Here is a 576,716-nt window from a genome sequence, read left to right on the forward strand (position 1 = left end):
TTGCTCACGACAAGACTCTGTGCATTAATTCTATGGATTTGGGAGGAAATACCCTCTGCCCCATGTAACTATCTTCAAGAAGGAAGATAAGTGACTGTGGGATCTATCGAGGTATTTCCCTCTTGTCCATAGGGAAGTCCCTGAATCACCTATTTCCTGTGGCTGAGGGAATCCTCCCAGAGACACAGTGTGGCTTTAGACCTCCCAGAGGAACCTCTGACATGATCTTTGTTGCCAGACAAATCCAAGGAAAGCGTCAAGGGCAACACCATGAGCTCTTCATTGTACTTATCGATCTGGCCAAAGCATTTGACTCAGTAAATCTCGATTGTGGATCGTGCTCCAGGGAATTGGACATCCAGGAAATGTCCTGCGGCTGTTTCATGATGTTATGACTGAACTGTCTTGATTGGGAGATCTGAAGTGGATGCTTTCCAAATTTGGACAGGTGTTAGACAAGGCTGTGAGATAGCCCCGTACTGTTCACAATCTATGTGACCATGGCCATTCACCTCTTCAAAGATCAGCTGCTTTCTGATGTCAGTATTAAACATTGTTTGGATGGAAACCTCTTAACGTGCTGTCTCCAAGTGAAAACTAAACTGGTATACACGATCCACGTACATTGTGAGGGTGTCTGCAGTGTGTTGCCCACTCACTACAGATGTACAAACCCCTCTCAATCGCTTCTGGCCTATCCTTGAATGTTTCTAATTCAAACCTCATATCAACTCTGACCTTGTCGGTCAAATATTCCATCTCTCATATCTGTTAAGGAAGAGACTTTGGAAATGTTGAGCCATCGCTCTCAAACGGCCACCATTTGAGTAGAAGATCCAACTTCAGATCAGTCTTCTGCAAACTCTAGCATTGAATGTTTGACAACAAAGGTTAGGTTAGGTGGATTGGCCATGCTAAATTGACCTTAAAGTCAGGAGGATTAGCAGGGTAAATGTGTGGAGTTACGGGAGTAGGGTCTGGTAAGATCATAATTGATGGGCTGAATGCCCTCCTTCTGCACTGTAGGGATTCTATGATTCTATGATGGCCTTCACAAGCCAGCAAAAAAGTCCTGGTGTACAGGGTGGTTGTCGTTGCCACATGCCTGCGATAAAGTGAGACCTGGTTTGTATTCTGGAGGAATTCAACAGCAATGTCTCTGCCACACTCTCTGGATTTATTGAAAGGATTGTCAAACAAATACTGATATCCATCTTGAAAAGCCAGCTCCACAAGCATTTAGACAAAACACCTGAAAAATCAGCTTCGATGGGCTGTCCAGACATTTGAAAACTATTTCTCTCACCTGGTCCTGTTCTATCAATTCTCAATTGGCATAGCTTCCAGGGAAAGTGGAAGAAAATGCTTCAAAGACATTCTGATGCTCTCTTCGATACAGAGGAACCTTGACATTAATGACTGGATAGAAGCTTGTTCCAATCATTCAGAATAATGGCAACTTGTCCATCAAGTTGCATCATGCTTCGAGTCCTAATGTCTTGACAATGAGACAGGGCTGTGGCAGCGACGGAAAGAAAAGGAAGTAAATCCTGCACTCTGTATCTCATGGGATGTCCTGCCTTATGTGTACAAAGATCTGTAGGTCAAAAATTGACCGGTTCAGTCCCATGAAGACCATAGCCGAAAATCACAGCCCTTAGTAGGTGGCATCCTCAAATCGAGGCACAAGTGATGACTATAATGGCAAATGACCTCAGTTGATAAGGATACAAGGTGACAAAACAGATTCACTTCCTCCACTTGTGACTGGTTAAAAATCCTTTGTTGTTGTTGAAAAGGACGTAAAACCAACGGAAGAGAGACCAGTGAGAATATTTGTAAATGGTACTGATGAACATTGCAAAGTCTTATTGTAATTGGCATATGGCATTGACATGATAGTTGACATGAATCGAAAGGTATTGGAATATTTTCTTTCTGCATTTTATACATCTGGTGACCAGATTTAGTATTTCTGAATTAATAAGCAATCAGAACAAGGGCATTGATAGAAATGGATAGAGGGATTAGACTTGGGACACCAGCAAAATTTCTGACAGATAATGGGTGTGAATTGGCTAATGACAAGTTGAGAAGTGTGTGCAACTGAAGCATTGTGATTGTGAATACAAGAGCTGTGTCCAGTCAGCAGGGATCTTTATGAAATGAAGATTGACAAAATGCTGCGTAAAATTTAGTTGATCCACCACTGTAAATGGACAACTGCCCTGGCACGGACTGCTCAGGCAAAGAATTCTCTCTCCAGATGGTTGGAAGACATAATCCCTTTCAACTGGTCTGTGGGCAAAATCCCAAATTGTCCTTTATGATGTTTCTCCTGCTCCGGAAGGTACAATTAGTTCCATTTGTTCTGCACATCTGAATGATTTGGATGCGGCGAGCTAAGCTTTTATCAAGGCTGAGATTTCAGGACGAAATCAGTGCTGGAGCATTGCGTTAGGCTATTTATGACAGAATGCAGTTCAGGAGATTTGAGAGCAGGGAATGGAAACACACTGGGTGAGGTAAAAATAAGTTCTGATGGTGAACCATAATTTATCAATCATGGCAACCAAACTACGACAGCTCATTTCTTATGATTAATCAGAATTATAAATCTTTGAACTCTGGGCAGACAATAGAAGCAAACAAGGCAGCTTGTCCCTCAAATACTCATGTGCTTTGTGATAAGGGTCTTAAGAAGTGGAATGTACAAAATCAAGAGCTTGATGGTAATAATGTTGAGCAGTCACATCACGCATTCTCAAACTATCACATCTACAGTCCATTCACCCAGAGTGGGCACTTGGGTGACATACTTTCCCCAGAGGCTAATGGATGAAGAGGAGCAAGCACTGAGGGATGCACAGAAAACTCGACAATTAATATTGGTTGAATGTACAGCGATGATCGCTAACTCCGAAATGTGGTTCCACGGGCTGGCAGAGTGGGGGTGAAAGGCTGGAAAATAAGAAGACACACAATACAAAAGCTCTGGGTGCCGAGGCCAGAAGTAACCCTTGCATCAGGAAATATTCACAAACTGGAGAAAGAACCTTAGATAGTGTGAGATAAACCTGGAAGTAAGAGGCTGTAACTTGAACAGATTAAACAATGAAGTAAATGTCACAGAACAGTTGCAAAGAATTAGAAGTCCTCGGGATGTTTGTCAATAAACTAATATGAATGGCAGAATTTGGTCGCCACACTTACGCAAGGATATTTTGGCCTTGGAGGGAGTGCAGAGGAGGTTTACTAGGCTGATTCCGGAGTTGAGGGGGTTGAGCTATGAGGAGAGGCTGAATAAACTAGGCTTGTACTCGTTAGAGTTTAGAAGAATGAGGGGAGATCTTATTGAGACGTACAAGATGCTGAATGGGATGGATAGGATAGAGGTGGAGAGGCTCTTCCTGCTCAGAAAGGATAGTAGGACTAGAGGGCACAGCCTCAGGATAAAGTAGGGGCGGTTTAGAACAGAGTTGAGGAGGAACTTCTTCACTCAAAGGGTGGTGAATCTCTGGAATTCTCTGCCCGTTGAAGTGGTGGAGGCTACCTCGCTAAATATTTTTAAGACGCGTGTTGATGGGTTTTTGATAAGAGAGGGGATTAAGGGTTATGGGGAGAGGGCGGGAATGTGGAACTGAGCCACGACAGATCAGCCATGATCTTATTGAATGGCGGGGCAGGCTCGAAGGGCTAGATGGCCTACTCCTGCTCCTATTTCTTATGTTCTTAAAAGTTTGATCGTTTTGGAGTGTATTTGGTGTTTTCAGATAAGGGGTTTTACTGGTATCATAAAGGAAAACTTCCTGGTAGCTCATGGGTGGCACAGCGGTTAGCACTGCTGCCTCACAGCTCCCGGGACCCGGATTTGATTCCCGGCTTGGGTCACCGTCTGTACGAGTTCTTCCCGTGTCTGCGTGGGTTACCTCCAGATGCTGGTTAGGTGAATTAGCCATGCTAAATTCTCCCTCAATGTATCCAAACAATGTATCCAAACAAGTGCTTAGGGGATTTTCACAGTAGCTTCATTGCAGTGTTAATGGAAGCTTATTTGTGACAAAAACAAAATAAACTTACATGGTTGGTACAATGGAATTTGAGAAATGTGTCATTAATGAAATTAGGCCTATGAATCTTTTAAATACATTAGTTTAAATATTAAACAAAGTGAGTGAATCCTATTTAGAAGGTGTTACTCTCATCCCTATTATTCATATTAGGTTCTGGCAGAAAAATGTGTTCTCTCAAAAGGAGGGACAGAGCAAGTGACAAGCTTGATTGATACAGGAAAGGAGAGAGTGTAGAATGTAATGTTACAGCCATATCTAGAGTGTAGAGAAATATCAATTTAGTGAGGCAGGTCCAGTCAAAAGTCTGATGGCAGCAGGGAAGAAGTTCTTCTTAAGTCGGTTGCTATGTGTCCTCAGATATTTGTATCTTTTTCCCAATGGTAGAAGTAGTGAGTATGGAAGAGGTTGAGAGTATGCCCGGGTTTTCTGGGTCCTTAATTATACTGGCTGCTTTTCTGAGGCAGCAGGGAAGTGTAAACAGTGTCAATGGATGGGAGGCTGATCTGAGTGATGGACTGGGCTTCGTTCACACCCCTTTATAGTTTATTGCTGTCTTGAGCAGAGCTGGAGCCATACAAAGCTGTGATATGACTGGAAAGAATGCTTTTTATGGTGCAGCTGTAGAAATTGGTGAGAGTCCTAGCGGACATGACAAAATAACAATGGTTGGTCAAAGTACTTTTAGCTGCAGAAACACTAGCATTTAAAAGTATGTGAGTGAGGTTCTGCAGTGTAGGCATACTGAGCATAGTGCACCCATTGATAACAGATAATCAATCGTTCATGTGGGATAATCTAAACAAAAAGGTTAGAGATTGGGAAAAAATTAGAGATTGGCTTTACTGGATTGAATTGGATGCTAAATAGAAAAGAAATCTCCAAAATTAAAGGTTTGGATGAATATCAACAACTATCTGATTTAAGATGGGAAATCCAGTCCAAATAAATTGTTAATGGCCTCAGATGGAATGGCAACTCACAATGTATTGCTCCATAAAGAATATGGTAGTCTTCGGCTTAATTTGTTTTGAAGTATTAATTATACATCTAACGTCCTTGTTTACGTAAAAAAGAGGCAGGGTTTGACAATTGTCTATTGGGTTTAATTCTATCCAGATGGTGGAAACGAACTCAGGATTCACTTGAATAGGAAAAACACAGAAACTGTGCTTTTTCGATTACAAGGTGCATGTACCAATACAAATAAGAATTTGAGATTGGCCTTATAGCTCTATCCTTTGCCACGTGGCATCCTGGAATAGAACAAGGAGCAGTCTGACACCATCAGATACACAGAAACATTGGACAAAACTTAATGTGAGTTTAGTGGTGGGGCATTTGATCAGTCAGGAGGAGGGTGGCAGGTGGGACACTCCTACCACCTTCACCTCGAGTTAGTTAGTGGCAGGAAAGCCTGTGGAGGAGGGCCTACCCTTCCCACTGTCAATTGCGGGGCTTAAGGGTGCAGTGAATGCTCCATCCCTCCGTTGCTGGTGTTAACCCAAGAGTGGGCAGGGGTGTTGCCATGTACAGAGCATGACAAGCAATAGGGATTTCTCCAGGGCTCCCAGGGAATGTCCCATATTGTCAGGCCCTCACCATGCTGGATTGAGAGACCCGGAATCAGGGAGGGAATGCTGAAAGCCACCCCACTGCCCTGGATCCCAGAAAAGGCACACCACAATCCAATTAAGTATGTGAGAGACACTTGATGTGGCAAACCTTCTTCCTAAGAGGTAACAAGAGCTCCCGCCAGCTCTCCAGTCACCAGTCAGGATCCACCACACCCATCATCTCTGCCCCTTGAAAACATAGAAACAAAAACAATATATGGGATGAAAGGAGGCTGTTCTGCCCATCATTTCTGTACTGCCTGATAAAGGCCTATCCACCATAATCCCACCTTCCAGCTCTTCATCCATAACTTTGGAGGTCACAACATTTCAAATGAAAATAAGAACTTAAGAATTAGGAGCAGGAGGAAACCATTTGGCTTCTCGAGCCTTCTCCACCTTTCAATAGAATCATGGTTGATCTTTTCATGGACTCAGCTCCACTTACCCGCCCACTCACTATAACCCTTAATCCCTTTACTGTTCAAAAATATATCTTTAAAAACATACGAGGTAACTTCATCTGCTTCACTGGGCAGGGAATTCCACAGGTTCACAACCCTTTGGGTGAAGAAGTTCTTTTTCAACTCAGTCCTAAATCTGCTCCTCCTAGTTTTGAGGCTTTGCCCCCTAATTCTAGTTTCACCCGCCAGTGGAAATAACCTCCCTGCTTCTATCTTACTTATTCCCTTCATAATGTTATGTGTTTCTATACGAAACCCCTTCATTCTTCTAAATTCCAATTGGCTCTATTCTCTTTCCACAGATGCTGTCCGACCTGCTGAGATTTTCCAGCATTTTCTGTTTTTGTGTCAGAGTATATGGTGTTGGAAGTGATGTACTAGCATGACTAGAGAACTTGCTAACTAACGGGAAACAGAGTCAGGATAAATGGCCCAATTTACTTGGCAAACTGTTACTGGTGGAGTGCTGCAGCAGGGAGCAGTGCTCTGGCCTCAACTATTTACGACCTATATTAGTGACTCGGATGAAGGGTCCGGGTGTATTGTAACCAAATTTGCTAATGTTATAAAGGTCATGGGGTCAGGTTGGGGGGGGAACGGGGTGGTGAAGGGAGGGTGGTAGGCAGGAAAGTGGGGTTGAGCTGACAATCAGATTAACCATGATCTTCTAAGGCTGGTAGGACAGGCTCGAGGGGCTGAATGGCCAGTCCTGCTCCTATTTTTTATGTCCTTCAGCATCGTTGGCTGATGTCAATCCCGTGCTCCGTACTGTTCAACTGAGAAATAAGCTTTTCAGAAAACAATATAGGAGCAATTTTGGATTAAAAAAAAGCATTACCTTTTCTCATCAGAGTGCTGCTATGGTAACAAGGTCCCTTTAAGGGGTAATTCTTCACAGGACTCGTGACTGGGCTGGAACCACTGGAGAGCAAGCATGTGAATCTGGGCCAATCAGGCGCACATATTCCTGGGGCTGGAAGTCTTCAGTTAGAGTCGGGGTGTTGTCGGGAGTCCGAGTTGTGCTGGTAGACCTGTATAGTTGTGCTGGTAAACGCTTAGTTGTATAGTTCTTCTCAGTCAACAAATAATTTGTGACGTGCCACTTTGAGTCACCTCAAGTTATTACAGCAACGCACAGTCCAGACACACGGTTTTGCTGCAGTCGTTGTCTTTGTACATCTCTCCATCCTGTGATGGCATTCCCACCTCCCTCTCCGAGCTCTTGCGACCACCTCTCCATTGTCCTCTTCAAGAAGCTTTACCTGCACGGTTACCAGAGTGGATTTCTCTGCGGTTCAGTCACAACATCCTGCTACTGTAGCTCAGAACAGACCTTCTGACACAACTGCCCCCCCACCCCCCCTCCGTGATTGGATGCCAGACTTCCTAACGGCAGACGGCAATCAGTAAGGATAGGCAATGATACTTTCTCCACGATCATCCTCAACACCGGTGCCCCACAAGGCTGTGTCCTCAGTCCCTCACTATGCTCTTTACACATCTCTGACTGTGGCCAAATTCCCCCTCCAACTCCATTTTCAAGTTCGCTGATGACAACACAGTAGGCGGTCAGATCTCAAACAATGACCAAATGGTGTACAGGAAAGGAATAGAGAATCTGGTGAACTGATGTGATGACAATAACCTCTCCCTCATTGTCAGTGAAACAAAGGAGATAGTCATTAACTTCAGGAAGCGTAGTGGAGAACTCGACCCTCTGTACATCAATGGGGACGAAGTGGAAATAGTTGAGAACTTCAAGTTTCTAGGTATTCAGGTCACCAACCTGTCCTTGTCCCTCCATGCCAATGTTATAGTTAAGAAAGTCCATCAATACCACTACTTTCCCAGGAGACTAAGGAAATTTGGCATGTCTGCAACAAGTCTCACCAAATTTTACAGGTGCACCATAGAAAGCATCCTTTCTGGTTGTATCACAGCTCAGCATGGCTCCTGCTCTGACGAAGACCGCAAAAAACTACAAAGGGTTGTGAATGTAACCCAGTCCATCATACAAGCCAGCCTCCCATCCATTGATTCCGTCTACACTTCCCACTGCCTCAGAAAAGCAGCTGGCATAGTCAAGGACCCCACATACTTTGGGCATTCTTTCTTCCAACTTCTTCCATTGGGGCAATGAATACAAAAGTCTGAGAACACAAACCAATCCACTCAGAGAACACATACCAACCGAGTCAGAGAACACATACCAACTGACTCAAGAACAGCTTCTTCCTTACTACCATTGGACTTTTGAATGAACTATTTTATATATTGAGCTGATCTTTCTCTTCACTCTATCTGTAACTGCAATGCAATATTCTGCACCCTCTCCTTTCCTTCTCCCCCATGTACTCGATGAAAGTGTTCATAGTGTGCATACATGTGGCAATAATAAATCAAATCAACTATCAGCTGATCAGAGACCAGTTCCATAGCTCAAAATCCAAAGCTTCTCAAAAACTCCATCTTAACTTCGATAAGTCAATCCAGCTCCATTTCCTTTCACATAAACTGCTGATGCAGTCTCTCACCCCAAAGTTATCCCAGATTACTAGCCTCTTGTGGCATCTGATCTCACTGTGATGTTTAATCTGAGCACAGGCTGGCCCTGTGAGCACATAGACAGATACAGCACAGGAGGTGGCCATTTGGCCCATGTCCTCTATGCTGCCTTCTGAAAGAACTATCCAGTTCATCCGCTGAAGATTTCTCCTTTCCGTGGATATATTCAATCCGCTTTTTGCAAATCAATACCTTGTCCGGTGTTGAGCTGTGAGGGGAGCCTCCAGCTTTGGTCAATGCAGTTCCAGCGGGATTTCTGGGAGGAGGATAATCAATGTCCTCTTGAGGCCCTCCCAGTAAGGATCAGTAACTCACTCCAGGACTTGGCCTAGCCAGAGGTAAATTCACAGGAGATTTCACAGGATAAAACAAAGTAGCAGTGTTGTTCCCTCAGTGGAATTTGCTGGAGTTTCTTGTTGGGATGAACGCCTGTTAGCTGCTGGCCATCTAGTCCATTCCCCATTCACCACTAGATGCCTTATTTACTAGTGTCCAATGTGTGCTCAACTGATCCTATCTAATCCTTGCCAGGTATCCTTTTACATTCTTCCTTTTAAAATATCCAATTCGTAATTAAATGGCTTTAGTTTTTATTGCGGCAGAGGCTTGTTATATTAACCTTTCTTCTTAGTGGTGTAACATGAGTTCTAAATCTTCTATTGCCCCATCTCCCTTTAAAAGCCATTCATTCAGACCCAAAGAGCACTGCTCAGTGGATTGCTGTTCAGCACCAAGTGGCAGTTTAAGTAGGAAGCCTTCCTGATTGTTTCAAGTGCCTCTTTACGCTGTCCAATGTTTAAATGATTGGGTTGTCTGAGCCCCTGCAAAGACAATGCCAAATGCAGGACAGGCTGATCAGACTAATCCTCCTGCTTTCCGTTTCCACACTCACTATTTTACATCTGCACAGTCGCTGTGAATTATTTTACTGTTCCTCTGAGGCTGCCGGGAAGTGAGTGACTTAGGACTTCGGCTCTCTACAAACCTTCAATGGCAACACCCTTCCTGTTGTCAGTTAAGCAGCGGGGGGGTGGCTCCATCGCTCAAACTCCCTTCACAAGGCCAAGCTGATCAGATGCTCCGCTTTAACCACACTCACTCCGAGTTAACTCAACCAGCAGCCGATCCAGCTCCCTCTCCTCCTGAGTAGGTAGCCTCCTGTCTCAGTTACCCAGGCTGACCAACCGATTGTGACATGTGATGAGGCCTGCCCTGTGATGTCACGTCTAGTTAACATGTCTAGTTAAAATAGCCTTAACTTAATGCGACCATATTTGGAAATAAAAAAATCTGTTTTTATTTAGACAACAATAAGTTGATGTAATAATAAGTTTCCATGTGGGAATGGCCCAGATACCATGTTGTGTGGGTGAGGAGATTGTTTGCCTTTGTTCACTTATGTTAAGAAATTGGATAGATTTACCGCTATCTGAATAGGGTAGTCAGCCCCTTGAGCATGATTCAACATTTTATAATGCGCGATTTAAGCACAGAAACTGCACAAAAGTTTTTAAACCATTGTTCCCTTATTCCATCACTTTTAAAATTGTATAACCTCTCAAACAAAAGCAAAACTCCAAAAAACAATCTATTTATAGAGAATATTCGCCAATGCTCCAAATCCCTGCTCCATTCAGGGCCTCGGTTCCTCAAGGTAATGACTCACCAGGCTGGTTCTGCTGCTCCAGCTCCTGGCTACAGTCTTGCTCTATTTTGCCTCCATGAGACTTCAGACTCAGGAATGATGTTAGTCAATCTGACTCATGTCTCCATTTCTCCTTCCTGGCTCGTTAGTCACCCTCAGCGGCTTTAAGTTGCCCTGTTTACGGTTCCACTTCTGCCATACTTCCACTCACAATTCTTGGATTTGTCCTTGCTGAGTTCTTCCATGCCTCAGCTTGTCAAAGACACAGCTCCCTGCACAGGGGCCAACACCATGAGTTCTCCTGCTTAGGGCTCTCTCCCACCATTGCTACCTACTACACACCTCCCTGCTTGAGAATTGCCATCTGGCCAATTGGACATATCACACACTGAGTGTTTACTGACAGATCCCATTGAGATCCACCTGGGATATTCAAATCTGTATTTGTGGCAGCATACCTTCAATGTGTCGCTGATCTGGGCAAATGGCACGGGTTGGGATGATACTGGAATTTGCTGAGATAACTTCCCAGCCTCCATTCTGAGCTGGCACTTTCAATGACACCGAGGCCTCTCTGATGTATCAGCCTCGTCAGGAGCTCGATCGGCCGTGCCTCCAGGAAGCAATCAGTCAGCAACACCAACAGAAAATGCTGGAAAATCTCAGCAGGTCTGACAGCATCTGTGGAGAGAGAATTGAGCCAACATTTCCAGTCTGGATCCAGACTCGAAACATTGGATGGGATTTTTCACGCGCGCTCACCTTGAAACTTGAAAATCCCACTCATGGTCAATAGACCTTTCTGTGGTCCACCCCTTGCCCACTCTGATTACCGTGGTGGGTGGGATGGTAAACTTCACCCCGTTGGCTCAATTCTCTCTCCACAGCTGCTGGACCCCAGCAACCACAGTACTTTGCCTTTAATCAACAATGCTCCTTGACCCAATTGCAGCCTCCCTGCCTGCCATCTCTGCATACCCCTCTGACACTGGATTCAGCGTCCTCACACCGCATGCACCCCAGAACCCTTGATGTACATTTCTTAGGATTCCCCATTACTACCTGACTCCTCTTTACTCGGGCCACCCTCTGGCAGTAGTTCCAGGTTCTCCTAAGCTGTTAAGTGGACTGCTTGCCCCCCACTTCATGCACCAGACATTTGGCATCAAGTAACTCTCTTCTCGTAATGGTCTGAGGTTCTTCTCAGGCTATAAGTTCAGTGCCATGGGTGTGAGGATCAGTATTGAGTTGCCTCCCAGCTTTGGTCACAACATACTCAGTAACTGTCAATATCTATTGCCACTAACATCACCTTCTAATCAGCGCGGCTGTCTTTTCTGATACTCAGTGATCCACCTGATCACTGCTGAGCAGGAGGAGTGGCTAAACCTCTCTCCTGTTGTCCTAAACCAGCCAGTAGAAGACTCCATCCTCCTAGAATCATAGATTGCAGTGCAGAAGGAGGCCATTCAGCCCATCAAGTCTGCACCAACTCAGCACCCCTCTCTGATCCTCTCCATCATTCAGCAGTTTGCCTGTCCATTTGGAGTCCTTCATTTGACAGTGTTGGGTCGGAGGACATTTAGTCTTGTGATAGAAATGATATCTTCACCCACCAGTTTAAACAGCCTGAGCTCCATTAATCAGATGGACGACAGAGGGAAAACTGTATGTGGCTGGATCTCCCTCATAAATACATTGGTGGTACCTTGACTATCCCTGCCCAGATACCACAGATATCTGGGATGGAAATGCTTCTAATTGCCTGAGACACAGTCATGGCATGAGAAATATTCACCACCCATGTATCCTATCCAGGGCCTCAGCTCCTCAACACAACGATTCAGCGACAACTCACACTGACTCATCAACAACACACACTGACTCATCAACAACTCACAGCGACTCATCAACAACTCACACTGACTCATCAACAACTCACACTGACTCATCAACAACTCACAGCGACTCATCAACAACTCACAGCGACTCATCAACAACTCACAGCGACTCATCATCAACTCACAGTGACTCATCATTAACTCACAGCGGCTCATCAACAACTCACAGTGACTCAGCAACAACTCACAGTGACTCATCAACAACTCACAGTGACTCATCAACAACTCAGTGACTCATCAACAACTCACAGCGACTCATCAACAACTCACAGTGACTCATCAACAACTCACAGTGACTCATCAACAACTCAGTGACTCATCAACAACTCACAGTGACTCATCAACAACTCACAGTGACTCATCAACAACTCACAGCGACTCATCATCAACTCACACTGACTCATCAACAACTCCCAGTGACTCATCAACAACTCACAGTGACTCATCAACAACTCACAGCGACTCATCATCAACTCACACTGACTCATCAACAACTCCCAGTGACTCATCAACAACTCACAGCGACTCATCATCAACTCACAGTGACTCATCATTAACTCACAGCGACTCATCAACAACTCACAGTGACTCATCAACAACTCACAGTGACTCATCAACAACTCACAGTGACTCATCAACAACTCACAGTGACTCATCAGCAACTCACAGCGACTCATCAACAACTCTCAGTGACTCATCAACAACTCACACTGACTCATCAACAACTCACACTGACTCATCAACAACTCCCAGTGACTCATCAACAACTCACAGCGACTCATCAACAACTCACAGCGACTCATCAACAACTCACAGCGACTCATCATCAACTCACAGCGACTCATCAACAACTCACAGCGACTCATCATCAACTCACACTGACTCATCATTAACTCACAGCGACTCATCAACAACTCACAGTGACTCATCAACAACTCACAGTGACTCATCAACAATTCACAGCGACTCATCAACAACTCACAGTGACTCATCAACAATTCACAGCGACTCATCATCGACTCACAGCAACTCATCAACAACTCCCAGTGACTCATCAACAACTCACAGCGACTCATCAACAACTCGCAGTGACTCATCGGGCTGGTTCTGCTGCTTTTGCCTGCAGTCCTGCTCTCTCTCTTTCTCAGAACCTGCTACGATCAGTCTATCTATGGTCTCCAATTCCCCTTTCTGGCTCTTTTGCTACCTTCAGGTGCTTTATGCTGCCCTATTAATAGCTTAGCATCCTGCCACAAGTCCTAGACATGCCCTTGATGCTTTCTTTCTCACCTCAGATTGTCAGAGACTTCTTCCTGCAGGAACGGGCAACCAACTTCCTCTGTTTGGTGCTCTCCCCGCCATCACCACCTGATGATGAAGGCCCCATTACAATTGCATCAGATCAATAGCAAAATCACAATGGAAAGATCATCTTGTTTGGTTGGGGGATAAATATTGGCAAGGCATTGACTTGAAGAACTCCCCTGTTCTTTCATTTAATGTCAGGCACTGTGGTTAGCATTGCTGCCTCAGAGCTCCAGGGATCAGTTGTCTGTGTGGAATTTCCACATTCCCCCCATGTCTGTGTGGGTTTTCTCCAGGTGCTCCAGTTTCCTCCTACGTCCAAAGATGTGCAGGTTAGGTGGATTGGCCATGCTAAATTACCTCTTAGTGTCCCATGATGTGTAGATGAGATAGATTAGCCATGAGAAATGCAGGAGTTTATGGGGATAAGATGGGGTGCTGGGCCTGGGTAAGATACTGTGTCAGAGAGTCGGTGCAGCAGACTACATGGGCTGAATAGACTTCTTCTGCATTGTAGAGAATCTATGATTTTTACATTCACGTGAGAGGGTAGTTGTTAGATTGGTTCAGAAAATCCTGTGATTTTAAAAAAATTAATGAGATTACTTAACGGGGAAATTAACTTAGAATAGGGGCCACAATATGCCTTATACTTATTTTATACAAAGGCACTATTTGCATAGACAGTCACATTACTACTGCTATAGAAATTAAACATAAATTTTAGATTCAGACAAGTATTTTTGAATGTATTATGCACTTTGGCCAAAATGCAAACTTTCCTGGAGCATAATGGGAAATGTATTAAATCACATTTCTTGGGAACAATAAGTCACAGAATACAGCTATGTTATCAGCAGAAAGTCATGGAGAGTGCAAATTCTTATGCTTTAGAAAATGATTAGAAGTATTCACAAAGTTTATAAAGTACTCAATTCCACTGAATAAAATGTTCAATTCTTATTGATAACGAGATGGTGGGAATGTCACCTTTTCAACTCTGGGGCTTATGGAGGGAAAGCGACCTTTAAATCTTACGGATTTGAGTAAGTGAGGTTGCTTAGTAACAGTGGGTAGGAGCTTCTGGGTCCTCTAGACCAATTAATTATTAATTCTGCTAGAAAGTAGAATGTTATTGGCTAAAGTAAATAACATGTCCTAATGCGACTGGAGCATCCGGTTAGGATGAGAAGGGAAATGGGAGAAACAAACTTTTGAAAATGTATGACTGTTTTCCTGTTGCATTGTAAATTTCAGAAAGGAGTTGGCATGTCTGGCTGCCTTTCTCCCAGCATGGGCTGATCAATAAAAATGTCTTTAACCAGCATACTCACAAGTTTTTGTCTTTAACTGGGTTCAACTCAGTACTTAGCACCTGAGAGAAAACCTCTGTTTCAGTAATGTTGTAGGGCAATGCCGGGCATCATGTATTTTATATTTTAATTTATATGTCCGTTTATATGTTATTTAATTTCAGTATAATATGTGCAGGGCTGCATAGAGCAAGCCCAGAGGATTGGACTTCACCAGAGGGAAGGAAAGGGTTAATGCAGGCAGCTGATAGCCTGTACTGCCAATAGATAATGATTATCACATCAGTGCAAATCGGTTGGGCAAATACAATAGTTTGACATTATAATCAGGTAAACGGAACTGCCCAAGAAACTGATTAATGAAGTTGCACTGAACAATGCAGTTTGCATAACAAGATTAAGAGAGCCATTTTGTATCCAACTCAAGGAATTAATAAGCTAATGTAAACTTTTGTGGTTTGAAACAGTATATTAACCCGTTTCAAATCTACCAGGAGCAGAGAGGACTCGCAAGGAACCTGAGATTTCAGGCCCAAGTTCAGCTCTCCCTCAGTCACACGGCTTTTCTTGAAGTTCAACACAGTCTCCAAGGTGCGACTCATTTGATTTCCCTCCTACAAGTAGCGAAGTCTGAAGTTTACAATGCAATGGCAAAACAGTTACACATTTCAGAAAGTTTCTTTCTCCTGCTTTCCTTCTCTTCCTAATGGGATGCTCCAATCGCCTTAGTACACATCATTTACCATGGCCAATTGCATCCTACCTTCCAGCAGAATTAGGAATTCATTGGTCTAAAGGATCCAGAGGTTTCTATCCACCTGTACTATTCGTTCTAAAAATGCCACCTCTAACAGGACAGCACTCCCTGAGTAAATAAATGATCAATTAATTCCATTTGAGATGGAAACATCAAACAGGACACAGAGCCCTGCTCTTCTTCGAACAAGTGCTGTCAAGTCTTTGGATGTCCACCTGAGCAAGTAGACAGTGCCTCGTTCTAACAGCTAGTCCAGTAACATTTGGTCCAATAAGATTGGTGTTTCTTACAACTGAGCTTAAACTTCCAAAACCGGTCAACCCAGGGGAAAGTTTTCCTGAATTTATTGGCAGTCTGAGGGTTAAATCTATTAAATGTTTCCTGACATAGAGATTACATTAGCAATTTCAGTATTTAATTGGTGATAGAGCTCAAAGGGAAATTGTTAAGACTATTTTCCTGTTCTCACTTGAGTAGCTTTAGAAGAATGGCAATGGGAAACTGTCAATTTAATTATACAGGAGCCAATTACATCAACTAATGATGCTAATCACACTCTGAATTATTCATATTGACAAGTTGACGAGTCCACAGAATAAACAGTCGGATTCTTTTAGCCTGCACTGTTACCAGATATAACCTTGTGAAAAGTAAACGCTTAAACACAAAATAAATAGATGCTGAGAAAATATCATGGCAATGCTACCAACTCTGGCTCTCTGACAGGTTCCTCCATTTTCCCTCTCAAGTTTCCCCCATTTTTTACGATGCTGTTCATTGAAAGTTTTGTCCCTTGGAGGATGAGGATTATAAGACTTCTCTATTTCCCTCTGAAATTGTGTGGACAGTGCATTCTGGCCTACTAGAACAGGCTTCTAGCTGAGCCAATGCTTGTCTTTATTAGCCAAATTGATTCATAAGGACATAAGAAATAGGAGCAGGAGTAGGCCATCTAGCCCTTCGAGCCTGCCCCGCCATTCAATAAGCTCATGGCTGATCTGAAGTGGATCAGTTCCACTTTCCCGCTTTCTCCCCATTACCCTTAATTCCCCTATCAAAAACCTATCTACCCGTGACTTAAATATATTTAGCGAGGTAGCCTCCACCACTTCAACGGGGAGAGGATTCCAGAGATTCACCACCCTATGAGTGAAGAAGTGATTCCCTCAGGTGGTTGTCCCTGTCTTGTGGAGGGGGGGGTTGCTAGGGGCAGCGTCTTATTTTAACTGATCACACATGGAGCAAAATTGCTGACCTGTTCTTCTGATTTGAGCAGTATGGTGGCCCAGTGGTTAGCGCTGCTGCCTCATAGCACCAGGGACTTGGTTCTATTCAGGCCTTGAGTCATTATCTGTGCAGAGTTTGCATATTCTCCCTATGTCTGTGTGGATTTCCTCCGGGTGCTTCAGTTTCCTCCCACAGTCCAGAAGATCTCCTGGTTAGGTGCATTGGCCGTGCTAAATTCTCCCTCAGTGTACCCAAACAGGCACCGGAGTGGGGAGACAAGAGGATTTTCAAAGTAACTTAAATACGGTGTCAATGTCAGCCTACTTGTGATACTAATAAATAAACTGCATGTTTAAAATTTATTTCACTGCTCCAAATGTACAGAGGAAATTCCACTCTATATCAACACATGTATATTTTCACTGAAATAGATGTATATACACCCAACATATCCCCATTTTCTCTCAGAAAGACTGAGATCAACTGAAACCACTGAGGGAGAAGCTGTGTTGCAGTAATCTCATCGGAGTAGTTACCTAGAGGCCCACGTGAATCCTTGCAGGACTCAAATCCTGATGTGGAGATGCCGGTGTTGAACTGGGGTAAACACAGTAACAAGCCTCACAACACCAGGCGACGAAGGAGCAGCGCTCTGAAAGCTAGTGGCATTTGCTACCAAATAAACCTGCTGGGCTTTAACCTGGTGTTGTGAGACTTCTTACTGGATTCAAATCCCACCATGGAAACTGGTGGAATCTTGATTCAATGAATAAAATCTGGAATTAAAATCTAGGGGCGATACTCCCATCTTGACACGCTTTTTTTTTTGGCACGGTGGGGGGGGTGATGTGGGAGAATTGCGCGTCGGCCATTTCACAGGATTCGCGCATACGTTCCTGACCCATATACGTCTCCCATAGCTGGAGAACAGGCATGGTTGGGACCGGACGGGAAACTGGTGGGAAGAGAGGTAAGTAATTTAAATCTCTTTTTAATTAATTTTAGTTGTCATTATCGGGCCCGGCACAGAATTTTCTGGGCCCGATAGCATCTCCTATCCCGCCTGGAGTATTTCACTCTGGTAGGGTTTACACTAGCTCCCCACGTTCGGGGAACTAGAGGCCTGACTCTGCTGGAATGAAGGGGGGGGTGGTGGTGATCAGGACCCCCAAGGGGTGTGTGGTGGAGGAGTAGTGCCCTCGGCCTTGGGCACCCAGGCAGTGCTAGCCTGTGCCCTCAGCACCACCCAAGGCAAAGCGCCCAGGCCCAGGGGACACCTTGGGAGATTGGAGTCTGAACTCCCACTGAGAAAACAATTGTGAATTACACCATTTTTCTCGCCAATCCAGCACTTTTGGGAGTATCCCCCCCCAGTGCCCCCCCCACCTCCAGCATTCCCCCCCCCCCCCAGGTCTCTCACCCCCACCCCCCAACCCCCCAAACCCACCCCCGCACCAATCCCCACTCCCCCCACCCCCACCCCGCAATCTCAGTACTGGTGGATATGATTGCCTAAAAATCCAACTGTTTCACCCAAACCAATGTCCTTTAGAGAAGGAAATCTGCCATCCTTACCTAGTCTGGCCTACATGTGACTCCAGACCCACAGCAATGTTGTGGACCCTTAAATGTTCCTCTGGAATGGCCGTTCAATTCAGGGGCATTCAGGAATGGGTAACAAATGTTGCTTTAACCTGCATCCTTATAAAAAAATCAGCTTTTAAAAATTGTAATACACCTCCTGCCTTCCTGGTTAAAATCAGCATAGAACAGAGAATGAACCCAAGGCCGGAATTCTCCAGCTGTTCATGCTGGCTGGATTTTCCTGTCCCTCCAGCAGTACAACCCCACCCGTGGATTTTCCGCTGGCATTGGGTGACGCCACTGGGAATTCCCATCGACAGCGGTGGGACTGGAGAATCCCGCCTTTCGCGAACTACACGCCACCCCCTGCTGACAGGAAACACTCCCCTGGAGAATCTCAGCTTTAGACTTTCTACTGCACTTTAACTCAGTATCATTGCGTGCAGTGCATTTACCCGTTAACCCAACAGGAGAGTAAGTACATGAAAAATTACAACAAGGATTGGCACTTTCTGCTAATTGAAGATTTATTCTTTGGCAGGTGTTGGATAATACAGGTAGAGCTGAGGAAAGTTGTTGTTGATGGTCTCATAGAACCCTACAGTGCTGAAAGAGGCCCTTTAGCCCGTCAAGTCTGCACCAAATACAATCCCACTGAGGCCCTACCCCCATATTATACCCACTAATCCCTCTAGCCTACACATCCCTGGACACCAAGGGGCAATTTCTTAGCACAGCCAATCAACCTAACCCACACATCTTTGGACAGTGGGAGGAAACTGGAGTACCCGGAGGAAACCCACACAGACATGAGGAGAATGTGCAAACTCTACACAGACAGTGACCCGAGCCGGGAATCAAACCCAGGATCCTAGAGCTGTGAAGCAGCAGTGCTAACCACCGCGCTGCTCATGGTCTGTTGATGTGCAGAAACATCTGACATGCAACAAGATACTTTCAACCAAAAGGGCTAGATTCACTCTCCCCATGGCATCTTTTCTGGTGACAGAAGTGGCTCACAATTGGCATCCACCAGGGAATCTACCGGGGGATGGGTGGGGGTGGGGGCGGTGTGGGGGGGGGGGTACCTTCAGCAAGACTGGAAGATCCTGCCGGCAGGAAGAGCCGCAAAATTCCACCCTCTGTCTTTAAGTTCTGCTGCCTGAAATCAGTAGTTAACACATTGTTTAAGTCCCATTGTTTAAGAAGGGGAACAGAGACTTCCCCGGGAATTATAGACCGGTGAGTCTTACTTCTGTTGTGGGTAAGGTTTTAGAAAAAATTATTAGGGATAGGATTTATAGTTATTTGGAGAGTAATGAATTGATTGGAGATAGTCAGCATCGTTTTGTAGCGGGTAGGTCGTGCCTTACTAACCTTATTGAGTTTTTTGAGAAAGTGACCAAAGAGGTGGATGGGGGTAAGGCAGTTGACGTGGTGTATTTGGACTTTAGTAAGGCGTTTGATAAGGTTCACCATGGAAGCCTTCTGCAGAAATTGCAGATGTATGGGATTGAGGGTGATTTAGGAAATTGGATTAGGAATTGGCTGGCGGATAGGAGACAGAGGGTGGTGGTTGATGGTAAGTATTCGACATGGAGTTCAGTTACGAGTGGTGTGCCTAAGGGATCTGTTTTGGGGCCACTGCTGTTTGTAATTTTTATAAATGATCTGGATGAGGGTATAGCTGGGTAGATTAGTAAATTTGCTGATGACACCAAAGTCGGAGGTGTGGTAGATAGTGAGGAAGGGTGTCTTAGTCTACAGGGAGACTTGGTCAAGTTGCAGAGCTGGGCCGAGAGGTGGAGGATGGAGTTTAATGCGGAAAAGTGTGAGGTAATTCACTTTGGCAGGAATAATGGATGTGTAGGGTATAGGGCTAACGGTAGGACTCTGAATAGTGTGGATGAACAGAGGGATCTAGGTGTATGTGTACATAGATCCCTGAAAGTTGGGAATCAAGTAGATAGGGTTGTTAGGAAGGCATACGGTGTCTTGGCGTTTATTGGTAGGGGGATTGAATTTAAGAGCCGCAGCGTCATGTTGCAACTGTACAAAACTCTGGTGCGTCCGCACTTGGAGTATTATGTGCAGTTCTGGTCTCTACATTATAGGAAGGATGTGGAGGCTTTGGAGAGGGTGCAGAGGAGGTTTACCAGGATGTTGCCTGGTATGGAGGGGAGGTCCTATGAGGAGAGACTGAGGGATTTGAGGTTGTTTTCGTTAGGAAGAAGGCGGCTAAGAGGAGACCTTATTGAAACATATAAGATGATCAGAGGTTTGGATAGGGTGGACAGTGATAGCCTTTTTCCTCGGATGGAGAAAGCTAGCACGAGGGGGCATAGCTTTAAATTAAGGGGTGGTAGTTATCGGATGGATGTCAGGGGTAGGTTCTTTACCCAGAGGGTGGTGAGGGATTGGAATGCCCTGCCTGCTGCAGTTGTAAATGCGCCTAGTTTGGGGGCGTTTAAGAGATCCGTGGATAGGTTTATGGACGGAAAGGGTTTGGTTTAGGTTAGAGGGTCTTTGTTTTTTAACTGGTCGGCGCAACATCGTGGGCCGAAGGGCCTGTTCTGCGCTGTAATGTTCTATGTTCTAACACACTAATTCCACATCTGCTGCTCATGTCCATTTAACTTCTCATACTGCGCTCACTCTTTACCCTGAGACTTAACAATCAGGTTATCAATACTTGTAAAATGAAGTACTAATATTCATGTCACAGGGAGTTGGAACTTTTCTTATGATCGTAGCAGCAATGTTCAAGTCACAAGGTGATCACATTTTCACTCTCAGGCCACATCTGGAGTCCAACTGCTGTTTGCTTTCAGTTAAACTTGCAAGTATTTGCCCCCAGGCCTCTCCATAGGTCTGCAGCAGGCTGGGTTATTCAGAGTATTGGCTTTGCAAGATAAAGGGAGAATTGATTTTCAGACAGACATAAAATAGATATTGCACCAGCGACTAACAATGTCTGAATTTTGCACAGATCTACCTGCCTGTCTGTTTTCCCTTCTTCTCATTTAATCCCTTCTCTCCACACAGTGGCCCGACCCTGAACCAATTTAAATTGTCCACTCCGTGTCTTATTTATTCATTAATGCTTAAAGTTTCAGTCGCTCAGAGGAAATAACTGTTTCTCAGAGGTGAGCCATTATTTTGATTATTATTAGTGGAGTGAACAAACTACCCCTCAGGGAAAGAGGGGATAAATGTAACACGCGCCAGATCTGTCGTCAATAAGCAATGGTGTACAATCCAGTGGTGGTATTTTGTATGAATTATTAATGGAATGGGAAAAGCTGTGTATTTCGATCCTAAAGAAAGACAAATATAAAATTTACAATGCTAATAATTTTAATAGAGATGAGTAGAGAAGGAAAGTCATTTTCTACACATGATAAATCTATCTAATTCAATGTGTTCAATTCCATCTGTGATCTCTCCCCTTCCTCCCTCCACAACCTCCTCCAGCCCTACTAATCTCCAAGACCTCTGTTGCTCCCCCAATTCTGGCCTCTGACAAGTCTCCGATTTTCAGCAGCAGTCCACCATTGGTGGTGTTGTGGTTCGCCTCTTTCAACTAACCACAACAGACTCAAATATAGGTCGCAATAATTTATCCATGATTCTGTGGCAGATGTAGATCTATGTGGGAATTAGTAAGGCCTGCCAAGTTAGACCAAAATAAGAACGATCAGAGTAAGAACAAAAAGAACAGCACAGGAAACAGGCCCTTTGGCCCTACAAGCCCGTGCCGCCCATTTTAACAACTCAATGAGATCCTTATTCAAGTCTTTCATCGCTCATCGACATTTTTGTCTACCTCTAGTGGAACTCCACAATAAAGGGGGTGGAAATTTAGGGAATTGTATGTACACCAGATAAAGGGAGATCCAATGAAGGAACAATTTATTGACGTGGATCAGCCTAAAAAGCACGTTTTTAAGAAGTTAGAAACTGCAAATGACCAGAGAGATTACGAGTTCAAGTGCAGAAAAATTAAAGCTCATTGACAGACACAAAACAAATTAAAGAGGCGAGTGAAAATATTGGCCTTTATCTCAAAGGGTGTTGGAATACAAAGGTGTCAAAGTTATTCCACATCTGTACAAACCTCCGGTTAGACTTCAACTCAAGGACTGTGTTCAGTTCTGGGCTCCTGCAACTCTGATAGAACCTATTACCTGGATGGATTGTGGTGCAGAATGATATTCTTGATTAATAAAGGGATCAGAGCTTATGGGGAAGGGCAGGAGAATAGGGATGAGAAAAATATCAGCCATGATTGAATGGCAGAGCAGACTCAAGGGGCCAAGTGGCCTAATTCTGCTCCTATGTCTTATGGTCCTACATCAGGGCTAAACACAAATGGCTGCTGTTGCTTTCATTCATCTGAAAAAGACGCCTGTAAAGCACCCACCTTGTCTCTGCTGAAGCCATTTGATGTTAAATGCTTTGGGCAGCCCCTCCTGTAAGAAGCATAGTAAGAAGTCTCACAACACCAGGTTAAAGTCCAACAGGTTAATTTGGTAGCAAAAACCACTAGCTTTTGGAGCACTGGCTGCCCCTTCATCAGATGAGTGGGACTTCTAATTACAAACAGGGCATATAAAGACACAAACTCAATTTACAGAATAATGATTGGAGTGCAAGTCCTTACAGCTAATCAAGTCTTAAAGGTACAGACAATGTGAGTGGAGAGAGTTTTAAGCACAGGTTAAAGAGTTGACCATATTTACTTTTAAAATCCCTTTTAATCCTTTTTAAAATTTTATACACCTCAATCAGATCCTCGCTCAGCCTTCCAAACTCAAGTGAGTGTTTAATCTCTCTTTGCAAGTCAACACTTTCATTCCTGGAATCAATTTGATGAACCTCCTCTGAACTGTCTCTAATTCAATCAGTCTCCCACCAACTTCTCCGCCAATCCCCCTGAGCCTCCCTCAATGGGACTTCATTCCCTCCTCAATAATCCTTACACCTCCCCCCATCATCGGGAACATATCGCTGTCAATTTGGACATGCCTTCCCTCCTCGATGAGCCCACCTCTGTCACTGTTATGATGCTCACCCTGATCGTTCGCACTCCCACAGTCCATGTCAGCACAATTGACCCCTCAATGACCTTCCGGCAGAGAACTATAATCACCGTACCCTGAACCTGACTCCCTGACCTACCACATCCTACTTCTCCCTCTCAGTCATCACCTCTTCATTCACCAGCACCCCCAGTTCTCCCCCTAGGATTCCAACTTCAACACATCTGACCCCTCCCTCCTGAAGCACTTGAGCCCCACCCTACCTGCCCTCCCTCCCCTTTCATGTCTTCCTAGCCTTTCATTTCATTCCCCCTCCCCCCAACCTTCTTATTCGAACACCCCCCTTCTCCTCTGGACACCCCTCGTGCCCCATACTCCTCCCCTCCTCCATTTTGCACTCCCACCACCCCCCTTCCTTGGTCTCCTCTGGCCTTCCAGCTACTCTCAGGTAAGTGTTTGAAAGTTCTCCCTCACAGGGTCTCACTACTTGGGTTACAGAATGTCGGAAATTCCTGCCATCGGGGTGGAGGATTAAACAGGACGCACAGTTCCAGTCTGTTGGCATTTGGATGAGTATGCGTGAAATGCAAAATGGCTTCCCACTGATCATCAGTGGGAGACCCGACCCACCATCAACCCACCATGAACATTGGGATAAGAAGATCCCGACCTGCTACCTGACGTCAGGAAAATGATTCTGGAAACTGCAAGGATTGTGCTGATGGTGGCTGGGAGAGATTTCATCCATACTTCCAAGTTAGGATGGAGACAGAAACGGAACTAATATTCTGAGTTGAATGTGACTCTTCTTTGGAACTGAAATGTCTTGGGTTTTTCTACTGCCCTCACCATGTTAGTGGTTGTGGGTTTTAACAGAAAAAGAAAAGACTTGGTTTGTACACCTAGATTCAAACTTACACACAACAGGTTTTATTGAGGAGCTGCTCTCTGCACTGCATCAAATACAAACTGAAAGTAGAACAGCAGGCTAAGTACACATCCTAATGACACCACCATCAAATCATGTGATCGCCACTTACAGGAACCTTGCACTGTTCTTAAATATGTAACAGTTTTAAGCCATTGAAAGTGAGGGAAAGGGTAGAATAAAAACATGAATCTGGGAGACCTTAGAGGGCAGGAGAGAATAAATAAGAAAGGTGTCATGGAGCAAAAACCAAAGGGAGTGATAATGTTTGTAATAAAGAAAGAAAGAATTTCCTCTCAACTTTCTCTTTATCAAGGACAACAGTCCCAGTTTCTCCAATCTATCTTTGTAATTGAAGTTCCTCTGCTCTGGAACCATACCCATGATTTGTTTCTGCCATCTTTCTAAGGCCTTCATATCCTTGCTAAATTGTGGTGCCCAGGATTTGACACAGTACTTCAGTGAAGGCTGAACCAGAGTTTTAAGCAGGGCATTCAACAGCTTTGGAGGCAGAAGAGTGGTTGGAAATGTGGTGAGGTCTAGGGTTGTCTTTCCTTTAAGGTAAGGAGTGACCATGGCACATTTGATGGAGTGAGGGACAGCTGCTGAGGAGAGAACAGCATTAACAATCACAGTTAAAGCAGATGCTCGGAAGGAAAGGTGGTGGCTAAACGCTTATTGGGATTTGGGTTGAAAGTTCAACAGGTGGGACGTGTGGACAAGAGAAGGGTTCAAGGCTGGGGCTAAGGCAGAGAGCAACATTAGAAGATGGTTGGCCAGGTGAGAGAAGCGGCAGATTAGATGGTCTCAATCATGGTGACAAGAATGTCCATGAGATCCTAGCATTTCTTGGACTTGTCTGACATGGATGAGGAAGAGAAGAAAAAGATGGCATGCGGTTGAGAAAAGGATCTGGAAAATTGGCCTTTACACTCATAGAATCAGTAAGAAGCTTCATACACCAGGTTACAGTCCAACAGGTTTACTTGGAATCACGAGATTTTGGAGCGCTGCCCCTTCATTGGGTGAGTCTTCCGTGTTCCTGGATGAAGAGCTGGTTGTCAAAGATGAAGACGTTGTGATCCAGGATGAAGCGGACAGGTTGTAGAGTTGCATCTGGAGATTGGCAGTCATCAGTGTTGAGTACTGAAGCTATTGCAACAATACCATCATCACGGCGAGAGCTGGTGCAGAGTGTCGAGATGTCCACTGTGACGAGGAGTGCTCCTAGTTCAACTGTTCCAGGGGTGCTGAGTTTCTGTAAGAAGTCCATAGTGTCACTCACCTGATTACTGCGCCCACCCAAGTCCAACGCCAGCACCTCCACATCAATCATAGAATCCTACAATGCAGAAGAGGCCATTTGATCCATTGAGTCTGCACCGATCACAATCCCACTCCAGGATGATGCTGAAACACAGCAGCTTTGACAGAGGAGAGCAAGACTGGATGGGTAGTGCTTTATGTGATCCATTCAGATCTGCTGATAAATGGTACACTAGTTGTCTGTCATGTTCAGTTGTTTCCACTGAACTTAAGGGAGCAGAGGTGAAGGGGTCTAGCTAGTGTAAATGCATGGAGTTATGTGGATAGAGCTTGGGTGGGACTGTGGTTGATACAGACTCGATGGGCCGAATGGTCCCCTTCTTCATTGTAGGATTCTATGTTATTCTATTGAGACTTAAGGGAGCAGAGGTGAGAGCTGTATTTGGGGGAATGGTCACTGTTAGAGAGTAATGTTTTTACTGGAGACTAGTTAGCTTACTTGTACACTGTTTTACTTTTTACCTGTTAATCTACTTAAACACAATGAGTGAACAACAGTGTCATGTTAAATGTTGGTGGAGAGCCACTTTAAACATGCACATGCTACAGTTACTAATAGTATTTGTTAATTTTAGAGTCACCAAACAAGTTTCCTATCGGGTATAATTTCTGAATATAGTGAAAAATCATTACTTTAAGAGCTCTGTGCTTGGGTTTTTACCAGTTCGCTGCATTTCTCCCTGTGTGAGCTAATGTGGATTGATGAGTCACTAATTTGACTGGAGGGTTCAGGAGCCAACCTACTGGATCTAAGCAGTGACTCAGAGGATGACACATTAACTGCTGGAGAAAAGGAAACAATTACTTTGTGCTGAACTGGAGAATAATGAAGAAAAGACACAAATAATTCAACATTTAGGAAGACAGTAACTGTGGCGTAATGATGCTGCATTTGCAGAAGATTGGAGATCGGTATTTTTACAGAACTGGGGAAAGCTAAAGGTTTCTTCATCAACTGTGCCAAATACTCACATGTTTGTGGAGTTTGGTGCAGATCGCTGGCAGCGCCATCCCTGGCTACCGGCTTCCTTTCCCCTCTAGCGATTTTAACTGATGACCTCCCATTGGTTAGCACTGCTGCCTCACAGCGCCAGAGACCCAGGTTCAATTCCCGGTTTGGGTCACTGCCTGGTGCTGAGCCTGCACGTTCTCCTTGTGTCTGCGTGGGTTTCTCCAGTTTCCTCCCACAGTCCAAAGATGAATGGGTTACGTGGATCGGCCATGGTAAATCGCCCCTTTGTGTCAGGGGGACTAGCTAGGTTAAATATATGGGGATAGGGCTGGGGGAGGGATTGTGGTTGGTGTCGGCTCAATGGGCCAAATGGCCTGATTCTGCACTGTAAGATTCTTTGATTCTATGATTAAACGTCTAGCGCCATGTTCATGAACTTGGGCATGTTTTCTCTGCCCTAGAGCTCCAATTGCTTTGTTTCCATTTGCAATACGACAGTCAACATAGGTTTCCTCTTGTCCCTTTAAGATGGACTGACTGCCTTTAAGAGCTGAAGCTTGTCTGAAATGCACGCCATTAACACCTCCATGCAGTGAGGCAGTCATGCAGTTTGTGATTGGATCCATTCTCTGCATGCGGCTGACCTCATGTCCTGTCATGATTGGATTGTAAATTATGACTCCCCCCGACCCACCCCCCACACCCCCACTGCCCCACGCATGTTCCCAAAATCAGGTGTAGACCAAGGTTTAGAGGGAAGGTGTGGACAGGGCAGGAATTTGGTTGGCTTTGAGACACTCTGCAGTCAGACTGATGTTGCATTAACTTGTAAAATACTGGAAAGACTTTTTAATTTTTCATAAAGTGTTCGATCTGAAGCTGCAAACGTCAGTGGGAGGTTGAGATGTCACTGCCAATTCAATATGTCCTTTTAATAAAGCAACAAAATAACAAATCACTTTGACAGCTCCTTAAAGGGCAAGTTACAAAAGGAAACATTTCCAATCAAACTAAAATATCGTTCCTGGGGCAGGTCTAAGAAGTTCCAAAGAACAAAGGTATCATGGCTTGTTTGTCTCTGAAGGCGGAAAGGCAGGTTAACAGGGTGATGAAAAAGGCATATGGCACACTTATCAATCGGGGTAGAGGTTGCAAAAGCAGAGAGATCATGAAGAAGTTGTATAGAACGTTGGTGAGGCCACAGCTGGGGTACTGTGTGCAGTTCTGGTCACCACATTATTGCACTGGAGGGGATGCAGAGGACGTCCACCAGGATGTTGCCTGGGTTCGAACATTTAAATTATAACGAGAGGTTGGATAGGATTGGGTTGTTTTCTTTGGAGCAGAGAAGACTGAGGGAGCGACCTGATCGAGATGTTCAAGATTATGAGGGGCAAGGACCGGGAGCAGCTGTTCCCCTTAGTTGAAGGATCAGTTGTGAGGGGACATGTTAAAAGTTAGGATGGGATGTTTAGAGGGGACTTGGGGAATAACCTTATTAGTCAGAGGGTGGTGATGGTCTGGAATTCTCTGCCTGGGAGAGTGGTGGAGGTGGGATGCCTCACATCCTTTAAAAAGTACCTGGATGCGTACTTGGCATAACATTCAAGGCTATGGGCCAAGTGTTGGCAGGTGTATTTAGGTGGGTAGGTCAGGGCCTTTCATGCGTCGGTACAGATGGACATCTTTTGCACTGTAATATTCTGCGATTCTGTGAAATGAGGCATTCCAATCCTACAGTGCCGTTCGGGATACCATGGGCTCTCTCTCCAGGGGCACCCGACTGCGAACTTAGCCGTGGAAGTGCGGCAAACATTGGGTGACCACCACCCCCACCTTAAACGCATTCTGCCTGGACCTGTAATAGTCATCTTGGCCTGACCCAGAGCAGGTTTACAAAGTCCTCCCCCCATACTGGCTCCCGCATCAGGTGGCCAATTCAACATGAACCCGATCACTGGCGTGGACCAACTTCCCTAGTTATCCCTGAACTAGCTAAGGAAGAAAATCCATCACTGCTGCTTCTCTTGACTGTCTAAACTGGAAAGTGAACATGGCTTCGAACTGGGAGGTGTCTGCAATGGATTGTGACTTTTCACTGAGATTCCTCAATGAAATAAACTGTTGTCAGTGAGAGGCTGGTCCGCAATTGAAGGAAATACCTGAAAAAGCCTTTTACATTAAAGCCAGGGTGAAGGATTTGGCTATCCGCTGGAAGACCTTGTTCAGTGATGTGGTCTCGATAACAGATCCCAAATGACAATTTCAACCACAGACATTCAAAGTGAAGCATGCAGGCAGTAGGAAAATAGCTCATTTGTTCGAATCAAGCCAACAATCGATATAAGCTCAAAAAGAGGTTTATCTGATTTGGACAGTTTCATGTTTGGATGACTAGAGCAAGATTTGTAGTGTGTTATCTGAGCCTGCAACTTACTGCGGTTAAAATGAGCACAGGCAAGATCCTCCAGCAAGCTTACATCCTCACATTCAAATTGAGGAAATAGACCCCATTGATTCCTGGCTTCCTTTTTTCCGATTGGTTTCTCTTCAAAGTGTGAAATGGGAAGAAGTCACTCAAACCTGAAAACCCAGTCTTTCCAAAAGATGATGCTAAATTTCCGCTATCATGCACTATCTGTTTCCACTGCTGAGGTAGATTACAACACATCCCCTAAAGGCAGTGACGAGAAACCTCTCTGGGACGCATTTAACATTCAAATTGATATAATTCAGCTCTGGCTGATTTGATTCCACACATTGGAGTTCAACAATCTGATTTTGAAGAGATCCATACTCTGTCTGATTATCCCTGTCTATACTTATCTCTGACCTACAGTTTTATCACAACGATATGTTTTAAAATGTGTTCATTTTTCCAGGATGTGGGTGTTGCTGGCTGGGCCAGCATTTATTGCCCATCCCTAACATTTGAAGGTCGACCACATTGCTGTGGGTCTGGAGTCACACGTAGGCCAGACCAGGTACAAAGAACGACACAACACAGCACGGGAAACAGGCCCTTCGGCCCAACGAGGTAAAGATGGCAGATTTCCCAAAGGGCATTAGTGAACAAGGTGGGTTTTTGCAACAATCAACAATAGATTCATGGTTATCATTAGACTTTTAATTCCAGTTTTTATTGAATTTACATTTCACCATCTGCCATGGTGGGATTCAAACCCAGGTCTCCAGAGCTCTACACTGGGTCATTAATCCAGTGACAAAACCACCATGCCACCACCTTCCCTACACTAGATAACTAGATATTCACCCCAGTCTTTTGTTGAAAGGAGTTATTCCGTTTTGCTTTAATTAAGTGATGAGTATAATATCATGGGATGCTTTCCCATGTCAGATGCACAATCAAAATGCCAGTTGTTACTGTTGGTGTGAGACTTTAGTAAGGAAATGTCAACCTAAGAGACATGAGAAGAGAAAAGCTTGTTCTTCGGAAGCTGTCCTCCAGTCCATGTGTAATAATTTTGGTTTCACCAGTTAGATAAATAACTGTAATACTTATTTATGTATATATTGTAATACAGAGGTTTCACAGCCATGTATTGTATTGAATTAAATTGATTTGATTTATTATTGTCACATGTATTAACGTGCAGTGAAAAGTATTGTTTCTTGCGCACGATACAGACAAAGCATATCGTTCATAGAGTGGAAGGGGAGAAGGAAAGGAGAGTGTGCAAAATATAGTGCTGCAGTTACCAGTAGGGGTGAAGAGCAAGATCAGCTTAATTTGTGATAGGATCATTCAAAAGTCTGGCGGCAGCAGGGAAGAGGCTGTTCTTTAATCTGTTACGTGATTTTAGACTTCTCTTTTTTTTCCCCAATGGAAGAAGGTAGAAGAGAGAATGTCTGGGGTGAATGGGGTATTAAACAGCTGGCTGTTTTTCTAAGGCAGCAGGAAGTGTAGAAAGAGTCAATGGATGGGAGGCTGCTTCTTTTGATGGACTGAGCTACATTCACAATCTTTTGTAGTTTCTTACAGTCTTGGTTGGACTAGGAGCTGTACCAAGCTGTGATACAACTAGAAAGGATGTTTTCTTGGGTGCATCTGTAAAAATTTAGGAGAATCGTAATGGACATGCCATATTTCTTTACCCTTGTGCTGCCAGAGAGCTTCAGGATTGACCTGGTTAAGCAAGCCCAGGGATTTTCTGAGTGACCCCTCGCCTGGTCCCTGATTAGTTACCTGAATCATGTGACCCTCTCTGCAGTTCCACCCTTAAAGGGGACAAACACCACATCATTCCACCTTGTTGCCCCTTTTCTGTTTCTCCAAAAGCCTCCTTTTAAAGAAAAACTCACTGAAAGTACTCTCATGATTGAAGCACTCCACTACATTGCTGCTGCTTGTAGCTACTGAAGCCAGGAGATCTGCTGTTGATATGTCATGGTGTGTTCGCAGTCTCACACTGTTCTCACTCATCTGCTGTCATTCGCAACCACTCTGTGATAGCCATCGTCCAACTACACTTAGGTCCCCCTTCCTACTATCACTTCCCACTTTACCCTCTAGGAGAGATCACTGTAGCTTTCGGCTCTGATTAAGTGGTTGAAATAATGACATTTTCTTTACCGGGTGCCAGTTTTTATTTTTGATTTGTATCCAGTGAACTCCAATGGAAGTCTGGGTCTCAGGTGAGGATAGGGTGGGCCGTTGCGAAAGCAGCCCCCTCCCCATGGTTGAATTTCCTGCTTTTGTTGTGGCTGAAACATGACCAATGACCATTTTTGTGTGAGGCACAGGACTTCTGAGGTGTTACATCGCAGGAATGGACCGATAACTTTAGAAATCTGAAGAGAAAATTGGCAACATAAATAAGTAATGTATTGTTAAAGTACATCTCTCTGGCGACAGCCCAAAATAGAAGTAACTAAATGCTAACATAGCAATTTTACAAAATAAATCTTACAATCCCTACTTAGCGAGTAAATCAACATATAAATCACTTCAGGAAGGAAGTAAATTGCACACATTTAGCATTTTAAGACATGTCTCAAGATGCTGTCCTTGAGGCTCTGAACTTCTAGGGCTGTATTTAGCTTTGTTAAATGTAGCTTCCAGTGAGGGAGTGAAAGATTTTGTATTGCAGAATCTGCCAGTTCAGGCCAGCAGTATTATCCTCCAGTTTTTGGTATTTTTTCCGACACATTGCCCATTTTTTAAACACCAAACATCCTCCTGATCCTCCAACATATTGGGAATAAAAGCACACATCTGAACGAGAAGTGCAGCAGCTCATAAATTCCAAGCACTCATAACAGGCGCGACATATCCTTTGGGCAGAATTTTACAAGGTTGACTCTAAATGTCCAACTAGCATGAAAATGGGAGAACCCCTGATCCATTTTTTGAACGAGTTTTCATGCAGCCTGGGCATATTCTCAACCACCTTTATCAGTGAGGAAAAGATACAAAAGTTTGAGGTCATGTACCTCTAGAACAGCTTCTTCCCTGCTGCCGTCAGACTTTTGAATGGACCTACCTTATATCAAGCTGGCCTTTCTCTGCACCCCCAGCTATGACTGTAACACTACATTCTGCACATTGCCCTTTCTTTCTCTATATGCTTTGTCTGTATAGTATGCAAGAAACAATGCTTTTCGCTGCATGCTAATACATGTTACAATAATAGATCAAATCAAATCAAATCAAATTGCTGCCTCTTAGTCACACAGTTATGTTATCACAGTGTATAGTTGGAGGGACTGGGTCAAGGGTAAGAAGTGTGAGTGCATTGTGATAGATGGGTGGCAAGACACAAGTGTTTGGGATAATGGGTAAGACAGAGCTTATCATTCATATAGCCACTGAGCTTGGCAGCGAATTACTTGGCTGCATAGTGGCAGAGATGGCAAGAGTAAGGCTGTGAGCAAGGGTCCATGCTTTCAATGGAAAAGCAGCAACAATTCTCCCACAAGGGTAATCCCATGTTGAACAACCGTTCCAGGGTCAGCTATCAGTTTAACAACATTTACAGCTTTGACACTCACCTGACAAGGCAATCACATCTCCTCTGAGGCAGAGGGACAGTAAGGACCAATCTCTCAAATGGATCTTTCTGAAGGTCCACTTTATATCTTAACCCGAGTTATCTGATTTGTGCCCAGTCTGGCTCCGACCATTCACTACCTTCAGGGTCGCCTGTCAAGTCTCCTATTCTAGCCCTCTCTCCTCCCCACACCGCACCAAAGATGAGCAGTTTCAATGTTTTACTTGATTGTCTCGGCTTCCCGCTCTGCCTCTCCATAGGGTCCGGTCCTCAGGGATTTCCCTCTTATAGGGGCCTGTGCTACCGCAGGAGGGTGGGAGCATTCAAGGCCATGAAGTGGGTTTTGTCCTCTGGCAGTTGTGTGATGTGGAGGGCCAGCTAATCTAATGGCCAGGCCTCATTTACACTCCACCTCCTGTGCTGAACCCGGCAGAATTCATTACCAGGTGGGTGGAAATGGGTATGCAGCTATGTAAAAAGGATGGGTTCACAGAATCAGGTATCTATAATAATAATGCCTAGGCTTGCAAAATCTCACTAACTTGGAGACAATACAAATCTCTTTAACCTGTGCTTAACCCCCTCTCCACTCACATTGTCTGTATCTTTAAGACTTGATTACCTGTAAAGACTCGCATTCCAACCATTATTTGTAAATTGAGTTTGTGTCTTTATACGCCCTGTTTATGAACACAACTCCCACTTACCTGATGAAGGAGCTTGAGGCTCCAAAAGCTAGTGTTGCCAAATAAACCTGTTGGACTTTAACCTGGTATTGTGAGACTTCTTACTGTGTTTACCCCAGTCCAACGCCGGCATCTCCACATCATATTTTGCTCAGCCAGGCTTGTGTGTGGTTGGAAATGATTCAATGATGGAATGTGTGTTGTGTGCACTGCTGGCTATTCTCCCTCATGGCACCTGCGTGCCAATTCTATTCCAGTGTTCTGGAGGATATACATCCCATCACAACACATTTTTGCGTTTGTAGAAGTAATGTTTTTTTTTGTACTTTTAATCTCCTGCAGGCAACTTACTTTGTAGCTGTTCCAATGCAATAATACAGAAAGCTCGAGATGACCTGATATCCTCTACCTTCCACTGGCTGGTGTATCAGTCCCTGAACATCTGCTCTGCCAAATGTTACATGAGAAGGAAGATGCTGCCCTTCACTCAGACAGACATCTCCCATGTACAGCGTGGTGTAATTCCAATGAGAAATTTCAGGAGCCAAAACTCTTCCTGGACAATAAATTTGAAAGGGGAGATGTGACAACTGCAAAGGTGACTCATTCTGGCTTCAAGTTACAAAGGGCATGTTGCCAACAATATTCATATTTACACACAATAAGGATCTGACAAAGCTGAAATACATGTCCACTCTCTTCTGCCCCCTGGCTCCAACTGAGGTTCCTTCCCCACCCAGATGTGCACCTTTGCAATCCATGAGACTGTAAGATATGGGAGTAAATTAGGCCATTCAATCATGGCTGATATGTTTCTCAATCTGTTCCCCATAACCCTTGATAGCTTTACCAATCAAGAACTTACCTACCTCTGACACTGCTGCCTCACAGTGCCAGGGACCCAGGTTGGGGAAGGAAATCTGCCATATTTACCTGGCCTACATGTGAGTATAGAGCCACAGCAATGTGGTTTAACTCTCAACTGTCCTCCAAGGGCAACTAGGGATGGGCAATAAATGCTGGCCAGCCAATGATGCCCATGTCCTATGAATGAAAGAAATCACCCCTATTTCCTATTCCTCCTGGCCCACAAGCAAAATACAGGCTCTCCTTCAGTGACTGTGTATTCTAAGCCTTGGGAAACCTGTCTTGTCATTGGGAAAGCTGAAAAACTGATTAAATCAGAGGCTAGTAGTCCCATTAAGTTATTTCTTGGCAGCAGAGAACTTGTATGTTGTTAAAAAGAGACATGCCGCTGAAGCTTTTCATCTTGCACTCATCAGGAAAAATGTAAGAACGCCAAATTTCAGATAATCAGAATCATTTATAACACAGGAGAAGAAAAAGTTTTGATTGGGTGGCATACCAACTCTGACTGGCTGATGCATTGATATGGAAAAAGCAATATGAATCAGTAGGCTTCCCAAGCTTCCGGTTAATTCTAAAAAGGCACTGAGATTGAGCACTTTCCTTTGGTTTTCAGAGAATTTGGCATGTCTGCTACGACTCTCGCCAACTTTTTTGGATGCACTATAGAAAACATTCTTTCTGGTTGTATCTCAGCTTGGTATGGGCTCCTGCTGTGCCCCAGACCACAAAAAAATACAAAACGTTGTGAATGTAGTCCAATCCATCACGCAAACCAGCCTCCTATCCATTAACTCTGTCTATACTTACCACTGTCTCGGGAAAGCAGCCGGCATAATCAAGGACCCCATGCATCCCAGACATTCTGTCTTCCACCGTCTCCTGTCAGGAAAAAGATACAGAAGTCTGAGGTCACCAGTTGACTCAAGAGCAGCTTCATCTCTGCTGCCATCAGACTTTTGAATGGACCTATCTCGCACGAAGTTAACCTTTCTCTGTACCCTAGCTATGACTGTAGCACTACATTCTGCACTCTCCCCTTTCCTACTCTGTGAACAGTATGCTTTATCTGTATAGTGCACAAGAAACAATACTTTTCAGTGTATATTAATACATTTGACAATAATAAATCAGATCAAATCAAACCTTTGTATGCATGTATGACAGTTCTAACAAATATAAATGAGCCACAATACAAGCTTGACTGACTATCTTAAATTGGTAGTTGGTGCAGTTATTAGGATTGTTTAGAAGGTTTTCCCCCAAGTGTGGAATCACATCGAACAATCAGTGTTTTGTTTTGGATTTTGCGAGCGTAGGCGAATTGAGAACGATCTGTGCGCTGTCTGTTAGGAAGTGTCAAAGGAATATTTTGTTCAATTTCATCAGTCAATTGTTGGGATGTGAGGTCTATGGTTTTGGCAAGATCTTTCTTTCGAGCAACATTACATTGCCAACTTGCCTTCGGAAAGCTGGTTGTCCACCGGCTCTTTGTCCCACCTCTATTCAACCCAGGTGTGGTGTGTTGGGGGTGTGTTGGGCTCGGGTGTGCGGTTTTAAAAGAAAAATTAGTGACCTCAGCCAACTCCAACCAGCCCCCATTGTTTCAGAAACCAGTGGCCAATGTGATGTGAGCCACTGTATCACTAGCTCATTCTCACATTAATACCAGGAAGAATGATAGAATACTTCCTCACGTGTGAAGAACCAGAGGGAAAGAAACCCTTACGCTTATATTCTAGTAGGACTAGACAGGGTTGATGCAAGAAGGATGTTCCTGATGGTGGGGTTGTCCAGAACCAGGGATTACAGTCTGAGGACACAGGATAGACTGTTCGGGCCAGAGTTGAAGGGAAATTTCTTCACCCAGAGAGTGTTGAGCCTGTGGAATTCAATACCACTGAAAGTAGTTGAGGCCGAAACATTATGAATTTTACCATCCCACTGGCCATGAGAATTGTAGCAAGTGGGACACAGATCATGCAAAGTTCCAGTGACCTCCAGTGGCATCTTCCAGCTTTGGGGCGAGCGTGGCTGGAAAATCCCACCCTAAATGTCTTCAAGAAACAGTTAGATATAGCACTGAGATTGAAGGGGATCAAAGGAGATGGTGGGAGGGTGGGATCAGGATATTGAGTTGGATGATCAACATGGAAGATAGGCGTAGGGGGAAGATATTTGGCTCTTCATTATTCATCACGATCATGACTGATTGCCCAACTCAATACCTAATCCTGCTTTCTCCCCATAACCTTTGATCCCATTTACCACAAGTGCTATATCCAGCTGCCTCTTGAATACATTCAATGTTTTGGCATCAACTACTTTCTGTGGTAATGAATTCACCGGGTGAAGAAATGTCTCCTCACCTCCGTCCTAAATGGTCTACCCTGAATCCTCCAACTGTGACTCCTGGTTCTGGACACCCCCACCATTGGGATCATCCTTCCTGCATCTACCCTGTCTAGTCCTGTTAGAATTTTATAAGTCTCCATGTGACCCCCATCATTCGTCTGAACTCTAGCGAAAACAATTCTAACCTAGTCAATCTCTCCTCATACAGCAGTCTGCCATTCTCAGAATCAGCCCGGTAAACCTCAGCCACATTCCCTCGAGAGCAAGAACATCCTTCCTCAGCTATTATAATGAACAGCAGAGCAGGATTGGAGGGCTGAATGGCCTACTCCTACCCCTATTTTTTATGTTTCTATGATGCCGTAAAACTAAAGTTTATTTATTAGTCACAAGTAAGGCTTACATTAACACTGCAATGAAGTTACTGTGAAATTTCCCTGACTCGCCACAGGCCGGCGCCTGTTCAAGTTAATGCACCTCACCAGGGGAGCACTTTCCATAGTGATATCCTGCTTGGCTAGATTAGGTAACTGGTTCCCTAATTCTTTAAAGATAAAATTAACAGTAACACAGAACCATTGGGAGAAATAAATGTGCAGTGGGCTGACATTTTAAAATAAGCAATAAAGAACAAAAGCTATTTAAGAATCAATAATAAATGAATTGTGAATCAAACCAGATCAATCTTGGGGCTACTGGAAAAGAGGGATCTCAACCCTACCTTAGACTTTCAATTTCCAATCTTTCATAAGTTGCTAAAAATCAATAAAATCATATTTTCAATTAAATGTTTCTTAAAGAAGTAAACACTCACCCAGTGTGGGTGATTGGGGTGAGCCTCACTCTGTATCGATTGAGCTGGAAACCACTGCCTTTCCAATTCATTCACCAATTTCAGAAAGCTTCACACACTCAAGGTTAGATAAATGCAGCATTTGCCGTTTTGCTATATCCATGCACCAGTGGTGCCTGGAAAGTGGTGAGAGCGTTTGCGATTCTTTCACTCTCGTTATCAAATACAAAACTTGGGCAGTTTTAGAGATAACAGCCAGGATTCTCCCAAAAGAAATCCAAGTTCCCAACGTGCAGGAAAGTGGGAGCAATTCCGGCCTGTTCTTTAGGCAGATTTATCAGAGTGAATCTCTGACACTCTGAGCATTGCAGAGAGCCTCAGTGGGATTCACTCCTGGTCTATTCCTGCTGGAGATTCCAGCAGCACAGTGCTGAGTGATCCACTGCGCATGTGCTGATCTGTCAGTATGGAGATCAGCACGTGCGCAGTGGCCCACCGTTGCCGGCCTTCCGATCCCTGGCCTCTGATTGCTCCACAACCCCTCTGGTCTCTGGCCTTCCAAGCCCCACACCCTCTGATTGCTGACCTCCTGGATCTCCCCAGGCCAGAACCAATGATTCCCCCACCCCGGCTAGCCCCGATCTCCCTGCATCCCCACTCCGCAAAGTCCCAATCCTCTCATTCCGAGGAACAGCCCCTATGGGCAGTCCTGACCTCCCCCGTCCCAATGGCCACTCCCAATCAACTCCTCCCTCCCTCTCCCAGCAATCCCAGTTGCAGAGTGGTAGCTGGTGCCCCCTCACCCACCAACTGCAGAAATAGGCTGCACCCCAGTAGGCCCTCCCCCACTGGCACCACCCATTTGGCACTGCCTGGTGCCAAGTGGGCAGTGCCAATGTATCCAGTGTGTGGTTCCAATTTTCTCCTTGGCGGTGCCAGGTTGCCAGGCTGGCACTACCCAAAGGGCACTCACCCTTACCCCCAACCTCCTGGGGGCAGAGGGGAGGGGGGCCTTGATGGCTGCTGTTTTCTCTAGGGGTTGGGGGGGGAGGTGGTCAGGCTGCTTGTCCTCCGTTAGTGAGAAGCAGCCATAAGCACCTTTGGAGGGAACACTCCCAGTGAGGGTGGGGATGGGAGAGATGTTAGCGGGTCCAGAGAACACCATCCTGGGCCCACTAATCATATTGAAATCCAAATTTCGGTATGATAATCAGGTCCATGATGAAAATAAAAAGAATGCCTGGGAGACTTGTGACCAGCGTAATGCTGGTTGTCAAGCTTACTACAGGCTCCCCACTGGTGTCTCCTGGCAGTGAGCAGTGTACTGGGCTTGGAGAATTCTGGCCAACATGGGTCGTGTTTATGGTGTTAAGGTGGGGATGACTGATTTTTATGTTAGAGTTTTCCCCTGGGGTTTTTCAGAGCGGGGTTTGATTAGGGTTCTGACAGGAAAAGTCATGTGACTGGGTGAGGCTGGGCTCATAGAGACAAACCCAGTTCAGTTGATGCTTGGGAGCTGTAGAGCGAAGTAACTCTTCCTCTATCTGGAGATTGGAGATTGGGACCTGCCAGAAGACAGGTCTCTTTCGCTCAGGTTCTGCTGTTTGAAGTTGGCTCTTTCTCTGGAGACTGCTGCATGGGAGTCAGAAGACAGCTGTCTTTCTGGATCTCTGTCCAGAGGTGTCAGAAGACTGGAAATATTGTACACTGATGAGTATATCAGCTTTGTTCTGATTCTAAAGAAGGTTGTATGTCTGTTGTTGTTTACATTCTAACCATACAGATAGATAGCTTTTAAGAATTATACCTTGCCATGTTTAAGTATTTTCAATTGATAAAAGTCATGCTAATTATTTTTGTTATATTTTAACTGTGTTGTTAAATAAAGTTTGTTTGAACACAAGCTTCCGAGTGGGTCAATTGAATCATGCCTGGAGTGAAAAACATTATGTTTGTTTTAGTGCCAAAATCAAAAATGTTGGGGTCCAGGCTAACATCATAATGTACCTTGGTGTTTTTGATCTGGTCATTAACACACTGTTTATAGAATCATAGAATCCCTACAATACTGAAGTAGACCTGCACTGACAACAATCCCATTTTATCCCCGTAACCCCACATATTTACCCTGCTAATCCTCCTGACATTAGGGTCAATTTAGCACATCTAGTCAACTGAAATCCACACATCTTTGCACTGTGGGAGTAGTACGCAGAAGAAACCCACAAAGATTCCGGGGGAACATGCAAACTCCACACAGACAGCAATCCAAGCCAGGAATCGAACCGGGTCCCTGGTGCTGTGAGGCAGCAGTGCTAATTACTGTGCCACCGCGCCGTTCTTTGACCGTTTTCGATTTAAGTGAAACATTTTGTTCCTATCCTTACATTTCAACCATTTAAGGTTGACTAGCAGGCCAAAGAAAAGCTGATTTGGTTTCCCTTCCGCCTACAAGGTACCGAGAACTTTCAATGTAAATGTGTGACTGGACATCACAGCTTCTAGCAACTTTTAGACCCAACATGTTCTGTGGGAACACACACTAAAAACAACATACTTTGTAGAGGTAGCAAACCTAAATATTTCTGGATAGGAGTGGAAGCTGAAGACGTAATTCATTTTCCATGTAGGGTCCTAGAGGTCATTTCTTCACTCCATGAAAACATTGAACTCTGACCTTTAGCTGGTGCCACTTTCCAGTAAGTTGAATTCTGCCGCCAATCTATCAGTGAAGCTGAAAACCATTAACAAGCGCTCGTTGCGACTCTCACCTCTGAGTCAAAAGGTCCTGGATTCAAACTCCAGAAACCTGAGCACTTTGCTGAGCTTGGCACTTTAACTGAGTGAGTGTGGGATTGTTGCAGGTGTTAGCTTTAAACAGCGGCCCTCTCAAAGTTTGAAGCAGTTCTGTCAGTGTTTTGTTCAACATTTATCCTTTAGCCACTCTGAGAGCTGTGGGTGCCGTGTCCCTGTATATATTTAAGGCTGAGATAGATTGATTTCCGATCAGTGGGGGAATGAAGCATTATGGGGAAAAGGCAGGAAAGTGGGCCTGAGGAATGTCGGATTAGCCATGATCCTATTGTATGGTGAAACAGGCTCGAGGGGCTGAATGGCCTACTCCTGTTCCTATTTATTCTGGTCTTATCACTATGAACATTTACCCCAAGATCATCAATCCCATTGCCGTTTCTGAGATCTTGCTGTGCACTGATTGCCTCACATGATTTTCCATTATTGCAACAGTGATTACATTCCAAAATTACTTCATTGTAATGTCAGATGCTACGAAAGGCGCTATATAAATATAATTTATTTCTTTCTGTGGCACTGTGGTTGCCATAATACCAGGGACCTGGGTTCAATTCCAGCCTTGGATGACTGCCTGTATGAAATTTATACATTCTCCTCATGTCTGCGTGGGTTTCCTCCGGGCGCTCCAGTTTCCTCCCACACTCCAAAGATGTGCAGGTTAGGTAGATTGGCCATGGAAGATTCTCCCTTAGTGTCCCAAAATATATAGGTTAGGGGTATTAGTGGGGTAAATATGTGGTAAGCCTGGGTAAGAGTCGGTGCAGGCTTGATGGGCCAAGAAGACTTCCTTCTGTACTGCAGGGTTTCTGAGATTCTAAGTAGTATTATATTTTAAAAGGCATCGATGATATGTTTTTGATCTGCCTCTCTCCGGTACAGTAGTGCAGTTCAGTCTCATAAATCAGACTTATTTTACTTGCTCAGGAGCTTACCTGCTAATATCTAATTGGCATTCCTTTGTTTGGAGCTGGATATTGTAATCCAATCTTTCCCCAGGTGGGCTCAAACACTTTGTCAGATATGATGCCTGGCTCAAATCTTTAAAACTGCTTTATTTCACAGGCAGCTTGTGAAAGCAGAGTAATACATTTCACCAAGCGTCCAGCTAGCTTTAGAACCTTCCTCGAGAAGACTGAAAATCATTTTAAAAATCATAATCTGGGCACAGCAGACTTATTTAACTCCTCCTATTCACACTGCGATTTCTCACCAGCCTTATGCATGAGGCTCGTTGGTTTCCCACACTGGCCAAGTTTCCTGCCCAGATCTGGCTAGTGGATTGATACAGTCCTGTTTTCTTCGAGTGTTCCAAGTAAACTCGGAAGAGAGATTAAACGTATTTAAGTTAGGAAGGGTGGAGGGAGTAGATAGAAAAATGTTAAAACTGAGAGCTCCAGGATAAAGGGGTGAAGGTAAGATTGAATGGTTTCAGACAGCACGTGGCATTGCACTATGTTTTTAAGGGATGGCGGCTGACATCACTTGAAGGGAGGTGTGTCATGTGATTCCATTTTAGTTTCCCTTCTGACTGTGACGCAGTTAAAAGGGGAACTGATAAGAGTGCAGCTGTCTGGAGGGTTTTTGATATGTGAATTAGCTGAGCAGCAGACAAACGAGTGACTGTGGGGAGCAACCAAGCGTAAATCTTTAGGTGTTTGTTTGTGGAAGAGGTGAGTTCAAAGTGGAGAGTACAATTCCCACACTTTTCTGCTAAAACTCTGATCCAAGGTGAGTCATTCATAGAACGTAGAAAAACTACAGCACAAACAGGCCCTTCGGCCCACAAGTTGTGCTGATCATATCCCTACCTACTAGGCTTACCTATAACCCTCAATCCTATTAAATCCCAAGTACTCACCCAGAAGTCTCTTAAAAGACCCTATCGAATTTGCCTCCAACACCACTGATGGCAGCCGATTCCACTCACCCACCACCCTCTGAGTGAAAAACTTACCCCTGATATCTCCTCTGTACCTACTCCCCAGCACCTTAAACCTGTGTCTTCTCATAGCAACCATTCCAGCCTTGGGAAAAATCCTCTGAGAATCCACCTGATCTATATCTCTCAACATCTTATACGCTTCTATCAGGTCACCTCTCATCCTTCGTCTCTCCAAGGAGAAAAGACCGAGCTCCCTCAACCTATCCTCATAAAGCATGCCACCCAATCCAGGTAACATCCTTGTAAATCTCCTTTGCACCCTTTCAATAGCTCCCACATCCCTCCTGTAATGAGGCGACCAGAACTGAGCACAGTACTCCAAGAGGGGTCTGACTAGGATCTTATAAAGCTGCAGCATTATCTTCCGACTCCTAAGCTCAATCCTTCAATTGATGAAGGCCAGTACACCATACACCTTCTTAACCACATCCTCTACCTGCGAGGCCGATTTAAGAGTCCTATGGACCCAGACCCCAAGGTCCTTCTGATCCTCTACACTGCTAAGAGTCTTACCCTTGATATTATACTCCTTCATTCCATTTGACCTGCCAGAATGGACCACTACACATTTATCCGGGTTGAAGTCCATCTGCCACTTCTCCGCCCAGCCTTGCATCCTATCTATGTCACGCTGCAACCTCTTCAGATGGCAGGAGATCCACGGGGTGATATGGCATATTAGTAGCTAATTATTTTCTCAAGTTCAGGAGGGGACAATAGCTGGTAAGCAATCACGACTAGAACCATGCCCAGCTGGAATGCAGAACTCTATCAGAGCAGCAAATTCTGGGCACTGTTTGAAACATTAGGCTGAACCAAAGAAACATTTCCTAATGTCAAAGATAATTCGTGGGTGGTAACTATCTGCTGGATTTAGCTCTTTGAGTAATACTATAAGGGATCTTGGCTTGGGACAAGGAGCTTTTCTCAAGAGTTCAGGAATGTAAATAGATGAGAATGGGGTTAATTCCATGAGACACTGTGTGTGTCTTATGGAATTATTTATTTAGGCGTACTCTTTTTTCTCTTGTTGTGTATTTCTCTTAAGTTAATAAACATTATTTCATTTGAATGCTAACAGCAAGACTGAATATTTCCTCACTAGTTTGCATATCTTTCCTCACATTATATTAAATTGTAGAATGCATGTTTAAGAATTGCTGTTCTATGTTACCCTTCTCAGTTTTTGTAAAGTCTTAACCATATTAGGGGTTGTGGATTTCAAACAAAAAGAAAAAAATGTGGTTTGCACACATAGATTCAAAGTAACGCACAACAGGTTTATTGAAAGAAATGCTCCCTGCACTGCACAAAGTGAAACTAAAAGCAGTAACCTCCCCCGCATTATGCAACACCCTGATGACATCATCATCAAACCATATGATCAACTCCTAAAGCAATCATGCAACTACTTAAATATGTAACACCCAGCCCCTCCCCTTTATTTCTATGGCAATGGCAACAAGTTGCTATGATGTTATACATAGAATCAATAATACTTTGGATGCAGTACTATGCATCATTACTCGTTGTACACAGCCAAGAAGAAAATTGATCAGGAGGGCATCTATTCCTCTGTGGTTGTGTATGATATTCTGGAATTTGGTTGTCCTTGACCCTAAAAGTAGGATTTGGAATTTCAGTAGACCCTTCTGCTCTTGGGATTAACTCTGTATCAGACTCATGTGGTTTATATAATCATCAAGCAACTCAGGTTCAACTAAGTTTTCCTTAGTAGTATTCACAACAATAGGGACTAAAGAAGTTGGTGCTTTTGGAGATGATTTAGAAAAAATATCTCGAGGTGGCAACAATTGGTTAACATGGCAATTCCAAAAAAAGTTCATCTTTGGTAGAAGTGTAAGAAATTGGACCTGCTTTAGCTAAAACTATGGCTGGTACTGATTTCTCATTGTGGTACAATTGCACGCTGCTTGTTGAAATGACTATCGTTTTACCCCCACTTCTCATCTAGTAACTTGAGATTGTTATTGACGTTTTACTATCTCTGAAGATTTTCAGAGTTCTCAAATTCCTTTTTAAATTTAAACTTTATTTATTTGTGTCACAAGTAGGCTTACATTAACACTGCAATAAAGTTACTGTGAAAATCCCCTAATCGCCACACTCCAGAGCCTGTTCAGGTACACTGAGGGAGAATTTAGCACGCCCAGTGCGCCTAATCAGTAGGTCTTTCAGATTGTGAGATAAAACCAGAGCACACTGAGGAAACCCATGCAAACACAGACAGAATGTGCAAACTCCAGTGATCCAAGCCGGGAATCAAATTTGGGTCCCTGGCACTGTGAGGCAGCAGTGCTAACTAATGTGCCACCAAGTCTCCTGAAGAGTAAGGGTAGTAATGTAGGTGAACTTTAGATAGTTGCATGAACAGTACTTCTATAAGATGCCAAAAAACTATTCATACAATGTGATAACAAATCTCGCTCTCTTGAAGCTTTTAAATAATGTTTCAAGGATTGCACAAATCTTCAACTAACCCATTGATTGATGTATGATAAGGTGAGGATTTTATATGCCAACTACCATTTTGAGATAATCTTTAAACTCTTGGGAAATAAACTGTGAACTATTATCACTGACAATCAGCTCTAGTTTACAAAATCCTGCATAAATGTGGTCAGGTTTTCAATGGTTTCAGATGTAGCAGATCTCATGATAACAACTTCTGGCCACTTTGAGTGTGCATCAATTATGGCTAAGTACATATAACTGTCAAATAGCCCCTGACATACAGCAAAGCACCCATTTAAATAAGCCAGATACTATCTGGAATCTCACCCTTCTCTGACCTGAATACTCCCTTCATTTCAAACCACATAGAGATATTTTCTCTTACTTGGTCTTCCTTCTGATGTTTCAGTCTTTAATCCTATTGTTGTTTCTCCCTGGCCCTCTAATATTCAAATTGTGAGAACCCACAAAGTTTTTCTTCTTCATTCCTCAATGTTCTCGATGAAACAACTCTGACTCATCACCATAACTATGTTCCGGGGTTTTAAACAAAAATAAAACATGTGATTTGCACCTGTAGATTCAAAGTAACACACAACAGGTTTATCAACTGATATGTTCTCTGCACTGTACAGAACAGGAACTGAAACTGAAAACAGAAGCCTGTGCAACATCCTAATGACATCTTCATTAAATCATGTGATCAGCTCTTAAAGCAATCATGCAACTGTTTAAATATATAATAGTTTTGAGACACCCCCATTCCTAAAATCAGTGGGGTCCTTAATACCATCTTTGCATATAGGTTTCCAGTCTCCATTACTCTCAAGGATGAATGGAGGCATGCCAGATGAATCTGGGTTGGTTTGAGTTAATGTCTCAATGTGAAGTAGCTAGAAACTGAATTACAGCAATGTTTTAAAAAAAACACAAAAATCAAAAGGCCTTTTTCGATTCCAATCACATTAACAACAAAGCTTCATTGATTTGGCTGCACAACTTTTTTCTTTCTTTAGAATACTACTCTAACTCTGTCAGCTGGGATCATCTTTAAAACTATCATTCTCTCCTGCTTGCTCTGAATAATGTAAATGCTGTTCTCTCGCTCTTGCTGTGACTTTGGGCCAGTGGCAAATTAAGCCGCCCCTTTGCTGCACAGTTGTCTGCTTGAAGGTTTTTGAACACAGCACAAAACAACACAAAGTAACATTCTCCCTCCTGTTCCTTTAATATAGCCGTGCCTCACTAATTCCAGAATAGGTTTGAAATTCCACTGAATTTCAATGAGGCTTTGAAAGCATTCAGAAACAGCAAACTCACCATGAATACCAGACGCATTGTGGAACACTCCACACAGCCATTGCCAAAACCCCCAGGACTTTTCTCAATCTAATGACGTCCAACGAGATGTTGCCCACAGAGCTTTCTGGTCTGATTCAGAGTGGGAATTACATCGAACCCTGGGGCACATGGCTAATGTGAGACACCAGCAATGATGTCCTCTTCAATGTCCACGCACAAACAATAATCAAAGAAGCATTTAAAGACATATAATCTGGCATTAATATCGGGGGTTGGAGTGGACTGGGTGGGGGGGGAGACAGGTGAATGATAACAAAGTGATGACAAAACAATTGGAATATGCAGAGTGTTCAGGCACAGATCAGAAACTCCAAAGTATGTTGTGAAGCCGGACAGTTTTTCTATTTTGGTATCAGTGTGAAGATAAGATGCTTCACTCCAGGTGGGACTCGATTGACCCACTAGGAATCTTTTATCAAAAACAACTTTATTTAACAATCAAATTTACCCGTAACAAATTAGTTAGCTTAACTTTACCAACTGAAATGGTTAAACATGACAAAATACAAATCTTAACTGTTAATCATTTGCTTCACCTCAATATTCTTCTTATTGACCTAAACACCTCTTCAAAGTCAGTTAGCAGTACACAAGGTTACATTCTGGCAGGATTGTTGTCAGTGCAGATTCATTGGGCTGAATGGCCTCTTTCTGCACTGTAGGAATTCTATGGTTAGAGAGGAAACAGAGGGTCAGAGGGTTGCTGAGGAAGTGCCCTGAGTACAGAGCAATAAACAGCAGATTGATGGTGAAATGAAATGAACATGGAAGCAGCAAAAGGAAAGCTTTAAGATGTTAAACAATTCAACATTTCAGTGCAGCATCCCTCCCAGTGCCTGAAGCAAGATGCTGACTCTGTTGAAGAGTTTGTTTTCTTTCAGGTCAACATTTCATTTTCCAGAAAAAATGCCTTTCTCCATCAAACAGGACAAACTTGCTTAACATCTTTTCTCTTTGCACCTTTTGAACCCAAGAACAAAGGATGTCTTTCCTTCCTTAAAGGTAGAATATCACCATTAACCTCTCACTTGAAATATTAAGAAGAATTATAGCCCTCACAGCCTGGAGAATTCTCTTGCTCCTGAGTGACAGTCGTGCTGGTCAATTGGCAGAACCGCCAGAGAAACGAATGGCTGACCGTAGCCTTTTATACGAATTCCCCAGGGTTCAATTGTCTTCCCCGAGACAGGAGACTGAGAGATCTCTGGTCATATTACAGGGTCTTTGTATCTTCCTTCACCACCCCCCAGCCCCACTCCCCCACCCCCCATATCAGTGTGTCGCCTCCCACCAATTGCAAACCATTGCTTTAGATAGTCAGACAATTACATAAAGCTACTTGATTGGGGCTACCCTATCCAGCAATTTAAGCATTCACTCCCTCCAATACTGTGAATGCAGCATGTACCATCTATGAAATTCACTGCAGTGACGATTCTTCTTCGACAGTGGTTCAAGAAGGAGGCTCATCACCATAATCTCAAGGGACAATCCGGGTGGGTAATAAATGCTAGTCTCACCCGTGACTTCCACATCCTGTCAACAAATATAAAGTGCAATTATCTTTCCGTAGGAAAATATTCATTTTCCCAGACCTACCAGCAGTGTAAGGGTTAATGGAAAATTTCTTCTTTAGGAATAGCTTTCTCACCGATCCAAGAACGGGGAGGAAATCAGTTGGGATTTGGACTCGGGGTTCAATAAGGTTGCAAAGGATGGGCGTGACATTGGCTAAATAATGCCAGAACTGCAGCAGGAGTGGTACTACGAGCTATTAATGCTGAACTGGCTGGGACTCTTTTCTCTAGAGCAGACCTCATAGAGATTTTAAAATTAAAATTTATTTATTAGTGTCACAAGTAGTCTTACATTAACACTGCAATGAAGTTACTGTGAAAATCCCCCAGTCGCCACATTCCGGCGCCTGTTCAGGGACACTGAGGGGAGTTTAGCATGACTAATCTACCTAACCAGCAAATCTTTTGGATTGTGGGAGGAAACCGGAGCGCCTGGAGAAAACCCACACAGACACGGAAGAGTGTGTGGACTCTACACAGAAAGTGACCCAAGCCGGGAATGGAATCTGGGTCCTTGGTGCTGTGAGGCAGCAGTGCGAACTGCTGTACCACCATGCCATCTCATGAAGGGATTCAATCAAATAAATGTAGAGAAGATGTTTATTTCTACCTGTGTGAAGCCCAGGCCTAAGTTGTAAAATAATAATTCCAATCAGGAATTCAGGAGAAACCTCTTCACTCAGGTAGGAATGTGAAACTTGCTACCACATAGGGCGGTTAAGGTGAAGAGTCATCCATGTATTGAAAAGGAAGATGAATGATTGAGAAAGTAGCAGAGGTGCGGTGATAGGGGAGATGAAGTAAGCTGGGAGGGAGTTTGTGTGGATCATAAATACCAGCATCAACATGGTGGACAAATGGTCGATTTCTGTGCCGGAAGATTCAATATCATTCCAGATTAACACAAATCCCAAGCTGGAATCTGCTCAACAATCTTCAAACAAGTGGATGGATATCCTTGCTGCACCTTCGGTATCCAGCAGAGGGTACAGACCCTTTCTATGTACCATGCTTACTGAGTGGGTAAAGATTTTCAATTGCGTACACTGGAGGTACACAAGTATGGCAGCTACACGTGACAATTTTCTCCGTCTATCTCATCAACTTGGGTATTTCTCAAGTGGAGGGACTGAAATCACCACCAGGGAGTGATTCATAGGGCATAGTAACATTAACAATGTCCTCATCTGGGGATTATCCATCAACACATCAAACCAAGTGCATGATGATGGCTCAATGGACAAAAATGTTAACGTTGTGTCAGGGTCCAGGTCCTGCTTCATCGACATGAGCACAAAATCCAGCTTGAAACTGTGATGCATTATTGAGGGAGGGCTGCACAGTCAATTTTTTTATTCATGCGGGACATGGGCATCGCTGGCTGGCCAGCATTTATTGTCCATTTCTAGTTGCCTGAGGACAGTTGAGAATCAACCACATCGCTGTGGCTCTGGAGTCATATGTAAGCCAGGCTGGATAAGGATGGCAGATTTCCCTCCTTACATTAGTGAACCAGTTGGATTTTTCCAACAACTCACAATGTTTTCATGGTCATCAATACATTCTTAACTCCAGATATTTTTTACCGAATTCAAATTCCAGCTCTGGTGGGATTCGAACTCGGTCTCCTCCAGAATATTAGCTGAGTTTCTGGATTAATAATCTAGTGATAATGCCACAAGGCCATCGCCTCCTTGACAAATGTGGTGCCTTTTGCTTGAAATGTGAGAGTGAGATTCCATCTGCCATCTCTGCTTGATGTGAAAGATCCAATGGCGGCATCTCAATCAGGGATCCTATTTATCCATCAACCAACATCACAAAAACATGAGGACAGAAGCAAGCACTGCTCAGACTGGGATCTGAAACAAAAAGAGAAAATGCCAGAAAAGTGCAACAGTTCTGCCGGCATCTGTGGAGCGAGATCAGAGCGAATATTTCAAGAAAAATCACAAAAACATGACCTGGTTGTTTATCCCATTGCTGTTTTTGGGATCCTGCTGTGTAAATGTTGGTTAGTTTGTGTAGGTCAGAAGCAATGGCACCAACCTGTTGGGTCACATTCCAGCATAATAACAGTGAGTGCAATTCAAACACACACTGCATTTTCGGGGCATTCTTTGGTGGAGGAAGGTGCCAAACGGATAATTGGTTTCCTTTGCCTTTAACTGTGTGAGGGCAGTCATTGTCCAGCTTTAACAAGGGGTTATTTTAATGACCTATGTTAAAGATTTGGCCGGCAGGTCAATTTTCCCCCAGGATTAATTGCTGGAAGTGCAAAAAAGCTCTGATCAATACGTGGATCAATGATTTAATAGATGCCCCGTCGTCAGAATGGATAGGATGCTTTATTCAGTTCACTTTGGTGAACAAGAGGATGTTAAAATTAACCATGATTTCCTAACAGAATCCAGGGTGGAAATTACTGCTCTGTGGATTGTTTCTTTCCACAGAGGGAGGTGAGAATTTGTGACAGAATTAATTATGTTGCCAGCAGTTTCCGCAACATTTTGTGCAGCATGGTTTCCAAGGTCCAGTCCCTTCCGAGCTGCCCCAGCCTCCTGTGGAGGTAAGTCTAGATGTGTTTAGACAGGTGAATACCCACCGGTGGTGCAGATGATTGGACAGAATAGCACAATTCTGGTCAAGCCTTGATCCCGTTGCTGGGATGCAAATTGGTAAGAAGTCTCACAACACCAGGTTAAAGTCAAACAAGTTTATTTGATAGTAAACCCACAGGCTTTCGGAACACTGTTCCTTCGTCAGACGACTGGAAAGTTCCACTCACCTGACGGAAGGAACAGTGTTCCGAAAGCTTGTGGGTTTACTATCAAATAAACTTGTTGGACTGTAACCCAGTGTTTGTGAGACATCTTACTGTGTTGACCCCAGTCCAACGTCGGCATCGCCACATGCAAATTGGCTCCATGCAGGTCTCTGGCCAGAATAGTGGTCCACTATGAGTGCAGAGCATGTTCCCAACAGCATTTTACACTGAGGGGAACTGCCTTAAGCTCCCACCATATCTAGGAGGGTAAGGAGAATAAGCCAGAGTCTCACCAGTTTCTATAGATGCAGCATAGAAAGCATCCTTTCTGGCTGTATCACAGCTTGGTATGGCTCCTGCTCTGTTCAAGGCTGCAAGAAACTCCAAAGGGTCCTGAACGCAGTCCAGTCCCTCAGTCAAACCAGCCTCCAATTCAACGACGCTGTCCACATTTCTCGCTGCCTCGGGAAAGCAGCCAGCATAATTGAGGACCGCACACAGCCCGGACATTCTCTCTTCTACAAAAGACTGAGGTCACGTGCCAACTGACTCAAAGACAGCTTCTTTCCAGCTGCCATCAGAACTTTGAATGGACATACCTTATATTACATTGATCTTTCTCTACAACCTAGCTATAACTGTAGCACAGCGTTCTGTACCTTCTCTTCCTTTCCTTCTCCGCTATGTACTCCATGAATGGTAAACTTGGGGCCCTATTTTACCATTTTGATTGTAAGCGCTGGGCAGACTTGAAACTGGGAGTATTTCAGATCTGACATTTAGACCCGTTCTGAGGTGCTCCCATATGCACTCTGCCTGAAAAAAATATCAATGTGAGACAGAGTGCAGTGTTAAATTGTTTTAGGACAAGCCTTCTGCACCTATCTCAGTCTCAAGCACCACCTTAAAGAACTGCTGACCAATGGCAAGGCTGGCAACTCTGTAGACCCAGCAGCGCCAGCTAGGAATAGTGGCCATGGCTGGAATTGCAAGTGGTCTAAGTCCACTAAGGAGATCAGGCAAGTCTGTGGTCAGGCAATGGTGGGGGTTGGGGGTGGGGGTGGGGGTGGGGGTGGGGGGGCGGGGGGGGCTGGATTCAGGGTCAGGGAAAAGTTTAAAGAGTGGGATGACCTTGGGGAGTAGGGGGTGGTGCCTCACACCAACCCAGGTGACCCATTAAGGAGGACCCTCACTTTGCCAAACACCAGAGCGTGCGAGCGAAGCTGTCTAGATTCCTTTGCCTCCCTCCCCCATAGATGGAGTAGTGGTGGCTACAGGATGAGGCCCTTAAGCAGCCATTTTTTTTATTAATCCACTCGGAAGTTTTAGTTAAAACAAATTTATTTGAAAAGAAAATATAACAAAAATAATTATCATAACTTTTACCATGACAAACATGACAAAGTATAATTCTTAACAGCTATCCATCCCTGTAGTTCCAATGTAAGCAATATCCCCGTAGATATCATGGATAAATCCTACTTCAGAACAAATTAGCACCAAAAACAGATATGCTCATGTGGGTGCTAGATTTCCAATCTTCTAACCCCCTCTGAATAAATATAGAAAGACACCTGCCTTCTGACTCCTATACAGCACCTTCCAGAGAAGGATACATTCTCAAACAGCAGAATGTCTGAGAAATAAGCTTAGCTTTTGGCAGATTCCAGTCTCCAGACATCAAAGAGAGATGGGCTACTTCTCTCCGCAGCCTCCAAGTAACAACTGACTTTTTTTGTGTAAGCCTAGCTCCACCAGTCACATGACCTGACTTGTCAATCAATTTAATCAAACTCCACTCTGCAAAACCCTAAGGGAAAACACTAACAGAGCAGTGTTAGGCCAGATTAAAACAAACATTCTAGTAATTAGGACCAATCATGCTGCTGCAGTAACAGCAGGGCTGCTGGATGCACACACAATAACCTATAATAAAACACCTATAATAAACAAATAGCTAAAAATAGATCCTGCACAAGAAACATGACCCAAATATATTTCTTAAAGGCGCAGCATCGTCACATCAGAGAGTCACACAACACAAGAACACAAGAAATAGAATCAGGAATAGCTCCCAAGGGTCTTCAAGCTTGCCCTGCCATTCAATATAATCATAGCTGATCTATGCCAGACTCAGCTCCTTTTCTATGTCATTTCTCCGTAGCTCTCGATCCCTCAATTTATCTAATATTCATTCACCTCCACTCAGAATACTTCTAATGATCCAGCCTCCACCACCCTTTGGGGCAGAGAATTCCAGGGATTCACCATCCTCTGTGAGAAGTGGGAGAGGAAGAGATGGGCAGGGTAGCAGAATGCAGAAGAGATAGAAGAGATGGAGGTCTCCTACTTCCAGAAATAGAGATCACACAGCCACTCGGCACATATCCAAGTGAACTGCTGTGAACGAAAACTGAGATATCAAAATCTGAACAATGCAAACATTTTAATCTGTTATCACATCAGTTTGGATTCATGTCTTACATCTCCCATGGGTCCTTCAAAGGGAAGGTGATAACTCGAGTGGGAGGAGATGAAGGATTCCTCAGAGTAGTGTGTATACCCTGTGGAAGCAGCAGCGTGAGATGCATCAATACATGCAGTGAATGTGTATGGAGCAAAGCAAGAAGCTGGTTTATTCGCAAAACTACTATAACATAAATACAGGCTACTGTTCCCTTCATCACAGCTGGAGCATGTTACAAACATTAACACCCTCCGGTAGCACCTACAGCCATAATTTCCTCAGCGAGTGGCACAGTAGTTAGCATTGCTGCAACAGGGGCCTGGGTTCAATTCTGGCCTTGGGTGACTGTGTGGAGCTTGCACATCCTCCCCATGTCTGCGTGGGTTTCCTCCTGGTGCTCCAATCTCCTCCCACGTTCCAAAGATGAGCAGGTCCGGTGGATTGGGCATGTTAAATTGCCTTTAGTGCCCGAAGATGGGTAGGTTGGGTAGATTAGCCATTGTGAACATGTAAGTTATGGATATTGGTTGGGTTGGTGGTGGGGTTGGATCTGGGTAAGATGTTCTTTCGGAGAGTTGGTGCAGACCTGATGGGCTGAATGGCTCCTTCTGCATTGTAGGGATTGTATGGATTGGCAATCAGCGTCAGATTGCCATTCTGTACCCGCTTTCCTGTGCCAAATTCCTTCAGTGCCCGTGTCATCCAGACTTTTGGCAGTGTGACTCCAAGCCCTGCATGGAGTTTAAATGAACCTAAGGAAAGTAGATGGGATTTGGGGAGGTGGTTGGACATGGGAGGCTGGAGAATCTGGGTTGGTGGGAAATACTGTGGGGAATACTGTCAGGGAGTGCGGGGGATGGGTGGTGGTAGTGTGCTTAGCGGCGTGTGCGTAACCCTGACCTGCAGTGAAGATCAACATTAAATCGTGGAACTGAACCTCATCCTTTGATTCAGGTTTTATAGCCCTCCACTTTCTGATTGGACTCTCTGCCCATTTCTTTGTTACTTCTCTGCAGTGGCGATTGTTGACGATGATCCTGCTTCTTCTCCAGACCCACCTTCCGTCTCTTATCCCATTCCTGTCTCCTTTTACTTTACACCATCATCCCTCCTATCATCTCTCCTGCCTTCCACCCTGTCACTCTCCCTTTTGTTTTTCAGTTCCCACCCCTCCCCCATCCTTTCCGCTATGTAGGGTCATTAAAGACACAAAAGTTTCTTTATTAGTGTCTCAAGTAAGCTTACATTAACACTGCATTGATGTTACTGTGAAAATCCCCTAGTTGCTACTCTCCAGTGCCTGTTTGGGTACACTGAGGGAAAACTTAGCATGGTCAATGCATCTAACCAGCATGTCTTTCGGGCTGTGGGAGGAAACCAGAGGAAACCCACGCAGACATGGGGAGAACGTGCAGACTCCGCACTATATAAAATGTGTTAGCCATCACCTCGGATGGTGATACCTAACACGAGGGGACATAGCTTTAAATTAAGGGGTGGTAATTATAGGACGGATGTCAGAGGTAGGTTCTTTACTCAGAGGGTAGTAAGGGCGTGGAATGCCCTGCCTGCAGCAGTTGTGGACTTGCCAACTTTAAGGGCGTTCAAATGGTCAGTGGGTAGGCATTTGGATAACATTGGAATAGTTTAGGTTAGAGGGTCATTAGATTGGTTCCACTGGTCGGCGCAACATCGAGGACTGAATGGCCTGTACTGCGGCTGTAATGTTCTATGTTCTATGTAACCGCTTTCCTTTTTCTAACATTGACTCGATACCTTTGCACTTTGTGAAAAATGACACATTTTGACGTGTTCAGGCTCAGTTTGATGTCTTCTGCTGGAACAGTCTCTTTCTCTATCCTCTGCTGGATCCGACATTCATTAAAACTGGTCTCCCCAGTTTGCCACAACTTTGCTACGCATTTGCTGAGAGCATTGGTGCCTTTGTGGTAGCATTGTACTTTGCGGGATATTAAGTTCATTGGCTTGTAGTTACCTCCAAAATGGATTTCGTAACAAGCGTAAAATGAGCATTTTATTCATGAGCCTTGCTGAATATGATTTCTCCCTGGCTTTTGTGTTTCAATTTCAGCCTGTCGTGCAGACCCAATCCTTGGATCTCACTCCGCCAGAATAAGGAAGTTTATTAAAACCTAAGCTGCAATGATACTCATTCCAGTGAATAACATCCATCTCAATCTTAGAGAACAGGCGGCTTGCAATAAGCACTGGTTCGTGATACAGGTTTAAGGTGGTGCTAAAACTGTATTGCCTGTTAATTATCTGTAATTAAGCCACTTACGGGGACTCGGAACCAATTAATTTTAACCAGTAGTTCCTAAATTGTGTGTTGAATTACTTGAATGTTTTGCTGATATTTGAACCAGTCAGTTTAATTGCAGTCGATATGATGGAATTAGTTATTATACACTGGGGCAGACTTTCAGCCTATGTTCGCTGTCACAGAGAATGGAAATATGGACTGAAAATCCAGAGAGATCACATGCTGCGATTTTCCACATCCCTTGCCAGTGAAGTTCATGCCCATAAAGGGCATTTTAGTATCATTAGTTCATGCCCATCTGCCATCTATTCCCTCCACCCCCTCACTGTAGTTTCAAATCTCACTGATGTTTACAATAGGTTCATCCAGATGTGAACTTGTCATAGGGATCCAGTCAGGTGGAGCATAAAGGTGAGTATAACCCCAGGGGAGAGGGACATGCTCTGGCACTGCCCCCCGGCAGAGGTTGACACTGCAACTTTGGCACAGTGCCAACCTGGCAGTGTCAACCTACACTGCAGCATTGCCAGGGGCGGACCCTTGGGGAAGTCTCATTAGAGAAGGATACATATGTGTGATGGGGGTGGAGAGTGGGGGGGTGCTGGCGATGACTGTTGAGGGGGTCATGGGAGGAGAGAGATGTCGGTGTTGATCAGATGGGGAGGGACGGGTGCTAGCAATGATCGCGGGGTGTGGGTGTAGGGGGGGAAGATACCAGCATTGATTGCAGGGGGCAGGGGGTAGAGTTGCTGGCATTGATTGGTGGGGAGGAGGGAAGATGCCAGCATTGATTGGGGGAGTAGAAGGTGCCTTGTATTGATCATGCGGAGGGGCCTGAGACCTCTGTAGTGGGCTGGGGGAGGTTACTTACTTCTTGGTCTGATCAGGCTGCCTTTTATAAAGTGCATCTGGGTTTTGCCAGTGTGTTTAGGCATCGCCCTGAAATAAGATGGCATGAAACACATTCCCTGGTTTTTAACCATAAGATCTGGAGAGAAAATTGGCCTGGTTCTCTGGAGACAAACATCTGGTTTTCAATCAGATGCTGACACTTTGACCTTTTTTTGCTAAGATTCCATCCACTATATGATATTAATGCATTAATGATGTTAATGCCTTAGGGCAGCACGGTGGTACAGGGTTAGCGCGGCTGCTTCACAGCGCCAGGGATCCGGGTTCAATTCTGGCCTTGAGTCACTGTTTGTGTGGAGTTTGTACATTCTCCCCATGTCTGAGTGGATTTCCTCCAGGCGCTCTGGTTTCCTCCCACACTTCAAAGATGTGCGGATTAGGTTGACTGGCCAAGCTAAATTGACTCTAGTGTCAGGGGAATTAGCAGGGTGGGATTAAAAGAATCAAGCCTAGGTGGGATGTGGTCAGTACAGATTCACTGGGCCGAATGGCCTCCTTCAGCACTGTAATGATTCTCTGAATATCTAAGGCCATGTTACTAATCTCTGGAGGTAATATTCATTGGTACACAGGACTAAGGAACATTCTCTGATGTGATTCAAAGCTCTACATTGTTTAAGATCAGTAAATTTAGCACTCGAGTGGATGTGTGGTTTGAACCTTATGAATGTAGCTGCATTTCATGGACAAGGAATGAATAACGTTGGCCTAATCCTGTGGTCTTGTACACCCCACTGAAGCTCCATCATTGTGTCAGCTGTAACCCTGTAGTATTATTCTCTGCTTGGGGGTCAGAAGGCTCTGTGTTTAAGCCCCACTCCAGACAGCTGAACTGACGTTACAGCATCCCAGGAGATGTTGGCTGGAATTCTATGATTCTACCGCCAGTGAGGATGGAAAATTTGGCGCTCAGCCAGATCTCCATTCATTACAGAGAGACCGGGGAATCCCAGCTGCAGACAAGGACAGAGGGTTTAAATTATTGCGATTTCAAGGGGTAAAATTGAATCAATTCTTATCTCTAAAGTCAGAAGGTCACAACTTCATACCCTGTTCCAGGCTCTGAGCACAGGCCAAAATGGTTCAGCACAACCTTCTCAAGAGCAAGTGGAGCCAGGCAATAAATGTTGCCCATGACAATGATGCTCATATCCCAAGAATTAATTGAAAAATGATAACTTAGACTGATATTTCAGTGCAGTACTGAGAGCATGTTGGAGTGTTTCAAATCTACTCCTTCAGGTGAAAAGACTTGCATTTATATAACACCTTTCATGTTCCTCAGGGCATGGGTGACATGATGGCACAGTGGCAAGCACTACTGCCTCACAGTGCCAGGGACCCAGGTTTGATTCCTGGCCTGTGTCACTATCTATGTGGAATCTGCACATTCTCCTTGTGTCTGTGTGAGTTTGCTCCAGTTTCCTCCTGTAGTCCGAAAGACGTGCTGGTTAGGTGCATTGGCCATGATAAATTCTCCCTCAGCGTACCCAAACAAGTGCTGGAGTGTGGTGACTAGGTGATTTTCACAGTAACTTCATTGCAGTATTGATGTAATCCTATTTGTGACACTAATAAAGAAACTTTAAGACTTTTAAACATCCCAAAGTGCTTCAGAACAAACTATGTATTTTTAAAGTGTAGCCATTGTTATAATGCAAGAAACACAGCAGCCAATATTAACACAACAAACTGTCCCAAACAGTAATGTGATGATGACCAGATAAATCTGTTTTTGTGATGTTAATTGAGGGATAACTATTGGTCAGGACATTGAGGAAAACTCTCTTGATCTTCCTCAAAATAGTGCGGTGGAATTTTTTATGACTGGAAGGCCTTCCTTGGTTTGACACCACACCCAAAAGATAGCATTCCCTCTGAACAGCACTGCAACGTCAGCTGAAATTTTTATGTTCCAGACTCAGGGGAGACTTGAGAAGCTACAACCTTCTGATGCAAAGACAAGAGTACTACTACCTGAGCCTCTGCTGACAGCAGATCAGAATTGATATTAAACATCTGGTTCAGGGAAGCATTGAGGATTCGCCATTTATAAAATGACTCTTACGTTTCCCTGTACGAAAATTACCATCGCATTTCAAAATCATTACATATGATGCGTTTTGAGACATGCGTTTCAGTGATTTGACACTATGCCTGAGATTCTCCGGCCTCCAGCTGTGTGTTTCCAGCTGGCGGGAGGTAGCGCGTTGTTTTCTAGTGGCGGGATTCTCCGGTCCTGCTGCCGTCAATGGGAATACCAACTGGCGTCACCCCCACACCAACAGGAAACCTGGTGGAGAATTCCGGCCTATATCTTTCTTTACTTCCACAGACTGCACATTCAGAAGTAAAAATGGTAGGAAGGACTATTACTTACGAGGCGAAAAACTGCAGCAGGCGACGGTGCAGAGGGACCTCGGGGTCCTTGTGCATGAGTCGCAAAAACCCAGCTTGCAGGTGCAGCAGGTGGTCAGGAAGGCGAATGGGATGCTGGCCTTCATAGCGAGGGGGATTGAATATAAAAGTAGGGAGGTCTTGCTGCGGCTGTATAGGGCATTGGTGAGGCCGCAGCTGGAGTACTGTGTGCATTTTTGGGCGCCGCACCTGCGCAAAGATATTTTGGCCTTGGAGGGAGTGCAGAGGAGGTTTACTAGGCTGATACCGGAGTTGAGGGGGTTGAGCTATGAGGAGAGGCTGAATAAACTGGGCTTGTACTCGTTAGAGTTTAGAAGAATGAGAGGAGATCTCATTGAGACGTATAAGATGATGAATGGGATGGATAGGATAAAGGTGGAAAGACTCTTCCCGCTCAAAAAAGACAATAGGACTAGGGGGCACAGCCTCAAGATAAAAGGGGGGCGGTTTAGAATGGAGTTGAGGAGGAACTTCTTCACTCAAAGGGTGGTGAATCTCTGGAATTCTCTGCCCGTTGAAGTGGTGGAGGCTGCCTCGCTAAATATTTTTAAGACGCGGGTTGATGGGTTTTTGATAGGAGAGGGGATTAAGGGTTATGGGGAGAGGGCGGGAAAGTGGAACTGAGCAGCGACAGATCAGCCATGATCTTATTGAATGGCGGGGCAGGCTCGAAGGGCTGGATGGCCTACTCCTGCTCCTATTTCTTATGTTCTTATGTTCTTATGTTCTTATATCAGTCTGGATGATACATTTTTGTGAGGCAACCTAGGGAGAAAGTTTGTTGGCCATTTACTATCACCATGAAGGAATCATTAAATATTGGTTAAGTTTTACATAACTGGAGGCTAGTGAGTCTAATGTTTCTCTATGAAAGAGACCTCTCCTAGCCAGTTAGAGGTGAAATAGTGAAAGCTATCCTGAAGGTAGTGCAATGATTGTGGTGTCTGTCTCTGTAAGACAGTACAACTGAAGAAGGTCACCTGGCTTGAGGGATCTGTGGGAATTCAGAGCGAGTGATCACCCTGGCGTCCTCTCTCTTGCAGAATCAGCTAGATGCCATGCAGTCACGTGTAAAAGGTGAAGCTTTGCTCCAGGCAGCTATGGGCTGCAATCCCATATATCTGATTTCTTGTTATCAATAAATACCTTTTGTCCCTAACAAAGCCTGCAATGTCGCCCAAGGGTGGCAAAGCTATTATACACTGGCGACGAGGATAGGTTAAATTTTGATGACACAACCTACCTATAAGTATTTGATTCAGCTGAAGTTTGGATAAGTGAGATACTCATCCAAGGATGGTTAAGGGTGAAGAGACTCAGAGAGCGTTGTGGAGGTAGCGCCAGTTCCTGAGGGACAGTTGAAGCAACAAAACCCATGTGGCTGGTGAGTCTGTGGGAGATCTAGGGTACCAGCAACATTAGGCACTATTAGGTACTATAGTTGACTTGGGTACAAAAGCGCTAGACACTACGAGTACTCGATCTTACAAGCTTAAGTTGCTTGTGCACAAGGAGAAAGAGAGTTGCAGCCCTCTGCAGAGTGTTTCTGATGTTACACACAAACAATTATAGTTAATTACAGCAAATGAAAATCAAGGAATTTTTCTAATCCTTTATTTGCATATATATTCACCAATCATACCTTAGCTTCTCGCCCTTTCTTATTTGATGAAAAAAACTGTCTCCTGCTAATCCTTCATTTGTATAGCGTGTCCCCGTATCTTGCCTTTAGTATTCCGTTATGGAGAATTCTGGTTTTTCTCATCCTCTGGTGAAGACCAAAAAACAGAATATTTATGGGACTTATGCAGGTGAAGATTAGCCATTCATGCTAAATACGTAAGCACTGGCCCCATTGAAGGCCTGTGTGTTACAGAAGCATTTTCCATTGCTTGACAGAGATTTATGGAACTTTAATTTTAACTTCCATAAGCCAAGAGGTTTGGAAAGACACTGGAAACTAAAATGAAGAGAGATGAGCCTTCAGGAGGGCTACAATTATTTTTTTCTGGAGGGCAGAACAACAAAGGGTATATGTTTCCAAACCTAAACAAAGCCTGCAGGGGGGTCAGGGTAGTGATCCCTACCAGAGTTTGACCACCTCATCTGCCCGAGCCTCGTTCGATCCCTCCCAAGGCCAAAGGAGAATGCCCATTCTGCGAATCGGGGCGGACGTGCCAGTAAAATTCTGGCAAAAAGCTCCTTGCTTGGTACTGGCACAAGGGTTTCTTCCAGTGAATTCTTGACAGCATTCGTTTGATACTTTCCACCCAGCTCACATCTTCCTCCGAGACACCAAAAATTACCGCGCTGTAATTTGTTGTTTCAACAGCAACACTGCTCAACTGATGGTGTTACTGAGTCCTATAAGTGATTATCCTGTAAATGGCTGTTCCACTAGTCTTGTACTCATTGAACACACTTTCTCTGTGACTTTGCTGCCTTTCTCTGTGTCACTTGATCACTGTCGCTCGGCAACAACACAGTTTTTTTATACTTTTGTGTTTCTTTTAACAAAATCAGGAAACTGTTAAACCCTTTTTAAATGTGTCTCTTTAATTTCAGGGGTGTAAAACTTTACTAAAGATGTGTATTATACATAAACAAGACTGATCTTTCAGCCACAGGTAGGTCCTAACTCATAACAGACATAAAACTGAAGCTCCTTTTAACTTACTCAGCACACAAATATATATCCAACTTGAAAATTATATATTGTTCCAATCATACGTCAAAATACTTGGTGGTACTGTGGCACAGTGATTAGCACTGCTGCTGCTGCAGAGTGCCAGAGACCCAGATTCAATTCTAGCCTTGGCTCACTGTGTGTGTGGAGTTTGCAAGCTCTCTCCATTTTTGCATGGGTTTCCACCAGTTTCCCCCCACACTCCAAAGATGTGCAGGTTAGGTTGATTGGCCATATTAAATTGATCCTTAGTATCAGGAAGATTAGCAGTGTAAATGTGTGGAGTTACAGAAATAGGGCCTAGGTGGGATTGTGGGTGGTACAGACTCGATAGGCCGAATGGTCTCCTTCTGTACTGTAGGGATTCTAAATGCTCTACACTCTATGGCCCTCCTTGATACCTCCTCAAAAAAACTCAGTGTAGTTAAACATGCCTTGATTTAGGGCATGATTGCTCTTTAATGGATCGGTGCATTTCTAACTTACAACTTATTCTGTCAATACATTTTCCAGTAGATTTGCCAGCCACCGAGATGAGGCTGAGTGATCTCGGAGCACACTGGACTCCCCTTTTTGAGAAGCGGGGTAATTGCAAATTGAACTCCCATAGCCGTGCTTAACATTGCCTTCCTATTGAAGTCAGTGGAAGGAAAATCAGATGGTGAGTACAATGGGAATCTCATGCTCGACTGCCCACTTTACACCTGCTCACCAATACCGCTAGCTGTGTGCAGGAGGGGAAAATTGGTGAGATAAAAATAAGGTAGCCCTCTTCAAACTTAACAAAAGAATTCTCTGGTTATTTTGTTTCCCCATGCTCTGGAGTATTAATCTTTCAATCATCTGAGTGGTCTACACTGGTTTACTCACCTTTTGGGCCTACTAATGATGATAATCATTCTCAGGTATCTGCTTGCTTGTTATAATGTGATAATGGCAGCGTGGATATTCTGGGCTTCAGATTTACTTCATGATTAGCCTCTAAAGATGATTTAGGTTAAGGATTTTGAAAGTGAATGAGTCATCTCACAGGAGTGCTCTTACCTCAGTTGGATGTTTTACTGCAGGCCAGGTTTTTGGCACAGTCAGGCAAATTGCACTTCCAGATGCTGCCAAGTTGCTTACAGGGATAACTTTCTGTGCAGATATCACGCTTAAAGATTTTTTAAAAATATGCTAAATGTGCAACTAGTGATGCACCAAAGGCATCACATTATTGAGTGGCACAGTGGTTAACACTGCTGCCTCACAGTGCCAGGGACCCGGTTTCGGTTCCTAGCTTGCGTCATTGCCTGCGTGGAGTCTGTATGTTGTCCCCATGTCTACATGGGTTTCCTCCGGATGCTTCGGTTTCATCCCACAGTCTGAAAGACGTGTTGGTTAGGGGTGCATTGGCCGTGCTAAATTCTCCCTCAGGGTAGAATCATAGAACCTAACGGTGCAGAAAGAGGCCCTTCGGTCCATCGAGTCTGCACCGAACACAATCCTACCCAGGCCCTACCCCTATATCCCTACATATTATACCCACTAATCCCTCTAACCTACGCATCACTGGACACTAAGGGGCAATTTCTTAGCATGGCCAATCAACCTAACCCGCACATCTTTGGACTGTTGGAGGAAACCGGAGCACCCAGAGGAAACCCACGCAGACACAAGGAGAATGTGCAAACGCCACACAGACAGTGACCCGAGCCAGGAATCGAACCCAGGTCCCTGGAGTTGTGAAGCAGCAGTGCTAACCACTGTGCTACCGTGCCGCCCGTAACCATGTACCTGAACAGGCACCGGAGTGTGGAGACTAAGGGATTTTCACAGTAACTTCATTGCAGTGTTAATGTAAGCCTACTTGTGACACTAATAAGTAAACTTTAAAACATGGAGTCCTGCGAGTTCTGTTACCGTGGTGATGCCACCCAACATTGGTATTGAATATCTTGCCCTGATTGTTTGGTCATTTAGGATCGTGTCAAATTTAACGCAAAAGATGCAATTTGCATTTCAGCATAAAAACCTTTCCAACATGGTGAGTAAAGTTTCATTCTGGGGATATCTCCCTGACCAGTGTGAATCCTGATCATAGAAGCTGCTGGAATATATTACAGGAGTAGGATCCCATTGCATCCTGCAGATACACATGGAAATGATTCTCCCAGGATAATTCCATTGCCACTATTTATTATTTGAACTGTTTTGACTGACCACATAGGAGGAAAGCTGCACATCTCCTTTTTTTTTTAATAAACACTGGATTTTCATTTAACTGGAAGTTATAATGAACTAACTGGAAGTCATAAATTGCCTCCCCTAATGTTAGGGGAGGCAATGGTCTAGTGGTATTATAATTAAACTATTGATCCAGAAACTCAGCTAATGTGCTGGGAACACAGGTTCGAATCCCACCACAGCACTTGATGAATTTGAGTTCCATAAAAAAAATATGGAATTAAAAATCTATTGATAAACATGAAATTATTGTTGATTGTCAGAAAAATTCATCTGGTTCACTAATGTCTTTTAGGGAAGGAAATCTGCCGTTCTTACCTGGCCTGGCCTACATGTTACTCCCGATCCACAGTAATGTGGTTGACTCTCAACTGCACTCGGGCAACTAGGGATGGGTAATAAATGCTGGCCAGCCAATGACATCCCTGTCCTATAAATGAATATAAAATATATAATCTCCCTATTTGAAAAACATAGCTCGGAATTAGTTCATATCTCATCAGCTTCAGGCAACAGTGTTCGAAGAATCCCAAATGGCAATATGAAAATGGTGGCATAGTGGTTGGTGCTGCTGTCTCATAGCACCAGGGACCCAGGTTTGATCCCCGGCTTAGGAAAAGGAAAATAAGATGTGAACAGAAGTATAAATGGGAAAGCAGCTTCAAGAGCTGCTCATTGTTCCAGCTAGAGAACTAACACTGTCTTTTCTTTCAGCAAATATGGACATTTTTAACCATGATCTGTAAGGAGGGAGGATCAGATTAGTGTTATAAACTCACCAGAACAGCCCTCAGATCTCCAGAAATTAAAGATTATCAATCAGGATAGTACAGTGGCACAGTAGTTAGCACTGCTGCCTCACAACGCCCGGGACCCAGGTCCAATTCCCGGCCTTGTGTCACTGTGTGGAGTTTGCACTGGGTCGTAGAGTGTAGAGCATTTAGAATCATAGAATCCCTATAGTTTGTCCGTGCCTGACAATAGAGTCAATTTATCATGGCCAATCAACCTAATCTGCACATCTTTGGATTGTGGGAGGAAATGGGAGCACCAGAAGGAAACTCACTCAGACACGGGGAGAAAGTGTAAACTCTACACAGTCCGTGACCTAAGGCCAGAGTTGAACCTGGGTCCCTGGCGCTGTGAGGCAGCAGTACTAACCACTGTGCCACCATACTGCCTTCTTGAATTAAGTTTCACATTGATTCATAGTGGGACCTGGTGACCCCCTGATAGTCCAATACTCAACTGGAATATTTGTTTGGAATAACGATAAGAAAGAATCTACAGCATTAAGAACTCATTCTCCTGCTCAGGTTAGTTCATTCTATGAGATAAACTATATTATGCTATAGCCTTCCCAATTGAATTAATTAGGCTACCAACGGTGCAACCTAATTAGCTTAGCTTGCAAGAGGAACCTATCTACGCGTGCCAGTAAATGCTGCATGTTGCCAACTCAGTTCCATCATTGTTCTCATTCTCAAGGGCATAAGCTAACCATTAGATGGAACTTTCACACAGGATGATCCAATAAAAGAGCCCTTCCAAGACTTGTTTTTTTCTCTTGTTGTTATTCTCATCACCATTTTCTCTGGGCATTATTACGGCCTCGCCAACAGAGTGGCCAATAAGGGAATCTTTGCCTTGTACTTAACTGGGAGTATCAATTCCTCTGACACCCCCGGGAATAGACTGCTAACTGCTAGCGCTCTGTGCATTGTTGTTAGAATTGTAAATAAAGGGACTTCTGCCTCCATGGATTTATTACAGTGGCGACGAGGAAAAAGGAACTGCCCAAAGGAACTTGTTTGCTATCATCCGCTACACTTTGGGGATATGCCATTGCCTGGCAAATGTGCCTCTATTCAGGAAATTGGACTCCTTTGATCCTGCAGTGGAAGACTGGGCCCAATATGTAGAACGGATGAGTTATTTCTTCAGAGCTAATGATATAGTCTCAGATGAAAAGCAATGGGTTATCCCGCTGACTGCTTGTGGACCAGCAGCTTTCGCTGTTGTGCACAGTTTAACTTTTCCGGAGGCACCGAATACAAAAACCTTCCAGGAATTGACAGACTTAGTAAAAGAATATTATGACCCTAAGCCACCTCTGATCCTGCAAAGGTACCAATTTTACCCAGTATTCTGAGAGACAGTGGAGTTAGTCACTAGCTTCCTGACGAGATTAAGTCAATTAGCAGAGGCTTGCGAATTCAGATTGACATTAAAGAAGATGCTCCGAGACCGATTGGTGTGCGGAATCAATAGTATGATCAGACAAAATAGGGCTCCCATCTTAGATCCCCTACATCAGTGACTATAAAAAGAATCAAGCCTGGGAATGGTCTACCCACCGAGAACAGACCTTTAAGAAATTCAAACAGCTATTGCACCAAATGTTTTAGCAGATTATGACCCCAAGAAAGAATTGGTGTTTGCTCATAACACATCTCCATACGCCATTGGTGCAGTTCGGGCACACAGATGGCAAAACAGGGAGGAACAGCCTATAGCATATGCCACCAGGACCTTAGCAATAGCAGAATGGTGATACACCCAGATTAAAAAAGAATTGGCGGTAAGGTTTACAGTAAAGTATTTCTACTTGTACCTTTATGGGCAAAAATTTATGATCATCGCTCATTATAAACCGTTGCTGGGTTTGCTCAAAGCAGTGCCACCAATAGCATCAGCCAGGATCCATTGCTGGGCATTATTACTGGCAGCACACCAGTACCAGCTGGGAACTCGGGTGGCAAATGCTGATGCCCTAAGCAAGCTACCATTACCAGACACTCTCCCCCCTCCCCCCCCACCATTGGTACTCAGAGTAGAAGTAACAGTGGTGACACTGCACTTCCTGGATACCCTCCCGATGACCGCACACAGCATACACCTGTGGACGCATAAGGAGCTGTTACTAGCAGGAGTAAAATGCCTGGTGCTAACAGGGGCAATGGAAAGACCAGTCCAACCACCACTTCACTCCTACTGGAACAGAAGAGAGCAGATCACCAGAGAAGACAGGATATTGCTGTAGGGGTCATAGTGCCAAGTCAGACCATACTGGCTGAATTACATCATGGCCACCCCCGAGTGTCCAAGATGAAGGTGCTGGCTTGAAGCTGTGTCCGGTAGCTAGGCTTGGACGCAGATAAAGCGGCATTGGTGGAATGTAAATGAGGGGCAGAAGGTGCCACCAGCAGCCCCGCTGTACCTGTGGGATTAGCCAGGTAGACCATGGACTTGGCTATTTTGCAGGCCTGTTTATGGGTTCCATGGGTTTGTGACAATAATAGCCGCCCACTCAAAATGGTTGGACATCTACACGGTGAACTCAGCAAACACAACGACAATCGAGAAGCTGCACGCCTCATTTTCAGCACGTGGAATTTCAGTCTCACACAACAGATAGGTTTTCACCAGCCAAGAATTCACCAGAATCATGAAGTCAAACGGGATTGAACACATCAGAAAGCATCGTATCATCCGGCATCAAATGATCTCGCGGAGAGAGCTGTCCAGAGTTTAAAAGCCGGGTTAAAGAAACAGCCAGTGGCTCCAATAGACAGCGAACTCTCCCGCTGGTTGTTTGATTACAGGACAACCCTACACATGGGAATAGAATTACTCATGAGCTGATGACTCGGCACAACTTGAGCCTAGTACTCCCAAATCTGGAAGGGAAAGTGGAAAAGCACCAAGTAGCCCATTGCAGGGGCTATAACAACAGTTACCAGGACCATTGACAAAGGCAGATCCTGCTAGCCTAAGGGATATGATCTTGATTTTTTTTTTGATTTGATTTATTACTGTCACATTTATTAACATACAGTGAAAAGCATTGTTTCTTGTGCGCTATACTGACAAAACGTACCGCTCATAGAGAAGGAAACGAGAGAGTGCAGAATATACTATTACAGTCATAGTTAGGGTGTAGAGAAATATCAACTTAGTGCGAGGCAGGTCCATTCAAAAGTCTGATGGCAACAGGGAAGAAGCTGTTCTTGAGTTGGTTGGTACGTGGCCTCAGGCTTTTGTATCTTTTTCCCAACAGAAGTGGAAGACAGAATGTCCAGGGTGGGTAGGTTCCTTAGTTATGCTGGCCGCTTTGCCAAGGCAGCGGGAAGCGTAGACAGAGTCAATGGATGGGAGGCTGGTTTGCATGATGGATTGGGCAACATTCATGACCTTTCATAGTTCCTTGCGGTCTTGGGCAGAGCAGGGGGCATACCAAGATGTGTATGCTTCCTGACTTCTTCGTTTTGTTGACTTTGAGGGAGAGATTATTGTTACCACACCAATTCACCAGATTCTCTATCTCATTCCTGTACTCTGTCTCGTCATTGTTTGAGATCCTATCTGATGGTGTCGTCAGCAAACTTGAAAATCAAATTGGAGGGGAATTTGGCCACACAGTCAAAGGTGTATAAGGAGTATAGTAGGGTGCTGAGAACACAGCCCTGTGGGGAACCAGTGTTAAGGATGATCGTGGGGGAGGTGTTGTTGCCTAACCTTACTGATTGTGGTCTGTGAGTTAGGAAGTTCAGGATCCTTTTGCAGAGGGACGTGCCGAGGCCCAAGCCATGGAATTTGAAGATGAGTTTTGTGGGAATAATAGTATTGAAGGCTGAGCTGCAGTCAATAAACAGGAGTCTGACATAGGTGTCCTTGTTAGCTAGGTGTTCTGAGGTTGAATGCAGGACCAGGGAAATGACGTCTGTTGTGGGCCTGTTGTGGCAGTAGGCAAACAAGTAGATCTAGGTAGTCTGGGAAGCTGGAATTGATTTGTGCCATGACTAACCTTTTGAAGCACTTCATAATGATAGATGTTAGAGCCACCAGCCGATAGTCATTAAGGCACGCTGCTTGGTTTTTCTTAGGTACTGGGATTACGGTTGTCTTCTAGAAGTGGATAGGGGTCTTAGGCTGTTGTAAAGAGAGGTTGAAGATGTCTGTGAATACCCCCACCAACTGATCCGTGCAAGATCTGAGTGCTCCCTTGGTACCCCATCCGGGCCAATTGCTTTCCATGGGTTGAACTTTGAGAAGACTGCTCTGGCATCTGCAATGGTGACCCCAGATACAGGATCATCCAGGGCTTCCAGGGTGGAGGGCATGCTCTCGCTGACCTCTTGCTCAAAATGGGTGTAGGATGCATTGAGCTCATCAGGGAGGGGTGCATTGGAGCCGGCGATTTTACATGCCTTCATCTTGCATGATTGCCTTCTGGAAGAACGTATCATCAACATTTGAGAACCAAGAGACAGCAATAAACACAGCAGCCCCCACTGCCATAAATCTTCACTCCTGCCTTATCATAGAATCATAGAGTCATACAGTGCAGAAGGAGGCCATTTGGCCCATTGAGTTTGCACTGACCGTAATCCCACCCAAGCCCAATCCCCATAACCCCATTAGTTTACCCTAGCTAGTCCCCCTGACATTAAGGGGAAATTTAGCACGGCCAATCCACATAACCTGCACATCTTTGGACTATGGGAGGAAACTGGAGCACCCAGACACGGGGACAACGTACAAATTCCACGCAGACAGTGACCCAAGCCGGGAATCAAACGAGGGTCACTGGCGTTGTGGGGCAGCAGTGCTATCCACTGTGCCACATTGTTATTGAACTAGGGTAACATTTGTTTTTTATTTCCTATACTGTGCACCCATCCTATAGCCTTGGTCCACCCACTTCTCTCTGATGATAAAGATGTCAAACTTTGGCCAAATTAGAAGCAGTTTTCTGCTGTTTCCTTCCATAGTTACAAAGCAGCAGCTCAAATTAATTTCAGGGTTCTCATCAAAGGATTCACAACTGTAAAGTTAGCTTATCTGTTCTGTAATGGTAAATAACCTGCTGACTATTTCTGGTACTGTGTTTTCAGACGAGTCTTTGTTCTTATCAATCCCAACTGAATTGAAGCCCAGGCCTCGGAGGTTAGAGTTCAAGAGGTCAGGGTTTAATCTCACACATCCAACACCATTTTTAATCAGTTTTACTTATTTGAGATATTGCGAAGGAGAACTAATTTAAAATCTCTGATTTGTACAGCTCTTTTGCAAAACCATGTGGGATTTATTTGAATGTCAAATGTTGGGTTATAAGCCTACTTGTGATTGAAAATTTACGAATTGAGGACATTTTTAGAAGCCTCTTTATGATTTTCAGATTACTGACAATACAAACCTGGTGACTTTTGCTACCTATCGATGAGGAAAGGAGTGATGTGAAAAGATGGATGAGGCTGCAAATGTGTGGGGAAAATAATCTCACAAATGCCAATTAGATTGCGGACATGATTTGAAACACACTGGTGAAGCTGAAGGCAATATCATGCCTGCCATAGCCCTACCCTGCCTGCTGCTTGTGCTTTTGGAGAGAGCAGGGTACACAAGCGGAGCACTTGCGGCCACAGAGTGTGTGGGGGCCACCTCAGCAACAGCAGAAGATGGTGCAGCTTCATTACAAAGCCAAACAGGGCAAGGGCTCGCTACACTGATCAATCATACTCAAACTTCCTTTCCCTTCCCAAGAATAAAACCTTTGCTGACATTCTTCATTAATCGCTGTCTTTGGTTGTACTGAAAAAATAGACCCCCCCCAACCCCTCCCAAACCCATCGCACTCCCACCTCCAAGGAAATGAATGAAGAAACAGGGCGAGCCCAAGGCTAGAATTACTTCTCAGGCCCGAGACAGAAATCAGGTATGGAATAGCTATTCTCTTCGCATTTAGTAGACCCACTAAATTCAGCCTTAGGGGCAGACACCATGCTCTGAGCTCTGTGTGCTGCCAATTACACAACTCCTTTTATTGCTGATGTGTGGTTCTGTCTGCTTCTGTGCACACACAGCCCGAATCTCAAACTTTATCTGAAACCTTATCTGCTTAGAGCACAGATAGCTCTGACGTCTAATACAAAAAAAAAGACATTGCTTTCGAAAGCACCAGAGGTAAACTGAAAGACAAAAATCATCTGCCTCCCCCATCCCCCACCAACCCCTTCCCTATCCATCCATCCATCCATCCGTCCATCCATTCTGGTCACCTAATTATCTAGACTTCTCAATGAAATTGTGACAAATACAGATTGCCATCATGGCATGCTAAGACCATAAGGTATAGTAGCAGAATGAGATCATTCGGCCCATCAAGTCTGCTCCGTCATTCAATCATGGCTGATATGATTCTCATCCCCATTCTCCTGTCTTCTTCTTGTAATCCTTGATCCCCTTATTGATCAAGGACATACCTATCTCTGTCTTAAAGACACTCAATGATACAGCCTTCTGCGGCAATGAGTTCCACAGATTCACCACTCTCTGGCTGAAGGAATTCCTCCTCATCTCTGTTTTAAAGGATCGCCCCTTCATTCTGAGGTTGTGCCCTCGAGTTTGAGTCTCTCCCATGAGTGGAAAACATTGTCTCCACATCCACTCTATCGAAGCATCTCAGTATGCTGTAGGAGGGAAATTTATGGCACACTCATCCAGAAACCGTAAAATCTCGCTCGAGGTTACCGGATCTTTCCATAGCCCGTCCCTCGCCCATTTCGGTTCCCATGACAGGGTAGAAAAATTCCGCCCACATTTTTCTGAAAGGTTGCATTTAAAATGAAAGACACACTAAGGTCCAAAACATTATCTGAGAAAGCAATAACTACTTTTGTCCTGAAGCTAATTAAATACTGTTGACGTCAGACAGTTTATTGGGATTACTAATATAACCAGGTTGACGGTTGCTTGAGTAGGCTATACTATTCCCTGGAATGGTGAATAATTCTAGGAAATAATGGGTGAGATTCTCCGGCCTCTCAACTGCGTGTTCCCCTCTGGTGGTGCGTTGTTTGCTAACGGTGGGATTCTCCGGTCCTGCCACTGTCAACGAGAATTCCTGTTGATGTCACCCAATGCCAGCGGGAAACCCCCGGGCGGGAGTGTGCTGCTGGCAGGGCTGGAGAATCCCACCAGCGTGATCGGCAGGAGAATTCCGGCCAATATGTATGATGCAAGATCCTGGGGATCTTGACAGGGTGGATGAGGGAAAGATGTTTCTTTCTGTGGGAGAATCTAGAACAAGGGGTCACTGCTGAAAAACAAGGGGTCACCCATTTAAGACAGAGAGGAAGCTTTTTTTGCAGGGGGGGTTGTGAGTCTTTGCAACTCTCTTCCTCCAAAGGCAGTGGAAGCAGAATCTTTGAATAACTTTAAGGCAGAATGAGATAAATTCTTGATAAGCAAGGAGGTGAAAGGTTATCAGAGATAAGTGGGAACATGAAGTTTCACTTACGTTCAGATCAACCAAGATCTTATTAGATCGCTGAGTCCCTAATCCTGCTCCTAGTTTGCATGTTGATAATAGGGCAAATAAACGATGCAAAGGTGAAATTGGGGTGGCACGGTGGCACAGTGGTTAGCACTGCTGCTTCACAGTGCCAGGGATCCGGGTTCGATCCCTGGCTTGGGTCACTGTCTGTGTGGAGTTTGTGCATTCTCCCCAAATTTGCGTGGGTTTCCTCCGGGTGCTCCGGTTTCCTCCCACACTCCCAAGGATGTGCGGGTTAGGTTGATTGGCCATGGGAAATTGCCCCATAGTGTTAGGGGGATTACGGGGGTAAATGTTTCAGGGATAGGGATTGTTGTTGGTGCAGGCTCAATTAGCCAAATGGCCTCCTTCTGCACTGCAGGGATTCGATGACTCTTTGATTCTAAATATGCTCAGAAAATGACAAATATCTGGACATTAGCACCTAATCCATTGGATCGAAGTTCCACTAAACTCTCACCTTATTTGTTTTCTTGAAGGAATGTCTTTGCTATCAAAGAATTCTCATGGTATTCCATATGGTTTGGACTGCAAAATGCTGACAAAGGTATTTGAACTTCATGGGAGAACTAAATTGTCATCATCTGTGCTCTCAAATCAAGAAGGTGCATCAAGAAACAAATGTACCTGTTTCATCCCAATATTCATAGAATAGAATAGAATCCCTACAGTACAGAAGGAGGCCATTCAGCCCATCAAGTCTGTACCGATCACAATCCCACCTAGGCCCTATTCCCATAACTCCACACATTTGCCCTGCTAATCTCCCTGACACTCGGGTCAAATTGGTGTGGCAAATCAACCTAACCGGCAAATCTGTGGGAGGAAACCGGAGCATAAGAACATAAGAAATAGGAGCAGGAATAGGCCATCTAGCCCTTCGAGCCTGCCCCGCCATTCAATAAGATCATGGCTGATCTGAAGTGGATCAGTTCCACTTTCCTGCTATCTCCCCATAATCCTTAATTCCCTTGACTATCAGAAACCTATCTACCCATGACTTAAATATATTTAGCGAGGTAGCCTCCTTCACTTCAACAGGCAGAGAATTCCAGAGATTCACCACCTTTTGAGTGAAGAAGTTCCTCCTCAACTCCGATCTAAATTGCCCCCCCCCTTATCTTGAGGCTGTGCCCTCTAGTCCTACTATCCTTTCTAAGCGGGAAAAATCTCTCTACCTCTACCCTATCCATCCCCTTCATTCTCTTATATGTCTCTATAAATTCCCCCTCAGCCTTCTAAACTCCAACGAGTACAGACCCAGTCTATTCAATCTCTCTTCATAGGCTAACCCCCTCATCTCCGGTATCAGCCTAGTGAATCTTCTCTGCACTCCCTCCAAGGCCAATATATCCTTCCGCAAGTGCGGTCACCAAAACTGCACACAGTACTCCAGCTGCGGCCTCACCAGTGCCCTGTACAGTTGCAGCAAGACCTCCCTACTTTTATATTCTATCCCCCTCACTATAAAAGCCAACGTTCCATTTGCCTTCTTGATTACCTGCTGGAGGAACCCGGAGGAAACCCATACTGACACGGGGAAAAATGTGCAGACACCACATAGACAGTGACCCGAGGCTGGAATCAAACCCTGGTCCCTGGCATTGTGAGGCAGCAGTGCTAACCACCGTGTCACCGTGCTGTCCTTGTGTTCTGACCGTTTACCAAATTTTGAGAGAAGCCCCATTTAAAACAGGATGAACTTGTGTCCAGCGGATTGATTCATTGTATTTAAAATGAAGTGCTGCTGTTAAAGGTGTAGCGTTCCCTTCGCTGATTCAATCAAGATGACAGATTGGTGCATAAAGCAGCACATGATATTGAACATAGAAAGAAATCTAACTGTCACGATGGGTGGATGGTGCAGGTTTTCGCTCAGGCAGGGGTCAAGGCTGCCAAAAGCCAGAAATGCAACATGATCCCACCCAATTCTAAGGTTCACCAGAGCATTGTGAGGATGTGAGCAGGAAATCCAGATAGAGCTATCAGTTCTGATATTTAAATTTTAAACAATTTCTTTAGAGGCGATTCTCCCAAAAAAATCCTAAGTGCCAAATTTGCGTAAAACCGGAGTAATTCCCGTTGTTTATTTTTCAGTGGGATTTTCAAAATGGATCTCCTGTGGAGCATTGCAAAGTATCTGAGCGTGATTCACACTAAAAGTCAGTGGGCAAGGCCTATTCCCGTTGGAGAGGCCACCCTCCATAGCACTGAGTGGGCCATTGCGCATGCGTCGATCCGTCAGAGCAGATTTCACAGCGTGCGTATTAGCCCCAGGCTGCCAGCCTGCAGATCACTGGCCAGCTCGATTGCTGGTCAGCCCTGTGACCCACCCACCACACCCCCCCCCTCCCCCTGCGCCCCCCCCCCCCACCATTGTTGTCCCTCCAACTTCCACACCCCACAATTGGTGGCACTCCTGGACCTTCCTGGGCCAGCACCAATGTCTCCCCCACCTGTCCTGATCTCCTCGACCCCTCCCAGCAGTCCCAGCAGTCCTGTCCCCTCCCCCAGAGGTACTGGCCCCCGACTTCTCCCCCCACCAAAATGGCCAGGCCCGATCACCCCCTTTTCCCCCTTTGCCACTGATCCCTATGCTGAGTAGCAGAACGCTCCATCCCCACTGATTGTCCCTATAAGCCCCACCGCCTCTGGCCCCACCCTTTGGTGCTTTCTGATGCCCAGTGGACAGTGCCAAGGTGCCCTTTATTGATGAGGGAGATTATTTATCGCGCCAGGTCTTCAACACTGAGATAGGTCTATCTTAGTTTAAAAAATTAACTCAGAACATTCATGTCTGCAGGCGAGACAGGGGTTCCTGGGCTTGAGGCTGTGGAAGAAAGGTTAACAAGCACTCACGTGTTTGCTGATTCAGATGATGTGGATGAGTTGTTGGAGTGTCACAATGAAGCATTATCAGATGAAGATCTGATAGAGTTGGTGAGGATGAAAGCCTGTCTGGGGGAGGAAGACAATGAAGTAATTGCCACTTTCCTTTTGGGCAGTGCCAGGAGGCCAGGCTGGCACTGCCAGACTGGCACAGCCCAGGGGTCACTCCCCCTTACTCTTGACCTCCTAAGGAAGCCTCCATGGCCTCCCTTCACTCCCGCAGGATCGGCTGCCTGTTCCCCATGAGTGGAGAATTGGAGTAAACCAATTTAGCATTGCCAATCCATCTAACCTGCACACCTTAGGAGTCTGGGAGGAAACCAGAGTACTCGGAGGAAACCCAGGAAGACATGGGGACAGTGTGCAAAGTCCATATAGACAATGACCCAAGGCCACCCAGGTCCCTGGTGCTGCGAGGCGGCAGTGCTAACCACTGCGCCACCGTGCTACCCCTAGTTGGTAGTTGGCGTTTATTGAAAAACTGGTGCATCAAGTCTGCTTAACAAACTTCTGCCTTTCCCCACACATTGCTCTGTAACACTGAATGGGTTTATCCAAGCCAGGGTAGATATCGAAGCTGTGATTTATCATGAACGATGGACTACATTTCATCAACGAAGCTGAATAACCTGCTTGATTTCTTCATTGTGATTCGACGAGCTACTTCTGCTCCTTCATTGTCTCGATCATCTTCCTCCCCCAGACAGGCTTTCATCCTCACCAACTCTATCAGATCTTCATCTGATAATGCTTCATTGTGACACTCCAACAACTCATCCACATCATCTGTATCAGCAAACACTTGAGTGCTTGTTAACCTTTCTTCCACAGCCTCAAGCCCAGGAACACCTGCCTCGCCTGTGGACACGAATGTTAATTTTTTAAACCAAGATAGACCTATCTCAGTGTTGAAGACCTGGCACGATAAATAATCTCCCTCATCGATAATGAGCTTTAAAGTTTCAGCACTTTCCTCTCATTAGTAAGCTTCAGGTTTTGTAAATTTGCTCTTGAGGATTAACAACCACTTGGTCGCTGAAAGTACCAAAATTGCTCATTGTAATAAAACTTGTTTCTATTCATTTGTGGGACATGGGTGTTCCTGGCAAGGCCAGCATTTATTGCCCATCCCTAGTTGACTTTGAGAAGGTGGTGGTGAGCTGCCTTCTTGAATCACTGCAGTCCGTGTGCTGTGGGTTGACCCACAATACCGTTAGGGAGGGAGTTCCAAGATTTTGAGCCAGCCACTATGAAAGAATGGTGATACATTTCCAAGTCAGGATGGTGAATGGCTTGCAGGGGGATTTGGGGAGGCGACGGCCTAGTGATATTTTCGCTCGACTATTAATCCAGAAACCCAGATAATGTTCTGGGGACCTGTGTTCAAATCCCACTGTGACAGATGGTGGAATTTGAATTCAATTTGAATTTGAATTCAATAAAAAAATCTGGAATGAAGAATCTACTGATGACCATAAATCATTGTCGATTGTCAGAAAAACCCATCTGGTTCACAAATGACCTTTGGGGAAGGGAATCTGCCATCCTTATCTGGTCTGGTCTATATGTGACTCCAGAGCCCAGGAACATGTGCGGTTGACTCTCAACTGCCCTCTGAAATCACCTAACAAGACACTCAGTTGCATCAATCACTACAAAACTTTGTACAGAGGAGGACGACAAAAACCGCCTTATTCCTCAACTCTCTGGGGGTCAACTGTCAGTGTTTAATCACTCCTCTCCAATCACCACTCTGTGCTCAATCACACTTCCCCAATCACCACTCTGTGTTCAATCACTCCTCTCCAATCACCACTCCGTGTTCAATCACTCCTCTCCAATCACCACTCTGTGCTCAGTCACTCCTCTCCAATCACCACTCTGTGCTCAGTCACTCCTCTCCAATCACCACTCCGTGTTCAATCACTCCTCTCCAATCACCACTCTGTGCTCAGTCACTCCTCTCCAATCACCACTCTGTGTTCAATCACTCCTCTCCAATCACCACTCTGTGCTCAATCACTCCTCTCCAATCACCACTCCGTGTTCAATCACTCCTCTCCAATCACCACTCTGTGCTCAGTCACTCCTCTCCAATCACCACTCTGTGCTCAATCACTCCTCTCCAATCACCACTCTGTACTCAATCACTCCTCTCCAATCACCACTCTGTGCTCAGTCACTCCTCTCCAATCACCACTCTGTACTCAATCACTCCTCTCCAATCACCACTCTGTGCTCAATCACTCCTCTCCAATCACCACTCTGTGCTCAGTCACTCCTCTCCAATCACCACTCTGTACTCAATCACTCCTCTCCAATCACCACTCTGTACTCAATCACTCCTCTCCAATCACCACTCTGTGCTCAGTCACTCCTCTCCAATCACCACTCTGTGTTCAATCACTCCTCTCCAATCACCACTCTGTGCTCAGTCACTCCTCTCCAATCACCACTCTGTGTTCAATCACTCCTCTCCAATCACCACTCCGTGCTCAATCACTCCTCTCCAATCACCACTCTGTGCTCAATCACTCCTCTCCAATCACCACTCTGTGTTCAATCACTCCTCTCCAATCACCACTCCGTGTTCAATCACTCCTCTCCAATCACCACCCTGTGCTCTTGGACTTGTGCTCAACTGCCACAGAGCGGGAACTTGGACTTGTTCTCAATCGCCAGTCCGCACTATTGGTCTTGCTCTCAACTGCTGCATAGAATGATCTGCCTGGTATCACAGCCCTCCTCTTGAAATATTTGAACCAGCCTGAAGATGCTGCAAAACCCCTAATTGAAACTGTCTTCTCCCCTTTTAGTTTGTACTTCAAAGAAATTCCCAACTTCTTCCTGAATTACTGCCATACCTAAAGGAAATGGCCAATGGAATTCAATCCAAACGTCCGCTTAGTGCTCCATTCAATCCATGGAATGGCTGCATTGGTGCTGTAACCTCATGGCAGCTAGGATTACACAGACATTGTTCTAATCTTGATTATTTCTAATACATTCGGTAGATTCAGCAAATCTCATGGAATTAGTGACAATTACCTTGCTCAAAACATCCAAGCAAATTAAACTCAAACTTCTCAATTAATGGCCTTCCTCTTAGTGAAGTAAAATGTTACTAATACATGATTCAGGGTGATTTTATACAGAGTACTTAAACTACAGCACAGCGAGATGTATAATTTTAAATGAATGCTAAACCAAACATTATATAAGTGGATGTTCCACAGAACGATGTTTTGGTAGTGTTGCCATGCTTTGGGATGTCTGCACAGTGATGACTTACCAAAGCAGTTCCTGATTCATGCAGTGAGGTGGATATGGACAGGGAGATGTACTCACCGACCTTGACCATCCATGTGAGACCATGAAACTTTTTCCAGCACAGCCTCCCGGTCCTCAGGTCCATGCTCCCGGCATCGAACTCCATGACTTTCTATTGGCTTCTCATTACGTGTTTGGAGGTGCCCCCCGCCCCCCCCCACCCCGGCTCACCAACCCTCTCCAGCCCCCTGGAAGAAGCTGGGCACCACTCCAGCCTTTTCCAACCTCCTTGAGCAAAATGCCAGTACTGCAGCCACCAACCTGGGTGCCACTCTCCACCACGATCATTCATTCCTCAGTCTTTCATAGATCCATTTTTACAACACTTTCTTCAGCCACCTGATATGCAAGCTATCTTTAATCAATACAATCCTATAGAGTATTTGCCCTTGTGTGTCATGCATCTAACAAATGGCATCATTACTACTAGCATTGCACAGAAATATTTATAAGGAGCCAAAGGTGGCATGCATTTTGTTCAACAGTTAGGGGTTAATTCCACAGTGCAATCCTCATGTCCGATTTTAGGAGTTAATTAATTCACACTCCAATGATTTTAAAGGGCCTTGCTGAAGTGGATAGGAAGGAAAATTCCCTTAGCAAAGAAGTCAATAACTGGAAGGCACGCATTGAAAGTAGTAGGAATAATATTTTTTAACCAGAGGGCGTGAGAACTGCCTGATAAAGGTAGTCATGGCAAAATCCTCATCGCATGTCAAAAAGGGTGGCATGGTGGCACAGAGTTTAGCACTGTTGCCTCACAGCACCAGGGACCCCAGTTTGATTCCAGCCTCGGGTCACTGTCTGTGTGGAGTTTGCACATTCTCCCCGTGTCAGCGTGGGTTTCCTTCGGGTGCTCCGTTTACCTCCCACGGTTCAAAGATGTGCGGATTAGGTGGATTGGCCATGCTAAATTATCCCTTAGTGTCAGAGGCACGAACCAGGGTAAAGGTGTGGGGTTATGGGGATAGGGCCTGGGTGGGATTGTGGTTGGTGCAGATTCGATGGGCCGAATGACCTCCTTCTGCACTGTGGAGGTTCTATGAAAAGGCTTGGGTCTACATTTAATGCTATAACCTGCAGGGCTGTGGGTGAAAAGCGGGGCTGTGGAACTGGGCTAGATAGGTTGAAATAAGCACTATAATCTCTCAAAGAGAAATCTCCCAGGTATGGCAGCACTCAACAAGCTTGAGGCAAATTCACTGGTTCAAGTTCTTGGCAGGATGAAAGACAGACACATTATATAGGGTATTAATTTGCTGTGTCATATCACTCAACAGGCACCTGGCAAAAACAGAAAATGGGACCACTCTGTCTTCAACCTCAGTTGATTCACAAAACTCACCAAAAGATGTGTGCAGACTATTCTCCCCTTCTGTAGCTCATTCGCCACTCTGTTGGAAACCGCTTCCTAAACACGTACACTAACCATTCCCCAATTATTATCAGCCACTCTTAATCACAATGACAGCATGCACACAATTGTCACAGCACTTGCAACATTGGCCTGGGAAGGTTGCCGGAACCAAAATACCAGAGGGGTGTCCAAAGCATCTCTTCGAGAGTGTTTACCGGCATGACACGCAAGTCCTAAACACCAATTCTCACAGCTAGGAGATGCCAAGGGGTGAATTTTCCCGTTCCATGGGAAGTGTAGCAGGCGAGGGGCAGGCCGCCTGCCGTGGGAAGCATAGCGGGTGAGAGGTGGGCCATGGAAAGGTCCATTGACCTCAGGTGGGATTTTCTGGTTTTGGGGCGAGCGCGGCTGGAAAGTCCCGCCCCAAGAGGAAGTGAAAGCGGCCATTTTGTATTCCAATGGAAACTGGTCTATCATTTCCATCATTGCTGCATGTTTATTGCAAACAGGAGGCAAAATAAGATCACAAATGGTGATTTGAAGTCAGTTCATCATCGTAGTCCCTTGTCCGTGCAGGAAAATGTCTTTGCACATAAAAGGAATGAAGCAGTATATTCTGCTGAATAGCCTGCAACCATAGTCAGTGGAAAGCCAGTGATGAATTAATATCATTCAGATTGCATGGAGTAAAAGCTCCTCAGTAATACAGCATAGATGAATAAAGGCTATCGAAGAAGGAGACTCAGTCTGAATGATCAATCCGTGATTATAGATCCAAAATTGCATTGTAGGAGAGTTGCCAGATGAATTTGTGTAACCGTATCAGTTCTGGAATAACAACAGACAGACAATTAAAAACAAATCACTCAAACTTCTAACTTGACCAGATACTTTCCCAAATTGCATATGTGGCTGCATCAGCTTCCTTATTGATTGTGGTGAAAAGTTATATTTCTCACAGTTTTCTCATTAGACTGAGCTTCGATTGCATGCCAGTCTGTCACCAGAGAATTTAACCTGAGGTAACAAAATGCTTTTGGTGTGAATTAGACACCGAGTGGCCTTGTCATCAACCCACACAAGTAACTGCTGGTGGAGAGCAAAGTATCCCCGTCCTTCTGATCCACGGATAGACAGAACTTATCCATAATAAATGTTCCTGTCAAAATCGACAATTGGCCTTGCAAAATTGTGCAGGTATATTTTTCATGTTCACGAGAAGCTCAGTGTATGTCTGATTCAAACATGAGCCGGTGTTGGACTGGGGTAAGCACAATATGAAGTCTCACAATATCAGGTTAAAGTCCAACAGGTTTATTGGGAATCACGGACATGATGTCCTGAGGCATGGGACATTGGTGAGACCACACAGACGCTATGACCATGATGAACAGACACCACGCGACAATCGTGACTGCTGAGTGTTCCTGTCCTGTCGGGGAACACTTCAGCAGTCACGGGCATTCAGCCTCCAATCTTCGGGTAAGCGTTCTCCAACGCGACCTTTGTGACACATGACAATGCAGAATCGCTAAGCAGAAACTGATAGCCAAGTTCTACACACATGAGGACGGCCTCAACCGGGATGTTGGATTCATGTCACACAACATGTAACTTCCGCCATTTGGCCTGGGTTTGCAAAATCTTACGAACCATTCTGGCTTGAGACAATTCATACCTCTTTAATCTGTGCTTAACCCTCTCTTCACTCGCACTGTCTGTACCTGTAAAGACTTGATTCCTTGAAAAGAGTCGCATTCCAACCATTATCTTGCAATTGTGCCTGTGTTTATATATGATCTGTTTGTGAATCCAAACTTCCACTCACCTCTTGAAGGGGCAGCGCTCTGAAAGCTTGAGCTACCAGATAAACCTGTTGGACTTTAACCTGGTGTTGTGAGGCTTCTTATTGGATACAAACAACAGAGAATGCTCCAGTGGTAAATAGTACCAGTTGCTTATTTCTAGAACACATATATTAGTCTCAACTTAGAACTCACTATCACTGCTAGAAGCAGATGATTAATAACATGGCGATCAGGCCAGTGTGAAAGGGATTTCCAACTCATTTATGGGATGAAGGCTTGACCAGAAAATCCACCCACTCCCACTTCTCCACAGCATGAGCAGGAAAACAGGTTATTGTGAAACATGTCTAGAACAATGTGGCCTGCAGCTGTTCAGACTCAACTGGACATAGTGGCACAGTGGATAGCACTGCTGCCTCAGAGCACGAGGGAGCCATGTTCGATTCCCGGTTTGGGTAATTGTCTGTGTGGAGTCTGCATGTTCTCCACATGTCTGCGTGGGTTTCCTCTGGGTGCTCCAGTTTCCTCCCACAGTGCAAGGTTGTACAGGTTAGGTGGATTGGCCACGCTAAATTGTCTCTTATTGTTCATGATAAATGTTGGGGAGGGGTTTATAGACATAGGGTGGAGGCAAGGGCCTAGGTAGGATGCTTTTCTGGAGAGATGGCGCATATTCGATGGACTGAATGGCCTCCTTGTACACTTAGGGATTCTAAGGATTCTAATGCCTGGGGCTACGTCCGGAGTTCAAGATGGAGATCATCAGCAACCCTGGTCCCCAGAACACCACAGCAGTGGGTGGGGAGGGGGGAGGGTGGGGGGGGTAGCATCTACTGGTGGATCTACCACATTCCGTGTTATTGTGGAGATCCACCTTCCAGTCTCAAAATGTTCCTGGAGATCCAGTTTCATTTTCAGGAGGACCATCCGCTTTTTCCAATAATGGGTCAATTATGTTAGTGGCCTTTTCAATATGATGCCCAGGTACAATGGTGAACTATGCGACATCAGATCTGCCCTGCCATGGAATACGGTGCTAAACACCCGGTTGCATAGTTAATGAGGTTGGGCCAGAAAATTTGGCATGTTTTCTCGCCAGCATCCATAGCGGGAAACACACCACATTTCCATCCCCGCACGGGATTAGTCCCAAATGAAGGAATTTCATCCAATAGCTCACTCAGTACTGCGATGGGTCCAGATTTGATGTTCCAGTCCTACAGTGAGGCTGGAACCAATGGCCTTAGTATCATAGAATCCTATAGTCCAGAAGGAGGCCATTCGGCCCATCAGATCTGCACCGACCACAGTCCCGCCCAAGCCCTAGCCCCATGACTCCATGCATTTACCCTAGCTAGTCCCTCTGACACTAAATGGGCAATTTAGCATGGCCAAACCGCATAATCTGTGCATATTTGGACTGTGGGAGGAAACCGAAGCACTTGAAGCAAACCCATGCAGACATGGGGAGAACATGCAAACTCCACACAGACAGTGACCCAAGCCGGGAGTTGAACCCGGGTCCCTGGCGCTGTGAGGCAGCAGTGCTAACCACCTTGCCTTCTGATCCAGAGCTGATTGTGTCACATTGAACCCAGGCTCACATCCAAAGCTCAGCAGATAGCTTGTGCGGAACTATGAGTGCAAAATGCCGATTTGTTTCATATCTTCACGTGTTAATATTCAGCCTAACACAAGGCAGCTCAGTAATGAAGATTATCTCATGATACCGAGATATCAACAGTAGTGGAAATTATTCAACAATTCAAGAGCTTGAAGAAGGTAGATCAGAAATTATGATATCTTTCCTGTATGGCAGAGTTATCGAGCACTGCACATTCGGGTCCTCAGGGCAGAGAATTATCAGTTATTATTATTATCATTATTGCTGAATAGTTTGAGGGGGGAAAAACACACTCAGCTTAAAAGGAAGCATTTATTTTAGTGGCTTTTGTCAGTACAATTTGCAAGAGATGAATTATGGTTATGTATTCTTAAAATAATCAGAACCAAAAATACAATTTCACAGCCTGTACATTGAAAAAGCCTTAGGTGAGTGTAATAATGTGACTCCCTCAATAAGAAGGGTTTATTGAGCTATAATAACCAATTTCACTCTAAGGCCAGAATCTTACCACCATTCACATCAGCCAAATTCGCTGGAGCGGGAGTCTGGCAGATAAGGTTGTACTGAAGGGTCACACACGGGTCTAGTCTCTTCCCCGGCTCCAAGTGAGGTAGTCCCAGTCCCAGGACTCACACCCTCGCTCCCAATTGGCCCGGCTTTCCACTTCTCCATAACTCCATAACATCCGGCCCGACCACATGGCCCAAAAGGGATCATCCCTTAAAGGGGCCACGTCACCCCGGTGAGCAAGTTCAATGAACTGCTGACCCACTTTGACTCGAAGAATCTCATCCTCAATTCCCATTCTCTCTTCAATTCATGTATCTCAGCTTAGAAAGAACACTCAAATTTACTTCCAGGGTGTCCCCAGCATTCGGGGTAGAATATTTCACTATGATCCTTGCTTCTGCTGCAGAGGCCCCTCGAGGAAGTGTGAGAAGAGACTGTGTGTGGACTGAATCAGATTCAACTGTAACAAGAATAGAAAGTGCTGGAAAAACCCAGCAAGTCTTGGTGGAGAGTGAAACAGGTTTAATCTTGAGTCCAGTATGAGCCTACTTCAGATTCAACTGTGATGCCTTCTGCAAATGAATAACCCTCAGAAACAAGTGTCTAGTCTTACAGGAGTAATGTCTGCTTAAGGTCATAGAACGTACGAGGGCAGCACAGTGGCATGGTGGTTAGCACTGCTCCCTTACAGTGCCAGGGACCCAGGATTGATTCCGTCCTTGGGTCACTGTCTGTATGGAGTTGTCTGTGTGGGTTTCCTCCGGGTGCTCCGGTTTCTTCCCACAGTCCAAAGATGTGTAGGTCAGGTGGATTGGCCATGCTAAATTGTCCCTTAGTGTCAGGGAGACTAGCTAGGGTAAATGCATGGAGTTATGGGGATAGGGCCTGGTTGGGATTATGGTCGGTGCAGACTTGATGGGCCAAATGGCCACCTTCTGCACTGTGGGTTTCTATGATTCTATATTCAGTGTCCATGCAATCGTAACCAGGCAAAGTGCCAAGATCTTCAGAAAGAATGAGGGAAAGGAAGGATTTGCATTTGTATAGTCCTTTACATGACCTTAGAGTGCATAGTAATTTATTGCCAGTTTAACTCTTTTGGAAGTGCAGAAGGGAATTGCGGGAAACGGCATAAGGCAACTGACAATGGTCTCTAAGAAATGTTAACACATCAGTCAATAGGAGTTTGTACCATTCATATATCCTCTGGTGGATTATTGAGGCTATGGTGAGATATTAGGTCTGCCAAGTCATTTGCTCTTCCGCTTTGAGCATTTTAAAGTTGAAGTTTATTTTTTAGTGCTGCAAGTAGACTTACATTAACACTGCAATGAAGTTACTGTGAAAATCCCCCAGTCGCCACACTCCGGTGCTTGTCTGGCTACACCGAGGGAGAATTTAACATGGCCAATGCACCCTAACCAGCACATCTTTCGGACTGTGGGAGGAAACTGGAGCACCCAGAGGAAACTTACGCAGATATGGAGAGAATGTGCAGACTCCACACAGACAGTGATCCCAGCCGGGAATTGAACCCACAGTGCTAACCACTGTGCTGTTGTCTGCTTCGAGCAAGATAGGTCAGTGAAGCATGAGTACAAAGCAAATCACTCAGAAATTGTCCCAGTTGCATTTGGAGCTGTCAATAGCCTGATGATGCAGTTCATCACAGGGAACAAATTTGCCAGTGCTTCCAAAATCTGATTTTGTTTGAGGAACTTTAATAGCCTAGTATGTTCGTGGAAGAGTACTAGATGTCCCACATCATAAATAGATGGCTGAGACTGAGCTAAATGAATGGCAGTGAAGATTGAAGAGAATAACTTGCTCCTGTTCCTAATGTTCCCAATGGCAAGCAAATTACAAACTGTTTCTATAATTACAGCTCCACTAACAGCAACCATAAAGATCAAGGCAGGAGCTGCCATCACTGTTTAGATACCTGGTAGAACGTACAGAGAGGCTAATTAAACATGTCACAATGTCTTAAGCATCGTTTAGCGAAAAACAATACTGCAATATTTTGTTATTCTCTTCATTCTTCACTGCCATTTATTTAGCTCAATCTCAGCCATCTATTTATGTCATGGGACATCTAATACTCTTCCACTAACATAAATACTAGGCTGTTAAGGTTTCTCGAACAAAATCAGATTTTAGAAGTGCTGCAGTCTCCAGTTCTGTACGTCAGCCCACTATTTTGTTCAACTGTCATGTTGTAAATATTTAAAAACCACTCAAAGGTTGGGTCATGCACCCCAACTATTTTTTCTCAAGAATATTTTTATTGAAAGTTTTAATTTTCTATTTGCTACAAAGCACAACAAACCCCCGTGGCGCAGTGTTTAGCGCTGCTGCCTCTCAGCGCCAGGGACTCAGGTTTGATTCCCGACTTGGGTCACTGCCTCTGTGGAGTTTGCACGTTCTCCTTGTGTCTTCATGGGTTTCCTCCGGGTGCTCCGGTTTCCTCCCACAGTCTGAAAGATGTGCTGGTTAGGGTGCATTGGCCATGGTAAATTCTCCCTCAGTGTACCCAAAAGGTTGCCAGAGTGTGGAGACTAGGGGATTTTCACAGTAACTTCATTGCAGTGCGAATGTAAGCCTACTAGTGACACTAATGAATAAGCTTAAATTTAATAATCCTGCCAAGGCCCATCTTCCACCACCAAGAAACCCTTTCTCGGAAACAAAAGAAGGAGCCTTATGTGTGGCTTACAACTAACATGTCTGTACCTTCCCGCTGCTCACTTCCCAATGCCAAACCTTCGCTTGCCCAGTAAGGGAGTTCACATACTCCACAAAAGCTCATGGGGAGATGGATTGATGATTCTCCATACCCATTGAGCAGCCCCCCATCCACCCCCTCCCTGGTGCCCATAATCACCGTTCCACACAAACATAAAGAAAATTCCATCGAATATCCATACAAATAAACCACCATTCTGATCACTGTAGATAAATGCAAAATACTGCGGGTGTTGGAATCTAAAACAGGAACAGAAAAGTTCTGGAAAATCTCAGCAGGTCTGACAGCATCTGTAGAGAGAGAGTACAGGCCACTTTTCGAGTCTAGTTGACCCTTAGTCAGAGCTCTCTCTTCACAGATGCTGTCAGGCCTGATGAGATTTTCCCATGTGTGCTGATTCTAATCACTATAGCCACCATCACCTCTCATACAGTTAGAGAAAGGAGACCAGAAAGAGTGGGGAACCTCAGATAAAATCATGAGCATACGGCCCCATGGAGAACAACAACAAGTTTGAGCTCAAGACATGGTTACTGCCTGGCAGCCTTCATGCAATGGGGAAGTAGTGCAAATATATCAAACAGAAAACTGCTGACAATGCCAGATTGTATATCAACATTTATTCTGCTTGACTCCCAATGTGATCAACAGAACTGTTAGCAAAGTGCACGATGAGAAAACCCATATTTAATGCAGGCGTTTTGAAAAATTAATTTTGTGGGATGGGGGCATCGCTGGCTGGCCAGCGTTTATTGCCCATCCCTAATTACCCCTGAGAAGGTGGCGGTGAGCAGCCTTCTTGAATCGCTGCTGCCCATGTGATGCAAGTGTACCCATAGCGCTTGTAGGGTCTGCTGATTCCTTTAGAACAGATGTAGGCAGCCGTTAGTCTAATTTTAAAAATGATTTTCTTTACTGGATACAACTTAAAATTAAAACTTCAGAATTGAAAAGACAGAGAGTGGGAAGCTGGAGACAAGCTTCACAGCCAGGCTCTATACAGATTTGATCCAAAATTTGCACAGGCCTTAACTGAATTAAACAGATGGATTTTACTTACCATATAGGAATTCTTATCTGTGTTATTGAAAGAGCCAGCACACACTGGGCCCTGTTTTACCATTTTGATTCTAAGTGCTGGGAGGACTTGAAACTAAGAGTGTTTCTGATCCAAGTTCTAGACCCGTTCTCAGGCGCCCCCATATGCACTCTGCCTGAAAGGATATCAGCGATTCCAAATCTCGCTGCACAAGCCAATGAGTGGGGCTTAACCCACCCGAAATCCTGCAGCTCCGATCGGCGCCTCCAACTGCGCATGCGCAGAAAAATATGGCAGAATTCGGATCCCGTCACATCCCTCCTGGGCCAGATAAAGCCTCCCCCTGGTCCCCACAGACACTGCCCCACCCCCACAACATTACTGATCCACTTATTTCTGCACCCCCCCCACCCATCCTCCCCCCACCCAGACTGATCACAGGCCCCCCCTCTCTTCCTCCCCATCGATCTCAGGCAGAGTGGCAGCGGGCCCACTTTTCCCCTCCCTGCCCCACCAATCTCAAGCAGAGAGTATCAGATTCTCGCCACTTTCCTCCTCACTAACCCTCACTGATGGAGCGCCCTAATTGACTTATATGGAGCGTGCATGTTTCACACTGACTCTGGATTGACGAATGTGATAGTAAAGGGGGAAGTGCCAGTAAAGTTGGGAGTGCAGGCCCTAAAGTCAATTTAAATGCATTCAAATGCGTCTAAATGCCCGTCATGCCCATCTCAGGCATGGTCCCGATCGCAGCCATTTTAGGGCCTTGGTAACAGGGGAACTGGCATGGAGACAGACGCGGATCGTGCACTCGCCTCGCCCCCGACTTTACCACGTTTTCGCGCCCGAAAACAGGTGTAATGCAATGGTAAAATCAGGCCCATAGTCTTCAACTTAGAGAAACAATTGGCAGCTGTATGGTCGTGAAAAACTCTGTTCAGCGTCATTTCTGCTAACACTGTATTTTGAAAGAAAGCAGTCAATTTATGAACTCATCCCAGAACTCCCAGATTGACTCTAAAATGCGGCCAAATTAGGTTTAAAGCTGAGCATAGCCAGCCAAAAATACCTTAAAGTGAAGTCTTTTAATTGAAGTACATCATACAAAGGATGCCATTACTGAGGGAGCTCCATGACTTTGACCCAGCAACAGTGAAGGAACAGTGATATATTTCCAAGTCAGGATGGTGAGTGGCTTCAGGGCAGCTTTCAGGTGGTGATGTGGGCTAAGTTTCTTTCATTGCTGAAAATATAATACTGACTTGTCGTGCTGGAACTCCATCATTGTGTCAGCTGTAACCCTAGAATAAAATGCTCAGCTTGGGGTCAGAAGGCTGTGGCTGGAATTTTACCGCAGAACGGAATTCTCCATTCTCCTCGGAGAGTTGGGGTGGATTTTACAAGTCTTGCTCGAGGGGGGTCATAAAATACAGCACTGTGTGTTTAAGCCCTGCTCCAGACAGCTGAACTGATCATTACAGCATAGCACTCCAGGAGATGTTGGCTGCAATTCTTCAATGTCACTGCCAGCGAGTGCAGAGAATTAGTTGCTCAGCCAAATTTCCATTCATTGCAGCAGGATGGGAGAATCTCAGCTACGGGCAAAGTTAAAGAATTCTGGCCGTTGTCTTTTGGACAAGATGATATGCCAGTGTCTCGGTCTGCATTAATGGCACTATTTCAAAGGAGAAGAGGGGAGTTTTTTTCCCAGCAAGTGCTGACCAATATATATTATTCCAGCATTACTCAGCCAGATTATCTGGCTATTTAGATCTTTGCTATCTGTGGGAATTTACCCTGCGTAAATTGATTCCTATGTTACAATTTGGGACTTTGGTACTGAGATTATGAACGGTGCATTATAAATGCAAGACTTCTGATCTCTCTTTATTGCCCAGTGGGACTAAGAAGGGCTATAGTCAATCGAACAGAAAACAGGCAAGACAAAGACAGAAAGGTTAAATTTATTCTGCACACTAATCTCTTCCACATGGAAGAATTGGGGCTTTAGCGCATCGATCTTTCACGTGGGAAACTTAGAATTTCATGTCTTAATTCAGAGAAATGATAAACAAATTATTCACCCACTTGCCCTGTATTGTACATGATGCATTCTGGAGAATATTCCGGATTGAAAACCTTTCATAACAAGAAGTTGTTTTTATTTACAACTCAAGCGGAACAACATAATACTCATCTCTGTGGTAACTGTGTAACTCGGAGAGAATAAACAAAGCTCTTTAGTGACCTGGAGTTGTTTTCTCATCATGTATGCCATTGCATGCTCCTTGTATAATTGGTCCAGCTTTGCTGAAGCATGGCACATACACAATCCTTTATTTCTGCTCAGAGGAATTGCATCTTACAACATATTTGGAGATGACCTTTGCTAGCTTGACTTTATCTGATTTGCCTTTTCCTCTTTTCTCGTCTTATAGATATGATAGTGACGAAATATGATACGACAAATAAACTAATAGGCGGGAATAGAGGGATACGGTCCCCGGAGGGTAGGGGGTTTTAGTTCTGTCGGGCAGCATGGTCGGTGCAGACTTGGAGGGCCGAAGGGCCTGTTCCTGTGCTGTAATTTTCTTTGTTCTTTGTCACAGACAACACATTGTTGGTTTGTAGAATGGGAATGTCTTGATTGCTGACACAAAATTACATCAATTGAAGATTCTAAAATAAACCTAAGGCCCTGGCGTTAATATTCAGGCCTCTCACTTTAACACTCCTGTTGTAATTAATCATCCCAGGCAAAAGAATGACAAGTATCGCCCCTCCTTACCACATGTGCTGTGAAATTTATATTCCTGTTCAGTGTTACTGCTGATACGTTTATTCTGCCATGAATAATTTCCAAGTCACTTTCATGTTTATTATGGCTTTTACCGGTGAAATTGCTGGCCGTCTTAGTGATGTATGTCTGAAATATTAATCACAAAGTTTGACGTGGGAGTTGGAAAGGTTCTTGCTGTTGGCCCATGAGGGTGGACTTTAGAGGTTGGATTGAAGACACTTTGTGGAGGCAGTCGCTCGGACAGAATTAAGCTGAGGAAAGAGAAAATATGAGTGTAATAACTCAGCAATCCTGAGTGGAAAGGATTGGTATTTACTGTTAAACACAAAATAAAACTAGTACCCCATGGCAGACATACACAAGTCCCAGCTTTTTTATTATTTAATCAATTCATCCAAACACATTACAATTTCGCCATGATAAATTATTAAAACAATAGTCAGTGTCAAATATACCTTCTTTAATACAGCAGCAAACAATCTCCCTTCCAATGATAATGGAGCCCATTGTAAGTGTCTGTCACCTGCCAGAGTACACAAGTCCCAACTGGAACAGCAGGTCGATACATGTCATAATCTGGGGCTATAGTTGGGTAGACTCTTCCTGGTGTCTGCCTTATAAAGGGCTCAGGTGATAAGTCCCACCTGGGCAGAACACGGCCTGTTACCAAGGGAACTCGTCTTTCAGGAGCTCCACAAGGAGATCAATTAGAGATTCCCCATGTACCTTTAGGGGATAATCAAAATGAGCTTTAATCTGGACCCTACTGATTTGGAAAATTTTCATGACAAAATAAACATCTCTTTCACTTTGAATTGCTTGATTATTGTCACATGTATTGGGATACAATGAAAAGTATTATTTCTTGCGTGCTACACAAACAAAGCATACCGTTCATAGAGCACACAGGGTAGAAGGAAAGGAAAGGTACAGAATGTTACAGTCAAAGCTTGGGTGTAGAGAAAGATTAGCTTGATATACAATATATCCATTCACAGGTCTGATGGCAGCAGCTGTCCTTGAGTTGGTTGGTAAGTAATCTCCGTCCCTGGTAGTTTCACAAGGGGTGAGGTTTGATCGGAGACCCCTGGGGATTTTGGAGGTAGGGGTAGTGACAGACAGACATTTCCTGGTAAATCTGTGCAATAGTTACCCAGAAACTAGAAGCGGCTTACCTTTTTCTAAATTTTTTCCGGTTAACCGTTGATGTAAAACAATCAGAATTATCTGACTTTTGCTATTTAAGTCACATTTTCAGATGCTTCTCAACGTGGGGCAACTGCAGAAGTTTTCAGTCTCCGGATAATTGCCTTGCAATTTTGGAAACACCCAGTGTTCTCCAGGTCATCATTGGGGCACCCACTTCTCACAACCACACACCCCCACCCCCACCCACACCAACCACTTCCCCCCAACCCAACCCAATCCAACCTCATCCTAGAACTTTGAAGTTACAGCCCATTATACCTCAAACTAATGGATCAATGGCAACAAATCGTGGTACAACATTGCCCAAGGAAGGACTGTTTAATTTGTGGCAAAGATGTGGATCTGGATTCAGATCCTGACACTTTCTAAAGAATCTGTTGAAGTTGGGACATTGGTAAATTGACTATTTTTTAGAATGTGGTGGATCGCCCTAACTGCTGTAGTGCAATTTATGAGCAGAGTTTTCAGAGCAGATTGTTGGACATGGATTGGCTTGAAGTTCCTCAGTGAGATGGAAGCTCTGAAAAAGACGATTCCTTTGCTCAGCTTTTGTGATTACAATGTAGCAACCAAGTGGAGAAATGCCTCAAGGAAGTGCTATAATAATATTGATTGAACATAAGAGTGGCAGAGGTAGGCACTCTATTGAGTGCCACTTTCACTTGTATCTTAGGCTGCAGTAAAATCAGAATTTTGGTGTTAACAGTTTTAATTATTAAGTGTTTTCAATAGAGTAAAGAAGAAGAAATTGTTTCCACCAGCAGGAGGGTTGGTATTCAAGGGAACAAATATAACAATGATTGGTAAAAGACATGGGGCAAGTGAGGAGATTGTTTTACGCAACCTGTTATTATGACCTGGGGCCCACTGTTTGAATGGGTGATGGAAAGGAATCAGCAGTAACTTGGCAAAATGAAGCTGTTAAATGTTTGAAAAGGGGAACTTTGCAGCATTATAGTACAAAATAGAGGGCAGGGCTGATTATTGAAGTCTTTCAAAGTGCCAGCACATATGGGATGGACTGAATGGCCTCATTCACGCTGACAATTCCGCGATTCATGCCTGAACAGGTATGCCGTGATTGAACAGACAACTACCTACATCAGATTTTACATTGAGTCGGGTGGTATGGCCAACTGAAGTAAGAGCAACCCTCAGGAAGATGCCTGCCTTCATTGTGAAGCGCTCGGACCCACTTTGAGGCCACTTTGTGTTACATGCATGGGTTAAACATTTGCAAATTCAATCTCAAGTTACGTGTTCATCCTCACCATTGAAACATAAATTTGTTTTATGCTAGAGTCACATATTTTTGAAATTCAAATTAGAATAAAGTAGTCAGCCAACTATCAGTTCAACACTGGCAGTTACTAATTAGGACTTGTTATTGGCTTTCAGTGTACTTGTAGTTCGAAAGGTGACTTGCAAAATCATACAGGTGACTTAGCATAAGCCATCGTGTGGCAGACATTTTGAAGCATATTTGAACTCTGACCCGCCTCCCATGTGCAAATAAAGAAGATAATTAAGCCGTGACTTACAAGTACGACAGTTTTGTGAAAATATGCAAATATTTCCCATTGTTACGTCTTTTAGAAAATTCAGTTAATTGTCAGCAGAAATGGGCTCTTTAATGCCTCACTAAACAGGAATAATACAGCAATAACATAATTGTGGAACAGCTTATGGTAATTGCAGGCTGGAGTTGAATGGATGATATTAATGAGATTCAGGGTTATTAAGGAGCATAATGATTGAGGCAAATGATGGATCCTGTTTTGTTATTGAAAAGTGTTAATTTCCTGAAGCCCCGAGGCTGTTTTGTTTGTAGTTATTTTTCAAACTATCTGAGCTGGTGTCCCACAGCCAAAAGGTGAAGTCAACCCCAGACAACAAACCCTCATGTTTCTTTCAACTGTTGAGTTGGTCAAAGGTTCCACTCTGTCATAAAGCTAATGACTATTTTGTAGATCAAATGCAATATCAACTTCCATTTATAGAGTCCTTTTAATGCAATTAAATTTTCCAAATTACCTCCTAAGGGCAGTAAGTAACAAAATTTGAGACCAAACCACATAAGTCATTCCATGCAGTTTTATCCAATAATAAGAAGTCTCACAATACCAGGTTAAAGTCCAACTTGTTCTTTTGGAATCACAGGCTTTTGGCACACTGTTCCTTTATCAGATGAGTGGAGCTGCACTCTGAAAGCTGGAGATTCCAATTAAACCTTTTGGATTTTAACCTGGTGTTGTGAGATTTCTTACTGTCCCCGTCCCAGTCCAACGCTGGCATCTCCACATCATAACTTCCAATAGTGTTTACAAGTCTGAACAATTCATATTTCTCCATTCACTTAGTGCCTTTGTCTGACTTAATGACTACGCAGCGCTGCCCCAGATTCCGAGCATGGCTGGTAACTGATTTTCACTGGCGCAGTCTGTAGATGGATAACACCTTGAAACATCTCCAGGTCACCATGGGTGGCAGCTGACTGCCAGGTCTGGCTGGGGCCCTGGCAGAGTGTTAATACTGTTGGCACTACCGGATAATGATTGTCCCAGATCTTTTGGCTTGTCATGATATCTTCGTTCTCTGGCAGTTCACTGTGTCATCTGCTTTAGAGAAACTAGAAAGTGACTAGTGGGCGATAGACGTTGTCCACTGACTCCATGGCTTCTAATCCCAATGTGCAACCCATACATCAACAGCTAGCATGTATAAAGAAAGCAGTTGTGCACCATTGTGCTACTTAAATAAATCTCCCGCTTACTGTGCAACTGTGGAGAAGCCCTTGAGTACTTGACAGATGCGTTTTAAGATTTATCGTGGCCCAGTGGCACAGTGGTTAACAACAGTGCCAGGAACGTGGCTTTGGATGACTGCATGGTGTTTACACATTCCCCCCATGACTGTATGGTTTCCTCCAAGTGTTCTAGTTTCCTCCCACAGTCCAAAATGTGCAGCTTAGGTGGATTGATCATGCTAAATTGCACCTGGGTGTCCAAAGATGTGTAGGTTAGGGGGTTTGGTCATGGTAAATATGTGAGGTTGTGGGGATAGTGCTGGGGGATTGCCCTGGGGAAGATGCTCTTTCGGAGAGTCGGTGCAGACTCAATGGGCCAAATGGCCTCTTTCTGCACTGTAAGAATTCTATGGTTTTATGGTTTTAAATAGTGCAGGTTAGCTTTAAATGGTGCTAGCCTTGTATCAACTTGGGCTCCCTACAGAGGCTCAAGAGCACATCTCAGAGCAACCTGAACGACAGGAGTCCATATTAGGAGTTAAAGTTAGTTAGTTCATTTATTAGTATCACAAATAGGCTTACATTAACACTGGAATGAAGTTACTGTGAAAATCCCCTAGTCGCCACAATCTGGCACCTGTTTGGGTAATACTGAGGGAGAATTTAGCATGGCCAATACACCTAACCCACATGTCTTTTGGACTGTGGGAGGAAACCAGAGCACCCGGAGGAAACCAATGGAAACATGGGGAGAATATGCAGACTCCACACAGACACTGACCCAAGCCAGGAATCGAACCCGAGTCCCTGGTGCTGTGAGGCTGCAGTGCTAACCACTGTGCCACCGTGCCACCCAGCATTAAGTCTGAGTTCTGCCTTTATTGGGTACATTGGATACAGGTTAATGGTGTCTTGCGTTTTTTCTGGGGCTATCTAATTTTTCCCCATTGATATTTTGATCGAGGGGCTTAATAACCTGGGGCTCAGATGTCATCCTCCCAGTAAACCCATAAAATGGCTGATCTGTGGGATGAAGGAAAAATTAAGTCTGTGACTGTAATGCACTTTGGAGCAGAAATTGTGTACTATGGGAAGGAGTTCATTAACGGGTGTGGAAAAAGCAAAAGGTTTGAGGGTATCCATTAATTATTCACAAGAATATCTAGTGAAGCTGTTAATAACCAGCCTTCTTATGCATCGGGATAGGCCTCTGTGGAATCTGATTTATATTAAGTAAAGTTATTAGAATCTTGCAGAGATCATTGAGGCCAAATTCATAACATTGCACACAATTCTTGGCAGCTGGCAATGTTTCAACAGAGGGAATTGGGCAGAGTTCAGTGAAGAACTGAAGGATACAATTATTCATTAAAGGAAGGCGATAGCCTTGTGGTATTATCATTAGACCACTAATCCAGAAACTCAGCTAATGCTCTGGGATCTGGGTTCGAATCCCATCACGGCAGATGGTGGAATTTGAATTCAATAAAAAAAAATCTGGAATTACAAATCGACTGATGACCATGAAACCATTGTCTATTGTCAGAAAGACCCATCTGGTTCACTAATGTCCTTTAAAGACGAAAACCTGCCACACTTACCTGCTCTGGCCTACATGTGACTTTAGAACCACAGCAGTGTGGTTGGCTCTCAACTGCCCTCTGAAATGGTCCAGAAAGCCATGCAGTTGAAGGGTAATTAGGGATGGGTAATAAATACTGGCCTATGTCCCAGAAAAGAATACGAGAAACAGCTGAGAAAATTCAAGTTTGTTTATTCAGAATGGCAGGTAAATGGAATCGATTCCCAAGATAAGCACTCGCTGATGGCAACTTTGAGGTGAGTTGGATGCAAAGAGTGTGTTAAGGACTGATGTGTGTGAGAGTGAAAGCCGATAAGACAGCAGTGTCTGTGGGAGTTTGCGCATTGTCCCTGTGGTTGCGTGGGTTTCCTTTGGGTGGTCTGGTTTCCTCCCTCACCCCAAAGATGTGCTCTTAGGCTGATTGGTGTAACAAATTGCCCCTAAATTATTCTCCCCTTACTCTGGTTTCCAATGGGGGTACCATAAGCATAGCCATGGGTCAAGGGTGGTGTAGGAAAAATACATTGTTAAGATGGCGGCACGGGTTCGTTGAGCCGAAGGGCCTGTTTCTCTTGCTGTGTTGTCCTTTGTTCTTTGATTGTGGTGGTGGGGAGTGGAGGGGGTGGGGGGTTTTAATCCCAAAAAGACTGGCGTGAACCGTTCCTATTTTTTCGCCGTTATGACACTTTGGGAGAACTCTGTCCCCTGCCTTACAGCTGAAACATTAAACCCAAGTCCGCCTGCTCTCTCAGGTGGATGTACAAACTCCTCCATCACTATCGAAAGAGCTGAGTGAGCTGTTCCCTGCGCATGGGGTAATATTTTTCCCTCAACCAATATCGCAAAAATAGATTCTCTGGTCATATTTCTCACTGTGTTAATGGGATATTGATGTGTATAAATTGGCTGCAGTGTTACCCACGTCACAGCGATGAATGCATTTTGAAAGCATTTTATTGGTTAGGAAGTGTTTTGGGCGACACAGTGGCACAGTGCTCAGCACTGCTGACTCACAGCGCCAAAGACCTGGGTTCAATTCCGACCTCAGGTTACTGTCTGTGTGGACTCCGCACGTTCTCCCCATGTCTGCATGGGTTTCCTCCGACTGCTGCGGGTTAGGTTGATTGGCCATGCTAAATTGACCCTTAGGGTCAGGTGGATTAGCATAGTAAATATAGAACGTAGAACACTACAGCACAAACAGGCCCTTCGGCCCACAAGTTGTGCCAATCATATCCCTACCTACCAGGCCTATCTATAACCCTCAATCCCGTTAAATCCCATACACTCATCCAGAAGTCTCTAAAAAGATCCCAATGAGTTTGCCTCCACCACCAACAGCAGCCGATTCCACTCACTCACCACCCTCTGAGTGAAAAACTTACCCCTGACATCTCCTCTGTACCTACTCCCCAGCACCTTAAACCTGTGTCCTCTCGTAGTGACCATTTCAGCCCTGGGAAATAACCTCTGAGATTCCACCCTATCTATTCCTCTCAACATCTTATAAACCTCTATCAGGTCACCTCTCATCCTTCGCCTCTCCAGGGAGAAAAGACCGAGCTCCCTCAACCTATCCTCATAAGGCATGCCACCCAATCCAGGCAACATCCTATCACATATGTGGGGTTGCGGGAATAAGAACTGGGTGGAATTGCGCTCGGTGCAGACTCGAGAGGCCGAATGACCTCCGTCTGCACTGTAGGGATTCTATGATAGCCGGGGACAGGTGTTATATAAATGTAAGTCGGTATCTATCCTGTGGCCAAGGACAGCTCGGGTTATGTAGGTTGAAAGATTTGAGAGGAATGTACTGGTTGAGAGCATCCTGAACCTTGTTATAATAAAAATTTCTCTGCGTATGAAATAGATGAGGATATTGAAGTAACAATGTTGTTTCTGTGCCTGCTCTAACAATCAAACAACCTCCAATACGTCTTGTGTGAGCTGCTGAAAGAGCAATCCTGAATGATTGCTCTATTCTGACCCTAATTAGCATCTACTTGTCACCGCGGACATGCTGTTGTCTAGCTCAATGACACATGTAATCTTGATCGTTTCTGCATTGATCCTACACCATGTCATTCCAGACAATATATCTTTTTCCTGTCAGCTAAACCATTCCAACCTATCACCGAGCAAACAAGCCTTGTTAATGTTTGGCAGCCTGAATGAGGAATCCATACAGTTCCACAGTCAATTCAGTTAAAATAGCCCAATATATTTTGCTAACAGCAAGGTGAGATGCTCTGAACTCTCATATTATATTGTAGGGCTCTCCACTCTCGCTAGTCTCTATCCTCAGTATATCAAATGTCAGCCAATCCGTCATAACGGTACTTGTACTTATATTGTGTTATATCACGTCAAAAATGATTCAGTGCCACACACTATGGGATAGATTTTTGTGCAGCAGTGCCACACAGGGATCTGTCATCTGTTTTACATCTCACGCAGTTTCTACTCCCATTGACTTTGACTCACTATTACCTATTTTATGCTTCCTGCACAGTCAAAATTTGCCCTGATCAATCAAGTTTGATGTGTAGTGACCATTGCCATGTACTGTAGCTATATTCTAACTACAACTTACATGAAATTGCCATTCAGTAACTTGCAAAACATTCATTGCTGACATGAGGCATCAAATATTTTTTACTCTATTCATTCGTGGGGTATGGGCGCCACTGGCTGCACCAGAGTTTATTGTCTACCCCTATTTGCCCTTGAACCAAATGCATTTTTTTTTAAGTATCAACCACGTTGCTGTGACTCTGGAGTCACATGTAGGCCAGACCAGGTGAGGATGGCAGGTTCCCTTCCCTAAAGGACATTAGCAAGCCAGATGACTTTTTAACAATCAGCAATGGTTTCAGTATCTTTTAATTCCAGATTTGTATTGAATTCAAATCTTGGTGGTTTTCGAATCTGGGAGCCCCCCTCCAGAGCATTACATCAGGAGCCAGATTCTCCAACCTCACTCACAGATGGGGTTCTTTGATCCCGCTGCAGTGAACAGAGATTTGGCTGAGCACCAAATTCTCCGTTGGTGTTCGCAGCTGAGGCGGGACGTGAACAGCTGGAGACCGGTGGCCTGAGTCCTGGATTCTAAGTCCAGTGAAAATACCACAGCACCACCCCCTCTATCAATGGCCTTCACTGGCACTTGGTCATTCTGTGATCTTATTGAATGGCAGAGCAGGCTCGGGGGGCCAGATGGCCTACTCCTGCTCCTAGTTCTTATGTTCTTAAGTCACACTATGAATCTGGAGTCATTTCATTAACTTTGTAGAAGCGAAATGTAAAAATTGCTTGTTTTTCATTGACTTTGTTCCCTTTTTGATTCATTTAATATTTGCAGTTCCATTGAATGTTGAATCCCCCCCGAGGGGATAATTTGATGAGGTGTTTACCTCACATTTTTATTTTTTATACATGTTATAAATTCTGATGAAGATCACGTGAGGCTGGGTTGGATTACGTTTCGGTGCCTTGGTTGGCGCAGTCTAACTGAAATCTGTTTCTGTGTTTGGGAATAATAAAGTGTATAATAAAAATGAAATTCAATTATTGCGCTGCATATTGCACTACACTTGGCAAAGTGCCTGAAAATTTATTTCCAATAATATTTGCCTTTCAATGTTTTTCTCTGCAGACTCTGGTGTTTTATGCCATCAAGTATAGATCGGATGTTTTCTCAGCAAAGATTTGGATCCCATGGAGTTGATATAATTATTCAGTGACTGTCAAGCAGATCAATTGTGTACGAGCTTATTGTAGTGAAAGATAAAGTCGCCACTGTCTCAGATGACCATAGGCTGCTCTCCCTGTTGAGCAGGAGAGCTGTTGGTGCTGATTTAATCTGAGCATCACCACACCTCAGGCAAGGGACAAAGTGGGACCTTCATGAATAATCTCAGCCAGTACAAAATTGAACCCACGCTGTTGGTGTCACTCCAATTCACTAATCAGCTATCCAGCCAACTGGGCTAACTGATCCTTGCATCTTATTGTAGCCGTGGGCTGCTCACACTGATGGTTGGAGAAATATATTGGTCCAATTCTTCTGTTTGCTGTTTTTTTTTAATTTGGAAAGACTGTGGCCCTATGAGGGAAGCTGCCATAGCAACCACTTCTTTGCACACCAAGTGGCCAAGTGTCTAGTAGTGGAGAACATGCCCCTGTCTACATCAATAGGGACAAAGTAGAAATTGGCGAAAGCTTCAAATTTTTAGATGTCCAGATCATAAGCAACCTGTTCTGGTCCCCTCATGCCAACACTATAGTTAAGGAAGTCCACCAACGCCTCTACTTTCTCAGAAGACTAAGGAAATTTGGCATGTCAGCTATGACTCTGACCAATTTTTTACAGGTGCACCATAGAAAGCATTCATTCTGATGGTATAGCTCCTGCTGTGCCCAAGGCCGCAAGAAACTACAAAAGGTCATGACAATCCATCACGCAAACCAGCCTCCCGTCCATTAACTGTCGGCGCTTCCTGCTGCCTCGGAAAAGCAGCCAACATAATTGAGGACCCCACACACCCCAGGCATTCTCTCTTCCACCATCTTCTGTTGGGAAAAAGATACAAAAGCCTGAGGACATATACCAACCGACTCAAGAGCAGCTTCTTCCCTGATGCTGTCAGACTTTTGAATGGAACTACCCTGCATTAAGTTGATCTTTCTCTACACTCTAGCTATGACTGTAACACTGCATTTTGCACTCTTTCATTTCCTTCTCTATGAATGGTATGCTTTGTCTGCATAGCATGCAAGAAATAATACTTTTCACTGCATGTGGCTATAATAAATCAAATCAAATCACGGATTAAAATTACAGGGTTGACCTGTATTTGCACTGTTTGTCCTGGGTCCCTCTCGGCCTTCACAAAGGCAACTCCCCCCTGTGTTCAGTGTCAGTGAATTTGGTGTATGCACAGTGCTCACCGGCATGTGTTTTGTGATCTCCTCCCGGCTGTTGTTGTCTCACACCACGCACCAGCCCCCTGCTCTCGGCCCATCTTCCCTCTGTGGCAGCACACTCCCTACCCACCTGCCCACCTCATTCTGACTTGCAAAATGCCCCTCAACATGTAACGTGGGAGTTGGTCACCCTGCCCAGTACAGCCAGAGATGCCCCCTTCTGCTCGACAGTACACCTTAGGGATACTTGGTGGCACCACAGTTATGTTCCTGGATCAGTATCCCAGGAGTCTGGTAGGAATTTGGATCAGCTCCTACCTTGGTAATTACAATTCAATTAAACTGAGCTCCAGGAATTAAGAAAGAAGACTTTGGCCAGAATTCTCTGGTCTCATATGACACCACCTCCCCCCCCAGCCGCCCCCACCCCCCCCCCCCCCCCCACCATCCCCCGTCATTACATTTGGCACTGCATTGCCCTTGGTGTCAAACTCAATCTTCCCCAATAGGTGTAGACATAGGTCATGGGTAGAGGAGGGCACTCATAATGTTAAAATGGTGGTGTGGGCTTGTTGGGCTGAAGGGCCTGTTTCCCGTGCTGTGTTGTTCTTTGTTCTTTGGTAATAGTTTAGCTAATCAACATTGTAACGGTTAAGGCACATCACCACCTTCAGGGGGGCACTTCACTTTGCCGAAGCCCTCGTACCAAAAATGATTTATTGCCACTTTGGTGACAAGTGCACTTTCAGAAGTGCTTTGGTGTGAATGAAACCCCAGTCACTGTTTAATATATAGGGAATGTAGCAGCCCATTTGCACACAGCAAGCCCCCACAAACAGCAATGTGCTAATGACCAAGTCATCTGGGCTGGAATTCTCTGGCTGTTCATACCTCACTGCCGCTGACAGATAGGGTGGAGAATTTGGCGCTCAGTTAAATCTCCAATCACTGCAGTGGCAGGGAAGACCCTGACCGTGAGTGAAGCTGGAGAATCTAACCCCTGATTTTTGCATTGTTGATTGAGGAATCAATGTTGGCCAAGAAACGAGGGATAACTCCTCTTTTATTCTTTCAAAAAAAACCATTGGGTGCTTCAGGTCCCCATCTGAGTGTGTGGAGAGGGCCTTGATTTAATATCAGATTGATAGGACAGCATTCCTAATAGTGCAGCACACACTCAGAGCACCAGCCTTGATTTTAATGGGTTGATCCCATAGAACTTAGAATAGAGAACATTACTGCGCAGTACAGGCCCTTCGGCCCTCGATGTTGCACCGACCAGTGGAACCAATCTAATGACCCTCTAACCTAAACTATTCCAATGTTATCCATATGCCTATCCACTGACCATTTGAATGCCCTTAAAGTTGGCGAGTCCACTACTGCTGCAAGCAGGGCATTCCACGCCCTTACTACCCCCTGAGTAAAGAACCTACCTCTGACATCCGTCCTATAATTATCACCCCTCAATTTAAAGCTATGTCCCCTCGTGTTAGCCATCGCCATCTGAGGAAAAAGGCTCTCACTGTCCACCCTATCTAATCCTCTGATCATCTTGTATGCCTCAATTAGGCCACCTCTTAACCTTCTTCACTCTAATGAAAACAACCTCAAGTCCCTCAGTCTTTCCTCATAAGACCTTCCCACCATACCAGGCAACTTCCTGGTAAACCTCCTCTGCACCCTTTCCAATGCTTCCACATCTTTCTTATAATGCGGTGACCAGAACTGTACACAATACTCCAAGTGCGGCCGCACCAGAGTTTTGTACAGTTGCAACATGACCTCACGGCTCCGAAATTCAATCCCTCTACCAATAAAAGCTAACACACCATACGCCTTCTTAACAACCTTACCAACCTGGGTGCCAACTTTCAGGGATCTATGCGCATGTACCCCAAGTTCTCTCTGCTCGTCGCCACTACCAAGAGTCCTTCCATTAGCCCTATATTCTGCCCTCCTGTTACTCTTTCCAAAGTGAATCTCGGTGTGGCACTTGAGGTAGAAGTCTGAGGTGAGAGTATTACCAGCTGAGCCACAACTGACTCCAAAGGAAAGGAATGGCCATGGTCACCTGCATTTCAAAGTTTAGTTTTGCTGCAATGTGAAAAATTGGTGAAAATTCCGATTGGCTGGAGAAAGAATGTGAGTGATGCACAATGAGGACAGAAAATAATCAAAATAATCAAATAAAAAGGTGAAAAGGCCTGAACAGTAACCAATGAGGATGAAGCAAGCAGACTCAACTTGACAGATGTTTTGACAGAATCATACTAATTGTTAAGTAGATGTGTTATACCGAATATTCATTTATAATGTCATCGGCTGGACATGTACGTATATATTGAACATTTTTCTAGAAAAAAAACTTTGCTAAACAAAGGACATTGGCCTATTGTGTTGTAAAGTACACAAGCTGCATTATGGAGACAAGAAACGCTATGGGGACAGTGGCTAGAGTGAGCCCAGAAAGAAACCACATGACCAGCTCTTGAGTGAAATATACTGGATTTGAGTTAACTGTGAGTCTTACACAGCGATGGAAAGGGTAACAGCCACTCTGCCCTTTCTTCTCCAAAAACCAGTTTCATCAAAGCTGAGTGTGTGATTTGAAAACCCACCACAAAACTTTGTAGCTGCAAACAAACAGTTCTTAGAGGAGGATTCTAAAACCACACCACTATCTCCAAGAAAACAGAATCAGCCAACTATGCCTGCAAACCGACTGTTCCAGTCAGAGACACCAACACCAGAGGCTACTGTGCCAAGTAACCCTCCTCTGTAAACAAACATCTGGACAATCTGTGAATAAATCATTTCTGACTTCTCTTAGCCAGGTTTTACCGTCTGATACTCTAAAATGTTATCTCCTCTTGTGGGAGGGAATGTGCATATGTGGGTGTGTGTGTGTGTGTATGTGCGCACACGTGTGCCTGTGTGTGCATGTGGGTGCATGTGTATATGTGTGTGCATGTCTGTGTGTGTGTGCGCATGTGTATGTTTGTCTATGTGTGTGTGTGTGCACGTGTGTGTACATGTGTATGTGTGTATGTGGATAAAGTTGGGTATATTCTAAACACTTTTTGTTAATTTTTGCACCTGAGTGAAGTTTAGGCAATACAACTTTTTACTTGTTAAGGAGCCTAGCTGGCTTATTTCTTGCACTGAGCTACACATGGTTAAGTAGACGTGCTAACTTGGTAATATCACCTTTTTAAAATAATGCTCTGTTATAACCAGCTCAGGAGTAGGACAAAACGAGGAGTTAGTCCATCCCCACTCCCACTCCCCTCCTAAAGTTGGTGATAATATAATGATAAAGCACAGTGTCTCACTTTGTGATGTAGGCAGCATCAGATTAAAATGACATCGTTTAAACTATGCCATTCACTGGTATAGGCATCATATCTGTTCTTTTTCTACATTCAAGAACTCAATCTCAATTCTGCTATCTTTTTATTCCTGTCACAAAATAAATTTTTTTTGTCATATGAATATCATAGTCAAGGCCTTAGAATATCTGATTGTTCAGAAGATGCAGTGAATTCATTGTCGGGATATTATGAGAGGAAGCCAGCAACACTGCCTCCCATATCCTGCCATTTCACTAATAGATAACATTTAACGATACAGTAACATAATTCAATCATAGTCTCTTGTTTGTTTTCAGGTTTTCCCTGAGTCATATTTGGCAATGTCCCTCAGAGTTTTGGAGGAAGTATTGTCAGAAGGTATGGCCTTTCTGATAATATTAACAAACATGTCATAGAGTTCAAAATTTATTTATTAGTTTCACAAGTAGGCTTACCTCAATACTGCGATAAAGTTACTGTGAAAACCCCCCCTGTCTGAGTACACTGAGGCAGAACTTAGCAAGTCTTCCACACAGACAGTGACCCAAGCCAAGAATTGAATCCAGGTCTCTGGCACTGTGAGGCAGCTGTGCTAACCACTGTGCCACCGTGCCACCCATGGTGTATGGGTGACATTCATGAAAACTGCTCCAGGCAGCCCTGCTTCATATATTGGACAACAGGACAACAGAAATGGTAAATGATGCTGGATCAAACTATTAATTTTGAAATTGAGATTGAGAGATTTTTGTTAATGAAGATGTACTTTATTGTCACCCAGGCCTGGTCCACACATGTGGGAGAATGATTTGGAGCAGCACAAATCATTCTAAATTACATTGTATTGCATTACAATTATATATTTTTCAGAAATCATCTGGCCACCTCCTCTGTTCATCACAACCAGATGAGCCAATCATTTTAGTATGAAGCATTTACCTTGGCCAATAACATTCTATCCCCTGGTAGCATGAAAATGCATAGATCTGTAGAGTCCAGACATTCTTGCCCGTTGTCTCCTAGTAACCTCAATGCGTAAGTCTGGAAAGTTATTTTTCATTGTCTCCTAGCAACCTCAAATATGTAAGTTCAAAAGTTTCCTTTCTCACTGTCAGCTGAACAATTCTTTATCAGGAAAATTGTATTTGACTGTCTAGGATTGACAGTCTGAGACCTACTCTGATAAGAGAGACCTTCTCTACTTCACTTAGTGGCTGTATTGGTTCTTTTTACTCAGCTATATCCCACCATGCCTTGCGGCAGTATATAGTTGGCTGAAGTGTAAAGAACATTCAAAAATACATGTTTAAATTCTCTAACCTTGTTTATATGTGTTTCTATGCAAAACAGTACCTCAGTAACTCCAGGTACTTTACACCTTTTCTATACTAAATTCACTTTAAGTTATTTTTATCTTAATCTATTAGTCACAAGTTATCCCAAATCACTCTAACAGTTTATCAAAGTTATTAAGGGATATGAGGAAAAGATGGGTATAAGCAATTAGGTGACAGACCAGCCACAATCTTACTGAATGACAGACCAGATTTGTGGTCATGTTGCCCTTTTAAGGGGACGATCCTGAGGATCTCAAGGTCAGGCTGGGCTCTATGGAGTGTTGAGGCAGGAAGCTAAGCTATTCATGGGCTCGTGTGCGTATCCCAGGTTGGGGAGTGGATCCTCAGATGGAGCCAGGGAGGAGTGTTGTACAGTTGCATAGTTTACTCTGTCTGACCCTTTCATTGGAAATAACTATTTATCATCGGCAATAAACCTTTTGTTACTTTGAACCACATTGAGTGACCCACAATTTATTACAAGGATCAAGGGGCTGAACAGTCTCCTTCTGTAACTAAAGATGAATGGGAGGAAGGAGCTTAATCTGAGGAGAAAAATTAATGGCAATAATTTATAAAAATAGACATTTAAAAATGTGTTTGACAGAGACCACGTGACATCACAGTTATTCTGTTGATTGGTTTCAATTTTCATGATTTCATTTTAAGAATAACATCAAAGGTTTTTGATAAACACAACAGCACTGTGAGTAAAGTTACAGCCCACAGAATGAAAGGGACAGTAGAAACAATGAGTTAGATTTTAGCCCCGTCAGCATATATGTAGGCGGGGGCGATTGGAGTTGAGGGTGAGATATAGTGGCCTTCCCACCCACCCCTGACCTGTCTCCTGCGTTAAGGTGGGTGGACACATTAAGAAGTCTCACAACACCAGGTTAAAGCCCAACAGCTTTATTTGGTAGCAAATGCCATTTGCTTTCGGGTCTTTACCCTTTCGTCGAGTGAGTGGGGAGTTCTGATCACAAACAGGGCATATAAAGGCACACACTCAAATGCAGAATACTGATTAGAATGTGAATCTTTGCAGCTAACCAAGCTGTAAAGACTCACATTCTAATGCAATATTCTGTAAATTGAGTTGGTGTCTTTATATGCCCTGTTTGTGATCAGAACTCCCACTTACCTGACGAAGGAGCAGCGCACCAAAAGCTAGTAGTGTTTACTACCAAATAAACCTGTTGGACTTTAACCTGGTGTTGTGAGACTTCTTACTGTGTTTACCCCAATCCAACGCCAGCATCTCCACATCTTAAGGTGAGTGGAACAGGGTAGGGGTAGGAAAACCCACCCACCCTTGGCCAATTGAAGCCTTTAAGTCGCCAATTTGAGCATGCTCCATAAAAATTGGCCCAACCAGTTCATGCCAGCATCGATGCTCCACCCAAGATTCCTCCTATTCTTTTTTATCTAACCCTATCATAATAACTATCTACTGTCTTGTCCCTCACATATGTTTATCTAACTTTGCCTTGAATGCATTTTATAGTATTCCTTTCAAGCTCACCCTGTGGCAGCGAGTTCCACATTCTCAACACTCACCGGATAAAGGATTTTTGATGATAACCATAGATCGATGAACTCCAGGTTTGATGTTTCCCAAAGGTATAAATGTTCTTTCTGTATTCACTTTATCAAAACCTTTCATAATCTTAAAGATTTCAGTTTGACTTTTCCTTGGCCTTCTCCTTTCCAGAGAAAAGAGATCTGGTCTGTTCATCCTTTCTTCATAACTTCAGATAAGATGGCACGGTGGCACAGTGGTTAGCACTGCTGCCCCAGAGCACCAGGGACCTGGGTTCAATTCTGGCCTCAGGTCACTGTTTGTGTGGAGTTTGCACTTTCTCCCCATGTCTGCGTGTGTTTCCTCCAGCTACTCCAGTTTCCTCCCATAGTCCAAAGATGTGCAGGTTAGGGTGATTGGCCATGCTAAATTGAGGCTAGTGTCAGGGGATTAGCAGGGTAAGGATGTGGGGTTACGGAAATAGGGTCTGGGTGGAATTGTGGTCAGTGCAGACTTGATGGGTCAAATGGCCTTCTTTCACACTGTAGGGATTCTATTCTATGAGAAACCATCCTTCTTGATTATTTTTGCACCCAATTCCAGTTGCCTTCTACCTTGTTTTAGAACTGGAGTCTCCAAACTACAGCCCATGTGCCACATTCGACCTGCAGCGGGCCACATCCAGATCGGAGTTTGGAGACCACTGTTTTAGAATATTGAAACTGAAATTGTTCACAGCTCTTTAAATGTGGTCTAATTCAAGGTTAAATATAAATTCAGAATAACTTCTCTACTTTTCAATTCTGTCCCTCGAGAAACTAATTCTAGGGATTCTTTGACTTTTGTTGTGGCCTTATTAACCTGTGCAGCTATATTCCATGAACGATGCATGTGTATACTTTGCTCATTTAGAGAAGAACATAAGAACTAGAAGTTGGGCATCCCGCCCCTCGAGCTGTTCCACCATTCAATAGAATCATGGTTAATCTCATCTTGGTCTCCTCTCCACCTTCCTGCCCACTCCCCATAACACTTCATCCCGCTGCTAATTAAAAGCCATCTAACTCCTTAATTAGTGTTCCGGCATCCATTGCACTCTGGAGTAGAATATTCCACAGATTCGCAGTGAATTAATTCCTCCTCATTTCTATTTTAAATCTGCCACCCCTTAGCCTAAAACTATGACCTCTCATTCTGGAATGTCCAACAAGGCTAAAGATCCATTCCACATTGACCCTCATCATCTCCAAATAGCTGATCGCGATTGACAGGTCGATCTCGGAGTCTCGAAAGATCGATTGTTATTGGCTGTTAAACCTCTGCCGAAAATGTGTGGAGCTCAGGGTTCTCGCGATGATGAGCGAATCAGCTCATTGGCTGCTGAATTGCGGGCGCCAAAACATGCAGGAAGCTGGGTGAAGACACAGGGCCGGATTTTACCATTTTGATTCTAAATGCTGAACCTCGGCGCAATTAAGATCCGATTGGAAACCTGTTCTCAGGTGCCCTCATACACACCCAGTCTGGAAAAACAAAATGCGGATTTGGATTGCACAGTGGGCGGGGTTTATCGTGCCCGAAACACTGCGGCTCTGATCAGTGCTTTGAATCACGCATGCACGCTGAAACAAAAATTTGAAAACGCTCCCCTGTCACTTCTCTCCCAGACCACAAAAAGCAGATAAAGTGGCCCAGGAGCAAAAAGCAGGAGCGATGGCCCCTATAGATATTGCTCCCATCCCCATAACATAATCAAAACTGTACACAATACTCCAAGTGTGGCCTCACCAATGGCTTATACAACTGTAACATAATGTCCCCAACTCCTATACTCAATGCCCTGACTCATGAAGGCCAATGTACTAAAAACCTTCTTCACCACCCTGTCTATCTGTGACATTACTTTCAACACACTATGTACTTGTACTCCCAGGTCTCTCTGTTCCTCAACCTCCCCAGGGCCTTACCATTCACTGTATAAGTCCTACCCTGATTTGACTTTGCAAAGTGCAACACCTCACACTCTGTATTAAAATCCATTTGCCAATCCTCTTTCCTAACTGACCAATTTTTGATAATATTCTTTACTATCACTGATACTCCTAACTTAGGAATATCTGCAAACTTATATTCAGACCTGAATCATTTATACCAATAACGAATAACAAGGGTCCAACACCAACCCCTCAGGTACACCACAAGTCAAAGGCCTGCGGTCTGAGAAACAACCTTCCGACTCTCTGTCTCTTTTTGTCTTTTAACATGTCCCGAACATCAACTCCACTTGCCTTTATCTCCAATCTTTATCTGGGTGTAAATATTTTTGGATGATGCCCCTATAATGCACCTTTTGGTGTTTTATTACTGCAAACATGGAGCGATCTCATAACTATTCTGTGAGTGTCTAAAATAGCACTTGATAGTGGCCTGACTCCAGTTCCGAGCCTCGGCATTAGTGAGTTTTCTCATTAACAGTCATGCCAGGGGGCCCGGAGGCCATTGGAGCCCCAGTGTCTGTGGGGGGAGGGATGGGGTCTCCCAATGTGCTGGGAACCTTGTGAAATGATGCCTGAGCACTGGGAAGCGGGGCTCACTGGCAGGTTTAGGGTCCCCCAGTACCAGTGTACAACTCAGCACTCTCCAGAAGAGCGAGTGAGTGAGTGTGGGAAAATTGAAGCATGCTTGGGACTGGCATGGATCACTCCTGTTCGCTCACCATTACGATACTTAGTGTTTGTTTTTTGGGAGGATTCCACCCAATATCTTACATATCCAGCGGGAGGGTGGACAGGGCCTTAGACTACAGAATGTTTCATTCTGCAGGGAGCTTCTGCAATTTGCTGTGTACCATTCAGCTTAATGAATGAAAATCCATCCGTTACATTAAAGTGTGAAGATTATTATCTTCGTTTGCTTTGTTGATTAAAGCCAAGCTTATTTACACTGTGCACCCGGCCTCCGCTCAGTGCTTCAGCGTGAACTGAAGGAAGAAGATGATGAAGAAAGAATGACTTTTAAGCAGCTTTAACCGTGTCACGAGCGGTACTCTGGATACAGAGATGTGTGTGTACCTTTGGGAATGAGATGGGCACTCTTCCAATTGGCACATTAAATCTACAGCAAAAGTGACAAATTGAGACGTTCACCGTGGCAGGTGCTAAAAGCAGCTACCACGCTAATAGCAGACAACAAACAGCGCTATCTGAATCATTACCACATACTGCAGCAGTCTGAGGAAAGAAATAGCACCTCACAACCACTTACTAATCCGTTGGAGGAATCTGATGCTATAATTTAAAATGCCCAAGCTGCCTAGAGTCACAGAATGGTTAAAGCACAAGAGGCCATTTAGCCTATTGTGTCTTTGCGAGCTCTCTGCAAGAGCAATTTATCTAGTCCCACTATATATCATCTTTTCCCAATAGCCCTGTATTTATTTACATTCTCTTCAGGTGTTTATCCAGTTACCTTCTGAGAGCAGGGATTGAATCTGCCTTCACCACTTTCTCAGGCTGCAGGTTCTGGATCTTAACCACTCACTGCATCAAAAGTTTTTTTTCCTCATCTCCTCTTTGCTGCTTCAGTCAATCGCTACAAATCAGTGTCATCTCATCCCCACTATTAACACCTCTCTATCTACTCTTGTTGCTTCCTCATGGTTTTGAACACTTTGATCAAGTCTCCTCTCTGTTCTCTGTCCAAGGAGAAAAATAACTGCTCTTTCAACCTATCCATGTCGGGTGGGGCAGCACAATGGCACAGTGGTTAACATTGCTATCTCATAGTGCCAGGAACTCGTGTTCAATTGGCACTGTGGACCATCAGGAGTTGTCAAATTGGCACTGAGGTGCTGGCTGAATGGGGCTTTCTTATCTTTGAATGCCTCAGCATTGATGTTCCTGCAGCATTCTTTCCATTGCTGTCACTGCTTTGGGGCTACACTGATGTTAATAATAGAGCAGATTAGACAGTGGTCCATCCATCAGTCACAGCTCCTGTCAGGACACGGGTGACACACGTAACCTTGCAATCCCTGGCTCAGACAATGATGTAGCTGAGCAGGTGCTAGTGCTTGGAGTGAGGGTGTTGCTGTGAGGCTCTGTACTTGTCTCTCTGACTGAATGAGGTGTTGTTTATGATGAGGCCTTGTCCTGGGCATTTTGTCAGGAGCACAGTATCATTGGTGTAGGATTTCCGCATCCCCTGTCTGCCGATTACACCTCCCCAGAGGTCAGTCCTTCTCCTCTCTGGCATTGAAGTCACCAAAGAGGATCAGCTTGTCACCTATTGAGACTCAGGCCAAAGATTGTTCAAGACTGGAATAAAATTCCTTTTTGAATTCCAGTGTTGGGTTGTATGCACTGAGGGCCGCAACGTACTGGGCTCTGGGCGAGTGTGAGATGAAGGGTCATGAGGACATTTGTTTATCCCACAAGAGGAGTCTCCGGATGATCAGTTGGTTTGTTTTTAATGATGAAGCCAAACCTGTGGAGAGGTGATCTTCTCCTGGTTTTGCCTTTCCAGAAGAAGGTGGAACCACCACTTTGTTCCTTTAGCTGATCTTTCCCTGCCCGCTGGGTCTTGTTTAGGGCAGTAATGTTACTGTCCAAATGCCAGAGTTCCCGGTAAGGATAACAGTACGTCCACCGTTCTGATCTGTCCCAAGGGGGATTGTCCATGGGGGTCTTGACAGTGCAAGTTCCCAGCTTCATTTTAATGGCTGGAAGGTGCCTCTGCGTGAGTTATTTTAACATGGGGGTGGACGTTACAACCCAGCTACCACATGGGTTTGATAGAGAAAAGCCTTGGTTCAGTGACAAGGGGGTCCAGATTGAATCTTCAAGACTGGACAGGGGGTGGGTGGGGGGCAGTGTGGGTGCAAGGGTGGGGGTGCGCAAGTGGCGGGCAGTCACTGGTTGGATGATCGAAAGAGAAGTTTAAGAAGAAAGTTGATGGAAATGTTCCAATTTGGGAAAGATCTTCATCAAGCGCATACAGCAAACCCATTTCCCTTGGTCGGTAAGTTGTTGACTAATAAGCACCCAATTAAGGTACCTTTCAGAAAGCATCTTTATGCCTTTTGAAAGATAGAAGGCATAAGTTTGAATATTTTTCTTTAAACAGAAGGTAGATAGGTTAAGGATTGCCCGACTAGAAGTAATAATAGACACAGGCTGGAATTTTCCCATTCCACCTGCTACAGGAATCGTAGCAGGTGGGACACAGATCATGTACAGGTCTGTTGACTCAGGCAGGATTTTCCGGTCTTGGAGCAAGTGAGGCTGGAAAATCCCACCCACAGAGTCTATGGTTTAAGTTTAAGTTTTTTTATTAGTATCACAAATAGGCTTACAATAACACTGCAATTAATTTACTGTGAAAATCCCTCAGTCTCAACACACTGGTGCCTGTTTGGGTGCACTGAGGGAGAATTTAGCATGGCCAATGCAACTGGAGCATCTGGAGGAAACCCACGTAGACACGGGGAGAATGTGCAGATTCCGCACAGACAATGGCCCAAGCTGAGAATCGAACCGGGTTCCCTGGCGCTGAGAGGCAACAGTGCTAACCACTGTGCCACTGTGCTGCCCACATTGTATTCTAAAGAAAAGTGAATAATGATTGGAAAAATAAATGAAATAATTTTCTGCACACACTTGGAGAGCTTTGTAAACCTAAGCAATTGCCAATTTAGCCCTGAGCGCTCTGGTAAGTGGAGTGAGTTTCTACAGGGACAGAGTGCACTTCATATCAAATAGAGAATGTTTCCTACGAATGTAATTTGGATGTCTTTAAGTATACTGATCTTCTTTTCTATTCCAAGAATGTAAAGTATTACTCAGAGCCTTTCTAAGAAAATGGCACCTTCCGCAAGAACAAGGTTACAGATCCCACCTCCTAGCCCACCATACACACAAATCCTTAACAGGGACAAGGCAAGTCCATAGATTGTTTCAAAAAGAATTGAGTTACTTGGATTTATAAATAGGAGACTAAAATAGATCAATCGGACATGGTTGCGTCGATCGAATGCTGAGGCTTGAGGAGTTTTCTATCCCTGTGTCATGTGCTGTAGTTGCTGCTGCAATGGGACTTCATGTCCCTGATGTGGGTGCTAACTCTCCTCATACATCCACCCTACATCCGTGTTGCAGAACCCATGTTCACAGGTGAGGACTCAGGCATAAATGTCAAAGAGGCTGTTTGGATTTGCATCTGACCTCAATGGAATGGAATGGTATCTTGAAATACTTTCTTTTGGAAGTACCCCCACCAACTTGACTCTTAGATGGATTGGTCATGATAAGTTGCCCCTTAGTGTCGGGGGGACTTGCAGGATCCACACAGACAGCCACCCCAGGGCTGGAATTGAATCCAGGTCCCTGGTGTTGTGAGGCAGCAGAGCCAATTGAACCATCATGCCTCCCACTTAACACCGAATACTTTACACTATGGCTGGACCAGTGATTGCCAATTCTTCCCTTTATACTGATGTTATGATGTCAGGTGAGTCCTCACTGACTTACTGCTGTGTAGTCACCTTCTTTACCTTGCTACTTACCTTTACCTTGGCAACCTGGCATTACATTTGAAAGATCTTTTTTTAAATGCCTTTCAAATTACTTTAATTGGTTCATCCATGGAGGTTTACTGGAAATCAGTGCCTTGGAAATCAGGAGCGAGCCAGGAAAATGTTGGGATAGAGTCACAGAAGTTTACAATATGGAAACAGGCCCTTCGGCCCGACTTGTCCATGCCATCCCGGGGAGATGGCCAACATCTTCATTCGCAGATTTACCAGCTGTCCCACATCTGATCCAGTCTCCAACTGCCTGGGAAAATCCCGCTCTTTCTCCAAATTCCTTCTGTCTGTTATCATGTTCAAACTTATCTCTTCAGACCTGACTGGGGAGGGAACCAGTTTCCAGGAGCATTTTGGAGTCATTAGAGGAAGATTTATTAAGCAACAATTGGCTCATTTACAAACATCTCTGATTGCTACACTTTCCCAGTTATCTTGCCAGTGTTGCTTTTGTAGAAATTAAGTCATTAATCCTTCCAGTTTTCAAGATACGTGACAACTTTTGTGCGATGGAGTGGTTGATTTTCTGTTAACAATTAAGTTATTAAATAACTTCAAGGAAACACTGAATCCCAGGGCATATTCAACTTCATAATATTCTAGGAAGCAATTCAAAACAGCGCTGTGTAAGATGATGGATAATTATCAATTAGTTCCAGAGCAGTAATTCCACTGATGCTTTCAATGATTGAAGTGTTGGGTGCAAAGTTCAAGTGGTTTATGAATGTCACTGAGGCTCCATAGGCTTTATTGCATTTTAATTGACTCACTGTTGTTTCTTTGTTACTATCAATGTGCATTAATAACTCATTATAAAGGAAGCATGCAGATGATACAGTGCTAATACAAAATGCACAGTAAGAAGCCTCACAACACCAGGATAAAGTCCAACAGGTTTATTTGGTAGCATGAGCTTTCACAGCGCTGCCCCTCATCTGACGAAGGGCCATGCTCCAAAAGCTCGTGCTACCAAACAAACCTATTGGACTTTAACCTGGTGTTGTGAAGCTTCTCACTGTGTCAACGCTTGGCCTTTTTTTTGGTAAGATTTATATACATATATAGATGGCAGCCCAGTCCAACGCCAGCATCTCCACATCACAAGATACATAGATCTAATATGCACTATACAGTACAATTAAGTAATTTGTACCACAAATACATTTTAATTGCACAATTACATAATATAGAGCACTAACAAACAGATGGTATCCTGAACCCAAGTTCACCAACTGCAAGGTTGCCAACAAGGGCTCAAGATCTAGAAGTCCTAGTTCTTGCCAGCAAGAACACGATTTCAGATTATTTGCCCCCCCCCCCGACCCACTCACCCCACCGCTCCCCCCCCCCAAATCTCGCCAGTGACGTCATGAGGTTCACAGCTATAACAGGCATGAACCTGTTTACATGGATTTCCATTCTTTTCAATATTATTAACCCGCCCTCTTGCCAGATATTGACCATCCACCATATCTTCAAACCGCACCAATGTGATATCACGCTGGCATGTTTTATAACATGTTCACAACAGGCATGAACCCATCGTGGGGTCTCCCCAAGAGCATAAAGGTAAGTTTGGCTCTCTCGGGGAGAGAGACATAGCCAATGGTGGCCTGGCAATGCCCCCTGACACTGTCCCTTGGCACAGGTTGACACTGCCAGGTTACCGCCATGCCCATGACACCCTGGCAGTGCCAACCTGGCAGTGCCAACCTGTGGCAATGTGCAGACTCCAGTGGGAAATACATGGGGGCAGGGGAAATCCATACAGGCATGGTTATGGGCTGAAAGCAGACAGATGAACGGCGGGGGGGGGGTGCCAGCGATGGTCATTTGTTGTGGAGGAGGGGGGGGATCGGAGTGAATGCTGGCTCTGATGGGCATGGAGAGGCAAGTCCCTGAGGCATCCATGATGAGGTGGGGGAATGATTATTGCTGCTCTATTGGGGCACCCTTAAACATGGCAGCCCAATCTCTAACCAGCTGGATTTTGCTAGAGTGTTTTTCTTCTCCCCTCCTCGTGGCCCTATATGATGGTATGAATCACATCCCTCTGATTTTCTTTTCAGCAGAGTGTGGTAGAATCAGAAAAGAACATTAACTGGTTTCTCTGGACACAAGCACCAACTGTTTTGTCACCAGGAACAACACTTGTCTCTTTTTTGGGAAGATTTATACCTATACAGCAAAAATACTGGATAGAAAACTGGTTGTCAGACAGGAAACAAAGAGTAGAAATAAACAGGATATTTTCCAAGTTCAGACAGTGACTAGTGGGGTATCACAGGATTCCAATTATTCACTTGATATATTAATGATTTAGATGAGGGAATTAAATGTAACATCTCCAAATTTGCAGATGACAGGAAGTGGGTGGCAGGGTGAGTTGTCAGGAGGATATGAAGATCTTTCAGTGTGATTTGGACAAGTTGAGCGAGTGGGCAAATGCATGGCAGATACAGTATAATGTGTATAAATGTGGGCTTATCCACTTTGATAGCAAAAACAGGAAGGCATATTATTATCTGAATGATGAGAGATTGAGAGAGGGGAGGGTGCAATGAGACCTGGTTGCCCTTGCTTACTAGTCGCTGAAGGTAAACGTGCAAATGCAGCAGGTGGTAAAGAAGGCAAATGGTATATTGGGCATCATAGCTAGAGGATTTGAGTACAGGAACAGGAATGTCTTTCTACAGTTATGATGTGGAGATGCCGGCGTTGGACTGGGGTAAACACAGTAAGAAGTCTCACAACACCAGGTTAGAATCCAGCCAGTTTATTTGATAGTAATCCCACAAGCTTTCAGAAACGGTGTTCTTTCATCAGGTGTGTGGAAGGTTCCAAGAGAACTTGGAAGGATGTTCTTGCTATAGAGGTAGTTCAGGGAAGGTTTATCAGGCTGATCCCTGGGATGGCAGGACTGAGTTGGTTAGGATTGTATTTGCTGGAGTTTCGAAGAATGAGGTGAGGGGATTTCATAGACATCAATAAAATTCTAAAAAGACTAGACTGGGTAGATTCAGGAAGGATATTCCTGATGGTGGGGGTGTCCAGAACCAGTAGTTACAGTGTAAAGATATGGGGTAAACTTTTTAGGACAGAGATGAGGAGAAATTTGTTCACCCAGAGAGTGGCGAACCTGTGGAATTTGTTACCACAGAAAGTAGCTGAAGCCAAAATATTGTGGTGGCGATCTTGTCGGCTCATCACGTTGGTTGATTGGCGTGGCAAATTAAGAAGATCATGAGAGAAGCAAAAAAACTGTCCGGGGGCACTGCCTAGCCTTGCCGCCGATGGCCCAAGGGCTTTAATGGGTGAGGCCATCACATCGGGTTCCTATTGGTGGGCACCATATGTGATCCATGCCGGCGAGGACCTCCAGCACCAAGACCAGAAAGCTGAGTGATTCCCGGGCTATTGCATCCCAGGCTCACAAATAATATTGAAAGGATCTAATGCATATTTAAATCAACCTCATGCTCTTCCTGGGCAGAAGACTGGTTCTGATGGCAGAATGGGGCTTCCCATATTGGGAGAAGCAAGAAATTGGTTGCAAGCTCGCTTTCTCGCCTCTTGTTCAGATTTCCCGCTCCACTACGCTACTCGATTAATGTATTTGTGCTAGATAGTGTGTATTAGATATATACAATATACAGCACTGGTACCACACTATATGGTACTAATGAATACACAATATACAATGGGCTTGACATCACCAGCGAGGAGTGGAGAAAATCAGGAAATGTGGGGAGTGCGGGATTCATTAGCCCCATTCACCAATAGTGGGAATCCCGATTGCCCACTGAATTAGGCATAGGAATTAAAAACTGGATCCCTACCGGGCATGAGGGCTCTCGGGATTCTCCTGACCCGCCCTGCCAGCCCCAATCAGTCTCCTACCCATAGCAGGTGGCAACCCGATTTATATGCACATCCACTAATTGTAATAAAATTAGCAGGTTCGACAGTCTATTCACTGCCCCCCACAATGGGAACTGTGATGGGCGGGCTTTGGTGCTGGTAATGACCAGCATGGACCTGGCACATAAGACCCCAAGGGTCCAGGGGAGCACCACCAAGCTCTCACCAAAAGAGGGGAACCTCCCCCTCAACACTCACATAAGGGGTCACCCCACCCACACATCACGCAGGCATGAGAGTGCCCTGACACACCTCCCATTCAGGCCCCCTTTCCCTCAGATCCTCACTCATCCACTTCCTCAGGCCCCCTTCAGGCCCACTTTCAGATACTTGCTCCCTCAGACCCTCATTCAGGCCCCCTTTTAGACCCTCTATCAGGCCACGTGCCTTGGCAGTGCCAACAGTGCACTGCCCCTGGCACCCCGACACTGACATCCTGGCCTGGTGTCTTACGCCCTGAAGGAGGGTCAATGAAGTAAGGACCATTTTCCCTCTGCCGTGACCAAGCCAAAGAGGAAGGGTCCCTCAGTGTCCTGGGTTCTGGGTGGACTCAGCTGGGGACAGGGCAAGGGGATAATCTTGCCACTCTCCCCTGGGATGGGGGTCTCATGGCTGGACTCCCCCTTCAAGCACTGGCAGACCTGAAGGTCACCCCTGTCATTGTGATTTCAGACAGCCCTGCGATTAACATCTTCATTCCTATCTGTCAGTTGTGAAAAGTCTGAAGTGGCCAGGTCACTTTAATCTCCATCTCCCCCCCCTCCCCACCAATACCCCCGCCCCACCTCCCTAGACACCTGGCAGTGTTTAATATCACTGCAGAACTCCATCCTGTAGCAGAGATTTCCCTTCCTTTCTGTCCAAAGCCGCAGGTGTGAGCAGACTCCTTTAAAGTCCGAGAATAGTTCCATTTTCCAAACCTGTGCACTCAAAGAACGAAGAACAACACAGCACGGGAAACAGGCCCTTCGGCCCAACGAGCCCCCGTCGCCATTTCAACATTGTGAGTCCCCTCTCCACCCATGACCCTTGTCTACGTTTATGGCACTCCACATTGGAGACCAGATTGAGGGAAGACTAATTTAGGGACAATTTGTTACACCAATCAGCCTAAAAGCACATCTTTGGGGTGTGGGAGGAAACCGGAGCACCCGGAGGAAACCCACGCAAGCACGGGGAGAATGTGCAAACTCCCACAGACACAGGCCCAAATCCATGTGTCTGCACAGCAAACAGTGATAATCACTGAGCTGTCGTGTTGCCCAGCATCTTGTCCAGTTTAAGTGTACACTAACGACGTGAAGCACTAGGCTACTCTTGAAACATCCAAGAGCAGCCCTTGTACGACCTATCGTGTGTATGCCCCTTGTTGGACAACAAGACGGACTGAAACACCTGTGGATTAAAAGAGAAAAACATCAATAACATGCACATCCTTATACAAACATTCAAGGGGATCCCCAGAAGCTCAAAAGTAAAACAAGTGAGTCAGAAAATATGTTGGAAGGTCCATAGGAATCAATTGGGCGTCCCAAGGCTCCTGAACTTTATTTAAAACAGTGTCCTATATCCCTCCATCTCCATCCCGCTCATGTGCCTATCTAAGTCCCAATATATTCACACTGCTTTGATATAAAGTCTGTAAGTCTTCCTAATAAGCTGAATCCTTTGAAACCCTCTCTATTCCATTGGAAAGTTAAAAGCATTTAACTTTGTCAACTTCAAATTTAAATGCTCTTAAAGAGGCTTCTATTGAGAACTAGTGGGTTGCAACTCAGGCTCCAGTCTTCTGTTTTTATTTACATTTCTCTTCATGCTTGAATGCATCCCAAGTATCTCCATTGTTCTGAACTACACCGTTTACACAGTTTCTAAGCCATGTTGACAGCCTTGGTTCCTTCAAAGGGAATAAATGGTTGAACTCCCTCTTTTAAAGTGCCCACCCAACTCCCAGGAGACCTGAAGGCCCCTTTTTCTTAGTCTGTCAACAGCAGAGGGGTAAATGGTCATTGCGAGTACCTCCTTGACCTCCTTCAGGGCCCAAAGTGTCAGGCCAGGGTGTCAATGCCAAGGTGTCGGGGACAGTGCACCACAGACACTGCCAAAATGCATGGCCTGAACATGGGCCTTAGTGGGGTTCTGAGTGGGAGGGGGACTGAGGGGAGATCTGAGGGGGTAGGGGATTGAGTGGGAAGTCTCAGGAAAGGGGTCTAATAGGAGACTGGAAGAGGCTGAGGGAGATGTAGTGGGGGGGATCTGGGGGGGCAAAGGGGGTGTTCAGTTGGATCACCTTACGCATTGCGGGGAAGGTAACTCATTATTTGAATAGTGGAGGGGAGGATGCCCTTCTTTGCTGAGGGGTTAGTGATCCTTCTTGATCACCAGGGAAATCACCATTTCATTTTCTTGGGAGAGGGAGGGCTGATCTGGCCAGCTGGTGTCACGAGATGGCCTCATTTGTATCTTTCAGGTGGTTAGCAGTGCCAGTGTGCCAGGTTGGCAGAGAGATAGCCAAATATCAGATTGGCAGTATCAATGGGGTGGGGGGGGAGCTAATTGAGAAGTATTGGGGGGGCTCCTGAAGGGAAGTGTATGGGGGAATGTCCTGAAGAGGGAGCTGGACGTGCTTCTGAAGGAGGGCACAGTGGGATGCCTTCAAGGAGGGGCCTTTGGTAACCTCATAGAAGGGTGTCATTAGCTTCAGGTACCAATGGCACTGCCTGGTTGACACTGTTGGGGTGGCATTGCCAGGGCAGGGGACTGTGCCAGAGACAGATCCTCTGAGGAGCCCCATTGGAGGGGTTATCCCTTATGCATAGGAAAGGATTGTTGCCCTGATGTTTAGGTGGAGGAGGTAGGTTTCCCCAATGCTTGTGGGGGAGAGGAATGGGGGAGAGGGTGCGGGGGTGTCTGTGGGGGTGGGTGGAGTTTATTTGTAATGCAGATTGGGGCTCCCTTTAAAGATGTAACCCATTCTCTGTGGAATTAGTGTTGCCATCTTGATTAGATTCCACTCTCTCAGAGCGATGATACAAACCATCCCCCCAGAATTATTGTGCACTGAGTGGCTCAAGAGAAAACTCGGCTGTGGAGCCAGGGAGATACACTCCAGTTTTCTCGGAACAGTGTTCCGAAAGCTAGTGGGTTTACTATCCAATAAACTTGTTGGACTTTGACCTGGTGTTGTGAGACTTCTTACCAGAATATCTGCCCTCCAGGGGAGTTGGCAACACTCAGAGGGGTTTCCATTGAGAGTTCTGTCACGGGCATGGCTCCAACACAACTGTCAGGATCACAGTCCCTCCCCCTAATCAGGGTGTAGGCCAAAGAGAACAGCAAATACGCTTTATTATGAGTTTATTATCTTGGATGCTTCTGTCATCTCCGAGGACTAACGGCAGCTCTGGTTAGATTAAGTGCTTTACCTCATTTGCTTTTGAATCAGATGACCATGTAAAAAGTACCTTCTTAAAAGCTGAAAGTCCGCATGCTGTGAATCGCTCCCTGATTCACATCATTAAAACCGACAGAAGCTGCTGCCCTCAATAATTCCCTTGAATTTTGCTCTGCATATCGTACATCCACCATCTCCATGGTATCTGACAGGCTCTTCACCTTGGAGGCTTTCAGGCGAGCTGGAATTTTGCCAAATCACAGCAACTTTTATTGGGTCTAGCCATCAATCAATGAGTCACATTTTCGATGGTAGTGCAGAGGGAATATGGAGAGCATTTGGCTTCTCTTTCTGCTCATCCTTTGGTTGCCCACATTGCAGGCTATTCTCTACCAATATTTATGAGTGTGGTTAGCACAACCTAGACCAGAAGTGATAGGAATGGTGAGTTGAATAAAGTGTAAATGGAGATCTAAAGGTGGGTGTTATTGTATATTGTTGTGTTGTCTATAAATAGTTAGGAATTAACGTGTAACATGTAGGTGTTCCGGGGGCTACATTCCCCAACTGCACTATCGACTGAAGCAGTGTCCATACCAATTCATTCTGGCTTTTCTTTTCAACCAGATAAAATTAAACATTTTGGGTGGGATTTTCTGGCCACGCTCCCCTCAAACCAGACAATCTCACCTTTCCATGGTCCGCCCCTCACCCGCTACGCTTCCTGTGGCAGGCGAAAGGGGAAAATCACTCTGATGAGTATCTGATCTTTACAAGCCTAAAGTGTGATTGTTAACAACGTAGTGGTTGTCACTGTCAAGGTGGCACTGCAAAGATGGTCATCCAGTGGACAGTGCCAGCGTGCAGTGCTCGGTGACAGTGCTAGGGCCGGTGCTACATGCAGTGCCTCAGGGCAGTGATAGGTGGCAGTGCCAGAGGGCAATGCCAGGGGCTGTTCCAGGGTGCAATGCCAAGTGCAATACCAAGGTGCTGCGTGAGGGAGCAGTGCTAGGGGGCAGGGCTGGGGAAAATGCTAGGGAGCAGTGCTAGGATGCAATGCCGGGGGTAGTGCTAGGGCAATGCTAGGGGGCAGTTATAGGTGGCAGTGTGAGGGCACTGTGTCAGAATGCAGTGCCAGGGGGCACTGTTGAGGGCAGTGCTAGGGAAAGTGCGAGATGGCAGTGCTGGGGGCAGTGCTGCGGACAGTGCAAGAGGACATTGCAAGGGGGCAGTGCTGGGGGCAGTGCTAGGGGCAGTGCAAGGGGGCAGTGCCAGGGGCAGTACGAGGGGCAATGCAAGGAGCCAGTGCCAGGACGCAGTGCTAGGGGCAGTGCCAGAAACAGTGCGAGGGGGCAGTGCATGGAGGCAGTGCGAGGGAACAGTGCGTGGAGGCAGTGCAAGGGAACTGTGTGAGTAAGCAGTGCTGGGGGCAGTGTGAGGGAGCAGCGCTGGTGGGCAGTGCAAGGGGGCAATACCAGGGCACAGTGCCAGGGGCAGTGTAAAGGGGCAGTGCGAGGGAACAGTACCAGGGGCAGTGCCAGGGGCAAGTGAGAGTGCAGCGCAAGGGTGCAGTGCGAGCGTGCAGTGCAGAGTGGTTAATACGGCTACCTGACAGCACCAGGGACCTGGGTTCGATTCTCAGCTTGGGTTACTGTCTGGTGAAGTTTTCACATTCACCCTGTGTCTGTGTGGGTTTCCTCTGGGTGCTCCAGTTTCCTCCCATAGTTCAAAGATGGGTTAAGTGCATTGGCCATGCTAAATTGCCCTTTGGAGTCCCAGGATGCATGGGGTAAAAATGTGGGGTTACAGGTATAGGACCTGGGTAGCATTGTTGTCCATGTAGACTTAATGGGCTGAATGGCCTCTTTCTGCACTGTAGGGATTCCCTGATTTTATGAGAGTGGAAGAGTATTTCCTTGCTCCAAGTAGCCCCACCAGTGGACAACATCTGCTCTGCCGCTTTGATGATGAACGTCTCTACAAGATTGCAAGATGGTTATGGGTGAAGAAGACTGTTTTGCCTGTCTCTAGGCAGAAACAGGGCTGTCACTGCAGTTTCCGGGTAGTTAGATTGATGGATAAGGACGAATTTTGAGGACATCTCCATCTAACGTGGTGGAAGTAATTATGACTTCACTCAGTGAGCAGGAAACCCATGAATCGGGTGGGGAATCCATGAGACTGGGTAAGACGTGAGTAATACAACCACCACTGACCTCCTCCTGCACCAGCCTCCTTCTTAACTTCACTTACTTCTGTGAAGAGTGATATCAGGTTCACCAGATGCATCAAAGATCCTTAGACAGCACTTTCCAAACCCACGACCACTCCCAACTAGAAGGGCAAGGGCAGCAGACACATGGGAACACCACCACCTGCATGTTCCCCTCCAAGCCACTCACTATCCTGCCTTGGAAATACGTCGGCTGTTCCTTCGCAGTCGCTGGGTCAGAATACTAGAATTGCCTCCCTAACGACATTGTGGGTCAACCCACAGCACAAGGATCGCAGCGATTCAGGAAGGCAGCTCACCACCACCTTCTCAAGGGCAACTAGGGATGGGCAATAAATACTGGCCAACCAATGATGCCCTTGACCCAAGAATTAATAAAAAATAAATGAATAAAATAAATGCCAGACATCCACACCTGTGCTCGGTGTGTGGAGTTGCAGGCCCTACGAAACCAGGTTAAGGAGCTGCAAATGCAGCTCGAGGACCTTCGGCTAGTTAGGGAGAGTGAGGACGTTATAGAAAGGAGCTACCAGCAGGTAGTCACACCAGGGCAACGGGATGAGGGCACTTGGGTTACCATTAGGAAGGGGAAAACACGGGTGATGGGGAGCACTCCGGTGGATGTCCCCCTTCAAAATAAGTACTCCGGCCTGAGTACTACTGGGGGGGAACAGCTCATCTGAGGGAGGAAGCGATGGCCAGCTCTCTGGAGCTGAGCCAGTGAGCCAAAAAATCAAAAAGGGAAGCAGAAAGGTAGTATTAATAGGGGACTCCACAGTGAGGGGCGCGGACAGGCGTTTTTGTGGACGTAGAAGGGAGTCGCGGATGGCGGTTTGTCTCCCTGGGGCTGGGATCCAGGATGTCTCTGGGCGGGTCCCAGACATCCTGAAAGGGGAGGGTGAGGAACCGGAGGTAGTAGTACATATAGGTACTACTGATGTAGGTAAGAAGAGGGAGGCACTTGTGAAAAAGGACTATAGGGAACTGGGTAGGCAGCTGAGGAAGAGAAAAGCGAAGGTAGTAATCTCAGGATTGCTGCCTGTGCCAAGGGAGAATGAGGGAAGAAATGAAATGAGGTGGAGGGTGAATGCGTGGCTGAGGGACTGGTGTAGAGGGCAGGGATTTCGGTTCCTAGATCACTGGGACCTCTTTAGGGGTAGGTGGGACCTCTATAGTAGGGACGGGTGGCACTTAAATACCAGGGGGACTAGTATCTTGGCGGGAAGACTGGCTAAGGCTACCGGGGGGACTTTAAACTAGAAAGGATAGGGGGAGGGAACTGTGTTGGGGAAACTGGGACGGAGGAGGTTCGCTCCCAGGTAGGGGAGGACCGCAGGCAGTATGCGAGGGAGGTTAGACAGGTGGTGGAGATGGGAAATGCCCAGACTGAGGGGCTGAAGTGTATATATTTTAATGCAAGGAGTATAGTGAATAAGGTAGATGAGCTTAGGGCGTGGATAGCTGTTTGGGATTGTGATGTGGTGGCCATTACGGAGACTTGGATGTCTCAGGGACAGGACTGGGTACTTCAGGTGCCAGGCTTCAGGTGCTTCAGGAAGGACAGGGAGGGTGGCAGAAGGGGTGGTGGCGTGGCACTGTTGATCAGGGATAGTGTCATGGCTACAGAGAAAGAGGATGTCGTGGAGGGATTGTCTACAGAATCTCTGTGGGTGGAAGTTAGGAACAGCAAAGGGTCAAAAACTTTGCTGGGTGTAATCTATAGGCCGCCCAATAGTGACAGGGAAGTTGAAGTGCAAATAGGGAAACAGATTCTGGAGAGATGTTTTAATAACAGAGTTGTCGTGATGGGAGACTTCAATTTCCCAAACATCGACTGGAATATCCCTAGGGTAAGGGGTATAGATGGGGAGGAGTTTGTTAGGTGTGTTCAGGAGGGTTTCCTGACGCAGTATGTGGACAAGCCTACGAGGGGAGAGGCTGTACTTGACCTGGTACTGGCGAATGAACCAGGGCAGGTGATGGATCTTTCGGTAGGAGAGCATCTTGGATATGGTGACCATAATTCTATCTCCTTCACAATTGCGTTGGAACGAGATAGGATCAGGCAGGCTAGGAAGGTGTTTGTCTGGGGTAAGGGGAGATACGAAGAAGTCAGGAAGTTACTTGGACAAATAAACTGGAAGGAGGCGTTCTTAGGGAAAAGTACCGAAGGAAGGTGGCAGATATTCAAGGAATGTGTGTCTGGAGCTCTGAATGACAACGTTCCGATGAGACGAGGGGGTTTTGGTGGGTCGAGGGAACCGTGGTGCACAAAGGATGTGTTGAACCTAGTCAGGAAGAAAAGGAAGGTGTACAAGAGGTTCAGGGAATTAGGAGATGTTAAAGATCTTGAGGAGTATAAGGACTGTAGGAGGGAACTTAAAAGGGAAATTAGGAGAGCCAGAAGGGGTCATGAGAAGACCTTGGCGAGTAAGATTAAGGAGAATCCCAAGGCCTTCTATAAATATGTGAAAGGTAAAAGGATAAGAAGAGAAGGGATAGGACCGATAAAAGGTGAGGGGGGAAAGGTTTGTGTGGAACCAGAAGAAATGGCGGAGGTGCTTAACGAGTACTTCGCCTCAGTATTCACGGTGGAAGCCGATCTGGGAGATTTTGTTATGGATTTGCAGCAGATGGAAAGGATTGAGTACGTGAATATTAAGGAGGAGGATGTGTTGGAACTTTTGAATTCTATCAAGGTAGATAAGTCGCCGGGACCAGATGGGATGTACCCCAGGATACTGTGGGAGGCGAGGGAAGAGATTGCAGAGCCCCTGGCGATGATCTTTGCGTCGTCAATGGAGACGGGAGAGGTTCCAGAGGATTGGAGGATTGCGGATGTAGTTCCTATTTTTAAGAAAGGGAACAGAGATAGCCCGGGAAATTACCGACCGGTGAGTCTGACCTCAGTGGTTGGTAAGCTGATGGAGAGGCTTCTGAGGGACAAGATTTACGAACATTTGGAGAGGTTTGACATGATCAGGAATAGTCAGCATGGATTTGTCAAGGGCAGGTCGTGCCTTACAAGCCTAGTTGAGTTCTTCGATAATGTGACTGAACACATTGACGAAGGAAGTGCCGTGGACGTAGTGTACATGGACTTCAGCAAGGCGTTTGATAAGGTCCCCCATGCAAGACTTCTTGAGAAGGTGAGAGGGCATGGGATCCAAGGGCCTTTGGCCTTGTGGATCCAGAACTGGCTTGCCTGCAGAAGGCAGAGAGTGGTTGTGGATGGGGCTTTTTCTGAATGGAGGTCAGTCACCAGCGGAGTGCCTCAAGGATCTGTTCTGGGACCCTTGTTGTTTGTCATTTTCATAAATGACCTGGATGAGGAAGTGGAGGGATGGGTAAGTAAGTTCGCTGATGACACGAAGGTCGGTGGTGTTGTGGATGATCTGGAAGGATGGCAAAAGTTGCAGCAGGACATAGATAGGATGCAGGACTGGGCGGAGAAGTGGCAGATGGACTTCAACGCGGATAAATGTGTTGTCGTCCATTTTGGCAGAACCAACGGGATGAACGAGTACACTATGAAGGGCAGAAGTCTGAGTAGTGTTGAGGAGCAGAAGGATCTTGGGGTCCGGGTCCACAGGACTCTTAAATCGGCCTCGCAGGTGGAGGAGGTGGTCAAGAAGGCGTATGGTGTACTGGCCTTCATTAATCGAGGGATTGAGTTTAGGAGTCGGGAGGTAATGCTGGAACTTTATAAGACCCTTGTCAGGCCTCATTTGGAGTATTGTGCGCAGTTCTGGTCGCCTCACTATAGGAAAGATGTAGAAGCTATTGAAAGGGTGCAGAGGAGATTTACAAGGATGTTGCCTGGACTGGGAGGCATGCCTTATGAAGTTAGGTTGAGGGAGCTGGGACTCTTTTCCCTGGAGAGACGAAGGTTGAGAGGCGACCTGATAGAAGTTTACAAAATGTTGAGAGGAATAGATAGGGTGGACTCTCAGAGGCTATTTCCCCGGTTTGAAATGGTCGCTACGAGAGGACACAGATTTAAGGTGCGGGGAGGGAGGTTCAGAAGTGATGTTAGGGGTAAGTTTTTCACTCAGAGGGTGGTGAGTGAATGGAATCGGCTGCCGTCAGTGGTGGTGGAGGCGAACTCGCTGGGGTCTTTTAAAAGACTTCTGGATGAGTATATGGGGTTTAATGAGATTGAGGGTTATAGATAGATCTGTAGGTTGGTAGGTGATGTGGTCGGCGCAACTTGTGGGCCGAAGGGCCTGTTTGTGCTGTAGTGTTCTATGTTCTATGTTCTATGTTTAAAAAAAAGGTGGCATGTAAAACTGGCATTGCCTCCAATCTATTTATTTTCCCTTTGAGCAACTTGGGCTAAAATGGGCCCCAGTGAACAGTGAGTTACCGGTTTGATAGATACTAGGTAGAGTCATAAGTCATAGAGTCATAAAGCTAGTCTGCTAACAGTCACCAGTTGCTCAATTGCTTTGTATTATTCACATTCTGTACCTTGAAGAACACCAAAACAAATCAGAATTTTGTCTTTTAAACCCAGGTCGTTCGATTTTTGCTCTCAGAATGAGCACAGAATCATAGAAACCTGACAGTGCAGAATGAGGCCATTCAGCCCATTGGGTTTGCACCAACAACAATCCCACCCTAGGCCCTATCCCCACAACCCTAAACAGTTACCCTGTTAATGCTCTAACTTACACATTCCGGGACTCTAAGGGGCAATTTAGCATGGCCAATCAACCTAAGCCACACGCCTTTGGATGTGGGAGGAAACTGGAGCAAACTCACACAGACACAGGGAGAACATGGAACCTCCACACAGACAGTGACCCAAGCCGGGAATCGAACCCAAGCCCCTGGCGCTGTGTAGCAGCAGTGCTCACCGCTGTGCCACCGTGCCACCCTGTGCTAAAACCTGCTGCGGAATGATGCTGTTGTTAATGGCGGGACAGAAATTAAGTGTACTTGCCATCATCGTCAATATATTTCTTGCGCGAGTTATCATTTACAAGATTACTCAGCTGCAAAAAGTCACCTCTGAAAAGATAATAACTTTTGAACTAATGCAATCAAAGTGACATTCTTTACAATCTCATTAAATATACAGCAGTTTCAGAAAACCACACCATTCTCAAATCCTCCCCATATTTCCATGGTGAATGTACTTCTGCAAGAAGGTATTCATGTGGGTTTTTGTAATCATTTATCTTTTTGATGCATATGGATTGTAGAATTCTGTAACATGATCCTGATGATAAATCAGTTGCAGGGGAATTATTGGAGCTGCGTCAGTTACATGAGTGCAACTTTTCTTTATTGCATTCCTGTTAAGTGATAATCTTCTTTTTGCTCTGCATTTACATCACGCACAGGGGAGAATTTGAAATGAGAATAGCGGGTGGCAATTGTGGGCAGCAGAGAAAGAGGTCACCCAGGCCAGTGGCAATGTTCTCCTGCGTCCCTGCCACCTCAGATAAGTCAGGAAAAAGAGTCCTCCTACCTATTCACAACTTTACTTAACATCAAGGAGAATAACCAGAGGTATTTTTCTTCAAAACACAGACTGGGAATATTAAGGCACGGAACGTTTTGTCGGAAGAAGTGTAGAGAGCGGTAAGTTAAGTGGGATAAGAATCTGAAAAAGAAAATGTTATGGGGAAATCGGGATTCTATGGGGAAAGGGGGGAAATTAAGACATGTAAAGTTAGCAGAGATGTGATGGATTGAATAGCCCCCACCTCTGTTGCAAAACCCTATGATTCACAGGAGTAGATTTCAATTTGCTGCCTAGTTGTAAAACTGCTGCTTCCTAAAATCTTCATTTTCCAAATTGGGAATTTTAAAAAATTTTTTTTTTAAACATTTGTGGGACACGGGCATCGCTGGCTGGCCAGCAGTTATTGCCCATCCTTAGTTGCCCTTGGCTCTGGACTCACATGTAGGCAGGACAAGGGAAGGATGGCAAATTTCCTTCCCTGAAGGAGCATTAGTGAACCTTGAGGGTTTTTCCTGACAATTGTTATCAGTAAATTCTTAATTCCAGATTTTGTTTTATTGAATCCAGATTCCACCATCTTCCTTTGTGGGATTTGAACCTATGTCCCCAGAATATTAGTTGATATTTCTGGATTAATAGTCTCGCAATAATACCACTAGACCATCACTTCCCAAGGTACCCTTTTATGTTCTAACAGAGAACAGTCGGAAGTTAGATAGCGTTTGAGTGGAGAGAAACAGAGTTAATAGGTGGGAATTTCCATGCAACCTGCCAAAAGTTTCATGGCAGCAGAGACGACTCGCCATTATCGGATGGCAGGGTCTTCTGTTTCCCCCCGGTTGTCAACAAACGTGCGGCAAGAGTGTGGCCGAAACTTCTGGTCAAAGGGTGGAATCTTGCACCTTTTAAAAATAATCACAGGTTGGGTCCATTTCAAAGTCCCGTATTTGCTTGCAACTTGCCCACAAGTGCAATCTTCTCTGGGGGTAGTTCCTGCCTCCTTCTCCGCTATCCATCTAAGGACGTTGGGTGGGTTTCTGGCGCTATAGGCCCAATCAGGTGGCCTACAGCAGGGAGTAGCTGGCAGCCTCCATGACAGAGGCGAGTGCTGCTCCTGCAAGATAGGGACCACGAGGGCACCTCCATCTTGAGGCATCCATTGAGGGAGCATTGACTTTGTCTCAGTTAAAATGTGGCTGCAGCTGCCCAGTAGCAGGAAACATCCTCCACAGGATACCCGCCTCTGGCAAGATCACACACAATTTCCTGCAGTCCCACAATCAAACCTGCCCCTGTCGGACCAGGAAAATACACCCAATGTTTCAGGTCAATGACCTTTCAGAACTTAGGATTCAGAATTCAGAACTCCGTTCTGAGAAAAGGCCATCAGCCTGAATTATGGCCTGGTGTTTTCAGTGATGACAGTGATAAGGTGCTGTTCGCCATCATTACGCACTGAAACTTCTGGATTTAGATTAAGTTGCCGCCAGTTGATTCCACATTTCCCCACAGGGTGCGCTGTTGAGACATCCCAGAATGCACTCAATAGCAAATTAAATGAATTGATGGCCTACAACTCCCTGGCTTTGGGGGAATACCCCAAAGATGCGCTGGGGATTTCCTCTCAGAAGCTCCCGGCTAAGGCTTTACACGGCACTTGTCCAGAAACTCTGACTTCCTCTGGATAACTGCGATGCACTGGAAACTATCTGACAAAACAAGTTGTATCACTAACTGCAGATGGTTTTACACTAATAATTATTTTGAAAAAGTTCGATGAAATAAAGCTTCCGATTTCAGCGCAGCTATTTTAAACACCCAGATCAACCCTTGCATGGGGCAGGACTCCCCCCCACCACCCCCCCAACACCCAGCCCACTTACAATGAGTCTACCCCCCTCATCCCATTCCCCATCTGAGGCTGACTGCCACTCCAAGAAAGTTATGACTCCATGAGGATTCCACTCTTATTCTGTTAGTCTTGCTGTAATAATTCTTTTAGAAGTTGCATTTTGTTGAATGAAATTTTTTTTAATGGCATATTAATTTCATAATAACTGCTAACCAGCCTCACTGACTCTGAGGAACATAAATGGAATGCTAAATTTCTGCATAGTGATAAAAGATGCCGTATTGTCAAATAAATACATTTTTTACATAATTAGATTGCAGACTTGGGCAGAGAAATGGCAGATGGAGTTTAATCCAGATAAATGATGCATTTTGGAAGATCTAATTCAGTGCGAATTATACAGTAAATGGCAGAACCCTTAGGAGTATTGAGATACAGTGGGATTTGGGAGTATAAGTCCATGGATCCTTGAAAGTGGCAACACAGATGGATAAAGTGGTTAAGAAGGCATACAGCAAGTTTGCCTTCATTGGTTGGGCATTGAGAATAGAAATTGGCAAGATTATGTATAAAATTTCAGTTAGACCAAATTTGGAATATTGCATGAGTTCTGGTCATCACACTACCAGAAGGAAATGGATGCTTTGGAGAGGGTGCAAAGGTTTACCAGAATGTTTCCTGGTCTGGAGGGTTTTAGGTATGAGGAGAGGTTGAATAAACATGGATTGATTTCACTGGAAAGACGGAGACTGAGGGGAGACTTGATAGAGGGCTGCAAAATTATGAGAGGCATGGATTAGATGGAAAGCCAGAGGTTTTTTTCCCAGGGTGGAAGGGTCGATTATAAGAGGGCACAGGTTTATGCTGAGAGATGGAAATTTTAGGGGAGACATTCCGGAAAAGTTTTTTCACACAGAGGGTGGTGGGTGCCTGGAAGGTGCTGCCAGAGGAGGGAATGGAAGCAAATACATTAGCCTCATTCGATGTGTATCGTGATAGACATATGAACGGGAGGCAAATTGAGCAATAGAAACTGCATTTCAGTGCAGGCTTGGTGGGCCAAAAGGTGTGTTCCTGTGCTGTATTGTTCTTTGCTCTTTGTTCTTTGTTGTTTTAAAGCTCACTTAGCTTTATTTTAGATCCGATAATAATCACTTATTTCGCTTTCTGGAAAGTCACGTTAGAAAAGAGGGCTATTAAGAGCTTTTAACTTCCTGGTTTGCTGCGTGTGGCTATTTTAACGTGATTGGCTGCTTGTTAACGTAGCCACTACTGTTGACTTGGCTCCAGATTTAAACCTGTCCGGAAAAGGGAAATCCAAACTGCAGGCAGCACTAGATCATTTTGGGCTGCTGTCTCGGAGGTCAGACGTCAGCACTGATCTTTCACTGCTAACCTCAATATCCGATCCATTTAGTCCATTTATCTCTCCATCCAATCTGCCTGGTCAGCAGGATTTCTCCAGCATTTCTTTATTGTTTTCATTTCAGATTTTCAGCCTTTTCTTTCTCCTTTCATAGCCTCTCTTTTGAAATATTATAATGGCCTTTGACTCAGATGTCCAAAGATGTAAGGGCTAGGTGGATTGGCCATGCGAAACTGACCCTAGTGTCAGGGGGATTAGCAGGGTAAATGAAGGTTATGGGAATAGAGCTTGGGTGGAATTATGGTTGGTACAGATTCGATGGGCTGAATAGCCTCCTTCTGCACTATGGGATTCTAGGAGAAGCTATTTTGTGATCTCCCGTTTTGTGTTACTATCCAGGAGCGAATTTATTCTCTGGTGTGAAGTGATGAGCGGTGACTTGTGGGTGCACTGAGCTCTTGAGTGGAGTGTTTGAACATTCAGAGTGTGTAGGCATACATCACTGCTTGAACATTTCTCATATGTAGCTAGTTCTTTTGTGCTTTGAGCCCCAACACTTACTGTGGATTGTACAATTTTGCCTTCAAAAATCAGAGGACGAGGAATCGGACATGCTGATTTGGACCATAAAATCTCCAGTTCGCAATATAACCTGTCTCCCGTTACGCCACGCATAATCCAATTTGTATTTCTCTGCTATTCCCACTTCTGCTCTATTTGCTGCATCGCTGATAAACCTTCAAGCATTTGTGCATTTTTGCAGTTTCCTGCATGTCTACATGTGTCTGGTCTACAGACAATATTCACAACTCAACTTTATCGTTATGTTTTACTTTCATGCTTTTGTCCTGCTCCTCCAAATACTAACATTTAAGGTTTGTTCAGCCAGATTGGAAAGGTACTCTCTCTCTCTCTTGTAGGGAGAAATCCCTTTGTTCTCACTTTCCTTTCACCAAGAGCTGTATATTTTGTGGTTGTGTTGATGGTTTATACACGGTGATTTTAAACCAGATTTTGAACCTCCATCCTTTGCTCCTCTGGCCCGAACTGCCTCCACTTCGCTGCGTGGATGTCCAATCACCTCTGCACCTTCATCCCCCACCAGGCTAGTCTGAGGGCCCCCTGATTCTCCCTTAAACAGATGAGGATTGGTCATGGGAAATGAGTGGGGTGACGGGGATAGGGCAGGGGTTGGGTCTAAGTAATATACTCTGTCAGAGGGTTGGTGCAGACTCAATGGGCCAAATGGCCCCCTTCTGCACAGTTGGGATTCTCTGATTCTATGAAACCAGTTCCCATCTGCACTATGCCTGACTAAGCTTCTTTTTCTCCTTCAGCTCATCTCACTGTCTCCAAATAAAGGGCAATGCCATGGCTACCTGCATGAGTCCTCATTGTGATTGTCTCTTTTCTGTGAAACATTCCTTGTTCCAGTCCTATTCGAGTCTCCTCCCCACAACTCTCTTTCCCTGGTACATTGATGACTGTATTAATGCCATTTCCTTCTCTCGCCCACAACTAGATGCTTCATCAAATTTGCTTCTAATTTCCAACCTCCTCTACCTTTATATCATCTATCGCTGCAACACTTTCTTGACTTCACACTCTTGTTTGACTTTACTGACACTAATATTCACCACAAGTTCAGAGACTCCCAGATCTATCTTGAGTCCACGTCTTCACATCCTGCAAGGACTCCTGTTCATTCTCCCATTTTCTCTGTCTCAATTGCATCCGATCTGATGATGCCACCTTCCACAATAGAGCTTCCGACATGTCTTCATTTTTCCTTAATCAAGGATTGCTCCACTCTCTCCTCCCATATTTTGGTTGACAGCGGCCTTAACTATGTCTGACCATGTCCCACACCTCTGCTCTCACTCCATCCTCTCCCTCCCAGAACCGTCATGGGGTCCTCCTTGTCCTCACTTTCCACTCCACTAGACTCCACACTCAAAGGAGCATTTTTCGCTACTTCTGCCAAGTCCAGTATGAGGCCACCACCAAGCACATGGTGCCCCCCCCCCCCCCCCCCGTCCCCTCCCCCCCCGGACCCCGGATCACTTTGCAATGCTCCATGGTCCACTCCTCAATCAACCCCAACACCTCATCCTCTTCTCACAGCACCAAGAGCAGGAGGTGTAATCGCTGCCCCTTGACCTTCTCTCTTCTCACTATCCCAAACACTCTGTCCGAGTGAAGCAGTGACTCTTTCAGTTCAGTCTACTGCATTCACTGCTCACAATGCTGTCTCCTCTACACTGGGGGAACTCAAGCAGACTGGGAGAATGAATTAGAGCCCATACAGGAAACAAGATATAGAGCAGGTGACCGCTTTGCTTGGAGACCTTTGCTCAGCCTGTGGATATGAATTTACCATCACTCAAAATTTTAATTCACCAACTTGGTGACACTCATATTTCAGTTCTTGGTCCACTGCACTGTTCTGAAGAAGCTCAGTACAAACTCAAGGAGCAACATCTCATCTTCCGATCAGATACCTTGTAGCTTTAAAAGTTTAATGTTTATTTATTAGTGTCGCAAGTAGGCTTACATTAACACTACAATGAAGTTACTGTGAAAATCCCCTAGCTGCCACACTCTGGTGCCTGTTTGGGTAGATTGAGAGAGAATTTAGCTTGGCCAATGCACCTAACCAGCATGTCTTTTGGACTGTGGGAGGAAGCCGGAGCACCCGGAGGAAACTCACACAGTCATGAGGAGAACATGCAGACTCTACACAGACAGTGACCCAAACTGGGAATTGAATCCAGGCCCCTGACAGTATGAGGCAGCCGTGCTAACCACTGTGCCAACATGCTGCCTGGACTTAACACTGACTTCAACTATTTCAAGGTGTAATGTGATGCAGCTGTGGATTATTCTATCACATGCACCCTGGAAAAAGGTTTTGTCTCTTAATTACAATGCTGCCACTTTCTTTGCTTGTTCATAGAATCTTCACAGTGCAGAAGAAGGCCTTCCAGCCCATCAAGTCTGCACCAACCACAATCCCACCCAGGCCCTATCCCCACAACTCCATACATTTACCCTGACTTGTCCCCTTGACACGCAGGGGCAATTTAGCATGGCCAATCCACCTAGCCCACACATCTTTGGACTGTGGGAGGAAACTGGAGCATGCAGAGGAAACCCACACAGACATGGGGAGAACGTACAAACCCCACACAGACAGTAACCTGAGGCTGGAATTGAACCTGGGCCCCTGGTACTGCGAGGTAGTAGTGCTAACCACGGTACCACTGTGATGCAGTGTGGCAGAGATGAAAATGCCACCAATCTGTGAATTGGATTATGGAGAGGAACATTTGCCCAAGGTTTTTCCCACTCTGTCTGGTCTCTTCATCTAAATTTGGTGGCAAAACAGGCTTGAGATGGCTGGCATGGAAGTCAGCTACACCGAATGGTTTTCCAGTGTCTGGTGCACCCATCATGATGAGCTCCATTATCCACAGAGCTGTGTTACTCTGCCCTCTATTGGACCACCTGGTCTATCACATGTCACGTACTAAAAAGCTAGGTGTGTATCTGCCCATTCCTTGCTGGATATTCCCCCAGAAATAACCCTCCATCTAATTCAGCCTATCAGGCTGACACAGTTGTCCAGAGTGTGGCCATCATCTTGTAAAAATGGCTACCAAGTACGAAAGAGGAATGTGTTGGGTATCGGAGGAGCTGCTGTGGTGCAAAGGGTCCCAGCACTGTCTCTGAGCCGGAAGCTCTGGGTTCAATTCCAGGACTTGGTAGCCAAGGAAGGTGCATTCATAATGCGGTCAAACAGGTTGAGAGTCAATCTGAAAAATCCTTCCAAACACACTGATGGCTGGCAGTAAAAGTGAGAGAGACTCCTGCGCGGCCACACTTGATGTGGTCTGCTCTGCGGCCTCATAGCACCAGGGACCCAGGTTCAGTTCCAGCCTCAGGTGACTGCCTATGTAGAGTTTACACATTCTCCCCGTATCTGCGTGGGTTTCCTCTGGGTGCTCCAGTTTCCTCCTACCGTCCGAAGATGTGTGGGTTAGATTGATTGGGCATGGCGAATTGCCCCTTTGTGTCAGAGGGATTAGTAGGGTAATGGGGGAATTGTTATTGATGCAGATCCGATGGGCCGAATAGTCTCCTACTGCACTACAGGGATTCCATGTTCTATGTGGGACGGTACCCCTCAAGTTATAAGCCCCTTGCAACAGATGAACAAACTGTTCCGGGAATTATTGTGTATAGAAACAGACAAAAGATGGCCTTAGTGCAGCACTAGGTGAGGGAAGGGAATTGGAATTAGGCACCAGAGATAGGAGTCGATTCACGGGGGACAGAGCTGACTCCTAGTTAATACACATTACATCCCAATCTGAACTCGTTCTGAAACCCATGCCCAACTGATGCTAATTCTTCAATCTGGGCAGCCCACGGGGGAGGGAGGGGAGGTAGGTCTGCCTTGACTAGCTCTAACCATTGTACGCAGAACTGTTCTCTTTCTGACTACACAGCAGGTTGTGATTCATTTTCCACGATCCAAAGCCGATGTTTATTTCCAGTTACAGATTCACTACGTGCGATGGAAGTAATGAAAATAATCTAACCGTACAAATGAAAGAATGCAGCTGTATTTCAGCGAGTGCGTTCCACAGCCTGGTAATCGCAGCGTACAATGGTTTGATGAAAATATTCTCGGCCAGTGTGAAATATAACATGCCTAAATTAAATAACATTTGAAAGGCGAGCCTTTAAGTGCTTCTGTCATTGTAGCTGATGATGGTAGAATAAATAATGCTGCATCGGTATAACCTACAATAAATTGCATTTGGAAGTCTAGATATTATGTAATTTTATGTTAATATTTATTATTAACATCTCCATATATTTACCATAATAATAAATTGAATCACTGCGAATTGCTGCATGTGTTAAAGAGGACTTCGGACTACCTGCCAGATTCAATAATAAATCTCAATCTGTACAACCTCTCCACTCTTCTCATGCTGTAATTTGCCAAATGGATTTTTTTTTAGTTTATCGATGCGTCTGGTTTTCTGTCTTTCTCTAGCATTGCAGACAAGATGCTGTGCTGCCTGTCCGCACCGGGTTTTAAGGTGCCTGGCATGGAGGTTTCCCCCTAATCCTGGCAATACAAGTCCAGTCATAAAATGAGCTTGGACGGTCTTAGCCAAGTTCTAGGCAACTTCTACCATAGAATCACAGAAACTCCACTGTGCAGAAGAGGCCATTCAGTCCATCGAGTCTGCACTGACTCTCTGACAGAATAGATTACCGACGCCCTCTCCCCTGTCCTTTCCCCGTTACCTCACACATTTACCAGGGTTCGCCCATCTAACCGGCACGTCTGGGAACATTATTGGGCAATTTTTACCATGGCCCAGGCACCTAATCTGCACATCTTTGGACTGTAAGAAACCTAATAATTGGCATTAAATTTACTCAAGTGACATAAGGTTGGTTAATACAGAAAGTAGAAGAGCTAATGTAAAATCTGCAGAGTTAAGGAATAGTCTTAATTTGTATATTCATAAGAACATAAGAAATAGGAGCAGGAGTAGACCATCTAGCCCTTCGAGCCTGCCCCGTTATTCAACAAGATCATGGCTGATCTGAAGTGGATCAGTTCCACTTTCCCGCTTTCTCCCCATAACCCTTAATCCCCTTGTCGATCAGAAATCTTATCCACCCGTGACTTAAATATATTTAGCGAGGTAGCCTCCACCACTTCAATGGGCAGAGAATTTCAGAGATTCACCACCCTTTGAGTGAAGAAGTTCCTCGTCAACTCTGATCTAAACTGCACCCCGCCCCCCTTATTTTGAGGCTGTGTCCTCTAGTTCTGCTATCCTTACTAAGCGGGAAGAACCTCTCTACCTGTACCCTATCTAGCCCCTTCATTATCTTATATGTCTCTATAAGATCCCCCCTCAGCCTTCTAAACTCTAATGAGTACAGACCCAGTCTATTCAATCTCTCTTCATAGTCTAACCCCCTCATCTCTGGTATCAGCCTGGTGAACCTTCTCTGCACTCCCTCCAAGGCCAATATATCCTTTCACAAATGCGGTGACCAAAACTGCACACAGTACTCCAGTTGCGGCCTCACCAGTGCCCTGTACAGTTGCAGCAAGACCTTATATATTCAATGGAGGTAGCTTTGTTTTGAGGCAGACTCAGTAGATAGTGTTTTCTGATCCAGAAAGGTATGAGGTGGGGATTTCTGACCCTCACCCATGCCACCTCCCCACCCTCCCAACACCTCACGTGATGTGTTCTCCAGAGACTCCCCGTTGTCTGCTGGCCGTATCTTCCAGACCTGTTGATGTCTATGGTGTTTCGCTTGCTGCCCTGCCCGCCCTGCGACCAGGGAACCACCGTGGGGGGGTGGGGGTCATCGTCAGCACGACTGGAAGATATCACCAGCGGAAAGTGCTCGAAAACCAGGGTTTTACAGCTCCTCTGACCCAGCGGGATGTTACAGTCCCACAAAAGTACACAGCAGTTTAAATATCTCGTTGCATCCTCCAGGAGGGACACACTGTGTGAAAGAGCAGTAAAAGCCTGGCCATAATCTAGGTCAACAATTCAATGCAGAAGGGCTTGCTTACTGCATCAGGTGCTATCTTTCAGGTGAATTATTAAATTGTTATTAGTCACTATCTATTTGCCACAGTAGAAGGGAAAGATCTGATGGAACGATTTAATTTAGGAGGAGCAGGGAGTCTTCTTTGTCAAAATCCTTCTGTTAGGTAATATCGGCAAACAGATTAAAGGGTCACTTTGTAAAGACACTAGGTTCTGGTATCCTGACCAATATATTTCAAAGAACCAAACAAATCCTTACTGACCTCTCTTCCTGCCACAAAGGAACGATATGGGATTTATTAACTGGTTAAAGGTCCAAGATTGAATGATGCTGAGTTGGCTCATGTTCCATATTCCCCTCCAAGTTACACATCATCTTGACCTGGATATGTATCACCACCTGTTCATCGTCACTTGGTCAAAATCTTGGAACTTCCTGCCTAACTGCATTCGGGGAGTACCTTCGCCACATGAACTGCAGCAGTTTGAGATAAGAGAAAGTGATATCTCTCAAAGGCAATTCGGGATGGGAAATAAACGCTGGACTTATCAGCAATACGCCCAGGTCTCTCTGCTCCTGCACCCCCTGAAGAATTGCACCTCTTATTTTACACTATCTCTCCTACCAAAATGCATTATCTTACCCTTCTGCACATTGAACCATATCTGCTAGCTATCTGCCTACTTCACAAATTGGGGTGGCACAGTGGTTAGCACTGCTGCCCCACAGTGCCAGGGAGCTTTGTTCGATTCCCACCTCGGGTGACTGTGTGGAGTTTGCACATTCTCCCCATGTCTGCATGGGTTTCCTCCGGGTGCTCCAGCTTCCTCACACACTCCAAAAACGTGCGGGTTAGTTTGATTGGCCAAGCTAAATTGCGCCTTACTGTCACAGGGATAGAGTCCGGGTGGGATTGTTGCTGCAGGTTCATTGAGTCAAATGGCTCCTTCTGCACTGTAGTGATTCTATTCTGAATCTTTCTAGGCCCTTTTGGAGTCCTATACTGTCCTTCTATAGTTTACAATACTTCCAAGTCTTGTGTCATCCGCAAGCTTTGAAATTGTCTTCTTTACACCAAGATCTAGATCATTAAAGTATATATCATGAAGAATAATTGCAGACAGGTTTGTTTTATTACTCATTCAAATTGAATTTGACTTCACCTTACAAACTCTTAATTGGACACCCAAAATCCTTCCAAGAAAGGATCCTGAATCCTGAAACAATTGGCTTTCTCTAGACTGAGGTAAGACAATCAAGGGATGTGGAGCTAACTAAATATCAGTAATGATCTAATGGAATGGCGCAGCAGAGACAGACAGCAGGCCGTGTACTGACAACTTTTTATTGGCTGTAGAATTATAGGTTAATGTTAAATATTACAATATACAGGAGATTAGTGGGTATGAACAGTTGCCATCAGGATTGCTTCGCAACTTGAATCACAATTATTAACAGACAGGGCTATTTAACTAAACGAATAACAGAGGTTGCAAAGGCAAATCTACAACACTTATAATTCACCCAAATGGAATGGCTGAATTTTACATCATTTTGTCTGATAATATTAATTTGTAAGGTTAAACTGGAATTAAATCCAGTCAATTGGAGCTGAGATTCTGGTGATTAGCTATGGTTCCAAAGTTAATACAACCTCATCACTATGAGTGGTACCTTCGTTTCCTTCTCAGGGACATACTAGTTTGCTTTGACAGTATCGAGTTGATGGGATCTGCCATTGAGGGATTATCTATCCGATGTGGATCGACTGTATCAGGTAAATCCACTTTCACATGAACAGTGAAGGCTTTTCATTTGCCTTCCCATACCTCTAAATTGTTCCTAAATTAGACCTCCCTTAGCGTGGCGTAGACAAAAGTCATAGGTAGAAGAAGATAGATGAGACACTCACTGAATATTAAAATGGCGGTGCGGACTTGTTGGGCCGAAGGGCCTGTTTCCTGTGCTGTGTTGTTCTTTGATCTTTGTTATCTCCTTTCACATTCTCAAACTCATTACACTACTTTTAAATACAGTCGTTGTTACAGTGTAGCACGTACAGCAGCTAATTTATGTACAACAAGTCCCAATAAAGAGCAATGAGGTAAATGGTCCAATAATCTCACGTTGCTTAAAGATAAACAGGAAATCAGACCAGCAGTAATTCTCTCCTTCAAACAGAAGAAGCCAAGCCGAGCCAGAATTAATCACAACTACTGAAAATGGTGATTTCGACTAAAGTCCACTTGGAAGAGGAAGTGCGATGCAGTCTAAGGTGTCACTTGAAAGCAGACACCTCTGACAATGCAGCACCCTCTCAGTACCATAAAAAGAGTAAATCTAGTCTCTAGAATGGGCTCTAAATGGCCAACCTCTGACTCAGAAATTTACATGTTACTATGGAGCCAAGGTTACATTTAGCCTGACCCTACGCTAATATTTGGGAGCCATCAAAGCAACCAGGACTCTCAGCCCAGATTACAGTGGATGCCACACAACTGTGTATCAAATCTCCAATTGCTGGCACATTGCTCATATTTATAATGGAGACTGTCAGGAGAGGCACAGTGACGCAATGGTTAGCATTGCTGCCTCACAGTGCCAGGGACTCAGGTTCTATTCCTGGCTTGGGTCACTGCCTGTGTAAAGTCTGCACATTCTCCCCGTGTCTGAGTGGATTTCCTCCGGGTGCTCCGGTTTCCTCCCACAGTCCGAAAGACATACCGATTAGGGGAATTGAATCATTATCTGAAAAGGAAGAATGTTCCGAGTTCTGAGGAGAAGCTGAGGGAAAGGCAATCCTTCAGGGAGCTGGTACAGACATAAATGGTCTTCTTCGTGTTGTAACAATCAGTGGTTGTGATTCTGGGGGGCTACACTAGAAGGTTTTGGTCATCTCCTTCCCGCTATGATTAGCCCCACTAACCCTGCAGCTTTTGACTCCGCAGAGTGTCCTTTTCTTCCCCTAACAAACTCCCCAGCCAGGAGCCAGCCTGACTGATATACTTGGCTTCCTGTCAGGCAGGAAGCAACCTGGATTGGCCATAGGTCAAACCCAAAGAAAGAGTATGGGAATAGAGGGATACAAACGGATGGTCTAGTTAGGAATACATGATCGGTGCAGGCTTGGAGGGCCGAAGGGCCTGTTCGTTTGCTATATTGTTCTTTGCTTCAAGGACAATGAAATACAGGGAGGGGTCTGATTCTTGCGGGGTGGATTCCAATCTAGGGGAAAAGCTTATGACCGTGGGGGTGAGGTGGTTGGGCAGCGATTCAGGGAGAGGTGTTGGTGATCCCAGGTGAAAGTGATGTCTTTGGAGAGGGGGGTGGGGGAGGGATGGAGGGGGTCGTGGGGGTGGGGGGTTGGGAATTAGTTATCCTGGAAGGGGTTAGCAGTGATTCTGGAGGCATAGGGCATCACTAATCATGGAGGAAGGCTCAGCAATATTAGAGAGTGAATAGTTAATGACCTAGGAGAAGTGACTATTGATCCTGAATGTGGCCATCTTCGGTTGGGGTTAGTGACCCACTGCTGGAGGTGGAAAACAGATTTTCTGTAGTGGGTGAGGAGAGGTGCCCCTGCTCCCCCAGCATCATAAATCACAAAATCACTTGCCTCTCCCACACAGCAATCTTCTCTTTTATCAGCTGGTATGTTTCCAAAGTGTTACACCTGAATAACAGATAGAACTTGAGATTCATTATCATTTTTCAGTGAAATCCATTTCCTGGAAGCTACTTACCTGTCATTGTCCTATCTTGATTAAAACCTGATGGCAGATTGTGATTGAGATTTTGTTCAAAAACCCACATCCATCCACCTTTACTTTGGCCAGGGGCGAAGGGGCTTGGGGGAGATGTGAGGGGTTAAATCTTACCCCTCCTGAAGTCAATAATGCTCGGTCACTCTGTGCTATCAAATAAGAGTAGAAATAACTCCCCTAAATTACGATGGTGACAAGATTAGTAGCTAAGAAATGTGGGAAGCTTTCCTTTAGGCTTGTGGCACTGATCAGCATTGTGATTGAGGGAAGGTTGGCGAGTGTGTTTGCACTGAATGGAAATGGGGGGAAGCACTCAAACAGGTCGTGATCAAGGTGAAAAAAACCAAGGTGAAAATTCCAGTATTGATGACAAATGTTAGCAGTAAAACGTTTTGGAATGTCTTGAGGCTTAAATCAAATGTAAATCTGTATTTTTTTAATGCAGTGGGCTGAATTCCCTTTCACTGGTTAGGTGCATTCATGCCATGAAGCCACCACTTCATTTGTTACACTTTGTTATACTTCAAGCTGTCAGTCTCCACAAATCCTTTACTTGCTTCATTAGCCCGAGCTTCCTGTGTTACATATTTGTGAAGTAGCATTGTCATTTGTCACGCACAGTTGCCCAGACTTCAGGGAACCTTTTGACATTATCCAGAGCACTCAGCCTTCCAGCCGTTTTATTCACCTTGATCACAACCTGTTTACGCCTGGTGGAAACATACTCACCCAACCTTCCCTTGGCCACACTGTCGATCCCTTCCACAGACTTAATTACAAGCTTCCCACAGTCCTCAACCACTAATCTTAATATTGAACTGGAGACACGAAAAACACGTCAGTGCCATGTTGAAGCTTAGAAAGTGACAGTGAGTGAATGGGTTGGGCATGATTTAAATCAATGGCATGGCGGTTAGCACTGCTGCCTCACAGCGCCAGGGATGCGTGTTTGATTCCTGACTTGGGTCGCTGTGTGGAGTCTGCACATTCTCCCTGTGTCGGTGTGGGTTTCCTCTAGGTGCTCCAGTTTTCTCCCAGTCTGAAAGATGTACTGTTTGTTTGCATTGGCCACGCTAAATTCTCCCTCAGTGTACCCAAACAGGCACTGGAGTGTGGCAACTAGGGGATTTTCACTGTAATTTAATTGAAGTGTTAATGTAGGTCTGCTTGTGACACTAATAAATAAACTGTCTAAAATTGTCACAGTGTAATTTCACCCTCCTACTAGTGGTGGCACAGCAGCACAAATGTTTGAAGTATAGAAACATAGAAAAACTACAGCACAATACAGGCCCTTCGGCCCACAATGTTGTGCCACACATGTCCCTAACTTAAAACTAAATGACAAATAGAAAAAAGTAGGCAGAGTATTTGCTGCTACTGCCCTCTGAACCACGATCTCTATCTCTCAGCTACTCAGTCTCAATACTCAGCCTGTTGTTTATAAAGGATATTGTCAGCTGCAACTGCAAACATTAACCAGTGTGATGGTTTTCATTAATATATGGACTCAGGCTGATACGGGTAATGGTGCTGCCCTGCTGCTGCTTCAGGCTGTTTTTACAAAAGAGACAATCAGCGCTCGGGAAAATCGGTTAATTAATACACAGAAAATTAGTCCTCGAAAAGGTACAATTTCTCAGTGTGTTCTCCTGGAATACTGAGGCAATTTTTATCCATTGAAACTTCCACTTCTGTTTGATATTTAATTCACATCTTAGTCACAAACATAAAACGTGGCAAGCGGAATGGCATTCTTTTAGAGATTGCCTTGGGCATCAGATTTTTCGCAACTTCATCTTCTGCATCAGTTTATTCCTCTGGCCCTGGGAAAACTTGTGCTTATATAACAACTTCAACACAGTAAAATGTAGCAAGGTGCTTCAGAAGAATTTAACACTGAGTTAATGCGATAACTGCCACAAGGTCCATGGAAATCACTGATTAATCTCCCTGTGGGCTCGTTGAGTATGAGTTCATCTGGTAACAGGCAGTGGCCTGCCCAGCTGGAATTCATTTCCTGAGCCTTTTGTAAGGCAGGCCCAGGACTGGGCCTGCTGAACTGTCATCCCAGGCAGGGGCTAGTGTATATCACGGTAGTGGTTTTACTTTGCACTCTGTAATAAACTATGCTCTTTTTTAGTTGGGCTCCATGAGTCATTACAGGAGATTTTAGGGCAGATGTTCAAGAACACAATCAAAGAAATAGTTTTTAAGGAGCATCTTAAAGAGGATAGAGGGATAGAGAGGGAATTTCAAAGCTGAAGGCACGGCTGCCGATGGTGGAGAGATTAAATCGGGGATTTGCTAGATGCCAGAATTGGAAGAGCACTGATATATCGGTGGGGGTTTTGCGAGACTGGAGAATATTGATAACAGTCAGAAGGCCATGGAGAAATTGAAAAGATGATGGGGTGTTTTAAAATCAGGATGCTGCTTAACTGGGTGCTACTTAGGTCAACAGCCATTGAGGCGATGGGTAAATGTGACGAACATCAAAAACTTCTGTCAAAGTCCATTCACAAAAGGCATCATCTCCGAGCACAGGCAGATGTTTTAAGAAAAACGCTTTGAATAAAACAGTTAGAATATTGACCAATTCAGAAGACAGGTCTTGCATGCAGGCGGGAATTAAGGGTGTCCATGGCAACCATGTCCTTGTTCTAGGGTAAGACCTCGAATCAAAGCTGATGGACAGAAATGTTTTCCTCTGCTACGTATTTACTAAAATAAAGCAACATCCTTCAGCAACCATCTAGTTTGTGACAAGTAATTTTAAATATTACACAACCAATCGTTTCAACTCAGCCCCCGCCAGTTTATGAATTTACCTGGAACAGCTGCATAAAGTTCTATTTATTATTTTGAGCAGTAAAACCAGTTTATATGTGGCAGAAAAATCTGGGTATTGTGCAGTTCTGGTCATTTACATTTTCTTTTAGCCAGCAAAGTTTTGCAATGTGATTTCTTGCTAAGGTAAATTTTCTTTTAACAGCAATTGGTTTTGTTGGCAACCTGCCTCCTACATACCCCAGACAGCAACTTATCCTAATGTGGGACTGAACATTAAACCTGAGTTATAGCAAACCATGCACAGTGATTCTTGACCCAATAGAGACAGTTTGAGCCAGAGAAAGAGAGGGAAATTGTAACAATCCCTGACTTACCCTCTCTTTCTTCCCTCTTAAAGTAAAGTAAGCTTACATTAACACTGCAATGAAGTTACTGTGAAACATTCCAGCACCTATTCGGGTCAATGCACCTAACTAGCACGTCTTTCAGACTGTGGGAGGAAACCGGAGCACCCGGAGGAAACTCCACACGGACAGTGACCCAAGGCCAGAATAGAAAGCAGGTCCCTGCCGCTGTGAGGCAGCAACGCTAACCACTGTGCTACCATCCCGCCCCAGTGTTTCCTGTATGGAGACAGAAGGCTCTTGGTTTCTTCGAGAATAGCCTAGTACTTCACGTCGTTAGTGTACGCTTAAACTGGACCAGATGCTGGGCAACACAACAGCTCAGTGACCATCACTGTTTGCTGTGCAGACACATGGATTTGGGCCAGTATCTGTGGGAGTTTGCGCATTCTCCTTGTGCTTGTGTGGGTTTTCTCCGGGTGCTCCGGTTTCCTCCCACACTCCAAAGATGTGCTATTGGGCTGATTGGTGAAACAAATTGTCCCTGAATTAGTCTTCCCTCAATGTGGAATGCCATAAGCATAGACAAGGGTCATGGGTAGAGGGGGACTCATAATGTTAAAATGGCGGCATGGGGTCATTGGGCCGAAGGGCCTGTTTCCTGTGCTGTTTTGTTTTTTGTTCTTTGTGATCCTTTGTGGGGAAAAGTGTTGACAGTCTCTCTTGAATCTAAAAATCCCCATATATAGATGAGTTTTTAACTTTGACTTGAACATGCTTCGATTATTCTGCTAAACTGTCCACTCTACATCTAAAAAAAACTTTCATAATTACAGATGCAACTCAAAATCTAGAATTTCATTTAAAAAGGCTCATTATTAAAATCTACCATGATGCTGAGACCTGTCCCATAAGGTTTTGTAGGCTTGTTGGGTGTGTGAAGAACTTACACAATTTTATGTTAAAATGATGCCAGTGCCCAATAAGACCTTGATTTGTGTGTGTCTCCTGCAGCCTCCACCTCTTCATGGTTAACACCGTGAAAAGAAAAGTGCATTTGAAATATGGCAATGGGTGAGGACAAACCCTCTGCATCGATTTCAACCATCCACCTGGTCTGCCCTTGCCAGGCTGGCTGGGTAAAAAAAAAACCCCATTCACCAACTAAGCAGGGCTAAAATGAACCTGCTCGGAACGTGCGTACATTTTCCTTCTCTATTGTTTCCTGCCAGGATCCTCAGCTGTCAGTGACATTTGAACTTTTCACTCCCAAAACAAGGCTGACAAGAAGGATGACACGCAAGACTAAGTACTCTGAACTAGAGGCATTGCGTTTCCAGAACTATGTTGCCGGTGCTTGGAATTTTGATTAGCAAAAGCTGAAATATCTACCAGCTCATCATGTTAGCATCCAGTGTAAAACTTGTGGCCTGCAACAAAAGATCATCTGTACCACCAAGGAGTCATGGTTCATTTGTTAAAGCCTTTGTGTTGGCCAACATGTTTTTTCATCTTGAGGTCTCAGGGCACAGTAATTCAGAGCAGTGTACTGAAAGCAAATGTCTCTGAAATCTCGATGGAACACGTCTAGTGTGCTGTAATAGCACTACCAGCACAAGGAAGCAGGGTAGTAAGGGAGAACATTGTTAAATTATTTACACAGAGTAATTTCAGGAAAAGGGGCTACTCCTTGGGGGTCAATATCATCTTGTTCTGCACATTCCATCTGACTATATTGTCTTGTATTCCAGGATAAGTAAAGCTCCAGTAACTTAAATTGACGTTGAAAGCCTTGGAACTTATACCGCACGATTTCTTAGCTGAGTTTGCTTTACTGAACATTTCACTGTCCCCTTTCTCCCTGATCCTGCATCCCTCATTATCCAGCCTGCGGCCCCTGTCAATGGTCAGTGCTAACAATAGATTCAATTTGCATGCTTGACACTTTGCGTGTGTGCGTGTTGTGTGGCTGTGCATGTGACACAAGATAACTGGGGATGTCACATCTATGTATGTGCCAAAACCTTATCTGTGGTGTGATTCATCCAGCTTTGTGTATGCATTCTGATCCTTCCAGTTTCCGGGCTTATCCAGATTTATTCTCAACAGCGTCTTGGTGCTTTTTAGTGAATGGAATTGCTCTGAGACAGGTGTATGCAACCTACTGGGGCTGGGTTTAAACTGTGAGATCAGTCATATCGGATTACATAATAGGGTGGCACGTTAGCACAGTGGTCAGCACTGCTGCCTCACAGCACCAAGGTTCGATTCCCAGCTTAGGTGACTGTCCGTGTGGAGTCTGCATGTTCTTTCTGTGTCTGCATGGGTTTCCTCTGGGTGCTCCAGTTTCCTCCCACGGTCGGAAAGATGTGCTGGTTAGGTGCATTGGCCATGCTGAATTCTCCTTCAGTGTCCCCAAACAGGTGCTGGAGTGTGGTGACTGAGGGATTTTCTCAATAACCTTATGGTAGTGTTAATGATGTAAGCCGACTTGAGACACTAATAAATAAATAACAATAATTCAAGTCCCACATGTGAAAAAGAAAGAGATTCCCCCCTTTCCCCACACCCTGCTCCATGCACAAATTAACAAGATCTCCTCAAGCACTAAAATGAGAAACACTCATTCAATCATCCATTTCCTTTCTGTTTCATTGTCCTCCCCATTTTACCATTCTCTCTCTTCTGCCAAAGGCATTGTGTTTTTCCTAGGTCTTCCCAATCTCCTATTTTTGTGTATTCTCTCTGTGTTTCTTTCTCTCTTTTTATTTCTCACTTTAGGGCATGATGGATCTTTTAACAGGTTCCATGATCTTCAACAATATGATTCCCATTCCAAAAGATGTTTTTTTTTTGTTAATTCTCTGTGCAGGAGGCCAAGTCACTGAGTATATTTAAGAAGGGGTGCGATTCTCATTTTGGCCTTTACAGAGTGAGAGCTTGTGAGAGGTCCCGGGTTCCTCTATAGACAGTTAAATGGGTGAGATGTGTATAGAGGAGTATGGGCCAAACACGGGCAATTGGGAATAGATTAGAGGTAAAAAAACTGGACAGCAGGGACGAGTTGGGCCGAAGGGTCTGTTTCCATGTTGTAAATCTCTATGATCACTGAGGAAATAAATAGATTTCTAGACTCTGAAGATGTCAGGGGGAGAGTGGTGTTGAGATAGGGGATCAAACATGATCATATTGAATATAAAGACCACGCTCGAAGTTTCAATATGGGGGACCCCAGGATAATAAATTTGCAAATCATTATAAAGCCTCTATGCCTGATCGTCCCTATCACTCCCCCACCTCTCCTCAGCCCCCATCCATTAAGTAATCCATTCACATCAGCATGGCTGCAGGTTGGCATGAATTGTAACTGGTCTCCTATGGCGTGCATCTGGCAGCTGGCTCACCAGTGGAGCTCAGGTGAATGCATCATTCAGGGGGAAGGATCATGGCTGGGCACTTTGCCTTGGCACTATCCCTCACCACTGACCCCTGGCAGGGGTGGTTTTGTGGGTTGATCCATGGGGAGTTTCCATTTTAATTTTTGTGCATCTGGACTGCCTTTGAAAATGACACCCCGATCTGTACAAAATAAAGTTGCGGGTGAGGTGGGATCAATCAGAGCCAGAGTGACATTGTACCCCTCCAACTTTTATGAACCAAGTTCCTGGCAATGTGGCAGAGAAAGGTGTTACTAATGCCAGCAGGTTTAATGTTGCTGTTCCCACCCACTGCCACACTCTGCAAAAAAAGTAAAATTCCACCCATTGTTCCCACTCCAAATTTTATTCCCTCGCTACTGACTTCATCCCTTTCCCTAGCAACAGTCTGGGATTAAAGTAATCTGTTTGCAATCTTGGTGTCTCATGCCTTCACGAGGATTTTATATCTCTGCCTCAGTGGCATTATTCTTTGAATTGTGCTGTTTGAAATTAGATCTTTCTTTGGAGACTGCTGTATGTGAGTCAAAAGGCAAATGTCTGTCTGGATACCTGTCCAGAGGTTGGACAGATTGGTAAATAGCATCCACATGAGCTAAATATTGTGCTAATTCATTCTGAAGAAGGATGTAAGCCAGTGAGGATATTGTTTAAATTGGAGCTACAGTTTCCTTTTAAGAATTCCACTGTGTTATGTTTATGTATTTTAATTAGTAAAAGTAATGCTAATTCTTTTTGTTACATTCCGATTGTGTTGCTAAATAAAGTTTGTTTTAATAAAAGTTTCTTAGCGGACAAATTGAATTATATCTGGAGTGAAATTCGCTCTATTGCCAAAATCAAAAAAAGTTGGGGGGGTTTAGGCTAACTTCATGACATACTTTGGAATTTCTGATCTGGTCCCTTATCAAACTCCTCCCACATTCCACCCTCCAGTAACTTAAATTCATCCAACCCATGCCTCAGCTCACAGCTATTCTGTTCCCCTATTCCCCCCTGTGCTGCTGGTTGACCAACATCGGCTCCCAGTCAAACAATGCCTTGATGTTAAAGCTCTTCTCCTCGTTTTCAAATGCCGCCATGGCTTTGCCCCTTCCTATCTCTGTATTCTCCTCCAGCACTAGAATCCTCCCTGATAGCTGCTCTTCTCTAAATCTGCTGTCTTGTACACCCTGGATTGTAATGGCTTTACTGCTGCTGGCTGCTTCTTCCGTTGCCTAAGCCCCCAAGCTCTGGAATTTCTCATCCTATCTACACTTTCCACCTTTACGCCATTCCTTAAAACCCAAATCATTGACCAAGCCTTGGGTCATCTGACCCAACTCGTTTTGTGGCATAATGTCGCACTTTGTTGTGTCACTCTCCTGTTAAGCACCTTGGGGCCTTTTACTTATATAAATATAAGTTGTCATAGTAATTGTGTCTAAGTGAGTTGGAACATGGTGACGGAAGTTGTCACGTTGGAAGTTTGTTCAAACTCAGTGTTGAGTATCAGGTACCATTTTGCATGTTTTGACTAATGTCTCACCAGCTCCTCAAATCTCCTATCTGAGAAAGTAATGAAGCTTTAATATCCACAAGCATATTTTTAGAGATGATTAACTCCTTAAAAATAATTTAAATATGAGCTTGGCAAATATTCAATCTGTTTGGGAATAGAACTGCCAGTTAGGATTGAATTAGGCAGAAACTAATATCACGTAGTTATTCTTTTTCCTGTTTGATGGATGAATGAAGGTGGCACAGTGGTTAGTACTGTGATCTCACAGCACCAGGGACCCAGGTTTGATTCCAGCCTTGGGTGACTGTGTGAAGTTTGCATGTTCTCCCCATGTCTCTGTGGGTTTCCTCCAGCTGCTCCGGTTTCCTTCCACAGTCCAGAAATGTCCGGGTTAGGTGGATTGGCCACGGGGATAGAGTGGGAGAGTGAGCCTAGGTAGAGTGCTCTTTCAGGGGATGGATGTAGATTTGATGGACTGAATGGCCTCCTCCTACACTGTAGGGATTCTCCTACAGAAATGGTGTCTGAAGAGCTCCGGCTCAGGGATGGATGGCAGAGACATTAAGTTAAAGTTTAAGGTTTAAAGTTTATTTATTCATGTCACAAGTAGGCTTACATTAATACCGTAATGAAGTTACTATGAAAATCCCCTAGCCGCCACACTCCAGCACCTGTTTGGGTACACTGAGGGAGAATTTAGCATGGCCACATATATCAGATTGTGTGGGAAGAAACCTGAGCACCCAAGGAAAGCCACACCAATATGGGGAGGATGTACAAACTCAGTGGACGGTGACCCTAGCCAGGAATCGAACCCGGGTCCCTGGCACTGTGAGACAGCAGTGCTTACTACTGTACCACCCGCTCAATGCATATCCCTCAGTTTTGCACGATTGTCTTTGGGGATTAGGAATATCATATGCAGAACCCTCCCTCATGAGATTAAACAGGAGCATTAGAGGCCCCAGTAGATTGAATTCGATATAATCTATAAAGGAGTGAATCTGAGGGATCAAAAGGCCTTCCGTACTTCCACTTCACATCACTGTTATTCACATCGCTGTATACCGAGTGGACACATTCAGTACAAAAACCGATCTGGGCACGAAGGTGGACTTTAAACCCAATACATGATTCAGAACAGAAAGTGCGCAAAGCACATCCTTCACTGAACTCCAGCCTCCTCCCCACATAACCTCTGGCTGTCTGAGTGTTTTTTTTTTCATTTTGGTTAATTGAATAATCAGCTATCGATTGAAAGAAGAGATTTAGAATCCCGCAAAAACAGATTACTATTCATCCAGCCCAACTGAACATCACACAAGGCTAGCGATTTTGCCTCACCCTCCATACAGCTGCAAGGATTAAAGCTCATGAATAAAGAATGTCAATATGAAGCATCCATCTATTTTTATCTATGGTAGGCTTGCCTTTACCCCCGTAAGTACAGCCACACTCTAGTATATTTTACATCCTTAAAGTGCAGACTATAAAAATCAGTAAAATAGTAAAACACGCAGGATTAACCTCTGCTTCCTATAGAACACCATTTCTTGACAAGCTGAAACAAAAGCTTAAGTCTGCAAGATTAAGAATCAGGACTGCATATTATAACTCAGAAGAAGCATCCAGCCGAATCGTTGCTGATTCTCTCCACACTGCAGTTCATTTCCATGGCATTTCTGTTTTCAGATTCTCCAAGCTAATTTATATCAGCTTTCCTTGTATGTTTAGCACTGTGTTGTGTGCACCCTCACAGCTCTGGGGTGAAGGAGCAGCCTGACAAGAAACAGTCTTAATGCAGAGGTAAGTAGTGACAACACAAGCCTCTAATTAAGATAAATTGTTCAGCTGTAGGCAAAAGTTAGGCTTATCCAGTGAACGTACAAACTGGGGTACAGGTCAGACCAACTGGTAACATCCTTCTCTCTGACCTGTCCCAGGTGTCAGGGGTTTAAAAGGACTGCCAAAGGTGACAATGCAGTGCTGTGCTGAGGGAATGCCACAGTGTCAGAGATCCTTTAAAGGAAGTATTGAATTGAGATTCTGGCCGGAATTTTACCCAGAATCCGGGCAGATGAGGCTCGCAGGACGGAATTCTCCATTGGCCTTGGGCAGGATTTTACAAGCCTCACTCCAGCGAGATCGTAAAATCGCAGCCTCTGTCTTTTCTAAAATTTATTTCCTGGTGTCACAAGTAGGCTTACATTAACACTGTGATGAAGTTACTGTGAAAATCCCCGAGTCGCCACACTCCGGCATCCGTTCGGGTACACTGAGGGAGAATTTAACATGGTCAATGCACCCAACTAGCACGTCTTTCAGACTGGGGGAGAAAACCAGAGCACTTGGAGGAAACCCACGCAAATCCAAAGAGAATGTGCAGGCTCCACACAGACAGTGACCCAAGCCAGGAATCAAACCAGGGTCCCTGGTGCTGTGAGGCAGCAGTGCTAGCCACCATACTGCCCCACTGGACCGTGTCTGCTTGTTCGGGTGGATGTTAAATACCCCATGGTACTTTTGGAAGAGAAAGATGCCTTTCCTGAGTATCGTGCCCGACAGCCAATAATTCTGCAAAAAGAAACTATTAAAGGATTGATCATATCACTGCTGTTTGACGTACTTCATTGATGTAACATATTAGCCGCGCTGTAGTCACTGGCATTCACTTTATAGAAGTAGTCAAGATGTTTGGATTTCTTTAATGTATGCGTCAAGGACTGATAAATTAACAGGATGTAATCCATCCCATAATCCTGAGTCGGGGAAACCTTCCCTTTTTGTTCCACTAAACGCCGGACTGGACTCTGGCAATCTGGATGCCAGTCGTGGTAACGTCTTGTCTCTGTGAACGGTATAAAAATTGATCATTTCATTGAATGGACTCGTAATCGAATTTTCGATTTGCTGATTCCTGTAATTTTTACCTTTGCTCCTGTCTGAAATTTCTCAGCTTGTAACTGATTAAGTTTTCATGAATCGCCCACTGCCATTTACATAGAAACTAGATGCAGGATTAGGCCATTCAACCCTTCGAACCTGCTCCGCCATTTATTTTGATCATGGCTGATCAACAAATTCAAATTCCTGACCCCCCTCCCCCCACTTCCTCGATCCCTTTAGCCCCAAGAGCTATATCTCATTTCTTCTTGAAATCAGGCAATGTTTGGGCCTCAACTGCTTTCTGTAGTAGTGAATTCCACACATTCACTACTCTTTGGGTGAAGAAATTTCTCCCCACCTCAGTTCTAAAAGATTTATCCCTTATCCTCAAACTATGATCCCTAGTTCTGGACTCCCCCACCATTGCGAACATTCTTTCTGAATCTACCCTATCTAACCTGTTAGAGTTTTGTATATTTCTATGAAATTCTCTCACTCATCTAAATCCCAATGAATATAATCCTAACCGACTTGGACTCTGCTCATCTGACAGAGCTGCCATCCCAGGAATCAGCCTGGTAAATCTTCGCTGTACTTTGTCTATAGCAAGGACATCCCTCCGCAGACAAGGTTACCAAAACTGCACACAATACTGCAGGTGTGGCTTCACCAATACCCTATACAATTGCAGCAAAAATTGTATCTTTGATTCATCTGGCTTGGGAAGATCCACAGAACAAAATATAGGGGTGGAATAATCCCACCTGGAGGTTAAGTGTAATGGTGTGCAGTTTCAGCAGTGCCTGTCCCCCCAGCCAGAATGCTGAGATTCCGCACCAGATTCTGCACTTGAAAGCACTTTAATTATGTACAAGCCAGTTCCCTCTGACTCTCCTTACGCACTGGTAACTGATTCATCCATCTTCCCTCATCTGACAGGTTCAAAGGTGCAGTGCCAATGTCACCAGCTCCAGCACACCTGCCTTCCCCAGTCCATGCAGGACACCATCAACACTAAGGGAAAAGCCTGGCAACCTCAGGTTTCTTCCTGGGTTCAACCACCCTGATCCCAAGCACATCACCTGCCCATGCCTCACTCGGACCTCTACCTAATGCACCCGGAGTCTTCATGTATCCCCTTCCAGAAAATGATGTGATATCCCTTTTACCCCCTGTCTGTGAGTTTGTCACACAGCTTGTCAGGACCCAGTTTCTCTCCCCTCAGTCTTCCTTTTGCCTTCCATTCTTCATCTTCTTCATTCACCTCCTTGCCCCTCTGCCTGCCATTCTGAGCCCTCATCCTTCCCCCCCTCAACTTGCCCTTTTTCTAGATTGCCCCCCCTTCTCTTCACCAAGCCACATTCCAACACCTGTGGGCCTCACCTCGCACTCCACCCCAGTCAAAGTTTGGACCTTTATTGCTATGGAACATAGTTCCCACAGTGCTGTGCAGGCCAGATGGACACTGGTGTGAGGCCCCTGGGGGGAGGAGACCCCTGTACTCCCCAACCCCAGGGGTAATGCTGATCTGACTTGGTGACACAGGTGGGTGTACGGATCAAGCAGCACAATGCTGTCCATGGAGACCATCTTGGCCTGGAGATAGTGGAGGAAGCAGTCTACCCTGGCAGAGTGATGAACAGCTCATCAAGTGCAGTGATGCACTGTGGCAGAGGATTCATCCCAAAGTTTCTGGTGAACTGCCTTGTGCATGCCACTCTTTAGCAGGCGGGTTTGACACCAAATTCTCATTGGGGTGATACAAAACTGAAAGACATGATGGGACACTGGCGGGCAGATGTTTTAATCAGCATTCATGAGACTCAAATGAATAGAAAAAAGTGCCACTTGCCAATGGGAAGAGTGAGCCCCCATTGGGAGAACTGCAATGGGATTATCCACCAATGGGTTCTCAACCTTTTGACTCACTCCTCCTCAGTGCGCCCGCCCACCACTAATCCCACAGGCTGGTTGGGAGAATTCTGCCCTCTAGCTAACCAGCTTTTTAAAAATTTCCTTTGTTCCACATTAGGTCCCCTCATATAATGTCACAATGTTAAACTCTCCAAGGCAATACTGAGAGAGGTGCTGCATTGTCAGAGGTGCGTAAACATAGCTGAAAGTAAATAATCCTTATAACTACTTCACAATTAGGGGAGTATATTCCCAGTGTGATATTCAGCTCTCAATCACCAATAGCCCTAAAAAAAACCCTACAAATAGTCTAGTGTTTATCTCATTGGTGTTTGCGGGGCCATGCAAATTAGCCACAGTGTTTCCTACATTGCATCATTTACAACTACAATTTGTAAATATTTCATTGGCTATGAAGCACATTGAGATGAACTGAGATCATGAAAGCTTCTATCATAGAATCATAGAATCCCTACAGTGCAGAAGAGGCCATTCAGCCCATTGAGCCTGCACAGGCCCTTTGAAAAAGTATCTTACCCAGGTACTGTCCCCTGCCCTATCCCCTAGCTCCACACATTTCCCATGGCTAATCCATCTAACCTACACCTTTTGGGACACTAAGAATCAATTTCCCATGGCCAATCCACCTAACCTGTACATCCTTGGAGTGTGGGAGGAAACCAGAACACCCAGAGGAAACCCACGCAAACACAGGGAGAATTGCGCTAACTCCACACAGACAGCCACCCAAGGTTGGAATTGAACCTGGGCCCCTGGAGCCGTGATGCTGCCATACTAACCACTGTGCCACCCTTAAGGCGCTATGTAAATGTAAATCCTTTTCTTATCCACGGACCTAAATCAGTGATGGTTATTGAAAGAATGCACAAAGTGTATTTTATAATCACAATACCTGTCCAAAACAGTTGGATGGAACGTGAACTATTGGTGCTTTAGCCAATTAACTGTATGCAGCACTAATGCTCCACTAATGTTACCTAAGCAACACTTAAGTTCGTTACCAGGCTGAAATCCATTACACTTGTTGCTGTTTTGACAGCCCTGCATTTGTTGCTTTTTAACGCACTTTAGCAGCTTTGTTTGCCTCTGCTAAAGATGTTGTCTGCGAGAATAATGAAATATCTAGATTTTAACCTGTCTGCTTTTATCTTCTTAACGTTTCCCTTTTGAATTCAATCCCGAAGCAGGTTGTACACAATCCATTTCCGAGGTCCCTTCTGAATTAACAACCTCATGCAACAAGCTGCCTGCTTCCCTCAAATTAGATTTGTGCCCTCCAAATCCTTTCAGATAAAATGCCATAAAAATGTATTTAAGGTAACTGCGTAACATGATTCCCATCAGCCAAGGGTAGGTGTGTGATATATAAGTCAGCTTCACTCTGAAACTCGGGCTTAACTAAAGGGCACTCGTGCGAAATAACAAGCGAGGAATGCTGGAAGTGCGGAGTGAAGGACGCTCTTGTGATTTGTCAGTTACCTGTCACGGTGAGATGACACATCCTTCGCTTCCTGTTAGGATTTAGCCCATCCTCAGCTCGATATGAAATTAGTCACGGTGATAATACCCCTCATCAGCCCACACACATTTCATCAGAAGTATCCTAGTCAAATGCAAAATGAAAATTAAGGTGGATTAATATATGAGGCTGACAGCCATTGGGAAACGATTGTGGTGCTGTATGACATTGTGCATTTACAACCTTCACAAAGCAAATGAGACAACTCAGGTTTGAGGTCCATACCACAGTAAATGTGATTTCACACTGTGCCATTAAAACTTCACCGTCCATATAGAAGAACAGAGAACATGCCACAGAAAAGCTTAGTTAAAATAAAAATAATACTTGGGTACACATTATTATTGAGATTATGAAGAGGGCCACACTAGCAGCATATTTGGTTTCAGATTCATTGAAAAACTGGTATTTCCGCAACCACGTTGGAACTTGTCTTGCAAATTTGTAAAACTCAGGGAGAACATTGCACCACACTAAATCTAAAACGGGAAGGAGCTTATTGTGGATGTCTTAGCATCTCAAATAGCACAGTTAGAGCAGACACAGTCTGGTAGCACAGTGGTTAGCACTGCTGCCTTACAGCACCGGGAGCCTGGGTTTGATTCTGACCTCGGGTGACTGTCTGCGTAGAATTTGTACATTCTCCCCGTGACTAAGTGGGATTGTTCTGGTTTCCGCCTACAATCCAAAAATGTGTGGGTTAGCCATGCTGAATTGCCGCGTAGTGTACAGGGTAGGCGTATTTTATTTGTTAATCACAAGTAAGGCTTACATTAACGCTGCAAGGAAGTTACTGTGAAATTCCCCCAGTCACCACACTCCAGTGCCTGTTCGGGTCAATGCACCTAACCAGCACATCTTTCAGACTCTGAGAGGAAACTGGAGCACCCAGAGGAAACCCACACAGACACAGGGAGAGTGTGTAAACTGCACACAGACAGTGATCCAAGCTGGGAATTGAACCTGAGACCCTGGCACTGTGAGGCAGCAGTGCTAACCACTGTGCCACCATGCATAGAGTTATGGGCATGGGGCCCAGGTGGGATTGTTGTCAGTGCAGGCTGAATGGCCTTCTTCTGCACTGTAGAAATTCTATAGCCTGTGTGAGTTGTACAAACAGAATTTCAACAAAACAAGAATGCATAACCTTAACTGTAATTCTTTGAACTTGCTGTTATAAGGCACCTTTCATTGTGGTGGCGTTGTAGCACAGGGTTAATACTGCTGCCTCACTGAGCCAAGGACCCGGGCTCGATTTTAGCCCTGGGTGACTGTATGAAATCTGCACATTCTCCCCATGTCTGCGTGGATTTTCTCTGGGTGCTCCAGCTTCCTCTCACAGTCCAATCATGTGCCAGTTAGGTGCATTGGCCATGGCAAATTGCCCTTAGTGTCCCAAGATGTGTAGGTTAGGGGGATTAGCTATGGCAAATGTGTGGGATTATAGGGATAGACCGGGGGACAGACCCCAGGTAAGATACTCTGTCAGAGATTGGTGCAGGCTCGATGGGCCAAATGGCCTCATCAGCACTGTAGTGATTCTATGATTTTATGATTATCAGACATCCCACAGTGTTTTTCAAACTGGGGGTAGTACTTTTTATGATGTGTGGGCATTTCTAATCTAACTGTTGTCTAAATGTAGTGTAATTATTCCAATGTGCAGAACACAATAGTTAATATGCAAACTCCCACAAACAGAAATATGAGATTGTCCAGAGAATTGTATTTTTCTGAAGCTGATTGTGGGTGAATGTTAGTCGGGACATTGGGGATAACTCCTCTGCTTCTTTTTAACCAGTGCCATGGGATCTATTCTATCCATCTGTTGAGAGGGCAACGAAGTGACATCTCTGAGAATGCAGTAATCTCTCTGCACCATACTGGAGTTTCAGCTTAATTTATTCTACTCAGTTCCTGAGGTAATACTTGAACCCACAGCCATCTCCAGCTCAGAGACCAGAGGGCTATCAACACAGCAGACAGGCCGATCTATGTTGAGGTCAATGTTTTGCTATGTCGATCTGTGATGTGCACCAACAACATACATCGCAAAATTGGTCACGTGTGGTGATTTTTCAGCCCAACATATTTAAAAGGTAACACAATCACAGAATTAAAACAGAAAGTGCCAGAAAGATTCAGCAGGTTTGGCAGAGAGAGAAACATAGAGTTATTGTTTTGAGTCCGCATGACTCTCCTTCAGACTGAGGAGGGCTCAAAATGTTATGAATTATGGAGAGAGGGGTGGAACAGAATAGAATATCAGGGATAAGTGGAAGCTCAGGGAAGATTTGACGAAGGTGTCATGGACCCAAGACAAAGAAAATACTACAGTCTAAAGAAGGTGCTGAAAATGGCATAAAGGAAAGGTAGCAGACTGTGTTAATATCAGAGTAAGGATCAACGTTCTGCAAAAGCAAAACCCGTGGCCTTGTTGGGGAAGGGCGCCAGAATTTTATTTAAAAGATCAAAATGGAGAAGAGGCTCCATGGTTTGAAGTTGTTGAACTTAATGTTAACCTAAATGCTGTAAAGTGCTGAACCTGAAGATGAGGTGCTGTTTCTCCAGTTTGCATTGCGTTTCACTAGAACATTGCAACAGGCCAAGGACAGATATGTGGGCATGACAGCAAGATGGTGTGTTGAAATGGCAAGTGATGGGAAAGCCGAGGTCATGCTTGTGAAGTTAATGAAGGTGTTCCACAAAGCAGTCACCCAGTCTGCATTTAGTCCCTCCGCAGTGTAGAGGAGATTACATTATAAGCAGCAAATGAGGTTATTGATAATTGCTGCTTCACCTTGGGCAGTGAGGAGGGAGGAAGTAATGGGGAAAGTGTTGCACCTTCTGCAATTACAAGGGGCGGTGCCGTGGAAAGGAGATTTTTAGATTTCTATCCCCCTTCAATTCTGTAAAAGAACCGTACTGACGCAAAACATTAACTCTGTTTTTCTCTCTCTACAGGCGCTGCTAAACCTGCTGAGTTCATCCCACATTTTTATTTCAGATTTCCAGCATCCGCAGTATTTTGCATCTAACATAATCATGGGTTTGGACTGGACTGTGTGTTTTATTGCACAGCTACAACCTAATGTATTTAACAACTGCACTTCATTATATAAACCTTTGCCATTGCAAATCTATTGCTTGGTCCTCAGTTTCATAATTTAGAAAATAGAGGAGCAAAATCAGGTACATTGGTGTATAAAGGTGTACATTCCACAATATGGTCAATGTGAAATAGATGGAGATTTAATCTTGGAGTTTTGTAATTACTGCATTCCTGATTATGATTCATGCCCCAAAATGGGGCTCCCACTGAATGCAGAGAAGCGGCTCCTTAAAATTCAGGTGTATATGTGACATTAGTGTACCTTTAGGAGGTTTTTTTAAAATCATGCTCTCTGCAGCTCGCAGTCTTAGTTGATGCCATTGTGGCACCAGTTGGACTGGAGAAGTCCTTTTATTGCTGCTTAAACACAGCTTTTGTTTATTTTTACTGGGATGTTTATGACTCTGCATCATTAGAGAAAAAAAAGGTGATAGGAGTTTTTTTTCATTTTCAATCTGGAGCTGCAGTTTGAGTTTTAGTTTTAGAAGGAGCAGCACACTAAAAATAAGTCTCTCTCTGATTTTGGAAAGTCTGCAGATTAGCTGAAAGCTTTCTTGGAGTAGAATATCTGCTGTTGATGGCTTGATCAAAGTCTACCTGAGGTTCTGGGAAGCTGTTCTGACTTCAAACTGTTCTGAATGTATCCATTGTTCTGCAGACTTCAACCAAAGGACTCAATTCCAGTATCACATGAACATTAGTCATTGCTGTGTTGAACTTGTTTAAAGAGTTTTATGGCAAAGGTTTTGTTTGATTGAAATATTTTAGATATATTTGTTAAAGGTTATACATTATAGTGGCTGTGTTGTTTTCTGATTGTAATTGATATAAGTTCTTGCTATTTTCTTACTGTACATGTTAACTATATTCTTAAATAAACTTTGCTTGATGATAGCTCCTTAATGGCTCATTTGAATCACATCTGAAGTGAAACATATTGTGCTTATCCTAGCCAAATTCAAGATGCAAAACTTATGATCCAGGCAGGCTCCATAAAACACTTTGGAGGTTCTGACCTGAACATATATTTTACCTCACCATGGAAAGCCTCATGCTGCCTGTTGCCCAGCAAAAGAAAATGTTTGGAAGGAGCTGACTGGCCAGAAAAGGGCCAGAATGAGAAGGAGAGTTTCCCCCAGGCCTCATAAGGAAACTTTCAGTTTCCCAGCTACAACCTGCAATTGATCATTCTCAGGTTTTGTCTTTCTCAGTTGTGATTATGCCTCTAGCTTTCCTTGCCCCCGACCTCCAGATTGTACCTGAAGCTTTCTGCCTCTCTATTACTTCAGATTCCCAGATAAAGATTCCTTCTGCTAAATGCCCACTCCCACTTACCAACCAGTCTATCATTCTGGCAAGGTGTTAGGCTAAGTATTTGTTTACAGAGCCCCCAATGTTGAGATATCCCTCAATATTGCCCCTAAATTATACTTCATCCCTGTGTTCGGGGACAAATGCTCTCGGTGTGATTTTCCATTCAGTGGTCAACAAAGCATTGGATTATGGACAGTTTTATTTGGTGAACTGTAGTGCACACAGCATAGATTGAAATCATATCAAACACATTTAATAAATGAGTTCTTTACAGGCACCAAGGAGCAGAAATGTTCGCCCTGTCAATCTGGGACGAGATCAAAGGGGAACGATGCTTTAAAAATCCTATACGTTTGCCACACAAGTGAAGTATTTCAACGTGAAGCACTATCAAGCCTCACTTCAGTAAATATTAAGTAACTCAGATGGTTGCATTTCCACAATAGTTGATTTAACAAGATTATGGATGCTCCTTGAAACTCATCCCAGTCTCTGTTATGAATATTCTTGAGTTCTGCTGCATCACAGATGCTTGAAGCATTGCCAGATCAGTTTTTTAACACAAGGTGAGACCTAGACAATATCACATGCAACGGCAATAAAGGCCTCCAGTAATTTTGTTTTAATTGAACTGAATACAATTTTACTTAAGTCGATGATTCAGAGACACCTACAATTAAATAAAAGCGGTCTATGATACATCAAAAGGAATCCATGGTAATCAGAATCAAGCAAGATATTTGAAAGAGATCAATGCAATCAATTAAATGTAAACAAAAAAGAATTACGAACACAAGACTAGGAGTAGGCCATTCAGCCCATCAGGTCTACTGCAGCATTTAGTAAAATCATGGCTGATCTAGTTTCAACTTCACTTTACCACCTGTCCCTCATATATTGACTCCCTTGTCTATCAAAATCCTTCTAACTTGAATAAATTCAGTGACCCAGCCTTCGCTACTTTTCTGGGGATAATTTCACAGTCTAATGACTCTCTGACAGAAAAAGAAATACCACTTTGATTCCTTGTAGCATGTGGTGAAATATATGAAAAATCTACTAGTTTTACAGGAAAACTATTCAGATTTGTTATCATATTTTATTTAAAACTTAAAAGTGATATTAAGTTACAAAACCTTTTGCTTTCCCATTCTCTAAGCCTTGCTCTTTCGATCTCCCTACCTCTCCATTATTTAAGTTAATTCAGTTATTAGTCAAAAGTAGGCTTACATTAACAGTGTAACTAAGTTACTGTGAAAATCCCCTACTCTGGCACCTGTTTGGGCACACTTAAGGAGAACTTAGCATGGCCAATGCATCTAACCAGCACGCCATTCAGATTGTGGGAGGAAACTGGAGCACTTGGAGGAAACCCACATCAACACAGGGAGAATGTGCAGACTCCGCACAGTGACCCAAGTCAGGAATCGAACACAAGTCCCTGGCTCTGTGAGACAGCAACACTAAGCACTGTACCACTGTGCCATTGATTTAAATTACGTCCAATGCATTCACTCACTTTCTAAGCTTCAACATCCCATGCGTGTTTTTCATGTCTCCAGTTCAATACTAAGATTAGTGGCGAAGGAACGTGGGAAGCTTGTAATTAGGCCTGTGGAAGTGATCGACAGTGTAGCCAAGGCAAGGTTGATGAGCATGTTTGAACCAGGTGTAACTGGGGGAAGTAACTCAAACAGGTTGTGATCAAGGTGAATAAAACGGCAGGAAGGCTGAGTGCTCTGGATAATGTCAAAAGGTTCCCTGAAGTCTGGGCAACTGTGCGTGACAAATGACAATGCTACTTCACAAATATGTAATACAGGAAGCTCGGGCTAATGAAGCAAGTAAAGGATTTGTGGAGACTGACAGCTTGAAGTATAACAAAGTGTAACAAATGAAGTGGTGGCTTCATGGCATGAATGCACCTAACCAGTGAAAGGGAATTCAGCCCACTGCATTAAAAAAATACAGATTTACATTTGATTTAAGCCTCAAGACATTCCAAAATGTTTTACTACCAATATTTGTCATCATTACTGGAATTTTCACCTTGGTTTTTTTCACCTTGATCACGATCTGTTTGAGTGCTCCCCCCCATTTCCATTCAGTGCAAACACACTCACCAACCTTCCCTCAATCACACTGCTGATCAGTGCCACAAGCTTAAAGGAAAGCTTCCCACATTTCTTAGCTACTAATCTTGTCACCGATGTAATTTAGGGGAGTTATTTCTACTCTTATTTGATAGCACAGAGTGACCGAGCATTATTGACTTCAGGGGGGCAAGATTTAACCCCTCACATCTCCCCCAAGCCCCTTCGCCCCTGGCCAAAGTAAAGGTGGATGGATGTGGGTTTTTGAACAAAATCTCAATCACAATCTGCCATCAGGTTTTAATCAAGATAGGACAATGACAGGTAAGTAAGTAGCTTCCAGGAAATGGATTTCACTGAAAAATGATAATGAATCTCAAGTTCTATCTGTTATTCAGGTGTAACACTTTGGAAACATACCAGCTGATAAAAGAGAAGATTGCTGTGTGGGAGAGGCAAGTGATTTTGTGATTTATGATGCTGGGGGAGCAGGGGCACCTCTCCTCACCCACTACAGAAAATCTGTTTTCCACCTCCAGCAGTGGGTCACTAACCCCAACCGAAGATGGCCACATTCAGGATCAATAGTCACTTCTCCTAGGTCATTAACTATTCACTCTCCAATATAGCTGAGCCTTCCTCCATGATAAGTGATGCCCCATGCCTCCAGAATTACTGCTAACTCCTTCCAGGATAACTAAGTCCCAGTGCCCTCTCCAAGGTCATTGCTTTCACCCGGGATCACCAATGCCTCCCCCAGGATCGCTGCCCAACTACCCCATCCCGATGGTCATAAGCCTTTCCCTCAGATTGGTATCCACCCCCCAAGGTTCAGAGCCCTCCCTGCATTCCATTATCCTTTAAACATACTTTTTCTTTGGATTTGACCTATGGCTTCCTCCAGTCCAGGTTGCTTCCTGCCTGACAGGGAGCCAAGTACATCAGTCAGGCGAGCTTGATTGGGGAAGAAAAGACACTCCGTGGAGTCAAAAACTGCATGGATTCTGGGGCTAATCATAACGGGAAGAAGATGACCAAAACCTTCTAATGTAGTCCCCCAGAATCACAACCACAGATTGTTACAACACAAAGGAGGCCATTTATGTCTGTACCAGCTCTCTGAAGGATTGCCATTCCCTCAGCTTCTCCTCAGAACTCGGAACATTCTTCCTTTTCAAACAATAAATCAATTTCTTCTTGAATGCCTCAGTTGAACCTACCTCCAATGCGCACTCAGGCAGTGCATTCCACATCTTAACCACTCTCCATGTGATTTTATTTTCTCTTTGTCTCCATTATTTCTTCTGCCAATTAATTTAAACCTGCGTCCTCTGGTTCATGACCTTTCCACCAATGGGGACAGTTTTGCCCTGAGATGTGCAAGCTTGGTTGATTGGCCATGCTAAATTATCCCTTAGTGTCAGAGGTTAAATGAGTGGGGCTACAGGAGTAGGGCCTGGGTGGAATGTGATCAGTTCAGACTCGATAGGCCGAATGGCCTCTTTCTGTACTGTAGGAATTCTATAATTCTATCTACTTTGTCCAGGCCACTCATGGTTTTGAATATCTTCATCAAATCTCCTCTCAGCCTTCCCTTCTGCAAAGAAAATAGCCTCAACTTCCCCAATCTATTTACATTACAGAAGTTCCTAACCCCTGCATCCATTTTTATGAATCATTTCTGCATCCTCTCAAATGTCTTCACATCGAGAAAATTGTAGAAAATTATGTGGCACAGTGGGTAAGATGCTCTTTTGAAGGGTTGATGCAGACTCAATGGGCCAAATGGCCTCCTTGTGCACTGTAGGGATTCCTGGTTCTGTACAGGAAATACGTTTTGCACAAAAACAAGTGGGATTGCTGCTGGTATATTGGGGTTTATTTAAACCAGGTTTTAAGGAAAGGCAACCTAAGACTGGTGGATTTGTATGAGGGAATGCATATTGTTAACTACAAAGAGGATTTTGCTATTGCTCACAATGCAATTGTAAATGCAAATGCAGAAGATATTTATGATTATCCAACAAATAGTGAGCAGAGCATCTTGTGCCCTCACCACAGAAGACAATTTTGTTCAGAATAGACAACAGTTGTATTGAGATAGCACTTGATGCAGGAAAGTAAACCACTCAGTGGCATTATCAAAGAACATTTGACACTGAACCATGTAAAGAAATATTAAGGCAAGTGAGCGAAAGCTTGTTCAGAAAGATTGGTTTTAAAAAGTCTCTTATAGAAAAGTGGAAAGCTTTAGAGGAGTAACTTAAGCTTAAGAACTTAAGAAGAAGATACAAAAGTCTGAGGTCATGTACCAACTGGCTCAAAACAGCTTCTTTCCTGCTGCCATCAGATTTTTGAATGGACCTACCTCAGATAGAGTTGATCTTTCTCTACACCCTAGCTATGATTGTAATACTGCATTCTGCACTCTCCTTTCCTTCTCTATGGACGGTATGCTTTGACTGTATGGTGCTCAAGAAGCAATGCTTTTCACTATGCACTAATACATGTGGCAATAATAAGTCAAATCAAATCAAATCAAATTAAGCAGCTGAATGCATGGAGAACAATACTGGAGCAATGAAAAGATATGTGGATGACATAAAGGCAGTTTGCCCTGAACAGTTTATGTTCTTTGTCTGAGCACATTGCTCTATTACTGGAGAAATCTTTGTTCTGATTTGCCTGCTGTTCCTGTTTCTTCCTCCTATCCTGAAGAGTATTTCTCAGCCCTGCTTTTAAGCAGGAGTTTGGTCAGTGTTCTCTTTCTGGTAAGGGCTATGATGGAGGTTGCTCCTGGGTGTTGCATTGTCCCAGGCTCCATTTAAAGAATTACCCTGATTGCTGTGTCTCCAATAGAAACCTTATTTTCAAAAATTTTTCAAGTAGTCCCTGAGAGGATCGAATCCTTTCACAGATTGTCACATTCCATTTGTTTGATGATGCTCCAGTCTATTTCTGACTCTTATTCCTTATCAATGAATCCATGAATAAATAGGCAGGAACGTCATCAACCAAATGGTATGTGAAAATCTGCGAAAAGATTTGATCCTCTCAATATAAATCAGAACAAAGATTTGTCAGGGAACAGATAAAGAACAAAAACTGTGCAGGGAAAAATTTGAGGGCAGATTATCCTCAGAAATATGTGTTAAAATAGATACTTGTCAAATATGCTTAGTATTTGTACGTTCATAATATCTACATGTGCATTCATATCTATATGTCTATATGTACATGTATAGCTCCATATCTATTTGTATATTCACATCTGGATATCTATATGTATATTCACATCTGGATATCTATGTGTATATTCACATCTAGATATCTATATGTATATTCACATCTGGATATCTATATGTATATTCACATCTGGATATCTATATGTATATTCACATCTGGATACCTATATGTATATTCACATCTAGATATCTATATGTATATTCACATCTGGATATCTATATGTATATTCACATCTGGATATCTATATGTATATTCATATCTAGATATCTATATGTATATTCACATCTAGATACCTATTTGTATATTCACATCTAGATATCTATATGTATATTCATACCTAGATATCTCTAAGTATATTTATAACTGGATATCTATATGCATGTTAATAACTACCTATCTCTACGTATATTCATAGCTGCACATTTATACGTATGTTCATATCTACTTGTTAATAAATACTTCTGGATTTTCCCGGGTCCTGACTAGCCGAAATACATAAACGAAGTAGTTAAAGATTTGCTTTCCCGATTAACTCGAGACCTTCCGTTTCAATCGAACTATCTGAGTTGGGAAAAGGTTCAAAATATGAAGTCTGCAAGAGCAAGTTTAGGAATTTAAAAAACAAAACATGAATCTATATCCGGGGGGAATATGCGTCATGAGGTGGAACTTGGATAAATGAGGCGGGGGCTTGCAGAGGAGGCAAAAGGCAACCTGGAGTCACAGCCAGAGTTTGTTTCTGGAGACGGTTCGGCTGTACTCATCAAAGCATTAACACTGGTCTGTCATCGACTCTAGAACACACGATCTGCATTGTATTCATGGTGTATTTAGTTGTGATATAATAATTGCACTTTCTCATTTTCTTTAACTTGTTGCAGTTACAAAGTATAACAGTTCTAGATGAGGGATTGTCCTGTTCAGACTACGGTGAACAGAAATGATCTGTTGCCAGGAAAGCAAACATAAAGAGCACAAACACACACACACAGATAGTATTCACAGAAATCTAACAAGCAACCTTACTGTCAAATCAATGAAGCCAGGGATTTATTCAGTGAAAAGTTCGTATTCCGACGACTAGCCATCATTTAGATCCTTCCCTTCAGAATACTGATTGAACTTAGGAGGTTCCTAGGAGAATGAGCCACGCCTCATCTGCAACATAAATAAGAGATCTCTCCAAACACTCCCAGAAAAGCAGGAAGCCAGTAGGATTACAGAGACTTGTGGTTCGCACAGAGTAGCCGCTATACTGCCAATCGTTGTCATAAATGTGTCTCTGGGCGCAAGGGGAGGTCTCGCATGGGTCGCTTCGCACCAACAAGTGCAGATGTGGTCGGCACTGGGGTGAGAGAGTCCTCCCAGATCCCAATCTCTTGTCTGCTTCGCAGGAGGGAGGATGCCTTTTAGGAGATGAGTGCCAACAGGGAGGACCATGTGATCCTGTGTGAAAAGGCCATCGGACTGGTCAATGAACTGTGTGACAAGAACATTCTGGAACAGGAAAAGTGCCTGGAATTTGTGTTCCCCTCCTCCGACCAGAGCCCCAGTGTGACTGAGACAGGTAAAGTGAGTAGTACCCCTCACAACAGATCACATTGGGAGGGCGGGCGTTTAACACTAATAGGAAAAGAAAATCACATCAACAAGTTTGAGAATGAAATCAATCGCCTTCATTTAAACCAAAATATTGAACTAAACCCAAAGAATTCCAGAATAACACATGCTGATGCACAGGGCGGGATCTATATGTGGTTAGAGAGGAATGTATGGTTCGTTCACTAATCACGGAGTCTATTAAACTTAGAATGCCAAGTATTGAACAGGAGTCTTATTTTAGAAAAAAAGATACAATTCGATTGTAAACCATGTCTTTAACAGTCTGTAAAAGGGTTAGAAGATTTAATTATTTATATCAATGTGTGTGTATTATGTATACTATGTAAAGAACTCCACTCGTCAGTGCAGCATTAGGAAGTAAGCTCACTTTGCAATGTCTGCAATTGCAACTTGTTCTCTGACAGCTTACTGGCACTAGAGGGAAACAGTGACCGATTCCACCCAGGGCAACATCCCGGCTCTCCGCCAGGCATCACACCAACCATCTCACTTAAACTGGCGGTGTGGAGAGAAGGAGCCAGCTATTCACACTGTCTGCTCTGTTTGAGGGCGGACCGTCCACAGCGACCAGAGTTTGAGGGGAGGCTTTTTTGGTTAAAATATGCTTTCCTTTCTCTGAGAAGCGACGGAAGATGATGGTGAGCTCCGGCCAGACACAGTAGATGGTAGGTCTATTTGTGGGGTTGATTTCTGCAAATTAAAACAAAACAGAAATGCTTGTAGAACAGGATTGGAGTCCAATTGTATCCCCACGAACGATTCGAATCGGTTGAGCTTTGCGGAGGGAGTATGTCTGGACATCAATCTAGGAAGTGGACTTCTCTCAATCTCTGATTCGAATGTCAAACCCCTCTGTCACATTCAATGTCTGTTGCTTGCTTATTTCAAGTTGTATTTGGAGGGGTTTTTTTTCTACATGTATTGGGGTTAAGATCCATGTTCCGCCTGAGGGTACACGGTGGTTTCTGCTCCCGGGGAGTTATGTGTCCCAGGGTGGACTTGAATGGACAGTTAAAGTTGCCGCTGAAGTTGCATTGTAAAAGTTGTTCCTTAAGGGTCTTGTCATTGATGAAGTTGTCCTGGCAGCTGTTGATTCCGAGTTTATGCTTGGGATTTGATTTCTTTTTCGGAGCCAGGATTGCAGTCATTTGCCATTGCCATGCGGTTGTGCTCGGGAGCTGTCCAGTGCTGAATCTCAGATTGCATTGTGAGTCTATAGGGAGCACAGGCAGTTTGGAGAGCCGTTCGCCGCTATCTTTCGCTGTGTTTCTGGACTGTTTTTCTCCCCGTTCCCAGATTTGTAGATAATCGTGTTTTTTTAAATTTCTTTTGCCAAGTTCCCCCAATAACTTCAAGTCGTTTATTGGATATATTTGGAGCTGATTTTCAGTCGAAGATTTCATGAGTCTAAATATTAAGGTTTTAGAGCTAATCTTCCTGTTATTTTGCCACTGTTAATCTCTGATTCTGGCTTGTATTGGATTGGACTTGACTTGGATTGATGTTAATATCGGTGCTTTGCACGCTAGATATCGAGTTTATAAGAGGTTGCTTTCGATTGGGGCTGTTTTATTTTCAGTCAGTATTCGACAGCCAATCTCTGCGAATTGAACGGAATCCAATTTACATTTTATTCCCTCCATTGACTGTGTGAGGCTGTGATTTGAGAATATCTCAGTCAGATGGGTAATGCTAGATGTCTAGATTACAATACAAGGTAAATTGTGCATTAAGTTAGAACAGAAGCGCATTGTGTTTGAAATAACACTTTAAATTCCACCTACACAGAATACTTTGCGCGCTATATATATAACAAACATACCGCCCCTTGGGAGGGGAGCATTTACTGCATTTGTGTATGAGCTGAATATTTGGTTTAATGTCAAAGATTTCTCCGAAGCGATGTACAGATTAAGTTCGTGTGAGAGAGCTATCCCACACTCTATCTCACTGACTGCTCCATGCTAGAATCACACTCACTGTCCCATGTTATATCTTACTGACTGCTTCATGCTATAATCACACTCACTGCCCCATGCTATTTCTCACTGACTGCCCCATGCTACATCTCATTGACTGCCTCATGCTATCTCTCACTGACTGCCCCATTCTATAATCACACTCACTGCCCCATGTTATCGCTTACTGACTGCCCCATGCTATATCTCACTGACTGCCTCATGCTATAATCACACTCACTGCCCCATGCTATTTCTCACTGACTGCCTCATGCTATAATCACACTCACTGCCCCATGCTATATCTCACTGACTGCCTCATGCTATAATCACACTCACTGCCCCATGCTATATCTTACTGACTGCCCCATGCTATATCTCACTGACTGCCTCATGCTATAATCACACTCATTGCCCCATGCTATATCTTACTGACTGTCCCATGCTATATCTCACTGACTGCCTCATGCTATAATCACACTCACTGCCCCATGCTATATCTCACTGACTGCCCCATGCTATACCTCGCTGACTGCCCCATTCTATAATCACACTCATTGCCCCATGCTATATCTTATTGACTGCCCCATGCTATATCTCACTGATTGCCTCATGCTATAATCACACTCACTGCCCCATGCTATATCTCACTGACTGCCCCATGCTATACCTCACTGACTGCCCCATGCCCTATCATACTGATTGGCCCATGCTATAATCTCACTGACTGCCCCATTCTGTAATCACACTCACTGCCCCGTGCTATAATCACACTGACTACCCCATATTATAATCACACACACTGCCCCATGTTATAATCACACTGGGGGTGTCCCATGCTTTATCTCACTGACTGTACCAAGCTCTATCTCACTGACTGCCCCATGCGATAATCAGTCTGACTAACTCATGCTGTATCACACTGGCTGCCCCATGCTAAATCTTACTCATTGCCCCAGGCTGTAAACTCACTGACCGCTCCATGCTATAATCTCACTGATTGTCCCATGCTCTATTTTACTGACTGCCCCATGCTGTAATCTCACTGACTGCCCCATGCTCTATCTCGTTGACTGCACCATGTGATACTCACACTGACTACCCCATGCTCTATCTCACTGACTGCCCCATGCTATATCTCACTGACTGACCCATGCTATAATCTCACTCATTGTTCCAATGCTATAATCACACTCACTGCCCCATGCTATAATCTCACTGACAGCTGAATGCTCTATCTCACTGACTGTCCCATTCTATATCACACTGACTGTCCCATTCTATATCACACTGACTGTCCCATTCTATATCACACTGACTGTCCCATTCTATATCACACTGACTGCCTCATGCTATATCTTACTCACTGTCCCATGCTCAATCAATTTGACTGCCCCATGCTATAATCTTGCTGACTGGTCCATGCGATAATCACACTGACTGCCCCATGCTATATCACACTGACTGCCCACACAAACTCTTACTCACTGCCCCATGCTGTAAAGTCACTGACAGCCCCATGCTATATCACACTGACTGCCCCATGCTATATGTCACTGACTGCCCCATGCTATATCTCACTGACTGCCCCATGCTCTATCACACTGACTGCCCCATGCTATATCTCACTGACTGCCCCATGCTCTATCACACTGACTGCCCCATGCTATATCTCACTGACTGCCCCATGCTCTATCACACTGACTGCCCCATCTATATCTCACTGACTGTCCCATGCTCTGTCACACTGACTGCCCCAGTCTATAATCACATTGACTAACCTGTGAAACATCTCAAGCTATGACAGGACTTTTTAAAAAGAACAAGTTGAAACGAATCTGTATTGCAGCCTTTGGGAATGAATTGGAATTGAGGCCGCTCCTGAGGTTATGGATCCTATGAGAGGTGCTCGATTCCCTTCAAGCTTTCATTCAAAATTAAGATTCCCACTACGAAATAGAGTGAGGCTGGGCACGCTTTGGTTTGCGAGCAGATTTCTCAAGCACCACTGCTGAGACTGATCCTGCAACCCTTCCACTTTGCTGCAACAGGCACTGGCGGAACATTGCACTTGGGATCAATTTGGGACAAATCTGGATGTATTTCACTTTTCCATTTTTTCCTTTCCTTTGATGTGTCTATGGTCTCCCCCCCCCCCCCCCAATTACCCTACCCCCACCCCCTTCCCCCCAGTAGATCAGTGTACACACCTTCCCTCATATCCACATCTCTTACCGGTCACTTTAATCGCTCCTAACTGATGGTTTTTAGCCTCTCACAACTGCATGTCTCCCACCCACCGCCCCCCTAGGCCCACTCCCCCCCCCAACATACACTCCACTCACCATATCCTACATCATTCCAAATCGCCAGCTGCAAGGCTTCAATATGAAGTCTTCCTGACTGTAGCAATCGGTGTCAGATTGCCGGGTAGGCAGACCGAGCTCTCCACCAATCAACCCCCCCCCCCGCCCCCAACCCCCCGGGGGGACACTGATCTCTGGCGCTGAGGAGGCATTTAGTCAGCTTCTCCTATCTGCAGTTTGCACAATCTGCAGGAGAGACAGAGGCTACTCTGATGTTATTCACTGCGAATTGGTCTTTGACACCAACCCCCTTTTACGCGGAAGAGTTAAAATAGCGACGCTTTTTTTTCACACGAGGAGAGATGGGGTTAGAGAGAAGCAGCATCTGAAGATCACTGGAGTTGGTGGATGGGGTAATTACAATTTTCATGTCTATATAATTTCACAATGTGATTGTGCTGGGATAGGAGTGTGTTCCATTCCATCATCTTTTCAACTTACTAAGACAATTCTTCAAACTTATTATATTCTTCCTAATCTGGGCTACTGCAAAAAGAAATGCCGTTTTCATTTCTAAAGGCAGCCCCCACATCCACCCCCCCCCCCACCCCCTCCCGCCCCCAGCATTGTATTTGGAACGGTGATGAGATAGACCAGGTACATAGATCATCCATACTCTTTATGGGTTACAATAATTGACAACTGGACTCATTTGCCTGTATTACCACATCCAATGTTGTGAGATGGATTCTTGCCCGCTCAGAACGTGCCACTCCTGGGGCAGGGGCTGGAATGAATTCATTCAGCAAAATGAGGGTAGCATTGCGAGGTAGTAACTGATCCCCAGAACAGAGGAAACGAGAGTCCAGTCCGATGCAAAGGCAACATAGTGTGCGGAGGCTGGGATACTGAAATAGAAACTTGAAAATGCTGGAGGTACAGAACAGGTTTGGCAGCATCTGTGGAGGGGGAGGGATGAACATTGCTAAGAACTTGGGGAATGAGGGGGTGGAGGGGGGGGGAAGAAACTGACAGTTTGTAAGCAAGTACAGAAGCAGAGAGAGGAGAAGGAGAGTAAAAGCGTGGAAGCAGGGTTAATGAAACAAGAAAGGGACAATGGTGCAAACCAGCAGGTTATGACAATGGGGCAAACAAAGAAACAAAAGATGAATCTAAGGGTTTTTATTAGTGTCACAAGTAAACTTACATTAACACTGAATGAAGTTACTGTGAAAATCCCCAGTCACCACACTCCAGCACCGAGAGAGAATTGAGATGGCCAACGCACCTAACCAGCATGTCTTTTAGACTGTGGGTGGAAACCAAAGCACCTGGAGGAAACCCACGCAGACATGAGGAGAACGTGCAAACTCCACACAGACAGTAACCTAAGCTAGGAATCGAACCCTACACCCTAGTACTGTGAGGCAGCAGTGCTAACCACTGTCCCACTGTGCCGCTGTAGAGGAGGTGTCAATGACAGCAGCATTGTGACCTGTATCTTTACCTGAAAACTGGGAGCAGTGGTTGCAATCTAAGATTGTTCAGCCTGATAGTGTCTTATTTGTTATTAGATTACCTACAGGTTCCTGGTGTTGGGCTTCACACAAAAATACACCATTTAGTGCATCAATCTGAGTCCGTTATCTGAAAGAAATGGTTATGTATAGTTTGACTAGTGAGCCATTTGATGTGTTCTACTGCTGTTTGACTAAATACACGGGCAGATTTTATTCTATTTCTTAAATATCAGCTCTAATGCCTCACCTCCCATACTCAGCTAACACACCACTTTAGGCAGCTGATCAGAGATAGCCATCACATTTTCTGATTGTAGAATAAAATGTTTTAGGTGACGCAATTTACTTGGCCAGAAAGAATATTTTCCTTTTTGAAATAAAGATGCTTTGTTCAGGGTTCCCAGCTGATGTTTCCCCTCACTAGCTCCAGTCAGCAGATCTCAGTTAGCGTTTACTTTTCACAGCAAGGTGTATCTGATTAAATGACTGTTGAAAATGAAGACATAAGCTGAGTACATAATGAATGATAATGGCTGGAATTTTACCGTCCCACCCGCCGTGGGAATCAGAGCAGGTGAAGGGTGCAGAACACGGAAAGGTCCATTGACCTCGGATGGAGTTTACAGTTTTGGGATGTGTGGGGCCGTAAAATCCCACCTAATGTGTTTGTTCTAATAATATTTCTTTAGGTTTATTCGCAAGTGTTGTTGAGATAAATTTGACAGAACCTTTTCTTTTGGCAAAAGGAAAATTTCTGTTCCTTTGGCAAATTGAAAATTACTCTATTAAGGATGGAACTGTTTTTCTGAGAAATCTATCACAAAGGCGGGCACAAGTGTTGACTTACGTAAGCAACAATAACTTGCACTGAATGAATGATGTGTGGATTCAATGAATTGGTCAGGAAACTTTATTTGTTTTGAATCATGAGGCTGGGCTCCCCCACCCATGGGTCCTTCTAGTAAAGGACCTTGAGTTGTAAGTCAAGAAGTGGCCAGGGCTAAGAAGTTGTGTTTAGCAATGTAGAGAGACTGTGGTAAAGACGCAACTGTGGTGAGAGACTGAAAGCAAAGGGAAGCATTTAAAAAGCAATGGAATTGGGAGGAGGGGGATGGGTTGGGGGAAACAATCTTGAATCTTTGTGCTACAGTTGTTGAGAAGAAGTTAAGCCAATAGTTTTGGGTTTCATCTCCAGCTTGGAAAGGCTTTGGGAAGATAGCATCACAGGAGCAATTTAAACCTCAAATTCCATTTCTTAGAATCATAAAATGGTACAGGACAGATTAAGGCAGTCAGTCCTTCTTGCCTCTGTTAATCCTTTGAAAGAGCTATGCAGTTCGACTGTATTCTTCTCATAATCCTCATGCAAATACTTCCACTTCAAATATTTATTCATCATGAAAATTATGATTGAATCCCTTCTATTACCCATTCATATGAGATTATGACAACTTGGCACATTTTTTTCCCCTCATCCACCCTCCGGTTCTGTTGCCAACAACTATAAATACATGCCCTCTTATTACCAACCCTCCTGCCACAGGAAACATCTGGTTAACACAGAGAGTTTGTACTGCACTAGCTATATTTGCTGCAATGTGAATTTCTCAGGTACGGGTTACATTTTACTCCTGTGCTGCATTGTGCAGGGTCAATGTGATTTGCAACATCTGCTGTACCATCAAATGATTTATGGAAAGGAACGTTCTATTCCAGAAACATAATTAAATGTACTTCATATACTGTAGCTAATGCAAAGTTACATTGATGCTTTGTGTTTTAAGATGGTTTATGTTGCCTGATGTATATATGTTAAACAATCACGTTTCCTTATTGTGGATCGGGAATGTGGAACTGAGCCACGACAGATCAGCCATGATCTTATTGAATGGCGGGGCAGGCTCGCAGGGCTAGGTGGCCTACTCCTGCTCCTATTTCTTATGTTCTTATGTTATGTTCTTATGTAAGTTGCTTCTTGGGTTTGTAACCCTTAGCCAAACATTGTGAGTACATTTGTATATAGACTATGAGGATATGAATGTGAGGGATTCAGGCTAGCATGATTCTAAGAGTTTTAATGATGAATGGAAGGAGTGAAGTTGAAGCAGCTCAGATTGTTATCCTGACAAGTTTTGTACCTACCCATCTATTAAGAATATATTAATTTTTGCACTCTAATTAGCTCCATCAATCAAGTCCATGTTTGTGCTTGCTGCTGTCACTCATCCTTTATTGCTGCCGCACATCTTACAGCCTCCTGAGTTCAGTTGTGTAATTTCATAACACACGAGAGGAAATCATGAGCTTCACAGCAAAATGAAACCTATCATTTCCCTTCCTTGCAACAAGGGACAGATTTATTGGGACTTTTCCTTAACCAGATCTGATGTTGTCTCTCAAATATTAATGTATTTGTGTACTGTTCATTGTCCTGGTACATTGCTCGTGATCCCTCTTTGGTTCAGTAACCTGCTAAGAATCATTACTTCAGAGGCCAGTACAAAAATAAAACCTTTTGTTTGGTACAAGCTTGAAATCCAAGAGGAATATAAGGATTTTTTTTTAAACAAAACATTTTAAGGGTTTGCTGTTTATTAAGCTTGGGTGTATTTCCTCTGTGACCCTCAGAGAGTCGCCCCTTTCTGCAGGTTAATGGAAAGCTGGGATTCACATTCTTTTCTCAGAGGGCTGTTCAGTTCTTACAATATGCACTGAGACTGCAATAGTGTTCAGTAAATCTCATACTGCGATAGACTTAACATTGAATACAACTGTTCAACCAGATACTTGTTCTCCTGTGTTGACCAAATACAGACGAAACAATAAAATTGGCTTTGTGTTCCATATATTCTTCAAATTCTGTATGTGTGGACTGTAACTTGACATTTTTAAATGGACCGTAGATATGGTGCAATAAGGAACGAGTCAAATAAAACATGCCCTAAAAATAGCTTGACCCATGGCCTTGTATTCAAGACAGCACATAGTATTACAGTTTTTTATGAACATTAGCTTATTTTCTGAAGTGATGCTCATTAGTACTTTGAAGTGTCCAGCACCATAGTAGCTTTTAATAGCTCGAGTCATGTTTAAGCTTCAGTATGGTCTATCTCTTAAGACCATTCAACTATTCCTCATGATATTGAAGCTGGTTGTAATTAGTCCACGTAGGCCAAAGTGCCATCACCCAAAACTTGGGGCGAAAAACTGCAGCAGGCGATGGTGCAGAGGGACCTCGGGGTCCTTGTGCATGAGTCGCAAAAACCCAGCCTGCAGGTGCAGCAGGTGGTCAGGAAGGCGAATGGGATGCTGGCCTTCATAGCGAGGGGGATTGAATATAAAAGTAGGGAGGTCTTGCTGCAGCTGTATAGGGCATTGGTGAGGCCGCAGCTGGAATACTGTGTGCAGTTTTGGGCGCCGCACCTGCGCAAAGATATTTTGGCCTTGGAGGGAGTGCAGAGGAGGTTTACTAGGCTGATACCGGAGTTGAGGGGGTTGAGCTATGAGGAGAGGCTGAATAAACTGGGCTTGTACTCGTTAGAGTTTAGAAGAATGAGGGGAGATCTCATTGAGACGTATAAGATGATGAATGGGATGGATAAGATAGAGGTGGAGAGACTCTTCCCGCTCAAAAAAGACAGTAGGACTAGGGGGCACAGCCTCAAGATAAAAGGGGGGCGGTTTAGAACGGAGTTGAGGAGGAACTTCTTCACTCAAAGGGTGGTGAATCTCTGGAATTCTCTGCCCGTTGAAGTGGTGGAGGCTGCCTCGCTAAATATTTTTAAGATGCGGGTTGACGGGTTTTTGATGAGAGGGGATTAAGGGTTATGGGGAGAAAGCAGGAAAGTGGAACTGAGCAGCGACAGATCAGCCATGATCTTATTGAATGGCGGGGCAGGCTCGAAGGGCTAGATGGCCTACTCCTGCTCCTATTTCTTATGTTCTTATGTAAAAACTTCTTTATTTACAAAATCTCACTGTAACAAACAGAGTGCCCACAGTATGCTATCTGAATCAGAAGGCATGACACTCCTGTTTAAATACAGGGCATGGGGCTCCCTGTTTGGGTCATCAATTAGAAGTTCACACTCAAGCAGGCCAACCTCAATTGCCTGACTGAAGACTGGTGTTACTTACAGCTGAGGAGACTAACATTGTCCGCGTTTATCAGCATTTTTTCTGATCCCTTTATGTTGTCACGTTTCTTTTCCCTGTTAATCTTTCCCTTATTTTCCACCTCACTGTCACCTTTTACTCCCCGCAGCTTTGAGAGCCTCCTGACTGGTTTCTGAATTTAACCAAGGCTTAGTTAAATAGATTCTTGATGGATGAAGGAGTCAAGGATTATGTGGGGTTACAGGGTGGTGCGGGATGGGTGCAGACCAAACAGATCAGAAAGTGGATTTGAGGGCACGATGAAATTTGCCATGTTCTTGTGGAATGACAGAGAAAGTTTGAAGGACAGAATGGCCTACTCCTGCTCCAAAGTCTATTCAAAGGCAATCCCTCTTTATATTTGAGAATATGATTTTTCTGCTTTCAAGTGACTGGAAATGTTGCAATTTGGAATGAGACAGAACAAACTACTTAAAAATGCAAAGCCACATTCCATTTGAAAAACAAACAAATCATCCTCAGTGGAGTATGAAGAGAGAGAGAGAGAGAGAGAGACATTTTCTATAGTTCAGAGACCCATCAAAACCCTTCACTAAGCAACAGATATTAGTGCCAGATATTCAAACAGTGACTGCCATAGACAGGTCCACCCAAGACCTCTTGGAAATACACATTGTAGGAAAGGTTTCAGCAGAGGAAACAGGCTGAAAGCTGGGCTCTCTCTTTCCCTTCAGGAACAAGTATATTACCTGGTTCAGAAGCAAACATTATGAGAAATCTAGCAGTAAACTTGTGATAATTGCAACACCTTTAATATCTGACTGCATCCATGAAACAAGCTAATCCAAATAGACCACAAAGTTTAAAAATCTAAGCCTCAAGCACAATCAAAGGACACTTAACTTTTTTTCTTATTTGATTTGACTTTGCTTTTTTCTTATACCAGAGTGTGTGGGTGATCTTGTGTTTCTTTTTTTTTTCCTTTGGGTTTAGTTCTTTACCACAAGAAAACATTATCTAAGTGGCTCCTGATTGCTCAAAGCTTAGGTAATTAAATACATTCTGATTTGGAAAAGGCACATCATCGTAAACATGAAACTTAAACCTTTGCTATGGCCAACCAAAGGGTTTGAATAGAGGGGAGCCCATTCATCCCTTATCACCTGGTCATAACAAGTTTTATATTTCTGTTCTATGACCTCAAACATAGGTTCACATTAGTGATCTCGATTTGATTGCCACTATTCCAAACATCGTGGCCCCATCAGTTTCTGGGAATGCAAATTTCTAATTTCCCATGAAGTCAACGGGGAATTTGAGATCTCCTGAATACCATATCCACAGGTTTATCCCCTTAACCAATGAAATTTGGGAATTGATGAAGAAAAAGCAAGTAATGGGGACAGATGTAGAGTGGATTTGAGTCAAATAAGATACAACAAGAGAAATATAGAGTTGGAAAGGAAGATTAGATTAAGAGAGAGAGAAAAAAAGAGACAGAACAAAAAAAAAGAGAAAAAAAGTAAATCTGAAAAGCTCAGAGAAACAATTGATCGCCTGCAGAAGCAGGGTTCCATTTCATTCTTCTCTTTCTGAGCCTCAAAGCTCAGTTTCACATCTGATCCATAAATCATTTCATTATCAGGGACCTTCCAACGTGAAATAAATGGCTGTGGCAAGAGCCTTTTGAAATTACAATGACAATGCTTCAATTTCCGGACACTTACAGGGAGGTTGACATTGAGCTTCCATTTGTGTGAGGTTAACAGCGGAGTAGTGCCAATTGCCCAGCAATTAGTGGCAATTTGCCACTCACCACTCACATCTGAAAGCAGTTTTTAATAAATATCCAAAACCATTTGCTAGTTCCATTTGCCTTTGGAAGAAGGTCTTTTAGTAAAAGTCATTTAAACATTTAAAAGACGCCCATTAGTGCCTTTGTACCTACCAAAAGCTTGAGTTTTCAAAGGCCTGCAAACAGGTACAATTAGCCAGCTCTACGTTGCCTTGAGGAGGTCTTGTGTCACAGTGGGTAGCATTTCTGCCTCTGGGCAGAAGCTCCAGGTTCGAATCCAACCTGAGGACTTAATGGCCAAGAAGGTCTGGCTGAATAGATAGACTGTCTACCTCTAAATCCTTCCAACACATGCCAATGGCGGGTAGTAAGACAAGGAGAGATTATTGGTCAGCCATGTGATGGAAACAACCTATCATCACTATCTATAGCTCCCAGGCTGCAGCGTGCATGGAAGAGTGCCTGTTGTCACAGCAACTCAGACTCCTAGCATGAACTCAAACAGACCATCACATTGCATTGATGAATCTGCTCTGGGGTTGTGCACAGGGCTATCTTCCAAACTTTATTAAAAGCTGTGCAGGAGATCATAGAAATAGGGACTGTTCAGACCACAACTTAAAATTGAAATTCCTATCTTTTATGTTGATTTAGGCCAATTTGTATTGGGAGAAACCAGTACAGCTCTATCCCTTTTATGTATTTACAGGTATATATACATATATATATCTATTTGAATGGATACTGGATTATTTGCCCTGCAGATATAGTTTTCAGTCTCGATACATATCCTACCTGTGCAGGACAGTTAACCTGAAATTACATATTGACTGATAATTGATGAGAGTAAGGCACTGGATGTTGTCCACATAGACTTCAGTAAGGCCTTTGACAAGGTCCCTCATGGCAGACTGGTGCAGAAGGTGAAGTTGCATGGGATCAGAGGTGAGCTGGCAGGGTGGATACAGAACTGGCTCGGTCAAAGAAGACAGAGGGTAGCAGTGGAAAGGTGTGTTTCTGAATGGAGGGCTGTGACAAGTGGAGTTCCTCAGAGATCAGTGCTGGGACCTTTGCTGTTTGTAAAATATATAAATGATTTGGGGGAAAATGTGATTGGTTTGATTAGTAAGTTTGCAAACAACACAAAAATTGGTGGAATTGGGGATAGCGAAGAGGAACATCAGAAGATATACAATGGTTGGAGACTTGGGCGGAGAGATGGCAGATGGAATATAATCCAGAAAAATGTGAGGAATTCATCTTGGAAGGTCTAATACAAATGGGGCATATACAGTAAATGGCAGAACCCTGAAGAGTATTGATAGGCAAAGGGATCTGGATGTACAGGTACACAGGTCACTGAAAGTGGCAATGCAGGTGGAGAAGGTAGTCCAGAAGGCATACAGCATGCTTGCCTTCATTGGCTGGGGCACTGAGTTCAAAAATTGGCAAGTCATGTTGCAACTTTATAGAACCTTAGTTAGGCCACACTTGGAATATAGTGTTCAATTGTGGTCACCACACTACCAGAAGGATCTAGAGGCTTTGGGGAGCTTACAGAAAAGAATTATCAGGAAGTTGCCTAGTATAGAGGATATTAGATATGAGGAGAAAGTTGGTCTATTCTCACAGGGACAATGGAGATTGAGAGGCGACCTGATAGAAGTCTGCAAGATTATGAGGGGCATGGACAGAGTGGATAGTCAGAAGCTTTTTCCCAGGGTGGTTTAGGTTTAAAGTGCAAGGGGCAAGATTTAAAGGAAATGCACAAGGCAAGTTTTTTTAAACAGAGGATGATGGGTGCCTAGAACTGGCTGCCAGGGGAGGTAGTGGAAGCAGATACGATAGTGACTTTTAAGGGGCATCTTGACAAATACATGAATGGGAAGGAATAGAGGCACATGTTCCCCAGAAGGGTAGGGAGCTTTAGTTAGGTCAGGCAGCATGGTTGGTGCAGGCTTGAAGAGCCTAAGGGCCTTTCCTCTGCTTTGATTTTCTTTATTCTTTGTTCTTTGATGCTTAGTTAGGCTTTTTGTGTGTGGAAAAACATCTAATAAGTTGCATTCATATGATGTCCCATTTTATTCTTTGATAACTTTATGAACCTAAATTTGAATGAAGATGGGCCAAATTTGTCTCTTTATTCTCCATTTTATACCTGTTTTGCTGACTTACATCAATGAGAGAAATTAACTTGCAAGATTGGCAAGATAGTTGCGAAGGACTTCCAGAGTAGGTTTGACAGAATAAGTGTTCGCACGTGGCTTTCAGAAGAGGTATTTTAATATTGAGAATTGCAGACTCTAATTTTGTTACTCAATTCCAGAACAGCTTTGCAATCAAAGTGCAGAAAAAAACCCAAACCTCCTGACATGATGGATGTGAGGTTGGAAGAAGATTTTCTCTGACTATATTGGCCCCATCTCAATTTGGCAAGACTATCAGTTCCAGAGTGCTATCACTTACATAATTGTAAATTTGTTACTTTAAACCCATTTACACTTCAGCTAAAGAAAAAGCAAACAATGGAAATCGTTCCAAAATATTTGTATCATTGCTAACACAGTGATCATATCAAATTTTCACTTAATATTGCCAAATATTGCACCATAAATGATATCCTTCTGATGAAGTACTGAGGCTTAGAGAGAGATAGATATGAGAAAGGGAATGACTGAATGCCAGAGCCTGGCACCAATGATCAGAATGTGTGCAAATCGTATGTTATTGTAAAGTGCCTGATTGTCAATGAACTGGAAACTTTGGGTGTAACTGTACCACCTTTGCCCCCACTGAAATGAATCATAGAATCATAGAACCCTACAGTACAGAAAGAGGCCCTTCTGCCCATAGAGTCTGCACCGAACATAATCCCACCCAGGCCCTACCCCCATATCCCTACATACTATACCCACTAATCCCTCTAATTTACGCATCCCTGGACACTAAGGGGCAATTTCTTAGCATGGCCAATCAACCTAACTCGCACATCTTTGGACTGTGGGAGGAAACTGGAACACCCGGACGAAACCCACGCAGACACGAGGAGAATGTGCAAACTCCACACAGACAGTGACGCGAGCTGGGAATCGAACCCAGGACCCTGGAGCTGTGAAGCAGCGGTGCTAACCACTGTGCTACCATGCTGCCCATGTATGGGACCATTTCTGTGTCTGGAACCTAGCTCTCTGCACACTGTGCCCAGCTGTGGTTCTTCACCAGAGAAAACCAATTGTCTTCCTGCCTTCTGGTTCCCTGACCAGTTAGGAATAGAAGGTGAGATGATGGGTCTATTTTGCCAAGGGAAAGGACAGTCTGTTGGATAAGCTCTGACAGTCTGTTGGAAAAGCTCATCAGTGTTTGAGGTTGCTGTCACCAGAGGTCGCAGCCCTCGGGGTTCTTGTTGTTACCTGGAGGCAGCAGCTGCCCCGATTTCCATCACCCCCAGCCCCACGACAGCCCCGATCTCCCAATCCTTCTGACCCTCCCCTGCTGCAGCCCCAACACACCCCCCCCACCAGCAGGGCAACACCTCCTCTCCCCTGCCCACCCCCACCCCACCCCTCTCGATGGTCAGACCCGATCACTGGTCTCCTGCCCTCTGTCACTGCCAAATGCAGAGTGGCGGCAGGACTCCACCACCCCCACCAATCTCCTCCTCAGAGGCTCTGTCCCCTGTATGACCTGCTCCCCCACTGGTCCTGCTCCCTTGGGCAGTGCCAAGGTGCTCTCTGGGCATTGCGTCTTTGTCCCTTGGGCAGTGTCAGAGGGCCAGGCTGACACTTCCAAGCTGGCAATGTCCAGGGAGCAATCTCCCGTTATCCCTATCTCCTGTGGGGTCTCAATGGCCCCCCTTTCACTCCAGCGGGGCTGAGCCGCCAGCTCCCCGCAAGTGGGGGGCCATAGTAATTCCTCCCTGGAGTGAAACACTCCTGGCAGCAGGTGGGGGGGAGAGGCCAGTGGGTCCAGAGTCTTCAGTCCCGGGCCCGCACGTCTTTGTTAATATAATTCACTCAGATCTGCACTGATTTCTGGCACAGAGCTGATGGTGCTAAAAATCCGATGGCTGGAGACACGCAGAGATCTTGGAGCCCAACAGGAAGCTCAGTACATGGTCTGCATTAAAACAGCACAGCGCACTGGGAAAATTCCTCCCCCCCCCACCCCCCCCTTCTTCAGTCACTGTAGAAAAGCCACATTATACCTGAGAGTTGGAATTGTGGCTTGGACTCGTTACCTGTTAGTCAGATCTTGATTACAACCAAATTCAGAGAGCAAAGAGCTTTCAGAGTTAAAGTAGCATTTAAAGAAAAGATCTTTCACGGCATGTGGGCATCGCTGGCAAGACTAACATTTGTTTCCCATCCCTAATTCTCCTTCCAGAAGCTCTGCAGTCCATGTGGTGTACGTGTGTGCTATTATGGAGGGATTCCCAGTTTCCTGCCCGATTGGCAGTGATGACATTTCCCATGCCTTGCTTGATACTGGGTGGTCTGTAAAGTTTTCAACTTTTCTGTAGCAGTACGATGCCCCCGAGGGGCTCGTTGGGTCATTTCAAGGGGCAGTTAACAGTCAACCATGCAGTAAATTCATTGCAGTGTTAAGGTAAGCCTACTGTGACACTAATAAATAAACTTAAACTTGAACACCATGTTGCTGTGGGTCTGGAATCACATGTAGGCCAGACCAGGTAAGGATGGCGGATTTCCTTCCGGAAAGGGCATTAGTGAACCAGATGGGTTTTTGTGCCAATCTGATAGCTTTGTGGCCACCACCACTGAGTCCAATATTTCTTCTAGATTTATTCATTAATTTCCCCATTTCGAATGCATACCTCAGGAATATTGGGTCAAGCCTGTGGATAACTCATCCAGTAACATTACCACTACTGTGCCCTCGTGTACACTAACTATTTCACAAAAATATTCACAGAAGGACAGCAATCTCCTTACAATTGAATATAACTCTCCCTCTTTAGGTATTGAGCTTGTAGTGTTCTTGACGTGGAGGATTTAAGGTTATTTACACAATTGGGGCTTAAGTCTGTCATGTTAATTATTTATGTTTCAGCCCACATTTGGCAGGCTTTATAATAATCAAGTGCCCTCAATAAATCCTCACAGACCCATTTCTCAGTGTGTGTGTCACAATTCAATTCTACTGGGGAGTGAGCTATTAAAAAAAAGTAATAAGATTGTGAGTCTCTTAAAAAAGTAAAAGAAATATGTGTTAATTGCTTTATGCTTGCGGAATGCAATCAGTTCTGGTCTGTATACTCTAGTAAGTGAAGTCATTATCTGCTTACTGAATGTATCTGTTTCAAAATTACATTGTGTCAGCCACAAAAGTCTCGAATAATTCAATTTAGACACAATGGGGGTTTAAATTGGATAAGCCCTAAAAACAGGTGTAGAGAGCAAAGCATGCTATTAACCTGTGCCCTTTTAGTTTAATGCAAGCAGCATGCCAACTTCACAATGCCTGCTTATTTTGAATGATCTCTGCCTTTAGCCAGCAGTAGCTGCACTGTTCATCGAGTGCAAAAGGTGGCCATTCAGCCCATCAAGCTTGCACCAACAACAATCCCACCCAGGCCCTATCCCTATAACCCCATGTATTTACCCTGCTAATCCCCGACACTAAGGGGCAATTTAACATGGCCAACCAGCCTAACCCGTGTATTTTTAAATGTGGGAGGAAACCGGAGCACCCAGAGGAAACCCACATGGACATAGGGAGAATGTGCAGACTCCACACAGACAGTGACTCAAGGCAGGAATTGAACTTGTGTCCCTGGTGGTGTAAGGCCTCAGTGCTAACTATTGTGCCACCGTACTGCCTGCAAAGGACATTAATGAATCAGATGGGCTTTTACAACAATCTATAATCATGTCATCATTAGACTTTTAATTCCATATTTATTATTGTCACAGTGGGATTTGAACAGGGGCTTCCAGAGCATCACCCTGGGTCTCTGCATTAATAATCCAGTGATTATGCCACTGCCTCCCTTGTCCATTGGCTGGATACCTTAGCAGAGGACCCATACCCTGAATGACTAGCATTAATTAAAACTAACGTGCAGTAGGCATCCGCAGTATTTTGTGTTCATCTTATTGAACTAGGTTAGTCCACTCTTAAAATGGAGATGTTTTGGGATTGAACCAGTTTTGTGATTTAAGAGAATGTGAACAGGAAAAGAGTGAGAGATTCCACAACCGAGGAAAACGTGTGTTCCAATGTTTTTGGATGCTTCACTGGAATTCTAGGTGGAGGAGGTGGGAAGGAAGTTCTGTATTTGCAGTCAGTAAAGGAGGGCCTCCAGTAGTCAGGAGGCAGGCAGCCTATTTTGGAACAGGTTGATATGTAGGGTCTATGCCAGAAGTCAAGGCCAAAAGAATCGTTATAGAAATGAATGATTTCACACAAGTGGTCAAGATTAGTGGATCTATCTTCAAATGACATATGCTACCAACTATCACACTAGCCTGCACTCAACATGTCTACGTTAATGGGGATGAAGTAGAAATGGTCGAGAGTTTCAGGTTTCTAGGTGTCCAAAAACCTGTCCTGCCGCGCCCCCCCCCCCCCCAACTATGCCAACACTATAGTTCAGAAAGCCCACCAATGCCTCTACTTTCTCAAGAGGCTAGGGAAATTTGGCATGTCCGCTATAATTCTCACACATTCTACAGATGCACCACAGTTTCTGGTTTCATCACAGCTTGGTATAGCTCCTGCTCTGTCTAAGACTGAGAAACTACAAATAGTCATAAGTGCAGCCCAGTCCATCACGCAAACCTCCCATCCATTGACTCTGTCTACACATCACACTGCCTCGGCAAAGCAGCCAGCATAATCTAGGAACCCACACAGCCCAGACATTCTCTCTTCCACTTTCTTCCGTCAGGAAAAAGATAGTGAGGTCACTTACGAACCGATTCAAGAACAGCTTCTCCCCTGCTGCCATCAGACTTTTAGATCTACCTCGCACTAAGTTGATCTTTCTCTGCAGCCTAGCTATGACTGCAACACTACTTTCTGCACTCTCTCCTTTCCTTCCTTATGAACGGTATGCTTTGTCTGTATAGTGCACAAGAAACAATACTTTTCACTGTATACCAATATATGTGACAATAATAAATCAAATCAAATTCCTTCACCCAACAGCAATCTCTATCAATCAGGTATCATACCTAACATTCATGTGCATCATCTCTCATCTTCATACAGTTAGCACATCTGCAAGGTTTACCCCCAAACCTCGCACCTTGCAAACACTGCCAGCTATTCGACCATGACAGACTTCATCCAAACAAATAACGCTCGTGGACGCATTCCCCTCTCTTGAGCAGGAGAAGCTAGTGTACAACCATGATAGGAGGTGCTAACAGGAAGAGGGCAGGCTATTCTGCATGTCCTTACCTCCATGGACGACAGGGTGTGGGCTATTTCTGGGACAGTGATTGTGGAAGGGAGAGTCAGTGACTGGATGAAATTATGAATGATGATGATATCCTCATGCCTAACCCTCCATCTCACTTTCCCCTCATCCTAGACCTTCTTCTTTATCAGGTGTAGATGGTGTCAGCATGGACTTCTCCCTTTCTGCTTCTACCACCACCTGTCCCATTCCTGCACCGTATACATGGACACTTCTAGCATCTTCCTCAGCCTTCATCATCAGCATTTACATTTCCTTTATCCAATTACACTTCCCCACCGCCCCGTCCCCTAACTCCCAAAACCCTCATGGTATAAACCTTGCCTGATTTTCTTTGTTCTCAACTCTGATGAAGGGTCAGCCAGACTCGAAAAGTTGGCTCTATTCTCTCTCCACAGAGGCTGTCAGACCTGCTGAGATTTTCCAGCATTTTCTGTTTTTGTTTCAGATTCCAGCATCTTCAGTATTTTGCTTTTATTGATATATAGTTCTGCCTCTTCCATGCAGATGCTCAAGAGCTGTGACCTGGACAGACTCCAGAGTAAGATCAAGAAGGGGAATATTGATAAAACACAAACCTCTCACTCAATTTCAAATTCAGTGTAGAACCTACAAGCCCATTTTCTTCTCCAGAATTTTCTGTCATTCAATGCTTTTTGAATGGATAACGTTAGAAGTGGTTGATTCACAGTTAATTCCTTTCAGTGTCCATGATCCAGCTGTGTACTTCCTCAGTCCTACATGTGTTTTACCACTTCAAGATGCAATTCCTCCAATGTTTTCTTCATGAATCTCTCTCTATGTCCAACCGGTGCCCCAGTGGCACAGTGGTTAGCATTGCTATGATGTGGATGTGCTGGCATTGGACTGGGGTAAACACAGTAAAAAGTCTGACAACACCAGGTTTTAGTCCAACTGATTTATTTGATAGTAAACCCTGGCATTGCTATGCCAGGGACCTGGGTTTGGTTCTGGGCTTGGGCCACTGTCTATGTGGAGTTTGCACATTCTCCTCGAGTCTGCATGGGTTTTCTCCTGGTACTCCGGTTTCCTCCCACAGCCCAAAGATGTGCAGGTGAGGTGCATTGGCCATGTTAACTTGCCCCTTAGTGTCCGTGAACAGGTGCCAGAGTGTGCAACTTGGGGATTTTCACAGTAACTTCATTGCAATGTTAATGATTTAACTCTTGTGATTCATTAATAAACTTTAACCCACAAAAAAAACAACTCTTTTACAATTCTGTCTCTATTACCCAGCATTATTGTTTCACAAATTCAGTTTCTCTTCCACCAGATTTTTGGTTTTGAGGAATTGTCCTATTTTGTGTTTTCTTTGGGGCATGAAATGCAGGGCTGATTTTAACAGCCTGATCAGCCATGATCTTATTGAATGGCGGGGCAGGCTCGAAGGGCCAGATGGCCTACTCCTGCTCCTATTTCTTATGTTCTTATGTTCCCAGCAGGGTCAGGGTCAATACTGGTTGGAAATGATACCGTCACCTTGCTTCTCCTTCCAGTAGGTAGGTAAGGTGCCTGCCTGTTCTTTGGGGTGGCACAGTGGAACAGTGGTTAGCACTGCTGCCCCACAGCGCGAGGGACCCAGGTTCAACTCCAGCCTTGAGTCACTGTCTGTGTGGAGTTTGCACATTCTCCCTGTGTCTGCATGAGTTTTCTCCACGTACTCCGGTTTCCTCCCACAGTCCAAAGATGTATGAGTTATGTTCATTGGCCATGTTAAATTAACTCTAGTGTTAGGGAGTTAGCAGGGTAAATGTGCAGGGTTATGGGAATATGGGATTGTGGTCAGTACAGACTTGATGGGCTGAATGGCCTCCTTCTGTGCTGTAGGGATTCTATGGTTCTAGGTGGGAGCCTACCTTCAATATACAGGTAGAAGCCCCACACCAGCTTCAGGATCGTGAAGAAAATTTGAGGTTCCGCTGTGCAGAGTGTATCAGACTTTGATCAACACAAGCAATCCCATATAGAAGTAGGAACAGGAAATGGCGCAGCACCCAACAGCCCTGGCAGTATCTATGTGCAGAAAAATCTTTCAGGTTGACTGCCCTTCTCCAGAACTCAAAGTTCCGGGAGAAACTACTCTGCCCAACCACATGTCATTACAGACTCGTCGCACACCAGAAATTTTTGTTTAGGACGAATGTGCATGGCTGCTTCTTCCAGTTCCAAAGAAGGAGAAAGTTCCCAGTTTGACTCTGTGCTGGAGATACTGGATTGCCTCACTAGATTAGCATGTGAGCACCCGCACAGCACGAGGGTCTTTCTTGGAAATTACGCACCATGGCCACTTCAAGTGGGTAACACAAGCCCTCCTCCTGTCACCTGCCTGAAGACCCAGCCAACTGAAGGTTTATCTTCCTACACTTGCCCACATTCTGTCCGCTCCGCCCCCAAAACACAGCTCAACCGGCCTTCACTTGACCTTTCTCGAGCCCCTTTACTCCAGAGCACAACTCCAGGATTGTACTGACCAGAATTTAAAAAGTTCAAGGGCCATTTAATCAAAAGTTTCAGGATTTTAAAGGGTGAAGTTAAAGTAGGCAAAGAGCTACTATTTGCGCTGGTTGGGGAGACTCATCCGTACTATTTTGCTTTTACGTTATCTACGGGACTGGGAGCATTGTCAAAATATTTGGGGGGGACTTTTCAGGAGTGAAATTAGGAAACACTTCTGCACACAATGGGCCACATTCTCCAGCCTCCCAGCCATGTGTTCCCTGCCAGCGGGAGGTGGAGTGTGGGGGAATTTCCACTGACATCACCCCCACGCCAGCAGGAAACCCATGGGCCAGGGGTGCGCTGTGGTTGTGAACCAGGGAATCCCGCTGGAATGAGCGGCTGGAGAATTCCGACCAGTGGGTGGCAGAAGCTCAGCACACTTGTCTTCAAATAGGAATTTGAATAGTACAGACTCAATGGGCTGAAGGGTTTCTCCTGCGCTGCACGATTCTATGAATTGGCTTGATTGTTAAGTTTTAAATGACGTCTGTTAGATTTTTCTTAACCAATGGTATTCAGGTAGATGGGACAAAGGGCAAATTTACAGAGAGAAGTCACAGGACTGTCCTGATCTCAGTGAACGGCTGACATAAGAACATAAGAACATAAGAAATAGGAGCAGGAGTAGGCCATCTGGCCCTTCGAACCTGCCCCGCCATTAAATAAGATCATGGCTGATCTGTCGTGTCTCAGTTCCACATTCCTGCCCTCTCCCCATAACCCTTAATCCCCTTTCTTATCAAAAACCCATCAACACGCGTCTTAAAAATATTTAGCGAGGTAGCCTCCACCACTTCAACGGGCAGAGAATTCCAGAGACTTACCACTCTTTGAGTGAAGAAGTTCTTCCTCAACTCCGTTCTAAACCGCCCCCCCTTTATCTTGAGGCTGTGCCCCCTAGTCCTACTGTCCTTTCTGAGCAGGAAGAGTCTCTCCACCTCTATCCTATCCATCCCATTCATCATCTTATACGTCTCAATGAGATCTCCCCTCATTCTTCTAAACTCTAACGAGTACAAGCCTAGTTTATTCAGCCTCTCCTCATAGCTCAACCCCTTCAACTCCGGCATCAGCCTAGTAAACCTCCTCTACACTCCCTCCAAGGCCAAAATATCCTTGCGTAAGTACGGTGCCCAAAACTGCACACAGTACTCCAGCTGCGGCCTCACCAATGCCCTATACAGCTGCAGCAAGACCTCCCTACTTTTATATTCAATCCCCCTCGCTATGAAGGCCAGCATCCCATTCGCCTTCCTGACCACCTGCTGCACCTGCAAGCTGGGTTTTTGCGACTCATGCACAAGGACCCCGAGGTGCCTCTGCACCGCCGCCTGCTGCAGTTTTTCTCCACGTAAGTAATAGTCCTTCCTACCATTATTCCTACCAAAGTGGACCACCTCGCACTTGCCAACATTAAATTCCATTTGCCAGTTCCTGGCCCATTCGCCCAGCCTATCTAGATCCTTCTGCAGACTCTCCACACCCTCCGCACAATTTGCCTTTCCACCAATCTTGGTGTCATCAGCAAATTTCGACACCATACACTAGGTTCCCTCCTCCAGATCATCTATATAAATGGTAAATAGCTGAGGCCCCAGCACCGACACCTGGGGCACTCCACTAGTCACCAACCACCAATCCAAATAGCACCCATTGACCCCCACTCTCTGCCTCCTATCTGACCAGGTTTCTTCTTCCGTTTCTACGTTCATTTCTGCATCCACCTTAAATTCCAGTGTGCAGCCACCGACCCTCTGTTCTTATTTCCTCATTCTTCATTCCGTCATGAGGAAAAGAAAGAAAAGAACAACTTGCAATTCATTTTGCAGCTTCCAGAGGACCCAAAGCAACTTACAGCTAATGAGGTGCTTCTGTAAGATAGTCACAATTATAATGCAGGGGAACACATCAATTAATTTGCATGTGGTGAGTCCCTCAAACTGCTGTGAGATGAATGATCAAATAACATTCCCAGCAATGTTAGCTGAAGGGTAAATATTGGCGAGGTCAACAGGTGAGAAATCAGAAATCCCCTGGTCTTTGAATAGTGTCATGTGATTTCTTTTTAATGTTCACCAGAGAGGACAAATTTGCATCATTTCCGATTGCAGTTTCAAATAATATTATCACTGTCTCCTTCTCAAGCTGTGCTGACAGTGAGGAAGTGTGTTCTCATTGGTGAGGTTTTTGTCATTCTCTGATTATTTATCAACATAACTGGTTTGTGCCATCAGTCATCTGTCTTGTTTCATTACCTTCTCGTAAGGGGCTTTGGTAGACAGTGGAAGGAAGTGTAGAAAACCTATTGAGATACATTCTGTTCAGACATACTTGCATATCACATGTAGGTGTAGAAATCTGTGAAAGCTTTATTACCAGGTTGTGCTAGAGATTAAGCTAGATTTTGTAACAAGGGAGTTTGACCTGTATGACAGTAATGATTCTGAAGATGGTGAGATGACCTCTTGAAAGCTGTGCCCAGCATATCCTCTAATTCTATCTTTTACTGTATGTTTTGGGGTGGCACGGTGGCATAGCGATTAGCACTGCTTCCTCACAGCGCCAGGGACCCGGGTTCGATTCCTGGCTTGGGTCACTGTCTGTGTAAAATTGGCACGTCCTCCCTGTGTCTGTATGGGTTGCCTCCGTGTGCCCTGGTTTCCTCCCACAGTCCAAAAATGTGCAGGTAAGGTGCACTAGCCAAGCTAAATTCTCCTTCAGTGTACCCGAACAGGTGCTGGAGTGTGGTGACTAGGGAAATTTCACAGTAACTTCATTGCAGTGTGAATGTAAGCCTACTTGTGACGAATAAATAAACAAACTTAAAACTCTATTCTAACTCTTTTATGATTGTAACACTACCTTCTGCGGCCTCTCCTTTCCTTCTCTATGAACGGTATGCTTTGTCTGTATAGCACACAAGAAACAATATTTTCACTGTGTACTGAAATATGGGACAGTAATAAATCAAATCAAATCAAATAACCAAAAGTGGCCACTTGCAACTAACTTGTATTAAGTATCTTTATCTTTTTCAAGCAGATGTAACTTCATTTATGTGAGTGTTATCTCTCCATATCCAGATGATAGTTCCTTTAACCCACCCTTTAATTCAGCAGGTTTATCATCTAGATAAGGATGGCCATGACTGACATCTTAACACTAATAATTTGCTTATCTCCCAAAGAACGTCATTGTGCCAGTTTATTTTTTCAAAAATATACTTTGTTCATAAATACCCTGAAATAAACCATTATTGAAGTGATGGCCACGATTCTCCCAGAAGTGCTGAATTGGTGGTGGGACAACTGTTCTAAACCTCAACTGTTCTGTCAGTTCAGCTTCTCGCCTGAATCTCCGCACTCTGCGCATTGCAGAGGTCCCAGTTGGGAATCTCATTAAAAACCCAAGGGTCCCGATCTATCAGTCTCCTCATTTGCTGGCCAGCTCGATTGCTGGCCAGCCCTGGGCCCCCCACAGTGCTAACCCTCCAGCATCTCCCATGGCCTGTTCGCAGCCTCTACAGAAATTCCCGGGCCAGCCCTCAGCCCTCCCACCCCGGAGCTCCACAATATACAGCCCACCAAACCCCCACAGCAGTGACGATCCTGCCCATCTCCCCTCATCCCAGCAGACCCCCTGCTGAATCCCCCACACAGTGTCAGGCTGCACCGCACCCCCCCCCAGCAGAGCACCACTCCCCCCCCCCCCCCCCCCCACAGTCCGCTCTAATCACTGCTAAACCCTCCATTCAAGACTGATCCTGTCTGCAGAGAGGCAGCGGGACCCCCCCCCACTCCCTTAGGCCCTGCTCAAAATAGGCCCCACCTCCTTGGCTGTGCCCGATGCCTGGTGAGCAGTGCCAATGTGCCCCCTAAGCATGGACACTTTGCCCCTTGGGCAGCGCCAGGGGCACAGGCTGGCACTGCCAGTGTGCCCATGCCCAGGGGGCACCACACCCTACTCCCCAATCCCCAATTGGGCCCCTTCATTCCGGGGGTCTCCAGCTAGTTCCCCGAATGTGGGGAGCTAATCTAAACCCCATCGGAATGAAGTACTCCGAGTGGGGTGGAGATTCCATCGAGACCTAAAAGGTCCTGATAATTAACCAGTACATAATAAGATAGCTGCAGAAAAGATTTAAATGATTTACCTGCCTTCCCACCGGTTTCCAGCGAGTTCTGATCGGTGACTGTTCGCTGGCTCTGGGAGATGCACATGCTCATGTGCAAATCCCGGTACAAAGCCAGCGACGCACACCTCCCACCACGGCCTGCCAGAAAAGTTGCGGGTCGCATGGGAGAATCACGGCTGACATTTCCAATCGTTACAAACTGTGCAAAAAAAAGTCATATTTACAATGTCCTTAACTTCAACATTTTACAGTGCTCAGTTCCAAGACATTAAATTCATTACAGTTCCGTTCTACAACAGACAATATACTTTCGTCACATTTCATTGTGTGCTGCTTTGACAGTGTTGCACACAGCTGTGCAGCCCGAGGGTGTTCTACAGTTACTCAGCCCTCGGTCTGCCTTGGTTGAAAGGTGCTGGTCTTTCCCCATTGTGCCTTTGCAGCAGCTGCCCCAAGCTTGAAAGCATCCCTCAGCACGTAGTCCTGGGCCTTGGAATGTGCCAGTCTGCAACACTTGGTCGAGGACAAATCTGTGGACTGGAAGATCAGAAAGTTTCGGGCAGACCAAAGAGGGTCTTTCACTGAGTTGATGACCCTCCAGCAGCAGTTGATATTTGAGTCGTGCGTCACCGAACTGCTCGGAATGAACCTCGACAAATACCACTGCACCTCACTCCAGACCTTCTTTGCAAATTCCATAAGGCGGTGTGCAACCATCTCATCACCCCCACAGCCACTTCAAGAGCAGCGTGCGGTGATGTTGACAATTCATGCATGAAGGATCTGATCCTTGTGCCTGTTTAACTTTCTCAGTTATGCAAAGTACAATTGACTTGGAATGTTAGGCATACTAAATGACATGCTGACTGTTACTTGGGAGTTAATCTTTGTGTTATTATTGTTGATGCATATGTATCGTGTGCTCGGCTACTGCTTCAGCTGAGGTGTTAAGTTATTTTACATGAGCTGGCATTGCCATCAAAACAGTGAAGGTAGTAAATATGAATGTTCTGCAGGTACTAAATATGAATGTTCTGCAGGTGTGATGTTAGTGCACAAATACTTAATTTCCAGCCTTGATTTCATCCATAACATAAAGTAAATTACATTCAACCTACACAGTGGAGCTAGAGCAAGTTGCCTAATCATCTTTGGGGTTTGGATTACAATCCAGCCCCGACTTCTGGGAGTAAAGCCTCTTCAATCTGCATTGATAATGAGTCTGGGCAGTCACAACCTTACAGACTGAAAGCATTATTATTGGATACTAACTTGCTACTAAATTCTGTTGCTTTGGACAATGATATTTAGCTGGTGTGGAAAATAGAATGTTTAAAGTTTATTTATTATTGTCACAAATCGGCATACATTAACGCTGCAATGAAGTTACTGTGAAAATTCCCTCGTCGCCGCACTCTGGTGCCTGTTCGGGTGCACAGAGGGAAAATTTAGCATGGCCAATACACCTAACCAAATGTGAGGGCACATTAGTAGATGTTAATGTGGTTTTGGGGGTTTAGTTGTCGTGCTGACATAGATAGGGGGAGTCTTACTACACATCTGGAAATGTTTGATGTTGACACTGGAGATCTTTTTTGTGAAATGCTTGCAGCTCTTATAGAAAGAGATATGCAGACATAAAACTATGCCTGGGTGAGATGAGTGAGGAGTAAGGCATAAGACTTTGCCTAGGTGAGATATAGACTGGGTGAAGACTTGGGATTTTGCTTCATTAGGGAATTTGGGGTAGAGAGGTGCTCCTTTCCTACTTTTTTCTCAGTGGTTGGTGAGTTTCCTTCCTTATCTCCATGCTAGGTAAGTGCAACTTTCCATTACCTTATCGACATAGATTATTAACTAATGGATTAATTGAATAAATATTGGGAAAAATAGCAGCGCTGGTGATGTGCCAGGGCTGCAGCACGTGGAATGCTCTGCAATCCCAAACAACTGTGGCTGGAATTCTCTGACCCCATATACTCGGCTACTGCTGCTAGCAAGAATGGAGAATCTGACACTCAGCTAAATTTCCATTCCTAGCCGCAGGTTCAGAGAATCCCAACTGTAGGCAAGGTTGGAGAATTTTGGCCCATATCTGCAGCAAATGTCTGTGATGATACTGTGCCTTTAAGAAATGTATTTGTGTCATGTTTCTTGCGATGGATTTTTATTTAGAAGTCAGTTCCATTTGCCCGGTACCACATTGTCTATAACTGGCAGCTCACATGTTGAGTATGGAGAAGCATAATTGAGCCTAATTGTTGGAATGTTTGTTTTAATCTGGGTTAATACAATTTTGTTGTTTTAGTGTTTTCCCCTGGGCTTTTCAGAGTACAGTTTGATTAGGTTAATTGACAGGAAAATGTCAATTTTGTGACTGGATGAAGCTAAACTTACATAAAGAAACAAGCAGCCAATTGCTATTTTGAATCTTTGCAGAACAATAGCTCTGTCTCTCTCTCTCTCTCTATTTCTGGAAATTGAAATCTGGGACCTAACAGAAAATAGGTCTCTTTTTCTGAAGTTCTATTGTTTGAAGATAAATCTTTCTCTGGCAATTCTGTCTGGGAGACGGAAGACGGATGTCTTTCTGTATCTCTGTCCAGAGGTATTAAAAGGCTGGAAGTCCAACACCCACATAAGGCTGCGTTTTTGTTAACTGAAGAGGGGTTTACACCTGCGAGAACATTGCTTAAATTGAAACTACAGAGATGGCTAACAGTTAATAATTATATCTTGTCATGTTTAAGTATTTCAATCGGTAAAAATTACACTAATTATTTTTGTTATATTTTAACAGTGTTATTAAATAAAGTTTATTTTAATAAAAAAAAACTTCCTTGTGGGTTATTAGAATCACATTTGGAGTGAAACGCCTTATGCTAGCCCTATTGCCAAAATCAAAAATTTGGGGTCTTGGCTAACTTCACAATATACCTTGGAGTTTCTGATCTGGTCCCTAACATTCAGTCGCTTAGGGGACAGCATAGTGGGGGATAGATACAGTTGAAAGACTGAGTTCAGACAACTTTATTTATTAGTGTACAAGTCGGCTTACATTAACACTGCAATGAAGTTACTGTGAAAATCCCCTAGTCACCACATTCTGGCACCTGTTTGGCAATACTGAGGGAGAATTTAGCATGGCCAATGCACCCTAACCAGCATGACCTATAGATTGTGGAGGAAACCAGAGCACCTGGAGGAAACTCACGCGGACGTGGGGAGGACATGCAGACTCTGCACAGTGACCCAAGCCGGGAACTGAACCTGGGTCCCTGGCACTATGAGGCAGCAGTGCTAAGCACTGTGCTACCGTGCTGTCCAACTGTGTTGTCTGCCCGGTTCCAGGGTTCGGGTTATCTGCTCAGGACTAGAGCGGAACTTGCATTGGGAGGGGCAGGATCTGGTGGTCATAGTCCAAGTCATTCCAATGACAGATATAAAACTCGGAAACTAGTTTTGCATAGAAAATATGAGGAACTAAGCATTAAATTAAAAAGAAGGAACTTAAAGGACATCATATCGGATTAGTCCTGGGAAAAGTGAGGGCTGTACTGTTGGAACAGTCTTCACTTGAACCACACTGGCACCATATTCTGGAGACCCACATAATTAGGGAAGGAGAGAAAATTTTAAATTAATTAATGGGGCAAGAAATCAAATTTGGGAAGATGTGGTAAATCATAGAGACAAGGCAAGAGAGAAAGGTATTAATATAGGAAATAATAAACAAACAGGAAAGGGCAGAGAGTACAAATCTATGAGTAAATCAGCAGAAAAGGCTAAAGGTTACAAAAATAAGATAAGGATAAAACTAAGGGTCATGTGTTTGAATGGGTTTAGCATTTAAAGCAAAATAGGTCAGCTGAGAGCGCAAAAAGAAATAAATGTTTAAATCTAATAGCCATCTCTAGACAAGGGTGCAGGTTGACATAGATTGTGACTGAATACTGGAGGATACATGGCAATTAGGGAGGACAGGAAGGTGGGAAAAGGTGGAGGGGTGACACTTATAGTTGGTGTTGATGTTAGCACAATAAAGAGTGATGACCTAAGTTCAAGAAATCAGGATGTAGAAGCAGCTAGGGTAAAGATGAGAAATGATAAAGGAAAGAAATCACATAGGATCCTACAGTGCAGAAGGAGGCCATTCAGCCCATTGAGTCTGCACCAACAATAATCCCACCCAGGCCCTATCCCCATAACCCCATGCATTTACTCTAGCCAGTTCCCCTGACACTAAGGGGCAATTTAGCATGGTCAATCCACCTAACCCACATATCTTTGGACTGTGAGAGGAAACCTATGTACACGTGGGGAGAATGTGCAAAATCCACACAATGACCGAAGTCAAGAATTGAACCCAGGTCCCTGGTGCTGTGAGGCTGTACTGCTAACCATTGTGCCACCATGTTCACTTGTTGGAGTGGTGCACAGGCCCCTTAATAGTAACTGCATGATAGATGGAGAATAAAGGAAGAAATAATGGGAGTTTGTCAGGAAGGTACAGTGATAATCATGAAGGATTTTAATCTACTTGTAGACTGGAAAAATCAGATGGGAAAATATAGCACAGCCCAGCAAATCATAGAATGTTTTTAGGGTAGCATATAATCACGCAGAGATGGGTGACAGGTCAGAAAAAAAAGCAAAGAATGGCTTACAGTTGAATAAGTAGGGCAAAATTGAAGTATGAAGAATACTAGCCAGAAATGTAAAACAGGAGAGAATGTTCTGACCCAAATGTAGTGAGACAAGGCTGTAAAATGCAGGCGAGCAGTTCAAACCTTGATTGACTTTGCAGGAATAGAAGACCTTGCTAAAGAGTTAACAAAACTTTGATTCTGTGGTAAGTGTGCATGGAGAATGAATAATGGAAAATAAGACAATGGCAGATGAATCAAACAGGTATTTGTCATTGACACTCACCAGAGGATATAAGCAACATCCCAGGAATAGCTGTAAATTAGGGAATGGTAGGGAGGGAGGTAATCAAGAAAATTATAATCACCAGGGAAGCGCTACTGAACAAATTTAAGAAGCTGTGTGCTTACAAGTCCCCGGATGGACTTCATCCTGGAGTCTTAAAAGTGGCTGGTAAGATAATTAAGTTTACAAAAATCCCTAGACTCTAGGAAGTTTACATTCGATTCTAAAATAGCAAATGTAACTCTCTTATTCAAAAAGACCGAAAGCAAGAAATTACAGGCCAGTTAGCTTAATACCTGTCGTAAGGAAAAAGTTAGATGTGGTTATTAAACATTACAGCAAGGCAATTTGATAAATTCAACGTAATCAGGGAGAGTCAGTGTGGTTTTATGAGAGGGAAATATTGTGCAACCTATTTATTGGGCTTCTTTGAAGAAATAACATGTTGTGGATAAAGGGGAACTGGTTGACGTACTGCACTTAGATTTCCAGAAAGCATTTGTTAAGATGCCACATCAAAGGTTATTGCAGAAAATAAAAGCTGCATTGTGCAGGGGATAACTTTGGCATGGATAGAAGATTGACTAGCTAACAGGAGACAGAGTAGGCTTAAATTGGCTATTTTCTATGTTGGCAAGATGTAATGTGTGCCATTGGGATGATTAGTACTGGAACTTCAACAGTTTATATAATGACTTGGATGAAGGGATTGAAGGTATGGTTGCTAAATTTGCTGATGATACTAAGATAGCTAGGAAAGTAAGTTGTAAAGATGATGTAAGGAGACTACAAAGGAGACATAGATAGTGATGGGCAAAGGTCTGGCAAATGGAGCATTATGTGGAAAATGTGAAATTATCCATTTTCATACAGAAAATAAAAAGAAAACTTCTTATCTAAATTGAGAGATTGCAGAACTCTGAGGTGCAGAAGGATCTGGGTATCCTGGTGCATGAATCACAAATTGTTATATATAAGGTGCAGCAAATAATTAGGAAAGTGAATAGAATGTTATTGTTTGTTACTAAGGAAATTGAATCTAAAAACAGGGAGATTATGCTTCAGCTGTACAAAGTATTGGTGAGATCACATCTGAATCATTGTGTACAGTATCGATCTTCTTATTTGAGGGAGGATGCAGATGTGTTGGAAGCAATTCAGAAAATGCAGATCAGTTTAATACCTGGAATAGGCGATTGTCTTTTGAAGAAAGATTGGACCGGCTAGGCTTGAGTGGCACAGTTGTTAATACTGCTGCCTCACAATGTCAGAGACCCAGGTTCAATCCTGGGCTTGGGTCTGTGCAGAGTCTGTGCATTCTCTTTGTGTCTGCATGGGTTTCCTCTAGGTGATCCAGTTTCCTCCCACAGTCCAAAGTTGTGCTGGTTAGGTGAATTGTCCATGCTAATTTCTCCCACAGTGTACCCGAACAGGTGCCGGAGTGTGGCAAATAGGGGATTTTCATTGCAGTGTTAAAGTAAGCTTACTTGTGACAAATAAATAAATGAACTTTTAACTTTCTACCTACTGGAGTTTTGAAGTGTAAGAAGTGACTTGACTGAAATGTATATGATTCTGAGGGGTTTGGATGGATGTGGAGAGAATGCTTCCTCTTGTGAGAGAATTTTGAACTGGGGTCACTGTTTAAAAATAAGGATTGCTCATTTAAGACAGAGATGAGGCAAATTCTTTCTCCCTGAGATTGTGAGTCTTTGAAATTTTCTTCCTCAAAAGGTGGAAGAAGCAAAATCTTTGAAAATGTTTAAGGCAGAGGTAGATAGATTCTTGAGAAGCATGTGGGTGAAAGGTTACGGGGGACAGGCGAGAATATGTTCAGATTACAATCAGAAAAGCCATGATGGAGCAGGCTCAAGGGGCTGAGTGGCCTACTTCTGCTCCTAATTCATATGTTTGTATCTTCACTTTCATAGCAATAGAATCCATCCCAGAAATAGAGTCTAATCTGGTGACAGATTCTATCAAATAATGGAGCATTCTATCTCAACAGGGCTTTGCCCAATTGTCTGCTCTCCTACCCTTAACATGATGTCAGGGTGAAGCTTCCTCAGGCTCCTTGTAAATTATTCCTCACGTGACCTGGACAGTGGCTATTGGTAAGCCAAAGAAGGGCATCTCTGCCAATCTTCCTCTTGTCTGACCTCCACCCAATCTTTACAGCAGGTGACACAAGAGGGAATGATCTGGAGGAAGTACCCAGACAGCTCCCTTCCTTCCCAAACCTTTCAACGACAACCCTCTTCCTTTCCCTCTTTCAGGCTTACTGAGTACAATTGTATCACTATTACTGTCCACCTGAACTCAGTTAATACGGCAAGGCTAATTGATCGAAACAAGGAGCTGACTTCCAGTGCTCAGTGCCAAATCTTACAGTGTATTTATTCATTGAACTATGAGGGACATTATTGCTAAATCATTAACACAGATTATTACTATAGTTAAGTTTCATTTTAATGTAGCAATTGTTATATGTGGGGGAGACAGTAAATTATAGTGTTGCTTGACAGATGCACTGAAACGATTCTGCATGTTGCCTAAGCGAAAATAATGTTGCGGCGATTAAAACAGGTTCGCTTTGCAATCATTGTCAGGAATCTTTGCTGGGTGAAGTTCAGGAAACTAACAAAGGCAGCTTTAGAACAACATGTCAACGTTAGATCAACAGTAGCAGGTTATCAGTTACCTGATAGAGGTCTGAGGGGAAGCTGTAAACCTTGCTATCACACTTCAGTGTTGGCATCCTGAAGGGTTATAATCCTGTACTGACAGATGATCACTAGTGTCAGCCCGATTGTGACTTCTGTTGTGAAGCTGAGACAGGCACGGACCAGAAAAGACTGCAGAACTTCAAAACATGTGATTTGCATTGATCTGTTATTTTGAGCACACAGCACGCAGCAATCTATCATATGAACATCTGTTGGTCAGGGGGAAACAATCAGAGACTTCAGCCTCCTCCCGTCCGTTAACCAAATTCTTAACAACATCGATGGAAGACACAGATTTCCAACTGGATTGCAAAAAAGGATAAATGGACAGGAGTTCAAAAACATTTTCCTGCCTCTGGGTTTTGGGGATTCAGCGAGTGTCCCAGCACAAGGGCTGAATGGTGGAAGAATAACCCCACTTGATCGGAGGGTGGAGAAGGACAGAACCCAGGGTTGGTTTATGCCAGCGGTCAACAATGAAGCGTTTACAGCCGAGGCCTACCATCTTTCTAAAGTGAGCGACCCACCAGCAAGAGCTGAATCGGTTACCCCGACGAGCGGTGGCTAGTGTTGGGGCTTCACCTGGAGGGTGAGGCCGTGCAGTCTCAGAGTCAGGCAAGTGAGGTCTGGGAGGACTGATAAGGCGGGGTCTTGGAGACGGGATGGGGGCGGGTGGCGGGTTTGGGTGCTTGCTGAGGGGTGAGGAGCCATTGCAATGGGCCGGTCATTGCCATTGGAAGCCCCACAGAGGGCCGCAGAGTACCCAGATATCCCCTCTGCCACTGATCCCTCTCGATAGTTAGTGTCTCCTCTTGCAAAGGCCCTTACTCGGTCTCTGAAGTGGCTCAATAGAGACCCCAATACACAGTTCTTCTGCTGCCTCTCTCATAGTTGGCATGACATCGGGAAGGTGCGAGCACCACTCAACCTCCCAGTGCCATCCCATGTCAGTTTGGCAAGCGTCCCACCACCCAACCAAAATTCCAGCTGTGGTGTAAGTCATTCCCCACTTTTTGATCCAGCTGTTGTTGTTGTCATGGTAATGGCTTTTGGATCATCCCATGCAGCACCTCTTGGCAGAAGCGAGCTTAACCTAGTTTGCAGCATGTGGCACTGAACCACTGGAAAGTGTCTTTGGTTTCAGCATCCCGTGGATCTTAAAATAAAACCCCAGCTTTGGAATAAAGATCAACTCTAAGCTTCTGAATCAGAATTCAATTCTGAATTGGAATGTGATGCATCCATTTATCATTGTTTATTTGTCTATTTCTTATTGAACACCAGATATTGAATGGCCCATTCCTGTTCCTACGGTACCATGTAATTATTTTCCCTGACTGAGTTGTAATATTAGTCCTAAGGAGCAGTCATTCTGTTTATGCCCATCTTTAATTAAACAACCATTCTTTTCCAATAAAAGAACCAAAAACATTTTTCTTTAGAGATAAAAGACTTCCACTTTTTGATCCTATTTTGCTGCTAAAGCCCAGATGCCTTGCTGTTCAAGCACTGAATAACTGTGGAACAGAATTGGGAAGTGCAGGAAAGGGCGATTTCGAAAACTAATCTGACAGAAACTGCAAATCTCCAATTTTCTCACAGAATCATAGAACCTCTACAGTGCAGAAGGAGACCATTTGGCCCATTGAACCTGCACTAACCACAATGCCACCCAAGCCCTATTCCTGAAACCCCACATATTTACCTTGTTAATCGCCTGACGCTAAGGGGCAATTTACTCAACCTGCATATCTTTGGACTGTGGGAGGAAACCGGAGCACCCGGGGGAAACTGATGCAGGCATGGGGAGAATGTGCAAATTCCACATAGACAGTGACCCAAGCTGGAAATTGAACCCGGCTCCCTGGTGTTGTGAGGCAGCAGTGCTCACCACTGTGCCACCATGCCGTCCTGTGGCACTAGCTGTCTCAGGTACTTATTACATTTCTTGGTCACTTACAATTTGAACCCAAAGCAGTAGGAATATAACTGGGCACAGGATGTGTGCCATAATACCAAACTACTGTGAAGAACATGTGCTGAATAATTTGTGGTACATTTACAATGTGAAAAACGTTCTTATTCACAGATCATGCAGCTCAGCAGAAATTGCTCTGACACCTATTTTTTTCAATTAATTTTATTAATTAATTGATGAAAACCAGTGTTTTAGCAGTAGTTAGCACTGCTGCCTCACAGCACCAGGGATCCTGAGTTCGATTCCCAGGTTGATCTGCAGAGCCTGTAAGTTCTCATGCTAAATTCTCCCTCAGTGTACCTGAACAGGCGCCGGAGTGTGGTGATTGGGGGATTTTCACAGTAACTTGATTGCAGTGTTAAGCCTACTTGTAAATAAAGCCTATTAATAAATAAACTTTAAACTCTTAACCACGTGAACTATTATTAAAAGCAAACCCTCAGTCTCATTCATATGATGAAAACTTGCAATTTCAAGACTGCTGTGCTTAACTGGAGAACTGTGCATGGCCAGGCTCACCTAATTGTGTTCAATGAAACTTCAGAGAATGAAACGAAATTTGCCACAAAATAAAGGAGTCCTTTTCTTGAATATTTTTATTACTGGAATAAAGTGGCGTTTTGCCAGTAGTTGAGAATTATATTTGATGCAATGTTTGTTTTGGAACATAAATTGTACATTTTGAGTAACAGAGTAGCTGTAATCTTAAGGTTTTTTTGTCTCCAGCTAATGAAAGTTGGGATGAATTGCTAATGGACTATGTGAAACCCGTGTAATGTGAATGGTTGCCTTGGTACCAATTCATGATATATAACAGTTCCGGCCACATTTTTGTATTCACTGTGGTCTCCTTCTATTGATGATCTTCAAATTTACAGCATTCCTGATGTGGAATTGTTAAAGAAAAATGTTGAGGTTATGTTGCTATTTAATTTCTTTTCTCCACTAATGGTTGCCCAGGTGGCATTTCCTCCTCTGGCTGAGGAAGCAGGCAGGTGACCTGCGAGCAAGCTGAGAGATGTTGTGTAAGAGCATCCTACGGTTAGTTCTGTCTCTCGGCCGCCATCTGGTCTCCCCTTGACATCTTCCTGTTGTGGCACATCTGAGATTCCGAACTCAGTGGTGAGGAGGAGGCTGTCCCCTTCTGATGTGCTTCATCCTGCCTCGAGGGTACCGCCCTGATGCACAAGCCTCGGACTCATCGCTGTTGGAAATCATTTTAATCTTTCCTTACTTTTGCCTAACCCATCGACAATATTATTAATATTGATAAGAGCGATTGCTTGCAAACATTTTCCTTTCCCAGGAACGTTGCCCCAATTATTACTGCGCAGTTTTGTGTGCTGCCCATCCTTTGAGCTTTTTGTGCTCTGGTGGGCTTTCTCACAAGGCAGTCTGAGTAATAATTTGAAGAATCTGCGAAGGCAACTGTACGTAAACTAGACCCCAGGATTTTCTGGGAGTGCATTAAGATCTGGAGAACTTGAATGCGAAAGTGAGCTCAGAGCTAACCCCTGCCCTGCTGTAGTTTCATTATATAAATCCATTGGATTCATTCTGTGGAAAGATCAAGGATATCTCATATAATCATAGATTCCCTACAGTGCAGAAGGAGGCCATTCAGCCCATCAAGTCTGCACCGACCACAATCCCACCCAGGCCCTATTCCTATAACCCCACATATTTACCCTGTAATTCCCCTGACACAAGTAGGGTTAATTTAGCAGTCGACCTAACCAACACATCTTAGGACTGTTGGGGGAAAGTGGAGCACCTGAAGGAAAGCCACGCAGACACAGGGAGAACATGCAAATTCCACACAGACAGTGACCCAAGCCGGGGAATTGAATCCACATCCCTGGTGCTGTGAGGCTAAACACTAACCACTGGGCCACCATGCCGCTCTGTGCCATCTTTCAGAATAAAATTTATTTATTAGTGTCACAAGTAGGCTTACATTAACGCTGCAATGAAGTTACTGTGAAAACCCTCTAGTTGCCATTTTCCAGAGCCTGTTCAGGTACACCGAGGGAGAATTTAGCAATGCACCTCACCAGCACATTTTTGGACTGTGGGAGGAAACCAGAGCACCTGGAGGAAATCCACTCGGGGAGTACGTGCAGACTCTGCACAGTCACCCAAGCTCGGAATCAAACCCGGGTCCCTGGCACTGTGAGGCAGCAGTGCTAGGCACTGTGCCACCATGCTATCCACATAGACAAGGAAAAACAATATTCCAAGCATTACTACTGCAAATTTCTGTAGACATTTTAGTTAGATATAGAACATTGAGATACAGCTTGTCAATCTTAAATTTAAGAATATAAGTTTGCTTTCAACACTAGTGGCTTAAAACGTTGCTCACTTCATCTGCTTGAGTATCTGATTGTCTGCATATTTCACAGTGACAATCTTCTGAGGTACCCTGCGGTAATCTAACCACATCCATTTTACTGGTCTCAATTGACTTTTTACTCCAATGATGTTAATACCAGGAGTTGATGGGAAATGTCACTGCAACAGGCGTTTGCACACCACTGGAGTTAATAAACTGCTCAAAGTGGGTCATCATTTTGAACTGAGAACAGCTGACGTTAAAGAAAACTTACATTTTATAACATCTTTCACCATCTCCCACCTCAGGAGGTGCCACAGAGAACAAGGAAATATAACTGGAAAGTCAGTCTGTGTGTGTGGGTTGTGGGATATATATATATATGGTAGGATTGGCAAACTCTTCTTTCAAATAGTGACATGGGGCATTTTACACTCATCTGGGAGAACAGATTAATGTGTCAATTGAAGAGTTGTACCTCTGACAATGCAGCACTCCTTCCACATTCCTTACAACGTCATGGAGGGTGGGCAATTTCAAAAAATCCCTACAGTGCAGAAGGAGGCCTTTCAGCCCATCGAATCTGCTCCAATTTTCTGACAGCACATCTTCCCACGTCCTATTCCCTTAACCCCACATATTTACCCTGCTAATCTCCCTAATCCACACATCTTGGGACACTAAGGGGCAATTTAGCATGGCCAATCAACCTAACCTGCACATTTTTAGAGGAAACCAGAGCAGCTGGGGGAAACCCATGCAGAGAATGTGCAAACTCCGCACAGACAGTAACCCAAGGCTGGAATTGAACCCAGATCCCTGGCAATATGAGGCAGCAGTGCTAATCACTGTGCCACTGCAATATAATAGCTACCTTACAAGTGATGATGGTGAGAGATAATCCCTCTCCTCTCGCAGCTTAGTATGTCCTTTTTGGCAATATTTTAGTCAACGCTTGTGCTTCAGATGCAGAGCTAACTGCACCACAGAAGGCTCTCTAATCACAAAAAAAGAATGTCCTCAGCTTCACCTTTTAAAAAGAATAAAAGAAATGATGTAAAACACATTTATTGGTGAGATGTTGCAACAGAATTTTTAAAAAAACGCCATGGACCTGGACCTAATCTTTGTATCCTCTGGAGGAATTATCTTACTCCAATCCAAAAGCTCATTGAACACATATTAAAAAGTCAGCTTTATGATGTTACGTTATTTAGACATGGTATTGATTAGTGCTGTGACTGCGATGAATATTGAAAAATATCTACATTGCTGGGCTCTGAGATTGATTATTTTATTGCACACAGACTTGTAATTAGTGAGTTTGGGGAAAACACAATCCAAGTCGAAATTTCTACATGTTTCCCTGTTCTCTAACTTGGAACCAGGCTCCACAAATAATCAGATCAGTCCATAGAACCAAAACCCTGGAGCAAATGTACAATAACTTCAGTTAACATTCAAATCGGATGGAAAGGAATACATCAATCCAAGTTAGTACAGATAACATGTTTCTGGTACCAATGAAGAATGTGTGCCTGTACTGCAGTGTCACCTGGACATGTACCAATGAAGAATGTGTGCCTGCACTGCAGGGTCAGCTGGACATGTACCAGTGAAGAATGTGTGCCTGTACTGCAGGGTCAGCTGGACATGTACCAGTGAAGAATGTGTGCCTGTACTGCAGGGTCAGCTGGACATGTACCAGTGAAGAATGTGTGCCTGTACTGCAGGGTCAGCTGGACATGTACCAGTGAAGAATGTGTGCCTGTACTGCAGTGTCACCTGGACATGTACCAGTGAAGAATGTGTGCCTGTACTGCAGTGTCACCTGGACATGTACCAGTGAAGAATGTGTGCCTATACTGCAGTGTCACCTGGACATGTACCAGTGAAAAATGTGTGCCTGCACTGCAGGGTCAGCTGGACATGTACCAGTGAAGAATGTGTGCCTGCACTGCAGGGTCAGTTGGACATGTACCAGTGAAGAATGTGTGCTTGTACTGCAGGGTCAGTTGGACATGTACCAGTGAAGGATGTGTGCCTGTACTGCAGCGTGACCTGGACATGTTCTCAGTGTTTGACAAAGGGAAGTAGTCATGATACTGAGGGGTAATTTTGATCTTTGGTGATGGAGTAATGTTAATAAGATAAACTCAGCCATCTTTTAAACATCTCTCTCCATGTTTAATTTCATTAAAATCATTAAAACAGAAAATGGGCAGGGGTGTTCAATGAGTATCCAAATGATATCAGATATTTTACACTATTGCAACGATATGATTTGTGCCAGGTTCTGCATATAAGTAATTGGCACTTGCTAAGTGTCCTGTTATGTGCACAGCAGAAATTAGCAGCACTCACTGAAGCTTGATTCCATCCATTTGTAAGTGTGATGTTTTCTTCCCCCCATAGGGAGATCCCTCTAATTAAAGAAAGGTGAAGTGGCCCATCCAAGTTTAAGTCAGTATTTGTCAACCAAATTATCTGATTCGGGCCAAGTCTTCAGCTAATTCCATATTGTCCCACCTCCTGAAAACCTTCCAGTGAATCAGTGAACTCTGGCTGTCCAGCCCACCTACCCAAAGCGTTTGGTAAAGTTCCAGATGTGGTCACACAGCTGGACATAATCTGCCAGAAACCCTTCGCAACCTGGACGACTGATTTAGCCAAAGATCGGTGCTAATCCTGGATATAATCTGGCCGCGTCTATGGAGAATGATCAAGAGGATTCCCAGCATTTTCCGTGTATTTTTAATTCAGATTTCCATATCAGCAATGTTTTGCTTTTGCTAATTTTGCCATTTACACCCATTGACCACAGAGCTGACAATGATAAAATTGACTCTCTTGCTCTGAAGCCATGTTAGCTTGCAGGAAGTTCCTGTTGAGTGATCTTATCAAAATTGTGTCCCTGTTCCTCGGTTTTCATGGATATTAGAATCATAGAATCCCCACAGTGCAAAAGGACACCATTTGGCCCATCAGGTCTATACCGACTCTCCAAAAGAGCATCTTATAAGCTCACCCCTGAACAATTACCACAGTGAATCCACATGGTCTACACCTCTTTGGACATATACTGTGGCCAATCCACCTAACATACATATCTGTGGGAAGAAATTGGAGCACTTGGAGGAAACCCACACAGACACAGGGAAAATATGCCAACTCCACACAGCCAGTGACCCAATCTGGGAATCGAACCTGGGTCCCTAGCACCGTGAGGCAGCAGTGCTAACCACTGTGCTACTATGCCACGTGAAGAAAGCAAGTGATTTTCATTGCCTTTCTCCAAATCATTCTTATGGGGCAGGTATAATGTTTGCTGTTCCCTTTTTGAGACTTGGACAAGGGTGAGGTATGATTGCTACTGTCAGCAGATGAGAGATACAACAACAGAAAGTGATGGAAACATTTAGCATGTTCAGCAGCATCTGCGGAAAGAGAAACCAAGCTAATATTTCAAGTTGAATATGGCTCTTCTTCAAACCTGAAGGAAGGTAGAAGCTTGATGGGTTTAACTCTGTTTCTGTCTCCACAGGTGCTGTCAGAGCTGCTGAGTCTTTCCACCATCTGTAGTATTTTACTTTTAAGTGGTGCAGGTAGCTCCTAGAGTAAGGATTTTAAAATGTGGAATGGAAGAGAATGCCTCTTTAAATATGCAAATCAGAATAAACAAAAGGAGCTTGCTTACTCTGATGGCCAAAGCTGATGTTCCTACAGTTTTTCATCACAGTTCTCTGGTGTCTGATGAGATCCTGCATTTATCTAAGTTTGTTTACAGCAGGTTCACAGCTCAAGTGAATGAGCAGCTACATATTCTCCCTTAGATTATCTTCGACTTTCTGCAGAGAGTTGCTTATTAGACTAGTTCCCAAGATTTCACTGACGCCATTCAGTATTATCCCCATTGTATTATCAAGGTCAATTCCTTTCTTATCCCATGTACCGTCCAAATAAAGGAGGCACGGTGGCATAGTGGTTAGCACTGCTGGCCCACTGCACTAGGGACCCCGGTTCGATTCCAGCCTTGGGTGACTGTCTGAGTGGAGTCTGGGGAGAAGTGGGGAGGGCGGTGCAGACTCGATAAGTTGAGTGGCCTCCTGAACTATAGTGATTCTATGACAGTAACCTTGCTGTCACAGGCCTGTCTCTGAGGCAGCCGTAACACTTGAAGGTTGTTAAACTTAGTGAAAAGTTAACCAGCTTTTCCATTCAGTCTGAGCTTAATGGAAAATTGTGCTTGTGCAAATTTGAAGCTCAAATGAATGAACCACTACACATTCTCCCTTGGCTTTCCATCAACTTTCTGCAGAGAGTTGCTTACTAGGCTAGTCCCCAAGATTTCACTTCCACCACTCAGTATTATCCCCACGGTATTATCTCCATTGTCTTATCTAGGTCAATTCCCTTCTTATCTATCAGATGATCTTCCCATTGTGTGATAACTCAGTGTAAAAGGAATGAACAGATCAAACATTTATTCACAGCTGCTTTATTACATGGATAATAAGTAACAAACTGATTTAACTTGGACAGAACCATCCATAGATTCTTGTTAAAATATTTTCCTGACAGCACATAAAGTTGTGTCCAAGTTCAATCTAGATTGAGTTTTCAATACAATATTCTTGGAGTTGATGTTGCCATTTTTTAGATTAGATGTCAACTCTGGCTGCCTATTCCAAAGATTAAATCAGTGATGAAAGATTCTATATGCTGTTCAAATAAAGAAGATAAAATAAAGTTAAAGTTTATTTATTTATGTCACAAGTAGGCTTACATTAACACTGCAATGAAGTTCTTGTGAAAATCCCCTAGCCGCCACACTGTGGTGCTTGTTTGGGTATGCTGAGAGAGAATTTAGCGTGGCCAATGCACCGAACCAGCATGTCTTTTGGACCATGGGAGGAAATCAGAGCGTCTGGAGGAAACCCACGCAGACACAGGGAGAACGTGCAGACTCCATACAGACAGTAACCCAAGCTGAGAATCAAACCCTGGTCCCTCGTGCTGTGAGGCAGCAGTGCTAACCACTGTGCCACCGTGCCGCCCTGACTGTCAAGCTTCCTCCCACAACCAATGCCATCAGAAGCTGGTCGGCTAGTCTTTCATTCAATCTTCTTCCAGTTTCGTTGTTCATATACTTCACATCAATTCATTGTAGCTTAATATTCCGGTGATTTGTAGATTTTGATAAGAAGCTATCACATCTGACTTACAACTTCATCTTCCACACCAGTTAAAATCATAGAACCCTACAGTGCAGAAAGAGGCCCTTCGAGTCTGCACCAAACACATTCCCTCCCAGACCCTACCCCCACAACCCTACATATTATACCCACTAATCCTTCTAACCTACGCATCCCTAGATACTAAGGGACAATTTCTTAGCATGGCCAATCAACCTACCCCACACATCTTTGGACTGTGGGAGGAAACCGGAGTACCCGGGGGAAACCCATGCAGACACGAGGAGAACATGCAAACTCCACACAGAAAGTGACCCGAGCTGGGAATCAAACCCAGGACCCTGGAGCTGTAAAGTAGCAGTGCTAACCACAGTGCTACCGTGCCACCACAGTTTTTCCACACCCAGCTGTCCAACCTCTGTGGATGATGGGGACATCGTCTGAAGGATTCAATAGATGTGTTCTGCTCTAGCCTGTTCTCTGGTTATACTGAAAGAACAGTTGCTGCACATCTGTGTGGCCAGATGGCTCAGTTCAACCTGAGGCTCCTGAAATTACACTGTAGTCTCCTTAAGCAATTTAACAATAAAGTTGTGTTTAAAATGAGCTGTGTTTCCCAGAAATGCTGGAGAAGAAGATCTGAAACTATTTTAATGTAAATTAATGGAGTGTAAATCTCCCAGCATGTCCTTACAACACTTTTGGCTTTGAGTGCTATCTTAGGGCAGTTTTTTTGGAGGGTTGTCTAGAAAACCTTTCCAGCTGGTGTTTTTGATCCTTTTCATGATGTGTATTGTTCCCAGTTTAGGTGAATAGTCTACAGGCTTCCAACTTTACTATCGCTGATACAATCCTGCTAACCTTCCTCTTCCCAATGTCTAACCAGTATTTCAATGTTCTCGACCTTGTCCAGACTCCAGTTTCTCTAGAATTTGGGTTACAAGGGAGTACAAGCTGGAGGACTCCCAACAGTTCAGCTCTCACTGACTGAAGAAATTCGTCCTCATCTCAGTCCTAAATGGCCCACGGCTTAGAATAAGAAGTAGGCCGCTTAGATGAAGAGGAATTTCTTCACTCAGAGGCTGGTGAATCTTTGGAATTCTCAACCACACAGGGTTGTAGAGGCCAAGTTATTGAATAGTTTCAAAGCAGAGACTGATAGATTTCTGGAGATCAATGACTTCAAAGGATGCCATGATAGTGCAGGAAAATGAGATAGAAGATCGGCCATGATCTAGTTGTGGTGAATCAGGTTCAAAGGATTGAAAGGCCTCCTCCAGCTCTTATTTCCTATTAACCCAGCAAAGAATAGAAGTAGCGATATTTATTTAAACTACAGTGTGTGTCGACTGTAACAAAAACAGAAAATGCTGGAAAACCTCAGCAGGTCTGACAGCGTCTGTGGAGAGAGAATACAGCCAACGTTTCGAGTTGCTTCAGTGGTGAAATTAAGGTAATAAGTATGTCAAAGATGATGGATGCAAAGTAGCAATCAACCACAATGTGGCCCAGAACAAAATTGTGAGTTAGAAATTCGGACTGAGCCCTGGATAGATCATCCAGTCAGAGAACAAGGGTGGAACCAGGTTGTGACTGGATAGTTTTCCAGTGAATGGTGAAGGAGGATGGTGGGGGGAGAGTTGAGTCAATCTTACAGCTGCCTCTTTCACCATATCAAAGGGACTTCCCTATGGGAGTTACCAGGAGTTCTGCGAATTACACTGTTGTAAAGCTTCAGTAGCGTGCGCAGGTCTGCTGACGTCTGAGGCAAGATTGCACACTTATAGACAGCGATCAAACCAAGAGTGGATTCTTCATGAGGTTTCTCCCACTGGAGTGGAAGACTTTTAATTTGACCAGGGAAGGGCTTTGGGCACCTGGGGTACAGTGATGTCGACCCACTGTTCTTTTCGAGACTAAAGCAGGGAGCAGGAAAAGGACAGAAAACCCCAGGCCCGAGTATGCTTAGGCCCCACTTCAACTGTTGGCGCTGTTCCACTGGGATGTTGAATTCACTCTGCTGACTTTGGACTGCTTGAATAGAATGTAAGAAATGATTCCAAAGATCCACTTAGGTTTCATTTCCCTGGTGGAAGTTGTGTGAGCTGAGCTTCCTGTGCCCCCTGATTGAGAATTGTGATCTGTGCTGACTGCAACAGGAGATGGAGCTGATCTGCATATATTTGCATTCACAATAAGACCAAACTGTTGGGCAAATGGGGAGTTTCAAAATAAATTGAATAATTATGTAAATTAAAGTGACATAGGAAATAATAGGAGAGAAGGGAAAATAGCGGATGTTAATGCAATTAGTGGGTTTTATGATTAAGCACTTGCAATTAATTGCCAGGGACTGTAATATACTTCTCTTATAGTCAGATAGCTATAGTTTCTCATTTCCATTTGGAGCTGGAAAGGGAGCAGATACATCTATTCCAGATTAATTTATAAGCTAATAATGCTGATGAACTGGATAATCATGGAATGACATCAGATTTATAGCGCAATAACAGGCCATTCAGCCCAGCTGACTTATACTGGCTCCACATGAGTTTCCTCCTACCCTGCTTCACCTAGCCCTATCAGCATATCTTTCTATTCCTCTCTGCCTCTGCCTTGTGAATTTATCTAGCTTCCCCTTGAACGCATCCATGCGTTTCCTCTCAACTATTTTACTTGACAGTTTAATCCATTTTCTCCAATTCCTGGTTTTAATTGCCCCTTTACCTATCCAAATTCCTTCTGAATCTGCATCACCCACCCTTCCACACAATGCATTCCAGATCATAACCCCTGGCTACACGGTGAGCATTTTATCATGTGGCTGCCCGGCGCCGCAGTGGTTAACATTGCTGCCTCACAGCACCAGGGGCCCAGGTTCAATTCTCAATCCTGGGTCACTGTCTGTGTGGAGTTTGCATATTGTGTCTGCTTGGGTTTTTTCTGGGTGCTCCAGTTTCCGCCAGCAGCCCAAGAATGTAGGTGAATTGATCGTACTAAATTGACCTTTGGTATCCCAAAATGTGTAGGCTAGGTGGATCAAATATATGGAGTTATAGGGAAAGGTCTGGGTAAAATATTCCGTTGATGCAAACCCATGGTCTCCTTCTGCATTGTAGGCATTCTATGATTTCTGGGGTTTTTTTATGTCACTTTAAAACTTTGTCCTCTGGTTTCCTACTGCTCTTGACACTGGAAACAGTTTGTGCTTTTTTACCCCCATCACAAATTTTACACACCTCTATCGAATCTCCTCTTGACATTCTCTATTCCAAGGAGAACAAGCGCAGCTTCCCCATTCACTGCACATAACTGAAGTGCTATATTACTGTGTACATTCGCATAAGTTTTCCTCACACCTTCTCTAAGGTCTGATATCCGTCTTCAAATGTAGTGCCCAGGATGGGCAGCACGGTGGCACAGTGGTTAGCACGGCTGCCTTTCAGCACCAGGGACCTGGGTTCAATTCACAGCTTGGGTCACTGTGTGGCGTCTGCACATTTTCCCTGTGTCTGTGTGGATTTCCTCCGAATGCTCCGGTTTCCTCCCACAGTCCAAAAGAACCCGCTGGTGAGGAGCATTGGCCGTGCTACATTCGCCTTCCGTGTACCCGAACAGGCAACTAGGGGATTTTCACTGTAACTTCATTGAAGTGTTAATGTAAGCCTACTTGTGGCAAATAAATAACAATAATAGATTTTTAAATGTTTATCTTTTATTAACCACTAATAATAATCGGTTTCAGTTTACACAGCAAGTAAAGATCTTAAAAATCTCAAACGGGAATCCAAACCCACGTCAGTCTGATTTCAATGGTGACAGCACAGAGGGCCAGACTTAAACTTCCTCCCAGGATGTGGGTCCCTAATTTAAATATCTTAATGAAGCTATATGCCGAAGATTTTTTTCTTCATTCCAGCTTCAACACTGGCCAGCTTGGATCCAGGGCCAATGGGAAATCCGGCAACTGAAAGGCTGGAATGATTGTTGAGTGGAAGAGGTGATTTCCTGGTAGCACTGCTTATGTACAAGGAGTGATAGGCGTACTTTCCCTTGTTACCCTTTAAAGTGATTGAATTTACCCCCACCCCAACACTCACAATGATTTAGCGCTCTCCCGATTTTCTCCCAGTCCATGATCTCTTCCCAACTAACCCTCATGCATTCCAAGAGCCCCAAGGAATTTACTTCCCCAATCCGTCTGGATCCCCAATTTGATGATGCCCCTCAACTCCCAAACTCTCTGGCCACAACCTCATCAATATCTACTCCTGACTTCTTCAGGACCCCCCCGCACCACCTCTGATCTCGATATCTGCCCTTGATTGCTCTGCCCTCTTCCCCCCGACTTCCAATGCCCTATTCATGTACCCTATCCTCCCATCTCTGCAAGCCCACCTGCCCTATCACCATTGATGCCCTAGTTCTCGATCTCTTTGCTTCCTCCCACCCATTGACACCCCTCCATCCACCAATATCTCCAACCCTTCCATCCATGATGTGGAGATGCTGGCATCGGACTAGAGTAAGCACAGTAAGAAGTCTCACAACACCAAGTTAAAGTCCAATAAGTTTATTTGGTACCACGAGCTTTTGGAGCACTGTTCATTCCATCAGGTGAGTGCAGGATTTGGTTGACATACAAGGCATATATAGACACAAACTCAATTATAAGGTAATGGTTGGAATGTGAGTCTTAACAAGTAACCAAGTCTTTACAGGTACAGACAATGCGAGTGGTGAGAGGGTTAAGCACAGGTTAAAGAGGTGTGTATGTCTCCAGCCAAGACATTTAGTGGGATTTTGCAAACCGAGGCAAGTCGTGGGGGTTACAAATAGTGTGAGATGAACCAAGATCCCAGTTGAGGCTGTCCTCATGTGTGTGAAACTTGGCTATCAGTTTCTGTTCAGCGATTCAGTGTTGTCATGTGTCTTGAAAGTTGCCTTGGAGAACGCTTACCCGAAGATCAAAGGCTGAGTGCCCTTGACTGCTGAAGTGTTCCTCAACAGGAAGAGAAAATTCCTGCCTGGTGATTGTCAAGCAGTGTCCATTTATCTGTTGTCATAGCGTCTGCATGGTCTCGCCAATGTACCATGCCTCGGGACATCCTTTCCTGCAGCGTATCAGCTAGCCAATGTTGGCCGAGTTGAAAGAGTATGTACCGTGTACCTGGTACATACCACATGAGATGATGGCATCCTTATCAATGATCCGGCATGTCTTGCAGAGGTTGCTGTGGCAGGGTTGTGTGATCACTGTTCTCCTGAAGGCTGGGTAATTTGCTACGGACAGTGGTCTGCACCACTTGCCCATCGACTTACTAACCTGGTTTATCCAGTTATTCTTACACTCACCCGCAGACTTGGCAGACTAATTCAAAGTTTACGACTTTTGAGGCACTGCTCTTAAATTTTCTGCCAAGCTTCTAAAAATCTATCATTTTTCTATCAATCGTTTTTCTTACCCCACCTTTGGCTCCCACATGGACCATGACCGTTGGTTGTTGCCCACTCCCTTTTGAAATATTATAGAACCATAACATCATTGAATCCCTGCGGTGCAGAAGAGGCCATTCAGCCCATCATGTCTCCACCAACTCTCTAACAAAATATCTTGCCCAGGCCCTCTCTCCCACTCTATCCCTGCAATTCCACACATTTACCATCTAATGTACACATCTTGGAACACTAAGGGGCAATTTAGCATGGCTAATCCACTTAACCTGAACATCTTTGAACTATGGGAGGAAACTGGAGCACCCAGAGGAAACCCACGCAGACACGGGGAGAATGTACAGATTCCACATTGACAGTCACCCAACGCTGGAATTGAACCCGGGTCTCTGGAGCTGTGAGGCGGCAATGCCACTAACTGTGCCACCGTGCCATCCATACCCTACACCTTCTGAGTGACATCCTCTATATTGGCACTAAAGAGTCAACACACCATGCGGGGAGCCATGTGGCCATTCCAGAAAAGCTCACCTATCACTTTCACATGATGACCACTGCATACTACACTCTGCTCTGGTCCCCCCAGTAATTTGCCCTCATGGTGTAGTGAATCTACTCAGGATTGCACTATCCCCGAGATGTCATCACCTTTGTTCTTCAGTGTTGAAATCCGAGTGCCAGGCTCCTGTAAGATGCCCGTCTCTCCTTAACAAGCTAATTGACCAAGTGTTTGCAATCATCCTGAAATCGCTGTGGCTATGGTGCGATCATCTCCAGGAGTACACGTTCCTTCTCAGCCTGCTTAGTCTTAAACTTGAGGAATTACAACTGGAGGAACTTCCTGCATGTGTGGTGATTAAGGAAACAGCAATTAAATAATGGCACAGGTTTAACAATCTCCTCCTGTATCTCAACCAGCCAAGTCTGAAACTCTGCCCCACTTCCATTCCCAATTCTCTTATAAAAGTATATAACTTCACTGGAAAATTTATTTAAATGCATTAGCTCAGCCAGAAGGAATGTGTCATGATTTCAGATCTCAGGCATTAGCACAAGAATCTCAGGGTCCGAACCTCTCTATCTACCCATCGTGTATCTGGATTGTATCATAGACTCTTCCATCTCACAATACTTAATACTGGCAACAGAGTTCTTTCACCTCAAGGCTGCAGTGTCACAGAATGAAGCGAGATAGATGCATTGAGGGCAATAAGTGTCTGGCAGCAATTTACAGGATAATAATTCATTTGTGTAATTTGGTCGGTTCCTAAGTCACAAGGGTAAAGCTGAAATGGTTTATGCAAATTCTCAATATTGAATTAATGACTTTCGCAACATTTTGTACATTCTGCATTGCACGGCTTTATTATTATACCAAGTTCAATTTGTAGTTGGGTGATTGTTATTCAATATCCCGTACAAGGTTTCTTCAATAGCAGCCTCCCTGTAATCACCTTCTAGGAGGGACTGAACAACAGCAATAACTTTCATTCATAAAGTTCCTTCATTATAATAAACCACTCCAAGCAGCTTCATTGCTGTGTTCGAAATTTCAGTCTGACACTGAACCACATAAGACAATATTAGAGCAGATAACCACAAACTTTGCAAAGAGGCAGTTTTAAGAAATGTCTTAAAGGGGAACTGAGAGATATTTATTCTTTCATGGGAATCACTGGCTGGGCTAGCGTTTATTGCCCATCCCTAGTTGTCTGAGGTCAGTTAAGAGTCAACCACATTCCTGTGGATCTGGAGCCACACATATGCCAGAGTAGGGTAAGGACGACAGATTTCGTTCTCTAAAGGACATTAGTGAACCAGATGGGTTTTTCCTGACAATGGTTTCATAGTTATCAATGGATGCTTAATTTCAGATTTCTGTCTTATTTATTGAATACAAATTCCATCATCTGCCATAGCAGGATTTGAACCCAGGCCTCCAGAACATTAGCTGAGTGTCTGGATTAATAGTCTAGCGCTAATACCACTAGGCCATCGCACTCTCCCTAGGGCTTAGACAGCTGAGGGCAAGTGCACCAGTGGTGGAGCAACTTAAACTGGGAATGCTCAAGAGGACACACTAAATGAGTATAGATTTCCTGGACGGTTGTAGGGCTGGAGGAGATCAAAGCTGTAGAGGCATTTGAAAATGAGGGTGAGAATTCTAAAATCAGGATGTTGCTTAACCAAGTGCAAGAGCAGATCAGTGAGCAGAGACGTTCAAGTTTCCCACCTACTAGGAATGGATTAACAGATCTTCCGATTAAGTCCTAAATTCATGTCAATTATTCAGTAGAAGTCATGGATATATAAAGGGCTACAGGTGGCTTTGGGTGTTTGTGGAGAATTGTGTGTGGTGTTGGATCAGAGGAATAAAGGTAGTTTATGAAGAAGCAGAACTTGTGTCTCCTTTACTGAACTGTAACCTAGTGGCTCAACCCCCACCAAGTAAAACTCCTTCCTGAACTGAATGTATATTCCACTTTTTCATCATTTAATTCCAGGGCACCCTAAGGGGCCTTGGTGAAATCATAGCTAGAATATTGTGTGCAGTTTTGGGTCTCTTTATTGAAGGAAGGATAGGCTTGTAATGGAAGCAATACAATGGAGGTTTTTTGGATTGGTCCCTCGAATGATGAGAGACTGAGTAAATTGGGTTCATGTTCTCTGTCGTTTAGAGCAATAAGAGGTGATCTCGCACAACATTCAAGATTATGACATGGCTTGACAGAGTAGATACCGGAAGATTGTTTCCCCAGGCTGGGGAACCTAGAACAAGGTGTCCCAGACAGGGGACAGTCATATAGGAAAGTTTTTTCACTTAGGTGGCTGTGAACCTTTGGAATTCTCGAACCCGGAGAGATGTGGGTGCTCCATCATGGAATATATTTAACGCTGAGATAGACAGATTTTAGATCTCACAGTCAAACAAGGAATAGGAAACAAAGTGGAGTTGGAGCCAAATGTTGGCATTATCTTTGAATGGTGGAGCAGGCTCGACAGATGGTGTGGTCTACTCCTGCTCCGATCTCTTTATGGTCTTATGTGCCATCTGGTTGGAGAAGGGGTGGACCTGCGTCACTGAAACGCAATGCAGCCCATGACATTTCCAACGCACAGCATGCCTGGGAGCAGCAGATGATGTTGGACGTCTGGTTCCCAAAGCTGAGGACTTTCTCACCTTTTGCCTAAGCCTGGTGTACACCAGTTGACAAAGATTCATTGCTGTATTGTACAACTACTGGGGTTGCAGGAAACAAAAACTTCATCTATTCCACCATGATTTCACTTGATTGCCCTTTATACTAAGAGGTAGAATCAAAGGGATTAATTTTCTATTGCCTTTTGCTAAAAATCATGCACTGAGTTTTGGTTCTATAGTTGATTTACGAGAATGCTTCACACATGCCTTGCAAATGTTACCTTCCTTTCAAACACATTTCTCAATTCTGTAGCTGAATTGTTCAAATATTTGCTTAGCAAATAAAGAGTATTTTGGACAGCACATTTCAAGAAATTAGCCTCTCACCAAATACATTTGCTGCTCCCAGCTGCTGACAATAAAGTAAATCTCTACATTGCAGGGTTGCAACAAGACTGCTGGAGAAAAGAAACAGTTTCATATCGATTGGATTTGTGAAAGAGTGAACCGTAACACAAAATAAATGATTGCTGGCTGTGACTTACAAGGTGGGATACAAGTCAATTGAGGGCTTTGGACAGTATTACAATCTACTGAAGGAAAAAAAACCCTGGGCATTTTTATGATGGGCATTTTACCTCCGAGATTACATTGCAGCTTTGTCCATTCCGCCATATGTGACAAAGGACCAAGACAGACAGTCCTGCGCAGAAGAAGGTTGAAATGATAAGTCTAAATGAGTCACATTCTTCAGATGATGCCGAATCTGCCTTGTACATTTGTTAAAGTGAGGAACAAAGTGGCTCAGGTCAAATAGTCCAAAGCATTGTGGACTCTGGAAGGATTGAATTGGAGGAAAGAGATTTTGTGAAGAATTTTGATTAGGAAAGAAGAAGGGTAAAAAAAGAATATGTAGATTTGATTTGATTTATTATCATCACATATTGAGATACAGTGAAAAGTATTGTTTCTTACCCACTATATAGACAAAACATTCCCTTTATAGAGTACATAGGAGAGAAGGAGAGAGTGCAGAATGCAGTGTTACAGTCATAGCTTGGGTGTAGAGAAAGATCAGCTTAATGAGAGGTAGGTCCGTTCAAAAGTCTGATGGCAGCAGGGAAGAAGCTGTTCTTGAGCAGTTTGGTGCGTGATTTCAGACTTTTGTATTTTTTTCCCGATGGAAGAAGGTATCCTTGATTATGTTGGCTGCTTTTCTGAGGCAGCGCAAGTTCAAGGGCAATTAGGAATGTGTAATAAATGCTGGCTTTGCCATCAATGTCCACATCCAATGAAAAAAATGAAAAACGATGATGAAAGTATCCTTGGGTTTTGTTAGATCATATTCTCATACAGTGCTTTGTGTCATGGGCAGTTTGAAAATCTCATGCACTTTTAGAATACATGACCGCTGGATCAGCAGCAATTACTACAATACGTCTTAGAGAAACTTGACTGGAGGTTGAAACAAGAATTGCTAACCTTGTGCAGCTCATTAGTGATGCGATTAGTGCATATACTGTAGTTTTGACCACACGGCCTTCAAAAGGACATTGATGTGTAAGAAAGGATACAGAAGGAAGCAACTTGTGCTTGGAAGTGGAACTGAGATCATTATAATTGCAGCACTGGATGAAAAGCATGCCAAAACCATTTGCTTCTCATCCATGTGCTGTTAAAGTGGAGAGCTAAAATTTATAGAAAATCAGTACCAATCACAACATGGCCTTACATTGCCCACTTCTGTATTATACTGTCTGCAGTTTGCACATTTATCCCTTTTTGTCCCAGACAAGATCCATTTCACTGAATGGGAGACCATCAAGTGGCTTTGTATCTTTCTCTCACTGACCTCTCAAGGTGGCACAGTGGTTAGCACTGCTGCCTCACAGCACCAGGGCCCTGTGTTCAAATCCCGACTTGTCTTTGTGGCGTGGAATGGGGAGCTGCAATGATTGTAGAGGAGCTGTGAACAGCAAATCTAAAAGCACAAATCCAAGCGCACTGCAGCCAAAGTCTGGAGGATGTATTTCAAACTTTTTCCTCAGGTTTCCGTCGACAACCAGTCTGTCTGACCTATCAGGGGTGGCGGTGACCAGGGGGGTGGGTGAAGCCTGCTGCATTCTAATCAGTAATCTCTAAACTGTCTGTGCTTTATATGCTCTGTCTGAGGCCAGAACTCTCCATTCACCTGACGAAGGGGCTAACCCCGAAAGATTGTGAGTCTATTATCAAATAAATCGGTTGGACTAAAACCTGGTGTTGTCAGACTTTTTACTGTGTTTACGCCAGTCCAACGCCGGCATACCCACATCAGAACAAGGATGTGGCAGAGGAACAGATCGATCCAATCCAGGGGGTGAAGAAGAGGCTGATGTGGGGAGAGTGTGGTCAGGGAGGGATCAATGAGGGAGGTGGTCACAACAGATACAGCATGAGTAGACCTGGGGTGGGAGAAAGGGGCAGAGGGTTAAATTGGTGTTCAGACATTGTGATGGTGAGAAGGTGGACAGCCCACATTCAGCTTACAGGCAAGTTTATTGCGTCTGCAGGAAAGATTGATTCTCCTTGCCCACAAGCCATATCAACAGCTACATAACAAATGCAACTCTTCCTGCTTCCCTTAAATTCAATCATTCACAATTAAAAACAGAAATGTTATTAAAATGGAAGTAAGCAGACTCCTTATAAGTTTTCAGTAACTGGAAAGCTTCTTGATTGTTTATCCAGCCCCTCAGTTGAGGCATAGAGTATAAAAATCAACAAGTCACATTGCAGCTGTATAGAACTTTAGTTAAGGCCACATTTGCAATATTGCATACAGCTCTGGTCGCCACACCACCAGAAGGAGGCTTTGGAGAGGGTACAGAAAAGCTTTACCAAGATGTTGCCTGGATTGGAGAGTATCAGCTATGAGAAAAGATTGGACAAACTTGGCTTGTTTTCACTTGAACATCAGAGATTGAGGGGTGACCTGATAGAAGTTTACAGAATTATGAGAGACACGGATAGGATGGATAGTTGGAGTCTTTTTCCCAGGGTAGAAATGTCAGTTACTGGGGGACGTAGGTTTAAGGTAAAAGAGAGAAAGTTTAAAGGAGATGTGAGAGGCAAGTTTTTTACACAGAGGGTGGTAAGTGTCAGGAATGCGCTGCCAGAGGAGATGGTAGAGGAGATACAACAGCAACATTTAAGAGGCATCTTGACAGACACATAAATAGGCAGGGAAATGAGGGATATGGACCACGTGGAAGCAAAACGTCTTTAGTTTAGATAAGCATCATGTGTCAGCGCAGGTTTGGTGGGTCGAAGAGCCTGTTCCTGTGCTGTGCTGTTCTTTGTTCTTTGATATGAACATTGCTGGCTTGATCAGCATTTATTGCCCATCCTTAATTGCCCTTGTGAGGGAGGAGGTGAGCTGCCTTCTTGAACCGTTGTAGCCTATGTGGTGTAGGCACACCACAGTGCTGTTTGGGGGAGAGGGAAGATTTGGACCCTGCGACAGTGAAGGGACAGCGATACGTTTCCAAGTCAGGATGGTCGGTGATTTGGAAAAGAACCTCCAGGTGGAGTTGTTCCCAAGTATCTGCTACTCTTCCGGATGGTAATGGTTGTGGGTTTGGAAGGTGCTGTGAAAGGAACTTTGATGAATTGCTGCAGTGCATCTTGTAGCTGCGACTGTATGCCTGCAATGGAAAGAGAATAGAAGCATCCTCATTTCTCAAAGTGCTGAATGTGGGGCACGTTAATGATGCATTATGCGATCTGTAACTTTATCAATGAATTATGTCCACCTTCCCATGCTGCACCTTGTTCTTAGCCAAGATAATGGACAGGAAATTTATTCCCAGACTTCCACCAATGGTGTTGCAGTTGGTAACCATTCTTATTATTCCTTTCCAATCGCCCAGCGCTGATTGTAGAATTCTATCTGAGGTTGTGGGAGGAAAGCTGGACACTGTAGACACTTCTCATTGTTAGACAGCCCAGTGTCATACTCAGTCATTCAGAACAGAACCACTTCCATCCGATTCTCTGATTTTCAACTGTGACACTGTCACTTAATTGGCCTTGGAACAATTGTTCAGAAAGGACTGGAGGGGGAAAAGAAATCCAGAGTTCCTGCTCCAGTTCACTACTCAATTAAATTAGGTGGCTTAAGGATAGTGGGGGTGACATGATGGCACAGTGGTTAGCACTGCTGCGTCACAATTCCAAGGACCGGGTGCAATTCCGGCCTTGGGTGACTGTCTGTGTGGAGTTTACATGTTCTTCCTGTGTCTGCATGCATCTCTTCAGTTAGGCCATGCTAAATTGCCCCTTAGTACCCCAAGATGTGTAGGTTAGATGGATTGGCCATGGCAAATGCATGGGGTTACAGGGATAGGGTGCGGTAAGATAATCCATCAGGGAATTGATGTAGATTCTGTGGGCCAAATGGTCTTTTCTGCACTTAGGGATTCTATTCTATGATTCTATGACTAGGATTGGTTTGGCTGTCAGATAATGTTCCATCAGTCAGCATTGCTATTTCACAGTTGAAACATCGTCTTAATGGGAAGGTGAGTTGACTGAGAATTTACACTTATTTAATCACAGAAGAATAACTAACTTAGACAATACACACTCCATGTTAGTGTCCTAGACAACAGCTAGTCCCCGAACAAATTTTAAGTAAACGTTGTTGTCTGTGGGAGCTTGCTTTGAACAATTTGGCTGCCACCTTGCCTATATTACAGCAGTGATTACATTTACAAAATATTTCATCAGCCATAACACGTCTTGAGGAACCCAGAGGCAACACAGTGGCACAGTGGTTAGTAGTGCTGCCTCACAGTGCCAGGGATCCAGGTTCGATTCCCAGCTTGGATCTGTGCGGAGTCTGCACGTTCTCCCCATATCTGCATGGGTTTCCTCTAGGCGCACCAGTTTCCTTCCACAGTCTGGAAGACATGCTGGTTAGGAGCATTGGCCATGCTAAATTCTCCCTCAGTGTACCTGAACAGGCGCTGGAGTGTGGAGACTGGGGGATTTCCACAGTGACTTTATTGCAGTGTTAATGTAAACCTACATGTAGCACTAATAAATAAACTTGAAAAACAGATGTATTGAATGACACCGTAAAATCCTTTTTTTATTTACTAGAAGATCCATGCTCCATGTGTACACAAGAACACAAGTAATAGAAGCAGGAATGGGCTACCAGGCCATTCAAACCTGTCCCACCATTCAATATAATCATGGCTGATCTATGCCAGTCTCAGCTCCTTTCCTGTGTCTTTTCCCTATAACCCTCGATCCTTTATTTAAATATTTAAATAGTTCTAATGATCCAGACTCCACCTCCCTTTGGGGTAGAGAATTCCAGAGTCTCACCACCCTGTGTGAGAACTTTCTACGCACCTCAGTTTTAAATGACAGGCCCTTTATTTTGTCGCTATGTCTCCTTGTTCAAGAATCTTCGAATAAGTGAAAACATCTCACCATCTACCCTATCAAGCCCCCTCGGATCTTATATGTCTGAATAAGGTCACCCCTCAATCATCTGAACTCCAAGGAGTACAGGCCCAGATTATTTAGAGTCTCTCGATAGGATAACACTCTCATCCCAGGAATTAGCCTGGAGAAATGTGTATACGGAATGGAGATATTGCAGATATACACCCAAACCTGAACCAGTTCAAAGAGTTTAGAATCATAGGGTCTTGAGAAATTAAAAGTTTTGGTCAATGAGATTTTTGACTTGATCTGATATTTAAGCATTGAATTTAAAGTCAATGGGGTTTAGTTTTCCACTATTCTTTGTGTGCCAGTTATTGCATTTGTACTGAATTGTTGCACGTTGATAAATGAGTTAACAATAGTATTGGAAGTGAGTAGACAAGAGGTTTCACGTGGGCAATGGATTTGTCTGCTAACAAGGTGCAAAGTTTAAAATTCTGCTGTGAAAATAACAGGGAGGCTAACAGCACTTAGCATTCCTTCTGCCCAACTTGGACAGTAACTTCTGGCAGGTCCAAGGAATTAAATCCAGCAATTCAGAAGTTGCTGCCTGAGATTCCTCATTATCTGTCAAAGAAGGCATCTCACTACCTGGCTCCTGTACGAATACACTGAACGACGTGGCATTGCTGTACTCAGGTAGAGATTGAACATGCCAAGAAAGGTTAGTGTATATCCATCCCAAAATTAATGTCTTTGAGTGTGATAAGTGGTGAAGATTCCAGAGTACCTCTCTGACTCTGAAAACGGAATTTTCCATCCATTGAGACTCATTTTGTCAACTCTTAAGTATTGTTTGAGATTTTTAAACTTTAAATATGCAAAGTTACTTTTTCTTTCTTCCTATTTTAATTCTCTTAATCACGGCAGATGGCACAGTGGTTAACACTGTGCCCCACAGCTTGGGAGGCCTGGGTTCAATTCCAGCCTTGGGTAATTGTCTGTGTGCCGTTTGCACGTTCTCGCCGTGTCTGCATGGGTTTCCTCCGGGTGCTCCAATTTCCTCCCACAGTCCGAAAGACGTGCTGGTTAGGTGGATTGGCCATGCTAAATTACCCCTTAGTGTTCAAAGATGTGCAGTTTATGTGGATTGGCCATGCTAAATTGCCCCTTAGTGTCCAAAGATGTGTAGGTTAGGTGGATTGACCATGCTAAATTGCCCCTTAGTGTCCAACGATGTGCAGTTTATGTGGATTGACCATGCTAAATTGCCCCTTAGTGTTCAAAGATGTGTAGGTTAGGTGGATTGACCATGCTAAGTTGTCCTTTAGTGTCCAAAGATGTATAGGTTAGATGGGGTTAGCCATAGTAAATGTGTGGGTTTATAGGGATGGGGCAGGGGAGAGGGCCTGGATCAGATATTCTGTCAGAAAATCAGTGCAGACTTAATGGGTCAAAGAACCTCATCTGCACTGTAAGGATTCTATGATTCTATTCTATGAATCCAATCTTTCTTTCTCCTTCTACTTCATTCAATATATCAGATTTGACATTGAATTCAATATTGCAATTCCTGGTACTGACCTTGCACAGCTCATGAATGATTCTTCAATCCAATTGTTCCGGGAAATACTCCCCCTGCTCAGCAAGAAGCTACACTTTGTAGATGGTTGGCTGATTGAAACTTGCCATTGAAAAGCCTATAGAAAGTCTGTGATAAGTTTGTCTGTGACTCACAGTTTAAATTGTTGGGGGGGAAAGGACACCCACTCAATGCCGACTGAATCTTCCTTTACCTATACCGTTCAGGCACCAGTAGTAACAAGGAGTCCAACCACATTAGCCTGAATTCTCAGAGAGGGAATTTTAATGGTGGTGATTTCTCCACTAGGCCAATACCTGCCAGATGTTCCAAAAAGAGGTAAATTAAATTTCTTAAATTTTATCAAGGTTTCTTTTTCGACCTGTAGGGGCAGGAGTGCTCCTTCATGCCCCACGAGAAAAATCAGGCCCCCCCCCCACACCATCTCTGTCTGATTGTGAATACAATAGCGTACTCTTATAACCTACGTTAGAGCCATGGCGCGTTCCACCATGGTGATCTCCTGCCTATTGACACCTTGCACCATTGACACATTGATTCAGATAAGCCTCCATAGGTGAGCCATTCCCCCCCATTCACCCCCCACTCCTCCCCCACCCTGGGAGCGAACACCTCTCAAAGATGTTCGGGTAAGGTTGATTGGCCTTGATAAATTGACCTTTGGCGTCAAGGGGATTAGCTGGGTAAATGTGTGGGCTTATGGGAATAAGGATTGGGTGAGATTGTGGTCAGTACAGACTCAATGGACTGAATGTCCTCCTTCTTTACTGTGGGGACTCAATGATTCTGTATGATTCTCTCCATTGCTCCCTTGGCATCTGCATGTGAGCTTGCCGCTCACTGCATCTCATTCAACCAGCACTCCCACCTCCTTGATACTATCGGTTGATACCACTTCCCTTTAAAATTGACCTCAGTGTCAAAATTGTGTGCTTTATTGTGCATGGGCATTGGCACAGACACTACCTGTTACCTGTAAGACACTACCTGTACCTGTAAAGACTCGCATTCCAACCATTATTTTGTAAATTGAGTTTGTGTCTTTATATGCCCCGTTTGTGAACAGAACCACAACTTCCCTGATGAAGGAGCAGCGCTCCGAAAGCTAGTAGCTTTTGCTACCAAATAAACCTGTTGGACTTTAACCTGGTGTTGTGAGACTTCTTACTGCGTTTACCCCAATCCAACGCTGGCATCTCCACATCTTTCTGTTAAGGCAGACTTGTTGGAAATGATGGTGTGAAATCAGAGCAAAAATCTGTGAGCAGGGAGGGAATGTTTCACCATCTTATTCACATGGCTCTATTCTTCAATAGTTTAGTTCCCTGTACAGGTTTACTTCCCTCATTTAATTCATTTGTTAATTAAATGCCATTGGTGCTCTTTTAACTCTTCTTGTTTCCACTGGATCAAGAACCATATTGCAAGGAATTTTGAATAAACATTAGCCAGTGCATCAACTAAGAGTCATTTCATTTCTGCACTTCACTCATTGCTGTTTTACCCCTCCAGTCACGCAGTATTTCATACGCGGGAACTGACCGCAGCTCTTAATTACCCTGCTTTTCTTGTAAAACATTAATTCCAGATCAACCACAGGAAGTCAGGAGGAATATGAAAAGCCTTCCCAGGTCCAGTTTAATATTAATCTCCAGCTGCAGCCTGAAGCTGATAAATGCATCTTCACACTCGATAATTTCAATGGTAGTGCCGAGACGCTGAAGAAACAGAAAGAGAAAAAAAGTTTGGGTTATTTTCACTTTATTTTACACCGTAAAAGCGCGTGGCTTTATAAATCTGTGGGGGCCTAGCCGGAGTGGTGATAAAGACCGAAATCTTACCAAAAAAGCAGTAGTATTGTTTCCAGTGAGAAAACAGGTGTGTGTGTCTCTCCAGATCTCACGATACTCTATCAAAGAAGTCAAGGGGACATTTTCATACTGTCATACGGGTAGAGGGCCCCAACAGGCCAGCAAAACCCGGCTGCTCAGAGATTTGGGCAGCCTCTAACTTGAATAAATCTCCCCCCAACCATCTCCCCCCACCTCATCACCCACCACTGAGGTCTCAGATGCCTCCCTTTCCCACTCCAATCAGTGTCAACACTTGTCCACCACCCCACCCCAATCCAGATCATCGGTCCCTTCACCCCCCCTACCAATCATCGACCCAGGACCCCCCACGATCATCGGCTCCCTCTTGCCCATTGCTCTCCCCCCTGCCCCCCAACTCCTCCCCCCTCCCCCCTGCTGATAATTAGCCTCTTCTCCCCTGGATCATTGGCATGGCACTTTCTCCCGCCCCCAATTATTGGCACATTCTCTTTCTGCAACCACCCCCCCCAACACCTGATCATAATAAAATGAACGAAAATCCACGTAAATCAGGCTCACGGCCATTATGGATGTAAAACTGATGATGTAACCGGTAAAGGTGAGGATGATCTGAAATTGAGTTTTCTCCAGCGTGAGCTGTGACTTCCGGAGCTCGAGCCACCCCGTGCCAGCAACTACACTGATGGCGAACGCGGGCTCAAGGTACAGCCCAGAATTTCCTCATTTGGGTTGAGGAAATGGAAGGAATGGCTACATGGTGAAGCCAGAGTGTATGGACACAGAGTGCGAATGGGAGCGCCATTCTCCATTATTGGCTATCTCATCCGCTCTCACTGTGTAGACTTGTACACGAATAGTTTGAGTGAGGCACCTTCAGCCGTGAAGCATACATTAGAATGAATCTAATTCTTTGAGTTACTGAGAATGGAGTTGTTTGAAGGGATATAGAAACTAAAACTTTAATGGGATGGGAATAGGTTGTATTTTATAGTTTGCCTGTAAAGTCTCAGTTCATGTCTCTCATGGTGAGAGGAAGTATGCAAATGAAATGAAAACTTTGTGTATGTTCTCCCTTGTCCAATCCAAACGCAGAATATCATGGTGTCAATTCTACAATTTCATGTTCCAGCAGAGGAAATTTACGAGAATGATCCAAGAGTTGGTAGATTCCACTCAGGTGGAGAGGCTGGAGGAGCTGGGGTTGTTCTCCTCAAAGCAGAGAAGACAAAGATAATGTTTGATCGAGGTGTTCAAAATCGTACTCTGTTTAGTTAGAGCACCCAAAGAGATATTGATTCCAGTGGCTGAAGGGCTGATAACCAGAAGGCACAGATTTAATGAAATTAACTAAAGAACACAAGGCAACATGCAGATAGAATCATAGAATCCCAGTACAGTACAGAAAGAAGCCATTCAGCCCATCGAGTCTGTACCAGCCAAAATCCCACTTAGGCCCTATTCCCGTAACCCCGCACATATAACTAGGGTCAATTTAGCATGGCTATTCAATCTAACCAGCATATCTTTGGACTGTGGAAGGAAACCAGAGCACCCAGAGGAAACCCACGCAGACACGGGGAGAATGTGCAAACTCCATACAGACAGTCATCCGAGACTGAAATCGAACCCGGGTACCTGGCGCTGTCAGGCAGCAGTGCTACCCACTGTGCCACCATTGCCACCCTCGGTTTTCTCACACTATGCTGCACTGTCTGATAAGGTGGTGATTACAAATTCAATAGTGACCCTCGAAAAGGCATTTGAAAGAGAAGTTATGGCAGGAATATGGGCCTGAACTTTATGTTCCCTCCACCCCCGGTGGGTTTTGAGGTGGACAGGGGAGTGTGACATTGCATGGATGGGATTTCCCCTAATATCCCAGCCCCCCTCCTCCACGACTCAGACATGATTTTACAGTGGAGCGGGTTCAGGAAACTTTCCCATCTTTTCATCAATTAAGGCCCTTAACTGGCCATTTAATGGGCATTTTCTCAACAACCTCAATATTCATTGGGTAACGGAAGGTGGGAAGTTGAAAAATTCAGTGGCCTCAATATCTCGAAGGGAGGTGGTGGAGGTGGAGGGGAAGGAGGGGTGGATGGGCGGCAGTTGGGTGCCTCCATCTGACTGCGGCTGCCCTCCCCTCATAGACTGGACACCTCCAGACATCCTCCCCCACCCCCAACCCCGCCCACCCCCCCACCCCCGCAGTCCCAGTCCCCCCAGCCTGTCATCCAGTAACCCCCTCCCTAACCTTGAGCCCCTGCCATCTGAAAAGCTCAGGCCATGGAGAAAGAGCTGCGGAGTGGGCCTAACTCGATCGCTCTCTGAAAAAGTTGGCACAGACCCAATGGGCCAAATGGCCTCTTTCTGTGCTGTACTACTCCACAGGTTTGTGCTAGGAAATTAGTAAAGTGCGGCCATTTTGTTCGTTTTTTTGTTTCTGGGCCCAAAACAAGAATGGATATTAAGCTTCTTTCGGACTCACAGCCTAATCAGGCCAGAGTAGGATACGGAGATTGATTTCAACAGCACTATTGTTCAGGAAGTGGTTTTAAGAAAAATCAAACCTAAGAAGAATGTTCAAGAGTCTCGGTGGAGCCTCGGCATGTGAAGTAGGTCAGACAAATTGTGCATTGCCTTCAAGTCTAAAGCAGCCTCGTCTGAAACCAGGAGTGATCTAATTTCACTTTCAGTCAGTCCAGATACTATCCAGCGGCCTAGTTTGCAGGAGATATGATTGAGTGAGTGGAACTAGAGGATGAAAATATGCACATCTTTTAGAATTATGTCTTTTGGGCAGAAATACATTTTACTTTCTACAAGTATGTCAGCCATTCTATTGTGGGTGAGCAATTAACGTTTCAAGCCACGAATACAGAAGCAAGAGGAATGATTTGACTCATTGGAATCAGAATTTCTTGAAGAGTGCCTGACTAACATGGAGACAACCAAAGAGTTAGCACTTTATTACACACAAATGTGCTACCTCATGCCTAATCTTTGGAGGGATCAGCTCCTTTACTGTTTTTCATAGAATCCTACAGTGCAGAATGGAGGCTTTTCGGCGCATTGAGTCTGCACCAACCATAATCCCACCCAAGCCCTATCACCATAACCCCATGCATTTACCCTAGCTAGACCCCTGACACTAAGGAGCAATTTACTATGGCCAATCCACCTAACCCATGTATCTTTGGATTGTCAGAGGAAAGCGGAGCACCCGGAGGAAACTCATGCAGACGTGGGGAGAACATGCAAACTCCGCACAGACTATGACCCAAGCCTGGAATTGAACCCAGGTCCCTTGCGCTGTGAGGCAGCCGTGCTAACCACTGTGCCACCATGCCACCCCAAACACCTGTGTGTAGAAGATGAGATCTTGTGGTTAGAGGCAGGGAAGGCAGCTAACCCGAGAATAAGAATGTGCATTTACATAGCATCCTTCACATCTTTAAGACATTCCAATGTGCTTGTTAGACCCACTTGTCACATGGGAGGAGAGTGCAGCGACTTCAGCACATGGCAAGATCCCATAAACAGCAACAGGGAGAATGACCAATGATATAGGTCGATCTATTAGTGTCAGAAGTAGGTTTACATTAACACTGCAATGAAGTTACTGTGAAAATCCCTTAGTCAGCACACTCCATCACCTGTTGGGGTACACTGAGGGAGAATTTAACATGGCCAATGTACCTAACCAGTTGTGTGGAGTGTTGGAAGAAAGCCGCACAGACACAGGGAGAACATGCAGACTCCACACAGACAGTGACCTATGCCGGAAATTGAACCCAGGTCCATGGAACTGTGAGGCAGCAGTGCTAACCACTGTGCCACCCATGGTATACAGGGAAAGCTGGAAAAATTCAGCAGGTCCGGCAGTATCTGTGGAGACAGAAATAGAATTAAGTCCTTACGACTTTTCTTCATTGGGAGAAGGATAACCAGTTACTCTGTTTTTGGGCATGTTGACTGAGGGATAAATATTGACCAAGACATCAAGAGAACTCCCTGCTGTTGTCTCAGAAAGTAGCACAGGACCTTTTACAGACCCTCGAGTTAGCAACTCATTCAGAAGGTGATACATTCAGTATGTGCATTTCTATTCTTCCCTCATCAACCGTACATGTCATGGGCAGGTTACTATGGTTGCAGTCATGGTTTCTTCTGTATAACTGTTTTGTTCACCTCCTTGATATATAAACAATTGGACACTCACAGGGTGATTTATGCCATGGGTGTTCCCACTGATGATCAGTTTAGTCACTAGGTTTACAAAGTTGACTTTCTTCATGTGGAGCATTTTCTTATTCAACGTTTGTACAGATCCTCCTGAAAAAACCTTACTTCCGCTTGAAAAGGCAGCCTCAAGAAGTAAGCTCATGATAAGGACAGTTCAGCTAATGCTTAGCTGCAGAAAAATCTTTTTGTTCTTACAATAAGGGTTGGCACTGTTCCATGCTTGGCTTCAAGGTCCAAATCATGGCAGTTCCTGAAATCAAATTGAAATTCCAGTCTTCTCAACGCCACATCTTCAGAGATCAAGTGAAGATATCTTGCTCCTCATTAATGTGGAGGTGATGGCCTCATGATATTATTGCTAGAATATTAATCCAGGAACTCAACTACCATTCTGGGAGGCTGGGTTCAAATCCTACAGCAGATGGTGGAATTTGAATTCAATAAAGAATATCTGGAATTAAGAATCTATTTGATGGTCATAAAACTATTGTTGATTGTAGGAAAAATCTATCTGGTTCATTAATGTCCTTTAGGGAAGGAAATCTGCCATCCTTACCTGATCTGGCCTACATGTGACTCCAGACCCACAGGAATGTGTTTGACTCTCAACTGCCCTCTGAACAAGGGCAACTAGGATGGGCAATAAATGCTGACCAGCCAGCGATGCCCATGTCCCATGAATGAATAAAAAGAACATCTCTTCCCAAATGCTAAGCAACAGACACTGGGGTCGATTTTGACTTTGTTCAATAGTTAATTGTCCAAACAAGCATTAAATTTGTATCCATTTCACATCCCTTTCACTGACGCCAGCAAAGTCAAGATCCATCCTGTCCTCTCTGCCCCTTCTATTTGGAATAGAGATATTACTATCATATCATTATCAAATACCCAACTGTGACCCCAACAGTAGGGGAACAGATCGCTTATGGGGATAATACACGCACCAGCTGACAAATGTGCTGCATGTGCAAATGTTTCACCATTTACCACATCACAGAAATCACTGCCACAAAATAATGGAGGGTGAACAAGGATGTTCTTTAGGAGTTTCTCCCATTCACACATTGATTTATTTTTATTTCACAAAGGGTATGTGTTAGGTTTGGTTGTGATACTCAGGAATTGAGCTTAAAACCATCCAATTTAGGTTAATAAAGCTCAGCTTGATTCTCATTTCTAACCTTTGACACTTATATAGGAGTGAACCTTTAGCTTATTGGTAACATTACCTCTTCTGAATTAACAGGCCAGGCCCAAGGTGAGAATACAGTGTTGAGTTACTAGGAGACTTGTGTCCATATGGAATGCCCACTGGCTCAGTGAGAGTGTTTTAGCCTCTGAGGCAGACGGGTTGGGGTTTGGGTCCCACTCCAGTCAGCACTGCTGAACAGAGACCAGAGCACTGGGTCTGAATACTGGGTCGACATGCAGTGGAGATATTTATGTGGAATGACTGTATGTGGTGAGGTCTCTGTCATTAGTAATGGCCTATCCAGGTGAACTTTGCAGTCAGCAGAAGGGACAGAACTGTAAATATGGTGGGACATTCCAAATTCCATTGACTTTGACGGGACAATAAAATTCCATTACTGATAAAATTCCACCTCCTGAGTCAGAATTGCTCTCACAAATTTTGTGTCTGGATCTGGCAGTGCTTCAAGTTTAAAGACCGAATCATTATGTTCAAATCCTTCCATGATCTTGTCCCTCCCTTACGCAGTAAACCCTTTTCAATCTTCCAAAAGCTCTGTTTCTCCAAATCTTGCCTCTTGCACACCTTGAACTTCCTGTACTGTTGGTAGCCATGTATTCACTGTCTAAGCTCCCAATTTCTCTCCTTAGACCTCTCTCTGTCTCTCTCTGTCACTCCTTGCAAAATGCTTCTTAAAAATGAGCTTTCGGTCAACCATCCAAACATCTCCTTATATGTGACTTGATGTTTCTGTGAAAGGCCTTGAGATATTTTGCTCCGTTGAGTGCTATACAAATGCAGATTGTGGTTGTTGAAAGCAATTAATCACTCAGCGGTTCACAGTGAGCTGGGTTTCCCCTGAACTAGGGGAAAGGGGAGGCAGTGGTGTAATGGTATTGTCATTGTAATCCAGAATCTTGGGGTAATGCTCTGGAGACCTAGGTTCAAATCCCATCATAGCAGAATGTGAAACTTGAACTTTTGATGGTAAATATTCATCATGGAGTTCGGTTACGAGTGGTGTGCCTCAGGGATCTGTTTTGGGGCCACTGCTGTTTGTAATTTTTATTAATGATCTGGATGAGGGTATAGTTGGGTGGATTAGTAAGTTTGCTGATGACACCAAAGTCGGAGGTGTGGTAGATTGTGAGGAAGGGTGTCATAGTTTGCAGGGTGACTTAGAAAGGTTGCAGAGCTGGGCTGCGAGGTGGCGGATGGAGTTTAATTTGGAGAAGTGTGAGGTAATTCATTTTGGTAGGAATAACAGATGTGTTGAGTATCGGGCTAACGGGAGGACTTTGAATAGTGTGGAGGAGCAGAGGGATCTAGGTGTATGTGTACATAGATCCCTGAAAGTTGGGAATCAAGTAGATAAGGTTGTTAAGAAGGCATACGGTGTCTTAGCGTTTATTGGTAGGGGGATTGAATTTAGGAGTCGCAGCGTCATGATGCAACTGTACACAACTCTGGTGCGGCCGCACTTGGAGTATTGTGTGCAGTTCTGGTCCCCACATTACAGGAAGGATGTAGAGGCTTTGGAGAGGGTGCAGAGGAGGTTTACCAGGATGTTGCCTGGTATGGAGGGGAGATCCTATGAGGAGAGACTGAGAGATTTGGGGTTGTTTTCGTTGGAAAGAAGGCGGCTAAGAGGGGACCTTATTGAAACATATAAGATGATTAGAGGTTTAGACAGGGTGAATAGTGATAGCCTTTTTCCTAGGATGGAGAAAGCTAGCACGAGGGGGCACGGCTTTAAATTAAGGGGGGTAGTTATAGGACTGATGTCAGGGGTAGGTTCTTTACCCAGAGGGTGGTGAGGGACTGGAATGCCCTGCCAGCTGCAGTTGTAAATGCGCCTAGTTTGGGGGCATTTAAGAGATCTGTGGATAGGTTTATGGACGAAATGGGATTGGTTTAGATTAGTGGGTTAGTGTTTTTTTTTAAAAGCTGGTCGGCGCAACATCGTGGGCTGAAGGGCCTGTTCTGTGCTGTAATGTTCTATGTTCTATGTTCTATGTTGAACTAGTGTACTTTTCCAGAGGAGCTTGAGGGCTCTGATTCCAGGTGGAAGGTGGGGCTGGGCGGGGGAGGGGGTGGAGGAGTGGGGAGGGGGGGTTGGTTTGGGGGGGGGGGAAGTGGGGAGAGGGTGGTGGTAAGAGCTTGACTTATCCTGAATAGTGCCACAGACTAATAGCATGCGTTCAAAGCAGAGCAAAATCCATCCCCACACTCATCACACAAACAGGAAGAAAGTATTCACATCCCACACTCTTCCCATTCGAACGATAGCTCCTCAGATTATCTGGCTCCGTCATTCTGGAGATCATTTTGTAGGAGCATGATGGATCAAACCTAATGCCCACTGCTCCTGACGTGAATAATTCAGTGTATGTCATTTGTATTTGCAACAATTGGACAACAATATCATGATGTATCATTGTCGTGAACTGGAGATGGACACTTGAAAATAAGCACAAGTGATTCTTCTTTGTGCTGTAACACAAACAGTTTTTAGCTAAATACGCTTCTCATGAGCTTTGGATCTTTGGATGTATGCATTAGGTTGATTGGCCCGTTAAATTAACACTTGGGTCAGGGGGACTAGCAGAGTAAATATGAGGGGTTACGGAAATAGTGCCTGGGTGGGATTGTGGTTGGTGCAGACTTGATGGGCAGAGTGGCCTCCTTCTGCACTGTAGGGATTCTATGATTCTATGATGATATTGGCTTGGGATTCGAGAGACTATGGATATCTGAAATGACCTCTTCCAACTACTTAACCATTCTATCACAATCATCAGTTGTCCTTATAAAAGGTAAAGACTCCATAAATTTGCAAATTTCCTTTTTGGATAATCTGGTTTGTTGGAATGAATAAATCTATTAATTAACTTAGAAATTCCAGATTTTCATTAATCTGCTATTTCCTATAATTGCAATGTTGGGCGTGAATTTTAACCACCAAAAATGAATGGATTGGACTCAAGTCAGATGTTACAACTTTAAGATTTGGAAACCAAACCCCGATCTGCTTCAATGTATCCAATTTTGGGATTGAAAGATATTGGACAAGGGGCAGGACAGTGAACCTGCTCCAAGAAGGGGGGGTTCTCGATTTAAATATTATAACAAGGCTGGCAGCCTCATATTTAACCTTCTCTGAGGTTTCACCTAGGCTGGCAGGCTTTTCCAAGCCTCAGGAAACCTAAAGTCTGAATGGAGGTGAGGGCTTCTTCTGGGAGATGAGAGCACTCTTACAGCACTGCTTGTGGGTCAAGAAGATCTAGAGTGCATTCCTCCAGCTCCCCAGGGTTTCTCCCTTCCCTCAGATCAAACCTTTCCCTCCCCCTCAGCTCACTCCATGTCAGGAATCCCTCCAATACAAACCCCAATGAAGGACAGGGATCTGAATTCCCCCAACTCCCCCCTCCACCCAATGTCCCACAATCTTCCAGTTGCATGAAGGTACCTTGGGTGGGGCTTTGGTTTGCTGAGGGACTATCTTTACGACACACGACAACACAGAATCGCTGAGCAGAAACTGATAGCCACGTTCCACACACATGAGGATGGCTTCAACTGGGATCTTGGGTTCATGTCACACTGTCTGTAACCCTCACGACTTGTCTGGGCTTGCAAAATCTCACTAACTCTCCTGTCTAGAGACAATACACATCTCTTTAACCTGTGCTTAACCCTCTGTCCACTCACATTTTCTGTACCTTTAAGACTTGATTACTTGTAAAGACTCAGATCCCGACCATTATTTTGTAAATTGAGTTTGTGTCTTTATATGCCCTGTTTGAACTGAAATCCCACTCACCTGAAGCTCTGAAAGCTTGTGGCTTGTGCTACCAAATTAACCTGTTGGATTTTAACCTGGTGTTGTGAGACTTCTTACTGTGCTTACCCCAGTCCAATGCCGACATCTCCACATTGTTGTTGCCAGTGTCAGGGATTCATTTTGTTATGTTTGTCATTGAGGGGATGTTAGTGCCATTGACAATCCCAGCATTTACTGCCCATCGTAGTGGAGAAAGTGATGTTGAGTCATCTTCCTCACTGCAATCCATGTGATGCACATCAATTTACTTTGTTGTTAGGGAAGGCTTCCCAGGATTTTGACTCAGTGACAGTGAAGGAATTACAATCCAGTTCCAAGTTAGTATGTTGTGTTACTTGTCGGGAACAGTCAGGTGGTGGTGTTCCTAAGTGTCTGCCACTTTCACAAAGGGTCGTCTGGACTCAAAACATCAGCTCTCTTCTCATGCTGCCAGACCTGCTGAGATTTTCCAGCACTTGGGGCGGCACGGTAGCACAGTGGTTAGCGCTGCTGCTTCACAGCTCCGGGGACCTGGGTTCGATTCCCGGCTTGGATTGCTGTCTGTGTGGGGTTTGCACATTCTCCTTGTGTCTGTGCAGGTTTCCTCCGGGTGCTCCGGTTTCTTCCCACAGTCCAAAGATGTGCGGGTTAGGTTGATTGGCCTTGCTAAAAATTTCCCTTAGTGTCCTGAGATGCGTAGATGAGTGGGTGGATATGGGGATAGGGCCTGGATGGGATTGTGGTCGGTGCAGACTCAATGGGCTGAATGACCTCTTTCTGTACTGTAGGGTTTCTATGATTCTCTTTTGGTATCTACTGCCCTTGTCTTTTAAGATTGCAGAAGTTGTGAGTTTGGAAGGTGCTATCTGTGGACCCTTGGTGAGTTGGTGTATTTTGTAGATGGTGCACACTGCTGCCACTATGTGTTGATGGTGGAGGGAGTAAATACTTAAAGTTGTGAAGGGGGCACCAATCGGGCAGGCTGGATGATGTTGACTTTCTTGAGTATTTTTGGAGATACACTCAGCCAAGCAAGTGGAGGGCATTCATCACTCTCTTTGGAAAGGCTTCGACAAGTAAGGAGGTGAGTTACTCACTGCAGAATACCCAAACCCCGATCTCTTGCAGCAATAATACTGATGTGAATGTCCCACTTAATCTTCAGGGTAACTTCCAGGAAGCTAATGGAAAGGCTTTCAGCTGCCAGACTTCACGCTTGAAGAGATAGAACAGGTCCTGCTACATAGAATAGGCCTCAGTTCATTTGTGTGTGTCTGTCTCCCACTTACCCTCCACACTAACCCCACAAAGAATTCAGTGATGGGAGCCACTTTCCTTGGCCTGGTGATGAGTGTGGGATCATTAGTAACCCTCGCCATTCTAACCCAGCCCACCTATATGTCACTGATTGTTCAGACTCCTATTTTGCACCCAATCGCATGTCATTTCCTACTGAAGTTGATGGAAAATGAAATGGTTTAGTGTGTAAAACAAGTGTCTTATATGGCCCTGTCAGCTGGTTAGATTAAATTGAGCCTTGATATAGATTCCAGATTTTTACATGGATGTTACCGAGGCTGGAAAGGAGAGGCTGGATAGGCTGGGATTTTTTTCTCTTGGAGCGTAGGAGGATAACGGGTGACCTTATAGAGGTTTATAAAATCATGACGGCATGGATAAGGTGAACAACTAAGGTCTTTTCCCCAGGGTCGGGGAATCCAAAACTAGAGGACAGAGGGAGCTGAGGGGCAACTTTTTCACACCACGTATGGTGCTGGAGGACATGGTAGAGACGGGTCCGATTACAACATTTTGAAGACATTTGGACAGGATAGAAAAGGTTTAGAGGGATATGGGCCAAACTCAGACAGATGGGACTAGTTTGGTTTAGGAAATCTGGTTGGCATGGACGATTTGGGCCGAAGAGCCTGTTTCTGTCCTCTATGGGCCCTATTTTACCATTTTGATTCTAAGCGCTGGGCAGACTTGAAAATGGGAGTGTTTCAGATTTGATTTTTAGACCCCATACACACCCCATCTGAAAATAGATCAGCGAGTCCGAATAGCGCTGCAGAATCCTGTGGGCGGGGCTAAATGTGCCCGAAACCGTGTAGCTCCGATCGGCGTCTCCAACTGCGCGTGCGCAGAAAAAGGATTATAGAATGTGGCTGCCTTGCCACATCCCTCCCGGGCTAGGTAATGCCTCCTCCTTGCACCCACATTCATTGCCCCACCCCCTCAACATTACTAAGCCCCTTATCCCCCCACCTACCCGATCACAACCCACTTCCCCCTTCCACCCGCAGATCTCAAGCAGTGGCAGTGAAACACCCCCTTCTCCCTCACTCATCACAGGCAGAGTGGCAGCGGACCCCCTATTCAATCTCAAGCAGCGAGCTATCGGATACTGGGCACTCACCTGCTCACTAGCTGCAGCGCCCAAATTGGACTTTTGTAACGCATGTCTGCTTTGCGCTGATTCTGGATGGGTGAACACGCGGTAAAAGGAAAAGTGCCAGTAAGATTAGGTGTGCAACTCATTAAGTCAATTTAAATGCAGTCATTTTTGGGCCTTGGTAAAGGGGGGACTGGCGTGAAGGTGGGCACGAATTGTGCTCCCGCCTCACGCCTGACTTTACCAAAACGGGCACAACGCAATGGTAAAATTGGGCCCTATGACTCTACAGCAGGCAATATTAGACATTATCTGAGCCCACTATAGACAAGGAAGTTCAGAGCCTGTCACCGGATAAAGGGCAGATGGCAAACTCCTGGCTAAGCTTATGAACAGTCTGCTGTTGCTTTTTGAGAAACATTTTGAATTGTTTACTGATGCATGTTGCAGAATGATATAAATAGCGTTGAAAGGTGTTGTCCAATCATTTGCATGTGATGTCGCGACTGGAACTGGTGCCTGGATTTCTACTTTGCAATGTTTGCCAAGCATTTCCAGCGCTGGGAGATGACAAAAAGCAACAATAACCTCGAGCAATTGCAGCTTGGAAGTTGATGCAGAGAAGGACAAATCTGGCAGCTTCCCTCTCTGACAAGCCAAACAGGTTGAACAGTCTGAACAACCTGGATGAAAACCCCTGCAAGCGTATTCAATGGACAAAGTTCACCCAGACCTGAAATGGAGAGATTGCACGAGAAGAAAGAGTGTAGTCATCATTCAGGATGGAGCCAGCTGGTTTGGATAAGCACCAAGATTGTTTCCATTTCCAACTTAAGAATAATCAGTGGTTTACAAAATGTACACCACTTCAAACAATTTGGATGCAAATGAGGATCAGTTACTCAGCCTCCCTAACATTCAATCAGAGAGCTGGCAAGCACATCAGAACTTTGGATCTGAGCTTTCAAAGCAAAAGGCTGCAAATTCGAATTGTTCATCTTCACGTCTGATGTACTCACACAGTGTTTCTGTGCTTACTTCTTGTACACAAACAGGGCAGCCTGATTAACAATTCTACCCCGAATGCGGGCCTGGTCCAACCTGTAGTGTTGACCTGATTCCTGTGTTCTCAGCTCCCTACTATACTCCTTTTATACCTATACCTGTGTGGCCAAATTCCCCTCCAACTCGATATTTATGTTTACTGATGACACTATTGCAGTGGGTCGGATTTTCAACAATGACGAGACAGAGTACAGGAATGAGATACGAAATCTGGTGAACTGGTACGGCAGCAATAATCTCTCCCTCAATGTCAACAAAAGGGAGGAGATTGTCATCGACTTCAGGAAGCGTAAAGGAGAACACGCCCCTGTTACATCAACGAGAGCAAAGTAGGAAAGGTCAAGAGCTTGAAGTTTTTAGGTGTCCAGATCACCAACAACCTGTCCTGGTCCCCCCCATGGTGATACTATAGTTAAGAAAGCCCCACCGACATCTCTACTTTCTCAGAAAACTAAAGAAATTTGGCATGTCACCTACGACTCTCATCAACTTTTACGGATGCACCATAGAAAGCATTCTTTCTGGTTGTATCACAGCTTGGTATGGCTCCTGCTCTGCCCAAGACCACAAGAAACTACAAAAAGTCATGAATGTAGCACAATCCATGATGCAAACCAACCTCTCATCCATCAGCTCTGACTACATTTTCCACCGCCTCGGCAAAGCAGCCAGCATAATTAAAGACCCAACACACCCCGGACATTCCCTCTTCCACCTTCTTCCATCGGGAAAAAGATACAAAAGTCTTAGGTCATGTACCAACTGACTCAAGAACAGCTTCTTCCCTGCTGCCATCAGACTTTTGAATGGACCAAACTTTGCATTGAATTGATTTTTCTCTACATCCTAGCTATGAGTGTGACACTACATTCTGCACCTTCTCGTTTTCTTCTCTACGTACGGTATGCTTTGTCTGTACAGCGAGCAAGAAACAATACTTTTTGCTGTATACTAATACATGTGACAGTAATAAATCAAATCAAATCAAATCAAAAATTTTTAAGGGCAGGCTTTCAGATCACAAAGATACAAACAAACAGTAGCTTTATTGGAAAGGTGTTTACTCTACAGGCTATTAGGATAGACTGCCCACGTGAACAGCCAATGATGCCATCATTACATCACGTAATCGGACTCTTAAAGTGACATTGTTCCAACTAGGAACAAGCATGAATACACAACACATTCCCCCCCCTTTACATTAGATGTTCCTGCAATGAAATACAATATAACATTAACAATCAAAATTTACAATATGAACAATTAATAAACACAACAGTCAATAGATTAGATGTTTCAGAGAATGTCGATTCCTCAATGGTTGTTGGTGAACCTCAGGCTTTCTCATGTTGACTGCAACCTCCAGTGTTTTTGGTTGAGTTTGGAAGTCATCTGTAAGATTTGGAGATTTACTTCGTGTTGAAGCGTTCTCGGCTGAGGTACTGCCTTTCACAGTTGTTCTGGTATTGTCAGGTGAAAATTGGCAATTGTCGGTAAAAACAAGGCCAACACACCTGGCTGTCCCATCAAACCTCCAGCCTTCAGGAGAACAGTGACCATGACATCACACAACCCTGACACAGCAACCTCTGCAAGACGTGCCGATCATCGACACGGATGGCATCATTTCAGTGAGAACACCATCCACCAGGTACACAGTACATACACTTGCATCTCGGCCACCATTATCTACCTAATACGCTGCAAGAAAGAATGTCCCGAGGCATGGTACACTGGGGAGACCATGCAGACGCTACGACAATGGATGAATGAACATCACTCAACAATCACCAGGCAAGAGTGTTCTCTTCCTGTTGGGGAACACTTCAGCAGTCACAGGCATTCGGCCTCTGATCTTCAGGTAAGTGTTCTTCAAAGCGGCCTTCACGACACACGATAGCGCAGAGTCACTGAGCAGAAACTGATAGCCAAGTTCCGCACAGATGAGGACGACCGCAACCGGGATCTTGGGTTCATGTCACACTATCTGTAACCCCCATGACTTGCCTGGGCTTGCAAAATCTCACTCACTGTCCTGGCTGGAGACAATACACATCTCTTTAACCTGTGCTTAACCCTCTCTCCACTCACATTGTCTGTACCTTTAAGATTTCATTGCCTGTAAAAACTCACATTCCAACTATTATTTTGTAAATTGAGTTTGCATCTTTATATGCCCTGTTTGTGAACAGAACTCCCACTCACCTGATGAAGGGGCAGCGCTCCAAAAGCTTGTGGCTTGTGCTATCAAATAAACCTGTTGGACTTCAACCTGGTATCGTGACACCTCTTATTGGTCATTAGTGAACCAGATGGATGTCTTCAACAATCCTAAATGGTTTCGCGGTCATCAGTAGATTCTTCATTCCAGATATTTTTTATTGAATTCAAGTTCCACCATCTACTGTGGCGGTGTTCGAATCCAGGTCTTCCGAATTTGAGCTGAGTTTCTGAATTAATAGCCTGGCAATAATACTGCTAGGCCTTCGCCTAATGGTATATCCTTCCTCAAATAAGGACACCAAAACTGTCCACAGTATTCCAGATGTGGGTTCATCCAGATGCACAGCTGCAGCAAAATTCCCCTACTTTTATATTCCACTCCCCACGCGACAAACACCAACATTCTTATTGCCTTCTGAATCACGGCCTGCATCCTGCTAACTAATTTTTTTGTGACTTATTTACTGGAACAACCAGATCTCTCTGTAAGCCCGAGCTGAGGCTTGTGGTTTTGAAATCTCTTCTTGGGTTTCCGCACACACCATAATGTAGAGTTGATTGAATCGGTGAAGCTGAGAGCAGCTCGCAAAACCCACAGGGAAGTATGTCTCACTTGATCTGACCCAGGCCAGCACAGGTTGGACACTTCCATCTCCAGGGATGGTGATGTGGGCAAATTCTGCCTCTAATGTTGAGCGCATTGTAATGTCAAAATGCCTGAATTTATTTATTTTTTTAACAGATGGTTATACAGCATGTGGGCAATGCTGACTAGGCCAACATTTATTGTCCATCCCTAGTTGCCACTCAGAAGGTGGTGGTGAGCTCTCTTCTTGAACCGCTGCAGTCCATGTGTTGTAGATACATGCACAGGGCTGGTAGAGAGTGAGTTCCAGGAATGTGTCCCAGCGACAGTGAAGGACCGCTGCTTTATTTCCAAGTCCAGATGGTGAGTGATTTGGAGTGGAACATCCCCAGGTGGTGGTGTTTCCATGTGTCTGCTGCTCTTGTCCTTCTAGATGGTAATGTACGTGGGTTTGGAAGATGCTGCCTTAAGACCCTTGGTGAGTTTTTGCAGTGCATCTTGCAGACGGTACACACGGCTGCGACCAGAGCGATTGAATGTTTGTGGAAGGGTTACCAAACAAGTGGGCTACTTTGTGCTGGAGGGAGTCCCAAGAATGATCCCCAGAATGAAGAGCTTCTCATATGAGGAATGGTTGAGGACTCTGGATCTGTACTCGTTGGAGTTTAGAAGGATGAGGGGATCTTATTGAAACATACAGGATACTGCGAGGCCTGGAGAGAGTGGACATGGAGAGGATGTTTCCACAGGTAGGAAAAACTAGAACCAGAGGGCACAGTCTCAGGCTGAAGGGATGATCCTTTAAAACAGAGATGAGGAGGAATTTCTTCAGCCAGAGAGTGGTGAATCTGTGGAACTCTTTGCCGTAGAAGGCTGTGGAGGCCGGGTCACTGAGAGTCTTTAAGACAGAGATAGGTTCTTGATTGATAAGGGGATCAGGGATTATGGGGAAAAGGCAGGAGAATGGGGATGAGAAAAAAATCAGCCATCATTGAATGGCGGAGAAGACTCGATGGGCCGAGTGGCCTAATTCTGCTCCTATGTTTTATGGTCTGATGGTGATGAGCTTCTTAAGTGTAATTGGAGCTGCACTCACCCAAACAGGTGGAGAGTACTCCATTACACTGCTGACTTATAACCTGTAGATGGTGGACAGTCTTTGGGGATCAGTAGGCCAGTGACTCACTGCAGGATCCCTAGCCTTTGACCCTCTCTATTAGCCACAGTATTTATATGGCTAGTCCAGTTCACTTTCTGGTCAATGCTAATCCCCAGAATATTGATAGTGGGGATTCAGCAATGGTAATGCCGTCAAAACAAGACATCTGACCAGTACTGCAATGTTTCTTGTATATCACAAGCTATATACAGAGAATACAGAGCACTGGGCTAATGGTAAGTTATTTGGTAGTGTGGATGAGCAGAGAGATCTCGGTGTCCATGTGGATCGATCCCTGAAAGTTGGCACCAAGGTTGATAGGGTTGTTAAGAAGGTGTACAGTGTGTTAGCTTTTATTGGTAGAGGGATTGAGTTTCGGAGCCATGAGGTTATGTTACAAAACTCTGACTTGGCCGCACTTGGAGTATGGCGTACAGTTCTGGTCGCCGCATTATAGGAAGGATGTGGAACCATTGGAAAGGGTGCAGACAAGATTTACCAGGATGTTGCCTGGTATGGTGGGAAGGTCTTATGAGGAAAGGCTGAGGGACTTGAGGCTGTTTTCGTTAGAAAGAAGAAGGTTAAGAGGTGACTTAATAGAGGCATATAAGATGATCAGAGGATTAGATAGGGTGGACTGTGAGAGCCTTTTTCTTCAGGTGGAGATGGCTAGCATGAGGGAACATAGCCTTAAATTGAGGGGTGATCGATATAGGGCAGATGTGGGCTCTTTACTCAGAGAGTAGTAAGGGCGTGGAATGCCCTGCCTGCAACAGTAGTGGACTCGCCAACATTAAGGGCATTTAAATGGTCATTGAATAAGTATATGGATGATATTGGAATAGTGTAGGTTAGATGGGTTTTAGATTGGTTTCACAAGTCGGCGCAACATCGAGGGCCAAAGGGCCTATACTGTGCTGTAATGTCCTCTGTTCTATGTTCTATGTTCCATGAATGTCAAGAGGTGATGGCTAGATTCCCTCTTGTTGGAGATGGTCATTGCCTGGTACTTACATGGCATGAATGCTACTTGCCACATGGCAGCCCAAGCTTGCAGAACTATGTATGGCCTTCCAACACTCTCTATTGGTCTCTGATTCATCATTGTACATCTCTTAAGAGGAACAGAAAACAAAGTGTAAAGAAAAAAATACTGGGAAGAGCTTGGCAAATGTATTCTTCCATCTTGTTTTTCTCAACACGAAGCTGGAACAGAATTTAATGCAGAATGAGCTTTTGCTTCAATGTGGTGGTAACATTGTCCCTCAGCTCTCTTCCAGAAGCTTCTTTCTGCTTTGTGTGCCCATTGAATATTTCAGGACAGAATCCAAGTTTCAATATAAACTTTACAGAAACATGACTTTCTTTTTTAACTCCAGAACATGGCCATCCATCACATTGTGCACACGTCAGCATGCACTTGGTTTTCCAGCCTGGCCTGTTTCCCAATGTAAATCAGGCACCAGATGGCATCAATTTACCCGCCTGATGCCTGCACTGCCATGTAATGATGTAAAATGATGAAGGGCCTGAATTGGAGAATTTTCGAGCGGACCAGTCTGAATCACGTATTGCTGCCCAGAAAACATCAGTCATCCTGTGACAAGGTTCCCTGCCAAAATTACAAGGTTCCAGTCTGGGGCCGGAGCCACTGTGGAAAATCCAGCCACAGACAAGGTGAAGGTACTAGGTCCAGTGATCCAACACCTCACTCGCCATGAGTGAGGCTTTGTTACAGCAGAGGCTCCTCCTAACTCTGGCACTGCCTCTTTAGCCCAAGGCAGACCCTGGGCTTATTTTTGTCTAATAACACAGACAGACCACTGGAAGCAGCTGGATCAAAGAGAAACAAATCATTTCAGGAGAAGAAAAGCCAGTTATCTATCAGTACAGCTGCAGGCCGATCCATTTGCATGATGCTGGAAGCAATCTGGACAATAGACATCATTATACTTCCTTTTCATTTTGCGCTTTAACTGGCTTAAACAAACACTTGGATTTCTACACGTGATTTTCAACATGTTATTGCAAAAGCAGCTGTTACTGAACCTGCCAATGATCATGGTGATTCCAAAACTTCAGCATGTCTAATATCACTGACTGAACAACCCAGAAATGATCACTGAGTAATAACACTAAGTTCAAAATCAGAACAGACTGCACATTAACAGCTATAGGGTCAGAAAGAGAATCACAGAATTTTGTGCCTGGACTGGCTCTCCAAATGTGCATCATGACTTAGTACCATTTCCTTGCCTGTTTGGATGGCACGGTAGCACGGTGGTTAGCACTACTGCGTCACAGCTCCAGGAACCTGGGTTCGATTCCTGGCTCGGGTCACTGTCTGTGTGGAGTTTGCACATTCTCCTCGTGTCTGCGTGGGTTTCCTCCGGGTGCTCCAGTTTCCTTCCACAGTCCAAAGATGTGCGGGTTAAGTTGATTGGCCATGTTGAAATTGCCCCTTAGTGTCCTGAGATGTGTACATTAGAGGGATTAGTGGGTAAAATATGTAGGGATATGGGAGTAGGGCCTGGGTGGGTTTGTGGTCAGTGCAGACCCGATGGGCCAAAGGGCCTCTTTCTGCACTGTAGGGATTCTATGATTCTTTTCTCCATTCCCCTATTCTATATAAGTAATCATCTAATCTCCCCTTGAATGCCTTGACTGAACCTGCCTCCACCATACTTCCAGGCAGCGCATCCCAGACCCCAACTACTCATTGTGTGGAAAAGCTTTTTCTCACATCACATTTGTATCTTTTGCAAACCACTTTAAATCTGTGCTTTCTCATTCACGATACTTTTTAATAAGCAGAAACATTTCTCGTCATTTACTCTGTCCAACCCCGTCATGATTTTGAACATTTCTATTAAATCTCCTCTTAACTTTCTTCTCTCCAAGGAGAATGGTCGCAAACTCTCCAATCTCTCCTCATAACTGCAGTTTCTCATTCCTGGAACCTTTCTGGTAAACCAGTTCTGCACTCTCTCCAATACATCCTTCATATAGTTTGGCACCAGAACCATACGAGGTGTTCCAGCTGAGGTCTAACTAGTGTCTTACCTAAGTTCAGCATTACCTCTTTGTTCTTGAACTCTATGCCCCTATTAATAAAACCCAGAATACTATATGCTTTATTAACTTATCTACCTCTCCTGCCACCAGGACATATACACCCAGGTCTCTCTGCTCCTGCACCCCTTTAAGAATTTTACCAAACCGCATCACCTCACTTTTCCACATTGAACTTCATCTGCCACCTCTCTGCCCACTCCACTCCATCAACTTGTCTGTGTCCTTTTGATGTTCAATGTTATCCTCTTCATTGTTTACAAAACTTCCAAGCTTTGTATCATCCACAAACTTTGAAACTGTGCCTTGCACACCAAGAGCTAGATCGTTCATAAATATCGGAAAAAGCAAGGATCCCAAAACCAACCCCTGAGGAGCACAACTACAAACCTTCCAGCCCAAAAAACTATCTATTGACCATTATCCCTTACTTCCTTTTAGACAAAAAAAATTGCATCTATAGTGGCACTGTCCCTTCTATTTCAAGAGCTGTAACTTATCTCACAAGTCTATTGTGCGGCACTGAATCGAATGCCTTCTGTAAGTCCATGTACCCCACATCAACAGCATTCCCCTTATCGACCCTTTCTGTTACATCCTTAAAAACTGGATTTCCTCTTTGGAAATCCATGCTGGCTCTTCCTAATCAACACATATTTTTCCATGTGACTACTAGTTCTATCCCAAATAGCTGTTTCCTGAAACTTGCCCACCAGATGTTAAACTTGCTGGCTGGTAATTGCTGGCGTGATCCTTACAAATGTTTTTGAACAAGGGCGTAACATTTGCAATTCTCCAGGCCTCTGGTACCTCCCCTGATCCTATTTGTATTTATATAGCACAATTTATATTTGACCTCCCCATGTCCAAAAATGCTATGATGTGGAGATACCGGCATTGGACTGGGGTAAGCACAGTAAGAAACCCCACAACAGCAGGTTAAAGTCCAACAGGTTTATTTGGAATCACGAGCTTTTGGAATCTTGCTCCTTCATCAGGTGATTCCAAATAAACCTGTTGGACTTAAACCTGCTGTTGTGAGACTTGTTACTGTGCCTAAAAGTGTTACAGCCAGAGAAGCGAAATCACATCTATAAGGAGGGAATTGCTGGATATTTGATCTCTCATGAAATCAAACGCAATGGGGAATGGGCAGTGGAGTAGAGACAGAATGTAAGCCATGATTATGTTAATGAACGTGAGGGTTTTATTGTCAATTTTCCCATTCTGCGTACTGCCGGAATGAAACTTCCCACCCATAGGGGGTGTTTGCCGTCCATTCCAATGCCACTGGGGCTTCATGATTCAGAGGTCACAGTTCTCACTGGTGAGAGCACGATTTTGGACCCTTCCCGACCCTCGCTGGCAATGTCACCAGGTTCACGGCCATAATGAGAATGAACTTGCTTTCCACTGAGTTGACCGTATTTAAATGTTATTGACCTGCCCCCTCACCAGATGTTGGCCCCCACCATATACTGAGTGTGCCAATGTGAGGCAGCGCAGTTCACAAGCCGCAAAGGTGGGTGGCAGCTCAGATTGCAGGGAAGGGAGAAGGGGCTGATGATTGGCGTGGGGGGGAGGAGTGGGGAGAAGGGGCCAACTCTGATCTGGAGAGAGGAGCCTCTGAGCTTTGTGTGGTGGGCTAAGAGGGAGGTTTACTGAGATAATGATAGGGGCACGTTTTGAGCCACCCCGCCCCCCCGATTTCTGTGCAACCAGGCTTTGCTGGCGTGATGATGCTCTGCCCCTCCCCCAAGTGGCATGAATCACGCCCCGTGATCTCTTTTGACAACGTGTCATAAAACCTGGAGAAAAACATGCTAGTTTTCTCTGGCAATTGTTGATAAGATTTAGCCCATGTGTATAATATGACCTTACTATGTCCAAAAATGCTACGATGTGGAAATTGCCAGTATTGGACTGGGGTAAGCACAGTAAGAAGTCTCAAGACACCAGGTTAAAGTCCAACAGGTTTAGTTGGAACTGCGAGCTTTTGGAGAGCTTCTCCTCCATCGGGTGATTCCAAATAAACTTGTTGGGCTTTAACTTGTTCCATCAAACCTTCCATTTCCATCACCATCCCCCCACCCCAACATCCCCCCAACTCACAATGATTCCCATGGCAGGTGGGAATGGAAAATCCCAGTCAATGTTCCTTGCTGTTCTCATATTTACGTTTGACCTGGTTTGATTTAGCAATTAACTCTCTTGCAAAATTGGCAGAAGTGAGCCATTTTGCATCATTCTAAAATAAATATTCCTGAACATAATATTGCAATGATACAAAAAATAAATGCAGCTTGAACCATATGGATTGTATAAAAGCTGAAGGTTTGTTGTGGGGATGTGAGGTGAGACTCTAGATTTCAATACATTGAATGTATATTGTGCGGCAGTCCACAACTCAGTGCAATTTATTCAACTGAGCAGTATTGTCATGTTATTATAATGATCTAACTCCTTGAACAATTTGTTGTGCAAGACACAAGGCATAAATTGGTCATGAGGGATTGGGTAAATATGTTGCAGGTTCATTTATTAAGACTAGACACATCTAAACAGTGATCTTAGCTGGAAGGCAACAGGACTGTGCTTCTTTTGGGTAACCAAATAAATCAACAAACTGAGGGATACATTCAAAGGTAGTCCCTTAAATGGATATTGCATCAAAGTAAGCAGATTCCCAAAGGAAAGATAAAACAAAATGTGATCCAAAGGTCCCCACAGTGCCCACCGGACCTGGAAGGCCTCAATCACACCAGCAAACCTCTGTGCTCCGAGCAGACATAGCCATGGAAGAGGGGCAAGCAGTTGGCATGGACGACCTGCTCGTTGCCTGACCCATGAAGCGGTCCACACCCTGTCTGCCACCCTCTACACCAGGTGCCTAAAGGTCAGGAGCGTGGGGCTGACATGCACAAAAATGCAAGTAACATATCATTTAGAAAACTAAAAAGAGGACGCTGCTTAGGGCAACTTACAAATGCGCAAACTCCACAAGGCCGCAAAAGATACAAGCATCTCGGGAATCTGTGAACCAATGCAATCGTTGGTTTTATGGAACAGTTGTTTGAAATATTTTCCACCACAGGTCCCCAGTGCTAAGGGGAAGGACTCTTGCTTAGTGTGCCCTCCACTGGGGACCTCCATCACTGGACAGCAACAAGGCATGCCAGGGTGTGTCCAGACAGTAGGCGAAGGCAAGGAAGTGAAAGATGTGCAGCAACAGCCCATACAGGAAACTCCTCCGCACTATGCTAAAAGGCACAGAGGGCATTTCTGTGAGGTGACTCAGATAGTGGGGCATGGGCATCTGAGGCAGGGTTCGGGGCTTGGGATCGGTGTGAATTTTCTTCTGAGGTTACCAAAAACTGAAATCACATGGGATTGAGGATGGGCTGGCTAGATGAATACAGAACTGGCTTGGTCATAGAAGACAGAGAGTATCGGTGGGTGTTTTTCAAAATGGAGATCTGTAGCTGGTGGTGTTCCACAGGGATCAGTGCTGAGACCGCTGTTATTTGTAGTATATATTAATGATCTGGAGGAAAATGTGGAGGGCCTGATTAGTAAGTTTGTGAATGACACAAAGATTAGTAGAGTTGCTGATTGTGCCAGGGATTGTCAGAGGATACAACAGGATATAGATAGATTGGAGACTTGGGTACAGAAATGGTTGATAGAGTTTAATCCAGACAAATGCGAGGTGAAGTATTTTGGAGGATCAAATTCAGATGTGAATTATGCTGTAAATGGCAGAACCCTTGCAAACATTAACATACAGAGGGATCTGGGCGTTCAGGCCCACAGTTCCCCAAAAGTGGCAACACAGATAGCAAAGGTGATTAATAAAGCATATGGCATTCTTGCTTTCATCAGTCGGGGCATTGAGTACAAGAGTTGGGAAATCATGTTACAGCTATATAAAGCCTTGGTTAGGCCGCATTTGGAGAACTGCGTGCAGTTCTGGTCACCACACGACCAGAAGGAAATGGAAGATTCGGAGAGAGTGCAAAGAAGGTTCACCGGGATGTTGCCTGGTCTTGACGGTGTTGGCTATGAGGAGAAGTTGAATAAACTAGGATTGTTTTCACTGGAAAGATGGGGACTGAGAGGAGACCTGATTGAGGCCTACAAAATTATGGCAGGTATAGCTAGTCAAAGGCTTTCTCCCCAGGGTGGAAGTGTCAATTCAAGGGGGCACAGGTTCAAGCTGACAGGGGGAAAGTTTAAGGGAGATGTACGGGGGAAGTTTTTCACGCAGACAGCAGTGGGTGCCTGGAATGCGTTGCCAGGGAAGGTGGTGGAAGCAGGCACATTAGCAATATTTAGAAGGATATGTACATGAATAGGGAGAGAATAGAGGCATATGGACCAAGTAAGGGCAGAAGATGTTTTTTCACTTTAGTTATGCTTTTGTGTTCAGCACAGCTTGGAGGGCCTGGTCCTGTGCTGTACCTTTCCTTGTTCTTTGAATCCATCCTACACAGAACCAATCCTCATAACCATCTTTGCAAGAGGCGCAGGAAAGCTTCCACAGATAGAATAGTGGATGAAGTATTACTGGCTAGATGAGGGGCAGCCTTGACTCACCGCTCTCTTAAACTGAAGGAGTACTGTCTGGGACCTGTACCCTTAATGAGACACTCTGCGAAGGAGTACAGAAGTCAAACCAGGTGACAAAATGTTTTCCAAACCCAAAAGCACACAGAATCCCGGAAAAAATTCATGACTCACCCTGTTGAACACTTTCTTCTGGACAGGAGACAGGAAAGTGATCAACAGACCAGCCCTCTTGGAATAATGGTCCCAGACTAGATGGAATGCTGTCATGGATGCTCCAGCCTGGTACTGTGTTGGACTGCTAAGGATGGATCCAGCACAGGGCCAAGGCATGAAGCCAGCTGTCGTGGTTATGGTAAACTGAGGCAATGGAGTGCTGTGTGTTCTGGATTAACATCTACCTCCAAGAGTATTGGATTACCTGTCTCCCAGTTGCAAAGAAAGTCAAGAGAAGGTCTTGTGGATAGTTTTAGTTCTATTCTCAATGGAATTGATCTCACAGCACATCTATCCTAAATCGAACTAACTGTCAGATTCATTTAGAAAGCATCAGAATTGCCAACACAGAATGTAGAGACCAGCACTGGGATGCAAACCTCTTGAGGATGAGCTTGAGGTGTATTATTGGGACAATTATGTTGGTTGACTGAGTGATATGTGGCCTGCAGTTGTTCGATGTTGTTGCTAAACATAAAGATGAAATGTGGACAAGCTGAGACGAAAGTGAAGCAAAAACCAAGTGAGGGTTTGGAGTGGAAAGTCATTGACGTGTAATTTGCACACGTTATTGATGAACAGGTCATTTTAAAATTGGCATGTATTTGAATCTGCAGATTTCAAAGCCAATAGCATTGATTCAATCCTGTACCCAGTTTACTTGGCCAAATTACTATATAAAAATATGAATGGTTATAAATCAAACTTCATTTTTACTTTCATTGCCGTTGGCAAAACACCAACGGATTCTGTCCCAATGTTTGGGAGAGTGGAGGAGTTCACTTACTTGGTGAAATTAATTTATTGTAACAGAGAACGTGGATTCTCATTGTTTTGGTTCAAGGTTAGTGTCAGCTGACTTTACAGAAGCCAGAATGTTAATCACCATTCCCCCAGCATGGATGGGATTCCCATTAGGTTCACACTGGCTCCCCCCCACCCCCCTGCTCCTCTCCCCCACCCCGGCCAACAGACCTGCTCCATTCTTCTGTTTGCCATCTTGTTCTGCGAGACAGAGGGATAAAAGTCAGTGATGGTGCTGCACTGTGTTTGGTTAGTGTACCTGTCACAATGGAATAGCTGGAGGCAGAAAGCGGAGCGCGTGAGGCTGCAGGATTGGCAGCTAAAGTGAGGGTGAAGGTGAGGATGCGATGAACCTTGAAGACCTCCGGTACCACTCCACCTGCCCCTGCAGAACCATCCTCCTGTCTGCCTCCATCATTAAAGCTTCCAGCACAATATCTGTGAGCCTGGAACTCTCCTCCTCCGATGGTGTCAGTCATGGGCTCAGTGGGTAGCATTCTCTGAGTGAGAAGGTTGTGGATTCCAGCAATAGAGACTTGAGCACAAATATCTCAGCTGACGCTGCAGTGCAGTACTGAGGGTGTGCTGCACTGCTGGAGGTGCTGTCCTTCAAATGAGACATTCATAGAATTATCGAATCCCTACAGTGCAGGAAGAAGCCATTTGGCCCATCAGGCCTGCACCGATAACAATCCCACCCGTGCCCTATCCCCGTAATCCCACATTTTTACCCTGCTAATCCCCCTGACACTAATGGCCAATCAACTTAATGTATACATCTTTAGACTGTGGGAAGAAACCAGAGCACCTAGAGGAAACCCATGCAGACACGGGGAAAGCATGCACACTCCACATAGACAGTCACCCAAAGCTGGAATTGAACCCGGGTCCCTGGCACTGTGAGGCAGCATTGCTAACCACTGTGCCACATGCTGCATATTAAACCAAGGTCTCCTTTGGTCTCTCAGGTGGACATAAAAGTTTGCATGTCATTACTTTGAAGAAGAAAAGGGGAATTATTCCAGGTGTCCTGACCAATATATATCCCTCAATCAACATTACAAAAGAATATAAATAGTGGGAGTTTGCTGTGTGCAAATTGACTGCCATGTTTCCTACCTTAGAACAGTGACTGCATTTTGAAAGGACCTCATTTGCTGTAAAGTGTTTTGGGACATCAGACAATGGTTCTATATCAATGTCAGCCTTCCTTTCTCCCTGAGCTGGTGTTCCATTTTCCTTAGTTACAATTGCAGCAACATCCGATATCTCACTGTAGCTTTACTTAAAGGAGGACAACCTGCCTTTAAGAACAGAAGACTGGCTGTACCACGGCCAGTTATTGGCACAATGCTGCTCGGCTCCCTGCTGGTCTCAGAGGCAGCCAGCAAGGTGGGAGATGCTGTGCCCAATGCTACAAGGTAGAGCGTCAAATTTGGGTGTTGCCTACCTCCACCTCAATGGCCAAAGGCAGGTTGTGAATTGTGACTCCTGTGCCCAAGAAATGCCAATTTTGAGCCCATCATATCACTAATTTAAAGTTTATTAGTGCCACAAGTAGACTTACGTTAACACTGTAATGAAGTTACTGTGAAAATCCCCTAGTCGCCACATTCCAGCGCCTGTTCAGGTACTCTGAGGGAGAATTTAGCATGGCCACTGCACCTAACCAGTGTGTCTTTTGGACTGTGGGAGAAAACTGGAGCACCCAGAGGAAACGCGCGCAGACACAGGGGGAAAGTACAGACTCTGCACAGACAGTGACCCAAGCTGGGAATTGAACCTGGATCCCTGGCACAGTGAGGCAGCAGTGCTAACCACTGTGCCAGCATGCCAAACTAGAGGAGATCTTGTCCAGATTACACCCCTACTACTGACCTGCCCCAAACTGTCAGTCCAGAAACTTGCAGTGTTATCGATTCAGAAAATATCTCATGTTGCTGTTTATAGAGACATCACATTTGCTGCAGAATTAACCCACACTCACAAGGAGTGGCCAGTCTCTAAATCCAGGCAAAAAAAAAGCACACGCAGTTCAGTTATAAACACAAGTGTAAATTTAATTGTGACCTTGAACTTTTAGATGTTTTCATTTCATTCCAAGCTCAAAAGTAGCAAACATATATTCTTGTGATAGGGTCTTATTTCTCAATTTATTTTTGGGATGAGAATTTGGGATGGGATTCCTGATGGGAATGACAAATTTTTATATCAGAAACAATGCTCCACTTTGCCAGTGTATTCAGGAACCTGACCCCCCCGAGTCAGTGAGACTTTGGGCTCAATTTTACCATCGAGTTATGCCCATTTCCGGATGCGAAAACTTGAGGTGAGTAGTGCGATCCGTGCCCGCCTGCGCGCCCGTTCCTCCTTTACCAACGCCCGGAAATAGCCGTGATTGGAACCGCGCCTATTTCAGGCACAACAGCCATTTAAATGTATTTGAATGCATTCAAAATGACTTAATGGCCTGCACGCCCAACTTTACCGACACTTCCCCATTTATCACCGTGTTTGCCAATCTGGAATAGGTGCAAAACAGACATGCTCCAAATTCCCAATTTGGGCACTCCAGCTAGTGAGGAGGTAGTAGCGTCTGACAGCTCCCTGCTTGAGATCAGTGGTGTTGGGGGGGTTGGGGGGGCAGTGCAGCAGGGTGTGGGGGGCTCTGCTGCCACTCTGCCTGAGATTGATGGGGGGTAAGGGGGGGGCGGACCCACAATCGGTTAGGGTAGTGGGAGGGGTTGGGGGATTAAGGGGTCAGTAATGTTGGGGAAGGGTGCAATGTCTGTGAAGGCCAGAGGGAGGCATTATCTGGCCCGGGAGGGATGTGGCAGGGGGCCCACATTCTATCATTGTGCATGTGCAGTTGGAGGCACTGGTCAGGTTTTGGGTGCAATAAGCCCTGTCTACAGGTTTGTGCAGTGCGATTCGGAATCGCTGATACTTTTTCAGGCAGAGTGCATATGAGGCGTCTCAGAACGGGTCTAGAAGTTGGATCTGGAACACTCCCAGTTTCAAGTCCACCCAGTACTTAGAATCAAAATGGTAAAATAGGGTCCTTTGTTTCTGGGCAAAACCATCCTGCAGTGGAGAAGTACATTTGCAAAGACTGCACCTTCTGAATTATAACTTAAGGTAGGAGACAGGAACGAAATGTGCGAGAGGTGAGACTACAAAATGGGCAGCAAACCAGGTAGATTGCAACGTGGGTTGGACAACCCCCATTGATCAATAATTGATTGATTTTTAAGTGTGCGTACTCCAGTGCAATGAGTTAATCACCGAGTCATAGAGCTTTACAGCATGGAAACAGGCCATTCGGCCCAACTTTTCCATGCCACCCTTTCTTGTAACCACTAAGCTAGTCCCAATCGATCTATATCCCTCTATACTCATTTTACCCATGTAACTGTCTGAATGCTTTTTAAAAGTCAAAATTGTACCCATTCCTACAACTACCTTTGGCAGCTTGTTCCAGAGAATCACCGCTCTGGGTGAAAAACTTGTTCCTCTGGACCCATTTGTATCTCCCTCCCACATGATTGCTTTCATGTAGGAGTTTACTCAATATCAACAATGAATAAAGTTCACTCTATTCAGCCCAGGAAGCTGAACACAGGATGTCGGCGAAAATAAGCCATCAGAAAGAATGTTGTTTCCAATCAGTTGGAAGATGTCATCCGCAGGTTTTGAACTCGTTGGAGCACATGGGCTAGGGAGCAGGTTCAAAGTGGAGAAATTGACAGGAGGCTGGCTCCAGCCCACTGACCTCTGCATCTCACTAAACTCAAAGCAAAATACTGGAGGTCTAAAATAAAACAGAAAGTGCTTGAGATAATCGGCAGGTCTAGTAGCATCTGGGGAGAGAGAAACAGAGTTAACGTTTCAAGTTGAATATGACTCTTCTCGTGTGTGAGCAATGTCCTCGGGAGAGGGGAGTTATCAGTACCAAATTTAATCACTCAGCCTTTTTAACGTGGATTTTGCAATTTAATTTGGATCCATGGGTTTATTCGGCTTCCAGCAAAAGTAAGGTGAGAACAAAATGGCAATTGGAAGCGCTGGAAGTGCTGAACCTGCTTGTAGGAAAGATATTGCCCACAGTGCATGTGCTAACTTTAATTGTTCATTTCATCACTTTGGCGGTTATTCTGATAACGTTGGATGTTTGGATGTCTGACCTCTGTTTTGGACCTGAGAACTATCTGTTCAGTGTGTGCTTTTTTACTTGGAGGACCAGGAGAACCAGCAATGTCTCAAGTACTGGAAAAGTACCATCAAGAGCAGCACTGTCAAGAGCACCACTTGCCTGCTCTACAGGCACCTGCCATTCAATGGAAAGTGGGTTGAGTAGAGAAGACCCCAGTGGAGGACAGTTGCAGTCTGCTGGAACAAGACTTGCTGCCAAGTAGACAGGGCATCTACATTTTTACTGCCAAAGTTGCCACTGCCCTCAACTTCTTCCAGGTCTCAGTTGAACATTCCACAGTCCATAAATGAATGGGGCAAGTGATCAATAACTTGTTTGCTGGATGAGCAATTATGCCAACGTTTCTACTGATGATGCCAGCCAGAATGAGCTGGCGCTCGATTTGGCAGTTCTGGAGAAATTTGGCGCGTCAGCTATGACTCAGCTCACCACCGCCTTCTCAAGGGCAACTAGGGATGGGCAATAAATGCTCGCCAGCCAGTGACACCCATGTCCCACGAATGAATGAACAAAAAGATAATTGAGGTTGAATCTAAACTCCCTGATTAAGGGCCAGATTGATACTCCAGTCAGGGAGTCCCATGCCCTGTATTTAGACAAGAGTGTCAGTCCCTCTGGCACTCTGGATGTAGACTGCACTCTTGGTGTTGCTGGATCTTGTAAATAAAGGAATTTTGGTGAAGGGACTTCCGCCTCTGTAGACACATTACAATAACCCTGTGACATAATGCGGTGACTGGGCTGAAAATCCACCAATAAGCGTAGACGTTTCCTTCCCCCATGCCCCAATCAGGAGTTTAAAATCCATCTCTTAGGTTCTGTTAAGGATCTGCTGTGAATAGCAGAGCTTATCAAACAATGACAAATGGAATAGTAAGGACTAACAGTGTGAAACTGTTTAAACATTAATAAGATGTGGTTCCCCACGTGAAGTTCTTCCCTAGGAATAAGTAGCAGCGCCTATTTTTCAAATGCAATGCAGCGATGAATAAACTAATTCGACCGTGTGTGTAGTTTTGACAGCTCCTATTGTAAGGCGCAGGATATGTTATTAAAACAAGTATTATGATTAACTTGAAAACCAGCCATTAATATTGATAAGATCCCATGTCCCTGGAACGCGTTAAAACAGATTCAATGTAGCATCCATGAATTTCCGTTTGATTGCCTCTGGCAATTACGGGCGGAAGTCACAAAGCTGGATCGGAGGAGGATGCATGATGTACTTTACTTTTTTTTAAATCTCGGGGGGAACCAGGAGGGTGGATGGATGAAAGTACTTCTGAGCGTGGGCCCTGGCGAGATGATTACAAGGTACGGAAGCAGCAATCGAAATGCAATTTGAGGGAAAACTTCTTCACGAGGGTTTCAACTTCTGAATAGACTGCCACTGCGAGCCGTGAATGCCGACTCTCGCACACACAGTCACACATTGTTCTGAACACTTCAGCTGCCAGCAATTCCATGGAATGGAGGTGATCCAGGGGGTTGCTTTTGATTAACCCACCAAGACACCAAAGTAAGCATTCGTTGCAATATCCATGTATTAACCCTGTGTTATGATCACCACAAAGACTGCAGGGGATCATCGATAGATCTCCCTGTGGGCTTCATACAATACAAGCTTCATCACTGAGCCAGCGGATGCTCACCTAATGAGAGGGGGATGGCGTGGGCTTTTAAATCTGCTGCTCAGCATGGACCAGTGTTGTAGGTCCCGAGGTGCAGACTGTCCAGCTTGAAGCTTCTCTTTTGTATTGAATAAAAGATCTGTGGTGATGGGAAATTGGCATTTGGCTGAATTACTACACCCAACTCAACTAAAACCACATTTTAAACAGCAGAAAATTGTCTAGTCCCTTATAAACTAATTTGAAGTGCAGTCAAGTGCTACATTGGAAACAGCAGCAGTCGTCTTGTTCACAGTGTAGCAATATTGCTTTAAAAGAGGATATGCTAATAAGTAACTAGCTAGGATGTAAACCATGTCACCAGCATTTATTGTTCAGACAAACTTTCAGTTCAGCTGCTGGCATCTGGTGTGAAGGAATTGCAGTATGCTTTTCTGTTAACAATAGCTGTTGAAGCTTTATAGTAAATCTTTCTGCTGAACAATCCTGCACCACACCTTCAAATAAACTGGACCTATGTATGATTTACCAGTCCCGTATGAGATTGTTAAGTTTGTACTGAGCAAACATAGAATTGCAACATGAAACAAAATGATGAAGATTTGAAAATCAAAGGAAAAGCAAAAGGCAAACTTTTATGCTGTACAAAGAATGTGTATATACAGAAGGTCTTGGGCACAGTCCCTCTACAGACAGTGCTTCACAGAGCAATGAGTATCTGATTTGTGGGAGAGCCAGATTTGGGGTGAATCAGACAGTTGATTTTGAATTGGATAATTGATTTTGAATTGGACAGTTGATTTTTAGTTGGACAGTTGATATTGAATTGGACAATTGACTTTGAGTTGGACAGTTAATTTTGAGTTGGACAGTTGATTTTGAATTGGGCAGTCAATTTTGAATTGGACAGTCAATTTTAAGCTGGATAGTTGATTTTGAATTGGATAGTTGATTTTAAATTGGATAGTTGATTTTGAATTGGATAGTCAATTTTAAGTTAAACAGTTGATTTTGAATTGGACAGTTGATTTTGAACTGGACAGTTGATTTTGAGTTGGATGGTCAATTCTGAATTGGGTGGTCAATTTTCAGTTGGACAGCAGAAGTTGCAGGACCATTGCGATGTCCTCTGATGTCATTCATGTGTAAGAGACAGCGAAACAGGCAGTGAAACAGAAAAAAAACTGGAGCTCCAGGCAAAAAATAAAAGGAAAAGGGAATGAGAAACAAAAGTCACACAGCAGCTGCATTGTTGCATCTCCCAGTGGAATAGAGAAGCTACAAATCCCTGACACATCAACAACATTCATAAAAACATGAAACATCAGGGAAGTGGCCACCAAGTTCCCCAGCATGAACTGGAAGGTGACAGAAATCCTGCCCAAATATAGAGTGAGATTTTCCACACAACCTACTGTGTGTTTGCGGTGCTGGAGAGGGACTGCCATTGGCTAGTGGTGGGATCATCATCTGTCCCATATCTCAGAAGTACAGGAGAAATTTCTTGAAAAACAAGGCAGAGTGGGGATGGTATACAATCAGCACTCAGGAGCTGCCTATCTGAACATAGGGTGAAAAGTTTGAGTCATAATCGCAGCTGGGGAACTTGGTTACCTGCTGAAGTATTTAAAGTTTGCAATGAACCTAGATCCCATGAAGCCACAATGCTGTTGGAAGCAATGTTGGAAAAGAACAGAAGCCGGCTTATGGAATTTGACAACTGCAGAACACCTCGCAGCTCAACTGTGTCTAGAATGCATGCAGAAAGAGGGACTCAGAGTGGGATAATGGAAAACCACCATGTAACCAATCAGCACTTCAACAGTACACAAGATACCAACACACTGACAAATCAATAATACTCAAGTGATAAGCATAGATTTCAGGAAGATCATACCACGTGGGTTATTCCACCTGAGGGCTGCACAGTACACAGTGGTTAACATTGTTACCTCACAGCACCAGAGAACCAGGTTCGATTCCTGGCTGGTGTCACTGTCTATGCGGAGTCTGCACATTCTCCCCGTGTCTACGTGGGTTTCCTCCCACACTCCGGAAGATGTGCTGAATGGGGGAACAGGCCATGTTAAAATCTTCCTCAGTGTACCCAAACAGGCGCCAAAGTGTGCTGACTAGGGATTTTTCACAATAACTTCACTGCAGTGTTAATATAAGCCTACTTGTGGCTGATAAATAAACTTCAAATTAGAAAAAAAACTTTAAAACTTTACCATTCCGAGATCTGGGAGGATTATTCAGCCACCTATATATTATACAGACTCTTAAACTCTAAGATTCATAACGCCTTCATTTCTGGAACAGATATTTATATTTAGTGTAAGTAAGACATTGGAGCAGAATTAGCCCACTCGGCCCATAGAATCTGCTCCACCATTCAATCATAGCCGAAATTTTTCTCATCCCCGTTCTCCTGCCTTTTCTCTATAACCCCTGATCCCCTTATTAATCAAGAACCTACCCATCTCTGTCTTAAAGACACTCAATGATGTGGCCTCCATAGCCTTCTGCAGCACGGAGTTCCACAGATCCTCTGGCTAAAGAAATTCCTCCTCATCTCTGTTTTAAAGGATCGTCCATTTAGCCTGAGGTTGTGCCCTCTGGTTCCAGTTTTTCCTACTAGTGGAAACATCCTCTCCATGTTTCCAATACTTTCACATCTCCATAGTTTCCAATGTAGGATATTTTGGAGGGTGGGGTTTCCCTGAAGAGTGGGTGGGAAACACATCCCAGCCGACACTGCCTCTCCCACAGCTATTTCTTACTCGAATGAGAATCAATTGGCTGTAGATGGAGCTTCCACCCCTCAGCTTAGAGAGCTTCCTCCAATCTGATTGGCCAGTTGCTCTCCAGTCTCCGTTGTAGCAGAAGCTACAGTGGACAGAAGAGAAACATCACAACGACGCTGGAGACTAAGTCCCAGGAAAAGTTCATTTTTGGGGTCCCTGGTGGGAACATAAAGCCTTGGGAGTGTGGAAAGTGTGTAATTGGGATGTCAGGGGAGAAGCCAGGGGTGGGAGGAGGTCCAGCAACAATCAGGCCTTTACGAGAAGGGACGTTGGAAATTGAAAGGTGGAGATGACCCTGTCAACCCCTACCCAAGGCCTAAATCCATTTTCATGATCATTTTCAGGTTTCCCCCACATGTGGGAAATCTCCCTGTGGGCCTACAAATTGAGGCTGGGTGGGAAATAGCCCTTAAGTGGCTCAGAATTGCACATTTAAGGACCTCAATTAGGGAAAGGGCGCATCTGAGGCCTTGTCCACACCAGCATAAAATCACTGAGAGGTTTTAAATAACTGGGCGACAGTGAGAAACTTCTGTGATTAACAGACACATTTGGCAACCCAAAGTCATTAGGAATCAAGATAACTTTGAGGATAATTTTTGAAGTCTTGGCAATTGGTAATTAGAGGCAAAACAAATTGAAGACAGACAACTCAAATCATAAATGTGGCTAAATAGAAGTGTTTGGTGGAGTTGAGAACATTGAGAAATTAACAACACAATGACATGAAGAGTTTTCATAGCAAAACATCTTCCCCTGTGTAATCACACAGTATTATTATCCCCAAGAGTATAACATTATATTATTATGGAGGTCTGTAAGGACTATGAATGATTTTATCTCAGTTTCCTTATGGGTGGAGTTTTGCACTTTGTCACTTCTGGAACATGGGGACCATTTAAAATAATAATGATGTGGGCATCGTTGGCTGGACCAGAACTCAGGATAGTGAGTGACTAGGAAGGGAACATGCAGATGATGGGGTTCCCATGTCCTTCTAGGTGGTAAAGGTTGTGGGTTTGAAAACTGATGTCAGAGAAGCCTTCATGAGTTTTTGCAGTACATCTTGTAGATGATACACATTGCTGCCACTGTGCATTGGTAATGGAGGGAATGGGTGTTGAATGGACAGGGCACTGATCAAGAGCTGCTTTATCCTGGATGGTGTCAAGCTTTTTTCAGTGTTGTTGGAGCTGCACCCATCCAGGCAGGTGGTGAGTGTTCCATCTCATTCCTGACTTGTGTCTTGTGGACAGTGGTCAGGCTTGTGGAGTCCAGAGGTGAGTCAGCACGATAGAATTCCTAACTTTTTACCTGCTCTTGTTGCTACAATATTTATATGGCGAATCCAGTTCAGTTTCTGATCAATAGTAACCCCCAAAATGTTGATATTGGGGAATTCAGAGATGGTGTTACCCATTGAATGTAAAAGGGAGAATGTTGGATTTTCTTTTGTTCAGATTGTCACTGCCTAGAACTCGTGTGGTACCAATGTTATTTGCTACTCATTAGATCAAGCCTGAATATTGTCAAAGAACAAAGAACAAAAACAGCACAGGAAACAGGCCCTTCGGCCCAACGAGCCCGCGCCGCCATTTTAACATTACCAGTTCCCCACCCATGACCCTTATCTATTGTTTATGGCAATCCAGATTGAGGGAAACTAATTTAGGGACAATTTATTACCTCCAATCAGCCTAATAGCACATCTTTGGGGTGTGGGAGGAAACCGGAGCACCTGGAGAAAACCCAGGCAAGCACGGGGAGAATACACAAACTCCCACAGACACTGGCCCAAATCCATGTGTCTGCACAGCAATCAGCAATAGTCACTGAGCTGTCGTGTTGCCCAGCATCTGGTCCAGTTTAAGCACACACTAACGACATGAAGCACTAGGCTACTCTTGAACATCCAAGAGCAGCCCAAGTACGACCCATTGCGTGTATGCCCCTTGTCGGACAACAAGGCGGACCGACTTAAATCCTGTGAATTAAAAGAGAAAAACATTATTATCATACCACATCCTTTTACATTACCAGGGACATCCCAATGTTAATGAACTTTATTTAAAACAATCTCCTATATCCTCCCATCTCCAACCCACTCATGTGCCTGTCTAAGTTACTCTTAAACAACTCCAGCGAGCCTGCCTCCACCACCTTACTTGGCAGAGCATTCCATACCCCCACTACCCTCTTGTGTGAAAAACATCCCCCTAATATCCGTGTTATACCTCTCCCCCCTCACCTTAAGCCTGTGGCCCTGGTCTTGATGTAGATGGGCTCTGACTGGTTTAGTATCTGAAGTGCTGAACACTTTGCAATCATCAGTGAACATCCCCACGTCTCATGATGGAAGAAAGGCCATTGATGAAACAGCTGAAGATGGTTGGGCTTAAGACACTCCCCTGAGGAACTTGTGTGGTGTTATTTTGGTACTAAGATGATTGATCTCCAGTAATCACAATGCAATCACAAAGTAATCCTTTGTGTCTGGCATAACTTCTACCATGATTTCCATGTGCTCTAATTTTGCCAGGGCTCCTTGATGCCACACTTGGTCAAATGCTACCTTGTTGTCATTGACTACCTTGGCAATCATTCTCAACTCACCACTCGAGCTCAGCTCGTTTGTCCATGTTAACCCAAGGCTGCAAGAGGTCAGGAGCTGAGTGATCCTGGTGGAACCCAAACTGAGAGTCCATAAGCAGGTTATTACTGAGCAGGATAGTGCTTGATAGTGCTGTCAACAACATCTTCTATCACTTTGCTGGTGACTGGGTGTAGACTGATGGACGGTAAATGGCTGGGTTGGATTTCTTCTTTTTCGTGTTTTCAAGACATACCTGGGCAACTTTCCACATTGCCAGGTAGATACCCGTGTTGTAGCTGTACTGGAATAGCCTAGCTAGGGGAGCGACTAGTTCTGGAGCACAAGTCTTCAATAACATGGCTGGAATATTGTCAGGGGTCATACACCATGCAGTATCCAGTGCCTTCAGCTGTTTCTTGATATCGCATGGAGCGAATTGAATTGGTTGAAACCTGGCTGCTGTTATGCTGGGGATCTCAGGAGGAGGCTGAGATGGATGATCCACTTGCCACTACTGGCTGAAGGTGTTGCAAGTCCTTCCGCCTTTTCTTAAGCCTAATCTTACAGGTTGGTAATCTGATTTACTAATTTGTAACTCTAGCTGTGGCTGTTTCCCAGGGCCATGGTGTTATCATCTGAATAGGGCATGTGGTCTGGATGACCCATCGCAACAAGCGATGAAGGATTGGTATTTAACATGAGCCCAGCCAAGGTAGCATTACAGCATTGAGTAAATGAGGAAACTGCTGGAGGATGCAAGCATGATATGGGAAGGCTGATCCTCAGGGATTCATCTGGATGCAGTAACGACTAAAATAAAAGCCCTCTTCTCTGTAGTTGGAAGAAAGAGACCAACCAGTTTGATTAAGCAGGCATGACTGCAGGTCAGGGTGGTGAACATCAGGAATGTGGAGAACAGGATCCAATGTTGGAAAAGGTTAAATGATATTAGGTTAGGCAAAGTGAGTGTCCTCAACTTTCAGCCAACAACCATTACCCTCTCACTTCCCTAGAATTCCCCTGCAGTCCTCTGTCTGGTGCACTTTGCTGTCACACTGGGGAGGCAATGGTCTCATGGTATTATCGCCAGACTATTCATCCAGAAATTTAGATAATTCATTTGGATAACCAGAGTGCCACATTGGAGATACCCCTTTGGATATGGTCTGAGAAAATCTTTGGGATAATAAAACACCATTGGGAGAGGCAAGGCACTCTTTTGTAATGTTAAAAGCAAATATTGCACATATAAAGTGCATAAGCTCACTGAAACTGTCAAAGAACTGTCAAAACTGTCAATAATTGTCAAGCTGTCAAATAACTGTCAAAGATATCAAAGAATTATTAAAGTTGTCAAAGAACTGTCAAAAGATACTAAGTAAATCGGCATGGTGTGGATAATAGAAAATGCTGGTGGGTGGGGCATGCATTGGTTTGAATTGTCACTATGTTGGCATAAGTACTAGAAAGATCCACAGGGATGTGGGGGACAAAGAGGGTATGAGGAGTGGGTAAAGGGGCATGGGAACAATAAGGCAATGGGTGAGTGAATGCAGTGATATAATTTGGAATGGATTGGTCATGGATGTTGTGTGGAGGTAAAGGTTGGGGCAGTGTTTCTCATTTCAAACTTCTTGTAAAATTCAATTTAGCAAAGTGCTGGAGCACAGGGGCAGTCCTTCTGCCCAGCCCGCCTCTGCCCATGACAGCTTCTGCACTGATTCCAGGCGAGGTAGTATATTATCACTGGAAGACCAATCCCGAGATTCAGGGTAATACATCGGGGACCTGGGTTCGAATCCTTCAATGTCAGATCGTCAGATTTGAATTCAATAAAAATCTGGGATTTCAAGTCTAAATGATGACCATGAAAACTTTGTTGATTGTCAGAAAATGAATATCTTTAGTGAAGGAAATCTGCTGTCCTTACATGGTCTGGCCTACATGTGACTCCAGAGCCACAGCAATGTGGGTGACTCTTAATTGCCCAATCAGTTCTGTGGGCAACTAGGGATCGGCAATAATTTCTGGTCCAGCCAGTGATGCCCACATCCCATGAATGAATATAAAATAGAACGCTGCCTACCTCCCCCAGTCCCCCAACCAGAATGAAAATCCATCCTCCGGGTGCTCGGTTTTGAAAGGTTAGGTTCTAAGAGTCGGGATCTCTTCTATCTCTGCGTACCCAACCAGGGAGCGATAATTTGAGCCCCCAACTCTCTGGAGATAAAATTTGGTCCAAGGGAGCTCTTTAAATTGAGGTAGTGGTTCAGGTCGGGGAATTTCCCGACTTGGAGTTACTCATTTTGATTGTGACTATTCGGCCCTATGTGGTTACTAATAAATAGCAGCTTCTCTTTGCTCTGTGTAGGTATCGATGTGCTTGTTTGTATGTGTGTGACACATCTCCCAAACCCCCTTCACCTTCATCTCCCCCCACTCCCCACTTCTTTTCACCTTTATCATTCTCTTTTCCACTTCCTGTACACATTTGTAGCTGACACAATTTTGCTTTCATGAATTACATTGGGATTATAGCATTAGCTGAAAGCTGAGAAATCCCTTTGGTAACATGTTCCAGTGAAATGAAAAGCAATGTCAGATTCCTACTGATAGCTATGGATACATAAGGCTAGCATTCAGGCTGTCTTCACATTGCTCTGTGTTATATTTGGAAGAATCCTGCTAAATGAAAACTTGGCTGACAATATGAAGCATACAATGTCACTTTGTCAGGCGTTTTCAATTGTTGCTGTAGAGTTTAACTTTCCTATGAATAAAATATCATTTTTGTTTGCATATTTTCCACTGTGTAAATATAGGTGAGGTTCTATTTCCATTGGTTACACATGTCAGCAAATAAAGTATTAATGAAATTATATAGAAACACACAGGGTTTACAACTCCAAATCATACTTAACTAGTCCATGACAATCATACTCCACATGAACCTTCTCCCAGAACCCTCTTCATCTAACTCCAGCAGATTCACTTTTATTTCATTCTCCCTCATACATTTAATTAGCTTCCCATTAGGTGCATCTATACTGTTTGCCTTAACGAAGCCTAGTGGTAACAAGTTCTAGATTTTAACCATTCCTTGGATTGGGAAATTCCTCCTGAACTGAATTTATGGTGATCGTACTAGATTTATCTTAGATTTGAACTTCCCAAAAATGAAATTATCTCCCAGTGCCTTCCTTATTGCATGAGCAAGCGCTATCGACTTCAGGAAGCGTAGTGGAGAAAGTGCTGCTGTCCACGTCAATGGGGACAAAGTGGAAATGGTCGAGAGCTTCAGGTTTTTAGGTGTCCAGTTCACCAACAACCTGTCTTAGTCCCCCCATGCCGACAATATAATTAAGAAAGCTCACCTATGCCTCTACTTTCTCAGAAGACTAAGGAAATTTGATACGCCCTCTACGACTCTCATCAACTTTTACATTCTTTCTGGATGTATCACAGCTTGGTATGGCTCCTGCTCGGTCCAAGACTGCAAGAAACTAGAAAGGGTTGTGAACGAAGCCCAGTCCATCACTCAAACCAGCCTCCCTTCCATTAACACTTTCTACACTTCCCACTGCGTTGGAATAGCAACCAGCCTAATTAAAGACCCCACACACCCCAGACATAGTCTCTTCCACCTTCTTCCGTTGGGAAAAAGATACAAAAGTCTGAGGTCACGTACCAACCGACTCAAGAACAGCTTCTTCCCTACTGCTGTCAGACTTTTGAATGGACTACCTCACATTAAGTTGATCTTTATCTACACCCTATCTTGACTGTAAACTCTACATTCTGTACTCTCTCCACTTCTTTTCTATGAATGGTATGCTTTGTCTGTATAGTGTGCAAGGAACAATATATTTCACTGTTTAGTATAATGCATGTGATAATAATAACTCAAATAAAAATAAATGAGCCTAATGCAGTAACAAAATTGGGAGGTCAGAGATAAGGAACAGAGCACATGGATGAACCTTTAACTCTCAAACTGTACTGCCTAGACTGTGTTAACTTCATTCTTACTCAGAAAGAGCAACACAGTGAGTCTTAGAGCCCCCAGGGAAAGGAAAATGGGCCGTATAGATTCTGCAGCTGACAGCTATGCAGCTGTTGATTGCTGGGAGTGTGCATGAGGTCAAGAATGGATCCCCCTCAGTGTGACGACTCCTCCAGCCAAGCCTGACAAACTCCCAGCTGCTTGCAGCCATGCATTAATAATGACCACTTGGGTGAGATGCAGAGGAACGACATGAAGCCCAATCCTGCAAAACCCGGTTACCTGCAGCATGGAATTGAATTAGTGAGACAGATAGGGATTTAGATAAATGAGGTGGGTTAGCTGACACAGTGATGAAGTGAGTGCTAGATTTATGTACAGCTGATAAATATTAACTCAAGCTGGCAGTGAGCGTCGTACCTGCACGAATGGATGGAGAAAAACAGAATTCTCACTCCTCATCAGCATCCTGTGACTCTTCTTGGGAATGCATATGTATATGGACAATGGCAATGAAATGATCTGACAGACCTGAATATAAAGTTTCCCATGTTTAATTAGCACCTCAGCACTTGTTCCCTTGGCTACTGTATAACTTCTTACTTTGGCAAAGTACTGACAAGTGATCAATGGTCACAGACGTGTACACCTGTCAAAAAGAGCTGATGGAAAATTTGAAACTCTCTGCCATTCACCTCATATTTTTCAATGTCTTAATACCTTAAAAGCTGAAATTGCTTTATGCTATCCAAATTGATTTGCAAATACAATGCAATATCTTCCAGGTAGAAATTGCAGAATTTTGAGTCTGGGAAGTGCTCTAGAATAATTTGCTATTATCTGGCATGGTGGCATAGTGGTTAGCACTGCTGCCTCGCAGCGCTAGAGACCTGGGTTTGATTCTGACTTTGGGTGACTGTGTGAAGTTTGCACCTTCTCCCTGTTGCTGTATGTGTTCCCTCCGGGTGCTCCGGTTTCCTCCCACAGTCCAAAGATATATAGGCAAGGTGGATTTGCCATGCTAAAATCCCCCTTAGTACCAGGGGAACCCCCAGTACTTGGGGTTACAGAGATAGGGCCTGAGTGGGATTGTTGTCAAGCACAGGCTCGATGGGCCAAATGAACTCTTGTGATTCTAAAGGTGCTATATAAATGCAAGATTGTTGTGGCTGATGTTTTATGAAAATTCTTTGACATTTAATCTACACCATGCGCAATGCAATCGGCTCTGAAAATGGACGTGAAATCATCTCTGCTTCCAATCAGGTTAAGCAGCTTGAGGTTACAGGGGAGCTGAAGCAAGATACATGAAAAATGAGAAGGAGATGTTTGCTGATGGGAAAGAGGCAACAGAAAAGCCTGAGGTAATGGTTCGGCACAGTGTGTATCATATCATAGTCCACTCGAGGGATTCAGTGCAGGAATTGAAAGCAAATGAGGGGATAAAGGAAGAGGTTAAGCTAGCACTGTTTGGCGATGGTTTAAATATTGGAACAGGAGTGAGTCCCTCAAGCCTACACCGATTCAATTAGATTATGGCTGATTTACTCTTCACCTGTATTTATCCACTTTGGCTCCATATTCCAGGATACCTTAGTGAAATAAAAATCTATCAATTTCAGTCTGAAAAAACATTATTGACTCTGAATCCACTGATATTTGGAGGAGAGAGTTCCAGATTCCCATTACCGTTTATCTCAGGGTCGATGACAGCCTTGTGATATTATCACTAAACTATTAATCCAGAAACTCAGCTAACGTGCTGGGGACCTGGGTTCGAACCCTGCCACAGCAGGTGGTGGAATTTGAATTTAATTCAAAAATCTGAAATTAGGAATCTACTGACGACTATGAAACCATTGACGATTGTTGGAGAAACCCATCTGGTTCACTAATGTCCTTTAGGGAAAGAAATCTGCCGTCCTTACCTGGCTTGGCCTACATGTGACTCCAGAACCACAGCAATGTGGTTGACTCTCAACTGCCCTCCAAGGGCAACTAGGGATGGGCAATAAACGCTGGCCAGCCAGTGACGCCCATCTCCCATAAATGAATAAGAAACAAATTTGAGAAAGGGCTTCCCAACTTCCCTCCAAAATACCTAAACTTTAATTATAAAATTGTGCCCCTTTGTTCTGGATTTGTCTAACTGAGGGATAGTTCCTCTTTATCTGTTCTTTTGAATGTCTTTATCATTTTGAACATCTTGGTTAGATCACCCTTCGACTTATAATCTAAAGGGAAATGAAACATCTTTGAGCATGCTGTCTTTCTAACTTAACACTTTCAACCCTGGTATCATTTGTGCTTTGATGTGATTTGATTTGATTTGTTTTTGTCACATGTATTGGTTTACAATGAAAAGTATTGTTTCTTGCATGCAATGCAGACAATGTATACCGTTCATAGAGAAGGAAATGAGAGAGTGCAGAATGTACTGTTGCAGTCATAGCTAGGGTGGAGAGAAAGATCAACCTAGTGCAAAGTAGGTACATTCAAAAGTCTGATGGTAGCAGGGATAAAGCTGTTCCTGAGTCAGTTGGTACATGTCCTCAGACTTCTATATCTTTTTCCCTATGGAAGAAGGTGGAAGAGCGTATGTCCAGGGCGTGTGTGGCCCTCAATTATGCTGGCTGCTTTGCCGAGGCAGCAGGAGGTGTAAACAGAATCAATGGATGGAGGCTGATTTGAGTAATGGACTGGGCTTTCTTGTGGTCTTGGGCAGAGCAGGAGCCATACCAAGCTGTGATACAACCAGAAAGAATGCTTTCTATGGTGCATCTGCAAACGTTGGTGACAGTCATAGCGGAAATGCCAAATTTCCTTATCCTTCTGAGAAAGTAGAGGCATTGGTGGGCTGGGATTGGTGATGTTGTGAACAAGTGATGTCCTCCTGGAGTGAAGCGCAAAGCTGAACAATATTCTCTGGGTGGGCTCTGAGCAAGGTTCTGTACAACTGAAGCATACTTTCCTCTCTTTTATATTCCTTTCTCTCTGAGACAAAGACCATCCTAGCCATTCATTTCTTTACTCCTTGTTCCTATGCTTGGACCCTCAAATCCCTTCCCATCTCCACAATCTATATTCACTGTCCATTGATAAAATATTGTGATTTGTCATTCCAGGATCTAAATAGTTAACCTTACAATGATTCAGTGCCTTTTCTTTTGATGGTGTAACAGTTTTAGTCCGCCAGTGTGAACTACAATTTCTGGCTCTATTTGCGATGACCCAATACAGAAATCTCCTTTTGAAGTCCAAATTCCCCAAAATATTTTAAAAGATTTATTGGCCTTCTGCAATTTCAGTTCAGTTATAAGGGTGCTTATTTCAAAATTCATGTTAGTTTTAAAAATAACTCGCATTTGACTCATCTATTGTGATTCTTAACTCATGGTCCCAAGCCAGTGATTTGTATAGTTTAAAACATCATTGAGAAGTTTCTTTTAAAGTCAACAGTCGTATTTAATGATACAGTCTTTATCACTATAATATCATCCAAATAGAAAATTACATTAAGGACAGTGCAAACAGTTCCAAAAAGTCACCTATTGATTTGACTTGATTTATTATTGTCATACATACTGGGATACAATGAAAAGTATTGATTGATTCTTGTGTGCTTTACAGGCAAATATACCATTCATTGGGGCAAAGGCAAAGAACAGCGTGCAAAGTATAATGTTACAGTTACAGGTAGGGTGAAGAGAAGATCAGATTAATACATGATAGGACAATTCAACAGTCTGATGACAGCAGGGAGGAAGCTGTTCTTGAATCTGTGGTACATATTATCAGACTTTTCCCAATAGAGGAAGGTGGGAGAGAGAATGTCCTGAGTGCATGGGGTCCTTGATTATGCTGGCTGCTTTTCCTTGGTAATGGGAAGTGTAGACCGAGTCAATGGATGGGAGGCTGGTATGTGTGATGGACTGGGCTACATTCATAACCCTTTGTACTTTCTTGTGGTCTTGGTCAGAGCAGGAGCCATACCAAACTGTAATACATCCAGAAAGATGCTTTCTATGGTGCATCTGTAAAAATTGGTGAGTGTTGTAGCGGACATGCTGAATTTCCTTTGCCTTCTGAGAAAGTTGGGGCATTGATGTGCTTTCTCCAAAAGCGTAGAGGGTCCAGGATAGATTGTTGATGATCTGAACACCTAAAAACTTGAAGCTCTTGACCATCTCCACTTCATCACCGTTGATGTAGGTCATGCCCTCCACTAGGTTTCCTGAAGTTGATGACCAGCTCCTTTGTTTTACTGACATATTGAGCTGGAAAGACGTGGTGATATGTGTTTGTATGCCTTTGTTAACGTAATGGTGCTCGAGACTACCCAGAATTGCGTGGGTAAGAGACTCTGGCAGAACAATCGAGAAGCAGAACTCTTCAGGCAGCCAACCTATGTGTGGCCACACCTTGGACCTGTGAGTAGTTAAAGGTCCACAATAAATTGTTCATAACTAAACATACCAGTCTCAAACCCCCACCAATGAGCCATCACCACTGACAATAAGAACTCATATTATAACCAAAAGAGGCCTAGACGGGATAGTTTTTAAAGGTTTGTTCCTAGAACTGTGAAGCCACTGTGAAGGCAAATAGAATTCCAGCTTGTGTAGCAAGGACAATTCTATATTAAGATGTAAGTTAAGACGCACCTGGAATATGGTGTGTGGCTCAGGTCCTCTCACACATTGGCTAAAACAGAAAGCCTGAGCAAAATTTGAAGAAAGACCTAGAATGATCCTTGCTTTATCCCTTAATTGTCACCATCATCAATTGTCGTAAAAACCCATCTGGTTCACTACTACCCTTGTTGTCTGATAGAGAAACAAACATTAAGGGGAGATTTAACACAGATGTTATTAAAGCAACCAGGAAATGCTGGAATTTAGTGGGTCAAACATCATCTGGGTAGAGATCAACGGTGTTAACTTTCAAGCCAATGGGCTGAATTTTGCAGCCCTTCCCATCGGTGGTAAACAACACAAAACGCTATTGACACCAGCAGGACTGGAAGATCCCACTGCCAGTCACTGGCGAGCTGCCTTCGACATCTGGAAAACACTGAAAGGTTGGGCTGAATCTTAATGTGGATGGGCTGGAGGCATCAGGTCAGAGGTGAAAACTTCTAAAAGGTCCCAATCCACTTTGAGTATGCCATTTCTAGCTTTAAGGAAAACTTGCATATATGTGATGCTATTTGTGTCAACTGGACATATCACCGCACTCTACAGACAATGAAATACGCTCAGAGTGTAATTCCTGTTGCATGTGGGAAATGTGGTAGTTATTTTGTTAAACTTAAGCCACATTATGGAATTACCAATCTGTTTTTTGTGATGTTGTTTTGGGGATTAAATACTCATCAGGACACCTGGCTTCACTTCTCAGTTCTTCTTCAAGATGGTACTCAGGGAACTTTTACCTCCATTGAAAAGGGCAGACAGGGCCTCACTTGAAAAGTGGCATCTCAGACAATGTAGGATCTCTCTGTACTGCACTGGTGTGACAGCCTTTGTTTTTGTGCTCCAAGTCCTAGGGTTGGTATTTAAACAGGCACATAGGTGGCCAGAACTGGAAATCCTGTCCCCTGAGAACTCCTGGCCAATCAGAGACCTATATCCATCTGAGGCAAGCATTGTCAACAGAATTGATGACAGCTGCCAGCAAGGCACCCTGGGAGAGGCCTAGGATTGCCAAGCGAACCAGGCCATGGGTGAGTGAGGGTGGGATGGGGGTGTGTGGGCTTCAGAAGGGGGAAGAAGATCAGCAGAAATGGGAGGAAGATGGTCTTCAGTCCAATGCTAGGTCCCTCAATCAGGCACCAAGTGCCTTTGAATGAGGCCCCTCCAATGAATCAGCAAGCAACGCCAACAAGCTTTACTTTTCATGTTTCCTGTAGCTCCAGTGGATAGCAGCAACAGAATCATAGAATCCTACGGTGCAAAAGGAGGCCATTCAGCCCATCAAGGCCCTATCCCCTGCATTTACCTTAACTAGTTCCCCCTGATATTAAGATGCAATTTAGCATGGCCAATCCACCTAACCCGCAAATCTTTGGATATCTTTGAGTGATATCTTTTAGTGGACATTAATAAAGACCCTCAACTGACACAGGATAGTAAGCTGTCCATGAATCCTTGCACCCCATTAATCAAACAGAAATGAGAAGGTGGCACCCTCTCCCACCTGAATAACTTTGCCTCCCCCCACATCCAAACCCATCACAGGAGAGGCCATTAAAATCCACCCCTTGAATGGAATTTGAATGTGGAACCTTCTGACTCATGCCGGTGGGATCTTCCATTGCCGCCAAAGTCATTTGGGGGTTTGAATGGCCACTAGGATGGGCCTGGAAAATCCCGGCCTCAGATTCTCGGACTAGTGATGGCCTTCAGAGTTATATTTTTGGCTCAGGTGTGAGTCGATGTGTGCTCAAGCATTGGAGAGTGGCGATAGTAATAAAAATTCCTCCCACTTAAAAATTCTACTCTTATAACGGGGACTCAGTTAAAAATTGATAGCTAATTGTGATTTTCAACTTTAGATAGGCCTCTGTTCCTCGTTTATTTTGGACAGAAATAGCTTTGCTAACTTATGAATTCGCACCTTGTTAAAGAACCCTGCACGCACAAACAAGATTAAGTAAGTAGGTAACACCTCACTAATATTCAATTACATCTTGAGAATTTAAACCGTTTCTAATTCCCTCAAAATGTTCTGGGATTAGAGTTTGTATTTCGCACTGACTGGAATTTATACAAGACGGGGATGGAGAAGATGTTAGTTCTTGGAAGGGACGTTCTTGTAGAATTCTGTGATAATGTTGCTACCCTGTTAACATCTGTGGTGGACAAATGGCACTCACGTGAACATGCTAAGCCACGTAGGCTTAGCATGTTATCTATTTTCAAAGAACAGGAGGCAAGCTGAGTAATGGTTGATCATTTGTGCTCACATTTGTGGTAAGAAAATGAAATTTTAACAATGGAATTATTAAACATAGTGAAAGAGTAGAAGCAACCAGCAAGGATTTTGGAAAAGGAAGATCCCACTTGACAAACCTGATATGATTCTTTGACTAATGAAAAAACTTGGTGCCTCTTCCTAACAGCTTCCTAAAATACTTCTCAGTCAATGACTTTGAAAGATGGCCTGTACCAGGCCTGATGAAAATGCAGTGGATGCAGTGTACGTGGACTTTCGAAATTTATTTTAAAGAAACCAGAGTGAGAAGTTTCGGTAGTATGGAATTAAGAAGCTAGAATAATAAATGTTAGAGGGAAGGGTGGCAGACATAACTAAAGTGTGTTCCTCAGAATGGTTGGTAGAGTTTAAAGTTTATTTATTAGTAACACAAGTAGGCTTACATTAACACTGTAATGAAGTTACTGTGAAAATCCTCCAGTCACCGCACTCTGGAACCTGTTTGGGTACACTGAGGGAGAATTTAACATGACCAATACACCTAACCAGCACATTTTTCGGACTGTGGGAGGAAATTGGAGTACCCAGAGGAAACCCATGCAGACATGGGGAGAATGTGCAAACGCCACACAGAAAGTGACGCAAGCTGGGAATTGAACCTGTGTCCCTGACACTATGAGGCAGCAGTGCTAACCACCGTGCCACCATTCTACTTTGGGACATTTTTCTTCTCATTGTGTGCACATGCACAACTAGAGGAAGTGGGTCCAAATTTTTCAATGATACTAAAATAGGAAGTACAGTAAATCTGAGGACTGATGCTGTGAACAAACATTGAAAGGTTTGTGAAATGGGCAAAGGAATAGTCGATGGATCTTAAAGATGAATAAATATGAGGTAAATTCACTCTGAGGAGAAACAAATAACAATTGTACACAGGATGAGGGAACCTGGGTGATGTGGAAGAAATGAAGGAAGTTGGGGAGTCAAGTTCTCAGGACATTATAAATAACATCTCAACTGGGTGAGGCTACAAAGAAAGCTGATGGAATACTGGATCTTATGGAAAAGGAGATTGAATTTAAAAGTCAAGATATAAAAGGGAATTTATATAAATCCTCAGTAAATCCAAAGTTAGGCTACTCCGTGTCTTTGAAGCTCTGCATTCCAGGTCCAGGATTTTCCGAATATCGGCAAAGGCCGATGTTGGCGGGAAAAGTAACGTTTCGCCATGGGCGGCAATGGCGGTTTTACCCACCTTCTGATATGGCACTTTGAAAAATAAGTTCAAGTCACGGCTTCCACACTGGTGGGTCAGCCTCTGATTTGCCCACTCCTTCAGCAATGTGGGAACGAGAGGATTTTTTTAAAAAGTTTATTCGTCACAAGTAAGGCTTACATTACATTGCAATGGAGTTACTGCGAAATTCACCTAGTCACCACACTCCAGCACCTGTTTGGGTAAACGTCCCTAGACAGTGACCCAAGCCAGGAATCAAACCTAGCTCCCTGGCACTGTGAGGCAGCAATGCAATCGCACTACCCCAGATTGGGGCGCAGTTTGTAAAGGCCACCACAGTGCAGAGTGAGCAAACCAGTTCACCTTGGAAACCCCCTCAGCAGCTCCCTCTGGCACTTCCTGGGCATTGCCCCAAATCCTACCCAGGCACTGCTTGGTGCCAGAGTGTTTCCACAGGGTAGTGCCTTGGGATTGACCAGACAATGTCTGGGCATGACCCTCTCTCCCTGTGTACTGCTCTCACTTGTGCTCCCTTGGGAGTTCTGCTCACCAGGTGTACGCCTGGAAGACATTATGATTCATGCCTTGTTCCCTCACTCCAACGTGAATAGATTTCCTGACTGGGGGGAGAATGATGTTTTGGTAGGGGCCCAATAATCATATGTTAATTTATTATAATGATATTCCTAATGGTCACCAATGTCACCCCGTGGGAGGTGACAATTGCATTACATGTTTATGCTGATGTAAAACATGACTTTGCAGTTCATACGATAACTCACCACTCTCCCGCTGCCAGACCCATCCGACATGAACAGAAGCAGAATGCGTTGGCCTCAGAAGCATATTAAGGCAAAGAGACTGTTCAATGCAGATTCAATAAGAAGGAAATAAAAACTCGAAACATTGAAGTTGTTGTTCAAGAGAGATTAGAGGAAATTTGATAAGAGATCTTTCAATTTATGATAAGAGGAGACAGAATGGAAAGAAACACACTGATCTTAGACAGAGAAGACCAGAGAGAGGGGATAGTGGATGAAATTTAAGAGATTTCTGACATACAGCAAGAGCTGTTGAATGCATGACAGGAGTTAGTGATTCCAGTGTGGACTATTTGAACCCTTAAACATAACTTTGATGGGTGGTTGAAGTCAGGGAGATTAAAGAGATGCATAAGCAGGGTGGCACCCAGATTTAGAACGACTGCTGATGGAGGGGCTCAATATCAGATTGCATAACAGGCTGATGTAATGTCTGTGTGACTTGATGTTACTCAGATGCAGCAAAGGGACATAGAAATCAGGAGCGGAAGTAGGCAAATTCAGCCCTTCGAGTCTGTTCCGCCATTGAAACGAATGATGGCTGATTTCTCCCCGGTTTCCACCTCCCCACCTGTCCCCCATATCCCCTTTTCCCTTTTTTTATTAGAAATATATCCTTCTCCTTCTTGAAACCATTCAATGATTCAGACTCCACCGTGCTATGCGGGTTCCACAAAGCCACCACCCTCTGCGAGAAGTAGTTCCTCCTCATCTCAGTGTTAAATTAACCACCTCTCAACCTTTACCTGTGACCTCTTGTTCTAGATTGCCCCACAAGAGGAAACATTTGGTCTAGATTTACTTTTTCAATCCTTTTTAAAACGTTATATACCGCAATCAGATCCCCTTTCATCCTTCTAATCTCCAGCAAGTATAAACCCAAACTGTTTAACCTGTCCTCGTACATCAGCCCCTCCATCCCTGGAATCAATTTGGTGAACCTCCTCTGAACTGCTTCCAATGCCACTACATCCTTCCTCAGATAAGGTATTGGTGAGGCCACACAATGCTCCAGTTGTCTCACCAACGCCCTATACGACTGCAATACAGATCAATGGATTTTCATTTTCACTGCCTATGGGACTTATCATCCAAGGTACCAGTGTGCAGCAACCATCCCTGGTGTATGCAGCAAATGTAGAAATTCCTGGATGGCACCCGACCAGATCTCAAGGCAGAATTTGTGAGCATTATTTGTGCCTGTGTTGCAGCCGGTGGATGTTTGACAACAGAGCAAAATTCATCCTGTGGTGATATATTTTTCTCATTTCACTATTTTCTCCCACCAATTATTCAAAGCAGGAGGTCTGCTGAACATACTCCAGCTTGCTTCTGTGGAGGTAATGACTTGTTTATGTAATTAAAAAGGAACAAAGCTAAAGGTAAACTTGATTGACCCAATATCTCACTCCGGTTTATTTATTCCCACTGATGCGAACACACAAAGTGCACTGGTCCCATTTTTTGGGAAGCTATGAATACCTTTAAAGATTGGAAGCAGTGTCACATCACCTCCACACCTCCGGTGTGAGTTGCGTTAGACACCACATTGGTGAGGGCCAGTGAGTCTGCACACTGACAGTGAGGCTGGAATTTTACCGGCACGCCCAGCCCAGAATTGGGGCGGGCGAGGTTCACAGGACGGCATTCTCCGTTAGCCTCAGGCAGGCGAGGTTGTTAAATACCAGCTTGAGGGTCTGCTGGAAGTATGCAGGCTAGGATATCAATCGGCTTATAACACTAATTTAATGCTGGCACTGTCATTTTGGAGATTAAGATTTCAACTAAAGCTGTCTCTTAATCATGTATGGAAGAACATGTGCTCGATAGCAGAAAGATCCTAATGTTATTTAAAATGACCATCGGCTACTTGCAGGTTGTTGGTTCATTTCTATTGGCTGCTCCTACTATAGTACAAATATTAAGAACAAAGAACAACACAGCACGAGAAACAGGCCCTTCGGCCCAACGAGCCTGCGCCGCCATTTTAACATTGTGAGTGCCCTCTTCTACCTATGACCTTTGTCTACGCCTATTGGGGAAGATTGAGGGAAGACTAATTTAGGGACAATTTGTTAACATCAGCCTAAGAGCACGTTTTTGGGGTGTGGGAGGAAACCGGAGCACCCGGAGAAAACCCACGCAAGCACGGGGAGAATATGCAAACCCCCGCAGACACCGGCCCAAATCCATGTGTCTGCACAGCAAACAGTGATAGTCACTGAGCTGTCATGTTGCCCATCAGTTGGTCCAGTTTAACCGTACACTAACGACGTGAAGCACTAGGCAACTCTCGGAACAACATCCAAGAGCAGCTCTCGCACGACCCACCGCGTGTATGCCCCTTGTTGGACAACAAGGCGGACCAAATCACCTGTGGATTAAAAGAAAAGACATCAATAAACATGCAAAACTTAGACAGACATTTACGGAATCCCCAGAAGCTCAGCAGTAAGACAAATGAGCCATGAAATATGTTGGAAGGTCCATAGGAATCAATTGATTCCCAGGGACGTCCCAAAGCTCTTGATGTTTATTTAGAACAGTCTCCTGTATCCCTCCATCTCTAGTCCGCTCATGTGCCTATCTAAGTAAACCTTAAACAACCCCAGCGTGCCTGCCTCCACTACCCTACTTGGCAGTGCATTCCAGGCCCCCACCACCCTCTGTGTGAAAAACCTCCCTCTAACATCCGAATTATACCTCGTCCCCCTCACCCTAAGCCCGTGGCCCCTCGTAATTTTTGTATCCAACCTAGGAGAAAGCTTACCACTGTTCACTCTATCTATACTCTTAGTGCTTATTAGAATTTTTAAACTCATTATTGTCTACGGGGAATGGTGGGGCTGATGCTAAAGAACTTCTCCTAACTTCAAGGGTTCTGCACAAACCAGTTGTCCCTGGACACTCTTAACAGGACTTGGATAGTGAAAAGAGGTCATGCAGAGCGAGACATGTTGTCTGCAACTATACAGGGTGTTAGTGAAGCCACATCTGAAGTATTGGGTGCAGTTTTGGTGTCCTTAACTGAGTCCTCACTATAGAGCGAGTGCAATGGAGGTTCACTAGACTGATTCCGGATGGCAGGTCTGTCATTATGAGGAGAGACTAAATTGGTTAAGATTATATTCACTGGAATTTAGAAGTGTGAGAGGAGATCTTATGGAAGCATATAAAATTCTAACAGGGTAGATTCAGAAAGAAAGTTCCCAATGGTGGGGATGCCCTGCACTAGGAATCATAATTTGAGGATAAGGGATAAACCTTTTAGGACTGAGGTGAGGAGAATTTCTTCACCCAGAGGGTGGTGAATGTGAATGGAAAGTAGTTGAGATTAAAACATTGTGTGATTTCAAGAAGAAATTAGATATAGCTCTTAGGGCTAAAGGGATCAAAGGATATAGAGGGGAAGGTGAGATTGGGATATTGAATTTGATAACTAGCCATGATCAAAATGAATGGCAGAGCAAGCTCGAAGGGCCTACTCCCACTTCTAATTCCTATGTTTCTATATTTTTATGAGAGGGAGGAGGAGGCCAGTGGGGGGAGGGACAATGGCAGAAGGTTATATGCACAAAGGGTGCCCAGAGAGCCAAACTCCTGCCTCAATGTCACTGAGGAACAGTGAGCAAACTTCATTAAACTGCAGCTGAAGCTCTTCACGACACCTCACAGTTTGCTGAGTAAGGGGGAGGCAGTGAGGCAGTTTACAGAAAGCCAGCTGACTACATTTCTCCCTCTCTTGCCAGTGAGTAGCGGGCACAGCGAGGATTGCAGGTTCCTCGCTGATGCCAAGCGCCATTTGCTGCACACACATCACTCTGCAGGCACCGGACATTAACTTTGAGATTTACTTCAACAGGAGACGATTCCACTCCATCAGCTCCCAGCTGATGTGCGCCCACCTACAGCACACCTCATCCCTCTGTGAAGCAGTAACTCTTTCCATTCTCCAAGTCCTGTGACATTCTAAGAAGAACGTCCAGGAACAACTGGTGTGTGCAGTAGTCTTGAAGTTGGGTGAAATTCTTTAGCATTTGTCATAGCATTCCCTGTAGACATTTAAAAAAACTCTAGTTAGCGCCATTCACCAACATTCCCACACCTTACCTTCCCCCTGTCGCCATCTGCCTGGCCACAATACAAAAATAAAATCCAAAACAAAATAAATATTCATACAGTGCAGAAGGAGGCCATTCGGCCCATCGTCGACGCACCAACCACATCCCACCCAGGCCCTATTCCCATAACCCCACATACCTACCCTACTAATCTCCTGACACCAGGGTGAATTTAGTATGGCCAATGCACCTATCCCACACATCTTTGGATGGTGGGAGGAAACCAGAGAATGCGGAGGAAACCATGTGGACATGGGGAGAATGTACAAACTCCATACAGACAGTGACCCAAGGGTGGAATTGAACCCGGGTCCCTGGCACTGTTAGGCAGCAGTGCTAACCACTGTGCCACCGTGCCACCCAAACCACTTTTCTAAATAAAAACACATTATAAGCCGATAAGCATTAACTCATTACTCTCTGTGCCTCCCCTCAGTGCCTGCCTTTGTCTGTCCTAATGCTCCTACACTGATCTATCCCAGTGGCTGGTGCATGTCCTGCTGGATGGCTGCTGCCATTCTATACGAGCGGTTGCAGGATGAGCCCTGAGAAGCTCTGAACTTAAAAGTCGCATCTTTGGATGGTAGATTGAGGTAGGCGTCAGACTGATGACAGCACAGGCAATAGTGGCATCACATGTGCTGTGACTTTGTGCTTCATGGAGTAATAGTTACTCCCCTGGGACAATACCTCAATCCTAGTAATCTGAAACCCTTTGGGACATCGCTTTCCTCAGTTGCAATACACTGAGTTTGGGTAAGAGCTGTCTGAACTCTCATAGCAGCAAGCTGGCCTTGCAAGATAGAAGTCTGAACTTCCTCCACCTCAGCACATTGGATGGCTTATGATTGGATCTCCATTGAAGCTGAAACATTGGCCTTTTGGTGTGGCATCATGGATGGGCCCGCAAGTGCATTAATTGAGCTGCCCACCACTCATTGCTGCCAGGCAGGGGCTGCCAGGCCTGACCGAAGCTCTGTGTAAAGTTGGCGCTCCTTGACATTGTATTGTAGACTTTCTGACGATCCTGCTGATGCACCGAGCAGTCCACTGTGTATACTGAATGTATACTCATCAGTCTCTGTAACTGGCTGCAGCAGAGTGCTCACCTGTGTCCCCCACAGCCAACCCATGTGTGACCTTGCCCTCCGGTGAGCTGGAACCTGCACGGCCCTCGATCCTGGCTGCTCACAGTCAATGTTTCACCACTTGGAGGTCCAGCCTCAGTGTTTACCCACTAGATCAGACTGGGTCAGAATCCTGGAGCTCTCTTCCTAACAGCAGTGTGGGTGTACCTACACCACATGGACTGCAGCCGCTCAGGATCGACGCTCACCCCCATCTCCTCGAAGGCAATTAGAGATGGAGAATAAATACGTGCCCAGTTGTTTTACACAAAGGGTGGTGGAAGTCTGGAACGGGCTGCCCAGGGAGGTGCTGGGAGCAGGTGTCATGTAAGGAGCAACTAGACGAATACATGAATAGGGTGGGAATGGAAGGATACGGACTCCATAAGTGCACATGGTTTTAGTTTAGGCAGACATCATGGATTGGTACAGGCTTGGAGGGCCGAAGGGCCTGTTCCTGTGCTGTACTCTTTTTGTTCTTTGAGTCAGTGATGCCCACATTCCACTAACAAAATGAAGGAAAAATGCTCACTTTCTGACCAGCTGGCTGGACATGTTAAATTCAGTTACATTGATGGGAATTCTCTGTTCACGTCCTGGCGCTGCTGCCAGAGAGGACAGAGAATCTGATGCTCAGCCGAGTCTCCGGTCACTGCAGCGGGGCAGGAGAATCCCAGCTGGCATGAACAGCTGGAAAATCCCATCCACCCTTTCTTCATCAACAGTGCTTTCTGCCCTTGCATTCCTTTCCCTTCCACTGCTGCCTCCCCCTGTGGCAGCTCTGGGGTATCTGAACGGAGGAACCAACCAGGATAATGATTTGGTGAGGGCAAGGGTGCAGATTGAACCCATCTGCAGCTTGTTATTCTGGAGACATTGGGAGGTAAGAGGAGGATTAGCTTTGAAGATAGCATCATTCTCCATGACATTCTCCTATCGCTGACCTCAGCAATAAAGGTCCCAATGGTGGCCAGCGGCATCTCCTCCATGAGGTTGAGGATATACAAGCATGTCTGGCCATTCCTGGGTAGCTCCCGCTGCCTCTGGTTGTATGCCACCTTCTCCTGCGAGGGAGGCAAGTGAGTCAGTGAGTGTCATGGAGTTGGTTTCGGCGATGTGGCTGCCATTGTAGAATAATGAGTGTGTTGTCACTGTGAAATGTGGATGTGAGGTTAAGTTTCTAAAGGTGAACTGAAGCTTTCAGTGAAAGCCCAGGGTCTTGATCCATAGAGATTGGAGTCAATGATGGGGATGTGGTGAATTGAACACTGGCTGAGATTAGTGTTGACTGAGTTACTGAGACATGACGTTTACAGCTGCAACCACTGGCTCTGACCCCTCGAGAAAGGTCATTGTACCTTTTTGCACCACTGCATCCAATTTCTCGAGGATTAACTCTTGACATTGATCCCCACAGTGATTTGATCCCAGTTCCTTCTCTGTGTTTCTCTGGCAGGTCTGATTCATTATAAGTTACAATGCTTCTCCCCTCCTCCATCGCCTTCCAGGCTTGGGGCTGCTTTCTCCCATGTTGTGCCATTATTAGTCACAGAGCAATGCAGTACTGAAACAGGCCCTTCGGCCCAATGGGTCCATGCTGACCATGGTGCCCTCCCAGCTGGTTGTAATTGCCCACTTTGGCTCATATCCTCCGAATCCTTTCCCCTCCATGTGCTTATCCAAATGCTTTTTAAACGTTACTATTGTATCTGCATCAGCTACTTTCTCTGGTGTGTTGTAAGTGGAGAATTTCTTGTTTTCCGAGCTGTGATAGTAAAACTTAGCAAAGTTTTCTTTTAAAAAAATCAACTAGTTTTTTATTATCACAAGACTGCATACAGTATATGGCAGAATCTTGGAAACAGAGGGCAATCAGTACAAACTGCTGATTCTATCCCAGGACCGCGTCAACTACAAGAATCAATTCAATAGTTATACTTTTTTCTTATCAGCTTACATGACTTCAGGAATTCAATTAGTAATACAAGCAGCAGTACATCATTAATTGTATTATGATCTGGTGACCTCTGAGACCTCTTTGTCTCAACAATAATATCATTATCTTGTCCTTGGAGGGGACAAAAAGGTTCTGTGATCTCTGATCATGTCTTGTTTTCTGATGTAATAAAAAGTTCTGTGACTCCTTCATCCCCGACCTTATCTAATTTCTTGTATGTTATCTCAGGGTACATGGAGTCAACCTTATCAAGACAGACTGAGATCAAGCATTTGGCTTTCTCTGGTCGTAGTCATTTCTTAGGTTATTCAGAGTCAGTTTTACAGGGGTCTGGCATTTTCGAATAGCTTGGTCAGCTTTCCTTATTTCATACCAAATACTTGACCATTTTTCCCATCATGCCACTGCTTCATTCGTACACTATCACAGGCGGCTCATTTCATATATGTACCACCCCCTGTGTGAAGACGTTACCCCTCAGGTCCCTTTTAAATCTTTCCCCTCTCAGAAAGTCACAAAACAATACCTTATTCTTTCTTTTTCCACATCAGAGAGACTTGTACAAAGGCTCCCACCACCTAATCCAACCAAATGGAACTTCCCCTTCAATTAATTACAGGCTGGCTTTAAGTAGTGGCACAGTGGTTAGCACTGCTGCCTCGTAGCACCAGGTACACAGGTTCAATTCCCAGCTTGGCTCACTGTGTGGAGTTTGCATATTCTCCCCATATCTGCATGGGTTTCTTCTAGTGTCTTCCCACAGTCTGTAAGACATGCTGGTTAGGTACATTGGGCCATGCTAAATTCTCCCTCAGTGTACCTGAACAGGCACTGCAATGTGGTGACGAGAGGGTTTTCCCAGTAACTTAATTGCAGTGTTAATGTAAACCTTTTTGTGAAACTAATAAACTTTTAAAAAGTAGCACTGGCTACCTTTAATGCACACACTGCCCTCTCTCAACTCTGGGCTACCTGTTTCAGCTTGCAGCCCCTTAATATCACAGTTAACACTGGATGCCAGCTGCACCCGTGGCAATGAGCATGAAGTTGGCATGTTGTATGCCTCACATGCATGTAGCATGTGATAATTGCATAAGACTGGCCCCATGCCCACTTTTGTTGGGGGAGGGAATGGCCCAATTTACCCTCCTGCCACTGAAGCATCTTTTTGTTAACCTACACAAACCGAATCTATAGTATACCACGATCGCTCTCAATTCAGAACAATGTACAGTTCAGAACAATGTACGCAGCTGCTCCTTTGTCACTTCAAGATTATTGTGGGTTAGCCCATGATGAGACTTGTGTATAATTACATTTTTATGAGTTTTTTTTGTAATAGGCGTCTTATTCTCTGACATTTTCCTTTTTTTAATTGTTGGGTTTTAAATCGAAATGATTCTGTTCGCTGTGTGGTGACACATGGATATGTTGATTACACAGAGTGGGTGCCATCAGTACAAAATATGCTGTGAATTGATGGTATTGAAATGCTTTACTGCAACTCCAGGCATAACACAAGAACAATAGTAGGCGATTCAGCCCATTTAACCCGCTCCGCCATTCATTGAGACTGTGTTTGTAAGCTTACATCCATTTGCCCAGTTTGGTTCCATACCCCTTAACAGTCTTCCCTCACAAGAGGACAGGCTATTACGAGGTGGCATGGTGGCACAGTGGTTAGCACTGCTGCCTCACAGTGCCAGGGACCCAGGTTCAACTCCTAGCTTGGATCACTGTCTAGGTGGAGTTTGCACATTCTCCCCATGTCTGCGTGGGTTTCCTCCAGGTGCCCCAGATTCCTCCTGCAGTCCAAAGATGTGCTGGTTAAGTTGATTGGCCATGATAAAGAAACCCTAATGTCAGGGGGATTAGCAGGATAAATGAGGGTTACGGGAATAGGGCCTGGGTGGGATTGTACAGACTCGATGAACCGAATGGCCTCCTTTTGTAGTGTAGGGATTCTATGAATTCTGACATCATGCCATCCTAAACAATCTCTAATTTTCAGTAATTCAGTAATTCCTAATTGTCTCTTTGTTCTGGACTCTTGCAATCTTATTTTCTCTCTGTGTCCCCTATCAACCTCTTTAAGTGCCTCAGTTTAAATCCCCTCTAAATCTTCTACACTTAAAAGGATATAAGTCTAGCTTATGCAAAGTGACTTTGTAGCTTAACCCTCTGAGCCCTGGTATCATTCTAGTCCATCTGCTCTGCATCCCGTCCAAGTCCAATAGTGCTCAGAACCCAAGAAGGTTCACAGGAACCAGGATCCCTCAGAAGCTGTTGTGTTGAAGTTGTGATGTGGGTATGCTGGCGTTGGACTGGCGTAAACACAGTAAAAAGTCTGACAACACCAGGTTTTAGTCCAACCTATTTATTTGATAATATACTCGCAAGCTTTCGGGTTAGCCCCTTCGTCAGGTGAATGGAGAGTTCTGGCCTCAGACAGAGCATATAAAGCACAGACAGTTTAGAGATTACTGATTAGAATGCGAATCCTTACACCTAACCTGCTGTTCAAGACCTGAAGTGGCTGATAATGTGAGTGGAAGGAGCACTGATCACAGTTTAAAGAGATGTGTATTGTCTCCAGACAGTACAGTAAGTGAGGTTTTGCAAACCCAGGCAAGTCACGGGGGTTACAGATAGTGCGACATGAACCCAAGATCCCTGTTGAGACCGTCCTCATGTGTGCGGAACTTGGCTATCAGTCCCTGTTCAGCGACTCTGCGCTGTCGTGTGTCGTGAAGGCCGCCTTGGAGAATGCTTACCCGAAGGTCAGAGGCTGAATGCCCGTGACCACTGAAGTGTTCGCCAACAGGAAGGGAACAGTCTTGCCTGGTGACTGTCGAGCGATGTTCATTCATCCGTTCTCGTAGCGTCTGCATGGTCTCCCCAATGTACCATGCTTCGGGACATCCTTTCTTGCAACGTATCAGGTAGACAATGTTGGCCGAGTTGCAAGAGTATTTACCATGTACCTGGTGGACGGTATTCTCACGTGTGATGATGGTATCCATGTCGATGATCCGGCATGTCTTGCGGAGGTTGCTGTGGCAGGGTTGTGTGGTATTGTGGTCACTGTTCTCCTGAAGGCTGGGTAGTTTGCTGCGAACAATGGTCTGTTTGAGGTTGTGTGGTTGTCTGAAAGCAAGAAGTGGGGGTGTGGGGATAGCCCTGGCGAGATGTTCGTCTTCATCAATGATATGTTGAAGACTCCGGAGAAGATGTCGTAGCTTCTCCGCTCCGGGGAAGTACTGGACGACGAAGGGTACTCTGTCCACTGTGTCCTGTGTTTGCCTTCCTCAGAAGGCAGTATGAACAGTATGCTTTGTCTGTATAGCGCGCAAGAAACAATACTTTTCACTGTATGTTAATACATGTGATAATAATAAATCAAATCAAAGTTGAGTCATGTATATAGCTTGTGATATCATCAATGACTTTGCTGCAGTCTAGATCAAGCCTTTGTAGAGTAACAGCTATTGAATAAATCTCTTACTGTTTGCATTCAAACCCATCTGCTATCACTTCACGTTCTTTTATCCAACAATTGCAGTATACAACAGGATAAAAAGCATACTGGCAACGAGGAGTGGATTAAATTCTTTCCAAGCAAAAGAATAAAAAGAATTTCGGAGCTTCACTTGCTGACTGGAAACTTTGATACTCCCCACATTGGGGCAGAACCAACATTAAGTCAGCTGATTGCATCAGGCATTTGAACTGGTAGGGTTCTTGGCTAGAAAAGGAAAAAGGTCCATACTGAAAATGAAAACTGAAACTCCAAGGATTTTTGGCTGCAGAGCTCACAACAGGTACAGATAGATTGAGGCACAGAGAGAGAAAGAGAGATTTGGTGCATTGCAGTAAATTACATATTACAATTTGCACAATATGCTTGTCCTTTGAGATTAAGGGAAGCTGCTGAAAGAATATTGCTGAGCCCATTTTGGGATCACTCTAAAATGGTGGGAAAATTTGACTCCATTGATCCATTGAAGGAAGAATCTGAGAACTGGAAGTGCTAGCAGAAAGATTTGAGTATTCTATCCCAGAAAACTAGAACCCTGAGTATATTGTAGTCCTACATTCCACAGCACTAAAACTTTTAATTTATTCTGGAATATGGTCCAGCTCAAAAAACCAGCAAGACCTATCAAGAATTAACAAAGAAACGAGAGGATCATTATTCACCCAAACCATTAATCACTGAGGAGCATTTTAGGTTCCATAAGCGAAATCAGCTGTAAGGAAAAAATATAGATAATTTGTTGTGACACTAAAGCACCTTGTGGAGCATTGTGAATTTGACGACTCTCTGGATGACACGATCAGAGACTGTCTGGTTTGCGAGCTAAAGAATGAGACTATACAGCAGAAATAGTTAACTGAACAAAATTTAAGTGTGAAAACAGTCTTAGAAATAGATGTTTTGTTGACGTTTGCTACCAAGGAGACTTCTCAGCTCAGAGCAAGCATTAATATCCATAACATAGCTGCCACCCAGAGAAAGTCTACCCAGCAACAAGGATGCCATCATTGTGCAAGAACAGGCCGTTCACAGGTGGAGTCCTGGAGCAAAGACAGCCAATGCAAAAAGTGTGGCAAAACTGGCCATACAGCACAGGTTTGCTGGAAGAAACTAGTTTCACCAAAAAGGAATTTCAAAGGAAGAATCAGGATACACCAAACAGGCAGAATAGAAGGAAGTCCACTGGAATAATTTATAATGGAGAAGTATAGTGTGTGAATACACAGCACATAAATCTGATGTGGAATTGAGGTTAAATGTACTTTTAGTGAAAGATGAATCACACAGGTTTTGGGTAGTTCCAAATTAAATGGACATCCTATCAGAATGGAGGTCAACACTGGGGCTGCTATCTCCCTAATTCCCAAGACAAAATCCTAAATCCTATCCCTGTTCAGTATCATCTGCAACTTTTGAAATTGTGCCCCATATATTCAAGTCTAGATCATTAATATGTATGAACGTGGTGTTAGTCATTGACCTCAATGGGACTCCTTTCTCCAGTCAAAAAAAAATGTTTTTAAGACAAATGGTCTTCAAACCTTACATCCACTGGATTTTTTTCTTGGTGTCTTGCCTGGGAATGTTTGTTGGAGGTAGAGATTGGTTGCGATGATAATTCAACAACTGCATTTTTGTTGTGTTATGCAAGGACCAAGATGATAGTAGGTGAACTTTGACCTGTTCCACCTAGCAATGCCCATGCCCATGATTGGTCTATATTTCTGCAGTGCACAGGTGTTGTTGAAGCTGAGAACATGATTAATCTGAGTGGCCTAACCTTAACCAAGAAAGCTTCTGCTGTCTAAATACTTCCTTTTTATTCTGGTAACATATCGAACGCAGTAAGAAGTCTCACAACACCAGGTATAAACACAACACATATCGAACGGCCAACTTTGCAGGTTAGCAGAGGAAATCCATCACCTTTCTCCAGTCTGGCTAAGTATAACTTCATTCTCACACCAAACTGATTGGCTTTTAGGCGTCAATCAAGTTGTATCAAAGTCAATGACAAGAACTGCCTTTCACAAGGTGGCCCCAACTCTCTGGTAAGGAGAGGTGGGTAACAAATGGCCAACCTGCCTGTGAATAGATTTTTCCAAAATCAACCACTGCAGTGGCAGATCAGGCGATAAGGTGGCACAGTAGTTAGCACTGCTGTCTCACAGTGTCAAGGTCCCCAGGTTCAATTCTGACCTTGGGTCACTGTCTGTGCAGAGTCTGCACATTCACCCTGTGTCTGGGGTGGCACGGTAGCACAGTGGTTAGCACTGCTGATTCATAGCTCCTGGGTTCGAATACAGGCTCGGGTCACTGTCTGTGTGGAGCTTGCACATTCTCGTCGTGTCTGCGTGGGTTTCCTCTGGGTGCTCCGGTTTCCTCCCACAGTCCAAAGATGTGCGGGTTAGGTTGATTGGCCATGCTAAAGTTGCCCCTTAGTGTCCTGGGATGTGTAGGTTAGAAGGATTAGCGGGTAAATGTGTAGGGATAGGGCCTGGGTGGGATTGTGGTTGGTTCAGACTCAATGGGCTGAAGGGCCTGTTTCTGCACTGTAGGGTTCTATGATTCTATGGTCTATGGTCTGTGTGGGTTTCCTCTGGTTTCCTCCAGCCCGGAAGATGTGCTGGTTAGGATGCATCGGCCATGCTAAATTCTCCCTCGGTGTACCTGAACAGGCGCTGGAGTGTGGCAACTAGGGGATTTTCACAGTAACTTCATTGCAGTGCTAATGTAAGCCTACTTATGACACTAATAAATAAACTTTAAAAGAGAGGAGGAGAGATTAGAAGCAGACGCATTGAGGAAAAACCTAGATAAGAAAAGAGTAGAAAACAACATTTAGAGGAATGAGCAGCTGCTGAGATTAATGCAGGGAACCTGAGGTGGTGAAGTCACACCAGGCTACCGAGATCCAAAAACAGATGTGAGTGAGAGATTGGATTTTCTTTACTTGTTGCGCACACTGCTGGCAGATGCACACTAGCCAGGCAGGAGTGAGCTGTCAGCTGTTTCCTTCATGGTATTGTGAAGGGACCTGGCTGGTGTTCAAGAAATATAACACCCGCTGTTCAAAGTGACTTTACGACTCGAATGCAGTCACACACCGCCCCTTATAAATTGTGGCCTCAAGGTGCCTGCATTGGCCGTACACATTTTACTTCACTCTTGATCATATTTCAAAACCAGTTTCTCATCAAGGAATTGAAGGAAGAAAAGAGAATGAATTGTTTTAATCGAAGCTCAGATATCTGATTAAGGGAAGAGAACCTGCCTCTATTTCCACGTCTGTCATCTTGTCGCCTGGACTGTCTGAAGTTTTTCATGTCTCAGTGTCCTGCGTAATCAGAAACGATCAGAAGCATGGCAGGAAACTGCTGATGTTTTTGTCTGTAAAATGTACCAGATACACAGCAGCTAGTCTTGACCATTCACTGTCGTATTATAAGACTTCTGCACATCTCACTTTGAAATGCAAATGGGAATGTGAGCAACTTACATGCCCACGCCAAATCAGAAGCAAAATCTATCGAAAGACGTTGAGCTGCTCCTGATACCCTGCTGGGCTGGGCACTAGAAAGAGTTTTAATTGATAAATCCTCCCTCTGGTCTCCACATGTGTTTTATCAGTCCCATCATGTTATTGCTCTTTCAAACTATACTGTTCTCATTTCCACTAGCATCATCTGAAACATTCTTCCTCCTTCCCAACAGTTGGAAATCAATGCAGTACATCCTCCCATAGGAAAGGTTTAGATTGCCTTACCCGCCTCAATCTACTCTTGCTTCTCCAGTCAATTGTTTTTTTAAAATCCAAACATTGCAGCATCTCACCACTACCAGTTCATTGATTTCACCGCGTCACCTAATGTTTTCAATATTAACAATTGGGTCTTCAGCTAAATTACATTTACATAACTGCAACAAGACAATTTATTGCAGTAAAATGATGAAAGATGCTGATAGTAGATCAGGTATGGACTAAGAGCAGGTATGGGTTGATAATAGAGAAATAAGCAGGTATGGGTTGAGACAAGGCAGCTGTTGTTGTTGTTCGCCCATCGTCATCGATGAGGACCTCCACACCATTAGTCATTTTGAGGCTGGTTGCGGTGTGTCCGAAGATGACTGATCAGGGCCAATTTGGGCACGGAATGTCCTGGCATATATTGGACAGACTTGTGTAGACACTGTAGTTGTTGCGCTGGTGGATCTGGACTTGCGCAGCTCACGCTTAAGTTGTGCTTCAGCAATACACCTTGTTTTGTAAGCTTGACAGCCTTTGTGGATGAGGCAGCGCCAGATAGGGCGGTTTTGTGCCAGCATTTCCCAGGTGCTCGTGTCAATGTCAAGTGACTTCAGGGAGGCCTTGAGTGTGTCTTTGTAATGTTTCTTCTGCCCTCCATGCGAGCGCCTTCCAGCAGAGAGTTCCCCAAAAAGGAGCTGCTTGGGTATATGCTCACCTGGCATACAGATGACATGACCTGCCCACGGGTATGTGCTCTCATCAGCCAGTGTGTGGACTGATGTTAGACTTGCTCTAGAGAGAACTTCAGTGTCTGGTACTTTGTCTTGCCATCGGATGCGTAATATTCTGTGAAGATAAGTCATGTGGAAATAACTTGGGCATCGACAAGGCAGCAACATCCTTATCAACACCACAGTGCCTATCCTAATGATCATAGAATCCCTATAGTGCAGAAGGAGGCCATTCAGCCCATTGAGTCTGCGCCGACAATAATCCCACCTACGCCCTATCCCCATAACCCAACATCTTTACCCTGCTAATCCCTCTAACCTTCACATCCCGGGACACTAAGGAGCAATTTTGCATGGCCAATCCCCCTAACGCACACATCTTTGGACTGTGGGAGGAAATCAGAGCACCCGGAAGAAACCCACACAGACATGGGGACAATGTGCAAACTGCACACAGACGGTGACCCAAGTCAGGAATCAAACCCAGGTCCCTGGAGCTGTGAGGCAGCAGTGCTATCCACTGTGGCACCGTGCTGCCCTTAATGACTGAAGGATTTTGGCAATGCACAATTGAACTCCATAGAAGAAGTTTCAAGTTGCTTAATACTTTAGAAAGTTACCTATGTATTGGTGTACAACAGATCCTTGGTGAGATGGTGGCACAACAGTTAGCACTACTGCTTCACAGCACCAGGGACCTGGGTTTAATTCCTCCCTCGGACCACTGTCTGTGTAGAGTTTGCACATTCGCCCTGTGTCTGCATGGGTTTCCTCTGAGTGCTCTGGTTTCCTCCCACACACCAAAGATGTGCTGGTTGGGTGGATTGACCATGTTAAATTGCTCCTTAGTGTCAGGGCAACTAGTAGGGTAAATACATGAGGTTACAGGGAATAGGGCCTGGATTGAATTGTGTCGGTGCAGACTCAATGGGCTGAATGGCCTCCTTCTGCACCATAGGGATTCAATGAGGTTTGAAAAATTTTGTAGGAAAGCTCCATAAACTGGTCAAAACGCATGAGAAAGGTACAAATCTGATTGTGTTATTGTTCAGCCCATTCCCCTCACTCTCAGGCCACCTGACAACAGGAGGTTGTGTACAGCATCTTATGGGTACTATCTAAAAGGACAGGAACATAACTGCCCTTCCTGAAGTGCTGTGTCTCAGAATCTCATCATGGGTGCTGTTACACTGTGTGATATTCAGCACTGCAGACAATGGGAAACGTTGCTGCTTCCACTTATTGCAGCAGGTCATTCTTATCATGCAGGAGAAATACTGACTACAGCACTTGGACCTGTACTCAATATTTAATCACTCCACTAAAGTCTTTGCTATGAATTTGTGTCTGCCGTGGATACCTTCTCTAGTTCAGTGGTGTTACTGACGTAAAATTTTCAGTGCACTTACTGCATTTTCTCACTTTGTTCTATAATGTTGTACTTTGGTTGTGGGTTGTGGGAGTTCAATCTCCTCTCTGATCTAGACTGAATATCTCTGTACAACTGTTCAATATGATGGACTATATTAACATTGGATAAAGTGAGCTTTGGTTTGATTTATAAACACCTTTATTTCTCAGTAGCTGCAAAGTCACTTAGTTTAATCTTACAATTTATATTTGCATAATCATATTGGGGGTGGCACAGTGGTTAGCACTACTGCCTCACAGTTCTAGGGACCTGGTTTCGATGCCTGGCTTGGGTCACTGTCTGTGGGGAGTCTGCATGTTCTCCCCGTGTCTGCGTGGGTTTCCTCTAGGTGCTCCAGTGTCCTCCCACAGTCCGAAAGACGTGCTGGTTTGGTGGATTGGCCGTGCTAAATTCTCCCTCAGTGTACCCGAACGGGTGCCAGAGTGTAGCAACTCGGGGATTTTCACAGTAACTTCATTGCAGTGTTAATGTAAGCCTACTCGTGACACTAATAGGTAAACTTAAATAAATTGGCATCCTACTTACTTTAACATGTCACTCTGCATCCTGCCCAATGAACCCAGGACAATGTCATTTTCTCACTTCACTACCTTTTACACCCTGACTATCTGTTCTATTTTCAAAGATTACCTGATTTGTAATCTAAGTCCTCCTTTCCATCTGAGCATTCACGTTTGGGAAGATATCGAAACAAAGTCTGATGGAAGCAAATCACAAACTTACTTATTGCTGGGACTCTGGGGAAAAGAACTTCTGATTAGTGAATTAACCACCTTTCATCTGTGGATCTTCTACCGAGCACTGGGATCCTCTTAACATAGAATCATAGAAACTCTACAGTGCGGAAAGAGGCCATTCAGCCCATCGAGTCTGACCGACAACAATCCCACGCAGGCCCTATCCCCGTAACCCTACGTATTTACCCTGCTGACCCCCCTGACACTCCGGGGCAATTAAACATGGCCAATCCACCTAATGTACACATCTTTGGAGGGAGGAAACTGGAGCATCTGGTGGTAAACTCGCGCAGGCACGGGGAGAATGTGCAAACTTTCCACAGTCAGTCACCCAAAGCCAGAATTGAACCCAGATGCTTGGCATCTGAGAGGCAACATTGCTCACCATTGTGCCACCATGCCGTCCAACACTTTGTGCTCTTTAAAGGATACTTTAAAGCACGTTTGGATAATAATTCCTAACTACATCCATTCCACAGAGAAATAGTCAAATAATCGTATAAGTATGCAGTCTCCACTGCAGTGTACGGTACAGCTTGTTCTATCAAGATTTAAAGACTATTCATCAACATGATTTGGCAGCTACATCACAGGTACATTTGTGGAGTATTAACTGATGAGATTTGATCTGAAACTTTTACTTCAAGCAATAGAAAATATTAGCCAAGAGATTCATTGGTGCCACTCCAGTTCCTATGGCACAAAGCAGGTGTTTTAGCATCCAAGCTGGTATGTTCATTTTATGCCAGATGTGTGCACCCACCTTACTGGGTCAAATTGTTCTGTCGGTGCCCAAGGGCAACTGATATCACTAATTCAAATATTCAAATTAGGGTCTTACATTTGTTGTATGTTTATTTGGTAGGTTCCGGAATATAACTCACCATCTGGCAAACTCACCACAAAGTGTTGGCACTGAAGGGCAGAGAGAACCAGTCAGCAGTGATGATCTATAGGACTCATCCGCCCCATACTGCTTTGTCACTTGAACCTTCTGGCCCTGCATGGATGTATTCTGGCCTCTCTCCTGACTGACCGGGACATGGCATTTTGTGGGCACTGGGATAGTTGGATAGTCGGATGCTCTTTTCTAGGGTAGAAAAGTCAAGTACTAGGTTTAAGGTGTGGGGGAAAAGTTTAGAGGAGATGTGCGAGGCAAGTTTTTTTTGCACAGAGGATGGTGAATGGCTGGAATGCGCTGCCCAGGGAGGTGGTGCGGGCAGGTACGATAGCATCATTTAAGGGACAACTAGACAAATACATGATTAGGATGGGAATGGAAGGCACGGACTCTGTAAGTGCATACAGTTTTAGTTTAGGCAGACATGATCGGCGCAGGCTTGGAGTGCTGATGGGCCTGTTCCTGTGCTGGAATGTTCTTTGTTCTCTTTGTTCTCTTGGGACTATTTTTGCCTGCCTTGAAAACTGCTTTACTGCAGTCATAGATGGTGGAGTAAGATTTCCTTGGGACTGGAGGATGAGGGGATGCTCCAAGGAAGACAGGAAAAGGGGAGGGGGCAGGAATTGCACAGGTCTTCAGGAAGCTGAGTTCCTAACTGAACCTCACTTGTCAAGGTCACCAGAGGTCCACCTTTCCAGATCCTTCCAATCTCACAAGAGTGATATCTCTTATTCTTTAGTCCCGCGTTGTAACAGGAATGTCACCGAGGCTCTGCACATCAGGAGGAAATTGCACATCTGTTTCGCAGCAGAACAGGATAAGATTTCCCCAGGGTCCAAGGTGCCATTGACTATCTCTTCAAGTGCTGCCTACCAATAATCTGGTATCTGTCTTCATAGCAAGCAATCCCTCGCCATTGGGTCGCTTGGCGACCACAGAAAGCTCATTAAGCCCAGTTTTCTGCGAGTATCATTTATTTGTCCTGCGCTAATCCTCAATCAGCAGATAGTCCTCAAGCAACCCGTCACCACCTGGATCATCTGGGATGGGCTTTGCGGTACATTCTCTTTTTTCATTCGTTCATGGGACACGGATGTCGCTGGCTGGCCAGTGTTTGCCTATTTTCGCATTGCCCATCCCTGGTTGCCTGAGGGGAGTTGAGAGTCAACCATATTGCTGTGGCTCTGGAGTTACATGTAGGCCAGACCGGGTAAAGGCGGCGGATTCCCTTCCCTAAAAAAATTAGGAAACCAGATGGGTTTTTTCTGAGAATCGTTACATGTTCATTAATAGATTCTCAATTTGAGAGTTTTTTTATTGAATTGAAATTCCACCATCTGCCGAGGTGGGATTTGAACCCAAGTCCCCAGAACGTGAGCTGAGTTTTTGCATTAATAATCTAGCGATACTACCATTAGGCCATTGTCTCCTCCTAATAGGATACAGAAATTTATGGTCAACTGCATAACTTTGGCAGCATGAGGTAGCGACCTTTATCATTTTGTAACTATTTGGCAGGGGTAAAACTCTGATCAGGCAGGGGACAAAACTCATTAATTCCACTGGGGGTGTGCTGAACGCCTGCGATCGTGGTTTGTCTAAAGTAGGGTAGAGTAAAGGATGAGGGCAGCCAATGAGGTTAAACTGAGGCTTTATTTGGCCCAATTCTTCAAAGCCATCTGGGCCTTTTGGCTAAGATGAAGTATTAGATCCAGCCCAGGAGGGGATGCAAACCTTGTCTTGTCAGCTTGGATCTTGTTAGATCAAGCCCAAAATGGGGTGCGATATCTGGTCTTGTCAGCTTGGATCTGATTTGTCCCTCATGTGGAGACCATGTTTGGACTTAATTTGAGTTTTTTTTATTGAAACAGTGCCAATAAAAAAGAAATGAGGCAGGAGAAGGAGCAGGAAGAAAAGGATGAAGTGATCTTTGCCCCCAGTGCCCTGAGCTGCCAGAGGCAAGAATACTTCACATGATCCATCCCTCCATCCCCAACACTGCAACAGTCCCACAAACCTTTTGACCACTGTCTTTACGACCACAATCCAATTATCTTCTTTCAGTCCTGCCCCATGGAGTTTTCTCCATCTTCGCTACAAATGTAAGCAAAAAAAAACTCAAACTAAAACAAGTTTATCAGATAATTGAATCCCAGCTATGAATATCAATGAGTACAGATCCCACCAAGAGTAATGGACATGTCTGTGTTGCTCTACATGGTGAGGAGCAGAACCCTATCAGAACCTAGCAAATATCATTGTTGAAAATCACCAACAGCACCTCTGCATCCAAAGCCTCATTTAGGTTCAAGATTTTTTTTGCACATGGTGGGACGGTTTTGCATCAGCTTTTAAAAAGCTCAGACATGAGGTAGAGCAGGAGAAGTTTCCAGTGATCTGTCTGGCTCTCATACTTATTACTGGCACAGAATGACAGCTTGAATTTGCCCACCATCAGCAAGTCTAGAGGATGAACACATTAGGAGAATCATCACAATTTGCTACTTCCAGTGATGATGTGAGATATTATCAAACTTCACTCAATATCCCTGCCACTTTGTAGGTGCCACTTCTGTATTTGCCACCGATGGTAAATGTAAACTGGTTAGTGTCAACTGCCCGATGTACGCGTCTGTGCAAAGATGTGTGGGTTAGATAGATTGGCCATGCTAAATTGCCCCTTATTATCAGAGAGAGTAGTTAGGGTAAATGCCTGGGGTTATGTGGATAGGGCCTGGGTGGGACTATGGTTGGTGCAGACTCAATGGGTCGACTGGCCTCCTTCTGTGCTGTAGGGTTCTGTCAATAATAAGTGTGGATGGTGTCAGTAGTGGGGATTGCATCTCCATCTCTTTTAACACAACCTTATTGACGTTGCTTCTTTAGAACAGTCTCCCTTCATTCTCACAGTGCATCACACAAAAATGTTTATTTTCCCCCTGAATTTAGCTAGCTTAGATTGAATTCTTACTTTGCTTATTCCTCTGTCAGAAATTCCTCCATTTTATTGAACTTCAGTCTCTTTATCTCCATGGAATGTGTCCAGTCAGTTCTCAACAATTCATTCCTTTGCCCCCACCAAAGCTTCGTATTGTGAAACACCTGAAGAACTTGCTTGCTCTAACATTCAAAATGCTTTGTGGTACAGCCCAACATGCGTTAAGTCTTTCTGTGTTTGTGAGCCTATGCTTGGTGGTTTATATACCTTGATCCTCTCTTTATGCAACTAATCTGCTTAGTGCTTTTCCAATTGGTTTGTACATCCACCTGCCATTCTCACGTCCAATGTATATAACATCATACCTCACTGCATTACAGGGCATCTGCCATAATTCTGCCAATTCAATTACCAATCTACATACTTGTTGCAGTTTTCTCCATACCTCCTGGCTTTATTATTATTTGTGAACTGTACTACAGATGAATGCAGTCTGCATTTGTTCTTTTCAATTTTTTTTGTTCTCTGTCTATATAAGACACAATATTCTTCACACAGATTCTACAGCACAGAAACAGGTCATTTGGTCCATCTCTGTGCCGATGCTCCAGACTAATCTCCTTCTATCCTACTTTATCCAACAAACTTGGATTCCAATCTGTATTCTGTTCTTTCTCACGCACAGGACCCCTTCCTGGGTGTACACGGTGGCACAGTGGTTCGCACTTGCTGCCTCACAGCGCCAGGGATCCGGGTTTGATTCCTGGCTTGGGATCACTGTCTGCGTTCTGCCTGTGCCTGCGTAGGTTTCCTCCACACGCTCTGGTTTCCTCCCACAGTCTGAAACACGTACTGGTTAGGTGCATTGACCCGAACAAGCGCCGGACTGTGGCAACTAGAGGAATTTCACAATAACTTCATTGCCGTGTTAATGTAAGCCTTACTTGTGACGAATAAATAACTTAATACTACCTGTTCACACATGGTGAAAATTACTTCCCATCCAATTTTCTGACTTAAAAGTTTGATACATCTCTTCAGTTAGTTACAACCTGATTAAATAATTTCTGAAAATCAATGTATGTACCATCTATAGTCTGATACCTCACTGGCTCTGTCAAACATCCACAAGTATATAGACAAAATATATTACTAAAACTATACTGACTCTTTCTAATTAACTTAACATACAAACATATGAACCCAGAGCAGGCGAGGCCATTCAGCCTCTCGAGTCTGTTCCACCATTCATTTAGAACATGGCTAATCTGGTTGTAACTTCAACCCCACGTTCCTGTTCTGCTTATTCCCAATGATGTTTCACTCTTTTCTTAAAAGGGAATCTATCTAGTTCTGTCTGAAAAATATTCAAAGGGTGCGATCTTACTGGCCATTCACACCACACATCTCCTTTCACTGCAGTGGGATGGGAAAATTCCACCGGTGTGAGATTCCGGCCAAAGACTCTCCTCCCATTGCTTTTCAAAGAAGGGAATTCCAAAACCTCCCCACTCTCCGAGAGAACGGATTCCTCCTCAGCTCTGTCTTAAACGAGTGAAGCATTATTTTTAAACCGTGTTCTAGATTCTCCCATCAGAGCAAAACATCCTCTCTACATCCACCCACTCAAAACCCCCTCAGGATTCTAAATTCCAGTCAATATAATTCTAGACTGTCCAACTGTCAGAAAAGTGCAATGTTACCCAGAACCCCCCGAAATTCATGGGGCAGGGTTTTTCGGCCTTGCTCGAGCGAGGGTAGAAATTCCTACCCGAGGTCAACTGACGCTTCTGTTGTCCACCCAATCCAATTCTGTGGCGGGTGAAGTGACAGAATTCCAGTGATTATGCCCTCTATCGTCCTGAAACTTTGTCTGTGCAGCTGGTTTTGTGAAAGCGTTTGCAGGCGGTTTTGCTCAGTTGCCATCTCCATGGAAAGCTATCAAAGTTGGTCCCTCAAAGTTCAATTCATTATATTTTAGTCAAGAAAAAAGTAGCATGTGAAACTTTTGATTGTGTTGCTGGCCAGAGGCTCAACCTTTCAGAAGAGAAGGGTTTATAAAGAGTTGTCTTACGGAATGAATCAGTTGGGGTGGAGCCTATTGGAACTGTACGCACAGATGAAGGCCATTCAACCCATCACATCTCTGTCGGCACCTGCAAAGAGCGATCCAATTCATCCCAATCTCCCTGTTCCTTTGTCAATTCATCCCAATCTCCTGGTACACACTGCTGTTACTGTGCATCGGTTATGGAGGGGGTGAGTGTTGGAAGTGATAGATAGAATGCTGGCTATTTTGTTCTGGATGGTGTCCAGTTTCTTTGGTGTTGTTGGAGCTACACTCATCCCAGCAAGTGGAGAATATTCCATCACACTCCTGCCTTATGCCTTGGAGATAGGGAGTCAGATGGTGACTCCCTTGCCACTGAATTCCCAGCCTCAAACCTACTCTTGAAGCCATTGTATTTATACTCCCTGTGCACCTATAACAATGTGGCCAAATTCCCCTCCAACTCAATTTTCCAGTCCGCTGATGACACCACCATACTGGGTCAGATCTAAAACAGTGACAAGACAGAATACAGGGAAGAGATAGAGAATCTGGTGAACTGGTGTGACAGCAATAATCTCTCCTTCACTGTCAGTAAAATGAAGGAGTGGGTCATTGACTTCAGGAAGTGTCGAAGAGAACATGCCCTTGTCTACATCAATGGGGATGAAATGGAAATGGTCGAGAGCTTCAAGTTTCTAGGTGTCCAGATCACCAACAACCTGTCCTAGTCCCTCCATGATGACGCTATAGTTAAGAAAGTCCACCAACACCTCTACTTTCTCAGGAGGTAAGGAAATTTGGCATATCCGCTATGACTCTCACCAACCTTTACAGATGCATCACAGAGAGCATCCTTTCTGGTATAGCTTGGTATGGCTCCTGCTCTGCCCAAGACCGCAAGAAACTACAAAGGTTTTCTTTTTATTTATGAGTGTCACAAGTATGCTTACATCAATACTGCAATGAAGTTACTGTGATTGTGAACGAAGCCCAGTCCATCACGTAAACCAGCCTCCCATCCATTGACTCTGTCTATACTTCCTGCAGCCTTGGAAAAGCAGCCAGCATAATCAAAGAACCCAGTTGGAGATGTTCATTGCTTGTAACTTATGTGACACACTCGCCATCTTCTTCTGTCAGGAAAAAACATACAAAAGTCTGAGATCACTTACCATCTGACACAAGAACAGCTATTTCCCTGCTGCCATCAGACTTTTGAATGGACCTACTTTATATTAAGTTGATCTTTCTCTACACCCTATTTCTGACTGTAACACTACATTCTGCACCCTCTCCTTTCCTTCCCTGCTGACAATATGCTTTGTCTGTATAGCACACAAGAAACAATACTTTTCACCTCATTCCGATACATGTAACAATAATAAACCAAATCAAATCAAAAAAAGGCTGGTCCAGTTTGGTTTCAAGTCGCTAGTAACCCCCAGGATATTGATAGTGGGGAATTCAGCGAGCTAATGCCATTGAATCTCAAAGTGGAATGGTTAGATTGACTCGTTGGAGCTGTTCATTGCCTGTAACTTGTGTGGCACAAATGTGCCAGGCCAAGCCTGGATATTGTCCAGGTCTTGCTGCATTTGGACATGGGAGTACTTCAGTATCTAATGAATCACAAATGGTGCTGAATGTTGTATAGTCATTAGCAAACACCCCCCACTTCTAATCTTATGATGGAAGGTCATTGACGAAACAGTTGAAGATGGTTGGGCCAAGGACACTACCTTGAAGGACACCTGCAGCAACGTCCCAGAGTTGAGTTGTTGATCACCAACAATCATCTTCCATTGTGCAAGGCATGAGACAATTTTCTCCAGATTCTCAGCATTCATCGGGTTCCTTGATGCCACATTCGGTCAAATACAGCCTTGATGTCAAGGGCAGTCACTCTCCCCCGCTCCTCTGGAGTTCAACTCTTTTGCCCATATTTGAACTACTGTGATGATGGTGCACATTTTATTTAATTTATTCATATGTTTATTGCTCATTCCTAATTGCTTTTCAACAGAGAGCATGTGAGAGATGTGATTTTAGAGTCACATGGGGGCCAGAGCAGGTAAGGGTCCTCGCCTGAAGAACATTAATGAACCAGATGGGTTTTTAATGACAATGGTCACCATTAGGCTTTCAATTGCAGGTTTCAATTTCAGTTTTGAACCCAGACCATTACTTTAGGATCTCTGGATTCCGAGTCCACACTCTGGCACCTGTTCAGGTCCACTGAGGGAGAACTTAGCAGTGACACTTTGCCTCCACCATCTCCTCCTTCATGTGTTACTTGGCAGTTCCAGACCATGAACCCATGAACAAATGCTGAAATGTGTCCAGTCGGGATGACATATGACAACGGGAATTTTCAGAATATCCATTGTGCCATGAGAAATACATTACAGTTAAATAGATGCATCTGTTTACATTCAAAAAAATAACAGGGTCATGGTGAAATTTGAAGTTACTTCATGCATATCCTTTCAACTGCAGTAATTAACCTCCTGCTTCTAATGATAAGAGGCAGCATATTTAAACTACTTATCTTCAGAACAAAAGAAAGGTAATACATTAAATCATGTCTGCCCTCAATTTGAGGGCAATTATCCCAATTAGTAGTTACTCTACGGTGCGGCTGATAATTCCCTGTTTATCAGTTTGGGCAGTAACTACAGATTAATTGGAAAACAACCCTCCTCGATAGAGAATAACAGCTAGAAATGAACAGGACGACAACACATCCAGATGAGAGTGCCTTTTGAGTTGTGTCTGAGCACTGTACAACCTCTACACTGTTCTGAAGCATTGGGATTGAGCCAAGTTATTCCAATTCTTCGTAAAGTAGATATACTTAAAATATATATGTGTGTGTGTGTGTGTGTGTGTGTGTGTGTGTGCGTGTGTGTGCATGTGTGCGTGTATGCGTGTGCGTGTGTGTGTGTGTGTGTGTGCATGTGTGCGTGTATGCGTGTGCGTGTGTGTGTGTGTGTGTGTGTGTGAGCTTTTCCTTTTTTTGCCATAGGAATTCCCATTTTCCTGTAGAGCTGACAATTTTTCAATTACATTGCGATCATAAATCTGGGCATCGCTACATGACAGCAAGATCAACTCGTGAAAGGTTTTGTACTTTATACAGAGTACAATATATGAAGCCCGATGGATTCTGAATTCTTAAGTACTCGTACAGAGCTGTTGTGCTGCAGTGGCTGCCTCGGCACATTTGGGAGTATCCATCTGCAGTTGTTGAAATTGATCGCAGCCAGGTAGCTGTAAGCTCTTAAACTGTGATTCAGAAAACAATATTTCATGTGTTGAAACATGCTGAATGCTCTTTTTCCCCTTAATATTCAAAAGTGAGAATCCAGCAACGAGACATCCTTGCTGTCTGCAGTGATATTTTTCATCATTTTGGAAATGAGAATCGAGAAATCTCGATGTTTGGTTTACCCGTGTGAGGGTGCAGTGATCATTCCCAGCAGATAAATAAAGATCGGCGTGATACAAATATTGGATTTTACTTCTTTTAGGCGATGCGTTCTAATTTAGCAATCACCTCTGTTTTATTTTAAACCATTCATGGAATGTAGTAAGAACCAAGTACAAAGAACAACACAGCACAGGAAACAGGCCCTTCAGCCCAACAAGCCCATGCCGCCATTTTAACATTCAGTGGACGCCTCATTCCAATCCTTCTTCTACCTGTGACTTTTGCCTATGCCTCTAGGCTTCCACAATAAAGGTGTGCAAATTTAGAGAATTGTATATGTGTGCCAGATTGAGGGAGGTCTAATTTAGGGACAATTTGTAAAAGCCAATCAGCCCAAAAGCACGTTTTTGGGGTGTGGGAGAAAGCCCACAAGCACCCAGAGAAAACCCACGGTCTTTTAAGTTTATTTGTCAGTGTCACCAGTAGGCTTACGTTAACACTGCAATGAAGTTACTGTGAAAATCCCCTAGTTGCCACACCCCGGCGCCTGTTTGGATACACTGAGGAAGAATTTAGCATGGCCAGTGCACCTAACCAACACATCTTTCTGACTGTGGGAGGAAACCAGAGTACCCAGAGGAAACCCACGCAGACACAGGGAGAACGTGCAGACTTTGCACACGCAGTGACCCCAAGCCGGGAATCGAACACGGGTTCCTGGCTCTGTGAGGCGGCAGTGCTAACCACTGTACCACTGCGCATTTATTCCAATCCTTAATTCCAATTGAACTGAGTAGCATGCGAGTCCACATTATTGTGGATCTGGAGCCACATTTAGGCCAGGGTAAGGGCGGTTGAGTGCCTTCCCTAGAGAACATTAATGAATCAAATGGGTTTTTTTGGTCATCACGAGACTTGAATTCAAATATAACCATCGGCCATGGTGGGATTTAACCCAGGTCACCAGAGAGCGACCCCGGGTCACCGGGTCCAGCGACAGTTCCACTACGGCACCACCTCCCCTTTCTGTTGGGCAGGCATGCAAATTCATCAACAGGTCCAAAGTTAGTTCATGTTTGTCCCGAGTTCAGCTTCACACTATTAGTAAAGTTAATTGAAATGGCATTATCCATATGATTTTAAAAGTGAGTTCACTGCCTCTTGTGTGGCTTCATGAGATTTGATAAATGATTTGCTGAAAGCTTCTGACAAAATGCAAAGCGTCGAACATCCTGCTGGTTTTCATTAGAATCCTGACAGTACAGAAAAAGGCCATTCAGCCCATCAAGCCTGCAACAACAACGGTCCCACCCAGGCCCAATCCCCATAACCCCTTGGTGTTGTGAGGCAGCAGTGCCACTGTGCCACCCAACACCATTAGACTTTGAATCCCAGATCTTGATTGAATTCAAATTTCACCATCTGTCGTGGTGGGATTTGAACCTGGGGCTCTGTGTTACTGGCTCAGTGACTATCACAGATTAGACATTTTTAACCTATAAGGGAATCAGTGGTTGTGGGGATAAGGCCGGAGAGTGGAGTTGAGGATTAGCACATCAGATCAGTCATAATCTCATTGAATGGTGGAGTAGACTCGATGGGCTGAATGGCCTATTTCTTCTCCCATGTCTTCTGGCATTATGGCTACTGCCTCCCCCCCTCCCCGACCTACTGTTCCTATTGATCCTATATCAGAAATCCAGTCCCACTCTTCAACCATTTTGTCTTGTCTGTATCTAAAAAAATCCCACAAGCATCTCTACAACATTCTTTCAGCAGGATGGAGAATTCTATGAGACTTATGCGAGGCTTTCAGAATAAATTAAAAATTGCTTCAGTTGCCAGTCCGAGATAGGCAGCCCATTTTGTCATGTCCCTTTTAAATTTAAATAGCTGGCTATAAGAGACAGCAATGTGCAAAAAAAGACTTCAAAGCTCTCTGTCATTGTGATGGCAAATGTGGACCGATGATCTTATTTTCTGTGTTTTTCTGTGGGCTTGTCTGCAGTGTGCCCTCCTCTTTACAATTCAGTACCCATGGGGTCTCGTGTTGACATTATCTCATTGTTCGTCAAACTGTTTAGAAGAATTAGCCTTTCCTGGCTTTTTTTGAACATTTTTAATTAATATTTCCTGCTGCGCTGCACAGAAACGCAAATGTTTCATAAGCAACCGAACTGTGTGAACAAAAAAGTTGATTCATATTTGTAATCTATTTGAATGGTCGTAAAAGAGTATTTAGGGTTCATTTATACTACAGCTGCACTGTCAGTGTAAAGCAGTTTTATGTCTGACTGAAGCTGTGATTATGGTATAGAAAAGGTATCAATTCCGCCCACCTTTCTGTACAGGTATAAGTCGCAGTGCCTAATTTAAGTGGCCCATTTTTTAGACTGTCAGCCTGGAATAAAATCAGCACTGATAAAGTGTCGTCCAGACTCAAAACATTGGCTCTATTCTCTCTCCACAGATGCTGTCAGACCCGCTGAGATTTTCCAGCATTTTCTGTTTTTGCTTCCAGCATCCGCAGTATTTCAGTTTTAGCCTGGAATAGATGTTGTGCTTAGATTTGTAACCCAAAAGCCTAATTCCTGTCACTGAACCCTTTTGAGTGACGAGGTGCCATAGAAGAACAGGCATCATACAGAGATGACTCATGGATTTGTCAGTGGTACAAAGAAAAGCACATTTATGGGACTTTTATTTTCCACCTGTAGCCTGCTCTAGCTTCTCTTCCGGAACCTTCCTGAGTTCCATTGACGGTGAGGCATGGGGCCCGATTTTGGTTCTTCCCATAAATGCGAATGCGCTCTGAGTATCGAGACAAGACCCAAGGTTGATGTTCTATCCATCCGCAGATATCCTTTCGTCTTCTGCTTTCCCTCAGGAGTGCAGAGATTGGAACCAATAGTAGGCCCAGATAACCGCTATCCTGCCTGGATGCTCAGCCAGACCAAAGCTGACACGAGAATCAAGTGAGAGGAATTCTCCGACAGACAGAGTCTCCTTAGTGCTTTACCTCACAGTCAGTTTGCCCTTCACACCGGGAGCGCGCTCCAAGACTAACTCCGAGATTGGTGTAAACTGATTTTGGGTTTGTACCAGGGCTGAACATGCGGAGTCTGATTGCATTGTAACACACAATGGGAAGTAACACACAAAAGCAACTTGGTGAAAGCTGGTCATTAATTTATACTGGTGCAGTGCTTAGATCTGAAATTAAAATTGACATTACCTTGTTTTGAAATACGTCATTAGAAAAAAGAATGTATTAATAATGATTACGGGCGGCATGGTAGCACAGTGGGTTAGCACTGCTGCTTCACAGCTCCAGGGTCCTGGGTTTGATTCCCGGCTCGGGTCACTGCCTGTGTGGAGTTTGCACATTCTCCTCGTGTCTGCGTGGGTTTCCTCCGGGTACTCCGGTTTCCTCCCACAGTCCAAAGATGTGTGGGTTAGGTCAATTGGCCATGCTAAGATTGCCCTTAGTGTTCTGAAATGCATAGGTTAGAGGAATTAGTGGGTAAATATGTGGGGGTAGGGCCTGGGTGGGATTGTGGTTAGTGCGGACTCGATGGGCCCAATGGCCTCTTTCTACACTGTAGGGTTTCTATAATACTAAAGACTGATTTTTTCCTCACTGTTCAAATGAACACCTGTGTTAATCTTCCTGGAATGGCGGGGAAAGAATTGCAACTCACACTGTGAAACCATTTAGGGATTTATTCCTTCAGTGCCTTTTGCTATTTCATTCGAACCCAACTGTAATATTAGCATAGAAAGATTAAAATTTAATTAATTTAAAATTTAAAAGAGGGAGAGAGGTTATTATCTCTAAATATCTCTTTCTCTCTCTCTTTCTCTCTATCTTTTTCTCTATCTCTATCTACCTCTCTCTGGCCGTAATTTTATTGATTCCGGGGGGAGTGGGTGGGCAAGGCTCAGAGAACAGCATTCTCCGCTGGCCACGGGGGGGTCGTACAAACCTCAGGCAGACATGCCAGTAAAGTTTTGCCCTGTCTATCTTTCTCTCTCTACCTTGCTCTCTTTTTCTCTCTCTCTCTATCTATCTTTTCCTCCTTCTCTATCATTCTCTCTCTATTTTTCACTTGTTCTATCTTTCTCCCCATCTGTATTTAGAATATGGTGTTGTTGTAAATTGCAGTAAGACTATTTTCTACAATTCAGGGTGATTAGCAATGTATGATGACCAATGTGCTATAGGAAAGGTGAGATAGCAGAAAGTACAGGTAAATAAATGTGTTCTGTTTTTGACCAAAATAATGGTTTGAAAAGTCTCTGTTGTATAATGTATGTGCTAAATGCATCAGGTTTCATTGCCTGTCATTTCATTTGTTGTTTAATCAATGTGGTGTGTATGAAGTAGTATTTGGTGCAATGGTGCTGAAAACAGCAATCATGCAGCTTGCAGACTTTGTGGTTTAGTGTGAAATGGTTGGCTCTAAATCGTTCGTCACTTTTATATCTCTTCTGATTTTTTTTATTCGCTGAATTCAGCTATCATCCAAACTCAAAATGACTCCCCAAAGAGCTAAAAATAAAATACAAATAAGCTATGGGCAGCATGGTGCCTCACAGCGCCAGGGACCTGGGTTCGATTCTTGTCTTGGGTGACAGTGCAGAGTTTGTATGTTCTCCCCATGTCTGCGTGGGTTTCCTCCAATTGCTTCAGTTTCCTCCCACAGTCCAAAGATGTGTGGGTTAGGTTAATTAGCTATGCTAAATTGTCCCTTAGGTTACTGAGTGGGATGGTTCTCGATGGGCTGAATGGCCTCCTTCTGCAGTGCAAGTGATTCTAGGATTTCCTGATTGATGGCCTGGCAGTAGTGTGGGTGCTCTATGCCTCTGGCCACAGGCTGTCTTCCATTCCAATCTATTGCTCAGCGTGCTCAGAACATGACCGTTCTTTGTGAAACTTGTATTTTGATGAGACAGAAGCAATTTGTCATCTTGCTTTCAGAATGAACCATATTCGGAAATTCTGGTTTAATCCCCAGAACAGAAAGACAGGTCTGATATATAAACGATTAGATAATGAAAATACAAATAAAACAAGGTTAGATTGTGACCGGTTCCTATCCAGTCCACTCCAGTTGGCTAGTTACACCTCTCTACCTGGTGTTTACATGTTTTGCCAGTTGTATATACAGGCCATTCTGAGCAATCACTGTGTAAAAGGTGGGATGAGGGGCTCATCTGCATGATCTGGATAAAGCTACGTATCCAGTAGAACAAGCAAGACTTAAGAATTGGAACAGTGATAGAGAAACATGTGTTTAGTTACACAATATTGGCACCACATCAGTGGTTCAGGTCACCATCATCTTCTCAAGGGCAGTTACAGATGGGCAGTAAATGCTGACCTAGCCAGTGGCAACCGTATCTCATGAATGAATAGAAGACAAAGTAATCCAGGTAGGTAATAACAGTCTAACAACATTTCCCCTGTGATGCCTTTCCAAGGGTCAATTTTGACAGGTGGTGTACTTTCATTCATTTAAGCTTTGACAAGTAGAAACAAGATAAAACTGAGATTTTATCGAACTTTATATTAGAAGCTTGCTTTAATCATTTTTGCTGCTTCAGTGAGAGTTGAACATAGGGGGTGATTCTCCCAAAAAAGAATGCTAAGTGGTGAATTTGCATAAAAACTGCAGTAAATCATGCTTTTTTTTTATCAGTGGGATTTTTAAAATGAATCTCTCACACTCCATGCACTGCCAAGTGCACGAGCGTGACTCACACAGAAAATCAGGGGATGGGACCTATTCCTGCTGGAGAAGCTGGCAGCATAGTGCTGAGTGAGCCGCTGCACATGCACCGAACTATCAGAATACAAACCTGTACAATACCAGTAGCCTGGTATTGCTGGCTTCCTGATTACTGGCCAGCTCGATCGCTGGTCAGCACCGCAACCCCAGAACGCTATCCTCCAACCTCACCCCCTCCCCCCCAATCCCTCCCCCCAGTTGCTATCCTCCCAGACATGTCCAGGCCAGCCTTGAGCTCCCCCCGTCCTCCCAGCCTGCCTTGATCACCCCCTCCCACTGGCAGCCCCCATCTCCCAATCAACTCCCCTCCCTCGTAGCCCTGACTCCTCTGGCAATCCCTCCCCTTCCACCCTGATGGCCTCCCTCCCTCCCTCTGTCACTGACCCCTCTGCAGCGGGAGCTCCCACCACCACCAATCTCCTCCCCACAGAGGCCCTGCACCCCCTCCCCCCCCCACCAACTAGGTCCTGCCCCTTTGGCATTGCCAAGGAAACTAAAAACTGCGTGGGGCCAGGCTGGCACTACCACTCCCCACGGGGCACTTTTCTTACCCTCGACCACTTTGGGGTACCCCTCCCTTCACTCCAGCGGGGCTGGGCCATCAGCTCCCAGCAGGTGAGGAGCTATTGTAAACCCCACTGGAGTGAAAAACTCCTGGCGATGGGGGAGAGGCTAACAGTCCAGGAGACTTCAGTCCTGGACCCGCTAATTAGATGTAAAATATATTAAAATCAGCATTTTAGCAGGAAATCCAGCAGCCGGGGACTCTTGAAGCCACGGTGCGCAGCGGGGAGCTTGTTAAACAGCCTCTGCTTATGTCTCCCAATTGGGAGAATCATCCCATGATGTTGGTTTCATCATAAGGTGTTCAGAGAATAGGAACATTGGCAGCTCAGTTAGCTTGGATTAGGTTCAGGTTCATAGTTATTGAGTGTAAACTATTTCTTGAAAGATGATCTCCAGGCTTTTCTCATAGCTTTTTTCTTCTTTCTCTCCCTTTGTCCTTTGTCCATGTGTCATTCTCTTGTCACTCGCACCTCCTCCTCTCTGTTTGCAGATCTCTCGGTCAGCTTGCTTGCGGTGATACTTATTTTCTGTGGACTGGCCCTGGTGGCAGTCTTTCTGTTTGTGTTCTGGAAGCTGTGCTGGGTCCCCTGGAAGAACAAGGTTCTGTCCAACACCTCCGTTCCTGGGGACACGGTGAACGTCACCGGCACTGACTGCGACAAGGAGATGACGGATAAACCCAAGGAATCCACATCCATGAGCTTCCTTGAAGCAGCCATGAAGATCAGCCACACATCTCCCGATATCCCAGCAGATGTTCAGATGTCTATGAGAGACCATATCCTGCGCCACACACGGATCCAGAGACAGACAACAGAGCCAACATCTTCCTCCAGGTCAGTGTCTCTACTTTGCTTCCAGAGATTTATTGTGCATACACCTGCTGCCTTGTCTGGATTTTCAACTGTTGCGCTTTAAAAATTCTTTCATGGGATGTGGCCATCATTGCCAAGGCCAGTTTTTGGCCCTCAAACCCCAAGTGGTTTGCTAGGCCATTTCAGAGGGTAGCTAAGAGTCAACTACATTGCTGCAGGCCTGGAGTCACATAGGCCAGAGCAGGTAAATGATTTAAGATTTGATTTGATTTATTTTTGTCATTGTATTGGCATACAGTGAAAAGTATTATATCTTGCGTGCCACACAGACAAAGCATACCATTCATAGATGACACGGGGAGAAGGAAAAGAGAGCATGCAGCATGTAGTGTTACAATCATAGAAAGGGTGTAGAGAGAGAGATCAACTTAATATGAGATAGATCCATTCAAAAGTCTGATGTCAGCAAGTAAGAAGATGTTTTTGAGTCGATTGGTATGTGATCTCAGACTTTTTTATTTTTTTCCCCGACAGAAGAAGGTGGAAGAGGGTACTTCTTAACCTTAATCAGGGTGGCACAGTGATTAGCACTGCTGTCACACAGCACCAAGGACCCAGGTTCAATTCCAGCCGTGGGTGAATGTACAGAGTTTATACATTCTCCTCATGCCAGCATGGATTTCCTCTGGGTGCTCTGGTTTTCCCCCACTGTCCAAAGATGTGTAGGTTAGATGGATTGACCATGCTAAATTGCCTCTTATTGTCTCCAAGATGTGTAAAAAAAATGTATTCATTAGTCACAAGTAAGCCTTACATTAACACTGCAATGAAGTTACTATGAATATCCCCTAGTCACCACTCTTCAGCGTCTGTTCGGGAGGGAGAATTTAGCATGGCCAATGCACCTAACCAGCATGTCTTTCAGACTGTGGGAGGAAACTGAAGCACCCGGAGGAAACCCACGCAGACCCGGGGAGAATGTGCAAACTCCACACAGACAGTGACCCGAGCTGGGAATCAAACCCAAGTCCCTGGCGCTGTGAGGCAGTGGTGCTAACTACTGTAACACAGTGCCCCCTTCGGGGGGGCTGAGGAGGTAAATATCATGAGGATAGGGAAGGGGGGGTTGGGACTGAGTAAGATGTGCTGTCAGAATGTCAGTGCCAGACTCGATGGGACAAATGGTCTCTTCTGCAATGCAGGGATTCTATCTTCAATGATACATTAAAACATAAATTAAAGTATAAAATAATGCAATGTGCAGATACAGATTCCAGATAACTTTGCAATTCCTCCCGGTTCATAAAATGACAATTTGTACTGGGGGAACATGAGAAATTCCAGTTAGGGGAGAATTCCATTGGCAGAGTAGTGGCTACCACAATATTCACTGTGTGTTTAAGTTTTAATATTTCCTACCTGCTGTGCTCAGCAGATGATTATTTCTGCAAGGATTGACTCTAATCTTTAAGGATCGGTGTCCCAATCCTTCATTGGAGACATCTGGGATTTATGAAGTTGGGGGCCATTTTTCCATCTTCTGCTGCCTCATGCTCCTGTTTTGAAGGTGGTCCAACTCTTGCCTCTGCTTCAACAGTGCCACCTATGGGCACTATGCGGAACAGGAACAAGTGTTTAGAAATATTGGATGTTGAATTCACCTCAGTTTAAAATATCTTAACCTGGGATCGGGTCAGTTGTGTGGCTACCAGATCATCTGGGCAAACCCTTCTCCAAGGCTCTCTCCCACTCAGCCACCAAAGGCCAAAATCAGCAGATTTGTGGTTAACCCCATTGAAGGGCTGCAGGAGTAGTTCTTTCAGCCTAACTTCACAACTTTCTTTGGAGACTTAGACCATTTGTAGTCCATTGAGATTAACTAGCTGCGGTAGCTTGGACCTAATGCTAGAACAGCAGCTTGAATCTGGGCCGAACGGCCACAGCGATGGCAATGGCAACTCCAGCAGTTGAGAGACAAGGGATACCCACCAAAACTGCTGCTGTTTTGGTGGCTGCTGTCCCGCATGAGGAACCCTCCCACAGAGGCACAGAAAAGGTACAGCAAGAGCCATGTCAAACTAGGACAACCTTAGAGCAAGCCATTGAAAACTTCACAGTCCTTGTTGTTAATTTGGGAGATAAATTTGTTCAAAGCTTTCCTGGATTTTATGGTGTTTACCTTTCTGCTTTGAAGTACAACAAATCTGCAGTTATGTGGACTTGATTTAATTTGATTTGATTTATTATTGTCGCATGTATTAGTTTACAGTGAAAAGTATTGTTTCTTGCGCGTTGTACAAAGCATACTGTTCATAGAGAAGAAAACGAGAGAGTACAGAATGTAGTACGACAGTCATAGCTAGGGTGTAGAGAAAGATTAAATTAATTCGAGGTGGGTCCGTTCAAAAGTCTGATGGCAGCAGGGAAGGCGCTGTTCTTGAGTCGGTTGATACGTGACCTCAGACTTTGAAATCTTCCTGACAAAAGAAGATGGAAGAGAGAATGTCCAGGGTGCGTGGGGTCCTTAATTATGCTGCCTGCTCTGCCGAGGCAGCGGGAAGTGTCGGCAGAGTCAATAAATGGGAGGCTGGTTTGTGTGACGGACTGGACTTCATTCATGACCTTTTGCAGTTTCTTGTGGTCTTGGGCAGAACAGGAGCTTTACCAAGCTGTAATACAACCAGAAAGAGTGCTTTCTATGGTGAATCTGTAAAAGTTGGCGAGAGTCGTAGCTGACATGCCAAATTTCCTTATTCATCTGAGAAAGTAGACTGAGAAAGTGGACTTTGGATGGATTTTTCCTCTTTCAGTGGAGTGGGTTATCAGTGCCCTGAGTCATCATGGTAGTTATGCAAGGATGGACTCCTCCATTTTATGTACAGGAGTGTGCAGCGCCATTGGATGCTGACAGAAGGACACAACTTTCTTGTTCCTGCTCCACTTTTCACTGGTGACCCCCAGAGACTCGGCATCCACGTCCAGCAGAGGAGAGCTTGGAGTGACCTTCCCTTCCGAAGGAGACTCTCCACGGCTGTTCCTGTCTCCAGCACGTGCCCCAACTAACGTGATGGTCTCCACACCATGTCACAGCCTATCTCCCTGAGATGCTGAGCCATCAATGTATGTGTCTCTGTGCTGGTGGAGTCAGGTGATGATGCATCCTTGCAATGCCGAATATTCTCTGCAAACTCCTCAGACTCCTCCTGCACCCCAACCCAAATAGAAATTGTGGGAGAGAAAATTTGAGTGCTTAAACGGAGGTGAAACAGGGTTCCAAGTTAACATAGCACAGATCATACTCCTTCAATTCTGAGTGACTTCAATTCACTGAATGATAGTTAAGTGCCAAGAGGCAATGTTTCATCCAATGCTGTATACAAGTCTCTCAGATATCCCACCACCAACTTATGTTGCCCTGTCAATCTCAAGGGGTCACCATATCTGCAGATCCACCTCTGGCTTCCTGCATCCCCCTGGACCAACTTGTCTTGCAATGAGAAGGAGATATATCACCTTAATGGCACTCGCAAATGAATGAGGACTGCTTGAGTGAAAGTTTTTTTTTTGAATTCATTTATTAGCGTCACAAGTAGGCTTACATTAACATTGCAATGAAGTTACTGTGAAGATCCCCAAGTCGCCACACTCCGGCGCCTGTTTGGGTACATGGAGGAAGAATTTAGCAGCTAACCAGCACGCCTTTCGGACTGTGGGAGAAAGCAGCAGCACCCAGAGAAAACCCACGCAGACACGGGGAGAATGTGCAGACCCTGTACAGACAGTGACTCAGGCTGGGAATTGAACCCAGATCCCTGTGAGGCAGCAGTGCTAACCGCTGTTATGGTGAGCGGGCGGATAAGTGGAGTTGAGTCCACAGAAAGATCAACCATGATCTTATTGAATGGTGGAGCAGGCTCAAGGAGTCAGATGGCCTACTCCTGCTCCTAGTTCTTATCTTCTTCCTCTTATCATCCAATTCAAATTGACGGTGCATGTATTCCTCACGCCCAATTGTCCCTTAAGATTGCTTCAGTGTCCTATGTCCATCACTTACTTGCAGCTAGAAGGTCCACGCTTGATTCAAGCGAGTGCTTGGCCTGATAAATATAGCAGAGTTCGGGTTAAGGTACATTCACCACAGCTATTACAATTCTGCTGTCAGCCCATTACCACCAGGCAGACTGAGTTAAACCCGGCTTTTAATATTATTGATGGAACAGAAACACTTCCAGTACTTTTTTTTTAAGAAACAACTACTCTTGAATTCTACCACACTCCAACAAAAAGGCCACCTTGTACAACATGGTACAGAGTGCACAGTGGGACAAGCCTCTAAAACAGCCATGGCATCTGAATGATCTGTACTGAGTGGAAACAATCGTATCAGGTCACGTGTACATCCCTCCCCCGCTCTCTCCCCCACAACCATCCATGCTCTGGCACCAGAATACCTGCACACTGGTCCATTTTTACGATTCCATTGCTTAACTCTGAAAGGACTGGGAGACAGTCAAATTAATACGTCAAACGCCAATAGCTGCAAACTGATGCAAAAAATAGATCTTCATCCATCGTGTGGTCTGAGACAGAAAAAAAAAGCGCAGGACAAAAAGACTTGCTGTGTTCTTTTTTAAAGATTCAGGTTGCGATTCCTTCTGTGTGAGCTGTCAGCACATACTCCAGTTTGACACCTGCACAAATCAGGTTCACTGCTGAGAGATCTCGCAGCTTGCTGCATTCCATTGTCCCACTAAAAGGTTAGTCGTCTGGCCACAATTTCCTCACCCATAGAATCGCGACAGTGCAGAAAGAGGCCACTTGGCCCATCGATTCTGCCCCGACAACAATCCCACCCAGGCTCGATCGTCGTAACCTTGCATATTTATCCTGCTAATCCCCCTGACACTCATGGGCAACTTTGCCACAGCCAATCCACCTAACCAGCACGTCTTTCGGACTGTGGGAGGAAACCGGAGCACCCGGAAGAAACCCATGCAGACACGGGGAGAATGTGCAGATTCCACACAGACAACGATCTGAAGCTGGGAGATTGAACCTGGGACCCTGGCGCTGTGAGGCAGCAGTGCTAACCACTGTGCCACCATACTCCAATCTATTTGCTTTCGTTAAACCTCTCAAGGTTTGTGCAGCTGGAAGCAAGATGCACTCAAATGATGCAAATTATTATAATGTTAATGAAATCATTAACTGCTGCTTTCTTACAGCATACAATCTCCCTTTGTGGGCACATGTGCTTTGAGTGACAGCCTTTTCTTGTAGCTAATCTTCATCTCACATCTCCAGCAGAGCAGGATTAATCCACATTTTGTTTGCCCGTTTCCAATAGTGTTCCAAAGGTAAAATAACCTGGGATTCAGCCTTGCAAATTCTGGGATATTCCAAGATTGCCCAGCGGAGCTAATCATCATCAAAGGATCTGATGACGTTACACCATAAAATATGTTAAACCATAAAATCATAGAATCCCTACAATGCAGAACAAGGCCATTTGGCCCATCAAATCTGCGCTGACAATAATCCACCCAGGTCCTATCCCCCTAACCCCATATATTTACCCTGCCCCTGACATTATGGGGCAATTTAGCATGGCCAACAAACCTAATTTGCACATCGTTAGATTGTGGTAGGAAACCAGAGCACCCTGAGGAAATCCACATCGACAATGGAAAAATGTGCAAACTCCGCACAGACAGTGACCCGAAGCTGGAATTGAACCCAGGTCCCTGACACTGTGAGGTAGCAGTGCTAACCACTGTGCCAGCCGGTTTCTCACACATCAAGCTGCTATTTTTGACTCTGCTTCTGAACAAGCCAAGACGCACCCTTTGCAGGGGAGGAGAGAGTAGAATTTGACAGAGTTGGCTTCATTCTAATGAATGGATCATGGAACTAGGAACATTCCTTCCATTTTTATTGGGTAATGTATGAAGTGAGATGAATCAAAGCAGTCAAGTATGGGTCAGCCATGACTTCACTTCAAAATCTTTGCCCAGAGAGTGGCTTGAACATAGAAACATAGAAATTAGAAGCAGGAGTAGGCCATTTGGCCCTTCGACCTGCTCAGTCGTTCGTTTTGACCATGGCTGATCACCAAATTCAATATCCTGGATCCCACCTTCCCCCCTTATCCCCTGATCCCTTCCATCCCAAGAGCTAAATCTGGAACTCAGTACTATATGGACTGGTTGAGCTAAATGACAACACAACGAGCGAGATGAAGGTGATAAGGAAGGGAAGGATGGACTGATAGGACAGGATTCAGGTTAATCTGATCTAGTCTGTAAAATGGGTGATGGGATTGCACGTCTGGGTTCAAGCATCTAGGGTACTCCTGACGGGTCCAAAGGTTCTGAAAAGAGGCTGCCTTCCCCCCACCACCCACTAACTTGCCTGACACCAGCCTGCACAGTTAAAACTAGTGAGCCCCTGACATGGTGTGGGGCTCCCCTGTCACAAGTCAATATGGGCAGCATGAGGATGACGTCCTTAATCCTTTGCCACGATAAAGGCCCAAAGCTGATGCCGGACCTAATATTTCACATACTGTACTATACTATAGCACGTTTTAGTCTATCATAATGCTCCCACCGCCAACCATCACCCTTCACCCCTGCCAATCACCACCCCTGCAAAGTTCCCCCAATGCCTCCCCTTGTAGAGCTCCCTCCCCACCTTGCAGAGCTCCACTCATATCCCCCATGGAGCTCCTCCTTGCCTCCCCACCTTCTACCCAATTCATGTCCCTCCCCTACACAGACACCACCTCTTTGACACTTTGACACTGATGGGCAGTGCCAGGTGGGCATTGCCAGATTGACACAGACCCATTGACATTCTCCAGCTATGCCCCCAGCACCCAAAGTGCTTCAATGGTCTCCAATCCCCCCTCCATTGGTGGAGACCAACTGTGATTCTCACCATTGAGAAGCTCGACTGACGAGGGGGGGTAAGTGAGCCTAGACGATAGCTTCAGGGACTTGCTAACATGTCATTAATATTTAAACTGCCTTTGCATCCTTTTTGGGTGCAAGGACAATTTTGCCGACAAAATAGGGCCAGTAAGAAGCAAGAGAATGGGCACAAACCTAATTTTTTTTCTGCCACACAATCTTGCCACCTCACCTCACCAAACAATAGGTTAAGGTCATAAGAGCATGCCCTAAGACAAGAGCTTCTGATACAGCCCAGTGACATCCCCATCAAATCATGTGACCAGTTCTCAAAGCAATCATGCAACCACTTAAATATATAACACTACAAGATGCCAGTAAATCTTATAAAATGGTGCTGCCACCTTGCATTGTCTAACCAATGATTTAGTCTGGAATAAAAGAATCTATGAGAATGAATTCAAGAAAGGCGGCAGGGGATGTTTAAGTAGTGCTAATGTGCACTTTAATACTTCCAGGGGTGGGGGGCAGGTGGGGCAGTTAACCTGGGAGCATGGGTGACCTGCCTGCTGAGACTAGTCCCAGTTTCTACTTGACTCTAATATCACACAGTGCTCTCTGGGTCAATCCTCCATCTGCCTTCCATAAACCTGAGCTCATCCAAACCTTAGCTGCTCTTGTCTTAACTTGCCCCATCGACCCTGTGGCTTTCTGACCTACATTAGCTCTCGGTCAGGCAATATCTTGATTTAAAAATTCTCCTCCTTGTTTCCAACTTCTCCATGGCTTTGCCCCTGGCGTGCCCCAGAAAAACCCCATCTCTGTAATCTCCTTCAGCCCCACAATCTTCCCTGGTATGCACGCTTCCCTAATTCTGGTCTCTTTCACACCCCTGATTGCAATGTTACACACTCAGTCGTTGTACATTCAGCTGCCTTAGCCCCAAGCTCTGGAATTCCCTCCCTACACCCTCTGATTCCCAATCTCACTTTCCTTAGAATTTATGCAGGTCAGAAGGAGGCTATTCGGTCCATCAAACCCGTACAGTCCCACCCAGGTCCTATTACCGTAACCCCATGCATTTACCTTGCTAGTCCCCCTGACAGTAAGGGGCTCTTTAACATGGTCAATCAACCTAACCCCGCAGTCTCTTTGGACTGTGGGAGGAAACCGGAGCACCCAAAGGAAACCCATGCAGACACGAGGAGAATGTACAAACTCCACACAGACATAGCCTTCTTCCAGCTCACAGTTATTGGCCAGCTTTCTCCCTTTCTCACACTCCTATCTTTCGATAGACTCAATCCTTGCCCTCTGGGTATTTTTCTCACCTGTCACTCAACACTTGTATCTGTTGCTTGGTGTATCTCTCCCGTGGTTTCCACCAGTTCTCCTGCAGCACTCTGCTGTTCATTTGCACCGACAATGATGCCTTCTGTTTCTCCCGGACCCCTGTCTCAGTGGAGTGTGCGCTACATATGATGGTTCTCCTGTTGCACTTCCTGAACAGTTGATCTGTGTCGTACATAGGCTGCCCTCTGCTCAGGGTCCCTGAACGGCTGGTTAAAGTCCATTTAACAGCTTGGAGAGATGAAAAAGAGAAATGAACACCGCACAGGACCTACCCAGGGATCGCTATGACAGGCAGCTTTGCAAGTGGCACAAGCTGTGCCTCTTTACCACCTGTGCTGCTCAAATGCGTGATGGACCCGTCTGTGTAAACTCATCGAGCTTGTGCAGTCTGTGTTCATATAACAAAGAACAAAGAACAACACAGCTCAGGAAACAGGCCCTTCGGCCCAATGAGCCCACGCCGTCATTTTAACATTGTGACTGCCCTCTTCTACCAATGACCTTTGTCTACGCCTATTGGACTCCATAATAAAGGAACCATAACCAGATTGAGGGAAGACTAATTTAAGGACAATTTGTTGACACCAATCAGCCTAAGAGCACGTTTTTGGGGTGTGGGAGGAAACCGGAGCACCCGGAGAAAACCCACACAAGCACGGGGAGAATGTGCAAACTCCCACAGACACCAGCCCAAATCCATGTGCCTGCACAGCAAACAGTGATAGTCACTGAGCTGTCATGTTGCCCGTCAGATGGTTCAGTTTAAGTGTACACTAACGATGTGAAGCACTAGGCAACTCTCGAAGCAACATCCAAGAGCAGCCCTCACACGACCCATCGCATGTGTGCCCCTTGTTGGACAACAAGGCGGACCGATCTGCTCAGAGGCAGGGAAACCTTGTAAGAATTGCAACCTGAATTCCAGTCTGAATGTTGGCAACTGTGGCTGAATAAACTAGGCTTGTACTCGTTAGAGTTTGGAAGAATGAGGGGAGATCTCATTGAGACGTATAAGATGATGAATGGGATGGATAGGATAGAGGTGGAGAGACTCTTCCCGCTCAGAAAGGACAGTAGGACTAGGGGGCACAGCCTCAAGATAAAGGGGGGGCGGTTTAGAACGGAGTTGAGGAGGAACTTCTTCACTCAAAGGGTGGTGAATCTCTGGAATTCTCTGCCCGTTGAGGTGGTGGAGGCTGCCTCGCTAAACATTTTTAAGACGCGGGTTGATGGGTTTTTGATAAGAGAGGGGATTAAGGGTTATGGGGAGAGGGCGGGAATGTGGAACTGAGCCACGATAGATCAGCCATGATCTTATTGAATGGCGGGGCAGGCTCGAAGGGCTGGATGGCCTACTCCTGCTCCTATTTCTTATGTTCTTATGTAACTTCCGTGTGCTCTTGAAAGCAGATATTTTTATCCAGCCACAATTTAGTGTATCTCCCAGGACCTGTTGAGGAGAAATTACTCCTTATTGTGCCTATTCTAAGGGTGTAAAATAGATGCGAAGAGGATAAATTTTGAGAGTAATGGCCTGTGCCCCAAGCTGGTTCCTGAAAAGCATCAACCCTGTAATGACTTCAATCAGGTCATTGAGGTTGGCCGATTGGAGTAATAACCACCTGATTAAGGATCCAACTGATGGGCCAATAGGGTAGTCTTTGTCTTGTACTTAACGGGGATTGTCAGTTCCTCTGACACTCCCAGAAGGTAGACTGCCAGCACTCTGTGTACTGCTGTTAGAGTTTCTAAATAAAGAAATTTTGGTGAAGGGTTCTGCCTCTGCAGAATTATTACAAACCCAAAAGTGGTCCGGGCTGTCTCTCAGACATCCACATCAAACTAATGTTAGATCCTTGTTTCCACCAATGTAAGGTCTAGCATTCAACCTTGCAAGAAACTAGACAGGGCAAGCCTTAATGTGGCCACCACCATGGAAAATTTTGTTTTTTTAAAAAATCCTGTAGATCCAGGATGTGCCATTATGGCTCCCTTCCACTTCTGCTCCCTGTGATGACTTCAGCGAGGCTAATGGGATTGGCTGGCTAGAGTATGAACCATCTGATGAGTCACAATTGATGGTTAAATTACGGAGCCTCATGCTCCTTGTTTAAAGCAGGTATGTCAGACTCCCAGCCTGCATTCAGCAGTGAGCAATTAGAGACGTGGCGGTGTACAGATGTATGGTGTAATAAAGTAACTTGGTGATGGAACTTTTGCCTCTGTGGAGTTATTATACTCCTCAACTCCTGGGACTTACTAGACGGTCAGTATCTATGGGACAGAAAGGTTTAATTTGCGAGCTGCCAGTGGAAACACTCACCCTGAGGATAAGAACATAAGAAGTGTCACAGCACCTGGGATCCAGGTTCAATTCTGGCCTCAGGTCACTGTCTGTGTGGAGTTTGCACATTCTTCCCATGTCTGCATGGGTTTCCTCCAGATGCTCTGGTTTCTTCCCGCAGTCCAGAGATCGATGTGCGGGCTAGGTGGACTGGCCATGCTAAATTGCTCCTTAGTGTCAGGCGGTTAGCAGGTTACCATAACCCCTATGTGGGGTTAGGGGGATAGGTGAGATCATTGTCAGTGCTGATTCGATGGGCTGAATGGCCTCCGTCTGCACTCCAGGGATTCTATGATTCTATTGAGCCCATGAACCTGCTCTACTTCCAATAAGATAAATGATCTTGGCCGAAAATCCACTTTCCTGCTCGTTCCCCATAACACCTGACCCCCTTCTTGTTCAAAAATCTGTCTGTCTCAGCCTTGAATCTAATCATTAAACCAGCCTTGACTGCACTTATGAGAATTCCAAAGATTCACGACTCTTCAAGAAAACCCCTCCTCAATTCCATATTAGAATCTCTACAGTGCAGAAGGAGGCCATTCGGCCCACTGAGCCTGCACTGACCACAAACTCACCCAGGCCCTATCTCATGTGTTTACCCTGCTAATCCCCTGACGCTAAGGGTCAATTTAGCATGGCCAATCCAACTAACCTGCACACCTTTGGACTGTGGGAGGAAATCTGAGCACCCGGAAGAAACCCACACAAACACGGGGAGAACATGCACAGCCCACACAGTCACCCAAGGCTGGAATTGAACCTGGGTCTCTGGCACTGTGTGAGGCAGCAGCGCTACCCACTGTACCACCCACCGTGCTGCCCATCGATGAAAGTTTTATTGATGAAAGTGTTAAGAAAAATCCCGGGTTCAGGCCCACTACCGGGTTGTTCTTGCAGATTTACACTGCTCAGGAGCCGGAATACATTTATTGATGCTTTGATGGAAGCAGTGGGCAGTGTAGATACTCACTAACTGCAAAAATGCATCTGCTTCAGACTAGTATAAGGTGAGAACGGAAGCTCCTCTGTACTGAAATGTCCTGAGAAAGACATTTAGTCTGAATGGCTGAACACTTGATAAAAAATACAAGCACTTAAACAATACTGAACAAGAATATTGCGTCAATCAATCCACCTGGAATGTAAATGATTACTTTTACAAATCAATGATCATTAGACAGATACAGAATATGGTGGAACAATCCCAGTATCTTTTGGTCTCCATATAAATGCAACAAGAAATTACGCAAGAAATTGGTATGTCTCCTGCTCTATCCCAAACCGCAAGAAACTACAAAGAATCACGAATGAAGCCCAGTCCATTAGCAAACCAGCCTCCCATCCATTGACTGTCTACATTTCCTGTTGCCTTGGAAAAGCAGCCAGCATAATTAAGGACCCCACCCAGCCCAGGCATTCTCTCTTCCGCCTACCTTTTGGGAAAAAGATATAGAAGTCAGATCATGGACCAACTGACTCAAGAACACCTTCTTCCCTGCAGCTGTCAGACCTTTGAGTGGACCTACCTTATATTAAGTTGATCATTCTCTGCACCCTAGCTATGACTGTAACACTACATTCTGCATCCTCTCCTTTCCTCCTCTATGAATGTTATGCTTTGTCTGTATAGTGCGCAAGAAACAATACTTTTCACTGTAAACTATTACATGTGACAATAATAAACCAAATCAAATCAAAACACTGTATCTGAAGGGAAAAGATCATCTTTCTTAGGCTACAAAATTCAATTCCACAGAGCCAAGGTTTTCATTGCTTGAAGTGCTATTTTGCTTCACTGAATAAGATAACAGTTAAAAACAGGGAAATAAGAATACTGGTTCAAACTATTTTTTCCCGATTGGGTTACAAAATGGCCTCTGCAGTGCACACTCACACGTCAGATCCAGATGGTGTGCTGAGGAAGGTGGATAGTAAGTACACAGGGAGCGTCCACTGCAAGCACGTAGAGTCGGCAGATCATGACGCTTGGATGATAGTACTGTCATTTTGGAGCCCTACATTCCAAATAAGGCCATCTCTTAAACACACAAAACTGAAGATGCTTTAAGCAACAGGAAATACTCCCTTATAACCAATAAGGGAATTGAGGGTTATGGGGATAAGGTGGGAAAATGGAGTTGAGGATTATTACATCAGATCAGTCATGATCTTATTGAATGGTGAAGCAGAGTCAATGGGCCGAATGGCCTATTTCCTCTCCAATGTCTTAGGGCCTAATGCCTTACAATCTACCAGTGCTATTCAAAGGGAGCAATCAGGTTGGTTACTGACTGATTTTAATCTTGTTGTAATTGTCAAACGTGATGGTTTCTAGAGCTGTTTAAAGTTGCTGAACTCATACACTGAGTGATGTAACGTTTGCTGAAGTATTGTGACCTGACTACCAGTCTTTGCTTCATTCATTTGATCCCAGACCCGGGTGCAGTCGGTTACAATCCTCAGGACGACTGCATGACAAGAGTCACTGGCAGAGATGACACAGAACATGACAAGCTGCTGTAAGAGGGAGGGGGTGGAGGGAGAGACGGGTTCCCAGCAGGGGACTATATCATACCAATTCTCCTTCCTGAACCTCTGTAAACAACAGTGGGCAGAGTTTTAACTGTGAAGGGAGCAGTTGGTGTCAGATGTGGGCAGGAGGGTTTAAAAGTGGTGTTAAGTCAGAAGATCTAGCCCACTTTTGGGTTTAATTGTGTAATTTTTGCAAGTGAGTGGGAAAGCAATTAAATATTTAAATCCCCAATTTATTCAGGATTTAACCCAGAATTCTGGCTTTAACAGAGAGTGTATGGAGGTTTCCTGAGGGGTGTGGAACTTCCACAGATTAAGCAAATAAAGTCAGTATACATAAGAACATAAGAACATAAGAAATAGGAGCAGGAGTAGGCCATCTAGCCCTTCGAGCCTGCCCCGCCATTCAATAAGATCATGGCTGATCTGTCGTGGCTCAGTTCCACTTTCCCGCCCTCTCCCCATAACCCTTAATCCCCTCTCTTATCAAGAACCCATCAACCCGCTTCTTAATGTGTAGAATCATTGAACATAATGAGCTTTTTACTCACACGTGGAAGGAAATAGTTGAAATGAAGAGGCTGATATCAACAAAAAGGGGCATCTTAGTGATACGCCCTCGAAAAATACCAAGGTACAACTTGAGATCATTGATGCTACACACATTCCAATTTAAAAAACCCTCACGAGCTGGTTTACCCCAATTTACCCAAACAGCAGCAAGGATGTATTTCGGAAGGTTGTTGTGAAATTAAATGTGAATGTGAATCTTTTTTCAAGGTCATTTTCAAAGCAATGGACTCCAAACACAGGGCTTGGGGCTCTGCTGGAATATAGAGTATTATTTAGCGAATATCAAACCAATAAAAAGGATGCGATGTACTGACACATATGCAAGTTTGAGGAGGTGACACTGAAATGTCTGGTTGACGTTATTAAATGAAGTGAATGAGATAGCAAAACACAGCACCTTTAAAATGTGGATCGTTAACAATCGCTCACACATCAAGGATTCTCCAGGTAGTTGCAAGAATTACATCTTGATTGCTTACACTCGCCATAAGAAGGCTAGATCAAAGTCCCCAAGGTGCTTCAGTGCATTGTATCTTCAATGAGGTGGGATAAATGTACATCATTACATGATTCAGCGTGTATACTGTTGTTACACTAACTCATGTTGTTTTGAGGTTGGTTCCTATTATTTGTTGTGAAGGCCCATCAATGTCTCAGGTTGTTCATTAAACTCTGAACATTGAGATAAAAACAAAATACTGTGGATGCTGGAATCCAAAGCATAAACACTAAATGCTGGAAAATCTCAGCAGGTCTGGCCGCAGGAAGAGAGATTGGAGCTGATCTTTTCAATTTGGCTAACCCTTTGTCAGGGCTGATGGAAACCACAGAAACGTAGTAACCCTGTGGTGCAGAAGGAAGCTGTTCGGCCCATCGAGTCTGCACTGACCACAATCCCACCCAACCTTTATCCCCGAATCCCCACTTATTTACTCTGCTAGCCCCCCTGGCACTAAGGGTCAATTTAGCATGGCCAATCAACTTAACCCGCACATCTGAGGAGCACCCAGAGGAAACCCACGCAGACACGGGGAGAATATGCAGACTCCACACAGACAGTGACCCAAGCTAAGAATCGATCCAGGGTCCCTGGCACTGTGAGGCCACAGTGCTAAACACTGTGCCACCATTCCACCCTGAACTCTCTCAGTCATTCTCAACAGCTTTCAATGTCCTATCCTTTTCAAGTACTCCTACAGTGAATATATAATAGGTAGTCATTCCCAGGCTACCCCCCCCACATCAATTGACTGATTTACTATAAACCCATTAGGCATGATCTTACTGGCCAGCCATGCCACACTCCTGCTGCAGAGAGGTTGGAGAATTTGGTGCCCTGCCAAGTCTCCGTTCACTGAAGCAGAACAGGAAGATCCCACCAGCTGGAATGGCTGTAAAATTCCAGCTGCTATCTTTCTTGACTTTTAACATGGATGGTTATGAGATAATGTTTCCTGACATTGTATCACTGCTAGAAACACGTGTTTAATATGTGGTGTCACGTCCTATATTAAGAAATTTTTAATACTGCTGTTCTACCTGATACAGCTAAATGTACAAGGGTGCTAAATATATTTGGGATTTACTTTAAATGTTTCTTCCAAGTGTCTCTCTGGTATAACGAATAATTAATATAAATGTAAAATATTGCAGATGCTGGATATCTGAAACAAAAATAGTCAGCCATAGGATTCCTACAGTGTAGAAGGAGGCCATTCGGCCCATCAAGTCTGCACTAACAACAATCTCACCCAGGATCTATCCCCATAACCCCCATATTTACCCTGCTAGTCCCCCTGACAATAAGGGACAATTTAGCATGGCTAATGCACCCAACCTGCACATCTTTGGAGTGTGGAAGGAAACTGGAGCATCCAGAGGAAACCCACACAAACATGGGGAGAACATGCAAACTCCACACAGACAGTCACCCGAGGCCAGAATTGAATGGGTCTCTGGCGCTGCGAGGCAGCAGTGCTAGCCACTGTGCCACCATGCCACCCAAATGCTGCCCATACTCAGCAGGTCTGGCAGCATCTGTGGAGAGAGAAAGGGAAGTTGGAGCTGATAGAAATCATCATAGAACCCTACAGTGCAGAAAGAGGCCCTTCAGCCCATCGAGTCTGCACCGAACACAATCCCACCCAGGCCCTACCCCCATACCCCTACATATTATACCCACTAATCCCTGTAACTTACACATCTCTGGACACTAAGGGGCAATTTTCTTAGCATGGCCAATCAACCTAACTTGCACATCTTTGGACTGTGGGAGAAAACCGGAGTACCCAGAGGAAACCCACGCAGACACAAGGACAACGTGCAAACTCCACACAGACAGTGACCCGAGCTGAGAATCGAACCCAGGACCCTGGAGCTGTGAAGCAGCAGCGCTAACCACCAAACTACTGTGCCGCTCTCCCCACCCCACAGCATGTTTTGTAGCAGCGAAAGCAGTCCAATAGCAGGATCTATCAGTTCCACTGCTGAGAACAGCTTTTCCTTTCGTTTGCACCCTCTATCACTGGGGAACTGACAGCAGTGTGGGGGAAAGGGCGGGGGGAGGGGGTTGCTAACAGCGGGACTGGAAAAGGCCTCCAGCAGGAAGGCTGGAACATTTCAGCCAGAATTAAGATTTTGAGTCCATTGTGACTCTCCTTTGGATTTGAAGGGAGGGAGAAATGTGATAAATAGTATCTGTTGAAAAAGACGGGGAGGGTCAGAACGAACACAAGGGAAGGTCTAGAATAGGTTTGAGGGCAGGAGATGTCAAATAACAAGTATGTTGTAGAGTAATAGGAAACGAGAATGGTAACGGGTGTAGTAAAGAGGTAAACCACTTGTAAAGATGCTTGTTCACCAGTTTAGGGAAAAGGTTAAAGCTATGCAGAGGCTTGCAGCCTCGTGACTGCAATCAACTCCTGAAATGACCCAAAGTACAGAAACATTACCAAGGTGATGCCCCACCTTGCTCCCTAAGTCCAAAGATGTGCAACCTTAAAAGAGGCCAAAGTCCGAAGATGTGCGGGTTAGGTTGATTGGCCATGCCAAATTTCCCCTTAATGTCCTGAGATGCATAGGTTAGAGGGATTAGTGGGTAAAATATGTAGGGATATGGGGATAGGGCCTAGATGGGATTGTGGTCGGTGCAGACTCGATGGGCTGAATGGCCTCTTTCTGCACTGTAGGGATTCTGTGATTCTTTCTATGCTCCCTGATTGGTCTCATGGGTCACGTGACCTTTACTGTATAGGTTGATTCTTAAAGGGCCACCCACCACAGCACTGATCTAGAGTGAATGTTCACGGCAGAATAAAGGGCAGCTCTCTCTGAAAGGCAAAAGCGTGGAAAATGGCAAATGAAGGAAACAAAATGAAGGACATTTTTCACAGTCTGAAGTTAATGAACTCAGTGCTGAACTTAGAAGGCTGTAAAGGGCCTTATCTGAAGATGAGATTCTGTTCCTCAAGCTTGTGTTTGGCTTGACTGGAACACTGCCCCAACAACAAGAACAGGAATGTGAGCACGAGAGCAAGGAGCTAAATTCTCACGGCACTAAGCAGCAAGGTCAGGGCCATGCTTTTGGACCAAGCCTTGGTGTTCCACAAAGCAGCCAGCCTGCATTTGGTCACCCCTATCTGGAGATGAGTTAACACTGATAACTCCAGAATACACTGATGACTTAGTTGTACCCAGAACTTGGCGAAAGCATTTTCTGTCCTGCCCTGTGAACACTTTTCCACTGATATCAATTGCAAGAGGTAAAAAAATGAAATGCTTTTTCTGAAATCCATTCCGATTTTAGTTATTAGAGTTTGCCATATGAAGAGTCAAAAATTGATTTCTCTCAGTCAGGAGAAAGATCTAACCCACTTTGAACACTGCTGGCATGAAAATGTGGCATGATGTGTGAATGACTTCTCGTAACTGAGAATTGAAAGTCTTTCTTGCTGTCAAAAATGATCAAATCTTTGTTATTAGGCAGGCCAGCAGTGTTTTAAAAGTAAGCCCCATCGGGGATGTACATCAATAACACAAATGTCTCCACCCATCTCTCCCGATCGGTAAGGCCCAGAGAGAAACTAAAGAAATTTATTCACCAAGAAAATGGGATAAAGCACAAACAATGAAAATGAGGTGGCTTCAACAATTCCTCATTCTACAAATGCTCTGGTAGCTAATGTATGCAGTAGATACTGATTGTACACATGATGGAGGTTGTGCAGGGTTGATAAGGGTCCTGACCATAGGGATAATGCTGTGTTTTGGAATTCACATTCATTTAAACCAATACTTTATTTGAATGTTTAGCATATTTTTCTTTAGCTAGGGTTTTGTGATTCAATTCCATGGTGATTGTTAAAGGGGATTTTGAACAGCAGTAAACACTGAAAATGTGTTTCCTGGTTTGAATGGATGAGTCAGGAATTTAAAGAGAAAAACTGGCTTGTCTTCCAATCCCCTTCCCGCACCTAGTGTTTCCATAGCTAGTAATTCCCAGTCTGTCACCAGGGGCTTATTGGTTGAGGGAAGTCACTCCGCACCAAGCGTGTCTGACCAAGTTCTTACCACCAGCCATGAATGTGTTTGGAAGGGTTTTGCAGGTTGAAGCACCCTTATGTTTTGTAGCCTTATGAACACACCTCCCTTGGCTATGAGGGTGGCACAGTGGTTAGCACTGCTGCCTCGCAGCGCCAGTGACCCTGGTTTGACTCTGGCCTTGAGTCATTGCCTGCGTGGGGTTTGCACATTCTCTCCTTGTCTGCGTGGTTTTCCTCCAGGTGCTCCGGTTTCCTCCCACTCCACTCCAAAGATGTGCAGGTAAGATTGATTGACTGTGATCAATTGACCTCAGTGCCAGGTGGGTAAATATGTGGGGTTATAGGGATAGGACCTGGTGGGATTGTTGTCAATGCAGGCTCAATGGGCCGAATGGCCTCCTTCTGCACTGAAGATTATATGATTCTATCACGGCATAGTTGGGAGGTGGGTGGGGTGGTGGGTGGGTGGGGGAGACAAGATGGGACTTGAACCCATAGCCATGGAAAGAGATATTGTGACAGGTGATCAGATGTTTTGTTGGTGAATAAATTTGAAGGAATATCTTGAAAACAGGAACGATGTAGAGTGGCAGGGCTTTGGATGAGAATTCTAGAATCTAGGCCCTAGGCAGCTGAAAACACGGCCTCCAAGGGTGGAATGCTGAGATGTTGTGTAACACAAGAATCCAGAATTGGAGGAGTGTGGAGGTCACAAAAAGATTGTGGGATTGAAGGAAAGCCGGGAGAGGTGAGGACATAGAGGGAATTGATAAACAGAACGAGAATTTTAAGATTGAAGTGTTGTTGGTTTAAGAGCCAATGTTGGTCAACAAAACCAGTGTTCAGAGATAAGTGAAACATTCCCCGGCCAATAGACTGTGTGATTGTCACATTGAACAGTTGTGAAGGGATTCCATTGGTACATATTACATTCTCAATTATATTTAGTTTTCAGACTCAGAGTATAAATGAAAGTGTCCAAAAGTAAACATGACGTCTAATTTCAATTCTCTTCTCGCACCTGGCAGTGTACAATGGCAAACTTCATCTCCTTTCCATAGCTAGTAATTCCCTGAACAGGTCACTAGTTTGTCGCCAGGGGCTAACAGCTTGAGGAATGATATCCCACATCAGTCTGACTGTGTTATGGGCACAATTTCCTTGGCCATCAAGCCTGGGACTTGAACCCGGAACTTATGACTCAGAGGCAGGGACATTACCCACTGCATCTCCAGACACAAGTACTAGGAGCTGGAGTAAACAATTTAGCCCTTCATGCCTGCTCCACTATTTAATATGATCATGGCTGATCTTACCTCAGCCTCAGCCCCACTTACCTGCCCATTCTTCATAGCTCTTCAAACTCTTTCTAATTAAATATCTGCCCACCTCTTCCTTCAATTTACTCAAAGTCCCAGCATCCACCACGCTCTGGGGAATGAATTCCACAGATTTACAATTCTTTGAGAGAAGCAATTTCTCCTCATCTCTACTTTAAATCTGCCGCCCCTTATCCTAAATCTGTGACTTCTTGTTCTGGGTTGTCCCTCAAGAGGAATCATCCTCTCTACATCTACTTTATTAATCTCCTTGATCATCTTGTACACCCCAATTAGATTTCCTCTCATTCTTCTAACTCCAGAGACTATAGGCCCAAGCTGCCCAATCTCTTTCTAAGTCCTCATTAAATTAAATTAAGTCCTCATTAAACTCCTCATCCCTGGAATTAATCTAATTAATGTTTTGTACAGTAGCAGCTACGCTTCTGTACTTTTATGTTCAATTCCTTTAGCAATAAATGTCAAGATTCCATTTGCCTTCCTTATTACCTGCTGTACCTGCACACTAGCTTTCTTCGATTCGTGCACAAGGACACCCAGATCCCTCTGCACCAATGCACTCTGAGGTTTCTCTCCATTTAGATAATAATTTGCCTTTGTATTTTAACTACCAAAGCAGATAACCTCACACTTGTCCATGTTAAATGTCATCAGCCAGATTTTGTCCCATTGACTTAATCCATCCATATCCATTTGCAGATTTCTTATTTCATTATCACAACTTACTATCCCACCTATTTTAGTGTCGTCGGCAATATTGGCTGTGGTTCCTACGTCCAAGTCTTTAATACAGATTGTAAATAGCTGTGACCTGAGCACCTCACTAGTTATATCTTGCCGGCCAGAACAAGACCCATTTATCCTTACTCTCTGTTAGTCAGCTCTCTATCCCAGCTAATAAACTATACCTGATCTCATGTGAACTAACCTTGTGTGTTAACCTTTGTGTGGCGCCTTATCAAATGCCTTCTGGAAATACAGATATATTACATCTACAGGATCCCCATTATCCACTTGGCTTGTTACATCTTTGAAGAGCTCAGGCAAACTGGTCAAACAGGATTCCCCCTTCATAAAACCGAGCTGACTCTGATGGATTTAGTTTTGACTTTCCAAATGTCCTGTTATTATTTCCTTAATAATGGATTCTAACAATTTTCCAATGGCAGACCTCCAAGCACAAAATGGTGAAGGAAATAACCAGACCAGTCTTTAATTTACAATCTTTAACCACAGACTGAAACAGTATAGGTTTATTATCTCTTGATTCTTGTGTTAGGAAGTGTCTCTTTACCTGAGCCCCCAAAAAGAGTTGTCTCCTACCTCTATATACAACCTGTGATTTAATACAATTAACACTTCCTTCTTTCCTTCCCAACTCCCATTTCCCAAACCATTGAGGGCACTTACCAATTTAATTTTCTTTTAATGATTGATTCTAGGCACAGCTCTTTCAAGAGACATTTGCCGAGGCAGATGCACGTATCGAGTGTGGACTTCAGCACAGACTCTTTACCGCACAAAGAACAAGCCACGAGTATCGGGAGGATCAAACCAGAGCTGTACAAACAGAAATCCGTGGATTCGGAAGACACAAAGAGAGAAGATGGGAAAACCTGCGGGAAAATCAACTTCATGTTGAAATACGACTATGAAAACGAAATGTTGATTGTTACAATTCTCAAGGCTTTTGACCTGCCCGCGAAAGACTTTTGTGGAAGCTCGGACCCCTATGTAAAAATCTACCTTCTTCCCGATCGGAAAAGGAAGTTCCAGACCCGGGTGCACAGAAAGACACTCAATCCAACCTTCGACGAGAGCTTCCAGTTTCCTGTGTCATACGATGAACTCACCAACCGCAAGCTGCACTTAAGCGTCTATGACTTTGACAGGTTTTCTCGACACGATATGATTGGGGAAGTGATTTTAGAGAACCTGTTTGAGATCTCTGATCTTTCCCGGGATACTTCCATCTGGAAGGACATTCAGTACGCCACAACTGTGAGTATTTGAGTCTCTTTACCTCTACCTGTATCAATACCCATGAGGAATTTACCTCCCCCCAACTTGACTCAGTTGCTTGTACACTTGACTCTAGGTCAGCAACTGCAGCAGCACTGCAGGACCCGAGCCCACGTTAAGTTGGCGCAGTGGTTGGCACTGCTGCCTCACAGCGCCTGGGGCTCTGGTTCGATTCCAACCTTGGGTGACTGTCTGTGTGAAGTCTGTACATTCTCTTCATGTCTGTGTGGGTTTCTCCCCACTCTCCAAGGACATGCAGGTTAGGTGGATTGGCCATGGTAAAAGTGCGGGGTTACAGATTACAGGGAAGGGCCTGGATGGGATACTGTTTCAGAGTCGGTGGGCCAAATGGTTTCTTTCTGCACTGTAAGGTTTCAATGGTTCCAGGTGTGGCCTGTTGACCAGCAAGCTAGCTTACCTGAGACTTAACAAGTAAGAGACTGGAGAGGGAGGGCAATAGAAGCTGCCAGGAAGACAGAGGAAAGACACTAATCATGTTTACAAGCCAGGATGTCTAACTTCTAACTGTCGCAGTAAGAAGTCTCATAACATCAGGTTAAAGTCCCAAAGGTTTATTTGGAATCACGAGCTTTCGCAGCGCTGCTCCTTCTTCCCTTCTTCAGGTGACCTGATGACTTATCACTCACCTGATAAAGCAGCAGTGCTCTGAAAGCTCATGATTCTAAATAAACCTGTTGGATTTTAAACTGGTGTTGTGAAACTTCTTACTGTGCTTACCCCAGTCCAATGCTGGCATCTCCACTTCACTCTGTCAGACTAACAGTGACCCTGAAGGCTCCAGCTATCCAGGGAGGGAGTCACAGCAATCTGTGACCTGCTGGCTGTGGTCATTGTATCCAATGCCTGTGGCATTGAAAGTAACAGTGAATCTTTTCATCGCAGTCTTATGGGCAGGAAACCTGTGCAGCATTGTGGAACATCACTGCATAAATTTAGTGTCTGTTCAGGTGTGCGTATAAATTTAGTTTGTTTACTGACCATAACCCCAGTCAGGCTGTAAGGAGCAGAGGACCTGCCAGTATTACTGGTTTGCCAAAGGTGCACAGCACCATAGACTGCACACATGTAGCCATTAGAGTGTCTGCCGCACAGCCAGGGACCTAAATAGGAAGAGATATCATTCCCTGAGTGTGCAACTGATATGTCCTGTGATTGAAACTTAATAGAAGATAGGAGCAGGAAGAGGCTATTTGGCCCTTCGAGCCTGCTCCACCATGCGTCACGATCATGGCTGATCGTCCAACTAGATGAGTTCAGAGACATTGGCTTCCACAGGAGACTCGCTGGTGCCATTAGGAGATGGTAGGCACTTTCTGAACCTTATACACTTCCACATTCCTCTTTTAATTGTACAGTCACAGACATTAACCATCAATGTCACCTTCCCAGTAGCCTCTCCAGTTTCCATCCCCGTAAGTATTGTTTGAAGGATAGAGCTATGTGCCCTGAATCACACCACCCCAGGACATTCCTCCCACCTCATCTCAGCCACTAAATCTGCTCCTGCGATGAGCCTCCAGCTCCGGAACCTTCTTCTCTAACTGGCTGATCATTCCAGTCTTGGCCTATTCCCTCTCATTGTGCAGCCCCCTCTGGAAATGAGGAAGGACATTGGAGTGACGATGCTGTGCTGCAGTCGCCTCTTCACATCTTGGGTCTACTTTGCCAGTGAGCATTTCTCAATGCTCCCAGCCAGCTAACAAGTGTTCAAACTCCAGCCTTCTTTGCCATGCAGAGGGACATGTCTCTGTCATGCTGCTTTTCACACCTGGGCAGTGAAGGAGGGAACCCCATATTTGAGCCACTTCACACCCTCACATCATTGAAATGTAACACTGGCCTCTTCAGATGACACTGCAGCCTCTGGACAACTCCATAACTGCTGACCTCCACTGTGACCCCCAACCAGGATGCTTTGGTCAAGCTGGGCATTCTCCTCTTTTCATCTATATGCAAGGACATGAGGACCCCTGGCTTATATAGGTTGGACTAAAACCTGGTGTTGTCAGACTTTTTACTGTATTATCTCACATAGCCTGGGGAAGGACTTGCAGGGAGTCAACATCAAACCATGGAGCTGTCCTAAGTCTGGAGCCCTGACCACCTGGAAGTCCACTCTATCCTCTCTCTCTGGAGAGATGAAGAGAGTTTGAGATGGGGAGAGTTTGACCTGAATTGGAGAATTTTCACCAACACTTGCTACTCATAAGAGGAATAGGTCAGCTGTGTTCAAAATGTCCATTTCTCTGCGACAAGGTCCTGAATGCTCATGAACAGTCACCAACATTTCAATCTGAGCTCCTACTTGCTGCAAAAGATTTCAAATTCTTGGCAGGAGAAAGCTCTGAGCTCTGCCTATTGGTGGGGCTGACCTGTGCCAGGGTACCTTTAAATGGGTGGCCATACCACCCGCTACATAAGTTTAAAGTTCATTTATTAGTGTCACAAGTTGGCTTACACTAACACAGCAGTGCAGTTACTGTGAAAATCCCCTAGTCGCCACACTCCAGCGCCTGTTCAGGTACACCGAGGGAGAATTTAGCACGGCCAGTGCACCTAACCAGCATGGCCTGCCCCGTCAGTCCCTGGGCTTGTCATTGCTGGATGGGTATGCTGTCCACCATTCCTGGTCAGCTTCCTGGCAGGAGGTTGCTAATTGGATGAGGGATAAATTATCGCCAGTGTACAAAGGCGGGTGCAGGAATCAGTGATCCTCCCACTTCCGTGTCAGGCTCCAGCCCACTGCCAAGCAGCGTAAATTTCAGCCCAATCATTTTATGTCCCCAACATCACAAGCCCATTGCTGTTCATTACCATGCACTGGAACTCCTGATGCTTTTTTATAGTCTTTCACAGGGTCAGGGTGTCGCTGGTTAGGCCAGCACTTCATACCCAATTTTAATTCCCCTTGAGAAGATGGTGATGAGCTGCCTTCCTGTATTGTTACAGTCCATGTGGTGCAATGTTGATTGGGAGACATCCTATCCACTTAGCTTCCTCTATATCCTCTGGTCCTTCTACAGTTTCCCCTATTGGTGACATTTATACAGTAACTAGCATGTGACACGGTAGCTCACGGTGCCAGTGACCTGGGTTCAATTCCAGCCTTGGGTGTCTGTGTGGAGTTTGTAGATTCTCTCCCTGTCTGTAAGGGTTTCCTCCGGGTGCTCCACTTTCCTCCCACAGACTAAGGATGTACGGGCTAGGTGGATTGGCCATGCTACATTGACCTTCCGCCAGAATTTTAACGCCCCATGTGCCACAAAATTGGAGCAGGTGAAGGGTGGACAACGGAAATATTCATTGACCTCCAGCGGGCATTTACAGCCTCGGGACGAGTGCGGCAGTAAAATCCTGCCCTTAGTGTCCAAAGATGTGTAGTTTGGTGGATTGGCCATGGTAAATCCATGAGGTTTTGAGTTGGGGGAGGTGGACCTGGACAAGATGCTCTTTCCAAGAGAGACAAAGTCGATGGGCTGAATGGTCTCCTTCTGCACTGAAATGATCCTTTGACTTTACCTTCTAATGCGATGATCGAACCTTTCTGATGATTAAAGGAGATCTTCCTATCATACTTTTGTTTCATGGGTATTGTTGCTGGACTAATAATCCAGAGACCCAGGATAGTTCTCTGGGGACCTGGGTTCGAATCCTGCTGTGGCAAATGGTGAAATTTGAATTCAATAAAGATCTGGAATTGAGTCTAATGGCTACCATGAAACCATTGCCAATTGTTGGAAAAACCTATTTGGTTCAGTAATGTCCTTTGGGGAAGGAAATCTTACCTAGTCTGGCCTATAAGTGACTCCAGAGCCACAGCAGTGTGGTTGAAATGGCCTCGCAAGGCAATCAGTTCAATGGTAAGTAGGGATGAACACTAAACGCTGGCCCCACCAATGATGCCCACATCCCATGAATGAAAAAAACTCCTTTGTTGAAGTTGTAAAGAGGTCACTTGTTCTAGAATTTATGAATGAAACTGCGAAATGTGAAATAACCTGTTTTTTGTGATGATGATTGGGGGACCAGAGCACTGGGGATAACTTCCCTACTCTCCTTCGAAATATTCCTATGAGATCATTCGCATTCACCCAAACAGGCATGATGGGATCTTGAGTTTAATGTGTCATCATTGGACAGTGGTCCCTCTGCATTTCACTGAAATGTCAGCCAGGAATTCAGTGCTCAAGTCCCTGGAGTGGGATATGCACCTTGTGGTTCAGAGGCGAATGCGCCACAGGTACAGTGGTTGGGGTTTTACGTATCCCTCATGGTGTGTTTTGCAGTGGCTGAGATGGACCGCCATTGGCTGCTGGTGGATGTTATGGTCCCACCACTGTTAGAAGTCTCACAACTAGTGGCCCCGAAAGCTAGTGGCGTTTGCTACCAAATAAACCTGTTGGACTTTAACCTGGTGTTGTGAGACTTCTTACTGTGTTTACCCAGTCCAACACTGGCATCTCCACATCATACTCATCACTTTCAACAGGGTTTTCCATGGCTTGCACCCCAGGGAACCCGGGACCTTCCAGTTTTGCTGATGGGAACAGCCAGGAAATTCCAGCCAGCGTGTCAGATCTGGCTGACCTAAAACCGGACATTTTTAAAATCAGTTTTAACTGAGTGAAATTTTAAAAAAATAATTTAACTGGGCAATTCAGCTAAGCGCTATATAGGTGCAGTGTGGTACTGAACTAGTTATTTGCTTTGGTGCTTGTGCATCCTGTTTATTCCCATGCACCAAGCGACCCTTGACCCTAACTGGTCCAGATTGTCCTGAACGGCCCAGGGTCCGAACCGCCTAACCTGAAATCCAGTGAAATCCAAAAGTCAGCACAGCCTCATTGAAGACAGAGGGTAGCAGTGGAAGGCTATGTTTCTGAACGGAGGCCTGTGACAAGTGGTGTTCCTCAGGGATCAGTGCTGGGACCTTTGCTGTTTGTAATATATATAAATGATTTGGAGGAAAATGTAACTGGTTTGATTAGCAGGTTTGCAGATGACACAAAGGTTGGTGGATTTACGGATAGCGATGAGGACCATCAGAGGATATAGACCAGCTGGAGACTTGGGCGGAGAGATGGCAGATGGAATTTAATCCAGACAAATGTGAAGTAATGCATTTTGGAAGATCTAATACAGATGGGAAATATACAGTAAATGGCAGAACCCTTAAGAGTCTTGATAGGCAGAGGGATCTGGGTGTACAAGTACACAGGTCACTGAAAGTGGCAATGCAGGTGGAGAAGGTAGTCAAGAAGGCATATGGCATTCTTGCATTCATTGGCTGGGAGTTTGAGTTTAAAAATTAGCAAGTCATGTTGCAGCTTTATAGAACCTTAGTTATGCCGCACTTGGAATATAATGTTCAATTCTGGTCGCCACACTACCAGAAAGATGTTGCTGATTTTGAGACGTTTGTACCTGCACCAACTGAGCCACAGCTGTCCAACAAAACCAGTGATATTTCAATCCATTCTTATCTAAACAGAGTGCTGATATTTTGTATTTTAATTGATGCCTGGTACTAAAATTGTGGACATGATGTTGAATTTGAGTACAACTTGCACCTGTCAGTCTTTAATCAAACTCTTTTATGATTTCCCACAATTAATGCGGGTAGGGGAATTGTTCAAGTGGAAACCCTTCATTTTAAAACCTGTTTTGGTGTGGGGGAGAGGGGTGGTGTCAGGAACCAGAAGGCGTTACCATACATTTCGACTGTGTGTGAAATTGCACGGTGGGCTTGAACCTATCAAGTACAAGATGATTTGTGTGAAGCCAGAACCTGGGTGCTGGGGAGAGGGATAGTGGAGGTGTGGGGTATGGTGGAGGATATGTAGGTGAAAGCTTGCTGCATACGATCCGTATGTGCCCAACTGCTGGTACACCCTACCCTTCGAATCTTTCCCTAAGAGCTGATTTCAGTGAAATCTGTGCGATATTACAGGCACTCCAATTATAAACTCAGAAAGTGTGCCTTGTGAACTCACAGCAGCACATAACACAGTCTCAATAATATCATCATGTGGTCAACTTTCCCCTCATTAATTTTTGGCCATATTTCTCAGGTGCCTTGGTGCGTATTACCATTCACGCTGATTTGAATGGATAAATTCAATGCCAATATTATGTGACAAGCCTCCTTTCTTTTGCTGCCAAAGACCAGCTAAAATTCAATGGCCTGAAAATTAGCTTAGACCAGGATTTGAAGTGCTTCATCAGCACAGTGATAGGTCCCTGTGCCCAAAGATGGAGGCCTCAGTATAACACTAAATTGATCCTCGGAGTTCAACAGGCGGTATGTGATTAGCACTGCTGTCTCACAGCTACAGGGAATCTGTGTTCACTTCCAACCTCGGGTCACTGTCTGTCTGGAGTTTGCACATTCTCCCCGTGTCTGCATGGGTTTCCTTCAGATGCTCCGGTTTCTTCCCACATTCCAAAGAGGTGCGCGTTAGGCGGATTGGCCACGTTAAGTGCGCAGGATTAAAGGGATAGAGTGGCGGGGGGGTAGGGGGATATTCTTTTGAAGAGTTGATGCAGACGCGATGGGTCACATGGCTTCTGTCTGCACTGCAGGGATTCCGATGGTCACTGGTCCCCAAATTTGGACCTTCTCACCACCGGGATCTTCTGGTTCCACCGAGCAATTAGATCCAATTGATACACCCATCAATCTCAAAAATATAGCCTTTACATTTTGTTCAGTGTGTATTAAATATTAGGGATCTCCTTTTATGAATCTAAATTTTGAACCGTGAGGCGCTGAATCAGGAGCTTTTTGAATGGGAGCACATTGAATGAAGAAAGATTCTCACACCATCTTACCAGCAATGTATATTTGATTAAAACCTTCCAAACCGTGTCTTCTTTTCATTGGAGAGATAATGATAATTGAATGGAGACTTTCCCAGCACGCTGCTTCTAGTCCTGTCTCTGTGTTCTGATAATGTCTTATCCTGACACACTGGTGTAATATTGAATCATGTAACTCCCCATTTCTCCAACAGACACCTCGCAGAGCACAATGTTCTGACTTCCACGGTAAATTTATTGATGTCAAAGAATTGACATTTCAATCAGGGGATGACTGCTGTTAAAGGTTTTATTCCTGCATCATTCTACTTTGCAATCTGCATGAGAATGCTAAATTCTGACAGTGTCTCGTTGATGGAATACCCAGCATGAGAAACGTATCTCTGGGAATTTGTCTCTGTAGTGGGGCAGGTAATAATGCAAATAGTCACACCATACTTACTGAACGAGATGTTGGAAAACTTATCTCCTTGGTGCATTCAGCTAATTAATTCTGTCATTTATTCATGGTAATATTCACATTTTAAAAGCCACTGGTCACCAGTAATCATACCTCCTTATGTGGCTCGTTCTGACATTTTGTTTGATAATGCTCCTGGAAAGCACATTGGGATGCATTAAAAGTGCTGTCTAAACACGAGATGTTTACCCCAGGGATTAATGCTGACCTTAATGTAACAAGTGCGACCAATCTCAGCTGGGGTTGGCTTGCTCCAGATTTTCTGAAATGGTTTTGACTGTTATGTAACTGGTGCATTTAAGACCTGGCAATATAAAACCAAACTGTGTGCACTTGCAGGATTATCATATCTCAGTCACACACAGGAGGAACTCTGTCTAAACGTCTTTTGATTTGATTTATTATTGTCACATGCATTAGTATACAGTGAAAAATATTGATCTTTGTGTGCTATATAGGCAAAGAATACCATTCATCAGACCAGATTTTCCTGCCACATTCGTCCCAAAGCCAGAAAATCCCGCTCGAGGTCAATGAACCTTTACATGGTCCATGTCACATCCGCTACGATTCCCGTGACAGCCCAAACGGGAAAGTTCTGCTTACAGAGGGTACATAAGGGAGAAGGAAACAAGAGGGTGCAGAATATGGTGTTAGTCGTAGCTCGGGTGTAGAGAAAGATCAACTTAATATACAACAGGTCCATTCAAAAGTCTAATGACAGCAGGGAAGAAGCTGTTCTTGAGTCGGTTGGTGCGTGATCTCAGACTTTAGTACTTTTTCCCCAATGGAAGAAGGTGGAAGAAAGAATGTCCATGGTGCGTGGGATCCTTGATTATGCCGGCTGCTTTTCCGAGGAAGCGGGAAGTGCAGATGGGATGGGAGGCTGGCTTGCATGATGGACTGGGCTACATACATGGCTCTTTGTAGTTACTTGTAGATGTGCCCCAGGGAAGAACGAGAGGGTGACTTGCTGCACTCTGTGCATGTTAACACTGGAAAGGTCAGATGTCATCCTGTTCTGTTGGCAATGACCTGCCTGTGCCAGGGGTGAAATCAGAAAGAAAGAAGGTCAACAATGCACAAATGTCCCTGGTGAATCATCGTTGATGTATAGAAGCAAAGCCAAGGATAGATAGAACTTTCCATTTTTGGCTGGTTGTTTATCGTCTCAGTGGCATAATGCCACCACAACATAAGGCAAATGTACCAACAGTTAAAAGGAATGTGCAAATGGGTAACAGATTGTGCAGACCCATCCCTGCATATGTGAAACAGCATGGTTGCTCATTTCAATACATGGAAGAGCAGTTTATTAAAGGCAGGTGGCACTTTGAAATGGGAAGAGTGACTTATTTGATACGTCAATATTTATTAATGCACTGTGCTTGAAATATTATGAATGAATTTGCGTAGCCCTCATGGATTTTAATTAATTGAAAATTTACCTATCTACCTAGATCGTCTTTTACTCCTGCAGGGAAAGCAGCTCAGTCTGTTCACTTTACTGTTCGAGCTAGCACTGAGGGGGATGGTTATAAGAGAAATCCCAGCTGTCCTTGAATGTCCATCAAGTTTAACATATTGTCCAAAGAACATAAGAACATAAGAACGTAAGAACATAAGAAATAGGAGCAGGAGTAGGCCATCTAGCCCTTCGAACCTGCCCTGCCATTCAATAAGATCCTCATCTGAAGTGGATCAGCTCCACTTACCCACTTTCTCCCCATAACCCTTAATTCCCTTGTCTATCAGAAATCTATCTACCAGTGACTTAAATATATTCAGCGAGGTAGCCTCCACCACTTTAATGGGCAGAGAATTCCAGAGATTAACCACCCTTTGAGTGAAGAAGTTCCTCCTCAACTCTGTTCTAAACTGACCCCCCCCTCCCTTATTTTGTGCCCTCTAGTTCTGCTGCCCTTTCTAAGCGGGAAGAATCTCTCTACCTCTACCCGATCTAGCCCCTTCATTATCTTGTAAGTCTCTATAAGATTCCCCCCTCAGCCTTCTAAACTCTAACAAGTACAGACCCAGCCTATTCAATCTCTCTTCATAGGTTAACCCCCTCATCTCCGGTATCAGCCTGGTGAACCTTCTCTGCACTCCCTCCAAGGCCAATATATCCTTTCGCAAATAAGGGGACCAAAACTGCACACAGTACTCCAGTTGCAGCCTCACCAGTGCCCTGTAGAGTTGCAGTACATGTGCAGGTTAGGTTGATTGGCCATGCTAAATTGCCCCTTAATGTCCTGAGATGCATAGTTAGATAGATTAGTGGGAAATATGTAGGGATATGGGGGTAGGACCTGGGTGGATTTGCGGTCAGTGCAGACTCGATAGGCTGAATGGCCTCTTTCTGTGCTGTAGGGTTTCTATGATTTCTATATTGGTCATACAGCATTGTGTAATGCAGTCACAGCACAATAACATTCATAATAACATTAAACTGCATCCACTGGAAACAAGTGCTCCACTGGAAGGTCTGTGCATTAAAGTCTCAAAGTGGGATTTTATAGCCTCACTCATCCCGCAACCCCAAAGTCCCACCCAAGATCAACGGATCTTTCCATGGTCTGCCCCTGGCCTGCTCTGATTCCCGTGACGGTAAAATTCTGGCCTCAATATATCTGAATGGTATATGGGTAACAACTTAAGTAGCCTGAATGACGGGGTAATGAAGAAAGGTTCTCCAGTAAATGGGCAGCAAGTGCCAATTGCCAAGGCACACAGTAGTTCAGTAGGCAGCACTTTTAACCTCTGAGTCAGAACATTGTATTTCCAAGTTGCTTGCCCAGACCGAGCACAATCCAGTGTGAGACTGAGCCCGTGGAACACGGATGTATTTGGAGAAGCATTAAGTGGAGGTTTGATCTGGCTTCTTCGCTAGATATAAAAGATGCCGTGGTATGGGATACATAGATGTTGCTTTAGAGGCCTGTCCAATGTTTACGTCTCAAATGATAGCTCAGAAACTAATTATCTGGTCATTATCATATTGCTGTTTGTGGGAGTTTGCAGTAAGCAACTTAACTGCTGCATTCCCCCCAATACCACAGTAATTACACTTCCAGAGTGCTTCACTGGTTGGAAAGCACTTTGGTGGGGGGTAGGAAATCTCACATTATGTAAGGCGCTATATAAACGCAATTTCTTTTTCCTAAGACTGAGACTATCTCTCATGGATTTTCAGCCATTGATATCTGAGGTGTCAAACATTGAGAACCAGTCTGCATCTTGCCGCTAACCCAGAAAGAGAGGCTGCGTAGAAGCTCATGTGAATGCATAACTCCGTGCTTCCCATGAACTTATACCTTCCCGTGGACACAGATAGTCAAATGTGCTGAATTTGAGGCTTGGCTTCTGGATTAGCGACACTCACTGAGCCCAGCAGCGTCAGTAAGCCCTTGAATTAGAGTCTGTGATCTTGAGATGAAAAGGGAACTGATTGAAATGTTTCAAGTTGCGTAAAAACAGAGAAACACCTATCATCCTAGGATTAGATTGGAAAAGGTCAGAACATGCAGCACCTATGGATCAGATAGATTAAAACATAGCCTTGAAAAGAAACAATATAATCAATGTATAAAAGTACAGAGGTGCCAAGAAGTGACCTTTAAACAAGCTTAAACTTTATTTATTAGTCACAAGTAGGATCATATTAGAACTGCAATGAAGTTAGTGTGAAAATCCCCTAGTCGCCACACTCCGGCGCCTGTTCAGGTACACTGAGCGAAAATTTAGCATGGTCAGTGCACCTAATCAGCACATTTTTCGGACTGTGGGAGGAAACCAGAGCATGCAGAGGAAACCCATGCAGACACGGGGAGAATGTGCAGAGACTGCACAGACAGTGATCCAAGCTGGGAATTGAACCCGGGTCCCTGTGCTGTAAGGCAGCAGTGCCATGCCACCCCGACCTCTGACCTGCGCTGATTTCCTGTTGAAGTATTGTCCAATATGGCAGCTGATTACTATCCTATCAGTGTTGTTCTTAGAGGGATGTTAGCGTTTGGAACTCCCTTCCTCAGCAAGCAGCGGAGTCACTGAATTTATTCCCAGTTAGAGGGTTATCAGGGACAGACAGGAGAGCGGAGTTAAGGCCATAATATGACCAGGCATAATCTTACCGAATGGTGGGGCAGGCTTGAAGGGCCAAATGGCCCACTCCTTCTCCTTTGTGCTCTGAGATTGTCCGAGACACATGGATAAAATATTAAATTGAATCACAGAATACTACAGTGCAGAAAGGGCCCTTTGGCCCAACGAGCCAAATCGACACATGAAAGGCTCTGACCTGATCCCAACTTGCCAGCACTTGGCCCATAGCCTTGAATGTTATGATGCGCCAAGTACTCATCCAGGTACTTTTTGAAGTATCTCACCTCCGCCACCCTCCCGGGCAGTGCATTCCAGACCATCACCACCCTCTGAGTACAAAGGTTTCTCTTCAAATCCCTCGTAAACCTCCCAGCCCTCACTTTTAACTTGTGTCCCCTCGTAACGGACCCTTCAACTAAAGGGGGAACAGCTGCTCCCTATCCACCCTGTCCATGCCCCTCGTAATCTTGACCACCTCAATCAGGTCACTCCTCAGCATTTCCTGCTCTAGAGAAAACAAGCCAAGCCCATCCAACCTCTCTTTATAACTTGAACGTCCCATCCCAGGCAACATCCTGGTGAATCTCCCGCACCCCCTCCAGTACGATCACATCCTTCCTGTAATGTGGCGACTGGAACTGCACACACAGTACCCCAGCCTCACCAAAATTCAATACAGCTCCGTCATGAGCTTTCTGCTTTTGTAATCTGTGGGTTGCCCAGGATGTGGGCTCCTGGCGAGACGCGCCATCAACAGGTCCAGGCAGCGGGCAATTGGGGGGGGGGAGGCGTCTGTCCCGACTGTCTGCCCCTCTTCTGAGGCTACGTTCGCGGCCGGGTGTCCCTGGAGAGGGAGCACGCGGTGCCCGTGGGCACAGTCGACGCATTCCGCGCCCGTTGGGCACCGCAGGGGCTGAGGTGCGTTATAGACCGCAACAATCACATTTTGATTTGACGTGTCTTAAGTTTCTTTTTGTTTCTGTTCGGGCCGTTCCCCCTCCTTTTTCTTTGTCCTAATGTAATTTGAGTTTGTTTACTTGGTTTGACCCGAAAGAACCCCCCAGGATGTGGGCTGCACTCACTGCCCATCCTCAGTTGCTTTGTTTTTAGTCAGATGAGGCTGTCTAAGTGAAAAATTGGAGACTGGAGTCAACAAGGAGCAGACAGCTTCACTCCCCTGAGGCAATTGATGAACCAGCTGAATTTTTATGACAACCAGTTTTCATGGTCTGTTGCAGATTTAATTAATTCAGTTTCACAGAACTTGCACATGATCAAGTTTGCATTTTGAGCTGCCAGCTCAGTGCTGGAGCCACAAAACAAACACCCTCAGCTTACTTTAGTGCTTACACTGCCGGACAGAACCATTCAATGTTCACGGAAAGGGCAAAAGAGTTTTCCAGTGTTTTGAGCAACAGTTCCCTTGAAATCCACTCCACCAGAAACACATGAGCCACTCACTCACCTCAGTTAACTGGCAGCTGTGTCCGCCTGGGGACCAGCGGCGACCACAGTTCAAATTGCAAGACAATAAGGGCTACAATATGGTCTGCAGTTTCTGTGCTGGAACCACATTGCTGACCAAAATGGATTGCTTCAGAGTAGATGAAAGAAGAGGCACTCACATTCTGCACCCGATCCAGCCGTGTCCCATTCTCTGCTGGGAATGTTGGAAAGACCAGCAGTTTGGGCAGAGGGCCTAAATTAACCCTACCTATGTGTGGCAGTAGGGAAAGTGGATTATGATCCATTGACAATGAGGAAAACATGTCACTTGATGCCTGCGACATCCTGAGGGCCAGTGTTGCTGGGCAGGAAAGGGAGCGAGGCAATTCATTGCTCCAGCTATCACCATCGCAAGATGCCAAGATGAGGTTCTTCTCTTTCAAGGTTCCCAGGCCCTGTGACGAACCTTGACACTTTGCAAAGTGCTGTAGTGAGATTCCACTCCTCACTCTCAGTCCCTCAGACCATAAGACATAGGAACACAATTAGGCCACTCAACCCATCGAGTCTGCTCCGCCGTTAAATCATGGCTGATATTTTTCTCATCCCCGTTCTCCTGCCTTTTTTCCATAACCCCTGTTCCCTTTATTAGTCAAGACCCTAGCTATCTCTGTCTTCAAGACACTCAACGACCTGGCCTCCACAGCCTTCTGCACCAAAGAGTTCCGCAGATTCACCACTCTCTGGCTAACGGAATTCCTCACCAACTCTGTTTTAAAGGATCCTCCCTTTAGCCTGAGGTTGTACCCTCTGGTTCTAGTTTTCCCTACCAGTGGAAACATCCTCTCCATGTCCACTACATCCAGGCCTTGCAGTATCCTATAAGTTTCAATAAGATCCTCCCTCATCCTTCTAAACTCCAACGAGTACAGACCCAGAGTCCTCAACCGTTTCTCATACGACAAGTTCTTCATTCCAGGGATCATTCTTGTGAACCTCCTCTGGACCCTTTCCAAGATCAGCACATCCTTCCTTAGATACTGGGCCCAAAACTGCTGACAATACTCCGATTGGGGTCTGACCAGAGCCTTATACAGCCTCAGAAGTACATCGTTACTCATAGAGTCATAAAGGTTTACAGCATGGAATACTCTTATATCCTAGCCCTCTTGACATGAATGCCAGCATTGTATTTACCTTCCTAATTGCTGACTGAACCTACGCATTAACCTTAAGAGGATCTTGAACAAGGACTCCCAAGTCCCTTTGTGTTTCTGATTTCCTAAGCATTTGCCCATTTAGAAAATAGTCTATGCCTCCATTCCCCCTTCCAAAGTGCATAACCTCACGCTTTTCCATATATTATATTCCATCTGCCATTTCTTTGCCCACTCTCCTAACCTGTCGAAGTCCTTCTGCAGCCCCCTGCTTCCTCAATACTACCTGTCCCTCTACGTATCTTTGTACCATCTGCAAACTTAGCACCAGTGCCTTCATTTCCTTCTTCCAAATGGTTAATGTATATTGCGAAATATACAGCACCGATCCCTGAGGCCCACCACTAGTCTCAGGCTGTCATCCTGAAAATGACCCCTTTATCCTCACTCTCTGACTTCTGCAGTCACCTCAATTCAAGCAGAAATTGGCTGGAATTTTACTGCCTCGCCTGGCCGAGGCTAATAAGATTCAGCCTGAGGCCAACGGAGAATGCTGTTCTGTGAGACTTACCTGCTCCAGTCAAGTTCCACTCACTCCCACCCGGGGCCCAGGACAGTGGGGCACACGTGATGGGGCCTATGTTTTTGGGCTCTCAGGCTGATTGGGTAAGTTTGATTGGACATCAATTTGGATGTCCAAAGCAGCCAATGTGGTGTGCAGACCATCTCAGTTGACAGGCCACTCGGTCAACGATTGCAACTGTTCTGAACAGCAGCAATCACTGGCCAAGTGGGATGCGCCAAGTTCCCCAGTCCCTCCTTAATCCCCTTGGCGGGTGTTGTGTGAGGGACTGTTCTGTCTCTATTCTGTAGGAGCTTGCTTCACCTCAGACCTGCCTGGAGGCTGCTGGAGCACAAGGTGAATTAAAGCACCTAGTTTCTCATCTGATGGAGGCCAATCCCGACCTCCTCCCTCTCTCTGGTACGTGACCCCCCCCCCAACAAAGCTCCACCTTGCTGTGATCCCCCTCCCCTCCAAGGTGAATGCAAGTGACCAAGGGGGAGCAAATGTTTTCCACTGTACTCAGGCTAACACTGAGGTCCTGCAAAGCCCAAAGCTCACAGCAAAACGATGCATTAGGATGCAACAGATACTGAAAGCTTGACAACCTTGCAAGACAGCTAACTTTAAATAGTCTTGTTGAGTTCACATTAATCTTTGACACTGAGTAGAATCCTGTCGGAAGTGGAGCCTGGCTGACGTTAAATTATTGTGAAGCATTAAACCTGCACTGATTTAAACTCTTATCAGTCAATCTCTATCTATCAAGTGTTTAATTACTTGTCTGGGTCCTTCCAGAGCCAATCTCCTCCCTCTCATGATGTGGCTCTGGTTCTGCTTTGCCCTTCAATTGGTTTCTAGAGGGCCTTTCACATCCTAACAAACATATTTCTCTCAGGAATCTTTAGTGAAGTACTTTTTAGTCAGTGTCATTACGTGTGGGATTCTGATACCTGTCAAATCTCTTAGTACTGAGGCATCTCCTCAAGAACTACTCCACAGCCAGGTGTCAGGAAACACACAAATCTTTATTTGGTCTACTGATGCCACACTCCAAACATTGTCTGCCCACCAGCTCATCCCAGAACCCCCCAGGTCATATGACCCATTCTCTTAAAGGGGCTACGCCCCAACATTCTTATCAATACCCAACTTGTACTTTATGAGATTCAGTGAGAACAGAAAGGACCAGATGCTGGGATTGGGGGGTGACATTGGATTTTTGGGTGCCACGAGGCATCTTAAAAGTTCCAAAGTGGAGCTTGCAGCACATGCAAACACATCAGATACAAAGGGCAGGATCTTATGGCCTTGCTTGTCCTGAAACAATAGAATCTCACCAAAGGTCAATAGACCTTCACATTGTCCACCTCTCGCCCGCTCCAATTCCCCTGGTGGGTGGGATGGTAAAATTCCAGCTAAAGTGTGCCAACTGACATCTGGTTGTCATATTAGTAAGGAGTTAGTGCCCTTATGTTTCCCGGAAATATACCGAGTAGGCATACCCTGACATCAGCCAATGAGTAACATTGATCTAACACCCTTGCTGCTATTTTAGAACAACAAGATTAAACCTGTGTTCTCTCTTAACCTCACGCATGCATGATGGATGGGGAAAGTTAAAGGTTGGAGGGGGAATAAAGGGTTCAGACACAGGAGAAGAACCAGGGCCTGTGATTTCTCACTGGCCTCATGGCTCTCACACCCCTACGCCCCTCCAGGCATTTTCAGTAACGGTAAGTCTGAAATGTGAAATGGTTACTTAACCTATCAAGTTTACTCCATCCATATTCTATATACAATGTTTTACATTAATTCTCAGGACATGGGCACTGTTGGCAAGGACGATGTTTCGTTTTCATTGAGAACTTGTGATAAGCCTTCCTCTAGAATTGCTGTGTACACAATGCTGAAGTCAATCCCATGGTGTGATTGCAGAGGGACGCCTAGAACCTTTACCCAGTGACAATGAAGGAGCTGATATATATATGTCCTGGAATGATACATAACCCGAAAGAGATTCCTGTCTAACAGACTTCCCTCCAACCATGTGCGAGCCATTTACTTTATTAAGTCGCTTCCCATAACTCCATGCTCCTTTCAAAAACCAATTAATTAATGCCATTAATATATCTATAGCCTTCCATTCAGCTCTCGAGAGATGCCACTAACCCACAGCACGTAATGAAAGTCAGGAGTAGTTGGCGATGTAGTGTTAATGTCACAGGAGTAATAATGCTGAGATCCAGGCTAATATCCTGAAGACATGGGTTAAAATTCACAGCCCTGGGTGGAATTTAACTTCAGTCAAAAAAATATGGAATTGCATAGCGCGTCTCGGAGGCCTTGAAAAGCGTTGATTGTCATGAAAATCTCATCTGATACATTAATATCCTTTCAGGGAAGGAAATCTGCTATCTTTGACTGGTCTGGCCTATATGGGACTCCACAGCCATGTGATTGACTCTTTCCAAAGATGTGCGGATTAGGTGGATTGGCCATGCTAAATTGCCCCTTAGTGTCAGGGGATCTAACTAGAGTAAATGGGGATAGGGCCTGGATGGGATTGTGGTCGCTGCAGACTTGATGGGCTGAATGGCTTCCTTCTGCACTGTAGGATTCTAACTGCTCTCTGAAATGGTCCAGTGAGCTCCTCAGTTCAAGGGCATTTAGGGAGGGGTAATAAATGCTGGCCTTTCCAGCAATACCCCATGAAAGAATAAGGGGGAAAAGAGTGAAAATCCATCCACTTTTAGGAAAGTTCAGAAACAAACTCTCCTCGCCTCAAATCCAGGGGGAGGGAGGAGAGAAAGATATAAGTAGAAAAAAAATATATAGGGTAGGATTCCCCAGTCTCCCAGCTGTGTGTTTCCTGCCTGGGGGAGGTGGCACGTTATCTGCTAGCAATGGATTTCTGGTCCCACCGCTTGTCAATGGGAGTTCCCACTGATGTCACCCCCCTCCATCTGGAAACCCGGGGGTGTGTGGCCAGTGGGACTGGAGAATCCAGCTGACTGGAAATGGTCAGAGAATTCCAACCACAATTCTGAATTTTGTTAAATTACAGTTATTTTCTTCTATCTTGTTTTATCTTCTAAAATGAGTTATTGATGTTGCAGGTTTTGACCAGTAACTATGCAGCTGCAGTTTATCAGATACTTTTTAACTGCAAGCTTATAATTAGGGAGCAATCCTAAGCCTTCTGTCAGATGGTGAAAGCAATTGGTGAAATGATACGGAACTGATGACATTGAAACTAATCCACGCAAATGATGAATAAATGTGGCAGTAATCAGTGCAGGTTAAAACAGGCTGGTCAGCATCGGGAGAGAGGTGAAATCTTCTTTCACGATGTGATGAGTCAATAAAACAAAATCAATTGGAAACGTTGTTAACTTCCTTTATTGATGTACAAATTTGAATTGTACTGAACACCAAAGATTTGCCGATCCTTCATCTCCCTCGAGCCTGTGCTGTAACATCTGAGATCCTGGCCTTATCCAAATGGAACATTTTTCTAACCAGAGGAAATTAGAATTCAGATAATGTGGAAGATATTGCGATTTGATGAAGCAATGCTTACCTTTTGACACAAGTGGCTTATGGAGGACTGCTGTCAAGCTACATCAGGTTTTTCCAGTCCCACCCACTGTTGGGATCTTCCAGTCCCGCCAAAGATCTAAGGCTTTTAGCTCTCCCATAGCTCAAACCTCCATTCAACCACGCTCCCCCACAACACCAACCATCCCCGCCACATCGGCAACAGCGCTCCCCGCCTGCAGCAGGACCCACCACAGCATTGCTGGAAAATCCCAGCCTAAATCAGAGTTAAAGAGTGGAACTCTCCAGCTGTTCACGCCAGCAGGATTCTCCGGTCCCGCTGCACTGAACAGACATTTGGCTGAGTGCCAAACTCTCCATCCTCGCTTGCAGTGGCGATGGGGTATAACCGCCGGAAAACTCTAGGCACCATCTGTTTTTGGTTGTGCTTCCCCAAGTAATGAAGATGCAGTAGACCAATATCCTGAAATTTCCCCTCTCACTCCCCTCAGCATTTCATAAATTCCCTACAGTGCAGAAGGAGGCCATTTGGTCCATCGAGCCTGTGCCAACAACAATCCCACTCAAATCCTATCCTCGTTACCCCACATATTTACCCCGCTAACCCATGCATCCAGGGACACTAAGAGGCAATTTAGCATGGCCAATCAACTTATCCCACACATCTTTGGAGTGTGGGAGGAAACCCGGGGTACCCGGAAGAAACCCATGCAGACACGGGGAGAATGTGCAAACTCCACACAGACAGTGACCCAAGCCGGGAATTGAACCCAGGTCCCTGGAGATGTGAGACAGCAGTGCAAATCACTGCCACCATGCCGCCCCTTGGTTCACAGTAGCATTGGTAGAGGCTTCAGATTGTTAGATCCCAGATTGCTAGGTGGTGGAAAGAAAAACTGGAGGCAATGCTTACACTCTTAACAGCATTTATTTGCAGAGATAGACAATACAAACATACAGCTCCTAAACCAACATCAATCTGATCCCATTTAAAAGAACATGGGGGAATCCCCTGTAAATGTGCATAATTAAATACAATAAGTGTATAATTAACAGGATTAGGGCACCCTCAAACTTCTTGGCTGCATTGTCATTGGATATGATGTAGTACCAGTGAATTCAATTGGAATTTCTAAGATGACAAGCTTGTGAGCTTAACGAGTGTGGAACTCTTGAAGAGGGATTATAGCTGTGGGGAATAATTGCTGGAGTAATTTATTTTCTCGCCTTTCTGGTTACTTGCAAAGCCTTTGCCTGTGGAATGTGAGCATGTTGGTAGAGTGTGATTCCCCACCCTCACTGCCAACAGGGATCAGTCTTGAACAAGTCTGACACTTTCTGTGGGAAGTGGGCATTCCAATGTGTGCCATTGTCCTGAGGGAGAAGCAGGAAGGGACGGAAAAAGAAGGACCTAATTGCTAAGTGCATATTTTCTAACTATTGCTCATTCTTGAAAATGTCATTTGTCCAGTATCCGTAGCCTTTGGGCAAGGAAGCCTCAGATTTCCATTCCCTTTGCTGTGAAAAAGTCCTTCTGAATTTTGTTCTTAAATAGCCAAGCCCTAATTTTAAAATGATGCCCTCTGTTCTGGATTTCCCCGTAAAGACAGTAAAAAGTCTGACAACACCAGGTTTTAGTCCAACCTATTTATTTGATAATATACTCGCAAGCTTTCGGGTTAGCCCCTTCGTCAGGTGAATGGAGAGTTCTGGCCTCAGACAGAGCATATAAAGCACAGACAGTTTAGAGATTACTGATTAGAATGCGAATCCTTACACCTAACCTGCTGTTCAAGACCTGAAGTGGCTGATAATGTGAGTGGAAGGAGCACTGATCACAGTTTAAAGAGATGTGTATTGTCTCCAGACAGTACAGTAAGTGAGGTTTTGCAAACCCAGGCAAGTCACGGGGGTTACAGATAGTGCGACATGAACCCAAGATCCCTGTTGAGACCGTCCTCATGTGTGCGGAACTTGGCTATCAGTCTCTGTTCAGCGACTCTGCGCTGTCGTGTGTCGTGAAGGCCACCTTGGAGAATGCTTACCCGAAGGTCAGAGGCTGAATGCCCGTGACCACTGAAGTGTTCGCCAACAGGAAGGGAACAGTCTTGCCTGGTGACTGTCGAGCGATGTTCATTCATCCGTTGTCGTAGCGTCTGCATGGTCTCCCCAATGTACCATGCTTCGGGACATCCTTTCTTGCAACGTATCAGGTAGACAATGTTGGCCGAGTTGCAAGAGTATTTACCATGTACCTGGTGGACGGTATTCTCACGTGTGATGATGGTATCCATGTCGATGATCCGGCATGTCTTGCAGAGGTTGCTGTGGCAGGGTTGTGTGGTATTGTGGTCACTGTTCTCCTGAAGGCTGGGTAGTTTGCTGCGAACAATGGTCTGTTTGAGGTTGTGTGGTTGTCTGAAAGCAAGAAGTGGGGCTGTGGGGATAGCCCTGGCGAGATGTTCGTCTTCATCAATGATATGTTGAAGACTCCGGAGAAGATGTCGTAGCTTCTCCGCTCCGGGGAAGTACTGGACGACGAAGGGTACTCTGTCCACTGTGTCCTGTGTTTGCCTTCTGAGGAGATTGGTGCGGTTTTTCGCTGTGGCGCATCGGAACTGCCGATCTATGAATCGAGCACCATATCCTGTTCTTATGAGGGCATCTTTCAGGGTCTGGAGGTGCCTGTCACGATCCTCCTCATCTGAGCAAATCCTGTGTATACGGAGGGCTTGTCCATAGGGAATGGCTTCTTTAACATGTTTAGGGTGGAAACTGGAGAAGTGGAGCATTGTGAGATTGTCTGTGGGCTTGCGGTACAGTGAGGTGCTGAGGTGACCGTCCTTAATGGAGATGCGTGTGTCCAAGAATGCAACTGATTCTGGGGAATAGTCCATGGTGAGTCTGATGGTGGGGTGGAATTTGTTGATATCATCATATAGTTGTTTCAGTGATTGTTCACCATGAGGCCAAAGGAAGAAAATGTCATCAATGTGTACAGCATCGGTTGAAGATTCTGTGCAGTGAAGAAGTCTTGTTCGAACCTGTGCATGAAGATGTTGGCATATTGAGGTGCAAATTTGGTCCCCATGGCTGTTCCATGTGTCTGGATGAAAAACTGGTTGTTGAAGGTGAAGACATTGTGGTCCAGGATAAAGCGGATGAGTTGTAAAATTGCATCTGGAAACTGGCAGTTGTCAGCATTGAGTACTGAGGCAGTCACAGCAATGCCATCGTTGTGGGGGATGTTGGTGTAGAGCGCTGAGACATCCATTGTGACGAGGAGTGTCCCTGGTTCAACTGCTCCGTGTGTGCTGAGTTTCAGTAGAAAGTCTGTAGTGTCGCGACAAAAGCTGGGGGTTCTTTGTACAATGGGTTTCAGGATGCCCTCGACGTAGCCGGAGAGGTTCTCACACAGAGTTCCATTGCCCGATACGATGGGACGGCCAGGTGTGTTTGCCTTGTGTATCTTTGGGAGGCAGTAGAGATCTCCAATGCGGGGAGTACGTGGAATGAGAGCACGGAGGATGCTCTGAAGGTCCGGATCAAAGGTCTTGATCAAATTGTTGAGTTGACGAGTGTGTTCTTTGGTCGGATCTGTGGGTAATTGTCTGTAGTGTTCCTCATTGTTTAGTTGTCGGTACACTTCTTTACAGTAATCCGTTCTGTTCAGTATGACGATGGCCCCTCCTTTGTCTGCTGGTTTGATGACAATGTTGCGGTTTGTCTTGAGAGCGTGGATGGCGTTGCGTTGTGCTTGGGTGATGTTCGGGGCTATTTCCCTTTGGAATTCCTTAATCCTTTTAAACTCCCCTCAGCCTTCTAAACTTAAGGGAATATAAGCCAGGTTTCCACATGCTGGCTTTGTAAATTAACCCTTTCAGCCCTGGTGTCATTCTGGTGAACCATTGTTTTTCCCCCTCCAAGACCGAGATATTTTTCTGAAGGGTATGCTGATCAGAACTCGGTGTCCAACATGGGGTCTGACTCTGCACATCTAGAGGAGAATTTCCTCAATTTTGACTTCTATGCTTTCTAAAATAAAGGCTAAAATTTCAGCAGGCTTCTTGATTCTTTCATGGGATGTGGATGTTGCTGGCAAGGCCAGCATTTCATGGCCATAATGCATTGCTCTTGAACTGAGCTGCTTACTAGACCATTTCAGAGGGCAGTGGACAACAATACTGTGGGTCTGGAGTATGGAGGCCAGATCAGTTAAGAATGGCAGATTTCCTTCCCTAAAGGACAGATGGGTTAACACCACAATAAAAGAGTTTTGCCCTAGTCACCATCCCTAAGACTAGTTTCATATTCCAAATTTATGAATTGAATTTAATGTCACTAGCTATCATGGTGGGATTTGAACACATCTTCCAAAGTATTAGTTAACTTTGGATTACTAGTTCATTGACATTACTGTTAGGCCACCATCTCCCCTAAATTAATTTGATCCATATACTTTGCAGTATGGAAGTGACATTTTTTGCTTCCCGCTACCTGAAGTGTTTGGACAAGTAAAGATATAAGCTCGGATTCTCTCACTTGTCACGTTTTATAGATATATTCTCTTCCACCTTCTGGCGAGGAAAAAGATACAAAAGTCTGAGGTCACATACCAACCTACTCAAAAACAGCTTCTTCCCTGCTGCCTCAGACTTTTGAATGGACCTACCTTATATTAAGTTGGTCTGTCTCCACACTCTAGCTATGACTGTAACATTATATTCTGCACTCTCTCTTTTCCTACTCTCTGTGTGCTTTGTGAACAGTATGCTTTGTCTCAGTGAATACTTTTCACTGTATCCCAATACATGTGACAATAATAAATCAAATCAAAAGGAATCAATTTAAAATTGGGTTAAAACCAGCATGAAAATTATCAGTTAGAAAGTTTGAGTTCTAATGTTAAAGGTGCACTGTCTAACCTTTTTTAAGTGCTCAGTAGACTGTACAATTGTCAAGTCTATTGATTCTGGTACATAAGTGCGGCATGGTGGCACAGTGATTAGCACTGCTGCCTCACAGCGCCAGGGACCCGGGTCCGATTCCTGGCTTGGGTCACTGACTGTGTGGAGTTTGCACATTCTCCCCATGTCTGCTTGGGTTTCCACCGGGTGCTCCGATTTCCTCCAACAGTCCGAAAGACATGCTGGTTGGGTATTTTGGCTATGCTAAATACCTGAAAAGGTGCCAGAATGTGGCGATTAGGGGATTTTCACAGTAATTTCATTGCAATGTTAATGTAAGCCTACTTGTGACACTAATAAATAAACTTTAAAACAAGTATTCAACCTTTTCTGCAGGAGACAATCACGCACCCTTGGTTTTGACATTGCAATATTGAACAGAGTTTAAAAAGTATCGAGGGGTCTGTTAGGCCTTCTGGGCTCTTTGAAACTTAGGATAGAATTCACAGAATTGCTGTGGTGTTGGAGGCCATTTGGCCCATTCTGTCTGCACCTAGTTCTTTCTTATAATACTTGAAGGGTTTGACTTCCATTGTCCCTCTCTGGCGGCATTGCAGATTGTACAGATCTGCAAACAAGTGGAAGCACGCATACACAGGGTACTAACATGGTGGTAAAAGAGGTTCACAACAACAGGAAAGAAGTCTTTCCAAAGATAAATAGATCCCTGACACTCTAGGGACTCAGGCCAGCTTCCTGGCCTAATGTACAATGCCAAAATTGGAACCCCACATTTACCATTATTTTTCCAACATCGTGAGATCCACAACTCATCATTTCTCCACAGATAATCGTTAAGGCAACAACATTTTTGGAGTTCCTTGTGCTCAGCGAGACACCTGGTTGATTCAATAAAAACCATCCCTAAAGATTCAGGCAGCTTGCAAATTCAAGTAAACCTTGCCATAAAGTCGTACATACATATCTAAATATTTATATCTTCCCTGATGTGAATAATCAATTTACGCAGAAATGACATGTTTGCTGCTCTGGTGGAATAAATTGCATGTTAAACATGCTGGAAACCTTAGTAGCTGCAATAAGACTTGCAAACAGCTTACAGTGATAAAAACTAACACGGTCACAGGGGAGGCGATGTTAACAAATTAGCCATTAACACACATTGGATGCTCATCATGGGTGGACAGTGGAATGTACTTTGGCTTCAGAGACTGCTTCACTTTCCTCTGGAGAGTCATCAGGAGGGAGATTGTGGATTCTTCTGCATCTTTTTTAAGATAATTGCGCACATTTGAGCTTTCCCACTACACCTATTAGTTGCGGTCTGAGAGTTCTAGGAGATGAGAAACTTTGTGCCAGATAGTTGGAGAGAGAGAATCAGCTTGGATTCCTTTCAAAGGCACCTCAAAATTAACAGGATGCTGTTAAGGGTTTCATTTCCTTTTATAAAGCAGCGTTTGTCAGAGAGATAGGAAAGATTGTGAACAAGCTCAAAGGTTTCGATTGTACTTTGGTCAGGACAGGTCGTCTTTAAAAACAATTAGGTTTTGCAGTAAAGAAATGATGTGCATTTGTATAGCACCTTTCACAACCTTGGGATGCTCCAAAGCACTCAGCTAATCAAATAGTTCTGAAGTGTAATCACTATGGTAGTTCTGGAGCACCAAGGGGCAGAATGATGTTTTATATTGGCTATAGGGTGCAGTGCTTTGCCAGATGAACAGAACCATGGCCAATCAACCCAACCCGCACATCTTCGAGCTGTGGGAGGAAACCAGTGCACCCAGAGGGAACCCATGCAGACATGAGGAGAATGTGCAAACTCCACACAGGCAGTGACCCAAGCCAGGAATTGAACCCAAGTCCCTGGAGCTATGAAGCAGCACTACTAACCACTGAGCTACCGTGCCACTTCATATAGACTGGCACAAGCTAGAAACCTTTGCTGCAAACATATTGAGGGTCACATAATGGAGCAGAGAAATGGAACCTTGCAAAGGTCTCTGGTCTTGAAGCAGTTTACCTGTAACCTGAGGTGCAAATGTCCAAATTGTTCCCAGCCAGTACTCCCTAGGTTGTATCGACTCTGTATATTGGGATTAAATATAACTACCTCAAAGGGGAAGAATGGGTAATAAAATAATGTGATGTGTTGGATGCTGTACTCAATGTGCTGAAGGACAGCATAGCTTACAAGAATCTTGCCAGTTACTGGGGTTAAATCAGCAGACAAATATCATCATGTAAGCACAACAATCTGCTACAGATCATCAGTAAGTGACAGGTTTTGGATGGCTGAAAAACATGGCCTGCCTGTTGGAGAAACAAGCCAACAGTTCCCTGAAAATGCAGAGCATCAGCCTAGGAGACAGAATGGAGAGGCAGCTTGGGACAGGGGAGAGGGGAGTTGGCTCAGTCAGTGACCAGGACCCCCGCTTAGGGAAGTGGTGGACCTTAGGGATCATCCAGCTCACACAGGGACAGGGAATCGGGAAACAATACAAGATCCAGAAGGCGATGAACTTTGAGAGGTCTGGACTAACAATCTTGCTGTTTGAGTAGCTTCCCCATCCCAAAGATTTGGAGATCACGCTTCCAGTGTTCCCATTAACACAAGCTGAAATCATCTACTTCAGAATGGACCAAGCATTGGTACTGCCTGGCTTGTGAAGCTTAGAAATCTATGCGGAAATCCACCAGCCCACTGGAGAACAAGAAAACATTGTTAAATTGAAATTCATTCACTTTTGGTGCTCCCTAGTCATCATGGGGAACCTTTGTTGTGTTCCATTGTAAATCTGCCTCTGACTGGACATGAATCACACATGAAGGAAACCCTAACTCAGCAGGGCAACAGACCCCATTTTCACTGGAGGGAGGATTTTATCCTGCAGTGTGTGAGTTATGATTATTTTAGAGTAGTTTATATTCATTAGTGTCACAAGTAGGCTTACATTAACACTGCAATGAAGTTACTGTGAAAATCCCTGAGTCGCCACACTCTGGTGCCTGTTCCGGTAGACTGAGGGAGAATTTAGCACCCAACCAACACATCTTTTGGACTGTGAGAGAAAATCAGAGCTCCTGGAAGAAAACCATGCAGACACGGGGAGAATGTGCAAACTCCACATAGACAGTGACCCAAGCCGAGAATCGAAACACAGGTCCCTGATGCTGTGGGACAGCAGTGCTAACCACTGTGCCACCCAAAACTTTAACTACAGGCTCCAACCAGAATTGAACTCACCACCCCTGGTGGTGATATGTACTCTAACCACTGAGCTATGGAGCCAATTGATATAGATGCTCATAAAAAGTGGATAAGGTCTGTGGATCCGTCAAGCTGTCAATTTATCTGAATGGACAACACTTTAAATTCTGAATGAAAACACTATCTGCTTATGTCTGTGAGTTGAAAACAAAATCAGTTTACTGCAGCCAACACATTCAGTTCCCCTCAATGAAATTAACAAGTGCTTGCAAAATCTAATATCAGCCTGGATATTAGCAGCTGTTAAATGATCATTCCACATTTACAAACTAAAGCACTGTCAGCCTTACTGTGATTGACTTTCACATCAGTAATAAGGCTGTACATTCTCGCAATATCGCTCAGTGGTGAGGTTCGAGAACTTTGCAAACAAACTGTTGTGATCGTTTGCTTGTGAAAATTCTGCTATTAAGCCATGTTTATTGATGTAACCCTGTGTTATTATTGCAACATTATTACTGCATGACTGCTATCATTAATACAGTGGGGGCAGTAATTTCACAACTTTATTAACAACTCCAAGAGGTTATTACCATCAGCTGCCTTTAATGTGAGGTTAAATGTTTGTATTTATAAGGGATTAACTACTTCAGGGAATTTAAACATATTGAATGGGCTTTTATGAGTAACATTATTACAAATTACATTATACAATGTTATTTGTATGTTTGGAGCTCTGTAAAACACACCTAGAACTTCATTTTATTTAATCATAGCATGGCTCCTGATGCCTGCCTATGGTGGTTACTGGGTGAGTTAGCGTGAAGGGTGTAAGGGTAAAGGGTGGTAGATGGTGGGCATGAATTGACATGAGTTAGCATAGAGGCCATGGCGACGGATAGCTGGTGTCATGAGTTGGCATATGTTGGCATTAAGTTGGTGTAGGGATGATAAAGGGCCATGGGAATGGATGGGGTCATTAGGTGGAACTAAATTGGCACATGGGTAACAAGAGGCCATGGAGATGAGTGGAGATCATGAGTTGGCACTAAGCTGGCACAGGCTATTGCATGGATTTGCAATGAGGATATGAGGAGCCATGGGCTGGGTGGCAGTTCTGAATTGGCATGGATGGGCATGGAGAAGGGGTGGGGTGAGAGGGATGAGGGCTGTAAGCCTGATATTTAATGACTTAGCCTTTAAATCAGTTCACCTTGGCACTTGGCAACCCCTTGGGCTGCCTCCAATCTGTGTTTGAAGTTGGGGAGCTTGACTCCAGGGTGCCCCTGCCCGTCCAAACCCCTACCCCAAGAACAAAGATTCTGCCACTTCTTTCCTGAGGCAGGTCAGGAAATCTTGTGAGTCCATGTTACCTATCTCTGGAGGGACAATTAAAGTTTGTCTAAACTCTCTGATACTTAAATGTGCTCTTCAAACATCTACGCCGTACAGACCATGAGCAATGCGGGACTGAAAGCCCTGTCCTGGTTCAGCCCCAGCTGAATGCAGGCAGCTGGCCAAAAGATACTGCAGCTGCCAAACTGAGCTATGGTCTAATGGCACCCTTAGCTACAGGGGCCTGTAGTGCTGCGTTTCAGAAGTAACTGCAGTGCCATAACTCTTAATCTGTTTGGACCAGCATAAGCAAACAAGGGACTTGGAATGCGGTGCTCAAAATGTGCCTTACTAGGACAACTCCATCTTTTAAAACCGCCAGGCTTCATTTTATTTTGGAGATCACGTCAGCAAAGATCTCGAACCTCACCACTGAGTGATATTGTGAGGATGTACGATCTCATTACTGATGTGAGAGTCTATCACAGTAAAGGTTGACAGCACTTTTGTAAGCACTGAATGATCATTTAGCAGCCGTTAATATCCAGACTGCTTTTAGAGTTTGCAAGTGCTGCTGATTTGGTTTGAGGAGTGCTGAATGCGCTGATGGGATAAGCAGAAGGATTGTTATAGACATATATTTGCTCTTCAGTTCAAATGTTTTAATGAGATATCAAATAAAGGCTTTCACCCGATAAATGAACAGGAATGAAATGAAAACTGGCTCAATAAAATTTGCAGTGACCAAGACAAGCAAATTCTTTCCGCAGGTTAATTTTTAATTAGGTCCTAATGTGCAGCCTGCAGGATCATTGGCAGGCATTCATAAAGCAACAATGCCCCTTCTGCATAAAGTTGACAAGGGAGATATTTCCTTAAGAATCTATAAGGGGGCTGGATTCTCCGGCCTTGCCCACAGCAAGGGTTCTCCGGTTCTGCTGCAGTGAGTGGAATTTTGGCTGAGTGCCAACTTTTCTATTCAGGGTGGCAGGGCATGAAGTGCGGGAGAGTTTGGCCAGGCAAGGCCAGCTGGGCCATCAAACCAGTCACATACTCACAGTGCATTTCTCCTATCTCCTCCAATCTTACTAAGTTAAAGCCTTTTCTACCCCCTATTTAAACTTTCCACTCTGATCTGACTCCCATGCTGGGTCAGGTGTAGCCTATCCCACTGATAGAGCTCTCCCCTGAGCCAGAACTGGTGCCAATGTCCCATCCCCTCTTTCTCACACCGACCGCTTAGCCGCATGCTAATTCTCTTCTACTCTTTGTTTCTATCCAATTTGCATGTGGCCCAGATAATAATCCAGAGATTAACACCCTCAATGTCCTGCTTTTTGAGTCAGAGACTAATCGCTGATACTCTTTCCATAGAACCTCCATCCTGTTCCTACTTGTGTTATTTGTTCCAACATGAACCACAACACCTGGGTTTCTGTCTGCATTTCCATGATTTGATTTGCCCCCTGCCCTCTCCACAAGTTACATATACTGTGGTGATCGGAGCTATGTACCAGGTTGCAAGTGTGGTCTACTCAAGGCTCAATACAAGCGGGTATAACTTCTCCACTTTTCAATTCTATGCCTCTAAAAACAAATCCTTATTTTCCCCTCAGTGTCAAGATTTGTAGATTAGGGGTATCAGTGGAGTAATACTTAGAGTCATAAAATCATAGAAGTTTATAGCAGGGAAACAGGCCCTTTGGCCCATCTTATCCATGCCACCCTTTTTTTCAAAACCCCTAAGCTAATCCCAATTGCCCGCATTTGGCCCATATCCCTTTATATCCATCGTATCCATGTAACTATCTAAATGCTTTTTAAAAGATAAAATTATACCCGTCTCTACTACTATCTCTGGCAAACATGGGATACGGTGGACAGAGTACCCTTCGTCGTCCAGTACTCCCCCAGAGCAGAGAAGCTACGACATTTTTTCCAGAGTCTACAACATATCACTGATGAAGACGAACATCTCACCAGGGCTATCCCCACACCCCCACTTCTTGCCTTCAGACAACCGCACCACCTCAAACAGACCATTGTTCGAAGCAAACTACCCAGCCTTCAGGAGAACAGTGACCACAACACCACACAACACTGCCACAGCAACCTTTGCAAGACGTGCCGGATCATCGACATGGATACCATCATCACACGTGAGAACACCATCCACCAGGTACACAGTACATACTCTTACAACTCGGCCAATGTTGTCTACCTAATACGCTGTAGGAAAGGATGTCCCAAAGCATGGTACATTGGGGAGACCATGCAGACGCTATGATAACAGATGAATGAACATCGCTCGACAATCACCAGGCAAGACTGTTCCCTTCCTGTTGGCGAACACTTCAGTGGTCACAGGCATTCGGCCTCTGACCTTCGGGTAAGCATTCTCCAAGGCGGCCTTCACGACACAGGACAGCGCAGAGTCGCTGAGCAGAGACTGATAGCCAAGTTCCGCACACATGAGGATGGTCTCAACAGGGATCTGGGGTTCATGTCGCACTATCTGTAACCCCCGTGACTTGCCTGGGTTTGCAAAACCTCACTTACTGTACTGTCTGGAGACAACACACATCTCTTTAATCTGTGCTCAGTACTCCTTCCACTCACATTGTTGACCACTTAAAGACTTGAATAGCAGGTTAGGTGTAAAGATTCACATTCTAATCACTAATCTGTAAACTGTCTGTGCTTTATATGCTCTGTCTGAGGCCAGAAGTCTTCATTCACCTGACGAAGAGGGAAACCTCGAAAGCTTGTGAGTTTACCATCAAATAAATCAATTGGACTTAAACCTGGTGTTGTCAGACTTCTTTCTGTGTTTACCCCAGTCCAACGCCGGCATCTCCACATCATGGCCTAGCAAGCCAATCAGTTGAAGGGCAACTAGGATGGGCAATAAATGCTGGCCAGCCAGCAATGCTAATATCCCATGAATAAAAAAAGAACCCAGGCTGTGTAAGCTTTAGATTCTCTACTAGATTTAGAGAAAAGCTTTTAAAAGGACTTTGTCTTGGAAATTAATGGACAAACATAATCTAGGATAAATATATTGAAATAAATGCCGTCTTAGTGCTTCAAACTTATATATGAATATTTGTTCATGTTCTGTCATTGTACAGTGTGCTTGAGGTGATGTGAAAAATGACCATGGGCCTGTGTTTCCCTCATTAGTTATCCGTAAGGACCAATAGGCCATGAAGCCATTCCAACTAAAAGCAAAAGACAATGCAAGCCAGAGAAGCTACTTTACTGAATAATTTGTGAGCTGGCTTTTGGGAAAAACTAGTTAGTATTCGGATAGTGTTGAGATATTTCTCACCACAACCGAGGATATGTCTTGCCCTTGTCTATAGACCTTCCTGTACTTTACCAGTGCTGCCCTAGTTCTCTTCAGTTTACATAATCAACTTGGCCAAGTGAACGGGAGGAGAGCATTCGAGGTCAATATGGCTTTGCCTGCAGTACCTCTGAGGCTTGTGAGGAAGAAATCGAGCAAAGTTCTAAATAGCTCAAAGAATATCAAGGCCTGTGTTTTCCTGTGTTGCGAGTGATATTTGAGAATGAGGTTGGGTAGCCTGACTGTTGGATGCTGTACTAGAATTGTAATAATGGTGAAAGAGAGAGCTTTCTCCTTGCTGAGAAACGCACTTTAAAAGTTGAATGGGTCTCATGTTGCTGCTATCACCAGTGCTGAATGAAGATCAATTTTCCAATTGCCCAGCAGGGTTAGTCTACATCACCTCTCAAACATGAACCTCACACCCGCTCCAGGGCAATTAGGGATGGACAATAAATGCTGGCCCAGCCCACATAAAAAGTCTACATACACTAATATATGATAAATTACATTAATTATAAATATATAGGAACATTAATGCAGAAGTTAGGCATTATGCCCCTCGAGTCGAATGTGCCATCAGTAAGATCATGGCTACTCATGTAATTGTGGATCCTCCTCCTCCAGTCAGCTATTTTAATGCCCACCATCATTTGTGACTGGATGTGGCAGCAGTGCAGAACTTAAATTTGATCTGTTAATTGTGGGATTGGGAGCTCTGTCTATTGCATGTTGCTACTGCTGTTTGGCACCAAAGTAGTCCTCTGTTGCGGCTTTACCATGTTGACAATTCATTTTTAGGTGTGCCTGGTGCTGCTGACATGCCCACCAGCACTCTTCATTGAGCTAGAGTTGATCACTCAGTTTGATAGTTTGATTTGATTTATTATTGCCATGTATATTAGTATACATTGAAAAGTATTGTTTCTTGCGCATGATGTAGACAAAGCATACTGTTCATAGAGAAGGAAAGGAGAGAGTGCAGAATGTAGTGTTACAGTCACAGCTAGAGTGTAGAGAAAGATCAACTTAGTGCAAGATAGGTCTGTTCAAAAGTCTATTCTTGAGTTGGTTGGTGTGTGACCTCAGACTTTTGTATTGTAAAGGGGGATACGCTGGGCCATTAGGTTACAGGTTGTGTACAATTTTGCTGCTGCTGAACGTCCACACTGACTCACAAATGACCAATTTTGAGTTGCTGGATCTGTTTGAAATCTATCCCATTTAGCATGGTGGCAGAACGACACAACACTTGGTCTCTATACTCAAGAAACCACAAGCATAGAACTCTCATGCCAACCAATACCATTCCTCCCATCACCCTTTGCCGTTAACCCCCTCCATGCCAAATCATCAAGCATCGGTTGATAGTTCCTCAACAATTTGACAGTTTCAATTCCAATGGGTTTTCTAAATTCCAACAGTTTGACAATTCCAATAATTTTTATGCACAATGAAATTTACTTTTAACAATTCTAAAGGGTGCCTTGCTACCCTCAATAGTTCCTTGCATATCTCAAAGGGTGTCTTCCACCCCCAAGGTCTCCTGGGACCAGATCCAAAGAGGAACATTACCTCTCCAAAGGGTACCCTAGCTATGCAAACAAATCTAAGTTCAGACCAGCTTTGATCTGAGCTAATTTATGCACTAAGGTTTCACACACCTTCCTACAAAACTCCCTATTCAGTGGAGAAAGCTGGTATGTAAATGGCTATCTGTTTCTGTTCACTCTGCTTCCATGAACCTTATCCTCACTCCACTCCCACCCCGGTGAAAGTGGAACGTGCCATGTTAAAGGGGGACTTTGAATTTTCAGCCATTTCTGTACCATTTCTGTACCATGATGGAAAAGTTTCCGACTATGCAGAAATCTGGGCCTTCGTATCAGGCACGTCAAATGTAAATTGGGTTGTTTCCCACTTCCAAGGCACACACTCAAATTATTACCCACTTTTCCTGGGATTTTTATTTTCTCATCAGATTTCTGGCAGTCGCGTAGGCAATGATGGATAGTAGGATGAGAGCAGCTGTTGAAATAAGCTGGTTAGAAAGCCCGTCTCTGTCCTCATTTATATCATTTATGTCACCGCTCAGCCCCCTCTATGCACTCACAGATCCCCTACACCACCTCCGTGCCCCCATACATCTCAGACCTCTCTACCGCCCTGATCAGAATCTCTGTAAAACTACCTCCAGCCCACCATGGAGGCCTCGAGGCTCTCCTCCCCCCCCACCGATCGGAGTCAGCACTCCTCTATTCCCCTCCCAATCATTGACCCCTTCCTTCCCGCACCCACCCGATCATCATCCCCTTCTCCTCCCCACCCTGATCGTTGCCACGTTCCCCTGCAAAACCACCACCCCCCCGTCCCCACAGTCTGAGCTGGCACCCACCTCCACCCTCTCCCACCAACAGCCATTTCCAGCACCCCCTGCTCCTCTGCCACTTCCAGCCATCACCACATCTAAATGAATCCCCCTCCCCCTGGGGCCCGCCCTTTGGCGCAGGTTGGTATTGGTGTGGTGCCAACCTGGCAGTGCCAGCCTGTGCCAAGGGGTAATGACAGTGGTCATTGCCAGGGCACTGCCTGGTCATATCCTTCTCCCCCACCCCGCTGGGGCTATACTTAGCTTTACATCCCCAGGGTGATGCCCATGACAGGTTCATGTCCAGGTGAACCTATTGTAAACATCATGTCAGTGCAGTGTCAACATAAGGTACGGGGGTCAGTATCTGGTGAGAGGGCAGATTAATAATGTTTAAGTGCATTCAAATTCATGTAAAAGTGGGTTCGTGTCCTGGTGATGTCACTGCCAAGGGGCGGGAAGATCAAAAATTGTGTTCTCGCCGGCGAGAACTTGCAAATCTTGAGCCCCTTCTGGTATTTGCACGGACAGCGAGCGTGAGCTGTAGGTCACCCCCTCATTACCAAATCTAACTTTGGAGACTGTGGGGGTGACCTTTACATTCCTTTTAGGTGCAAGCCTCATTATTAAACAGGAGCATTAACTGACCAATTCGAATTGATGTTGAGAAGGGTCAAAGTGGATCTTTGTCTTTGCTACAGTACCTGTAGTAAGCTGTTCCCATAATGCTGTTATAGAGGGACTTGCCGGACTTTAAACGAGAAAAACAGTATTCATCCAAGTCACTACAAGTGTTTTAAAGTTTGTTTATTAATGCCAAAAGTAGGCTTACATTAACACTGCAGTGAAGTTACTGGGAACATGTGTGGTATAAAGGAGCCAGTCCATCATTCAAACCAGCCTCCCATCCATTGACTCTGTCTACACTTCCCACTGCCCCGGCAAAGCAGCCAGCGTAACTAAGGACCCCACACACCCTGAACATGCTGGCTGGAATTTTATTGCCACACCCAGCCTGGAATCAGGGTGGGTGCGGCTCACAGAATAGAATTCTGTGTTGGCCTCAGGTGGGATTTTACGAGCCTCGCCCAATCGAGGTCCTAAAATACTGGCCTCTCTCTTCCATCTTCTTCCAATCAGGAAAGAAACACAAAAGTCTGAGGACACGTACCGACCAACTCAAGAACAGCTTCTTCCCAGACTTTTGAATGGACCTACCTCGCATTAAGTTGATCTTTCTCTACACCCTAGCTATGGCTGTAACACTGCGTTCTGCACTCTCTCGTTTCCTTCTCTATGAATAGTATGCTTTGCCCGTATAGCGCACAAGAAACAATACTTTTCACTGTATACCTATACGTGTGACAATACTAAATCAAATCAAATCAAAAGGATACATACCTGTTCCTTTTTAGTGTTTGAGATAACAGGTTTGAGATGTATAAAGCACCAGAAAGCTGGATTACGATCAGATTTCAGAATGGAAAATAAGAGATAGATTCAGCTCAGTTTAATTTGGAAATTGACCAGAATGAGAAGACTTTACACAATTCAATTTATTCCTAACCCCTTGTAAAGATTTCCTCATATACAATGATGAATGATACTTTGATCCTTCACGCTCCATGTAACAATCATTGTATTCAGGCTGAAAGTATACACTTGAAAGAGGTGGAGCGATCAGTAAGTGGCTCCACTGGCAACTTCCAATCTACACGATCAGAAGTTGTCTTTGATTGTGGAAGGTTAGCTTTGCAAATCTCTAAATCAGGAGAAAATGATGTGAATACCCCATCAAAGCAAATTACTTCAGTTGCTGGGATCTGGAACACAACCAGAAAACGCTGGAAAATCTCAGCAGGTCTGACAGCATCGGTGGGGGGAGAATAGAGACAGCGTTTCATGTCAAGGTAATCCTTCATCAGAGCTGAAGACAATAGAAGATGGGATGAGAATTATACTGTGTGAGTGTAGGAGCTTTTCTGGAGACCCAGTACAGAGACAGTGTCTGTGATTCTCACGTCCCGACCGGCACCTTTTCTGGCAGGTCAGGGTGGGAGATGTGCGTCACCAGCCTTGTTCCGGGATTTACACACGTGCCGGGAACTCATGGGCATCTCCCAGCGAACAGTCACCAGTTGGCCCACACTGGAAACCAGCAGGAAGATAGGGAAGTCATTTGAATCTCTTTAAATGTATTTTAGATATGTTTTCAATATAATTATCAGGAACTTTCCTGGTCCTGTTTGAATCTCCCACCCCGCCAGCAGTACATCATTCCGGCAGGGTTCAGATTACCTCTCCAGGGAACGAGCAGGAGAGCCCGCCGGAATGAAGGGGGACAATCGGGACCCCTCTGAGCCTCAGGTGGCAGGAGGGGCCCTAGCCATGGGCACCCTGGCAATGCCAGCCTGTATCCCCAGTACTGCCCAAGGGACAAAGTTCCCATGCCCAGGGGGCACCTTGACACTGCCCATCAGACAGTGCCAGGGGCGGGGCCTATTATGGGCAGGGTGATTGGATAAACTGGTTGTTTTTCTGTTCTCTTTTGAAACTGTGATCTATCTTTTATAATTGGAATGCCGTGACACCTGATGTTCCTTTCAACGAAAATTCTCCACAATATGTTCAAAATGTAAAAGAGTTACGCTCCCGAACTTGAGATAACAGGGAGAGAGAGATGATGTTCCATCCTGCAATCGTCTTTTGGATATAACGGGGCCTTCTGCAGTCTTCTCTGCTGTAACAAACAGACAAGTTTTCAGGCTTTTCACAAGTGTGGTTCCGATCACTGCTCTTGCTCGCAGTGGAGGGCAATCCAGATTAATGAAGCGCTTTCAATTGTCAAATCGAACAAGGTGCCATTGAAACAGGGAGGGATTTCCTCCTTGCATAACGAGTTTTGTTAGGCCTTCTGTTTCCCTGACAGGTTTTGAAGTTTGGTGGTCTTCCATGCTGATATTTTGCAGCGAGTTCAGATGATGGCAGGTGTGAAATCCATTGGGGAACTGCCTAGACATGTCGTCTGGTCATCCACGTTCGGAGGCTTTGAAAAACCTGGCCAAATTGTGGGTCAGGTGACTTTGCCGCCATTTTAAAAATCTGTGTCTTTGCAGTTCAAGGTGGGCCTTTTCTTATGTTGGGAACAAAATCCAAGACATTAACCAGCCGATGAAACTAACGGCTAATATTCCACATTGCACAGGACACATCCTTGTTTCAACAGCTAAAGAAATCCTGATCAGTCCCAAGTGATGAATGCAGCATCCATCCCATTGACCAACGTCGATGAGTAATGATGCTGAAGGCTGTAAAATTCTAGTCACATCAAAGGAAAATATAACCATCACCTTGAATGACGGCGACTATCTCAGCAGCCCTGTAAATCCCATCTGGGGATAAGAATAAACTGTTTTGAAGACTTGCTTCTGACTGAGACTTGTGAGGAAGAATTATGCTTGCCTTGTAGCTCTGACCTGAGAGAATTTCCCTGCTACAGCAACAAAGCTATAAACAGCGTTACAGCTGCCACGATGTGGAATAGGATTGTAAGATATTACAGCCTCTCTCTCTGCATTGCTGACCAAGAATATGAACAGTTGCATTATTGCACAGGCTCCTGAAGCTATTTGTTATTTATACTGAGGGATTTGAAAGGAGTATGCTAGCAATACAAGAGGTACATTGCAGGACAAGCCTCATATCCATTGGGTTTCTGTAGTAATGCTGTAGGTTTCATCACACAATGCAGCCTTGCTGAGGAGGGCGCGTTGACACTGCTGCATTCATTCTGCAATAAACACTAATGGAAACAAACACCATGGGGAATACTAAGGAGATCTTACTTTCACTCCTATTGTGCCAAGTCTAATTGACATTGGCCTGGATTTTCCTTCCGCAGTGTTGGTGAACACAGAGATGTTTGTTGCTATTTGTAATGACTTCAATCAGGTCATTGAGGTTCACCTATTGGAGTACAAACTCCCTGATTAAGGATCCAATTGATGGGCTAATCAGGGCGTCTTTGCCTTGGATTTAACCAGGGGTGTCAGTTCCTTTGGCACCCCCAGAGGTAGACTGCTAACCCCCATCACTCTGTGTACTGCTAACCACCATCACTCGGTGTACTGTTAACCCCCATCACTCTGTGTACTGCTAACCACCGTCACTCTGTGTACTGCTAACCACCGTCACTCTGTGTACTGCTAACCCCCATCACTCTGTATACTGCTAACCACCGTCACTCTGTGTACTGCTAACCCCCATCACTCTGTGTACTGCTAACCACCATCACTCTGTGTACTGCTAACCCCCATCACTCTGTGTACTGCTAACCACCATCACTCTGTGTACTGCTAACCACCATCACTCTGTGTACTGCTAACCCCCATCACTCTGTGTACTGCTAACCCCCATCTCTCTGTGTACTGCTAACCACCATCACTCTGTGTACTGCTAACCCCCATCACTCTGTGTACTGCTAACCACCGTCACTCTGTGTACTGCTAACCACCGTCACTCTGTGTACTGCTAACCACCATCACTCTGTGTACTGCTAACCCCCATCACTCTGTGTACTGCTAACCCCCATCACTGTGTACTGCTAACCACCATCACTCTGTGTACTGCTAACCCCCATCACTCTGTGTACTGCTAACCCCCATCACTCTGTGTACTGCTAACCCCCATCACTGTGTACTGCTAACCACCATCACTCTGTGTACTGCTAACCCCCATCACTCTGTGTACTGCTAACCACCGTCACTCTGTGTACTGCTAACCCCCATCACTCTGTGTACTGCTAACCCCCATCACTCTGTGTACTGCTAACCCCCATCACTCTGTGTACTGCTAACCACCGTCACTCTGTGTACTGCTAACCCCCATCACTCTGTGTACTGCTAACCCCCATCACTCTGTGTACTGCTAACCACCGTCACTCTGTGTACTGCTAACCACCGTCACTCTGTGTACTGCTAACCCCCATCACTCTGTGTACTGCTAACCCCCATCACTGTGTACTGCTAACCACCATCACTCTGTGTACTGCTAACCCCCATCACTCTGTGTACTGCTAACCCCCATCACTCTGTGTACTGCTAACCCCCATCACTCTGTGTACTGCTAACCACCGTCACTCTGTGTACTGCTAACCCCCGTCACTCTGTGTACTGCTAACCCCCGTCACTCTGTGTACTGCTAACCCCCATCACTCTGTGTACTGCTAACCACCGTCACTCTGTGTACTGCTAACCCCCGTCACTCTGTGTACTGCTAACCCCCATCACTCTGTGTACTGCTAACCCCCATCACTCTGTGTACTGCTAACCACCGTCACTCTGTGTACTGCTAACCACCATCACTCTGTGTACTGCTAACCACCATCACTCACTATTAAAAGATGTAGTGTCACCGCAACTTCTGCAGAGTGCACTTACACAGAAACCCCGAATTGTGGTACACCGGTATGAACTCCAGAGGCACACACGCTGATCGCCCCGCTGCTCCTCTTCTTCAAGCAGCAAGGGATCAATAATGCAAGAGTTCTGCCCACATTCTGCATGGTTAGGGTCCAGAAACCAAGGCATAAGTCTTCCCGTCTTTCTTAACCTAGGTCACAATCAGTGCCTGCCCACTCCTGCCGCCTGCCCATGCCCTCTGTGGTGTGGTTTGCACAGAATGAGTTGATTTCACATTGCCAGAAGGATGGATTGGTGGTGACTGCATACAGCTCTCTTGGTTCCCCAACCAAGACCCAGATGAACCATTGTTACTTGAAGATGCAAATATCAAAACTCTAGCTAATAAACATGGCAAATCACCTGCATATTATCCCAGTCAAAAAGTTTGCTAAGAATTGGCTTTCAGTTATTCATGTAAACACAGTAGGTGCATGGGTGGGTGCATTCTGTGCCCAGCCGCCTAGTCTGCTATGGGGATCAGCTCAGGGGTAGGCAGGAGGGTGCTGGGCTGAATTGGCTGCTTTCAGTCAGGCAGCAGTAGCACCGTATCCAGTTTGGTCCCTGGAGTTAGAGAGGGGAAGATCAGCCAGGATTTGCCTTCTGAACGTGAAGCACATGTGCAGAGCTTGGCAGCAATTTCCCTCCCTCCCTACCTCCCCACCTTGTGTTTGACAAACCTACGGTCTCTCAACTGACCTGCAGAATGGCAAACTGTGTGGACGTGTTTGGGAGGCACATATAACATTATGTGGAAGAGTGACTGCCTTCAGAGCATGATCATAGATCATAGAACCCTACAGTGCAGAAAGAGGCCCTTTGGCCCATCGAGTCTGAACCGAACACAATTCCAACCAGGCCCTACACCCATACCCCTACATATTATACCCACTAATCCCTCTAACCTAGGCAACCCTGGACACTAAGGGGCAATTTCTTAGCACGGTCAATCAACCTAACCCACACATCTTTGGACTGTGGGAGGAAACCGGAGCACCCAGAGGAAACCCACGCAGACATGAAGAGAATGTGCAAACTCCACACAGAATAGTGACCCGAGCTGGGAATCGAACCCAGGACCCTGGAGCTGTAAAGCAGCAGTGCTAACCACTGTGCTAGCATGAAAGGAGAGGAGGAAAGAAATGCCACAAGCCTCCAACTTCTTTAGATTTCTAGACTGGATTAACTTCCAATGGTGAATCTACAGCAAAACATAAATACATTATTGATTTGGCCATTTCATTCTTAATAAATTGCAACATCTTTTCAATGGCTCCTGCCTCAGATGTGACTGGTGCAGTAACTTATCTGTCAGATCAACATCAAAAGAAGAAGGAAGCTCCCAAGTCCCTGGGAAAGTGGTGGTTATGCTAATGGTTCTGTAACTCTTACATAGGATCGTTACAGAGCATCGAGCCTGCGCCAACAACAATCCTGCCCAGGCCCTATCCCTGTAACGTCTCGTATTTATCCCACAGCCAATTCTATTGGCTCCATCATCCACACACTCCAAGAACTGAAAGGGAGGAAAGAGAAATGTGAGCATTGAAGAGTGACGTCACTGCTCTCACTCTTTGCCCTATCAAGACATGTGACGTCCACCCAAGCGTGTTCCCCTAAGTGAGCATCTTTCCAATGAGCTTCACTCCATTCCCTCTAACACAATGGCCGTGTTCCCATATGAGCCTCTCCCAACCCTGTCTGCCAGATGGAATAGCTTGGAAAGCCTTCGTGGCCCACAGCCGCTAACCTCTGTTATGCAGAATTATAGAATCCCTACAGTGCAGAAGGAGGCCATTTGTTTTGATTTGATTTATTATTGCCACATGCATTAACATATGGTGAAAAGTATTGTTTCTAGTGTGCTAGACAGACAAAACATACCGTTCATAGAGAAGGAAATGAGAGAGTGCAGAATGTAGTGTTACAGTCATAACTAAGGTGCAGAGAAAGATCAACTTAATGTAATGTAGGTCCATTTAAAAGTCTGACAGCAGCAGGGAAGAAGCTGTTCTTGAGTCAGTTGGTGCACGACGTCAGACTTTTGTATCTTCTCCCAATGGAAGGAGGTGAAAAAGAGTTGTGCGTGGGGTCCTTAATTATGCTGGCTGCTTTGCCAAGCCCATTGAGTCTGCACTGAACACAATTCCACCCAGGCCCTATCACTGTAACCCCACATATTTACCCTGCTAGTCCCCCTGACATTAAAGGACAATTCAGCATGGCCAATCTACCTAACCTGCATATCTTTGGACAGTGGGAGGAAACCGGAGCAAACCCATGTAGAGACAGGCAGGATGCAAACTCCATACTGACAGTGACCTCAGGCCAGGATTGAACCTGGGTCCCTGGCGCTGTGAGGCAGCAATGCTAACCACTGTGCCACCATGCTGCTCACCTTTGCCACTTCTCTTGGGGGCTAAACCTGTGTCACATCTCTTCGAGCTTGTTCCCCAGCTTTGGCGAGATTTTGGGCCTGGGTTGGCATGAAGGCTGATGACCTATGTGGGCTCAAAATTTGCCTGTTATAAATACAGCCCAGATAAACATTCAATATGCAAGAACGTATGAAAAATAAAGATCATCATCTGTTGCAGTTTTAGGTATATATTTTGCCTCTCAATACCATTTAAAGTTGCCCTTCCACCCTGAGAGAGATTTTGGGGCACACATTCACATTGTCCAGTAGCACAAATTGAGCAGCAGTGAGTCAACCAACCCCTGTTCACACTGAGGACAATGAACCAAGAAATCAGATGGCGTTTCAAAGGAAACATCAGTTTAGGAGCACAGAGGCAGAAGCATGATCCTTCAGTGTATCGTTACAAGTTTATAGCCTTCAATGAAAATGAATTTTCAAAAACAGACAAAAGAAATTTGTGCTTCCAACTTCCATATTTTTCTTTACTAAGATATTCCATTTGCCTCAAAAGTGAAGAACTTTTAAATTGAGTTTTCTACAGCAGACAAAGTGAGTGATGAGGAACAAATCTATTTTTGATGACAGGCTCTGTAAATGTCTCTCACTCGGACAACAAAGAAAAACCCCGCATTTAAAGTTTATTTATTCGTGTCACAAGTGGGCTGACATTAACACCACAATTAAGTTACTGTGAAAATCTCCTGGTTGCCACACTCCAGTGCCTGTCTGGGTACACTGAAGGAGAATTTAGCAGGGCACAGCATGTCTTTCGCACTGTGGCGGGAAACCCATCAGGCACGGGGAGATAGTGACCCAAGCCAGAGAACCGAACCTGGGTCCTTGTTGCTTTGAGGCAGCAGCACTAACCACTGTGCCACCATGCCAACTTGTATAACCTCTGGACTTGGCAAATCTGCTTACAGCCAATGAAGCTAATTAGTTACTGTTGAAATACAGGATACAGAGTCACCCAATGCTCTCTGAAAGGAGCTCAAAATGCAGAGAAGGAATTAAAAATGCATTATCATTATTAGCCTGAAATAAAAATCTTTGAGAATTTAGTCGTGAGCTTTTTTAAGAGAAGTGAAGGCAATCTTAAATCCTCAGTAATTAGGGACTCTGCAAATACGAAGATTTATGTGAGAAAGTTATATAAGTTATGCATATGCCCAGATGTGATTAAGTGCTCTGCAATTGTTCTAAGGTTAAAGAAACATCTCCAGTTGAAAGCCAGGCTTTGGGACAGTGAGGCTAAGGCCTGAAAAGCAAAGCTTTAACTAAAGATTTAACTTTAACTTTTAGTTGGGGAATTTTCTACTTCAGAACCATTAGAGGCTCTTAATCACATTTCTGCTTTACAAATATAAAACTTCCAATGTTAAATCTATGCATTCTAATTTTGAGATAGTGAAATATTTTCTTAATTGTGATTATAGCCCTTGGGAAATTTTGACTCTCAGACAATTCAGTTATTGACAATCTGTGGTTTCAATTCCTCTTTTGCAAAGCACTTCATAAAGGGAGTGAAACCACAGGCTATTTATCAGGATTAAAATCTGTCTACATTGTGGTCAGAATCAATGGAGTACTTGAGGTGCAGTCAACAGTAAAGGGAAATCAAAATAAACACAGGTGGCTGGAGGATGATAGAAATCCACTAATCTGACAGCTGAATCTTTTACGAGATGCTACACCTTGAATTGTTACAGATCAAAATGCCTTAAGTGCAATGGAGAGGGTTTCAAAGATTTCTGCTTGCTGGGAAGACACAGCAACTTCACATCAAAGCTGTGTGCACACACTGGAGCGGAGTGCATAGCTGGGAAGACTGGTAGCCCTCACCCCAACTCCCACCTCTATCCCCCCCACCTCCACCCTCTTTCCCAAAGGAAACTGACATTTCCCCTCTATCAGGGTACTTCAAGAGGGTCTGCTCTCACCTGCAGCTTCCGACAGAGAGAAAGGAAAATCCCTTCTGCAGAATGGAGTGCTGCAATGATTTAACATCTTGCCAGGTGACTGGGGGGGCGTGGAGGTTGAAGTGACCTGGCCAGAATTTGCTGACAAGCAGGAATGCGGAAATTGATCTCAGGGCTGCCTGAAATCACCACAGTAAGTAACCTCAGAACACTGGGTCAAAGTCCATCAAGTTTATTTGGTAGCCCAAGCTTTCGGAGTGTCACTCCTTCAGGTGAGTGAGAAGTTGTTTCACTAACAGGGCATAACATAGACTCGAGCTCAATTTGCAAGATAGTGGTTGGAATACAAGTTCTGCACACAAGGATGGCCTCAATCGGATTCTTGAGTTCATGTCACACTATCTATAACCTCCACGACTTTCCTGGGCTTGCAAAATCTCACTAACTGTCCTGGCTGGAGACAATTCACATCTCTTTAACTTATGCTTCACCTTCTCTCCATTCACATTGTCTGTACCTTTAAGACTTGATTACCTGTAAAGACTCACATTCCAACCATTATCTTGTGAATTGAGTTTGTGTCTTTATATGCCCTGTTTGTGAACACAACTCCCACTCACCTGAAGAACGAGTGACACTCTGAAAGCTTGTGCTACCAAATAAACCCGTTGGACTTTAACCTGGTGTTGTGAGACTTCTTACTGTGCTTGCCCCAGTCCAACACCGGTACCTTCACATCATGAAATCACCATGCCAGGGGTGATCTTCAGTTGTGCCAGGGCTAGAAGGGGCAGTCCAGCCACGACATCCCCCATCTCGGCAGAGAATGGTGAGGCCAACCCCTTGCTCCCAGCCTGAAGCCACCCAATACCCAGGACTCTTGAGGGAACTTCTCTCTGTAGCCCAACAACAGCAGAGGGGCAAATGGCCACTGGATCTACCTCCTTGACCCCCAGGGTAATACTGAAAAGACAAGGGGGTGGGACTAACAGACTTGCTCTTACAGAGGGCCAGTATGAACATTATGGGATGAACAGCCTGCTTCTGTCCAGTAACCGTTCCCTTTTTCCATCATTAATCCAGTGTGAAGGAACATTGGACTGTGGAAGTTTGATTTATCTTGGGATTCACCAATCATTCAGTCGGTGGTATAAATCTTCATCTCTGCCTCCAGGCACATGTCAGACAATTGCAACGGTTCCTTACTCCTCTCTCCATTGATTTGATTTAATCAGGCTGTTAGCACAATGACAGGACAAGACTGGTGAGCTGAGTGGAACCTTTCATTCACTGGAGTTGTTTCTGAGCCACTTGTGGGAAGCAATTATTTTTATGTCCAAGGAAATGGTGAGTTTGCTGGAACTGAATGTTGTAATTCATGGTGTGATGCATTTTCAAGGCAGGACAAAAGTAGTGAGCCAATACCTCTCTGTTATCTATTCTGTCTTCACTGTTAGTTATCTCTACCCTTGATCTACCTACATTTCTATCTTACCGATCTATCCAAAATTTAACAACAATATAATGCAATGTTTGTTACAGCTTGCAGTTTCTGGCTACACTGTTCCCTGTGCTCCCTTTCTGTTTGCCAGTCGAAGATTCAATTTGTCTTTCGATTCAACTATTTGTTTTTTGTCCTCAATTACTCCTGGATGGTATTGTCTTCACCATTGATGCAGATGGTGGCTTCATTTTCAGTCATTTTTTAGCTGCTGTTTGTGTCCGCACTTTGCTTTTCTCTTCATTGTTTGATTCAAACAGAAATATTACCGGCATCACACCTCTAATAGTGTGCAGCACGGTAGCACAGTGGTTAACACTGCTGCTTCACATCACCAGGGACCTGGGTTCAATTCCCGGCTTGGGTTACCGTCTGTGTGGAGTTTGCACATTCTCCTCATGTCTGTGTGGGTTTCCTCCAGATGCTCTGATTTCCTCCCAGAATCTGAAAGACATGCTGGTTAGATGGATTGACCCAAAAAGGTGACAGAGTGTGGCAACTAGGGGAATTTCACAGCAACTTTGTTGCAGTGTTAATGTAAGCCTACTTGTGACTAATAAATAAACTTTAATACCTGGAGATAGTCTGTGAAACACATCAACCAACAAGACAGCGGAAGGGTGGCATGGTGCCGCAATGGTTAGGACTGCTTCCTCACAGCTCCAGGGGCCTGGGTTCAGTCCCTGGCTTGGGTCACTATCTCTGTGGAGTTTGCACGTTCTCCCCATGTCTGCATGGGTTTCCTCCCACTGTCCAAAGATGTGCTGGTTAGGTTGATTGGCCATGTTAAATTGCCCAGAATGTTAGGGGGATTAGCAGGATAAATGTATGGGGTTACAGGAATAGGGCCTGGGGGATTGTGGTTGGTACAGACTCAGTGGGCCAAATGGCCTCCTTCTGTACTTTATGGATTCTATGGGAAGAAGTTCAAGCGATGCAAAACCCAACTCAAAGGCAAAAAGGGGAGTTAGAATTGTTCTGTATGGGAAAGAGAACACTGCTGTTCTTCTAAGGTGTAATGTAGTCTAGCTTATTTTTATTTTTTCAATACTACCAAGGAACTGCCTTCAAAATTGTGTTCCAATTTCTATTTGGAGAAGCTGTGAGCACATCCTCTTGTTTAACTGTGTATTACAAGCTTGAAAGAAAGCCAACATTACACTTCATCATGATTTGATTTGATTTATTTTTGTCACATTTTGAGATACAATGAAAAATATTGTTTCTTGTCCACCGTACAGGAAAAGCATACCATTCACAGAGTAAAGTTTATTTATTCGTCACAATTAGGTTTACAGTAACACTGCAATGAAGTTACTGTGAAAATCCCTGAGTCTCCACTGTCTGATGCCGATTTGGGTACACTGAGGGAAAATTTAGCATGACCAATGCACATAACCAGCGTGTCTTTCTGATTGCGGGAGGAAACCAGAGCATCTGGAGAAAACCCCTACAGACATGGGGAGAATGTGCAGGCTCTGTACAGACAGTGACCCAAGCTGGGATTCGAAGCCAGGTCCCTGATGCTGTGAACCATCACGCCACCTAACAGGGTACACAGGGGAGACGGAAAGGAGAAGGTGAATATAATGTTACAGTTACAGAGAGAGTGAAGGGAAAGATCAAGTTAATATATGGTAGGTCCATTCAAAAATCTGATGGTAGCAGGGAAGGAGCTGTTCTTGAGTCTGTCGGTACACGTTCTCAGACTTTTGTATCTTTTCCCTGACGGAACAAGTTGGAAGAGAGTATGTCTGGAGTGCGTGGGGTCCTTGATTATACTGGCTGCTTTTCCAAGGCAGTGGGAAGTGTAGACAAAGTCAATGGATGGAAGGCTGGTTTGTGTGATGGATTGGGTTAATGGGGAATTTTTCATTTGCTCTTGATTAGATGAGAGATGGTTCCTTCAGTCTTTGCCAATTCCAGTCATTTCAATGGATGAGTTTCAATAGGTTCAGTTCTTAGTACTCGAATTGTAGCTGAGGGGAAACTTCTTCCTTCTCATTGATTAAGGGTGATGAGGGGTCAAAGTTACTCATAGGAGATAAATAAATACAAAGCAGCTCTGTTAGCTGTTTCAGAACCTCTGTCAAGACATTTTGTTAGAAATAGTTCAGACAGATGCATTTGATATTTCTGGGTATTGTGACATAAGGTGTTTTTGATGGATTTAAAAAATGTTGTTAGAACCCCCATTCCTACCTAACTGGGGGGGGGGGGGGGTTGGGTTTGACTGGGTTTGCTCTGCAGGGAACGAGGGGGCACTCGGTGAGCGGAATGGCTTTCGCCTGGGTTGGATATAATTCCACGCTGGGAATATTGGGAAATGTTGAAGGACATTGTTTATGCAAAGTGGTGTCTGGCAAACTTGTGTTTAGTTTGTTGAGAGAAAAATCACGACAAGTGGCTGAAGGCATATTTTGTTGGAAGTAATCCTTCCTGAATTCCAGTAGGATGAGAAATTCACGCTCGGAAGATTTTGGATGGGTGAGCATTTTGCCTCAATCACTCCATGTTCTGGATATTCACAATAAGCAACATTTCCCAGTGGAAAACCCCCATTTATGTTATTGCAAAACAAAGGTCAGAGTTTTCCAGCATTCCCCCCACCATGGCGGGATTTTCCATGGCAAAGGCAGATTACCATTGTCCACCAACGGGATGGTGGACAATGGCAATCTTTTGGCCCCATGCCACTTTGCATGGCTTGCCCATCCCACCGCCAAGGAACCCGTGGCAGGGGTCAATTTCAGCAGGACTGGAAGACCTGCAATGGGAAGGGCTGGAAAATCCCACTCAAAGCGTCCATAACCCAGCATCTGGATGCCGTCCATTCCAAGAAATCTGGTCAATGGATTCCAAGATGAGGCCTACAGCTGAAACATGAAGCAACATTTCTTCTGCTCCCATTGGACCTTATCATCAGCATTATAGATCATAGAACACTACAGTGCAGAAAGAGGCCCTTCGGCCCATTGAGTCTGCACCGACCACCATCCCACCCAGGCCCCACCCCCATATCCCTACATGTTTTACCTGCTAATCCCTCTAACCTACGCATCTCAGGGCACTAAGGGGCAATTTATCATGGCCAATCAACCTAACCCACACATCTTTGGGCTGTGGGAGGAAACAGTCCAAAGGAAACCCATGCAGACACGAGGAGACCGTGCAGTCTCCACACAGACAGTGACCCGAGCCGGGAACTGAACCCAGGTCCCTGGAGCTGTGAAGCAGCGGTGCTAACCACTGTGCTACCGTGCTACTGTTGCAGAGAGATGTAAATCCCCTCATATTCAGGCTGTTTGTCCAACATCCAGTACTGGATGAGCAGAAATATCCCCCATTAAATATTGAGAATCCAAAGACATTGGGTGGAATTTTCCTGTCCCGCCCACCATGGGAATCATAGTGGGAGACGGGGGTCAGGCCATACAGAAGTACGTTGATCTCGGGCAGGATTTTCTGGTCTTGGGGCAAGCGTGGAAGGAAAATCCCATCCATTGTTATTTGTCCTCATTCCAAATTCTGTTCCCCAGTTACCAACTCCATCCCTCTCCTTGGCAACAGTTTATGATTAGACTGATCTGTGTGTGGGCTTGAACTCGACCTAATCTTGAGGTGAGCTTCCGAGTTCCCATTTGTGTTGCCACTATTTCCATTAACATAATAACTTATATTAACAATATATTCCATTGCCTGACTTTGCCTCCTGTCATCTGCTGCTGAAACCTTCATTCGTTAATTACCTCAACTATTCCAACACATTGGTCTCACACATTCCACCCTCCAGAAGCCTGAGAACATCCCAAAATCTGCTGCCTGTGTCCTAACTCAGAGCAAGTTACAATCCCCTCTCACTCCTGTGTTCACTGAACTACACTGGTCCTTGATCAAGCAATTGCTTTTAAAACTCTTATCCTTATTTTCAAATCCCTCCATTGCCTCGCTACTCCCTATCTCTGTCACCTCTTCCAGCCCTACAACCTTCCTAGATATCCATATTCCTCTAATTCCGTGTATCCCTAAGATACTTGCTCCACCTTCAAGGCCATGCTTTTAGATGCCTAGCCTCTAAGCTCTGGTTTACCCTCCCTACACATCCCTACCTCACTTCCTTTCTTTAACACAGCCCCTAAAACCTAACTCCTTGAACAAGGTTTTAGTTATTTGACAACGGGCTGTCTCTCCTGGGATGATGGGCTCCCCATCTGAGGAAAGGTTGATCGATTTGGGGCCGAGACACACTAGGGGAGGGGGTAATTTTCCCATTCCACCTGCCATGGGAATTGGAGCAGGCAGTGGCAAGGGTAGGGGGTGAAGGGGGGTGGGGAGGGGCGAAACCATGCAAAGGTCCTTAGATCTCGGGCGGGATGCAAGATGTTATGGTTTTGGAGTGAGTGCAGCTGGAAAATGTTGATCTTATTGAAACCTGTAAGATCGTGAGGGAATGTGATAGGGAAGTTACTGGGAAGATGTTTCCACGTGTGAGGGAACCATGAGGCATGGTTTAAGATGAAGGTGAGAGAATTCGTTTCTCTCAGAGGGCTGTTAATCTGTGGAATTCTCTTCCCAGACAGCAGGGGGTGCTGGTTCATTGAATTCATTCAAGGGAGAGTTGAATAGAATTTTGATACATGAGGGAATCGAGGGTTTGCAAAGCTGACAGGAAAGTGGTTCAGACAACAACCCGATCAGTCACAATCTTATTAAATGATGGAGCAGGCTCAATGGGCCAAATCATCTGTTCTTAAACCCTACGATCTTATCGTAGAATCCCTGTAGTGCAGAAGGAGGCCTTATGCTCCTTACGTGGCTCTGTACACTTCCCTCCAAATTGGAGGATATAACTCCCCGCTTTCTACCACTCAGTCAATTTTTAATCCTTGCTGTTATTGCCTCTTTGGGTTCGAGTTCATTGAGATCATTATTCATAAACACCGATTGAAAGCCCAGATGTAGCTATCCTCCTGATGATCTCATTAAGAAAAACTCGGTCATAGTCACACCTAACATCCTCTTAACAAGTTCTGGCTCTCCTCTATTGATCGATGCTTGTTTAGGTGGCTGTTAACTTTTCTCCCAAGTAATTGATGCTGGAAACGTTCCATCGGCAATGTTCAGCTGACTGGCCTGTAATTACTACGCTGATCCTGCACCCACTTTTTGGTACAAGGGTGTAGCATTTGTACCCATCCATTCCTCTGGGACAATCCTGTCCCGAAGGAAGATTGTGGCTGGTATCTCTGCATATCCCCTCCACTTACGTTCCTCAGTGTTAGTGTTCAATGCTATGGGTGGGGGGGGAGATTCTTCAGCCACGCTGGCCTGAAAACTGGAGACTCCCGCCTGACTTCGATGGACCTTTACATGGTCCGCACCCCTCCCCCCCAACCCCTCCCCCCCCACCCCCGCTAGAATTCCAGTTTCAGGTGGGTTGGGAGAATTCCAGCCATAATGTCTACAGGATTTGGAGGCTGTGGAGATCGTGTAGAAAAGATTTACCAGGATGTAGGCTGGTATGGAGGATATTGGGTGTGAGGAGAGATTGAATAAACTGGGATTGTTCTCCCTGGAAAGACGGAGGCTGAGGGGCGACCTGATAGAAGTTCATAAAATTATGAGAGGTATATACAGGGTGGGATTCAAACCCAGAGTTTCTTGGTCACAGGTACAGATGTTGCCCTCTGCAGGACAAAACCTCATGCTGCACTTCAATAGACTGCAGGATCCTTACCATTACGTTTGTGCTAAAAGTATGAATCAATAGATAAGAGAGATAGAGAGAGATGGATAAAGTTCAGAAGTAAAATTAGGCAGGGTTAAGTACATCGATAAATGACCCAGTTTGACCCGCCAAACTGTTTTCAGTTATGAGTTAACCTGGAGGGGGAGGTTGAAAGTGGACAGGTTTGAGGTGAAGTCGCTCGGGTTGTTAACACTGCAGCGTAGTTAATGATTTAGTAGATCAGTGTGATTAGTGCTGCTGGCACTTGGAGTGTTTGAAGTCTATTCTTGACTTGAGGTTTGCAATCTGTGCAGGAGGAATGACTAAACAATCCCCTGACATCCTGGAGAAGCAATGTATTCACTGTTAATGAGGCCCCCTCATGACCTGCCCTAAATCCTGCAGTGCCAGTTAGTGCTATCCTTTAAAGCAGCATATTCTGTCGATCGTTTGAGTTAAGCTCCATCTTTGGACAATCTTTGCCAGCAGATTTATTAAGTAACTGTCGGAACTTTCCCTCTGAGACAAGAAGTGTCCATTTTTGTCTCACTATAATTATTTTGAAATCTTGTGGATAGTTGTTCCCTAATTTCCGTTCCTACAATCAAAGCCAACCACTGGCTGAAATAATAACAATTAGAATGAACTTAGCCTCCCAGAAACTCTTCCATTCTCTCCTAACTCAGCAACCTCTCTGTCAATCGCCATTGGTATTTGTACCAATGACCTGCGCAACTGTCTTTACAAATTGGGCCATGATCAAATAATAGTGGGGACTGGTGCCACTGGCAGGTTGGTTTTCATCAAATTGTGATGAACTGTGAAGCTACAATCCTTCAGGCTTTTCTTACAAAAGCTTTGTAGCATTTGAGAATGGATGGGCTCTTCAATAAGAAACAAAGCAGCAAAAAGACTTCCAACATGAAGAAGGATATGTCACTCTTGCTCACGCGGTCCAATGTTTCCCTCTGGACAATGTACCTGTGAGGACAGCTGAGGTCACATCTAAAATGGGTCCCAGTGTTTGAACTTACACATTGTGAAAAGCAACAAGGAAAGTGCACAAGACTTTTCCTATGCAGTGCGCTTCAAGCCCAAGGAAAGAAATAATGCGAGATCTAGTTCTGGGGAATGAAATGGAGACGTGGAACATTTTTCAGAGGGGAGCATTTGGGGAATACTAATCATTAGATAGTTATGGAAAAGCACAAGGTGCAATCTAGAACCAGAAGCGACGCAAGGAAGGATTTTTGTTTTACATACAGAAGTTGAGTCCACAAATAGATCAGCCATGATCCTATTGAATGACGGAGCTAGTCGAGGGGCCAGATGGCCTAATCCTGTTCCTAGTTCTTATGCTCTCATGTTTTATGTTGCTATCTGGAATGCACTGTCTAAAAGAGCAGTGAAAGCAGGTTTAGTATTAACATTGAAAAGAGATTGGATAAATTCTTGAAAGGTAAAATATCTTTGTATTATATAGAATACATAGAGGCCATGACAAAGGAGAAGGGGAGTGGGATTAATTGGATAGCTCTACAAAAGAACTGACATAGTACTATGGGCCGAATGGTCTCTTTCTGTGCTATATCACTTCATGATTCTATCTGATTCTAGTTTTTCAAATAATAAGGCAATTCAATCTTCCTTTCTCTTTTCACTTTGTGGGGAGAAAGTTAATTTGCTTTCTGTTTGAATGTAGTGACTAGATTTGGTAACTTGATGCTACTTTTAAGTCTGTCCCACTCAGTTGGCTCCCACTGAACACATCCTTCATCAAGCAGTCCATTCTGTCAATCTTCACTCCCCTCAGTTGGATAAAAACCTAGTTCCCAACTAATTACTTCTTAATGTTAACACACCAGGGTACATTCTCATCTTCACAGCTTGACTATCAGCCACGTGGCTCAGATACCTTTATCCATCCATCGAGATTCTATTCCACTGACTAACGCACATCCTGCCAAACTTAACTGAGCAACGCCAGCAGATTTACTGAGGTTCCTGTGCGTCTGATCTTTTTTTTACAACGTCAGTAATGGACTGAATCACTGATTGGTAAAAGTTTTGAAAGATTAAAGAGATTGCATTTATTCAATTCACTAAAATTTTAATTCCAATGTAACGCTTAGTTAAACCCAGTTCTGACACTGATCTAATGACCTAACTTTATATTTCAAAAAAAGAACCCACTTGCCCTGCTGAGTGTTTCCAGTCTTTTCAGTTCTGCTGTTGCTTTGATTTGTTGAACAATATGGTCTGGCACTCAGTAACAGCAGGTACCATTCTGACAGATTAGAGTCAGTAAAAACAGACTGTCAATATAGCAACAGTCACTAATGGCAGGTTTCATGCTGGCAAACATCAACAGAAGTGTATTTGATGAAATCTGTGAGATTTACATTTACCCTGAATCTAATAATGTAGAGAAGTTTTTAGTTACTGAATCCTGTTAAGTGCGATACATTAAGATTTCTACCTAATAAAATTGGCACTTGACGTCATATTGTGTACATGACTGGGATTCAGGAGGATTTTAATTTGAAATTAGAACAATAATTGTCACTATACATTGTATGAAAGATTGATCTGCAGTGGTTTTAGTTATCTGTCGGACAAGAAGTGACGAATGTTAATATGTGGCAAGTTTAAAAGGTTTACCTCTTATCCTCAAACTATGACCCCTAGTCTGGACTCCCCCACCATCGGGAACATTCTTTCTGAACCTACGCTGTCTAACCCTGTTAGAATTTTAAAAGCTTCTATGAGATCCTCTCTCACTCCTCTAAACTCCAGTGAATATAATCTTAACCAAATTAGTCTCTCCTCGTACGACAGACCTGCCATCCCAGGAATAGTTGCACTTCCTCTGTAGCGAGGACATCTTTCAAAGAACAAAGAACAGAAACAGCCTGGGAAACAGGCCCTTCGGCCCAACAAGCCCGTGCCGCCATTTTAACATTACCAGTCCCCCCTCCACCCATGATCCTTATCTATTGTTTACGGCAATCCTCAGATAAGGACTTCAAACTGCACACAGTACTCCAGGTGTGGTCCCACCAGGACCCTGTCCAGTTACATCCTGCCTGACGACCCTTTGCAATTGGTGCCTAGCCGCTGACCTTCCTCCTGAGGCCTTTGACCCCACCAGCAAGCTTCCAAACTTTTCCCTCAGTAGGACCCTCCAACCATCCCCCAGTGTGAACTCCTCCCTCCCCCTAGGGCCATTTGCTGACCCAATTGTTACCCCCTGTTCCCGCTGAATCCTCATCCTGATCGATTCCCCATCTTCTCACCTGACCAAGCATTTCCTTCTATCAGTCCATCCTCCATGCTTCCTGCAATCAACCAGCTCCCTCATCCGCAGTTGACAACTGTTCCCGCATGATTGCTCCTCTTCCCCCTGCCCCGATCTATCGTGCCATCCCCTCAACTTTGAATAACATGCCTTCCTGATTAGCCCCATTTTTCCCCAGATTACCCCCCTGCCATTTCCTCTTACCTTGATTAGCATCCCTCCCCTCAACTGATCCGTCTTTCTCCAGGTCAAACCCGATTTCCTCTCCATCCCCAATTCATAGATTTCATAGAATCATCGATTTCATTGAATCCTACAGTGCAGAAGAAGGCCATTCAGCCCATCTGAGGCTGCACTGACCACAATCCCACCCAGTCCCTATCCCCATAGCCCCATGCATTTACCCTAGTTAGTCCCCCTGATACTAAGGGGCAATTTAGCATGGCCAATTCACTTATCCCACACATCTTTCGCAACACTTCCTCAGGATTGAACTCCCCCGCCTTACCCTAGCTGACCTCCCTTCCATCATTTACCCCCTTTCCCTCTATCGCCAACCCATGCTACTCACTCTGCCCCTCCCCAACTCCTTGCCTTGGTGACACCTTACCTTGCTCTGACCTTCATTAACCCCAGTCAGACTGTCCCCCAGATGGGGTGGGGAGACCGATTGGTAGCACCACAAAACCCTGAATGTCTTTCTGACCAACTCATTGGCTGCGCGCTCCAGCCTTAGATCCCAGGGTTCTGTCGCTGTGAATAGCTGTATTAGTTGGTCACTACTTCAGAGTGGCGCGGTAGCACAGTGGTTGGCACTGCTGCTTCACAACTCCAGGGACCTGCGTTCAATTCCCGGCTTGGATCACTGCCTGTGTGGAGTTTGCACATTCTCCCCGTGTCTGCGTGGGTTTCCTCCAGGTGCTCTGGTTTCCTCCCACAGTCCAAAGATATGCGGGTTAGGTTGACTGGCTATGCTAAAATTGCCCCTTAGTGTCCTGAGATGTGTAGGTTGGAGGGATTAGTGGGTAAATGTGTAGGGATATGGAGGTAGAGCCTAGGTGGGATCGTGGTTGGTGCAGACTCGATGGGCCGAATGGCCGCTTTCTGCGCTGTAGAGTTTCTATGAATTGTCTGTCCAGGTTTGGCGATTGAGTACTCAGCTGAAAAACTAAAATCCAGCCATGATCATCTTCAGGGAGAAGCAGAGGATTTGTTTTATGAGGTGAAAGACTTTATACATATTGGATACAATTTATAATTGGCATGACCATGATCGGAAAGTGACCATCTGAATCTGAATCTATTTGGACAGAATGTACCAGCTTTCAGACCCTGGCTCTGTAATTTCTCAGATGTTTGGGATCGGAAAACATGGGAAATAATGAAGTTATAATTGATCATTAAATCATGGAAGATATTTTCTCTTGATTGGTGCTGAGCTGTTTCATTGACTTTATAAACACAGGTACTGTTTAATGCAGCATAAATTGATAATCTCATGTGGGTCATCCTAGTGAGTGGCATTACTGGTTAACACATGGCTGGGTGCTGTTCTGAGATCAAAACGAAGGAGTGGGTGGCACGGTGGCACAGTGGTTAGCACTGCTGCCTCACAGCACCGGGGACCCGGGTTCGATTCCGACCTCGGGTCACTATCTGTGCGGAGTTTGCGCATTCTCCCCACGTCTACATGGGTTTCTTCCGGGTACTCCGGTTTCCTCTCACACTCCAAGGATATTGCGGGCTCGGTAGTTTGGCCATGAAATTGACCCTAGTACCCGGGGGATTAGCAGGGTACATATGAGGGGTTACGGGAATAGGGGGTTGGGTGGGATTGTGGTCGGTGCAGACTCAACGAGCTGAATGGCCTCCTTATGGACTGTAAGGACTCTGTGAATGTTGAAGGTAAATGTTGACACTGGCTGCAATAAATGGTGGAGGTTTCTGTTCTCGGGTTTGATGTTGGATTGTATAAAATCCAAAAGGGGTAAAAGGTGCTTTTAAAAGTTGCTGGGGGGGTGGTGGGGGAGGTGGGGTTGTCTATATTCAGTTTGATTTGTCAGCCTAGATCAGAGCTTCATCTCCCCATTTTAAACAGCACTGACTGTTAATGGGTTGACGTAAGCTGCACTTGTGGCTTCATAGCAACTTGTGGCTTCATAGCAACTTGTGGCTTCATAGCAACTTGTGGCTTCATTATTTTCCTTCGCGCAATAGAGTGGGGGGAGTGGGGGGGGGTGCGGGGGAGGGACTGCATGAATTCGCTTTTTAAAAACTAAAAGACAAAACTAATGTTGGTGTGTGTGGAGATTTCTTCAACTCCCAAGTTTGAATGTTGAGTTCAATAGTGCACTGAAACCTCGATTGAGGTTAAGGATAAGGAGGAATCCTTTATATAAAAACAGTTCAGGGACGCTGGGCGTGGTCTCCTTTGGTTGCTGCATGTGCTTAGTATCATTTAGCAGGACCACTTCTGTATTCAAAACACTTCCAACAAAATGGTGACTCCCTCTTTCCCAAACTCCCTCTCAAAATGATGGCACCAACAGTCAATGTTTTAAACACCAATAACTTTAAAAATGCATTGACCCCACACTACAGATCTTCCTACACTGAAAGGCTACAGGTCTACACCACTTTGATTTTCGCATTCCAGGTCTCCACCAAAGCTGTCTCCATGATCTACCTTTCAGTCGCTGTTGTCTCCATTTTCCAGGCCTTGGTGGTGCTGCCTTCATGTTCCAAGCTTCTAATTCCTCCATGTTCCACATCTCTGCCAACGTTGGCTCAGTGTTTCTGGACTCTACCGGTGTTGTGTCAGTAAGACAAACCTCTTCCAGTATTGGCCCTATATCCCAGGTCTCTTCTGCTGTTGTCCAGGATTCTTCCAGTGTTGTATTGGTGGTCCAGACCTCTCCCAATGTTATCTCCGTGCCCCAGGCCTTTTCCTGTGCTGTCTCGGTTCCCCAGAATCCTGTTGGCATTGACTCCCTTCTACAGGCCTCTTCCAGTGTTGCCTCACTATCCCAAGACACTGTTGGTGTTGCCTCACTATCCCAGGGCACTGTTGGGGCTGCCTCACTATCCCAAGACACTGTTGGTGTTGCCTCACTACCCCAGGGCACTGTTGGTGCTGCCTCACTACTCCAGGGCACTGTTGGTGTTGCCTCACTACCCCAGGGCACTGTTGGTGTTGCCTCACTATCCCAGGGCACTGTTGGTGTTGCCTCACTACCCCAGGGCACTGTTGGTGCTGCCTCACTATCCCAGGGCACTGTTGGTGTTGCCTCACTACCCCAGGGCACTGTTGGTGCTGCCTCACTACCCCAGGACACTGTTGGTGCTGCCTCACTACCCCAGGGCACTGTTGGTGTTGCCTCACTATCCCAGGACACTGTTGGTGCTGCCTCACTACCCCAGGGCACTGTTGGTGCTGCCTCACTACCCCAGGGCACTGTTGGTGTTGCCTCACTATCCCAGGACACTGTTGGTGCTGCCTCACTACCCCAGGGCACTGTTGGTGTTGCCTCACTACCCCAAGACATTGTTGGTGCTGCCTCACTACCCCAGGGCACTGTTGGTGTTGCCTCACTACCCCAGGGCACTGTTGGTGTTGCCTCACTACCCCAGGGCACTGTTGGTGTTGCCTCACTATCCCAAGACACTGTTGGTGTTGCCTCACTATCCCAAGACACTGTTGGTGCTGCCTCACTATCCCAAGACACTGTTGGTGTTGCCTCACTACCCCAAGACACTGTTGGTGCTGCCTCACTACCCCAGGGCACTGTTGGTGTTGCCTCACTATCCCAAGACACTGTTGGTGCTGCCTCACTACCCCAGGGCACTGTTGGTGTTGCCTCACTATCCCAAGACACTGTTGGTGTTGCCTCACTATCCCAAGACACTGTTGGTGCTGCCTCACTACCCCAGGGCACTGTTGGTGCTGCCTCACTATCCCAAGACACTGTTGGTGTTGCCTCACTACCCCAGGGCACTGTTGGTGTTGCCTCACTACCCCAGGGCACTGTTGGTGTTGCCTCACTACCCCAGGGCACTGTTGGTGTTGCCTCACTACCCCAAGACACTGTTGGTGTTGCCTCACTATCCCAAGACACTGTTGGGGCTGCCTCACTATCCCAGGGCACTGTTGGTGTTGCCTCACTATCCCAAGACACTGTTGGTGTTGCCTCACTATCCCAGGACACTGTTGGTGTTGCCTCACTACCCCAGGGCACTGTTGGTGTTGCCTCACTACCCCAGGACACTGTTGGTGTTGCCTCACTACCCCAGGACACTGTTGGTGTTGCCTCACTACCCCAGGGCACTGTTGGTGTTGCCTCACTACCCCAGGACACTGTTGGTGTTGCCTCCTTACTCCAGGACTCTATTGGTGTTGCCTCAGTGCCCCTTGACTCCATTAGTGTTGCTTCAGCTCGCCAGGAATCAGTCAGGGTTGCTTCAGCTCTTGCGCCCTCACCACTCCAGCACTCTGTCTCAGGCCTTGGCACCTCTTTCTGTGTTGCCTTGACCTCCACTGTGCAGGCCTCTCTCACTGTTTGCTCAATGCCCCAGGACTTGGTCAGTGTTGCTTCTGTTCCTGAGGCCTCTGCCATGGCTGCCTCAGTTTGCCTGGACTCTGTCAATGTTGCCTCAGATCTCCAGGCTCCTTCCAGTCTTTCCCCCGTGCTCCAGGGCTCTGTAGGGGTTGCCTCAGTTCGCCAAGCTCCGTCAAGTGCTGCCTCAGCGCTCCAGGACTCTTCCAGTAATGTTGCGGTGCTCCAGTTTTCTGCCAGCATTGTGTTGGTGCTCCAAGCCTCTGTCATTGCTACCTCAGTGCCCCAGGATTCTGCCAGTGTTGCATCAGCGCTCCAGGCTTCCTTGAGTGATGCCTCCAAGCTCCAGGATTCTGCCAATGCAGCCTCAGTGCCCCAGGATTCTGCCATTGTCATCTCCATGCACCAGGTCTCTGTCAGTTTTGCCTCCATGTTCCAGGTCTCTGCAGTGCTTTCAGTTCTCAAGTGGTCTGTAGGAAACTAGGGAGGATGTTATGTTTTGAAAATGTTAGCAATGACTGATCTCACAATATTACAGTACCATGAAACAGTTAATACACAAACAAATGGGATTTAATCCTATAAGAGACAGTCTTTCCTTATTTCCTCATTCATTCCTGTTATTTTCACCATAATCTCAAGAATTCTCCCAATAGCAATCTTGACTCCAATATTAAGTGTATATTAAGCATAAGGTTGTTCACACACTACATTTTATAGGGACCTATTAAACGAATGTTAATTCGGTTAAAAATGACAAAAATGTAGTTGGTTCTACTCTTCCTTTCTCTGTACCTTTTGTTCAACCACACTTATTTTAACCTATATTCCCTGTTAGGCATTAACAAAGCATTAACTCCATCACAGCATGTGACATTGCATGTTAGGAAGGCAAAGCTTAGCAAACAAAGTAAACTGGTTCAACAACAGAAACAGAAAATGCTGGAAAATCTCAGCAGGGCTGACCCTTCGTCAGAGTTGAGAGCAAAGGGAATCAGCGGAGATTTATACGTTGAGAGTTGTGGAGGGGTGGGGGGAGAAGGTGGGAGGTGTTTGCTGTTCTTGGACAAAGGGAATGTAAAATCTCTCCCCTCCACTTTCACTCCAGTTCCATTTATTTTGTTTCATTTTGTTTCATCCCAATACATTTTTATCATCCTTCATTCTCACCTCCATTTTTCCACTTTCTATTCCAGCTCCCCTTCTTGCCCCCCTCTTCCCCCCACCCTTCCCCCCTTACCCCCATTCCTAAGGCAATCCTTTAACCATCTATACCTCCGTTTTTGCCAATCACAAATTCTGATCACTTGACGGAGACTTTCAGCATCTTTCCAGCCTTCATTTACATTCTCTTTGTCCTTTTCCACCACCCAACTCCTGCCGCACCCTCATAGCTTAAACCTCTGCCGGTTCTCTTTGCCCTCGGCTCTGAGGAAGGGTCATCCAGACTCGAAACGTTGGCTCAATTCTCTCCCCACAGACGCTGTCAGACCCGATGAGATTTTCCAGCATTTTCTGTTTTTGTTTCAGATTCCGGCCTCCGCAGTATTTCGTTCTTTTTGTTAAAGTAAAACCACTTGTGGCGGGAAACAGCTGTTATGAAGGTCACCCTGTATTGTAGAGTCCAATAGAAGAGATGCAGCATCGAGAGTAGAAGTTTGTTATCAGTGATGACTCCCGAGTTATGTGTGTTTCAGATGCAACAAAAAGGAATAATTTACAAGCATGGTGCTTCTGTCAGGACAGAATATACAAAAATAAAACCCCACACTGGTTAGTTTAACATCTATGAAGAAATTGGCTAAGGGACCCAACAAGGGACTCAAATCATTTATCCCAAAACAGCTCCAATGAGTAAAGTGTCCCCTGTGGAGACAGTCATAGGGGAGCAGGCATTTCATTACCTTCAAAAAAGCCTCAGGCCAATGAGGTTACGTTAGCCTGGAACCGTTGTCTATATAGTCAATGTGTACTGGAGAAACACTGCAGACTTTAGGGGCAGGATCAATCACAGTGTCCCACAAGGATCAGTCAACACAGTTATCTATTTTGGTAATTAACGGGCATCAGCCTTGTTTAATGTGGCCTGATTGGCTTAAGCAGATTAAACTGAATTGGTTGAGGGAGTTGAGGGGATTGAGCTATGAGGAGAGGCTGAATAAACTGGGCTTGTACTCGTTAGAGTTTAGAAGAATGAGGGGAGATCTCATTGAGACGTATAAGATGATGAATGGGATGGATAGGATAGAGGTGGAGAGACTCTTCCCGCTCAAAAAAGACAGTAGGACTAGGGGGCACAGCCTCAAGATAAAGGGGAGGCGGTTTAGAACGGAGTTGAGGAGGAACTTCTTCACTCAAAGGGTGGTGAATCTCTGGAATTCTCTGCCCGTTGAAGTGGTGGAGGCTGCCTCGCTAAATATTTTTAAGAAGCGGGTTGATGGGTTCTTGATAAGAGAGGGGATTAAGGGTTATGGGGAGAGGGCGGGAAAGTGGAACTGAGCCACGACAGATCAGCCATGATCTTATTGAATGGCGGGGCAGGCTCGAAGGGCCAGATGGCCTACTCCTGCTCCTATTTCTTATGTTCTTATGTTCTTATGGTTAGAGATATTAGCCAAAATGTTACCACTCTACTCACCACGGGAATCATAGCTGGCAAGGGGCAGGAAATTGGAAAGGTACGTTGATCTTGGGTGGGATTCTATGATTTTGGGGGGGATCTCGCCTATTAAATCTGCGGGATGGATGTTTTCAGGAGCTGTCATATAAATATTCCAAATTAGAGCATATAAGGGGAGCTCGAGCTAAAATATATCTGAATCCAGAGGCAACACCAATATTTTTCAGGGCTTGTCCCCATGCCTTAAGCGCTTCATCATAAGGTTGAAGGGGAACTTAAGAGTCTAGAAGATTTGGGTATCATAAAGCCTGTTTAGTTCTCAGTGTGGGCCTCACCCATAGCTTCTATTGCAGAAATTGGATCAGACTGTAGAATTTGTGGGGATTATGAATTGACGGTTAATAGAGGAGCCCAGATAGACAGAGAGCCCATTCCTGAAATTGAAGAGGTCTATGCAAAACCAGCTGAAGGTTTGGAATATACCAGATTGGACCACAGTGATGCCTCCCAGCATTTGGAATTGGATGAGGACTCATAGAGACTGGTGACATCAATACTCACAAGGGTTTATATCAATATATACGCTTGTCTTTTGGAGTCTCATCAGCATGTGCTATTTTCCAACACACTGGGAAATCTATTATGATGCATCCTGAATGTAGTGGTTAATCTCAACGCTGTTCTAATTACAAAAGCCATACCTGGAGAACACAGGGCAAACTTAGAGTAAGGTTTGAAGCGATTTGAAGGGGTTATACTGAAATGGGAGGAATGTTCCAAGCAGACAAATTGCCTATTTAGATGGACACAAAAGATTTGCACCCTTTGGAAGACAAAGTAAAAGCCATAAAAGAGGTTCCACAGCCAGCAAATACATGGTGGTGTGAATTAAAGCCATTTTTCGGAATGGTAAACTATAGCTTTCTACAAAATGTACCAATTACCTTAGCCCCACTCCAGCAACTGTTAATGAAACATCAACGATGCAGGTGGGGAGAAGGCCAGAAAGAGGCATTCACAAAACTTAAACAGGCTTTGCAATCTTCGGCATTATTGGTGCTCTACAATCCAACCAAGCCCTTGGTGGTAACTTGCAATCCATCACCATATGGAATGGGAACAGTTTTGTCCCACAGAATGCCTGATGGAGCAGGAAGGCCTTTGCCTCGAAGTTGTCTGAGATGGAAAATAAATATTCCCAAATCGATAAGGAAAGTTTGGCAACCATACACACAGTTAAAAGGTTCCATCGCTACATTTATGTTCAGAATTTTACAATTATTTTGGACGCAAGCCATTCTGGGCTTAATTAGAGAAGATAACGCAATGCCACCAATGGCTTTGCAAAGTGTGCAGAGGTGGGCTTTCTTACTGGCGTGTACAATTATACTTTCAGCATCGCCCAGGGGCACAGATATCTAATGCAGATGTCCCTGCCAAAGACAGTTGCATCACCGCTTGTTCCACAAAAGATAGTGCTGGCACTGCCTGTGATAGAGTCCTTGCCAGTGAAGCACAGGAGGATATGGACAGAAAGAGACGTAGTATTATCAAAGGTCAACAAAATGGTATTGCAAGGGGAGTGGGGGGAGGTATGAGAAGTCTGAGCTGCTTAAGCTGACCAACAATAGAGGATGGAGATAACTTGTGAAGACGGGTTTGTTGTGGGGGGCTAGGGTTATTGAAGACAGCTTTAGTTGCAAGAGCTGTAAGACTCACATCTAGGACAAAGCAGAATAAACTCAAGTTATGTGTGGTGGCCAGGCCTTGATGCAGAGATAGGGAGGATGGTTGGTCAATGCCCTGGTTGTCAAGTTCAACAGGCCCTGTTGTCGCCTACTAATCTGCACTCTTGGGAGTGGCCAGGGAGACCCCGGGGAAGAATGCATATCGACTCTGCAATACCTTTGACATGGTCCGTCATGGCAGGCTGATACAGAAAGTGAAGTCACATGAGGGTACTTTCCTGCCTGGAGATCTGTGGTGTTCCGCAGGGATCAGTGCCAGACCCTGTTGTGTATAACTGATTTGGAAGAGAATGTGGGTGGTCTGATTCGTACATTTGCAGACAACACAAAAATTGATGGAATAGCGGATAGTAGTGGATTGCCAGAGGATACAACAGGATATAGATTAAGCTGGAGACTTGGGCGGAGAAATGGCAGATGGAATTTAATCTGGACAAATACACGGTGATGTGTTTTGGAAGGTCCACTGCAGGAGGGAAGTGTACAGTTATATATATTACAATCAAGTATACAGTAAAAGACAGAACTCTTGGAAGTATTAACATACAAAGGGATCTAAGCATACAGGTCCACCGTTCCCTAAAAGTGGCAACACAACTGGATAAAGTGGCCAAGAAGCCGCATGGCATGTTTGCCTTCATTGGTCAGGGCAGAGAGTATAAAAATTGACAAGTCATGTTGCAGCTGTATAGAATTTACTTAGGCCACATTTGGAGTATTGCATACAGTTCTGGTTGCCACACTGCCAGAAGGATGTGCAGGTTTACCAGGATGTTGCCTGGTTTGTAGGGTATTAACTATGAGAAAAGAGTGGTCAAACTTGGTTTGTTTTCACTCAAATGTTGGAGGCTGAGGGGTGACCTGATAGAAGTTTACAAAATTATGAGAGGCACAGATGGCATGGAGTCTTTTTCCCAGGGTAGAAATGTCAATATGACATAGATCTATGGTAAAAGGGGGAAAGTTTAAAGGAGATGTGAGGGGCAAATTTTTTTACACAGAGATTGATCATTTTCAGAAACGTGCTGCCAGAGGTGGTGATGGAAGCAGTTACAATAGCAATGTTTAAGAGGCATCTTTACAGATACATGAATTAACAGGGAATAGAGGGATACAGATCGCTTAGCGGTAAAAGGTCTCCGGTGCCTGTTCGGGTACTCTGAAGGAGAATTTAGCATGGCCAATGTACCCAACCAGGACGTCTTTTGGACTGTGGAAGGAAACCACATTGGCCTTTATAGCAAGGGGGATAGACTATAACAGCAAGGAGGTCTTGCTGCAACTGTACAGAGCACTGTTTGAGGCTGCAACTGGAGTACTGTGTGCAGTTTTGGTCGCCGCATTTGTGAAAGGATATATTGGCCTTGGAGGGAGTGCAGAGAAGGTTCACCAGGCTGATACCGGATATGAGGAGCTTAGTCTATGAGGAGAGACTGAATAGACTGGGTCTGTACTCATTGGAGTTTAGAAGGTTGAGGGGGGATCTTATAGAGACGTATAAGATAATGAAGGGGCTAGATAGGGTAGAGGTAGAGAGATTCTTCCCGCTTAGAAAGGATAGCAGAACTAGAGGGCACAGCCTCAAAATAAGGGTGGGGGGGTGGGTTAGCGGGGTGCAGTTTAGATCAGAGTTGAGGAGGAACTTCTTCATTAAAAGGGTGGTGAATCTCTGGAATTCTCTGCCTGTTGATGTGGTGGAGGCTACCTCGCTAAATATATTTAAGTCACAGGTAGATAGGTTTCTGATAGACAAGGGAATTAAGGGTTATGGAGAGAAAGCGGGAAAGTGGAACTGATCCACTTCAGATCAGCCATGATCTTGTTGAATGGTGGGGCAGGCTTGAAGGGCTAGATGGCCTACTCCTGCTCCTATTTCTTATGTTCTTAAACCAGAGCACCTGGAGGGAAGCCACGCAGACACAGGGAGAACGTGCAGACATCACGTAGACAGTGACCCAAACCGAGAATCAAACCCAGGTCTCTGGCGCTGTGAGGTAGCTGTGCTAACCTCTGTGCCACTGTGCCACAGTGCACAGTCGCATAGTTATTATGTTTGGACCTATTTGTATATGTAGTGAATGGCAATAAAACTCTTGTTTTCTTTGAAGCCTCATCAAGTGGCTCTCAATTTATTGCATCCACCGTGCAAAATTCCTTCTGGATTTCAAAATCCGTCCTTAAAATCATTCTCAGAAGCTGGCGGTTGAAATCAGCTAATAAGAGAGAGTTGAACAAATGGGACATCACAGAAAAGAAGCAAGTGTGCCTGTGTGTGAACAGAAACTAAACAGCCTGTCAGTTTTACCAAGATAAATCATTTAGTTCAGTCAGCAGATCACTGGTGGTTGATGTGAATCTGTCACGTTTATTGAGCATGGGGTGCCTTATTATGAGCCAGTGATCCTCCCTGACTGAGTTTTGGCTCCACTGTACCACGTCTTGTGGTCTGGTAGGTCTAACCTTAATGATACCACCTTCTAATCAGTTCTCATTGTGCGATGGAGTGGTTGGCAGCTTTGTGAGCTGATGGCTACGGTTTTCTACATTCACACCGACCCTCTCAGAGATGAAATTGTGTGTAAAAGCATTCCAGAAATGATTACCCAACGCTTTCACAGTCGGTTGCCGTTCAGTCATCAGTCATCTTCTCTCTGTCCCCTCGGGGCCGTGCCCCCGTTGAGAGAACGGTCGCGCCATTATCTGCAGTCAGCAGAAGCAGCTTGTTTAGGAAACTCAGCTGTGGGCAAGAAAACCACACAGGAAAACTGGAAGAATTTGCAGCGTAAAGGACCCTGTCTGAGGCCGATCCTGTCCTTTACTTGGTTGGAGAATACCAGGACCGGGAACGTCACGGGAGCTCAGGCTGAGGGATCTGGAGGAGACGGGGAGAGGGGCTGTAGGGTTGGGTGCACGGGACATCTATATTAATGTCGTTACAGCCCTGTTAAACCTGAAAATGGATCCAAAAAATAAATAAACAGTCTCACTGACATATCACTGATTGTCCTCTTGGCCCAGTTTGTGAGTAGAGTCCAATGTAGGCCAGGGTTTGAACTTGTTGCTGTTGGCATTGCAGTCCTCCCTCAACTCAACACTGGTGTCAGCCTAAATCATGTGCTGAAGTCTCTTCAATGGAACTTGCACCCTCAATCTTCTAACCCAGAGGTAAGAGTGTAACCAATGGGACCAAATCTGACACTACAGTTTAAGTTTATTCATTAGTGTCACAAGTAGGCTTACATTAGCACTGCAATGAAGTTACAGTGAAAACCCTCTGGGACGGAGCTCTGAGGTTTGCACCACAATTTAAGGCTGTGTCCACTGTGACCGTGCCATCTTGCCGGCTCCTCCTCACAACCCCAATTTCCTTCGGACTGCAGAAGTTTTCTGGTAAGGGCAGAGTTACTGATGGTAGAGGAGATGCTGATGGCAAGTTGGCCATTGCAGCTGAGGTGAGAGGGATGCGGGGTTGGGGGTGGGAGTGAAAGGGACAGTGGTGGAGGGGGGTGGGGTAGTGTTTGCGGGGTGGGCCACAAACAGCCCAATTGGCAGGAACGTAGGTGATGGGAGATCCAATTGTCCAGCCTTTCAAAGGAGGAGAGGCAGCTGGGGTCCCGAAACCTGCTTTGCCCCAATACCAACATCACTGGGGCGATCTTGTCTAGCTGCTCCTACAAGAAGGAATCTCCAGTGAGGCGACCACAGAAGGTCAATTATTCCTTCCTTGTTCACCCAACTGTTGTGAACCAATATCTGGTCTCATGTCAGTCTGTTTTTGGGAGATTGGGGGAACGCATGGTGGGACACATATAAGATTCTAGTATCCAGCTCATTTAAGCCAATGTCCAGTCGCATACACAGAGATCTGTGCTGAGTCTCCTATTATTCATCATTTATATAAATGACATTGCTGACTATGTGGGGGTAAGATTAGTAAGTTTGCGGGTGACACAAAGATTGGCGGGGTGGTTAACAGTGAGTCTTGGGTACAGAAAGATATAGACAAGTTGGTCAAATGAGCAGATAAGTGAGAGATGAAATTTAACCCTGAAAAGTATGAGGTGACACATTTTGGAAGGACAAATTTGACAAGGAAGCACTCAACAAGTGGCAGGACATTAGGAAGTTTGGTGGAACAACCGGATTTGACGTGTTGTCCACAGACCTCTGAAGGCATGTCAGTAGGGTGGTGAAAAAGGCATATGGGATACTTATCTTTATCAATCAAGGTATAGATTATAAAAGCAAGGTGGTCATGATGGAGTTGTATAGAACTTTGGTGAGACCACAGCTGGGGTCCTGTGTGCAGTTCTGGTCATAAGAAGGATGTTATAAGAAGGATGTGATTGCACTTGAGGGGGTGCAGAGCAGACTCACCAGGATGCTGCTTAGAACATAGAACATTACAGTGCAGTACAGGCCTTTCGGCCCTCGATGTTGCACCGACCTGTGAAACCAATCTAAAGCCCATCTAACCTACACTATTCCATATCATCATTCATTGAGTGCCTCCTTGTTAATATCAGGCCTAGGACAAAACATTTAAGTTGTGAAGAGAGGTTGGGTAGGCTTGAGGTGTTTGTCATTGGAGCAGAGAAGACTGAGGGCGACCTCATCGAGGTGTACAAGATTATGAGAAGCATGGGCTGAGTGGATAGGGAGCAGCTGTTCCCCTTAGTTGAAGGGTCAGTCACAAGGGGTCATAGGTTCAAGGTGAGGAGCAGGAGGTTCAGGAGGGTGAGGAAAGACTTTTTTATCCAGAGGGTGGTGATGGTTTGGAATGCATTGCCTGGAAGGGTGGTTGAGGCAGGTTGCCCCACATCCTTTAAAAAGTATCTGAATGAGTACTTGGCACATCATAACATTCAAGGCTATGGGCCAAGTGCTGGTAGATGGAATTAGGTGGGAGTTCAGGCATTTCCTGCTTGTCAGTGCAAACACGATGGGCTGAAGGGCCTCTTCTGTACCGTATGATTCTAACATGGGACTTTAGTAGGACAGCCCTGAATAACACTGCTATGTCACAACATAGTGAATTCCTGAATGGTGTATAGGACATAGCATTGATCAACAGGAGGGATCGGTGATGTTGAACACATTAAGTTTGAAATATTCACCTTCCTCTATATATCTTCCTTATAGATATATCCCATACATGTTACAGAATGGAATTCAGCTTAATTCCTCACTCTCCACTTGGGTTTTACCATGGCAGCAATGGTATTTACCTCAATTTAGTGAACATCATTTACATCTCAGTCTGGACAGTAAACGGTGGACAGGGTTCAACTCTAGCCTGCTTCTGTCTTTGCTCCGTAGTCACACAGGCGTCCGTTCCGGCAGCAAGTATTTGATTTACCATCTGCAGCCGAGCGTAGTTACTAATCAGTTGGTTTAGTCAACAGCAGGAATTGAAATTGGGACCTTTCTCTCTCTGCGTAGCTCGGCGCCTCACTGAATGATGCGTTCATTACTGAGACTAGGAGTGAGCAACTGGGGCTATGTTGCGTGGTTGGAAAATGTATTGATTTGAGATTGAGGTTAGTGATCATGATGATGGTAGATGCTCGCTGGTGCACTGTGGGTAACCAGGCCTACCAATTCACCAGTGTGACGTCACAATCTGTTGCCCACTCCCTCAGTACTGCCCCGGGGTGTGTGCTGGTGCTTGGTTCACAATCTCTCCACCCCCCCCCCCACCTTTTGCTGTCACACTAACATGTACTGAGGCCAGTCAGTATGGCTGAACTCTCACCCAAGTCATTGGCTCAAGTGTAGCAGTTTGATCACATAATCCAGGCAGCCACCCCAGCGCAGTACAGCTGGGGGGGGGCTTCTTATCTTCGGATAACCTGTTTAAACCCAGGTCCCTTCAGTCCTCTCAACTGGGCTTAGAAATACCCCATGGTGTTATTAAAAGAAGAGAGGGCCAACCCTGTCGATGTCCTGGCTACGCTCCCCACCCCACCAGCCTCGCTAAAACTGGTCACTTGACTTGTTGCTGTTTGTGGGATCTTGCTGTGCGCTGTTTGGATGTCATCTTTTCCCTAAATGACAGCAATGACTCAAACTGGTAGCATATTGGCAATGTTGCTGGGTGAGTCAGCTAAGTGCCCCCATTCACGCCAGGAAAATAGGAATTCAAACTGGTGGGGGGGGGGGGGTGGTGGGGGAATGTCCCAGAGAGAGTGCTCGCTATTGACACGCTCATATACTTAAATGACCGTTCTGCGATCCCACACTTGTTTCACACCAGTCCACCAGCGAGGGGGCCAAGAAGATGGGAACTCGGAAACTTGCTGGAGGAAATTTGATCTTGTGCCATGGTACCTGCAGGTGGAATGTGCAGGCACAAAATCACCCCCCAAGGGGAAGTCAGTGGTGGAGATCATGGTTAGGAAGGGCGCTAATAGCGGCCATTAAGCGAGCAGAATGTGTAAATGGCAGGGCAAAGGTGAGCAGAGTGACAAAGGGCAATGTGGAAAAGGTAACAGATGGCTTTGGGTGGGTGGGGGGAGGACAGTCAGTGCTACGGGAAAAAGCTGAAATTCTTAAAAAGTGGCAAAATGAGATGACGGAGAAAATTAAAATGATAAACAAGTAAGATAAAATGAAATAAAATTAAATAAGATAAACGGGATGAAGATGGAGGAAAGAGTTCACAGTCTGAAGTTGTTGAACTCGTTGTTCAGACCGGAAGCCGGTGCCCAAAGCTGTTCCTCCAGTTTGCGTTGGGGTTCACTGGAACATTGCAAAAAGCCAAGGACGGACACGTGGACAGGAGAGCAGGGTGGTGTGTCGAATGGGCAGGATGTCTGGGTGCTACTTGCAGACGGACTAAAGGTGTTCAGCAAAGCGGTCACCCAGTCTACATTTGGTCCCTCCGATGTAGAATGGACTGCTTTGGGTGCAACAAGTGCAGTAGACCAGATTGAATGAGGTGGACGTGAAACACTGCTTCACCGAAAAGGAATTTTTAGGTCCTTAGATGATGAGCAGGGAGAAAGAAAAGGGGCAGGTATTGCACATTCTCTGGTTAAGGCGCCATGGATAGGGGGTGAAGCGTTGGGATGTGATGGAGGAGTGGACTAGGGTGTCCCGGAGGGAATGGATCCTGGGGAATGTTACAGGGGGAGAGAGGGGAGGATGTGTTTGGTGGTGGCATCACGGTGGAACATTTGAATGAAGGTGGCATCAAGGAGACCCAGCAAAATTGGAGTCAATAGATTCACTGGGAGAAGACTTATCACTGGCTGGAGTCAGATCCAACACAAGAGGGAATGGTTATGGCTGTTGCCAGATCACCTTGAGAGGTTCAAGTGATTGACGAGGGAGCCAAGGGTTATGTGGGATGGTGGGAAGGGGAGATGGTGGGTGTGGGTGGGTGGTAATGTGTGGGGTCAACAGGAAAGTAGAGGCCATAATCATGGTCTTATCAAATGGTGTAGCAAGCTTGAGGGGGCGTCCTCCTGCTCCTGAAGGAAATGATGTCTCACATGAGCTGAGAGTTGTGAGTGCAGAAAGTACACTTTTACTTCGGGTTAATCCCCAGCTGGTTGCCAGGAGATGCAGGCATAACAAACAAAACTTCCAGAGTCAATTTTCTGACCACATTCACCCCAAAGCCAGAAAATCCCACCCGAGATCAACGGACCTTTACATGGTCCGTGTCCCGCCCACTACGATTCCTGTGATAGGCAGCATGGAAAATTCCACCATTAATCTTTGGGATTTAGCATCAAGAGAAAGCAGTCTCATTTATGAAGTCTGATATTGACCATTTAATCCCTTTATTCAGTCTGTTTAATATGATTGAAGTCTTGCAAACTCCTGACCTTAATGTAACTTTTTTTCTCTATTTTAAGGAAAGTGTGGACCTGGGGGAAATCATGTTCTCTCTCTGCTACCTGCCTACTGCTGGACGATTAACACTGACTGTCATCAAGTGCAGGAATCTCAAAGCCATGGACATCACTGGCTACTCTGGTGAGTGTGCACTATTATCTTAAAAGCTGTGTATTTATCAACCTCAAAGTTTCAGGGTCAAACCTTGTGCAGCCAGGCTTGGCCGTGCATCTCCAAAAGTTTCTGCTTCTATTCCAGCTCACTCCGCCTCTGCTACTTGAGCTGGAATACAAACAGAAACTGTTAGAGATGCACGGCTATCATATCTGTAAAGGGAAAAGGCAGCTCGCAATGTTCCAACTGTGTGTCCTGAACTGAGGTAAATTAGTGACCCTGGTTACTAAGCAACAGCCCATTCTTTCTCCAAGCTCTTGTTTACTTTTCATGTTGTAAACTCTCTAAGCACAATAGAGACACAACTCGTTTAGCATGAACCTAATCAGAGTTTTTACCCTTTCTTACATACTAAATATTAAATTAAACTCACTTAAATATATACTTTATTTCTAACCTCCAATTGTTAATTATAAGGGAGGCAATGGCCTAGTGGTATTGCCGCTAGACTATTAATCCATAAATTCCATCAGCGTGAAAGGCCGGAAAATTCCGCCCATGGTCTGCCATGCAGAAAACAAGTACAGAAGCCAAGTGGTTGTGATGAACGTCAACTCTAAGGAAAATGAATAGTTAGTCAGGGATTTGTTGGGAAGTGAGTGAATGGATCTTGGGAGAGCGCTCTGGAGCCAGCCTCCCTCCCACTCCAACCACCTCCTCGCCAAGGGCTTTAAGAGGGCCCAAAGCTCCAAATGATCCATAGGCCCATTCGGAGGGTTGGATGATAAGGCAGCAAAGCAGGTGGATGCCGCAAAATGAAGACACTCTATGAAGCACTCTGAAATGTAAAAATCATTAAGGACCACAGTCTTTGGGCCATCAATGCGGAGGAGGAACCCTTCCTTTCAAGGATTGCCTGCAGGCATGGCTGTTGCCTCCTCTCCCAGTGATGACGCTACGCTGGAATAATTAGGGCGAGGCTCAATCACCTCCAACCCAACCTGCCGAGGGAGCCCCCTGCCAGTTACTTTCCATCATCATTGGGAAGTACTACTGTGATACCAGAATGACCTCCTCCATGGGCCTAATTGGCTACCTCTGGTTGCCAGGAGCACAGTTGCTCCGGATGGATTGTTGCTCCCAGGCGGGTAGCTAAAAGATAACCTCCTGATTTTAAGGGCAAGGCCAGTAATCCAAGAGAATGCCAAGTGAGATTGTTGAGGAGAAGTTTGTTTCTCCTGCCCAGACTGTAATGGAGAGCTCACTTTGTAACTGATAGCACTGAACAGGAATGTTGTCAACACAATGACCAAGGCTTCAATTGTGGCTCAGCTGTGATCAGAAAGTTGTTGATTCAAGTGCCACTGTTACATATTTGGTGTCATTGTTTTATTACACTGTCACTTTAAGAGTCGAGCCACATGCGCAGTTCGTGATTTCATCAGTTACTTCGTAGGTTTTTACCTTAGTGTAGATCAAGCCTTTGTAGAGTTATCGGCTATTCAATGAATCTGCGTTGCTGTTTGCCTCCAACCTCACGTGTGACCACTTTACTTTGGTTCTTATCCGAAAAGTGCCGTATAAAACACAGCAAATAATCCTGGCTGACACCTCAGTGTTGGACTGTTGGGAGAACCACCTATCTGATGAATTGTTAATCCGAGCTCCTGTCTATCTTCCCGGATAGGTGTGAAAAATCCCACTGCACTATTAAAGGGAGAGATGAAGGACGCAAAGTTTCCCCAAAAAATCTAAGTGCTCAGTGGGCAGGAATACGGGAGTTTTTCCCACTGGTTTTTTTTGGGCAAGCTTAGTTGAATGAGTTTTCGACACTCTGTGCATCATAGAGGTCATGATGTGGAGATGCCAGTGTTGGACTGGGGTAAACACAGTAAGAAGTCTCACAACACCAGGTTTATGTCCAACCGATTTATTTGATAGTAAACTCACAAGCTTTCGAGGTGTTTCCCTCTTCGTCAGGTGAATGGAGAGTTCTGGCCTCAGACAGAGCATATAAAGCACAGACAGTTTACAGATTACTGATTGGAATGCGGATCTTTACACCTAACCTGCTATTCAAGTCTTAAAGTGGTCGACAATGTGAGTGGAAGGAGCACTGATCACAGGTTAAAGAGATGTGTATTGTTTCTAGACAGTACAGTAAGTGCGGTTTTGCAAACCCAGGCAAGTCATGGGGGTTACAGATAGTGCGACATGAACCCAAGGTCCCTGTTGAGACCGTCCTCATGTATGCGGAACTTGGCTATCAGTCTCTGCTCAGCGACTCTGCGCTGTCCTGTGTCGTGAAGGCCGTCTTGGAGAATGCTTACCCGAAGGTCAGAGGCTGAATGCCCGTGACCACTGAAGTGTTCGCCAACAGGAAGGGAACAGTCTTGCCTGGTGATTGTCAAGCGATGTTCATTCATCCGTTGTCGTAGCGTCTGCATGGTCTCCCCAATGTACCATGCTTTGGGACATCCCTTCTTGCAACGTATCAGGTAGACAACGTTGGCCGAGTTGCAAGAGTATTTACCATGTACCTGGTGGATGGTGTTCTCATGTGTGATGATGTCATCCATGTCGATGACTCGGCATGTCTTGCAGAGGTTGCTGTGGCAGGGTTGTGTCTGTAACCCCCATGACTTGCCTGGGTTTGCAAAACCTCACTCAGTGTACTGCCTGGAGACAATACACATCTCTTTAACCTGTGATCAGTGCTCCTTCCACTCACATTGTCGGCCACTTTAAGACTTGAATAGCAGGTTAGGTGTAAAGATGTGCATTCTAATCAGTAATCTGTAAGCTGTCTGTGCTTTATGTGCTCTGTCTGAGGCCAGAACTTGCTATTCACCTGACGAAGAGGTTAACCTTGAAAGCTTGTGAGTTTACTATCAAATAAATCGGTTGGACTTAAACCTGGTGTCGTCAGTATTCTTACTGTGTCATAGAAGCCATCAGGGAAGGGAGGGAGAGGGAGAGGTGGGGGATCTAATCCCACCTGAGATGTTGGTGTTGGCGTTTCCCAGGCTGATTTTGTTCTTTGTTCTTTATTCTTTGACTGCAGAGGGAGCTAGTGCGCATGCGTCAATCTCCCAATATTCTGAACAATTGCGTCCCAGGCTTACTAAATAGATGTAAATGTACATTCCCATTTTGTAATCAGCATCGCTCTGTTCCCCGGTGCTAGGCTGATTACGTCCAAAAAGAAATAGACCAGCGGATCTCATTTTTCCCTTCCACTGATATTTTTAGATCGGGAAAATTACACCCATTGAGTTTGCCAAATGTCCTGCATTTGTCCGATATTTACCTTTCAAGCAAAACTACGCTAAAAGATCACTTGGTTACTGTCGCATGACTCTTTTTGTGACCCTGTTCACCAAGATTGGCATCTTCCTTAGTTACAACAGTCGCTACACTTCCAAAGTATTTAATCGGTGGTAAAGACTGCCAGTACCTCCTGTGGTGCTGGAATGTGCTGCATAGATCTTTTGTTGTTAACGGGAGAGAAAATATTTACTTCTAGAAAGGATGGAAAATATTGTTTGTATTCTCAAAATCAGATCACAGCTGTAAGGAGGTGGGCGTAGATGCAATAAAAAAAACATTGTTAAAATTAGCCCTGGCTGGCAGGAGAGGTAGAGTATTGCAAACACATAGACAACAAAGGTGACATTTATATAAAAAAAAACCAAATATCCTCCAATTTCCCACTGACAACTTTGGCTGCTGTAATTCCAACCATTGTTATAAACCATTGAATTAACTTTCAGCTTTGTCTGAAAAAATTAACCTAATAGAATGAAAAGGGCACACATGAGTAATGATTGTTGAGTTGAAGGGTTGAAGCAAATGAACTGAGAATTATTTGGATTGTCATTAAACGGTGTTTGTTAAAAGAGCATTTCACCCACAAAATATGCTGCCACGTGATGAGAATTGGAATTACCTTCCACTGCTCAGGTCGGGAATTTAAAGAGTAAGTTCACACACCGTCCCACTGTTAAGCTATACGGCAATGGGAAAGACTGATCCTGGAAACTGGCCTTCCTGCCTGAACTGACATGACAAGTTTGGTATCGAGGTGGCACAGTTAGCACTGCTGCCTGACAGGGACCCGGGTTCAATTCTGACCTAGGGTGACTGTGCAGAGTTTTCACATTCTCCCTGTGACTGTGTGTGTTTTCTCCGGGTCCTCCCGTTTCCTCCCACAGTCCAAAGATGTGCGGGATGGGTGGATTGGCCATGCTAAATTGCCCATTAGTGCCCAAAGATGTGCGGGCTAGGTGGATTGGCCATGCTAAATTGCCCTTTAGTGTCCAAAGATGTGTGAGCTAGGTGGATTGGCCATGGTAAATTGCCCATTAGTGTCCAAAGATGTGTGAGCTAGGTGGATTGGCCATGCTAAATTGCCCATCAGCGTCCAAAGGTGTGCGAACTAGGTGGATTGGCCATGCTAAATTGCCCTTTAGCGTTCAAAAATGTGCAGGCTAGGTGGATTGGCCAAGCTAAATTGCCCCTGAGTCTCAAGGGGGCTAGCAGGGAAAATACATGTTACGGGGATAGGGCCCAGGTGGGATTGTTGTTGGTGGCAGGCTCGATGGGCCGAATGGCCTCCTGTTGCATGATTCTGTGATTTTGTAGAACAGTGATTAGCAGTCCCATGATGCTCATCGCCTGTTCCAACTCCATACTTCAAATATTGCAACTGGGGTCCTGTAATGCATTACAACCTTGATTTTAAACCACCTACCAACCAGATAAGTGGGCCTGCTGTTTACCCATGCTCAGACCTAAATGAAAATTACATCAGTTGGGCCTCAGGAATTTTGCATGAGATGTGGGCATCACTGGCTTGGCTGATGGGTAATTAATTACTCATCCCTAATTGCCCTCGAGAAGGTGGTGGTGAGCCACCTTCATCAGCCACTGTGGTCTATGTGGTGTAGATACACCTACAGTGCTGTTAGGGAAGGGTCAGGAAGTTGATCCACTGACAGTGAAGGAATAGCAATATATTTCCAAGTCAGGACAGTGGGTGGCTTGGAGGGGAATTTGCAGCTGATGGTGCAAATTGCCCCCACTAAGCATAAAGTTGTCTGCCAGCTTGCTAATGGGAAGTCTTATGTTGCAGTGAGTAGTGTCCCTCCTGGGAGCCAGAAGCTCTGAGTTTGATTCCCACTCAAGGACTTAATGCCAAGGAAAGTGCATTTGTAACAGGTTGTGTGGTTGATGGCAGTCAGTAAGAGCAGGAAAATCTCCTGGTCATCCATGCTTGATGTGGAATGGTGCCCCTCAAACGATAAGCCTCCGGCAACAGACTAGCAACCTACCCCAGGAAAAAATTCACAATGGAACAGGTGTAAGTCTGCCTTGTGTAACATTAGGTGCAGCAAGAGAAACAACAACCTGATAAATGAAGAAACTGTACTGAAACAGAACTGGTTTCATTGATTAAATTATGATAGTTACTTGGTAGTACAGAATTTAATATTGCTGAGAAAAGAGACATGCTGTCAAAACTTATCATCTTGTACTCAACAGGATTGACACAAAAGTGCTAAATTTCAAAGAGAGCAACAATCTATGCTGCATGAGAAAAGGGAACTCACTGTTGGTTGAGGTGCTACCATGGAGATTGCACCAGGGAACTATTGTCCACATGTTTTTGTTGAATTCATAAAAGATGCAATGCCTGCAGGAGACAGACCCCTAAATGTAAGCCTGAGCCGTAATCTTAAATTTACTATTAGTGTAATTCTCAGCACACACATGGTTGTTTAGCAAGTCCTGCTCAGTTACGGAATCACACCTGATGATAGAGATTAGGTTCTGAGCTTTGCAAGCACAGGCTGGTGATGTACTACTACTCATGTTAGATGTGATTTTGCAATCGGACAGCACTTGCTGAACAATCCTGTGGCCACTGGAGGTGAAGTCCCACCCCCACCCTCCCCCACCCCCTGCGGCAGGTTCCCCAGTGGTGCAACCAGCGAGCAATGCAAATGGCCATTGACTTCAGCGGGACTGGAATAGCTTGCTGGCAGCCGATGGCATGCTGCCTCCACCACTGGAAAACCCTCACAGGGCTCGGAGGGGGTGTGGGTTGTGCATCAGTTGGGTCGGGAGGGTGGAATGGTGCTGGAAAGTCCCGGTCCACATAACAATTAACAATCAGTTCCAATACTCCACAGATACCAATAGCTCGTGCTGTTTTGAAAGCAGCACCTTTGCCCAGGTTGTTGAATTTTTATTCACCACAAACAATCTGATTAATGTTGATTTAACAAGCCTCTTTAGGCAGATCGATGAGCTTGTTACAATCCTGTTTTCTGCATCCGAGCTATACTGGCAAGATCCTATCTGCTCCCCTTAAGCAGTGATTCCCAATAGGTTCACAAAGCATTCCCCTTACATACAAATTCTCTTAATATTCCTCCCTAGTGTCCTCTACACACAGTTTGGCTGATTTAACATCTGCTATCTCAATCTAATTCATTATTGATGAGAGCCCTCCCTCAGGAAGGCAGTGGTACTGCATGCATAAAGCAGTTCCAGTGTGCAATCCCTAGAAAGAGTGATATTGCCATTAACATCCTGTGCTAGCTCTTGTCATGGTGTCATCTGACAGTTACTATCATTACTGCGAGAGACAAATGAGCAGGAGCAGTGCAGTGGGATTTTCTGTTTTGCCTGTAAGCAGAGCCGGGATTGGAAGAAATGCAAGTTGATAAAACAGCGAAAGATAAAGAGGTCATTTATACAATATCTTTGATAGCCTGAAGATCTCCAGAATCGGTTCGCAATGAATGAAGGATCTTCTGGGATGTAATCTCTGATGTAACATAAAGAGATGCAGCATCCAACTGACACACAGCAAAAATCCCACAAATAGTAATGGAATAAATGACTGAATAATCTGTTTTCTAATGATATAATGACAGAAAATTCTAGGAAAGCTCAACGGTATCAATGGAGAGAGGAGGAAATAATTGCACGCTGTTCCCTCATTGTTGGAGATGCCTTCAGTTGCCCAGACCCCAAGTTCAGGAATTCCTTCCCAACACCTCTGCACCTCTCCATCTTGTTTTCCTCCTTTCAGACACTTAGGACTGAAGGACAATTAGGGATGAGCAGTAAATGCTGGCCTAACTAGCATGGCCTATAAATTTATTATTAAAAATTTAGAACCTAACTCATTCTCCAAGCTTTTGGCCAGCTGTCCAAATCCCCTCTTTTGTGCCTGAAACTCATACTTATTTTTATAACATTTGTGTGAAGTGCATTAGCTACTTCTCTTACAGTGGAGGTTCAATCAGATATAAGTTCTTGCTGTTATAGTACTGCACAGTAAGAGTCTCACAACACCAGGCTCAAGTTCAACAGGTTTATTTCGTATCACGAGCTTTCAGAGCGTTGCTCCTTCATCAGGTGAGTGGACAAGTTGTCCACTCCTTCATCGTGCACCTGATGAAGGAACAACGCCCTGAAAGCTCGTGATATCAAATAAACCTGCTGAACTTTAGCCTGGTGGTTTGAGACTGTTACTGTGCCCACCCCAGTCCAACGCTGGCATCTCCACACCATGACAAGTAGGATTAGGTGATGGTCATGGAGAGGTATAGCCGAGCCTGGTCGTGAGCAGAGAAATTATCGAGCTTGGGGATGTGAAATACTTGAATCGGTTTGAACCACCCACCCAGCAGCCAATCAGAGTGACTGCCTAAGGCAATGGCAGGGGCAGTAAGTCATGCCAGGCGTGCCTCCCACCCACCCCCTCCCCTGCAGCTGAGTGGGGTGGGAGGAGGCCATGGGCAAAGGCAGAAATTCCAAACAGTAATTAAAACTTACTTGGCAAGCTGATGATTTAATTGTGAGGATTGGGGGGGGAGTTCCACCTGTCCCACAGCGAGTGCTGACAGCAGATAATCTTCACAATTTAACCTGGGGGAGTCAGTGACTCTGCCTGGGATTTGCTACAAGAATACAAGAGGGCCTCCAACTGACCTACAGTTTAGTTAAAGCATTGATGATATTTGAAGGCTGCAACCTTTGAATGTCAGTTAGGCCCCCGACATCATCAATCACCTGATTCGGATTAAGAAAAAAATTAAACACTGATTTGGTTCAATTCACTGTGGTTTCTGTTTTCCGTTATTCATAGTATAGAGTTCCCTACAGTGCAAAAGGAAGGAATTCATCCTGCACCAAGTACAGTCCCACCCAGGGCCTATCCCTGCAAACGTAGAAACTATTCGTCCCTTCGAGCCTGCTCTACCATTCATTTTGATCATGGCTTATCACCAAATTCAATATCCTGATCCCAGTTTCCCCTCATACCTCTTGATCTTTCTCACCTAGAGCTATATCTAATTTCTTGTTGAAATCAGACAATGTTTTGGCCTCAACTACTTCCTGTGGCAATGAATTCTACATAATCACAATCCCTGGGTGAAGAAGTTTTTCCTCACCTCAGTTCTAAAAGATTTATCCCTTATCCTCAAACTATGAGCCCTAGTTCTGGAGTCCCCCACCTTTGGGAACATTCTTTCTGAATCTACCCTGTCTAATCATATTAGAATTTTATAAGGTTCTATGGGATCTCCTCTCACTCTTCTAAGCTCCAGTGAATATAATCTTAACCAATTTAGCCTCTCTGCATAATGACAGACCTGCCAACCCAGGAATCAGCCTGGTAAAGCTTTGCTGTACACCCTCTATAGCAAGAACGTCCTTCCTCAGATATGGAGACCAAAACTGCATACAATACTCCAGGTGTGGTCTCACCAGTGCCCTATGCAATTGCAGCAAAACATCTTATTCCTTTACTCATATCTGCTCATTATGAAGGCCAACACACCATTTGCCTTCTTCACTGCCTGCTGTACCTGCACGCTTACTTTCAGCGACTGATGCAAGAGGACTCCAAGGTCTCGCTGAATATCCACCTCTCTCAATTTACAACCATTCAAGTAATAATCTAATCCCACGTATTTATCCTGCTACTCCCCCTGACACCAAGGGGTAATTTAGAATGGACAATCAACCTAACCGGTACGTCTTTGGACTGTGGGAGGAAACTGGAGCACTCGGAGGAAACCTACGCCGACACAGGGAGGACAGTCACCTGGGGCTAGAATTGAACCCATGTCCCTGGAGGCAGCCCATCGTGCACAGTGAAATATGGAACATCGAGGTACATAGAACGTACTTTTCGTTTGTCCTCTTGTGTCAATGAGAGCAGGTGTTCACCTGTCTTTTTGGACATAAGGTGGCCCACTCCTGCAGCCGCACATTCTCCAGAAACTCCCCATTTCACCACGCTTGCACCAGTTCTTCTCGTTCTTATTGAGGTTCAAAGTTTGTTGGAGGTGATGGAAGTGGGGGAGGTAAAAGTGAGGCCACCATTCCACTCATTGGTATTCGACAAATAGTATCAATAAAGCTCTTCAAGTATAAGGTGGTGTGTCTCCAAGTAATACAGATGAGCCGTAAGGAGTTGTGTGAGAGGAAGAATTATTTCGGGAATGGGTATCGTATGGAGTGTCTGAGAGATCGGTATCTGGGTCTCTGCTATGTGTGCTTGGATTCAGGAATGTTTCAGGGTGACACTAGACTGAGGGTGAGAGACAAACTGAGCCTGATAAAACAGTGAAGGAAGGCTGGAGAACCCAGAAAATGTTTGCAGAAACGTGGCAGATGAAAATCAATCCAGACAAGTGTGTGGTTTACACATGAGAAGAAAAGATGTGGACCATATCAATTATAAGGTCAAGTTCCAAGGGGAGATGATTAAATAGATTGGAGAGTGATAAAATCAACTAGACATCACAACATAGCAATTACACCATTGAGTCATTAGAGATGGCAGCAGTGAGAATGGTCAGTTCACCGTGAACAAAGAACACAGAAAAGTATAGCACAGGGACAGGCCCTTCAACCCTCTAAGTCCGTACTGATCATGATGCCCTAACTAAGAAAAAAACCTTCTGCCTTGTCTCAGACCGCAGCTCTCTATTCTCTTCCTATTCATGAACCCATCCAGATGCCTCTTAAATCCAGAGACAAAAAATTAGGAAACTTAGAAATGTATGGAAGATATCTCACCCAAGAGAAGACATTGACGAAACTGAAGACCAACAAGTAGAAGAGAAATGAAAGGAAACATTGTGTGTAAGTATAAAACCAGAGGGAAATGCTGGGTCTTTCAACCAGCTAATTATGTGTCTTGATGCCTTTGATCGTTGCACGGTGGCAACAGTGGTTAACACTGGTACCTCACAGCGACAGGGGCCCGGGTTCGAGTCCCTGCTTGAGTCACTGTCCGTGCACATTGTCTGCGTGGATTTCCTCCTGGTGCTCTGGTTTCCTCTCACAGTCTGAAAGATGTGCTGGTTAGGTGCTTTGGCCACACTAAATTTCCCCTGGGTATACCCAAGCAGGCGCCAGAGTGCAGCAACTAGGGGATTTTCACAGTAATTTCATTGCAGTGTTAATGTAAGCCTACATGTGACACTAATAAATAATTTTCCTACATGTTCTTTCCTTGCCCAAAGAACCTATCCACAAGACCTTTGGACAGACGCAGAGGTCCAGTGATTTGACCCTGTGCATGCCCTCTTTACGAGACAGAGCATGCAACCTGCGGAGAAGATAAAACTTAATTGGTCACTGAATTCCTGATCCATTACTCTGGAAATGTGCATACCATCAGACAAAGTTAATTAATCCCAAAAACGCAGTGTGATGTGTACCAAAATTAGGTTTTTAGTTGAAGCACATAAACAAACAGATGGCTTATAGAAATCAGTATTTGGGCACCGGCGTCTGTTTAACATGGGCACTCAAGCAAATGGTTCTGTTCATGTTGTGAACTAGGGTTCCAGCTGGATTATGGAAATCGCTGGTAGATATCTTAGAGAAGAGAATTTAATTATGATGCTGGTAAAATTTAGACTCTTCAACAAGAAAGCGATCACAAAGGAATCTCGTAGCAATATGTAAGATGACAATGTTATCTACCTGTGATGCTACCCTCAGCTTCTCCGCTATTGAAACTTCCATCAGCCTCAGTCCTAACTACTTTGATTTTCTCCTTATGGTCCATTTGTTACAATTCCCCTGGATAGCTTTTAAGAAGAGATTAATTGTGGGTGACTGAAGGTGCCAAGGACAATATTTCATGTTTTAAGGCTTTTACTGTAACAAACAAACTGAAATCAACATAGATAAAACATTAATTAACAGGCAAATGATATACCAAAGTAAAGAAAATATTTGTTTTTCTTTCACTAATGCCTTATGAAACACTTGTGCACAATACCTGACTTCTGAGTGATATGCTACTTTACAGGAACGGTTCCATAGTTACTCCCAGCTTGCCAGTGGAGGCTCACTTTCTCCTGCCACACCAGCTCAAAACTTCCAGTATCTTTCAACAATCACTCTACTCAACCTGGGTTTTCTCCAGATATGATAATCATCAGCAAGGCACACCTTGGTGACTCTCTGTTCCTCAATTCTCCAAGGTCCCTGTCTATTCTGCTTCCTTTCTTTCTTTCAGAAACGGAACTCTCACCAGCATCCTGCTTGGTTGTTCATCCACAAGAGTTTATTCTGTAGCTCTTTTGTTTCTGTGTCTCCAATAACAGCTGACTTTTTCTGTGATGTTCTATGAGCAGCTGCTAAAGCTACTTGACTTCAATGTTTCTCTTTGAATTCTCCCCATGGCAACTGGATCACATGGGTTTATCTCTGAGTTAAGATTTACCCATAATCTTCCATTTTACTACATTTCAAGATATAATGCTGATGTAAAGTTCATTTGTGACGATATGTTAAGATTAGAGATTCACAGGGCTTATTGTAGAATGTTTTATGTCTGCAATCATTGTCCTTATAACATGTTAATGAAGAGTTTTGCTTATCAAAGGCATAGATTCAACAAATTGAATTGGATTAAGTTTGGAGGTCAGTATTTTTCATTCATTGCAGTTTTAAATATTTGGCCATTAATCTCAGCATGTAGAAAATTAGGAGCACCATGAATTTAAGGGGAAGGCAATGGCCTAGTGGTATTATCATTAGATTATTCATCCAGAAACTCAGCTAATATTCTGGGAAACTATATTCGAATCCTGCAACAGCAGATGGTGGAATTTGAATTCAATGAAGAATATCTGGAATTAAGAATCTACTGATGATCATGAAACCATTGTTGATTGTTGGAAAACCCATCTGGTTCACTAAAATGGGCAGCACAGTAGTTAGCACTGCTGCTTCACAGCGCCAAGGACCCGGGTTCGATTCCCGGCTTGGGTCACTATCAGTGCGGAGTCTATATGTTTACCCCATGTCTGCGTGGTTTTCCTCTGGGTGCTCTGGTTTCCTCCCATATTCCAAAAGATATGTTAGTTAGGTGCATTCACCATGCTAAATTCTCCCTCAGTATATCCAAACAGGTGCTGCAGTGTGGCGACTAGGGAATTTTCACAGCAACTTCATTGCAGTGTTAATGTAAGCCTACTTGTGACTAATAAATAAATAAACATTAATGTCCATTTAGGGAAGGAAATCTGCCGACATATGACTCCAGGGCCATTGCAATGTGGTTGACTCTCAACTGCCCTCGGGCAATTAGGATGGGCAATAAATGCTGACCAACCAGTAACACCCATGTCCCATGAACAAATAAAAACAATTTCCTATCATTCTCTACACTCACTGCACAGTTAGCTGCCAAAATACCACAAATTTGAATGCAAATTTCTGAAATGATCAGAGAGTGAACGAATATTTTGCCTTAATAATGGGGTACATTCCTCTATTAAAGAAGAGCAGTCAACACATCTGCGATTATAATGCAGCATGACCTATCAACTATTTACAGGTTTTACTGAAAGCTATAAAATATACACCAACAATCACTTTATTCTTCTCAGATCGAAACATCACCTTTTTACATCTATCCCCATTTCGCACCAGTATTGCATCTGGTGACCCTGACGTCAATGGTAATACTCTGAGTAAAATACAGTGCCCACCACCTCCCACTACCCAAACTGCCTTTCCTACCCCACAGAAGAATAGAAAGAATCATTTAAAGATGCAATGTTTAACTGCTGCACTGGGTGCAGATCCTGACAGATTAACTCTATTGGGTAAAAGGAAATAGCATTCAGAGTTTAACAGGTATAACTGCTGAAGAACCATAAAATCCCTACAGTGAAGAAGGAGGCTATTTGGCCTATCAAGCCTGTACCCACTCTCCGAAAGAGCATCCTACCCCGCCCTTTCCCTGTAACCCCACACATTTACAATGGCTAATCCACCTAAACTACACACTTTCAGACACAAAGGGGCATTTTAGCTTGGCCAACCTACCTAACCTGCACAATTTTGGAGCATGGGAGGAAACCAGAACACCCAGAGGAAACCCACACAGAAACAGGGAGAACTTTCAAACTCTACACATATGGTCACCTGAGGCTGGAATTGAACCTGTCCCTGGCACTGTGAGGCAACAGTGCTAACCATTGCACCACCATGTAAAAGTAGCCATTATGTCAACCTTATCAACACATTGCCATTATGGTATAACTGGAGTAAACCAAACTCTGCTGATGAAGTTTGGATTCTTCATAATAGTGAAGTGAAGGTGAATGAATCTGAGTCCTTTTTGCACCTCACTGAGCTGTGGGAGAGAACCACAATGTTGCTGTCCCCTATATATGATTCTTTAGGAGTGATGTGGAGATGCCGGTGTTGGACTGGGATAAGCACAGTAAGAAGTCTCACAACACCAGTTAAAGTCCAACAGGTTTATTTGGTAGCACAAGCTTTCAGGGTGTTGCTCCTTCTTCAGGTGAGTGAGAAATTGTGCTCACAAACAGTTCACACATTGACACAAACTCAATTTACAAGATAATGGTTGGAATGTGAGTCTTTATAGGTAATCAAGATTTTACAGCTACGTGATGTGAGTGGAGAGAGGGTTAAGCACAGGTTAAAGAGATGTGTATTGTCTCCAGCCAGGACAGTTAGTGAGATTTTGCAAGCCCAGGAAAGTCATGGGGGTTACAGATATTGTAACATGAACCCAAGGTCCTGATTGAAGCCGTCCTCATGTGTGAGGAGTTTAGTTATCAGTTTTTGCTCGGCAATTCTGTGTTGTCGTATGTTGTGATGGCCGCCTTGGAGAACACTTACCTAAAGATCAGAGGCTGAATGCCTGTGACTGCTGAAGTGTTCCCCAACAGGAAGAAAACACTCTTGCCTGGTGATTGTTGAGCAGTGTTCATTCATCCATTGTCACTGTGTCTGCATGGTCTCCCCAATGTACCATGCCTTGGGGCATCCTTTCCTGCAGCATATCAGGTAGACAGCGTTGGCTGGGCTGCAAGTGTATGTACCTGGTGGATGGTGTTCTCACGTGAGATGATGGCATCCATGTCAATGATCCAACGTGTCTTGTAGAGGTTGCTGTGGCAGGGTTGTGTGATGTTGTGGGCACTGTTCTCCTGAAGGCTGGGTAGTTTGCTGTGAACAATGGTCTGTTTGAGGTTGTGCAGTTGTTTGAAGGCAAGAAGTGGAGGTGTGGGGATGACCTTGGCAAGATGTTCATCTTCATCGATGACATGTTGAAGGCTCTAGAGAAGATGTTGTAGCTTCTCCGCTCTGAGAAGTACTGGACGATGAAGGGTACTCTGTCTGTCAAGACCATGCAGGTGCTATGACAACGAATGAATGAACACCGTTGGCAATCACCAGGCAGGAGTATTTTCTTCCTGTTGGGGACACTTCAGCAGTCACGGCCATTCAGTCTCTGATCTTTGGGTAAGCGTTCTCCAAGGCGGCCTTCATGACACACGACAGTGCAGAACGGCTGAGCAGAGACTGATAGCCAAGTTCCGCACACACGAGGACGGCCTCAACCGGGATCTTGGGTTCATGTCACACTATCTGTAACCCCCGTGACTTGCCTGGGCTTGCAAAATCTCACTAACTGTCCTGGCTGGAGACAATACACATCTCTTTAACCTGTGCTTAATGCTCTCTCCACTCACATTGTCTGTACCTGTAAAGACTTGATTACCTGTAAAGACTCGCATTATTTTGTAAATTGAATTTGTGTCTATGTATGTCCTGTTTGTGAACACAGCTCCTCACTCACCTGAGGAAGGAGCGAGACTCCGAAAGCTCGTGCTACCAAATAAACCTATTGGACTTTAACCTGATGTTATGAGACTTCTTACTACTCTATAGGAGCCCAGACTATCTGTTGATAATATGTACACGTCATATGAAGCCTCTGCTTTCTTTTTTAGATCCATATGTTAAGGTGTCTTTGCTGTGCGAAGGACGACGGTTAAAAAAGAAGAAAACAACCATAAAGAAAAACACACTCAATCCTACTTACAACGAGGCAATTATCTTCGATATTCCTCCAGAGAACATGGACCAGGTCAGCCTGCTGATCTCAGTCATGGACTATGACCGGTGAGTACCAGAGTTCTGATCGTACTGACTAACAGGCAAGACACCAGATTCCACTTCAGGCCAGTGTGTTACCTAGGGAAAAGCTTCTGATTCCAGCTTGAAAAATTGCTGCTCTGAGCTCTTATTCTGTAATGTGTGGCATGAGTGAGACACTGGGACCTGGATAATAAATACATTTTCAAGTAAATTATTATTTTGATAATCCATTTCAGCCAAAATTGTCATAAGCATTGTTAATCCTATTTTACAAGCAGATGCTGGGCATTTATTCATACCCTATATTCCAACTGGTGGAGGCAAAGTCCATTGTATCTTCTCCCACTGCCACAGTATCAATTAATTGCAGCCTTCATTTGACCCCTCCTCTCTCACCTGATCATCCCCACATTTTCCTGCCCTTATCCAGTCCAACTGCCCCGTCCCATCCAATTTCCCTGTATCTTGCCCAACCCCCGAATATGCTACACTCTCCAGGTTGCGTCCCTTTACTGATGGGGAGGCACGGTAGCACAATGGTTAGCACTGCTGCCTCACAGCGCCAGGGACCCGAGTTCAATTCTGGCCTCAGCTCACTGACTGGCTGGAGTTTGCACGTTCTCCCCCTAGTCTGCATGGGCTTCCTTTGGGTGCTCCAGTTTCCTTCCACACTCCAAAGATGTGCGGGTTAGGTTGATTGGCCATGGTAAAAATTGCTTTCGTGTCAGGGGGACTAACTGTGTGGGGTTGCGGGGATGGGGCCTGGGTGGGATTGTCGTCTATGCAGGCTCGATGGGCCGGGTGGCCTTCTTCTGCACTGTGGGGCTTCGATGATCACCCTACTCTCAACTTTCCAGTGCTCCACCCCTACGATCACCTTCCCAATTACCCCTCACATCGTCAATCACACCCTCTCTCTCAGTTGCCTTTCCCCATCTCCTCTAGTTGCCGTGCTCCACTCTCACAGGCGATCTCCCTATCCCTTCCACCCCCACCTCCTGCCAATCCAACCCAATCACCATCCTCCCCTCCCAGTTCTAACATGATCTCCAATAAGCAATTAATAGCGGTTACTGTTCATTGCAATGCAGGAGTAGACCATTTGGCCCATCATGCCTGTGCCAGCTCTTTGAAAGGGTATCCAGTCAGACACACTCCCCTTCCCATTCTTTCTCAATCCTGCACTGTTGTTTTCCTGTTTAAGTGATTATAAAATTCCCTGTGAAAGTAAAAGGAATGCTAAACCTGGGGGTTACACTCAACCAAGTGCCAGGATACAAAAGATATAGGGTGATATTTTCCCACTTCCCACTGGCAGGAGGTGGCGCGTTGTTTGCTACCAGCAGGATTCTTTGGTCCTTCCCTTCTTCACTCAGAGAATTGTATACAGATTACCCACCCCTGCACAGTGCCACAAAAATCAGCTCAATTGTCCTTCTTCCTTCCTCCTTCACATTTGAAAGTATAAATTCAGATCGGCCTCAGATGCACATGCGTTGGCTCCCCGCTACATCAGCTAAATCATAGTCTTTAGCTGTGATCCCAAATTGTGCTCACAAACATTTGAGGTGAATCCTTTCCCCATGCACATATTTCCCAGCTCGATACACTGGGAATTGACCAGAAGTAGAATCTCTGGCTGATTTTACATCTTCCTGGCTCAGGGGTACTGAGGTCAAGATCCACGGCTTTTGACCTTCTGGAGATGAGTGAACTCAACGCAGGTTGGGGCTCGAATCATGATTTCTATAGGCCAGGTTTACTTTGGACAGCCAACTGGATACTTCTTTTTTCATTTATTAGTGTCACAAGTAGACTTGCATTAACACTGCAATGAAGTTACTGGGCAGGATTTTACAGCCTCACTTGAGTGAGACTGGGAATTCCTGCCCAATGTCAACAGACAATTCCATTGTTGGACCCTGGCCTGCTCCAATTCTGTGGCACGCAAAGTGGTAGAAGCTCCGGCTACTGTGAAAATCCCTAGTTGCCCCACTCGGGTACACTAATGGACAATTTAGCGTGGCCAATACACCTAACCAGCACGTCTTTTGGATTGTGGGTGGAAACCGGAGCATCTAACCCATGCAGACGTGGGGCGATAATACAAATTCCGCGCAGATAGTGACCCAAGCCGGGAATGAACCTGGGTTCCTGGCGCTGTGAGGTGGCAGTGCTAACCATTGTGCCACCATGCCATTGAAGGAGATTGGCTGGTTCCTCCCTGCCATTGCTCAGATGTGTTCCAATTCTGCTGCTGTGAATAACTGAGGTTGCACAAAGGAATATGTGTTAATGAGAATGTTCTTCCCTCCATGGTGATTAGTGTTGGGCATAATGAGATCATTGGAGTGTGTCGTGTGGGCATTAATGCTGAAGGCCTAGGGAGGGACCACTGGAATGAAATGTTGGCATATCCACGCAAGCCAATTGCACATTGGCACCCCCTGGTGGAGGTAAGAGAACTTCAGACCGCTTATTGGTGAATATACAACGATATTCAATAATAGTATATACTCCAAAGATTTATCATGTCTTTGTATGTAGTCTTAAAGTTGAATTAAAACAAGTTGTACATATTGCTGTAGCTGAAATAAAAAATCTACATGTTAAATAAGATGTTATGTACTTAAATCATGTATGTCCTAATGAGTGTTATATACAAAGGGGTTAAGTTTTTTGGATGCTCCCGGCTGGTGGTAGTGTATATTGGGTGTAAAGACCAATAAGTGTCATTATTATCTTTACCAGTTGAGCAGGAACCTGTCAATTGATAATGCAGCTGGTTATACAATGGGCACTGGGTCCCAGACTGGCACTCAGGTGTTGAAGGTGGAATTTATCCCTATTGGTTTTCCCATCAACTCCAACCTCCTGTAAAATCTGGGTCCTTTCCAGGACCTCCATTCAGCTCCCAAATTTATCCCATTCTTTCACAGGATGTGGACGTCGCAGCCCGTTGTTGCCCTTGAGGGGGCGGTGAAGGCTGCCCATATAAAGTGTTGCAGTCTACGAGGTGTAGGTACACCCACAGTGCTGCTAGTAAGGGAGTTCCAGGATTTGACCCATCAACAGTGAAGAGACTGCAAGTCAGGATGGTTTGTGTGTGTCAGGAGGGCCTGCGAGGCTGTTTGAGTGGGTTGTCTTCACCTCCATTCAGAGTACAACAGAAACTCATTGGTCAATGGGAACTCTTTTTCTCATCTGGAAGGCAATCTCTCGCTCCATCACAATGTTCATATTGCTGTTGTCAACACTGTACTTTCATCCCCCTCGTACTTCCAGGGCATCTGTGTTGCACACGGTTCCTCATTGTGTTAAAGTCATCTCAATCTCTCATCCTAATTATCTAAACATCAAAACTGTGGAGCTCCTTAGCTTTCAATCTCCTTTTTACAGCTGTTACAGTTTTATCATTCAACCATCACTAGTTCATTTTTCCTCACATTCTCTCCCTTTTCATGTTCTTAATCTTTTAAAGTTTATTTATTAATGTTGCAAGTAGGCTTATATTAACACTGCAATGAAGTAACTGAAAATCCTCTCGTCGCCACACTCCGGTTCCTGTTTGGATACACTGAGGGAGAATTTAGCATGGCCAATGCACCGAACCAGCACGTCTTTTGGACTGCGGGAGGAAACCAGAGCACTAGGAGGAAACTCATGCAGACACAGAATCCGCCAAGACAGTAGCTCAAGCTGGGAATCGAACCTGGGTCCCTGGCACTGTGAGGCAGCAGTGCGAACCACTGTTGTACCTTACAGACCTGGAGCCTTTTGCACAAGTTATTACTGATGTAGCTGCGAAAGGTTTGACAGCATTGTTCTGCCTCAAAACACAAACTCACTCCTAAACAGAGCATACAGAAGCAATGGGTTTATTGTAACATCCTAACTTTGTTAGGTGTTGTGAGTTTTAAGCAAAAAGAAAAAGATGTGATTTGTACACATAGATTCAAACCACAGATTTATAGTCAGAACTCTTGTCTGTAATGAGTAGAAAATGAAACTAAGACAAGAGCCCATGATACACCCCAATGACATCACCAATAAATTATATGTCCAGCTCATAAAGCAATCATACAACCACTTAAATATGTAACAGTTATGGTGAATATTTCTAAAATCACATTAAGAAAGATGTGAAGACTTTAGAGAGGTTGCAGAAAATAGAAACAATATTTGATCCAGGGATTGGAGAATTCAGTGATGTGGATAAGTTGGAGGGAGATTGTTCTCCTGGCAGAAGGGAATTTGAGAGAAGATTTAATAGATGTTCAAAAATGTGAGGGGTCTAGACAGAGTAAGTAAGGAGAAAGCCTTGCCATTTGTGCAAGAAACGCAAGCCAGGAGACACTGACTTTAGGAGGTTGGTAAAGGAAACCATGGCAACATGAAGAAAACCCATGTTTACACACTGGTGATTAGGACCTGGAATCCACTGCCAAAGATTGCCACAGATTCAATCACGCTTTTGAATAGTCAACTGTGTCAATCAAGGAGGAAAAAAGTTACAAGACCACAGGGAAAGGGTGGGTTGTGGGAATAGCTGAGTTATTCATGCTAGTATGGACACAATGGGATGAATGGCCTCCTTCTGTAACCACATCATGATTTGAATATGAAAGGGATGGGGGTGGGTATAATGATATATTTGGCCTGATCCCCATTGGTTGATGGCAGCAGAGTCTCACCTCCTTGTGGATCCTGTTGAAATCCCATTGGATTTACTGGACTCCGTGTCAAGCTGAAATCCTGTACCATGCCGCTTGGTAAATGAGAGGACAATACTGGCAAGGTGTTATAGTGTGAGGCTTCCTAAACTGCTGCAGGAATAATAAACTCCTCGAGCGATATATACTCTGTACCTGAGTAAATATGAGGTGACAACAGGATTAGCGAGCCAATGGCCGAGTGGTATTATCGCTAATCCAGAAACTCAGTTCTGGGACCTGGGTTCGCACCCCACCATAGCAGCTGGTGGAATTTGAATTCAATAAAAATATTTGGAATTAAGAATCTGCTGATAACCACAGAATCATTGTCAACTGGTTCACTAATGCCCTTTAAGGGGAAGGAAATCTGCGGTCCTTACCTAGTCTGGCCTACATGTGACAATGTGGTTGACTCTCAACTGACCTCTGAAATGGCCTATCAAACCATTCAGTTCAAGAGCAACTAGGGATGGACAATAAATGTTGGCCCAGTCAGTGATGCCCATGTCCCATGAATGAATAAAGAAACCTTCAGTGCCATTACCTTCTGTTGCTTTGACTGTATTCATCTTGACAAGTCCCCAGCCTTGATTCAATATTAGTTTCCTTGGGATGTCCAGTTCATTTACTTCTTCCTGTACTGATTATATCAATGTGAAGTAATGATGTAACTTGTTTGCTATTTCCTTTCTAATCATTATAATATCACCACTCTGTTTATAAAGGCCCACACTGTCTTAATCACCCACCTTTGTCTAATACAATTGTAAACACTGTTTTGTGGCTTCAGTAATCACATGTGGGTTTCCCTTTTTGTATTCTATTTCTTTATCTGGTTTTGCTGTTCTTTGCATTGTCAATTGCAAGTATCTGTACTATGTTTTTGCATTCTCTTTCTTCTAGTTTTGCTTTGTTTCTTACAATTTAAATCATTCACAAGTAAAGATTTTGATCCTTGGGGTATTAGCTAGTACTTAACTCCCCCCATAGTGTTTTTATGAACAGCACCAACAGATTACCTGTTGTTTTATCCAATAACAGATTTTCTCACTCTCTTCTCGGTCTTTGAATCATCCTGTTGAAATCTAAATTTGAACTTTAAGTCGCTATCTTATATTTTTCCCTTTCAAACACACCATCGAATTCAATCATAATACGATTGTATTACAAAATTATTTGCAAACCATTTATCCATTGACTGGCTCATTATCATAGCTGACATGGACTTCCCCTTGTAGGATATATCATAGCAGAAAATTGTGCTGGACACACTTAAGAAATTTACCAGATTTCTGACATATGTTAGTCTGAATGCTCTAATATTGAAGTTAAAACTTCCTGCTACACCCATCCAGCCTTAGCTATATGCTGGTAGATTTAGTTCCTCTGTTCAGTGTCAGTAAGGGTCAGCTAACACAGGCTGAAGTTAAGCATTAGCTTTGGTTGATTAAAATCTTTATGAGGTTATAATATGCTATTTTTTTCTTTAATTTGTTTTGGAAAAGATTAAGAGGTATGAAGTAGGATAAAGTTCCATTATTGAAACCATGAATGGCAGTATTTGATTACAACCTTTTATAAGGTTGTAAGAGCAACAGTTTCTTTTTCAAAGCAGTTTTCTGAATGGGTGTCTTTTCATGAGCATTTTTAGACTTGCCATTGTTATTATGTGGCTCATTGGATCTATAGTTCATATTGGCATGGAGGATACGGGGAGGCATGAGTAATAGAACACATATGGAATGGGCATGGCGAGCATGGAGAAGGAATGGGGGAATGGAATGGGGACTGGGTGATGTGAGGTGACTTGGATAAGAATTTTCAAAGATACTTTCAAAAAGGTGCCAAACCCAGACCATCATTCATGACTCCACTGAAAGAACGTGCTCCATGATGCTCGAGAATATGGCCTAAATCCACGGGATTTACAGGAGAGTGCAGTGTGAGATGTTGGTGCTGGAGGAGATCCCAGAATCGGGTCCGACCCATCATTTTAAAGGTCTCCATAGTCTACAAAACTCCATGAAAATCTGGGCCCTCATCTTTCAATTCAGCTGTATGTATCCAGTCATCCTCTGTATGCTTCTCTGAGGCTCATTACCATTCCCCTCACTGTGTGTGCTTGTCTCTGTGCTGGAGGGAGTGATTGGCGGTAAGAGTAAAGAGTTGATGGTAGTATCTCAATTGGGAGCCAAAGTGCTTTGCTGTTCCTTCTCTGCTTGTCTCTCGGAGCACACAAAGAGGGGAGGTAAGCTGGACGTTGGCCATTCCTCCTGCATCGCCTCACAAGTGGTTAATAATGTTTAGCTGTTGCTGTTTTCCTATCTTCATGCTCTATCTCTGGTGCAATACGCGGAAGGATTCTCAGGTTGATTAACAATCTGACAAACGGTGATGAAAACATAAGTTTTGTGCTTGGAATCATTTTTATACTAATCGATAGTACTATAGAGCAGGAAGGTCTAACCATCGGACCTGAATACGTCAACCCTGAATTCAGAGTCCCAACCCTGGTCTCTGTTTGTCAGGAGTGTCTGGGATAAGGTTTCAACTCTTCATCTCTAGGTTGAGATATGGAATGCTTCCAAAGGCTCCCTGCAAAGTGCTTATTGATGACAGGTTATATATGTATCCTGTGGGAGCTGAATAGAATTGGGATGATGAAACGGACAACTAAACTGTACCTAGCACCATTCCCCTTATCACCCCATCTCCCACTCCTCCCCTTTACCTGTCCAAGAATAACCAAAGTTCCTCCTCTTAAGGGGTGGAACTTCAAAGGTTGAAGGGCACAGTTTATTGCAATTCTTTGAGTTTGGTTCTGGGTCATTGCTTACTTAAAAATTAAAATGGGTGGTGCAATAGACCCTCTGTCACAAGTCAGATGGCAGAAAGTACTCTCGAATGGAAAGGTGAACGTTTTGGGGGGTTGGGTGACAGGGGGTAGGTTGAAGACAGGTGCAGGAAATGAGGAACTAAATATCCTGAGGCTTTTAATGCTTCCCCTTTGTCTTAGGCGGTGGGTGAAGGCACTCTTGCGGGGGAAGGAAGCGGTTGTGAAGGGTATAGTGCTCCCTCCTGCACGTTGCTGGTAAGTTGTGGGTGGTGTTCAGTATTGTGAGGGTAAGCGGGTGGGAAATGAGAGATAGATTGATGACAGTGCTTTGTTGAACTGTCTTCTTGTACCTTGGCTGCCCCAGTGGAGTCATTGAACTTCTTCTGGCACTGAGTTATCAGACGGGAGTTTGTGTAGGTGGCGCTGACTGCCTAGGCATCCTCTGTCCAATGTGCCCTTTTTTAACTGGACTCCTTCCCTCTGCTTTGAACATTTTCTCAGAGATTTCTTAGATACCGTTGAGCCATTTAGGGAGACCATCCTTTTTGATTCACGATTCAAAGTGCCTGCTCCCCAGTTTGAAATTCGGAACCATTTTTCCTGTAAGCTGCTGCAGCAGCGATTGAAATGCTACAGCTGGATTACCCGGTCCACCAGATCTCCCAATATGTAATACTGGGAACCCACTTACAATCTCTGGCTCTTGGCAAAATTCAGCAGATGCAGGACCTACTCCAAGCACCTCTGTCAGGAAGCCGACTGAATTGGAAAATCCAGCCTAAGTGGCCCCTTTACAAAGGAATTTACCCCTGCAGTGGCACTATGCAAGGAAGCACTCCCCCCCTCCACTTATTAAATGCAAATTTGTTACTTTAATTTGTTTAAAGAAACAGTTGATTCCAAGAGGTAGATAAGCAGCAGCCACTTTGTACGGTAGCTGAACATTTGGCTACCACCTGGTGAAGTTATGTATTTCTTTTTCCCCTGCCCCACAAACAGTGTGAAGCAAATATCCTCGATCACAGCCAGCCACTGTGAGAGGTTTAAAGGATAGCACATTGTCTCATCCACTGCTTGACGGTGGTTCCTTAGTCCCGGAGTGTTTCTTGTAATGTAAATGTATGATAAATTGGATAAATATGCCAATATTTGTTTGTTGCTGTCATGGAAAATGTGTTGTGTGGTCTTTGACACAATTTGTGTGTGCTTAAACTGTTTGTCCTTGGACCAGCTGCAAATGCCCTTCAGTGAAACACTGGGAAGGCTGAAGCAATAGTCTTCAGCTCCTTCCACAAATTGTGACCCTTTAGCATTGACTCAGTCCCCAGCCGTGGTAGATTGTTTGCAACCTCAGAATCCTGTTCAACTCTGAGCTGCCTTTCTGACCCCGTATCTTCTTCATCACAAAGACCCCCTGCTTCCCAATCCTCGACACTGCTTGCTTTAGCCCACCTACTGCTGCGACTCTCACACGTACCATTATCATGTAGACTCATTTACGCTGCTGTTCTCGCCAGCAACCATTCCAGGTACGCACAGCCTTGAGGTTTGTCTCGACCTTGCTGCCACTTGCCTATCCTGCAGCCTATCCTTGCTTTGCCATCACCTCATCTTCGTTGGGATAAGGGGTTCTTGGCCCGCCAATACTTAAGAATTAAAATTCTTGTCCTTGCCTTTAACTCTTCTTTGGCATCTGGTCCACCACCTCAAGAGTCTCTTCCAGTCCTGCATCTGCCCTCCCGAAGGCCAATGATTTTAGCCCCATACCTATCCCTCCCTTCTCCCTCGCTAGCGCTCACTCTCTGTTATTTCCTCTCTAAATATTTCCACCTTACCCTTCTCCTTTGAAATCTTTGAGAATGCTGTTAGTCACTCTTCCTATTCCCTCCATTGGCTTCGCCTCCATTTTCAATATGTGTTCCTTGAAGCACCATGAGATTCTGTTCTACGTTAAAGTCTTTATGTAAATACAAACCTGTTCAATTAGAGAATAACACAAAGGTTTCTTTTTTCCCCTCTTTTCTTTTCAGTGGCAAGGACGTACTGCCAGCTTTGACAGCCAAGGGTCCTGTCCATCTCCGAAACCTCCAGCAACACCATGAATCCCAGCGCAGGGAGAGATTCTGTGGGTCCTTCCGTGTTCTGAACATAATGTAATGTCAGTAGTTCAGCCTCCTTCCTTACAGGAAAAACCACACATTGTACTCTGCCAAATGGACACAAGTATCTTGGAGGTGGCTTGTCATAAGCTTGTTGCTCGGATAGAAAGCAAATCCAAAAATTGGGTGACTTTCAGGTGTTGCACAAGGATACAGGATTATTATTGTGGAGCCATAGGTGTAAATAAGGGGAAGAAGGCACAAGAGAACTCTGTGTTCTGCTCTAGGGAGAGAAGTGGAACCAAATGTTGTTGGTGATTTGTGAAATTTAAATCCATCTGTATCACAGTTTGAACCAATGCATAGGTTTGAGTAACGTGCCTCAAAAAATGGTTCTGGTCTGTGTTCAAACTTGCATTACTGTGTTTTATTTGTCATGGAGTCAATATAGTTTCTCTGTTCCATAAATGATCAAACGATAGATTTATCATGGATTAAAACTCGCAATAGTTCAGCAACCTCAGGCTATCAAAATACTTGTCAGGCAACTACATTTTCAATGTTTTTATCTTGTAGAAAGCATTATTGTTGTACGAATAATAATTTAAATTTTTATTTGGCTAAAGTATGCTTTAAAGGTGATGCGTTGCCATATGCTATGTCAAAGGAAGCAAAAGGATTCTTGGTTTTGGCTTGCCGGATGCTTTCAGGCTACTGAAATTAATGAAGAGTTGGGGTCCAATGAATGAAAAAGTATTTGTTGAATCAGTTGATTGAGGTATGTTTCTTCAGGGTTTTGTATGGTCCTCGATCTCCCCTACAATCCCCTCTTCAACACCTAATCAAACGTAAAATCTCTACTCCGTTTTGTGTGCGGAGACTTGGTCGGTGAGAATGGAGAAGTGTTTGTGTTGGTCACAGAGAGGTCTTGAACCTATAACACCCGCCCGCCATTGGAGATATAAGGGCTCTTTAACAAAAGCTGAAGTGTAGCCCCATCCCAAGTGAATGGCCTAGAAAGTGTATAGATTTTTATTGCCCCAGTGTTGTGGTTTGAATCTAGCTCTAGCAAGCAGGTGCTCCCTCGTGATTAAGAACACTTTTATATTATCAGATTTTTTTGAGAAAAAGACGCAAACATTATGGTGAAGAGAAACTGGGAGAAGCTTCATAAATTCACCCTTACATGGCATGGGTACAAATCAGATGCTTACCTCTTTTTAAAATCTGAAATTTGACAAAATATGAATATGATTTATAACTGAAAGATGCAAAAATGTTTAGGTTCGTTCTGAAGATAACACCAGTGTAATGCACCCCTAAAAAAAATGCCTATTCACCATTAACTCATTAATACTTATTCCCCTATTTCAAAGTGCAATTGAATGTATTAGCCTGTCCCATTTTAACCAGTATCTCACCCAAACTATTGCTAGCTAGAAGAATGTGATTAAAATCCAATACCTAAATTTTATTTATTAGTCACAAGTAGGCTTACATTAACACTGCAATGAAGTTACTGTGAAAATCCCCCAGTCACCACACTCCAGCAACTATTCAGGTACACTGAGGGAGGATTTAGCATGATCAATGCATCTAGCCAGCGCATCTTTCAGATTATGGGTGGGAACCAGAGCACCCGAAGGAAACCCACGCAGACACGGGGAGAATGCGCAAACTCCACACAGACAGTGACCCAAGCCGGGAATCGAACCCGGGACACTGGCGCTGTGAAGCCGCAGCGCTAACCACTGTGCCAGTGTGCCGCCCCTAGCTACACGTTGACCGTCATTTTTTAATCCAGGTTACAAATGAACTGGTTCCTCTCCATTTCCTGTTAATTCAGAAGAGAAAGAAGACTCCTCTCCCAGCACTGATTTGTGATGGTCTACAGTGAGTCTTTTATCTTGCATTGAATCAAAAACATTTGGAGAAGCTGTCCCGGTTTGTGACAGAGCAACAGGCAAGATTCCAGTTGCATCTGGTAAACTGACAAACCACACTGTTAAACAGTCAGATAAAAGCTAAATACTGCCAAAGCTGGAAATCTGAAATAAAAACAGAAAGTGCTGGGCAAACTCAGCAGCTCTGTGGATGAAATTCTCCCACCATGGCTGCTCTCTGGAGGAAAGCGGGGCACCCAGAGGAAACCCACGCGGTCATGGGGAGAAGGTGCGAACTCCACACAGGCAGTGACCCAAGTTGGGAATTGAACCCTGGTGCTCTGGGGCAGCAGTGCTAACCACTGTGCCACTGTGCCACCCACCTGAGAGAAATCTCCACAGATGCTGCCGGATTTGTGGAGAGGGTACAGAAAAGATTTACCAGGATGCTGCCTGGTATGGAGGGCATTAGCTATGAGGAGAGGTTGGAGAAACTTGGTTTTTTCTCACTGGAACGACAGAGGTTGAGGGGAGACCTGATAGAAGTCTACAAGATTATGAGAGGCATGGACAGAGTGGATAGTCAGAAGCTTTTTCCCTGGAGGAAGAGTCAATTACTAGGGGACACAGGTTTAAGGTGCAAGGGGCAAGTTTTAAAAGAGATGTACGAGGCAGGTTTTTTAACACAGAGAATGGTGGGTGCCTGGAACTCGTTGCGGGGAGAGATAGTTGAAGCGGATATGGTAGTGACTTTTAAGGGGCTTCTTGACAAGTACATGAATGAGATGGGAATAGAGAGATATGGTCCTCGAAAGCGTAGGGGGTTTTAGTTAAGTCGGGCAGCATGGTCAGTGCAGGCTTGGAGGGTCGAAGGGCCTGTTTCTGTGCTGTAATTTTCTTTGTTCTTTAATTTATTGACTTTACACACCATTTTCTACTTAAAAGTAAAATTTATTTATTTAAAGTTTATTTATTAGTCACAAGTAGTTAACACTGCAATGAAGTTACTATAACATTCCCGTAGTCGCCACATGCCAGCGCCTATTCGGATCAATGCACCCAACCATCACATCTTTCAGAGTGTGGGAAGAAACCGGGGCACCCGGAGGAAACCCACGCAGACACAGTGAAAACATACAAACTCCACCCAGACAGTGACCCAAGCCAGGAATCGAACCCGGGTCCCTGGCGCTGTGAGGGAACAGTGCTAACCACTATGCCACCGTGCCACACCCAAATTATTAAATTAGACTGCAATCCTCTGCTAAAATGTATGGTTGGTACAGATAGTTTCTATCCCGGGTGGGACGCGTATTGGAAGTTAATACGGACCTAATTATTTTTAAATTTAAGTGTTACCTTTGGGTTAAACTGCTCTTCATGTCAAACTGTGTCGCGTAGGGGAGCCTACAAAGAACCTATAAGTTATGACTGGAAGGCTACAGACTGAAGGTGAGAACCGTGCACAGCTGGAGGTAAAGAACAAACATAAACATAAGAACATAAGAAGTAGGAGCAGGAGTAGGCCACCTAGCCCTTCGAACCTGCCCCGCCATTCAATAAGATCATGGCTGATCTGAAGTGGCTCAGTTCCACTTTCCCGCTTTCTCCCCATAACCCTTAATTCCCTTGTCTGTCAAAAACCTATCTACCCGTGACTTAAATATATTCAACGAGGTAGCCTCCATCACTTCAACGGGCAGAGAATTCCAGAGATTCACCACCCTTTGAGTGAAGAAGTTCCTCCTCAACTCCATTCTAAACTGCCCCCCCCTTATCTTGAGGCTGTGCCCTCTAGTCCTTCTGTCCTTTCTGAGCGGGAAGAACCTCTCTACCTCTACCCTATCCATCCCCTTCATTATCTTATACGTCTCTATAAGATCCCCCCTCATCCTTCTAAACTCCAATGAGTACAGACCCAATCTATTCAGCCTCTCTTCATGGTCCAACCCCCTCATCTCCAGTATCAGCCTAGTGAACCTCCTCTGCACTCCCTCCAAGGCCAAAATATCCTTGCGTAAGTGCGGCGACCAAAACTGCACACAGTACTCCAGCTGCAGCCTCACCAATGCCCTATACAGTTGCAGCAAGACCTCCCTGCTTTTATATTCAATCCCCCTCGCTATAAAGGCCAACATTCCATTCGCCTTCTTGATCACCTGCTGCACCTGCAGGCTGGGTTTTTGCGACTCATGCACAAGGACCCCCAGGTCCCTCTGCACCATAGCATGCTGCAGCTTTTTGCCCTTTAAATAGTAATCCCTCCTAACAACAAAGAAATTGTACAGCACAGGAACAGCCCTTTGGCCCACCAAACCTGACACAAATGCCTCCTTAATCTAGTATTTTCTTGCCTCTACATGGCCCATATCCCTCTATTCCCTGCCTATTCATGTGCCTATTCTTGAACATTGCTATAGAATCTGTCCCACCACCTCTTCCGACAGCATGTTCCAGGCACTCACCATCTTCCTTGTGAAAAACCTGCCCCTTACATTTCTTTTAAACATTACCCCTCTCACTTTCAACTTATACCCCCGAGCAACTGATCCTTCAATTCTGGGAAAAAGACTTTGACTATCCATTCTATCCAAGCCTGCCATAATCTTGTAAACCTCTATCAGGCCCTCCCACATTCTCTGACACTCCAATCAAAACAATCCAAGTTTGTTCAATCTTTCTTCAAATTCCATATCCTCCAAACCAGGCAACATCCTGGTAAATCTCTTCTGCACCCTTTCCAATGCATCAACATCCTTCCGTTAGTGTGGCGACCAGAATTGTTTACAATACTTCAAATGCAGTTTAACCAAAGTCTTATACAGCTGCAACATGATTTTCCAATTCCTATACTCAGTGCCCTGACCAATGAAGGGCAGCATGCCATACGCCTTCTTGACCTGAGGTGCCACCCTCAGGGAACTGTGGAAATACATGCCTAGATCCCTCTGTAGGCTAATATTTCTAAGGGCTCTACCATTTACTGTGTACTTTCCTTCTGCATCACCTCACATTTGTCCGGGTTAAATTCCATCTGCCACCTTTCAGCCCAGGTCTCCAGCTGATTTATATCCTGCTGTATGCTCTGGCAATCCTCCTCACTATCCGCTACTCCCCCAATTTTTTGTATCATCTGCAAATTTACTAATCAGACCACCTACGTTTTCCTCCAAATCATTTATATATATTACAACAACAGAGGCCCCAGCACTGATCCTTGTGGAACTCCACATGTCGCAGACCTCCAGTTAGAAAAGTACTTTTCCACTGCTACTCTTTGCTTTCTATGCCCAAGCCAGTTCTGTATCCATCTTACCAGCTCACCTCGGATCCCATATGAAGTTGCACCCAGCACCATGGAAATCGGGAAAATTTCCCTTAAATCTTCTCAGTCATAGCACAATGGACATTTTGGCCTTTATAAATTGGAGTATTGAGTATAAAAGTTGGAGTGTTATGGTAAGGTTATATAAGGCATTGGTGAGGCCGAATTTAGAGTATTGTGTACAGTTTTGGTCACCTAGTTACAGGAAGGATGTACATAAGGTTGAAAGAGTGCAGAGAAGGTTCACAAGGATGTTGCCAGGACTTGAGAAGCTGAGTTGCAGAGAGAGATTGAATAGGTTAGGACTTCGTTCCCTGGAGCGCAGAAGAATGAAGGGAGATTTGACAGAGGTGTATAAGATTTTGATGGGTATAGATAGAGGAAATGCAAGCAGGCTTTTTCCACTGAGGCTAGGGGAGAAAAAAAACCAGAGGGCATGGGTTAAGGGTGAAAGGAGAAAAGTTTAAAGGGAATATCAGAGGGGGCTTCTTCACACAGAGAGTAGTGGGAGTGTGGAATGAGCTGCCGGATAAAGTGGTAAATGCAGGGTCACTTTTAACATTTAAGAAAAAGTTGGACGGGTACCTGGATGAGAGGGGTGTGGAGGGATATGGTGCAAGTGCAGGTCAGTGGGACTAGGCAAAAAATGGTTCGGCACAGACAAGAAGGGCCAAAAGGCCTGTTTCTGAGCTGTAATTTTCTATGGTTCTATGGAGTGCACTTAGTGGGAACGCCATTTTACAATTAGGGATTCTACTGAGGCAATATAGAAAGAGCCTTGGCTTGCATTAATCATGTTATCTAGCTAACTTGGAGTTCTTAAATGATGAAATGAAGTCCAAGGAATAAAAGCGATCTCTTTATTACAAGCATCCTCTCTTTCAGGAGAACAATATTCATTCTTGAAACATATTTAAAATAAATAAATACCATGGTTGGTTGCTTTGCGAAGTCCAAGTAAACTGACGCCAGATTTATCTAACAGATGATATTAATAAGACTTCCAAGCTTCCACATCAGCTTCATTTGTTACCAGCGGCTGTTTACAGTTTGATAATGTATTGCACAAAATTTGGGCATGTTACGATAGTTAGCATACTGAGCATGATTTTTTTTGGGGCAATAACTTTATGGTTTCAAAAAGTAACTGGTGACGTTAGCTGTACTTACTGGTCAGTCTGCACATGACAGGACTGAGCTGGAGGCCACAATAAGACCCACTCTTGAGTGATAAACTGAACTCCTAATCCACTCAGGGACCATTGATGGTCACGCTCTCAAAGATATCGCTGAGGTAGAACATTTTGTTTCACCATCTGTAAGAAAACACACGATGACAAATAAGGAATGACTTTTCACAAGATTCATTTGCTAATGTCTTCAGATGTGTGAATTGTAAATACACTCTTTATCAACTGTGGCAGAAGAGTTTCCATGACTATTGCTCTGACGCTGAGCAAGTTTGAGGTCTGCATGTGATGTTGCTATGGTAACATACGTCTGAACAACTAACACAAGCTGTCTCCAAGGTTAACAGGGTGCAGGGGAGTTGGTAAAATTTTGAACCTGGAGTTTCAGGATAATGAGACCAGTAGGGAAGAGAAAGAGTGGGATTGAAAGGTATGTAAACTGCTGTGCCACTCAAAGTTTTCCTTCTGGATTCTAACAAGTTGACACAGATTGCTTTTAAACAAGTGAAACATTGCGAGATCAAGTGAGCTCTGAGAAGTGTTGGTCAGTTGGGACTTGACTAATCCTTGACCACTTTGTATTTAATTTTCGCCATTGCAGCCTCCCCTGGTAGATTCAGGTCTTCAAAAGTGCGACAATTCAAAGCTCTCTTAAGACACCTCATTGAAAGTTATTAAATGGAACCTAACGGACAGTGACTGGACTCAGAATGAGCTCATGTCTTTTGTGCCTAGAGTTAGCAAGATAGAGGCAAGGCTATTGATTGGTGAAGTGTTTAAATATGTCATTCAGATGCATTGCATTGCCCTGTTTTGTACTGAGTAATGCAATGCTGGAAAACCAGCTCTGAGCTTAATTTGCACAGGTCTAAAGACTCAGTCACACTCCAATAATCAGGCCATCTTTAGACTTTTGTTAGAGTCAAAATACCATAATGAGATTTGCCTGAGTGACTAACTCAACTGGTTGAATTAGCAGTGTGGCAGTAAGGTTTCCAGATGTCCATTAACATCACTCTGTTTGTCCTTAATAAGATGCTTCTTTCTGGATCATTCTCAAAATTTCCACCTGATGCCTAGAAGATAATGATGCAAAGTTGTAGCTTAATATTTATTGCAAAAGTCTAGTCAGCACCCAGTTACTTATTAAATTGTGTCTGCTTAGATAGACTGAACACAAACAACTGGCGACAGACATGCGGAAATGTTTTTAAAATCATCACCCTTGTTTTATGGATTTAAGCGTTATATCATGTCATATAGGTGATCTCCCTATATATAGTGCTGGTGTCATTAAAATTCAAGGTGCAGTTAAAACTGTGCAAAAGTAAGGTGGCACTACTAGACATGTGAAAAGTATTTTTAAGTGATTCATATCACTCAGTTAGTCCCATTCACCCATCTGTAGTAATGTGAAGATTAACATGGGTAGCTTTTCACCGTAAATATTCTGCCATTGAGATTTAGGGATTTCCCTTCATTAATGCCTAGTGTTCTGATGCACTGATTAAGCAAAGATTGCATTGAAAATTATCTGCTCATTGACTGCAGCATGTTCATTTCTCAAGTGAATCACATGACAACTTTGCTAGCTCTGTATCACTGTAAATCGATGGGTATAACCAGGAGATTGCCTCAGGGTATTAAGCAAGTAAGCATAACATGAAAGAGGCTTTAAACTGCCTCCAAAGAGTGAAGTTCCTATCACTACAGAAGTTTCTCAGGTCTGAGGCCTCAACTATCTTCAGCTGCTTCCGCAATGACCTCCCCTCCAACCTAAGGTCAGAAACGTGAGGTTCGCCTACGATTGTACAATGTTCAGCACCATGTGCGATTTCTCAGATATTGAAGCAGTCCAAGTCCGTATGTAACAAGGCCCGGACAATAGTCAGGCATGGGCTGATAAGTGGCAAGTAACATTCGCGCCAAACAAGTGCCAGGCAATGACTGTCTCCAACAAGAGAGAACGTAGGGTAGCTAATGTCACTCCAATATTCAAAAAGGGAGATAGAGAGAAAATAGGGACTAACATCAGTACTGGGGAAAATTCTCAAATCCATTATCAAGGGCTTTATAGTGGAGCATTTAGAGAGCAGTGGCAGAATCAAACAGAGTCAGTATGGATTTATCAAGGGGGAAAACTATTGGAATTCTTTGACGATGTAACTAGTAGAGTTGACAAGGGGGAGTCAGTCGACATGGTATATTTGGACTTTCAGAAAGTGTTTGACAAAATCCCACATAAGAGATTCTCATGCAAGATTAAAGTGCATGGGATTGGGGCAAGTGTACTGAGATTGATAGAAAACCGATTGGCAGAGTGGAAACAAAGAGTGGGAATTAATGGGTCCTTTTCAAGTTGGCAGGCAGTAACTAATGAGGTGCCACAGGGATCGATGCTGGGATTCCAGCTATTCATAATATATATTAATGATTTGGATGAGGGAACAAAATGTAACATTTCAATGTTTGCAGATGACACTAAGTTGAGTGGGAAGGGTCAACTTTGATGAGGATGCAGAGATCCTTCAGCATGATCTAGATAGATTGGGTGAGCGGGCTAATCAATGGCAGATGCAGTATAATTTGAATAAATGTGAGGTTATTCACTTTGGAAGCAAAAACAAGAAGGCAAATTACTACCTGAATGGCTGTAAATTGGGAGAGGGGAGTGTGCCATGGGACCTGGGTGTCCTTGTTCGCCAGTCACTGAAGGTAAGCATGTAGGTGCAGCAGGCAGTAAAGAAGGCAAATGGTATGTTGGCCTTCATTGCGAGAGGTTTTGAGTACAGGAGCAGGGATGTGTTGTTGCAATTATACAGGGGCCTTGGTGAGGCCACACCGAGAGTATTGTGTGCCGTTTTGGTCTCCTTTTCTGAGGAAGGATGTTCTTGCTCTCCAGAGAGTGCAGCAAAGGTTTACCAGGCTGATTCCGGGGATGGTGGGGCTGATGTATGAGGAGAGATTGACTAGGTTAGGAGTATTTTCACTGGAGTTCAGTGAAATGAGGGGGGAAACCTCAGAGAAACTTATACAATTCTAGAAGGGTAGATGCAAGGAGCATGTTCCCAATGGTGGGGGAGTCTAGAACCAGAGGTCACAGTCTGAGGATTCGGGGTGGACCATTTAGGACGGAGATGAGGGGACATTTTTTCATCCAAAGATTGGTGACTCTTTAGAATTCATTACTACAGGAAGTAGTTGATGCCAAAATATTGAATGTATTCAAGAGGCGACTGGATATAACATTTGGGGTAAATGGGATCAAAGGTTATGGGGAGAAAGCAGGATTAGGCTATTGAGTTGGACAATCAACCATGATTGTGATGAATGACAGAGCATGCCCAAAGGACCAAATGGACTCCTCCTGCTCCTATCTTCTATGTTTCTAACTAGCGCCCCTTGACATTCAATGGTATCATCATCATGGAATCCCCGACTATCAATATCCTGGGGTGTTACCATTGACCAGAAAACATATGGGACTAGCTATATAAATACTGTGGCTATCAGAGCAGGTCAAGAGCTGGGAATTAAATGGTGAGTAATGTAGGGTCATAGAATCCTATGTCGACAACAATCCCACATAGGCCCTATCCCTGTAACCCCGTATATTTACCCAACTAATTCCCCCTGATACTGGGGGACAATTTAGCATGGCCAATCAAACTAACCTGTACATATTTGAAATATGAAAGGAAACCAGAGCACACGGAGGAAACCCACCCAGACATGGAGAGAACATGCAAACTTCACACAGACAGTGACCTAAGCCAAGAGTTGAACTCAGATCCCTGGCGTTGTGAGGTAGCAGTCCTAACCATTATATCACTGTGCCGCCCTAATTCACCTGTCTTCCCAAAGTCTGACAACAAATTAGAAGGCTCAAATCAGGGATATGATGGAATTCTCCCCACTTGCCTGAATGAGTGCAGCTCCAACGACACTCAAGCAGCTCAACACCATCCAGGACAAAGCATCCCATCCACCTCCTTAAAAAAAATCACCACTTCCACCTCTGCTGTACACTGGCATCTACAAGACAACTCACCAAGGCTCCTTTGACAGCATTCACCAAACCCATGACCTGTACCACCTCGAAGGATGAGGGCAGCAGATATACAGGAGCACCACAACCTGCTAGTTCCACTCCATGTCATCCTGACTTGAACGATATTGCCATTCCTTCACTGTCACTGGATCCCAATTCTAGTGCTCCCTTTCTAACAGTGCAAAGTCCCTGAGTGTTGTTGTAGCTGCACTCATCCAGGCAAGTGGAGAGTATTTCATCACACTCCTGATTTGAGCCTTGTAATTGGTTGTCAGACTTTGGGAAGGCAGGTGGTGAGTTAGAGCAGCACGGTGGCAGAGTGGTTAGCACTGCTGCCTCACAACACTAGGGACCCAGGTTCAATTCTGGCCTTGGGTGACAGTATGCTTACAGACCAGATAGACTGCAGCAGTTTGAGAAGATAGTTCACCACCACTTCCTGGAAAACAATTTGAGATGGACACCAGACCTTGGTGCATTACTACCTGCATTGCCACTTTCAGCGACCTGTGTACCTGTACACCCAGATCCTTCTGCCTATCAATACTCTTAAGGGTTCTGCCATTTACTGTATATTTCCTATCTGTATTAGGCCTTCCAAAATGCTTTACCTCACATTTGTCTGGATAAAACTCTATCTGCCATCTCTCTGCCCAAGTCTCCAACTGATCTATATCCTGCTGTATCCTCTGATGGTCCTCATCGCTATCCGCAAATCCACCAACCTTTGTGTCATGCGCAAACTTACTAATTAAACCAGTTACATTTTCCTCCAAATCATTGATGTATATTACAAACAGAAAGGTCCCAGCACTGATCCTTGAGGGATGCCACTTGCCCTCCATTCAGAAATGCAGCCTTTCACTGCTACCCTCTGTCTTCTATGACCGAGCCAGTTTTGTATTCACCTTGTCAGCTCACCTCTGATCCCGTGTGACTCCACCTTTTGCACCAGTCTGCCATGAGTGAACTTGTCAAAGGCCTTACTGAAGTCCACATAGACAACATCCACTGCCCTACCCTCATCAATCATCTTTGTCACTTCCTCAAAATACTTGATCAAGTTAGTGAGGCACGACCTCCCCTTCACAAAACCATGTTGCCTCTCACTAATATGTCCAGTTATTTTTCAAGTGGGAGTAAATCCTGTCTTGAAGAATCCAATAATTTCCCTATCATTGACATCAGGCTCACAGGCCTGTAATGACCTGGATTATTCTTGCTGCCCTTCTTAAACAAAGGAGCAACATTGGCTATTCTCCAATCCTCTGGGACCTTCCCTGAAGCCAGTGAGGATAAAAGATTTCTCTCAAGGCCCCAGCAATGTTCTGGGGTATATCCCCTCAGGCCCTGGGGACTTGTCTACCTAATGTTTCTCAAAAACCCCAATATCTCCTCCTTTTTGATCTGAATATGATTCAAACTATTTCCACATCCTTTCCCAGACTCATCATTGACCAAGTCTTCTTTTTGGTGAACACTGATGCAAAGTACTCATTTAATACCTCGCACATTTTCTTTTGGCTCCACACATAGATTCCCTCCTCTGTCCTTGAGTGGGCCAATCCTCTTCCTGGCTCCCCTCTTGCTCTTTATATATGTATATAAAGCCTTGGGATTTTCCTTATTCCTGCTGAGCGATGACTTTTCATGACTCCTTTTAGCCCTCCTTACTACTTGTTTAAGTTTCTTTCTACTTATTTTGTATTCCACACTTGTTTCGTATGTTCCCAGCCTCCTAGCTTTGACAAATGCTTCCTTTATCTCTTTGACTAGGCTCACAATATGTCTCGTTATACAAGGTTCCCAAAACCTGCCATACTTATCCTTCATCGTTACAGGAATGTGCCAGTCCTGAATCCCTATCAACTTACAGTTGAAAGCCTCCCACATACCAGATGTGGGTTTGCCCCCATTCTCCAGTTCCTGCCTAATATTGTTGTAATTAGCCTTCCCCCAGTTTAGCACCTTAGCTTGAGGACTGCACTTATCTTTATCCATCAGTACCTTAAAGCTTACTGAATTGTGGTCACTGTTACCAAACTGCTCCCCTACTGAAAGATCAACCACCTGGCTGGGCGCATTCCCCAATACCAGGTCCAGTGTGGCTCTTTTACTAGTTGGACTATCCGCATACTGTTTCAAGAAACCCTCCTGGATGCTCCGTACAAACTCTGCCCTATCCATGCCCCTAGCACTAAGTGAGTCTCAGTCAGTATAGGGGAAGTTGAAATCTCCCACCACAACAACCCTGCTACTTTTACACCTTGCCAAAATCTGTCCCTCCCGCAGGCTGTTCAGCGTTCTATGGTGAACATTGTGACTACACCTTTCCTGTTCCTGAGTTTTACCCATACTGCCTTGCTGTATGCGCCCTCCAAGGTGTCTTCCCAGAGCACAGCTGTGATATTCTCCTTAACCAGTAGTGCAACTCCCCCACCCCTTTTACATCCTCTTCTACCCTGCCTGAAACATCTGTATCCACACATGCCAGGCATCCTTACCATCCACCCTGGAACACATCCTGCTTATACTATCCCTGTATTCCCAGGACAAGTTGGCACCCTACAAGAGGGAGAGACCCTAAACTGGCAAAGGGATGTCAGAACTTAAGGTTCTCACATACCTCGAGACATGAGCCACCCAGCTGGCTGGGGAGGACATCGACTGTCCGTGTACTGATAGTGATGTTGGTGACAACAAACTAAATGTACACTGCATGATAGACAGCAATGTTGTGAGTGATGTTTCTAAAAGCTCCAGCCATGCAAGACGACTTCTTTCCTTCGCAGGCACACATCTGGGAAACACCTGGAGGACTCCATCAGTCCACTTAACTCCAAGCCCACCAGGAGTGGAAGACTCGTCATTGTGTTCACCCACACCCTCTATGCGCGCCAAGGCACACACCTCGGCGGGACATAGTTCGCGGGTTGCCTGAGGGTGGCAATCTGGCAGGTACATCACACTGTCTGATCAACAGCAGGCAGAGGCAGGGACTCAGAGGTTTGCTGGGGGCCTGGAACCTGCTGAGTCCCAGTCAGAAGACAAATCTCTGGACTCGGTCATGCCGAGTTGCTGGAACTCCAAAGGCAAGGTCAGAAACATCAGTGATGGCTGCACCCTTCAGATGGGAAGGCTGCATAGAGGAGGAATCCGTCTGCCCTGTGTCTGAGGTGATTGTGCCAATACTCCAAAGTACCGAGGCCAACACTGCCAGCGTAGCGGATACAGCAGAGACCTTGGTCCAAGATCTTTGCCCTGCCCTGCTGCACAAGTTGCACTCCATGGTGCAGGCACTCGCTGGCATCCATCTGTATCGATGCCAGAGGGGGGCAGAGTTTCTCAAGCTCACTCCAGCTGCTCCTTCCTCTCAAGGAGGCAGCCAAGGACTTCAGGCATCTATAGGGAGGAGGATCAGGTGGTGCACACCTCAAGGCCATCCACCCATGCCCCACCCATCTGAATCCCCTCTTCCTGAAATTCTATGAAATACTGGCCACAGCTAAACCAAAGTTCCTCTCCTGTCATACAGCCCTATCGGTGAATGGGAATCTATTGTGCTCATTCGGATCTCACCTCACAAATTTGTACATCACACACCAGAGTCCAAGAGGGGCCCCACATCAATGTTATCCAAATGCCAGTCACTCACCTGTAAGTGTCAGTCAGTCCTGTGGAGTCATGATGTGGACTTCCCAGCGTTGGGTTGGGATAGATACAATAATAATCTCACAACACCAGGTTAAATTCCAACAGGTTTATTTGGCAGCACGAGCTTTCGGAGTGCTGCTCCTTCATCAGGTGACTGGGCCTATACTCATTAGAGTTTAGAAGGCTGAGGGGGGATCTTATAGAGACTTATAAGATAATGAAGGGGCTGGATACGGTAGAGGTAGAGAGATTCTTTCTGCTTAGAAAGAAAACCAGAACTAGCGGGCACAGCCTCAAGATAAGTGGGGGGGGGGGGCAGTTTAGAACAGAGTTGAGGAGGAACTTCTTCACTCAAAGGGTGGTGAATCTCTGGAATTCTCTGCCCGTTGAAGTGGTGGAGGCTACCTCATTGAATATATTTAAGTCATGGGTAGATAGGTTTCTGACAGACAAGGGAATTAAGGGTTATGGGAGAAAGCGGGAAAGTGGAACTGATCCACTTCAGATCAGCCATGATCTTATTGAATGGCGGGGCAGGCTCGAAGGGCTAGATGGCCTACTCCTGCTCCTACTTCTTATGTTCTTATGAGTGTCTATTAAATCTATGCCCCCTGGCACTCACCTGATGAAGGAACATAAGAACTTAAGAACATAAGAAATAGGAGCAGGAGTAGGCCATCTAGCCCTTCGAGCCTGCCCCGCCATTCAATAAGATCATGGCTGATCTGTTGTGGCTCAGTTCCACTTTCCCGCCCTCTCCCCATAACCCTTAATCCCCTCTCTTATCAAGAACCCATCAACCCGCTTCTTAAAAATATTTAGCGAGGCAGCCTCCACCACTTCAACGGGCAGAGAATTCCAGAGATTCACCACCCTTTGAGTGAAGAAGTTCCTCCTCAACTCCGTTCTAAACCGCCTCCCCTTTTATCTTGAGGCTGTGCCCCCTAGTCCTACTGTCTTTTTTGAGCGGGAAGAGTCTCTCCACCTCTATCATATCCATCCCATTGCTCCAAAAGCTCGTGCTACCAAATAAAGCTGTTGGAATTTAACCTGGTGTTGTTAGACTGTTTACTAGCCCTGTGGAGTGTTTCTGGAGGTGTTGTGGTAAGTTCCTGGATTTGGGAAGATGTGTTTCTATTTCTGCATCCTAACAAGGAGGATTAAATAACCTGGTCACAAGGAGGTTGCAGTAGGTTTGGGAGCTGCAGTTGCAATGTCTCTGGATTGCAGGATCACAGCCAGATGTCCTTTGCCAAGCTGCTGCCATGATCCTCCATTCTTCTTAACATTGGCAGGCCAGTTAATGTGCGTAGCATCTTGATGCGCAAGCCCATTAACGCTCTGATGTATGCCAGTCCATCGCTATTCTCATCAAATCCTCTGCAGCAGAACTCATTTCTGATCCCACCTTCTGGTGAGCAGCTAAACAAACCATCCTTTAGCCCTGCCTCGGTCTGGCTGCTTGCCACACAGGCCTGGCGATGCCAACTCCACATTAGCTTTTGAAGGAATGTGCAGTGCCAGTGTCTGAGCTGGTGAATGTGAATGTCAGATCTTCCTCAGTACTGTGCTGTTGCTCTCTCTGTCTCCTCCTGGAACTGTTGTCACTGGAGTCAGCGGCAATTTTTGAATGTTTGAAAGTAGAAAGCTTGGAAGGGGAAGATTGGGGTGGTGGGGGCAGGGGTGAGGGGTGGGGAGGGGGGGCAGTTTGGAGGTGGTGCTTTGGTGGAAAGGAAGAGGTCCATGATAAGATAATCTGTAGCTGGTTTGCCGAGCCAAATTGCTGGGTGACAGAGAGCGGGATTTGATAAGGGTGGGAAGTGCCATCATGAATGTCTTAGCGATGCCAGGTTCGCCAAGCTCTGAGGCAGCTGGCTGCATGATGCTGATAAACATTTCTTTAAGGCTCAGGAGATGCAGGCATACTGTTCCCCCAATGCCCCTTATCCCTGCAAGAGAGAGGGAAGAATGTCATTGACTGTGTAACACATGGGTGTGTGTGCCAAAACCAAATAGCTAAATGTATGTGGAGAGAGACAGGGGTGAGTGTGGATCTGGCAGGATTGGAAACTATGTGAGAGTGAGTATCTGAATGTCTGGCCTAAGCCCTCTGTTTTGGGCCTGGTGATGGATGATGATGGTGTGCCCTGCATTGGGAAGTATGAGAGGTTGGCAGTGTGGTGGTGAAGACATGGCATGTGAAGATTACATTCTCAAATCTTGACAACTTGTGCGAAGACAATAAATGCCTTGTGGCACCAATGCCAGGTTTTCAGGTGCAGACACAAGGATTTAGCCAACTATTCAATTTTTCTGAGGGACAGGCTGGCTTTAAGAACAAAAGCTAGCTGCTCTACTTGCTTTCAGCACAAGATTACTCGGCTTCCTGATAGGAAAGGAGTGTGACCACACAGATGTAGCCAGTTGTGCGGGAGCTGCTTGGTCCAATGCCACCCCTCGGTAAGTGAGGTGGAAACACTCAATTTATGAGCTGCCTACTTCCACAGGAATACCACTGAGACTGGCTTCTCAATCTGCAGCATTTTCTCTTTTCTCAATTTAAAGGGAGGCAGTGGTGTAATGGCATTATCATTGAACTAGCAATCCAGAGATCCCTGACTAATACTTTGGGGACCCGAGTTCGAATCCCACCACGGCAGATGGTGAAATTTAAAATCTTTAATTGAAAGATGATCATGAAACCATTGTCAATTGTTGTACAATGGTTCACTGATATCCTTTAGGGAAGGAAATCTGCCGTCCTTACCTGGTCTGATTGCAGACTCACAGCAATGTGGTTGACTCTGAGAATGCCCTCTGAAATGGAGGGCAACTAGGGATGGTCAGTAAATGCTGCCCCAGCCAGCAATGCTCACATCCTGTAAAAATAAATTTAACAAATTCAGGCAGGTTGTGACTCACAATCTCTGTGCCTGAAAAATGGTGTGGAGATGACAGCGTTGGACTGGGGTAAACACAGTAAGAAGTCTGACAACACCAGGTTTAAGTCCAACCAATTTATTTGATAGTAAACTCATTAGCTTTCAGGGTTTGTCCCTTTGTCAGGTGAGTGGAGAGTTCTGGCCTGAGACAGAACATAAAACAGCACAGACAGCTTACAGATTACTGGTTAGAATGCAAATCTTTACACCTAACCTGCTGTTCAAGTCTTAAAGTGGCTGACAATGTGAGTAGAATGAGCATTAAGCACAGGTTAAAGAGATGTGTATAGTCTCCAGACAGTAAAGTTTGTGAGTTTACTATCAAATAAATCGGTTGGAGGTCAACGAGACTTGATGCTTATCTCATTACCCCTGTCCATAAACTTACAGAACATGTCACCCTGAGATGGGGCAATGCCTTAATGGCATATGATAGAATCCTCCAGCACAGAAGGTGGCCATTTGGCTCACTCTGGGTGGAATTTTACCGGCACATCCACCCAATGTTCGGACGATCCCTCCTGAGGCCAACGTTCTCTGAGCCTCGTCCGCCCCCGGGATTGGGGCAGACATGCCAGTAAAATTCCAGCTAATATTCGTACCAACTCTTTGAAAGGGATTTTCCAGTTCACTCCGCAGCCTTGCCCTTTCCCCATATCCTGACATTTTGTTTTAAGCAGACGTCCAATCTTGAAAATCAATAACAAATTTATCTCAACTAGACTTTCAGGTGACCATTCTGGATACCCATCACCTGTATTAAAAAAATCCGAGAACCTCTGGTGCAGAAGGGGATCATGTGACCCACTGAGTCTGCGCTGACAATACTCTCCCCCAGGCACTGTCCCTGTAACCCACGTATCTACCCTGCTAATCCACCTGGCTAAGAGTCAATTTAACATGTCCAATCAACCCAAGCCTCCCACCTTTGGACTGTGGAAGGAGACTGGAGCACCCGGAGGAAACCGATGCAGACACAGGGGAAACACGCAAACTCCACATTGTTTTCCAGTGACCTGAATTGAACCCGGGTCACTGGCGCTGTGAGGCCCCTCCAGCTCTTTACAAATGTTCACTGATTATCATCTCTTTGCCATTGAATTCAGCTTCTCCATAGCTGACATATCAAAACCCTTCAACGTTTTGAACACTTCTTTTAAATTTCCCCATAATCTTCTCCACTCTAAACAGAAAAATCTGAACCTGTTTAATCTCTCCGCCAAACTGAACTCTGTCGCCACTCATCCCATTTGAGTAAACCTCATCTAGAGGCCTTGCCACCCCTCCAAAAGTGTCTTGCCCAGAATTGGGCAGAATAACTATCGGAGGTTTAACTGGTGTTAAACCTCCAATAGGCCCCCACAGTCCAGACGGGTAGCATGGTGGCACAGTGGTTAGCACTGCTGCTTCATAGTGCCAGGGACCCAGGTTCAATTCCTGGTTGGGGTGTCTATGCCAAGTCTGCACATTCTCCCCATGTCTGCGTGGGTTTCCTCCAGGTGCTCCAGTTTCTTCCCACAGTCCGAAAGATGTGCTGGTTAGGCGCATTAACCATGTTAAATTCTCCCTCAGCGTACTTGAACAGGTGACGGAGTGTGGCGCCTAGGAGATTTTCAAAGTAACTTCATTGCAGTGTTAATGTAAGCCCACTTGTGACACCAATAAATAAACTTTAAACTTATGAATGTTTAGCGTTGCTCTCTTGCTTTTGTGTTCTGGGGCACCTATTTATAAAGTTGCCATAAAGAGTGTTATCTACCTGCAGTTTTTACAGAATCGAATTGAGGAGTAGGCGCTCAGAGAAATTTAAAAAAGGGAAATTGCTGCAGATTCAGAAGCTTATCCCAGCAGGAATGAGCAGCAAGAATCCATAGAGAAGGTTAATTGTGGAAATGGTACGGGGGTGAACTTTTAAGACGGGATTTTACAGTCTTGCTCGAGCGAGATGAAATTCCTTTCCAAGGTCACAGGGTATTTCTATTGTCTGCTCCTTGCCCACTCCGATTCCTGGATGGGTGGCGCGGTAGAATTCTAGTGTTAGATTCTGGACACAGATGGAAAAATATTAAGTTAAACTTGAAACTTTAAGTTCAACTTTAAGTTGAAAATAACTGTGTTAGTGATGTGCACACTGTTGTTCATTCAACTTATCTTTTAAACCAAGCGTGGAACACCTTGCCTACGATGTGATGTTTAGTCACACCTAAGCTGCGGCTTTAATCTGATAAGAATGAGAGAAATATCTGTGCCATCACTCAGATCTCTCTGTCAGCAGATCACAGAAGTAACATTAGAGGTGTTTTTTTTCCATGTCTCAGACAGTCTAACCCATCTTAACTACAGATGTGGGGCACAAAGAACTGAAAGTTGCAAGGGATTTGGATTATTTCATCATTTTTAAGCTAATGCTCGCTAAAACCAGAAAATTCAACATCACGTCATTTCATTTGTACCTTATCGAAAACCTTTAGAAATTTCGCCAAGTCTGCTTATCATGTTGGTTTTGATACTTGTACGGTACAGCAAAATTGTTTGATGTTCTTTCTGCCAGTGCCCAGGTTCAGACTCAGAATCGAACTATCCAATTCTGACCCCGTAAAATTCATCACACTCTGCAAAGGTGTGATGTCAAGCTTTCCATTTAAAAGTGGTTAAATCCAGCAACAAATCTATCAGTTCTATCATTCGCATACCGTTTCCCCACTCCCCCTGCCTGCATTTAGATTAAAATTGGCATCACTAATTTACCCATTTTCTGTGACATCTGTAATAACAGAAATTACCAAGCCAGTCAGCCTGACTGATTGAGTTTCAGCTAATCAGCTGGGAGGCACAATTATGAAACAAAATAAGTGGACCTGTTCATTTTTGAGGGATATTAAGCCCTTCATAAATCTTTAATAAAGGCAGCAACAAATATTGAGCTAATAAATTCAATCACACTAGTGCGGAATGTGTAATTTTGAGAAATTTTATTTATTCAAGCACTTATTTTGGTCATTAGAAATTTTAGATTCTGAGGGGAAATATATTGGCGGAAGAAAAAAATCCTGAATGTATTCTTGGGAAGCCAGAGGTCATCGAACCATCCGATCATGGATCAGTGCATTGTCATTGGAAAATTGTAACTGTTGTGGTGTCCATTATAACTCAACGTAGATGGGCACTTGCACGATATCTCCTTATCTAAACTCAGATAGAGGGAGTGCAGCAAAGATTCACCAGACTGATTCCTGGCACGGCAGGATTGTCACATGAGGAGAGATCGGGTCAACTGAATCTATATTCATTAGAGTTAGAATGAGAAGAATGAGAGGGGATCTCATTGAAACATATAAAATTCTGGCGTGGTTAGACAGACTGGATGCAGGAATATTGTTTCCTCTGGTAAGGGGTGTCTAGAAGAAGGGAGTTACAGTCTCAGGAAAATGGTTGGGCCATTTAAGATTGAGCTGAAAGAAATTTTTTCACTCTGAGGCTGTTAAACCTGTGGAATTCTCTACCACAGAAAGCTACGGAGGAAAGGTCACTGAAGATATTTAAGAAATGAATGGATAGACATCTGGATTCCAAAGGTGTCAAGACTTATGGTGAGAGTGCAGGAGTATGGTGTTAAGATAGAGGATCAATTGCAATCATGTTGAATGATGGAGCAGGCTTGAAGGGCCAAATGGCCTATTCCTGCTCCTGGTTTCCATGTTTCTACATTTCTAATATGCTCAATGGCCTAATTTTCAGGCCTAAAATACTTTGACTGCCAGGCTCATTGCCCTTCTGGAACAGGCAGCAAGAGGGCCCAGAGTGACCGCCAGAAGCTGAAGATTGGGCATCCCTTTCATGCCCACCAGCTTGCTGGCACAATATGGACAGTACATTTCAGGAGGCAAGGTAGGAACCCAGGCCAGGAGGAGCTGTGAACTTCCTTGTGGGTTCTGCTTCAGGCGGGCACCTTATTTGCCAAACCCAGCGTGCCAACATATTAGTTGAGTAGGGTTAAGATCAACCCATTTGTGTGGCACCTCTAGCATTGTGTAGGCTAAATATGGCACCAAATACAAGAGTAATTCAAATGACTGGTACTTTAAAAGAGTTTTCACATGCCAGCTTTGACGTAATGACTTATAGATATGTGGATGTCTGTGCGCAAGAGAAATGAGAACACATCAGTTCTGACTATTACGAGGCCAGGGTTCTTCCTCTTTACCCATCCACATAATGATTACTTCTAATGTTTTTTCAGAAGAGTATGAAGGGATAAATCTGTCCAACATCCTCAGCTTGTATTTCGGACTCTCGATCACCCAGGGTCCTTTATTCGTCACTGTGGTACGGTTAGACCACATATTTGCTGAGAAGCCCCCAATTCTGCTTCCAGACCTACTTCAACCATTGGTCTTGGGAAAAGCACCAAGAATGCTCTGTTCCAACAGAACATGCCTTGTTAACTACTAAAGGTGATTCTATTGATAGCACAGATTTTCCTGGTGGTCTCTCTGGTTTAGTCGCAGAGTGAATGATTCTGCCTTTCCCAATAAGGGGAGATTATGTGTGAGCGTCAGAAGTATTTCCCAAACTGTAAATTGTACACTGTTTTTTATCCCGGTTTTAACTTCCTCTTTTAACTCGCATTTCTGTCGTAGTTGATTTAGTTCCTGAACAGTGTAACTTTGTCCGCATTTCCGCGTGAGAATTATTTGGCTTGTGTGATTTCTTGTGCGCTGACACTTTTAGAAGCCAATCCGTGTGTTATCATTTATGACAGAAGTTCAGAATTTTGTACAAAACAATGATTGTATTTGTAATATGAATGTTTTGGGTTGGTCTGTATTTTAAATAAAATGAATAAAAGTGTTAGTTCTTCAGCTATGTCTTCCCTAACCTGAGTTGGCTGTTTTATTCATGGCTTTCAGAAGGGATTTCCTTGAATACCTGAAGGAGAAAGAATCTCCAAGGAGATGGAGAAAACACAGGGGAGTGGGACTAACTGGATTGCCCCTCCAAATAGCTGGCACAGTCTCGATGGGTCAAATGGCCTCCCCCTGTTCCACAGTATTCAGATTCTTTCGTTTTAAAATCTCTCTGCAATGTTAGGAATTTCACATGGATTTCAAAGGAACATCTCCCCACAATAGCCTAGAACAAAGTTCCCCACAATTAGATATTCAACATGCTACAGGCAGGAGGGGGTTAAACAGCCCTGGTTTCTCCTCTCACCATCCATCGCACCATTGAATTCTGACAGTTCAGAAAGAGACCTCCCGGCCCATCGAGACTACGCCGATTCTCTGAAAGGGTATCCATGCAGGCCCACTCTCTGCCCTATATTCATAACTCTACACATTTACCATGGCTAATCCATATAACCTGCACATCTTTGGACTGTGGGGGGAAACTGGAGAATCACGCAGACGCGAGGAGAACATGCAAACTTTGCACGGTCACCCAAGGCTGGAATTGAACCCGGCTCCTTGGCGTTGTGAGGCAGCAGTGCTAACCACTGTGCCACTGTACCACACCCTCATGTGTAAACAGAAAGTGTTTTGGTTTGCTTCTTCCTTTATACGTGGTGACGTAATTGTCAACCCCTCAGTTTTGGTGTGACTACAATTCCCATTAATAACTCCCACATCAAATGCCCAATAGGATGAATGTAGAGGGTTAGCTTATTTTGTGCACACTCGAATGTGGGAACAGGGTAGTAACATTGTCTACTTTTCATGTGGTAAAGGAGGGAAGGAGAAAGAAAGATTTGCCGTGCAAAGACCATAGAGAAAACAATTATTGTTTCACATCAGTCCAGAGTCCAGATTCAAAGTTCAGTGGTGTATTCCTTGAACTAGTTCTGGATAATTCATTTTTCCAGTAAAATTGATTTCCACAATCAGATAGGCACATAAAGATGAGTCGGTCTTGTAGACATTGGTACAGAAAGTCTAATAGAATGTAGTTGGGGGCTAGGCATTCTAACCAGTACAGAGTCCCTTTTCTATGCTGCCACTTAATAGATGGGAAGCTAAGTATTGCACTGCAGTAAGACAGGATAACTGGCACTTCCAGCTGAAGATTCATGACATATGGCTCCATTTCCCTATAGCACTTTTGACATAGGACCGGTATTCCTGATCTGGGTCACCGAGGTTGATAAATGTCCTGGCCATCTATTCAGAAAGGTTGCATGGCCCTTTGTCCTAGCAGGCTAGTAGACTCCAGTTGGCCAAGCTGGGCTATGAAGTGCAGATAGTCTTTGTATAGTTCCCCTTGAACTTGGTCTTGTAACCTGCGGGAATCATTGAAATATCTTCAGGAATAATAAAGTGCCAATTTCCTCAATACTGCCAAATAGTCCCTTTTGTTCAGGGTCACATACAGACATAGCGTCTGTCATTTAAAAAGGTCTTTGTCCAGTTTTTAAATTATTAGAAATTAATCATGAGTATATATATATAAACATATATACTCATTATTGTGTGAGGTCTTAGTCTTTTTTTTCTCAAGATGGTGCCAGAACAAGGTGACTTCTTACAAGCTGTGCCCACCATACCTTCTATTCTAGTCCTGTTATGAATTCATGTTGGAAAATGAATTGTCTCTTGCGCACCCTCTCACTTATAATGATTTTGAGACTGTCTCTATTGAAATATGCTTTTAAGGACAGCAGCAGTACATCACTCGAGGGGAAGTGTGTCATGCAATCTGGTCCTATTTGCACTTTTACGCAGCTCTGCTGCTGATAGCTTCAGGCTGTCTACCTTTGTATAAATGTTTTCAGGTGCCTGGTCTTAATAAATGAACCCACTCAGCGTGAACCCATGTAATTTGATACATTTATCATAACTTCATTGCAGTATTAATGTAAGCCTACTTGTGACACGAATAAATAGACGTTAAATGTAAAAAAAAACTTTAAACCTGCGCACATACAGTCTCACGCAGCATTACACTACCTTAGAGAGCCTGCTCCTCTTGGTCACATAGCTATTGCAGCCTTGCTATCTTCACCTTGGCCAGAATTTTACTGGCACTCTGCCCAAGGCTTGGACAATCTCACCGAGGCCAATGGAGAATGCCATTCTATGAGCCTTGCCCTCCCCAATTTCGGGGCAGTTGTGCTGGTAAAACCAGAGCCTTGGAGTCTATTGTTTTGTTGCTTGGAATTTTCTTTTCCTCTCCTTTATTGCTCCGAAAAAAACTGGGAGCAAGTCTAAGGAAATGTTACGGAAGTAATGCAATAAAAATTCAAGGTATGAAATGGCATAGCACTCCATCATCAAAAAACTTAATTTATAAACGGAAGGAAGAAAACCTCCTCACCGTGTTTCCAATTTCTAGAATGTCCTTCAAAAATATGCATCATGACTGATTAGCTCCAGGTTTTATTAAAGGACATCATGAACTCCCAGCTAAACAGTTCCATCTCCAACTTGAGTCCAGAATTATAAAGCTAGTGCAATCATAAGAAATGCCTCAAAAGCTTATTTTGTGTAACAACACAAATGTTACTTACGCTGTGAGGATTAATGAGTGAAGGGCATAGTAATAAGAAGCAGGAGAATTAAATCATCCATCTAAACTAAGGTACTTCTGAAAGCTCTCAAGAAGAGTTAGTGGTGCAGTGAAACCTCATTTGATACAGGACAAATAAACACTCAATTTGCTTCACTGCAAACTAATTTTTCCTCTAATGATAGATTATCCTCAAATATTCTTTCCCAAATCTGTTTCTCCCCAGTTTACGTTGCATTCCAGTGGTATTATTTAAAAGCTATACCATGACACGTATCATTCATCTACTCTGTTCCAATCTGCACAATAATAAGGCTAAGTATCCTCTATCTCATAATTTTACTCAAATATATCTCATCAGCAGAAGCACAGGGGAAGCCAGGGGAAGTTAAGAAATGCATTATAAAGTGCCACAATGCATTTACAGCTCAGAAACAATATATAATCCAAATGGTCGAGAGTGTTTCTTCTGGTCCACTTGAGGTCCAGTCCACTTTTAACCCCTTTAGCAAAACCAATCAACACATCCTTCTAGATATCAGGTGACCTTATAGCTGCTATTGCTCCTTGGATCTTCAAGATTTCAGCTTAAGTCATGATCCAGAATCTTACCAGTGTCCATGCTAGTGGGACCTGCTCATCCTGCCACAGTGAACAGAGATTTGGCTGGCTGTCCAGTTTGCACCCAGTATTTGCACCACTTTGCATCAATTGGTATGATTTGTGCTTCTGAATCAGGAGATTGTTGGTTCAAAGCCCAGTCCAGCCACAAAAGTCTGTCACTTCACAGTGCATTACATAAGAAGGGTTGTGTTATGGGCCTTATCTAGCAGATATGGATGGGTCAGGCCAACTTTAAAGATCCCACAACATGGTTTGGACAAGAGCCAAGCATTGGAGTTGGAGCTGATTAGAGACTAAAACAGAGATCTATTGGTAAAGATGCAAGGCATGGCTGAGGTTGTAAATGAGTTCTAGTTAATGGTGCTCACCAAAGAAAAATTTAGCAAACATATAATGAATGAGGATTTTAACATGTTCCTGAATGTGATAAAAATAGATAAAGAGGAGGAACTGGGAAGGCTGACAGTATTTAACAAACATAAGTCAATCAGTAGGGGGGTAGTGGTATCATGGTATTGTCACAGGCCTAGTAATCCAATGACCCAGGATAATGTTCTGTGGGCAAATGGTGAAATTTGAATCAATTAATGATAACCCCTGAAAATATGATCATAAAATCTCACCCATTTCATTGACGTCACAGCAGTGTGGCTGACTCATAAATACCCTCCGAAATGGCCCAGCTAGCTCTCAGTTCAAAAGCAATTAGGGATGGGCAATTAAATAAGAAGCCTTAGCTAATGATGAGAGAAATAAGGATGGGAATTGCAGGAGTTCTGAACAAAAATCTTTCAATACTCCTTAGAAGCACATCCTTGTTCAGAAGGGTGATGAACAAAACTGTCATATACAGGCCAGCCAATCAATGCCGATTGTAGGGAAGCAGTTAGAAACCATAATCTAGGATGAATAAAGGAGATCCAACTTGGATTTATTATGGATGAATCATGTCTGATTAATTTATTTTTGATTTAAAAAAAACAGAGGGTTGATGTAGGTGACGTAGTTGATGTGGAATAGATTGACTTTCAAAAGGCTTTTTGATAAGTTGCTACATAATAAGTAGGCTTGTCAGAACTGTGGTTAGTACTGCTGCATCACAGCATCAGGGACCTGGGTTCAATTTCGGCCTTGGGTCACTGTCTGTGTGGAGTTTACACATTCTCCCCGTGTCTGCTTGGGTTTCCTTCAGGTGCTCTGGTTACCTCCCACAGCCCAAAGATGTGCAGGTCAGGTTGATTGGCCATGCTAAATTAACTCTAGTATCAGGGGGATTAGAAGGGTAAATATGAAGGATTATGGGAATAGAGCCTGGATGGGATTGTGCAGACTCAATGGGCCGAATGGCCTCCTCCTGCACTGTTGGGATTATGATTCAAATTTGAAACATTTGAGCAAGAAAGAACAGCGGCAGAATGGATACAACATTGGCTAAGGGATGGAAAAGAGAGAGTGGTAATAAATGGTTTCTATCATACTGGAAGGATATTCATGGTGGTGCATCAGGACTACAGCCATTGCTGATTTTCAAACACATTAATAACTTGAACTTGGGGTACAGGCCACAATTTTACATTTATCAAATGTCACAAATCTTCACAATGAGGAAGATAGTAATAGATTTCAAGAGGATATAATAAGGCTCATGGAATGGGTAGACACAGAGTAGATGAAACTCAATGCAGAAAGATGGTAGATGATGTAGTTTGGCTGGGAACTATGGTCAAATAAGATATGATGTGGATATGCCAGCATTGGACTGGGGTAAACACAGTAAGAAGTCTGACAACACCAGGTTTAAGTCCAACCGATTTATTTGATAGTAAACTCTCAAGCTTTCGAGATTTCCTCAGGTGATTGGAGAGTTCTGGCCTCAGAGCATATAACAGCACAGACAGTTTACAGATTACTGATTACAATGTGAGTCTTTACAACTAACCTGCTATTCAAGTCTTCAAGTGGCCGAAACTGTGAGCAGAAGGAGCACTGATCACAGGTTAAAGAGATGTGTATTGTCTCCAGACAGTACAGTAAGTGAGGTTTTGCAAACCCAGGCAAGTCACGGGGGTTACAGACAGTGTATGTCGCACTACCTGTAACCCCCATGACTTGCAAAACCTCACTTACTGTACTGTCTGGAGACAATGCACATCTGTTTAACCTGTGATCAGTGCTCCTTCCACTCAGTGTCGGCCACTTTAAGACTTGAACAGCAGGTTAGTTGTAAAGATTCGCATTCTAATCAGTAATCTCTAAACTGTCTGTGCTTTATATGCTTTGTCTGAGGCCAGAACTCTCCATTCACCTGACAAAGAGGTAAACCTCGAAAACTTGTGAGTTTACTGTCAAATAAATTGGTTGGACTTAAACCTGGTACAAATAAGATATCATAGTGTTACACATGAGGAGGGTACAGATGAAGAGAGACTGAGGGGTTAAGGATTTGTGCACATATCTCTGAAACAGCAAATGTTACAAAGAAGGAGTGGAGGGTCCAGAACCAGAGGGATTGTAGTTTGAGGATAAGGGGTTAACCTTTTAGGACTGAGTTGAAGAGAAGTTCCTTCACCAAGAGAGTGGAGAATGTGTGGAATTCATTAAAACATGAAGTAGCTGAGGACAAAACATTGCCTGATTTCAAGGAGAAATTAGATATAGCTCAATGGGCTAAGGGGATCAAGGTAAAAGTTTCCTTATTAGTTACAAGTAAGCTTACATTAACACTGCAATGAAGTTACTGTGAAAATCCCCATAGTCCGGCGATTGTTTGGCTATACTGAGGGAGAATTTAGAATAGCCAATGCACCTAACCAGCGCATCTTTCAGACTGTGGGAGGAAGCCGGAGCACCTGGAGGAAACCCGCGCAAACACTGGGAGAAAATGCAAATTCCACGCAGACAGTGACCCATGCCAGGAATCGAACCCTGATTCCTGACACTGTGGGGCAGCAGTGCTAACCACTGTGCCACCATGCTGCCCCAATATGGGGGATCAAGATATTGAATTTATTGAGCAGCCACGATCAAAATGAATGGCAGAGCAGGCTCGAAGGGCCAAATGGCCTGCTCCTGCTTCTGTTTTCTATGTTTCCATGCCTATGTTTCTATGTAAAGCTGTTAATAAAGCACCTGGGATGTTGGGCTTTGCAAAGAGAGGACCCTGACTGGATTTTGCCGACACCCCACCCCCGTGAGCAGCCTGGAAATTCCGGTCAAAGACTTTGGAGAGGCTATGAGGAGATTTACTAAAATGATTCCATGGTGGATTACAGTTGTACAGTTAGACTAGAGAAACTGGGCTCGATTCTCTTTAGAGTAGTGAAGACTCAGAGGAATTTTATTTAAAGTCATGAAGGTTTAGATAGAATAAATAAATAACAAATAAAGAAAAACAGTCTTCGAAATCTGAATGGTCACCAACAAAGAGGGTACAAATTTAAGGCAATTGATAAAAGAGCGAGAAGCAACATGAAAAAATGTGTAATTTTATGTAATGAGTGGTTAAGACTTATAATGTACTGCCTGATAGATACACATCCAATCAAAGAGGAATTTGATAAAGAGCTAAAAGAGTAAAAAGTGGTAGGATATGGGGAAAGAGTGGAGGCAGTAGGACTGACTGGATTGTCGCTGGGAATTCCAGATCTTGGGCTAATTCCTTGGGATGTTCCTGCCTCTGTCTGCTGTGGATCTTCAGCTGGGAGCTATTCACTACTGAGTGACCCAGAAGCCTGTCTACTTAGCAATTCCACTGAGGTGTGAGTATCTGCGCTGGGGCCAGGTGTGGGTGACAGCTGCGATGCCTGTTCAGTGGTTCAGTAAGAGAAGCCCCCTCTGAGCTGCTGGAGTCCAGTGGGTCCAGGGAGGGTGAGGATGGACCAGTCTATTCTACTGGCTGGCCTGCAAGAGAAGGGAGGTGGTATCGGTGCATTACAGAGGAGGCGGAGGGAACATTAATTACTGACGTGGGACTTGAGGAATGACAGTATATCTGTTGAAGATTCTCATTTCTCTGCTGCCTCCACTTCACCAGCAGCTCCAGCACAATCATCCTCCACTTGGCCAGCTTGAGGACTGTTCCTCAAAACATGTGAGGGTTCTCAGCTGGGGCACGATTTGAGTTGGCTGTGCCTGCTGATACCCATTGTGGTTGAGTTTGTCCTGCAATGATGCAGTGAGGAAGAGCGTAAGTGGGAGTGTGGACATTTAAGATGGCGATGAGGTATGGCAGGCATGGGGCTTGGGTGGCAACTAGAGTGTGAAGAGCATAGCATGGGGGAACATAGTGATTGTGGGAGAGATAGTGAGGAACCTGAAGCCTGGTACTGGCAAAGACCAAGGTGACTGAATCAGAGAAAGGGTTGGGGGAGTGAGAGATGTGCGAGAGGGTCCAGTGGGAGACTGGGGATACTTACCCCTGCTGAACAAAGAGGATCATTCATCTTTTTCCCATTGCTGCCCTGTTGCAGTGTGCTTGCACTGACCCAGGCTGCCACTGCATCCCAGGTGGGTGGGAGGCCAACTCCTGGAGGGGGGTAGAGTGTGTCCCACCTCTGCGCCATCAAGCAATCCGGAACAATGTGAAACACTTGGGAATGGAAGTGAATACTAATGGACTGTAATGCTCAGCCCGAACACATTCTGGCAGCAATACATAGATAGATAGAATCCCTACAGCGTAGAAGGAGGCCATTCAGCCCATCAAGTCTGCACCGGCCACAATCCCTCCCAGCCCTTATCCCCTTGGCACCACATATTTACCCTGCTAGTCCTCCTGACACTAAGGGACAATTTAGCATGGCCAATTAACCTAACCTGCACATCTTTGGAGGATGGGAGCACCCAGGGGAAACCCAGGGGAGAACGTGCAAACTCCACATAGACAGTGATCCAAACTGGGAATTGAACCCGGGTCCCTGGCGCTGTGAGGCAGCAGTGCTAACCACTGTGCTACCGTGCTGTATTGACATGAAACAGTCCAACACTCTGCTATGCTTTGTTAAGATTGCTCCCATTAATTCCATTTCTCTCTCTTTGCAGATTCTACCTGACCTACACAGTACTTCTCCCATCTTCACAATTTGCAAGGTCATTTGAGAGGGATGTGAAGACATCACTAGGCAACAATGATCTGCATTCATTGTCTCAGATTAATGGTTTCAAAATATAAAGCAGGAGGGGCAAAGGGCTTGGGTGAACCGAATTAAATCAATGAGTATGCAGATACCTGTAGCATTCGGAATGAAATGGAAATTGAATTGAATGCATCTTAGCTTTTACAAGATTCAATTGATGTCAATGTCAGCATTGCAAAGAATTTTGTTAGTTGAACACAGCTTACGTGTTCAGGCAACACATGCCCATTCTACTGACAGTGAAGGTGATTGATTTGAACATCATTTATTATGAAATCCACAATGACAGGTGAGTTTTTTATTATGATTTAAAATATTTCAAAACAGTTAGCACCCTATTTAAAAGATGTAGACACTCATCAATACTGTTAACACTTTTCTAACAATCTTAAATATTTGCTAGCGTTTAACATGGCCATCCCTCTTCTCTGGCTCCCAAACCCTGGGTTCCTTCCTCCATCACCGACCAACCCATGATTGCACCACTCCCTCTCCCCAGCCTATTAGGCCTCATCCCCCCCCCTGCTTTCCCCATGCCTCCACGCATTCCCTTCCCACCTCCCAACCCACCCCACCCACCCAACTGCCCACTTTAAGAATCAGAATGGCAGGACCATTCTGCTCTGGAACACTTCCGATTTGATTTGATTCATTATTGTCACATCTATTAACATGCAGTGAAAAGTATTGTTTCTTGCACGCTATACAGACAAAGCATACCGTACATAAAGAAGGAAAGGAGAGGGCGCAGAATGTAACGTGACAGTCATAGCTAGAGAAAGATCAACTTAATGCAAGGTAAGTCCATTCAAAAGCCTGATGGCAACAGGGAAGAAGATGTTCTTGAGTCCGTTTATACATGACCTCCGACTTTTGTATCTTTTTCCCAACGGAAGAAGGTGGAAGAGAGAATATCCAGTATATCACAACTTCAGTGTAAATAGGATCAACGTTTACTCCTATCGGGAAAAGAAAGTCTAGGCCATAAAATATTTTATAGTGAGTGAGTGAGTGGTCAAGTTATGGAACTCCTCCCTGGAGGAACATTGGATGTAGTTAGTTGTAATAGCTTGAGGTATCAACGAGGAAGCTGCTTTAATCATTAAAGTGATTTATTCCAGGCAGCAGCAAAGTAAAGCTTCAGCAACTACAATACAGGTCTTTACTCCTTGACTCCCAGGCTCACACTGAGGGTTCGCTTTTTCTGCGGACCCCCACATTTTCTTGCATTGGCCGAGGTCCATGTGCTTCCAAGCAATAGGCCCCATGTAACCCATGAACAAACGCCCCTTAAAGGAGCCACACTACCACATTAATATTGTTACATTCAAATGCCGAAGGAGATTGTTACTTTTTTTTAGAATCCCTACAGTGCTAAAGGAAGCCATTAGGCCCATCGAGTCTGCACCGACAACAGTCCCACCCAGACCCTATCCCCATAACCCCACAAATTGACCCTGCTAATCCCCCTGACACTAGGATCAACTTAGCATCACCAATCCACCTAACCCGCCTATGGCTGGTAAGTATATATTTAAAGGGCAGGTGAATTTAGGTGGAGCTTTCCATTCTGAAACTAAGCCCCGTGACGGGACTGGGATGTCCGAGGAACTCCTGGCACAGCGTACAATGGGTAAGTCTGCCAAATCACCCAATGCTCAGCTAATTAATCAGCTGTGAGGTTCAGGTCAAAGCTTACAGCGGATTGGGCAGAAAGGCAGATGCCTCACCGTCAGGGCTGGGCACCATATTGAAAAGGCACCCAGATCACTCTTCCTCCCTCCCTTTCCCCCTGCCCGCCCCCCTCTGGTCCAACCCCTGCTTGTAGTGTTGCCCTTCACCAGATACTGCCCTTCATGCAAAGTTGCTCCTCCTTGGACATACCCCCTTGGACCTCACCTCCTGACAAACGCCCATCCCCCCAACTTTATTTGTGCAATCCAACCACCCCACTTAGTTCATATGCATGCCATCCACTGTGTGACATACAGCATGACACCGGGAACAAGAGCAATGCCAATGGTGATGGTCGTGTAAGGGAAAAGAAAGAGATCCACCAGACAGAGTGTACACTAGGGTCTGATCTCCTGCTACTGGGGTGCAGGAGGTAAAAGTTTCACGGGGGCAAAGATTCAGCTGTGTAGCCCCGTTTAGTGAGCCTTCACGTCATGCCAGCGGGAAAGGTGGCCTGCCATGTACCTACCATGGTAATGCTGAGTGGAAAATTACAACTTGCTTCCCTGGATGTTTGGCTCCTCTCCACATTTCCCAGTACCGCCTGTCGTGACCCCAGCCATTGGTGGGGGTCAAACAATTCCAACCTTTCAACCTACACTTCTCAAAGCTCTCTCCACTGAAATTCCCTGTTTCGATCTGTAGATTGACAAAGGCTGATTGTTACAATTGGTTAACAGCTCCATTATTGTCATACGAGCACTGGGATGCGAGAAGGCAAACCAAGTGGATTTTGATCATTTCTCATCTGGCAACTCCACTGTCCCAATCAAAATATCCCATGGGCCTTGATTGATTGGTGCTGAAGAAATTACCTCTTCAAGAACATTGTGTTTGGAATGGATGACTTGGAAGAGAAACCTGCCACGAGAAAGTCACATTCAGTCCAGTGTGATAGTGATGTTGGACTCTCTGATAGGCAACATAACAGCCTCCTCCACATGCACACAGGGGAACCCCCCCACCAACTAATAAGAGGACCCACCCCTCCCACCCCCCCCAAGTCCAGTAGAGCTCCCCAGTGGTCCCCTTGGCACTGACCCTGGCACTGCCCATAGTGCTGCCAAAAGGAGCAGCAGCTTGATACTAGGGGACAGTGCCAGGATGACAGTTACAGTGCCAGGGTACTGCCCAGGCATGTCCGTCTCCCACCGGGGGCTATACTTACCTGTGCACTCCCCCACCCACCATCCCTGGCTTGTTCCCTTCACCTGGTTCTCCTTGTGTACCTCGCTGATGTGATGTCATGTCAGTGAACGGGGATTTCCACATGTGGGTGAATTGATATGGCGGGGATGCCCGTTAATTGTATGTAAATGCATTGAGTTGAGGTTCCAGTCCTTCATGGATGGGAATCTTCTCACATCACCAGTGGGGCTGGAGGGCAGAAACAGATCTCGCTGGCGTTTGTGCTTGTGGCGAACGCTGGTGCAAAATTGTGGCATATTAATCATATTTTAATCACCTCACGTTATTCCCTGTCAAGACTCGTGAGACTTCCCTGCAAATTTCAAAACAGTTCCTCACGAAAGCTGGGGCTGGAAGATAGTGGGATGCTATTAAGATTCAATTACAATTTCATTTTCTGGAACTCTCTCTCCCTGCATAAAACAAGTCATCACTTGGGTGAAAACATTCTGACCCATTTGTCCTCTTAAGCATGCGGCAATGTCCACATCCTCACATACACATCACTCAAGAGGCTTGACACCGTCCAGGACAAAGCAGTCCACTTTATCAGCACTTTAAATACTCACTCCCTCCTCCAGCACTGCGAAGTGTCAGGAATCGATATCATCTCCATCTGTATTACACTCTCCTTCGACAGCAACTTCCAATCCTGTGACCTCTCTCAGATAGAAAGCAAAGGGCAGTGAACACTTCAGAACACCACCAACTGCAACCTGCCTTCTCAACCATCCTGACCTGGGACTATATCGCCATTCCCTCAGTGTCACCAGGTCAAAATCCAGAACTCACTGGGAGTGTACCTGGACTGGAGCAGTTTAAGAAGGCAGCTCATCATCACCTTCTCAAGGGCAATTGGGAACAGGCAACAAATGCTGACCTGGTCATAGAATCCTAGAATCCCTACAGTACAGATGGAGGCCATTCGGCCCATCGTGTCTGCACCGACTGTCTTACCCAAGCCCTCTCCCGTGCCCTGTATTCATAAGTGTACACATTCACAATGGCCAATCAACCTAACCTGCACATCTTTGGACAGTGGGAGGAAACCCATGCAGACATTCCTCCCACACCCCAAAGGTGAGCTGTCAGGCTGATTGGCAGGAATAAATTGTCCCTAAATCAGATTCCCTCAATCTGGATGGCCATAAAACATTAGACAGGGGTTGTGGGTGGAGAGGGGGACTGGTGGTGTTGAGATGGCAGCGCAGGCTCGTTGGGCCGAAGGGCCTGTTTCCCGGGCTGATTTTGTTCTTTTTGTTCTTTGACATGGGGAGAATGTGCAAACTCCACACAGTAAGAAGTCTGACAACACCAGGTTTAAGTCCAACTGATTTATTTGATAGTAAACTCACAAACTTTCGAGGGTCCCCTCTTCGTCAGGTTAAACCTGGTGTTGTCAGACTTTTACCCCAGTCCAACGCCTGCATCTCCACATTATGACTACTATAAAGTCCACACAGACAGTGATCCAAGCTGGGAATCGAACCCAGGTTCCTGGCACTGTGAGGCAGCAGTACTAACCATTCTGCCATCATGCTGCCTTTTAGTCAAATGCAAAAATAACGCAAAGCATAAATAGACTGAGAAAAATCAGGACTATGTTCACAAACTGTTGAAAGAATTGTCTGCAACAGAAACATAAATCTTCCAGCACACGTTGAAAAAGATTATTTCATTTTGTCAATATTGCTGAAAAGAAACATGTTGCTGAAACTGTTCATCTTGCACTCATTAGGACAAACTCAAGAATACCAAATATCAAGCAATCACAACAATTTATACTACAGGAGACAAGGATGCTGATTTGTTAGCTCTAGTTGAGTCTGACTGGCCAAGTGTTGTTGCGTTAACTTTGCAGTCTTGTATCACTTCTCAGAAATATTCAAGTTCTATGCTACAAACAACAGTGAATTATATGGGAGGATACAGAACACAATCCACACACAGGTCAAATACATTATTCTTCCCGAATCTAATTCAGTCCCTGTGATAATCCCATGAGATCCATGGGAAATCACTGATTGATCTCCCTATGGGACTCATTGAGTATGATTTCCCTTGGTAACAGGCAGTGGCCTGCTTAGCTGAATTCATTACCCGAGCCTCTTATAAAGCAGGCCCAGGACTGGGCCTGCTGAACTGCAGTCTCAGGCAGGAACTAGTGTGTGTACACCATGGTAGTGGTTTTATTTTAATAAATGATGTTCCTTTGCAGTTGGGCTTCCTGAATTATTCCACTACCCAACTAACTTAAAGTTTAGTTTGAAGACACTCAGTGGTAGATCTCCCAGACCCATATCCTCGATTAACAGCAGGTGCTGGTCGCAAAAAGTCTGGCTCCTGGCTTTAAGTTCAATTAATCACCATGTGTAGAGCACACGGCCCCCAGAGACGGAATGTATTTCGGTCAAGTAGACCCATTCAATTTGCATCACAGCATCTCATCAGGTTTTTAATATGCAACCCAAAATCGTTTGCAGAAATAATTTGTGAAAATATGGAAAAGCAGTGGCAATTGCACTGGTGCTGCATCAGTAATTAGAATAAGCTAACTCTGCACCAAAGGGTCTCATCCGTTTCCTCAACTGAACATGAAACAAAGCAATTCAAGATTTAGGACCCATCTATAAAATTGCAATATGAGTGTAAAATTCTCAGACAAAATGTAATTCTTCATAGTCAATGTTTACATACTGACCCTTGGGAACATCCCTTCTGTCTGATACATCAGTCAAAGTGTAGACTCACTCTTCAGTGAATAGATTTATAAGTTTCATTACACATCAGGATTCATTTCCTGATTGCAGCCTGCCAATGAAAAGCATCACTTGCAGCTAGCACCTACTGGGAAATTCAGTGTCTCCGGACCTTGACTTTCCCTCATTTAAATTAATGACCTGACTGTCAGAGACCCTGAGCTTCCAATTGTCTGGCCACTGGGAGCACTTGGCTCGGGAACCAGATGAAATCTTTCCCCTTGAGATTGTCTGAACGAACAATTTACAATTCAGGGATTGGAAATTCTAACTGCCCTCCCCCAGTTTCCTATGACATGTTGTTTGTTTTGGAAGCTGCGCTGCTTGATTTATTTTGAATGACTTAGCTTCAGGCCAACAAGCATTACTGTGGCCTGTAGTTGTGTTAATGTTAACTGTCATTCTGTCCTGTTTGATAATGCTGTCATGTTTGAATGGCATTGTGTAATTGTGTTGATGTAAATAGGGAACAGTTTCAGTTCCCTGGAGCAGAATTGTCTAACACAACATGGAACGTCAATTAATGATACTATATATATATAAATCCACATTATATCCTTGGAGGCAAGACAAGTATTATCGGAAGTAAACTGGCCTAACATTTAATGAGTTGCAGAATTGTTTGTAGGTTTTTGCCATATTTTTCATATAGTTTTCTGAAACCTCCACGATAGTAAGATTCAGTGACAAAATCTGGGATTCTGAACCTGCAAACTGAGGTTTTTTTATGCAACAGAAGCGACCTGCCAAACTTCATCAACTGGGATGAACAATGATATCAATCCTTTTAAATGATACAACGTGCCTATTTTAACATGACAATATTATTATAGAAAGATAGAAACCAGAAGCGGGAGTAGGCCATTTGGTCTTCCGTGCCTGCTCCACCATTCATTTCGATCATGGCTGATCATCAAATTCAATATCCTGATCCTGCCTTCCCCCTCATATCCCTTGATTCCTTTAGTCCTAGAGTTATATCTAATTTCCTCTTGAAATCACTTAACATTTTGGCCTCAACTACTTTCTGTGGTAATGAATTCCACAGATTCACCACTCTCTGGGTGAAGACATTTCTCCTCACCTCAGTTCTAAAAGGTTTAACCCTTATCCTCAAACTATGACCCCTAGTTCTGGACTCCCCCGCCATCTGGAACATTCTTTCTGTATCTACCTTGTTTAATCCTGTTAGAATTTTATAAGATTCTGTGGGATCCTCTCTCGTTCTTCTAAACTACAGTGAATACAACCCTAACTGACTTCCTCATATGACCATGTCAAGAATCAGCCTGGTAAACCTTCGCTGTACTCCCTCTATAGCAAGGACATCCTTCCTCAGAGGAGGACACCAAAACTGCATGCAATACTCCAAGTATAGCCTCACCAACACCCTATATAATTGCAATAAAATATCCCTATTCCTCTCACTATGAAGGCCAAGATAATATTTGCCTTCTTTACTACCTGCTGTATCTGCGCGCTTACTTTCAGTGACTGATGCATGAGGACATCTTCCAGTTATTCACATTTAAATGAATCAAGGATTGACCTGCTGTGTTGGGCACAGCATCATTTTATGCAATCCTTTAAAGATATTTTGGATACCGTTCCACAGTGTGCGCTGATGAAATTACCTTCACTAGTATTTCAGATTGAGTTACAATCTGAGCATATTGCCTACCTTGACTATGCTACTAGAAGCACAGAATGGTCCCAGCACAGAAGGATGCCAGTTCTGTTGTGCCCACACCAACCTGCTGCCAAAGAAGAATTTAGCTCATCTCATTTCCTCATCCCTTGTAGGCAAGAAACATTTTTTCCTTTGGGTGCAGATCTGACCCTCTTTCAAAAGGCACAATTACATCAACCACAGGTAATGGATTCCTGATTGTAACCACTCACAATGTGAGAAACAACTTCCTTTGCGCTGATATTGGTTCTTTTGATATTCAATTTAAATGTGCGCCCTCCGGTTTTGAACCCTTCTAACAATGGATCCATTTCTAACTGCTCTGCAGCCCAGTGGCACAGTGGTTAGCGCTGCTGCCCCACAACGTCAGGGAACCGGGTTCAATTCCTGGCTTAGGTCACTGCCTGTGTTGAGTCTGCATGTTCTCCCCATGTGTGCCTGGGTTTTCTGTGGGTGCTCTGGTTCCCTCCCACAGCCTGAAAGACATGCAGATTAGGTGAGTTAGCCTTGCAAAATTGTCCCTTAGTGTCAGGGAGATTATCAGGGTAAATATGTGGGGTTACGGAGAGAGGGCTTAGGTGGGATTGGTATCGGTGCAGGCTCAATGGGCCCACTGTAGGGACTGTATGATTCTTTTTGGACCCTCATGCTTTTGAACACCTTATTAAATCTTCTTTGAACTTTCTCTAAGGTGAGCAACCTCAAACATTCTAATCTATCCACCTCACCAAAGTTCCTCATCCCTGGAACCAAGCTCATAACAAACCCTCGCTAATACTTTCTTATCTTTCCTAAAGTTCTAAACTGGTGCAACACTCTAGCTGAAGCCAAACCATTGTTTTACAGAAGTTCCTCACAACTTACAGTGCTTGTACCAAAGGCCTCCATTTATAACAGTCAAAATCCCAAATTTCTTTTTAATTAATTTCTCAATATGCCTTGCCGCCCTCAACAATTTGCACTGAGTATGTTACATTGGGCCTTAACAAATTTATGAGGTGTTTTATGGGCATTACATAAAGTGTGGGAGCGAATGTAACATTGAGGCAACCTTTTATTGAGTGGAACAGCTGTAATTATTACCATTAAGATTAAATGCAAGGTACCTGCTAGATATTGGTGTTAAAGCAGAGTAACAGCGCATGCAAAATCTAAAAAGTAATTACTGATCCGTGACAGCTCTTGAGAATTGAGACCTGGGATCAGTCGCTGTTAAATACTGCCCTCCTTTCAGCAGCTAAGTTGAAATGGTTCACAATTTCTAAGCTGGTCAGAGCTTTGGGAGTCTAATATGGGGGACATCCTTATGTGAAGGGCTAGGGGATTATTAATGGTGATTGATGAAGTTTTATTGCCCATAATCACATTAACTTTGCAGTGCAAAAGCACCTTCAACTCCAGCAATAGAAGACTGGTACACGTCCCCAAGGTTCAGGAAATGGTCAAATTGGATTCATATTATTTTCAGTCCATGCGACACCAAAATATTTCTTCAATGTCAAATTGCACGTGTATGTTGGCTTCCCAGACAGTACCAGCAATTCATGGATCATGAGCCTCTCTGTCATTGCCAAACTTTTCCTGATGGATGACTACTGAGAGATATGGGCTCCGAGTTACAAAGGTGGCTAATGACAATCAGTGTAACAGGACTGTACAGTTCCATCTGGCCCAGGATGCTGATTGAATAAACTTTCTTTGTGTTCAATAAATGCAGTCATTGTGTAGCTTGGTGCACAATAATGCCAATGGTGAGCATGTCGTTCACTAACATCGAGCAGGGTTGGGGGAAGGGGTGGATGAGAGGGTAGGCTGCTGAAGGTGAAAAGTTGCTGACAGCATCAAGACAGAAGCCGCAGAAAACTTCTTCTCCTGAGGTTCCGCCTTGGACTTTGGTCTTGTATCGACTGCGACTGTCTACTTGTCCACCAATGCCCTGCTTATTCCCAGTGAACCATGAAACCATTGTCAATTGTCAGAAAAACCCATCTGGTTCACTGATATTGAGTGACACTGGCCTCACCCACTGCATTTCACCACTGGCAAACTAAACTAAAAGTAAACCAAGCTGACCTTTACCTGAGCAGTTGGCAGCTGAACCAGAAAGGCAAGGCAGCAGAGCTGGTCATAGAGCTGTAAATCTCTCTGACCTCTATTCAGGGAGTGATTCCTTTACACGGATGTCCAGCAATTGATGGTGGTAGGCAAACATCAGCCACCCTTCATGGCCCAAGGCCCACTTGAGCTGACTTTCAGACGGGCCTGTAAATGGAGCTGAAACAGGCAGTGGGCTGCTTCATTCTGTAAATCATGGAACCATAACCTGAGGTGGATGGAAAGTGCACCATATATCATTCCATCCAGTTGTATCGGACGTAGTGAGTGGCTTATCTAAGGCCTGAGATGGTTTTTGGGGAATTTCTGTGTGGCTAGGCAGAACAGGCTGTAAGAAGGTAACACAGGCCTCTGGGTAGATTGCTTTAGGAGTACTCCTGGTTCTGTTCTGATTAGAAGAAGCACAACATCTCATTGACATCTTTAAAGTGATTAAAGGTAGACAGACAAAACATGGGAGGCACCATGGCACAGTGCTTAGCACTGCTGCCTCACAGCGCCAGGAACCTGGGTTCGATTCCCTGTTTGGGTCACTGTGTAGAATTTTCATGTTCTTCCCATATCTGTGCGGGTTTCCTATGGGTGCTCCGTTTTCCTCCTCTGGTCCAAACCTGTGCAGGTTAGGAGGATCGGCCATGCTAAATTGACCCTTAGTGTCAGGGGGACGGGCAGGGTAAAAGGGGATAGGATCTGGGTGGGATTGCTATTGGTGTAGGCTCGATGGACACTAAAGGGATTCTTTTCCTCTGTTCAGGCTTCCAGGGAAAGGGGAAAAAGCTGATAAATAAATTGTCCATACTGGGGTGATATTTGGAAGAACTTCTTCACACAGGGAAATCACTTCCGCCTGAATTGCCAGCTGAATTAGAACTTTCAAAATTAAGATTTAGAGATTTTTGTGAGGCAAAGATTTTGTTATGGTGCTAATGAAGGACATGGAGTGTGGTCAGTAGATCGGGGGGCTTTGTGGAGTGTGAACTACCCTATTGAGTGAGCAGAGCCTCACCTAATGGGAAATGAGCAGTGGGGGTTTAAAACTTTCTGCTCCGGCCAGTGCCACTGTTCCGAGATTGTGTAAAGAGAGTCCCAATCTCCGTGCTTGGAGATCGATCTCCTCCTCATAAAAAATGACCCCACAGAACATCACAAACCCCCCTTCCTCCTCAGAGCCTCCACCTAGCCACCCTCCCCTTCCCCTTCAGATGCCCAATCAGGCTCTCCTTCAGGCCACGTACCTTGGCAATGTCAATGATTCAGTTCCCCCGGCACTCTGGCACTGACACCCTGCCTTGGGCCCCTGAGGGGGATCAAGGAAGTAGGCACAGTGGCCAAATGCACCTCTACTGCTGCCAGGCTGCAAAGGATGGGTTCCTCAAGGGGTCCTGGTGTTTAGGTGGGCTCAGGCTAAGGGCTCGGGGTTGACCTCAGCTCTCTGCCCTGGGGAGGGGTTCTCATGGCTGCACTGCTGATGCTAGCTCTGGCTGACCCCAGGTCCCCCCCCAAGGCATGGTGATTTCAGGCAGCCCTGTAATCGATTTCTACGTTCCTGTCTGGACAAGAAACTGTCAGACAACAACTTGGAGCCGACCCCTCACCTGCACTTCTGGCTGATGAGGACACGGACTCTGAGATGGAAGAAGATGGTACCCTGACTGTAGCAGCACCCGAGGAGGGATCCCAGTCAGCGGTTCATTGACACTCAGTCTGGAAGTGAAGGCCCCCAATTCCATTCACACCATCAGATCTGGTCCTGCCTTCAACAAAACTCAGACCACTCACCAAGGACCTCCTTGCAACAGAGATAGTAAAGGAGAAATGGACATAACAGGGGAAGGATATTCTGGTGTCCACCCAAGGCAGGGTGTCAGTGCCAGAGATAGATCATAGGTTTCATGGTGTAGGAACTCTCCTGGTGGGTGACTGTCTGTATGGAGTCTGCATGCTGTCCCGTGTCTGGGTGGGTTTCCTCGGGGTGCTCCGGTTTCCTCCCACAGTCCAAAGATATGAAGGCTAGGTGGATTGGTCATGCTAAATTGCTCCTTAGTGTCAGGGGTAAACGCATGGGGTTATGGGGATAGGGTGAGATTGTTGTTGGTGCAGACTTGATGGGCCGAATGGCCTTCTTTTGCACTGTCGGATTCTATGATTCTAAGCTGTGGATGTGACTCTTTCCTGCTTTGTGGTTACAGGGTTGTGGCGATGGAAGGCTGAGGTTATTACAAGCTTGAACCAAAGTATGTAGATGGAGTTAAGATCAGCTATGATCCAACTGAATGCTGGAACAGGTGCAATTGGACAGTATATTCTGATCACATGCTCCTAAAAGTAGATACCCACTAGGATTTGACTGTGAATAAACTCTGATCATAGTTTGTCGAATTGCATGATATTTTCTACCTTCATTAACATGGTTATCCACTGACAATTTATTGAGAAATATTTTGCAGTGGTTTGATTTCACAGCCAGATAAACATTATTGACGTGAGGAGATTAAAAATTATTATTTGAAAAATTCAACATAATTCAACATGGGGTGGCACAATGGCACAGTGATTAGCGCTGCTGCCTCACAGCATCAGGGTCCTGGGTTCGATTCCCGGCTTGGTCACCATGCGTGTGGAGTCTGCACGTTCTCCCGGTGTCTGCATAGGTTTCCTCCACATGCTCTGGTTTCCTCTCACAGCCCAGGAGATGAGCTGGTTACATGCATCGGCCATGCTAAATTCTCCCTCAGTCTACCTGAACAGGAGCTGGAGTGTAGCGACAAGGGGATTTTCACAGTAACTTCATTGCAGTTCAATGTAAACCTACTTGTGACACTAATAAATAAACTTTAAACTTAATGTGATAATGCATAAGAGTGATTAAAAGGGCACTGATGACTTTACATGGCTCATTCGGAAAGGTCTTTACAGTTGGATAAATGTTTAATTCTGCACAAACCACACAACTTAAAACAGTGTGACGTAGAAGTGGTTCTACACAGTTAAGTAATTGATGAAGTGGATTGCTGACTTCCCAACATTTTAGATATTTGATTTCTACAGATACTTTAGTGTATTTCATGATCCTGCGCTACCCAGCTGTTTGCTGATTCTACCAGTATCTTTACAGTAAGAACAAGGATCTCTTTAACAGATGACAATTTCTCACTGCTGTCTGTGGATGATTTGTTAATTCTATTCTGAAATAAAGGTTGCAATTCATCAATATTAAGGAATGTAATCAAGATTTTTTTTGAAAAAAGACTTGCTTTGTGCTTCCATGACTGCACTATTTACCAAAGTGTTTTTACAGTTAATGAAATGCTTTGGAAATGCAGCTATTGTCGTAATGCAGGAAACACAGTAACCCATTTGTGCACATTAACCTCTTACAAACAGCAAGGGGATAATGACCAGATAATCTGTGTTGTTGATTGAGGGGTTAATATTGGCCAGGACGCTGGGAATAACTCTACTGTAATTCCCTGATTTACCATCTAGGAAGGCAAAAGGAGGCTCTCGGTTTAAGAAAACAAGAGGAGACAAGTGGATCATTGTCCCAGTTAGTTGTTTATTTGAAAATTGTATTTCCTCATCACAGTGAATGTTAATTAACACAGAAGTATCTTCCCACTCCTGCTGTGATGACATTCCGAGAGTAGTCCTGAAAAGTTTTTTTTATTTGATATTCATAAAATGTCGATATCAGCATTTGTTGTCCCTCCCTAATTGTTCTTAAGAGATGGGAAACGGAAGAAAGTTTCCGCAAGAAACTACAAAGTCTCGCGAACGAAGCCCAATCCATCACTCAAACCAGCCTCGCACCCATTAACATTTCTACACTTCCTGCTCCTCAGAAAAGCACCCCACACATACCTTCTTCCATCAGGAAAAAATACAAAAATCTGAAGTCACAAATCAACCAACTCAACAACAGCTTCTTCCCTGTTGCCATCAGACTTTTGAATGGACTTATCTCGCATTATCTTTCTCTACACCCTTGCTTTGATTGTAACACTACATTCTGCACACTCTCCTTTCCTTCTCTGTGAATGGTATGCTTTGTCTGTACAGTGCGCAAGAAACAATACTTTTCGCAGTATGTTAATACATGTGACAATAATAAATCAAATCAAATCGAAAGTGGTAAGGATCCCCTCTCCTGAACAGCTGCAGTCTACGTAGATACACTCACAGTGCTGTTAGGGAGGAGGTTCCAGGATCTTGACCCAGTTACAACAAAAAAACAATATCTTCAAGTCTGAATAGTATGTTATAGGGATCATGCAAGTTCTGTTGTTCCCATATGTCTATTGCCCTTGTTCTTCTAGGAGCTACAGTTGTGAGTTTCGGAGGTGCTGTTGAAGGAGCCTTGGTGAGTTGCTGTAGTGTATCTTGTAGATTGATACACACTGCTGCCACTGTGTATCAATAGTTTGAATGTTTAAGATGATGAATGAGGTGCCAATCAAGTGGGCTGCTTCATCGTGAATGGTCTAAAACTTCCAGAATGTTGTCGGAGTTGTACTCATCCTGGCAAGCGGAGAGTATTCCATTGCACTCCTGACTTGTGACTTGAAGATGGTAGATAGAGTAAGGGGAATGCCCAGCCTCTGACCTGCTCTTGCAGTCACAGTATTTGTGTGGCCAGTCAAGTTGAATTTTTGATCAATGGTAACTTCCAGGCTGCTGATGGTGTGTAATGGAGTGATGGTAATGGAACAACAGAAGGAGATGGTTGATTTTGTTTTGTTGGACACAGTCATTGCCTGGCACTTGTGTGATGCAATTGTTACATGCCACTAACCAGCTTAAGCCTGAATGTTGATCAGGTCTTGTCGCATTTGGGCACAGGCTGTTTCAGTGTCTGAGGAGTTACAACAAAGTCTCACGAACGGAGAACACAAGCTAGAGAATCACAATGATAATGTTATCTCTGATCCAAACTTGGGTGCAGTGTTATGACAATGGAGGAGAATCCTGGAATTATACCAGGAAATACTGGACTTTAATAAAGATCTGAGATTTTTTTTTAGAAATACAGATACTGGCTGAGAATGCACAATTGGCCATTAACAGGAAAGTCTGCGGGGGGTTTCTCTGAGGAGCTGTGGAGCCCTCCCTGTACTTCCACATAAGGCAATTGTAAAACCATCCAAAGCCTGATTACCATCTCTGAAAAGGATGAAGTGACAGAATGTTCCTCTCATCTCCAAGATCCTGGATAAGTGGCCTAGACAAGCAGGTACATTCCAGTCCTCTCCTCTTGGAATACACATATCTGAGGCTTAAAAGTCTGCTTGGTGTGTGTGTGTGTGTGTGTGTGTGTGTGTGTGTGTGTGTGTGTGTGTGTGTGTGTGTGTGTGTGTGTGTGTGTGTGTGTGTGTGTGTGTGTGTGTGTGTGTGTGGTGAGTAAAGCAGTAGCTGCAAAAGAACTGAAATCTCTATAAACGACTGAACTACAGGATGTCTGAACCCAAGACTCAACTGTTCACCAGCAGAAGCCAACATACTGAAAACAATCTCAACAGCCGCAATGCATCCTCACAACTCAAGCACTGTTCTGTATAACTTTTTTTAATATTTACTTACAATTGGACTCAATTTTTTCCTATCTCTAATCCATGTGAATGTAAATATAAATATGTTTTACCATTTCTCCTTGCCTCTTGGTCATTAATAAACTCACTCTGTCTTAACTCTACAAAGTCTAGTGAAATTTGTTCCTTTTTAAACATAACGATTGGGCCTGGTGAAGGTATCCGAGGGGAAGGGAACCTGGTTGGATTAAACTGTGTTGCTGCCTGCAGAGAATGGATTGAATAAAGACACAGGTTGAAATTTTACCGCTGCCCCCCCCCATGAGAATCGGAACGGGATGGAGCGCGGAAAGGTCCTTTGACCTCGGGTGGGATTTTACAGTTTTGGGACAAGCGAGGCCACAAAACCCTGTCCACAGAGTTACTCAACCCTTCTCACTCAGGTTTGTAATAATCTGGGGGATTCCCAGCCAGATGGTGACAAATCGAAGGGGTCACACCCAGATCAACAATTTCAGGGGGAACCTCACCCAGAGCTGGTCATAGCAACAGGGAAACTGTACTTTTCTAGCAGAACCTATAGCCAGAGAATCCCTGCATCACAGAAAGTCCTGAGTACTGACAGAATGGATTGAAATATGTTACGATCGTGCCATTTTTTTCTGTAATTGTTGAAGTTATTGACTGACAATTTTGCAATGAGTTTAACCTAAGAGCCCCTGATAATTTTACAGCCACTCTTAAGTTGCAGATGACAGGTCAAGTGAACTAAAAGAAAATCTTTTATTCCAAACAGTAGAAGATTTCAATTTAGAATAACTTCTTGTTAAAACGTACAACAGAAAGATGGTGGGATGTCCAGCAGGAAGTAAATAATTGCTGGAAAGAAAGGCTTGTCATTATCAGGATCTAATCATAAGCCTCAAATCTCAAAGTGCTTCCCCTGCGGTGAAGTGCTCTGAAGTGAAGTGATTGCTAAGCAAGCGAATACAATAGTCAGTTTTTTTAATACAGCATTATTGCAGTGTTTCCTTAGTTATTGATCTTGAAAGATCAAGAACCAACTGACAATCTGAAATAATTCCAAATACTTCAAATTATTTTATTGATGTTAGACGCAAAGTCTTTCCAGAATACATTCTACATTCATAGTCAAGCAATCCAAGTCACAATGAAGGGTGAACACTTTCTGAAACATTGAAGAGGATTTTTTTTTACACAATATAGGGTTTGGGCATCGCTGACAAGTTCAGTATTTGCTGCCCATCCCTCATTCCCCTGAACAACAGTTCTTCATGTGTGTTCTGCATGGGCTCCTGAAAAATCACTCGTGATCATATCTGTTTTCAACATTTTTTTATTCATTGGTGGGACATGGGTATCGATGGCTGGCCAGCATTTATTGCCCATCCCTAGTTTCCCGACATCAGTGGACAGTTACCCACATTGCTGTGGCTCTGGAGTCACATGTAGGCCAGACCAAGTAAGGACAGCAGATTTCCTTCCCTAAATGACATTATTGAACCAGATGGGTTTTTCCAGCAATCACCAATGGTTTCATGGTCATTAGCAGATTCTTAATTCCAGTTTTTTTTTATTGAATTCAAATTCCACCACCTACCATAGCAGATAGAACCCAGGCCCCCAGAATCTGAGCTGAGCTTCTGGATTAATAGTCTAGTGATAATAGCACAACGCCATCACCTATATCATTTCTTGCTCTGGTCTCCTACTCTGCAGGATATCTTGTTTCCTTCTCACTTCCGGCAATCTTACTTTTACAATTATATAAACATACAGTGTAGAAGGAGGCCATTCTGTCCATCCAATCTACGCCAACTCTTCTGAAGAACATCTAGATCACTTCCATTCCCCCATTGTAAATTATAAAGCAATTGAGTACTTAACTATATTCAGGTGACAGACATTAACTGGGGATTCATTTGTGCTCCTTCATTTACTAACAGACTGAAACTGTAGGTGTTGGGTTTGGAGGTGCATGTTTGTAATGTGTATCCCTGGAAATAAAAGCTTAGGAGTGTGTGAAGGTTAAGCTCCAGTTGTATCCTTCACCAGCTGGAGCAAAGCACAACCTGAACATCAGTGAATAAATTATTTGTGTTGCCTCTACAATGGTTTTTCCCTCTGCGTATTCATCCATGTTACTACTGAAATCTATCATTGAAACGATATTTACCACCACATCAGGTGGCACATTCAAAAGCTAAGCGTTTATTGGGTAAACAAGTTTTTTTCTTCATAGTCCCTCTGTTCTTTTTGACAATTACTTTAAACCTCTGCCCATTTGTCAACTTTCCCATCCATTGAAGAGAGTTTGGGGGTGATTCTCCCAAAGAAATTCTAAGTGTCGAATTTGCGTGAAAACTGGAGTAATACATTCCAGTTCATATTTTAGTGGTAGTTTAGAGTAGAATCTCCCACACTCTGTGCACTGTAGAGTGCACAAGCATAAATGCCATTAAAAACCAGTGGGATGCTGGCAGCATAGTATCCAAACAGTCTGAAAGACGTGCGGGTTAGGTGCATTGGCCATGCTAAATTCACCCTCAGTGTACCCGAACTGCTGGAGTGTGGCAACACAGGGATTTTCACAGAAACTTCCTTGCAGTGTTAATGTAAGCTTACTTGTGACACTTATAAATAAACTTTAAAAACAGTGCACTTATTTTTGCACCTTCTGTATCATGCAAGTGCCAGGCAAGAACCTTCTCCAACAAATGAAAATCTAACCATCTCCCCTCACATTCAAAGGCAGTATCATTGTGAAATTGCCCACTATCAATACCCTACAGGTTACCATTTACCTAAAACTGAATTTGACCAGCTAGATAAATAGTGACTGTCAAATTTAAGAGTAGGCCAGAGATTGGGAATTCTGTGACAAGTAATTCATCTCATGTCTTTCCAAAATCTGTCCACCATTGAGGAAGCCCAGGTCAAGAGTTAATGGACTACTCTACAATTGCCTGGATTGGTGTGTCTCCAATAACACTCAAGAGGTTCAACATCATCCAAGACAAAGAAACCTGTTTCATCAGCATCCCATCCATCAATGTAAACATTCCCTATCTCCATCACCAACACATAGTGGAAGCAGTGTGTAGTAAATATAAGGCACACTGCAAAAACTCACTAAGGCTCCTTCTGACAATGTCCTCCAATCGTATGACCTCTACCACCTAAAAGCATAAGAGCAACAGAAGTCATGCGAACACCATCACCTGGAAGTTCTCCTCCAAGCCACTCACCATCTTGACTTGGGAATATATTGCTTTTCCTTCACTGTGATCAAAAATCCCCTTCCAAAGAGGACTGTGGGTGTAGCTACACCAGATGGACTGCAGCATTTCAGGAAGTTGGATCACCATCACCCTCTAAGGATTATTGGAGATGGGCAACATCCCAATAAGGAATTGTATAAAAGTTCAGGATTTCATGTCCATTCCTTATCTATTCTCATGGTTTCCAGGGAAGTGTTGGCCTTTTGTTTCCAACCTTACTTAGTCCTCTTTAATAGCAGATGATAATAGTCTATATGAAATTGTGCAAGTCAATATTCTACAAACCATGAGATGAATAACGTGTTTATCTGATTGTTTATTGATTGAAGAGGCAATTTTGGCCAAGCCACCTTGAAAACTAATTTTTCTTCTTGGATTATCGTCTTTTATCGGAGAAAAGTAGCAGGGAAATAGCTCATTCAAACAATTACTCCACGGCAATGCAATGCACTCCAATCCATACCACAACAGAATGCAATTGTATACTGGAGTCTGACGTGGGACTTGAACCTACAACCAGTGACTGGGGCAGCATTGTGGCTGAATAAGACAGGGCTGACTCACATAAGGAACAATAAACATCATGAGAGGTGAAAATTGAAATAGTAAGTTGTTGTTCAGAAAAAGGAACTCAAGAGAAACTACTGAAGGATTGGAGGATCAATTGGTTGGAAAGTCATTGTACATCATTTCGATAATTTTTCCACAATGATTGTAGTACCAAAGCCCTCACTAGCATTAATTAGTTGTCTTAAAGCATCCAATACTCCTGGGGAACAAAAAGCAAGAGTTAGGAATAAAACTGCCATTAATAAACTTGGGTTTTCAACATTTACAAAGCACCAGGAGCATTTGGCCTGAATCCAAGAAAACTTGTAAATTGGCCCAAAGTTAAGGAAGTGCTGTGACCTTCAAGGGAGGTACAAGTCCCAGAGGATGACACAAAAATTGGCCGCGTGGTTTACACTGAGGTTGAGTGTCTTGGGCTGCAGGAAGATATAGGCAGGATGGTCAAATGGGCAAAGAAACGGCAGATAAAATTTAACCCTGAAAACCCTGGAAGGAGTAATTTGACAAGGAAATCAGAAGCAATATTAGAGGCGGATAAAATTTTTTCTTTCAAAAAGCATTTAGATAGTTAGATGGGTAAGGTTGGTAGAGAGGGATATGGGCCAAATGCTGTGCAATTGGGCTGTACAAGTTGGGCGGAAGAGCCTGCAGTAAATCTCTATGATTCTCTGACTCTTAAGTATTGCCAGGAACCTGCCTGAACTGGACCTGCTAAATTGAGTCAGTCCACTCTGAATTTGGACTTTCTGGACTCTGACAAACACATAAACTGATATCCATTACTGTGATTCTTCTTACTGTCAACCTATTCATAGTTGTACAACCTTTCTTTCCTATCCCCCTAATGTATACCTGTGTGTGTGTGTATCTATGTTTGTGTGTATATGTGTGTATATGTATGTGTGCGTGTGTGTGGGTGTGAGTGTATGTGTGTGTGTGTGTGTGTGCGTGAGTATGTGAGTGCGTATATGCATGTGTGTACGCACGAGAGTGTGTGCGCGTGGGTGTGTGTGCATGTGTGTACGTGCGTGCATGCGTATGCGTGTGTGTGTACGAGAATGTGTGCGCGCGCCATGTGTGTGAGTGCATATATGTGATGTTCTTTGTTTGTATGTGTGTACGCACGAGTGTGTGTGTGTGTGTATGTATGTGTGTGCGTGCATGCGTATGCGTGTGTGTGTGTGTGTGTGTGTGTGTATTTGTGAACTTGTGATCCCCCAGGTTTGAATGTGCAAATAAACAAAACTTCTGTTTTAAACCAAAGACACTTTGCTGCTAGCCACTTTAAAAATTGGTCACTTTAAAAATTGGCTACGCAGGCAAAGGGTTTTTTTGGAATGAATACCACGAACTATCTTCAAAACAAAAACACAACTCTGCTTATGGATGGGTGGTGGGAGAGTATAGGAGTTCAGTTTTGCTTCTCTCATTCTCTCTACCCACAGCATCAACTGAACCATGACAGAATCAGAAAAAGTGCAAGTGTTGAGTCCTCTTAATGCAGGGAGGATATCATCCCTGGGACCTTTATTCACGCAAGTGATACAGAGAAAATAGGTGCTGGATCTCTTTAATGTCAGAAAGATATTCGTGCTGGGTTTTGACATTGCTTTTATCTTCAGGTTTTCAGAGATTTATTCCACTTTTCACTCCAGCACACAAGCATCTCTCCAGCCGAGTCCCACAGACTTGTTTTTAGGTTTTATTCTTCATTTGATAACATTAAGGACATAAGTGAATAGCACTTGGATTAATCTCTTTCTGCTCTTGCAGGGTACTGCCAGATTCTGGCGATGCCCAGTGTGGAGCAGATCACAGCGGGGAACCTCAGCGGAGAAGCAGAGTGGGTCTAATGCTGCGCAGGGTCGCCGCAGGATCTGCTCCCCCGCCTTTAGCACCAATGTGTCTCATTGCGCATTAAGGATGATGGGCAGATGCCAAGACTACATGCCAAATACAAAAGGACTCAGAGTTCTTGGCCAGTAGCTATGCTGGTTATAGGATCATACAATCGTACAGCACAATGGCTATTCCGCCCATCATACCTGCGCCAGCTCGAGGAAAGGCTTACAAATATATCCCACCCTCTCCCCCCACCCCATCCCTCCCTTCCCTGCAAATATTTTTCCCCCCAAGTAGCAATTCAAGTTTTCAATGTGGCTCAGAATGTGGCAACTAAAGGATTTTCACAGTAACTTCATTGCAGTGTTAATGTAAGTCTACTGGTGACTAACAAATAGAATAAACTTACTTCTTAAGGTTATGACTGCCCTGTTGTAAAGACCATAAAACCGTTTTGAGTTTTCTTTTAAAAAACATTTCCTCTCCTCCCTGTCTTGCTTTGCCAAATATTTTCAAACTGTATCCTTCACTTCCTGACAGTTTCCACCACTTACCCAGCTCCAGTGATGCAAATCCAACCCTCAGACACAGGGGTCCTGCTGTGAGATTTAGAGCTATTTTTATAATGACGTCTAATCTGCATCATCTTTTACTGTCGGCTACAATCTTCAACACAAACAAGTCCTGCACACAAAATCCGGTCTGTAACCCCTTGTCTGTTTCATTGGAATATGCACAGTGAGAAGTCTCACAACACCAGGTTAAAGTCCGACAGGTTTATTTGGTAGCACAAACTTTCAGAGTGTCACTCCTTCATCAGGTGAGTGAGAGTTGTGTTCACAAACAAGGATATGTATAGACACAAACTCAATTTACAAGATAACGTTGGAATGGGACTCTTTACAGGTAATCAAGTCTTAAAGGTACAGACAATGTAACACTCACATTGTCTGTACCTTTAAGACTTGATTACCCGTAAAGACTCGCATTTGTTTTGGGTTGTGGGGCAAGCGGTTGGGGAAAGAGACGGGAGATCAAGGCTGGCCAGCAGTGGGGATGGGGACATCAGGGCTGGCCTGGGGAGAATTGAGAGGCTGTAACCGGGGGGGGGAGGGGGTTAGGGATCCACAAGGTCAGCGATGTGGGGTTGTGGGGCTGGCCAGCGATGTGGAAGCCAGCAATGGGGTGTTGGGGGTGGGGGGTAGGGGTGGGGTGTGGAGGGGTGGGGGGGTGCGTGGTGGGGGGGGAGTGGGGGAGGCACTGCACATGTGCCAATCTCTGCACTGACAGCTTGGCACACATGCAGTGGCCCACTCAGTGCCATGCTGCCAGTCTCTCGGGCAGTAATAGACCCCAGCCCCTGGTTTCCAGACTGAATCACGCGAGGGCACTCTGCGCAGAGGATCAGAGATCCGCTTTGGAAATCACACTGAAAAAAAACCAGTGAGAGTTTCTCCCATTTTCCCGCAAATTGGGGACTTAAAATATTTTTGGGAGAATTTTGGTCATGAGCCTCATCGCACAAGATACCAGCAAGCTGAGATCAACTGAATCTAACGTTTCGATTCAGCTGTCACTACATATATTCTAATTCCAATTCTCTTCCCACAAGTAGTGGTGCACTAATACAAACTTTTGTCTGTTTCCATAGCCAGTAATTCTCAGAACAGATGGCTAGTCACAGGGTGGTAGAGTGGGCAGAGTGATTAGCACTGCTGCCTCACAGCGTCAGGGGCCTGGGTTTGATTCCCAGCTTGGGTCATTGTCTGTGCAGAGTTCTCCCCGTGTCTGCGTGGGTTTCCTCCCAGTCTGAAAGACGTGCTGGTTGGGTGCGTTGACCCGAACAGGCACCGGCATGTGGCGGCTCAGGGAATTTTACAATAACTTCATTGCTGTGTTAATGTAAGCCTGATTTGTGACTAATAAATGAATAAGCTTTATAAAACTGTATAGCCTGTCACCGTAAGCTTATACCTTGAGGGGCGCTACATCAAGAGATTCACTTTATCCTGCTATGAATGCTGGGTAAGAACCTACCTGACGAAGGAGCAGCACTCCAAAAGCTAGTGGCTTTTGCTACAAATAAACCTGTTGGACTTTAACCTGGTGTTGTGAGACTTCTTACTGGGTAAGAACCCCCCATTGGAAGGCTAATATTTGAAAAGAGTATTGTGATTGAATTATGATTTAAGGTATGGTTAAGTGGTGAGAGATGGTGTAGGGGCGATGGTGGTGATAAAGACTGCAAAGAAAGCCATTAGAATTTGTGGGTATGTCAGTGGGGAGAAAGCAGAAAGAAAAGTGCTATAAAAATGGATTTCATCTGGGCTCCTTTATATACTTTGGTGTTTCAATAGTAGGACTGACATCACTCCCATTGACCTGCTCACTCCACTTTACTACAGAATCAGAAACATATATCGACACCCGAGGTACTCGGTGCATTTTGGCTGGCCATCATATCAAGGGAGACAGATGAAGCTACCCCTTCTTCTTATGGGGCCACCAACAAGAGATGTATATTCGAATGTACATTTATTGGCAGGTCCTTAATGGATTATATTCATAGAGTCATAGAAATTCTACAGTGCAAAAGATGTCCATTCAGCCCATTGAGTTTCCACCAACAACAATCCCACCCAGATAGTATTTATCCTACTAATCACCCTGAGATTAAGGAACAATTTAGCATGGTAAATCAACCTGACCCGCACGTCTTTGGATTGTGGGAGGAAACCCGCCACCTGGAGGAAACCCACGTAGACACGGGGAGAACATGCAGATTCTGCACAGACAGTGGCCCAAGCCAGGAATTGAACCCGAGTCCCTGGCGCTATGAGGCAGCAGTGCTGACCAGTGTGCCACCGTAATGCTCCTTGCTTGTGTTGGCAAATGACAGTGGGGAATCCAGGCTAAGGTACATCTGACTGCTGGAAGGTTGATTTAACTCCATGCATTCAGCATTCCAAGTGTCCACCAGATCCCACATCAAGTGTGAAGAAATATTCAGCTTCCGAGTCCCCACAGTTATCCAATAGCTTATCAGAATAAATAGACTCAAGATGTTGGTCCATCCATCTGGCAAAGGAATAAGTTGAAGTCAGTCTGTCTTCAGTACCGGAGTATTTACAAAACTCAATATACCATAAATGCAGATTACCTTTTCCTTTCACACTAGTGGAAACTGGTTCTAATACACACGCCTTAACTCTTTCCCACTTAGTATCAATTGCTCTTAATCACACTTCAAGCAAGTATTTAATTGACACCGTGTTTGCAACCAACATTATTTTCAATGTGATTTGGCATTTTCCTCAAGCCTGTGCTCTTGAAAGCAATGAAAATGATGCCACAACATTTGTTTTAAGTTCAGCCAAGAACCTGGTTTTCAATTAACTAGTTTTTATCTACCTGGGTTCGATTCCCAGCTTGGGTCACTGTCTGTGTGGAGTTGGCAAGTTCTCCCCTTGTCTGTGTGGGTTTTCTCCAGGAGCTCCGGTTTTCTCCCTCATATTTCTTACAATACGATATAGATTTGTTGGAGAATATCCTTGTATTCCTTGTACCTTGTAGCGGGTGGGATGGTCGTGCAGTGGTTAGCACTGATGCCTCACAACACTGCGACCCGGATTCAATTCCAGCCTCAGGTCATTGTCTGTGCAGAGTTTGCACATTCTGTCCATGTCTGCAAGGGTTTCCTCTGGGTGCTGTGGTTTCCTCCCATATCCCGAAAGATGTACTGGTTAGGTGCTTTGGCCATGCCAAATTCTCCCTCAGTGAACCCAAACTGAGTGCAGCGACTAGGGGATTTTCACAGTAACTTCATTGCAGTGTTAATGTAAGCCTACTTGTGACAAATAAATAAATAAACCAAGGTAAGTCTAGATGGAATAGTTAATTTTTTGCCACCATTCCACTGGTTTATTAACTTTCAGCAGAGCATCCAACAGTACTTCAAAAAGCACAGCTTTCTGTAGTCTATATTAATCTGTTGGGATCTTATCGCATGTTATTTTTAATTTACTTTTGGTAAATTTCTATTTTATGTCCTCTAGTTCTTCTTTCTTCATGTGCATCACAGTGACAATCTGGGTATATCTTATTTCTGGTAATTAATATTTAATATACTTCAATGAGTCACTACCTTTAATCTCTGCTTTCTTGTCAGGAAAGCATGAGTCCCTTTAATCTTTCCTCACAGGTTATTGGTTCTGAGTTGGTCCATCAGCCTTTGTACAGCAGTTCAGATGAGCGCAGTGGGCTTGCTTAAGAATCCTCACTCTTCCACCTGCTTTCTCCTTGCCATTAGCTTTCTGTGTCAAAGATTGTGAAGCTGCAGAGAGATCATTAAAATATGAAGTATAAATTAACAAAATAAGCGGTGTGATTGAGGGAATGGGTCAGGAGGTCAGACGGTGGAAGGAGGTGGTCATGGGCAGGGGTAGAGGTTCTTCAATAATACAATGATACAGTAAGTCACCAAGGAACATCATCACCAATAAACTTTCCACTCAGCTGAGTATAAAGCAATGGTGCAAAGTTTTGTGTGGAACAGTAAGTTACCCTGTTTACACTTCGGATAATAATGTCTCATCGCTATAATCTGAAATGTATTTGACACTGATTTTACAAGCATTGAGGATAGTGGGGGAGGGAAGGGGATGGGAGGTGGGATACGGAGGCTGGAAATGGAAGGAACACCAGATTCCATGGCGCCACCTATCTGGCATTTGGTTGTGGCTTCTCATGATGTGGAATCACTTGCTCCAATCTTTGCTTTCTTAATTGGCATTTCCGGTTTCCTCTGGTGCCATGTGCCTTGGACAAGGTCTGGGTGCATGTATGACCCTGCACCACCTTCACTCTCACCACATTTGCCTGTGATGGCTTTTCTGCCAATGGTGGATGAATCATGCACAGCCTGTAGACTGGATTCACACTTGCACTCACTTTGTGTTAGTGCTTCAGCGCTGTTACCTTTAGGTCGGTTCAAGAATTCTTTCCGGAATGCTTCTATGGGGACAGATGCTTTCCTGAGCTTGATTATTCAACTGGTTTGCTTCCCTGCCACAGGATCACAATCATACTCCTTGGGGTAAAATTACTGGTCCTGCCCATTGAGGGAAACGTCACAGGTGGGATGGACTATTTGACAGACCACCACTGACTAAGCCAGAATTTATTGCCCATCCCTCATTGCCCATGAGAGGGTAGCGGTGAGCTGCCTTCTTGGACCTTTGCAGTCCATATGGTGTAGGCACACCCAGGCTGCTGTTAGGGAGGGAGTTCCAAGATTTTAACATAGCAACAGCGAAGAAACAGCGATGCATTTCCAAGTCAGGATGCTGAATGGCTTGGAGGGGAACTTGCAGAGATGGTGATGTTCCCATTTATCTGCTGCCCTTGCCTCTCCAAGTTGGGTGTTTTGGAGGGTGCTGTCAAAGGATCGTTGTTTAGAAACAATGCATCTTGTACAGACCCCTGCCATGGGCATCAGTATTAGAATGGGTGAATATTTAAGTTAGGAGATGGGATGCCAATCAAGCAGGCTGTCCTGGATCTGTTCATGCATTGATTAACAGTCCCCAGTGGCTGTATTCTAAAAGATACAAATTCCAGACATTGCATTCAGGAGATAAGCTTCACGTGGAATCAATGTTCAAGTGTTGACCATATTTTGTTTAGATTTTTAAGATCATCATCTGAAAGACCTGAAGAGTTCAGTCTGTTTTGGGGGGAGGGAGTTGGGGGGAGGGGGGGTGGGCTTTCATTCCCTTTGGCAATTTGAATTTTTATAGCTTGTTCATCCGATTCGGAAATATCCAGGTTCAGAAAACACAGCCCTGTGTGTTGTCAGATCAAAGTAAACTCAAATAGGTGGCCTGCTACCTTCCAACTAAGTATTGGAAATGTTATGATCAGCCTGTGGCTTTTTGCAAGGTTAGGGGGACCATCTGTAACAGGAAGAAATATTCTTACAGTCCTGCAGTGTGTTGGCTCTGTTGTTGCTTAACGTGCAGTACCGTTATTGGCCACTGCCTCAACTGGTCACAGCTTGTTGCTTAACTGCAATGGTGGCGCTGTTGAGCTATTGCTGCTTCCCTAGGTTTGCTGGATATTTTCTCCATGAGGCAGTGATTTTGACATGGAAGTGGACTCCAGGCTTTGAAGAGTAAATTAAACAGTGAAAAAATAAGTTTTACAGGCCTTGTCAAGCTGTCAGAGGCCTATGGGAGCTGTTAGTGAATGGATTCATCTTCCTTCCTTGTCCCACTGTGTTTAACATCTCACCTCCCTGTCCCCGCACATTCTTCAAGCAGTTAGAAGCTGCTTGGAGCTATTATCCAATGGACTCTTCTTCCTTTCTTGGCCTCGAGTATTTTATGCCCAATCCAGACCTCCTGAGGAGGTGATCTGTCTCTGGAGTTCTGCTGGCCCTATAAGAACATAAGAACATAAGAAATAGGAGCAGGAGTAGGCCAACTAGCCCTTCGAGCCCACCCCACCATTCAATAAGATCATGGCTGATCTGTCGTGGCTCAGTTCCACATTCCCGCCCTCTCCCCATAACCCTTAATCCCCTCTCTTATCAAAAACCCATCAACCCGCGTCTTAAAAATATTTAGCGAGGCAGCCTCCACCACTTCAACAGGCAGAGAATTTCAGAGATTCTCCACCCTTTGAGTGAAGAAGTTCCTCCTCAACTCTGTTCTAAACCGCCCCCCCCTTTATCTTGAGGCTGTGCCCCCTAGTCCTACTATCCTTTCTGAGCGGGAAGAGTCTCTCCACCTCTATCCTATCCGTCCCATTCATCATCTTATACATCTCAATGAGATCTCCCCTCATTCTTCTAAACTCTAACGAGTACAAGCCTAGTTTATTCAGCCTCTCCTCATAGCTCAACCCCCTCAACTCCGGCATCAGCCTAGTAAACCTCCTCTGCACTCCCTCCAAGGCCAAAATATCCTTGCGTAAATACGGCGCCCAAAACTGCACACTATAGTTCCAGCCTGCTCCACCATTCATTATGTTCATGGTTAATCAGCCAACTCAGTAGCCTGATCCCATCTTTCTCCCCAAACCCTTTGATCCCCTTTGCCCCTAGAGCAGTATCTAACTCCTTCTTAAAAACATACAATGTTTTGGCTTCAACTACTTTCTGTGGTAGTGAATTCCCCAGGCTCACTTTGCTCTGGGTGAAGAAATTTCTCTTCAACTCAGTCCTAAAAGGTTTACCTTGTATCCTTAGCCTTTGATCTCTGGTTCTGACCAACCCCACCATTGGAACATCCTTCCTGCATCTACCTGTCTAATACTGTTAGAGTTTTATACGTTTCTATGAGATCCCCCATCATTTTTCTGAACTTTAGCGAATATAATCCTAACTGACTGTTGCAAACTTTCCAATGATACAAGGATTGGTAAAACAACAACATGGATGCTTTTTCTCCCACATTACAAAGATGTATAGGTTAGGTGGAGTGGCCATGCTAAATTGCCCCTTAGGTGTCAGGGTTACATGGATAAGATCTGGGTGGGATTGTTGGTGCCGACTTGATGGGCCAAATGGCCTCCCTCAGTACTGTAGGGATTCTATGAAATGGCTAGTATTAAATTTCTATGAAACCTCAACTCTTCAAGTTAAGTTTGAAGTTTGTCTATCAGTGTCACAAGTAGGCTTACATTAATACTGCAATGAAGTTACTGTGAAAATTCCCTAGTTGCCATAATCTGGTGCCTGTTCAGGTGCACGGAGGGAGAATTTAACGTGCACCTACCAGCACATCTTTTGGACACTGGGAGGAAACCAGGACACCCGTAAGAAACCCACACAGACACAGGGAGAGCGTGCAGACTCCACACATCCAAGCTAGGAATGGAACCCGGGTCTCTGACCCTGTGAGGCAGCAGTGTTAACCACTGTGCCACAATGCTGCCCATTGGGGAGCTATATAGATATGCTTGACCTGTAGGACTGTGGCTGTATTGTAGGGATTACGTGTTTATAAAAGGAACACACACTCTGTATAGAAGACCCTCTGTCCCTCTTTAGTGCAAAGAGCTCTGCCAGCAGTGATAGACAGACCAGTTCTGCACAGGAGCTATTTGTGTCATGAATACAATCCTGGAGACACTGTGAGTTTAAAAGCTGTCCAGCTTATTCTAAACCAGCATGAGCAGATGGTTCCTTACGCCCAATCAACAAGTTGATCCAATTCCTTGTCCTTAATGTTTATGTCTGTAAAGAAGGGAAAAGTTCATTGAAGCCTATAGAATATTAAAGGTCAGCAGGGACAGAGGAAATATGAATGGAACTTGGTGAAAAATAAACGAGGAATGAATGCAATACCAGCAAAAGCTCCTTTTCTCAGAGAGTGATGAATGTTTGGAATAATCGGCTAAACATAATTTGGAATTATCTACTCAGAGAAAAGAGGCAATACAAAGCAAAATGCAAGGGTATGAGAGTTAATGTTCAAAAAGGATGTGCTTCAATGGATAAAATGGTGTGTCTTTGTCCCTAATCGTTCGTATTTCCTCATGAGGGGTTCCGCTGTGATTCGTTTCAAAATTGCACCATATCAATCCACATGAGTGTGCCCAGGAGTATATCCAATAATAGCAGCAGACAGAAAGTGAAATCACTATCTCTGTGACAGTAAATACCAGTCTTCCCTTCTTTAACTCATTTGGATCTCTCAACTGACATACAAAGCTAACAGCAGGACAACATTGTGAAATATGTTAACTTTCAAACTTCTTCTACGCTTTTCGCAGTTTGTTCTAGCCTGCAGACATACAGAACAGTTTTGTGCATGAAAAAGATAATCATTACCACTTTCACCACTCAACACTAACACCTTGCTTCTAGTTAAAATCTGTCCCAAAGTTGGACTCAAAAGGATAACGAAAGAGAAATAGGCAGCAAGCTAAAGCAGAAGATTAAAGTGGGGACTAAAAGTGTAGTCAAAGATAGGGTGTGGTGAGCTGGAATAGGTTGTGATTTGTGGAAAGTCCCAAAAGAAGTATAAGAGCTGGAGAGAAGGCAAAGTTTAGGGAAGGAATTCCAGAAACTAGGACAGCTAACTTATGGCCAATAGTTTAATTATTTATTAGTCGCAAGTAGGCTTATATTAACACTGCAATGAAGTTACTGTTAAAATACCCTAGTTGCCACACTCCGGCAACTGTTTGGGTACATGGAGGGAGAATTTAGCATGGCCAACGCACCTAACCAGCACGTCTTTCAGACTGTGGGAAGAAACTGGAGCACCCGGAGGAAACCCATGCAGACATGGGGAGAACATGCAGACTCCGCGCAGACATCCAAGCTGGGAATTGAACTCAGGCCCCTGATGCTGTGAGGCATTGTGCCACTGTGCCACCCCCACTGTGCCACCATGCCACAATAATAAGGTGGAGAAGAAAAAGAGGAGACACAGCTGCCTTGCTGTTTAACTCTGAACTACTGAATACAACAATGAAGTAATGTTATATTCATAAAACAAAATAGGCATATAAATGCCCGCGTTTTTAACAATCTGAAGCTGAAAGTGCTCCGTCAAGTAGATCTATATTGTCAATAGAGTTGTTACATTATCAAAATATATTGCCACCTTTATTTCCAATGGAGATGTTTGGAGTTGATTGGTGAGATCGTGGATGCATTAACGATCATCTTTCAAAATTTTAATGATTCTGGAATAGTTCCTGCAGATCGGAAGGTGGTAAATGTAACCCAGTGTTTAAGAAAGGAGTGAGAGAGAAAACAAGGAACTACTGACCTGTTAGCCTTAGGCCAGTAACAGGGACAGCAATCTAGAATAAAATCAGAAAAGAATGATCTGATTGGGCAGAGTCAACATGGATTTACACAGGGCTGTGAGACATGGCACCTTCAGCCCAGTGTTAACCAACCAGTTTCCAGTATCTACCACTTCCACAATGCCAATGTCAAGAGGGAAGTCAACATCTCCTTGAATGGCAAGAGATTGAATCATAAACAACATGCCGTTTATTTTGGTGTTACCCTTGACTGAACACTGATTTACAAAAAATCATCTGAGCAAGGCAGCAGCAAAGATCAAAACATGAAACAACTTCCTTGGCAAACGTACTGGCCCTTAATGGAGTGCAGATGCACAAATATTAAAGACTTAGCTCTTGCCAATGTCTACTCAACTGCAGAGTATTATGCATCAGTATGATACAACACATTCCACACCAGTCCTGCTGACAACTGGTTCAACACAACAATCATCTCGGGTTACCCTCTGATCAACTCAACTCCCCTGGCTCCCAGTCCTGAGCTACATCCCGCCCCCTCACATAAGGAGGGAGATTGCAACAAGAAAGCTCCTGGAAAAACCTGTGGCACAGTGGCATAATAGTTAACACTGCTGACTCCAGGGTCCTGGGTTCGATTCCCCGCTTAGGTCACTGTCTATGCTGAGCTTGCACATTCTCCCTGTGTCGGCGTGGGTTTCTTCCGGGTGCTCCAGTTTCATTCCACACTGCAAAGATGTGTGGGTTAGGTTGATTGGGTGTGATAAATTGCCCCTTAGTGTCCCAGGATGCATAGATTACCAGGGTAAATATATGGGATGACAGGAATAGGGCCTGAGTGGGATTGTTGTTGGTGCAGACTCGATGGGCTGAATGGCCTCCTTCTGCACAGTACTGTTTCTATGATTCTATGCTACATAAGGACCTTACCAATCCACCTGATGTCTTAATGTTCCCACTGGGCCCTGCAATGAAGGGCATTCCTTGTTTGCATAAATGGCAGGAATGGGAGGAATGGTGGTGTCACATTAAGGTTGAGAAAGATATTCAGTGGAATTTCCTCATCCCGACAGTGGTGGGTAACAATCAACATTTGGCCGCTTTCCAAAGTTTCCCGTTCCGCTCACAATGGCAGAATGGGAAAGCCACCGATGTTTTTTTTTGACATGATACATTCATCCATTGTGACTGTGCACAAGAAACTACTTGATTTTATTAACAGGCAGTGTGAAGGACACTTGGCCTCATTCTCAGTTGTGTATTATATCGATTCGCCTTAGCTGCAGGAGAAAAGCAGTCCAGTTTTTTTTCCATATGTGGTCCCAGGTGGTCCCTTTGACTGGAGCCTGACTACCTGATCCTGAGTTGTGTTATTAGAACAGTCCAATCTTATCTTCCACCCTGAGTTTTACTCAAGAGCCTCAATGTGACAGCTTACATAAGCAAAAAAAAAAATTAATTCAACAGAACCCGTTTGAGATTATTTTTTCGAACTGCAAGGCAGAATTAATCGTTGAAGGGAGCCACATCACGTCTTGTTTCGTTCGGACCAAATCCCTCCACATTTACTCATTTAGTAATTACCACCAATTTGATACGAACCATCTCAACTTAGATTAATGAAATGGAAATTAGTGGTGAAGAGTTTGCACGCTGGAGAACTAATTCCCTTCGCACGTGACCCTTCACATGTAACTCCGTACTGAGTTATGGTAAATAGATCTGCTAATAAGGCAAACTCTCAGAGCTGAGAGCATTGGGTTTAAAGTAGGTTACATATAAGTTTAATGGTTCTGTCCAAAAGAAGCTTTATGCAGCCATCAAATAAATTACATCTCACTGTTATATAAACCACCCAGTTTATACACGAAGTTCATGAGCTCTTTTGAACTCAGTAATGTCTGTGTTCTTTTTTAAAAATGTGTTCATGTCATGTCAGCACCACTGACAGGTCTAGCGTTCTTACCCACCCCAAACTGACCTTGAGAAGGGAAGAGGGGTCAGGAGACAAGTTACCCACTGCAGAATTCCCAGCCCCTTATTGCCCTTGTGACATTAATGTTTATCTGGCTGGTCCATTCCAATTTCTGGTCATGGGTGGTTAGCGCTACTGCCTCACAGCATCAGGGACCCGGGTTCGATTCCCAGCTTGGGTCACTGAGCGTGTGGAGTTTGCACGTTCTCCCTGTGTTGGTGTGGGTTTCCTTTAGGTGCTCTGGTTTCCTCCCACATTCCAAAGATGTGTGGGTTAGGTGCATTGGCCGTGCTAAAGTGAACCTTAGTGTGGGGGGGCTAGCTCGGGTAAATTCATGGGGTTATGGGGATAGGGCCTGGGTGGGATTGTAGTCGGTGCAGACTTGATGGGTCAAATGGCCTCCTTCTGCACTGTAGGATCCTATAATGCTAAGACAGTGATAATGGGCTATTTGGTGATGGTCATGCCATTGAACATCAAGGGGGTTGATAGGATGCTCTCCTGATGGTCAAATCTGCCTCTTGTTTGATGCAAATATCATTTATCAGCTCAGGGTGGAATGTTGTCCAGGTCTTAGTTGCTGTTTCGGTATCTAATAAATTGTGAATGATGCTAAACATTTTGCAATCATCAGCGAACATCCTCACTACTGACCTTATGATGGAGGGAAGACCATTGGTGCAAGTAGTTGGATCAAGAGCACTATTTTGAGGAACCCCTGCAGTGATGTCACGGTACCAAGATGTTTGCCTTTGAGACAAGAGCCACAACCATCTTCCCCACATTCGACATGACCCCAACTGATGGAGCAGTTCCCCCTAATTTGCAATCACTTCAATTTTGCTAGGGCTCCTTGAAGCCACACTTGGTCAATGCAGCCTTGATATCAAGAGCAGTCACTCTCACCTCACCTCTGGAATTGAACCTTTTATTCACGTTTGGACCAATGTTGTAATGAGGTCAGGAGTTGAGTGGCCCTGGGAGAACCTGAGCTGAGAGTCAATGAGCTGGTAACTGCTGAGTGAGTGCTCCTTCATAGCGTTATCAATGATAACTTTCATAATGCACAGTGGTACAGTGGTTAGCACTGCTTCCTCACCGTGCCAGGGTCCCGAGTTCAATTCTGACCTTATGTGACTGTGCAGAGTTTGCATGTTCTCCCTGTGTCTGTGTGGGTTTCCTCCAGGTGCTTCGGTTTTTTCCCACAGTCCAAAGATGTGTGGGTTAGGTGGATTGGCCATGCAGAATTAACCCTTGGTGTAACGAGGACTAGCAGGGTAAATATGTGGGGATGGGTCCTGGGTGGGATTGTGGTCAGTGCAGACTCGATGGGCCAAATGACCTCATTCTGCACAGTAGGGATTTTATGTTTGGGAATAGATTGATGGGGTAGTAATTGGCTGGATCAGATTTGACTGACTCTACATAATAGCAGTTTGGCAGCTGTCATGAGTTTTATGTTTGACTGTTCAGAAAGTCTTCAGAATCCACCTTCACCTCGAGCCGTTCTCTTTCTCGTCTATCTACGTCGGCAGCTTTTGCTCCTGATGGTGGACTTCTGATCTCTCATTACTGAACGGCCTCCTATTAGATCTCAGAACTCAAACAAAATCAGCCTTAATTGGACGATGAAGCATAACTTGGCCTCTGATTGGGTAGCTGGCAGGCCTCAGGCTCCAATGCGATGCGGAGTTGGAACCCTGAAGGTGTGGTGCCAACTCCAGAACAATCAATCATCATTCAGACACATTATCATACAATCATCGATATTCTAGCCTCTCTCCTGAAGGACAAGTGTCCCAAAGCAGGAGGAAGCAGACTGGATCGAGAAGAGGACAAACACATGTGCATCACCTGAACCTCCTGGAAAATCCTCAATATCAATAAAATGAAGGAGATAGTCATCGACTTCAGGAAGTGTCATGGAGAACATGCACCTGTCTACACCATAGAAATTATTATCATAGAAACCTTACAGTGCAAAAGGAGGCCATTCATCCCATCAATTCTGCACCGACCATAAACCCACCCAGGCTCTACCCCAAATCCACCCGCTAATCCCACTAACCTACGCATCTCATGACTCTAAGGGGCAATTTTTAAGCATGGCCAATCAACCTAACCCACACATCTTTGGACTATGCAAGGAAACCAGAGCACCCAGAGGAAACCCATGCAGACATGAGGAGAATGTGCAAACTCCACACAGACAGTGACCCGAGCCAGGAATCAAACCCAGGTCTCTGGAGTTGTGAAGCAGCAGTGCTAACCACTGTGCTACCACGTCGCCCATCACATCGATGGTGATGAAGTGGAAATGGCCGAGAGCTTCATGTTTTTAGGCGTCCAGATCACCAACAACTAGTCCTGGCCCTTCCACGCTAACGTCACTGTTAAGAAAGCCCACCAATGCTTCTACTTTCTCAGGAGCCTAAGGAAATTCAGCATGTCTGCAATGACACTCACAAAGCAACCTTTCCAGTTGTATCACAGCTTCATGTGTCTCCTGCGAGCGACTACAAAGGGCTGTGAATGTAGCTAGTCCATTAGCAAACCAGCCTCCCACCCATTGACTCTGTCTATACTTCCCACTGCCTTGGAAAAGCAGCCAGTATAATCAAGGATTCCACACACCTTAACTATATTCTCTTCCACCTTCTTCTGTCAGGAAGAAGGTACAAAAGTTTAAGATCATGTACTGACCAGTTACTGCCAGCCTCACCCCTAGGGCAAACTGGCACTGCCCACTCAGTACCTTGGCACTTCCCACTGGGCACTGGTCAATGCCAAGGGGGCAGAGCTAGATGGGGCAGGGCCTACGGGGACACACTGCCACCCTGCAATGGAATTGTTGGCATAAGGAGGGAAGGAGGTGATCGGGGCTGGCCATCCGGGTAGGAGTGTCAGGGCTATGGGAAAGTTGGGGATGGCCATTGGAGGGGTGGGAGTCAGGGGGTGGGGGTTCAGTGAGATTGGGGCTGGCCGGGGAAGGGGGGGGTGTTGTTGGGGGATAGACATCGGGGCTGGCCTGGGAGAGCAGGGGGCTGGGGGTATTAGAAGACCAGAAATGGGCGGTTGCGAGGCTGGCCAGTGATCTAGAGGCTGGCAATGTGGGGCCACTGTGCAAATGCTGATCTCCCTCTCTGACAGATCGGCGCACGCGCAGTGGCCCACTCTGCACAATGCTTTCGGCCTCTCGGTGGGAATAGGCCTCACTCATTGATTTTCAGAAGAAATCATGCTAGAATACCCTGCAGCGCTCAGAGTGTTGGAAATTCGCTCTGGAAATCCCACTGAAAAATACAATGGGATTTACTCCCATTTTCCGGCATGTTGGGAATTTTTGGGAGGATCCCAGCTCTAATCTTTCTTAAAGAAACACCTTCACTTGAGCTGCCATTCACTGCCACCAGCTCAGATAATGGTCCAGTGCTTACGTGGAGAATAGTATTGAGTCGGAATCAGCACACTGTGAGTCTTCAGACAAGAATTGGCAGCAGTCAGGGCAGGACAGAGATTAATGTATGTGTCAGTTCCCCATAGGATTGGTTAGATTGGTATACAAGTCCCAGGTATGAAGGATCATTGTGCCACACAGATACTTCCTGCTATTCTCAACGTTATCAACCATTGTCTGTCCCAAGTTATCCTTCTGCCATCGCTGTCTGCCATTTCTCAGTTTTGTAACACAAAGGTTGAGGATGGGCAGGAGGAAAGTGAGGGTTCCGTTTTGGGGAGGGGGGCAAATCTTCAGCAGCAAAGGCCAGCCCCCAAAGATAGAACAGCCCCTTCCTTCCCATCCTTTAAAGGTGAAAGACCATGAAACTATCATCAATTGTTGGAGAAACCCATCTGGTTCACTAATGTCCTTTAGGGAAGGAAATCTGCTGTCCTTACCCTGGTCTGGTCTAAATGTGACTCCAGCGTCTCAGCCAATGTGGTTGACTCTTAACTGTCCTCTGAAATGGCTTAGCAAGCTACTCAGTTCAGGGGCAATTCGAGGCAATCAGCAAACGTGCCAGCAATGCCCACATTCCATGAAAGGATAAATTTAACCAAACCTGAATAATCTCTGATCTGGAACATAATGAAGCTGTTTAAATGTTAAACAGGCGTGCTCCTTTTGCCGCTCTCAGAGAGGAGGTCCAGTTAATTGGAGCTATTTGATTGATGTACAATACATATAGGGCAGAAAATATATTGGTAAACAACAGGAAGATCCCACTGCTGGCCTTTGACAAGTGGTCCACAGAGAGTGAGGGGGGGGAGGCTTGGAAAATCCTACCCATAGGGTGGAATTTTCCCATTCCACTCGCCATGGGAATGGTAGCAAGCGGGAGACAATCCATGCAAAAGTCTGGCCATAATCTCTCATGGTCAATCAGAGATTGCACTGTTACAGTGATTATTCCGAAGTAGTGAATTGGTTGCCTTGGGCTGTCTTGGGGCAGTCAGAGGTATCTCTCTAGTGGGAGAGAATCCTCTCTCTCCCTCTAATACCTCAGTTTTCTGGTCATTGTCTATCTATCACTAGGCTGGGTGGAGGACACCCCTAATCCTGCTGTCATTCAGCAGACAAACTCCAGCTTCCAGTCCAGGACACTGAGCAACAAGCCAGCCAGGGAACCCTGAAGAATTTTTCTTTTCCAACCATGGCAGGAAAAAGACAATTTATCAAAGACCGGATCCTGAGTCTGGAACCATCTGTGCGGCTTAACTCCTGAGTGGTGAGGTTAGCTGAGCCACCAGGATATGGTCTCTGCTATATTTACATACATGACAGTTCCAATCAATTGAACAGATTTCCTACTGAGCGAATTTTCCCTTGTGAACCGCAGACTGTAAAAGCATTCCACACTCACCAGGCGAATCCCAGAATGGATTTTGAATAACTGTATCTCACAGCAGCTTCGTGTATCATAAGGAATCATTTATGGTGCACGATTTGTTTGGAAGCCACCAATTCCCTCAGCATCTCTCAGTGCCAGCTGTCATTCCTTGAGTTGAAGAAACGCTTCCGCAGAAACAGCATGATTCAGTCTCTTACTTCAATGTCCTCAGGTTTAGTCATCATAGTGCAGCCTTACACACAGGAGCGGAGAATTTAATGAGCTCTGTACTCATAAGGCAACCATTTCAGTTTGCGGTTCACGGAAGGTGCAATTCAGAGATTTAAATTGTAACGCTGTGAAAGCATAGAATCATAGAACCCTACAGTGCAGAAAGAGGCCCTTCAGCCCATCGAGTCTGCACCAAACACAATCCCACCCAGGCCCTATCCCCATATCCCTACACATTTACCCACTAATCCCTTTAGCCTACACATCCCAGGACACTAAGGGACAATTTTAGCATGGCCAATCAACCTAACCCGCACATCTTTGGACTGTGGGAGGAAATCAGAGTACCCAGAGGAAACCCACACAGACACAAGGAGAATGTGCAAACTCCACACAGACAGTGACCCGAGCCAGGAATCGAACCCAGGACCCTGAACCTGTGAAGCGGCAGCACTAACCACTGTGCTACCGTGCTGCCCCTTGGCAAAAAACCTTGGCAAAATGTCAGATAAACTTATTTTTGATGATCCAAACCAACAACAATTGATTTTTATAAACTACCTTCAGTGTAATAAATCATCCTCGCTGTAGTTAATATCCAAGATCCAATCATCTTCAACTGTTTCATCAATGACCTTTCAGAAGGCTGTACTTGGATGATTTCATAATGTTCACTCACCATTCACAACTCCTCAGCAATCCATATCCACAGGGAGCCTTACCTGGACAATATTCAGGCTTGGCCTGATAAATGACAAGTAACATTTACGCCACCTAAGTGTCAGGCAAATGCCATCTCCAGCAAGACAGAATCCAATCATTGCCCCTTGGCATTCAGTGGCATTACTATCATTGATTCCCTCACTATCAGGGCACCCAAGTCAAGAGTGGGATGGAATATATTCTACTTGCCTGGATGTAAGGAGCAGCGCTCCGAAAGCTAGTGGTGCTTACTACCAAATAAACCTGTTGGACTTTAACCTGGTGTTGTGAGACTTCTTACTGCCTGGGTGTAGCCAGCTGCAACAGCATTCAGGAAGGTGGTTGCAGGATTTTGATCCATCGGTTTTTGGTGGTATCCAGCAAAAAGCAACGTATTTTATTAGCACCCCTTCCACCACCTTTAGCATTCATTCCCCCAGCCACCAGCACATAGTAGCAGCGGTGTGTGCACTGCAGCAAGGAATCAAGGTCCCTTTAACAGCACCTTCCAAACCTGCGACCTCTAGATGGACAAGGGCAGCAAGCAGGTGGGAATTCCAACACCTACAAGTTTCCTTCCAAGCCACATGCCATCCTGACTTGGAACTATGTTGTCAGTTCTTCACTGTCACTGGATTAAAAATCCTGCAAATAGCAAATAGCTAACAGCATTGTAGATGTACCTACTCCATAAGGACAGCAGCTCACCACAAGCTTCTCAAGGGAAATTAGGAATGAACAATAAACACTGGCCATTCAGCCTATGAAGCTTACAATGACAACAATCCCACCCAGACCCTATCGCCATAACCCCACATACCCATCCTGCTGAACCCCCTGCCACTAAGGGGCAATTTAGCATGGCCAATCAACTCAACCTACAGATCTTTGGAGTGTGGGAGAAAACTGGAGCACCCGGAAGAAACCCACGCAGACATGGGGAGAACATGCAAACTCCACAGACACAGTCACCCAAGGCCAGATTTGAACCCGGGTCCCTGACGCAGCAGTGTTAACCACTGGGCTGCTCCTGTCTCCTAAAATCTCTTGAACACCTCTTCTAGGTTTGTCCTGTTGACCCAGTTGTAAGGACATCGTCAAGGTATACAGCAACCCATAGTAGTTCCTGCAGCAGGCTCGCTATTATTCTTTAGCACATTACACATGCTGAACCACACCGAAAGGGAGGCGTGTGTGCTGGAATATTCCTGGGAAGCATTATCTAATTCAGGTTGCTTGTATGTGTGACTCATATCTGGCTTTCTGACCACCTGCCAGCTTTGTATGCGGCTCTTCAATTCTCGGGATTGATATTTATCCAGCTTGGTGTTAGTTTATAATCCCATAAATATGGATGGTGTTATCTGGTTTCAGTGCGGGGACTATAGGTACTGCCCATTCCAAAAACTGAACTGCCTACTTTTACCAAACTGATTAACAGAGTACCATTTCCTCTCATAAGGCATGTGGTACCAGTCTTGCCCCAAATAATTAGGGAGTCACCGCTGGGTCAATGTAAATCTTAGTTTGTAGCCCCTTGATTTTGCCTAATACATCACAGATGATGCTCTTGTATTTTCTTATTAGTTCGGGCACTCCCCTTCCCGCACTTGAAAAATCTCAGCCCAAATTAACTTGATTTCTTTGAGCCATTTGCGGCCAAGAAGTCTTGATCCTGCCCCCGTCACTATCACTGGGAGCTGGGTAGAAGTTGTCCAAAGCTTACTGACACCATTGTGGTGCCTTTTAGCATTATTACTTCTCCTGTATGCATCTTCAGCTTGGGTAGAAATACTCAAGTTCAATGGCTGGGAACCCTCAGTTAGATTCTAAAATGTGTGCTCACCCGTCACAGTAGCTAATGCTCCTGTACCCACTTCCACCTTCAGAGGCTTCCCATTTACAAAGAACAAAGAACAAAACAGCCCGGGAAACAGGCCCTTCGGCCCAACGAGCCCGCGCCACCATTTTAACATTACGGGTCCCCCCTCCACCCATGATCCTTATCTATGCTTATGGCATTCCACATTGAGGGAAAACTAATTTAGGGGCAATTTGTTACACCAATCAGCCCAATAGCACATCTTTGGGGTGTGGGAGGAAACCGAAGCACCCGGAGAAAACCCACGCGAGCACGGGGAGAATGCGCAAACTCCCACAGACACCGGCCCAAATCCATGTGTCTGCAAACAGTGATAGTCACTGAGCTGTCGTGTTGCCCAGCATCTGGTCCAGTTTAAGCACACACTAACGACATGAAGTACGAGGCCACTCTCGAAACATCCAAGAGCAGCCCTCATACAACCCATTGCGTGTATGCCCCTCGTTGGACAACAAGGCGGACCGACTTAAAACCTGTGAATTAAAAGAGAAAAACATTAGTATCATTCCACATCCTATTACATTACCAGGGACGTCCCAAGGCTACTGAACCTTATTTAAAACAATCTCCTATATCCTCCCATCTCCAACCCACTCATGTGCCTGTCTAAGTAACTCTTAAACAACTCCAGCATGCCTGCCTCCACCACCTTGCTTGGCGGAGCATTCCATACCCCCACTACCCTCTGTGTGAAAAACCTCCCTCTAACATCCGGGTTATACCTCGCCCCTCTCACCCTAAGCCCGTGGCCCCTTGTAATGTGCGTTTCTAACATAGGAAAAAGCTTACCACTGTTTACTCTATCTATACCCTTCATAATCTTATACACCTCTTTTCGATCTCCCCTCAGTCGCCTTCTTTCAAGGGAAAACAGCCCCAATTTGCGCAATCTTTCCTCATAACCCAGTCCTTCCATACCAGGCAGCATCGTGGTAAACCTCCTCTGCACTCTCTCCAGGGTCTCCCCGTCTTTCCGCTAGTAAGGTGACCAGAACTGGACGCAGTACTCCAAATGCAGCCTAACCAACGTTCTATACAACTGCAACATTAGACTCCAGCTCTTATACTCTATACCCCTTCCTATAAAGGCTAATGCCTTTTACCCCGAGCATTACAATAATAGGGCCTATCTTGTCTGTTTTTAGACTAAAAAGAGAGTGAATATCAGAATCACTCTCACCATGCTCCGCCACTCTGTATACTTGTAACATTTTGGCTGATTGATTTCTTAGCAATCTTGACTTAGCTCTGTTGCTTCATCAAATCTCCTCTTCTGTGACAATAGAAACACTGAGCCTCCTTAAATCAAATGATTCAGGAGTGTGGTAGCCATCACATTGGTAACGCTCCACTTTAAACATCACTGACTCTCTCCGCTTTACCTTTTTGCTTTGTTGGTGGCAGAAAGGGTGGCACAGTGGCTAACGCTGCTGCCTCACAGCGCCAGGGACCAGGGTTGATTCCTGGCTTGGGTCACCGTCGGTGTGGAATATGCACATTCTCCCCATGTCTCTGTGGGTTTCCTCCGAGTGCTCTGGTTTCCTCCCACAGTCCAAAAATGTGTCGGTTAGGTGGATTGGCCAAGCTAAATTGCCACTTACCATTAGGGGATGAGCCAGGGTTGCATGCAGTTATGGAGATAGGCCTGGGTGGGATTGTGGTCAGTGCAGACTCGATGGGCTGAATGGCCTCCTTCTGCACTGCAGGATTGTATGAAATTCTTTACTTCTTCCTGACTGGTTTTGGAGACACAGCTGATTCCTGCGCTAACTGGTGGGTGGCACCATTTTCTGCACTATATAGCTTTTGTGCATCTTTTCCGATGCTTTCCATGACCAGCACTATCTGTATTGCTCAATTAAAAATTATGTCAACTTCGGCAAGCAATCTGCATCGAATAGCTTAGTTCATACTGCAGGCTAACCGTTCCTGTAACATGTCATTTTGGGATGCTCCAAAATCGCAATACTTCAATAATTGCCTCAGTTTAGCAATTGCCTGGGGCTCAAACCCTCAAATTAACTTTGAATCTCTGAAGCATCATTACTACTTGCAATTGCAAATGAGCTTTCAGTATATCCATAAGCTCACTGAATGATTGTGAGTGGAACAATTTTGGGCTGTAAGACTGCGACTAAGGATAAAGGTCTGTCTTTCACAAACACTTAAGGCAATTTCTTTATGCTTTGCCTATTTATTCACTTTGTTTTTGAAATAAAAAGGCAAGGCACTGTGGAATCGCCGATCGGGTCTATTCTCACAAAGTGAGCCACTCTGCTAAGAGTTCTTCTCCTCAGATTTCAATTAAAACAGGATGTTCACAAGCGTCTGGCCAGAAGCAACGTCAGGATAATGTATCCTTGTTGCCAGATGTAACAATGTACTGTCAGAGATTTCATTAGTAGAACAAAAAGGGATTTATTTTCAAGTCAGTTACAGGACCTGTATGCTTGCAGCTAATTCCAAAGTACCACTGCACTAGGAGAACTCCTTCCCCAGAGAGATCCCCCACCCTGAACCCTGATGGGTCAACCAGACCACGTGACTCTTACTCAGTTGTAGGGACAATCACCAGACCCGCACTTGCCTACCCTCAGATTTTAGGTTGGTGGGAGGATTGAACTTGTGTGGGGGGGGAGGCCAAGTTTCCACAGAGTTAGTTCTCGCACCACCGTCAAAAGCCCATTCAGGATGGGTGTCCTCCGGACCTCTCTCCTCCTCCCCCGCTCGCACCCCAGCCTCTTTGCTTAGAACCCAACCACCCCTCTTCACACTCCCCCAGGCCTTCCTTACCTTCTGGAACACCTTGAACTTAGCTGAGCCTCCAGGACCTGGACCTATTCCCAGGCATTCTTCTGCATTTTATCGCAGGGGCTGGAGAGTTATCAGCCGAGTGAGAGGTGGAATTCCTGCCTGCAGCCATTTTCGGGTGTGACGTGCCTGTGGGGACACTCGGAGCTGATGAGAGCGTGTTCCCCTCTGACCCCTCAGAAGGGGGGAAGAAAGCGTCAATCAATGGAAAAATTCGGGCCCAGAAGTTGCCTCGCAGAATGTGAATAAAATGAAGAATTTAAAAGCAGCTTCAACACAGCCCAGAGGTTGACGCTAACAACCTTTCAATTGTTATGTCTTTGAAATTCAGAAACATCAGGAATGATCTCTGATTAATCTGCCTGAGTTTAATGGGTGACAGAGGCTGAAAGAAGAGGGAATCATCAAAAGAGATCCTTCCAGTTGTTTGTATATGTGTGGCCTGGGTTATTGATACTCTAGTTTTCATCTGCCTTGAGATTAATTAGCCAAAGGATTTATGAACACAGGAATTGTCAGTATGTTCCATAAGTGTTGTTGGGGTCTGTAAAATTATATTTTAAAATGCATCCACTTATGTGTGCATTTCCCTTGTGCAAAAAACGCCTCTACAGAAATTTACAGACATTCATAACTTTTGAAGTCTACAGTCCACATGCTTTATTTCCAATTTTTCCAATTCCCAACTGGGAATGTTGTGAATATTTGCTTTCACAGCACTTAGCGTGACAGGGCCATACAATACAGAAAAGGCCCTTCGACCCATCTAACCTGTACCAACAAAAACTGCACTAAATCTACATTAAGGGTGACACAGGGGCACAGTGGTTAGCATTGCTGCCTCACAGCGCCAGGGGCCCGGGTTCAATTCCAGCCGGGGGTCACTGTCTGTGTGGAGTTTGCACATTCTCCCCGTGTCTGCACGGGTTTCCTCCGGGTGCTCCGGTTTCCTCCCACAGTCAGAAGATGTGCGGGTTAGGTTGATTGGCCATGCTAAATTGACCTTTAGTGTCAGGGGGATTAGCAGGGTAAATGGGAATTGGGTTACGGGAATTGAGCCTGGGTGAGATTGTGGCCAGTATGGACTTGACGGGCTGAATGGCATCCTACTGTACTGTAGGGATTCTCACTTTCCAGCACTTGGCCCATAGCCTTGAATGTTATGACATTTGAAGTACTCACCCACGTACTTTGTTAAAGATTGTGAAGCTTCCTGCCTCTATTCCCTACCCAGGCAGTGCATTCCACACTCCCACCATCCTCAGAGTAAAAGATCGTTTCCTCAGATCCCTTCTAAATCCCTGCCCCTCACTTTAAAATTATGCCCCTTTGTTGTTGACCCTTCGGCCAAGGGAAACACTGCTCCCTACCCACCCTGTCTGTACCCTTCAATCTTAGACACCTCAATCAGGTCCTCCATCAGTCTTCTCTGCTTTGAAGAAAACAATCCTGAGTCTATCCAGCCTCTCTTCATAGCTCAACCATTCCATCCCAGGCAGCATCCTGCTGAATCTCCTCTGTACTCCCTCGAGTGCAATCACACCCTCCTTATAGTGAGGTGGCCTGAACTGCAAACCTTGCCCCCCCCACCATGCCTGGACCATCAGGCATCATGGCCCCCATTGCTGCTCCCACCCATCCTGCCCCTGACAGTTCAGAAGGCTCCTCGGAGGACGCCAGTGGAGAGATCTCCGAGACCAGCACCAGTTTTACGTCAGCTTCTGCCTCACCATTCCACATCGGTGGGGTCAAGTTCATGGTGCTGGGTCACTCTCTGTGCGCACGATACATCTACTGATGTACATTGAGTGGGAAGGGAACACCTGAGTCCTCTGGCATGCAGGGGCCTGCCACAGGCGAGGACTCAACCAGTCCCAGGCTACATGCAGGGCCTCTGAGATCACTTCTCCCAGCTGCTGGAGATGCAGCAACAGAGCCAGGATTACAGGAAGAGCTGACAGAAACACTGGACTGACCACAAGGTTGTTGGAAGGAGTCCTAAAGCTTTCAGACGTACCAGCTATTGCCCGTTGGTTCCCAGGCCAACACTACAAGAGTGGCAGCCACGGTGGAAAGCCTGGGGTAGGGGATCGTCACCATGACTGGCAGACTCCAAGCGATGGCTGAGTCACAGCAGGCCACAGCTGAGGGCCTCAACAGGCCTCTCAAGATTCTGCGGCCCATGGACAAAACCTGTCCCACACAAAACCTCAGCAGGACAGGTTTCGGCTGCAGCTTTTGAGAATGTGACCCAGTCGCAGAGGGTCATGGCTGATTGGTTGCAGAGTGTGGCCCAGTCTTACACTGCTGCCATTGACAGGTGGCCTCCGAATCAGAGGGCCAATACAGAGGAGTGGGCCACCATGGCAACAAGGCAGGTGACCCTCCAGGACTGGCAGGGCCAAGTGATGCTGGAGCTTCTGGAGATCACTGCAGAAGCGCTGCCATCTCACAGGAACCTGAGGGAGGAAGAAGGCTTGAGTCCATACTGAGGCCTTCCAGCCAAGAGATTGCGGCTGTGGCTACACATTCTGACTCCCCCCTCCCTGACTCCGGGGCGTCTCGGGGAAACAGGATGAGGAGGGTATCATGGATACGTCCCTGACACCTGGAAGTTGGCCAGGGCCCTCAAGATCCCTCAAGAGGGCAATCACCAAGGGCATCACAGGCCACGGGGTGAGGTAGGCAGCTGGCCTCCTCCAGCTCTGATATACATCCTGGGGAGACATCGAGACTTGGTGGCAGCCCATGTAAATCTAAGAAGTTATAGCAGCACTAAGATGACACGGGTGAAGGGCAACACTAGTTAGATAGAATATTTAGGCATTTTAAAGTCTCACTTCCTCATGTTTTTATATTATCACTTATTTTGAAGGCACTTTTATTGACACCAATATTTCACCCCATACCTGTGACTAATTTGTCTCTGATTAGCATGATTTTTAATTTTATTATTCTCATGAATTGTTTTCCTTACTATTTTACCAAACAAAGTTTTAGGGCTCTAACAGAAATGTACTTACCCCAACAACCACTGGAGAGACCCTGCATGTTGATGTCAGTGGGGGAAGCCCCTCAATGCACTGCTACTGAGAAAATCAACATGCTCAAATAATTCACTGGCTACAGCGGGTGGCATACACTGGCAGCAACTTCCAGCATCAGCCATCCTCAAAACCCACAAGAGATTCCCTCCCTCCCCCTCATTCCACCCATTCTGGGGTTTAGTGCTCCCTTACCCACCATCCAGATGTGGGTCCAGGTGCCATAAAGACAACTTCATGTCAGCAATAATGTAGATAATGGCCATTTCAGTTTGACACTGCAAGCGACACATTATATGGGGTTTTTATGGGGAATGGGCGCAAAAATGGGCACCATTCCCACTAGTCCCACGTTCAATTTTACAACTTTTTCCCGCTGCTAAATGGGTACAATTTGGTCGTAAGATTCCAGCCCATGTATATCCCAGTTAATGTTGGGAAAGTTAAAATCCCCTAATATCATTATTGTTGTTAGCTCTATTATTGCTATTTTAATCACTTCAGTGAATTCAGTGCTAGCAGACTTGGAGGACCGAAGGGCTTGTTCCTATGCTGTATTTTCCTCTGTTCTTTGTTTTTCATACTACGTATCTATTGCCTGTTGATGATACACGCCCAGCAATGAGGCTGCCCCCCTTTTATTCCTAAGTCTGACCCACAAAGCCCTATTCAAAGACATTGTCCCTCCTTACTTCAATAACTGACTCCTTAATTAATAATACAACACCCCCTCCTCTTTTACACCCTCCTCGTCTCTCCCAAAGTTCCTATAACCCGGAATGTTGAGTTGCCAGTCCTGTCCCTCCCTTAACCATGTCTTATTGACGGCAACAATATCACAATTCCACGTGTCAACCCTTAACTCATCAGTCTTACCTATAGTGCTCTCGGCATTAAAGGAGAAGCCATCTAAGCCTTGCCTTACTCCCTTAGTACTCAGCATGGCTAAATCCCTCGACCTTGGTTCCTTTACTTTGGTTTGCTGTCTGTTCTGTCAAGACAACTTCATGTCAATAATAATGTAGATAATGGCCATTTCAGTTTGACACTGAACACTGCACATTTTATAGGGTTTTCATGGGGAATGTGTTGAGCTTCTAACCCTTATTCAGCACTTAGTGTGTCTCACCTCATAGAAATGAGTCCAGAGATAAAGAGCATTTATCCAGCTCTTTTATAAAAGGATTCTATTTCATTCGTGGCAATGTGTAACAGTTCTTTTCCAGGCAGTGATAGGTGATCTTCAGAAGGTAATCTGTCTCCTGCCAATCTTTTTGAACATTATAATTCATGCTCAGTCACCTTCAGGGTCCTCCAGGATAATCCATTACTGCTGCCGCAATTCTCAGCAACTATTAATGTCCATTTATTAGTGTTACATATAGGTTTACATTAACACTGCAATGAAGTTACTGTGAAAATCCCTTAGACACCACACTCGGGTGCCTGTTAAGATACGCTGAAAGAGAATTTAGCACGGCCAATGTAACTGACCAGCATGTCTTTCAGATAGTGGGAGGGAACCGGAGAAAACTTTGATCTTTTGACAAATACATGAATGAGATGGGAATAGAGGGATATGGTCCCCAGAAAGGTAGGGGGTTTTAGTTAAGTCAGGCAGCATGGTCAGTGCAGGCTTGGAGGACCGAAGGGCCTGTTCACGTGCTGTAATTTTCTTTGTTTGTTCTTTGTTGAAACCCATGCAGACACGAGGAGAACATGCAGATTCTACACAGACAGTGACCCAAGCCAGGAATCGAACCCAAGTCTCTGGAGTTGTGAGGCAGCAGTGTCAACCACTGTGCCACCATGAGGTTTCCTCCATTGGCCACTTGCACCTAAATCATAAACAAATACACTCTGAATGCAAACAACATCCATTTATTCAGGTCTCCAACTTTGATCCAGAGACAGTGGGAACAATCTGAATTTAGAAATGGTCTAATGGCTGGTGGGACAAGGCGTTTTCCAAAAGTACATCAAATTATTCAGTTGAAATGATAGTTATTGTTTTGAAGGGTATGGCCTACCCAAAATCTGAAGTCTTGTTGGGAAAATAACCGAACCTCTCGCCTAAAAGATGAAGGATTTGAAGCAGTCTGCAGAGGTTTGCTATTCTGATCATCTAACAGCTGACATTTCCAGCTCAATAGTCAAGCTGTTAAATCCGTCTCTTTGTACTTGTACTTAGCATATTTGACTAGTGATCTTTGCCGCTTGTTCTTGCCTCTTTATTCCCATCGGAAGACCCAGCTTCCTGTTCCAGTCTGACAAACGATCTCTACATAAAACATTAACCTGTTTCTCTCATGTGCTAATGGATGACTGTGGAGTCTTGACACTTTTAGCCTCTCCTTTTCATCTCTGTGACAACTGCAAGGTTGCTCAGTGCTTACTTCTTCTTACATTTCTCTTCTCACCTGCGACTCCAATTTTCCAATTAAGAACTGTGACCTCTCAAATGTTACCTATGTTAAGGTACCACTTGTGCCCGTACACCCTCTTTGAAGCCCAACAGAGAGGGGAGCCAGGGAAAGTTCACTCAGTTGATCCCAGGCATGGAGGGATTTTCTCATGATGAGAGGTAGAGTATGTTGGGCTGTACTCAAGGGGATTTTGAAGAATAAGAGACTACCTTTTTGAGACATATAGGATTCTTAGGGGGCTTGACAGGGTAGAAGGAGTTTAGAAGGATGAGGAGGGATCTTATAGAGACGTATAAGATAATGAAGGGGATGGATAGAGTAGAGGTAGAGAGATTCTTCCCGCTCAGAAAGGACAGCAGGACTAGAGGGCACAGCCTCAAGATAAGGGGGTGGGGGCAGTGTAGAACGGAGTTAAGGAGGAACTTCTTCACTCAAAGGGTGGTGAATTTCTGGAATTCTCTGCCCGTTAAAGTGGTGGAGGCTACCTCGCTAAATATATTTAAGATGCGGGTAGATAGGTTTTTGATAGGCAAGGGGATTAAGGGGATTAAGGGTTATGGGGAGAGGGCGAGAAAGTGGAACTGATCCACTTCAGATCAGCCATGATCTTATTGAATGGCGGGGCAGGCTCGAAGGGCTAGATGGCCTACTCCTGCTCCTATTTCTTATGCTCTTATGCTGAGAGGTTCATTGCCCTTGTGGGGAGTCTAGGACGAGAGCATGATCTCAGACTGATGGGTCACCCACTTAAAACAGAGATGAGGAGGAATTTCTTCTCTCAGCTTAGAGAATCTGTGGAATTCTTTACTGCAGAGGGCTGCAGAGGTTAGGTTGTCGAGTATGATCAAGGCTGAGACAGACAGATTTTTAATTAGTCAGGGAATCCAGGGTAATGTGGATAAGGCAGGAAAGTGGAGTTGAGGATTATCATTTCAGATCAGTCATGAATGATGGAGCAGACTCACTGGGCCTGGATGGTTTACTTCTGCCCCTACGTCCTATGGTCTAATGGACCCCTGTTTCCGACACTACTCGCCTGCCCTGTCAATCCACATAAAACAGAACTAGAGGGCACAGCCTCAAAATAAGGGGGGATAGTTTAGATCAGAGTTGAGGAGGAACTTCTTCACTCAAAGGATGGTGAGTCTCTAGAATTCTCTGCCCATTGAAGTGGTGGAGGCTACCTCGCTGAACATATTTAAGTCATGGGTAGATAGGTTTCTGATAGACAAGGGAGTTAAGGATTATGGGGAAAAAGCGGGAAAGTGGAACTGATCCACTTCAGATCAGCCATGATCTTATTGAATGGCGGGGCAGGCTCGAAGGGCTAGATGGCCTACTCCTGCTCCTATTTCTTATGTTCTTATGTTCTAACACTGGGGAGGCGGCCGTGTTTGGTGGCAAGGAGGTGACTTTTACATTAGCACAGCCAAACATTGTGTGATTACAGCTGGCCCAATAGCAGTATAAGGGCTTTTCTCCCTTAAACAGCATTTCTTACAATGGGTGCAGTTCCTGTTCAGTATCAGTATGAGTGTAAGCATTGATGGAGTCATTTTAACTTTGGTCAATGGTGCGAAACAGAATGATGACCGGCAGGCCATTTTTACATTGCTTGCAAATTTTTTTGACAACATTCGCCATCACCCAGTTTGCGCTCTTCCCAAAATCATAGTATCCACAGGTCAATTCAAAAGTCTGATGGCAGCAGGTGAGAAGCTGCTCTTGAGTTGGTTGCTACGTGATCTCAGGCTTGCGTATTTTTTTCCCGACGGAAGAAAATGGAAGAGAGAATGTCCAGGTTGTGTGGGATCCTTAATTATGCTGGCTGTTTTGCCGAGGCAGCAGGAAGTGTAGACAGCGTCAATAGATGGGTAGCTGGTTTGTGTGATGGACTGGGCTACATTCACAACCCTTTGTAGTTTCTTGGTCAGAATTCTCTGGCTGTTTAAACGCCTCTCTGCCACTGCCAGTGAGGATGGAGAATTTGGGTCTCAGCCAAACCTCTGTCCACTGCAGCAGGAGCAGAGAATCCCGTAGTGTGAATGGCCAGAGAATTCCACCCACTGTCATGCTGTTGATGGGTTGAGTGACCTAGTTCTGTTGTAATATTTTGCAATCCTTGATGTATCCTTTAGTTTGTTCCCCTTAAGCTTAGCATCTTTAATACATTTGTTTTGTTTTAATTATAATATCTCTCATGTGACTTTTAAACTATTGGGTTAACCTTCTCTCTTCTCTTTTGCAAACATTGAAACAAATTATTTTTGTTAATTTCAATTAAAAAACAATTTTGACTTACACTCCTCCAACTCATTCCCTCCCACTTTACTTAGCTAGGCGCATTTCCTTCAGAAAGATGTCCCATACAAACCTTACAAATTCCATTTCTCTATTTACTCCCTATCGGTCTCAATCTTTGAGTAAGCAATTAAACAGAGTAATTAAACTGAGACAGAGTACAGGAATAAGATACAGAATCTGGTGAACTGGTGCAGCAACAATAATCTCTTCCTCAATGTTAACAAGATGAAGGAGATTGTCATCGACTTCAGGAAGCATAGAGGAGAACATGCCCCTGTCTACATCAACGGGGATGAAGTAGAGAGGGCCAAGAGCTTCAAGTTTTTAGGTGTCCAGATTACTAACAACGTGTCCTAGTCTCCCCATGCCAGCACTATAGTTAAGAAAGCCCACCAATGCCTCTGCTTTCTCTGAAGACTAAGGAAATTTGGCATGTCAGCTACGATTCTCACCAACTTTTACAGAAGCACCATAGAAAGCATTCATTCTGTTTGTATCACAGCTTGGTATGGATCCTGCTCTGAAAAGAACTACAGAGGGTTGTGAAAGTTGCCAATGCATCATGCAAACTAGCCTCCCATCCATCAACTCTGTTGTTCCTGCTGCCTCAGCAAAGCAGCCAGCTTAATTAAGGACCCCACGCACCCAGACATTCTCTCTTCCACCTTCTTCCATCGGGAAAAAGACTCACAAGTCTGAGGTCGCGTACCAACTGACTCAAGAACAGTTCCTTCCCTGCTGCTGTCAGACTTTTGAATGGACTTATCTTGCACTAAGCTGTTCTTTCTCTAAGCCCTAACTGTGACTGTAACACTACATTCTGTACTCTCTTGTTTCCTTTTCTATGAACAGAGTGCTTTGTCTGTATAGCGCACAAGTAACAATACTTTTCATTGTATCTTAATGCATGTGGCAATAACAAATCAAATCAAATTAAAAACCTACCAGAAAAATAATATTATTATTCTCTCTCCTATTGCTGATCAGTGGACAGCTTTCTTCATTAATTTCCCTCCCACAGTTAACTGGTCTGTGTAATACGCTGCCAGTTCCTTTCCCAACAAAAGCAGAAAATGCTGGAAAATCTCAGCAGGTCAGATAACATCTATAGAGAGAGAATCGAGCCAATGTTTCAAGTCAGGATGACCCTCCTGACAAGATTTATCCCCCACTATCATAGTATAAGCCTTGCCCAACTTTCCTTGTCCGACAAAGGGTCATCTAGATTTGAAACGTTGTCTCTATTCTCTCCCCACAGGTGCTGTCAGACCTGCTGAGATTTTCCAGCATTTCCTGTTTTTGTTTCAGATTTCAGCATCCGCAGTATTTTGCTTTTATCTAAGCATCTCTTTTCTCCCTTTGATCCTGATCCAGACTGACTGCGCCAGATCTTTTACATACATCAGTCCTGTTTACAGCATGTATTCCCTCCTTCATCAACATGGAGCAGCACAGTGGCACAGTGGTTAGCATTGCTGCCTCATAGTGCCGGGGATCCGGGTTCAACTCCAGCCTCGGGTCACTGTCTGCGTGGAATTTGCAGATTCTTCCTGTGTTCACGTGAGCTTCCTCTGGGTGCTCTGGTTTCCGTCCAGAGATGTGTGGGTTATGTTGATTGGCCATGCTAAATTTTCCCTCAGTATCAGGGGGATTAGCAGGGTAAATATAAGGGGTTACAGGAGTAGAACCTAGCTGGGATTGTGGTTGGGACAGACATGATGGGCCAAATGGCCTCGTCCTGCACTGTAAGGATTCTATAATATTGCCACCTCTCTTTCTTTCTGCTCATTCAATATGTATTATGGCTTAATAATTTCCCACTTGGGAGAGTTTGTTGCTAAGTTTTTGTTAGCGCTGTAAAAATCGATATCTTCCTGTGGCATAATTGTATGTAAATACCCTAGTTTATGTCTCATACTCTGAATATTGCAGTAAACGTACTTTATTCCAATCTAAAGCTATCCCGCTTCCCTTGTTTCTTTTCTCTTTGTCCAGCCTAACATATTGTAGCTCAAGTTTTTTCTGCCTACAGGTTTGGTTTTTTTACCTTTATTTTTTACATTCATTCCACACATGCAAGATTTGCAATTCTGTTTTTATTTGTAAATTAACCTCATCCAGTCCTACTTTGTCTACTTGCTTCTTCAGGTTGTTTTAACGTTCCCTACGTTTTTTGTCCAAGCTCCAGGTGAATAGCCACAGTCTTTTCCCCAGTGTAGGGGAGTCCAAAACTAGAGGACATAGGTTCAAGTTGAGAGGGGGAAAATTTAAAAGGGCCCCAAGGGGAAAGTTTTTCACACAGAGGGTGGTGAGTATACGGAATGAGCTGCCAGAGAAGGGCATAGGGGCGGGTACAATTACAGCATTGAAAAGAGATTTGGACATCAGTACATAGATGGGAAAGGTTTAGAGGGATATGGGCCAAACACAGGTAAATGTGACTAGTTCGGTTTACGAAGGCTGGTTGGCACGGACAAGTTGGGCTGAAGGGCCTGTTTCCACGCTATATATTTCTATGACTCCATGACCCAGCTGACTCATTGCTATTTGAGTGATGTAAGCTCGAAGAACAATACATCAACTTTCAAATAGTGCACTACAGCCTCCTGGGCGTGACATTAAATTCAACAATTTCAGACTGTAATCTCTGTCCTTCATTTTGTTTCCCTTTCTTTGCGTGTCTTTTTTTATTCTTTAAGCCAGCAGTTTACCTGCTCCAAGGCACATCTTTTGTTTCTTTGTTCCTTTTCTTGCCCCATCTCTATTCTCTTTGGCGCTGTGGGACTCGTGTTATTCAATCAGTCCGAATTCAAAATTTCCTTTTGTCTGCATCCCACCCCTCGCCAAAACCTATTACATCACTGGCCTTTCCCAGTTCCGATGAAAGGTTCAGGAACCCAAAACACAAAGGTTACAGACCTGTGTCTCTCTCCGCACAGGAGCTGCCTGACCTGCTGAGTTTGTTATCCACTTTTTGTCTTTTTATTTCAGATTTCCTACACCTGCAGCATTCTATTTTTGATCACCCCTTGCCTTTTTTTTTCAGTACATTAGCTCAGTTTCTGTTCAGATATGACCTGGGCCTTAACGAGTTGTTCTCTTATTTCCCAAAAGAGATGCCTTTAAATGGAAGCCTTTTTCCTGACACCCTGTCTATCCTATGGCTGAGTTGATGGTCCTTCCGTATACTTGTTCTGTGGATGGAGAAGTAATTCTAACCCGGTAGGGGGGCTGAATTTTATGGTGAGGGTGATGGGATCCCTTCTGGAGGCCAACAATTAACTGAGAATCAGACTTCTGCCCCTTCAGAGGGAGGACATCCTGCCCTTGAGAGATATCAACCAACATTGGCAGATTGATTGGCATGCCAAACTCAGTCATGGCTGCTGCGGGCATTGCAGAAAGGAATGTGATGGAGAGAGATAACTGCCACAGAAATAGAGCACGGAGAGATCCATGATCCCAGGGAGAAGGGTTGAGGTGTCTTAGGATAAGGGATAGCAAATTTAAAACAGAGTTAAAGAGAAACTCCTTCTTCTAAAGGGTTATGAATCTATGGAATTCGCTACCCTGAAGTGTGGTGGATTCTGGGTCAGTGAGTAAATTTAAGAAGGAGTTAGAAAGATTTTTAATTGGTAATAGGGTGAAGGGTTATGGGGAGAAGGCAGGAAAATGGCGATGAGGAGCATATCAGCCATGATTAAATGGTGGAGCAGATTCGATGGAACGAATGGTCTAATTCTGCTCCAAAATCTTATGGATTTATGAACTTATGTTTAGGAGGGCAGGTAGTGAGGAAGGAAGGGAGGGACTGGCTTCTTAGGGGGTGCCCTGATACGCACAGGTAGCCCTCCAGGTTAGATGCACCCCTTCCTTCCTACTGTTTTTTATCTAGACCACAAATTATGGTCTGCCCATTCCCACCCACCGGACCACATCAACTGTATTATGGCGTGGGCGTGTATTATCCCAGTCAATAGGCTTGCTAAAAACCTAAGTGCCTTTCATTGAAATATGTGGGCCATGCTGCCAATTTCAGCACCCACCCACTGGTGTATAATGGATGTCAGTTCAGGGTGGGTGGGAATGTGGTGGTGGGCATAATTGTGCCCCCACCCCTGCCAAAAACACGCTTGGGTAGGGGGGAGATGGGTGGTGGGGTGGCTATAATCCACTCTCTGCTTCCTCATCCCCTTTTGAAAGACTGCTGACCTTCCTTTCACTCTGTCTTTGACTGGCTTATGGCTTTGTGATGAGCTAGTCTCAATCCAATTCACTCTGGAATGGCCGTCATTCTCCGTTCAAACACAGCAGAGTAGCTGAGATGCTGAATCTGGATTGTAAATGAAGGTGTCCGCCTCTCTTAGTGATTGGGTCACACAGGGCTCTTGTATTTCTCATGTGAATTGTTCATTTCCCATCCCACCCTCCTACTCTCCATTCTAAGAGCCATCACACTACAGCCAGTGTCGGGAACCAAGGGAAGAGTTAAAGAAATAAAGGACGTTATTATTCATAATGAAATATTACTGGGGAAAGGAATGGGATTAAAAACCAGCAAAGTTCACAGATCTGATTGCCGACACAAGGGTGCATTAAGAGTTGGTTACAAAGATAGTGGGCACATTGATTTGATGTGCTAGGAATCCCTAGATTCTAGAATAGACCCTGCGGGTGGAAGGTAACAAGGTAGCTCTGTGATTTAAGAATGGACAGAGAGAAAGAGAGGCCAGTTAGTCTGACACCAAGAGCGGTGCGGTGTGTGTGTGTGTGTGTGTGTGTGTGTGTGTGTGTGTGTGTGTGTGTGTGTGTGTGTGTGTGTGTGTGTGTGTGTGTGTGTGTGTGTGTGTGTGTGACACTAGAATGCATTTAGGAGATGTGCAAACTCCACACAGACAGTGACCCAAGTCAGGAGTCAAACCAAATTCTCTGGCGCTGTGAGGCAGCAGTGCTAAGCACTCTGCTCCCATACCATCCAAATGATGAAATTAAAATCAGCCCTCCTATCTTCCTTTTAACATAAGAACATAAGAACATAAGAAATAGGAGCAGGAGTAGGCCATCTAGCCCTTCGAGCCTGCCCCGCCATTCAATAAGATCATGGCTGATCTGTCGTGGCTCAGTTCCACATTCCCGCCCTCTCCCCATAACCCTTAATCCCCTCTCTTATCAAAAACCCATCAACCCGCGTCTTAAAAATATTTAGCGAGGCAGCCTCCACCACTTCAACGGGCAGAGAATTCCAGAGATTCACCACCCTTTGAGTGAAGAAGTTCCTCCTCAACTCTGTTCTAAACCGCCCCCCCTTTATCTTGAGGCTGTGCCCCCTAGTCCTACTGTCTTTTTTGAGCGGGAAGAGTCTCTCCACCTCTATCCTATCCATCCCATTCATCATCTTTCCCCTCCTTAGTACAGATGCTTGGAAGTTGCCTGCAATACCCCCACTTCAGCCCTGAATGAAAATCGGTTTACTCTGCACTGCAGCAAGAATGTAAATGTAATCATCTCTGTTAGTGCTGGGGCAGATTTGTGCCAGATTTACCAATCCAGTTAAATGAAATTAAACCCTGACAACAACCACAGCAAGAGCTTGTGTTTGCGTAGCCCCTTTAACGTAGTGAGATAGCCCAAGGAACATCATAGCAGTGTTGTCAAACAAACTTTGAACCAAGCTACGTAAAGAAATATTTGCAGCTAACCAAAAAGTTGGTCAAAGAGGTAGATTTTAATGAGCGTTTTGAAGCAAGGGAAAGAGGCAGAGAGATTCCAGGACTCAGGAATTTCAGAACCAGGACTTATAGGCAGCTGAAGGCACGGCCAGCAATGGGAGAACAGTACCAATGAGGGATGCACAGGAGGCCAGAACGGAGAGTGCAGTGATTGATGAGGACTGTGGGGCAGAGGGGAAAGGCCATGGAGAGTATTGGAAGCTAGGATGAGAGAATTTTAAATCAAGGTGCTGCCAGGTTGGAAATCTATGTAGATCAGCAAGCAGTGGGGTGTTGGACAAACAGGTATTGGTGTGAAGTATAAGCATGGCAGCAGAGTTTTAGATGGGACCAACACACTCAAAGACGACCAACCTCATTCAGTGCAATTTAGGTGGAAAGGGTTGCGTATTACTCCCTTCTCTTTTCTCTGCGCCCTTTGATTTGACTTAACTGCATGATCATATTTTTCTGTATTTGTATGGAGTTTTAGTGTCCCTATCTGAGGAAGGATGTCCTTGCTATCGAGGGAATACAGCAAAGATTTACCAGGCTGATTCCTGGGTAACATAAGGAGAGACAAAGTCAGTTAGGGTTACATTCACTGGAGTTTAGATGAGTGAGTGGGGATCTCACAGAAACTGACAAAATTCTAACAGGATTAGACAGGGTAGATTCAGAAAGAATGTTCCTGAACCTGGGGGTGTCCAGAACCAGGGTCATAGTTTGAGGATAAGGGATAAACCTTTCAGAACTGAAGTGAGGAGAAAATTCTTCACCCAGGGAGTGGTGAATGTGTGGAATTCACTATCATAAAAAGTAGCTGAGGCCAAAATGTTGTGCAGTTTCAAGAAGGAATTAGATATAGCTCTTAGGGCTAAAGGATCAAGGGATATAGGAGGAAGGATAGTGAATTTGACAATGAGCCATCGCCAAAATGAATGATGGAGCAGGGTCGAAGGGCCAAATGGCCTACTCTTGTTTTTATTTCTATATTTGTATGCATCTGCAAAATAGTTCCACAGAATAGAGAAATTGAGCGACAGATAGTGCCAGCGCACAACCCGTCACATCTTATTCATGCATCTGGCACCAAGCAGTTCCGATCTATCACTAATGTAAGCTTCACCACTGTTGCTTGGCACAGCACTCAGGATTTATAAAACTAGCAAGCTTATTTTTATCCCCTGCACCCTTGGGCGATGATACATATAAAGGTCAGTTCACACAATCATGACATTTTGCTCTGTGTACAATTTCAAACTCACAGGAGGAGATGAAATAGAAAGAGGTTTCGCTGACTGATATTTTTAACTAGCTGGAAAGGCTGCAGAAATTCAGGCTTTGAACCAGGCATTAGTATGCGAAAGGCCTCCAACATTTATGAACTTGTGTTTAAAAATAGTTCTGCAATCAGAGAATCGTTGTTTCAGTCTCAAGCTCCCGGCTGGCTCTTTATATTTCAGAGAAAGCTCAAAGCCTAACTCACACAGCCAATATTGTTCTTTCAATTATTAACATATTAAATAGCACAGGAAGCTTATGAGATTACTAATTTGAAAAGTGAAAGGAAACATGGTAAATAAAATTCTTTCCTGAATAAACTCTGCAAGCCACACAGGATATTCCCAATTGCTTCACTTCAGCCCGAAATATAAAGCCATGGTTAAATCAGGTGGCACTGTGGTTAGCATTGCTCACGGCCAGGGACCCAGATTCAATTCCCGGCTTGGGTCACTGTTTGTGTGGAGTCTGCACGTTCTCCCCATGTCTGCACGGGTTTCCTCTGGGTGCCCTGGTTTCCTCCCGCAGTCCGAAGGATGTGCCGGTTAGGTGTATTGGCCATGCTAAATTCTCCCTCAGTGTAGCCAAACAGGCGCTGGAGTGTGGCAACTCGGAGATTTTCACAGTAACTTCATTGCAGTGTTAATGTAAGCCCACTTGTGGCTAATAAATAAACTTTAACTTTTTCAAAACCTGGAATCACTGCAACTAGATTTTGAAAATAGCATCATTTTGGTCAGTGCTAATGTTTTCAGCATTTGTCATTAATTGTACAAAGGGAAGAAATAAAGTATAAAATTTATTAGTGTCACAAGTAGGGTTACGTTAACACTACAATGAAGTTATCGTGAAAATTCCTGAGCAGCGCTCTGAAAGCTTGTGATACCAAATAAACCCATTGGATTTTAACCTGGTGGTGTGAGACTTCTTACTAATTTAGGAAACATAGCGACAATTTTGTATATAGCCAGGTCCCACAAACAATGTGCTAAATGAGCAGATAATCTGTTTGAGATATTGGTTGCAGATAAATCTTTGGCAGAGCACCAGGAGAACTCCCCTACTCTTTGAAGTAACATGGTGGGATCTTTTGCATTCAGCTGAGACTAGGTATCTGTTTCATATGTTACCTGGAAGGCAGTGTAGCACTCCCCCAGTACTGCACTAGAGTAACGGCCTGACTTTCAATCTCTAAGTCTCTACAGTAAGGGTTGAATCATAGAATCCCTGCAGTGCAGAAGGAGGCCATTTGGCTCATCAAGCCTGCACCGGTAACAGTTCCACCCAGGCCCTATCACTGTAACCCCATATATTCACCCTGCTCATGTCACTGACACCACGGGGCAATTTAACTCAACAACCTTCAGATTCAGGGGTAAGAATGTTACAATTGTCCCACAGTCCACACCCAACGGGCAAGGGCAGGTTTGTGTGGGGGAGGGAAGGTGGGGAGTTAGGGATGGCTACGTATTGTATGTATTGTTATGTATTGTAAACCAATACATCACTGCGTAGCATGTCACATGATTACATGGTGACATCATCAGAGGCACTTGGGAGATTTTCCCTCTCTTCCATCCTGGACCGTAAGCAAGCAACACCGACCTGATAAAGCTTATTTAATTGCTTAAGTAACCCACCATCTGACAACATTTTCATCCTTGTATCTTTACTGTTAAAGTGAGCTGACCGCTTTAATATTCAACCGTAATCCTACCAACTTATAAGTAATTGTGTGACCACATTTAGAATCCTGCATATAGCTCTGATTAACATTGTATATGAGGTTTATTGTAACTATGAAAATACCATCGAAGAAAGCAATCAGAATGAATGATGTGGCTGGAGGGAATGAACTATGTGGACTGATAATGAAAATAGGACATGAGACTGTTGTTGCTCATTATTTGAAAGAAACTAGATAATAAACAACAAATAATAAACCTTTTCTGGCAGAGTAGGATCTGTGTTTGAATCATAGAATCCTAGAATCCCTACAATGCAGAAGAAGGCCATTCTGCCCATCGTCTCTGCACCGACAACAATCCCCACCCAAGCCTAATCCCCGTAATCCCATGTATTCCCCCTGTCACTAAGGGGCAATTTGACAAAGACAATGAGCCTAACCCATACATTTTTGGAGTGTGGAAGGAAACCGGAGCACCCGGAGAAAGCCCACGCAGACATGGGGAGAATGTGCAAACTCCACACAGATGGTGACCCAAGGCCAGAATTGAGGGAGGTAAATCGCCCCCTGAGTTTGTGTGTTCTCTCCTCCTTAATTAATTCTTTCAGTCCAGATATCATTCTAGTGAATTTACACTATCCTCCCCGCCAAATAAATCATTCCTAAAGTGTGAGGCCCAGAAATGCTGACACTGCTTCAGTGTGGTCTAATCCAAGCTTTGTATTGCTGAAGCATGCCTTCTACCCCAGTGAATTTTAGTCTTACAGATTCAAAGGCTGGTATTCCATTAGCCTTTTTGATTTTTTTGCATTTATACCGGACATTTTAATGATCTACGTTGAACTGCTAAGTCTCTTTGGACTTACAGTTTCTAGATCTTTACCATTTAGGAAATACTGTGATCTATTATTTATAAATCTAAAGTGGATGACGTCACATTTTCCTATATTGAAATCCATTTACCACAGACTTGCCCTTTCACTTAATCAGTTAATATCTTCATTCATTATGCTTCCATCTACACTGCTTATAATGTCATACTTGTTTGTGTCATCAGTAAATTCGGATGCATACATGTCCATCCTGTCACCTAAGTCGTTATATTGTGACCCCAGCACTGATCCCTATGATACATCATTCATCATATGCTAACAATTACAATACCAACATACAAATAAATGAAATAGGGGTAGATTCAGGCCATTCGGTCCTTTGGGCCTGCTTTGTCGCTCAGTAAAATCATGGCCGACCTGTTTGCGTTTCAAATTCCACATTCCCATCTAAGAACATAAGAACATAAGAAATAGGAGCAGGAGTAGGCCATCCAGCCCTTCGAGCCTGCCCCGCCATTCAATAAGATCATGGCTGATCTGTCGCTGCTCAGTTCCATTTTCCCGCCCTCTCCCCATAACCCTTAATCCCCTCTCCTATCAAAAACCCATCAACCCGCGTCTTAAAAATATTTAGCGAGGCAGCCTCCACCACTTCAACGGGCAGAGAATTCCAGAGATTCACCACCCTTTGAGTGAAGAAGTTCCTCCTCAACTCCGTTCTAAACCGCCCCCCTTTTATCTTGAGGCTGTGCCCCCTAGTCCTATTGTCTTTTTTGAGCGGGAAGAGTCTTTCCACCTCTATCCTATCCATCCCATTCATCATCTTATACGTCTCAATGAGATCTCCTCTCATTCTTCTAAACTCTAACGAGTACAAGCCCAGTTTATTCAGCCTCTCCTCATAGCTCAACCCCCTCAACTCCGGTATCAGCCTAGTAAACCTCCTCTGCACTCCCTCCAAGGCCAAAATATCTTTGCGCAGGTGCGGCGCCCAAAAATGCACACAGTACTCCAGTTGCGGCCTCACCAATGCCCTATACAGCTGCAGCAAGACCTCCCTACTTTTATATTCAATCCCCCTCGCTATGAAGGCCAGCATCCCATTCGCCTTCCTGACCACCTGCTGCACCTGCAAGCTGGGTTTTTGCGACTCATGTACAAGGACCCCGAGGTCCCTCTGCACCGTCGCCTGCTGCAGTTCTTCGCCTCGTAAGTAATAGTCCTTCCTACCATTTTTCCTACCAAAGTGGACCACCTCACACTTGCCAACATTAAATTCCATTTGCCATTTCCTGGCCCATTCGCCCAGCCTATCTAGATCCTTCTGCAGACTCTCCACACCCTCCGCACAATTTGCCGTTCCCCCAATCTTGGTGTCATAAATCTAAATAAATAAATAAATAAATCTAGCCTTTGATTCCCTTGCCTGATAAGAATCTATCTGCCTCCACCTTATTCAATAAACCCTCTTCCACCACATCAGAATTCCAGAATTGCACAATCCTCTGAGAGGTAAAAAAATCTCCTCACCTCCGTTGTAAAAGGGTGACTCTTAAATTTAAAACAGTGCCCCCTAGTTCTGGACTCACCCACCAGGGGAAACATCCTTTCCACATCCACCTTGTCAAGCCATTCAGGATCTTCTAAACTTCAATCAAGTCACCCCCTCGACCCACAATTTTTCCAAACTTCAGTGCAAACAGTCACAACCTTTCTAATCTTTCCTCATAAGACCATCCACTCATTCCAGGTATCAATCTAATAAACCTCCTTTGAATCGCCTCCAGTACATTTTCATTCCTTATTAAATGAGGGGACTAAAACTGCACACAGTATTCGAGATCATCTCACCAGTGACCTGCTACTATCCATAGAATAGGAAGACAGATTATTACTTGAATGGGTTTAAATTGAAAGAGGTGAATATGCAACAAGATCGTGGAGTTGCTAAAAGTAAGCGTGCAGATACAACAGGCAGTAAAGAAGGCAAATGGTATGTTAACCTTCATAGTAAGGGATAGGGATGTTTTGCTGCAACTGTGTAGGGTGTTGGTGAGGCCGTTCTTGTAGTATTGTGTGCAGTTTTGATGTTCTTATCTGCAGAAGGTTGTCCTTGCTATAGAGGGAGTACTGTGAAGGTTTACCAGGCTGATGCCTGGGATGGCAGGTCTATCATATGAGGAGAGGTTATGTCGGTTAGAATTATACTCACTGGAGTTTAGAAGAGTGAGAGGGGATCTCATAGAAACTCATAAAATTCTAACAGGATTTGACAGGGTAGATTCAGAAAGAATGTTCCCAATGTGGGGAGTTCAGAACTCGGGGTCAGAGTTTGAGGAGAAGGGGGTAAACCTTTTAGAACTGGGAAGAGTGGTGAATGTGGAATTCACTACCACCGAATGTAGCTGTGGCCAAAACATTGTCTGATTTCAAGAAGGAATTAGATACAGCTTTTGGGACTAAAGGGATCAAGAGATATGGGAGGAAGGGGGGAAATCAGGATATTGAATTTGGTGATCAATCATGATCAAGATGAATGGCAGAGCAGGCTTGAAGGGCTGAATGGCTATTCCTGTTTCTAGTTTCTACATATCTATGTATCATGGTCTAAATGCTGTCACTCACATAAACTCCTAACCAGGTCAATAATTTGCCTTTGGGCTTCAACATGCACCAATAATCTTTTATCAAGGATTCTACTGACTTCAGGAAGTCCATATTGACAGCATCTATAGAAATTCCCCAGTCTACTGTTTTAGTCAACTCTTTAAAAACATTCAATCAGCTTAATACGGCATGAATTAATCCATTTACAAACCCATGCTGGCTTTTTCTGGTCAGCTGAAATTTTTCAAGGCATTCAATGATTTGATCCTTAAATAAAGACTCCAGTAAATTTCCCAACAGCAGATTTTGAGCTATCTGATCTCTCATTCCTTCGCTTCCCTTTCTCAGCTTTCTCAAATAGTGTAGCCGCATGCACGGTTGTCCAAGGAATGGTTTCTGAATTGGAAGAACCTCCAAAGGTTATAATTGGAGTATCTGCAACGTGCTCTGAGAATTTGTCCCTCGGTGGTGCCTTCATTTTTTTCATTGCTGTTAACTTGCTTATGATAATTTTGGTGAGACCAAACGATTCAATGTTAGTTTCCTTAGGATGTTCCTTCTTCCCCTAAATGTTGACGCAAAGTCATTACTTAAGAGGCCTGACATTTCCTTATTTTCATTCACATCACCATTGCCAATTTTTTGTTTTAACTCAACATCTTTCCAATAAATCATTTTTGTGTTGATTTCAATATCCTTTGCATGTTTCTTCACATTCTTCAGAAAGCTTGTATTTTCTGCTTTGCTATTCTTTGTACCCACTTGCTATGATTTATGATTTTTTTGTAGTCTTTCTGTTTTTCTTTGAGCTTTATGTTGTTCTCTATCTTTCTCATCTTCCATGTCTGACTTTATTTGGCGAGTAGAGTATGTTTGTTGGTGTGTTCCAAGTGACTTTTGTTCCCAAAATTAACCACCATTGACTTTCATCTCATATCTGTTTATTGAATTAAACCTCTACACAGTTAACAGCACGCCTATAGTGCACAAAAACTAGCAGATTTGAAGCATATGGTTGAACAAAAATTCTCAGCAGTGCTTAGGGATGGGCAATAAACACTGGCCTTGCCCATGATGCCCACATTTCGTGAATGAATAAAGAAACTTCTAGGATGGTGGGAGGCAAATGAGGTGGACTTTAATCTGTTTACTAGATTACTAGTAAATTAGTGGTCTGATTCACTAGTGCCCTTTAGGGAAGGAAATCTCCTGTCCTTACCCAGCCTGGCCTACATGTAACTCCAGACCTACAACGATGTGGTCGACTCTTAACTGTTTCCACGGGTAATTAGGGATTGGCCACAAATGCTGGATGTGCCAGCCACACCCACATCGCATGAACAAATGAAGAAAATATGCCATTGTTCGCAAACACTGACGTGTTCCTTCTTCTATCTGCTTAATATATGTTATGATAGCTGAGGATCCAGAACTGATCCTTGTGACATCCCACTGGTAATAGCCTGCTAACTGGAAAATATTTTCTGACAACATCATTTTTTTCTTCATTTGTTTATTCCCATTCTTTTGTATCCTGTATCCTATCCTCTATCCATGCTATGTTTTTATATCGGAATTCTAGTTTAATGTAGAGGCACAGTGGTATTGTCACTGCAATTTTGTTGCAATTATATAGAGCGGTGGTGAGGCCACACTTGGAGTATTGTGCGCAGTTTTGGTGTCCTTATCTGAGGAAGGATGTCTTTGTTCAACAGAGGGAGTAGAGCGGAGATTTACCAGGCTGATTCCTGGCTTGGCAGGTCTGTCATATGAGGAGAGATTAAGACAGTTAGGATTATATTCACTGGAGTTTAGAAGAGGGAGAGTGAAATCTCATAAAAACTTATAAAATTCTAACAGGATTAGACAGGGTGGATTCGGAAAGAATGTTCCCAATGGTGGGGAAGTTCAGAACTAGGGGTTATAGTTTGAGGATAAGGGGTAAACCTTTTAGAATTGAAGTCAGGAGAAATCTCTTCACCTAGAGAGTGGTGAATGTGTGGAATTCACTACCACAGAAGGGGCAGGGGGTGTGGGGGGGTCAAATCCCATAAGGCAGATGGTGAAATTTGAATTAAATGAAAAGTCTGGAATTAAGAATCTACTGATGACTATGAAATCATTATCGATTGTTGAAAAAGCCCATCTCATTCACTAATGTTCTTTAGGGAAGGAAATCTGCCATCCATACCAGCTCCAAATGGCCTCCATCTGCACTGTAAGGATTCTATGATTCAGATGGATGCTTGGGTTCTATGTTAATGGAAATGCTGAGTTAGCTGTCAGCCACTGGTGCGCATTGGGGAGGATGTTTTTCCTTGTGAACATCAGGAAGTTCAATGTGTACTGGGGCAGGAAGCCACTTGAACTGTGTTTGCCTCGATGTCCCCAGGATATTCGGTCCGTCTTGTTGGCCAACAAGGGGCATACACTCGGTGGGTCGTGCGAGGGCTGCTCTTGGATGTTGGTTCGAGAGTTGCCTAGTGCTTCACGTCGTTAGTGTACGCTTAAACTGGACCAACTGACGGGCAACACAACAGCTCAGTGACTATCACTGTTTGCTGTGCAGACACATGGACCTGGGTCGGATCTCCGACTTGGGTCGGTGTCTGTGGGAGTTTGCACATTCTCCCCATGCTTGCATGGGTTTTCTCCGGGTGCTCCGGTTTCCTCCCACACCCCAAAAACGTGCTTTTAGGCTGATTGGTGTTACAAATTGTCCCGAAATTAGACCTCCCTTAATCTGGCACACATATAATTCTCTAAATTTGCACCCCTTTATTGTAGAGTCCAAGAGGCGTAGACAAAAGTCGTAGGTAGAAGAAGGATTGGAATGAGGCACTCACTGAGTGTTAAAATGGGTGGCGCGGGCTTGTGGGACCAAAGGGCCTGTTTCCTGTGCTGTGTTGTTCTTTGTTCTTTGTAATAATCTTCCTGGACATGGATATCTGTCTTGTTTGTCTGGCAACTAACGTATTAGCTCAATCCCATGAATCTTTATCTTGGACAATATTTTTCATGTGGTATCTGGTGCGGAGGCAATGGCATAGTGTTAATGTCACTGGACGAGTATAGCAGTGAGCCAGGGTAATGCTCTGGGGACCCAGGTTCGAATCTTGCCATGGCAGATGATGAAATTTGAATTCAATTAGGATCTGGAATTAAACATGATCATGAAACCATTGCTGATAAAAACGAAAAACGCATCTGGTTCACTAATGCTGATTAGGAAAGGCAATCTGCAGTCCTTACCTGGTCTGGCCTACATGTGACTCCAGAGTCACGGCAATGTGGGTTGATCCTTAAGGGCAGTTAGGGATGGGCAATAAATACTGATCCGCATCCCACGAATGAATTAAAAAAAACTTATTAAATGCCTTTTGAAAATTCAAACTTATTAAATCCACTGATTCCTCTCCATCTATATGCTAGTTGCATCCTCAATAAACTCCAGTAGTTTGTCTAATTATTATTTCCTTCACAAAGTTTGATTGACTCTAAGCAGGTTATGATTTTCAGACCTTAGCACTTCCTTAATATTGTATTCAGCATTTTCCAGTGAACTGGTCTGTAATTTCCAGTTTAATTTCCCTCTTTTCTTCAACAGTAATGTTACATTTATTACCTCCTCATTGACAATTGTGACAGAATCTGGGGGATTTTGAAGGATCACAAGCAGTGATTCCAACCACCTATTTTAGAATCCTGGGATCCATAGATAAGATCCAGATGTTCTGTAAACTTTTGTTCAGAAAGATCCAAGAGATTTGGTCCCCACTGGGCTCATTGTCCACTGGGTTCAGTGTCCACTGGGTTCAGTGTCCCGCTGGGTTCAGTGTCCATTGGATTCAGTCCCCACTGGGTTCAGTGTCCACTGGATTTAGTGTCCATTGGATTCAGTCCCCACTGGGCTTGCTGGGTTCAGTGTCTACTCAGTTCAGTGTCCACTGGATTCAATGCCCACTGGTTTCAATGTCCACTGGGTTCAGTATCCACTGACTCAATGTCCACTGAATTCAGCACCCACTGGGCTCAGTGTCCACTGAATTCAGCACCCACTGTGTTCAGTGTCCACTGGGTTCAGTGCCCAATAGTTGCAGTCTCTGCTGGGCTCAGTGTCCACTGGGATCAGGGCCGCTGGAATCAGTGTCCACTGGGTTCAATCCCCATTGGGTTCAGTCTCTGCTAGACTCAGTGTCTGCTGGAGTCAGTGTGCATTGGGATCAGTGTCCACTGGGTTCACTGTCCACTGGGTTCAGTTCCCACTGGGTTTAGTCTCTGCTGAGTTCAGTGTCCACTGAGTTCAGTGCTTACTGGGATCAGTGCCCACTGGGTTCAATCTCTGCTGGTCTCAGTGTCCACTAGATTAGTGCCCTGGTTAGTGCCCACTGGGTTCACTGTCCACTGGGTTCAGTCCCTGCTGAGTTCAGTCTCTGCTAGTCTCAGTGTCACAGTAAAAAGTCTGACAGCATCAGGTTTAAGTCCAACCAATTTATTTGATAGTAAACTCACTAGCTTTCGAGGTTTCCCTCTTCGTCAGGTGAATGGAGAGTTCTGGCCTCAAACTGAGCATATAAAGCACAGTCTCAGTGTCCACTGGGTTCAGTGCCCACTGGGTCAGTGTCCACTGGGTTCAGTGTCTACTGGGTCAGTGTCCACTGGGTTCAGTGTTCACTGGGTTCAGTGTCCACTGGGTTCAGTGTCTATTGGGTTCAGTGCCCACTGGGCTCAGTACTCACTGGGCTCAGTGTCCAATGGCTTCTGCACCCACTGGGCTCAGTGGCCACTGGATTCAGTCTCTGCTGGACTCAGTGGCCACTGGGTTCAGTATCCACTGAGTTCAATCCCCACTGAGTTCAATCCCCACTGGGTTCAGTCTCTGCTGGACTCAGTATCCACTGGGATCAGTGCCCACCGAGTTCAGTATCCACTGGGTTCAATGCCCACTGAGTTCAGTATCCACTGGGTTCAGTGCCCACTGAGTTCAGTATCCACTGGGTTCAATGCCCACTGGGTTCAGTATCCACTGGGTTCAATGTCCACTGGGTTTTCAGTAAGTGTTTTACAGATTCCGAGCAGCCTGCAAGTGAAAAATGACAGCTTAGAATACCAAGGGAAATCAAACACAAGCCCATGAACGTCTACAGAAAACTAACACAGGGATTAACAAGGAAACATAATTAATGAGAGGAGATTATAAACAGGAAACATAGTGAAAACTTGATAATGATTTTCTGTTGTGTGATTCTCATTATAAGGTGTGTTTTACGCATCATTGAATTTCTCATTCTCAGTCTCACTGATATAAGTGTGGATCCTATTGGTCTCTTGTTAAAATATGAACTGTACTTCGCTCCAGATTAATGCTAATGTTTTATTAGATTTCCTCTACCTATCCTAAACTTCTGTCCCCATGTACTCGTGACAGACAGAGTACCAACTGGTTCCAACACAAACCTTGTATTTCAAGTATTGAGTGGCTCCAATTCTGGTCATTCTACAGACTCTTTGCTGAGGAAATTTGCTAAATTACTGAGATGTCTTTCAGCACCAAGAGTTACTAACAGCTCCCTTTCCAGAAACTGACCTCCCTACGCTTCCCACTTCTTGGTAAATGTTGCTGATCCAACTTGAGTGCAATACAAGGTGCTTGAGCTGCTAATTTCCATGATAATAACAGGGTGGTTATATTGTAGAAGATGTTCATGGATATCAGTTAAAAAACTAGGCTTGCAATTATTATTTAGCACTATTTATAAGGCTAACAAAGGCTAACATCTGTGAATGAGTTAATAGAAGGTGACTGGTTAACAACTATCATGTTAAGTTGTTTGTTTAAAACTCAAAGTAAGGTGAAAAGGTAATGACCAAGATTCTCCAGTCTTGTCTTGATAGCAGGGCTGGGAAATTTGGCTTTCCAGGCAAAGGTTCATTCACCACCAGCAGATCCAGAAAATCCCAGGCGCCAACGAGGATGAGAAACCTTGGCCAATGTCTTAATACGGTGTGACAAATGATGCTATTTGTTTGGAATATGATTAAATAAGTATTTTGGTAGTTTGCAAATACCCTGATCGGTATGATGGCACGGTGGTTAGCATTGCAGCACCAAGAACCTGGGTTCAATTCCGGCCTTGGGCGACTGTGTTGAGTTTGCATATTCTCCCCGTGTCTGCATGGGTTTCCTCTGGATGGTCCACTTTCCTCCCACAGTCCAAAGATGTGTCAGTTAGGTAGATTGGCCATGCTAAATTGTCTCTTAGAGTCCTAAGATGTGTAGGCTAGGGGGATTAGTGGAGTAAATATGTGGGATTACAGGGTTAGGCCTGGGTGGGATAATTGTTGGTGCAGGCTCAATGGGCCAAATGGCCTCCTTCTGCACTGTGGGGATTCTATGATTCCCCACAGTGCATTGGTGGAAGATTCTGAAGCAAGCAGAGCTAGGACATGATTGGTCAAGCTTGCTGTTGGGACCTTCCTGTTCTGGGAGGCAAGGCGGGGTAGCGGGCGGGTGTTGGTGAGGCTAAAAATGGACCATTCATGGACTGTTATTATCAGAGAAAGGAGCCAATCATAAAGTGTGCACGTTGCAGGGCACAAAGTGGGGATGTATTTAAGCACAATATTTGTTAAACTCGAGACTGTCTCCCCAGCCGGACAGGGAAGGAGGTAATCTGGTCATTTACCTGGACAAGGAGAGGACAACAGCAGATCCATCAGCCGATCCTGTCCCTTTCTCGAGGAAACCAAGCAACTAAAGAACGGGGTGAATAGTCACTGCTGTATTACTGAACAGTTCCTTATAGAAATCAAACAAATTTTGGACAAAGTCTCGAATTTAGGGGCATTAATAACTAGAGCAGACACCTGAGCATAGGTGTCAGGAATGGCAGGAATACTCGGCAGTACAAGCCATCACATGGCCAAGTGATTGGGGACCATTTCTATTCCTGCGATAGTGCTCCTGAATGTAAAGGAAGAAAGCAACACTCTGGGAGATATAGCGTATGCAATTAATCCAGACCCACTGTTAGCCAGCCAGCAAATACAAGGATGATGGAGATGGGAGCAAGGTGGTGCTGAAACTGGGAGGGAACATAGTTCCTCCTGGATCCAAGGGAAGGTTTTGTAAAATAATCGCATTAAAGAATGGGGAGGTCGAACATCTGGTTGTGCCTCTGCTGCCCAGTTTTATTGAAGGGATCTAAAATAGGTGTTATTTTCACAACATCAGGGGACCAAAAATCTATTTTTGGCAATTAAAAATGCTCCAACCCAATTTATGATTAGACTTCTGTCAGGTATCTTTGGGACTTTACATGTTGGCCAATGGAATTGGTCCTTGTTCTGCCCCTTTAAGCCCAAAAGATTGGCGCAATGACATCCAATTTCTGCACCTAACAATCTCACTGCAAGGTGCTGTTCCTTTGCTTCTAGAATTCATTCAGATCTTGCTGCCATAGAGTGAGCATTGTAGGAATCTGACTCAGTATGTTAACAAAGAACATAAGAACATAAGAACATAAGAAATAGGAGCAGGAGTAGGCCATCTGGCCCTTCGAGCCTGCCCCACCATTCAATAAGATCATGGCTGATCTGTCGTGGCTCAGTTCCACTTTCCCGCCCTCTCCCCATAACCCTTAATCCCCTCTCTTATCAAAAACCCATCAACCCGCTTCTTAAAAATATTTAGCGAGGCAGCCTCCACCACTTCAACGGGCAGAGAATTCCAGAGATTCACCACCCTTTGAGTGAAGAAGTTCCTCCTCAACTCCGTTCTGAACCGCCCCCCCTTTATCTTGAGGCTGTGCCCCCTAGTCCTACTGTCTTTTTTGAGCGGGAAGAGTCTTTCCACCTCTATCCTATCCATCCCATTCATCATCTTATACGTCTCAATGAGATCTCCCCTCATTCTTCTAAACTCTAACGAGTACAAGCCTAGTTTATTCAGCCTCTCCTCATAGCTCAACCCCCTCAACTCCGGTATCAGCCTAGTAAACCTCCTCTGCACTCCCTCCAAGGCCAAAATATCCTTGCGTAAGTACGGCGCCCAAAACTGCACACAGTACTCCAGCTGCGGCCTCACCAATGCCCTATACAGCTGCAGCAAGACCTCCCTACTTTTATATTCAATCCCCCTCGCTATGAAGGCCAGCATCCCATTCGCCTTCCTGACCACCTGCTGCACCTGCAGGCTGGGTTTTTGCGACTCATGCACAAGGACCCCGAGGTCCCTCTGCACCGTCGCCTGCTGCAGTTTTTCGCCACGTAAGTAATAGTCCTTCCTACCATTCTTCCTACCAAAGTGCAGCCGACAATTCTGATATTAAGCGGTGTTCTCCTGGATCAGAGGAAAGTTTATTATTAGTGTCACAAGTAGGCTTACAGTAACACTGCAATGAAATCCCTGAGTCGCCACACTCCGGCGCCTGTTCGGGTACACTGAGGGAGAATATAATATGGCCAGTGCACCTAACCAGCACGTCTTTTGGACTGTGGGAGGAAAACAGAGCACCCAGAGAAAACCCACAGAAACAGGGAGAACATGTGGACTCTGCACAGACAGTGACCCAAGCCAGCAATCAAACACGGGACCCAGGCATTGTGAGGCAGCAGGGTTAACCACCGTGCCACCATTCTGCCCAGCCTCATTAGACAGGGGAATGAATCAGAGATAGGCCTGTAGCCCCGCTCCATTTGATTCTTTTTTAATATTGTGTGGCGCCTTTCACAAACTCAGACTGATCTCAAGTGCTTTGCAGCTAATAAAAATATTAGCTGCTGAAAATATGAAAGCCAATTTGCATTTGGCCATGGTTACATATGGTCTGTATCAATTATGTTACCTCGGAGTAAAAATGAGCACCAATAAACCTCTGCTCTTCTTCAAATAGTAGCACAGGATCTTGCATGTCTATTTATATTATGTTAGTTTAGTGTCTCACCTGAAAGACACAACTCCCAACACTGTAGCCGTCATCCAGTGTCAGCCTAGATTATGGACATAAATCTTGGTGTAGGGTTAAAACCTAAGACCTTTGGACGCAGAGCTAAATGTTTGACCCCTGAGCCTGGAAACCTTGTACAGACAACACCTTGGGATATACTCGCCTGGAAAGAGTTACTGGAGTTCTGAAGTTAGCTTGATCATGCATAATTAATACAATCTCCTTCATTCCCCAGGTACTTAATTAACACAACAGCCCCAGGACCCGAGCTGCGAAAGCATCATTTGTAAATGATTGCATAAATTGTTCTTTTGCATTTTTAGATTTGCTTGGGAAATTAGCTGAACACCACCTGAGGTGAGGTGAATATTCTCAATTAAACTTGTGCTTTGCATTTTGTTTTTTTTTTGCACTTGTTCACATAGATACACCTGAGGATCAGCAGAATTATTTCCAGACAACTATTTATCTCGGGGTGCACACAAGTCTGATTGTGTAATAAAAGCAGCTTATTTGGGAACTACTACAGAAAAGAATGTTATCATTGCACTGAATGATTTGATCTACGTTTATATTAGTATAATAGGTCAAATATCGAGAGAGTTGTGTTTTAATATCCGATTTGTGTATAGTTGATCACAGCAGTTTCAGCTATCTCAGAGGTTCTTTTACTCTGAGGTTGCAACGTAGCTTATGTTGAGCCAACTCTATGTGATTCCAAGTTGAAGCAAATAATTCCAATCACTAAAGAGGCCACACTTGGAAATGGTGCACAGTTTTGTGCACCCTATCCTCAAAAGGATTGAAGATGGTTCAATAAATGTTAAATTGACAATTCGGGCGACACGGTGGCACAGTGGTTAGCACTGCTGCCTCACAACGCCAAGGGCCCAGGTTCAATTCCAGCCTTGGGTGACTGTCTATGTGGAGTTTGCACATTCTTCCTGTGTCTGCATGGTTTTCCTCTGGGTGCCCCAGTTCCCTTCCACCGTCCAAATATGTGCTAATTAGGTTGATTGGCCATGCTAAATTGCCTCTTAGTGTCAGAGTAATTTGCTGGGTAAATACATGGCGTTATGCAGATAGGGCATGGGTAGGATTGTTGTCCCTGCAGTCTTAATGGGCTGAATGGCCACCTTCTATACTGCAGGCATTCTGTGACACTCTTAATGCTAAGTAAACATGTGGACAAAATATGAAAAGAGTCACTAGCCAATTTACACATCACAATAAGTACGCTCCATATTAGAAATCATGTGGAATCCCTGAATAACCAGACAATTTGGGGACACATCTGGAAAATTCCTTTCCGGCCCCTTTCGCTGACTGGAGGAGCCACCTCTGAGATCAGGTGATGGTTTACATTCCTCTGTATGAGGTGACCTTAGCACAGTAACAACTTTGCAAGATCCCACAATGTGCAATGAGATAATGATGGGCTCATCTGTTTGATGTGGTTGTTTGAAGCATTATTTCACACCAGGAAATGGTTCCACCATCCTCTGCGCTAAGCACCACCTTCTAAATTCAACGCTAATTCTGGTCTACTCATCACATGATGTGTGGCACCCCAACCCTTGGTCTGCCCTCAGCTGTTTACCTGAATCAAGGAAAGACTCAGAACCATTGGACAAAGGAGTATTGGATAGAGCAGACGCAGCACGGTTTCATTAAAGGGAAGTCGTGTCTGACAAATTTATTGGAGTTCTATGAGGATGTGTCTAGGGCAGTGGATAGAGGAGAGCCAGTGGATGTGGTCTTTCTAGATTTTCAGAAGGCGTTTGACAAAGTACCTCACAAGAGGTTATTGCAGAAGGTCGAGGGACATGGAGTTGGGGGTAGGGTGTTAGCGTGGATAGAGGATTGGTTGTCAAATAGGAGGCAGAGAGTGGGGGTCAACGGGTGCTATTCGGATAGGCGGATGGTGACTAGTGGAGTGCCCCAGGGGTCGGTGCTGGGGCCTCAGCTTTTTACCATTTATATAGATGATCTGGAGGAGGGAACCGAGTGTAGAGTGTCGAAATTTGCTGATGACACCAAGATTGGGGGAACGGCAAATTGTGCGGAGGGTGTGGAGAGTCTACAGAAGGATCTAGATAGGCTGGGCGAATGGGCCAGGAAATGGCAAATGGAATTTAATGTTGGCAAGTGTGAGGTGGTCCACTTTGGTAGGAAGAATGGTAGGAAGGACTATTACCTACGGGGCGAAAAACTGCAGCAGGCGACGGTGCAGAGGGACCTCGGGGTCCTTGTGCATGAGTCGCAAAAACCCAGCTTGCAGGTGCAGCGGGTGGTCAGGAAGGCGAATGGGATGCTGGCCTTCATAGCGAGGGGGATTGAATATAAAAGTAGGGAGATCTTGCTGCAGCTGTATAGGGCATTGGTAAGGCCGCAGCTGGAGTACTGTGTGCAGTTTTGGGCGCCGCACCTGCGCAAAGATATTTTGGCCTTGGAGGGAGTGCAGAGGAGGTTTACTAGGCTGATACCGGAGTTGAGGGGGTTGAGCTATGAGGAGAGGCTGAATAAACTGGGCTTGTACTCGTTAGAGTTTAGAAGAATGAGGGGAGATCTCATTGAGACGTATAAGATGATGAATGGGATGGATAGGATAGAGGTGGAAAGACTCTTCCCGCTCAGAAAAGACAGTAGGACTAGGGGGCACAGCCTCAAGATAAAAGGGGGGCGGTTTAGAACGGAGTTGAGGAGGAACTTCTTCACTCAAAGGGTGGTGAATCTCTGGAATTCTCTGCCCGTTGAAGTGGTGGAGGCTGCCTCGCTAAATATTTTTAAGACGCGGGTTGATGGGTTTTTGATAGGAGAGGGGATTAAGGGTTATGGGGAGAGGGCGGGAAAGTGGAACTGAGCCATGACAGATCAGCCATGATCTTATTGAATGGCGGGGCAGGCTCGAAGGGCTAGATGGCCTACTCCTGCTCCTATTTCTTATGTTCTTATGTTCTTATGAGTGGCAACATGACCTAGAGGGGGATTTAATGGGTCCACTGAGCCCGATCCCATCATGGCTGCTAAATCTCATGAGAGACCAAAAACAGGATTTGCGCCAGCAAGATTTCAGAATACAATCTTCCCGGGCCCTCCCCAGTCCCACAACCAGGTTCATGCCCAGGAACGGCACAACCTAATTTGCATGAATTTGAATTCATTATAACACAGCATGGCTAATGTCGCAACTTCAGCCCTCATTGAGTCTTCCCACCCACCAGGCGTTATGTCAGGCTGGCATGAATCACTACTGCTTCTTAAAAACAGGAACCAGGCATCGTGACATCCAAGAGGGAGGAAGGAGGTGAGCATCACTGATCCCAAAACAGGGTCACCTTCCTCGTCTGATGAAGGAGCAGGAAGCATGATGAGCACATGCTGGACAACATCTTTGATATTTCATCAACATCTATCATTTGTATTCAGCACCCTTCAATCAAACAGGATACTAAAAGGTGCAGACAATGGTCACTTCCCTCCAATACCCAGTTTCCAGGATTCAGTTAACAAAACTGCTGTCTCACAGCATCAGGGACCCGGGTTCAATTCCCGGCTTGGGTCACTGTCTGTGCGAAGTCTGCACATTCTCCCTGTGTCTGCATGGGTTTCCTCTGGGTGCTCCAGTTTCTCCCAACAGTCTAAAGTATGTGCTAGTTAGGTGCAGTGGCCATGCTAATGGACCTCGAGAGAGACCAAAAACAGGATTAGCGCTAGCAAGATTTCAGAATACAATCTTCCTGGGCCCTCCCCAATCCCACAACCTGGTTCATGCCCAGGAAGGGCACAATCTAATTTGCATGAACAAGTGCCGGAGTGTGGCAACTAGGGGATTTTCACAATAACTTCACTGCAGTGTTAATGTAAACCTACTTATGACACTAATAAATAAACTTATAAACTTAAAGTTATTTAGGGTCAACCTTAAGTTAATCCATTGTTAGACTGTAGAATCATGCAATTTATCAATGCCTCGCTGAGGTGATGTAAAGACCAGTTGCTGTTTTTTTTCCAGAACTGTCTTGTGTTAGAGAAAATGTCACAGGATGTTGTTGTCTTTGAGTGCACAATTATGTTTATTAACGTTTAAACCTTTGTCTGACAGATAAACTTTGCTTTAATTATGAATCCCTACATCATGAGAGAATTACTCTTTTTAGTTTTATAACCCTATTTGCAGCTAATTCTCTTATAACTTCACATTTATAGTTGCATTCCTTCACAATGAGTGTGGTGGCCAATTCAAATGACCCACAGAGTAAGAGATGTTATCTTCCATTAGGTGCACCGTTGAGACTGTCTTGCATTACTTTGACATATTTTAAGGTATTTTGTATTCAAAGGCTAAATGCATTAGGGTGGCAATGTGGCACAGTGGCGAACACTGCTGCCTCACAGCATCAGGGAACGGATTCGATTCCAGCCTTGGATCACTGTCTGTGTGGAGTTTGAAAGTTCTCCCCATGTCTGCAAGAGTTTCCTCAAGGTGTTCCTTTTCCTCCCACACTTCAAAGATGTGTGGGTTGGGATGATTGGCCATACTAACTTGATGCTTTAGAATCAGGGAGATTAGCAGGGCAAATATGTTGGGTTACAGGGATAAGGCTTGGGTGGGATTGTTGGGATTGATGGGCTGAGTGGCCTCTTTCTGCGCTATAGGGATTCTATTGCATGATTCACATTTCTTACTATTTTGCAATGCTACTTACAGCCGCAGTGATATCTTTGCTGACAGAGCTCCATCTACATTGCCATGGCTGGGGTAACCAATATGAAATTGACAGATATATTGCTGTTTGTTAGATATTGCTGACTCAAGAAAAGTCTTTCAATTATAGTGATCTCAAATACTGAACCGGCTTTTGCTGAAGCTGTTGATTGGGAATCAGCATCAATGATCACATTAATGAGGAACTAATACTGTTAATTATTACAGTTAGCTCTCTGCAAAACGTTTAATGGACAACGACTGTGCAAACCTCGTGAAACCACTGAGATATTAAAGGCAAGATAACATGGAGAGACAGTCAAATTGTTAAATGAAAGTCTCAAAACAACATCCATGTTGGCAGAATCTCCCCACTCAATTATCCCCACCCTCTTACCAATGACACAGTGGGGTTCCCACCATGAAAGGTCGGGTACCTCATTAGCATACATTAACATACACTAAGCGAACCTCCCCACTGTAATCATAAGAGCAAAATACTGTAGAGGCTGAATCTGAAACAAAAACAGAAAATGTTAGAAAATCCTCACTAGGTCTGACAGCATCTGTGGGGAGAGAACACAGTAAGAAGTCTGAGAACACCAGGTTTAAGTCCAACTGATTTATTTGATAGTAAACTCACAAGCTTTCGGGGTTAGCCCCTTCGTCAGGTGAATGGAGAGTTCTGGCCTCAGACAGAGCACATAAAGCACAGACAGTTTACAGATTACTGATTAGAATGCGAATCTTTACACCTAACCTGCTATTCAAGTCTTAAAGATGCCGACAATGTGAGTGGAAAGAGCATTAAGCACAGGTTAAAGAGATGTGTATTGTCTCCAGACAGTACAGTAAGTGAGGTATTGCAAACCCAGGCAAGTCATGGGGGTTACAGATAGTGCGACATGAACATAAGAACATAAGAACATAAGAAATAGGAGCAGGAGTAGGCCATCCAGCCCTTCGAGCCTGCCCCGCCATTCAATAAGATCATGGCTGATCTGTCGCTGCTCAGTTCCACTTTCCCGCCCTCCCCCCATAACCCTTAATCCCCTCTCCTATCAAAAACCCATCAACCCGCGTCTTAAAAATATTTAGCGAGGCAGCCTCCACCACTTCAACGGGCAGAGAATTCCAGAGATTCACCACCCTTTGAGTGAAGAAGTTCCTCCTCAACTCCGTTCTAAACCGCCCCCCTTTTATCTTGAACCCAAGATCCTTGTTGAGACCGTCCTCATGTGTGCGGAACTTGGCTATCAGTCTCTGCTCAGCGACCCTGCGCTGTCGTGTGTCGTAAAGGCCGTCTTGGAGAATGCTTACCCGAAGGTCAGAGGCCGAATGCCCGTCCAACACAAAGAGAACACAGCCAACATTTCCAGACTTGAAATGTTGGCTCTATTCTCTCCCATAGATGCAGTCAGACCTGCTGAGATTTTCTAACACTTCCTGTTTTTGTTCCTGCTGTATCATTCCCCCACATATAGATTTTCACCCCAGCCCAACCCCCTCGCTGGCCAATGGGTCCCTGAGGGGACCGCACAAGTAAATACAACTGGCAGTGTGGGGAGGCAACGGCCTGGCATTGCCAAGGGGCAATACAGGTTTGCGGGGGTGGGGGCAGGGATTCCAATGGAAAGGTCCATGGAAGTGTGATTCCATGAGGGGTGGAATCCTATGTCTCTGGAGGGAGGGGGGGAGTTTCTTTTTTGTGTGAGAGCCGCTGTCAGGATGAGCTAATCCAGAGCACGCCCCACCACCATGATATCATGGGACACACTTCTTGATTTTTTTTCAGCAAGGTGTTTGAGAATATGGTGAGAAAAGCCCGCAGTGAATCCCATTGGTGACAACCCACTTTTCCAGCCCGAGTTCACACTTTGCCAAAAATACAGAAAATTCTGCCCAAAATATTTGAGCAAGTAACAGTGAGGAAGGCAAATGGCGAAGTGTGCTACTGAACTGGCATTTCAGCAGGTACGCACTTATTTTTGGAAACTTAACCAGAGTGTACAATAAGTAGCTGGCAATTGAGGTATTTTTGCCAAACAGTGATAATTGAGGAATATAAACGTGATTCACTGTTTTTGCTACAAAATGCAATTTCTAGGCTAAAGAAATGTAATTCTATCTGCTTATTTCAGTGGTTCCGTTTGATGGCTGTTAACATTGAAATGCAGGATGCAAGTCTGATAGTGAGTCATCTTTTGATTTGATTTTATTTATTACTGTCACAAATCTGGGATTCAGTGAAAAATATTGTTTCTTGAGCATTATACAGACAAAGTATACCATTCATAGAGAAGGACCATTCATAGAGAAGGAGAGAGTGCAGAATGTGGTGTTACAGTCATAGCTAGGGTGTAGAGAACAAACAGCTTAGTGCAAGGTAGGTGCATTCAGCAGGGAAGAAGTTGCTCTTGAGTCAGTTGGCATATGACCTCAGACATATCTTTTTCCCAACAGAAGAAGGTGGAAGAGAGAATGTCCGGGGAGTGCAGGGTCCTTCATTATCCAAGGCAGTGGGAAGTGTAGACGGAGTCAATGGATAGGAGGCTGGTTTGAGTGACGGACTGGGCTACCTCCACGATCTACAGGAATTCATATTGCTGGCAGTTTTAGATGTGGTGACACTGAGATCCTGAGCTTGCTGAATTTGGTTTGTTTGTGTGGTTAGTGTTTCCCTGGGTGCTGGCGGATGAGGTAGTGGCTATCCCAGTCAATGACTCACATCGTTGAAGAGAGCCCCCTGATAAAATCCAGCAGAGGCCAAGAGCTGCGTTTCGCCACTGCAGAAACTATGGCCTGGCTTGGTGATTACACATGATGTGGAGATGCCGGCGTTGGACTGGGGTAAACACAGTAAGAAGTCTCCAGGTTAAAGTCCAACAGGTTTATTTGTGGCAGAAGCCACTAGCTTTATTGGTGATTACTGCACATGCTAAAAATAAGTGGCTCTGTGGAGATGAAATGTCCCATGACCAATGTTCCCATTACATGGCAACCACCTTTCTCCAATTCATAGTGCCTTTAGTTTTATTTTTGTGAGCACACTATTTAAATGGACAAAGTCCAGCTTGATACCTTTCAGATTGCAGCATTGCAGAGACACTTGCACGGTTCAGCAGGAACATTGCCCACAGAGATTTTTAAGTCACAAACATTAAAGGTTCCCATAAACGACATCCACTCCCAGCGCATAAAGCGCAGCAGTGTGTCTCAGAAAGGTCAGACATTTAACTAATAGGAGGCACTCCAGCAGTGCTCTGCTCAGCATTTCTCTTTCTGTATTTCACCAGTCATCCTGCCAGTCTGTATCAGCTCAAACCGATTCCTGCAACTGGCTGGAGAAGCTGCAGAGATAAGTCTTATCTGTTCATCATTCCCGTATTTTTGAAAAGTTAGTTGCTTTTCTCGTCCTGTCAGAGGGAAATGGATGGATAGTCATACCCAGCAGTGTGTTTCATTTCCTGCCTGCTATTTTTAGGCCGTCGCCAACATGTTCGCATTAATCACCTGTCAGTGCTGTTTTACCGCTCCTTAACCTGTGATAAACGATTGTGTTAAATAGCACAAATATGAAGTTGCAGTACTAAAAACAGACCTCTTCCTCTATACACCTCTGCGGTTAAAACACCAATTTTAGGCAGCTGGGAGTGGGGAGAATCAGCCACTTTATAATCCCGTCCTCCCACACCCCTGATTGGAGTCTTTTCCCGGTGCTCTTTTTGCCCTTTTCAAAAGAGCCTCTGGTGAGGTCACCCCATATATACTGCCAATCCATGCCACAAAAGTGTCCTAAAAACCTGATACCCTGTCTTTTACACAATCTATCTGTTTCTATCAGCTAGCCCGGTGCCTCAGTGGTTAGCACTGCTGTCTCACAGTGCAAGGGACCCAGGTTTGATTCCCACGCAGACACAGGGGGAACATGCAAACTCCACACAGACAGTGATCGAAGCCAGGAATCGAACCTGGGTCCCTGGCACTGTGAGGCAGCAGTGCTAACCACTGGTATAGAGATTCTTCACCCAGTCGCTCTTCTATTTCATAATGTGAATTCATATCCATTGGCAAAATAATCTTGACTGAAGTCATGATGTGAAGATGCCAGCGTTGAACTGGGGTGGGCACAAGTAAGAAGTCTCACAACACCAGGTTAAAGTCCAACAGGTTTATTTGGTAGCACGAGCTTTTGGAGCACTGCCCCTTCGTCAGGTGAGTGAAGGATTGGGTTCACAAACAGGATATATAGACACAGACTCAATTTAAATAATAATGAGCAGAACATACACAAATACTGGACAGGTATGTTTGCATTATTTAGTTTATAAAAACAATGGCATCACCCAGCCCAGGTTAAAGAGGTTCCCTCTAATTAACCCTCTCTCCACTCACATTATCTACGCCTGTAAAGATTTGGTTACCTGTTAAGACTCACATTCCAACCATTATTTTGTAAATTGAGTCTGTGTCTACATATGCCCTGTTTGTGAATCCAATCCTCCACTTATCTGATGTTGGGGCAGTGCTCCAAAAGCTTGTTGGACTTTAACCTGAGACTTTTGACTGAAGTCAAGCATCGCTTCTTTCAAATTTCTGCTCCTCTAAACTTTATACATTCTCTGGCCCCTTCCCTCATATCCACAGGTCTTCCTTTTTGATCGTCTGCTGTTTCATCCAATTCATGATTCTTTGTGAGCGCTGATAATCTGATAATCACTGATAGGGCCAGCAGTTGCATGGCTGTCAGTGGGCAGTGACTGCCGGTTTTTGTACAGCTCATTTCAGCTTGCAGTAAAAACTCCAGGTCACCAGTTCCTTGACAACAATAGACTCTGGCTTTAGTTGCCCAGTGAAGGGATTGTGCAGTTCGTGGGGGGGGTCACAGGATCTGCTGCTCGCGATAGCCTAAGACTGACAGCTATTCCCTTTACTTGTGACATTCAGTAGCAACTAACGAGCTTTGCAAACCAAGCTCAGCAGTTCCTGTTTCAAGGCAGCATGCAGGCAACAAATCCCACCAATAAAACTCAGAGCATTCAAGGAAAACACTGCGGAAGCTGGAAATTGGAAATAAAAATGGAAAGTGCTGGAAAAACTCTGGCAGCATCTATGGAGAGAACCATAGAGCCCTACAGCGCAGAAAGAGGCCCTTCGGCCCATCGAGTCTGCACCGAACACAATCCCACCCAGGCCCTATCCCCATATGTTATACCCACTAATCCCTCTAACCTACGCATCCCTAGATACCAAGGGGCAATTTCTTAGCATGGCCAATCAACCTAACCCGCACATCTTTGGATTGTGGGAGGAAACCAGAGTAAACCCACGCAGACACGAGGAGAATGTGCAAACTCTGCACAGACAGTGACCCGAGCCAGGAATCGAACCCAGGGCCCTGAAGCTGTGAAGCAGCAGTGCTAACCACTGTGCTACCGTGCCATATGGAGAGAGAAATGGAGTTAACGGCTGGAATTTTCCAGTTGTTCACACCAGCAGGATTCTCTATTCCCACTGCAGTCAACAGGGATTTGGCTAAGCACCAAGTTCTCAGTCCTTCCTCGCAGCTGTGGTGGGGCTGGAAAATTCCGGCAAACGTTTCGAACTGAATATGACTCTCCCTCAGAAATGAAGCAAGGTTGAAATGTGATGGGCTTCAAACCACTGAGAGGGGTAAGCATGAATGGGAAGTCTTACTTAAGATGGAGGGAAGGAAGGGCTAAGTGATAAAGATGTCATTGAACAAAAGGCAAAGTAATAGGTGGGAAAGAAACAACTCTCTCCCTCATCTCCTCCCCCCTGCTCTCTCACAGTCCCCCTCTCCCCTCACTCCTCCCCCTCCTTACACCTCCTGTCCCCTTCGCTCTCCTCAATCCCTTACCCTCCCCCTTATCCCAAGTTTCCCTAACCATTTTCTCACCTTTTCTGGGAATGTTTGATCCCCTCACCAATCAAGAACCCATCCATCTCTGTCTTAAATACATTCAATGACCTGGCCTCCCCAGCAGTCTGAGGCAATGCATCCCATAGATTCACCACCCTCTGGCTGAAGAAATTCCTCCTCATCTCAGTTCTAAAGGGTTGTTCCTTTACTCTGAGGCTTTGCCCTCAGATACCAGTCTCTCCTACTAGTGGAAACATTTTCCCTGTGCCCAGTCTATCCAGGCCTTTCAGTATTCTGTAAGTTACAATGAAATCTGCCCTCAGCCTTCTAAACTCCATCGAGTATAGACTCAGAATCCTCAAGTGCTCCTCATGTGCTGAGCTTTTCATTTGCGAGATCATTCTCTGGACTCTCTCCAAGGCCAGCACGTCCTTCATCAGATTCAGGGCCCAGAATTGCTCGCAATGCTCCACATGTGGTCTGACCAGAGCATCATAAAACCTCAGCAGTACATCTCTGCTTTTGTATTCTGGTCCTCTTGAAATGAATGCTAAGATTGAATTTGCCTTCCTAACACCAACCCAATCTGCAAGTTAACATTTAGGGCATCCCAAACTAGGACTCCCAAGTCCCTTTGTGCTTCCGATTTCTGGTGTTGTTGGCATTGCCCCACATCACGAACCAACTGTCCAGCCAACTCCCCCAAACACCCCCTGTGCCCCCGTCCCTCTCTATCACTGCACTGAGAGTGTACCTGCACCAGATGAACGACGGGCAGTTCAAGAAGGTGGCTCACCATGGCCTTCACAAGGGTGGCACGGTAGCACAGTGTTTAGCATTGCTGCTTCACAGCTCCAGGGTCCTGCGTTCGATTCCCGGCTTGGATCACTGTCTGTGTGGAGTTTGCACATTCTCCTCGTGTCTGCGTGGGTTTCCTCCGGGTACCCTGGTTTCCTCCCACCGTCCAAAGATGTGCGGGTTAGGTTGATTGGCCATGCTAAGAAATTGCCCCTTAGTATCTATTGATGCATAGGTTAGAGGGATTAGTGGGTATAATATGTAGGGATATCAGGGTAGGGCCTGGGTGGGATTGCGTTCGGTGCAGACTCGATGGGCTGAAGGGCCTCTTTCTGTACTGTAGGGTTCTATGAATTAGAGATGGACAACAAATGCTGGTATGTTGCCAATGACAGCTGCATCCCAAGGATGAATCAAAACAAGAGATTGCAGCAAAGTGGATCTCAATAAGAGGATCTCAGCGCATGAAATTACAGTTCAGTTGCAGAAAGTAAATCCAACTGAGAAACTGGAGGAGTGTGGAAATGGGCAAGCAATTCCAGGAACCTGCAAAGAATTGGGGGAATGTGATGGACTTGGCTTCAGTAGTTGTCCCTGGCTTTGCAAATTATTGCTGTGATCTCAACCCACTCCTTATTAAACTAAAATGACAAGACTTTGCTATAAATTACAACTCGTAGAGACAGGGAGAGAAGTGGCTTCTGTCCCTTCACAAGCACATAAGTATCCTGACGGATAGAACGAGGCTCCTGTCTCCTGTTGTCTAGGTGATCATTAATTCACAAACCAGCTGCTGACACAGCCTCATAAAACATTCAGAATGTTAGGAAATGTGTCCTTTTTATTTCTCAGTAGAAGCAGTCCAGCTTCAGGTGAATGCCGCACAGTTTAGTCTGGTTATCTTGCAGTTTGCAGCTAACCACTGCATTTCAAAGATCAAAGCTGGCCCTGTTGGTGGAACAGGGAGTAATTTGGTTAATGTATTGACCTACATCCACAACAATTACAAATAAAATTCCATTATTTTTGATACAGAAGGTGCACATTTAAGTGTCAACAATTAAGTGGAGCTAAAGGACAAGGCGCTGTAAAAATGATTTAATAGAGGATAATTTTGCATCAATCTTAAATCATTTGAGTAGTGAGTGAAACACAAAGCTAGAGCAATATTAGGTCAGGACAGATTTTGACTTCACCGTGGTTCCTAGTCCTGTTTCTGGTTCATAATCTAGGAAAATTACCAGAATAATGAATGGATAGTAAGCTAAAAAAAGCATTTTTAGTCACGTGGATAAAGGGTGAATAACGCATGTTCGAAAATGTCTGCGTCTTTACCGATGGATAGATTGAGGGCTGAATGGATAGACTAGACAATACTCAATGCTGAACTGAGAAATGGATTAATAATGAGAAGATAGGAACAATAGTGGAAAATGGATGGACTTCTGGGGCGCAGACTTACCTGCCGTTCACATCACACTACTGCTGAAGCGAAGTCAGAGAATTTGCCAGCCAGCCAAACCTCCATTCATGTGGCGGAATGGGAAAGTCCATTGTGTGAATGGTGGTTAGGATTGTGGCCTGGATATTTGGTGTTCTTCACTGGGTAATGAAGGGACTATCACTGGATAATGAATGAATACCCACTGGGTAATGAATGAATACTCACTGGATTATAAATGGATTCACACTGGGTAATAAAAAGATTTTAACTGGACAATGAATGGACTCTCACTGGATAATGATGGACTCTCACTGAGAAATGAATGGATTCTCATTGGGTAATGAGTGGACTGTCACTGGGTAACAATTGGATGCTCACTGGGTAATGAATGGGCTGTCACTGGATAATGAATGGACTCTCATGGGGTAATGAATGGACCTGCACTGGGTAATGAATGGGCCTGCACTGGGTAATGAATAAACCCTCACTGGGTAACAAATAGACCCGCACTGGGTAATGAATGGACTCTTACTGGGTAGTAAATGGATTCTCACTGAGAAATGAATGGATTCTCATTGGGTAATGAGTGGACTCTCACTGGGAAATGAATGAATACTCACAGGTTAAAGAATGGATGCTCACTGCATAATAAATGGATTCTTACTGGGTAATGAATGGACTCACACTGGGTATTGAATGAACTTCACTAGGTAATGAACGGACTAACACTGGGCAATGAATGGACTTTCATTGGGTAATGAATGGACTCTCACTGGATAATAAACAGTCTTTCACTGGGTAAATAATAGATTCTCACTGGGTAATGAATGGACTCTCTCACTGGTTAATGAATGTTCTCTGTTCTGGAGTTGAATTTAGAGTGGGCTGGGCAATGGGTGACGTGCACAGTCTATTTGCAATGGCTGTAGATTGTGATTGTGTGGAGCTCCCCAGAAATTTAAATGATCAATGGAGTGTTTGTTTTGGGACTCAGTTCTTTCCTTGATTGAAATGCTGTGTAACCTTTGGCACTGGTGATAAATCACAGAGCTGTATGTTGTTACTTTTCAGACCTGCACTTTCAAGAATTATACTGCAACCTGATTTATGTGAATTATTGCTTTACTTACAGTAAGCTGAGCTATTGCTAACAGGGATAATGTTTGAAATATAAACTTGTGGACATACTTTAAACAATCAGACGTGAAGAAGTTGCTGAGTATTAACAATAATTAGGAATGAGTCTGGACCTAATTTTTCTCGTGAGAGAGAATGTGAAGAGAATACGGTGAGAAGTCTCACAACACCAGATTAAAGTTCAATAGGTTTAGGAGCAGCACGGAGAATCACTCCAAAAGCTCATGATTCTTAATAAACCTCTTGGACTTTATCCTGGTGCTGTGAGACCTTTCTTACTGTGCCCACCCCAGTCCAACACCGGCATCACCACCTCATGAAGAGAGTATGTGAAGAGAAGTAACTTGTTAAGGAACTTTTAAACATCTTTGAATGCCTTGTTTGAGGTTTTGGTGCAGAAGTGGATATGAAGGCACCGTAGTGATATTACTAAACAAATTAATGCCCAGAAGTTATAGTTTAAATCCCACCATAGAAGCTGGGTGTTCAAATTCAATTAATTAATAAATGTGTAATTTGTGGAACATGGGGATCACTGGCTGGCCAGCATTTATTACCCATCCCTAATATAATGCCAGTCTTATTAACAATGATCTGGAAACTGCTGGATTGTTGCTAAAACCCATTTGGTCCACTCTTTGAAGAAACCAGTCAGCCTTTCCTGGTCCCTACATGTGACTCCTAACCCACAGCAGTATGGTTAACTCTGAATTTCCTCAGAAGTGGCCAGTAACTATGGAAAAGTCATACAGACACAAAAAGTTTCATATAGGCTCAAAGCATTGACTAAAAATGCTTTTTTTAGCTTACTATCCATTCATTATTCTGGTAATTTTCCTAGATTATGAACCAGAAACAGGACTAGGAACCACGGTGAAGTCAAAATCTGTCCTGACCTAACATTGCTCTAGCTTTGTGTTTCACTCACTACTCAAATGATTTAAGATTGATGCAAAATTATCCTCTATTAAATCATTTTTACAGCGCCTTGTCCTTTAGCTCCACTTAATTGTTGACACTTAAATGTGCACCTTCTGTATCAAAAATAATGGAATTTTATTTGTAATTGTTGTGGATGTAGGTCAATACATTAACTGAATTACTCCCTGTTCCCCTCACTGAGTTTAACCAGCATTTTCTGTTTTTATCATGAGCTAGTAACCATTCAGGGGCAATTAGGGATGTGCAATAAATGCTGACCTTAGTAAGTACGAATAGTAAGCGTGTTACGGGAAGGGTCTATAGCAGTGACAGAAAACGTGCCGATCACACAACCAGCTTCAGCCTATCCCCTCACTGAATGTAGTAAGTCCTACAGCACCAGCTTAAAATCCAACAGGTTTATTTGGAATCATGAGATTTCGGAGCGCTGCTCCTTCATCGGGTGAGTGGGTATCTGAATATTAAAATGATGCTCCAACTTTTAAATAGAGTGCCACCCAAGGGATGGACCAGTTATTGTCTCATTTTTACTATCACCTGAACTGACTCGCTTTACTGCAATTCTTAACATTTGGACCATTGCCTGAAAAAGTTACTTCTGTTTGTTAGTCACACCTGAATGCACCTTTCATTAGCTTATGCTTCTCATATCTTTAGGTTGTTGAGTTTAATGATGCAGTTCCTAGTGGCTGTAGTATTATTTGCTCAGTGCTACAGCTGTCCAGCACAGCTGGCTCTGCTTTTGAAGATGGACTTGATAATTCTGGTGAATTGTACTCTGATTAAAGAAATTTCTGATGAATCCTCCTGGTTGGTTCACGTCAAAGGGGGAGTGAAAATAAATCAATAGGCTTTCGTGTGCTTTAGTCACAGAGAAAGAATTGGAGGGCTCAACTGTCACTAAAAGGTTTGAAACTTGCATTTGCTTTCTATTAAGTGTTTTTCTGTTGCTCAGAGGTTGGTCCATGTGAAGTGGCCTGAAACTTTTATGGTTGTCAGTATACTCGAGTGACTTTGATAATGTAATGACTTCAGTCAGGCCATTGAGGTTGGCCTATTGGAATATGAACTCACTGATTAATGATCCAATTGATGGGCCAATCAGGAAGTCTGCCTTGTACTTAACTGGGAGTATCAGTTCTTCTGAAGCTCTCCTCCCTTCCATCCCCAGGCTCTAAAGGGATAGAGCCTGGTCAGGATTGTTGTCTGAAAAGCAATGCAGACTTGATGGGCTGAATGGCCTCCTTCTGCACCGTAGGGATACTATAATTTACACACTCTCAAAACACAGGAAAGTGAGTTTGTAATGTCATTTCTACACTCAGACAGTAAAGAGAAGGGCAGAGAAAAGAAGGATTTACAGTCCAGAGATGACAGAGAAAATACATATGGGTTCACTTCAGTTTCAGAATCAACTTCGAATACCTCAAATGAGGTATTACTTCATGGAGGACAGCAGGCTGAAAACCAATGCTGTAGAACTCATTTTTCCAGTGGTGTAGACTTCACGATGAGGTAGACAGGTAGAGATGAATCAGTCTTATGGGCAATGACACAGAACTTCTAAACAAAAACAGAATAGTTGGGGACCAGGTATCTGACCTCATGCAGTCTTCCTTTGTGTGGTTGCTAATCAGCTGTTAAAGCAGCATACTAAGTTATTCAGCTCAGCAAGGCAATGTTAACTTGTTCAATGAGCCAGCTGTCTAACATATGACCCCTACCTGTACACAAGGTCTTCAACAAAGGATGTATATTCATTGTCTGGAATTCAGCTGTGTCTCAAAGGCTGCTACACATCCCAGTCATTATGAGTTGAAAGGAAGGTTTGAGGAGTCTTTGTCTGAGCAGACCCTCTGTCTCATTGACAAGCTGGGCCATCAAGTGCAAATAACCTTCATATAGCTTTCTTTGGAGCTGGGCTGTTCAGTGTCCAGTTGATTGTTAGTGGATCTTCAGAAATAGCAAGGTGTAAATTCTCTTGAAACAGCAAAGTGGTTTCTTTTGTTCTGGGGTCACAGACAGATATAGCTTCAGCAATTCTAAGAATCAGGTTCAGCCAAGGTAAAATTTAGAAATATCAATAAGTGTACATATATAGAGTGTACATATATACATATTATAAATAGTGTGAGGTCTATCTTGTCATATTTTTGTGTTTGCCCAACTTATAATTTTTCTGACCTTTGCTTCTCCTTTACATACTTTTTTACAAAGCAACATAAGAAATAAGGCCATACTGCCCTTGATTTTAATAAGATCTTGACTAATCTGATTATAGCTCCATCTCCACTTTCCTGCTCAAGACCCTTGCCTCCAGATAGTTCAAGGATCAGCCTTAATTATATTCAATGATGGGTCTTTCACAGCTCTCTGGGGTAGAGAATTCCAAAGATTCGCAAACTCAAGGGAAGAAATTCTACCTTATTATTTTAGATAGGTGACTCCTTATTCTGAAGTTATGCTCCTGAGTTCTAGAATCTATTACCAGGGATACATCCTCATAGCATCCAGTGTGTCAAGTCTGCTCACAGTCTAAGAGATTGCAATAAGATCACTTTTCATTCTTCTAATCTCTGTCAACCAATTTTTAAAATATGGTGGATGCTTAGACCACTCTTTGGCTGCAAATTTGGGTTCTAGGATTGTTGGTATCAGTCCTTTAACTGTTAGCTAATGCACTTCCGGCCACATCTGGCATGGTCTCCACAGATTGCATGGATGGATTTTTTTTTAAAGTTTATTTATTAGTGTTACAAATAGGCTTACATTAACACTGCAACGAAGTTAGTACAAAAATCCCCTAGTCGCCGCACTCCGGCACCTGTTTGTGTACACTGAGGGAGAATTTAGCATGGCCAATGCACCTAACCAGCACGTCTTTCAGACTGTGGGAGGAAACTGGGGCACCCGGAGGAAACTCGTACAGACGCAGGGAGAACGTGCACACTCCACACAGATAGTGACCCAAGCTGGGAATCGAACCTGGGTCCCTGATGCTCTGAGGAAGCAGTGCTAACCACTCTGCCACGAACATGGTCATTGTTTGAGTGCCCCTGTTAACATATCTCAAACACTCCTAGTTGAATATGTCTTCAGCTGCATGATAGACTTCCCACAAGTGTTTTTTAAAGGTTTGGCACTCCCAGGTAAGCTTTCTTTGAATGTGCCTGACTGCTTCAGAGTGTGAAAGCACTGTGCACTGTGTTATTGGAGTTGCTCTGTGGTTAGTACTGAAAGTAGAAGTTCTACATTGGAACAGAACTGACCTCAGTGGGATGGGAGAGGAGTCTCACCAGGGTACACTGAACCAAAGATTAACAGGAAACCCCGTAACAGAACAGTGGGTGCCTTTTAAGGAACCGATATTTCAGGTACAGGCTCGGTATATCCAACAAGGGCAAAAAGTAAGAGAACCAAAGCCAGAGCTTTGTGGATGTTGAGCGAGAAAGACAAAATGACAACATAAGAAAAAAAGGAACATGATTCATGTCAAGAAAATTCTTCAGCTGAGAACCAGGTCAATTGCAGTGAGTTGAGAGGGGTCACCTTGGAGATAGCCCTTGAGTAGCTTTGGATTTTGAGGGTACGGCACTTTACTGCATCACCTCGACGCAGGCAGCAGCCTGGGATAGCTGACAGACAGGTATGAGTTGGAGCACTCTCAGAGGGGAAGCATGAATACCTGGAGAGGATAGCGTTGCTGTATGTATATAGTTACTTTTCATGGAGCCTCCGACACTCAATCCTTCACGCAGTGCCTCAGCAATTCTAATAATCCACTGGGGCACAGATTGCTGGTGTGCTGTTAGAACATGAAAACCCCTTCAAACACTAGTGTCCATATCTATGATGGCAGCAGCCTGAGCCTGCATAGCCCCTGAAAGCGACTATTTTAGATCTCTTCTAGTTTAGACAGAATACAGACATTGACAGAGCTAACAGTAAGGAGCTGAATGATAATTTACGCACATGCGAATGCAGTAGAAGAATTAAAACAAGTGACAAAGGTTTTAAGACATATAAGTTGATATTTTAAATTCATTTCAAAGTTCTTTACTGTGATTATACACTTTGGCCAATGGGAGATAGCCAGAGGCGTGCTGGTGAATGTCAATAATTTAGAGCCAAAACCTGGGAATCCATTAGTTATAAACTCATATCTGGGAGCTTGTCATGAGGGAAGGTATGTTAACACATAATGAATAGGTCTATTCACAACCCAGACATAGAATGTTGGCAGCACAGTAGCACAGTGGTTAGCATTGCTGCTTCACAGCTCCAGGGTCCTGGGTTCGATTCCCAGCTCGGGTCACTGTCTGTGTGGAGTTTGCATGTTCTCCTCGTGTCTGCATGGGTTTCCTCCAGGTGCTCCAGTTTCCTCCCACTGTCCAAAGATGTGAGTTTGATTGGCCATGCTAAAATTGCCCCTTAGAGTCCTGGGATGTGTAAGTTAGAGGGATTCGCGGGTAAATGTATGGGGATAGGACCTGTGTGGGATTGTGGTCAGTGCAGACTCGATGGGCCAAAGGCCCTCTTTCTGCACTGTAGGGTTCTGATTCTAATAGGCATGACCCAGGACGCAGGAACACATGTCTATTCAACTTGGCAGTGAACTTCCACTTTGACCGTTATGATAATGTCTGCCGTTACCAGGCAACAAGGAAGTAGCTTTATCCAAGATGGGAGTAACTTCCAGTTTGTAATGGACAAATGAGAAACTATTATGCTGGAAAGTACTAAGCAATTGGCTGAAATATCTGATAATGATTTATATTGATGTATGGACATTAAATGAAATTACTTTTAAACTGAAGTAAGGCGGAGAATCAGATTAAGAAAATGTATAATTGTTTCCTTTTTTTACTGATAACATCAGAACTTATTCCAGCATTCTGGGTATTCTGTATCTGAAACCACCGATACAAGTTCTCCCATTGATCACTGGTTTTTAATAAGGTTTCACCTTTACATTGTGACTTTGGTTTGCTGAGTATAATTACCACCTCATCGGAAAACCCCTCTAACAGCATCACACTGGGCTTGAATGTCAATAAGTATCAATCTCAGTCTGAGCTTCCACTGTAGCTCTAGAATGCAGTTTCTGCCTGCGCTGTTATGAACATCAACCCGAGACATTGTATTATGACTGGGTCCACATATGATGACATAACTTAGTTACCGCTTCCACACTGGGAGAAGTGAGTTTCAAGAGTCACATGAAGGCTTGTGCCAAACTGGAGCCAGACATCGCCATGCTCCCTGGCAGTATGGACAAGCTCTGTGGGTAGCCTGCAAATACACCAAGTACTTTGTGTGCAAACCCATCAGCATTCTCCTGTCTGCCATCCCATTGAAATCCTCATCTGAGTACGCTGCAACAGAATCCATGCACAATCCTACGAGCTGGACCAGTTGCAGCCCAGGAGCTTGGTGACTAACCACGTGCTGATCCCAAGATACTGTCTTCTAAAATTGCACATCTGCTGAATTGGATGACTTATTCCATCTCCAAAACAGCCTCCTCTTTAAGGGGTGAGGCTATCTTCAAGAATTACTGCCAGAAGTGCTCAAGCTGATTAAAGGCAGTGTGAGTGTTGGATGCTACGTGCTTCACACCAACTGGGTGACAGCAAGCTCACGTCATAGTTCCCACACCTGAAAACCGTCACTATGGAAATTTTAGCACTTTGCCTTAAACTAGACAGTGACTTGGAAACCAGTCTCTGATCAGCCATCTTCTTGACCTGCAGATTTCACAATCTGTGTCCTGACAGTTTGATTTGGTTTATTATTGTCTCATGTATTTGGCTACAATGAAAAGTATTGAGGGCAATTCTCCAAGCCCACTGCCTGGAAATTGGCACGGAGCTGATTTAAATATTTAAATTCCAATTTGCATTTCATTAGTGGGCCCAGGGCTGATGTCTCCGTACCCGCTAGCATCTATAACCCCCCCTCCCCAGCCAGGAATGGTTGACTCCAGCAGGGTTTACAACTGCTTGCCACTAATGGGGAATAGGCAGCCTGACACCGCGGGAGTGAAGGGGGTCATGGAGGTCCCCCATGAGGCTGGGGGTGAGGGAGTTAACCCTGGACATTGCCAGTCTGACCCCTGGCACTGCCCAAGGGGCAAACTTGCAATGACCAAGGGATACTTTGGCACTGCCCTCTGGGCATCAGGCATGTCAAGGTGGAAACCTATTGGGGGGAGATCATAGGGGTGGAGAAGGCCCTACTGCCACTCTGCATAGAGCGCCTAGTTTCATAGAACACCCTGTCTCATAGAACACCCACTCACATAGAACACCCAGTCTCATAGCATACAGCACCCACTCACATAGAACACCCAGTCTCATAGCATACAGCACCCACTCACATAGAACACCCAGTCTCATAGCATAGAGCACCCACTCACATAGAACACTCAGTCACATAGCATAGAGCACCCACTCACATAGAACACCCAGTCTCATAGCATACAGCACCCACTCACATAGAACACCCAGTCACATAGCATAGAGCACCCACTCACATAGAACACCCAGTCTCATAGCATACAGCACCCACTCACATAGAACACCCAGTCTCATAGCATACAGCACCCACTCACATAACATAACATAAGAACTAGGAGCAGGAGTAGGCCATCTGACCTCTCAAGCCTGCTTCACCATTCAGTAAGATCATGGCTGATCTTTTTGTGGATTCAGCTCCACTTACCCACCCGTTCACCATAACCCTTAACTCCTTTACTGTTCAAAAATTTATCTGTCCTTTCCTTAAGAACATTCAATGAGGTAGCCTCAACTGCTTCACTGGGCAGGGAATTCCACAGATTCACAATCCTTTGTGTGAGGAAGTTCCTCCTCTACTCAGTCCTAAATCTGCTTCCCCTTATTTTGAGGCTATGCCCCCTAGTTCTAGTTTCACCCACCAGTGGAAACAACCTCTCTGCTTCTATCTTATCTATTCCCTTCATAATCTTATATGTTTCTGTAAGATTTCCCCTCATTCTTCTGAATTCCAATGACTATAGCCCCAGTCTACTCAGTCTCTCCTCATAAGCTAACTTCCTCAACTCCGGAATCAACCCAGTAAATCTCCTCTGCACCCCCTCCAGTGCCAGTCCATCCTTTCTCAAGTAAGGAGAGCGAAACTGTACACAGTATTCCAGGTGTGGCCTCACCAGCACCTTATACGGCTGCAAAATAACCTCGTTGATTTTAAACTCCATCCCTCTAGCAATGAAGGACAAAATTCCATTTGCCTTCTTAATTACCTGCTGCACCTGCAAACCAACTCCTTGAGAATCCTACACAAGGACACCCAGATCCCTCTGCACAGCAGCATGCTGCAACTTTTTACCATTTAAATAATAGTCCATTTTGCTGTTATTCCTACCAAAATGGATGACTTCACATTTACCAACATTGTACCCATCTGCTATGCGCTCACCCACTCACATAGATTATGATAAAACACCCAGACTCAGAGCATAGAGTGCCTTGTCTCATAGAACACCCAGTCTCAGAGCATAGAGCGCCCAGACTCATAGAACACCCAGTCTCAGAGCACAGAGCGCCCAGTCTCATAGAACACCCAGTCTGAGCATAGAGCGCCCAGTCTCATAGAACACCCAGTCTGAGCATAGAGCACCCAGACTCATAAAACACCCAGTCTGAGCATAGAGCGCCCCGTCTCATAAAACACCCAGTCTGAGCATAGAGCGCCCCGTCTCATAAAACACCCAGTCTGAGCATAGAGCGCCCCGTCTCATAAAACACCCAGTCTGAGCATAGAGCGCCCCGTCTCATAAAACACCCAGTCTGAGCATAGAGCGCCCAGCCTCATAAAACACCCAGTCTGAGCATAGAGCGCCCAGACTCATAAAACACCCAGTCTGAGCATAGAGCGCCCGGTCTCATAAAACACCCAGTCTGAGCATAGAGCGCCCGGTCTCATAAAACACCCAGTCTGAGCATAGAGCGCCCAGACTCATAAAACACCCAGTCTGAGCATAGAGCGCCCAGACTCATAAAACACCCAGTCTGAGCATAGAGCGCCCCGTCTCATAAAACACCCAGTCTGAGCATAGAGCGCCCAGACTCATAAAATGCCCAGTCTGAGCATAGAGCGCCCGGTCTCATAGAACACCCAGTCTGAGCTTAGAGCGCCCAGCCTCATAAAACACCCAGTCTGAGCTTAGAGCGCCCAGTCTCATAGAACACCCAGTCTCAGAGCATAGAGCGCCCAGCCTCATAGAACACTCAGTCTCAGAGCATAGTGGCCTAACTTCATAGAACGCCCACCCTGAGCATAGAGCACCCAGTCTCACAAAACAGCCAGTTTCAGAGCATACAGTGCCCATTCTCATAGAACACCCAGTCTCAGAGCATAGAGCACCCAGTCTCACAGAACACCCAGTCTCAGAGCATGGAGCACCCAGTCTCACAGAACACCCAGTCTCAGAGCGCAGAGCACCCAGTCTCACAGAACACCCAGTCTCAGAGCGCAGAGCACCCAGTCTCAGAGCACAGAACACCCAGTCTCAGAGCACAGAACACCCAGTCTCAGAGCACAGAACACCCAGTCTCAGAGCATAGACCACCCAGTCTCAGAGCATAGACCACCCAGTCTCAGAGCGCAGAGCACCCAGTCTCAGAGCGCAGAGCACCCAGTCTCAGAGCGCAGAGCACCCAGTCTCAGAGCGCAGAGCACCCAGTCTCAGAGCACAGAGCACCCAGTCTCAGAGCACAGAGCACCCAGTCTCAGAGCACAGAGCACCCAGTCTCAGAGCACAGAGCACCCAGTCTCAGAGCACAGAACACCCAGTCTCAGAGCATAGACCACCCAGTCTCACAGAGCACCCAGTCTCAGAGCGCAGAGCACCCAGTCTCAGAGCGCAGAGCACCCAGTCTCAGAGCGCAGAGCACCCAGTCTCAGAGCGCAGAGCACCCAGTCTCAGAGCACAGAGCACCCAGTCTCAGAGCACAGAGCACCCAGTCTCAGAGCACAGAGCACCCAGTCTCAGAGCACAGAACACCCAGTCTCAGAGCATAGATGACAAATATTTTGTCCTCCCATCAATTGCATCAATATGCAATTGTGCCTACCCCTGTCAGTTAGCTCTAGTATTGATCTGTCGTATAAATGTGATAGTGAGGGTCATGCAATGCCATTTAGGTAATGTGGCATCTATGGTTGAAAAGCTGGAAGTGTGTACAAGTTCTGAGATGTGCTGAGTGAATGAGGGTAAGATGAATGAATCTGCCGTCTGGCATCAACTTGCATTCTCTCCTGTAGCGTTTAAATCAGAGATAGATAGATTCTTGATTGATAAAAGCATCAAGGGTTAGAGGGAAAAAGAATGGGGCTGACAAACTTAACAGCCATAATTGAATGGCAGAGTAGACCTGATGAGCAGAATGGCCTCAGTATGCGCCAATATTTTATGGAGTGTAACCACTCAACAGTACCTTTATTACAAGTTGCACACTGTAACCTTAACATTAGCAACCTCGCTGTCTGCAACAAGTCAACCACACATTGTGACCCCCACACCTGCTTTCAGTGGATGTCCATATTGGGTTCATCTTACTTCTATAATTATAGTCAATGCACTTCAAAATAATTCACCAGAAATGGAACAGTTTCAGAGAGAAATAATACGGTGAAAATATAATCACACAGGTGAAAATCTTTCCTTTCGATCTGTGACTAATTGTGTCCAATATTGTTGAAACACAGGACATTTACTGGGTTAAAGATGCTAAGTAAATGCAAGATGTGTTTACTTTTTTTTTGCTTGGTTTTCAAACCTAATTATCAAAAATATGGAAGTAATTAAAATGCTTCCATTCATTTTTTGTAGCAATCTCAGCAAGCTGACATGAGAAATAATTGAACTACAGTTAAGGCAGAAGATTTATTTGATTACTGCTTTTCTCTCTTTCTAATTGCTTTTCTCTCCATGGCCTTTTGGCTTTTTTTTTGCGCTCTCATTTTAATTTGCCTCCTGTTGCTTCACTTATGATTTTCAGTTCTGTTCCTTCTTCTCATTTCTATTCTCAGTCAATGTTACGAATGGTACCATTCAGGTACAGCGAGTTTCTATAAAACAGATTCATTCATGGGAGTTGGGCGATATTTTCAAGGCCAGCATTTATTGTCCACACCGAACTGCTTTTGAGAATGTGGTGATGAGTCACATTCATGAACCAATACAATGTTTGTGATGAAGGTAGTCCCAGTTTTGTCCAGTTAATAGTCGCAGGCATTTGACTATTCTTCCCTTGACTCTCTTGGTGGTAGAGGTCACTGTTTTGGAAGCATGTTCCAAAGCGCATCCTGTAGATGGTTCACACTGTTGCTACCATGACTCATAAGATCATAGAATCCCTACAGTGCAGAAGGAGGCCATTCGTGTCTGCACTGACCACAGTCCCACTTAGGCCCTACCCCCATAACCCCATGCATTTACCATAGCTAGTTCCCCTAATACTAAGGGGCAATTTAGCATGGTCAATCAACCTGATCTGCACATCTTTGCACTGTGGGAGGAAACCGGAATACCCAGAGGAAACCCACGCAGACAAGAGGAGAATGTGCACACAGTCACCCAAGCTGGGAATCGAAGCCAGGTCCCGGGCGCTGTGAGACAGCAGTGCTAACCGTTGTGCCTCCCTGACTCGGTGGTGGAGAGAGTGAATGTTTGTGGAAGGGGTGTCAATCAAAGCCGGCTGTTTTGCCCTGGATGGTGTTGACCTTCCTGAGCGTCCAGGGAAGTAGAGAGTATTCCATAACATTCCTGACTTGTGCCTCGTAGTGAACGGGCTTTAGGGAGTCGGGAGGTGAGGCTCTCATTGTCAGAAATTGTTGTGATTCAACTTCTAATTTACCATTCAATATCAACTGTGCTTAATATCCTGAGAATTCATTGCTTTAAAGTTTATTTATTAGTGTCACAAGTAGGCTGACATTAACACTGCAATGAAAATCCCCCAGTTGCCACACTCCACGTCTGTTCAGGTACACTGAAGGAGAACTTATAGTGGCCAATGCACCAAACCAGCGCATCTTTCAGACTGGTGGGAGGAAACCGGAGCACCTGGAGGAAACCCACACCGACACGGGGAGAATGTGCAGACCCTGCACTGACAGTGACCCAGAAACTGAACCCAGATCACTGGCATTGTGAGGCAGCCATGCTAACCACTGTGCTTAATAGTTTGAGAATTCATTGTATTACTAACTAAAAATATAAAAATGTAGAATGAGGGTGGCATGGTGGCACAGTGGTTAGCACTGCTGCCTCACAGCGCCAAGGACCCAGGCACAATTCCAACCTCGGGTCACTGTCTGTGTGGAATTTGCACTTTCTCCCCGTGTCTGCGTAGATGATTCAGGATATTGAGGCCCTGGTCAAGAAGAAGAAAGAGGCACATGACATGCATAGGCAGCTGGGATCAAGTGAATTCCTTGAAGAGTATAGGATGTGTGGGAGTAGGGCTAAGAGAGCAAAAAGGGGACACAAGATTGTTCTGGCAGAGAAGGCAAAGGAGAATCCAAAGAGCTTCTACAAATACATAAAGGGCAAAAGAGTAACAAGGAAGAGAGTAGGGACTCGTAAGGATCAACAGGGTCATCTATATGCAGATCCACAAGAGATGGGTGAGATCCTAAATGAATATTTCTCATCAGTATTTACTGTTGAGAAAACCTTGGATATTAGGGAACTTGGGAAAATAAATAGTGATGAGTTGAGGAATGTACATATTATAGAGAAAGAGTTGCTGGAAGCCTTAAAGAGCATCAAGGTAGATAAATCCCTGGGACCTGTATCCCAGGTGAGATGCTCGGGAGGAAATTTCGGGTCCCCTAGCGCAGATATTTGAATTGTCGATAGTCACGGGCGAGATGCCTGAAGATTGGAGAGTGACAAATGTTGTGCCTTTGTTTAAAAAGGGCTTCAGGGAAAAGCCTGGGAACTATAGGCCAGTGAGCCTCATAACTGTGGTGGGTAAGTTGTTGGAAGGTATTTCGAGAGACAGAATCTACAGGCATTTAGAGACGCAAGGACTGATTAAGAACAGTCAGCATGGCTTTGAGTAGAAAATCAGATCTCACAAATTTGATTGAGTTTTTTGAAGGAGTAACCAAGAAGGCAGATGAGGGCAGTGCAGTTGATGATGTCTATGTGGACTTTCGCAAGGCCGTTGACAAAGTATCTCGTAGTAGGTTGTTGCATAAGGTTAAATCTCCCAGGATCTGGGATGAGGTATCTAAATAGATACAAAGTTGGCTTCTTGGCAGAAGCCAGAAGGTGGTTGGAGAGGGTTGTTTTTCAAACTGGAGGCTTGTGAGCAGCGGTGTGCCTCAGGGATCAGTGCTGGGCCCACTGTTATTTGTCATTATCATTAATGATTTGGATGAGAATATGGGACGCGTGGTTAGTAAATTTGCAGAAGACACCAAAATTGGTGGCATAGTGGACAGTGGAGAAAGTTATCTCCGATTGCAAAGGGATCTTGATCAATTGGGCCAGTGGGCTGATAAATAGCAGATGGAGTTTAATTTAGATAACTGTGAGGTGATGCATTTTGGTAGATTGAACCAGGGTAGGTCTTGCTCAGTTAATGATAGGGTGTTAGGGAGAGTTACAGAATAAAGAGATCTTTGGGTACATGTTCATAGCTCCTTGAAAGTGGATACACAGCTGGACAGAGTGGCGAAGAAGGCATTCAGCATGCTTTGTTGCATTGGTCATTGAATACAGGAGTTGGGACATCTTGTAGAAGACATTGGTAAGGCTACACTTGGAAACTGTGTACAGTTCTGGTCACCCTATTATAAAAAGGATATTATTAAACCAGAAAGAGTGCAGAAAATATATATTGGATGCTACTGGGAATTGATGGTTTGAGTTATAAGGAGAGGCTGAGTAGACTGGGAATTTTTTCTCTGGAGCATAGAAAGCTGAAGGGTGATCTTATAGAGGTCTATAAACTAATGAGGGGCACAGATCAGCTAGATAGTCAATATCTTTTCCCAAAAGTAGGGGAGTCTAAAACTAGAAGGCATAGGTTTAAGGTGAGAGGGAAGAGATAAAAATTGTCCAGAGGGGCAATTCTTTCACACAGAGGGTGGTGAGTGTCTGGAACGAGCTGCCAGAGGTAGTAATAGAGGCAGGTACAATTTTGTCTTTTAAAAAGCATCTTGACAGTTACATGGGTAAGCTGGGTATAGAGGGATGTGGGGCAAATGCCAGCAATTGGGATTAGCTTAGGGGTTTAAAAAAAAGGGCAACGTGGACAAGTTGGGCTGAAGGGCCTGTTTCCATGCTGTAAACCTCTATGGCTATATTCATCCCTTTTTGATCTGTAGTCATTGATTCTAGTATCTAACAGAATCCAGCGTGTAAGTTGCAATTGGTTCAGTATACACTGCCATGTGGGGAGAGGGAATTTGGATTTCCACAGCACATTGTGTGGAAAAGTGTTCCCGACTTCACTTCTGGACGGTCCACCTCTAATATAAAAGATTATCCCTCCATCTGTATTTACCCTATTCGAATCCTTTTTATCCTTTCAGACAGTTGAGTCATTCCTTCAGCATCTGAACACAAGGGGATACGAGCCAGGTTTACGCGACTTGTTTTCATAATTTAACACTTGATATCCTGCACAGTACCCTCTTCAAAGCCTTCCTGAGAGGCAGCTGCCAGAAATGAACACAATACTCCAGACAGGGTCTGATCAAGGCTTCTTACACTGAAGAATCTCATCCTTCCCTTCATAATCCAGCCCTCTTGACTTCATGTTCCATTAACCTTGTTGATTACTTTTTGTGATTATGCGCTGGCTTTTATCATTTTACGTGCCTGGTCACCCAACTCTGTCCTTCCTGCCTGACAGCTCTTAGTTTCTCAGCATGAAGAATATATTAATATAAAAACAAAATGCTGCACATCTGAAATAAAATAACAGAACGTGCTGGACAAACTCAGCAAGTTTGGCAGCATCTGTGGAGTGAGAAACAGTATGAACATTTTGAGTCCAATATGATTCTTCTTCTGAATTGATATCTTATATTCTTCAAATTGTGGGTGAAGAATGTATTCCTGTTTTTCTTTTATTTATCTAAAGTATTTGAATACACTCCTCCACATTGAACTGCATCTGACACACATATTTCTAATAATAAAGGGATGTGGGGAATAGGTAGGGTGATGGATTTGCAACCAGGGAGAGATCAACCATGATCCAATTGAATGGCGGAGCAGGGACGAAGGACTGAATTTGCCTACTTCCGCTCCTATGTTCCTAGATGTCTATATTCCCTTGTAACCACCATAGTATCACAAGTAGCCTTACATTAACACTGCAATGAAGTTACTGTGAAAATCCCCTAGTCACCACACTCTGGCGCCTGTTTGGATACACTGATGGAGAACTTAGCATGGCCAATGCACCTAACCAGCACATCTTTCGGAATGTGGGAGGAAACCCATGCAGACATGGGGAGAACACGCAAACTCCGCACAGTCAGTGACTCAAGCCGGGAATTGAACTTGGAGTCCTGGTACTGTGAGGCAGCAGTGCTAACCACTGTGCCAGCGTGCTGCTCCAATCTACAAATCTTTCTGTGCCTCTAAATTCGTGTCATCTGCCTGACCCTTGATTTCTTCATCAAATACATTCTGAATATTATGACTCTCAGTTTCCTCATCAGAGTCACTGCCATATATGGTGAAAACCTCAGTCTCACATACATATTGCTAGAAATATCAACTGTCACACCCCACCAATCAGGATACGTTTAATTTATTCTGAACGTCTTATGCACCTATTCATACTCACATCGGTAGCACAGTGGTTAGCACTGCTGCTTCATAGCTCCAGGGTCCTGGGTTCGATTCCTGGCTTGAGTCACTGTCTGTGTGGAGTTTGCACATTCTCCTCATGTCTGCGTGGGTTTCCTCCGGGCGCTCCAGTTTTGTCCCACAGTCCAAAGATGTGCGGGTTAGGTTGATTGACCATGCTAAGAAATTGCCCCTTAGTGTCCAGGGATGCGTAGGTTAGAGGGGATTAGTGGGTATAATATGTAGGGAAATGGGGTAGGACCTGGGTGGGATTGCGGTCTGTGCAGACTCGAAGGGTCTCTTTCTGCACTGTAGGGTTCTATGATCTATATCACAAACCTTCCGCCTCCCCCTTATCTCCCCAACCATCCACCCCCACTTTCCAATTTGTGCTTGTTCTATTTTTACCTCTGCTGATAATCCCTAGTGCAGAATCAAGTATTTTTAGAGTCCATATGGACAACATCCACCGACATTCCCTTACACAATATCTTAGTGGCACCATCCCCTCTAAAAATCAGCCAAGTTAATCGGATACAACAGGACCTACTTCTCATAAATCCATGTTGACTCTATAATCCATTCACACTTGTCTGTTGTTCACTCACTCTAACCGATTTATAGATTTCTGAAACGTTTTCAGCATCAGAATTAACTGATACTCTGACTGGGATTCTCTGGTCTCATTTGCCCATCCACCACTGCAGGAAAGAACAGAGAACATGGCGCACAGCCAAATCTCCATTCATTTCAGCGGGACCAGAGAATTCCAGCTGTGAATGAGGTCAGAGAATCTCCAAAGGAATTAAGGTTTGAAGAGGAGATTTTCACATTGAGCAGTTCTGTTGGATTTTGGTATGTGCCGAGACACAGGAACCTTATTAGCTACCTGCCCTTCAGAGATAGTCAGATCTTAGCTCAGTGTAGAAACTAATTCATCGTTCATTCTTGGGAAATGGGCATCGCTGGTTGGCCAGCATTTATTGCCTATTCCTAATTACCCTTGCACTGAATGGCTTGCTAGGCCACTTCAGAGGGCAGTTGAGAGTCAACTACATTGCTGTGGCTTTGGAGTCACATGTAGGCCAAACCGGGTAAGAATGGCAGATTTCCTTCCCTAAACGGCATTAGCGAGCCAGATGGGTTTTTCCCCACAATTGACAAAGGTTTTATGGTTATTAGTAGATTCCTAAATCCAGATATTTCTATTGAATTCAAATTCCACCATCTGCCATGGCAGGATTCGAACCCAGGTCCCCAGAACAATAACTGAGTTTCTGGATTAATAGTTTGGCGATAATACCACTAGGCCATCACCTCCCCTATCTGTCACCTTGGAGTCAAATGTTCCTTCTCTTTCTCTCCATCCTCCACTCTTTTACTTTGCTATTCCTCCTCCTTTCTTTTCTTCTTGCCGTTTGTTTTAGTTCCTATTCTTCTCTCATCTACCTACTTAATTCATGTACCTCTCTGACCATCCATCATTCACCTTTTGTGTACTCAGTTCTCCTTCCTTCCATTTGCCATTTCTTTTCCCCCTGTCTCTTCAGGCTGCTTCTCCTTCCGCTGTTCCTTATCTGTTAAAAACATTTATCCTCCATTGTGCTATGCCCGTCTATTTATTTCATTCTATGGGTGGCACAGTGGTTAGCACTGCTGCCTCGCAGCACCAGGTTCGATTCCTAGGTTACTGTCTGTGTGGAGTTTGCACGTTCGCTCCCTGTCTACTCCAGTTTCCTCCCACAGTCCAAAGATGTGCAGGTTTGGTTGTTTGGCCATGCTGAATTGCCCCTTAGTGTCAGGGGGACTAGCTAGGGTAAATGCATAGGGTTATGGCCTGGATGGGTGGTCAATGCAGACTTGATGGGCCAAATGGCCTCTTTCTGCGCTGTAGGATTTTATAATTCTTTGATCCTATGATTCCGGAAGTCAAGTAATGGTGCATACTTGGAAGACACACTTCCACAAACCCTAGCTCTCTCAGGTCACCTCAGATTTCTAGAAACTCCTTTGTTTAGTCCTTAAATAAACTCCATTGAACAGTCTGGATAGCTCTGCTCTTTGCTGGAAGATTTATTTTTCTGCTGTGGAGACATTCTGTGTGTGTATCTTTTTCCTGCTCCTGACCTAGTCCAGGGAACACCACCTGTAACCCAACATTCACCTACTTGTCATAAAATCCCAATAGTGCAGAAGGCCATTCAGTCCATCGATTTGCACCAACTCTTACCCAAGTCCTCTCCTCCTCCCTATCCCTGGAACCCTACACATTTCCCACAGCTAATTCAGCTAACCCACGCAGCTTGAGAGACTAAGGGGCAATTTAACACGTCCTATCCAACTAACCTGCACTTTCCCGGAGGAAACCCATGCAGACATGGGGAGAACATACAGACTCCATACAGACGGTTATCCAAGGCGAGAATTGAACCTGGGACCTTGGCACTGTGAAGCAGCAGTGCTAACCACTGTGCCACCGTGCTGCTTTTTACTTGTCCTGCCCTTTAAATGTCTATTTATATTTTACATTACCTCAATCCCATTCCCAGCAGAACCTAGATCACATGACCATTTCTCAGAAGTAATCTCACCATCGTCAGGGGTCACTTTAACTCAGTTTCACTTGGGATTTAAACAGACTTGAACAAAAGCAAAATGCAGGCTCTTTCTTTCTCCAAAGAGCTAGTTCCATCACAGGGACTAATTGGAAAGCTGTTTTAAAGTAACTCATGAACTCAGAGGCCAAATGTACTGCATGGTTCTCTGGTTTGAAAAGTCTTGTTCTCTCATGTATTATTTGTGAAGACAATTTACTGTAAGTTGCTAATAAAGAATTCCACAAAGGAATTGAATTATTGGAATGTGGAAAAAACTCTTGCGCAGCAAAACCAAAATAAGCATAACAGAACACTGAGCACAAAATGTCAATTTCTACCCATTAGAAAGTGGTTATTTTAATTTTGTGTCAAATAAATATTTATATGTTTCCCAACTGTAGATTTTCATAGTAAAGTACAGTCACAGATGTAATGCAGGAAATGTAGCAGGCATTTTGGACAAAACAACCTGATGTTTGATAGTTTAGTCTTTCTGGCTGAGGGATTACTATTGGTCAGGGCACCAGCGGAGAACCAAACTGCTGCAAAAATAAAATTCTGTGATTGCTGAAAATCTGAAATAAAACCAGGGAATGCTGGAAATCTGCACCCCCCGTTATCTGACCCCCACCCCCGGAGGCCCCGATTGCACCCCCCTTCATTCTGATGGGGTCTCCTGCTAGTTCCCCGAACATGGGCAGATAGTCTGAACCCTGCCAGAATGAAGTACTCCTGGCAGGGTAGAAATTCGATCGGGACCTGAAAGTTCCCAATAATGACCTGCTAAACATATTCGAAAATACGTTTAAAGAGGATTCAAATTGCTCACCTGCTTCCCCGCCGGTTTCCAGCGTGGGCTGTCTGGCGACTGTTCGCCAGCTCTGGGAGATGCTCATGTGTTCCTGGCGTATGTGCAAATCCCGGTACAAGGCACATCTCCCACCCTGACCCACCGGGAAAGCTGCGGGTCGCGATGGGAGAATCATGGCCACTGTTACTATTATCTGGCTCAACATTTCAGACTGACAGCCCTTCATTAGAAATTTGCTGTTCTTCTTCACAGTAAGGAGAACTTTTTATCTGATGGGGCAAATAGAGCCCTGGTTGAATTACTTAAAGGCAGCACCTCCGACAATACAGCACTCCCTCTGTACTGCAATTGTCTAACAATTGTGTAGAGGTGCCGGCGTTCGACTGGGGTAAACACAGTAAGAAGTCTCTCAACACCAGGCTAGGGTCCAGCCAGTTTATTTGATAGTAATCTTACAAGCTTTCCGAAATGGTGTTCCTTCGTCAGGTATGTGTAAGGTTCAAATAATTACTATCAAATAAACTGATTGGACTCTAATCTGGTGTTGTGAGACTTCTTACTTTGTATAATAGCCCAGATGTGCTGCTGAAGTCGTTGGAGTGTGACTTGACCCCCCCAGTTTTCCAACCAAGAGGTCTTTTGGGGAGAGCACCCTTGGTGTACTCTGTGCAGTTTTAGCTTCCATATTCAGGAAGCAATGGAGGTATTGTACTAGATTGGCCTGAGGCCTAGGATGCAAGGCTGAGTGAATTGAGCCGACGCCATCTGCAGTTTTGAAGAATGAGAGATGATCTCGTGATTCTGAAAGGGGTTGACAGGGTAAGAACTGAGAGATTGTTTCCCCCTGGGCTGGGAAATCTAGAATTCCAGGTCATCATCTCAAGATGAGGGGTTGATTATTTCGGGTTGAGATGAGGAGGCCTTTCCTCACTCTGGTGAATGTCAATATTTGGATTTCTCTTCCCCAGAGGTTTATGGATGTGCCATTGTTGAGTTTTATTTAAAGCTGAGACAGATTTCTTGTTCTCTCGGGGGGAGGTACGTGGAGTGGAAAGGCAGAGTAGAGATAGAAAATCAGCCATTGGCTCATGCTGAATGGTGAAGCAGGCTCGAGGGGCTGAATGGTGTACTCCCGTTCCAACTTCCTCTTGTGCTAACAGCGGAGGATTTGTTGGCGCTGGTTGCGGTTGACTTACAGCAACATAAAAGCAACTCGAAATGTTGGCCATCAGTCATCCAGCTTGGCGCTGGGTGTAAAGATATTGTTACTCAGGATAGTCAATCTTCTTGATAACGCTGTCCTCTGATTGCTGCCAGCAGTTCAACAGGAGTACATTGAGAGACAAGGTGCTGGGGAAAAAAATATGTTGTGAATCTTTGTTAATTAAGAGAGCTATGAATAATGCATTTTACACCAATACATGTGGTAAATCAGCAAGAGTTCTTGTTAGCAACCACAATGCAGCCTGACGTGTAACAAATTGCCTGAGCTGTGCACTGGATAATGTGGGGGCCCTCGACTCTGAATCTGGCTGCGTCGTGAGATTTATTAACTTGCCCTCGGTTTTAAGGAGTTGGGTTTTTGTTTTCATTATTTCAGCCACTCATGATGCTCCTAATGTGAGAAAGATCATCTCAGGGTTCTTCCTCTGAGCTAGGAGAAGTAAAAAAAGCCAACAGTGCGTCAGGAGCTTCGGAAACACGAAGAAGGCTGAGAACTGAAAAACAATCTGGGCACCAGGAAACCAAAACTCATTCCAATCTGTCCCCTTCCATTTTGAATGGAGCTGGATGGCCAAATCCTCTGCACGCCTCCATTTTAACCATGTTCCTACTCTTAATCACTTATGGTGGACATCCTGGGCTTCAGATCTTCCATTCACCATTCCACCCCCCCACTCACCGACCCTCCTACAACCCTCCATTCTCTTTACAATCCCCCCTTTCTCCCTCAAATCTCTCACAAACTCCTATGTTTCTTTCCGATCTTTCCCCCAAACTGCAGTCTCCCTGCCCCATCTCTCTGACCCTCATTTCTCCTTTCTATTTTACCCTGACTCCCCCAGTTCTCTCTCCAATCTCTCTCTGGCCCTTGTCTTTCCCTCTATTTTACCCTGACTCCCCCAGTTCTCTCTCTGATCTCTTCCACAATCATTCCCCTACAAACACTACTGTACCCATTCCCCCTGAGATCTCAACTAAGTTGTATGAAACTCGCCTGTTCCTGTGTTGTGATCTCCCCTGCAACATTCTCCAATTTCCAGAAGAAAGCAGTGTTATGGAACACCTTGGGAAAGTTTTCTGTGTGAAGAAACACATTCCATAAATGCAAATTGCAGCTGCTTGTTAAGAAAATAGGAGAAATTGAATAATCTGGGTTCCAGCATTAAAACAAACAAGACCAGTTATTCCAGTTTTGTATTTTAATTAAAAGACCTCATTTTTCATGTGGCTTTACTACAGGTTGGTGTCTTTACATTGTGCAATGCAAGGATGAAAGCAGAGCAATTCTTCCATCCCACTGCACTAATCTTTCAGCGTAGCGGGACAGGAGGATCACACATCGGCTAATGGGATTCCCGCGAGTGTTAGCGCAGCACTTGCGTCTCTGAGGCCCAGACTTCCAGCGGCGACTGTGTAGCGCCAGAAATCGGCTGGGCTAGCATTTAAATAGTGTTTTACTCACCATTTCAATGCTATTAGCAGCCCTGAATTCTCCGGGCCCACGAGCATCTCCCACTCCACCAGGGTGTTTCACTCCAGCAGGGATTACTACAGCTCCCCACTTACTGGGAGATAGAGGCCCAACCCCACTGGACTGAAAGTGGGGGGGAGGGGGGGGGGGCACAATTGCCCCCCCCAAGGGGTCAGGCAGTGTGGGTTGGCACCCCCCTGGGCACAGACACTGCCCCTTGGACAGTACCAGAGTGAGGTGAGAGTGACTACCTCAACGTCAAGGCAGCATTTGACAAAGTGTGGCATCAAGGAGCCCTAGCAAAACCGGAGTTAATGGGAATCAGGGGGAAAACTCTCTGCTGGTTAGAGTCATACCTGGCAAAAAGAAGATGATTGTGGTGATTGGATATCAATCATCTCAGTCCCAGGACATCACTGCAGAAGTTCCTAGTATCTTTGGCCTAACCGTCTACAGTTACTTCACCCCTGATCGTCTTTCCATCTTAAGGTCTAAAGTGGGAGGTTCGCTGATGATCGCACAATGTTCAATACAACTTAGCACCAAGAGAAAGCAGCTATCATCTGATTGAATGGCGGAGCAGGCTCGAAGGGCTGAATCTGCCTACTTCTGCTCCTAGTTCCTACGTGCCCAAGTATATCAAAAGCTGGACAACATTCAGGCATGTGCTGATAAGTGGCACCAGACAAGTACCACCAATGACTGTTCCAAGAAGAGAGGATCTAACCATTTCTCATTGACATTCAATGGCACCATGATTGCTGAAACCCCTGCTGTCAACATCCTAGGCATTACCATTGACCAGAACCATTTCAGTACTGTAGCTACCAGAACAGGTCAGCAGTTAGGAATCCTGTGGTGACCCACTCAACTCCTGACTCCCCTAAAGCCTGTCCACCATCTACAAGGCACAAGGCAGGAGCGTAATGGAATACTCTTCGCTTGTCTTGCTGTGTGTAACTCCACCAACACTTAAGAAGTCAACACTATCCAAGTCAACACAGTCCATTTGATTGGCACCCAATCCACTACAGTCATCATCCATTTCCTCCACCACCAATACACAGTGGCAGTTGTGTGTACCATCTACATCACAGAACCAAGACCCCTTTGAGAGCACCATCAAAAACCTTAGCTTCTACCATCTAGAAGGACAAAGGCAGCAAATACATTGGAACACCATTACCTGCAAGAACATTCCAAGTCACACATCATCCTTCCTTCACTGTTGCTAAGTCAAAATCTTGAAACTCACTCCCAAAAGCTCTATGGGTGTACGAGGCTGAAAGAACTTTGGTTCTTCAAGAAGCCAGCTCACCACCACCTTCTCAGGGGCAATTAGGGATAGGCAATAAAAGTGCTGGCACACGTGTCCTGTGAAATAATTTTGTAAAAAGCTGTGCTGATGATTCACACCCACTGAGAACTGAACAATTCCAATCCTTCCCTGGCTTATTCTCACTTTGCACCATCTGTAAACCAGAATTCTGCTGCCCACATTCTCACACCAAATTCCATTCATAGAATCAGAATCATACATCATTCAGCCCATCGAGTCCGCACTGACACATTAGAATCAGCTGAACTCTAATCCCATCTGCCAGCACTTCATCCATAGACCTGAATGTTATGATGTGCCAAGTGCTCATCCAGATACCATTCAAATGATGTGAGGCAACCCGCCTCCACCCCCTCCCAGGCAGCGTCTTCCAGACTGCCACCACCCTCTGTTTAAAAAGGTTTTTCCTGACAGCCCCCCTAAACCTCTTGCCCCTCATCTTGAACCTATGTCCCCTTGTGACTGACCCTTCAACTAAGGGGAACAGCTGCTCCTTATCCACTCTGTCCATGTCTCTCATAATTGTGTATACCTCGCTCAGGTCACCCCTCAGTCTTCTCTACTCCACTGAAAACAACTAAGCCTACACAACCTCTCTTCATAATTTAAATGTTCATCCAGTAGCACTCTGCTAAGTAATCTACATTGCTAAATTAGGAAGCAATGTCTCAATTTAAAAATTCACATCCAATTTCATTGTCTTCCATGGCCCCAATCACTCACTACCCCGTAACATCCTCCACCTTCAGAACCCTCCAATGTCTCTGTACACTCTAATTCTGGCCTCTTGTGAAAGTCGATTGTGTTCTACTTGTTAATTCTCAGATACTTTCCACCAGTTTGCTTACTCCAAGGTTTTACCCCAGTGGCCTTATTTGCAAAATGGACAAAGGACAAACACAAGTAAAGGTTCAACAAGTTTATTAATAACAACACTATTAACCCTCAAATTACCCACATAAAACAAGAGGATATCCCAGATTCAAGTATACTACCCGGAAAGATGGTTTGGTTAAACTGCAGGCTCAATTCTGAGTCCCTCTGATCCGTCATCATGAAGGTGAATCTCAATGGCAGCTTCTTCCTTCCTTCCTTCTCTGGTCAATCTTCCAGATGGTCAAGGTCGCCTCCCTTGTTGAGTCTTCGCTCCCGGTGTGTCTGAAACATGTCCCTTTATCCCCCTGCCTGCTTGCCTTTTCAGAAACTTCTCTGTCTTCCAGCAAATGAGGTCCCAGAGTTCCAATACGCAGTGGGTTTCTTGACGTCTGCCTGACAGGACACCAGGGTCCACCCCCCAGGTGTCCATCTCCATGCTGTTGCTTATATGTAACCTGTTATCAGATAAGGTAACTGCAGGAACTCTTGGTGACAGGAAGTCTGGCTCGATCTGGGCTTCTAACAAAAGGCCGGTGCATTTCAATGGGGTGCAATGATCTCCTACTGGGTCTCAGTAGAGTACAACAACCTTTGATGGGTCAGGTCCAGACAGGTTTGTGTATTTATACAATTGGCCTGCCCGAGGTTTGACTGTGTTTGGTTTTAATATGCCCAATTCTTTAATTTAGAGTATCCAATTTAATCAGCCTTAAAACTAGGCCCTGATTATATTACCACAATTGCCATCACTATACAACTAGCACCCTTGCCTTTAACAGCTTAAACACAAGTCTTCTGAATTTGCTTCTGAAATCCATCAAACGTGCCTCTTCATTCAAGATTTTGGTCACATGCCCTCATGTAACTCGGTGTCAATATTTTTTGATAACCCATGAAGTTCCTCTGGGTATGTCAATACTGTAAAGATGCTATGTAATTGCAAAGTATTATTATTGGTGAGACGGTGGCACAGTGGTCAGCACCGTTGGCTCGCAGCACCAGGGACGCGGGTTCAATTCCAGCTTCGGGTAACTGTCTGTGCAGAGTCCGCACATTCTCCCCATGTCTGTGTGGGTTTCCTCTGGGTGCTCCAGTTTCTTCCCACACTCCAAAGATGTGCAGGTTAGGTTGATTGGCCATGCTAAATTGCCTGTTAGTATCAGGGGGATTAGCAGCGTAAAAGCAAATTACTGCGGATGCTGGAATCTGAAACTGAAAGAGAAAATGTTGGAAAATCTCAGCAGGTCTGGCAGCATCTGTAAGGAGAAAAAAGAGCTGACATTTTGAGTCCAGATCACCCTTTGTCGAGGCTAAAAGGCATAGAAAGTGGAATATATTTAGACTGCAGAGTGAGGGTATGAAAAATGAACTATAGCCACAAAAACAAGGGGAAAGACTGCTAATGGCAGTCCATAGAAAGAATAAAATGTGTGAATGGCCAAACAGCAGAGAAGCTGAAATCAGAGGGTAAACTGTAACAGGTAGAGATGTGGGAGGATGGGTGGGGATAGGAGATAGTTTAGCAGCATAAATAGGTGGAATTTCAGGTATAAGGCATGGGTGACATTGTTGGTGTAGGCTCAATGGGCTGGATCGCCCGCTTCTGCACTGAAGAGATTCTATAATTCTAATTTCATGTCAGTTTCTTACAAATAAAGAAATGACATGATTTTTCTAAAGGACAAACTTTACATAGACACAGGGTTAAATCTCAACAACAAAAGTATTTCTTAACTGCTAAATCCTGAATACAAGAACTCCAAACTGATGTAATAACACAGTACGACACTCAAAACCACAACTTATTAATAAAAAGCTCCACTGAAAAATCACAGGCAAAAACCTCATATTTCTGCCCAAACCTCATACATCAGCCTGGGATGTGAGAAGACAACATGAATCAGTTAACCAACCCACCATGCTAATGAAAAGCTTCAGCGCGCATACACACACGCTCACATGCACACACACGCACACATGCACACACACATGGTAAATTACCCCTTGCAAGCCAGTCAATGTGACTTCCAGTCCATCTGCCCGAGAACTAAAGACTTGAGTTTTAACTGGCTTAATCACTGATGACTAATGTGTTTGTTTGAATAAATCTCTCAATATATGAGTGCGGCTACTCACAAAGCCCTGAGCTCATCATCCCCGTGGAAAGGTTTTAGACAAACAGGACCGTAATGACTCAAAGTCTGCTTTGTTTGTGCAATTTGCATAATTCCCAGAGATCTACTGGACTAAGTCATTAAGTGGAGAAAGTCACAGCTCACTGACTCAACAAATTATGAAACAGCCTCTCAGTGCCTGAGCCGCTTTTAATTCTTTTGTCCCACTGACATTACCACATGAAGTGGAAGCATTTCTAACGTATCATATTTCATAATACCTTACTGGAATTATAATAGGATAACGGTATATACTTTACCTTTAATATAGGCTCACAAGAGTAGGGAACACTAGAAATATCTTGTTAATACCCTGTATTAAATCAGATCGATGAAATAATAAAATGTAACTTGTTTCGAGTCTTATTCAAAAATGACACAATTCCAGTTGCAGTCAGGAGATGTCATTGTTCCTGTTTGGTTTCAGAATGGATAGATTGAAGAGCGCTTCCCACAATCCCTCTCCTTGAGGGTATCTAAAGTTACCTGTGGGAAACTTTCCCATCCCGCTCCTCACAGGAATCGTAGCGGGTGTTAGGGGGGGGACCATGCAAAGGTCTGTTGACCTCAGATGGGATTTTCGGTCTTGGGGCGAGTGCGGCTGGAAAATCTCACCCCATTTTTCTCTTTTAAAAAGTTTTGTTTTCACAAATAAGCATTGTAAGAGGTGCCTGCTCCCATTTACCCTGACAGTCAGCTCTTGACTGTCGGATTTTTATAAAGGACAAACTTTATATGGGCACGGGTTTTAATCTCGACCGCAAACGTGTCTATTGACGCTTAATTCCCTAATACAAGGGCTTTAAACTCGTGTAATAACACAGCACAACACTTCAAACCACAACTGATTAATAAAAGCCTCCTCTGAAAAACCATAGGCAAAACCCCACATTCCTGCCCAAACTTTAACTGATTCAACTCGAACCTCCTCAGGATTTTGTTGCTACTCTTCAGCCTCACCCCCATTTCCCTCGGATTTGGCTGATATTTACAATGTCTCATGGGGCTGGCCGTTTAGCGTGAGCTGACTCTCTTTGGTGACTGCAGTGCCAGACTCCAATGTCTTGGCCTTTTTATTACAAAACTTTGTTGAAAATATCTCGGCGCATTTCCTGGAGACATTCTGTTTGGATGCTCGGTGCTTAGCACTTTGTTACTCTCTTTAGCCTGATTCCTGCCTTGGTCCAGACAAGCCCATTCATTACGATGTAGTTTCCACAGCGAAAACAAATGAATCCCATTCAGGTTTATAAAAGCAAAATACTGCAGGTGCTGGAATCTGGAACAAAATCAGGAAATGCTGAAAAATCCCAGCAGGTCTGACAGCATCTGTGGAGAGAGAGCCGATGTCTCAAATCTGGATGATCCTCTGTCAGAGCCTCAAAACAGGTATGATGTCTCTGGCTCCCAAGTTGATATGCATGTGATAAAGTCCATTTCTCCTTCATTATTGCCTCTGTTTCTTTGTATAATGGTCATTTCCTGGAACCATCTGCTATGATGGTCTCCCAGAATTGTCTGATGGCCACTGTTTAGTGTTTTTGAGATGATGATTTCATGTTGTCCTTACACAATATTGATTTGCTTTTGGTGTTGACATGCATTGACCATTACCCCTTTACAGCACAGCCTGCCTCTGTGTGTTGAGGTTTGGCTTGTTTATTAGTTGTTTTTATGTCCTGAAGCTTTTGGGGTTTTATATTCAGTAAAAGTCCAGTTGGAGAGGATTCCTATCCAACTATATCTTTATCATTAACCAGCATGTTACATAATTCTTGCTGAATTTTAATTTTATAAAGCTGTTTATAACCCTTAGCTCAAAGGATATACTATAAATCATAAGATATAGTAACAGAATTAGGCCATTTGGTCCATCGAGTCTGCTTCGCCATTCAGTCATAGCTGATAAGTTTCTTAACCCCATTTTCCCCGTAACCTTTGATCCCCTTACCAATCAGGAAACTATCTATCTCTGTCTTAAATGCACTCAATGACCTGGCCTCCACAGCCTTCTGTGGCAATGAATTCCATAGATTCACCACCCTCTGGCTGAAGGAAATTCTTCTCACCTCGATTCTGAAGGGTCGTCCCTTTATTTTGAGGCTGTGCTCTTGGATTCTAGTCTCACCCACTAATGGAGAGACCTTCCCCACATCCACTCTATCCAGGCCTTTCAGTATTCTGTAAGTATCAGTGAGATCCCCCTTCATCCTTCTAAACTCCATCGAGTACAAACCCAGAGTCCTCAAATGCTCCTGATATGCCAAGCTTTTCATTGACTGGATCATTCTCGTGAATCTCTTGACGCTCTACAGAGCCAGCACACCCTTTGTTAGATACGGGGTCAAAGATTGCTCACAATACTCCAGATGTGGCCTGACTAAAGCCTCAGTAGTGCATCTGTGCCTCTGAGAGATATTGTTCGGGTGGATTCTCAGAGGCTTTTTCCCAGGGCTGGAATGGTTGCTACGAGAGGACTCAGGTTTAAGGTGCTGGGGAGTAGGTACAGAGGAGATGTCAGGGGTACGTTTTTCACTCAGAGGATGGTGAGTGAGTGGAATCAGCTGCTGTCGGTGGTGGTGGAGGCAAATTCGATAGGGTCTTTTAAGAGACTTCTGGATGAGTACATGGGATTTAATAGGATTGAGGGTTATAGGTAAGCCTAGTAGGTAGGGATGTCATCGGCGCAACTGGTGGGCCAAAGGGCCTGTTTGTGCTGTAGTTTTTCTATGTTCTATATTCTATGTTCTATGTATTCTAGTCCTCTTGAAATTAATGCTAACATTGCATTTACCTTCCTAACTACCAAGTCAACTAACAAGCTAACCTTAAATTAATCCTGAACTCGGATTCTTAAGTCCCTTTGTGTTTCCAATTTCTGAATTCTCTCCCCATTTAGAAAATAGTCTACACCTCTATTCTTCCTACCAAAGTGCATAACTGTACACTTTCCCACATTGTATTCCACCTGCCACTTCTTCGCCCATTCTTCTAACCTGTCCAAGTCTTTCCGCAGCCTCCCCACCTCCTCAATATCACCTGTCTTATCTTTGTATCACCTGCAAACTTAGCCACCATGTCCTCAGTTCCTTCATCTAGATCATTTAAGTAGAGTGAAAAGTTGTGGTCCCAACACTGACTCCTGCAGAACTCCACTAGTCTCTGGCTGCCATCCTGATAAGGACTCCTTTATTCCTCACTCCCTGCCTTCTGCCAGTCAGCCAATCTTCTATCTACGATAGCACCTTGCCTCAAACAATATGAGCCCTTATCTTACTCGGCAGCCTCTGTGTGGCATCTTATCAAAGGCCTTCTGGAAATCTAAATAGATAGGGTAAGACATCTTTTGGCTAATGGGTGGAATTTTACAGCCCCATTGCAATGAAGAAAGATCCGTAAAATGCAAGAAGTCATTCAAATCTCCATTGTCTTTTGACTTGATTGAAAAATCCTGCCAATGGGAGGAGCTGGAAAATCCTTCAATCATTTATGAGTGACCCACATTGCTCTTCTCAAACTATGGCTTTTGACCAGAGTTTAAGTTGTGATCAAATCATAAAGCGTCGGATTCTCCAGCCTCGTCCGCAACTGGAATTCACCAGCCCAACTCAACCGAACGCAGATTCGGCTAAGCGCCAAATTCTCCTTTCTCACTGGCAACGGGGTATGAAGGACCAGGGAATGTTAGGGATGGGTTAACATACATTCCAATTAAGTCCTAATTTAATGTCAGTTATTCATTGGAAGTCACTGATATATAAAGGGGTCACAGGTGGCACTATTTTGTTGGTGGACAATTGTGTGTGAAGTTGGATCAAAGAAATAAAGGGATTTTGTGAAGAAGCAGAACTCTTGTCTCTTTTACTCTATAGCTAATGTGAGGCCCAAACAGTGGTAGCAGAGGATGGTTGCTGGATCCAAGTAAAGAGCAGCAAATGATGACCGTTTTGAAAAAAAGACTTCACTCAAATTTGAATCAATAAAGGAGTGAATAGGAAATAGTGAAATGGCTGAATCCAGAATAAAAGTGTCAGGATATGACTATCTACTATTATTTTCAGAAACTGAACCTTATGGTCAATGGAGAAGTGAAGTCATTGTGTGGATTAAGGTAACCAGTTTGGGAAAAAGAAAACAAGGAATGACCTTGACTCTTTCTTTACCATACAGAAGAAAAATCAGACAGAGTATTTTCTGAATTGGCATTGGAGCATTTGGACTCGGAAGTTTCAGACACCTTATTAAATTTCATGGATAAGGTTTATCAAAAGGATGACTTATTCAGTGTGTATGAGGCCTGGTCAGAATTTGATAGGTTTTGGAAATGAGAGGATATTTCTATTGAAGAGTATATGATGGAATTTAATAGACTATATAAAAGGCTGCAAAAACACCGCATGGAATTTCCACAGTCTGTGTTGGCATTTAAGTTATTGGACTGTGCTGAAGTGACCAATGTGGATTGGCTCCTGGTTTTGACAGCAGTTAAGTTTGAAGATAATATCTTATTTGATCAAATGACAGAACATAGAACATAGAACATTACAGCGCAGAACAGGCCCTTCGGCCCACGATGTTGCGCCGACCAGCTTTTAAAAAAAAACAACACTAACCCACTAATCTAAACCAATCCCATTTCGTCCATAAACCTATCCACAGATCTCTTAAACGCCCCCAAACTAGGCGCATTTACAACTGCAGCTGGCAGGGCATTCCAGTCCCTCACCAACCTCTGGGTAAAGAACCTACCCCTGACATCAGTCCTATAACTACCCCCCCTTAATTTAAAGCCGTGCCCCCTCGTGCTAGCTTTCTCCATCCTAGGAAAAAGGCTATCACTATCCACCCTGTCTAAACCTCTAATCATCTTATATGTTTCAATAAGGTCCCCTCTTAGCCGCCTTCTTTCCAGCGAAAACAACCCCAAATCTCTCAGTCTCTCCTCATAGGATCTCCCCTCCATACCAGGCAACATCCTGGTAAACCTCCTCTGCACCCTCTCCAAAGCCTCTACATCCTTCCTGTAATGTGGGGACCAGAACTGCACACAATACTCCAAGTGCGGCCACACCAGAGTTGTGTACAGTTGCATCATGACGCTGCGACTCCTAAATTCAATCCCCCTACCAATAAACGCCAAGACACCGTATGCCTTCTTAACAACCTTATCTACTTGATTCCCAACTTTCAGGGATCTATGTACACATACACCTAGATCCCTCTGCTCATCCACACTATTCAAAGTCCTCCCGTTAGCCCTATACTCAACACATCTGTTATTCCTACCGAAATGAATTACCTCACACTTCTCCACATTAAACTCCATCCGCCACCTCGCGGCCCAGCTCTGCAACCTTTCTAAGTCACCCTGCAAACTATGACACCCTTCCTCACAATCTACCACACCTCCGACTTTGGTGTCATCAGCAAACTTACTAATCCACCCAACTATACCCTCATCCAGATCATTAATAAAAATTACAAACAGCAGTGGCCCCAAAACAGATCCCTGAGGCACACCACTCGTAACCGAACTCCATGACGAATATTTACCATCAACCACCACCCTCTGTCTCCTATCTGCTAGCCAATTCCTGATCCAATTACCTAGATCACCCCCAATCCCATACATCTGCATTTTCTGCAGAAGCCTACCATGGTGAACCTTATCAAACGCCTTACTAAAATCCATATACACCACGTCAACTGCCTTACCCCTAT

At 44.6% G+C, this 576,716-nt stretch overlaps 1 protein-coding gene across 2 annotated transcripts; it reads left to right on the plus strand.

The window, feature by feature from the left end:
* Positions 1–167,247: 167,247 nt before the first annotated feature.
* On the plus strand, positions 167,248–428,641 carry LOC145356898 (synaptotagmin-6-like). 2 transcript variants are annotated; one of them, XM_080209881.1, is made up of 8 exons: positions 167,248–167,398; positions 311,046–311,391; positions 332,410–332,968; positions 403,421–403,541; positions 418,841–419,012; positions 421,315–421,444; positions 426,720–426,794; positions 428,570–428,641. In XM_080209881.1, the coding sequence occupies exons 1-8, from the start codon at positions 167,248–167,250 to the stop codon at positions 428,639–428,641; spliced, it is 1,626 nt and encodes a 541-aa protein (XP_080066007.1). The 2 variants fall into 2 exon arrangements, with proteins under 2 accessions (XP_080066007.1, XP_080066009.1); XM_080209883.1 differs by lacking the exon at positions 426,720–426,794.
* The last annotated feature ends 148,075 nt before the right edge of the window (positions 428,642–576,716 follow it).

This window comes from Carcharhinus amblyrhynchos, chromosome 22, assembly GCF_965287045.1.
Source record: "Carcharhinus amblyrhynchos chromosome 22, sCarAmb.v2.hapA, whole genome shotgun sequence".
Classification (NCBI taxonomy): domain Eukaryota; kingdom Metazoa; phylum Chordata; class Chondrichthyes; order Carcharhiniformes; family Carcharhinidae; genus Carcharhinus; species Carcharhinus amblyrhynchos.

Bases quoted from the DNA above. Each gene is read 5' to 3' on its own strand.
- LOC145356898 (XM_080209881.1), top strand. From the start codon at position 167,248: ATGAGTGCCAACAGGGAGGACCATGTGATCCTGTGTGAAAAGGCCATC. The intron at 167,399-311,045 runs GTAAAGTGAGTA...CTCTGTTTGCAG, and splicing joins CCCCAGTGTGACTGAGACAG to ATCTCTCGGTCAGCTTGCTT. The intron at 421,445-426,719 runs GTAAGAGAACTT...CCTTTGTCTTAG, and splicing joins ATTGGCACCCCCTGGTGGAG to GCGGTGGGTGAAGGCACTCT.